General features: G+C 46.0%; 2 protein-coding genes, 2 long non-coding RNA genes and 1 pseudogene across 8 annotated transcripts; 3 read left to right on the top strand and 2 right to left on the bottom strand.

Moving 5' to 3' along the window:
* Nucleotides 1-106013: 106013 nt before the first annotated feature.
* On the bottom strand, nucleotides 106014-108251 carry LOC134978133 (uncharacterized). Its single transcript, XR_010190285.1, has 2 exons — nucleotides 106560-108251; nucleotides 106014-106471 (listed from the first exon to the last, which is right to left on the bottom strand). It is a non-coding gene; the product is annotated as an uncharacterized LOC134978133 (long non-coding RNA).
* Nucleotides 108252-114534: 6283 nt separating this feature from the next.
* Nucleotides 114535-258673, top strand: FNIP2 (folliculin interacting protein 2). 5 transcript variants are annotated; one of them, XM_063920466.1, is made up of 18 exons: nucleotides 114535-114971; nucleotides 174337-174457; nucleotides 188254-188385; nucleotides 188909-189009; nucleotides 189863-189934; nucleotides 191967-192067; nucleotides 194315-194404; nucleotides 196071-196142; nucleotides 199488-199623; nucleotides 201801-202002; nucleotides 202319-202407; nucleotides 227106-227252; nucleotides 228310-228479; nucleotides 236376-237624; nucleotides 238401-238557; nucleotides 239652-239852; nucleotides 253840-253955; nucleotides 255597-258673. In XM_063920466.1, exons 1-18 carry the CDS (start codon nucleotides 114637-114639, stop codon nucleotides 255673-255675), a joined length of 3570 nt encoding a protein of 1189 aa, XP_063776536.1. In that variant the 5' UTR covers nucleotides 114535-114636; the 3' UTR covers nucleotides 255676-258673. The 5 variants fall into 5 exon arrangements, with proteins under 5 accessions (XP_063776536.1, XP_063776535.1, XP_063776537.1 ...); XM_063920465.1 differs by having other exon boundaries at nucleotides 194303-194404; XM_063920470.1 differs by lacking the exon at nucleotides 114535-114971 and adding an exon at nucleotides 169772-170189.
* A 25757-nt stretch (nucleotides 258674-284430) lies between these two features.
* Nucleotides 284431-392830, bottom strand: SPMIP2 (sperm microtubule inner protein 2). The gene is made up of 5 exons (XM_063920464.1): nucleotides 392636-392830; nucleotides 351300-351529; nucleotides 320535-320593; nucleotides 298491-298653; nucleotides 284431-285549 (listed from the first exon to the last, which is right to left on the bottom strand). Exons 1-5 carry the CDS (start codon nucleotides 392718-392720, stop codon nucleotides 285496-285498), a joined length of 591 nt encoding a protein of 196 aa, XP_063776534.1. The 5' UTR covers nucleotides 392721-392830; the 3' UTR covers nucleotides 284431-285495.
* Nucleotides 392831-420291: 27461 nt separating this feature from the next.
* On the top strand, nucleotides 420292-420411 carry LOC134945265 (5S ribosomal RNA; annotated as a pseudogene).
* Nucleotides 420412-425268: 4857 nt separating this feature from the next.
* Nucleotides 425269-428027, top strand: LOC134919761 (uncharacterized). The gene is made up of 2 exons (XR_010177460.1): nucleotides 425269-425533; nucleotides 426586-428027. It is a non-coding gene; the product is annotated as an uncharacterized LOC134919761 (long non-coding RNA).
* Nucleotides 428028-576716: the final 148689 nt, after the last annotated feature.

Below are 576716 nucleotides of genomic sequence, written 5' to 3'. Positions count from 1 at the left end.
CCAGGTGGGACTTCTGTAAATTGAGAATCCACCCATGGTGTGACTGAAGTTGGATAGTGCAGTCGATATGTAGCAATAAAAGCTCCCTGGATCTTGCTTTTATCAGGAGATCGTCCATGTAAGGGAAGTTGACCTCCTGGACCCGGAGCTGGAACATTATTTCCGCCATTACCTTTGTGAATACCCTCGGAGCTGTGGACAGGCCGAAGGGCAGTACCTGGAACTGGTAGTGATTGTCCAGTAGGGCAAACCTCAGATAAGCCTGATGAGGTGACCAAATTGGAATATGAAGGTAGGCGTCCTTGATATCCAAGAAAACCATGAATTCCTGTTCTTCCAGGCCCGTAATCACTGCTCTCAAGGATTCCATATTGAACTAAGGGTTCAAGGACTTTAGATTCAAAATGGGTCTTACCGAACCGTCCGGCTTCAGTACCACAAACAGGTTAGAGTAATAACCCTTTCTCATACGTCCTAGAGGATGCTGGGGTCACATCAAGAACCATGGGGTATAGACAGGATCCGCAGGAGACATGGGCACCTTAAGACTTTCAAATGGTGTGACCTGGCTCCTCCCTCTATGCCCCTCCTCCAGACTCCAGTTTAGAATCTGTGCCCAGGCAGACTGGATGCACACTGAGGAGCTCTACTGAGTTTCTCGGAAAAGACTTATGTTAGGTTTTTTATTTTCAGGGAGAACTGCTGGCAACAGTCTCCCTGCTTCGTGGGACTTAGGGGAGAGAAGTCAGACCTACCATTAGCTCCTGAGGGTTTGGAACACTAGGTGCGCCTAGGGGTTCATTCCCAGAGCCCGCCGTCACCCCCCTTGCAGAGCAAGAAGTCAGAAGACAGGTGAGTAGAAGAAGATCAGAAGACTTCAGTGACGGCTTTGAGGTACCGCACACCGATCGCAAGGGGGGGGGGGGGGTGCCCTGGGCAGCATATAGACCTTATATCAGACTGGCATAGAGTGTTTTAAGTGCCAAGGCACTAATTCCGGACTCCCGCCAGTATAAATATTTTAAAAAATAGCGGGGCTGAAGCGCGCCATTAAGGGGGCGGGGCTTAGCCCTCACAGCTCACATCAGCCCCATTTTCTCTCCTCAGAGCTGTGGAGACGCTGGTCCTTCCTCACACTACTGTACATATAACAGGGTGAAAAACGGGGGGGGGGGGCACAGTTGGTTTGGTGCAATATAAGTTAATTATAAAAGCGCTACAGGTCTGAGGCATTATATAAGGGTTTCAGAACCGGGACTGAGCGCTGGGTTGTGAGCTGGCAAACTCCCTCTGTGTCTCCCTGACAGACTTTACTGTGGGTATGTCACCTATAGCCCAGTGTAATGTCGGTGGGTGTTTGGTACACGTGTGTCGGCATGTCTGAGGCTGAGTGCTCTTCCCACAAAGCCGGCACCGCCGACTCCTGATGGAGACGTGTGTGGGTGGCCCTGACGGCACCACCAATATCTGACTGGGTAAAAATTTGCATGATAATGTGATGCATAAGGGCTATACATATGTATATATATATATATATATATATATACACTGCTCAAAAAAATAAAGGGAACACTAAAATAACACATCCTAGATCTGAATGAATGAAATATTCTTATTAAATACTTTGTTCTTTGCATAGTTGAATGTGCTGACAACAAAATCACACAAAAATTATCAATGGAAATCAAATTTATTAACCCATGGAGGTCTGGATTTGGAGTCACACTCAAAATTAAAGTGGAAAAACACACTACAGGCTGATCCAACTTTGATGTAATGTCCTAAAAACAAGTCAAAATGAGGCTCAGTAGTGTGTGTGGCCTCCACATGCCTGTATGACCTCCCTACAATGCCTGGGCATGCTCCCGATGAGTTGGATCAGCCTGTAGTGTGTTTTTCCACTTTCATTTTGAGGGTGACTCGAAATCCAGACCTCCATGGGTTAATAAATTTGATTTCCATTGATAATTTTTGTGTGATTTTGTTGTCAGCACATTCAACTATGTAAAGAACAAAGTATTTAATAAGAATATTTCATTCATTCAGATCTAGGATGTGTTATTTTAGTGTTCCCTTTATTTTTTTGAGCAGTGTATATATATATATTAAGCTTGCATAAATCTGTGTCCCAGACACAGACGTAAAAATATCTGTGGAGGATGTCATGTTCATAGCTATATTTCCCTCAGACCCCTCGGGGTCGCAAAAAAGGTTATTTTGCACAGTTGATACTCCCTGATATCGACACGGATACTGTTTCCTCTGTCGATCGTAATGTTTCCTGATTAGATCAAAAAAAAATATATATATATAGCATTCAGTACATGAGGAATGTATTAACGTCACTAAGGACCCTGCTGTTCCTGACAAAAGGGTCTATATATGAGGATGTATATATATATATATATATATATATATATATATGTGTGTGTGTATATATATATATATATATATATGTATATGTGTGTGTATATATATATATATATATATATATAAAACAATTATAATGGAAGCTGAGGTAACGTTCCTCCTTCTCATGTGCTGAGCGCTCTGTTTGAAAAAGTCTGGGTCAGCCCTGACAAGATGGTTTCACATCCTGAAAAGGATTCCGATTGTTTATTCTTTTCCCGCCATGGATAGAATAAAATGTGAGTCACCCCCTGTTCTACACGGGGCCCTGTCACAAAGCCAGCGGATTGTATGCAGGAAGCTATGTTATATTCTAGTTATGTGTCCACGCGTGCGTTAGTTAGACCTTTCATTACATACGCATGGGGGAGTAGTAGTATTCAAAAATGGTCGGTTACCTTGTCATCCGGTATAGATACCCTGGGGAGAGATGGGACACTCCTTACGTTGGGTCATATCAAGGACACTGCAGCATACTTTCGTGCGACTGCAAGGGATATAGGACTCGGGTTCGCGGACCAATTCCATGGCGGTCTCAGCTAGGAGGGCGTTGTGGATTCACCAATGTAATGCTGATGCTGACTCCGGGAAGAAATGGAGTCTCTTCCCTATGAAGGTGAAGCCTGGTTTGGTGACAGCCTAGTTAATTCGATCTCGTCAGATGCTGCTGGTAAGTCTACCTTTTTGCCCTATGTTCCCTCACAACGGATGATGACGCATCATTCTCGGATGCAGTCATTTCGGGCCAATAGATACAGATTTCTCTTTTTTCTTGGCAGGTAGAGATAGGAGAAAAGGGAAGAGGTCAGCAGCCTCTTCAAGATCACAGGAGCAGAAATCATCCTCTGTTTCTGCCACATCCACCGCATGACGCTGGGACTCTCTTGCGGGAGCCCACACAGGTGGGGACATGTCTAAAACTCTTCAGTTAGTCCTGGAACGGACTTGGACCCGTGGGTTTTAAGAATAGTGTCCCAAGGGTGCATAGGCGTTTTCCAGACGTTTCCCCTCACCGATTATTCAAATCGGCCTTACCGATCCTCCTCTGGACAGGGAGGTAGTGTGCGATGCAATACAAGGGTTGTGTCAGGATCAGGTCATTGTCCTGGTTTCCCCTGTCACAATAGGGAGAAGGCTGTTGTTCAAGCCTCTTCGTGCTCCCAAAACAAGACGGATCGGTCAAACCAATCCTAAATCTGAAATCCCTCAATTTCTACTTAAAGAAATTCAAATCCAAGATGGAATCTCTCAGGGCAGTGATCTCCAATCTGGAAAAAGGATAAAGGAGGTCTAATTACGGTTTTTCCTCCGCATTAGGCTTACCTGAGGTTTGCAATTCAGGATTGTCATTACCAATTTCACCAGGGTGATGGCGGTAATGATGGTTCTCCTTCGCTAGTAAGGAGTCACAATTATCCCGTACTGGGACAGTATCCTGATAAGGGCGAGATCAAGAAATCAGTTGGTGCAAAATGTGGCACTCTCCCTGATAGTTCTTCAACAACATGGTTGGCTCATGAACTTGCCAGAACCACTGTCGGTCCCAACGATGCTGTTGTCGGTTTTGGGAATAATATTAGATACAGAACTACAGAGAGTTTTTCTTCCAGTGGAAAAGGCTCTGAAGATCCAGAGTCTGGTCAGACCAGCAAGAGTGTCAATCCATCAATACATTCGGTTGCTGGAAAAGATGGTTGCGGCCTAAGAGGCCATTCAGTTGGCAGATTCCATGCCAGGGTGTTCTAGTGGGACCTGTTGGACAAGTGGTCCGGCTCCCGCCTACACATAGACCGGAGGATAATCCTGACTTCCAAGACCAGAATCTCACTCCTGGGGTGGCTGCGCAGTTCTCACCTCCTAGAGGGGCGCAGGTTCGGGATCCAGGACTGGATCCTAGTAACCACGGATGCATGCCTCCGAGGCTGGGGAGCAGTCACACAGGGGGAAAAACTTCCAAGGAAGATGGTCAAGTTAGGAAACTTGTCACCACATAAACGGTCTAGAGTTAAGGGCCATTTACAACGGTTTTCTACAAACAAAACACAGAGCAGTAATGGCAGAAGCCACAAAGATTTTCCGCTGGGGGAAAAAACATACAAGCGCTCTGTCAGCGAGGTTCGTTCCAAGAGTGGACAACTGGGAAGGAGACTTCCTCAGCAGACACGATCTCCATCCAGGAGAATGGAGCCTCCATCCAGAGGTTTTCACAGAAGTGACAAGACATTGGGGAATTCCTCAAATAGACATGATGGCGTCTCGTCTCAACAAGAAGCTTCAGAGATATTGTTCCAGGTCGAGAGACCCTCAAGCAATAGCAGTGGACGCCCTAGTGACACCGTGGGTGTTTCGGTCGGTGTACGGGTTTCCTCCGCTTCTACTCATTCCAAAAGTGATAAAGATCATAAGAAGGTTCAAGCAATCCTGATTGTTTCCAGATTGGCCAAGGAGGGCTTAGTATCCAGATCTTCAGGAATTACTCATAGGAGATCCCTGGCCTCTTCCTCTGAGGGAGGATCTGTTACAGTAGGGGCCGTGCGTGTTCCAAGACTTCCCTCGACTTCATTTGACGGCTTGGAGGTTGAACGCCGGATCCTAGCCCGAAAGGGTATTCCCAAGGAAGTCATCCCTACTCTTATTCAGGCCAGAAACGGAGTAACGTCTAAACATTACCACCGTATTTGGAGAAAATACGTGTCTTGGTGTGAATCCAAGAAAGCTCCTACGGAAGAATTTCAGTTAGGACATTTTCTCCATTTTCTACAAGCTGGTGTGGATGCGGGCCTAAAGTTGGGCTCAATTAAAAGTTCAAATTTCGGCTTTTCAGTTTTCTTCCAAAAACAATTGGCCTCACTTCCAGAAGTTCAGACCATCGTGAAAGGCCCTGTGGCACCATGGGATCTTAAAGTGGTGTTGCAGTTCCTTCAATCTCATTGGTTTGAACCTTTACAGGAGGTAGAGTTGAAATTCCTTACTTGGAAAGTGGTTATGCTGTTGGCTTTGGCATCCGCTCGGCGGGTGTCTGAATTGGCGGCCTTGTCTCACAAAAGCCCTTATTTGATCTTCCATGAAGATAGAGCAGAATTGAGGACTCGTCAACAGTTTTCTGCCAAAAGTGGTTTCATCATTCCACTTGAACCGCACTATTGTGGTACCAGTGGCTACTGACGCCTTGCTGGAATCGAAGCCTCTAGATGTAGTAAGAGCTTTGAAGTTTTATGTCGCCAGGACGGCTCAGTTTAGCAAAACAGAGGCTCTGTTTGTCTTGTATGCTCACAATAAAATTGGGGCTTCTGCTTCCAAGCAGTCTATTGCGTGCTGGATCTGTCATACGATTCAGCAGGCTCATTTTACAGCTGGATTGCCGTTACCAAATTTGGTGAAGGCCCATTCTACCAGGAAGGTGGGCTCGTCCTGGGCGGCTGCCCGGGGTGTCTCGGCATTACAACTTTGCTGAGCATCTACTTGGTCGGGTCCAAACACCTTTGCGAAGTTCTACAAGTTTGATACCCTGGCTAATGAGGACCTCATGTTTGGTCAATCGGTGCAGCAGAGTCATCTGCACTCTCCCGCCCCTTCTAGAGCTTTGGTATAAACCCCATGGTTCTTGATGTGACCCCAGCATCTTCTAGGACGTATGAGAAAATAGGATTTTAATACCTACCGGTAAAACCTTTTCTCTTAGTCCATAGAGGATGCTGGGCGCCCGTCCCAGTGCGTACTGTATCTGCAGTTATTGGCTGTGGTTACACACAGGTTGTGTTACGATTTTTGTCAGCATATTGCTGCAAATTCTTCATGCCATTGGCTTGTGTTCTGTGTAATGCCACGTTCTGCGGCATGCTTGAGGTGTGAGCTGGTAAGATGCTCACCGTGGTTTAACAATAAATCCTTTCCTCGAAATGTCTGTCTCCCTGGGCACAGTTCCTTAAACTGGAGTCTGGAGGAGGGGCATAGAGGGAGGAGCCAGGCCACACCATTTGAAAGTCTTAAAGTGCCCATGTCTCCTGCGGGTCCCATCTATACCCCATGGTTCTTGATGTGACCCCAGCATCCTCTACGGACTAAGAGAAAAGGATTTACCAGTAGGTATTAAAATCCTATTTTCCTCGTTGTGGTATTGGTACTGGAACAATGACGTGGGACTGGACCAACTTTTGGATGGCCTGTTGCAACGTAACTTGCATATCCTCCAAAGCTGGTAAGCTTGATTTGAAAAATCGTTGGGAGGAACACCGTCGAACTTCAGCTTGTAGCCCTGAGAAATGAGGTCCTTGACCCAGGTATCCTGGCAGGAAACCTCCCAGACGCGGCTGAAATGACGCAGTCGAGCTCTCACCTCGAGATCCCCTCGGGGTGGGTGGGCACCGTCATGCTGAGGACTTAGTGGAAGCAGAACTGGTGCTCTGTTCCTGGGAACCGGTGTTCGCAGGTCTTCTTGTCTTACCTCTGGTGCCTCTAGCCGCATTGGAGGCACCTCTGGCGCTAGATCGAAATCTGTTAGACCGAAAGGACTGAACAGACGGCCCCGGGTAGGAACGCCTAGCCGGCGGGGCCCCAGAGGGGAGAAACGTGGATTTCCCTGCAGTGACTTTGGAAATCCACATATCCAACTCAACCCCAAAGAGCTATTCCCCAGAAAAGGGGAGTCCACTGCGCTTGGACTCTGCGTCCTCTATCCACTGATGCAACCACAAGGCCCTGCGCGCTGACACTGCCATGGCAGAAGTCCTAGCATTAATATTGCCCATCTCCTTGAGCGAGTCACACAGGACGCGTGCAGTGTCCTGAATGTGTTTCAGGAGAGTCACCATAGTGACCAGAGGCATATCCCCGGAGAGGCCCTCCTGAATTTGAGAAGCCAACGTGTGAATGGCATGGGTCATCCAGCAACCCGATATGACCGGCCTTTGCGATACACCTGCTGCCAGGGCCAGAGTGGCCATCTGGCCGTTCTGGCAAATGCCAGTGGGCCGGTTCAACTGTGCAGAAGAAAGCCGGAGCCGCTGTAGGCAGGATTTTTTTTTTCCCTATTACTGCAACTTGAGTTGATAGCCACAGTCCAACCGAGGCTCTGCCCACCCGGGGGTTCTAAACATAGTGATAGGCATACACACACCCACACTTATTCCAGTGCCGGCTGTTCTTTCCCGGAACCGCACCTACTGTAGCTCTGCCCCCAACAGAACAGACTACTCAGTGTTTATGAGCCCGCCTCTTCTCCCACGTTCTGATCAGTCTCTTCCTGCGTCCCATGTTCCTCCCCTCTCCCTCATCTCCTCTTTCATTTTCTGTTCGTCTCTCCTCTCTTGGCTGTAATAAGCGCACCCATTCCCCCCCACCCACGGCAACTCCTGCACCCGCAGCAACTTACCCTCTCGCACCCGTGGTAAACCCCCTTTCCCCACTCATGGCAACTCTCCCTCTCGCACCCGCAGTAACCCCCTTCCCCCACTCGCGGAAACTCTCCCACACGCGGAAACCCCCCTTCCCCCACTTACGTCAATTTCCCCTCCCCCACCCATTGCAACCCCCCTCCCCCTAACGCGCAATTACCCCTCCCCCGCCTGTGGAACCTCACTCTCCCATTCCCCATTACCCAGAAGCCAGCCTGAACCTCAGCGTGGTGTACACTGGGCGATAGCAAATAAGAAGGTAAGAATGTCTATTTCATTTTTACCTGACGAAAAATTTAATAACATTTGAAACACTGGAATTTATATTTGCCACATTATTGTAAGAAACCCTTGGAGTGCTGCCCATTGTGCTTCTGTTTATGAAGGCCCCTTGAACTTCCCTGGAGGACACCTAGTTATCTACTATTTCTTTGAGTTGACTGCCAGTCTAATTAGTGATTTTATTTATATATATATATATATATATATATATATATATATATATATATTTAAATATACAGAGCCAGCCCAGACTAGACAATTCACCTAGCACCTAACAGTGTTGGTTCCCTGGTGCCTGTCCAGTGGGGTGTGAGTTGTTGTTTTATTTAGGAGTGGAGGCCGGCTGTGCCCCTGGAGGCATCCCCTGTGACTGCTGGGGCTAGAGGGAGAGGATGCTGGCTGTGCCGCTAAAGGCATAGCCCTGTGACCGATATCTCCCTTCCACCCACTATCTCCCAGTCACTTGCTATCTCCCTGTCACCCTCTCCCTGTCTCCCAGTATCTCCCTGTCACCCTCTTTCTCTCATACGATGTCTCCCTGTCACCCTCTATCTCCGTCGCACAATGTCTCCCTGTCACCCTCTCTGTCACACAATGTTTCCCAGTCATCATCTCACTGTCTCCCAATGTCTCCCAGTCACCCACTATCTCCGTGTCATCCTCTCCCTGACACCCTCTATCTGCCTGTCACACAATGTCACACAATGTCTCCATCACCCACTATCTCCCTGTCATTTTTACCATGTCACCCACTATCTCCCTGTCACCCTCTCCCAATCACCCACTATCTCCCTGTTACCATCTTCCTGTCACCCATTGTCTCCCTGCCATCCTCTATCTGCTGTCGCACAATGTCACCCTGTCACCTTCACCATGTCACCTACTATCTCCCTATCACCCTCTCCCTGTCACCCCCTTCCTCCCCTGTCACCCTCTTACAGTCACCCACTATTTCCCTGTCACCCCTGCCTCCCCATTCACCCACTATCTCCCTGTCAGCCTCACAATGTCACCCACTATCTCCCTGTCACCCTGCCCCTTTCACCCATGCCTCATCAGTCACCCGCTATCTCCCTGTCACCCAATCTCTCCATGTCAACCAAAATATTGCCTAGGGCATCAAAATAGTCAGCGCCAGCTCTGTTTATAGGTGCATGCACCCACACCCCCAACAGCTCCCACTGTAGCAAAACAAAGCTCAGGAGAACTGATATAAATGTTTTGGGGACATTGTTTTATTCCCCTTTGTCATGACAGCATGAGACATTTACAAAAACATGCCTTTTAAAGCTACTGCCACCCATGTGTTCTGGATATATCTGTGTATATATTTATAGATGGATAGATCTATGTATCTATCTATGTAGATTCCTGGTACTCTTCATTCCTGTTTCTGTTGCGAAAGAGTGCATATCACACCTAATGTGCACGACACATACAGTGGGAGCTGTCCCAGTGAAGTACTTACTGTATGTGTTATTATGGGCATTACAAATATGTGTGCATCATATTATGAATTTGGGGATATTTAGGTGTAGCATACTATGAACTGCAAATCCTACTGTATGTTACTATGAATTGCGGGTCATGCAGTTTGGCTTACTATGCATTGGGGACCCTATAGTATGGCATGTACGAATTGGTGGCCCTACGGTGTGTCTTACCTTGTATTGGGGGTCCTGCAGTGTGGCATGCTTTGTGTTGGGAACCCTATTATATAACAGGCTATGAATTGGTGGCCTTACTTGTCTTTTTATGATTTTGGGGTCCTGCTGTTTCAGTGGTTTGAATTGAGGGTCCTGTTGTGTAGTATAGGCCTGCTTGGGGGGATGTGGGCAGTGATATCACTGCAGGTTTAGGCATCGGGCCCCCTGTCACTGTGTGAATCCAGGCTCAGTGTCACACTTCGCAGCCCCCCTCACCTGAGGGCAGGCTTGACTGTGACTGCCCAGATGAGGAAGAGTGTGCGTGTGGCTCCTTCCCACATGTCATTGAGCAGATAGTACATCAGTGTAGTAATAAATGTGAGATTAATTCTGTATATTATTATTATTTTCCATCCAAATGTTTGTTTCCTGTGTTCCCATTGTGTATCTTTAGTAACTGAGGTCACAATGGGCCCATATTATGCTGTGTATCGGGTGTTTTTGGCTCATGTTTATATATTCATTCAACCATCATCTATCTCCTTTTCTGTTGTATGAGTGATAGAAAGGGGGGGTGCCATGAGACCATGCCCCTCTTCTGGTGCGCGCGCGCAGGTGTGAACCCCTGCCCTTGAAAATCCCTACAGTAAACACTATCTAATACTCTGCAAATGCTAAGCCAGAACTTGGTCAACTGGGACAATGCCTTCACTTTTCTTTGTGTGTGACCTACATAAATGAAGTGCCAGCTTTACCTAACAGAACTAACCAAATACCAAATTAATCCCCTGCAGGATGAACTCTATATTTTAATACAGAGAATGATGTACACTTTTATGCTGTTCTAATACTAATTATAATTCTAAAAGCTTAGACTAAGAAGTAGGAATAGTGTATGCCAGGAGCCAGATGCAGACGCTGAAGTGGGCCTGTGTGATTTAAATGCCAGGGCCTATTTCTAGTCCCAGTCCGGCCCTGCCTGCTGCTGTGTAGATAGACTTTAGTGTAGTCTCAATTTTTCTGTCCCCAGGGTCCTTTATGGTAAAGGAGCCCGGGGCAGGCCACACTGCCTTTTTTGACAGTCGAGAGACTGATACGTCAACTCCTGGGGGTTCTTCACAGAATTTCCTACCTTCAGGAGCAAATGGGAAAGCGTGCAAAAATCTTTTTGACACTTGGTATTTTTTGTCTGGATTTTTCCAGGCTTACTTAAATAAGTCATCTAACTTTGCAGAATCAGGGAAAGTGACATTAGGCTTGTTTTGTGTAAAGAAAAATGACTGCTATGATGCAGCATCCTCTAGAGGGATCTTTAACATGTCCCGTATAGCCAGAATGAGGGGTTCAATACCCTGAGCAGAAGCAGAATGCCCAATAACGGGATTCAAGTCATCCCCATCCTCCTGTATATCCTCATCTGAATCAGATAGTAAGGCAGGTAAACCACAATTTTGTGGTCCTGAGTTAGAGAGGGGAGGGGGCTGAATAACATCTGCCCTAGCAGCTAAGTCTGCAACAGCCTGTTGTAGTAGCTGAGTTTCTGAACATTAGCAGTGAGTTGTGATGACATATCAGACATCATAGTTTTAATGGCACCTAGTGAGGAAGGCTCTTGACCCTCTCCCCCAGCCCCGTTACTGAGTTGTGAAGACCGGCTGCATTGTTCACATAGAACAGAATCAGATGACAAGGGAGAGAATCTGGTGTGGTATACACTGCATAGTTTGTGTTTACCCATGTTCACAGTAAATCACAATGACACACACACACACACACACACACACACACACACACAGTAAAACTTATCAAGCCTGCCCTTACTGTATGTGAGAGGAAGACATACAGAGAGACCAGTACACCCCAGCTACACAGCCACAGTGAAACACTTATGATTTCTGTCCTGTATAGGACACAGATTATGTACAATAGCGACTCTCCCCCTTTGCTATACCCTGTACCAGTTTTCCAGCGTTTTCTGAGTGTCAGGAGGAGCTGTGTGTGCCTGCTGCTGCAGTAAACAGATGAAGGTGCCAAAATGCCACTGGTCCCGCTCTGAGTTAGTTCCACCCCCATCAATGGTGCCGGAGCTACAGTTTTTTATACTGGCAATGTCTCCTAAAGTGCTTAAAAATATCACACAAGTGCCAGTTCAAGCTACCGCTAGCCAGTGTACACAGGGGGCTCTAGTGGGTCCCCCCCAGGAGGGTCCCATATGCTGTGCCCGCATTCAGATGCACCATGAACTGGAGGACCCCCCTAGCGGGGCCCCCGGTTTGTACTCACCACTGTCGTCACCTTCAGGCATCTGTTAGGGGTGTGCGGTGTGCTGCGATTGCGACAGCTAAGGCGCAGTGCCCCGCTGAACAAACAACCTCTCCTGCAGCGGAGAAGAGGCTCTGACCCTCGCAAGGCCGGTGACCACCCCTCCCCTTCCCCAACTCCCATGGTGCAGGTATGCTGTTGCCCAAACAGCATACCGAAAATAATACATTTTAAAATAAACTGAAGAAAACTCTCTGGAGCTGCAGAGCTGTGCATCCTCTCCTGAGGGCACTTTTTTCTAAACTGCCTGTGGGAGTGGGCATAGAGGGGAGGAGCCAGCACACCCAGTGAAGAAATTTAAAGTGCACCGGCTCCTTTGGGTGTCTATACCCCATCGTACTAACTCTCCCCAATATCCTTTATGGATGCTAGGGAAAAGTGGTTATTGTGTAGATTTGTTAGTTCTTTTAGCACAATCCTGTCAAGAAATACCAACGTCGGGATCCCGACATTACTCGGAATGCCTTGCGCCAGGATCCTGGCTCCCAGGATCCTGAACTAGCAAGTGACGGGACTCTGGACAGGTAAGCTCTGGGGGGGGGGGGTTCAGGCTGCAGGGGGAGGGTTAGGGTCAGGCTGTGGTCTGGGGGGTTATGTTTAGGCTGCGGGGAGGGGAGTTAGGGTTAGGAACCCGCCCACGGAGCATTAGGGTTAGGCTGCAGAGGGGAAGGGAGAAAGGGTTAGGCTGCAAGAAGGGGGGGGAGGGGTTAGGTGTAAGTACCGCCACGCAAGATTAGGGTTAGGCTGTGCGGGGTGGGAGGTTAGGTTTAGGCTACAGGGAGGGAGGGTTAGGGGGCCATGTGGGGAAGGAAAGTATACTTCCCTGTCCCTGTCAGGATTCTGCTTATCGGGATGCCGTGGTCGGTATTCTGACCCACGGCATCTCAACCACCAGCATTCCATACCGAACCCCTTTTAGCAAGTTCCACCAAGCACTCCATCTGCTTGAATTGCAGGTTTTAAAGTTATTATATAGAAGCACCCCAAAATGTATGACCTTAAAATATTTGAAGCTAAATATTTGAAGTTACTGAGTCTGTATAGAAAGCACAAAAGAACTTGACATAGATAACAGCCATGGGCGATGTATCGTAGCACTGCGTATGCAGGTTCAGAGACTCAATTGCACACAGATATACAAGTGACGCCATATCAAATTACTAAAGTCTCTTAATGTGTACTAGTCTTAACACATTGCGACTAAGATGCATTTTCAGTAAAACAATATGCCCAATACTAGCAAAGTCTCACGGGACCAGGCCTGCCAAGAGAGGCTGTTTCGCTTGACTCCTGCACATCTGTAGTGCCCAACAACAGTGTTGCAAATAAGTGTGTTAGAAATAAAATAACAGAAAAATATATCGATATATGAAACTAGCAAAAAAATACATTTGAATACTTAAACATCCATATAATAATAAATAACACCCATTGGAGTGGTAGAGCAGTAGTAGAATGAAAGATATTTGTTAAGAGCAGTGGCGAGCAACAGGCGGTGCTCCAAGTCATCACTTGCTGCACCCAGTTAACTTGCTTTGTAATCATATTTGTTTGTTATAGATTGTAGCACTTGTTTAACAAGCCTGCTGATATGCTTGATCAAATCTATTATTTTAACTTAAGATGTAGGAACATCTCAAGGATGATCAGTGGAGACAGGATGCACCTGAGCTCAATTTTGAGCTTCATGGCAAAGGCTGTGAATACTTACTGTATGTACATGTGATTTCTTAGTTTTTTCATTTTTAATAAATTTGCAAAAATCTCAAACACTTTTTTCACGTTGTCATTATGGGGTGTAGGGGGTCATTCCGAGTTGATCGCTCACTGCCGATTTTCGCAGTGCAGGATCAGGTAAAAAAAACTGCAAAACTGCGCATGCATATGCACTGCAATGCGCAGGTGCGTCATACAGGTACAAAGAGGATCGGTGCTGGGCGATGGATTTAGCGAAGATTCCATTCGCACAGCCGAACGCAAGGTGATTGACAGAAAGAGGGCGTTTATGGGTGTCAACTGACCGTTTTCTTGGAGTGTTTGGAAAACGCAGCCGTGTCCAAGCGTTTGCAGGGCGGGTGTCTGACGTCAATCCCGGCACCAAATAGACTGAAGTGATCGCAAGGGCTGAGTAAGTCCAGAGCTACTCGGAAACTGCACAAAATGTTTTTGCAGAGCTCGGCTGCACACGCGTTCGCACACTTGCAAAGCAAAAATACACTCCCCCATGGGCGGCGACTATGCGTTTGCATGGCTGCTAAAAGTAACAACTCGGAATGACCCCCATTGTGTGTAGAATTTTTAGGGAAAAAATGAATTTATTCCAGTTTGGAATAAGGCTGTAACATAACAAGATGTGGAAAAAGTGTCACATACTGTAGTGGTAAGAGATAGGTGCAGAGGGAAGGAGGGCACAGGAGGTGGGCAGAGAAGAGCTGTGGGGAGGGAGGTGGAGTAGCCAGAAAGCAGATTATCTTTGTCCAGAGATTAAGGACACAATGCACGTGGTAACTCTAGATGTTTGCTGCACTGCAACTGTGACCTACAGTAGTACATTTGCTGATGCCTCTCAAATGTTTGGAAGGGGTGAGGCGTCCACATATTTTATGATTGGCAGTCACCAGCACTGGTGTTACCTATCGCATTGAACATAAACAATTTAACGTAGTCATCCACCCGTGGCACCACTGCAAGTGCTCCATGGCCCCAAAGAGTGCCATGGCACCTAGTTTGGGAACCACTGCTCTATGGGATGCAGCAACAATGTAAACAATTAATGTATGCCTCAGTGCCTTGGAACATGGAAAGTAAAGGTAACACAATAAACTAGAAGATACTATGGGGTCTATTAATAGAGCAGACAAAAGCCCTTTTTTTGCGGTAAACAGGGTTTTCTCTGCTTAGTGCTATTCACGTAGCAGGTTTCAGTGGAGAAGTTCCTGATTTCTCCAGCGGCACCAAGGCTCCGTCCCTGAATTGCATCACCATACTTTAGTATCGTGAGTGCGTTTCGTTAAAGGACGGAAAGCTCAGCTTTCCGTTTCTGTGGTGTGTTCAGTTTGCCGGAAAGGTAAGTACAGTATCCATGAATTGCTACTTAACAAAGCTATATATCGCATAGAATTGATGTGATATATACTATACTTTCTTTATGAATAGACTCCCATACTTGGTGGTGATGTCTCAAACCACAGCGATATAAAAAAAGCAAAGAAATATAAGCCAATTGTGCAATCACATTACACGGGCTAATTTTTTTTATTGAAGAAAATGATCCCATATCACACATCTGTGAGTGGCAAAAGTATGTGAACCTTTGCTTTCAGTATCTGGTATCTGCCCTTGTGCAGCAATAACTGCATGTAAACCTTTCCGGTAATTTATTGATTAGTCATGAACATCAGCTTGGAGAAATTTTACCCCATTCCTCCATTCAAAACAGCTACAACTCTATTATGTTGGTGAGTTTCTTTCAGGTCCTTCCATATTTTGATCGGATTAAGATAAGGACTTTGACATTCCAAAACTTTAAATTTTTTCTTCTCTAATCATTCTTTAATCATTCTTTGTTTGAATGACTTGTGTGCTTTGGGTCGTTGTCTAGCTGCATGACCCACGTTCTCTTGAAAGGCAGCAGGAGAGCAGGAGTGGGTGATCAACAAAGATCACGCCAAGAACAAGGCGTCTAATAGTTTGCAAGGTCACAAAGAAACTCAAGGTAACCTCTAAGCAACTGAAGGCCTTTCTCACATTAGCTAATGTTAATGATTATGAATCCACCATCAGGAGGCCTCTAAACAACAATGGTGTGTGTGGCAGGATTGTAAGGAGAAAGCCACTGCTCTCCAAAAAGAACTCACACCTGATTGTCATCCCATAGATTGAAAATACCTGACTAATTTCACCTTCAAATTATCTGCTAAGCCAAAAGGTTCAAATACTTTTGACACTCACAGATGTAATATTGGATAATTTTCCTCAATTAAAAAATGACGTCTATTTTTTTTTTCTTTGACTTAGTTCTCTTTATCTGCTTTTAGTACTTCTATGAAAATCTGAGGTAGTTTTAGGACAAATTTCAGCAAAAACATATAGAAAATTCTGAAAGATTCACAAACTTTCAATCACTACTGTAATAAGCAAAAATAAAAAGTTTTACAAAAAAGCAAAAGTAGCTCTGAAGCAAAATAAAGTTAAGTGGACCTGTAACAGGAGATAAACAATGTGGTATTGCAAACATGGGAGTCCAGAAATCCCCTGTGTGACTCACTGTGAAAGTCTTCTGTAAACCAGGAGCCTGGGTACAGCATGCAACAAACTCCGATGCGTTTCGATCAACTGGTATTTTTTTCCAAAGCAGCTCATGCTGTTGGAAAGATTAAGTTTTTATAGCTGGTAGAAGATGCACTGCCTATGACTTCCAAATTTTCGCAAGACTGGAATTTTCCAGTTTGCACAGGACTGCAAGATCTCACTTTTTCAGGCTCCTGTTGGTTTGTGATAGCACAGGGTGATTGTCAGCGCCAGACTGAAAGTAGTCCTTTCTTTCAGTTCCCGCTGATCTCTGGGAGTTGAAGTCCTTTTAATAGGTCCTGAGTTGGGGATGCTGGTGTGCGCCAGACTGGAAATAGATGATACTTCCAGTTTCCGCTAGTCACTGGGGATAATATTTTTCTTAGGCTAGTAGACATCACCTGATGTTGTGCCGATTCAGTGAAGAATCTTGATCCTTTGAGACGTGTCTGACCAGTGGTCTTTCGCCATTAAAAATTAACTACCAATTTGGGGAGTGTATAAACTTATAAAATTACTGGGCCAGTGGAGTTGCCACATTTCCGGCACCGCTACTGGCAGTATTTTAATGATTTGTCCCTCGGAATTGATGTGAAGTAGGTGAAAATTATCAATATCCACCACACTGTACATCTTTAGATCTTTATATACCCCTGAGGAAGTCCTGTTAAAAGGATGAAACGCGTAGGGTTTTAAAGAAACAAGGTGATTAGGACACCAAGTACACATTGGAGAGTCCCCACCACATAGTTCACATCCTGGGGTGGTTGGTGGCACTCATGTTTATATCTGTCTTTGTGTAACTTGGTTGTTCCTTGTAATATACCTTGTATGTAATGTAGAGATTGTCTCACATTATATTTTATGTTTGATGTTATCAATAAACATCGAAATTGTATTAATCCAAAGTTCTGTTTTGGGTGTCTACATCTCTTTGGTGAGAGGGTATTTTCTAGGTTTAACACCTGGCTGAGTATTACTGAACATAGATTGAAAGGAGATAAGAATACCCACTCCAAGTTGGATTTACAATCAAGTCCAATCAGAAACAACGGTTGTAAATAATCTGGCCTTGAAATCCGTAAATTCATATGGACTTATTTATGGACAATTGGTTTTGATGTTCTAGCGCCCTCCGGGCTTCTTCATTTGTCTACATTGTTTTGTTCCCACTAACGGGTTCTACCGTGAGGTGCTGCTCTCTGAAGCGCGTGATAAGTTTTTTTTTTGTTATTTATATGTATATGAAGCAAGCAAAAAAGGCTCCAAAGAAAACATAGTTTTCAATTTATCATCGAGGCAACTCACTGATGATGAAATGCGTGTACTGAACAGAGGCTTGTCTTTTGTCCCTACACACACACCCGATGAATTTACCAACAAAGTGGACTTATTCAAATTGAATAGACGCATGAAACTAAAAGAATACTTTGCAGACAAAACAACTACAGTCGATTCGATTCCAGTCTACAAAAAATCTACCTTTAACCCAATGTCCAACAATAAAAGTATTGAAACGTTTACCAACTGCCTTGAGAGTTACATTGAAGATAAATCCTTTAACTCCTACAAAGGTCCACGCAATCTCACTACGCAGGAGCATGCAGCACTAATGAACCTGGGCAGCTACAAAGATATTACGATCCGCCCCGCAGACAAGGGGGGTGGAATTGTAATTCAGGACTTGTCAATCTATAAAAATGAAGTATACCGCCAACTGAATGACCAAAGTGTGTATGAAATAATACCAGATGATCCAACACTACAATACAAGTCTGAGCTAGATGGTATTTTAGGTCAAGCAGTACAGGATAAGATCATTACCACTCAAGTCAAGGATTCATTGAGCGAACTCTGTCCAATTACTCCAGTTTTTTACACTATCCCTAAACTGCATAAAAATCCGGTTGACCCGCCAGGACGTCCCATTATTGCTGCTAAAAATTCCTTATACTACAATCTTTCTCGATACTTGAACTTTTATTTGCAGCCACTGATTCAAGGACTTCCTTTGTGTCTCAAAGACACTACCACTCTCATCCGCACTCTACAGTCAATATCTCCATTACCGACAACCCATCTGCTATGTACGATAGACGTCGTGAATTTATATACCAGCATCCCTCATGATAGAGGATTACAGGCCATGGATAGATTCTTGAACAGTTGTTCAGACTACACTGGTCCGGACATCAAATTCTTCTTAAAGTTATTGGAATTAACACTGGGAAGAAATTACTTCCTATTCGACAAAAAGATATTTCGCCAGCGAACTGGGTGCGCCATGGGTTCATGTGTGGCACCCAGTTTCGCCAATGTCTTCATGAGCGATTTGGAAAAACAACTGTTTTTTGATGACGAAGAATCTGCATGCAAGATTAAACTATTCCGCAGGTATATCGACGACATTTTAGTGGTCTGGTCGGGTACAGAGCTCGAGTTCAGAGAGATGATGCGGATGGTTAATTTGAAGGATCCTGCCATTAAATTTACCTTCGACTGCAGTAAGGAATTTGTTCACTATCTGGATGTCGCCATTTCTCAGGCTGGGGATGGTTCGATCAATACTAGTTTCTATTTTAAACCCACTGATAGAAACACGTTCTTAAGTGCAAGGAGTCATCACCCGGCACCTTCTAAATGGAGTTTGCCATACTCTCAATTTCTGAGAATTATTCGCATCTGTAACAATCAGGATGACGTTAAACAACAAATTCACAATATGGCTCAGAAGTTTCTATCTAGAGGTTATTCTCCGGAGATTTTGGAGAAAGCGAAACAAAACGCATTAGCTACCCCTAGAGAAGTGGCCCTTTCTCCAAAAATCCATAAGCAACAACAAGATTGGATGATTTGGACACAGGAGTTCACCACAGCAAGTCCTTCCTTATCCCAACAAGCTAAACGCATCTGGCCAGTAGTCTCCAGAGATAAAGATCTGGGTTGTTTCCAGAATACATCCCTGAGGACTTCCTACAAACGTGGACGTAACATCAAGGGCATTGTAGTCCATAATGATATTTCAGACTTTGGTCCTACCCGACCTCTACATTTCCTGACTCGTAAACCAGGGAACTTCAGGTGCACAGGGTGTACCACCTGCAGTTGCCTGGAGGTGGGAGATACTTTTTTGCACCCTAGGTCAGGCAAATCTTTTTTGATCAAACATGCCCTGACCTGTACTAGCAAATTCATAGTCTACTACATCAAATGCCCGTGTGGCCTGCTGTATGTAGGCAAAAGCATTAGGCAATTTAAGGAACGTATTGCCTTACATAGATCGAGTATCCGCGCTGCGTTGGAAGATAGGGGTAGTGATTTACCGGTTGCCAGGCATTTTAAAAACAACAACCATAGTCTGGCCACAATTAGGTATAAAATGATCGACCACGTCCCCGCCAACAGAAGGGGTGGAGACCGTGGGAAGATTCTGCTACAAAAAGAGGCCTGGTGGATACATAAGTTACAAACTGTGCATCCCCAGGGCCTCAATGAATCCTTAAGCTTTAATTGCTTTCTATAATTAAGTTTTGCTCTTCACCTGTCTGGTATGTAATTGCGCTAGGTCCTGCTTCTAAGCGAGGCACATACAGACACTTTAGATAATACTCGCTTTTTTAGTATTTAACACAGCTTATGTCATACGTAGAGTAGGGACACAGCGTGTACAATGTCAGAGTAATCTATTCTTATAGAGACAGGAGCGCGCTACCAGCGGCGATGGTCCTCATATTTTGTTTTATTGTTTGTATATGTTTTTTTTTATTTGATGTGCACTATGTGTTCGTTTTGGTTGCTAGGCAACTACACTCTGACTCGGGCTAGCCGCGCCTCCGATCCGACTGACGATGATTCCCGGCGCACAGTCGCGCAGGTGACGTCATCGCAACTCGGCCGGACGCGGCGGCCTCAGATCCACGATAGGTGTTTGGTAAGTTGTATTCTTGTATAAATACTTGCTCTTTGTCATATGCTGGTCGTGTCTTGATAAAAGGGATCCGTCCCTGAAACGTCGACCTATCCAGCGGTGTGTCGTCTTTTTCTTTCTGAGTGCCTCCATTGGTTCTATGTCTGTATATATATATATATATATATATATATATATACAGTAAGAAGAAACAGGTGGCACTCACAGACTTGAAAGCAATGTTGAACAAACTCCACGCCGTGAAGTGTTTAATGGAAACAACAGGTGACGTTTCGGGGACACATCCCCTTCCTCAGACAATAAAACAGTGCAAACACAGTGAATATATAGCATGATAAACCCCACTTACCCCCACAATCATGACTCTCAGCTGCGTGAACCACGGAGTGCCCCAGCGTCTTCCGTCCCGCACTTCCGGTTTCTGCAACACGGCCCGGCCGGAAGTGACGCAATCAGGTCAGCCGGTTCCTATGGCAACGCGCTGGGAGCCCTGGAAGAAACAACAACATACAATAGTGACTCCATAAAATCTGCTAGACAGGCACACTTATTTGTGTAGCGCTCAACTGAGCTGGAGTGTGCCTAGTAAAACTGATCATGACTCTTGTGCAAAACTGCAATGCAAAATGTAATATCTTAAAAAGTTAAAAGCGACCTGTGTGTAATCCACCACCCTGAAAACAGCCTAATCATAATAATAATGATGTTTAAACCTTCTAATATTTCAAAAAATTCTGTTTATATATGCAAGTATCGTCATCTCTGAAGGCCATTTAATCTGGGAGGCTGGGTTGGAGGCTGTCAGACGGCTAGTCACGGCTAATCGGTTGTATACAGGCCCAGATGTGGATTTGTTTATTGAGCTTTTAGCCTTTACACTGACACATAATTTTTTTCTTTTCAATGGGAGGTTCTACAAGCAATTGACGGGGTGCTCGATGGGGTCCCCAGTGGCCCCGTCGTTTGCCAACTGTTTTATGTGGGATGTAGAGAGGGGGTTGTTTTTTGAGGATCCGAGCATTTCAGGGAACATTCTGCTATACTTTCGCTACATTGATGATCTCCTCATTTTCTGGAGTGGCGACATCCAGATTTTGATTGAGATCATCAATAGACAAAACAACTCTGACAGTCCCATTAAACTGACCTGGAACCATAGCAAGTCTGAGATTTGCTATTTGGATGTATGCATACAACTGAAAGAGGGACAGCAGGGGACGACTCTGTTTAAAAAACCCACGGACAGGAACACCCTGCTCAGGGCTGAGAGTTCACATCCCAAAACAATGATTCGTAGCTTGCCCTATTCTCAGCTACTCAGGGTATGCAGGAATAACACTGATTCAGATACACGGATGTTGCAATTAGAAGAGATGATACAGAAATTTTCAGAGAGGGGATATTCCCTATCGGAACTGAAAAAAGCACGAGAAAGAGCTCTGTGCAATTTTCAGAAGCAACCTAAACGCCATTCCAAAGCATTATCTAAAGAGATCATACCCTGGGTGACCGAATACAACTCTAATAGTCCAACTTTGGTGAAGCAGGTCAAAGGGATGTGGCAGATGGTCACTTCTGATCCCGATCTGAAGTGTTTCCAAAATAGCAAATTGATGCCCAGCTACTCTAGGGGCAGAAATTTGAAAGACTTGGTGGTCAAAACTGACATCACAGGCTTTGACGCCAAGTGTTCATCCAGGCATTTTCTGAGCAAGAGAAATGGGTGCTTTAAATGCCTAGGATGCACTACTTGTTCCTTTTTCATTGTAGGTGAGTCATTCCCGCATCCACACACGGGTCAACGGCTAAAAATTAGGTGGCCATTAACCTGTACATCCCGGTTCGTAGTCTATGTGATAGTTTGCCCATGTGGGCTCTATTACGTAGGCAAAACTGAATGCCAATTGAAAGTACGGTTAACTCAACACAGGTCAGCCATACGTGCAGCCCTGATCACAGGGACCAGCAAGCAGCCTGTGGCAAGACACTTTGCCACACATAAACACAGTTTGGCCAGTCTGAGATATAGGGCCATTGACCATGTGCTAGCATCTACACGGGGGGGTGATAGGGGGAGGAAATTACTCCAACTTGAATCCAAGTGGATTTTTCGCCTCGATTGCCTGGCCCCTAGGGGGTTAAATGAGTCCCTGGGCCTCATTAACTTTTTATAAATAAGTCTCTGCAATTGTCACTGCCGGCCATAAGCGCCTTAGTAGTAGCTAGTCGTTCACAAACCACACATGTAGTGGTTCGTATTATGCATACTTTGTATTCTTACCTCTGACACACATTGTAGGCTAGGGTCTAGTTGAGAGGTTATACTAGGTAAGGGACGGTGCCCTCATCATGTATTTACCCTTTGGCTGATTTGCCTCCCAGATTAAATGGCCTTCAGAGATGACGATACTTGCATATATAAACAGAATTTTTGATATATTAGAAGGTTTAAACATCATTATTATTATGATTAGGCTGTTTTCAGGGTGGTGGATTACACACAGGTCGCTTTTAACTTTTTAAGATATTAAATTTTGCATTGCAGTTTTGCACAAGAGTCATGATCAGTTTTACTAGGCACACTCCAGCTCAGTTGAGCGCTATACTTATTTGTGTGCCTGTCTAGCAGATTTTATGGAGTCACTATTGTATGTTGTTGTTTCTTCCAGGGCTCCCAGCGCGTTGCCATAGGAACCGGCTGACCTGATTGCGTCACTTCCGGCCGGGCCGTGTTGCCGAAACCGGAAGTGCGGGACGGGAGACGCTGGGGCACTCCGTGGTTCACACAGCTGAGAGTCATGATTGTGGGGGTAAGTGGGGTTTATCATGCTATATATTCACTGTGTTTGCACTGTTTTATTGTCTGAGGAAGGGGATGTGTCCCCGAAACGTCACCTGTTGTTTCCATTAAACACTTTACGGCGTGGAGTTTGTTCAACATTGCTTGCAAGTCTGTGAGTGCCACCTGTTTCTTCTTACTGTATGTGGGTGGACTAGCATGTCCACAAGGAAGGGCACCTCAGCCAGTTACTAGGAGGAGTGCCGGGGCAAATTCTGGATATATATATATATATATATATATATACACTGCTCAAAAAAATAAAGGGAACACTTAAACAACACAATGTAACTCCAAGTCAATCAAACTTCTGTGAAATCAAACTGTCCACTTAGGAAGCAACACTGATTGACAATCAATTTCACATGCTGTTGTGCAAATGGAATAGACAACAGGTGGAAATTATAGGCAATTAGCAAGACACCCCCCAATAAAGGAGCTGTTCTGCAGGTGGTGACCACAGACCACTTCTTAGCTCCTATGCTTTCTGGCTGATGTTTTGGTCACTTTTGAAAGCTGGCGGTGCTTTCTCTCTAGTGGTAGCATGAGACGGAGTCTACAACCCACACAAGTGGCTCAGGTAGTGCAGCTCATCCAGGATGGCACATCAATGCGATCTGTGGCAAGAAGGTTTGCTGTGTCTGTCAGCGTAGTGTCCAGATCATGGAGGCGCTACCAGGAGACAGGCCAGTACATCAGGAGACGTGGAGGAGGTCGTAGGAGGGCAACAACCCAGCAGCAGGACCGCTACCTCCACCTTTGTGCAAGGAGGAACAAGAGGAGTACTGCCAGAGCCCTGCAAAATGACCTCCAGCAAGCCACAAATGTGCATGTGTCTACTCAAACGATCAGAAACAGACTCCATGAGGGTGGTATGAGGGCCCGAAGTCCACAGGTGGGGGTTGTGCTTACAGCCCAACACCGTGCAGGACGTTTGGCATTTGCCAGAGAACACCAAGATTGGCAAATTCGCCACTGGTGTCCTGTGCTCTTCACAGATGAAAGCAGGTTCTCACTGAGCACATGTGACAGACGTGACAGAGTCTGGAAACGCCAAGGAGAACGTTCTGCTGCCTGCAACATCCTCCAGCATGACCAGTTTGGCAGTGGGTCAGTAATGGTGTGGGGTGACATTTCTTTGGGGGGCCGCACAGCCCTCCATGTGCTTGCCAGAGGTAGCCTGCCATTAGGTACCGAGATGAGATCCTCAGACCTCTTGTGTGACCATATGCTGGTGCGGTTGGACCTGGGTTCCTCCTAATGCAAGACAATGCTAGACCTCATGTGGCTGGAGTGTGTCAGCAGTTCCTGCAAGACAAAGACATTGATGCTATGGACTGGCCCGCCCGTTCCCCAGACCTGAATCCAGTTGAGCACATCTGGGACATCATGTCTCGCTCCATCCACCAACGCCACGTTGCACCACAGACTGTCCAGGAGTTGGCGGATGCTTTAGTACAAGTCTGGGAGGAGATCCCTCAGGAGACCATCCGCCACCTCATCAGGAGCATGCCCAGGCGTTGTAGGGAGGTCATACAGGCACGTGGAGGCCACACACACTACTGAGCCTATTTTGACTTGTTTTAAGGACATTACATCAAAGTTGGATCAGCCTGTAGTGTGTTTTTCCACTTTAATTTTGAGTGTGACTCCAAATCCAGACCTCCATGGGTTAATAAATTTGATTTCCATTGATAATTTTTGTGTGATGTTGTTGTCAGCACATTCAACTATGTAAAGAACAAAGTATTTAATAAGAATATTTAATTCATTCAGATCTAGGATGTGTTATTTTAGTGTTCCTTTTATTTTTTTGAGCAGTGTATATATATATATATATATATATATATAGTTACGAGTATAGCGGCACTCTCAGGTCTTCATTCAAGGAAAACAGGACATCACCCCGTCAAGCAACGTTTCGGTTTTATTCCAAAAAACCGTCTTCAGGCTTACATAACAATACACAAACAAAATTCTTACCTATATAGCAGCATATCACCATGTCTAAATCGTGCCAGGTGTGCACAGCGTCCATTTCCGCCAAAGCGTCAATTTCCGCTGACATCACCTGGAACGCAAAACTAACACTGTGTATTAACCCTTCACCAAAAAATCAATTTCAAGGGACAAAGACATGGACACATATATCTCAAAAGTCAATAAACACATCAGTGCAGATTAACTAATTCATTATGACTATATACAAAGTCAGACATATAAAAATGCTTATGCAACTGTAATTGTTGTTTATAGTTGAAAACTAAAACATAAGTCATTACAACCAACTTTTAAAACAAAAAACTAGAGAAAGACAATGTTTCGTTTAATCCATGTGGGGCTATGGTATTTAGAAAATAGATCCACCTGGTTTCACAACGCAACAACGCTTTGTTACGATCACCCCCCCTGCGTCCTTCAGGGATGTGATCGATCATTTTGTACCTTAAGCTGGATAAATTATGACCCTTAGCTTTGAAGTGCTTGGCAACAGGTTGTTCCGAAACCCTGCCTTCTAGGGCTAATCTAATGGCACTCCTGTGTTGTGCCATCCTCTCTTTAAAGGTACACAAGGTTTTACCTACATAAAGAAGTCCACATGGACACTTTATGTAGTATACTACAAAACGAGTGGTACAAGTTAGACAGTGTGTTATTTTAATTGCTTTACCCGAATGCGGGTGATAACACGTATCACCTGTTTCCAAGTAAATACATGTTGTGCAGCCTAGGCATCTATAATTGCCAGGCTTTTTGCTCAAAAAGTTACTGGATTGTGGAGATGAGAAATCTCAATTGCTCAGAGTGCATCGCATCTGTAGCAATGAACAAGATAAGTTGAATCAAATGGATTTGATGATCCAGAGATTCTTACAACGGGGCTATCCAAATAAGTTGTTACAACAAGCTAAAATGAAGGTACTAGCTACCCCCAAGTGTAAGTCAACAAGTAAGAGTAAGGGTGACCAAGAAGCATTGGTATATGTAAGTAAATTTACTACTGCAAGCAAAAAGCTGACCACTAAGGCAAAAAGGATCTGGCCGATATTGCAAGCTGACCCCGATTTAAAATCTTTATCCAATACCAAGCTGTTACCTTGTTATCGGAGGGGTAGGAATCTGCGTGACATGCTTGTTCATTCGGATATCTCAGATTTCTCATCTCCACAATCCAGTAACTTTTTGAGCAAAAAGCCTGGCAATTATAGATGCCTAGGCTGCACAACATGTATTTACTTGGAAACAGGTGATACGTGTTATCACCCGCATTCGGGTAAAGCAATTAAAATAACACACTGTCTAACTTGTACCACTCGTTTTGTAGTATACTACATAAAGTGTCCATGTGGACTTCTTTATGTAGGTAAAACCTCGTGTACCTTTAAAGAGAGGATGGCACAACACAGGAGTGCCATTAAATTAGCCCTAGAAGGCAGGGTTTCGGAACAACCTGTTGCCAAGCACTTCAAAGCTAAGGGTCATAATTTATCCAGCTTAAGGTACAAAATGATCGATCACATCCCTGAAGGACGCAGGGGGGGTGATCGTAACAAAGCGTTGTTGCGTTGTGAAACCAGGTGGATCTATTTTCTAAATACCATAGCCCCACATGGATTAAACGAAACATTGTCTTTCTCTAGTTTTTTGTTTTAAAAGTTGGTTGTAATGACTTATGTTTTAGTTTTCAACTATAAACAACAATTACAGTTGCATAAGCATTTTTATATGTCTGACTTTGTATATAGTCATAATGAATTAGTTAATCTGCACTGATGTGTTTATTGACTTTTGAGATATATGTGTCCATGTCTTTGTCCCTTGAAATTGATTTTTTGGTGAAGGGTTAATACACAGTGTTAGTTTTGCGTTCCAGGTGATGTCAGCGGAAATTGACGCTTTGGCGGAAATGGACGCTGTGCACACCTGGCACGATTTAGACATGGTGATATGCTGCTATAGGTAAGAATTTTGTTTGTGTATTGTTATGTAAGCCTGAAGACGGTTTTTTGGAATAAAACCGAAACGTTGCTTGACGGGGTGATGTCCTGTTTTCCTTGAATGAAGACCTGAGAGTGCCGCTATACTCGTAACTATACATGCAATTGCTTTTGCTCTTGAAGGCACCGGGCGTTTATCTTGAAGTATCTTAGGAGTGCCGGGTCTGGAACTGTCTATATATATATATATATATATATATATATAAAAAGACATAGAAAGGTAGAATTTGACAGCAGATAAGAACCCCTTTGCACATATATTTTACCCCTTTTTTTACCTTTTGATAACTTCAACCCTTTTTGCTCCTATATTCTTTGTAAGCATATTTTTTATGCCTAACCCAAGCATGTTTAAATAGCTCTACTGCCTTAGTCTCTACCACTTCTAATCGCAGGCTATTCCACCTATCCACTACCCTTTCTGTGGAGTAATTTTTCCTTGTTTCATTTGAACCTACCTTCTTCCAGTTTCAGGGCATGTCCTCGTGTTCTAATACTTATTTTTCTTTGAAAAATGTCTCCCTTCTGTACCTTATTAAAACCCTTGATATAATTGAAAGTTTCTATCATGTCCTTTCTTTGCTTCAAACTATACATATTAAGATCTTGTAGACTTTCCAGGTAAGTTTTGTGATGTAGGCTATTCACCATTTTAGTTGCCCATCTCTAATGTATTTATATCCTTCTGAAGATTTGGCATTCAGAACTGACCACAGTATTCTAGATGAGGCCGTACCAATGACCTATACAGTGGCATTATTACTTATTTATTCCTGCTACTGATTCTTCTCCTTATGCAACCAAACATTTCCCTTGCCTATGTCATTGCTTTGTTAAATTGCTTACCAGCCTATCTCACCTTAAATAGTGACTCCTAGACCCCACTTCCTCTTCTGTAGTTTCCATTATAGTGCCAATACTATATTTAGCCTTTGGGTTTTTGAGACCCAAGTTCATGACTTTGCATTTTTTGGCAGTAAACTGTAATTGCCACGCTCTTGCCTATTCTTTTAGTCTACTTAGATCCTCAATCATTTACCCCCCTGGCGTGTCTAACCTATTGCATACCTTTGTGTCCTCTGCAAAATGGCATAGTTTCCCTTCGCTACCATTTGCAATGTCACCAACAAAGATATTAAAAAGCACTGGTCCAAGTTCAGCTCTCTGGTGTACATCACTTTTAACCTTTCCCTCCTGAGAGTGCACTCCATTTACTACAACTCTGTTTCCTTGCCTGAATCCAGGTTCTTATTCATTCAACCTTCTTAGTGGGGCAATTCAATTCCTGTTTTGGGCGCTTAAAGTAATGGTGCCCGTTGGAGCAATTCAATTGTTGCTCTGATCCGGCGCACATTACTTGATATGCCCTAAAGCATTTGGACACCCAAATGGCACACTTTTTGAATATTTCCGATCACCATCTTAGGAAGCAGCGAGCTGAAATTTATCCCCCCGTGGCTATTAATGCCCGAACGAAGCAACAATTGAATTGCTCCACCAGGTGCCGTCTAGTGGCAGCCATGGGAAGTAACAATTGAGTTCTTCCGCTAGAATCCAATCCCACCCTTTTAAGCCACTCCCCCATCTATTACTTTAGTCACCATGTCAAAACAGTCTATATATTTTTTTGGCATGATCCAACCCATGTAAATCCATGCTGTTTGAGATCCTGTACATTGCTGTATTTCAGTTATTCTACAATTCTTTTTTTTTATGGTGTTTCCATGACTTTCCCTAATATTGATGTAAGGCTCACTGGTTGATAGTTGCTTAACTCTTCCTTGCTTCCACTTTTGTGCAGTGGGACTATCTGTACTCTTTTCCAGACCTTTGGAATTACTTCTGTAGCTAGTGACTGGTTAAATAATTCTGTTAATGATGTTACCGGAACCCGTTTAAGCTCTTTTATGGATGTATCCCATCTGGCCCCAATGATTTAAACCGCCCCCTTGTTCTCTATTCCTCCAGGTTGCTTTCACATTTTTTTAATTCCTATGAAGCTTTTTATATAATCCATGGAACAGTCATGTTTTTTTCTAGGCTTACTCAGATGGTCGATTCTATCGATGGTCATGATGGTGGTCCAATGCTGCATCTTTGGACACAAAGTTCAGATCAGAGACGCTGGCATGAGGCATAATTTTCCTTCAGATACCTCTTACAGGCATTAGCCCTTTTTCGCACAGCAACTGCTGTACAAAAGCGTCCATCTGTGAATCAGGCCCACTGTGCAGTCCCAGCATCAGCAACAGAATCAGTGCTCTGGATGGACATGTTTTCACTTTTCAATTTTAGTAAAAACAATTATTGACAAATATGCCCTTATGTGAATGAATTCCAGAATTTGACAATACTCATAGGCCCTATGATAAATTATTCAGTGTATAGCTACTGTCAAAGTAAAAAAAATTACATAAAGAGAACATACAAACCACACACATTTAAGTCGCTATACTTGCAAATATGTGCAGCGAGCACAGCAATATATGGTAACACACGCATTTACACGGACATGCCACAGAAATGGATTCGACACTTATTTCATACAGTACATAATTAAAATAATATCAAGCGCCAGACATCATGGTGATTTAAAATCACCTAATGAATTATTGTCATGAATGTGTATTATTTGAATGGAACCAGATACACCTGTCATGTTTACTTTTAAAACATGCAGATTGGTGTGTAGATTAATTTGATACTTGTTGTAGGACAGTGCAGCGGATAATTATGATTGAATGTATAAAAGCTAAAAATCACTTTGTTAGAACAATGAATGATACAGTGGAATGAGAGAGAGACCCCTCCCCCAGGAACTAGTCACACAGGAAGGTAGTTCCTGTCTCTTGTGGGCTCAGACTTATTTGCTTTTTGGACTCAGACAGAGATGGAGGTCTTGCATGATTTTACAGAGGAAAGAGAGGAAGAGAGAGTCATATGGAGGGACAAACTTATATGAGAAAGACCTGGTAATTGTATCGCTGGCATTTAACTGTAACTTTATGTAACTGTGTTTTAACTATGTTCTAACTGTTTACTGTGTGAGTTGTATTCATGAAACTATAGGTATACTGTACTTTGTAATATATATTGAATCCATATCCTTTTAACAACAAATATATACATCAATGAGCTTTGGAACTCAGATAATGTGTGAGTGTATTGTTTTCTCTTATGGGATACAGTGTTTTGCGATGTACAGCGCACTTTTATCGTATATGGTAGTAAGTGGTGCAGGCATTTACAATATATATTAGAGCGGGCATTTTAAATATTTGTGAGAAATCAATTTGGCATTCATAGATGGGGGCTCTCACGGGATATCACGTTATTAATGATGCACTGTACATTACAAACGCGGCTGTGATCGACCGGGTAATGATGGACGCATCGCAAAATGCTGATGAATCACATCCACGTGTATTGTGTTGTGTTATTAGTAAGATGCTGATATGAAATTTATGGGACAATGCGTTTCTCATAATATTTAAGATGCTAAAATGTATTTTTATTGTTGCAAAACAAGGTTCAAATAAGTCATATTGTGTTTGATTCAGATTGGATTGCTTATCTGTAAAGTAGGGTTAAAAGTACATTTAAAAGTTGCTGCAATAGTCTTGATATAGTGTTTTTTTTTTTTTACTCAGGCCTAAAATAACTTCAGGTGCTTGCATGGTGTGTGATTTCTTTGTGACAAAGGAAGCCGCATGGCCTGTCCTCCATTTTGGACTAACCACATGGCCTGTCCACCATTTTGTGTAACCCTCATGGATGTGGAAGGGGGAGGAGCAGCGGCCATTTTGGGAAGGTCATTTTTCTAAATGGCTGATTTTCAGTCTGCTCAAGAATAATCAGCTTTCCTTTATCATATGAAACACAATTTATGAGTTACCAATGCATTTATTTAACCCATGCCATAGTCAATTACAAATAGTTTCAATGGGGCTTAGTGAAAGTTAATAGTGAGATGAATACTTGATGTAAGAAGTACACACAGATAAAAAAAAACAAAGGTTTTTTTTGTTTTTTTTCTTTTACCTCTAGGATTTAGGTAACTCTGCTTGCTATAAGATAGCCATTGAAATGTTAATTAACCTGTGTAACTGCTTTTTCTTAGCAGTGAAAAACCTCTTGAACAGGCAGTCAAAAGCACACAGCTTTGATATGCAAATTAGAAGCACTAAATGGGTAAATGAGTTTCAGAGGAGACCAGTGAATGATACATATATACAATATTATTATAATTATGTGGGTGTTTATATCAATGTATGTTCTGCAAGATGGGTATCCAATCTGAATCATATCATTTAAATTATTGATTATTGCTAGAGTCATTATAGATCTGTGTGAAACCGGAGATATTTGTTGCTATATAGTTAAAACTAAAATAAATATTTAAGGAAGTAAACGTAAAACACAAACACAGTCTGGCCTAGTTAAAAAGGTTTATACAGAAAGAAACTGTGTTGTGTTAAGTGAGCGATTATAGGTAATATCGCTTACATATATAGAAGTGTGGGATTTGTACTTTTGCGGACGTACGGTTTTTGTACACGTGTCTCGGACAAAGTACGGGACTGCGTACGCAACGTAAAGACATACGCACAGTCGCGTGTTTACGCAACGTGCGTAAGGGTATGACCGCTAAGTACAAATTACACAATAGCATTGTTTAGTTTAGGGGCGGGACAGTAGTCACGCTACATTAGCACAAATTGCTCGGTTTCCAAGATTTAGTTTAAATAAAACCTTTTTTACTGTATTGCCTCTGGGAGTAAAGCTGTTTATCTGAATGAAAGATAATTTTCTGTACAGAAAAAAAAACAAAGTGTATTTGAGTGAGCGAACGTGAGTGAGCGAACGTAACAAAGAACGTAGTGGACCCAGGGAATTCGGGATCCCGTCGAGTGGTACATCAAGTGAGTGGAGACTTGGTGGCGTGAGGCAGCTGACTCATGTTAATATAGATTTAAGTACAAAGGAGCAAGGTAGACAATTGTGTTAGAGTACCGCGGCCCAGGGGGTTAGCGAAGGTTTACCCATTTAGTTTTTTTTTATACGCTCCGGCTGAGGTTTCGCAGCCTGAAAATCGATTCCAGTGGTCGTACGGCGGATAAGTAACAAGTACCTATACGCTGTGCGATTGGACCGCGCGTTCGTGGGTGCAATATTTAGCGCAACGTGATAACCTTTTTACGAGCTTTGCGTAAAATCACGGTATCATTAGCGCTGTATATAGCATACGCAAGCGTGATTTGTGTATAATAAAGGTTTAGGGAGTTTTCGCTGGCCTCTCTCAGGAAATCTCCAACAGCCTATATTTACTGGAAAGGGTAAGTTATTCCCAGAAACTTCCAGTAAATAGAGGTTACATAGGGCCCTAAGTTGGGCACATTTCCTTCGCTATCGACAGTGTATGGTAGTACTGGCCAACGTGGGCGGTGAGCGGGTGAAGAGCGTTCGGAGAACTTTCACTGTTGCCTTATAGTGAGTATTTTGGTTTTTTGTGGGATTAGCCGAAAGGGCAATACCTGAAAAATATGGGGCCAGTTGCTCAAGTAAGGGACGTTCAACCAGGGTTCAGGTTGACATACTGCGGCCCAGGGGGTCAGCGAGGTTCATAATGTGTGAGAAGCATGGACCACACACAGAAGTTTTATGCAATGAATGGGAACGTATGACTGCGGGAGATAGGGAACCATTCCCTAAGGTAGGCAGTTTTGAACCAGAGGTATTGCAGAATTTAAGGATAAGAATATGTCTGATAAAATCCCGAAAACAAAGGGTCAGACATACAAATTGTTTAAACCTGTGACAGCAAGAGGGTTTGGTGAGTTTGATCCAAAGGTATTGCAGGTGGTATGTTTAACCAAAGTCATATAAGACAAGAATGGAAATATAAGAACTGTTTGAACTTGTAGCAACAATAAATAAGTAGGAAGAGAAAAAAAAAAAAAGAGAATGCAAGTACACCGCCTTATGTAGATGTGGAAGCAGTTACGGCCAGCGTACAAACTATAGAAAATAATTAAACAAAATATGAAAAATATGACTGTAACCTATATATATACTAATGAATGTTGAAGTTTTATTTAGGAGGAGAAGGTGACCTGATCGTTTTCAGCCATTTCTCATGCACCCAGAGGAGTATCCAACCGGTAAAAGAAGAGCAGTAGCCTGTGGGGGAAGTGGCTGAGACCAGTGGAACAGGTAAGTATGGTATCATTCGTGTACATATATAGTAAAATCCAAATATTAAACAAAAAAAAAATCAAGAAAGTAACGTCAGAAATGGAGAAAAACCTGTCCGCACATTAGTATTTGCCAGCAGGAAAGCGGGCAGAGACAAGGTAACCCCAGGGTATTTCTTTCAGTTACCATATAAGAAGAATTCGTTCCTAGTAATGCCCCTAGTAAAGATGAGCTCGGAAATGTTTGATGGACCATGTACAGACCCTTAATACGGGATGAGAAGGATTGAATGAATACTTCGCATGACCTAGAAGCTTGTTAAACTTTTTTTTGTTTTTGTCTCTTGCAGTAATAGAAAACTCTCCATCTGGATAAGACGACTGGTAAACACTAATTCGGCAAATGGGAGGTTGCTGTCTCTGTGCAAATGGACGGGCTCAATAAGGCATTGAGTGTCAGGGTGTAGACTTCTTTGCAAAATTGGAAAGGTCACAGTAGCTAATCTTAGATAGTGTGCTATTGAACATCACAAGAATAGTGTTAGGCGCAGAGAACATTAGGTGGAGAGGTTGAGGATGGTAAGTATACTGGCACATACAGGAAAGACCCATCAGTCCAAACCCCAGATCCCAAATGGTCAATAATATGTTACACTTGTAGGAAGGAAGGGCATTTTGCCAGAGATTGTAGGAGTAGTAGGACACATAGTCAATATAGATTCCCTAGACAGAAAACACAAGCCACATTATTAAACACATAGACGGGACCAAGGGACATATAGTAAAGAATCACGAGCCATACAGAAAACACAGATTCGGTTAATGGGAAGAACAGAATAAATGCAACTTACTAATGTTACATTTCGCTGTTCTAGATGCATGTCCATCACAGGTAGAGGAAATTAACTCACAGATACCGTGTTCCCTATGAACTTAGGATGGACAGGACACTGGATTGATGGCTGGGATAGTCCCAGTAGAGATAAGACACACAGAAATGTTTTTTTAAGGGGAGTAGACCAAGTAGAGAATCACTTCCCCGTAGTGCCCAATCCAGTTGTCAAAGTTTTATAAAATCTTCTTCACCTCTACAAAACTCATCTGTCACCAACCTCTATTCTGTTTCTCTACAGTTTCCTCTTCATCTTTTGCGTTCACACAGGGTGGTACAATACATGGACCCAAGTACAGTTCAAACTCCACATGCCTAGGTCCTTCAGAGTTCTGCCCAAACCCAGTATTGTCACAACTGAGGGCTGGTGCTGACCAGGGGGAAGCCTCAGTTGTAGGGACTGAGGTATATGTGTACCTGGGAGGCAGTACAGGGTTCTTAGACATGCAGGGAACCTTTAGAACAAATGCCCGAAGGCGTGACCAAGACAACGAAGGAAAGTTCAAAGGTTTATTAAACACAGTTCAGAGGAATACTGATGACTTGGTACAGGTAACAGGAATCACAGTTCAGAGAAATACTTGGGATCGATGACGGAACACCGATGGTGACTTGGAATCTATGACGGAACACCGATGGTTACTTTGGGATCGATGGCGGAACACCGATGGTTACTGGAGATCGATGGCGGAACACCGATGGAGACTTGGGATCGATGACGGAACACCGATGGTTACTGGATATCGATGGCGGAACACCGATGGAGACTTGGGATCGATGGCGGAACACCGATGGAGACTTGGGATCGATGGCGGAACACCGATGGAGACTTGGGATCGATGGCGGAACACCGATGGAGACTTGGGATCGATGGCAGAACACCGATGAGGACTTGGGATCGATGGCGGAACACCGATGGTGACTTGGGATCGATGGCAGAACACCGATGGTGACTTGGGATCGATGGCGGAACACCGATGGTGACTAGGGATCGATGGCGGAACACCGATGGTCACTGGGGATCGATGGCGGAACACCGATGGTCACTGGGGATCGATGGCGGAACACCGATGGTTACTGGCAGGGCAGAGCACTGCTGGAAGCTGGTGTCGGTAACTGCCAGTCACAGGATGCAATGATGAGACACTGCAGAGTCAGGCTGCACTGCAGAGAAAGTCCATGGGAGGACTACACACTGGGATCACTGAAGACAATTGAAGCACTGACCATCTTTCCAGCCCAGGAACAAGATATTTATACCAGCTGGGAAACAGGGATTGGCTGGCTGATTAAGCAGTCTAGAGTGCAGCTGCTGGATAATTAGGTAGAAACCAGAGTGTAGCTGATAGGCTGAAAAGCAACATGTGATGAAAACAAACATGGCTGCGCCCATGTTTGAACTTGGAGGGAAAGACTGTTTGTAACTTGCATGTGAGCTTTAACCATGAAGCTGCCAGAATCACAGTGAAGAGATTTGAGACAATGAGATGCAGCGTGCTGCATGCAGACAGTGCAGATGGAATCCAGGCTTGGAACACTGGGACAGTCTCAGGAGGCATTTGGAAGGTAAATACTGATAAGGAATTACCTGGATCGTGACAGCACCCCCTCCTTTAGGAGTGGCCCCAGGACACTTCTTATAAACTCTTTACCTGAACAAACGGAAGAATCTAGATTGAATCCTGATGAACTTGAACTGGCTGGAACCAGATGAGACTGTACTGGACCTATGGACGAGACCAGATTGAGTCCAGACAAACTTGAACCGGCTGAAACCGGCGGAGACTTTAGGCCGACGGATAGGACAGGATTGAGTTTGGAGACCGTTGAATCAGCTGGAACTGAAAGAGTCAGAATCCGGTTAGAACCGGAATGAGTGGTATCTGAGTGTTCAGTTAGACCATCCTGGACCTGGTCCATGCTGGATGCCAACAGGGTGGTGCTCTCTGAAGACGGCAAACAGGAGTTCATAACTGCATCTGTAGCACAAAAATTTCCATCTGGGAACTTGGCTCTGGATACTTCCCTTGGGGCTGAAACTTTGGTGACCCCTCCTGGGGTTGACGAATCAGACACCTCTCTCAGGGTTGTTTTCTCCAGCACCCCCCCTGGGGTTGACAGATCAGAAACTCCTTTTTGAGAAGACTCATATGCCCCTACTAGAGCTTGAACATTGGATACCCCTTCTTGGGCTGTAGACACAGACGCCCCTTCTTGGGCTGTAGATACAGACGCCCCTTCTTGGGCTGTAGACACAGACGCCCCTTCTTGGGCTGAGTAAAGAGCGTCATCATTCCAGGAAAGTTCGGACGCTAGGATCTGGTACTGTACCAGATATTTACCGACTGTTTGTGTTCCCTGACGTAGCCGGAGGATATCAGAGGAGGCAGAGGTCACACGACCTAGTTCATCAAAGATGCGCCTGAAGGTTGCCACAAAATCTGCATATGAAGAGAGCAGGGCATCAGACTTCTCCCATAGAGGTGATACCCAATCGAGGGCGGAGCCACTGAGGAGGGAGATGATGTAAGCAACCTTGGTGCGGTCAGTTGGGAAACTGCCAGGCTGTAACTCAAAATATATCTCACACTGATTTAGGAAACCCCGACAGGCTTTTGGGGAACCATCAAACTTGGCAGGTGTCGGTAAATGGAGACAAGGAGCAGAAACGGGAATGGTGGGTGGGGATACCACCAAAGGTACTGCAGTCGGCACACTGGACGCCCCTGAACCACGGAGGGTTACTTGTATTCCATCCAGCCGAGAGGAGAGGTCCTGGAGACAGCGGATCACATGGCCCTGTGCAGTCTCCTGACTTTCAAGGCAGGCTGCAAGTTCTTGCATCGGCTTGGTCGCTTGGACCTGGTCTCCGGCCGACCCCATCAGTTCAGTGCTTACTGTCACAACTGAGGGCTGGTGCTGACCAGGGGGAAGCCTCAGTTGTAGGGACTGAGGTATATGTGTACCTGGGAGGCAGTACAGGGTTCTTAGACATGCAGGGAACCTTTAGAACAAATGCCCGAAGGCGTGACCAAGACAACGAAGGAAAGTTCAAAGGTTTATTAAACACAGTTCAGAGGAATACTGATGACTTGGTACAGGTAACAGGAATCACAGTTCAGAGAAATACTTGGGATCGATGACGGAACACCGATGGTGACTTGGAATCTATGACGGAACACCGATGGTTACTTTGGGATCGATGGCGGAACACTGATGGTTACTGGAGATCGATGGCGGAACAGCGATGGAGACTTGGGATCGATGACGGAACACCGATGGTTACTGGATATCGATGGCGGAACACCGATGGAGACTTGGAATCGATGGTGGAACACCGATGGAGACTTGGGATCGATGGCGGAACACCGATGGAGACTTGGGATCGATGGCGGAACACCGATGGAGACTTGGGATCGATGGCAGAACACCGATGAGGACTTGGGATCGATGGCGGAACACCGATGGTGACTTGGGATCGATGGCGGAACACCGATGGTGACTCGGGATCGATGGCGGAACACCGATGGTCACTGGGGATCGATAGCGGAACACCGATGGTCACTGGGGATCGATGGCGGAACACCGATGGTTACTGGCAGGGCAGAGCACTGCTGGAAGCTGGTGTCGGTAACTGCCAGTCACAGGATGCAATGATGAGACACTGCAGAGTCAGGCTGCACTGCAGAGAAAGTCCATGGGAGGACTACACACTGGGATCACTGAAGACAATTGAAGCACTGACCATCTTTCCAGCCCAGGAACAAGATATTTATACCAGCTGGGAAACAGGGATTGGCTGGCTGATTAAGCAGAGTCTAGAGTGCAGCTGCTGGGTAATTAGGTAGAAACCAGAGTGCAGCTGATAGGCTGAAAAGCAACATGTGATGAAAACAAACATGGCTGCGCCCATGTTTGAACTTGGAGGGAAAGACTGTTTGTAACTTGCATGTGAGCTTTAACCATGAAGCTGCCAGAATCACAGTGAAGAGATTTGAGACAATGAGATGCAGCGTGCTGCATGCAGACAGTGCAGATGGAATCCAGGCTTGGAACACTGGGACAGTCTCAGGAGGCATTTGGAAGGTAAATACTGATAAGGAATTACCTGGATCGTGACAAGTATATCTCAACAGCATGATAACACCAGTATTACTGCAGTGTGCCTTGTCATGCACAAAGAGTAGAGAATGGGAATACTGGTGAAGGGAAAATTTGTATAGACACTGATATGCCTGTTGGTGAATGGCAAACCTGACATTTTCTGTTTCCATTTTCTTCTTCCTTCTCTCCTCGAGATGTTTTTTTTTTTTTTTTGAGTTATGCTCATGGTACTCTACATTGCAAACACACGATAGTTAAATTAAGATACAAAAATTTGTGTTCCCTGCAGGAAGAGGCAGTCTGGAGGACAAAGGGGTATGGCCAGGAGTCCTCAGGACTGTGGGCAGGTGGACACGGTAAGCCAGTAGCCCTCAGAGCATACCTTCCAAGTCTAGCTGAGGTGGCACATGGTCTGACTCATCTAGGCAAAGAGGGTAGGTTCAGGCTGATGAGAGCCTACTGGTGTGCGCCAGGATTCTATTCTCATGCAGGTAAGAGAGCAATGACCTGTCTTACTTGCGGAAGAATATTGATAAAGCAATACCAACAGAGCCATCCCATATCCCTCCTGCAGACGGATCTTTTCAGGAAATACAAATCAATTTCGTACAGTTAACACCCTTTAGGAATTATTGTTATGTATTGGTGTGCACCGATGTTTTCTCAAACTGGGTAGAGGCATTTCCTGCCGCCACGGATGCTGCTGTGTTTACCGCAAAGAAAAATTGGAAGTAGGAGCAAAGCTTGAAATTGTACTATTGTGATCATAGATACTGCCACTAGTATTATGTAGCTTCTGAACCACTCCTAGATCTTCACTCAACGAATCACCCTCTTCGAAATTTGGTTTTTTTTTTGTATTTGTGTCTTGTTGGGTTGTTTTTGGAAGACAACCTCATGTCATGATTGATCCACACAATGATCAGAAATACACCAATGAGGTGACAGTACAGTACCTTGTTGAGATGAGCCAGCATTTGAGAACTTGACAAAAGAACTTGAAACTGTTGATTGCTGGTATGCCAAATGCTAACTGTATTGATTATGAACCAAGAGACTGTGTGATTGCCCTTACGCTCAGGTTGCCTAATAGACAGGTGGGAAGGACCATACCAAGATTTGTTGACAGCACTAAAGGTCGCCGAAAGAAAGACTTGGGTCCACTCGTCCCACTGCAAGAAGGTCGCTGACCTGGAGAGAACTCGTGACAAAGTAGTTTATAGCTCACATTCATCGAGTTTGTGAACTGTGTGTTTGAAGTGAACTGTGTGTTCCAAGTGAACTGTGTATTCAAAGAGCAAGGCAAAGAGAACCTCGTATCACCAGAGACTCTGTTCCGTGAAGACTGAGAGACGGCACTGTTGGACACTACCTGAGCATACTAAAGGACTGCAGAAAGACCAGTCATTGTAATTGATTTGTTATGAACAAGAGTTGTTTTGTTCTATTTCTCTTTTCTCTCTTTCCCGCTGACAAACATTTTCTTTCAGGATATTCTATTTTTGCAACGTTTTTTTATGAGGAGTCGAGTGTGGGACTGGAACTGGTTCTGTGGGAAGGAGTGATCTCCTTATAGGATCCCAGGATTAGCCGATCAGTTTGTTACAGTAGAGAAAAATCAAAGGTCTAGAAGTTATGGAGTTCAGAGGTAATCAGGAACAGTCAGACAATGGCTATTCACACACTGCAGATAAAGAGCTCACTAACATATGTGGAAGAAAGGTTTATGAGTGGCTCTCCCTGAACTCCGAAGGTTTATGTTATTTAGGAAGGACACTACTTATAACCCTTGTTCAATGATTAAACAGACCTAGCATACGTTCCAGAAATGGAAACAATGTTCAGAAAATGATAGGAATATGTAGATCACGAAAATGTTATATGTCACTGTCACGATTTGTTTGTGTCTTTTTCACCTACCCAGCAGAACCTCAATAGAATCCAAACATAAGTGTACAAAGACGTAGGTACATGTATGTGTGAAATGTTCGCCGCAAATCAGACATTATAGGCCAAAGCACTGTCCCAGCATACTCTATAGGTTGAATGTTGTCCCACACCCAACCAGTGGTCCCGTGACCGCCGAGTGCATATAGAGGATGTCTCGTCCTCCTCCCTGTCTTCCCCAAATATAGTCAAGTGTCTGATTTGTGAAATGCATACATACTTGTGTCTAGGTCACCGATAATGGTATGAAATATTTTTTTCTTATGTTAATAATTGATGGCAGTTATTGTTTACTGCCAAAGGGTGGACTGTCAAAGTCAAAAATATTACATAAAGAGAACATACAAACCACACACATTTAAGTCGCTATACTTGCAAATATGCGCAGCGAGCACAGCAATATATGGTAACACACGCATTTACACGGACATGCCACAGAAATGGATTCGACACTTATTTCATACAGTACATAATTATAATAATATCAAGCGCCAGACATCATGGTGATTTAAAATCACCTAATGAATTAATGTCATGAATGTGTATTATTTGAACGGAACCAGATACACCTGTCATGTTTACTTTTAAAACATGCAGATTGGTGTGTAGATTAATTTGATACTTGTTATTAAGTTGTAGGACAGTGCAGCGGATAATTATGATTGAATGTATAAAAGCTAAAATCACTTTGTTAGAACAATGAATGATACAGTGGAATGAGAGAGAGACCCCTCCCCCAAGAACTAGTCACACAGGAAGGTAGTTCCTGTCTCTTGTGGGCTCAGACTTACTTGCTTTTTGGACTCAGACAGAGATGGAGGTCTTGCATGAGTTTACAGAGGAAAGAGAGGAAGAGAGAGTCATATGGAGGGACAAACTTATATGAGAAAGACCTGGTAATTGTATCGCTGGCATTTAACTGTAACTATATGTAACTGTGTTTTAACTATGTTCTAACTGTTTACTGTGTGAGTTGTATTCATGAAACTATAGGTATACTGTACTTTGTAATATATATTGAATCCATATCCTTTTAACAACAACTATATACATCAATGAGCTTTGGAACTCAGATAATGTGTGAGTGTATTGTTTTCTCTTATGGGATACAGTGTTTTGCGATGTACAGCGCACTTTTATCGTATATGGTAGTAAGTGGTGCAGGCATTTACAATATATATTAGAGCGGGCATTAAATATTTGTGAGAAATCAATTTGGCATTCATACTACATATGAATCAATTTAAGAGTGTGTCAGCTTGAACATAGTGTCTACTACACTATGACTAAGATGAACACAAGTATGGACCCGTTTGCGATATTGTGTGCTAACTTTGACAACTGGGACCGTGGTGTTCATAAGAAAGCCGTTTTACCCCTGCTGACAACTATAGTCCCAGTTGCTAAAATGGTTATTATGCAAAATTGGACTGTGAACCCGCCACCCCCCCCCCCCCCCCCCCCACACACACACACACTTCCTGGGTACAGTGAAGACACTCCTCTTGCAATTATTATATTTTGACAGACAATCCGCTTTGCCCAACAGTGAATAAGGGGTCCAAATTTTTTTTAGAGAAAATGGAATCTATTTATCGCCTCCTTGGATTCCTCTTTACAAGCTAACATTTTCAAATTGTTTGAAACTACCACATGGTACATGTACCGACAATTAGACATCACTATGTAATGTACTGAGATGTTGGGGGTAATTCAGAGTTGATCGCAGCAGCAAATTTGTTAGCAGTTAAGGGCCCCATACACTACAACGATATGTCTGAGGCTGAAGTCGGATGTAATTTCCCTTGAACTCCTCCGGGACCTTTTGCATAAGATATATTGCATGTGATTGATGAAGCCGCTATACCTTGCATGCAATATTTGGTACGGCATACAATTGTAACATGATATACAGGGCCGGCTCCAGGCCTACTGGTACCCTGAGCGAGAACATGTAAAAGCGCCCCCCCCCCCATGCGTGCGCCCCAGGAAAAGTGGGCATGGCCTCGGGGAAAGTGGGCGTGGCCTCATAACTTCATATTATTAGACTATAAATAAATATGCTTTCACACCCCCTCTACGCACACAATTAGCAGCCTTACACATAACAGCCACAGTAGTGTTCCTTACACACAATGTCTCCAGTATAGTGTCAGATACACATAATGTCTCCAGTGTAATTCCAGATACACATAATGTGCAGTGCCAGATAGACATGATATGCCCCCCAGCAGTGCCAGCTACACACAATATGCCACCCAGCAGTGCCAGCTACACATGATAGTGTTCACTTTTTAGGGCAGGGAGGGCACATTTTTAAGTTAGGAGGGCAAAATGATGTACATACTGTAATGCTTGGTGCTCATCTACCTACATGGTAAAGCATGGACAGTGAGCGCCGAAGGCGCGTAGCAAAAATTTAGGGGCGTTGCTTCCTAGGGAAGGTGCGTGGCCACATAATAGTGGCAATTCGCATTACACCACACAGTAGTGCAGTTAATACACACTGCACCAGGTAGAACCTCCTAGACACTTTGCGCCAGGCAGAGCACGTTAGACACTTTGCGCCAGGCAGAGTACGTTAGACACTTTGCGCCAGGCAGAGCACGTTAGACACTTTGCGCCAGGCAGAGCACGTTAGACACTTTGCGCCAGGCAGAGCACATTAGACACTTTGCCTAGCCACAGACGCCTAGCGGGAACACTACATGATATGCTCCCCAGCCGTGCCAGCTACACATGACATGCCCCCCAGCAGTGCCAGCTACACGTGACATGCCCCCCAGCAGTGCCAGATACATAAATGGCCAAACAGTGCCAGATATGTCCCCACAGTGCCAGATACATAAATGCCCCTACAGTGCCAGATACAGAAATGCCCCCACAGTGCCAGATACAGAAATGCCCCCACAGTGCCAGATACAGAAAAGCCCCCACAGTGCCAGATATGCCCCCACAGTGCTAGATAAATGCCCCCACAGTGCCAGATATGTCCCCACAGTGCCAGATACATAAATGCCCCTACAGTGCCAGATACAGAAAAGCCCCCACAGTGCCAGATATGCCCCCACAGTGCTAGATAAATGCCCCCACAGTGCCAGATACATAAATGCCCCTACAGTGCCAGATACAGAAAAGCCCCCACAGTGCTAGATAAATGCCCCCACAGTGCCAGATAAATGCCCCCACAGTGCCAGATAAATGCCCCCACAGTGCCAGATACATAAATGCCCCCACAGTGCCAGATACATAAATGCCCCAGCACCAGATATGTCCCCACAGTGCCAGATACATAAATGCCCCCACAGTGCCAGTGCCAGATATGCCCCCACAGTGCCAGATATGCCCCCACAGCGATACATAAATGCCCTCACAGTGCCAGATACATAAATGCCCCCACAGTGCCAGATAAATGCCCCCACAGTGCAGATATGCCCCCACAGTGCCAGATAAATGTCCACACAGTGCCAGATATGCCCCCACAGTGCCAGAAATGCCCCCACAGTGCTACATAAATGCCCCCACAGTTCCAGATAGGCCCCCACAGTGCCAGATAAATGCCCCCACAGTGCCAGATACATAAATGCCCCGACAGTGCCAGATTAATGCCCCCACAGTGCCAGATAAATGCCCCCACAGTGCCAAATATGCCCCCACAGTGCCAGATAAATGCTCCCACAGTGCCAGATATGACCCCACAGTGCCAGATATGACCCCACAGTGCCAGATAAATGCCCCCACAGTGCCATCCATAAATGATTCCCCCCCCCCAAATACCTGCGGCGTGGGAGGGGGAGGAGTACTGCTGTCCGGGTGCGGGCGGGCGGGTGCAGGCCAGGTGGCCTCCAATTCCAAAGCGCTTATGTGCGCTGCGCGGCGCCGGCATCTGACGTTAGACACCGGCGCCGCTCAGCGCGTATAGCGCACACAATTCAAGGACAATGCTGCACAGGGCCGGCTCCAGGTTCGGATATGGCGGCGCCAGCGCACAGCGCCCATTAAGGGTGGCGCCCTGCGCAGCCGCTCTATTCGAACATGCCTGGAGCCGGCCCTGATGATATATATCTGATGGGCTGGATAGAGGGTGATAAAGCCTATAATTTATCCTATTTAAAACACTCTAAAAGGTCAATGAACACAGTACGCAATTGGCGTATGGAATACCGTAAGAGTACGCACGTAGCGTAACAAACGCTTAGCCGTGGACGAGACGCACGAGCGGCACGTTCGCTCACGGCTTAAAGCGTAAAGGCAAGCACGCTATAGGCTGCCGACTAACGTAATGATACGCTATCAGCGTAGCGGACGCTCGAGACCACGAGGAGATCACAAGCGGCGCTGACGCTCACAGAGTTAAACCTTTGTAACAATATCATAAACAATGTACTTATATTGTAAACCTTTGTGCAGTGATAAGGTGTAAATGCAACACAGTGTAACCTTGTTAGTTTAAAAGCTGTATGAGCGACTCTTACGCTCTGAGAACCCTTTAGCAATATAATAAACACTCAAATACCGGTCTAAGGTTCTAACACCTTTTAAGGGAGAGAATGATCGTTCAATCGCAAAAGAATACACAATACAAGTTATACACTACCAAACTAACATAAAATACCTAACCGAGTTACTACACGTTAAAATACAACAAAGACACAATTACATTTAAGGGGGGAAGGAGAGAGAGAATGGCTTATAACATTAATAAGAGACAAAATGGTTGCAGAGAACTTACGCACAAGGGGAAACAATCGCAAGCGCCTTTCTGGATATCCAGCTCCCGATTATCAGTGATGAGAACCGTTGAGAAGAGTAGAGAGAGCTGGCCCAGATCGGCTTGTCTTTTTATACACTACACACAATACAGTACAATGGTCCCTACATTCTTATTGTTCATTGGACACAGGAATTCGTCTCCGCATTATAACAAAAGGTCATAGGTTGGTTCATACAGGTGGGCTGTGACTATTCCAAACTGCTCAGGTGGGAGGGAAACTGGGTTTCCCGCCGCATGGGTAATAAAGTGCAAATATAGTAAATGTCCATAAACTTCTTATGTCCATAACTATACGCACGAGCGAGTAATCCGCTTCAAACCAACACCGGAATATTGCTAATTATATTCTCTTCCGATGGATACTAAACACCACTGTGTAACCCCTGTCTAACCCTTCGTATCAAAGAAAGAGGAATCTCTTTGTCCCCGAACATGCTACATTAACTAAACTTTCAGATTCTATCAAAGGGACCATAATCTACAAAATACATTATATGACTAAAATATGTTACGATTGAGTCGCCCGCTAGACGCACACAAACTCTACCGTAAATGCGCATATCGTGCGCCTGCGGGTGCACGCAAAGGCGAGTATACGCACGCACGGGAGGGCTCATGCACGTGCAGCAGGCACTCACATGAGGTGCATATATGGCAATGTGCAGCGTGATATTTTTCTGACTTTGACAGTCCACCCTTTGGCAGTCACCAATAACTGCCACTTCCTAAAACAGTTCAAAAAGAGAAAAATATATGTCATGTATAATACATTTCTATGATTGGGTAGGGGAGGAGAGAAGAAGGTGGGAAAAAGGTATGATCTAGTGAGATAGTAGAAGCATGTATGTATGAGTCCATGTTTGAGGGGTCATGTATCATCGTGCCGTACGTGTTTTAAATCAAGCTTCGAGGTATTGCAAAGTATACATTTGAATTCCTTCTTATCCCGTGGTACGGGTCTGTGGATGGGCTGTCAAACTTTACCGAGCTCTTTTCGGCTTTTGGTTGCAACAAAATGGGGGGGAGCACATTTTAGTTGATGATACATGAATGGGGGGATATGTGGGTGCTGATATCTGTGCCTATATTCCCTATCGACTATGTGTGTTTTTACCTGAAGGTTGTAGAGATGAAGATAAGGAGCAATTATGGTAAATGCAGTCATAAACTATGTGAGTTTAATATACATTTGTTGATTGAAGTCTTGTCTGGTGTCTTGTCTTGATGTACATGTTGACTGTAGTCTCTTTGGGCTTTTGCCAAAAATGCGAGCAAAAGCTTTCTCAATGTCCATAGACTTACAAAAAGTGTTGGGCTAGCGTAAAATTAAAGTTACTAGGGATATGGGGGGGTCTATGGCATAGTCCATCAGTTGTCTGTGTAAAAGGTTGTCAAATTCTTCTTCCAAGCGGATGTCTTTTTACCTTGGAGGAAAACAAAGGAGAAACGGGTGAAAGAAACGGACCGTGGAATCACATTTTCATCACAACATTGTCTCTATCGTTGGGTCATAAATCAAATCAGTCGTTGTTATTACAGTATCTTCACTTCTTAAACTCATCACTCGGGCGCTACGTTTACACTTTGTTAAAACCCGAACGCATCTAAATATCAGACCGACCAATATGATGACACCCAGAATACACAAAAGAAATTTCCCTACATCCATGATAATTCCTTGAGCCCATTCTCCTAAACCAGAGAACCAATTTCGCGGGTTCAACCATGACACCCAACCGGTCAGCTCATTACCCACAGCAGCGAGGGTGAGATTGTGTCTCCTGCGGAACTCCCACTTTAATTGGAGAATGTCGTCCATCTTTTGGTCTATGACCTCGACCGGGTCCTCGGTGCTATTCGTAATATAAGTGCAGCATTTTACGCCGTACTGTGTTGCCAGTGTGACACAATATCCACCTGTCACTGCCGTGAGATAATTAAGAACCATCCTATGCTGAACCAGTTCTGTTTTATAAGCTTGGAGCTCCCTTCCGGTATACCTGAATGTGTCATCATACATTTCAGTGATATTGTCTAATAAATTTGCAAGCGCAGATATATATTTATAATTTATCACTCCTCTGGCGGTACGAGTGATATCTAACGCGATTAGGAATTGAATCCCGGTGGATTCATGGATCAGGTCAGAGGCCGGATGCTCTGTTCTTTCTATCAGGTGCCGTTTAACGATGTGCTCGTAATGAGTGTGAGTATAAGGAGCTTGGGCACTGCGGTGAATATCCTTCATTTTAGTGTGGGATACGGTCATTACCTCAGGCAGTACTTTTCCAATATAACATAACCCTTCTGAGTTTGGGGCAAGCCACTTATACGCCTTCCTCCCGCATATGAAATATGCATCATCGGGGAGAACATATGGGACGGAGTAGGACATAACCATATTACACATTTTCCATATGAAATCTCCTAACCCTAATTCTCCCATCTGTTTAGTACACGTATCTGTTTCTACGATATGTGCACAGTATCCTGGTGATACTTCTCCAACTCTCATGATCCTACTTCCTAGGGTATACCTATATCGGAAATATTTTCCACTAGCGGCTATGTGGCGTATAAGTTCTGTATCTGTAGGCATTCTATCGGCTCTGTATGAAAAGGTCATGGTTTGGTTATTCCATGACACTTCCCAATTTCCCGGCTTTCGGGGATTGGAAATGTTAAAACATACTAGGGATCTATCCACATGACATTGGTGGAGCTTCAAACTAGGAGGACTGGAGATATTAAACCTCCTGTCCACCGGCCTCCCACCACTTAGCTCAAGTACCTCCCCTATAGTTAAAGGGAATGGTACTAATCCTGATTTGCTATGGCCTTGAGGTATTTGAGAGCATACCCAACAATCTGTCTGATTTAACACTTTACCCACTAAGGAGTGATAGTCACTCAATGGATGCCAGTCCATGTGGATATTAAAACTGGACTGACATTTCTTGATGCACCCATCCTCAACTACACTGTCACAGAGTCTACAGATACAGTTCTCTTCAGCTAACAATCCTTCACAATTCCTCCTATTGCCAATGCTATCGGATCGTTTTCTGATACTCTCCTTTGCTTGATGATTATGTTGTTCTTGGAAATCTACGCCTCCAACTTTGTCATCAGAACCCATTCCAGAACCTCTCTCGACCTCCATGGTACTCTCGACGGAACAGACTGCTCTGGTCAACATCATGGTCAACAGGAAAATCCGGATCACAGTCTCTTGGGGCAAGTCCATCTTATAGGAGGAAATGGAGAAGAATGAGAAGGGGGAAAGAAATAATTGAGGGAGATGGGATGGGAAGTGGAGAAAAACAATAAAAGGGAACAGGGAATCGACAACTGCCTCCGATCTTATTATTCTCAATGCTCAGGTGCCGTCTCAGTCTTCCTGAAACAGACACTCCAGTGATACAACTTCCTCTACCGTCTGTTCTTTATCACGGGACCTCTCTGGATCAGCAACCTTCTTACAATGGGACGAATGAACCCAAGTCTCTCTCTCGGCAACCTTCAATGCTGTCGTGCTAATCAATAAGACTTGGTATGGTCCTTCCCATCTGTCAATAAGGCAACCTGAGCGTAGAAAATTCCGTATCATTACATAATCCCCAGGTTCAATGTCATGACAATTACTATCTGGCAGATCAGGAATCACCAACTTCAAATTATCATTCTGATTCCTTAGCTGTTTACTCATCTTAACCAAATACTTTACAGTCACTTCATTGTTACACTTCAAATCATCCTGAGGGTTAATCATAACATGCGGTTGTCGACCGAACAGAATTTCAAAAGGGGACAGATTAAGAGGGGACCTGGGAGTGGTTCTGATGCTGTATAATACAATGGGCAAAGCTTCTGGCTATGTCAATCCTGTTTCCGCCATAACTTTGCTCAATTTATTTTTAATAGTGCTGTTCACTCTTTCTACTTTCGCACTCGCCTGGGGGCGGTACGGAGTGTGCAGCTTACTATCAATTCCCATCAACTTACACATTCCTTGAAAGACATCACCTGTAAAATGGGTACCCCTATCACTTTCAATTATTCTAGGGATACCGTATCTACACACAAATTCCTGCACAATTTTCTTAGCAGTAAACATAGCGGTGTTTGTGGCCGCAGGAAATGCTTCGACCCAATTTGAAAACACATCTATACAAACTAGTACATACTTCAAATTTCGACAAGGGGGTAATTGTATGAAATCAATTTGTATTACCTGAAAAGGGCCGCCTGTAGGTGGGATATGAGATGGTTCTGTTGGTATTGCCTTTCAGATATTCTTCCTCAAGCAGGTGAGGCATGTCATTGCCCTTTTTCCCGCATGGGAAGAAAATCCTGGGGCGCACCAATATGCTCTTACCAACTTGCACATCCCTTCCTTGCCTAGATGAGTCAGCCCATATGCTGCTTCCGCTAAACTTGGAAGGTATGCTCTGGGTGCCACTGGTTTACCCTGCCCATCTGTCCAGAGTCCTGAGGACTCCTGGCCATATCCTTTTGCCCTCCAAACTGCCCTTTCCTGTGTGGAACACAAATTTTGTATTTCACACAATTTCTGTGTGTTGACGGTATTAAATACCATCAGTTGTGTGGTGTCTGTCTGTCTGGGGGTACCAGCTGCTAACTTAGCAGCTTCGTCTGCTCGGCTGTTACCAAGTGATACCGGGTCTTGGCTATATGTATGTGCTTTACACTTGATAACAGCCACTCTGTCGGGTTCCTGTATCGCTGTTAGAAGCCTTTTGATGTGAGCTGCATGCGCTACCGGTGTACCAGCTGCCGTCATGAAATTTCTGAGGCGCAATAGGGCTCCGAAATCATGGACTACTCCGAATGCGTATCTAGAATCGGTATAGATATTGGCTGATTTGCCCTTAGCCAATTCACATGCTCTGGTTAGGGCAACCAGTTCAGCAACCTGGGCTGAGTGAGGTGGGCCTAGCGGTTCTGCTTCTATGGTGCCTTGGTCATCTACGACTGTGTATCCAGTACACAAGTCTCCCAAGTCCGTCTGTCTGTGACAACTACCGTCCGTGTAGAAAGTAAGATCTACATCTTCCAGTGGGTTGTCACTGATGTCAGGCCTTGCCGTGAAATTTTGTGTCAAATATTCCATACAATCATGCGTGTCATCCCCTGTCTTAAATCCTCCTTCACTATTACTCTCATCCTCCACCCTTTGTGCCTGTCCAGGCACACCTGGGAGATACGTTGCAGGATTTAATGCACTGCATCTCTTTATGGTGATGTTTACGGGGGCCATTAATGCCAATTCCCATCTTGTAAACCGTGCTGATGAGATGAGACGTGTCTAATTTGAGCCGAATTCAGCAAGGCTGACACTGCATGTGGTGTATGGATTGTGAGGTTGTGTCCTAGCACTACATCTTCGCTTTTCGTTACTAGCAATGCTATCGCAGCGACACTTCGCAAGCATGTGGGGAGGGATCGCGCTACCGTATCTAGCTGAGCGCTGTAGTATGCTACCGGCCTGCTGGCATCACCGTGCTTTTGGGTTAGGACGCCTGCCGCGCAACCAGCACTTTCTGTTCCGTACAGCTCAAAGGGTTTCCCATAGTCTGGCATACCTAATGCTGGTGCCTGCGTTAGGCACTGTTTAAGTCTCTCAAATGCCATCTCGGATTCGTCTGTATGCGAAATCCGATCAGGTTTGTTTGATGAGACCATCTCCTGCAAAGGTAATGCTAGAATGGAAAAACCTGGGATCCAGTTACGGCAATACCCACACATTCCTAGAAATGTTCTGATCTGTTGCTGGGTTTGTGGCAGAGTCATGTCTCGAATTGCTTGAATTCTATCAGCGGTCAGGTGTCTCAGTCCTTGTGTCAGACAGTGTCCCAAATATTTTACTTTAGTCTGGCATAATTGCAACTTGTCTTTGGAAACCTTGTGTCCTGTGTCTGAAAGATGAAACAGGAGCTGTTTCGTATCTTTCAGGGATGCTTCCAGTGAATCTGAACACAGTAGTAGATCATCCACATACTGTATCAATATTGATCCACTCTCTGGTTGGAAAGACTGTAAACAATCATGCAAAGCCTGTGAAAATATACTTGGACTGTCTATGAAACCTTGTGGTAATCGAGTCCATGTGTATTGGACTCCTCTGTATGTGAAAGCAAACAAATATTGGCTGTCAGGGTGCAGAGGTACCGAGAAGAAGGTGGAGCAAAGGTCAATAACAGTGAAAAATTTCGCAGTGGGAGGGATTTGCATAAAGATGACAGCTGGATTTGGCACTACGGGGAACTGACTCTCAACTATATTGTTAATCCCCCTTAGATCCTGCACTAGCCTGTAAACCCTCCCCCCACTCTTTTTCACAGGGAAGATGGGACTATTGGCAGTGCTGGATGTTCTTACCAGAATGCCCTGTTGTAGCAAGCGCTCTATTACGGGGTATACTCCTAACTCCACTTCTGGCTTCAGAGGGTATTGTGGGATTTTTGGCGCTATCCTACCATCTTTTACTTGCACAACTACTGGAGCTACGTTTGCCATTAATCCAGTGTCTTGTCCATCTTTAGTCCAAAGTGACTCTGGTATTTGGGATGTAATTTCTTCTACCTGGGATGGACTCCTATTTATCATAACGGTATGTGACATAAATTTTGATGGGGAGTCTAGCATGTCTCGTACTTCCCGAGCGTGATTCTCAGGTATGTCTAAGAATACACCTTCAGGAGTACAATATATGATGCACCCCATTTTACACAATAAATCTCTTCCCAGGAGATTAGTCGGTGCCGATGCAGCCAGCAAAAAGGAATGCTTGGTATGCAAAGGCCCTATTGTAATCTCTGCTGGTTTGCTAACAGGGTAGTGCTGTACTACTCCCGTTACTCCCATGGCTGGAATTGTCTTACCAGTGGTTCTCATGCCCACTATCGAATTTATCACTGATTTGGCCGCCCCTGTATCTACAAGGAAATTTAATGATTTACCAGCTACATCAATTGTGACCTCGGGTTCACTTCCAAGACTTGCAATCAATTTCACTGGCTGCAGATTACAGGTGTGGCCACACCCCTATTGGGTATGGTGACCTCCCTGAATCGCGCTGGCAGCAATTACTTGTGGTGGGGGTAGATGGGAACTATCAGAGATTTGCCAGTCTCTTCTTGGGGGATAGCTTTTTGTTTACCCTGCATGTGGCTCATAGCTCCACCTCTGCGGTCCTTGATCCCAATGTCTCGTATCAGGTCGTTGTCTAGGGGATTGATATGAATTTTGCCTTTGTTTTGTTTTACAATCACGTGACATGTGTCCCTCTCTGTGACAACTATAACATTTTATACCTCTTGACTTACCCACAGGGGTCACAGTTCTGGGCTGAGGTGGTGGCCCAGTAGTAAGAGCCTGTATGCTTACAGCCATTAATTTATCACTCTGTGACTCCCTGTGTCTGATGATATTCCGATCATGCCCAGCAGCAGCCTCTCCCAATGCATCCACCGACATACCTCTCCAATCAGGCCTAGTGGTTTGTATTCTATTCCTTAAAACCTCTTTTAGACCGTCCATTAATACTGAAACAGCTACTTCCCTGTGATGTACATTAGTTTTAATGTCATCTATACCAGTGTACTTAGCCATATCCTGCAGAGCCCGGTGAAAATACTCTGGTGTGGATTCACCTTCTTTTTGTTTTATTGTAAAGATTTTATTCCACTTTACTACTGCAGGAAAATATACCCCTAACTGTAAGTTGATTCTCTTTACATTATCCTGATTATACTCGTCTGTTAGTGGTACTTCCTCATCTAACTTGCAATCAGCGATAAACTTTAACGAATCAACATTGGGGGGTAAACATGCCCTCAAAACTGTCCTCCAATCTTTGTTATTTGGCTCTGCAGAATTTCCTAGCTCCCTAATATACTTTTGACATGCAACTAAGTCTTTCCTAGGATCAGGGAATTCAGACATCATTGATCTTAATTCTGCTCGGGAAAAGGGACAGTGCATGGCGATGTTCCTGACAGGAGTTGCTCCTGAAGTGTCAGTTTTCCCATTTGGCACTGCTATTACCCAAACAGGATTAAGTCCAACAACATCATTCTGAGTAGATTCTACAACATGTGGTGAAATGGTTTCAGCATAGTGTATGGTGCCGTACTTACCAGTCGATACGACCTCACCTGTCCCTCCGCTAGGGGCCTTTGATGCTAATCTTACGGGTTGGGTCGTGCCTACTGCTGTTTCTGATATGGTGGCTGCTAGGGAGAGTGCTGATATTGTTGTGGGCTCATCCTCTAGGTCACCATCCTGGGGAAAGTTCAAAACAGGGTACAACTTGCACGGATTAGTGTTAGCATTAATTACTTTGGTTACATTATCCTTAACTTCTACACATTTAACATAACCCTGAGTGCCATTCTCTGCAACCAATTTCTCTCCAGGTATGTATGGTGGTGGGGGTGCAGTGGCTATCAGTTTCCTGATAGGGTTAGATCCAGTGGCTTGCGCCAACCCCCTTTGTATTTCACCTTCCTGTTGCCACAATGTTAAATAATCATAATGTCTAATACGCCTTTTTGAAGATTTAATCAGGCAAACTCTTCTCCTTAAATTCTGTAATACTTCTGGGTTAAAACTACCTACCCGGGGAAACTTTTCCCCGTCATGCACAGTCATCCTTTCCCATTCATTGCACAACATTTCTGTGTGATGACCATATTTCTCACACATGATATACCTTGCCGACCCGATTGGTCGGTTTACCAAATCAACCTGAACCTGGGTTGATCGCCCCTTACCTGAACAACTGGCCCCCATCTCTGCAGGTGCTGCTTTCACTACCTCTGACTTCAAATCAGGGTCTTCGGCAACCCTTACAGAAAACCAAAATGTCCGGGGTAAGGCTGCGGTGGGGGTTTTGCAACGAGGTCCGCCCACTTAACTCCGCCCACGCTGGCCAATACGGCGACCAAAGTTCCCAGAGGTTCCGTACCCAACCTAGGGCACCTAAGTACGTCTACTTGCTCGGGCGTGTGGGAGTGTCTTACCCTCCCCAGCAAGTATCAGTCGCTGGAATGTCCCTGAGTGATCAGGCTACTTCCCTTAAAATTAAAAAAATTACAGAAATCACGTTAACAATGTGCAAGTAGCGTTCTTCTGAATTCAAGACACGCTAATGCACACAATCACATGCGGTACAATCGTATCTGCACACAAGCAACTAATCTTATGTGCGGAACGATCAGTGGAATCGAAAATTTCGGCTGCGAATTCCTTCAGCAATGAGCTTTGTTGGCCTATATGGGTCTCGCACCAACCCTCTTCGGTTGTGCTCTCTACTTCTAGTCTGCTGTACCTGAACCTCCTGGTCCTTGATCTCCTGGTCTGTTATGTACAGCAGACTCTACTGCTCATAAATATGTCGAGATTAACAAGGGACGCCTCCCAAGCCACCCCACGCTATCACTCTCGCTGGTGTACCTCTTTCTACTGGCCTATGGTTCCCACTTCCATAATAAAAGAGAAATCTTATATATACACACTCTTACATTCGAACACTCTTATTTCTGTACAGAATTCCTTTCATTCAGTAATAGTCTAATCCAGAAGAATTGCAACAGAGAAAGTTTTTTTTTCTTTTAACTTTAAACTTTTGGATTTGAGATAGATTTGTGTTATTTTCGCGTTACTTCCTTATCGCCTATTAAAACAATACTATCGTGCGATTTGTATTATGTGGGCGTATCCGTACGCTCCGTTGCGTGATATACGCTCCGTGCGTCGACCCTTGCGTTGCGTACGCCCTGCCCATGTAAGGACACGTGTACGCAGACCAAGTACGTCCACAGTAACACACTACACGTTTATCAATGTGAATGATCTTTAACAGTAATCATTCACTGAACACCACCCAAATCTCCCTTGTATTTCTAGGCGAGACTGTGTGCGTGCCTTTTACAATTATTCCCTTAAATATTACTTTTTTATCTTTTAACTATTAATAACAACAAACGTCTCAGCACGTTATCACTAGTGTGTGGCAATCAGGAGAATGAGGTACGGACAAATAATGCTAAACACGAAATACAGGTGTGTGTGTGCTTATGCGTACGTACGCAAAACAGAAACTAAACACTTTTTAAAAGACAATAACGTACTGTTCCTACCTTCCGGTTCCGGATTCCTTCAGCACTCCTTACTAAGCGAAGCAGACGCTTATCTGGTCAGCACTACGAGGAATATTACCTCCCACCCTTTGCTGACCGATAATGTCTGCTGAAATTACCTAGTGCAGATATGTGAAGAGCGGGCGAGTCCCCAATTGATAAAGCCTATAATTTATCCTATTTAAAACACTCTAAAAGGTCAATGAACACAGTACGCAATTGGCGTATGGAATACCGTAAGAGTACGCACGTAGCGTAACAAACGCTTAGCCGTGGACGAGATGCACGAGCGGCACGTTCGCTCACGGCTTAAAGCGTAAAGGCAAGCACGCTATAGGCTGCCGACTAACGTAATGATACGCTATCAGCGTAGCGGACGCTCGAGACCACGAGGAGATCACAAGCGGCGCTGACGCTCACAGAGTTAAACCTTTGTAACAATATCATAAACAATGTACTTATATTGTAAACCTTTGTGCAGTGATAAGGTGTAAATGCAACACAGTGTAACCTTGTTAGTTTAAAAGCTGTATGAGCGACTCTTACGCTCTGAGAACCCTTTAGCAATATAATAAACACTCAAATACCGGTCTAAGGTTCTAACACCTTTTAAGGGAGAGAATGATCGTTCAATCGCAAAAGAATACACAATACAAGTTATACACTACCAAACTAACATAAAATACCTAACCGAGTTACTACACGTTAAAATACAACAAAGACACAATTACATTTAAGGGGGGAAGGAGAGAGAGAATGGCTTATAACATTAATAAGAGACAAAATGGTTGCAGAGAACTTACGCACAAGGGGAAACAATCGCAAGCGCCTTTCTGGATATCCAGCTCCCGATTATCAGTGATGAGAACCGTTGAGAAGAGTAGAGAGAGCTGGCCCAGATCGGCTTGTCTTTTTATACACTACACACAATACAGTACAATGGTCCCTACACTCTTATTGTTCATTGGACACAGGAATTCGTCTCCGCATTATAACAAAAGGTCATAGGTTGGTTCATACAGGTGGGCTGTGACTATTCCAAACTGCTCAGGCGGGAGGGAAACTGGGTTTCCCGCCGCATGGGTAATAAAGTGCAAATATAGTAAATGTCCATAAACTTCTTATGTCCATAACTATACGCACGAGCGAGTAATCCGCTTCAAACCAACACCGGAATATTGCTAATTATATTCTCTTCCGATGGATACTAAACACCACTGTGTAACCCCGTCTGACCCTTCGTATCAAAGAAAGAGGAATCTCTTTGTCCCCGAACATGCTACATTAACGAAACTTTCAGATTCTATCAAAGGGACCATAATCTACAAAATACATTATATGACTAAAATATGTTACGATTGAGTCGCCCGCTAGACGCACACAAACTCTACCGTAAATGCGCATATCGTGCGCCTGCGGGTGCACGCAAAGGCGAGTATACGCACGCACGGGAGGGCTCATGCACGTGCAGCAGGCACTCACATGAGGTGCATATATGGCAATGTGCAGCGTGATATTTTTCTGACTTTGACAAGGGCTACGGGGGCTGGGAGTGTCCTGAGAATGCCAGTCACACTTTCCTGTGATACATCGCATGCGATATATCACATGCACAAAAACCACAATTTTTTCATCCGATTCCATCCAATTCCAATATATCATTAGTGAAGCACCAACGACCTAGAGGATCCTATTCAACAGCAACGGGGACGCGCATCAGATTGGATATGATATAAAACACATACGATTGTACACAATTTCACACAATATATCAGACGGATTATCAGAATTGTATGAAATCGTGTAAAATCGTCCTGGTGTATGGGGCCCTTTAGGCAAAACCATGGGGGTAAGTCAGACCTGATTGCACGCTTTTTTCGCTGCGATCAGATCAGAACTGCGCATGTGTATGCACCACAATGCGCAGGCACATTGCTCGGGTACAAAGCGGATCGTTGCTGTGCAATGGGTTTTATGAAGAATCCATTTGCACAGCCAATTGCAAGGAGATTGACAGGAAGAGAGCGTTTGTGGATGGCAACTGACCGTTTTCAGGGAGTGGTTGGAAAAACGCAGGCGTGTCCAAGCGTTTGCAAGGTGGGTGTCAGGCGTCATTTCCGGTCCTGGACAGGCTGAAGTCCTGGGCTACACAGAAACTGCAAAAGATCTTTTTGTACCGTTCGGCTGCACATGCGATCGCACACTTGCACAGCTAAAATACACCAGGGACGCGCGGTGAGCTAAATTGCTCAGGAGGCACTGGCTAGCCCCAGAGACAGATTTACACGCAATATATGTGTCACAACTGAGGGCCTGAGCTGACGGGAGGCAGCCTCAGTTGTAGGGGCTGAGATGTACCGGAACCTGGGAGGTTGTATCAGACCCCTGGACATGTAAGTAACATGAATAATAACTGCCCGAAGGCGTGACCACGACAACTTAGATAAAAGTCAATGATGTTTATTATGACAACTCCGCAACACAGCAGCAGTAAAAGAAAACGTAAAAGTCAGCAAATAATAAATACAGTTCCTGGGTACTACAGGATGGCAGGAGCCACAGGGCACTGGTAGTGTGAGATAGTTCTTATGATCTTCTAGATGGAAAGTCCTTACCAGGCCCGACTGTAGCAATGGAGATAACCCAGGATTGTGCCAGCTGGTGTTCCAGGAAAAGCTGGGTTGCTGAAGGTAAAACAGCTGCTGTGGATACTGGCTGGAACCAGACTGTTGTTAGCACGGAGTGGATACTGGCTGGAACCAGTTAAATAATAAATGAACTTGGGAGCGATGAAATATGAACTGAAATGTAGAACTTGAGAGCGGAGAAATAATAATACCGGTGGAGAGTGGTAAAGTGTAGAAAGGACACCGGCCCTTTAAGGGAAGCTGTACTCTGCTGGAAGCTGAGCTGGAAGCAGGTAATGTTGTAGCTGGAAACAGATGAATCCACAATGGATTGGAGAGTCAGGCTACACCGCAGGTGGAATGCTGGTGCGGGTCTCTATGGTGGAAGTCTTGAGACAGGAGCTGGAACCTGGAAGACAATCACAGGAGAGAGACAAACAGGAACTAGGTTTGACAACCAAAGCACTGACGCCTTCCTTGCTCAGGCACAGTGTATTTATACCTGCAGCAAGGAAGGGATTGGCTAGGCAATTATGCAGATTATCAATACTGAGAACAGATTGGTGGAAATGATCAGCTGACAGAATCCAAGATGGCTGCGCCCATGCAGACACTTGGAGGGAAGTTTGGTTTGTAATCCATGTGGTAATGAAAACAGTAATGGCGGCGCCGGCCACCGGAGACAGGAGGCGCCAGGCTGACAGATGCACATCCAACCACGCGGACACAGCGGAGGCCGCGGCTGACGTAATCGCCACTCAGACACTCTGCATGCAGAAGTTCAGGGACGGCGGCGGAGGCCGCGGGAGACGCCATGCCAGGTGTAATATGGCGTTTACTGTGACAGCGTCCCAGAGTGACAGGAGAGGATACAGGAATGTACACATCAGGATAACAGATGGGATCCGGTCCTGGAGCGCTGAGCCAGCCTTAGGAGGCATCTGATGGGTAAGAAATGGCGTCCAGATACCCGGATCGTGACAGCACCCCCCCCTTTAGGAGTGGCCCCAGGACACTTCTTTGGCTTTTGAGGAAACTTGGAATGGAATCTCCGGACCAAGGCAGGAGCATGGACATCAGAAGCATTGGTCCATGAACGTTCCTCAGGACCATAACCCTTCCAGTCAATAAGATATTGTAGTTGACCGTAACGGTGACGTGAGTCCAGGATCTTGGCGACTTCATACTCAACGCCTCGTTGAGTTTGGACTTTCGGAGTTGGAGGAAGTGAGGAATGAAACCGATTCAAGATCAGCGGTTTCAACAGGGAAACATGGAATGTCCTGGGTATTTTTAAGAAGGGAGGCAACTGGAGTCTGTAAGCAACAGGATTGATGACTTGTTCAATCTTGAAAGGACCGATATAGCGAGGTGCAAACTTCATACTGGGAACTCTTAACCTCAAATTCTTCGTGGATAACCATACCCGATCACCCACCTTGAGAGCAGGAACTGCTCGACGCTTCTTATCCGCAAACTTCTTGTACCTGAACGATGCCTTGAGCAGAGCTGATCGTACGCTCTTCCAGATATTGGCAAACTGATGCAAGGTGATATCCACTGCGGGAACAGAAGTTGCTGGAAGCGGTTGGAACTCAGGGACTTTAGGGTGGAATCCAAAGTTAGTGAAGAATGGTGTTGAAGCAGATGAAGAATGATACTGGTTGTTATGACAGAACTCGGCCCAGGGAAGTAATTGAACCCAGTCATCTTGAGAGGAGGACACATAGATGCGGAGGAAGGCCTCCAAGTCCTGATTCACCCTCTCGGTTTGACCATTGGTCTGAGGATGGTAAGCCGTGGAAAACTTTAGCTTGACTTGGAGGACTTGACATAAACTTCGCCAGAATTTGGCTGTGAATTGAACTCCTCGATCTGAGATAATTTCTTCAGGAAGACCGTGGAGTCGGAAGATCTCTTGTATGAAAACTTGAGCCAACTTGGAAGCTGACGGAAGACCGGTGAGAGGAATGAAGTGTGCCATCTTGGTGAACCGGTCAACTACCACCCAGATGGTATTGAACTTGTTGCACATGGGTAAGTCTGTAATGAAATCCATCGACAAGTGGGTCCATGGTCGACGGGGAACGGATAGTGGAACCAGTTGCCCCGCAGGCGACTGGCGGGATACTTTATGTTGGGCACACTTTGGGCAAGATGCAATAAACTCTAAGACGTCCTTTTTCAGAGTTGGCCACCAATAGGACCTAGAGATAAACTCCAGGGTTTTTTGGATACCTGTATGTCCGGCAAAACGGGAAGCATGGGCCCAATGCATGAGCTTCTTCCTTAGCATCGGCTTCACAAAACTTTTCCCTGATGGGGGCGTAGAGTCCATCCCTACCGTGGAGAATGCCAACGGATTTATAATAGGATGCTTGTCTGAAGACTCTGACTCATTTTCTTGCTCCCATGAGCGGGAAAGGGCATCGGCCTTGCGATTCTGAGAGCCCGGACAGAACTGGAGTTTAAAGTCGAACCTGGAAAAGAAAAGTGCCCATCTGGCCTGACGAGGGTTGAGACATTGTGCGCCCTTCAGGTATAAAAGGTTCTTGTGGTCTGTAAGTATGGTGATTAAATGAGAAGCTCCCTCCAACAGATACCTCCACTCTTCTAGAGCGAGCTTGATGGCTAGCAACTCCTGGTCGCCAATGGCATAGTTGCGCTCAGCTGGGGAGAACTTCTGGGAGAAGAAACTGCAAGGATGTAAATGGCCATCTTTAGCCCTCTGAGATAACACCGCTCCTACTCCAACGGAGGAGGCATCCACCTCTAGGATGAAAGGAGAGTCGATGTCAGGCTGTTTCAGGACAGGCGCAGAGATGAACCTCTGTTTTAAAAGATGAAAAGCTTGCATGGCTTCTTCAGACCACTTGGACGGGTTAGCACCCTTCTTGGTGAAAGCAGTAATAGGCGCCACAATGGTGGAAAAGTCTCGTATAAACTTTCGGTAATAATTGGCGAACCCTAAGAACCTCTGGACCCCTTTGAGGGTTAAGGGTACCGGCCAATTCTGAATTGCTTGTAGTTTCTCAGGATCCATCTCTAGTCCGGAACCGGACACAATGTACCCTAGAAACGGAATGGACTTGACTTCAAAGACGCATTTTTCTAATTTGCAATAGAGATGATTGACACGGAGACGGGACAGAACCTCTTTAACCCAAAAACGATGTTCCTCTAAATCGTTGGCAAAAATGAGGATATCGTCTAGATAGACCACGACATGACGGTATAGAATGTCTCTGAAAATCTCATTGACAAAATGCTGGAAGACAGCTGGAGCATTGCTCAATCCGAAGGGCATGACGAGGTACTCATAATGTCCGTCACGGGTGTTAAAGGCGGTCTTCCACTCGTCACCCTCACGGATCCGGATGAGATTGTATGCACCTCGCAAGTCCAGCTTTGAAAAGATGGTAGCTCCGCTAACTCTGTCAAAGAGCTCAGTAATCAGGGGTAAAGGATAACGGTTCTTGATGGTAATGTCGTTCAAACCTCTGTAGTCGATGCACGGCCGCAGACCACCATCTTTCTTTTTTACAAAAAAGAAGCCTGCGCCGGCTGGGGAAGAAGAAGGTCGAATGAACCCCTTTGCTAGGTTCTCTTTAATGTATTCCTCCATAGAATGCGTCTCAGGCAGAGACAACGGATAAGTTCGGCCTCGAGGTGGAACCTTCCCTGGAACGAGATCAATCGGGCAGTCCCATTCTCTATGAGGAGGAAGGATATCAGCAGAAGCTTTACTGAACACATCCGTGAAATCTTGATATGGAGGAGGTGGAACATCAGACGACCTGGGGAGGAAGAACAGACATGCAATACTTTAAACAAACATGTCTCTGCACAGGAGGAACCCCATGCCAGGATTTGCGTAGTCGTCCAATCAATTGTAGGATTGTGAAGACGGAGCCATGGAAGGCCCAGGACCACAGGATGTGTGGCTCTTGGAATCACTAAAAGTGAAATAAGTTCGGAATGAAGAACTCCCACTCTCAGACGAACTGGTAGAGTCCTTAGAGCAATAACAGTATCAAAAATTTTACTGCCATCCACGGCAGTTAAGGAAAAGGAGGAAGGAAGTCTCTCGGTGGGTAGGGACCACCGTTTAACATAGGCTTCAGTAATAAAGTTCCCAGCTGCTCCGGAATCAAGGAGAGCAATGACGTTCCGATAACGTTGAGCAACTTGAAGCGAGACTGGGAGATTACAATCATGAGGAAATGGAGAGGAGATCATTATTCCTAGCCGGCCCTCTCCTGGGCGAGCTAGGGTTTGGAGTTTTCCCGGACGTTCGGGACAGGCATTGATGGTGTGAGACGGAGCTGCACAGTAAAGACAAAGAGACTCAGAGAGACGTCTTCGGCGCTCAGCAGGAGTTAAACGGGAACGTCCAATTTGCATGGGCTCATCTTTAGATGGTGACAGTTGACGAGGAGGAGGAGCAGAAGATTTTGGAGCAGATGATCTTCCACGCTCAGTTGCTCTCTCTCTGAAACGTAAATCAACTTTCGTGCAGAGTGAGATTAGCTCATCTAACTTAGAAGGTAAGTCTCTGGTAGCTAACTCATCTTTAATAAGCTCAGATAAGCCATGCCAGAATTCAGCATACAGGGCCTCGTCGTTCCATGCCAGTTCGGATGCCAGGATCTGGAACTGTATCAGATATTGTCCTACAGTACGTGACCCCTGGCGTAAACGGAGAATCTCGGATGAAGCTGAGGTTACCCGGCCTGGCTCGTCGAAGATGCGCCTGAATGTTGACACGAATGCAGTGTAAGAAGATAGCAGGGTGTCGGACCTCTCCCATAACGGTGATGCCCAGTCAAGGGCGGAGCCACTGAGAAGAGAGATGATGTAGGCAATTTTTGTACGGTCACTGGGAAAATTGCCAGGTTGTAGCTCAAACTGAATCTCACACTGGTTGAGAAATCCCCTGCAGAATCTTGGAGATCCGTCAAATTTTGCTGGCGTTGGAAGATGAAGACGTGGAGCAGAAATGGGTAAGGTGGGTGGAGTTATAGCTGGAGTCACTGTGGTTGACGCACCAGATGCGCCTGATCCACGGAGAGTTGTCTGAATCCCATCCAGCCGAGTAGAGAGATCCTGGAGACAGCGGATGATGTGGCCCTGTGCAGCCTCCTGATGTTCTAGTCGGGCTGCCAGTTCTTGCATCGGCCTGGCCGCTTGATCCTGGTCTCCGGCTGGATTCATTAGGTCAGTGCTTACTGTCACAACTGAGGGCCTGAGCTGACGGGAGGCAGCCTCAGTTGTAGGGGCTGAGATGTACCGGAACCTGGGAGGTTGTATCAGACCCCTGGACATGTAAGTAACATGAATAATAACTGCCCGAAGGCGTGACCACGACAACTTAGATAAAAGTCAATGATGTTTATTATGACAACTCCGCAACACAGCAGCAGTAAAAGAAAACGTAAAAGTCAGCAAATAATAAATACAGTTCCTGGGTACTACAGGATGGCAGGAGCCACAGGGCACTGGTAGTGTGAGATAGTTCTTATGATCTTCTAGATGGAAAGTCCTTACCAGGCCCGACTGTAGCAATGGAGATAACCCAGGATTGTGCCAGCTGGTGTTCCAGGAAAAGCTGGGTTGCTGAAGGTAAAACAGCTGCTGTGGATACTGGCTGGAACCAGACTGTTGTTAGCACGGAGTGGATACTGGCTGGAACCAGTTAAATAATAAATGAACTTGGGAGCGATGAAATATGAACTGAAATGTAGAACTTGAGAGCGGAGAAATAATAATACCGGTGGAGAGTGGTAAAGTGTAGAAAGGACACCGGCCCTTTAAGGGAAGCTGTACTCTGCTGGAAGCTGAGCTGGAAGCAGGTAATGTTGTAGCTGGAAACAGATGAATCCACAATGGATTGGAGAGTCAGGCTACACCGCAGGTGGAATGCTGGTGCGGGTCTCTATGGTGGAAGTCTTGAGACAGGAGCTGGAACCTGGAAGACAATCACAGGAGAGAGACAAACAGGAACTAGGTTTGACAACCAAAGCACTGACGCCTTCCTTGCTCAGGCACAGTGTATTTATACCTGCAGCAAGGAAGGGATTGGCTAGGCAATTATGCAGATTATCAATACTGAGAACAGATTGGTGGAAATGATCAGCTGACAGAATCCAAGATGGCTGCGCCCATGCAGACACTTGGAGGGAAGTTTGGTTTGTAATCCATGTGGTAATGAAAACAGTAATGGCGGCGCCGGCCACCGGAGACAGGAGGCGCCAGGCTGACAGATGCACATCCAACCACGCGGACACAGCGGAGGCCGCGGCTGACGTAATCGCCACTCAGACACTCTGCATGCAGAAGTTCAGGGACGGCGGCGGAGGCCGCGGGAGACGCCATGCCAGGTGTAATATGGCGTTTACTGTGACAGCGTCCCAGAGTGACAGGAGAGGATACAGGAATGTACACATCAGGATAACAGATGGGATCCGGTCCTGGAGCGCTGAGCCAGCCTTAGGAGGCATCTGATGGGTAAGAAATGGCGTCCAGATACCCGGATCGTGACAATATGAGCCATAGGGTACATGGGGGCATTATACACATGTGCAGCAGTATAAACTCCTGAAAATGTTGTGAGTTTTGATTAGAGATGTGCTGAAAAGATAGGCATGCCTCACCTGCCATAGACTTTTTACGCCACAGTTTTGGCTATAAAAATTAATAAAATAATGCAAAGAAGATATTTCTAAAAAATTATTTGTATTTTTTATATACTTTATACAGTCAAAACTCTGGCACAAACGTTAGTATGACAGGAAAGGCTCTGCCTCACCCCACCGCACATCACTGAAATACACTCCCATGTAGGTGGCGACTATCTGATCGCAGCGCCGCAAAAAACTGCTAGCAAGCGATCAGGTCTGAATTAGGCCCCATGTGCACTGCAGGGGGGCAGATATAACACGTGCAGAGAGAGTTAGATTTGGGTGGGGTGTCTTCAAACTGAAATCTAAATTGCAGTGAAAAATTAAAGCAGCCAGTATTTACCTTGGTTCCGGTATGAATGGTCGACCATGTTATGGTCGACAGTCATTAGGTCGGCCACTTTTAGTCGTTATTGGCATGGTTGACATGGATAACTGGTCGACACATTGAAATGGTCGACACATGAAAGGGTCGACATGAGGGTTTTGTTTTTTTCTGGTGTCGTTTTCTGCGTAAAGTGACGGGGAACCCCAATTAGTGCACCACGTCCCCTCGCATGGCTTGCTTCACTTGCCATGCTTCGGGCAAGGTGCCTCGCTCCGCTACCTCTGCGCTCGGCACAGATTACCGTTCCCAATCGTAGTCCACGTGGATCGTAACGTATGGAAAAGTTCCCCAAAAGAAAAAAAATTTGAAAAACTAATGTCTACCTTTTCATGTGTCGACCATTCATGTGTCGACCATTTTCAGGCGTCGACCATGTGTCAATGTCGACCATGTCAATGTCGACCAATAGTGGTCGACCTAATGACTATCGACCATAACATGGTCGACCATCCAAACAGATACCATTTACCCTGCACAGAAACAAAAATAACCCACCCAAATCTAACTCTTTCTGCACATGTTATATCTGCCCCACCTGCAGTGCACATGGTTTTGCCCAACTGCTAACAAATTTGCAGCTGCGATCAACTCTGAATTACCCCCTTTGTGTACTAGGCTTGCATTATTTTCTATGAGGAGAAATAATGTCCTCTATCTTATCTCTAGCTTTGTATGGCTGTATGGCTAATGACCCAGTGATAACCTGAAATACTGATGTGGCAGCCCCTCCGCTCCACTACTATATTTGTTATCCTATCCAACCTTCCCTATTACTTCCCTCCTCTAATGTTATTATTTTTATTATGTTATTTTCTTTATATGAATGTAATCCCTTGTTATGGGTCCATATATACCTTTGGAACTGTACTCTTCAGCTTTGGAGATGCTACTCTTTCTGTATTACCTTGTCCCTTTTGCTTCTGGGTACTGCTCTCTGGGGGATGCAACCCATGATTGGGTCTGTATTCGCCCTATTTTTTTGTGATTGTACTGAATCATACTATTGAAAATAATAAACATTGTTTTTCAAGATGAACACAAGTAAGCCTGAGGTTGACCCTGAGTTCTTTTAAGTTACTGATATATGAATTAAAGTTAGCACTACAGTATCCAAGTGTTGTTCTAGTGTCTGAAAATAGGTGGTGCTGCAATACTTACAACAAGCACTTGTACAGGATGTTCATACACATCCCCAAGTAAACACGTGATAGAATGACAGGGTTTTAAGAAAGAGATGTATCAGCAGTTCAAGACAGATGAATAGACATAGGAGACACAGGTTTATCAATAGACTAATCCTGTGGGGTTAATTTACTGTAAGTCTCCAATCAAGTTGGCAAGTATGATAACCTCTGAATAGAAATCAATAATAATCAGGGTTGGACTGGCCCACAGGGGTACAGGGGACACCACCGGTGGGCCCTACTGCCTGGGGGGCCCTCCTCCTCCTCTAGTGATCAGGTTCCAGACTGTGCACATGGATTATACATTTTACATATGTTTCCTTATACTGCACAGGACTATGATATATTCTCTACAGTGTATTGCCAATATTTATCTGGTACATTGTCATGCACGCACTAGAAGTATTTACATATTTGTCAAGGGGCCCAGCCCATGCACTCACTAATGGTTAGGCAATCCAATGTAACGGCTGGCCACACCCCCTCTGGAGACTGACCACACCCCTAAACATGGGCCCCTACCACTGCATTCCCCGGTGGGCCCTTCATGCCCCAGTCCGACACTGATAATAATTCTCACATTACTGAATTATTGATGTATTTTTCAGTTGCCACTACACTAGCTAATGTATTTTACATTTATTAATAGAGGTGGTATATCAGTTACCTGTTTACACTGCGCCTTAACCCAGGTCCTTCCTAGGACCAACCCTGCAAGCTACCCATGTTTTGTTGGTACCCTTTTACACTGAGCCACGACCCAGGTTAACCCAGCAATAACCCTGGTTAAAAGCTCTATGTAAGATTAGATAGCTGCATCAGATTACCTTATGGTAGGCACACCCCTCACCCATGGTAAAGTCACCACTTATTGTAATAATTGATTATTTATATAGTGCCAATATATTATGCAGCACTTTGTAGAAAGAATGGTTTAAATATTCCCATCAGTTCCCTTCTCAGGGCAATTTACAGCCTAAATTCTCTGACATACAAACACACTCACGTTTATTCCATTAGGGACCAAACACTCTGTTAGTATGTTTTTGGACTGTGGAAGGAAGCCAGGGCACCTGGCTGAAGCCAATGCAATCATGGCAGGTGACAAGTTTTAAATCTGCCGCTTAGTGAATCAGAGATTTCAATTCTTCAAATGGGAAAAATATTGATGGTGTTTTGATGTTCATTTGCATTCTAAAATGTAGTTCTGTTTTGTAGCTAGCTTGAGTTTAGTAAATCCGCGGAATGCAATCCTGCCAGTAATCTTATTAAAATCCTACGGCACTATTTGAAAATTGTAGTCCACAGGCAACTTCCAAACATCCTAATCAAATCTGCAAGGAAAAATGGGTAAAAATCACTCCCAAAATGTGTTCAAACAGACTGTTATTGCAGCAAACGGTGGTTCTACAAAGTAATAGTCTGTAGATAGGGGACTGAGGGGGCGTGGCCTAATCCGGGGAGGCATTTTCCCGGTGCCACTGGTACTTGTGGTTACCCAAGTACCAGCATGCGGGTGAAGCTTCACAAGCTAAAACTTAAATGCTATCAAATTGGCACCCACAGGTCCAGGGGTTTCGGTGATAGCCTCGGGCTTCAACCTAGACCTTGGGTACATTCAGAGCCGGCCCTAATCAATATGATGCCCTAGGCAAGATTTTGGCTGTTGCTCCCTAGCACCGCTGCTAGTTCCGCCTCTGACCCTGCACCCCTTTTCCATCACCATCACCCCTCAGTCATAGCAGTCCTCATTTTGGTGCTCCTACTCCCTATATTTTAAATAGGAACAGTGCGCACATTCGGCGTGCAGCCCAAAAAGGAGCGTGTTCCTTTGGGAAGGGGCATGGCCACACAATAGTAACCACAGTTCAAATTACACCACACAGTAGTGCAACGTTATTTACATTATATCATGCAATAGTGACTCTTCTTCACGTTACATCATACAGTAGTAACACTTAAACTTATATACATTACTAATCACAATAGTGCTCCTTATTCACATTACAACACACCATATTGCTCTTTATTCACATTAGACCACACAGTAGTGCCATTTCTACACATTACGCCACACAGTAGAGCATTTTATACACATAATGCCACACATTAGTAATGCCTTTATACACATAATACTACACAGTAATGCCCCTTACACATATGACACACATTATTATTAATATCCTTATAAATATAATGCATCTTACACATTATACCAACCTTTATTAATGCCCTTGTACACGACACATATAATGCCCCTTACACATATACCGAACACTATTGCACAACAAACCTACCCACACACAGCACTCACACGGCTGCTAACACAGTGATCTCTGCCTATGCTTGGATACAGATGTGTCCTCATACATCTTGTCTTGATATGCCATCCAGCTCTGCTAATGTTGGGTGCCTTTTTTTGCAGAAAATGCATCTTATTTTGTTGCTATGTGACTAGGACCCACAAGCAGCTTCTGCTGTTTAAAATGCTAATTAGCATGCATATATTCTGTGTGCGACTGTGGCTGTATCTGGATACGAAATATTACGTTACAGTGTATTCCTGGAAATCACTGTAACGTAGCATTTTGTATGCAGATACAGCCACAGTCACACACAGAATATATGCATGCTGCCTACCATTTTAATCAGCAGAATCTGCTTGTGCCCCTAGGCATTTGCCTATGCCTAGGGCTGGCTCTGGGTACATGAAGGGGAGGTCCCCACTCCCCCGGGGAACTCTGGCCAGGTCTGACTAGTTAGGTGGGGTAATGCTTCAGCCACAGGATCCTGTCAAGTGTGTCCCCTGGCGGTGGCATTACCCTCTGTTAGTGTAGTGTGGTTCTAAAAATATGGGGGACTCCTATGTCTTTTCCTCCCGTATTTTTAGAACTTGGACCAGTTCAAGAGTCCGATGCTGGTTCTTAAATACAGGGGGACTTCACACATTTTTCCCCCTGTATTTTTTGAACCAGGACTGGCTCAAATAGCCCAGGGCTGGTTATGCTTCGGAGGGGACCACACATCTTCTTTTTTCCCCCCACATTTTTTAACTCTTTCCTAAACTTACAGACAGAAGCATTCACAGATCTCACTGATCTGTGCATGCTTCTGTCAAATTTGACTATCTGAACCTGGTCTATTTTTTGGTGATGTTTTGGGTGCAGGTTTACAGCCTGGGTACATATTGAACGATGTTAATGAAGGACGAAACAATCAGTGTTCCGTCCTTCATTAGCATACATGTTGTTGATAGCAATATTGGGGCCGATTCAGGTCCTGACACTGATTTCTGCACATCTGCGCATGCTGGTGCACGCATGTGCAAGGTCCTGAACTACATTCTTTTCAGAACGTAGTTTAAAATCTGGAGAGGGGCGGGAACAGGGCATTGATGTCGCTTTTTGTGGGCGTTGATGCTCTATTTTAGGAGTGCGGTCTGGACAACGCAGGCGCCTATTTGCGGGGCGGGCCGTAGCACCTGCATGACGTCACACGCAGCTGCTGCGACTCAACATGGCGGACAGCCGCCTGCCTTCACAGCTAGGCTGCGCAGGCAGAGGGCTACTGTAAACATGCAAAAGCATTGCCGCCAAGGGGGGCTGGATCTGGCATGCTTGGCAGACTTGCCCTGTGCTGGGCGTCAAAGTAATTGAGCATAGATGTGCATTTTCTCGCACATCTATGAACAAGTCTGAATTAGTCCCATTGTCAGGTTTCATGTGCAGCACATCAAACCTGACATGGCTAGCGACCATGGGCACCTGCATATCGTACATGCACACTGCCCAATGTGCACTGATGTAAGCGATATGTAGGCCCAATCCGTTGGATCAGATGACATCTTATTCAATATGTATCCAGCTTTATTTTCATGAACAAAAACATGATCAGGGAAAGTTTCTAGTCACTTTGAGGAGGAGAAGAAATTCAGGGACATATGGGAGAAAACATGGATTATTTTTATGTAATTTAATATATTTTAGCCACTGATGGTTAATAGCTTACGCTTACCGCTGGGATCCAGTCTGAAGATCAACAGTGTCTAGGTCGACAATGTTTAGGTCGACCACTATAGGTCGACAGTCACTAGGTCGACAGAGTCAGAAGGTCGACATGTTCTAGATCGACAGGTCAAAAGGTCGACATGAGTTTTAAAAAAAATAAATTTTTTTAACTTTTTCATACTTAACGATCCACGTGGACTACGATTGGAATGGTAATCTGTGCCGAGCGAAGCGGTAGCGGAGAGAGGCACCTTGCCCGAAGCATGGCGAGCGAAGCGGGCCATGCGAGGGGACACGGTGCACTAACTGGGGTTCCCGGTCACTCTACGAAGAAAACGACACAAAAAAACACATAAAAAACTCATGTCGACCTTTTGACCTGTCGACCTAGAACATGTCGACCTTCTGACCCTGTCGACCTTCTGATCCTGTCAACCTAGTGACTGTCGACCTATAGTGGTCGACCTAGACACTGTCGATCTAATGATCCACACCCCTTACCACTATGCTCAACCTCGTAACCTGAGGTTGAGCATAGTGCTAAGCCATAAACCATCACTGGCTAGCACTCTCCCTTCATCCCCAGCCGAATAGGACTTAAGTACTGACAGGGTTGGTGGTTATTGCCAAATTTTACACTGGAGTGGAGTGACCACCAGATGGACTTTTAATTTTTTTTATAAGAGAGTTCGATATAAATTTATTATGGCTGAAATTAATGTTCTCTTTGTGAAACTATTTCATTAATACTTTTTGTGCCTATGTGTAATGAATAAATTGATGTTTTTTTTATGTATGTTTACTTAATGCGATTGTTTTATTGGGCGCCCTTGGTGAATTTATTAACATTTATGCCTGGTATAAGGTATCTATAATTTTGGCAACACAGTTTTTCTAGTTTATTGCTGCAATTTAAACAAGAATTGTCTTATCTATTCCCGTGATACAGTGGCATGGATTACTGCCTGATAATTGTTTTTTTTTTTACTTAGGTTTTCATGTGGTCAGCGTTTATATCTTTATGTGGCCAGTCTAATTTATTCATCAGATGTAAATCTCTTAATGTAAGTACTAGTATTCTTCCTCATCCAGTTAAGGTCATTATCCTTTCTTAACACATTCTGCAACCATTCCTGGTGACATGTGACAGCTGTGTCCATGAGTTCTGCGGTTTTGTTGGCTTACTTCTGCTGTACATATTCTACTAAGATTCCTGCCCATTGCAGCATCTGACTTGCAAGGAGTAATATGGCTGAGTCAAGTAATGTGTGTGTTGCAAGATTCAAAATGCAAGTACAAGAACATAGCTAGACAGAGCTGGATATAACCACAATTTCACTGAAGAAGAAAAAAAAAAGAAATTTACTATCCTATGATAATGCTAAATCATACCTTTAAACAACTATGCTTTATGCTACTGGAAGTAAATTACCCTTCACTATAACATCCCAACTGCCACAAACAAAAGCAAGTAGATTTTTTTTTAATTATGTGTACTCCAAACTAAGGCGCAGTCTTGAATTTTATAGTTTTTATATTTTATTGTATACTTGGTATATTTATGGTATGGTTTTTATGTCATTTGCTTTATTATGAGCCAATTATTGTGTTTTGCCGTTTTATTATTGGCATTTTACTGCTCTATTATGCAGATATCCATTGGAATATATGGGGTCATTCCTAGTTGTTCGTTCGTTATATTTTTCTCGCAATGGAGCGATTAGTCGCTAATGCGCATGCGCAATGTCCGCAGTGCGACTGCGCCAAGTAAATTTGCTATGCAGTTAGGAATTTTACTCACGGCATTACAAGGTTTTTTCTTTGTTCTGGTGATCGGTGAGTGATTGACAGGAAGTGGGTGTTTCTGGGCGGAAACTGGCCATTTTATGGGTGTGTGCGAAAAAACGCTACCGTTTTTGGGAAAAACGCGGGAGTGGCTGGAGAAACGGAGGAGTGTCTGGCCGAACGCTGGAAGTGTTTGTGACGTCAAACCAGGAACGAAACTGACTGAACTGATCGCAGTTGCCGAGTAAGTGTGGAGCTACTCAGAAACTGCTAAGAAGTGTCTATTCGCAATTTTGCTAATCTTTCGTTCGCAATTTTGATAAGCTAAGATTCACTCCCAGTAGGCGGCGGCTTAGCGTGTGCAAAGCTGCTAAAAGCAGCTTGCGAGCGAACAACTCGGAATGAGGGCCATAGTTCAGAAAACAAGGGAGCAATCTTAAGCTGGGTACAAAATGACACAATGCGTACCCAGCCGATATGTTAATGAAGGATGGAACTATGACTGTTCCGTCCTTCATTAGCATACATGTTATCACTAGCGAATGCAGGCACCTGCATATCGGCCAGTGTGCATGTCTGATTTGTGGGTGCCTGCGGCCTCTAGCTATAACCATGTGAGCTGATGTGAGTGATATGTCGATCCAATCCGCCAGCTCAGATGACATATTGTTTAATGCGTACACAGCTTAAGTTTCATGAACAAAGACATAATCAGTGAGAATTCATAGGCACTTTGAGGAGCACTAAGAAGGAGTAGGAGAACTTTAGGGACATTTGGGAGAAAATATGGATTATTTTTATGTAAATTTAGTATATTTTAGACATCTAGAAACCCCTAAATCCAATACATACCGAATAATAGATCCCATGGTTTATATTAATGGGAACAACATATTGCAACACAGTCAGGGGTCTACTCATTACTGCTATGGGCCTAACACTAGCTTCTGCATGTTTTATGTAATGGGCCCATTCACATTTTCTGAGTGTGCTTGGAACCAGCACCATCTTCTATGGAAAGGAGGTCCATTGCGAAGAGGGATCCGCCGCAGTCACACAATGCGACCTCAGGTCACTCATGCACACTTGCCTGAACGGGCACCAGAAACTATCACTGTTACCTCTGTAGCAGTAATACTGTTAGCAGGGACCAGTGTTTTTTTGGACCAGTATTTTTTGGACCAGCTGTCCATACACCAGAGCAATGCTGAACTGTTCCGATAATTATGTATCCACTGCCGCAACTCGTGGCAAGTTGGATACTTAATCATCAGTGGCCATCTTAGTATATTGATTACTTAAATTATATTTTACATGTTAATCAGTGCATCACAATTATGATTATTATCACCGTTTTCTGTCTTTAACCCGCTTAATGCCTCCCTGCTGTATATCTGGATCTGAGCTTTACCCTACCTGACATAAATTTACTAACATGCATGATCACTGCTGAACAACTTTCACTGCTACAGTACTGTACAGCTGTGGAAATTATATGTGCCATGATCCCCAATGTCTATACTAATCTACCGTGGTTAGCATTGATTAAAAATATAATAATGGAAAAAAATGCTGCATAAACAGATATTGACTTCAGACCCATATAACATTACATAATATAAAGCATGAGTCTTCAACCTGCAGCCCTCCAGCTGCTGTGGAACGGCACATCCCAGCATGCCCTGCCATAGTTTTGCTATTAAGGCATGCTAAAACTGAGCAGGGCATGCTGGGATGTGTAGTTCCACAGCAGCTGGAGGGCCACAGGTTGAAGACCCATGATCTAAAGCATACAGAATATATTTTGTATTAAATAAAAGGGGATAATATGTCAACACGTTTTAGGACACAGTAGGGATACACTAACTGGATAATATCATGAAAAAGTACAGGTTATGGTAGACTTACCTAGATAACCTTCGTTCTCTGAAGTGCACAGTGTCCACAGGATCTACCTTGGGATAAAAGGAAGCAACAGCGGAACGGGAACCAAACAGTTAAGCTTTTCAGACTCTCAGGATGCAATCGGCCAGCCCCCTATATCCCCGCCTCAGGCGATTCAGTTGGTTCCAAAGCTCAAGGCAGGTGCAGTTCAAACGAGAGGGAGACCTATTCAGGAGAGGAGAACATACACACACACACTTTCATACCCAAGGACAGGAAGAGGTTAGTAAGTGTACAGAATCTCAAATTAGGTGCGTCAGGGTGGGATCCCTGTGGACTTCAGAGAAAGAAGGTTATCTAGGTAAGTCTACCATAACCTGTGCTTTCTCTATCAGGGTCCACAGTGATCCACAGGATCTACCTTGAGACTTCCCAAACCAGTACTAAGGGAGGGAACGCTGCTCATTAGAAAGGAGAATCCTTTGCCCAAATGCAGCATCCTGAGAGGCAAATGTGCCAAAGGCATAATGTCTAATGAATGTGTTAATGGATGATCATGTGGCTACCTTACAGATTTGTTCAGCTAAGGCACCATAGTGGTCTGTCCATGACAGACCTACCTTACGAGTAGAGTGGGCAGAGACATTGGGGGTCATTCCGAGTTGATAACTCACTAGCAGTTTTTAGCAGCCGTGCAAATGCATAGTCGCTGCCCATGGAGGAGTGTATTTTCGCTTTGCAGGAGTGCGAAAGCCTGTGTAGCAGAGTGCCTGCAAACACATTTTGTGCAAAATAAGACCAGCCCTGTAGTTACTTATCCTGTGCAATGATTGCTGCGACGAGTGACACAGTAATGACTTCAGATACCCGCCCAGCAAATGCCTGGCCACGTCTGCGTTTTTCAAAACACTCCCAGAAAACGGTCAGTTGACACCCAGAAACGCTGTCTTCCTGTCAATCTCCTTGCGATCGGCTGTGCGTTTGGAATCGTCGCTAGAACCAGTGCATAACCACAAAGGACTTATGCGCAGTTTAGCCGTTTTCTTCACTGATTGCTACGCAGCGAACAACGGCAGCTAGCGATCAACTCGGAATGTCCCCCATTATCCGGAAGGGGGAGATCAGCTTGGGAGTATGTTTCTGATATAGTCATTCAAAGCCATCTTGCCAGTGTCTGTCTATTATGAAATCTGACGAGAGTATCTGTCCTTCTGATGGCACTGGTACGATCCGCATAGATCGTCCAATGATGCATCTCCAGCGGAGAAGTCCGGTCCCTGAAAAGCCAGAACTACTATTTCTTCTTTAAGATGGAACTTAGAGACCACCTTAGGAAGATATCCAGATTTAGTTTGAAGAACTGCTCTATCTGGGTGAAATACCAGGAAAGGAGCGCAAGACAACAGTGCCCCTAAATCTGATACTCTTTTAGCTGAAGCAATAGCCAGAAAAAAAAGCACTTTAGCTGTCAACCGTTTGAGATCAACACAATTCAGTGGTTCAAATGGGGCAACTTGAAGTGCCCAGAGAACTATTTCTCAGTCCCAGGGAGCTGTGGGGTGTACAAAAGGAGGTTGAATGTGAAGCATTCCCTGGAAAAAAGTGCGAACATCCTGTAGGTCTGCTATTTTCTCTTGAAGCCATACAGATAATGCTGACACTTGAACCTTCAAGGAAGCTATGTGGAGACCCCTGTCCATTCCTGCTTGAAGGAAAGCTAGAATTGTAGAAACTCTGAAAAACTTTGGGTCACAACCTTTGGCAGTGCATGACTGAAAATATGCATGCTAAATCTGATAATAGATGTGAGCAGGAGATGGCTTTCTTGATTTAAGCATAGTCCGAATGACCTCTTGTTAAAAACATTTTGCTTTTAAGACGGATGTTTCAAGAGCTATGCCGTCAAAGATAGTTGATCCAGATGTTTGTAGACACAGGGACCCTGAATCAGCAAATCTGGATGTTGAGGTAGTAGGAACTGAGCGTGCACAGACAGCCTCTGCAGATCTGTGTACCAGTGTCTTCTGGGTCATGCTGGAGCTATTAGTATCACGGCGCCCACGTCCAGTTTGAATTTTCGAATCACTCTGGGTACCAGAGAGATTGGTGGAAACGCGTAAGCCAGATGAAAATTCAATCTCACTGACAGAGCATTCATGAAGATTGATTCTGGATCCTTTGTTCTTGACCCGTATGCGGGAACTTTGTTATTCCGATGGGATGCCATGAGATCCACCTCCGGCAGTCCCCTCATTTTCCAGAATCTGGAAGACTTCTGGGTGTAAGGCCCATTCGCTTGTATGATTGTCATGCCTGCTGAGAAAGTCTGCTTCCCAATTTAGGACTCCTGTTATGAAAACTGTTCAGACGGCTGGATAATGAAGTTCCACCCACCGTAACGTGCGGCTTACCTCCTTCATTGTCATTTGACTTTGAGTGCCTCCTTGGTGATTGAGGTATGCTACTGCCATGGCATTGTCCGAGCGAATCTGAATCGGCTTGCCGTGAAGTATTTCTTTTGCTTGGTTGAGTGCCATGTATATGGCCCGAAGCTCCAGAATATTGATTGGCAGACAACTTTCTCCCTTGGTCCAGCATCCCTGTAACTGTTCCGTCATGGCTCCCCAGCTCTGAAGACTTGCGTCTGTTGTCAGAACCTTCCAACCTGAAATCCAAAAAGGTCGCCCTTTGTCCAGGTGGGCCATCTGTAGCCACCAGGATAATGGCCAACGCACTTCCTGAGGAAGAACTATTGTCTGAATTTTTATCGTCTGATGCTGTCCGTTCCATTTGGAGAGGATCAGATGGTGAAGGGATCTTGAATGAAATTGAGCATACTCTACCATGTCTAATGTGGAGACCATTGATCCCAGAACTCAGAATGTTGCCTGGATGGATACTCTCCGACTGTGAAGAAAATCTGAACCTTCGTCTGCAATGTAGTTACTTTGTTCAGAGGCAGAAATATTCTCTGAAAACTGGTGTCCAATACCCCAGATGCATCATTAAATGCAATTTTCCAAACTTTGGAATGCCAACTACATCCCCTTCAGGAATACTGCCACATATGTGTACGTTTACTTAAAGGTTATATTTAAATGCATTTTTATGTGCATGCATTTCAATATGTTCAATGAATGTGAAATTCTATTCATGTCTATGGGAGAAAATTGTGCACTCATTAACAAATCAGTGATCAATTCATTTCAATGAGCTACCACTACATGTTGACACCCCATTGAAATGAATAGGAAATTGAGATAAATTAATCTTGGACATGAACAGACTCTTTTCACCACTTCATTAGGGATCCACCAAGTATTTATTGAGTTGTAATGAAAGCAGAGAGTCCCCAGGACTTCCCTCTCAACTCACCCATCACAAGCATGAAGTCAGGAAAACTCTGGTCACTTGAACTGTGAGAGATTAAGACAGAATTTATTTTATTACAGTAGATCAAAAATGAAATGTAAAATGGTGAATAAGGGTTTGAGAAGTGTTTAATTTAAATAAAATTTATTTGAGACCTATTTTAATTATTTGGTATAATGGTCTTAGGGATCTTGGTCTATTTCACTGGGAAAACTGAGGTTACCACTCTAACAGGGTTCCAGTAATTTCCCTGGTTTCCACAGTCCAAAAAAGGGGCCCCAGTAGTTTTTTGCATGGGAAGTGGAGGGCCCATGACTGATTTCAGTTATGGCAAGGTTACCCCAAATTATTTTTTTTCTGTTATAATGGGAACCATCCGAAACTGTCTTGCACTTGGGCTGATTGAGGAATTTGGGGGATGGCACATTTATTTAAATGGAATTTCTATATATTGCACACACATTGGAAACACTAAATGAAAAACTTTTAATAGCAAGTATACACTTACACGCTAACACTTATTGTAAGTGTATACTTGGTATTAAACGTTTTTATGTTAGTGCAGAAAATCCTTAACATAAAAACGTTTAATACCAAGTATACACTTACAATACGTGTTATAAATAACACGGCGTGAATGAATCCTACAGTGGCAAACAGCATGGATTAATCATTTCAACAGATAAGTGTCCCCTTTCATATGAACTTCATGATGGCACATAGGGAAACACAAACATGGAGACAGATAGTGCAGAAAATGCTTATCTGTCTCCATGTTTGTGTTTCCCTATGTGTCATCATGAAGTCCATATGAAAGGGGACACTTATCTGTTGAGATTATTAATCCATGCTGTTTGCCACTGTGGGATTCATTCACGCCGTGTTATTTATAACACTTATTGTAAGTATACATCTGCTATTAAAAGCTTTTTTTTGCTAAGGACTACCTGCACTATTTGTTTCTATTTTTGTGTTTCCATATGTGCCATTATGGAGTCCTCATGAAAAGAGATACATATCTGTTGGGATCCAGATGATTTATTCATTTCGGCTTTGAACCTGAATTTCAGAAGTTTCAGTTTCATCTGCAACTGCCTTGTTAAACTATTATCAAGTTGCTTCAGTTTAACAATATACATTGCTAGTGATTTTTTATTAACCTACTCCCTGTGTGATTTATTTCACCTACACAGGTTAATGAGGTAATCCTCTTGTGCTCTGGTCTGTGTATTTCACTCTTTCACACTTTATTCCAATGTTACATTGACCACATATAAAATACTTATTGGTACATGCTCAAATGGTAGCCAATGGTCTAAGCACCACATTTGCACACAGGCCCACTAAATTCAAGAAATGTCCCAATCCCTTACTGTAAAGTTGGGTACATAATTGTCCAATCTTCGGCAGATCAGACTGTTTATCCAATCATACTGCAGGCCTGCTTGCAGATTCTACATCCAATCTATGACTATACATAGTTTCCCTCCAGGATTTATGCAGGGCATGGTGCTGAGCTGCAGCATCACTGTTGGTGGCAGTTCCGCCCACTCGATGTCACTAATGGCAGTGTGCCCCAGCCGTGATGTCACGTGCTGGGCTTCCCCCAAGCGCTCCCTTTAATGAGAATAGATGCTGTGCACATGCATAGTTGCCACCTCCCCAGGGTTTGGGGCGGCGTCTCCATCCGTGAACTTCACTTGGAGGACTGCAACCTGTAAGCTCCTTTACATGGCCGCTGCCTACCCAGGGCTTGTGGCAGCATCTTCATCTGTGATCTTCACCTTGGGGGTGGCGGCCTGTAAGCTCTATTGCATGGCCACTGCATTCCCAGGGCTCCTGCATCTTCTTTCTTCAGAAGCACTTCCTTGCTCCTCCTCCACTTTGGGACTGACAGTCTTTGCCTCATGCTGTCTATCTCTATTGTGATACCATTGATTTTGTGTTAAGACTCCATACATTAATGGCATATTGCTGCAATTTCCCGATCTCTCAATGGCCGGGTCAGGGAATTGAGAATATTAACCACTAAACTGACGATTTATTATGCCAAAATTGTTGGGGTTTTTTTATGAATGAATTAGGTGAAGAACATGAATTTGACCCTATCCCAAATGATTTTAGTTCTCTCATGGCTAATTATGCAATGTGTAACTCATAGGCAACACTATGCTAACACCATTTTCAGGTGGAGTTAGCTGCGGGGCCAAGCTTGGGAATGGTATCCTCTCAGGAGTTTGCATCCCCTATAAACACCCATGGGGCTTGCAGCTGCCAGTGGGAATGAATGTACAATAGAAGACAGGGGTTGTCAATTTTTAACCTGGGGTCAATTGCAATCAAGTGGCCCCATCTTTTCTACCGGCACATGCCAACGGAAAAATGGATGTTGCAAAAAATAGGATTTTAATTACCTACCGGTAAATCCTTTTCTCGTAGTCCGTAGAGGATACTGAGGTCCATTTAGTACCATGGGGTATAGACGGGTCCACTAGGAGCCATGGGCACTTAAAGAATTTGATAGTGTGGGCTGGCTCCTCCCTCTATGCCCCTCCTACCAGACTCAGTCTAGGAAACTGTGCCCGAGGAGACGGACATACTTTGAGAGAAGGATAGATAAGGATAGTGGTGAGATTCTAAACCAGCACACACAAGAGGAAAGTCAAGCTAACCAATCTTGAAAACAGGAACAGCAACGGCTGAACCAACATTACTTAACCAAGTAACATTGCAGGAAGAACGAAGCACTGGGGGGACGCCCCGTATCCTCTACGGACTACGAGAAAAAGATTTACCGGTAGGTAATTAAAATCCTATTTTCTCTTACGTCCTAGAGGATACTGGGGTTCATTTAGTACCATGATGATGTACCAAAGCTCCCAAACCGGGTGGGAGAGTGCTGAGGTTCCTGCAGAACTGACTGACCAAACTGAAGGTCCTCAGAACTTAGCAAACGTGTTCGAACCTGATCAAGTAGCTGCTGGGCAGAGCTGTAAAGCCGAGACACCCCGGGCAGCAGCCCAGGAAGAACCCACCGACCTCGTAGAGTGGGCCTGTACAGATTTTGGACATGGCAACCTGCCGTGGAATAAGCATGCTGGATGGTAAGCCTGATCCAGCGTGCAATAGACTGCTTTGAAGCAGGGCACCCAATCTTATTGGGATCATAAAGAACAAACAGCGAGTCCGTTTTTCAGTGACGAGCTGTTCTCTTCACATACACCTTCAAAGCTCTCACAACATCCAAAGACTTTGAAGTAGCAGAAGTGTCGGTGACAACCGGAACCACAATAGGTTGGTCGATGTGAAACGCAGACACCACTTTAGGAAGAAATTACTGATGAGTTCCGAGTTCAGCTCTGTCCTCATAGAAAATTAAATAGGGACTATTATGAGACAAAGCCCCCAATTCTGACAAACGTCTTGCTGAAGCCAAGACCAACATTGTGATGGTCTTCCACATAAGATATTTTACGTCCACCTCCTGTAGCTGTTCAAACCAGTCTGGTTAGAGGAACTGCAGCACCTTGTTGAGATCCCAAGGTGCCGTGGGAGACACAAAGGGAGGTTGGATGTGCAAAACACCTTTCAAGAAAGTCTGGACCTCAGGGAGAGAAGCCAATTGTTTTTTAAAGAAAATGGACAAAGCCGAAATCTGGACTTTTATGGAGCCCAGACGTAGGCCTACATCCAAACCTGCCTGCAGAAAAAGCAGGAAACGTCCCAGATGAAAGTCCACCGCAGAACAATTTATGCTCTCACACCAAGAGACGTATTTCTTCCAAATACAATGGTTAGACGTTCCCCCTTCCTGGCTTGGATTATAGTCGGGACTGAGCCTCTTGTTAAGCCGAGAGGCCATCATGTCGATCTGTGGATATTCCCATCAACTTGTCAAACACCTGAACACCTCCGGGTGAAGGCCCCACTCCCCCGGGTACAGGTCGTGTCTGCTGAGGAAGTCTGCTTCCCAGTTGTCTACACCCAGAATGAAGACCGCCGACAATGCCACAGCGTTTCTTTCTGCTCTGAGGAGAATTCTTGACACCTCTGACCTTGCTTCTCTGCTCTTCGTTCCGCCCCGTCGGTTTATGTACGTCACTGCCGTCACATTGTCCGAATGAGCCTGAATGGCCCGATCTTGAAGAAGATGTGAGGCCTGCAGAAGGCGTTGTATATGGCCCTGAGTTCCAGAATGTTGATTGGAAGGATGACTTCCTGACTTGACCATCTTCCTTGAAACTGCACCCCCTGAGTGACTGCTCCCCAACCTCTGAGCCTTGCATCAGTGATTAACAGAATCCAGTTCTGAATTCCGAACTTCCGACCCTCGACGAGGTGAGAAGTCTGTAGCCACCACAGAAGGGAGATCCTGGCTTTTGGCGACAAACGGACCCTTTGGTGCATGTGAAGGTGCGATCAGAACCATTTGTCCAACAGATCTAGCTGGAAGGGTCTTGCGTAAAACCTTCCGTATTGAAAAGCCTCGTAAGAGGCCACCATGTTCCCCAGATGCACCGACATCCGGGTTGGCTTCAGGACGTCCCGAACCATCGACTGGATCACCAATGCCTTTTCCAATGGAAAGAACACTTTCTGCGACTCAGTGTCCAGTATCATTCCCAGGAATGGGAGCCTCCTTGTTGGCTCTAGGGCCCTCATTCCGAGTTGTTCGTTTGCAAGCTACTTTTAGCAGCCGTGCAAACGCATTGTCGCCGCCCACAGGGAAGTGTATTTTAGCTTTGCAAGTGTGAGATCGCATGTGCAGCCGAGCGGTACAAAAACATTTTGTTCAAAACAAGACCAGCCCTGTAGTTACTTATCCTGCGCGATGATTCCAGCGACAGAGGTGCCGGAATTGACGTCAGATACCCACCCTGCAAACGCTTGGACACACCTGCGTTTTCCCTACCACTCCCAGAAAACGGTCAGTTGACACCCATAAACTCCCTCTTCCTGTCAACCTCCTTGCGATCGGCTGTGCGAATGGAATCGTCGCTAGAAGCAGTGCACAGCAACGATACTCTTTGTATCCGTACGATGCACGTGCGCATTGCGGTGCATCCGCATGAGCATGTTTTGCCATTTTTTTTACCTGAGCACTGCGCTGTGAAAATCGGTAGCGTGCGATCAACTAGGAAAGACCCCCTAGGTGAGATTTCGGAAGGTTCAGAATCCACCCGTGATCCTGGAGGAGTTTGGTTGAAAGACCAATGCTGTACAGCAACCTTTTCCTGGACGGCGCTTTTTTCAGAAGATCGTTCAGGTACGGAATTATGTTCACTCCCTGCTTGTGGAGTATAAACATCATCTCTGCCATCACCTTGGTGAACACCTTTGGTGCCGTGGAGAGACCAAAGGGCAGGGCCTGGAACTGAAATGATGCGGCCAGATCGGAATGTGGAGGTACGCATCCTTGATATCCCGAGACACTAGGAAGCCCCCTCCTCCAGACCTGAGCTTACCGCTCTCAGAGACTCCATCTTGAATTTGAACACTCGTAAGTACTGTACGTGTTCAAAGACTTGAGGTTCAGAATCAGTCTTACCGAACCGTCTGGTTTCAGTACTACGAACAAGTTGGAATAGTAACCCTTGTGGAGCAGATGAGGTGGAACTGGAACAATGACCAAAGTCTGTACCAGTTTTTAGATGGCATACTGTAAAGGTATACTTGCCTTTTGTGAAACTGGCAAGCCTGATTTGAAAAATCTGTGAGTTGGGAGCATTTGGAACTCCAGTCTGTAGCCCTGGGAAATAAGATCTATGACCCAGGGATCCTGTCAAGAACTTGACCAGATCTGACTGAAGAATTGTAGCCGGGCTCCCACCTGACAGCCTTCCAGGCATTGCGGTCCACCGTCATGCTGAAGTCTTTGAGGAATCAGAGCCTGGGCTCTGGTCCTGAGCACCTACAGTTGCTGGCTTGCGTGGTTTACCTCCTGCGCCGCTGGAGAACGTAGAAGCACCTCTGGATTTGCCCTTGAACTTGGCCATCCGAAAGGACTGTAACTTAGAAGCTGAACAAGTCTTCTTGGTTGAGGGGGCTGCGGAAGAAAGTTAGGTAGACTTATCCGCAGTAGCTGTGGAAATCCATTTGTCTAGTTCATCTCCAAACAAGGCATCTCCTGTGAATGGTAGGTCTTCCACGCCTTTCCTGGAGTCCGCGTCAGCAGTCCACTGGCGTAGCCACAAGCCCCTGCGTGCCGACACGCGGTGGTGCGTGTGTTAAGCAAGCCTATCTCTTTTATGGTTTCCACCATAAAGTTCGCAGAGTCCTGTATATGCTGCAGGAGTAAAACAACATCCCCCCTAGACAATGAATCTAACCCCTCAATTAGGTTACCTGACAATTTTGCTATGGCTTTTGTGATCCACGCACATGCAATAGTGGGTCTTGGGCCACCCAAGCAGCTGTGTACAATGATTTGAGTGTAGTCTCAATTTTACGATTAGCCGTGTCTTTAAGGGAGGCTGCACCAGGAACAGGCAATACAATTTTTCGTGACAGCCTAGAGACTGATGCGTCCACTATCGGTGGATTTTCCCATTTTTTCCTATCCTCCAGAGGAAAGGGAAAAGACGAGAGCAACCTTTTAGGGATCTGAAATTTCTTATCAGGATTAACCTACGGTTCTTTAAACAGGGTATTCAATTCCTTTGACACAGGAAAAGTGACTGAGGACTTCTTTTTTACATTAAAATAAGATTCCTCGCACTCCTCTGACACCTTATCAGGAATGGGTGTAGTAGGGTATGCCGGCGGCCGGGCTCCTGGCGACCAGCATACCGGCGCCGGAGTCCCAACCGCCGGCATACCGACGCTGGGCGAGCGCAAATGAGCCCCTTGCGGGCACGGTGGAGCGCTACGCGTGCCACACTATCTATTCTCCCTCCAGGGGGGTCGTGGACCCCTAAGAGGGAGAAAAAGTGTTGGTAGGCCGGGTGTCGGGATTCCGGCGCCGGTATACTGTGCGCAGGGATCCCGACATACCGGCAAACTGAAGACCATCCTCAGGAATATGTAGAACATCTCTGATAGCTTATATAAGAGCCTCTATTCCCTGTGACAGAGCTGCATCCCCCCCTCCAAGTCTACCTCACCCTCCTCCAGCGTCAGAGTCAGACCACAGGATATGGGCCAGCAATCACTTTTGCGGACAAATGGGAGGGGATTGAGACACTATTTTGGGGACTGAGTCTCTGCTCATAAACTCATCCACAGTCTGTTTTAAGTATTGCGTCCCTTTCTCATTGCGGGACAATTTTGTAGAAAAAGTGGAGATCATTCCTTTCAGAGAATTAACCCACTCTGGTTCAGCCCCGCTATTCTGTGAACCCTGAGTACTCAGTAGTGAGCACCCTGGTGAAGAGGAACACTCCGCTGTACAAGAAACACACTCTTTGCCTGACATAATGTAAATGTGACAACACACACACACACACACACAGGAAAAGGTTAAGCACAATTAACCCACAAATAGCCCTTCAGGGAACACAGAGTTGTTTGGAGCCAGCCCCCACCGCGCCCTTACCGCTAATGCCAAGCTCAGCCGGGTCGCAGACTAAGTTCCCTGATAGGGGACTTAGTACACTAGTAATCGCTTCCCCCCTGCTATGACCCCCTGGTACTGCTGAGGTAATTTGGAGTCACACTGGAGGAGCTGTGTGTCCCTGTCAGTCAGTGTCTGTGTCCACTGCAGGGGGAAAATGGTGCTGGTGAGCTGCTGGATCCTCTCATAGTGAAGCCCTGCCCCTTCAATGGCACGCGGTCTCCCCGCTTTTTTTATACTGGCTGAGGAATTTGGTGCTTAAAATGGACAGAAACCATTTTAATACTGTGTTGCCAGTATGGGTACCGTGTACAGTGTACTGAGACGCAGTTGTGTACTGTGTCTGGAGACGCATTCCACCCCGTTTAGAAGCCGTGCGTCCACGTACCCTCTTGCCGCCATAATGGCTGGCGCCCCACTAACCGGGATGCCGGCTCAGTACTCACCACTCTTCATTCTTCTGGCTGTTAGGGGTGGTGGCGTGCTGAGGGAATGTACGTTCGCCGTGGTGGGGCTTGCAAATTGTTCCCTCAAGAGCTCAGTGTCCTGTCAGCGGGGAACGGGACCATTAACCCTTAAAGAGGTTGGGCCGTTCCCCCCCTAAGTCCCATGAAGCAGACAGGCAAGTGCCAACCAGCCCTGCCTGAAAATAACAAACATATAGAATAAAGGCAGAAAACTCTTCAGGAGCTTCCAGCGGCGTGACTGAGTCCTCCGGGCACATTTTCTATACTGTCTGGTAGGAGGGGCATAGAGGGAGGAGCCAGCCCACACTACTAAATTCTTAAAGTGCCCATGGCTCCTAGTGGACCCGTCTATACCCCATGGTACTAAATGGACCCCAGTATCCTCTAGGACGTAAGAGAATTTTTTTTTTTTTTAAATTAACCACAATAGCCCCCATGGCCAAAACAGCCACACAATTGGCAACAACATAAAATATATAATAAAAACACTCTGCCCCCCCCAAAAAAAACAACAACTATATAACACATTAGCACCCGCATAAAAAAAAAAAAATAAGATTTTACTTACCGATAAATCTATTTCTCGTAGTCCGTAGTGGATGCTGGGGTCTCCGTCAGGACCATGGGGATTAGCGGCTCCGCAGGAGACAGGGCACAAAACTAAAGCTTTAGGATCAGGTGGTGTGTACTGGCTCCTCCCCCTATGACCCTCCTCCAAGCCTCAGTTAGGATACTGTGCCCGGACGAGCGTACACAATAAGGAAGGATATTGAATCCCGGGTAAGACTCATACCAGCCACACCAATCACACCGTATAACTTGTGATCTAAACCCAGTTAACAGTATGACAAACGTAGGAGCCTCTGAACAGACGGCTCACAACAAATAACAACCCGATTTTTTTGTAACAATAACTATGTACAAGTATTGCAGACAATCCGCACTTGGGATGGGCGCCCAGCATCCACTACGGACTACGAGAAATAGATTTATCGGTAAGTAAAATCTTATTTTCTCTGACGTCCTAAGTGGATGCTGGGGACTCCGTCAGGACCATGGGGATTATACCAAATGGGGATTATACCAAAGCTCCCAAACGGGCGGGAGAGTGCGGATGACTCTGCAGCACCGAATGAGAGAACTCCAGGTCCTCTTTAGCCAGGGTATCAAATTTGTAGAATTTTACAAACGTGTTCTCCCCCGACCACGTAGCTGCTCGGCAGAGTTGTAATGCCGAGACCCCTCGGGCAGCCGCCCAGGATGAGCCCACCTTCCTTGTGGAATGGGCCTTGACAGATTTAGGCTGTGGCAGACCTGCCACAGAATGTGCAAGTTGAATTGTGCTACAAATCCAACGAGCAATCGTCTGCTTAGAAGCAGGAGCACCCAGCTTGTTGGGTGCATACAGTATAAACAGCGAGTCAGATTTTCTGACTCCAGCCGTCCTTGAAATGTGTATTTTCAATGCCCTGACAACGTCCAGCAACTTGGAATCTTCCAAATCGCTAGATACCGCAGGCACCACAATAGGCTGGTTCAGGTGAAACGCTGACACCACCTTAGGCAGAAACTGAGGACGCGTCCGCAGTTCTGCCCTGTCCGAATGGAAAATCAGATATGGGCTCTTATACGATAAAGCCGCCAATTCTGATACTCTCCTGGCTGAAGCCAGGGCCAGTAGCATGGTTACTTTCCATGTAAGATATTTCAAATCCACCGATTTGAGTGGCTCAAACCAATGGGATTTGAGAAAATCCAAAACTACATTCAGGTCCCACGGAGCCACTGGGGGCACAACCGGGGGCTGTATATGTAGTACTCCTTTTACAAAAGTCTGGACTTCAGGAACTGAAGCCAATTCTTTCTGGAAGAAAATCGACAGGGCCGAAATTTGAACCTTAATGGACCCCAATTTGAGGCCCATAGACAATCCTGTTTGCAGGAAATGTAGGAATCGACCCAGTTGAAATTCCTCCGTGGGGGCCTTCCTGGCCTCACACCACGCAACATATTTTCTCCAAATGCGGTGATAATGTTGTGCAGTCACCTCCTTCCTGGCTTTAACCAGTGTAGGAATGACCTCTTCTGGAATGCCTTTTTCCTTTAGAATTCGGCGTTCAACCGCCATGCCGTCAAACGCAGCCGCGGTAAGTCTTGGAATAGACACGGTCCCTGCTGAATCAGGTCCCGTCTTAGAGGTAGAGGCCACGGATTTTCCGTGAGCATCTCCTGAAGTTCCGGGTACCAAGTTCTTCTTGGCCAATCCGGAGCCACGAGTATCGTTCTTACTCCCCTTTGCCGTATAATTCTCAGTACTTTGGGTATGAGAGGCAGAGGAGGAAACACATACACTGACTGGTACACCCACGGTGTTACCAGAGCGTCCACAGCTATTGCCTGAGGGTCTCTTGACCTGGCGCAATACCTGTCCAGTTTTTTGTTGAGGCGAGACGCCATCATATCCACCTTTGGTTTTTCCCAAAGGTTCACAATCATGTGGAAGACTTCTGGATGAAGTCCCCACTCTCCCGGGTGTAGATCGTGTCTGCTGAGGAAGTCTGCTTCCCAGTTGTCTACTCCCGGAATGAACACTGCTGACAGTGCTATCACATGATCTTCCGCCCAGCGAAGGATCCTTGCAGCTTCTGCCATTGCTCTCCTGCTTCTTGTGCCGCCCTGTCTGTTTACGTGGGCGACTGCCGTGATGTTGTCCGACTGGATCAACACCGGCTGACCCTGAAGCAGGGGTTTTGCCAGGCTTAGAGCATTGTAAATTGCTCTTAGCTCCAGTATATTTATATGAAGAGACATCTCCAGGCTTGACCATACTCCCTGGAAGTTTCTTCCCTGTGTGACCGCTCCCCAGCCTCTCAGACTGGCATCCGTGGTCACCAGGACCCAGTCCTGTATGCCGAATCTGCGGCCCTCTAACAGATGAGCACTCTGCAACCACCACAGAAGAGACACCCTTGTCCGTGGCGATAAGGTTATCCGCTGATGCATCTGCAGATGCGATCCGGACCATTTGTCCAGCAGATCCCACTGAAAAGTTCGTGCGTGGAATCTGCCGAATGGAATTGCTTCGTAAGAAGCCACCATCTTTCCCAGGACTCTTGTGCATTGATGCACAGACACTTTTCCTGGTTTTAGGAGGTTCCTGACAAGTTCGGATAACTCCTTGGCTTTCTCCTCCGGAAGAAACACCTTTTTCTGAACCGTGTCCAGAATCATTCCCAGGAACAGCAGACGTATTGTCGGGGTCAACTGAGATTTTGGAAAATTCAGAATCCACCCGTGTTGTTGCAGCACTACTTGGGTTAGTGCTACTCCGTCCTCCAGCTGTTCTCTGGACCTTGCCCTTATCAGGAGATCGTCCAAGTAAGGGATAATTAATACGCCTCTTCTTCGCAGAAGAATCATCATTTCGGCCATTACCTTGGTAAAGACCCGAGGTGCCGTGGACAATCCAAACGGCAGCGTCTGAAACTGATAATGACAGTTTTGCACCACGAACCTGAGGTACCCTTGATGTGAAGGGCAAATTGGGACATGCAGGTAAGCATCCTTTATGTCCAGGGACACCATAAAGTCCCCTTCTTCCAGATTCGCTATCACTGCTCTGAGTGATTCCATCTTGAACTTGAATTTTTGTATGTACAGGTTCAAAGATTTCAGATTTAGAATAGGTCTTACCGAGCCGTCCGGCTTCGGTACCACAAATAGCGTGGAGTAATACCCCTTTCCCTGTTGTAGGAGGGGTACCTTGACTATCACCTGCTGAGAAAACAGCTTGTGAATGGCTTCCAATACCGTCGCCCTGTCTGAGGGAGACGTTGGCAAAGCAGACTTTAGGAACCGGCGAGGGGGAGACTTCTCGAATTCCAACCTGTAACCCTGAGATACTACCTGCAGGATCCAAGGGTCCACCTGTGAGCAAGCCCACTGTGCGCTGAAATTCCTGAGTCGACCCCCCACCGCTCCTGAGTCCGCTTGTACAGCCCCAGCGTCATGCTGAGGGCTTTGCAGAACCCTGGGAGGGCTTCTGTTCCTGGGCAGGGGCTGCTTGCTGCCCTCTCTTACCCCTTCCTCTGCCCCGGGGCAGATATGACTGTCCTTTTGCCCTCTTGTTCTTATAGGACCGAAAGGACTGCGGCTGAAAAGACGGTGTCTTTTTCTGTTGGGAGGGGGTCTGAGGTAAAAAGGTGGATTTTCCGGCAGTTGCCGTGGCCACCAGATCCGATAGACCTACGCCAAATAATTCTTCCCCTTTATACGGCAATACTTCCATATGTCGTTTGGAATCCGCATCACCTGACCACTGTCGTGTCCATAAACTTCTTCTGGCAGATATGGACATCGCACTTACTCTCGATGCCAGAGTGCAAATATCCCTCTGAGCATCTCGCATATAAAGAAAAGCATCCTTTAATTGCTCTATAGTCAATAAAATACTGTCCCTATCCAGGGTATCAATATTTTCAGTCAGGGAATCCGACCAGACCACCCCAGCACTGCACATCCAGGCTGAGGCGATGGCTGGTCGCAGTATAACACCAGTATGTGTGTATATACTCTTTAGGGTAGTTTCCAGCCTCCTATCAGCTGGATCCTTGAGGGCGGCCGTATCAGGAGACGGTAACGCCACTTGTTTTGATAAGCGTGTGAGCGCCTTATCCACCCTAGGGGGTGTTTCCCAGCGCGCCCTAACCTCTGGCGGGAAAGGGTATAATGCCAATAACTTTTTTGAAATTAGCACTTTTCTATCTGGGTTAACCCACGCTTCATCACATACATCATTCAATTCCTCTGATTCAGGAAAAACTACAGGTAGTTTTTTCACCCCCCACATAATACCCCTTTTTGTGGTACTTGCAGTATCAGAGATATGCAAAGCCTCCTTCATTGCCGTGATCATATAACGTGTGGCTCTACTTGAAAATACGTTTGTTTCTTCACCGTCGACACTAGATTCAGTGTCCGTGTCTGGGTCTGTGTCGACCGACTGAGGTAAAGGGCGTTTTACAGCCCTGACGGTGTCTGAGACGCCTGGGCAGGTACCAACTGGTTTTCCGGCCGTCTCATGTCGTCAACTGATTTTTGTAATGTGCTGACATTATCACGTAATTCCATAAACAAAGCCATCCATTCCGGTGTCGACTCCCTGGGGGGTGACATCACCATTACCGGCAATTGCTCTGCCTCCACACCAACATCGTCCTCATACATGTCGACACACACGTACCGACACACAGCAGACACACAGGGAATGCTCTTATCGAAGACAGGACCCCACTAGCCCTTTGGGGAGACAGAGGGAGAGTTTGCCAGCACACACCCAAGCGCTATAATATATATGGGAACAACCTTATATAAGTGTTGTATCCTTATAGCAGCTTAAATATATAAAATATCGCCATAAAAAGTGCCCCCCCTCTCTGTTTTACCCTGTTTCTGTAGTGCAGTGCAGGGGAGAGTCCTGGGAGCCTTCCTCACAGCGGAGCTGAGCAGGAAAATGGCGCTGTGTGCTGAGGAGAATAAGCCCCGCCCCCTATTCCGGCGGGCTTTTCTCCCGTAGTTTGTAATATCTGGCAGGGGTTAAATACATCCATATAGCCTCAAGGGCTATATGTGATGTATTTTTTAGCCATAAAAGGTATTTACATTGCTGCCCAGGGCGCCCCCAGCAGCGCCCTGCACCCTCCGTGACCGTTGGTGAGAAGTGTGTGACAAACAATGGCGCACAGCTGCAGTGCTGTGCGCTACCTTCAAGAAGACTGAAGAGCCTTCTGCCGCCGGTTTCTGGACCTTCAATCTTCAGCATCTGCAAGGGGGGTCGGCGGCGCGGCTCCGGGACGAACCCCAGGGTGAGACCTGTGTTCCGACTCCCTCTGGAGCTAATGGTGTCCAGTAGCCTAAGAAGCCAATCCATCCTGCACGCAGGTGAGTTGAACTTCTCTCCCCTAAGTCCCTCGATGCAGTGAGCCTGTTGCCAGCAGGACTCACTGAAAATAATAAACCTAAAAACTTTTTCTAAGCAGCTCCTTAAGAGAGCCACCTAGATTGCACCCTGCTCGGACGGGCACAAAAACCTAACTGAGGCTTGGAGGAGGGTCATAGGGGGAGGAGCCAGTACACACCACCTGATCCTAAAGCTTTAGTTTTGTGCCCTGTCTCCTGCGGAGCCGCTAATCCCCATGGTCCTGACGGAGTCCCCAGCATCCACTTAGGACGTCAGAGAAAATACATTGGCTTTGACGGGGGAAAAACAAACACATTGGCCCCCACAGACAAAAAACAAACACACTGGCCCCCATAGGGAAAAAAACGAACACACATTGGGTATCCGGTCTTTAGGTCAACAGTTAATAGGTCGATCATTAATAGTCGACATGTATTAGACTGACATAGTCAAAAAGGTGACACGGCAACAGTCGACACATCATATGGTTAACATGATTTTTTTACAATGTTTTTCACTTTTTAATCTTTTCACACTTTACCATCCACGTGGACTTTTCCGTGTCAACCTTTTGTCCATGTTCTTTTTGAGCTGGTCCTAGACACTGCTGACCTTTCTACTGCTCCCACAGGAAAAAAATAAAACATACTAATTGGCCCAGCCCCCCACGGAAAACTGACCTTACCAGTTAGTACCAGAAAAGAAGAGAGAGAGGAGCTCCTAGAAAGATCTCCCAGTCCCTCCCTTGCCGTCAGCTACAGGCGACACCAGCAACGGCTACAGCCTCAGTGTCTGTGGGGACAGGTTTTGGTGTTTTGCAGGGTGAACGAATCTGTGGTTTAGGTCTGGCGGGTAATAGCGAGAGAGAACCTGGGGTGCAGGTCTGGTTGGTGACGGTAAAAGAATCTGCAGGGACAGGTGTGTTGTTTGGAAGGTTGAGTATATGCAGGTACAGGTGTGGTGGATGACAGTGAGAGCCTGCATGGACAGGTGTGGTGGGTGACAGGGTGAGATAGTCTGCGGGGCAGATGTGGTGGGTGACAGCATGAGAGAGTCTGCGTGGCAGATGTGCTGTTTGGCAGGTTGAGAGAGTGTGTGGGGACAGGTGTGGTGGCTGACATGGCGAGAGATTCTGTGGGGCAGATGGGGTGTTTGGCAAAGTGAGAGAGCCTGAGGAAACAGGTGTTGTGGATGACAAGGTGAGTCTGCAGGGCAGATGTGGCGGCTGAGAGGGTCTGCGGGGACAAGTGTGGAGGATGACGGGGTGAGAGAGCCCATGTGGACAGGCGTGGTGGGTGAGAGAGTCTGCAGGGCAGATGTGTTGTTTGGAAGGGTGAGAGGGTCTGCAGGGCAGATGTGTTGTTTGGCAGGGCGAGAGGGTCTGCAGGGACAGGTGTGGTGGATGACAGGATGAGAGAGCCCATAGGGAAAGGTATGGTGGGTGACAGGGAGAGTCTGTGGGGCAGATGTGGTGGGTGACAGGGTGAGTGGGTCTGTAGGGCAGATGTGGTGGGTAACAGGGTGAGAGAGTCTGTGGTGGGTGACAGAATCTGCAAGGCAGATATTGTTGGTTACAGGTTAGTGTCTGCCAGGCAGATGTGGTGGGTAACAGGGTGAGAGAGTCTGCGGTGGGTGACAGAATCTGCGTGGCAGATATTGTTGGTTACAGGATAGTGTTTGCGAGGCAGATGTGGTGGGTAACAGGGTGAGAGAGTCTGTGAGGCAGATGTGATGCGTGACAAGGTAGAGTCTGCGTGGCAGATATGTTTGACAGGGTAGTCTGTGGCACAGGTCTGGTCACAGCACCCCTCCCTTTAATGAACACCTCTCACACTACTCTCCCCCACCAATGCACTCTCCCCCATTCAGTAATCACCTCACATCAATTCGGTAATCACACACACATCCACCCACCCCACCGCAAACATAATTGCTCTAGGGGACTATTTATCAAACAATGGGGCAGATGGATTAACCTGGAGAAGGCATAAGGAAGTGATAAACCAGTGATAAGCGCAAGATGATAACACAGCAGCCAATCAGCTCCCAAATGTAAATTAACAGTTAGTAGCTGATTGGCTGGTGCATTATCACCTTGCACTTAACACTGCTTTATCACTGGTTTATCACTTCCTTATGCCTTCTACAGGTTAATACATCTACCTAAATATTTGTGGCTATTTTCCCGAAAACACACGATTTTTGGGGATTAGCCACAAATGTTAAGTATCCCTGCATGTGCAGCACCTCCGGCAGCACGTGGAGCACATCGCAGGGGCGGCTTCAGTCCTTGCCTGTGCCGGGTGATACATTCACACAATGTGATTGCATTCTGCAATGTGCTGTTGTGTGGTAACACTGCAGCCAGATCGCATTGGAAATACGATTTTTGATAAATTCCCCTCTTACTTTGCCCGGTGTTGCAGCTGCAGCGGTGTGGCCACGCAGCTGTGTATTCTGACATGACATAATGATGAGGTTGTGAGAGAGGAGCCCAGGGAGGCAGGGCTACACGGCTTCAGCCTACGATTGTATTACAGTGTCGCAGTCAAAAATATTACATAGAGAGAACATCCAAACTCCACACTGATGAGTCACTATGCTTGCGAATACGCACAGCATGCACAGCAATATATGGTAATATACGCATTTACACAGACATACCACAAAGAAATATTCAACACATATTTCATACAGCACATAAATTGAACATATCAAGCACTAGACATAAGGTTTTAAATTATATAATGAAGTATAATGTCATGTATGTGTATTGTTGGAGCGGAGCAAGATGGACATGTCTTGCTTGGTGTCAAAGTAACCAGATTAATGTGTGGATTCATTTGATGCCTGTGATTAGGTTGTAGCACATTGCAATGAGTAGTTATGATTAAATGTAGGAATATGAAGCCATAATTCTAAAGTGAACAAAAGACTTCTTGAAGACTTGAAACTATCTCCACAGCATAGCCCTGGGGGCAGACACATGTGCCAGCAACACAGGACAAAAGCCCTCACTCTGACCAATGACTCATCATGAATGAGAAAGTTCCCTCCCCTGGACCAATAACAGAAAAACCTGTACTCCCCCAACATACAGTGTATAGCTGATCCCACACAGAAGAGTTTCCTGCTTTTTCCCTGGGTGCTGAGCGAGATGGTGTTTTGGTGATATTCTGCTGCTGTTAGTTGGTGTTGAGGCAGAGCTAAAGATGGAGGAAACTGAGCGATTAGTGCATAAAGTGCATTGAGGGAGATGGTAATTGTATGCTGGCCGTGTCTGTAATGAATTAGTTTGTAATAACTGTTTCCTGTGTAAATTATAACCATGTAACTATATATATACTGTACATTGTGATATATTGTATACATATCCTTTTAATATCAAATATATACATCAATGAGCTTTGGAACTCAGACAATGTGTGCGTGTATTGTTTTCTCTTAAGGGATGTAGTGTTTTGCGACGTACAGCGCACTTTTATCGTATATGGTAATAAGATGCGCCTGGCGTCCGCAGTATATATTAGAGCTGGCATTTTAAATATTTGTTAGAAAGTGATTTGACTTTATCAGATGGGGCTGCGTCCGTGATATCACGTTCTTAATGATGCACTGTACAAACGTGGCTGTGGTCTACCAGCTAAAGATGGACGCATCTTGATGCTGCCGAATCACGTGTTGTTGTTTTTTTGTGTTATCAGTAAGGCGCTGATATGAAATTCAAGGGACAATGGCCAATATTTACTAATATTCGTGTTTGTGTCGGATTGTGTAGTGTTTAAACTCGTCTTGTATCGGGTGCATTTTCATGCAACTTTTTGAAACTATATACGCCAAGTTACGAAGCAGTCGACTTTATGCTTTTCGTGTTTTCCGATGTCGATGCCAGTCGTTTTTTTTTTGGATCATTCTCGGCCGTCATTGTCATTTGCGTACGTCTTTTGGTTGTTTTTACCGGTATTTTTTCTAAGTTAAACGCGGCAGGGTTTTTTTAAGACCCCGGCCGCATTTTCACTTTTAGTTTCGATTTTCATCCCCGTTCGTGATTGGTTGTGTTTCAGATGGTAGGAGTGTCTGTGCGCAACCATATAAATACGCCCCAAACCGTCCGCACCTCGTGGGTTTAGTTAGTGGTGAGGTTGTGCTGTGGAGGTAGGTGAATTAGTGTTTTGGTGAGGAGTGTTGGTATCGATTTCTGAGTGTGGTATTGTGTTTGTAAGCCATCTTGTCATTCTTGTAGTCTTGTTTTTTGTGGTTTTGTCTCATTTTTGGTCCAAGTTATTTTTCTTTATAGTCCCTTGTCAGTGTGTGTGTGTGTGTGTGTGTGTGTGCGTGAGTTGTGTAGTGGTAGTGGAGGAGTGTGTTGTTGTTTTTTTCTCCTGTGTTAAGTGTTTAGACACACAATTATGTGTGACTCAGAGGTGGGTGAGGTGGAGGGTGTGAGTGAGGGGGAGGAGGTCGGTCAGGTGGAGGAGGTGAGTGTTAGTGAGGTTAGTGAGGTGGAGGAGGTGGTTGAGGTTGCTGCAGCAGCCTCAAGTGACAGTGATAGTGACAGTCAGACAGCTCCGCAGCCACGCACCACTACTAAGACTGGGCGGAATGTCAAGTTTAGTTTTGCTGAAAATGTGGCATTGGTGCGTGAGCTGATGAAGTATCAGCGGCAGCTATTTGGGCCTGAGTCCGCCAAGGTGCCAACACGGAGGAAGACGGTGTTGTGGGCGAAAGTTGTTGCTGCTGTCAATAACCGAAAAACCGGTGGTGGGCAGCCCTATATTGCAAGATATCTGGAGTATGAGGAGCCCATGCGGAGTGTAATACCTCCTGAAGTAGTCTCTGCAACCCATGTCCGGGATTCAGATAGGCCCAGGAAGAATGGTGAGCATGTGTATTTGCATTAACAATCTATGACCTTATTTTTTTGTGTTTATTTTTTTTTTTTAATGTGTGTCATGTCACGTTGCATATGACTCCCATCTTCAAGTGTGTGTCAGCAAATACATTGTTTTGGGTAATGTTTTATACAAAAGCCAATGCAACATCTTACTTTCTCTGACGTCCTAGTGGATGCTGGGAACTCCGTAAGGACCATGGGGAATAGCAGCTCCGCAGGAGACTGGGCACAAAAGTAAAAGCTTTAGGACTACCTGGTGTGCACTGGCTCCTCCCCCTATGACCCTCCTCCAAGCCTCAGTTAGATTTTTCTGCCCGGCCGAGAAGGGTGCACACTAGGGGCTCTCCTGAGCTTCTTAGTGAAAAGTTTAGTTTTAGGTTTTTTATTTTCAGTGAGACCTGCTGGCAACAGGCTCACTGCATCGAGGGACTAAGGGGAGAAGAAGCGAACTCACCTGCGTGCAGAGTGGAATGGGCTTCTTAGGCTACTGGACACCATTAGCTCCAGAGGGACCGAACACAGGCCCAGCCTCGGAGCTCGGTCCCGGAGCCGCGCCGCCGGCCCCCTTACAGAGCCAGAAGCAAGAAAAGGTCCGGAAAAATCGGCGGCAGAAGACATCAGTCTTCAACAAGGTAGCGCCATTGTTACTCAGGCACACTTCACACTCCGGTCACTGAGGGTGCAGGGCGCTAGGGGGGGGCGCCCTGAGCAGCAATGTAAAACACCTTGGCTGGCATAAATACACCACATATAACCCCCAGGGCTATATGGGTGTATTTTAACCCCTGCCAGAACTCACCTAAAAAGCGGGAGAAAAGGCCGCTGAGAAGGGGGCGGAGCCTATCTCCTCAGCACACGGGCGCCATTTTCCATCACAGCTCCGCTGGAAGGACGTCTCCCTGACTCTCCCCTGCAGTCCTGCACTACAGAAAAGGGTAAAAAAGAGAGGGGGGGCACTAATTTGGCGCAGTTTTATACTAACAGCAGCTATAAAGGGAAAAGCACTTTTTAAAGTGGTATTCCTGTATATATATAGCGCTCTGGTGTGTGCTGGCATACTCTCCCTCTGTCTCCCCAAAGGGCTAGTGGGGTCCTGTCCTCTATCAGAGCATTCCCTGTGTGTGTGTGGTGTGTCGGTACGATTGTGTCGACATGTTTGAGGAGGAAAATGAGATGGAGGCGGAGCAATTGCCTATTATACAGTTGTCACCCCCTAGGGAGTCGACACCTGAGTGGATGAGCTTGTGGAAGGAATTGCGTGACAGGGTCAGCTCCTTACGACAGACAGTTGACGACATGAGACAGCCGGCTACTCAGCTTGTGCCTGTCCAGGGGTCTCAAACGCCATCAGGGGCTTTAAAACGCCCGTTACCTCAAATGGCAGACACAGACACGGATTCTGACTCCAGTGTCAATGATGAGGAGACAAACGTGACTTCCACTAGGGCCACACGTTACATGATTGAAGCAATAAAAAATGTATTGCATATATCTGATAATACAAGTACCACTAAAAAGGGTATTATGTTTGGTGAGAAAAAACTGCCTGTAGTTTTTCCTGTATCCGAGGAATTAAATGAAGTGTGTGATGAGGCGTGGGTTTCCCCCGATAAAAAGCTAATAATTCCTAAAAGGTTATTGGCATCGTACCCTTTCCCGCCAGAGGATAGGGCACGTTGGGAAACACCCCCTAGGGTGGATAAAGCGCTCACACGCTTGTCTAAACAGGTAGCACTACCCTCTCCTGATACGGCCGCCCTAAAGGAACCTGCCGATAGAAAACTGGAGAATATCCTAAAATGTATATACTCTCACACGGGTGTTATACTGCGACCAGCTATCGCCTCAGCCTGGATGTGCAGTGCGGGCCTGGCGTGGTCGGATTCCCTGACTGAAAATATTGATACCCTAGATAGGGACAGTATATTACTGACTATAGAGCATTTGAAGGATGCATTTCTATATATGCGTGATGCACAGAGGGATATTTGCCGACTGGCATCAAGAGTTAGCGCGCTGTCCATTTCTGCAAGAAGAGGTTTATGGACGCGGCAGTGGTCAGGTGATGCGGATTCTAAAAGGCACATGGAAGTATTGCCTTATAAGGGGGAGGTGTTATTTGGGGTAGGTCTATCTGACCTGGTAGCCACGGCAACTGCTGGAAAATCCACATTTTTACCCCAGGTAGCTTCTCAACCTAAGAAGACGCCATATTATCAGGCGCAGTCCTTTCGGCCCCATAAAGGCAAGCGGGCAAAAGGCGCCTCATTTCTGCCCCGTGGCAGAGGGAGAGGAAAAAGGCTGCAACAAACAGCCAGTTCCCAGGAACAAAAGCCCTCTCCCGCCTCCGCAAAGTCCTCAGCATGACGCTGGGGCTTTACAAGCGGACTCAGGCACGGTGGGGGCCCGTCTCAAGAAGTTCAGTGCGCAGTGGGCTCACTCGCAAGTGGACCCCTGGATCTTTCAGGTGGTATCTCAGGGGTACAAATTGGAATTCGAGACGTCCCCCCCTCGCCGTTTTCTAAACTCTGCTTTACCGACGTCTCCCTCAGACAGGGAGGCAGTATTGGAAGCCATTCACAAGCTGTATTCCCAGCAGGTGATAATCAAGGTACCCCTCCTACAACAGGGAAAGGGGTACTATTCCACACTATTTGTGGTACCGAAGCCGGACGGCTCGGTGAGACCAATTTTAAACCTAAAATCCTTGAACACTTACATACAAAGGTTCAAATTCAAGATGGAGTCACTCAGAGCAGTGATTGCAAACCTGGAAGAAGGGGACTATATGGTGTCTCTGGACATCAAGGATGCTTACCTACATGTCCCAATTTACCCTTCTCACCAAGGGTACCTCAGGTTTGTGGTACAGAACTGTCACTATCAGTTTCAGACGCTGCCGTTTGGATTGTCCACGGCACCCCGGGTCTTTACCAAGGTAATGGCCGAAATGATGATACTCCTTCGAAGGAAGGGAGTTTTAGTTATCCCTTACTTGGACGATCTCCTGATAAGGGCAAGATCCAGGGAACAGTTGGAAGTCGGAGTAGCACTATCTCAGATAGTGCTGCGCCAGCACGGTTGGATTCTCAATATTCCAAAATCGCAGCTGATCCCGACGACACGACTTCTATTCCTAGCGATGATCCTGGACACAGTCCAGAAAAAGGTGTTTCTCCCGGAGGAGAAAGCCAGGGAGTTATTCGAACTAACAAATATATTTGCACCTGGCGCTCGTCACTAAACCTGGTGAAAGCAGCTGACCTCTGAGGGATGATCCAAAAACCCTCCAAGAAAAAACTATAACAACAAAGAATGAGACAGCGCTGTCCACTTAAGTTTGTGAGATTCAAATTTATCTTTTTTTAAAAATCAATTTGGTTTAAAATTCACATACAGTTATAGCAACACTGAGATTAGTTTTCTGGATATAGCACTCTCCGTACAGGATGGAAATTTAACAACTAAAACACATATTAAATCTGTAGACCAAAATACATATCTTCAATATGATAGTTCACATAAAAGAAAATGGAAAGAAAATATTCCCAGGGGTCAGTTTGTGCGAATTAGAAGAAACTGCTCATCAGTACACATGTATCAAATACAGGCAAGATCTTTGATGTTGTCCTTTGCAGAACAGGGCTATCCCCAGGAATTATTAGAGAAATCTTTCTGCGAAGTTGAATGTATGGATAGGGAAACTTTATTGAAACCGAAGAGAGCAACTAAGAGGAAGGAATTTGTGGGTGAATATACGAATGAGGAGAATAATAAAAAGAGTATGTCATTTATTACACAATACAATGGGTGTGCCCGTCAAATTGAACGTGTTATTAAGAAGAATATGTCCCTTTTAATGTTGGATGAAGTCCTGAAACCTCAATTAGACCTAAAGGGGACAACAATTTTTAGGAAGGCAGACAATCTGCGGTCCATGTTGGTTCCTAGCCATTTTGAAAGACCTAAAACAACTAAATCAGAAAAAATGTGGTTACCAGAAAAACCAGTGGGTTTCCACAAATGTGGTAGATCTGGATGTTTGTCTTGTAAAAATATACCTAGAAAAAGTGTTTCTTTCGTATGCTCGAATACTGGGGAAGAATTCCAGATAAAGGAATTCTTAAACTGCAATTCCACATACATTATTTATGTGATCACATATGTATGTGGAAAACAATACATAGGAAGGACCACACGAACTATGCACATACGCTATATGGAGCATAGACGTAATGTGTCTAAGGGCGCTCGGCACCCATTGTCCAGTCATATAACACAATGTCAGAACTCAAAATTTGAAAGCAGCACAATGGTGGCGATTGAACAGATAAAAAATACAGTACGTGGAGGTGATCGTTATAACCTTCTCTGTAGGAGGGAAGCGTTCTGGATCTATAAAATGGACACATTGGTGCCGGGCGGACTTAATGATACAGTGGAGTTGAATGGAATTTAATGATTTATTTGTTTTATTCTTCTGTATTAGTATACATTTCTTGTTATATTTTCTTTCTACAATTTTTTGTTATAATTTAATGGTGTACTCCAATTAGGGGTTAAGAATAATAACTCAGTTTGGCTGTGGATATATGGGTGTAACGTATATGTAGTGCTGTATGAGGTGAAGTCACCTTGTGGAAATATAATGGCTAGGTGTATGGGCACCGGGAGAGATGGCACCACTAATAAATAAGAAATAATAATAATAAAAATAAAAATATTTATAGTGGAATAAAATCAAATATGTTACACAAAATGGAGACGATGTAATATGTTGAGAGGATCGTAAATACAAAGGGGTCTGATGGTGCGATTAGTTAAGTGAGAATTGGGAAATTATATAAGTGTGATGAAATTATCTAGATGGGTTATGAGGTCATGATCATATAAAGTTTGGTCACTAGATGGCAGTAGTTAAATGTTTGAAATTAATTAGCTCGATTGAATTAATTGATTGATTAATGCTGGTGTGTGAATTTAGGGGAGAGAGATAGATATATATATGTATATGCAGGATATATAGGTGCATTTGTAGGTTATATTTATATAGGAAGCTCATAAGGAAAAGATTATATTGTTGGTAAAGTTTTTTAATAATGATGACGAATAATATTGCCAGATTACGATGAGAATAATATATATGTAATATATATTTTTTAAGATATGTTGTCTAAGTATTTAGGTGGAGAAAGAAGTGGGATCTTGTTTATAATATGCACAATGGTGTTACGATTAGACTGCGCTGGAGATTTGATTTGGTGAAAAGGTGACTTGGACTGTTAACAAGGTGGCCGCATATGTCCAGTGAGCACATCTAAAAGTGAGGCTTGAACCGCGAGCGCAATGCGCATGCGTGAATTGGCGAGTGCGGTATTTAAAGATCCACTGAGACGGGCAAACGTATCTGACACTGATGAAGCCGCTGATAACGGACCCTGAGGCGGAGAAACGCGTTTGAGAGGGAGAAAGATAACAGTACTGTGAGTTAAAGAACAAGCTTCTCACCCCCTGCAATTATCGGGTGCAGAGCTTGTCACATACAAATACCGGCCGGTGAACTTGCATCACTCATACCCCAGTGCACAGGGTTAAGAGTGTTTTTAAAGCGTTGGTGACCCTTTTCATGCTGCTAGCTTTGGCAGCTGGACAGGATAATATCTAAATTGAGCACGTTGGCTATATGTGCTCTAATCCTGGATCAATGTTTTATAAAGAAAGAGGGGGCTAAGCTAATTTACTAACCTTGCTTCCGTCACTGATAATCGGCTGTTTGATTTTACGGGACAATATTTCAAAAGTGTGCTCCTTCCAGAAGTGTGTGCAGTTGCATAACAATACTAACCCTGCCTGATTCACTGATAATCGGCTGTTTGATTTTACGGGACAATATTCCAAAAGTGTGCTCCTTCTAGAAGTGTGTGCAGTTGTATAACAATACTAACCCTGCCTGATTCGGATGACTGAAAGGCTATTTGGAGAAGGAAAGTCATACTTGTTCATTGAAGCGTAACAAACCATTGTGCCTAATTATTGGGACTGTCATTGCAGCATTCACCAATATTAAGTTCAGAGATATATATTATTTATTTGTTAGTATGATTTTCAATTAATAAAATTTAGCATATTGTTGGATTATATAGAAATAATATGTGATACTGGCCGGTATCCTTGTCGTATGTATTTATATATTTTTATATTTATATTCAATTTTTTATCATTGTGTGTATATGTATTTTTAAAAAAAGATAAATTTGAATCTCACAAACTTAAGTGGACAGTTATCCGAACTAGTCAGAAATCTCCTAAAGCCAGGCCAAGTCTCAGTGATTCAAAGCACAAGGGTCCTGGGAAAGATGGTGGCTTCTTACGAAGCAATCCCATTCGGCAGATTCCACGCAAGAACCTTCCAGTGGGATCTGCTGGACAAATGGTCCGGGTCGCATCTTCAGATGCATCAGCGGATAATCTTGTCACCAAGGACAAGGGTGTCTCTCCTGTGGTGGTTGCAGAGTGCTCATCTTCTAGAGGGCCGCAGATTCGGCATTCAGGACTGGGTCCTGGTGACCACGGATGCCAGCCTGAGAGGCTGGGGAGCAGTCACACAGGGAAGAAATTTCCAGGGTTTGTGGTCAAGCCTGGAGACATCACTTCACATAAATATCCTGGAGCTAAGGGCCATCTACAATGCTCTAAGCCTAGCAAAACCTCTGCTTCAAGGTCAGCCGGTGCTGATCCAGTCGGACAACATCACGGCAGTCGCCCACGTAAACAGACAGGGCGGCACAAGAAGCAGGAGGGCAATGACAGAAGTTGCAAGGATTCTTCGCTGGGCGGAAAATCATGTGATAGCACTGTCAGCAGTGTTCATTCCGTGAGTGGACAACTGGGAAGCAGACTTCCTCAGCAGACACGACCTCCACCCGGGGGAGTGGGGACTTCACCCAGAAGTCTTCCACATGATTGTGAACCGTTGGGAAAAACCAAAGGTGGACATGATGGCGTCCCGCCTCAACAAAAAACTAGACAGGTATTGCGCCAGGTCAAGGGACCCTCAGGCAATAGCTGTGGACGCTTTGGTAACACCGTGGGTGTACCAGTCAGTGTATGTGTTCCCTCCTCTGCCTCTCATACCCAAGGTACGGAGAATCATAAGGAGGAGAGGAGTAAGGACTATGGCCCTCATTCCGAGTTGATCGGTCGCAAGGCGAATTTAGCAGAGTTACACACGCTAAGCCGCCGCCTACTGGGAGTGAATCTTAGCTTCTTAAAATTGCGACCGATGTATTCGCAATATTGCGATTACTAACTACTTAGCAGTTTCAGAGTAGCTCCAGACTTACTCTGCCTGTGCGATCATTTCAGTGCTTGTCGTTCCTGGTTGACGTCACAAACACACCCAGCGTTCGCCCAGGCACTCCCACCGTTTCCCCGGCCACTCCTGCGTTTTTTCCGGAAACGGTAGCGTTTTCAGCCAGACGCCCCTGAAACGCCGTGTTTCCGCCCAGTAACACCCATTTCCTGTCAATCACATTACGATCGCCGGAGCGAAGAAAAAGCCGTGAGTAAAAATACTTTCATCATAGTAAAGTTACTTGGCGCAGTCGCAGTGCGAACATTGCGCATGCGTACTAAGCGGAATTTCACTGCGATGCGATGAAAAATACCGAGCGAACAACTCGGAATGAGGGCCTATACTCGTGGCTCCGGATTGGCCAAGAAGGACTTGGTACCCGGAACTTCAAGAGATGCTCACAGAGGACCCGTGGCCTCTACCTCTAAGAAAGGACCTGCTCCAGCAGGGACCCTGTCTGTTCCAAGACTTACCGCGGCTGCGTTTGACGGCATGGCGGTTGAACGCCGGATCCTGAAGGAAAAAGGCATTCCGGATGAAGTCATCCCTACCCTGATCAAAGCCAGGAAGGATGTAACCGTACAACATTATCACCGTATTTGGCGTAAATATGTTGCGTGGTGCGAGGCCAGGAAAGCCCCTACAGAGGAATTTCAACTGGGTCGTTTCCTGCATTTCCTGCAAACAGGACTGTCTATGGGCCTAAAATTAGGGTCCATTAAGGTTCAAATTTCGGCCCTGTCGATTTTCTTCCAAAAAGAACTGGCTTCAGTTCCTGAAGTTCAGACGTTTGTCAAGGGGGTACTGCATATACAGCCTCCTTTTGTGCCTCCAGTGGCACCTTGGGATCTCAATGTAGTTTTGGGGTTCCTAAAATCACATTGGTTGAACCACTCTCCACTGTGGACTTAAAATATCTCACATGGAAAGTGGTAATGCTGTTAGCCCTGGCTTCAGCCAGGCGTGTCTCAGAATTGGCGGCTTTATCCTATAAAAGCCCTTACCTAATTTTTCATGCGGACAGGGCAGAATTGAGGACTCGTCCTCAATTTCTCCCTAAGGTGGTTTCAGCGTTTCACTTGAACCAGCCTATTGTGGTACCTGCGGCTACTAGGGACTTGGAGGACTCCAAGTTGCTGGACGTAGTCAGGGCCCTGAAAATATATGTTTCCAGGACGGCTGGAGTCAGAAAATCTGACTCGCTGTTTATCCTGTATGCACCCAACAAGCTGGGTGCTCCTGCTTCTAAGCAGACTATTGCTCGTTGGATTTGTAGTACAATTCAGCTTGCACATTCTGTGGCAGGCCTGCCACAGCCAAAATCTGTAAAAGCCCATTCCACAAGGAAGGTGGGCTCATCTTGGGCGGCTGCCCGAGGGGTCTCGGCTTTACAACTTTGCCGAGCAGCTACTTGGTCAGGGGCAAACACGTTTGCTAAATTCTACAAATTTGATACCCTGGCTGAGGAGGACCTGGAGTTCTCTCATTCGGTGCTGCAGAGTCATCCGCACTCTCCCGCCCTTTTGGGAGATTTGGTATAATCCCCATGGTCCTTACGGAGTTCCCAGCATCCACTAGGACGTCAGAGAAAATAAGAATTTACTTACCGATAATTCTATTTCTCGTAGTCCGTAGTGGATGCTGGGCACCCATCCCAAGTGCGGATTGTCTGCAATACTTGTACATAGTTATTGTTACAAAAATCGGGTTATTATTGTTGTGAGCCATCTTTTCAGAGGCTCCTCTGTTATCATGCTGTTAACTGGGTTCAGATCACAGGTTGTACAGTGTGATTGGTGTGGCTGGTATGAGTCTTACCCGGGATTCAAAATCCTTCCTTATTGTGTACGCTCGTCCGGGCACAGTATCCTGAGGCTTGGAGGAGGGTCATAGGGGGAGGAGCCAGTGCACACCAGGTAGTCCTAAAGCTTTTACTTTTGTGCCCAGTCTCCTGCGGAGCCGCTATTCCCCATGGTCCTTACGGAGTTCCCAGCATCCACTACGGACTACGAGAAATAGAATTATCGGTAAGTAAATTCTTATTTTATTGTATGTCATGTGTTTTTTCCCAGTATATTTTTCATGTGTAGTTTCGACTTGGTGTGTCATTGAATTGTCCTGCAATAATGTTTTCCTTTTGGACATTTTTGGATGTTTAATTTGGCCTATGTTTTATATTTAGGTTATCCATGTGCAATGTTTCCAAAACAGTGGTTGTCATGTTAGAGGCTGGAGTAGTGGAAAGTGGTTTGTAAACCACTTACATGTGTAATGTCATTATTACAGAATCTAATATTTTTTTTATTAAAAACCACTATTTGTTTGTTCAGTTTGAGTTTGTATTTGTACCGTGACACAACACTGCAGTCTAATTTTTTTATTTGTGTTTTTTTTTTTTTTGGCTCATATAGTGGTAATGTGTGTTTGGAGTGCCACATCACACAGCAATTTCTATATTGCATCTGTAATATTTTTCCTTTCATTACAAAATTAAGATGTGTGTGTTTTTGGTTGTTAATGTATGTATTTTTACTTGTGGCCTATGTCAGTGTCATGTACATGTTTTCCTGTGTTGAACTTTACATAGTGCATATGGCTATTGGACAATGTTTATTGTTTTATGTAGTGGTTTTTTGGTTTCCGGTCATTATGTTTTTCTGAAAAATAAAGCAAGCATTTCTTAAAGAATAAATGTTTATAAGCATAATGGGTGAATGTATCAACAATAGCATGAATACATTTTTTTTTATTTTTTTTACAGTGTTTGAAAAAAGCAGTACTACTCGTCCTCCAGTAACTCCCTTCACATCTGAGGATGATGACGCTGCGGAAGCAGGTAAAGTGTCCATTGTAGTATAGGTTATGTTTGTAAAGGAATGGGCATAACAAAATTTAACTTTTATTAATAGGTCCATCAAAAGAAGTCTGGAGCAGCAGAAGTGGGACATCTGGAAGACACCACCACAAAAAGCCTGTGGCAGCAAAGAAAGCAAGGGCTGATGTCCAGGGCCAACCACAGCAGGCTACCCCGCCACGAAGATTATCCACAGTATGTTCGGTCCCCCCACTCCAAATTTTGGACACACCTCCAAGACGTCATCCACACTCTCCTCATCTTGATTGTGAGTATCAAACTGAAATAAATGTACACAATTTCAGATCGTTAACAAACTTTTTCTTAACCGCATTAAGTAAAAACACACCAAAAATTTTAATAATTACCGAAGTAAGTAAAACATGAAATGGAATCCAAACAAAATGGCCTTGTCCACATCCAGTAAAGATATGTATGTCCACTTGAGGCATACAGTAGCACATTGTGTGTAAGATGCTGCAACAGAAACTCATGTTTCATTTTTGCAAATAGTAAGGTTGATTTTCAAATTTTATCATGTGTGTTTGAGCTCACATTGCCAAATACATATAAAAACATTACTATGTTTGTTTGAGAAAAGCTATAAGGTAACACATTATGGATTACAATGTGTTTTTATGGTGGAGTATGTCTGATCTACAATAAAACTAAAGTGTTTGCTTTCACAATTAAGTAACCAGAAACATTTGCCACAAACAGGCATATGTATGTATTTAAGTTAAGAGTGATGATGTTGCTAGGCAAAATATCTGAAAGCAACAGTGAATGACATGTGTTCCATGTGTAGTGATTTGTTTTCATTTATCAAACATATGGATAGCTAACGGCGAATTTTTATACATTTCAGCTTCTAGTCCTGGTAACAGCATCCCTCCGCAACAACTGCAACACAGTGACATGGAGGAGACAATCATCTTAGAAATGCAGGCATTAAGCCAAGGAATCAGCCCCCCAGCACCTGTGAGTACACCACCACAGCAAAGCACACCACCACCACAACACAGCCCAACAACACCAGTAACAGAAGGCCCTGATCAGGTGTTTTGGACCATTTGGGCTAGACAGCAGGCCACTAATGAAGATTGCCTGCGTAGGCAGACACAAATGTTTGCAAGCCTACCATGTCACCTCAGAAGAATCACCAGAAATCTGAGCAGACAAAATGAACAAACAACCAGAATTGGCAATACCATGGAACTCATGCGTACAGACATTACACAGGTCATGGCCAACTTACAGCGCATAATGGAAGAACAGCACAGACTAATGGAAGAACAGCACAGACAACAGCAAAGTTATATGAACATTTTTCAAAACAATCAAAAGATTAATGAAAGTTTATTCCGAATTGTAGACAATCAAAATGCTGCTACACGTGAACGCAATGCCACCCTCACTAACCTGAATGAAACACTCAGATCCATGCACCAACAGCAAACAAGCAGCAGTTCTGGTACGACTACTCCAAATATCACGCCAGTCTCATCACCACCAAGACGCTCCACTAGAGCACGACAACATGACAGTGCTATTGGCAAAGGGCAGGACAAGCAGGCACCCCAAAAAAAAATAAAACAAAACAAACAAATTTAACATGTATGAGAAGTAATTCAAAATAGTTAGTAAGTGTATGTTTGGCTAAATATATATAATACTTAGCTCCTTGACAATTTATACAACATCATTAATTATAAGTGCTACAAACAACAGCATCAAGTTTGTACGCACATTTATTCTTTACCATCTTTGTTTATTTTTGGAGGAGGGAAATGTTGTTGGAGCTGCACATACATGTTAGCAGGAAGTAACCATACCACTTGATTTTTTTTAGAATCATTACTCTTTCTAGATTCCAATAATTCTCATATCCTGCAGCCAATCCAAATTACAATGTGATTGTTAACTATTTTACCTTTCTTCTCTATACAACATTACAAGAATAACACAATTGAGTTGCGTAAAAAGCTTTTAATATGTTGTCATTGAATTGAGATAATTCATTGCCAAAATGAATGTCATTATTGTTGGGCCATGTTTGTGTGTGTTAAAAATGAGTAATAATGTTATGACACATGATGCAGAAACAAAACAAAAAAAAAACTAAACCAAAACACAAATAATGAGGATAATAATAATGTATATATGTGGCAAACTGTGTATTTCCTTACAAATCAGCAAGTTTACTGCAGCAAACATTACAAAATAAATTATTTTTGATGAGAGTAAGTTTGTGTCCCTTAAATATGATGGAGCATCACACATAGGGACACATGTATTCCTCAAGGCTAACATATTATATGTTGAGGACTGTTTATTTAGAACACAGGTTCTCAAACTCAGCCCTCAGGACCCCACACAGTGCATGTTTTGCAGGTCTCCTCACAGAATCACAAGTGACATAATTAGCTCCACCTGTGAACCTTTTAAAATGTGTTTGTGAGTAATTCATACACCTGTGCTTCTACTGGGTTACCTGCAAAACATGCACTGTGTGTGGTCCTGAGGGCCGAGTTTGAGAACCTGTGCATTAGGACGTCCAACACAATCATAAAGTAAAATACTAAATAAATTACTATGTGGATTATGTGTGCTTGTAATAAATTATCAGTGCAAGTTTACGAACACTTATCCAGACTTAATGCATGCCACTCATAATCTGTTGTTTAGATTTTTTTTTAAAAACACAAGACACATGCGACATTTGTTTTGCATAAAGCGAGGGTATGTTTGTATGTCTAAAGGAGAGAGACACATTCTGAGTAATGGTTTTTACACTAAAAATGGGCAAACATCTATTTATGATTACACAACAAATGAATTAAGCAAAACAAACTTACCTTAGAAATAGCGAGTGATGAGCTCTTGCCTAACCTGCCTCCCTACATCTGTACTCCAAGTATCACCAGATGTCTCTAATTCCTCTGCTTGCTGGCTGCTTTCTTCATCCTCCTCCTCCTCCTCAACATGTGGCAGATGTTGTTGCAAACACATGTTATGAAGAAAGCAGCAGCAGAACACAATTTGAGTCACCTTGGAGGGACTATACAACAAAAGGCCACCAGACTTATCCAGACACCGAAACCTAGATTTCAGCACACCAAAACATCTTTCTATCACATTCCGCGTGGACTTATGTGCATTATTGTAATTGTGTTCAGCAGGGGTATCAGGTCGGGACAATGGAGTTAGAAGCCAAGAGAAACAGCCATATCCTCCATCACCTAAAAGACAGATATAGTAACGTGATTCATGTTAAGATACAGCAACACATAAGAAATACACTGTGGGCCAGATGTATTAACCTGTAGAAGGCATAAGGAAGTGATAAACCAGTGATATGTGCAAGGTAATAAAGGCAGCGGACAATCTGTTCCTAAATGTACATTTACATATTGGAGCTGATTGGCTGGTGCCTTTATCACCTTGCACATATCACTGGTTTCTCACTTCCTTATGCCTTCTACAGGTTAATACATCTGCCCCTGTATTTGGACAAAGTATACGCAGGCCTACACATATCAAATTACATACCCAGCAGCCATCCATCTGGCATTTGTCCGTCCTCAAACTTATCAAAGAGGGATGACTGACTGAGGATGAAGGAGTCATGGCAGCCCCCAGGCTAACCAGCAACAACACTCATTATTTTGAGATTTGCATCACAAACCACCTGCACATTTGTGGAGTGTTCGAAATGGCGATTAGTATATATGTGCTGCCTGACCCTAGGTGGTCTCAGCTGAATGTGTGTGCAATCTATGGCTCCAAGCACATTGGGCATGCCAGCCAGCTCATAGAAATCTACCCTGACGGCATGCCACTGAGACTCCTGGGTAGGGAAGCAGATTGAGGCATCGATGTGGGCTGCAAAACACCCAACACCTGTGTGTATATTTGAAAGAACAATAAACATGAGATTTTAGGACAGAACTGGCCACCGAGAAATTAAAACAAACAAAAAACAGAAGAGGTCGTTAGGTATACATCACCTGTGTTAATATTCTGGAAAATGAGGGCTGTGAGATTCCTAAGACATCCCCAGACACAGCCTGAAAGCTGCCAGTAGCCATAAAGTGCAGCACAGCCAGGAGTTTGTGCATGCCTGAGACAGAGCGAGAGCGTGCTGTCTTAGGGTCTAGGCCCAGTTTGACAAGGTCATACAGACGGAAAATGTTGTTACGATTTAGACGGAACATCTGTATAACCATATCATCGGACAATGCGTTCAAGTTTAAATGCCCCCTAAAAAAACGAGGCCTGCGCAGCCACCGCGGAACCTGTACAACCTGCTGACCATGTTCAGTTTGTTGGCCCTGGTTACTTACAGGCTGATGTCTGAGTCTGAGGAATCCCACAGCACACAAAATATCACTGGTCCACAGTCCTGCTGCCATTTCTGAGTGTAGGTGGATTGAATTGGCCCTAACATCCTTTTATAGGCATCCGTATTCAGGTGTGATTGATTTTTTAGTTGCAACACATGTAAACACGATTGAAAAAAGCAGGTCTATTTTTTTGCCGCTTTTTTTACCGAATCGCAAAAAAATACGACCACAATTGAGCACTCAGAAACTAACACCCAAATACGAATGAATAGTGAATTCCCGTATTGTATGAAATAACAGCTGCGTTTGACCGATGGTCTATTCATTCGTATTTCTGAACTTTGCTAATCAAACCATTACGAATAGTGAAAACACTGCCGAGATTGGTGCTTAGTGAATTCCCGGATTGGGACTTAGAAAAAAACCCACAAATCGGACAAACTCGAAATCTTCGTAAATATTGGTAAATGTGTTTCTCACAATATTTAAAATGCTACAGCGTATTTTTATTGTTGCAAAACAAAGTTCAAATAAGTCATATTGTGTTTGATTCAGATTGGATTGTTTATCTGTTAAGTAAATTTAAAGAACATTTAAAAATTGGTGCATAGGTATAATATAACTGTGTTAGCATGCTGAGGCAAATTCGCATACTTTTAAACCCAGGCCTAAAGTAACTTTTGGTGCTTGTATATAGTGTGATTTCTTTGTTACAAAAGAGCCGCATGGTCTGTCCTCCATTTTGGGCTAGCCACATGGCCTGTCCACCATATTGTTCAAGCCACATGGCATGGGAATGAGTGGGAGGAGCAGTGGCCATTTTAGGAAGGTCACTTTATCCAACTTAGCTAATAGCTGACTTTCAGTCTGGTTAAAAGAATCAGTTTCCTTTGTCACAAAGAAACAACATATATGTACAAATCCAACACCATTTATAAGCTACCAATTAATTTATTTAACCCATGCCATAGTCAATTACAAATAGTTTCAATTGGGCCTAGTGAGAGTTAATGGTGAGATAAATGAATACTTGATGTAAGGGAATTACACAAAGATATAAAAAAAAGGGGTCTTTTTTTTCTCTCTCTCTTCCCAGGATTTGTTAACTCTCTGTTTGCTAGGGTAGGATAGCCATTGAAATATTAATTAACTTGTTTAACCACTTTAGTAGAGCAAGGCAAATATCTTTGATATGCAAATTATAGAGGCCCTGAGAGAAACTACAGTCATTCAGTGTGTTCACAAATACATATGAAGGGTCTCAGGAGTGCAGTAAATTATATATATATTATATTATTATAATTATGTGTATATTTATATCAGTGTATGTTCTGCAAGATAGCTATCCAATCTGAATAATAGCATTTAAATTATAGTCAATAGTCATTATAGATCTGTGTGAAATCGGATACATTTATTTGCTATATATATATTTGAATTAGTGTGTTAAGGTAGTAATTATAAAAACATGAAATGCAGTTCCAAACTAAACGTTTAGGTACACACTCAAAAGAGGATTACCTGTGTGGGTGACTTCGGCGAGTGTAAGGAACAATTGTGTGTTGTGTTAGTAAGCAGTAGTATTTTGTTGCTCACATTTATCGTGATATAGTATGGTATATTTAAGTGCGAACGCACTGTGAACACGTGGCAAGCTGTGTGCGGATAGCATACGGGAATGCGCACGTGGCGTGTGACCGCACGGTTGCGTGCATACACAGTTACGTGAAGCAGTGAGCGTACGTTTTAACCACACGATAGTAGCTCAAGTTTAAGGCGGGGTAAAGGATTTGTAGTCATACAATAGCAAATAACTATCCGATTTTAAAAGCAGATTACTATAATATTTTGTTTAAACTGTACTACCTCTGGGATAGGCTATCAATCAAAGGGAGTGATATTTTTCTGTACAAAAAACATTGGGGGTCATTCCGACCCGATCGCACGCTGCACTTATTCACAGCTGTGCGATCGGGTCGTAACTGCGCATGCGCCAGTGCCGCAGTGCGCCGGTGCATGGCAATCATCGTTGCCTAGCGATCGCCTCTGAGACAGAGGCGGTCACTAGGCGGGAGGGCTGAACGGCGGTGTTTAGCCGCCGTTTAGGGGGAGCAGTCCGGCCAACGCAGGCGTGGCCGTACCGTTGGGGAGGCGGGCCGCTGCGGCCAGCGGGAGCGACGAGTAATTCCCGGCCAGCCGCAGGAGCTGCGCTGGCCGGGAGTTACTCCTCAAATACAAAGGCATCGCCGCTGTGCAATGCTTTTGTATTTGTGCGGAGGGGCCGGCAGAGACATGCGTGGCAGACTAGCCCTGTGCTGGGCGTCCCCCCGCATGTCTGAGTTTACGATCGTAGCTGTGCTAAACTTAGCACAGCTACGATCAACTCGGAATGACCCCCTTTGTGTATTTGTGTGAGCTGAAAGTAGGAGTGGATGTATTGAACCCCGGGAAAAATCGTGATCCCGTGAGAGATGCTGAGTTAGCAGAGGCTCGCAGCGTGAAAGGTTCGCAATCCAGGGACGGATCTAGACTTTTCTTTAGGGGGGGCGGTTTACTGTTTAATCTTGACTCCTCCCTCTACAGTCCCAACTCCTCCCATCTGCAATCCTAACTCCTCCTCTCTAAATTCTGACTGAACTTTTTGAGTGAGACTGAGATAGAGCTTTGTGATTGTTCTATGTACATGTGACTGTGCTATGGGGTAATTGCATTTATTAGCCCTAATACCCACACACCAGAAAGTGAGGGGCAAATGCTCTGTAACCCTTGCTCTCCTGGCTCCTCTGTGCTGCTGTGGTATAAGCTGCAGCACATCATTCTGCCTCAGGCTCTCCCCGGAGAGCTCTCTTCTGCTCAAAAGTGGGCGTGGCTATGACTGAGTTAGGGGGGGGGGGGCGGTCGCCCCCCCCCTAGATCCGGCCCTGAGACTGACTGACCGGGGAGCATCCTTCCACACTGCCTGCTACCCACAGCCAGCCATGTATATGCGGCCCTGGAGAACTAAAATTGTGCCGGCCCGTGGGGCAGATGCATACCTCCCAACTGTACCAATTCCAGTGGGACAGTCCTGCTATTCGGACGATGTCCCACCCGTAGGTCACAGTGTCCTGCGGGCGGGGAGGGAGGCAGTTGGGGAAGCCTTTGATCACCCACTGCTCTGCTCTGTAAAGCAGCGAGTGATCTCTGAATACATGCTGTGCACACGCGCATGGCATGTATTCACTGCTGGGAGGCAGGGACGGACTGGGGCTCCGATTCAGCCCTGGAATTTGTGACGTGCGCACACCGAAGGCGCGAGTCAGGAGGCAAGGACTCGTGGCACGTCCCCATTTCCATAGAAATGCATGGATCAGAGAGCCAGAAGCTGCGTGCGGAATTCCCTTCTCTCTGTGGGACCGGACCAGCCCACCGGCACTTCTGGCATATGCCAGATGGGCAGTCCGGCCCTGCTGGGAGGTGAGCAGGGGGCTACCCAGCTGCTCGTGGGGAGCGCTGGGCACACCCCCAAAATGAAGGAGAATGTGTCTGCGCTGTGAGGCCACTCCCACTATGAAGAAGCCATGGCCCTTCCCGGGTGGTGTGCGGCTTCACCGCTCGAGGGTCCTGAGTCTCCACATTGAAAAGTTGGGAGGTATGCAGATGGCCCAGCCTGCCTCTGGTAGCAAATATCGGACATACCTGCTGCGGTCCAGCAATACATTTGTGTAATACTAAATATTAGCCCCCAAACAGGTGTTTTCAGGGAATAAGCCGCAAATATTTTTTGATAAATGGGTCCTAAAAATAATTTGATGCTGGCAGGGTGGCTAGCAGATGACCGGCTTTCCATGTCCGTCCCTACTGATGGGTAGGACATCTATCGGACATTACCTGCAGAGGTAAGGAAGCCTGCACTCACTGCTAGCTACTGTCAGCGGGAAAAATCGTGCCCGGTGCTCGGTCCCAGATTGCCAGCGTGGCCGGGGACGCCGAACAGCCGTTACTATGAGACCGTCCATGAGAGCGCTGCATACCCCCAGGAGACCCCGTGTAGGTAACATCACCCTGCGGCGCCCTATGCTTGCTGCATTGGGGATAAAGGGAATGCTGCTCCCGGATTATGCAGCTGCTCCTGGACAGAGCAGGGAAGACACCTCTGCGCCCCGCCCTCGCCTGTCTTCCCGGGGCCGGGACCTCCCTCCGGTCACATGAGCCGCGTCTCCTCCATGCAGGAGATAAAGCGCTTCCCAGCTACGATGGTGGGCAGCAGCAGCATCGGGCACCGGCTGGCACCGGACCAGCTTCCCCAGCTCAGTGCGCACAGGAGGCCGTGCTAGAGGGAGAGCCCCCGGCGGGCTGTGGCATCATGGCTCTCTTACACAGGATATTCAGCAGGAAAGCCGCCTCCAGCTCCGTGCCCAGCAGCAGAGGGACCGGGGAGGGAGCCGCATTCAGGTGGGCACACACACAGCATAGGCACCCCCAGGCATCAGCGGTGAGGAAGGGTCCGACCTGCAGGTGATCGCCTGGCAGCAGCAGTAGGGGCTTATTACGTGGCACATGCTCAGCAGGAAGACTAGGGATGCTATGTAGTCCAGCGGGGAGCTGCTCTCCTGCACTGGTGGCATACCCTGCTAGGTAATGGCAGCATGCTCTAGGGTCTCCTCAACTGATCTGTCTCTCACATTAATGACTGTATTGCATAATATTTACAGACATGACGGCGTGTATTAACCATTTTGCTGACCTGTAGCCTTATCTTCTGTAATACTGTATGCATGGACATATGGTCAGTTTTTCGGTTGAATTATAGCTAAGAGATAAAAACTTTGCAAATTGTTCATTTTGTAATAATTGGGGTAATTTCAATGAGGGATGATGTTCTCGCCCTATATGCTGCACTTGTGGTACCACTGGACTTGCTGATTTTTGGCAGCTTCACAGGGCTGTGTACAAAAAATGTGCAATTTCGGGTGCCATTGTTGGCATTTATACGCTGTCGCAACAGCAACTCTCCCCCTTTACCCACAGTTGAATTGACCTTTCTCACCCCCCTCATGGGCAAATCCCGCTATGGACCTGCAGATTTTTGTACATAGCACTATGGGGCTGCAAACAAAAATAAGTGAGTCTGGTGGTACCATAAGTGCGGCATATAGCTGCACTTAATGGTATAAATGCTACTTGCATATTTGTTGTCACCATTTGCAAGAACAGTATTACAGCAGCAGAGAATTAGTGAAAGGAATATAACCTGTAGTGTTTTCATGTGCTACACTACTACATCAGCGGTTATTAACAATTTTTGGTTCAAAATAACCTTGGTGTTTTGGGATTTTTTTTTGCGGCACCTCTGGGTCAAGGTGGAGGTTAAATGAGTTTTATCATAATCCCACTCGCTAATGCAACTCTGGTTATCCTGCAGGAACACCTCACTTGATTTTTGCTCTCACCCCATAGAGGCACATTTACCCCCTTCCTATTTATGTGCCTACTGGCCATATTCTCCCTCTATTAATGAAGCCACTTATCCCACCACTCCTTCACTGGTATGTGCCTACTGGACAAAAACACGTGCCACTAATGGGAACACTTATCCCACCCCCACTGTGCATGTGCATTCCGGGACATGGGATCACATGCCCACCAGAGACCCTTAACATTCCACGGCGTGTTTTCCCATCCCAAGAGATACTTTAGCAAGTTGAGGACACAAACGCAAGCCCCGCCACTGGGTGTGGCTTGTATCTATACCGGTCATGCTGCCAGCCAAAGGGCTGTCAGGCCCGCTGCCTTTTAGACCACCACTGGCCTGCCCAGTGCTTGCCTCCAGAAGGTCTGTCTGGCAAAGGGGATTTCTCTAACGTCCTAGTGGATGCTGGGGACTCCGTAAGGACCATGGGGAATAGACGGGCTCCGCAGGAGACAGGGCACTTTAAGAAAGAATTAGGATACTGGTGTGCACTGGCTCCTCCCTCTATGTCCCTCCTCCAGACCTCAGTTTGAATCTGTGCCCGGACGAGCTGGGTGTATCTTAGTGAGCTCTCCTGAGCTTGCTAAAGAAAGAAAGTATTTTGTTAGGATTTTTTATTTTCAGAGAGATCTGCTGGCAACAGACTCTCTGCTACGTGGGACTGAGGGGAGAGAAGCAGCCCTACTCACTAGAAGATAGGTCCTGCTTCTTAGGCTACTGGACACCATTAGCTCCAGAGGGATCGTATACAGGAACGCACCCTTGGTCGTCCGATCCTGGAGCCGCGCCGCCGTCCCCCTCGCAGAGCCAGAAGACAGAAGCCAGCGTGAGAAGCAAGAAGACTTCGAAATCAGCGGCTGAAGACTCCAGTCTTCATATGAGGTAGCGCACAGCTCTGCAGCTGTGCGCCATTGCTTCCACACTAAACCCACACACCCCGGTCACTGTAGGGTGCAGGGGGGGGGGGGGGGCGCGCTGGGCAGCAATTAGGTACCTCTTGGCAAAAGCAGCCCATTATTTTTACACAAAACGCGGGACAGAAGCCCGCCGCTGAGGGGGCGGGGCTTCTTCCTCAGCACTCACCAGCGCCATTTTCTCTCCACAGCTCCACTGAGAGGAAGCTCCCCAGGCTCTCCCCTGCAGAATCACGGTAGACAGAGGGTAAAAAGAGAGGGGGGGGCACAAATTTGGCGCAAAAACAGTGTATACAGCAGCTACTGGGTTAACACTAGTTACTGTGTGACTCCTGGGTAATATAGCGCTGGGGTGTGTGCTGGCATACTCTCTCTCTCCAAAAGGCCTTGTGGGGGAACTGTCTTCAAATAGAGCATCCCCTGTGTGTGTGGTGTGTTGGTACGCTTGTGTCGGCATGTTTGACAAGGAAGGCTATGTGGAAACAGAGCGGGTACAAATGAATGTGGGGTCGCCGCCGACGGCGCCGACACCCGATTGGATGGATATGTGGAAGGTTTTAAATGATAATGTTAATTCCTTGCATAAAAGGTTGGATAAAGCTGAAGCCTTGGCACAGTCAGGGTCTCAACCCATGCCTGATTCTACAGCGCAGAGGCCGTCGGGGTCTCAGAAGCGCCCACTATCCCAAGTTGTTGACACAGATATCGACACGGATTCCGACTCCAGTGTCGATGGCGATGATGCAAAGTTGCAGCCTAAAATGGCTAAAGCCATCCGCTACATGATTATAGCAATGAAAGATGTGTTACACATCACAGAGGAAACCCCAGTCCCTGACAAGAGGGTTTATATGTATGGGGAGAAAAGGCAAGAGGTGACCTTTCCCCCTTCACATGAGTTATGTGAAAAAGCTTGGGAATCTCCAGATAGAAAACTGCAGATTTCCAAACGGATGCTTATGGCGTATCCTTTCCCGCCAACGGACAGGTTGCGCTGGGAATCCTCCCCTAGGGTAGACCAAGCTTTAACACGCTTATCCAAGAGGGTAGCCCTGCCGTCACAGGATACGGCCACCCTAAAAGATGCTGCGGATAGAAAGCAGGAGGGTATCCTGAAGTCCATTTATACACATTCAGGTACCCTACTAAGGCCGGCGATTGCGTCGGCCTGGATGTGTAGTGCTGTAGCAGCAAGTTCCTTATCTGAGGAACTTGATACCTTGGACAAGGATACTATAGTACTGACCCTGGGGCATATAAAAGACCCTGTCCTATATATGAGAGATGCCCAAAGAGACATTAGCCTACTGGGCTCTAGAATAAATGCAATGTCGATTTCCGCCAGAATGGTCCTGTGGACTCGGCAATGGACAGGCGATGCCGACTCAAAAAGGCACATGGAGGTTTTACCTTACAGGGGTGAGGAGTTGTTTGGGGACGGTCTCTCGGACCTGGTCTCCACAGCTACGGCTGGAAAGTCAAATTTTTTGCCATATATTCCCTCACAACCTAAGAAAGCACCGTATTACCAAATGCAGTCCTTTCGATCACATAGAGGCAAGAAAGTCCGAGGTGCGTCCTTTCTTGCCAGAGGCAGGGGTAGAGGAAAGAAGCTGCACAATACAGCTAGTTCCCAGGAACAGAAGTCCTCCCCGGCTTCCTCTAAATCCGCCGCATGACGCTGGGGCTCCACAGGCGGAGCCAGGCCCGGTGGGGGCGCGTCTCCGAAATTTCAGCCACAAGTGGGTTCACTCACAGGTGGATCCCTGGGCTATAGAGATTGTGTCTCAGGGATACAGGCTGGAATTCGAAGTGATGCCCCCTCACCGTTCCCTCAAATCGGCCCTGCCAGCTTCCCCCATAGAGAGGGAAATAGTGTTAGCAGCAATTCACAAATTGTATCTCCAGCAGGTGGTGGTAAAGGTTCCCCTCCTTCAACAGGGAAGGGGTTACTATTCGACAATGTTTGTGGTACCGAAACCGGACGGTTCGGTCAGACCCATATTGAATTTAAAATCCCTGAACATATACCTGAAAAGGTTCAAGTTCAAGATGGAATCGCTCAGAGCGGTCATCGCAAGTCTGGAGGAAGGGGATTTTATGGTGTCTCTGGACATAAAGGATGCTTACCTTCAGGAGTACCTCAGATTTGTGGTACAGGATTGTCATTACCAATTCCAGACGTTGCCGTTTGGTCTGTCCACGGCACAGAGAATATTTACCAAGGTAATGGCAGAAATGATGGTGCTCCTGCGAAAGCAGGGAGTCACAATTATCCCATACTTGGACGATCTCCTCATAAAGGCGAGGTCCAGAGAGCAGTTGCTGATCAGCGTAGCACGCTCTCGGGAAGTGTTACAACAGCACGGCTGGATTCTGAATATTCCAAAGTCGCAGCTGATTCCTACGACGCGTCTGCCCTTCCTGGGCATGATTCTGGACACAGACCAGAAGAAGGTTTTTCTCCCGACGGAGAAGGCTCAGGAACTCATGACACTGGTCAGAGACCTCTTAAAACCAAAACAGGTGTCGGTGCATCACTGCACGCGAGTCCTGGGGAAGATGGTGGCGTCATACGAGGCCATTCCCTTCGGCAGGTTCCATGCGAGGACCTTTCAATGGGATCTGTTGGACAAGTGGTCCAGATCGCATCTACAGATGCATCGGCTGATCACCCTATCCCCCAGGGCCAGGGTGTCTCTTCTGTGGTGGCTGCAGAGTGCTCTCGAGGGCCGCAGATTCGGCATTCAGGACTGGGTCCTGGTGACCACGGATGCAAGCCTCCGAGGGTGGGGGGCAGTCACACAGGGAAGAAATTTCCAGGGTCTGTGGTCAAGTCAGGAGACTTGCCTTCACATCAATATCCTGGAACTAAGGGCCATATACAACGCCCTAAGTCAAGCGGAGACTCTGCTTCGCAACCAAACGGTGCTGATTCAGTCAGACAACATCACGGCAGTGGCTCATGTAAACCACCAAGGCGGCACAAGGAGCAGGGTGGCAATGGCGGAAGACACCAGAATTCTTCGATGGGCGGAGAATCACGTACGAGCACTGTCAGCAGTGTTCATTCCGGGAGTGGACAACTGGGAAGCAGACTTCCTCAGCAGACACGACCTCCACCCGGGAGAGTGGGGACTTCATCAAGAAGTCTTCACGCAGATTGCAAGGCGATGGGAGCTGCCACAGGTGGACATGATGGCATCCCGCCTCAACAAAAAGCTACAGAGGTATTGCGCCAGGTCAAGAGACCCTCAGGCGCTAGCTGTAGACGCACTAGTGACACCGTGGGTGTTCCAGTCGGTTTATGTGTTTCCTCCTCTTCCTCTCATACCCAAGGTGCTGAGAATCATAAGAAAAAGAGGAGTGAGAACAATACTCATTGGGGGTCATTCCGAGTTGTTCGCTCGCAAGCTGCTTTTAGCAGCTTTGCACACGCTAAGCCGCCGCCTACTGGGAGTGAATCTTAGTTTAGCAAAATTGCGAACGAAAAATTAGCAAAATAGCGAATAGACACTTCTTAGCAGTTTCTGAGTAGCTCCACACTTACTCGGCATCTGCGATCAGTTCAGTGCTTGTCGTTCCTGGTTGGACGTCACAAACACACCCAGCGTTCGCCCAGACACTCCTCCGTTTCTCCAGCAACTCCCGCGTTTTTCCCAGAAACGGTAGCGTTTTTTCGCACACACCCATAAAACGGCCTGTTTCCGCCCAGAAACACCCACTTCCTGTCAATCACATTACGATCACCAGAACGAAGAAAAAACCTCGTAATGCCGTGAGTAAAATACCTAACTGCATAGCAAATTTACTTGGCGCAGTCGCACTGCGGGCATTGCGCATGCGCATTAGCGACTAATCGCTCTGTTGCGAGAAAAAAATACTGAGCGAACAACTCGGAATGACCCCCATTGTTCCGGATTGGCCAAGAAGGACTTGGTATCCAGAGCTACAAGAAATGCTCACAGAGGACCCATGGCCTCTACCTCTAAGACAGGATCTGTTACAACAGGGGCCCTGTCTGTTCCAAGACTTACCGCGGCTGCGTTTGACGGCATGGCGGTTGAACGCCGGATCCTAGCAGAAAAAGGCATTCCGGATGAGGTTATTCCTACGCTGATAAAGGCTAGGAAGAACGTGACGGCTAAACATTATCACCGTACATGGCGAAAATATGTTGCTTGGTGTGAGGCCAGGAATGCCCCTACAGAGGAATTCCAGCTGGGCCGTTTCCTTCACTTCCTACAGTCGGGAGTGACTTTGGGCCTAAAATTGGGGTCCATTAAGGTCCAGATTTCGGCCCTATCCATTTTCTTTCAAAAAGAACTGGCTTCTCTTCCTGAAGTTCAGACGTTTGTAAAGGGAGTGCTACATATTCAGCCCCCGTTTGTGCCTCAAGTGGCACTCTGGGATCTTAACGTGGTGTTGAGTTTCCTGAAATCACACTGGTTTGAGCCACTTAAAACCGTGGAGTTAAAATATCTCACGTGGAAGGTGGTCATGCTATTAGCCTTGGCTTCGGCTAGGCGTGTGTCAGAATTGGCGGCTTTGTCACATAAAAGCCCCTATCTGGTTTTCCATGTGGACAGGGCAGAATTGCGGACTCGTCCACAGTTTCTGCCAAAAGTGGTGTCATCTTTTCATATGAATCAACCTATTGTGGTGCCTGTGGCTACTCGTGACTTGGAGGATTCCGAGTTACTGGATGTAGTCAGGGCTTTGAAGATTTATGTAGCCAGAACGGCTAGAGTCAGGAAAACTGAATCGCTGTTTATCCTGTATGCATCCAACAAGCTGGGTGCTCCTGCTTCAAAGCAAACTATTGCTCGCTGGATCTGTAACACGATTCAGCAGGCTCATTCTCGGCTGGATTGCCGCTTCCAAAATCAGTAAAAGCCCACTCCACAAGGAAGGTGGGCTCTTCTTGGGCGGCTGCCCGAGGGGTCTCGGCATTACAACTTTGCCGAGCGGCTACTTGGTCAGGTTCAAACACTTTTGCAAAGTTCTACAAGTTTGATACCCTGGCTGAGAAGGACCTTGTGTTTGCTCATTTGGTGCTGCAGAGTCATCCGCACTCTCCCGCCCGTTTGGGAGCTTTGGTATAATCCCCATGGTCCTTACGGAGTCCCCAGCATCCACTAGGACGTTAGAGAAAATAAGATTTTACTTACCGGTAAATCTATTTCGCGTAGTCCGTAGTGGATGCTGGGCGCCCGTCCCAAGTGCGGACTTCTTCTGCAATACTTGTATATAGTTATTGCTTAAATAAGGGTTATGTTATGGTTGCATCAGGGTTATCTGATGCTCTGTTGTTGTTCATACTGTTAACTGGGTAAGTTTATCACGAGTTATACGGTGTGATTGGTGTGGCTGGTATGAGTCTTACCCTGGATTCCAAAATCCTTTCCTTGTACTGTCTGCTCTTCCGGGCACAGTTTCCTTAACTGAGGTCTGGAGGAGGGACATAGAGGGAGGAGCCAGTGCACACCAGTATCCTAATTCTTTCTGAAAGTGCCCTGTCTCCTGCGGAGCCCGTCTATTCCCCATGGTCCTTACGGAGTCCCCAGCATCCACTACGGACTACGAGAAATAGATTTACCTGTAAGTAAAATTTTATTTTAGCTACTACCCTACAGGCATTGTACAACCTACAGATTTGCCAAATCAAATAACACGATTTGAAACCGGACTAGAACACCAACCTGTGGCACCGCTGTGGACACACGGGGACACACCCCATAGAAATGTATAGGACCACACTGCTCATTTTGTTAACAGTTCTCACACTCTGAATAATCAGCAAGGTCACATTAATTTCTATAGAGTGTACCCAATTGTAATAATACCTAAGTAAACTTAGCTGAATTTAATCTGAGATTTCATTGTCCCCACACTGATATGGTACATGTAATTTTGTCAGACACCAGTAACTACTGTGCAGGATGTACAAAGTGTACATACTGTATGACAATGCTACTCAACCTGGGGTACTAATAATCCCACAGGGGTACAACCTGGGTTATTAATATTCCCAGGGGTACATGAAGTGTTTTGTAATGGGTAGGACAGGCAATTCAATTGTCTTCCTCCGAGGCTACCACTAGGGTGCACAGGTGCCCATTAGTGGCTGTGAAAATTTTTTTTCTCGCAGCATCCTGAGGTGCGAGAAGAAATGTGTGCAAAGGCATAATTCAGAGGCGATCGCTTTGTGGCGTGATCGCATCTGCCTAATTGACAGGCAGGGGGAGGATGCGTGCCAACGGCGTTAGAATGCCGTTGGGGGCGGTGCGGTCCAGACAACGCAGGAGTGTCCGGACCGTTGCTGGGGCAGGCCGCGGTGGCTGCGTGACATCACATGCAGCCGATATGAGTGAAAACATGGCAGGTAGCTGCCTAGGAGCCACTCCACGGGTTCAAAAGCATTGCGGCCGTGCAATGCTTTCACACCTGTGCGGGTGGGGCATGACATACGGGGCGAACTAGCCCTGTGTTATGATTCCAGTACTCCTGACCGGAGGAGATCTAATGACAATGGCCAGAGTACTGGAAGGGGAATGCTGGTTACGGGAGCTGGAAAGACTAGTTGCCCCTGGCGCCCTAACTCTATTGTCTCACCCGTGCTATCGAAAATCCCTTGCGAGACTATGGTTTCTTGAGCCCCTGGCAGCCACGTTTGAAAGGCGGATTATGTCTGCCCAACTCCGGTGCCCCCCGGTCTTAGTGAGAGACAAAGGGAAATCCGAGGCAGGATGATGACAAGAGGACCTCTGACTGACAACAGGCCAGGGGCAACAAGCTAACTAACCAAACCAGAAGTATGCGCGGAAAAACCGCCAGATAAAAGGACAACCAAAATCCACTAGTCCGTTACTCCTACCCAGCACCGCTGGATACCAGAGTGGATCTGTGGGAGCAGAATCCTCCGCAAAAGCTCCGAAACACAAATAATAAATAATAAGTAATAAAGCGGCCAAGCCGCAACACACGGCTACGCCGTGACTCACGAACACCACTGGATGTTTAAAGGTGCTCAGTCAGGACTCCAGGAACAGATGACGACTTCCGAGTACAGGACAACTGAGGACAGGAACGACCGGGTACAGCAGGACTGGAAACACTCTCAGCAAACAGATACAGCATGCAGGAAGCTATTACCGGCGTCTGTGAGAAGCCCTGGAAGTGTACTTAACATGGAGTCCTCCAATCAGCTGTTCAGAGGCTGATTGGCCAGGAAACAGGTGCCCTATTAATTTAAATGGACCCAGCAACGGGGAACGCGGTCCGCCAGTGGCGTCCCCGTTGCTAGGGTCCGTGCGGCTCCGTGCGCCCGGCGTCTAGCATTGCCAGGGAGCCGGCGGCTGTACGCGCACGGCGTCCCTGGTTGCTAGGCGCCGGGCCGCACCGACGAGCGGACCCCGGCGCCTAACAGTACCCCCCCCTTGAGGAGGGGTCAAGGAACCCCTAAAGCCAGGTTTCCGAGGAAATTCCAGAAAAAATGCCCTCTTGAGCCTCGGGCATGGAGATCCTTATCCAGGACCCAAGACCTTTCCTCTGGACCATAGCCCTTCCAGTGCACCAGAAAATAAAGCCGACCCCGGGACAATTTGGAATCGAGAACCTTCTCCACCAAGAACTCCTGATGTCCCTGTACATCTACTGGTGATTTCCCCTGAGAGATCTTCCGAGGAAATCTACTGGAAGAAACGTATGGTTTCAACAGGGAGCAATGGAACGTATTTCCGATTCGGAGAGCTCTTGGTAAACGTAACCGGAAAGCAACTGGATTGATTTTTTTAATAATATGAAATGGTCCAATAAATTTGGGGCCCAATCTAGCTGAGGTTTGTCGAAGTCTAATGTTACGAGTCGACAACCATACCCTGTCTCCCACCTTAAAAGTGCAAGGACGCCGGAGCCTGTCAGAAAACTTTTTCTCTCGAAATGCCGCTTTTCTGAGAGCAAGGTGCACTTTTTTCCAAATGACTCTGAGATGAGAGGTTAAGGTTAGCGAGGAAACAGAGGAATGTTGAAAAAAAGAATTAGCTCTGGGGTGAAAACCAAAAACTGAAAAGAATGGAGACACATTAGTGGAGGAATGACAAGAATTGTTGTAAGCAAACTCCGCCAAAGGAAGAAACTCGGACCAATCATTCTGGAGTTTGGCTGAGTACAAACGCAAATACTGTTTTAATGATTGATTAACTCGCTCGGTCTGCCCGTTGGATTGGGGATGATAGCCGGATGTTAAAGACAATTTCATCTTTAATGAGGCACAAAAAGACTTCCAGAATTGTGCAATGAATTGTGGACCCCGATCAGAAACAATATCAGTGGGCAACCCATGAAGTCTGAAAACATGGCGGAGAAACAAAACAACCAATCCCTGGGCAGATGGCAGTCGGGGAAGAGCAATGAAATGGGCCATCTTGCTAAAACGGTCCACTACCACCCATATGACTCGGAATCCGGCTGACAGAGGGAGGTCTACCACAAAATCCATGGAAATATGAGACCATGGCCTGAGAGGAACATTTAAGGGCATAAGTTGCCCGATAGGCAAGGAACGGGGAACCTTATGCTGTGCACAGACCTGACAAGAAAAAACAAACTCCTTAATGTCTTTAGAAAGACCAGGCCACCATACTGAGCGGGAGACTAATTCCAAAGTCTTAGAGATCCCCGGATGCCCGGCAACTTTGCTATCATGAAACTCAGTCAAAACAGTAGCTCTCAAAAACTCAGGGACGTAAAGACGACCAGCAGGAGTATTTCCAGGAGCTTGATGTTGAAGCTGCTTTAACTGGGTAAACAAATCTTGTGTGAGGCCTGCCCAAATGACTGAAGACGGAAGTATGGGAGTAACAGGACTGTTATTATGAACTGGAAGAAAACTGCGTGACAGGGCATCCGCCTTGGTATTCTTGGAACCTGGCCTAAAAGTGATAATAAACTTGAAACGAGTAAAAAATAAAGCCCAACGAGCCTGCCGGGCATTCAGCCGCTTAGCTGATTCGATGTACTGAAGATTTTTGTGGTCAGTCAATACTGAAATGGTATGTGTTGCTCCCTCAAGCCAATGCCTCCACTCCTCGAACGCCCATTTAATAGCCAGTAACTCCCGGTTACCAACATCGTAGTTGGATTCAGCAGATGAGAATTTCCTGGACATAAAGGCACAAGGATGTAGTTCCAGAGAGTCCGGATCCTTCTGAGATAGGATAGCCCCCACTCCAACCTCCGAGGCATCAACCTCAACAACGAAGGGCAATTCTGGGTTGGGATGTCTGAGGACTGGAGCCGAGACAAAAGCCTGCTTCAAGGCCCGAAAGGACAACTCAGCCTCACGCGACCAGTTGGTAGGATCCGCTCCCTTCTTAGTCAGTGCCACAATGGGAGCAACCAGGTCGGAAAAAGAATGAATAAATCTTCTATAATAATTCGCAAACCCTAAAATGCGCTGAATTGCTTTTAAGTTGGTGGGTTGCGCCCAACTAAGGATGGCTTGGAGCTTCTTAGGTTCCATATAGAATCCCCGAGGGGAAATAATGTACCCTAAAAAGGATACCTCCGTGACATGAAACTCACACTTCTCCAGCTTGGCATATAGGTGATTTTCACGTAATTTTTGAAGAACCTGACGCACCTGGGTAACATGTTGTTCAATTGAGTCAGAATAGATCAGGATGTCGTCTAAGTAAACGACCACGAATCTTCCTAGAAAATCACGGAGCACATCGTTAATGAGATCCTGGAAAACTGCCGGAGCGTTAGACAAGCCAAACGGCATCACCAGATACTCGAAGTGACCCGACTGAGTACTGAAAGCCGTCTTCCACTCATCTCCCAACTTGATTCGGATGAGGTTATACGCTCCCCTCAGGTCAATTTTAGAAAAAATCACAGCCGAACGCAGCTGATCAAAGAGGACAGAAATCAGCGGCAGAGGGTAAGTATTTTTAACTGAGATCTTATTCAGGGCTCTAAAGTCAATGCAAGGTCTGAGTGATCCATCTTTTTTCTCCACAAAGAAGATGCCTGCACTTAAAGGGGATTTAGATGGCCTGATAAATCCTTTCCCTAGGCTCTCCTTAACATACTCATTCATGGCCGCAGTTTCTTGCCCGGATAATGCATATAACCTTCCCTTTGGCAATGTGGCACCAGGAATTAGCTCAATAGCACAATCATAAGGCCGATGGGGAGGCAGAATGTCCGCATTGCCCTTGGAAAACACATCAACAAAGTCCTGGTATTCCACGGGAATGAGTTCGGGAATGGCAGCAGCTATTCTGACGGGAAACGTAATACATTCCTTATTACAGATGGTACCCCATTGTGAAATCTCCCCCGACTGCCAATCAATGATGGGATTATGAAAGGCCAGCCAAGGGTGACCCAGAACTACTGGAACTGCTGGGCAATGGGTAAGGAAAAACTCGATCTTTTCGGAATGAAGAGCTCCTACCGTAAGTAGTATAGGGGGTGTACGGAGGGAAATAACCCCATTGGACAAGGGACTCCCATCTAAACCATGCATGGTGATACACCTACCCAAGGCTAACTGAGGAATACCTAAGGCTTTGGCCCACGTTAAGTCCATAAAGTTCCCTGCAGCTCCACTGTCAACAAAAGCCGACACCGAAGAACTGAGGCTGCCAAAGGAAACTTTAGCTGGGACTAAAAGGGAGTTATTCGAGGAGATAAGCTGCAGACCAAAGTGAACCCCCTCACAATTCACTTGGTCGAGGCGTTTCCCGACTTGTTCGGACAATTACGGGCAAAATGTCCCTTACCCCCACAGTACAAACAAAGACCAGAGTTTTGCCTTCTGGCTCTTTCTTCTGGAGATAGCCGGGAGAGACCCATCTGCATGGGCTCCTCTATGTCCTCAGGAATGGAAAATACACATGGAGTAGACCTGACAGGTGCTCCTTTTTCAGCCCTCCGCTCTCTGAGACGACGATCAATCTTAATAGAAAGCTCCATGAGTTTATCGAGAGTCTCAGGAGCGGGATACTGAAGGAGACTGTCTTTTATAGACTCAGATAAGCCGAGGCGAAACTGACTGCGCAGGGCTGGGTCATTCCAGCCACAGTCGTTCGACCAACGGCGAAACTCTGTACAATAAACCTCTGCAGGATTTCTACCCTGTCTGAGAGCGCGTAACTGACTTTCAGCGGATGCCTCTCTATCAGGGTCATCATACAAAAGCCCTAAAGACCCCAAAAAGGCGTCTACTGACAACAATGCCGGATCCTCTGCTTTTAAACCAAAAGCCCAGGTCTGAGGATCCCCCTGGAGCAAAGAAATAACAATTCCGACCCGCTGAGATTCAGTACCTGAGGAGATCGGTCTTAAACGAAAATAAAGTTTACAGGATTCTTTAAAATTAAAAAACTCCTTCCTATCACCAGAAAAACGGTCAGGCAAGTGCATTTTTGGTTCAGGGACTACCCTCGGGGAAGTTCGTAAAAGATCTTCCTGCGACTTCACCCGAAGGGAAAGATCCTGAACCATCTGAGTAAGTTCTTGAATCTGGCTGACTAGGAGCTGGCCAGGATTTGGCCCTAAACCTGTGGGATTCATGAGGCCGATAACTCTTACAAAACTGAATAAGGAAAAAATCAAACCCTGTTTAATTTTAAGTTTTGGTAGGGCCGGTAATAATGTTATGATTCCAGTACTCCTGACCGGAGGAGATCTAATGACAATGGCCAGAGTACTGGAAGGGGAATGCTGGTTACGGGAGCTGGAAAGACTAGTTGCCCCTGGCGCCCTAACTCTATTGTCTCACCCGTGCTATCGAAAATCCCTTGCGAGACTATGGTTTCTTGAGCCCCTGGCAGCCACGTTTGAAAGGCGGATTATGTCTGCCCAACTCCGGTGCCCCCCGGTCTTAGTGAGAGACAAAGGGAAATCCGAGGCAGGATGATGACAAGAGGACCTCTGACTGACAACAGGCCAGGGGCAACAAGCTAACTAACCAAACCAGAAGTATGCGCGGAAAAACCGCCAGATAAAAGGACAACCAAAATCCACTAGTCCGTTACTCCTACCCAGCACCGCTGGATACCAGAGTGGATCTGTGGGAGCGGAATCCTCCGCAAAAGCTCCGAAACACAAATAATAAATAATAAGTAATAAAGCGGCCAAGCCGCAACACACGGCTACGCCGTGACTCACGAACACCACTGGATGTTTAAAGGTGCTCAGTCAGGACTCCAGGAACAGATGACGACTTCCGAGTACAGGACAACTGAGGACAGGAACGACCGGGTACAGCAGGACTGGAAACACTCTCAGCAAACAGATACAGCATGCAGGAAGCTATTACCGGCGTCTGTGAGAAGCCCTGGAAGTGTACTTAACAGGGAGTCCTCCAATCAGCTGTTCAGAGGCTGATTGGATTAAATGCCGTGCAGCTGCCTTGCTGCACGGCCAGGAAACGGGTGCCCTATTAATTTAAATGGACCCAGCAACGGGGAACGCGGTCCGCCAGTGGCGTCCCCGTTGCTAGGGTCCGTGCGGCTCCGTGCGCCCGGCGTCTAGCGTTGCCAGGGAGCCGGCGGCTGTACGCGCACGGCGTCCCTGGTTGCTAGGCGCCGGGCCGCACCGACGAGCGGACCCCGGCGCCTAACACCCTGTCCTGCATGTCAGAGAATCTGATCGTAGTTGTGCTAATTTTAGCACATCTACGATCAGCTCTGAATCACCCTCAAAGTCCGTGGTTTACACTATTCGCGGACTATTTGGGCATGATCACGTGTGATAAATAAAACCCATTTGATTTGCGACCCCCAATCTCCCATCACTTTACACGGGAGATCAGGTGCACAAAAACATTTGAATTGCCCCCATAGAATATTCAATGTCCTAGGGAACTCTAACACCGTGCATCTCAATAGGGCCTTGATAACAAAATGAAAGTCTATCCCCATATCCCTGTAAAAGAAAGCATATGGAGACCATGGGGTATATTTACTAAAATTCGTGTTTGTGTCGATTTGATGGGAGTTTAATCTCGATTTTGATCGAACGTATTTTACTGCAACTTTTTGAATCCATTTTCGGTAATTTACTAACTAAGCTGCCGAGTTTTCTATTTTCGTACTTTCCGATGTCGATGTGATTCGTATTGTCGGGCAGTGTTTACGGGAGTGATTAGTTAAACACTGCTAGACATAACATAATGAAGGCCAGCCAGATCAGTGAGATCTGTGCAGGGCTTCATTGTGTACATTATGAAAAGTGTTTAAAGAGCTAAAAGTTGAAAAAAAAAATTGCGTGGGGTTCCCCCTCCTAAGCATAACCAGCCTCGGGCTCTTTGAGTCAGCCCTGGTTGTAAAAATACAGGGGGATAATTGCGTAGGGTCCCCCCATATTTATACAACCAGCACCGGGATCTGCGTCTGGTTAAAAAAATACGGGTGACAAAAGACGTAGGGGTCCCCCGTACTTTTTTAAACCAGCACCGGGCTCCACTAGCCAGAGAGATAATGCCACAGCCGGGGGACACTTTTATATAGGTCCCTGCGGCCATGGCATTACCCCCCCCCCCCCAACTAGTCACCCCTGGCCGAGGTTCTCTGGAGGAGTGGGGACCCCTTAAATCAAGGGGTACCCCCATCCCTGGGCGGTGGATGGGGGGCTGATAGCGTTTGTGTAAAAACAGAGTATTGTCTGATGTGGTAGAACTACAAGTCCCAGCAAGCCTCCCCCGCAAGCTGGTACTTGGAGAACCACAACTATCAGCATGCGGGGAAATAACGAGCCGGCTGGTACCTGTAGTTCTACATCAAAAGAAATACCCAAATAAAAACAGAACACACACCTTGAAAGTAAAAGTTTAATTAACATACATGCACACTCACACATACTTACCTAGTGTCCCACGGTGCCCCTCGGTCCCCTTGTTAACGTAGAATCCAATTGGAAAGCTGTAAAGAAAATCCCAAAATACTCACCTATTTTCCAGTGATGATCGGTCCTCTTCGTTCCATGTAGCATCCAGGGAGTTAAAAAACAAACAAACCGAAATAAAACCGAACCCACGCACTAAAGGGGTTCCATGTTTACACATGAAACCCCTTTTTCCGAATGCCGGGACCCCCCGTGACTACTGTCACTGGAGATCCCGCCAGCCAATCAGGGAGCGCCACGTCATGGCGCTCTCCTGATTGGCTGTGTGCTCCTTGCCTGCCAGTCAGGCTGAGCGCAGCGGCTAGAAAGGAGGATTGCGGTCCTATATTCTAGCCTATGATGGGAACTTTGCGGTCCGCGGTTAACCGCAAAGTTAATTGGGGTCACTCTTGTGGGCAGTTAGTGTGAATACGAATTCTTACTAAATTGTATTATATGAGAAATATTCTGTTGTTGTGTCTTTTGTTTATTTATTGCTTTCATATCCTATATAGCGCAAGCTAATTTTTAGGGTTTAGGGTAATTCTGTTCATTATGGATCTATTTCATTATAAATATTGGGGTTACAGGAGCTTATAGCAGGACTGCCCATTTGCCTTATACGGCCCTCGGGCCTGAGGTTCCCCACCCCTGGTGTAATGGGTGTCTGAAAATGCATTAACACTAATGCCAAAAATTTGGTTTCCTGCCTATTAACTTTGTCTAGTAAGCATTGGTTATTCTAATATTGGGCATTTCTATAATTGGGTATAGTGAAGTGACCATTTTCGGTAGTACAATTTAGGACAACAAATATAGTGAATATTTGATTACAAAAAATGTAAATGTGATAGTATCTACAGTAATAAGGATGGAACGGACACTGGGGGTCATTCAGACCCAGCCACAATAGTGTCCCGCAGCGCAGTTTTCAGACCCAGCTGCATGTCTATACACATTGCGGTCGCATCCCCGATGGATGCGACCACAATGTGATTGACGGGCGCCGGCTTTGCAGGGCCGGGGTTATGGCATGCGTTGAAAAATAGGGGCGGGACCTTTTTCAAGGCGGCTGCATGACTTCACAAGCAGCTCCTCCGAAATAAAAGATGGCTGCTGACCGCCAGACTGCGCTGCTATGGGTCAAACTTAGTTCCGATACATCCGCAATTAAATTAAAAACGCATCGGTACGCGGCCTTGCCCTGTGCTGGGCGGCCCTCAGCATGTGCAGAGATGAACATAGATCTGGCTGCAAATGCATTGATCTGCGTTCATCTCTGAACAGCCCCCATTGTGTACATAATATCACATACCACGCACTGAATATTGTAGCCAGAATTGGTTATTGGCCCAAAAGCGACCAGAATGCTTAAATAGTCACATTTGAAATTAATTGTACAATAAACGCCGCAGCCAACAGTAATGCAAACTTTCCATTAGTACTGTAGCTTGGCACATGCCCACACTGCTATTACCAGTCTAAAGCAAATGTTTGCTGATTTGTGTAAGGGATAAGAGGGAGGACCTGGCCTATTTGTGGCGATGGCAGGGCACACATCTGCTACTAAGCCTGTTTAGAACAAGATAAGCATGTGACCAAAAAATACTTGGTAGAACACTGTCAAGAATTAATTGTTTTAACTGAGGTGCAGAATTAATATTGTGATTTAGTTCATATAGGCTTGCTATATCTTATTTTTCCATCATACGATCTGGAGGACCCTCTTATCATGAGTTTGAATTGAGAACACAAAAGCTGGGCACTTAATTCTAAGTTAATTTTTGTTAGGCTGAAGCTCCTCCCCTCAAACACCAACCCCCCCCCCCAACCATGTTCTTCCTCTTGGTATCAGTTAAAGTGGTGAATTCTTTCTGTAATGCACTCTGGTCCATGCCCAGTGGAACATATGAAACATTGGGATGGTTCTGGCAATGAAATTCATTTGATGACCTCCCAGCGCAACATCAGCCCAGGTACTATTACAGGTCCATGAACCAGCTGGCATCATTTGTGGATGTCATGACAGTTCCAGAGGGTTGATGTATCTTTTTCCTCCGCTTCTAATGCTCCCTCATTCTATTTAACAAAAAACCAAACAAACAAACAAGCTAAAAAGGTCCATACACACTTAACGATAAAATGAGCGACGTCGCTCATTTTCCCCCCTCCTTGAGCGACGTCGCTCATTTTATCGTCAAGTGTGTATGCCGCCAGCGACGAATGATGCGCGGACCCGCGGGTCGGCAACGATCGTCGCTGTCGGTAGGGCATGCATGAAGGATGTGGGCTGTCGTCCACGACCTTCATGCAAGGCTGGTGGAGGCGTGACGTCACTGAGCGATATGAGCGGTCATATCGCTCAGTGTGTACAGTCGGCCGCCGACCGTCCGGCCCGGGAGGGGGAAACATTAGACGATGTCGCTCACAGAGCGACATCGTCTAATGTGTATGGGCCTTAAGAGGGAAGTATTTTAGTGATCTTTTGGCTCTCAATTGGCCAAGAAAATCTTGGTACGCTGCCATAGTTCAGGTATTGCCTTAGTCTGTTTTCAAAAGAAGTTAGCCTTGATACTGGAAGCCCAATTAAAAAAAATAATAATTTTTGGGCCAGGTCTTATTCTTCCAACCGCATAGGTCCCTCTCAGATCACCATGGTCCTTAGCTTAGAGCCTATGTGGGTAATTCAGATCTGATCGCTGGGCTGCGTTTTTTGCTGCCCTGCGATCAGATAGTCGCCACCTACAGGGGGAGGGTAAAATGGCTGTGTAAGTGTGCGATCACGTGTAGCAGAGCTGCACAAACTGATTTTGTGCAGTCTCTGCGCAGCCCAGAACTTGCTTTTCCGATGCGATTGATTCCTGCTGATCGGGGCCGGAGCTGACGTCAGACACCCTCTCTGAAAATGCCTGAGCCCGCCTGCGTTTTTCTGGACACTCCTGGAAAACGGTCAGTTGCCACTCACAAACGGCATCTTCCTGTCAATCACCTTGCGACCGCCCATGCGTTCGGATGTTTCGTACCATCCCGTCGCTAGGCGCCAATTCCTATTGCTGTTGTGCGACACGCCGGCGCATTGTGGTGCATACGTATACTAAGTTCGGATCTTATTGCCCGATGTGCGAAAACGCACAGCAGCGATCAGATCTGAATAAGGCCCTAACTCAGCTTCAGTTGCAGTTTTGCTAAAATAGCAAAACTGCAACTGCTTACAATCGCATGCTGGGGGCCACTGCCCTGCAATGCGATCGCAATGTTGCCTGGGGCCTGCGGAATAAATGCACATTAAGTTATATCACAAAATAGACATTTCAGTGCACTGTGGAACCATAACCCTCAAAAGGATTTGTGTCGATATAGAAGACTGAGGGGATATTCCTGTAGACAAATGTGATGCCTAATAACAGTAAAGGGGGGGTACACACGTATGGATGTGTGCTTAAATTCTAAGCAATCTGACTAGATTGCATAGAAAAGAAGCACACATCGCTCCGTGTGTATGCCCCATAGCGATAGCTATCGCTGACTCTAGATTGGCTTGCATGCAGGCACAAGTCAGATCGCTCACTTCACCGCCAGGTGAAGTAAGTGTCTCCCCCCTGATTAGATCGCTCAGCACACATCTCCCCGTGTGTACCCCTCTTAAGTGATGTGTTTCTGTATCAGATGGTAATAAGTAAAATATTCATACAGGACTACCCATAATTGTGATTGGTAACATAATAATTTGTTTACATGTGTTTTTTTTTAATTACACATGGGGGGGGGGGGAAATTCAGTTGTTTTTACTGACAGCTGTGTGCCAGGTGCCCAACTTCCGACACTGGCATTTCAACTCATGGCCCCCGGAGGTGGCAAGCTGAAATGTGTTAAACAGCACTTTTTTGCATTGCACCAATAACCTGTTCCACTGTTTTACAGGGCTAAACCTGGCACTGTAGGGCGTGGTAAACAAAACATTTGAATTTTGCTCTGCGTTCCGCCCGTCACTTTAGACTGGAGAACAGGTGCAACAAACCGAGTAATTTCTCTACGATAGACAATATTCTACGGTGGCATTTCATCTGGGACGTTCCCTGCTTTTTCTGCAGTCGGGAGTGGATGTGGGCCTACGCCTAGGCTCCATTAAAGTTCAGCTTTCGGCCTTGTCTATTTTCTTTCAGAAACAATTTGCTTCTCTCCCTGAGGTCCAGGCATTCTTGAAAGATGTTCTGCACATCCAACCTCCCTTTGTGCCTCCCACGGCACCTTGGGATCTCAATTTGGTGCTGCAGTTCCTCCTATTGAACTGGTTTGAACCGTTACAGGAGGTAGACGTAAAGTATGTTACGTGGAAGACCGTCACACTGTTGGCCTTGGCTTCAGCAAGACGTGTGTCGGAGCTGGGGGCATAGTCTCACAAGAGCCCCTATTTAATTTTCCATGAGGACAGGCTGAACTCAGGACTCGTCAACAATTTCTTCTTAAGGTGGTGTCTGCGTTTCACATCAAGCAACCTATTGTGGTTCCGGCTGTTACGGACGCCTCTGCTATTTCAAAGTCTTTGGATGTTGTAAGAGCTTTGGAGGTTTATGTGAAGGGAACAGCTCGTCACAGGAAATTGGACTCGCTGTTCGTTCTTTATGATCCAATAAATTTGTGTGTCCTGCTTCGAAGCAGTCCATTGCGCGCTGGCTCAGGCTAACTGTCCAGCATGCTTATCCCACGGCAGGTTTGCCGATTCTGAAATCTGTTCAAGCCTACTCTACTAGGTCGATGGGTTCCTCTTTCGCGGCTGCCCGGGGTGTCTCTGGTTTACAGCTCTGCCGAGCAGGTACTTGGTCGGATTCGAACGCGTTTGCTAAGTTTTACAAATTTGATACTTTGGCCTCTGAGGACCTTCAGTTTGGTCAATCAGTTCTGCAGGAATCTCGGCACTCTCCCACCCGGTTTGGGAGCTTTGGTACATCCCCATGGTACTAAATGGATTCCCAGTATCCCCTAGGACGTAAGAGAAAATAGGATTTTAATTACCTACTGGTAAATCCTTTTCTCGTAGTCCGTAGGGGATACTGGGTGCCCGCCCGGTGCTTTGTTCTTCCTGCACTGTTACTGGAGAGACTAGAATTTAGCCACTAATTGGAAGATTACATGAAAAAAGAAGAAATAGGACTATTTTGTGGCGCACTCTTGTAATTTAATATTAGTTCTAGATAAGAGAGTTAAAAATTAACTTTTATTTGGCTTGCTAAAGTAGTAACGCTATACCTCCTAAACTTCATTTAAACAGATGTCCTTTCAGTAACTGCTTCTTTGTATACATTTCATATTGTGCTTAAAGGGTTAGAGTTTGTTGTGGTCAGAGAGGTGACCCACTATCCCACCTTAAGGTCTGAGAAACAGAGGCAGTATTAAAGTCCAAAATAGACTAGGGCAGAATATTTACTAAAGTGAATTTATATATCATGTCTTTACATGGATCTTAGTGAAGGGCTTTTGGAATTAATATGGTCTTGCACAATAATAACTAATAATTTCCATATTATTTTTTGGAACACATCACGTTCAGAATGTTCTTTCCCTTTTACACTGCTGCAATAACCCGGGTTATTGCCAGGTTAACCTGGGTCACGGCTCTGTGTAAAATGGGTTAACCCAGGTCCAGTTACCCAGGAATCCGACCTGAGTAGCTGGCAGGGTTGGTCCAGGGAAGGACCTGGGTTAGGTGTTCCATTCACAGCATTGGGAAAGCTGCATTCCAGGTGCTTGTCATCCTAATATAAGGCCCAGCAATATTCCGGGTTCAGCCAGCAGTGCGAATAGGGTTTCAAGGCGCTGTAACGTGGCTTGAAATCCGTGTTCAACGACCCAGGCTGGACTCTGGAATCCGGTGTAAAGGGGTATTATAGAATGATCTCCTTCAGATCTATTTTTGTCCACTTATGAGATAATCCCTTCTAGGATCATGAGTAGTGGAAATATTTTCAACACGTTTGATTCTGAAATAGATTTATTTTCAATCGGTATACAATTCACTGCACATAAGTAATTGCACACATAAGTATATCCTGTGGTGTAATGTTTAGATATTTTGGCTCCTATAGAATAAACGTGTTAGAACCAGATAACTTACATGTGTATTATAAATCCGCTAAAGTCAATGAAATTAATAAGGTATCTTCCTCACTCAGCAACTTGCCTTTCCACAGGACAGCCAATCAAGTATGTATCAGAACATTTATTGTATTGAATAATATATTAAACAACTGTCAGGTTAGATAACCTATGTATCACGTTGAGTAACATGTTACACAGAACTTTGTAATTGTATCCAGTCAGGTGCATTTTGAATGATACACTTATGCACGTCAGCACTTATTGCAGCTATGTATTTAGGTAATCGTGCCAGAGTTGCTGTGAGTAATTGTGCACCACCAACTTTTTTGAAACATTCAAAGGAATTAGTCCTAATATTTCTTTATAGTTGGTATTTTTCATATCTAGGCTAGTGCGGAATCCCCGGATATTGTAGTTACCATTAATTAAAAGCGTTATATTATATTTGACAAAGTGTTTCCTCCACGGTTTGCTTGCACAGCTTTATTTACATTCCAAAATGACATAACAAACATTCAGTTTATTGTTCGGTTTCACTTACATGGTTTTAAGATCCTTTTACCATTGCTGTTTTAAAATGTGTTTCCCTCTCACCCGTTTTATTTGTGTTTTAAGCCAACTCCTCCCATTCTCTTATTTCACTAGACACTAATGAAGGTTTTTATCAAGTGGTGATTTTGGGCCTAATTTAGCATGAGTTGTAGTTGTGTGAAACTTCGCACAACTACAACTCATTCCAATAACATGGAGGGTCGCCCAGCACAGGGCAAGGCCGTCCTCCGTGCCAGGTCCTCTCCTCCTGCTGAAATGCACGCATATTAAGGGTAGCCCTCTGCCTGCGTAGACATTGCTGATGCATTCTATACTGAATTAGGCCCTTTGTACATATCTCTGCTTTTTGGATTGATGTTGAAGGATTATATCATTTTTATCAACCTTTTCCATCATGAACCGCCACAAATTTCCATAGCAGTTTTTTTAAATAATTTTATTTTTTTTCTTTAAAAACATATGAACTGAAAACATTCATTGGTGCTACACAAGCAGCAAGTTAACCTACTGGGGGAGAAGAAAACAGTTAAAGAGGTAGTGAGACCGCTATTGTCATTCTGTGGAAAGTATTTAGCAGGACATGCTACTTAGAATTGATCCCAGACCTCCAGGTGGGGCCCACTTGTTAGTTTTATTATCTAGTAATTGGGCCACATTTTTTTTTTTTTTTAAATAACCCTGTTATGCTACCTATTACCCACAAGGAAAGGACAATTACCAGTTGGCTGTGGTCCTGAATCCTACGTGCGTTGTGACACCCTCCACTATACAGATGACGGTTTCTTTAAACTGCATGCGATTTATGGCTTTCTAAGGAGCGTTAAAAAGGAATGAAACTAGGGGTTTATTTGTTATGCACAAGATGGGCAACTGTTCACGGTTGCATAGCATTAATGACTTTATACTGTAGGCGCGTGTTTGTAGGAATTTATGGATTTCCCACTCCCGTTTGATATATTCTAGGATCTTGTGTATGTGTTTGATTCTTAATGGATGTTTTCTGTTTACACTGTGTACGCCAGGCAATATGACATATGTCACTTGTTGTGGCTACATCAATGCTCTGTTTTGTTTCTTGTACTAAAGTTTGTATTCCATTATTGTTGGTGGTAAATGTTTGTATTTGCGATGCCAGGATTGCTCTTTTGGTTTTCCTGTTTATCTCCAGTATGACTTTTGTTTTCACAGGAAAGTGTTTATCATTATCATTATTACAGGTTGAAGTATGCATGATGTCCCATTGTTATACCGTGTGATCATAACAGTGATCAAATACTAAATGAATAAAAATAAAACAAACACTTAAATAACAACATGACTTAAACAAATACCTATTTGTTATATCACAGGCTGATCACATTTAATGGGGTTTATTTGTTCTGCTTCTTGTAAATCTTAAACAGTCAGCTGCTGCCAACAATAACTATATTTATCTTTAAATGCCTCTGTTCTCTGTCCTCCTTTGATTCTGGAGAAGGTTCTGGATTTGTCCTGCAAGGTTGACTATCTTCTTGCTTGGAGTAGCTTGTGTAGCAATGTTTGGACTGCACAGATGTACCTGGCAAGCTCTCCCTGGGGCCCTGCTTCAATCATCAGATAGGCTCCGTAATCTCCTCTAGAGAAGCCCAGGTCAACTCTGCAGCCCTCCTGCCTTCCATAGTTATAGTAATTTCTACCCACAGTCCATACACACCAGGTACCACTTCGTACACTGGGGGTCTGTCTCTGTCCTCCGAATGTTTTTCTGCTATGCACTTAAGCATTCGCTGCTCCATGGCCTTTGCCACCGCTACAAACTTCCTGGCCTTCACTGCCTAGCAGTGGTCACTACCTTCACATCCAATGCCTGATGCACACCTCCTGACCATCTCCTCCTTGTATTCCCGGTTCAGCACAGCGCTACTTTGACTGTTCTAATTTAGTCCACATTTGTAGACAAGTTGCATGAATATCTGCAGACCTTCTCCAACTGCCTGCCTTCTACATGCTTATTTTAGCCTGCTGGGGTCAATGAAAGCCCTTCTTGTAGACCATGCGAACAAGTTCTCCTGCACTTTCATACTGCTCACCAGTTTCAACCTGGATTGTAACCTGTTGCCTATAATTGCTTCTGGGTCCACTGGACTCCCCTAAACTAAGAGCCTCCCATCTGACCAAGGCTCATTCCACTTTCTGCATCACTGACTTAGTCCTGGAACCCCTTCAACCATCATCTAGTCATTCCATCACACCTTTACTTTACTTTTGGACTAGTCATCCTGGATTCCCTACTTTATTATACTTGCATGGACTCTCCATAGCCGTCCCTCCTAATTGTTATCCAGGGGCCCCTTTCACCTCCCTTAACTCAATCCTGCATTTACCGTGCTTATTTTCTATTTGTTATTTTTGTTTTGGCACCCATTGTTATTTTTGCATCAAATCGCCATACATTTTCAGATTTTTTTTTTTTTCAGTACCCCTTCATATCTTTGCCAGTTGTCACCTGTTGTTGTTGTTGTTGTTGTGGTGGTTTTTTCTTTTTTCTTTTTCATCTTATCTCATCAGTTACCCTCCATTTTGCCATCTGTGCCTTACCACAGCTTTAATTCCTACATACTGTAGAAATTTTCTTTCTCCTCACTCTTATTAGTAGTAGAAATGTTGAGAAAAATTAGTAATGATTTTTTTCACTTGAATGAAGGGTACACTTAGTTGTCAGTAAAGGACAAGACAGCAACAAAACTGTTTGGCAATTCCAAGGATTATCAGCAGTCAAACAAGAAGCAAGTCTGCAAGTCTGTTTACTAAAACCAAAGGTTTGTAATTCTGGGTACACTCCTGCTGATCCGTTTGAAGGAGTGTGTACCCAACCTTACACATGTCATCCAGTATCTAGGCAAGGAAGTAGCAGAAGCAAGTCATTTTAAGTCCAAAGGTGTGTCACACAGGTTATACAGCAGTTGGGAAATTTAGCAGAGATGGAATCTAAATAGCACTAAACAATTGATCAAATGGGAGTTTACTGAAGAGACTGAGCAGGGTGGTAATTGTGAGCGGAAGACCAGTTAAAACAAGAAAACAGGATAGCAAGAAGAAGCATTTTGAACCTGGTTCAGAGATGTGTGACAGGCCGCCTCCCGATGCTTCCGCAGTTAGATTGTGGACACATCAGACTAAGGTTGACCCCTGTACCTGTCAGGCAGTCAGCTGCCATTTTTTTAATTTGTAGTGGCTGTGTGTTACCTCACGCAACTACCCTGAAAGAGGTCACGACACCGCCCCCCCAACACCACGAACGCCTGCCTCTGTCAATCACACTGTAGCCGCATCCAGGGATGTTGCCGCAATGCACAAAGTCGGGCACGCTCACTGCAGCCAGTGTGCCTGCGCACACCAGATGGACACGGCCGCTGCGTGTGGATGCATGGCTGCATCCAGCTCGGAATCTGCCCCTTTATCAGGAAGTAGAGACTGAGGGGTTTATTCATGAAACAGTGAAAACACTGGAGAAACAGACCGGTGGAGACGTTGCCCATGGCAACCAATAAGCATCTCCCTTACATTTTATAGAATGTACTTGATAAAGGCTTCCTTCGAAGCTGATTGGTTGCCATGGGCAACTTCTCCACTGGTCACTATCTCCACTCTTTTGACTGCTTCATGAATAGACTCTTTAGCACCTAGCAAAGAATGTCAGCTGCAGCTGACTTTACTTGCATCAGAAGTCAGTGCCCTGAATCTGGAACGCAACCAACCATTGCACTTTGTGTCCAGCTCTCCACCCATTTCTGTCAGTTCTCTACACCTGCAATAACGACTGTAAATGTCCGGGGCCTACAGCTTCGATTCAACTTGTCAAGTTCTGAATGGACAGGTCATTATTGCTGAACATACCCCATGGATGCTGCTATTTCTAGACTGCTATCTGACTTCCCTTTTTGACTTAACATAATGAGCCTCCTCCCACTACAGCAGTCACTTGCTGTATTTCATTTAAGCCACTGCTGTGAATGATCTGACTTCTCTAAATTCCCTCTTCCTCTTTCTTAAAACCACCTTCCCTTATTTGGCCTTTCTCTCTTACCATCACCTCCCCACACACACTGCCAAGATTACGCTCATCTAACACATCCTCAGTGTTCTTGTTCTTTTCACGTCTTCTCTGGACAGCCTTCTCTCACCCATCTTCACCCACACCTGCCCTTAGCAAACTGTTTCCTGCTACAATTCCACCGTTGCCTTTGCTTTTTACTCTGTCGCCCAAGACTCTGTTGTTCTGCACCCAACCCTGATTCTCTAAACTCCCCTGCTACCTCACTGTCTCCACAAATACACCCGCACTGCTAAACAATACAGTTGTGGTCATAAGTTTACATACCCTAGCAGAATTTGTGATTTTTTTTTGGCCATTTGTCAGAGAATATGAATGATAACTCACAAACTTTTCTTTCACTCATGGTTAGTGGTTGGGTGATGCCATTTATTGTCAAACAACTGTGTTTACTCTTTTTAAATCATAATGACAACAGAAACTACCCAAATGACCCTGATCAAAATTTTAAATACCCTAGAGATTTTGGCCTGATAACATGCACACAAGTTGACACAAACTAGTTTGAATGGCTACTAAAGGTAACCATCCTCACCTGTGATCTGTTTGCTTGTAATCAGTGTGTGTGTGTGTGTGTGTGTGTGTGTGTGTGTGTGTGTGTGTGTGTGTATAAAAGGTCAGTGAGTTTCTGGACTCCTGAAAGACCCTTGCATCTTTCATCCAGTGCTGCACTGACGTGTCTGGATTCTGAGTCATGGGGAAAGCAAAAGAATTGTCAAAGGATCTGCGGGAAAAGGTAATTGAACTGTATAAAACAGGAAAGAGATATAAAAAGATATCCAAGCAATTGAGAATGCCAATCTGCAGTGTTCAAACTCTAATTAAGAAGTTGAAAATGAGGGATTCTGTGGAAACCAAATCACGGTCAGGTAGACCAACAAAAATTTCAGCCACAACTGCCAGGAAAATTTGTTCGGGATGTAAAGAAAAATCCACAAATAACTTCAGCTGAAATACAGGACTCTCTGAAAAAAAGTGGTGTGGTTGTTTCAAGATGCACAATAAGAAGGCATTTGAAGAAAAATGGGCTGCATGGTCGAGTCGCCAGAAGAAAGCCATTACTAAGCAAATGCCACAAAGCATCCCGCTTACAATACTCCAAACAGCACAGAGACAAGCCTCAAAACTTCTGTAACAAAATCATTTGGAGTGATGAGACCAAAATTGAACTTTCTGACCACAACCATAAACGTTACATTTTGGAGCGGAGTCAACAAGGCCTATGATGAAAGGTACACCATTCCTACTGTGAAACACGGAGGTGGATCACTGATGTTTTGGGGATGTGTGAGCTACAAAGGCACTGGAAACTTGGTCAAAATTGATGGCAAGATGAATGCAGCATGTTATCAAAAAATACTGGAGGAAAATTTGCACTCATCAGCCCGGAAGCTGTGCATGGGACGTAATTGGACGTTCCAACATGACAATGATCCAAAACACAAGGCCAAGTCGACCTGTCATTGGCTACAGCAAAATAAAGTGAAGGTTCTAGAGTGGCCATCTCAGTCTCCTGACCTCAATATCATTGACTCACACTGGGGAGATCTCAAACATGCAGTTCATGCAAGACAGCCCAAGAATTTACAGGAACTGGAGGCTTTTTGCCAAAAGAATGGGCAGCTTTACAATCTGAGAAAATAAAGAGCCTCATCCAGAACTACCACAAAAGACTTCAAGCTGTCATTGATGTTAAAGGGGGCAATGCACGGTATTAAGAACTGGGGTATGTAAACTTTTGATCAGGGTCATTTGGGTAGTTTCTGTTGTCATTATGATTTAAAAAGAGTAAACACAGTTGTTTGACAATAAATGGCTTCACCCAACCACTAACCATGAGTGAAAGAAAAGTTTGTGAGTTATCATTCATATTCTGACAAATGGCCAGAAAATCACAAATTCTGCAGGGGTATTTAAACTTATGAGCACAACTGTAAGGAAGTCACACACTTACGTTGGCTACCTCCACTTAATTCATATTTTTCTTCTACAGCTTCTCACTCATGTCAAACAGTCCTACTTTAAATCTATTATCTCAAAATCTTCCAAACCATGCCACCTTTTTGTTACTTTCAACTCCCTCCTATGCCGTCTGGCACTTCCCATTCCTCCATCCCTCAACTTTGCCACATATTTCAATACCAAAGTTAAAGCCATCTGTAGTATTCTCTTCTCTCCCCAGCCTCCTCATTTCACGCTGCTTTAACCAGAATCTAGCCAACGTAGCCTTCCTGACATCTCCCCACCACTGGGGATGACGTTTGAGTGCTGTTATCTCACCACCCCTGGCTGCCTATACACTTGTCCTCTTGTCCCTATAACTTCTCACCTTTTCCGCTCCCCTACTCCTGCTACTTACTACTACCATGCTCATCTCTTCAGCCTGTCCCTCTCTTCTGGTTCAGTCCCCTATTCCTTCAAACACGTTTATTTCCCACATCCTGAAGAAATATTCTCTCAAACCTGTCTCTCACAAATTGCCACCATCCTCGCCTTTTCCTCCAAATTTTGAGAGAATTGTGTACCTGGGCCTTACCATATTTCTAGCCACCAGCTCCCTTCCTGACCCTCTTCAGTCTGGTTTTCATCCCTTAACTGAAACTGCGCTCCCCATGGTCATTAATGTACTTCTCACAGCCAAATCTACGGGTCTATATGCTCTTCTAATTTTCCTTGATTGGTCTGGCCTTTGATACCGTTGATCATGTTCTCCTCATTCACACTCTCCATTGCTTGGTCCTCCATGACTCTGATTCTACTTCTCCACTTCGCCAGTCAATCCTTCTCAGTCTCTTTCTTCACCTCCTCCTCATTCCCTCTATCTGTTGGGGTTTGGCCATGGTCCCCCTCCTCTCTCTACACCTCCCAACTTGAAATCTGAATATATCAAAAAAGAAGCAAAGGAGGGAGCGCTATGAGAGTCTAATAATTGAATTAAAACAATGTTTCAAATGCCACATAACTCATAATAGATATAAAAAGGTATATACATTTATTTAATAAAATAAACAAACCATTGCAGCTGCAAAATAACACCTGAATTGATAAAAATGCTGTAAATTATCACTTATGAGAAACCAGTATTGCGGCCGTGCGTCCACGGACTGTAAATTGTTACAGATGAGAGACTGATGATAGGTACTTCTTAGAAGCATTGCTGTTATATTAGATAAAAGTCTCTAATTTCTTTTAACATGTACAAGTCCAGTTGTATGGAATGGAGACGGCTCGGTTTGTCCGAGCAACCAGCGTCTCAATGATTAGGTCATGACCGTTAACACTGGACTGCTCATACGTACTGATCAGACTGGAGCCGACTTCTCTTGTTAGATGGTATCCGATGAAGAGAAGTCTATCGGTATTGAAGGCTGTACTGAGCCGGGTATGCAGCGGCTTAATGCACTCTGTGTACAGATCCTTTAACCGCTTGATGATTCTGTCCGTAAAGTCACTTCCTTCTGAGGAAACGGCCAGTGCTAGAGGCCGAGAAACGCGTTAAGGCACTGATTAAGGATTTCATCTTGCTGCTTATTCACCTAGCATCTTTCCAGTCGGGTGCATTACTAACTACCGCAATTTACGGACAGAATCATCAAGCGGTTAAAGGATCTGTACACAGAGTGCATTGAGCCGCTGCATACCCGGCTCAGTACAGCCTTCAATACCGATAGACTTCTCTTCATCGGATACCATCTAACAAGAGAAGTCGGCTCCCGTCTGATCAGTACGTATGAGCAGTCCAGTGTTAACGGTCATGACCTAATCATTGAGACGCTGGTTGCTCGGACAAACCGAGCCGTCTCCATTCCATACAACGGGACTTGTACATGTTAAAAGAAATTGGAGACTTTTATCTAATATAACAGCAATGCTTCTATAAGAAGTACCTATCATCAGTCTCTCATCTGTAACAATTTACAGTCCGTGGACGCACGGCCGCAATACTGGTTTCTCATAAGTGATAATTTACAACATTTTTATCAATTCTGGTGTTATATTGCAGCTGCAATGGTTTGTTTATTTTATTAAATAAATGTATATACCTTTTTATATCTATTATGAGTTATGTGGCATTTGAAACATTGTTTTAATTCAATTATTAGACTCTCATAGCGCTCCCTCCTTTGATTCTTTTTTGATATATTCAGAATTATTTTGGGCAGCCCGCCCTAAATTGGTGAGCAGCTGTTAGAGTTTAATTGGGTTTTTGGTAATCATGGAGCGCCGATTCAACATCTATTTCTAACTTGAAATCTCATCAGCTTACTTCAGCTTCCAGTACTATGTCTATGCTGCTGACACTCATATATAGCCCACCTCCCCTCACTGTTTTCCATCCATCCTCTCTCGTGTCACTAACCACCTCTCTTCCATACAATCCTTGATGCCCTAGACCTTTCTGAAACATAATGTGGCTTTGACAGAGAGCATTGGTGTGTTTTGGGGATTTTTTTTCTACCCCCCCCCCCACCCCCACATTGATAGATACACCTTTTCTTTTGTTCCCCATGTCCACTGCCTTTTATGCCATCCCCAGTTTGATTCTCTCCCCCCATTCATTCCTCTGTCCTGCCGCTTACATCTCTGTAGCATCTCTAGGATTTGGCCTTTCATCACTCTGGATGCACCTAAAGCTCTGTCAGGTCTCTGAAGTTCTGTGAACTTAGGAACTGGAGTGTGGGCTAGAGTATTAGGAATGTAGGAAGCTATTAGGTCTGATGAGGCTTCTCCTCATGTGGGAGGTGACATGTTACCAGACGGTTTGCAGTGTGTAATCTGGCAAGGAATGGATGGTTGTAGGCGGTATGCCAAACTAGCGAGCACTATGTTGGATGATCAGAGGACAGCATCTGGTAAATAAATAGGGATTGCTGCAGGTCCTGCCCTCAATCCTCGGTGGATACTAGAACTGGTGCAGAGTCACAGTGCAGACTGCAGAGTGGAAGTAGACACTTGCTGTATAGGGCGCTCCACTCACTATAGTAATAGAGTATTGGGGAATGACATGCACCACACTTTGCTTACTAGGTGAATGCACGGCATAGAGTGGTTACTAGTATTTGCTGGTTGAAGTGCACTGTGTAGAATAGATACTGGTTCTTGCAGACTGAAGTGCATTGCTCTGGCACTGGTATACTCTCTAGAACTGCCTTAAATAGGGTGCCCAGATAAGCTTCATGGGTCAGCTGATCCTAGAGTGGCTTCTGGTTGATGATCAGAGAGTCAGCTGAAAGGAATCAAGATGGCAGCACCCATGCACCACCGACATGAGAGAGAATTGTAGTCGGGGGCAAACGCAGGATTTACTGGTGGGTGTGTGTGTGTGTGTGTATATATATATATATATATATATATATAGTATTCCAGAAAAGAACGGCACTGGAGGCAATGAACTCAAAGAACATGCAGTGTATTTTAAGCGACAGCTGTTTCAGGGCAGAACGCCCTTTCCTCAAGCAATGACACCAAATGCTTGAGGAAAGGGCGTTCTGCCCTGAAACAGCTGTCGCTTAAAATACACTGCATGTTCTTTGAGTTCATTGCCTCCAGTGCCGTTCTTTTCTGGAATACTGTATGGACACTTTGAATGCAGCACGGAGGCTGGTTGTTACAGTTGATTTTGCGAGTGCCGACTGCTTTGCCTATATATATATATATATATATATATATGTATATATATATAATATATGAGAGAAGTCAGGTGGCACTTGGAGTTTTGTAAATAAATATATATATATATAGTGTGTGTGTATGTATATATATATATATATATATATATATATATATATATATATATATATATATATATACACACACATCGTGTGTGTGTGAAAAAATACATGCACACATACATTGCACACACAAACATACTGCACATTTAAACAAACAAAAACACACATACCCAAGGCTGGAGAGGAGGGACACTGCACATGTCCACAACTAAAATGTACTCACAGTGAAATTGTGCTTTACCTTAATTAACTGTTCACACACTGGTAGGCAGATGAGCATAGTATAACAGATGCTAACTAAATATACAGCCAAACATACATATATACACATGCATAGATGCACAGCACAAAGGGCATGCTGTATGGAGTTGCTGCTGCTCTGTCTGCGCAGCAGCTCCCACTCGCCGCCAGACCCTCCAGTGTAGGCAGAAAGCGGAAGGGACAGATCTCCCTGCACCGATAGCTGCGATCGCGGCTTTCTTTGAGACGGAGACACAGCTGTCTCCGTCTCTAAAACGAGGAATTCAGTCCATCAGGGGGGGGGGGGTTTCTGGGTAACCAGAAACCCCACCTGCGTGTGCTACTGGTAGTGATGTGCCAACCACCCGGCTGATTGGTAGATACAAGACTCAGGGTGGCCTTCTTTTTTCTGGTTTCCCACTGAGCCCTCTCTCCTCTCCAAACTTTCCTTAATGTTGCAGGCCACCTCATTTTCCTCTCTCGATGTATTGCATCAGCCTTCCCCCTCTAACTGCATTTGCTTGCCCCTGCAGAATACAAACTCCTTACATATAAAGCCTTTTAAGCACTCCTTCCCACCTAAATCTCCAATCTCATCTCGGTCCACACTCCCATCTTCTTGGTTTCTAATCCGACTACCACCAAACTTCTACTCTAGTCACTTTGTCATGCCTATCTCCAAGATTTACAGTGTCCCCTCCTCTAGAATGCAATCCTCCAACTTTCTTCCAGTCTCCCCAGCTTTAAAAGCTCTATTAACACACTTTTTTCCCCATTAAATCCTGCCTGCCACCCTCTTAACACCTTTTACAGACCTTCTACCCACCTTATCTACCTCCCAGTTTATACTCCATCTATTTACTCCACCCTTGAAGAATGTAAGCATTCGGGCAGAGCCTCTTCTCTTGTTCCTTCCTTGCACTGTTTGTACCACCAGTGCTCCTTGGGGGTCATTCCGAGTTGACCGTAGCTAAATTTAGCACAGCTACGATCATCTTCCCTGACATGCGGGGGGACGCCCAGCACAGGGCTAGTCCGCCCAGCATGTCAGTCCGCCCCCCCCCCCCCCCCCCCCCCCCCGCACAAATACAAAAGCGTAGCTCCTGCGGCTGGCCGGGAGTTATTTGCTGCTGGCCGCTGCGTCAGACGCCCCCCCAACGGTCCGGCCACGCCTGCGTTGGCCGGACCGCTCCCCCTAAACGGCGGATTAACGCCGCCGTTCAGCCCCCTCGTGTCCAGCGACCGCCTCTGTCTCAGAGGCAATCGCTAGGCAACGAAAGCTGCCAGCGCATTCGCAGTTCCGACCCAGCGAGCGATCGGGCCGGAATGACCCCCCTTGTCTTTTCTTTTCCCATTCAGCTTCTGACACTGTCTTCTCGCTCATGATGGGTACAAGATCACTGATAGCTGTTGTGCCTCAAGTGACTCATAACTGCCTTCTGAACATTAGCTATAGAGAATTTTCTACATTTTCCCTTATATTTCTCCCATATACCTTGTCACTGCCATTTTTATGCTTTTACTGCCATATTTTGTATTTTATAAAAAGAATAGCAGCGCTAATATAATAATGAGTATAGAACAATACAATTTTAATAAACGTTAAACACATATATTGTCGAATAATCAGCATTGAATATGGTTCAACACCCGGAATGGTTTTAGCAGAATTAATTTTGAGGAGCTTTTGTAAAAGTGTCCATTTTCAAATGCCCATAATAGAATTGTTGGCTTCAGGGTTAAAAAGGCAAAGACTCTTTTGGACAGAGCTTTATAATTACCAGTGTCCACCAATAGAGGATCATTTTCTCCTGGAGAAGCAGTCCCTTGATTTTGAAGAAATCCTCCAAAACACCCGGTGAGAGAATGTACTACTGATCCCAGTCGCTGGGTATATCACCGATACCAAGAAACCCAGCTCCAGCCAAGTTCAGAAAATCTTTGAGGTCTGTGAGGGCCGCTGGTGTGCTGCAGCTGAGAGGGAGCTGACGACTATGTGGCCTGCTGCCACTGGAGCGCTATGCAGGGAGGCTGCCTGTGTAAAATCCCATGATCTGGAGCACTGTGCAGGGAGGCTGCCTGAGCAAGATCCCACTTCTCTGGCGTGTCTGCAGTACTGGGGGCAGCCAAGTTGGAAACCAATTCATAGTATGCCAATGGGATTTGGTCTGTGGTCTGTTCCAGCCAACCACAGGCTGAGCTCTCTGGTAAAAGGGGACAGTCCGGTTTCAAACCTTGCCAGTACTTTAGGTTTCTGTCCCAGTACAGGTGACTTAGCTCTGCGCTCCCACAGGTCCACCTGTGTGCCTTTCAGTATCCCTTAGATTCTCTGCTCCACGGAATTGTCACCTCAGCTGTCGTTTGCTGCACAACTGCCAGTGGTTACCCAGGTCCCGCGGGTCACAACCTGCCACTTAGGACAGTGTCTCCTGGAGTCCTATCCGTGGAGGATTTCCCAGTAGTCCTGCAGTGCTCTTCAGCCACGTCTAATAATCATCCATTCTGCAAAACTCCTTCAGTGTTTTTCAGTCACGACAATTAACTATCCAACATACAAACTCTTTCAGTATTCACTAGCCATATCAGACAATCATTTATTATTAGACTATTTCAATAACTCTGCCCATAAATACTCTGCATCCTAATCTTTTCGAATTCTTCATATTTGTTCTTTAAATATTTGCTCTTATGTCTTTTCGTTGATAAAAACATATGAGGAGAACCTACATTCGTCCTCCTCGTTTTCTCCTCGCAGAGGCATGCTCTTCTACCGCTAGCACATCCAACGGATTCACAAATTCTACCGGCTTTGACAGCTAGCGCTGGTATATTACATACATTGAGCATAAATCATTTGAATTGGTCCTGGACCACCAACCCAGGGCACCCCTGCATGTGTGCTGAGGCACCCCAGGGTGCCACGGCACACTTAGTAACTACTGCTGTAAGTTGGTGTTCTTACAAGATTTATTTGTTTGATTTATTCTAGGCTATAAATTAGCCACATCATCCAGTGTATATGCACTATCACGTGTTTCCATGCGTCGTTCATTGCATCTCAGTTCAGCGTGCAATGCAGACAGATCAGAAATTATTTTGAACAACGGCAAGCTTCTGGATGTGGCAACTGAACGATTTACCACACCATTCAGTGTGTACGGGATGGCCTTCCAGAGACTCTACCAGATTTCAACTATATCCCTATTTTTCATTATTGACAAAATACACTGTTTAGTAATAAGCTGTAGAAAATACTAGAAAAGCAATGTTGCAGTTACTCGTTCCTTCCTCTGGAGCATTTGCATAGTTGTGTTTGATATATATATATATATATATATATATATATATATATATATATATATATATATATATCCTATGCTCCAACACAAGGTACTTGTGTCTTAGTATGAAAAAAACAAAGTCTGATATTATTTATTTATGTGTTGCGGCCGCTGATCTCTGCGGCAGCGGGTCATCTCAACTCCATATTTCCTCTGCAGATGAGGATGCTGGGAGGGGAGGAGGTGGCTGCTTGGCGGAGAGTGGGCTGCTGGGAGATGTAGTCCCCCTTGCTGCTGCCTCCAGACACACACAGGGTGGGGGGGGGGATGGAGACTACAAACACACCGGGGTTCACAGTAGTCACTCACTCACTCACTCACGTACTCACTCACTCACCAATACTTATGCTAGCCATACATCAGACCAACTTCAGACCAACTTTCCTCCAACTCTCCAACCGTCCAACTTGTCTGTCCAATTAAAACAGTGCTCCACACATCTAACCAACTTTTCATCAAACCAGCCGACCTGCCAACTTTTTCAGCACACCAGGCAACTTCTCTCCAACTTGTGATGTCACAGAAGTAGGCGGACAGTGCCTGCCTACTTCTGCATGTTTTGAATAGTGGGTGGAGATGTGGCAGTGAGACTTGTGGCTACAGGTCCCGTCCACTCCCACAGGTTGGGCGTGGATTGGGTGGAGCGGGCGCGTGGCCGAACATTCGCTATGGATTATAAATGAGGCATCAGTCCCTTCGCCCTCTTAGGATTTGACAGCCAGAGAATAGAGTGCATGGCAGAGATGTTTTATATGCTAAACCTACATTAATATACCTATAAACTCCAGTTATTACTACCAGGGTACTTAGTGCTTAGTGACTCTTCATCACAGAAATACATTACATTATACAACCGCCGATAGGAAATAAGACAGCGGCCACTAACCGATATATCAGACTTTAGCCTGGGACTTTGTTATAAGATCTCAGAGACAGCCTTCTAATTTACAGTAGGGGGAGCATAAAAAATAAATTATATTTCTGCACGGATACACGTGTCCATCAGCAATACTGTAACCACTTACAGTGTTTTATAGAGTTATAACTGGTGACAGGGACATCACTATTTTGGCATCTAGTATTAGGGACAGCATTTAAATCCCTGTGAGTACAGTGTTGTCCGTTGACATGGCAAAAACATTTCATAACCCTTATTATGGGACGCAGCGCTAGCAGTGACACCGTTACAGACTGTAGCAGGGATTCCAGAGCAAGTCCCAGTGATTGATTTTTTTTTTTCTCCTAAAAATAATGATTTTAGGAAATATCAGACTTTCTCTGGTGGTGCAAGAAAACAGAAAATATAGAAATCACCAGTGCTCATTTTCTCTCCTTCATTTGAAAAGGAAAAGCCCTTCGGGAAAACAAAACTCTGAGCACAATTGAATGTGCCCCTTAGAGTGATGTTATTATATTCTACTTAAATAGCTTTAAAAATACACCCTGATTTGGATATTTATGAAGTAGTGTGGCAAGCATCATAAAGAGCCCTATTGTGACTAATACCCCTTTTCCACTAGCTCAAAAAACACGGGTAAATGCACGGGGGCGCGCATTTACCCGTGTTTTTTGCTAGTGGAGAAGGGTCCCCCCGTAAAAACCCGGATCAAGTAAACCCGTGAATCCTACCCGGGTAACTACCTGGGTAGGACACGGGAATGATCCGGGTAGGGTTGTAGTGTAAACGGAAGCCGTGTCTATGCGACACGGCTCCCGTTTACACTGTATGGAAGGGCGGCGCTGGGAGATCATGTGATCTCCCAGTGCCGCCCCTGCCGCGTCGCTAGCAGCGTCACCAACCCGGCAATATGCCGGGTTGGTGAGCGCAGTGGGAAAGGGAAGGGGGCTGAGCACAGACGCAGCCGGGTAACACCCGTGTCAGGCTCCCGGCTGCGACCCGTGCTCAGTAGTGGAAAAGGGGTATTACTTTATTTTCCTGGTAAGTGCACTTGGTGCTTGCACGACATGGGAGAGTCTGAAGGGGACTTCTATGTAATCCTGTGTACAAAAAGAAAAAGATTATCTTGTAAATTTGTATTAGGCTTACAGTAATGTTTTTGTAGATCACCACCTGTAGGCATATAAGCACATGTGGGGTAAATTTACGAAAAGTCAATTTTGATTTTCTGGCGATTTTGAAAATTGGGTATTTACTAAAGGCAAAACTATTGAACTCGACTTAAAACAGACTTTACAGAAGACTGCGTTAGACCATCAAATGGACCATCAGTAGTTTTCCCTAGATTTCTATACAAATCTCTCATTTACTAATACTGTAGTCCGTTTGTAAACGGACTCAAAATCGACCCAAAATCACTAAAATGAATATACACATCTGAAACGGATTGGATGAAACCTCATTATGATGCCTATAAAAGTAGGGATGATGGACGCTATGGTGATATTTTTGCAATTGAGCGATTTTCGGTAAATTGCGGATACATATGATTCGCACTGCTCATGCGAAAAAGTCTAATAGCGATACCGCTTGCAGCCGTTACTTTCACTCTGACATGCATAATTTGTTGGTGTTGACGGGGGACTGGCGGCAAAGACGCATCCCTGTTCCTGCCGTATTTGGGGCGTGTTGTTTGCTACGCTGGCAAATCTCTACTCAAACAACGTGCCTGTGGCGTCTCTGTTCATGCTGCATGGCTGTTTTTACTCGAGCTGACAATTATGGAAGGATCTGCATGTGCACTGTGAATGTGTACAAAGTTGCTGTGCCTCTGCGATATCTCCGCTGGATGGCTCTGTACTTTTCAGGGCTGCTGGGTTTTTTTTGTGCATGTTGTTGAAGATTTGCAAAATTACGCAATTGCAGTTGTGATCGCCATAGCACCCGTAATCAATCAAACAGCTGAGGTGGCTCAGCGTGTGCAGAACGGGTCCTGCGCAGGCTCCCCACCATTGGAGATGTATGCAAACAATTGCAGAAGCCCCAGAGATGTATGCAAAGCATAATTAGAGGAATCGCATCAGCTTCTTGCAAGTGGTATTATTTGTCCAATAGAAAATCAGCAGGAAGTGTTAAGTGATTTTTGTTTTTTTGTTTTTTTATGTCTATTTGCAGTGGCGTTTGAATGGAATTGACAAAAACTGACTGACTTTAGATTTTAAAACTCTACCAATGTCAACATCAGATTTATAATCGACCAAAATTTGTTTTTAGTAGATCTGGAATTTTGTCCTTGAAACATCCTGTTGATGTTGATCGATTTTAGATCAATCAGAAATCTATTTTTAGTAAATTAGCCCTATGGACTGTACAGATGATCTATATGGAGAATTTGCTTACCCCTTTTATTAGTTTGCATTATAATAAACTATGGCTACTAACAAATGTGTCCACAATCCCTAATCAAGGTGTTTGCGAAGTTAAAGGTTATGACAAGCAACAACTTGGGAGCTCAAGAGCAGTTCCAAGTGCTGCTCTGACACACACCCCGGATAACATGCACAGAGCTCCAGACATAGGAATATCATGGACTGTAAGGATAGGAGAACATTTCCCCTTGGCTATGATTGATGTGTAGGACATCCTGGCCCAGTGCCCTTGGTGGGCAGAACTTTTCCCTGACTTGACAATGGCCTACCAAAGATTGTCTCATTATGTGCAAAATATTTTCAGGTACGGAGGCCCAGTTTCGGGCCACTACACTCATAGATAACACTAATGCAGACACAGTTAGACTTGATGTCTGGCCAGGTGTTTGACCTCTGTACTCAAAACTTGTTGTCATAAGGCTATGGGGTATATGCAATTGCGGTCGAATTCCGTCTGGAATTCGACCATTTTTAAATTCGACACAATTCGACAGTCGCATACCCTCTCGCCGGGACCCGAATTCGACATATTCAATAAAAAACGGATTCGACAGTCCCGCTGTCGAAAAACGGACCAATTGACGGATATGTGCGTCCTGGATTCGACTTTTTGGACGGCACAAAAATGTAGAAAAAACCCGAAAAAAATTGCGTGGGGTCCCCCCTCCTAAGCATAACCAGCCTCGGGCTCTTTGAGCCGGTCCTGGTTGTAAAAATACGGGGGGGGGGAAATGACAGGGTATCCCCCGTATTTTTACAACCAGCACCGGGCTCTGCGCCTGGTGCAAAAAATACGGGGGACAAAAAGCGTAGGGCTCCCCCCGTATTTTTAACACCAGCACCGGGCTCCACTAGCTGGGGAGATAATGCCACAGCCGGGGGACACTTTTATACTGGTCCCTGCGGCCGTTGCATTAAATCCCCAACTAGTCACCCCTGGCCGGGGTACCCTGGAGGAGTGGGGACCCCTTAAATCAAGGGGTCCCCCCCCTCCAGCCACCCAAGGGCCCAGGGGTGAAGCCCGAGGCTGTCCCCCCCCATCCAAGGGCTGCGGATGGGGGGCTGATAGCTTTGTGTAAAAAAAAAAAAGAGTATTGTTTTTTGTAGCAGAACTACAAGTCCCAGCAAGCCTCCCCGCAAGCTGGTACTTGGAAAATCACAAGTACCAGCATGCGGGGGGGAAATGGGCCCGCTGGTACCTGTAGTTCTACTGCAAAAAAAATACCCAAATAAAAACAGTACACAGACACCGTGATAGTAAAACTTTATTACATACATGCCGACACACACATACTTACCTATGTTCATACGCCGACCTCTGTCCACTTCTCCAAGTAGAATCCACGGTGTACCTGAAAATAAAATTATACTCACCTAAATCCAGTGTAGATCTGTCCTCTTCAGAATTTGTAATCCACGTACTTGGCAAAAAAACAAACCGCATACCCGGACCACGGACTGAAAGGGGTCCCATGTTTACACATGGGACCCCTTTCCCCGAATGCTGAGACCCCCCGTGACTCCTGTCACAGAGGGTCCCTTCAGCCAATCAGGGAGCGCCACGTCGTGGCACTCTCCTGATTGGCTATGCGCGTCTGAGCTGTCAGACAGCGCATCGCACAGCCGCTGCATTATCTTCAATGGTGGTAACCTCACCGCTGACCGCAAAGTTCCCACCATTGAAGATAATGCAGCGGCTGTCAATTCCCCCCCCCCCCCCCCCTGTATTTTCACAACCAGGACCGGCTCGAAGAGCCCGAGGCTGGTTATGCTTAGGAGGGGGGACCCCACACATTTTTTGGGGGGATTTTAACCCATTCCCACCCCTTCCCACTAAAAAACGTGCTCTGATCTCTCCATATTATTTTAGTCAGTAAAAAAAAAACAATTATTTCTCTATCGTCCTAGTGGATGCTGGGGTTCCTGAAAGGACCATGGGGAATAGCGGCTCCGCAGGAGACAGGGCACAAAAAGTAAAGCTTTAGGATCAGGTGGTGTGCACTGGCTCCTCCCCCTATGACCCTCCTCCAAGCCTCAGTTAGATTTTTGTGCCCAGCCGAGAAGGGTGCAATCTAGGTGGCTCTCCTAAAGAGCTGCTTAGAAAAGTTTAGCTTAGGTTTTTTATTTTACAGTGAGTCCTGCTGGCAACAGGATCACTGCAACGAGGGACTTAGGGGAGAAGAAGTGAACTCACCTGCGTGCAGGATGGATTGGCTTCTTTGGCTACTGGACATTAGCTCCAGAGGGACGATCACAGGTACAGCCTGGATGGTCACCGGAGCCTCGCCGCCGGCCCCCTTGCAGATGCTGAAAAGAGAAGAAGGTCCAGAATCGGCGGCAGAAGACTCCTCAGTCTTCTTAAGGTAGCGCACAGCACTGCAGCTGTGCGCCATTGCTCTCAGCACACTTCACACGGCAGTCACTGAGGGTGCAGGGCGCTGGGAGGGGGGCGCCCTGGGAGGCAATGTAAACCTATTTTTTGGCAAAAAATACCTCACATATAGCCTCCGGGGGCTATATGGAGATATTTAACCCCTGCCAGAATCCGTTGAAGAGCGGGAGACGAGCCCGCCGAAAAAGGGGCGGGGCCTATCTCCTCAGCACACAGCGCCATTTTCCCTCACAGAAAGGCTGGAGGGAAGGCTCCCAGGCTCTCCCCTGCACTGCACTACAGAAACGGTTAAAACAGAGAGGGGGGGCACTAATTTGGCGTTAGAAATATATAAAAAGATGCTATAAGGGAAAACACTTATATAAGGTTGTCCCTATATAATTATAGCATTTTTTGGTGTGTGCTGGCAAACTCTCCCTCTGTCTCTCCAAAGGGCTAGTGGGTCCTGTCCTCTATCAGAGCATTCCCTGTGTGTGTGCTGTGTGTCGGTACGTGTGTGTCGACATGTATGAGGACGATGTTGGTGAGGAGGCGGAGCAATTGCCTGTAATGGTGATGTCACTCTCTAGGGAGTCGACACCGGAATGGATGGCTTATTTAGGGAATTACGTGATAATGTCAACACGCTGCAAGGTCGGTTGACGACATGAGACGGCCGACAAACAATTAGTACCGGTCCAGACGTCTCAAAAACACCGTCAGGGGTTTTAAAACGCCCGTTTACCTTAGTCGGTCGACACAGACACGGACACTGAATCCAGTGTCGACGGTGAATAAACAAACGTATTCCTTATTAGGGCCACACGTTAAGGGCAATGAAGGAGGTGTTACATATTTCTGATACTACAAGTACCACAAAAGAGGGTATTATGTGGGATGTGAAAAAACTACCTGTAGTTTTTCCTGAATCAGATAAATTAAATGAAGTGTGTGATGATGCGTGGGTTCCCCCCGATAGAAAATTATTGGCGGTATACCCTTTCCCGCCAGAAGTTAGGGCGCGTTGGGAAACACCCCTTAGGGTGGATAAGGCGCTCACACGCTTATCAAAACAAGTGGCGGTACCGTCTATAGATAGGGCCGTCCTCAAGGAGCCAGCTGACAGGAGGCTGGAAAATATCATATAAAAGTATATACACACATACTGGTGTTATACTGCGACCAGCGATCGCCTCAGCCTGGATGTGCAGAGCTGGGGTGGCTTGGTCGGATTCCCTGACTAAAAATATTGATACCCTTGACAGGGACAGTATTTTATTGACTATAGAGCATTTAAAGGATGCATTTCTATATATGCGAGATGCACAGAGGGATATTTGCACTCTGGCATCAAGAGTAAGTGCGATGTCCATATCTGCCAGAAGATGTTTATGGACACGACAGTGGTCAGGTGATGCAGATTCCAAACGGCACAAAGGTGTATTGCCGTATAAAGGAAGAGGAGTTATTTGGGGTCGGTCCATCGGACCTGGTGGCCACGGCAACTGCTGGAAAATCCACCGTTTTTACCCTAAGTCACATCTCTGCAGAAAAAGACACCGTCTTTTCAGCCTCAGTCCTTTCGTCCCTATAAGAGTCATATTTGCCCAGGGATAGAGGAAAGGGAAGAAGACTGCAGCAGGCAGCCCATTCCCAGGAACAGAAGCCTTCCACCGCTTCTGCCAAGCTCTCAGCATGACGCTGGGACCGTACAGGACCCCTGGATCCTACAAGTAGTATCCCAGGGGTACAGATTGGAATGTCGAAACGTTTCCCCCTCGCAGGCTCCTGAAGTCTGCTTTACCAAGGTATCCCTCCGACAAGGAGGCAGTTTGGGAAAAAATTCACAAGCTGTATTCCCAGCAGGTGATAATCAAATTACCCCTCCTACAACAAGGAAAGGGGTATTATTCCACACTATATTGTGGTACTGAAGCCAGAAGGCTAGGTGAGACCTATTCTAAATCTAAAAAAAAAAATTTGAACACTTACAAAGGTTCAAATCAAGATGGAGTCACTCAGAGCAGTGATAACGAACCAGGAAGAAGGGGACTATATAGTGTCCCGGGACATCAGGGATGCTTACCTCCATGTCCCAAATTTGCCCTTCTCACTAAGGGTACCTCAGGTTCGTGGTATAGAACTGTCACTGTCAGTTTCAGACGCTGCCGTTTGGATTGTCCACGGCACCCCGGGTCTTTACCAAGGTAATGGCCGAAATGATGATTCTTCTTCGAAGAAAAGGCATCTTAATTTCTCTATCGTCCTAGTGGATGCTGGGGTTCCTGAAAGGACCAAGGGGATAGCGGCTCCGCAGGAGACAGGGCACAAAAAGTAAAGCTTTACGATCAGGTGGTGTGTACTGGCTCCTCCCCCTATGACCCTCCTCCAAGCCTCAGTTAGATTTTTGTGCCCGGCCGAGAAGGGTGCAATCTAGGTGGCTCTCCTAAAGAGCTGCTTAGAAAAGTTTAGCTTAGGTTTTTTATTTTACAGTGAGTCCTGCTGGCAACAGGATCACTGCAACGAGGGACTTAGGGGAGAAGAAGTGAACTCACCTGCGTGCAGGATGGATTGGCTTCTTGGCTACTGGACATTAGCTCCAGAGGGACGATCACAGGTACAGCCTGGATGGTCACCGGAGCCTCGCCGCCGCCCCCCTTGCAGATGCTGAAACGAGAAGAGGTCCAGAATCGGCGGCAGAAGACTCCTCAGTCTTCTTAAGGTAGCGCACAGCACTGCAGCTGTGCGCCATTTTCCTCTCAGCACACTTCACACGACAGTCACTGAGGGTGCAGGGCGCTGGGAGGGGGGCGCCCTGGGAGGCAAATGAAAACCTTTTTTGGCTAAAAATACCTCACATATAGCCTACGGGGGCTATATGGAGATATTTAACCCCTGCCAGAATCCACTAAAGAGCGGGAGACGAGCCCGCCGAAAAAGGGGCGGGGCCTATCTCCTCAGCACACAGCGCCATTTTCCTCACACCGCTCCGCTGGTCAGGAAGGCTCCCAGGCTCTCCCCTGCACTGCACTACAGAAACAGGGTAAAACAAGAGAGGGGGGGCAAAATTGTGGCAAAACTATATTATTAAAGCAGCTATACAGGGAGCACTTATTATAAGGCTATCCCTGTCATATATAGCGCTTTTGGTGTGTGCTGGCAAACTCTCCCTCTGTCTCCCCAAAGGGCTAGTGGGGTCCTGTCTTCGTTAAGAGCATTCCCTGTGTGTCTGCTGTGTGACGGTACGTGTGTGTCGACATGTATGAGGACGATATTGGTGTGGAGGCGGAGCAATTGCCAAATAGGGGGATGTCACCTCCTAGGGGGTCGACACCAGAATGGATGCCTTTATTTATGGAATTACGGGATAGTGTCAACACGCTAAAGCAGTCGTTTGACGACATGAGACGGCCGGACAATCAATTAGTGCCTGTCCAGGCGCCTCAAACACCGTCAGGGGCTGTAAAACGCCCTTTGCCTCAGTCGGTCGACACAGACCCAGACACAGGCACTGATTCCAGTGGCGACGGTGACGAATCAACCGTATTTTCTAGTAGGGCCACACGTTATATGATTTTGGCAATGAAGGAGGCGTTACATATTGCTGATACTACAGGTACCACAAAACAGGGTATCATGTGGGGTGTGAAAAAACTACCTATAGTTTTTCCTGAATCAGATGAATTAAATGAGGTGTGTGATGAAGCGTGGGTTGCCCCCGATAAAAAAATGCTAATTTCAAAGAAGTTATTGGCTTTATACCCTTTCCCGCCAGAGGTTAGGGCGCGCTGGGAAACACCTCCTAGGGTGGACAAGGCGCTCACACGCTTATCAAAACAAGTGGCGTTACCCTCTCCTGAGACGGCCGCACTTAAAGATCCAGCAGATAGGAGGATGGAAAATATCCAAAAAAGTATATACACACATACAGGTGTTATACTACGACCAGCTATAGCGACAGCCTGGATGTGCAGTGCTGGGGTAGCTTGGTCAGAGTCCCTGATTGAAAATATTGATACCCTGGATAGGGACAATGTTTTACTGTCTTTAGAGCAAATAAAGGATGCATTTCTTTATATGCGTGATGCACAGAGGGATATCTGCACACTGGCATCACGGGTAAGTGCTATGTCCATTTCGGCCAGAAGAAGTTTATGGACGCGACAGTGGTCAGGCGATGCGGACTCAAAACGGCATATGGAAGTTGTGCCGTATAAAGGGGAGGAGTTATTTGGTGTCGGTCTATCGGATTTGGTGGCCACGGCTACAGCCGGGAAATCCACCTTTTTACCTCAAGTCACTCCCCAACAGAAAAAGACACCGACTTTTCAACCGCAGCCCTTTCGTTCCTTTAAAAACAAGAGAGCAAAGGGATATTCATATCTGCCACGAGGCAGAGGAAGGGGGAAGAGACAGCAACAGGCAGCTCCTTCCCAGGAACAGAAGCCCTCCCCCGCTTCTACAAAAGCCTCAGCATGACGCTGGGGCTTCTCAAGCGGACTCGGGGGCGGTGGGGGGTCGTCTCAAGAATTTCAGCGCGCAGTGGGCTCACTCGCAGGTAGATCCCTGGATCCTGCAGATAATATCTCAGGGGTACAGGTTGGAACTAGAGACGGATCCACCTCGCCGTTTCCTGAAGTCTGCTTTACCAACATCCCCCTCCGACAGGGTGACGGTCTTGGAAGCCATTCACAAGCTGTACTCTCAGCAGGTGATAGTCAAGGTACCCCTTTTACAACAAGGAAAGGGGTATTATTCCACTCTATTTGTGGTACCGAAGCCGGATGGCTCGGTAAGACCTATTCTAAATCTGAAATCCTTGAACCTGTACATAAAGAAGTTCAAGTTCAAGATGGAGTCACTCAGAGCAGTGATAGCGAACCTGGAAGAAGGGGACTTTATGGTATCCTTGGACATCAAGGATGCGTATCTCCACGTTCCAATTTACCCCTCACACCAGGGGTACCTCAGGTTCGTCGTACAGAACTGTCACTATCAGTTTCAGACGCTGCCGTTCGGATTGTCCACGGCACCTCGGGTCTTTACCAAGGTAATGGCCGAGATGATGTTTCTTCTTCGAAGAAAAGGCGTATTAATTATCCCATACTTGGACGATCTCCTAATAAGGGCAAGGTCCAGAGAACAGCTAGAGATGGGATTAGCACTGTCTCAAGAAGTGCTAAAACAGCACGGGTGGATTCTGAATATTCCAAAATCCCAGTTAATTCCGACAACACGTCTGCTGTTCCTAGGGATGATTCTGGACACGGTTCAGAAAAAGGTTTTTCTCCCGGAGGAAAAAGCCAAGGAGTTATCCGAGCTTGTCAGGAACCTCCTAAAACCAGGAAAGGTGTCTGTACATCAATGCACAAGAGTCCTGGGAAAAATGGTGGCTTCTTACGAAGCAATTCCATTCGGCAGATTCCACGCAAGAATTTTCCAGAGGGATCTGTTGGACAAATGGTCAGGGTCGCATCTTCAGATGCACCAGGGGATAACCCTGTCTCCAAGGACAAGGGTATCTCTTCTGTGGTGGTTGCAGAGTGCTCATCTATTGGAGGGCCGCAGATTCGGCATACAGGATTGGATCCTGGTGACCACGGACGCCAGCCTGAGAGGCTGGGGAGCAGTCACACAAGGAAGAAACTTCCAGGGCGTGTGGTCGAGCCTGGAAACGTCTCTTCACATAAACATTCTGGAACTAAGAGCAATCTACAATGCTCTAAGCCAGGCAGAACCTCTGCTTCAAGGAAAACCGGTGTTGATCCAGTCGGACAACATCACGGCAGTCGCCCATGTGAACAGACAGGGCGGCACAAGAAGCAGGAGTGCAATGGCAGAAGCTGCAAGGATTCTTCGCTGGGCAGAGAATCATGTGATAGCACTGTCAGCAGTGTTCATCCCGGGAGTGGACAACTGGGAAGCAGACTTCCTCAGCAGACACGACCTTCACCCGGGAGAGTGGGGACTTCATCCAGAAGTTTTCCACATGCTGGTAACCCGTTGGGAAAGACCAATGGTGGACATGATGGCGTCTCGCCTCAACAAAAAACTGGACAGGTATTGCGCCAGGTCAAGAGATCCGCAGGCAATAGCTGTGGACGCGCTGGTAACGCCTTGGGTGTACCAGTCGGTGTATGTGTTTCCTCCTCTGCCTCTCATACCAAAAGTATTGAGAATTATACGGCAAAGAGGCGTAAGAACGATACTAGTGGTTCCGGATTGGCCAAGAAGGACTTGGTACCCGGAACTTCAAGAGATGATCACGGAAGATCCGTGGCCTCTACCTCTGAGAAGGGACTTGCTTCAGCAGGGTCCCTGTCTGTTTCAAGACTTACCGCGGCTGCGTTTGACGGCATGGCGGTTGAACGCCGGATCCTAAAGGAAAAAGGCATGCCGGAAGAAGTCATTCCTACTTTGATTAAAGCAAGGAAGGAAGTAACCGCGCAACATTATCACCGCATTTGGCGAAAATATGTTGCGTGGTGCGAGGATCGGAGTGCTCCGACGGAGGAATTTCAACTGGGTCGATTCCTACATTTCCTGCAATCAGGATTGTCTATGGGTCTCAAATTGGGATCTATTAAGGTTCAAATTTCGGCCCTGTCGATTTTCTTCCAAAAAGAATTGGCTTCAGTTCCTGAAGTCCAGACTTTTGTTAAGGGAGTGCTGCATATACAGCCCCCTGTGGTGCCTCCAGTGGCACCGTGGGATCTCAATGTTGTTTTGGACTTTCTCAAATCTCATTGGTTTGAACCACTAAAAACTGTGGATTTGAAATATCTCACATGGAAAGTGACCATGCTACTAGCCCTGGCTTCGGCCAGGAGAGTGTCAGAACTGGCAGCTTTATCTTACAAAAGCCCATATCTGATTTTCCATTCGGACAGGGCAGAACTGCGGACTCGTCCGCATTTTCTCCCTAAGGTGGTGTCAGCATTTCATCTGAACCAACCTATTGTAGTGCCTGCGGCTACAAGCGACTTGGAGGACTCCAAGTTGTTGGACGTTGTCAGAGCTTTAAAAATATACATTTCAAGGACAGCTGGAGTCAGGAAATCTGACTCGCTGTTTATACTATATGCTCCCAACAAGTTGGGCGCTCCTGCGTCTAAGCAGACTATTGCTCGCTGGATTTGTAGTACGATTCAGCTTGCACATTCTGTGGCAGGCCTGCCACAGCCAAAATCGGTAAAAGCCCACTCCACAAGGAAGGTGGGTTCTTCTTGGGCGGCTGCCCGAGGGGTCTCGGCATTACAACTCTGCCGAGCGGCTACGTGGTCGGGGGAGAACACGTTTGTAAAATTCTACAAATTTGATACCCTGGCTAAGGAGGACCTGGAGTTCTCTCATTCGGTGCTGCAGAGTCATCCGCACTCTCCCGCCCGTTTGGGAGCTTTGGTATAATCCCCATGGTCCTTTCAGGAACCCCAGCATCCACTAGGACGATAGAGAAAATAAGAATTTACTTACCGATAATTCTATTTCTCGGAGTCCGTAGTGGATGCTGGGCGCCCATCCCAAGTGCGGATTATCTGCATTACTTGTACATAGTTACAAAAATCGGGTTATTATTGTTGTGAGCCATCTTTTCAGAGGCTCCGCTGTTATCATACTGTTAACTGGGTTTAGATCACAGGTTGTACGGTGTGATTGGTGTGGCTGGTATGAGTCTTACCCGGGATTCATAAATCCTTCCTTATTGTGTACGCTCGTCCGGGCACAGTACCTAACTGAGGCTTGGAGGAGGGTCATAGGGGGAGGAGCCAGTACACACCACCTGATCGTAAAGCTTTACTTTTTGTGCCCTGTCTCCTGCGGAGCCGCTATCCCCTTGGTCCTTTCAGGAACCCCAGCATCCACTACGGACTCCGAGAAATAGAATTATCGGTAAGTAAATTCTTATTTACCCCTTACTTGGATGATCTCCTGATAAGGGCAAAGTCCAGGGAACAGTTGGAGGTCGGAGTAGCACTATCTCGGATACTGCTACAACAGCACGGATGGATTCTAAATATTCCAAAATCGCAGCTGATCCTGACGACACGTCTGCTGTGCCTAGGGATGATTCTGGACACAGTCCAGAAAAAGGTGTTTCTCCCGGAAGAGAAAGCCAGGGAGTTATCCGAGCTAGTCAAGAACCTCCTAAAACCAGGAAAAGTGTCAGTGCATCATTGCACAAGGGTCCTGGTAAAAATGGTGGCTTCCTACGAAGCAATTCCATTCGGCAGATTTCACGCAAGAACTTTTCAGTGGGATCTGCTGGACAAATGGTCCGGATCGCATCTTCAGATGCATCAGCGGATAACCCTATATCCAAGGACAAGGGTGTCTCTCCTGTGGTGGTTACAGAGTGCTCATCTTCTAGAGGGCCGCAGATTCGGCATTCAGGATTGGATGCTGGTGACCACGGAGGCCAGCCCGAGAGGCTGGGGAGCAGTCACACAAGGAAAAAATTTCCAGGGAGTGTGATCAAGTCTGGAGACTTTTCTCCACATAAATATACTGGAGCTAAGGGTAAATTTATAATGCTCTAAGCTTAGCAAGACCTCTGCTTCAAGGTCAGCCGGTATTGATCCAGTGGGAAAAACATCACGGCAGTCGCCCACGTAAACAGACAGGGCGGCACAAAAAGCAGGAGGGCAATGGCAAAAACTGCAAGGACTTTTCGCTGGGCGGAAAATCATGTGATAGCACTGTCAGCAGTGTTTCATTCCGGGAGTGGAAACTGGGAAGCAGACTTCCTCAGCAGGCACGACCTCCACCCGGGAGAGTGGAAACTTCATCGGGAAGTTTTTCCACATGATTGTGAACCGTTGGGAAATACCAAAGGTGGACATGATGGCGTCCCGTCTGAACAAAAAACGGGACAGGTATTGCGCCAGGTCAAGAGACCCTCAGGCAATAGCTGTGGACGTTCTGGTAACACCGTGGGTGTACCAGTCGGTGTATGTGTTCCCTCCTCTGCTTCTCATACCTAAGGTACTGAGAATTATAAGACGTAGAGGAGTAAGAACTATACTCATGGCTCCGGATTGGCCAAGAAGGACTTGGTACCCGGTACTTCAAGAGATGCTCACAGAGGACTTATGGCCTCTGCCGCTAAGAAGGGACTTGCTTCAGCAAGTACCATGTCTGTTCCAAGACTTACCGCAGCTGCGTTTGACGGCATGGCGGTGGAACGCCGGATCCTAAGGGAAAAAGGCATTCCGGAAGAGGTCATTCCTACCCTGGTCAAAGCCAGGAAGGAGGTGACCGCACAACATTATCACCACATGTGGCGAAAATATGTTGCGTGGTGTGAGGCCAGGAAGGCCCCACGAAGAAATTTCAACTCGGTCGATTCCTGCATTTCCTGCAAACAGGAGTGTCTATGGGCCTCAAATTGGGGCCCATTAAGGTTCAAATTTCGGCCCTGTCGATTTTCTTCCAGAAAGAATTGGCTTCAGTTCCTGAAGTCCAGAAGTTTGTCAAGGGAGTATTGCATATACAACCCCCTTTTGTGCCTCCAGTGGCACTGTGGGATCTCAACGTAGTTCTGGGATTCCTCAAATCACATTGGTTTAAAACCAGTCAAATCTGTGGATTTGAAGCATCTCACATGAAAAGTGACCATGCTCTTGGCCCTGGCCTGGGCCAGGCGAGTGTCAAATTGGTGGGTTTTTTTCTCAAAAAAGCCCATATCTGTTTGTCCATTCGGACAGGGCAGAGCTGCGGACTCGTCCCCAGTTCTCTCCCTAAGGTGGTGTCAGTGTTTCACCTGAACCAGCTTATTGTGGTGCCTTGCGCCTACTGGGGACTTGGAGGACTCCAAGTTGCTGGATGTTGTCAGGGCCCTGAAAGTATAGGTTCCAGGACGGCTGGAGTCAGGAAAACTGACTTGCTGTTATCCTGTATGCACCCAACAAACTGGGTGCTCTTGCTTCTAAGCAGACTATTGCTAGTTGGATGTGTAATACAATTCAGCTTGCACATTCTGTGGCAGGCCTGCCACAGCCAAAATATGTAAATGCCCATTCCACAAGGAAGGTGGGCTCATCTTGGGCGGCTGCCCGAGGGGTCTCGGCTTTACAACTTTGCCGAGCGGCTATTTAGTCAGGGGCAAACACCTTTGTAAAATCCTACAAATTTGATACCCTGGCTAAGGAGGACCTGGAGTTCTCTCATTCGGTGCTGCAGAGTCATCCGCACTCTCCCGCCCGTTTGGGAGCTTTGGTATAATCCCCATGGTCCTTTCAGGAACCCCAGCATCCACTAGGACGATAGAGAAAATAAGAATTTACTTACCGATAATTCTATTTCTCGGAGTCCGTAGTGGATGCTGGGCGCCCATCCCAAGTGCGGATTATCTGCATTACTTGTACATAGTTACAAAAATCGGGTTATTATTGTTGTGAGCCATCTTTTCAGAGGCTCCGCTGTTATCATACTGTTAACTGGGTTCAGATCACAGGTTGTACAGTGTGATTGGTGTGGCTGGTATGAGTCTTACCCGGGATTCAAAATCCTTCCTTATTGTGTACGCTCGTCCGGGCACAGTATCCTAACTGAGGCTTGGAGGAGGGTCATAGGGGGAGGAGCCAGTGCACACCACCTGATCCTAAAGCTTTACTTTTTGTGCCCTGTCTCCTGCGGAGCCGCTATTCCCCATGGTCCTTTCAGGAACCCCAGCATCCACTACGGACTCCGAGAAATAGAATTATCGGTAAGTAAATTCTTATTTTTAAAAAATATATAAATAATACTTGTGTCTCCTAATAGACAAGCCAAGTACATAATCCCTTCTAATATAGATATGCTATTAGCAATAATAAAAAAACAAAAAAAAAAAACATGTTTTACATTTTTTTTTATTAGATTCCGCCAGCAAAGTGAGGCGGAATGAAATTGACGAAATTACTGTCGAAAAGCACTGTTGTCGAATCGACAGTCTTCAATTGAATATACTTTTGTTGAAAAGCCGCATTTTTACCAGTGCAGACATGTCGAATTTCAAAAAGTCGAATCTGAAACGGCAGTTTTTTTGACGAAAAGTACTGTATTGCATTATCGAATCCAATTTGACTGGTTTTTTGTGTCGAAAATGTCCCGTTTTTCGACATTTGCGGCAATTTGACCGCAATTGCATATACCCCTTAATCGACATTGTTTATGATAATCACCGCCAATTGTTAGTGGTTCCATGCAGCTTACATGCAGTTGGAAGGTTCAGTATTGCTGAACCTGTAAAAGTATCCTCTTAATGAAAAGAACTAAAAGTGAATTTATTTTTTTAGTGCTTTATAAATGTAAACTCTGATTTAAGGAAATTACTTTGAACGGAGGGACACAATTTTTTTTCTCCACAGTTGGCCTCCCAGCAATTAGACAAGGGTCTGCTGAGCAGATCTTATTCTAAGGGATGCTAAAACTAATAAAAATATTTAGAAATAATTGTATTTGTAATTATTTTAGATGGCAGTTTTACTCACTGATGAGATACGAAACTAATGCAGACAGTGGAGTTGTGACTTTGTCTGTAGAAGAGTCTCTGAGCTATTATCTTTATATAATTTCTCTCCGATGCTGACTGGGGTTTGTATTGTCCCCAGGTTATGGTATCTTTCCTCCTCCTAAGATACTGTTCCTAGATCCTTGCCCCCGTCATACAGGATTCCTCCTTATATACAGTCACCAGTGCCTGTCCTTATTCAGGTAAAAGCCAAATCACTATCCAGGTCCCTACCCTCCTAATGCCATAGTCCCTACTCACTGACGAAGTAGACTCGCGGCCCTTGTCTGCCCTGTGTCTGTGCTGCTGGTTGGGAGATCCCAGGCTGGATCGGGGGATGGCCCAGGGGCAGGATACCTGCTTCCACTCAGGGGGGTGTTGCCTCAGCTCTGCCTGTTTCTTGAGCTGGGTGCACCCAAGTCTTCTCACTCACCATGGTGGAGTACAGACCTCTATCTTTCTAAAGCTGGGTATACACTAGGCGATGTATCGGCAAACAATGTCGTTCACAGACATATCGTGTTGATTGTGCAGCACAGCCGATGGCCGCTATACTGTATCTTGAGATATATTTGCGCATCTGGCTGTGTGTACGGGTGGTCGGTGTACACTTGCTGCAGGCGCTGACATCACAGCTGGGAATGCAAATTCAAATGTCTTGCCAGCTGGGTGTCCTGAACGACACATTGAGTAGTGGTGGTTTATAAGTGTGTATCAGGGACGTGCGGTGAGTTAGCACCAGAGCTAGATTTACATGCAATATATATGATCCAAAGGGTACATCTGGACACTATACACAGGTGCAGCAGTATAAACTCCTGGAAATTTGGTGGGTTTTGATCAGAGATGTGCGGAAAGCTGCCATAGACTTTTTACTCCAGAGTTATGGCTATAAAAATGATTAGAATAATGTAAAGAAGATATTTCAAACAAAGTATTTGTATTTTTCATATACTTTATACAGTCAAAACTCTGGCACAAACGTTAGTATGACAGGAAAGGCTCTGCCTCCCACCACCGCACGTGACTAGTGTGTATACTTTCCTGAATTGGCCGCTCTGTCAGCGCGATGGCAGGTCCGCTATTAAATGTGTGTGCCAAACCTTAGACGAGTACACAAAATTTAATTTGTGAGATCTGTACCTCGTATTTAGAAAATGGATATGCCATTTTTGTTTTTTGCTAGTGATGGTAGTTTTGAAATGGAACTATGGAGATTATTTAATAACTATGAAATGTACAGTTAGTTGTTTTTAACTATGGGTGGATGGTAGTTTCTCATGGTGTATATATACTGTAGAAAAGAAACCACACCTATTATTTATATGCAGTACGTTACATTGCACATGTTTTGATAAATAGTCAATAGTAAGTAAATGCTACGAATGTTGCTTTTAATTCACCCTGTAATAAACCTAAGTTTGAGACTTCCTGTTGCTATTTATATCTATCCAGTTATCCTTTACTGGCTATCCCTTTAACGTTTCCCACTCCTGTGCAGCGTGTCAGGGACTGCACACTCTTGAGGCTGCAGTGGCTGTGTGACTGACTACAGAAAATGCTGGTGAGTAGTAGAGCTGCATTGTCACATGACTACTTCTCACATGACGGTCATCTAGCTGGCTGGCCAATGTTAAAGCAACCTTGCTGCAGAGGGTGGGGTCCAAACTGAGGTCCTGCCTCCTGCCAAACATATGGCTGAGTCTTGTGACTGTTTAACAGTTTATTGTATGGTTGGTTACTGGAGACCTGGAAAGCTTTTGATCCTGTGTCAGCACGTCTTCCCTGTCAGGATGCAACTGCCTGCACTTGCTAGCCTGAGCCTGGACAGGACAAACCTCATTTTACCAACCTGGGAGATGTGTTTATTTAGTTTTGCACTTGTGTGATACTTTATTATTGTTTTGAATGCTGATTTTTATTTAATGGGATAAATATCCTAGAAAAGCTGACAGAATGTGTGGGGGCACACAGAGGATCAGCAGCAATGCTGGGTGCTCCTCAAAAAAGCTGCGAAACAGGTGGATTGCAACTTGCCTGCTTGCACACAGGTGTCCCAGCTCCGATCACCTGACTGCAAAAGGCAAACGTGTGGGACAACCAGATAGTGAGCATTTTTACACTGCTTCTTGTACACAGCCAAGGTAAATTATTTTCTTAATAGACATTTTAGTATGTACTTTACCATCAACATTTTAAGATCAGTGTGTATATATTTGGGTGGGCAGCTTCGGGGAGTCTAAATCCAAATTCTTATATGAACATTACATTTGCTTTTCTGTACATTTCTTCATTCGTTACGATGCCATTCCGGTCATGTTAGCTAGTAATATTTGTCATATAAAGCACTAGTGAGAGATGATGATTTAATTTCTTAAATGCGCAGAAAGTATCATATAAAAATAAATAAATCAAAACAGCTGCTCATCATCTGTGGATTACAACCGGATATACGTACACTGTGTTATGGGAGGGGACATGAACAGGAGACATCAGAAACTGTGAAAGTAGCATTGTGAGATACCTACATCAGTCAGAAATGATTTTAATGTACTATTCCATAATATGGGTGCATATTAACAGCGTGGTCAGATCAAAACTTATATGGCTGTTCTGCTCTGTGTCCCAACTCTAGAAGTATGCTGTAATATATTTAAATGTTTTTAGCCTTTTGTCAATACTTTAATGATCCCATTCACCTGTGTGCAGTACATGAGTGATTTTATCCACTTGGCATTATCATATTGGTGCCATCCTGAGCAAACACTGCCCCAACATGGTGTCATGACTCAAACCTAAGTGGACTCGCCTAGGCTATTGGAGATGGTAAATATAGAAAATGTGTCCCGTAAGTTTAATACAAACAATTAAGCTAATTTATCATTTGTATGTGGGAATGGTGACCTTAATCCAGTGTAATGACATCACCTTATCTTATTTTTTATTTTATTTCTGGCATTTTGTAGTAATTGAGGTTTTATAGATCCATTAAACTTGAACTAAAACAAATTGGTTTAGTTTCTTTCTTTAGTGATTATTAGATAATAAAAAAAGTAATTCCCCAGCATAAACCTGGGGGCTCTTACATGGGTGCCCCAGGTTGACATGTTAATGAGTGTCCTGTAGAAAAGGAAGCAGTGGACACACTTGTACAGTAGGGGGAAGACTGTGCAGGTGTTGTGCTGTATAAATTGTCTCTCTTTCCTGCCTGTAGGAATTGGGCAAACATATATCAAATACTAATAAAGTTTTAGTTTGTTGTTTTTTTTGCCAATAATGCACTTAATTTATAAACAGTCATTTTTTTTTATAGCTGTACTCAAGTCAGGTTAATGCAGGCAACAGGGAGTAAGTTGGTAACAGCCATGCCATCTTCAGCTAAGTGCCACCTAGACCGTGGAAAGAGTATGAGAAGTGGCACCAGTACATACATCTTATTACTGCTCATGAGTGGCACTATCAGAATCGGCATAAATGGCAGGTGTGCTTGATGAGTGAAACTTTATGGGCTGCAGTGTCAAAGGAAAAGTAAACTCTGCATTACCTTGAAGACCCATGTAGTGACTTTGTGACCTGGAGATACCACTAGCATGCATAGCCAGATTAAGAGAGTGAGTGCGCAGGGTATACTGTACCCCGGGGCCCCCCTGACTGGAGCACACTGACATCATTAGCTCTCCCTCTTGTGCAACAGCAGCATAACCAGACCGCCAGAATGCGAGTACCACAGTATGCAGTGCAGACAGAGGCAGGATTATCATTTCAAGAGCTACTGACGGAGTTTCCTGAACGGTGGATAGATAAGAAGGGGTGGGGGGAGAGAGCTGTAAGTGACCCAGGGTTCCCAGCTTCTCCTCCCGCCTGGGTGTCTGGGTACTATGTAACCTGTTATCTAATGAGAGCTTTCGGGTCTACAGAGATACGCACAAATAGTCCTCCTGAGTCCTACCCCAGTGTGTAAGTAGTACAGAGGCTGCTGCTATTCTTGCATGTGACAAGATAAATTATAGATTTTTATTTTTTTATGTATATTTTAAGGTTGTCTTTGTTCCACAACAAGAAACCTTTATAAAATAATTTTCTCTCAATTAAATGAAGCTATAAACTATTAGTTTAAATCTAATGTACAACCATTGCATTACATTTATTATACCCACAATCCATACCTTCCAACATAACCCATTCCAGGAGGGGCAAAATGTTCTCTACCTGGACTTCTTTCTTAATGGGTTCATGTTGGGAGTTATGCATAATGTAATATACACCTCCCAAGTACCGTAAATGTCCAGAGTTCAGCCTCTTACAAATGTTATGGCAGTGCCTGAAATATGTAGCTCATGTTGGATATTCCTCAGTCATTACCAATCAAGGTATTTGCTTTGGAGAAATGGACTTTCAGCGATCTTGATCACTAGTCACTGACTCAGATGAAGGTAATTGATGTGATTACATGTTCATTACATCTGGCAAGTCCGAAGTATCCATTCCTCTTCCCTTACTGAAAAAACGTCATACTCCTATTAAAATGTTACTTGCTTTTGATAACATTACGGCAGGGTCACAGTCACCTCAATATTGCACCCTCCATTCTTTAGTGCTTACCCCAAGTGAACCCTTTGGGGAAGGCTAGATGACCTCCTAAATACAGATTCGCTGGCTAAACCAATTGCAGGTAGAAGTGCTAGAACCATTTCCCATGGCAGAATGTGGTTATTGCTTGAATTACATTTATTTATACTGTTTCTCTGTGTTAAGTGAAGATTTTGTCTGAATGTGATCTACATAATAGGATTATATATGATTAATGGATAGTACTCTACTAATTACCAAACTTTTGTACACTGAACAAATCATTTATGAAAGAGAAGTGACCCAATGGGGAAGTGGTAGTAATTTGGGCAGTGTGAGTGCTGACAGGGGTGAATGCAGGGTAATATGGATGTGTGGTGTATTGTCAGCTGCACCTGAACAAAGCAGAATAGAAGTGCCGTCTGCTCAGCAGCTTTTGTCATGTGGCTAATTGGGGGCAGCCCATGGTCATCTGATAGTCTTGTGCTTTGGAATAAACCCCAAATGGAGGTGACAGAAGTGGCAATAGGAGCACACTGGGACATCTTATCTACGTTGTCCAGCTGTAGGGGTGACCGGATGCATTTTGTAGACAGGTATTAATAGATTTATTTTTAATCAACTGTTGACCAATTTTTTATTTGCTGCGCGTGTGTAATTTTGATGCATATAGTGTGTAACTTCAAAACCTGGTCAGGATGTAATGCCTGAAAATCCTTTCACTGTGCATTTCTCTTTGCACTCCTAAAGTAGGTGGCACATTCCCATATGATACAGGTGTATTGTAAGGTGAGTAGTAAGTGGCATTTCTCAGGATCCAAACACTTACCTGCAACTTATCACAGTGTAGAGACTGACACTGCTTAGTCCCACCGTGATGGTTGATGGGAAGTGTAGCTCATTATCACAGTCTTGCACACAGAGATGCAAGTCACTGGCCCTCTCCTGCTTTTGAATAGGTAGAGTACTGCTATTGTGATTCACAGCTGCTACAATCACAAATTGCTGTTAATCGTGTAATATAGTGTTTTATTAGAGAAATTAATTTACTCTCTCATATTGTAATATACATTATTTACCATTCAGCGTAGCCTCTCTTTCGTTACTAGTTTATGTACTTTCCTGGAACCCATTACTTTGGTTCCCAGAGGTCATTGCAGAAAGTATGAACATACATGTTCGGAAATGAGGATGGTGTTGAAAAAGAGTTAATTTTCCAATATTTCTAATTTGTTTTTTTATTGCAGCTGATTTAAATGAAGTAACTAGTAACTGTCCCTCTAATACATTTTAAGCTGTCATAACGAAGTGCTGCGCTTACATTTATCTCATGTAAATCAGTACAGTGACTTCCTATAACAACAACTGACCAATGGTTCGAGTGTAATGCACCTTTGCTCTAGTCAGTAAGTGGTTCTGAAATTGTGTTAATGCTTTCAGTGTAAACAATCGGCTATACAAGTGGCTGCAGGTTTTTATTGTAGATTAAAAGCTTTTTAATGAGTGCGAAATATAACACAAAACCATGCTTTTCAGTTTATTTGACCGAAAACATTTTCGGGCAAACATAATCTGTGTAAGTTTTATCTTTTGTACACTGTGCTAGTAAATATTACAAGCGCGTGCAAAAAATTGCTGAAGCCTAACACTATAATCCCAGAAGCCTCTTCCCACTTGCAAACCCTAATCTAACTGACCAAACTCCATGTTTCTCCTTTACAGCTGTTCAGAGTTTGACTTGAATTGCATTCGTTTGATTGTTTACCAAGACTGTGAAAGAAGAGGCAGACAAGTCCTGTTTGACTCCAAAGCGGTTCGTGAAATAAAAGATGAAACCACACAGGTGAATTTTTCATTTTAAAACGAAAGATAAGAATTTTCACATACATGTAATGTGGATCATCGTAGATTAGGTGGAGTTTTAACAAAGCTTGGAGAGACATAAAGTTCCAACCAATCAGTTCCTGTAATTTTTTAAAAACATGTAAAATGACAGTGAGGAGCTGATTTGATTGATAATTTTGGGTCTATGTACTAACAGTAGAAATAAGCTAAATGCAGAGAAAATCGATGTGTACTATTGGATTTTCTCTGGTATTTTGCTGCCTGCGTTAACTTGTGTGTTTATCGCTCTGCCATAGGCTTCTATCAGATGTGTGGTTACTTGCTAAATCCTGTCTTCTCCAGTGCTGGCATCGCGTTCCCATGCTGCCGTTATCTGCCTCCAGTTTACTTCTTGTAATGTCCTCTTGCCGTTTTCCAGGTGGCTGTGCGGCTGAGAGGTCACACAGATGCCAAGAAAGAAAAAACTTGTGGGGGTCATGCACAAGCAAGCAACAGGGGGCCTTATTCAGGTTTGTTAGCAAACCAAAAAAGCACACTAATGGGCAAAACCACGTGCACTGCAGGTGGGGCAGATGTAACATGTGCACAGAGAGTTAGATTTCTGGTGGGGTGTGTTCAAACTGAAATCTAAATTACAATGTAAAAATAAAGCGTCCAGTATTTACCATGAACAGACACAAAACCCACCCAAATCTAACTCTCTGCACATTGTACATCAGCCCCAACTGCAGTGCACATGGTTTTGACCATTAGTGTGCTGTTTTGGTTTGCTAACAAACCTGAATAACCCCCAGAGTGCAGAAAGCGTCTGTAAGCTCACTGACTAGAGGGGAACTTACCAATCACCCTCTTCTGCAGCAGCTTTATAGTACATAGCCTGGTAGCCGCCTCCTGCAGAAGTGGCTTTAACTTTACAGTAAGTGTATTAATAATACCTAGACCCATTTATCTCTCTCCAGTCTATCTCTATGAAGGTTTTGGCTATAGAGGTTGAGTATCCCTTATCCAAAATGCTTGGGACCAGAGGTATTTTGGATATGGGATTTTTCCGTATTTTGGAATAATTGCATACCATAATGAGATATCATGGAGATGGGACCTAAATCTAAGCACAGAATGCATTTATGTTACATATACACCTTATACACACAGCCTGAAGGTCATTTTAGCCAATATTTTTTATAACTTTGTGCATTAAACGAAGTGTGTGTAAATTCACACAATTCATTTATGTTTCATATACACCTTATACACACAGCCTGAAGGTCATTTAATACAATATTTTGAATAACTTTGAGTATTAAACAAAGTTTGTGTACATTGAGCCATCAAAAAACAAAGGTTTCACTATCTCACTCTCACTCAAAAAACAGTCTGTATTTCGGAATATTCCGTATTTCGGAATATTTGGATATGGGATACTCAACCTGTATTAGCATTAGCAAGCATTTGCTACATTAGCCTGTTGAGAGGGCTAAACCAACCCCATAGCAGTCAAATGTTCACAGCACAAAATATACATGTGAAACCAATCTCTTAACAGATCAAAGGTTTTATCAGCCGCCTTTTGATCATTTTTGCACACATTACATAGTCTGCCATAGACTGGCTGGTTTCTTAAAATTGCTGCAATATTCCACCCATGATCTGCTCACTTGTGTGGCTGTGTCATTAGTCTGAGAAGAACTATAGGGAGCATATGCACTGTATGCAAACACATCGTTATGTGTTTTAATCTGGCTGCAGTTGTACAGAATTGGGTGCTCCTGATGTAATCACTAAAAAAATCATTTTAGCATTTGTGTGGTCTTAATTTCCAGATGAGAAAGATCGTCAAGACCATTGGTTACAAATTGCATGGATTTTGGCGTATTACTCGGTTCTGAAATCCTGCTGTGTGTGGAGGGTCTTGTAGTAATAGTATATTTACTTGCCAAAGTGGTTTTTGGTTGTCAACATCTAATCACTGTATCCAAAGCAAACCTGGCATTGTAAAATGTACAGAACAGCAGCATAATCCTGTATACTGAAGCTATTTGCATATAGTCTATCTTGTTTATGGTACAGAATAATAAAATTGTCATTCATACACATACTCCACTGATCACATTCAAGGTATTGCACATTTTTGCCTCCTTTAAACCAAGGTGAAAGAATGTTTCAGAAAGATGCCCTATGATCACATGGAAAGCCTGTAACATTACTTTCACAGATCAGCTGCAATGTGTTTGTAGTGCTTTTTAAACATTGCATTTATGCTACTACAGATTACCCTTGTTGAATTTTTGCAGCTTTTCATTGCTTTTGGAGTGGTTCCTTATTTTACTTTTCATCCCTATTTAGATCTACACTGGAGTTTTTTTTTTTGTTTTGTTTTTACATGTATAGGCTAAAAAAACAAACCCCAACATATAGCAGCATAGTTTTATGTGTATGCGAGAAAGAAGCTATCTTTTAAACCTGAACTTCAGATTGGTGTAGATGCCTTCTACTTTAATCAGCTATTGTATTGGTTTATCTTTTTGTCACAGGACAGTGGTAAACTACAATACCTGTATGTCGCTGTACATGTGTGACGTAGCTAAGCCAGTATATTGGTCATTCCAAGCAACAGAATCAGTTAGGCCACACATGTACAAGGGATCATGGTGGTCATTCCGAGTTGTTCGCTCGTTATTTTTTTTCCGCAACGGAGCGATTAGTCGCTAATGCGCATGCGCAATGTCCGCAGTGCGACTGCGCCAAGTAAATTTGCTATGCAGTTAGGTATTTCACTCACGGCATTACAGGTTTTTTCTTCGTTCTGGTGATCGTAATGTGATTGACAGGAAGTGGGTGTTTCTGGGCGGAAACTGGCCGTTTTATGGGAGTGTTTGAAAAAACGCTACTGTTTCTGGGAAAAACGCGGGAGTGGCTGGAGGAACGGAGGAGTGTCTGGGCGAACGCTGGGTGTGTTTGTGACGTCAAACCAGGAACGCCAAGCACTGAACTGATCGCACTGGAAGAGTAAGTCTCGAGCTACTCAGAAACTGCACAGAGAAGTCTTTTCGCAATATTGCGAATCTTTCGTTCGCTATTTTGATAAGCTAAGATTCACTCCCAGTAGGCGGCGGCTTAGCGTGTGCAAAGCTGCTAAAAGCAGCTTGCGAGCGAACAACTCGGAATGAGGGCCCATACCTTTTCTTTAGGTGCTCTGTTTTGTACTGCACATGGGGGGTAATTCCAAGTTGATCACAGCAGGAAATTTTTTAGCAGTTGGACAAAACCATGTGCACTGCAGGGGAGGCAGATATAACATGTGCAGAAAGAGTTAGATTTGGGTGGGTTATTTTATTTCTGAGCAGGGTAAATCATGGCTGCTTTATTTTTACACTGCAAATTAGATTGCAGATTGAACACACCACACCCAAATCTAACTCTCTCTGCACATGTTATATCTGCCCCCCCCCCCCCCTGCAGTGCACATGGTTTTCCCATCTGCTACCAAAATTCCTGCTGCGATCAACTTGGAATTACCCCTATGACTTCTTATGCCTCCATCCATTGGTAGATTCTGTCACACTCTTCATGTAAAACTCCTTATGCTCAGACGGAGAGGGGGAGTGTGTAAGACTTGTCTGAGTACAGTAAGGACGTATTTGTGCATATGTGCCAGTCATGATGCATATAACTTGCAGGTGCTCCATCCCTAGTACAAAGTGTGATGATGATGTATATCAGCAGACACTTCTGATATGACACAGTGTATCTTGATCTATCTCGCTGAATCTTTGACTATTATTAGTGTGTCTATTGCAATCTGAATTATTTATTTGATACGGGGCAGATGTATTAACCTGGAGAAGGCATAAGGAAGTGATAAACCAGTGATATGTGCAAGGTGATAAAGGCAGCAGCCAATCAGATCCTAAGTGTTCATTTACATATTGGAGCTGATTGGCTGGTGCCTTTATCACCTTGCACATATCACTGGTTTATCACTTCCTTATGTCTTCTCCAGGTTAATACATCTGCCCCACAGTATGCAATCTGCCTGGGGCATTAATATGCATTCCATATGATTGCAGGTTTTTTTTTCCCCTATGGGAAGCCAAGTGATGTTTATACTAAACAGTATTTTTAATTTGTGTTTATGTCTGTATTTACATATTTTACATAGTAAATACAACTTTGTATTTATTAATTAAGTTGGGTATACACTAGATGATATTTTAAACAATATCGCTCATTTTGACACTTCTGAGCGATATCGTTTGTAATATCGTCCAGTGTGTACGCACAATGGCCCTCATTCCGAGTTGATCGCTCGCTAGCTACTTTTAGCAGCCGTGCAAACGCATAGTCGTCGCCCACAGGGGAGTGTATTTTCACTTTGCAGGAGTGCGAATGTCTGTGCAGCAGAGCGGCTGCAAGCACATTTTGTGCAAAACAAGACCAGCCTTGTAGTTACTTATTCTGTGCGTTGATTGCTGCGACGAATGACACTGTAATGACACCCAGCAAACTCCTGGCCACGCCTGCGTTTTTCCAAACACTCCCAGAAAACTGTCAGTTGCCACCCAAAAACTCCCACTTCTTGTCAATCTCCTTGCGTCCGCCAGTGCGATTTGAAAGCTTCACTAGAACCTGTGCAAAACCACGATGCTCTTTGTACCCGTACGCCGCGTGTGCGCATTGTGGTGCATGCGCAGATTTGACTTTTTTTAAATGATCACTACGCAGCGAACAACAGCAGCTAGCGATCAACTCTGAATGAGGGCCCATATCATTAACGATGCATGCTCCACGGATCATTTAACAAGGATGGTCTATCGTGTGTACCGGCAGGTCAATTTTGGCTATATCATCCAAAACTGCATGTTTTGGGGTGGTGGCTGGGAGACGTCACTGAACGATATAGTTAGCGATATCGTTCAGTGTGTATGCACTGTATCGTTTGCCCGGGAGTTCAAGGCAAAGCACTGATGATATAGCTCATGGAGCATATCGTCTACTGTGTACACGGCTTCACACTGTTCACATACAGACTGTACTTGTGCAAAACTTGTCTAAAGCTGGTGCACACTAGACGATATTATCGGCAGATGTGTACCCCCGATATGTCTTGGAATGACATATTGCGTCTTCTGTGCAGCAAGTATACTTGTACGTGTCACAGCCGGGCGGGCAAATTCAAATGCTAGCCCAACTGGGTGTCCTGACCGATAAGTTGGGTAGCCAGTCAGTAAGTCTGCATAATACCCGGATCTCTCCCTCGGTAGGCGCGACTGTGGGTCAACGGACTTGTCAGTTAGGTGTGTACCCAACCTAATGATTGGGAAGTGTATGTACAGGTACCATTCGTCTGCCTGATGTGTCATGCCTGACATAACAACTGAGCCGGCATTTAAAGAACCTGCAGTAAGTGTGCACACAGCCAGATATGCTGATATCTCTGTAGATATTTCGACCATCAGTTGTGCTGTACAGCTGACGCAGTATATTCTGTGAACAACGTCATTCATAGACATATTGGGGATACACACCCGCTGACAGGCTCGCGATATATTTACCAGTATGTATATATCTTAACTCTACTGCAAGCCCTTAAGGGAATATTACAGTTACCCGCGATGGTTTGTAGCAGTGCACGTGGCTAGTCACACCCGCAGGCTGCACTTAATGCAGATTTCTGCGGTGAGTTTGGTAAACTGCTTGTCACAAGTGTTGTGTGACACGTATCACTGAAAGTATTGCTGTTTATCTGCACTTTGCTACTCATGTGCCACTTTTTAGATTGCCAATAAAAGGCTGGCGTTTATATCTGTGATTGTGTGATCAAGAGTAATAAATTGTGGACTTTTTCAATCTGTTGCAGCATTATTTCATTTTTATTCTGCAACTGCCTTTCTGTTAGATAGAAGCAGACATGACCAATGCAGGAAGCAAATTGGTATTGGATAAGCTTGTGGCCCAAACAGGCCTTCTGCTGACCCCCATGCGTGGCTTGTAATGTGACACTGATGTCCCCATTAGCTAAGAAATGCTATACTAGGGAGAAAAACATATGCATTGCTTCAGGACTTGAAAACAAACACTGCATATGCAGAAAAAGAAACGCTCAATCTCCAACATAACTTGTAGCATGAGGTGTAAGGTGATATAAGGTGATAACATCATGTCATGGAAACAGGTTTGGTGCACTGCCTTTGATAATGGCAAGACAGACTTTCAAGATGTGCAGCGATCTGGTTGGACAAGCACGTCCACCACAGATAACAATTTGTGCTGCATTGAAGGTCTGATTCAGAAGGATCGATGCATTTGAGTCAGTGATATTGCTGTCGAACTGAACATCTCATTTGGTACTGTGTACAACATCGTTCATGAACAGCTGGGTTACAGGAAACAGTGTTCACACTGGATACCAAAGCAACTCACAGAAGTTCATAAAGTCATGAGGAGGGAGAGCAGTTCCGGTAGAGTATTGTTATAGGCGATGAAATGCATCATGAGACACTGCAGATGAAGCAAGCATCCATGACATGGAAACATGCAGTATCCCCACCTTCAAAGACATTTTTTAAAAATCCATCAGCAAAGAAGGTCATGGTGACTGTGTTTCGGACCAGAAGGGCGTGCTTCTTCTTATTGATTTCCTCACCAACGGAGATACTGTGAATGCTGACCACTATTGTGACACATTGAGCAGGTTAAGGAGGGCTATTTATCAAAAACAACATGGGTTGCTGCGAACAGGCGTTGTATTGCTGCTTGATAGCGCCAGGCACACTCTGCCAACCACATGCGTGAGTTATTACATTGCTCCCTACCGCCCTGACCTGGCACTGAGTGATTTCTATGTCTGTGGGCTATTGAGGAAGCACCTGGGTGGAAGGCGATACGCAACCATCAGTGAAGTTCTGCAGGGAGTTATGTCCGGTCTTCAGGAACTTGACACTGATTTCTTCTTTGCCAGGATAGATGCCTTGATGTACCGTTGGAACAAATGCTTAGACAAGTATAGGGACCTAATGGAATAAGGATCTTTTGATTATTAAAGTGGTCTTCAGGGAAACTGGACAGAACCCGACACTGTCCTAGTCTTTCATGCACACACCATGACACTAAGCAAGACCCGGGCTGTCCCCATGACAACCGGTGCCTCGAAACTAAAACTAAAAGCATTGCCATGACTAGTATTGCTACCATAGCATCGGGGGTGGGTTTTCCGGAAACCGGAATATAATACAAATAGACAGAGGGATGACCCACGGCCAACCGGACACCGATTGGACAATTATACATTTTCAGCCTACTGTCTGGAACAGATGTCCATCCAGTAATTATAATATATGATTGATCAGCCAGACCTTTTAGTACTCCTTCCCACACTGAGGTGAAAACGTCTGTTCACACGCTGAATTCCTGACCTGGAGTCCCTTTCCTAGCACCAACAAAATCCACTCTGTCTCGGCCAGTATCATCTACAGGTATTTACATTTCTGCTTTTTCCCAAGCGGCACGCCGGGGTGCCCAGGGTGCATTTAGCCCCTGCAATGCTTCATAGGTAACAGAGACTACATAACTCCCACATTGGGATCTCCTGTGACCACTGTTAGCTCTCAATTTCACGGGTACACTGCCTGTCTACCCTGTCACCTGTGGTCCAATCTAATGAGATGATCACAGGCAGCAGAAGTGGACCACAAATATAATATTATTTCTTAAAAAGATAACCGTGTTTTATAAGCTTTCGGTGCGCTGAACATTTTGTAAACAATCTAACTCCCGTTAGGACCTACCAGTAACCTCTTAAAAAACTTTTTCAAGGGACACTGTTCTGCCCACCCTCTCATCCACCGTTCAATTCGCAGCATAATGGTGAATAGCAGAAGTGGAAGGACGCTTATGGTGCCCTTCTATACTTTCTGATATCACAATTTTACACAATTACCTTATATACGATGTACAGCTGATCCTAAATGTATATACAGACCTTTTAGTGTGCAAACTAGTGATCGTCCTGGGTGAAAAAAATTGTGGGTCCCAGGGACCGCTAACTTTAAATAAATTGGGGTCCTACGCCACTGTTTCTGAGTACCATCACATTAAAGGAGTTGGGACAGTGCGGGGTGCAGGTAGCATTTGGGGTAAAGAAGGTTAAGGGCGAGCAGCAGCTGGGATGGAACTGGGGGTGGAGACAGGGCGACTGGGTAGAGGAGGGTAAGGACAGGCAGTGCTGGATGTAAGTGTAGACGGCAATGGGGACAGTGCTGGGGGTGGGGGAGAAGGGGGCTAGTGGCAAATAGTGCTGGGTGTAGGTAAGCGGAAAGAGTAGATAGCTGGGGCAGTACTGGGTGGCAAGGACGGGGATACGGGCTAACAGTACAAGTAATAGGGAGAGGGTAAGGGTAAATAGCAACTGGGGCAGTACTGGGGGCAAGGAGGGGACTATTGGCAGGTAGTGCTGGGGTTAGGGAAGGGGTAACGGTAGATAGTAGCTACTGGGTTTAAAAGTGGGCACCTTCATGTTGCTGCTTGGCGATGCATTGTATCGCAAAAGATTCCTAGTGTACATGAGTACACCTGGCCAATAAAGCTGATTGAGTCTAAAAGGGTGTCTCTAGTGCATGCGCCGTAGGCATGGGTGCTCCTTGAAAAGTGGGTGTGGCCTTGCAACAAGGAGCGGTAGGTGGTCTGGCAGTTGATGGTGAGTGTCTGTGGGGTGATGTTGTGGACAGTAGAGAAAATGTCTTAGGGACGTTGCCACTGGAAAATGGGAGCATGCCAACGTAATATGCTACCGGTTTCTCGTCACTCTGGGATTATTTATCTCTATTCTATTCCAAATACACCTTACCTACATGGTGATTTCACTGTAACGGTGAACCTCTGAAGAAATAGATCCTCCCTGGGCAGACAGTGTCTTCAGTCGGTATTCATTATTCATGTAGGAAATCACCTGGTCCGGAGGATGCCTGTTTCTGTGGGAATATAACCAGTGACATCATCACAAAGGTTCACCCAGACTTGTGCTCCCTGTGTCACTTCCTGCGCCCTGAATCCATTCCAGCCTCTTGCGTCTCTCCATGCCCCCTCCCTTTCCAGCCTTCTGTCCCTTGTGTAGTATCCTAATCCTTTCCACGAAGGGAATATAGACACAACCCTTGCGTCAATCCACCTTACTGTCATTCCAGAACGCCCACCTTTGTGTTCCTCAGCCTCCCTCCCCTCACTCTGTGTCTCTGTCTCCCTGTGCCTCTCAGCTTCCCCCCTCTGTGCCTCTCAGCTTCCCACCAATGTGCCTCTCAGCTTCCCCCCGTCTGTATCTCGGTGTCCCCTGTCACCACACACACACCAGCTCACTGCAGTGATCTGCCAGCCCCCAGGACGCGGAAAGTGAACACTGCGCAGGAAGCCGCATAGCGCTGGGATGGAGAGTGCTGGTTCCTAGTGTCGATTACAGTCCGCCGCTGAGATCATGTATATCTGCACGTGGAAGGCTGTCAGCAGCAGCCTCATCCTTGCAGCTGCTGTAAAAGTCGTCAGTGCACCCAGCCCGTTAGCTGCAGGAACATTTGGGAACACTCAGCAGCCGGGGGAACACTCGGCCCCCACCCCACCACCTCGGGAACACCGGGGATTGGCTGCGGGTAGATCGTGATTGAATTATTGATTGTACTAGTATATACAGGAAATTTGCTAGTGTTAATACAGTATGGGTAGCAATCCTAGATAAGACACTTGTCCAAAAATCTATTTAGAATATACTAACCTTAGTGGATAACATTGATGTGTTAGAGTGCTATGGAATGTATACATATATTCTTTCACCTATATTTATGTTCTGGATGATAAGGAAAACCAAGTTTTAACGTTATGTCAAATGTTTAGCACAAAGGAGTCATCAGCCACTTAGACTTATTTAACTATATTTTATTTTACATTTTCATCAAGTTATAGTTTAATATTCACATCAGTAAAAAGTCATCCCCCCCCTCCCCCCCCCCCCCCCCCCCCCAAAAAAGGAGTCTTTTCCTGTTTCTGTTTGCCGCAAGGCAACGGAAGCTAATTACACAAGATCCGTATATATTATGGACTCTGGGGAGCACCACCAACAGGAATCACATGACTAGTAGGGTATTATTCGCCTGAAATATATTTTTATGGTTGGTCAAAAGACATATGGAACATATGTTCTTGCTCATGTTGTAGACTCCTGTGCAGAAGCACACCATTCTCTTTGCTAGGTTCATACAGTATAATAGCTGTAAGCATCTGTACCACTCACAAGTACATATTACACAAACGCACAGAGTATATGTTCATTACAGCATCGCTATTCTAGTGGTATCCAAATCCGTTCCCTCTTTCCAGAACTAGCCAAAACTCTATACGGAACTACCCAGTGTGGTTTGTGTTTTTCTCTTTTGCATGGTTTGCTTTAGTTTGTAATCAAATTTTACCATTCTCTGCCAAGCTGGAGAAAATTCTTTGACATGTTAGAGTGTTCAGTGGAGGTGATAGTGTATACATATCGTGTTGATTCAAGAGGCTCTGTTATAAAAAGCTGTGTGTGTGTGTGTGTGTGTGTGTGTGGGGGGGGGGGGGGGGGAGATATACTGTTTCTGAGTGCAGAAACGCCTGACTGTGTAACATATAACCTAATACATATATACACACCTTTCTGTAGACAAGTATCCTTTGTGCACAGAATTTTATCTAACTTAAGCCATATGTTAAAGTACAAACTGAGGGCTAGATTTATCAAGCCTTGGAGAAAAATAAATAGCACGGTGATAAAGTACCAGCCAACCAGCTCCTAACTGTAATTTTTCAAACACAGCAGTAAGGAGCTGTTTGGTTGGTACTTTATCACAATGCTATTTATCACTCTCCAAAACTTGATAAATCTGGGCCTGAATCATTGAATCATTTGATAAGCGCATTTTTGTAACTAGTACAAAAATAATCTATTCAAATGTACTGATGCCTTGGCACGGGTTTAGTATGAAATGCCTACAATCAAAATCCCTACGGTCGCAATCCTGACAACAATTGGCCAACGGTCAAAATCCTGACAAGGTCAAAATGCCAACATTTAAAATGCCGACAGGGCAAAAAGTCGACATACGTTTTCCATCTGTTTTTGTGTGTATTTCAACATAGGTCGACATGGGCACTGTATAAGTGTACCGCGTCCCCTCGCATCGGGCACGGTGCCTCGCTGCGCTCGGCACACTATTATATTCCGCCTCCAGGTCCACTGGGATAGTAAAGTATAAACAAGTCTATTTCAATGAAAAAAATCTTGTCGACCTTTTGACCAGTCGACATTTTAGATATCTGTATTTTGACCTTGTCAGGATTTTGACCGTCTGGATTTTGGTTGTATGTAAATTGACCTCATCCCCTTGGCACAACTTAAATGGCTGTCAGGGCATGCTGGCACTTGGAGAATGGCAGGGCACCTATAGTGCACTTGTTAAAAAAAAATATTACACTAAACAGTACACATACACCCCATTGTACAAAAATATGTTAATAAATAAATAAATAAATATCTCCCAACTTCAGCAGGGATGAAGGAGGGACATGGTGTGCCGGAGTCGCGCCTACGCACAAAAATGGGTGGGGCCTCAGGGGTGGGGTCTCATTGCACAACCCCCAAATTCATAATTTTGAGGGCGTGTCCAGCACTCCTTGAGCAGCTGGTCAACCCCTGGCTCACCTCCCTGAACTGTTAGATGCACACGCTATCTATTCAGTGTGATCACCGGCTGTTTTGCAGAGCAGCGATGATCACATGCTCTCCCAACTGCCCCTCTGCCCGTGGGGCACTGCGGCCTGCGGGTGGGACAGGAAGACGGTGTCCAAATAGCGGTACTTTCCCGCTGTAATCGAACAGTTGGGATGTATGTAAATGCACCAGTTAATTACTCCCTTAAATCCACTTCAGCTCACATAGGCATCTCACAAAGAGGTGCTAGTGGGCCCTGACAACCATTTAAGTTGGGCATGCCAGAGCTATCTGTGAACAGTAAAGATCTTTTCTTTAACCGTTCTTATTACCCCAACACCCAATGCTGAAGCAGTGTGGGGAATAGCCCTAGTGCTATTAATACAGGCCTGTATTGATCTAGAACTTTACTCAAAATGCAAGTTATTCTGGGGTTGGATTAAGACAAGGAATTCTGTTCTAAAGTTTGTATTCTCGTCAAGATTGCTGCAGCTTTGAACATTGTAAATCAGTAAGATACAATTCTACCGGGAATATACAGCAGTTGTGTTTATTAAATTTCCCCCCTTGTTTGTCTGTGTGCAGACTGATGTCAGAAAGGGGTTAAAGCATTTTGCACAGTCAGTACATGGACTCCACGCTGTGGAGAGGACACGTTTAATGGTTTTGTTTTTTTCCTGTCACTACTTTGTGTCAAGCACATGACTGCCGCATGTACACTGTAATTGCCTAGTGATAGTCACATTGAAGGTTGAATAATGCAGATAACCTACTGTAGGCGTGGAAGACCTAGAAAATCTATTTTTGGAAAGAGTATACAGCATTACATCTGAAATGCTATATATATATATATATATATATATATATATATATATATATATATATATATATATATATATATATATATATATATAAATATGAAGCAGGGAGCGCCAATAGTGCATTAAAAGTGTACAACAAATTTATTTAAAAATCCAAATCGGTAACAAGTGTGAACCCGTACCATAAAAGGCGGTTAAACCACCGCTCGTATAACCAGCATAAGATTTACCCCACTGTGCAAACCAGCATTCTCACGGGCGTGGTCTGACGTATGGACTTTGAACTGAGAATGCTGGTTTGCACAGTGGGGTAAATCTTATGCTGGTTATACGAGCGGTGGTTTAACCGCCTTTTATGGTACGGGTTCACACTTGTTACCGATTTGGATTTTTAAATAAATTTGTTGTACACTTTTAATGCACTATTGGCGCTCCCTGCTTCTTCAATCTCTTGGCAGGACTACCACCCGTTCAGGATCAGGTAACATTGGGGAAGCGACAGCTGGAAGTCCCAGAGGTGCACATTGACAAGTTTCTTCTGCCAAATAACATTGGCTGTCAGTGATTGTGAGGAACATTGTTTCTTGTCTAGCCTTGGACTTGTAGTTCCACGGGACTCTAGAAAATTTTACCTTGGTATTTGCGCTCATACTGCTTGTTTATCACATATATATATATATATATATATATATATATATATAATTATATTATCAGTGTGATCACTGCTGGTACCTTCTGGTAAAATAACTGTGTTGCTATATACATAGTCCAAAACCATAGGGTCTGCGCATGTGCACCGGCCATAGTGTGCGTATGTGACTCTTCACCATGTGATCACATCCCGGAAGGATGCAATCGCATGGTGACTGACGGGCAGTGACGCGGGGTGGGGGGTGGCGATCGGGAAATGCAGGCATGTCGTGGACGTTTTTGGGGCCGGCCTGTGACATCACCTGCATTTCCTGCGTATGGAAACATGGCGGTGGGACCCCTGTCTACGCAGGCAGGGGTCAACCTCTATTCTATGCATCTCAGAGCAGTGCCACGCATGCTGGGTGGCCTCGTCCTATGCTTGGCTGCCCCCAGCATGTGAGTATATGGAAGCAATATCTGCGTCCATATCTGAATAACCCCCTTAATGCATCAAAACCGCATGATCCTTGCACTGTCAGTGTCCCTATTATGGGGCATCCTAGATATCCTGTATACAGTAATAGTGTGACCCACTGATTGGAAATCCCTTTCTCACAGGGAGAAGGAGAGGAAGCTCCAACCCGGACAAAACCCTGCCAGACAAGTAGCAGCGGGACCTGTACCATCTCCTCCTGTTTTACAGCATCTGGATGTGCCCAGCCTGCCAAGGAGCCACTGCCAAAGTACCAGGTATAAACCACTTTATCAGAGGATGAATCAAAATTTCTCAGTTTGGGGTCCTTGTAAAACAGCGAGTGATGCTACTGTGGTAACTACTCAAACAGAGGTTGCACGGGTGTTGTGTTCACGGACCTGGTCATGTTAGAATTACTCAGATGGTTGATGGAAAAGGAAATCTTAAATTTCCTGTCTTATGATTCTGTGACTCACTATACAAACCTCCCAACACCTCCTGCAAATACCTATATAGATCTTGTGATCCTACTTGTTGGGAAACGCCCGTCCCATAGCAGTCCACAATATGCTACTAAATTTATTGACTGTAACAGAAAGCAAGACCATTCACCCATCAATGTTGTGGATGTAAGTGAAATGCTGGTGCCTCTGTCTATAAGAAAGAATACACGTCTTTATTAGATCTCAATAGAAGGAAAACTGGTGATGTAGATAAGACCTTATTTATACTTGTGTGTTGTGTATGGCTGCTGCTGTATTTCCACCTGTACGCTAAGTGGCATGTATTAACTTACAGTACACCAAGCCAGCCTCTGACGTGAACATGCTGGGCGAGATGATGTTTGGCTCTGTGGCAATGAGTTACAAAGGCTCAACATTAAAGATTCATTTCATCAGGTGAGTTTGTCAGAGACCATGCAGTGCATTTAACAAGGGCTTTTGAGTAGAAATGTTTGTTGTAGTTTAACCTTAGATGCTTGTTCCATGACGGCTCCCATCTGGCTTGTCTTTGCGTTGTTCTTATGGGCCGTACTGACGGAGAGATTTCCCCAGAGATGTGCGCTGAGCGATTTAGCGCAGACCACTCACCACACATCTCTCCCTGCACTCAGCACAGCGCAATGTGCTGAGGAAGGGGGGACACACGGGTGGGGGGTGTTCATTTCACCCAGCGGTGAAATGAGCGACCTGCTAGACGGTATCGGCTATAGCGAAGTGCAGGATCGCACATCGCTGTCGCCGGCACCCCTACACACGGAGCGATGTTCAGCTGATTTCTAAGCAGTCTAGTCAGAACATAGCTGAACATCGCTCTGTGTGTACCCCCCTTTAGATAACATTTAGCCAAAGCATTTGTTAATAATAACTACAACTGGTTCCTTCTCAGTGGATTGTTAAATTCAAATGTATTTGTATCCAGGTGATCTGTTTCCATAGTTGGAATATTCGCTGGATTAATAAATATTTTGTTTCCATGGTGGCAAAGAAATGACTCAGACCAGGGAAGTTGCTTGGCAAACGATGCAGGTGTATGTCTTTCTAGGATTACGGTTTGTTGTGAAATAAAACCGTCATGTGGTCTATTCAGAGTCACTAGGAATATCATTTAATATGACAAAGCAGGCAGGTTGTTCTTAATGAATATTAATTGTAATGGGAGAATTAGTCATTTGCTTGTGATTTTACACCACAGTTCTGGAATATACTTTACATGTCTATTAATCAATTATTTTCTATTTTGATTTTCCAGGTGCCCCCCTCAGTTGATGATCAGTAAAGTATTTTCTGCTAAAGTGGGAGGTTTCAGTGGCAGCACACACACGTAAGATTAATGACCTCTCCTGCAGGTGGGGGGCTTTTACTCAAATGCACATCTTGTGGCAGCTAGTCTGCATGAAGTATTTATGTAGTTATTCAGTTAGCAATGGATTGGAAATGGGTGGGTATGAATTCCCGGCAGTCGAGGTCCCGACTGTGAGATTCCTGATGGTTTGCGGTAAGTCTTTTCCCCTTTCCACTCCTGCAGCCTAAGCTCCCCTCCCGCAACCTACCCCTAACCACACCTCCCCACTTTACCTGCAGCCTAACCCTAACCTCCTTCACCCCCTTTACCTGCAGCCTATCCCTAACCTCCACCACCACTGAAGTCTAACTGTAACCCTGCTCCTAGTGCCTAACACCTTCGGAATCTGTTAGAATTCTGACCCTCAGGATCCCGCTGTCAGTATTTTGACTTTTGGGATCCAAACTGCCAGGATCCTGACCGCACCCCTTGGAAATGCAGCCTAACTGTACATGACCCAAATACAGATCGTATTGGTCATAATGTTATCATTCAAGTCATTCAATTCTTACAAATTTTACATAATATTCGACAAATCTTGAACAGTGAAGTGTAGCATCACAGTGCCAGACAGTAGCTGCAAAAAGTCAGATCAAAGCCTGGAACACCTAAAAAAAGGGGGCGGGGGGTTAAATACACATATATGTGTTTGCGAAAATGGTTTTATATTAGAGGGTTTTTGTCTCTGGATTCTGACATCGGTCACATGACCACTGGCATACCGTCCGCCAGGATGCGAAACGCATTCTCATCTTACTGTGTTGGACGTGTAGTATAATTTGAGATAGCTCAGAGGGAGCCATGGCCCTCATTCCGAGTTGTTCGCTCGCAAGCTGCTTTTAGCAGCATTGCACACGCTAAGCCGCCGCCTACTGGGAGTGAATCTTAACTTATCAAAATTGCGAACTAAAGGTTCTCAAAATTGCGCATAGAAATTTCTTAGCAGCTTCTGAGTAGCTCGAGACTTACTCTGCCACTGCGATCAGTTCAGTCAGTTTCGTTCCTGGTTTGACGTCACAAACACACCCAGCGTTCGCCCAGGCACTCCCCCGTTTCTCCAGCCACTCCTGCGTTTTTCCCAGAAACGGTAGCGTTTTTTCACACACTCCCATAAAACGGCCAGTTTCCGCCCAGAAACACCCACTTCCTGTCAATCACACTCCGATCTCCAGAACGAAGAAAAAACCTCGTAATGCCGTGAGTAAAATACCTAACTGCATAGCAAATTTACTTGGCGCAGTCGCAGTGCGAACATTGCGCATGCACAGTTAGTGGAAAATCGCTGCGATGCGAAGAAAATTACAGAGCGAACAACTCGGAATGACCACCCATGTCCATTAATGATTTCATTACTCCATTTCCAGGAGCAGGATATTTTGAGGCCATTACTGATTACTACATAGACTTTTCTAATTCTTTCATGAGAGTTCCCTACTGTAACAGTGGAATTCTTTATGGTATAAGGAGGTGACGGCAAATATTTCAGCTTTTAAAATGTATTTGATACCTTTCATACAAGAAATATTGTTAGAATTAGTACAGGACATTTTGGGGGTGAGTGGTCAAAGTAATTTTATAATGTGTCATTTTTAATATTCTGGGTTGGCCATACTCCTGCAGGACGTTCCCTAGGAGGTTGTTTTTTTTTTTTGGTTGTTTTTTCTAAGGCTTTTTTTTACACTTCCAAGTAGCAAAGTATTGAGGGCAATACTGTATATGTGTTATGTGGGAATTCTCCTGTATCACTTATTTCAGTATCCTTAGTGTGCTGATTGAATCCAGGGGCGGGGTGAAAAAACTGACTTTATTAAAGGGGCAGTCACTTACAAGACATGGTTTTGCCTTGTAAGTGATTGCCCCTTTAAAAAAGATAGAGTTTGGCTGGCATCCCACCCCTGGCTTTTGGAATATGCTTGAGCTGAACCATATATTCTAGTGTCCTATTATGTATTACTATCTTTCGGTAATATCTCTAGTTTTCTAATTTCCATTTGTCTTTTGCTTATTCAAGTCTTCAGGACAGTCTGGAGAACATCAACCACGATGGTACTGGAGTTAAACTTGGTGTGAGTCAGAGCGGACAAGGGCCATGTCAGAGTGGATCTAATCTAGGTACATGTGCATTACAGTAACAATCTGTGCTTTGATTACTGCCCAATAAAGCACCAACCCCACATTAAAGATAAAGTTCACCTGTTTATAGAATTTCCTTATATAGCATCTAGTGGGAAGTTCCCTTCCTTGGGATCCCTTGTGACCAGATGTCACTACGAACACCTAGAACTATGCTCTCTGCTGGAAGAAGGGAGCCGTCTCTTCCTCTCCCATAGAGCTCAAGAGAATACTTCAACTGAGCTTTGTGGAAGAGTGATGGCCAGACTTTTAGAGCAAGGTACACAATGGAATGATCAGTGATGTTTTGAAGGGACAGTACGATGTACAGTATCAGTATATTGTGTCTGCAGGCGTTGACGCAATATATTGTTACAGTATTAATGTTATGTCACGTGTGTATGCAGCACATCATATGGGAAGATGCTACCACACAGTTCACTAAATAGTGAATTGGGTATACACCTTATACGATAGTCGTTGCGATCCATCGCACAACGCAAGATTGGCCTGTATTTTGTATAGTGTGTACCCAGCTTTTCCCCTGATCTGTGAGCACAGTCTAATTGTGGTAGCTATGGGTAGTGTGGTGGGGGCTAGTTTTGCTACTTGGACAACGTACCTCTCCCTTTTTTTTTTTTTTTCCCGCCAAACTATTTTTATGTTAGCTCTTTATTTAAAAATGTATTTGTTTGGGGAAACCAATGTAATTTAAGTTATTAAATTAGTCCTTCAAATATTTTCACACTAAACTTGTGTCCCTTTTACAATCTTTTGCTCACCTGTGATGCTTTGTTTCAAAGATAAATAGTCTACACCAGTCCCTAATAGAGTTAAGGCCCGTACATACTGGCCGATATATCGGCCGTTCTCTTGAACGGCCGATATATCGCGGGTCCGTTGGCCAGAGTGTACAGTCGATACGTTCGTTCACAGACGTATCGCGTCGGCCCTGCAGCACAGCCGACGGCCAATATATCTACCGATATATTGGCGCGTCGATGTGTGTGTACGGGCGGTTGGCCGACCGCCCGTACACATGCTGCGGCGGCCGGCGGTAATTGACAGCTGAACTGGGCGGGCGTGTGTACACGCCCGCCCAGTTCATGACGTCGGTCCCCGACGGATCGGCCAGTGTGTATGCTCAACACACTGCCCGATCCATCCATAGATACATCTGCCAATCAATTGATCGGCAGATGTATCTTCCAGTGTGTACCCACCTTAATGATCCTTGCTGCTCCCTTTAATTTAAATGGTGCAGGGTCATTTAGATATGTCTCCATATCACTGATAAGTAGGTAATACTGCATCCAAATAATAGAGATATATATTCAATACAGAAACAGGAGGCAAAAATGTTGCAGACATCCAGTGATATTTATACAGTAGATAAAACATATTTCCATATGGTACAGCAGAGCTTCAGCTAAGAACGGAATATAGCAGACAGTGCATACGTTTCTGTGAGGTCACACACCCCAATATAGGGGGTAATTCCAAGTTGATCGCAGCAGGAATTTAGTTAGCAATTGGGCAAAACCATGTGCACTGCAGGGGAGGCAGATATAACATGTGCAGAGAGAGTTATATTTGGGTGGAGTGTGTTCAATCTGCAATCTAATTTGCAGTATAAAAATAAAGCAGCCAGTATTTACCCTGCACAGAAATAAAATAACCCACCCAAATCTAACTCTCTCTGCACATGTTAAATCTGCCTCCCCTGCAGTGCACATGGTTTTGCCCAATTGCTAACTAAATTCCTGCTGCGATCAACTTGGAATTACCCCCATAGTTCTTCATGACAGGCTGAGACTTAACTGTAATTTAAACTGCACAAATCGCAATTTGTATGAAATTGCAGTTCACCTACAGTCTCGTACAATGTTCAACAATGTCAAATACATATGTGAGTGAAACTATTTTGCTGTGTATTTTTTTTTTTTCCATTATATAACGCAAAATATTACCTTTGGAACTATAAAGTAATGATATTGACAATGTCATTTAATAATAGGCACTATCTTTTCTCTTCTGGGATGCTCGTATTTGTATCCTCAAATCATAGGATATTATATAGCCTTATTGGGTTAAGTATTTGCAAAATTTAGTTTTTTTCTGTATTGTCCTATTTTCCTTTTGTTTGTCTTTTTGTGAGGTTATTTTAGCCTTTATTTATTTATTTATTTATTTATTTTGTTCATTTGTTTTTTTGTCTGCAATGTTTACCTCCAGTTCCTGTTTTAGGTGTTTTACAGATGTGTGGCAGCAAACTGCTGCCCGCCATGTTTGAAGCTCGCTCCCTCCGGCTCATCCGGAGTGCCTCTTTCTTTGCAGGTTTGTGTGGAATGCAGCATACAATTGAAGCCACACAAAAACCTATATGATAAATTCACAGAACCAAGGGGGTAATTGATCGCAGCAGGAAATTTTTTATCAGTTGGGCAAAACAAAACCATGTGCAACGCCGGGGGGGGGGGGGGGGGGGGGCTTTGGCAGATATAACATGTGCAGAGAGAGTTAGATTTGGGTGTGGTGAGTTCAATCTGCAATCTAAATTGCAGTGTAAAAATAAAGCAGCCAGTATTTACCCTGCACAGAAACAAAATAACCCACCCAAATCTAACTCTCTCTGCAAATGTTATATCTGCCCCCCCTGCAGTGCACATGGTTTTGCCCAACTGCTAAAAAATTTCCTGCTGCGATCAACTTGGAATTACCCCCCATAGTTTCACTTCACAATTACACTGGTTAGTTTGTGGTTTTGCTTGGTTATTGTGTTATCTTGTGTCACGCTACAGCTTGTGACTGTTTGTTTTATAGATAGATAAGAATTGATTGTTTCCGGTTTGTGGTACAGTGCATTCATATTGTTTTTTCCTTTGCCTGTAATTCACCTTAAAGCACGTATGTAAGCCTTTGGCAATCTCTAAAATTATCATTTTAAGGGAGAATTCAGTTAGCCACGGCAATTTACCGCGGACTAATTGATCCCCTGGCAGCTCTTATCAGGAATTTTTTTTTTCCAGACTTCAGCAGGCAGCTGGCAGTGTTAATACATAGGTCTGTGAACTTATCACAGATTCCTCATCTTTATGAACGAAAACCAAAAATTTAACAGGTGCAAAAAACGGGCTGTAATTGAATAGCATGATGTAAAAAAGGCCAAAGAAAGCTTGAGGCTACCCCTGTTTTTCCAACTTGTAAACTTTTTAGGGCTAATTGAATTCCCCCCTTCTTATTTTCCAAATCAGACTGAAGAAGTCCACAAATGCAAATACTGTTCTTCCAACATTTCACCTCTTCTGTTCTTATTTATTTTTGTAACTGAACCTTTGTAATTGTGAAAGGATTTGTGGTTCCTGTAATTTGGATTACTTAAAAATAATTACACATTTTATCTAATTAAGTAATTGACTTAAAATACCTGCTGAGTACGAGACAATATGGTGCAGCTTTGGTAGCTCGGTATAAAAGATCGCCCATGATGACTAATGTGGTAAACTGCAGTCTGCTTAGCTTATCCAGCAGCCGGGACTGGCACATCATATACATGCCCATTTACTGTTTCTCAGAAACCTTTACCTTCTCTCAATGGTTATAGCCATGTGTCCAGACTGTAAGAGTGCCACATACAGGGTGTTTTATAATTAGTTGTTTTTGGATAGTGTTATTTGACTGACACAAGTGGTGATGCCATCCAGATGAGTGGACTGCATTTTAACACAAAATGTTAATTATTTATTTATTTTTATTTCTGTTTTTTTCTTCTTTTTCATTTATAGTTATTTAAATTGTGCATGAACATTGGTGTGGGGTACTAACCTGCTTCACTGGCTTGATGATTATTTTGCACGGATGGGCAGCAGTGTATACTATATAGTAACTCAGCCACTCTTGCCATCTGAAAGCCCTAACAACTAATACCTGTTTATTTTCCTGCATTTTAAGCTTGAATGTAATAACTTTGTGTACATTAACATATGTGCTTCCTATTGGGCAGCGCACAGCACACCGGTGGATATGCCTAGCAGAGGACAGAATGAAGATAAAGACAGTGGCATTGCTCGATCAGGTATCTTCATTACATTATTTACTGTTGAACGTAAGATCTAAAGCTGGAAACAGTTGGCTATAGTTTGCTTATCTGCATGCCTGTGAGCTCATGTTCTTATAACTCACTTTTATTTCATTCAAAAATTGTTTTATTTCATTGCTGCCTGAAATTTCCAAACTTTTACGCTTTCGAAACATCCCTAATTGTTCTGTTATGGTGCGTACACACAGTGAGATTTTTTCTTACGATTTTAACTATATAGTCAAAATCGTAAGAAAAGTTAGTGCAGATCGCAAGGTGAAAGTCACCTTGCGATGCCGATTCGATGCCGATGTGCGGTCCCGCGCGGTCGGCATCGCAAGACTAGATAGACTGTGCAGGCAAGTCAATTTTGACTATCTCTATAGAAGAGATAGTCAAAATTGACACTTAGCCAAAATCGCGCATAGGGGGTAATTCCGAGTTGATCGCAGCAGGAATTTTGTTAGCAGTTGGGCAAAACCATGTGCACTGCAGGGGAGGCAGATTTAACATGTGCAGAGAGAGTTTGATTTGGTTGTGGTGTGTTCAATCTGCAATCTAAATTGCAGTGTAAAAATAAAGCAGCCAGTATTTACCATGCACAGAAACAAAATAACCCACCCAAATCTAACTCTATCTGCACTTTATTTCTGCCTCCCCTACAGTGCATATGGTTTTGCCCAACTGCTAACAAAATTCCTGCTGCGATCAACTCGGAATTACCCCCATAGTCAGTATCGTAAGCACATAATGAGTGTACTTGCGATACTGACTATGTGCCGACCTGGCCGCTGTCGCATAGTGAGAATCGGGCATAGCCCAAATCTCACTGTGTGTATGGGCCATTAGTGTCATATCACTTAGATTGCTTAAAACATCTTGTTTAACGTACATATGTACATACAGTACTTTATTGGCACTGCTCTTCTGTTCACTGATGACCCAATAGGTATCCAGTCAGAAGGCAGGCAGTAACCATGTTGACATTCTTAATTTCGACATTTCAGATGTCGACATGGTTCTGTCAATAAACATGTCAACATCCTCAAACTGTTGACATCTGAAGTGTCGCTATTTGAATGTCAACATTCTGAGGTTGCTGACAGAGTTAGGCCGCGTGGGGAAGTTAGGGTTAGGCTGCGTGGGGAGGTTAGGGGTGGGCATTCGTAGGGATGTATGTAAGAGTAAGGAATAGGGGGAGGGTTAGTAAATAGTTAGGGATAGAGGAGAACTACTTACTGGAACACCGCTCCTCAGACCCCTTCATCAGTACTAATACTCATGTGAATGCCGGACCCGTAAGAAGACACTGGAGGCATGTAGCTGCTGAGCCAAGGTAGACCACCAATGAATGTTTGTCGACAGTTTAGCATGTGGACGACTTATCCTTGTAGACATGATAAAAGTCGGGCATGGTCACTGTCGACCATTTGTACCCAGCCCACCTTTCGAACTGGGCTTACAGATGTGTCCTGATACATCTATGCTGCAGTCATGGCAAACAGCATCGCTAGGCACGCCAGGTCTCGTTGTTCTCTGCTAGCATTGGGCGTAATTTCGCCGAAAATGCGTATAAGGCGCACCAGCAGACGGTACTGATTAATGTAATATGCCACACTTGTTTATCTGCGTGTAACTGCATACCACAAGGCTGTGTCTTTTTTTTCATACCAAGTTCTATTGCGCTTCATATACAGACTCAGTTGCACACACAGATATGCAAGTACTTTATCATAAATCAAATAAATCGTCGCAGTCTCCTGGTGCATCCTAGTTGCATCGTTTTGGATCTAAGACGCATTTTTGGCAAACAAAACACTCCCTACACTAGCAGAGTTGCACAGGACCTGCCAGCTCACTCGCGCCTGGCATCTCCCGCAGCATATTGTGTTGGGGCTAGATGTATGAGGACACATCTGTGTGTTAGCACATGGTCGAGTCACATTATTACGACCACGTCATACATTTGACGTCCGCAGTGCGTAGCCCATGATGTATGTCACGTGTCGTGCGCTGGCTTGGTGGGTATATAAGTTATGCAATAGGCCGTCTGCACACATCACACGCTGCTGTCATGGGTAAAAGGGGCGATTTATCCGAGTTGCAAAAAGGAATGATTATCGGTTTTCAGGCTAAGGGTGGTAGTATGTCTGAAACAGCGCAGTTTGTGAATTGTTTGCATGCTGCTGTGGTGAAGGTGTGTCGTGACTGGACAAATGGCATCATTGCCAATAACCGATGTGGAAACTGCGGAGCACCACGTGCTATTGATGTGAGAGGTGAACCTACCAGCACCTTCTTGAGTCACTCCCAGAACATCTAGCTGCTGTCCTTGCTGCACACAGCGGTTACTATGGCTGTTAGTTGGTGGTTATAATAATGTGACTCCACCATGTATTTGTTTTGTGTCCCCTTACACCTGGAGTAGTAGGACAGGGCAGGCAGGTGTAGGCTGAGTACAGTAACAGCGAGTTTGCTTAATTGCATCAAAATGAAAAGTAGACTCATCCCTAGGTATGCTTTTTATGTGTATCGCTTGTGTATGGTGGAGGGCTGATGAAGCGACGCATGTGGATACCGTAGCTATCGGCAGCTGCGGATTGCATATTACTAATCGCACTTCATTATCCTCAGGGTTATTTTAGATACATTTGTATGCACATATATAGGGTTTCTGTTTATGGCATCTGCCTTGTCACATTCGTGCTGTCCAAGAAGCCAAATTAAATACAAGGTGTACAGATTAACCTACCTGACCGAGTTACCAGTGACGTGCGGTGGGGTGAGGCAGAGCCTTTCCTATCATACTAACGTTTGTGCCAGAGTTTTGACTGTATAAAGTATATGAAAAATACAAAGAATATGTTTGAAATATCTTCTTTGCATTATTCTAATAATTTTTATAGCCAAAACTCTGGAGTAAAAAGTCTATGGCAGGGGAGGCAGTGCCTCACCTGGCTAACTTTTCCGCACATCTGTGATCAAAACTCACCAAATTTCCAGGAGTTTATACTGCTGCACCTGTGTATAATGCCCAGATGTACCCTTTGGCTCATATATTCCGTGTAAATCTGGCTCTGGTGCTAGACAGTGCTCCTGAGCCATTTAGCTCACCGCACGTCCCTGCGAGTTACAGTAGACACTTGGGGGGTATTCAATTGTTTGAAAAGTCAGTTGGGTGTCTGTTTTTCCCTACCTAATAGACAGGAAAAAACAGACACCCAACCGACTTCTCAAACAATTGAATTCCACCTTTGGAATGTTTGAAGTCAACGAGTTTGCTACAGTATATATTAAAATGGGCTTCTACATCTCCCTCCTCCTGTGCACTGTGTGTTACAGCATCCCTGAGCAGTCTCCTGCTGACTCCCCTCCCATCTCCAAGCACCTCCATCTCCAGCAACTGTGCCAGCAGCTATCAGCGGCGCTGGTGGAGAAGTCAGACGACCAGTCTGGAGAAAGGTGTTGTACCACGATGGTGAGTACTTTATCATGTCTTTCATTATTCAGGTATTACACCCCTAAAATATAGATTATATTGTAACACCAATTAGATGAATGCATTACATTTGCACTCCATAGCTGTATGAGCCAGCATTTGCATTGATATTGCTCCCTCATGTTTACACCCCAAGTGGTTATTAAGGAATTTTTTAAACTGCATGTTAAAAACGTTGTTCTTCTGACTTAAGTTTACATGTAGAATGGGCACTATCTTCTATTGACTTGTCCATTTTGCTGCCACGGGTTCATGGTGGCACTGCACCTGACTGTGGCAGAGATGACCATCGTCTTATAACGCCCAAATCCTTTATATGCAGGAAATGCAATGTATCCGATCAGTGGTGTTGCTGCACTATGCACTATGGGTGGTGCACTGGCATAGCATGGGGATAGGAAGCTATGAGATTGCTTTGCCCTTGATTACTGGTTACCAGTCACATGTACAGCCGTAGCAATATAATACCAATGGACACTATGCCTTCTAGATCTATTAAACCAGGAATATAAGTGGGGTGTGGTTCATTGGGTCGACAGTGTTTAGGACAACCACTATTGGTCGACAGTAACTAGGTCGACATGGTCTAGGTCGACAGGTCAAAAGGTCGACATGAGTTTTTTATGGGTTTTTTTGTGTTGTTTTCTCCGTACATTGACCAGGAACCCCAATTAGTGCACCATGTCCCCTCGCAACTTTGGGCAAGATTACTATTCCCAATTGTAGTCCGCTTGGATCGTTATGTATGTGCAAGTTCAAAAAAAGAAAAAAAAATGTGGAAAAACTCATGTTGACCTTTTGACCTGTCGACCTAGAGACCCTGTCGACCTAGTTACTGTCGACCAACAGTGGTCGACCTAACCATTGTCGACCTAGTTACTGTCGACCTAGAGACCAGATCCCATATAAGTGTTCTACAATTTATTTCCATTTTTCCAGTTATGTATGTATGAACCTGGAACATTTGGTGTCCATTGTAGCTCTATTCCTAATGTTGAATCGACTATAAAATACTGAATAGAACTAAGGATACCTGCAATATTTGGTCTTTCTGGAAATCCTGCTGTGGTGGTAGAGCTCTGTCAGTAGTCCTGCTGACAGTGGGCCTTATTCAGGTTTGTTAGCAAACCAAAAAAGCACACTAACTGGCAAAACCATGTGCACTGCAGGTGGGGCAGATGTAACATGTACAGAGAGATTGCAGTGTAAAAATAAAGCAGCCAGTATTTTACCATGCACAGAAACAATATAACCTACCCAAATCTAAATCTCTCTGCATATGTTATATCTGCCCCACCTGCAGTGCAACATGATATTGGGGGTCATTCCGAGTTGATCGCTCGTTAGCTAGTTTTAGCAGCCGTGCAAACGCTATGCCGCCGCCCACTGGGGAGTGTATTTTAGCTTAGCAGAAGTACGAACGCATGTGCAGCCGAGCTCTGCAAAAACAGTTTGTGCAGTTTCTGAGTAGCTCTGAACCTACTCAGCGCTTGCGATCACTTCAGCCTATTCCTGTCCGGATTTGACGTCATACATCCGCCGAGCGAACACTCATCCACGCCTGCATTTTTTCAAACACACCTGCAAACACTCCCTGAAAACGGTCAGTTGACACCCAGTAACGTCCCCTTCCTGTCAATCTTCTTGCGGCCGCCAGTGCAAAGGAAAACTTCACTAGAACCTGAGCACAACCACAAAGAGCTTTGTACCCGTATGTCGCGCGTGCGCATTGCGGGGCATATGCAGAAATGCCATTTTTTCACCTGATCGCTGCGATGCGAAAATCGTCAGCGAGCGATCAACTCGGAATGACCCCCATTGCCCATTAGTGTGCTTTTTTGGTTTGCTAACAAACTGAATAATCCCCAGTGGTTCTGTAATGTGCATCCTGTGCACAAAGAATTCACCATGGAGACAAATACTGTCCTTTAATATATATTTAGAATATGGAGGGAGTGACCTACTGTACATATAATTATTTACAAAGTCACACAAATCACAATTACTTACCCCTATTATCTTAAGTAAGAATATTAAAAGTTACTTTTTAGAATTAACAATCATATCAATTTAATCATTACATATACAAATATAAAAGATTGCTCCAAAAAATCAACTGCCAATAAGTAGATATTAACAACTAACCTGTTTTGCAGGCCAACCGATGAGACCTTCAGTATGGCGGACGAGACTTACACTTCCAACCCTGCAACAATTGGTCGAAAGAAGATTGCAATAAGTGTCCTTTTCTCCTTGTCTGAGGAAGAGGAAACACAATGGAGCTTTCAGGATTTCTTTTTTTCTCACTTCCCTCTGTTTGAGTCCCACATGAACAAACTGAAATCTGCTATAGAAAAGGTAACCCTACTGGCCCTTTCCTGTTTTTAATGCAGTAAGTTATAGATGCCTCTAATTTTACCCTTTGAGGCTGGTCCAGCTATGTTTGGATTCTGGGAGGGGCTTATACTTGCAAATTGAAACTTCAACAGAATAGATATGCAAAAAGCTAGAATGTAACAAAATACAAAGTAGATCGGTGTAGATAGTGGTGTAGATTCTTGGAACATCATGTACTGTGCATGTAAAAATATGTATAATAATTTGATGTGATTTACGAGAAGAGGATATATGTGCGGTGTTAGCCAGGTATTTCTAATATGCTTTTCATCTCCAGGCTATGATCTCCTGCAGGAAGATTACTGAATCAAGTCAGCGTGTCCAGATTTATCTCAGTCAAGTCATGGAGGCCCTGGCACAGTTTAGGTAGGTTGTCAGTTTTCTAAAGATTTACTTATACAGGGTTTTTAAATCTATCCTAATTTCTGCAGCGGGGTACACTGTGTTCCAAAGGGAATACATCAGGGTGTAGAGTTGGATCTTGATCCAGAGGCACCAACAGGCTAAAGCATTGACTGTTCCCAGGATGCATTGCATGGCCTCCTCTATAACCCCGCCTCCCAACACTGGAGCTCAGTTTCTAAGTTGGTGCCTGCAGAGCAGGTCACTTAACAGGGGAGCTAGCTGCGCTAGGCAGCCCTAAAAGAGCTTTTAGAAGTCTTCAAGGGCAGCAGCACTTTCTATGTCACGTTGACATACTGTGCTGCGGCTCCATCACCTTCCCCAGCAGTGCTGCATACTCCCGCTGGCCGAGTTCCCGGGTACTTGAGGCGGAGGCGCTCCGGTTCCAGGCACACCACCGCAGATGCTCTCCTGGATAGCGTGGCTGCTTCTTAGGGAGGAGGTAAGATGGTCCCCCATGCAGGACCCACCGCCAAATTGTGATCCGGTCGCGGTCCCAGGAGACGGACCGCGTCGCTGGCGTGGACACTGTGTCAGTACAGGAAGCCCACTATATCCACCAGGGAAGGGAGCACAGGTCGGATTGTGTAAAATCCTTTTTCATAAGGCTCCACAGTACCCGGTGGTGAGGACCAGCATAGGGGATAAGGCGCTGACCTGTAGCCCCTCCCCCAGCCCCTGGCGCTATGTACTGCTGGTGTTCCCATCCTGGAGCTGCTTATCACTCTCCCTCACTCCCTGACTGAGATATCGGCGCCATCTTCTCAAGTAGCTGCGTCTGGTCTCCTGGATTGCAGGGCAAAGTCTCCTCTGTAAATCCGCCTACCTCATCAGTGCTGTGATTTTACAGTCGCTTAAGTATTCTACATGTCATTCTAAAGACAGTGTTAGTTAAGAACAAGTGCCTGTCCACCAGAATATTTGGTACAAGTGTTCTTATACATGCATCCAGTCTCTGACTGTGCATTGTTATTTATATATTTATAATTATTTTTTATTTACTGGTCTAGTGCATTGTCACTGTGACTGTGTGTGCCTGCATCCTGCTATATGTAATTCACTTTCAGTGTATCACAGCTATAGCGATCACTGTGGAAAAAAATGCTGGAAAAGAGTATATTGCGCTTAAGATGAAAGCAGCCCACAGCAAGTGGATAAGGTGACACCAGAACTTAAGCATATAGGGGGTCATTCCGAGTTGATCGCTAGCTGCCGTTGTTTGCAGCGCAGTGATCAGGCTAAAAATCGGCATTTCTGCGCGTGCGTATGCACCGCAATGCGCACGCGTGACGTACGGGTACAAAGCCATTTGTTGTTTAGCACAGGTTCTAGCGAAGTTTTGAGTCGAATTGACGGCCGCAAGAAGATTGACAGGAAGGGGGCGTTTCTGGGTGTCAACTGACCGTTTTCAGGGAGTGTTTGCAAAAACTCAGGCGTGTCTGAAAAAATGCAGGCGGGGCTGGACGTTCGCTGGGCGGGTGTATGACGTCAAATCCGGACACGAATAGGATGAAGTGATCGCAAGCGCTGAGTAGGTTCAGAGATACTGTGAAACTGCACAAATTGTTTTTGCAGAGCTTGGCTGCACAAGCGTTTGCACTTCTGCTAAGCTAAAATACACTCCCCAGTGGGCGGCGGCATAGTGTTTGCACGGCTGCTAAAACTAGCTAGCGAGCGATCAACTCGGAATGACCCCCATAGAACACACACAAAAAGTACACCACTGTTTGCGTAGGCGCTTACTGACAAAGTAAGCAAAGTTTGTTCTACCTTCTCAGGCATTAAATATTATAATTTCCTTAAATAAAAGAAATATGCAAAAAATAGTGCAGATGATAACGTTCAGATAATGAATAAATGGAGGTGCTGATATCAGACTCCTACCAGAAAAGGTGGTCTATTAAATTGTAGACATATAGGCAAACAGGAGCGGACCAATGTCAAGTCGTGTTCTCCTTGTATTTTCCACAATACTCCATATTTATATAAAAAACAGGAAACGAGAACTCCGCATAGTGTAACACTGCAATTATTTACATAAAAATATTAAAACCATGAAGACGGTATAAAATGGACTCTCACCAAAGATGTTAGTCTACACACAAAGTAGACCAAAATCACATGTGTGAATAAATCACAGGCGTCCCTGGGCAGATGTTCCGCACACCGGTGTGAGTCCAAAAGATGTTTCCCCTTCCTCCTCACCAACGCGTTTCGATACCACACAGGGTATGAAAAAGTCTGGGGTCAAGGGGTCATCTAAGCGTGCCGCTTCCTCATAATCCACTAATATTTCAGATAATTCTTCTGATGAGGATGGGGAATATACTGATCCGTCAGACACTGATACAGTTGCTTCTGACGAGTAACCTACAAGTCATGTTGATGTTCCTGACCTAGTGGAGGCTATTAAGCTGATTCTACAAATTGATGATGAGGTAGATCCCACTACTTTGTCTAAGAAACCTGATAAGTTCAAACGTCAGAAGGTTGCTAAAGTAGTCTTACCACATGCTGACCATTTAATAGACATACGTCAGGAACCCTGGTCTTCTCCAGGAAAGAAATTCTCCCCATCTATGAAGATGCTAGGTCATTATCCTATCCCTGCGGAGTTGAGTAACAAGTGGGAAAATCCACCGCCGGTGGACTCTCATGTCACCAGTCTTGTGGTGTCATCTACTCTGCCTGTCACCAGAGTCACCTCATTAAAGGAACCGACGGATAAGCGTGTAGAGGGCTGCCTGAAGTCTAGTTACTCCCTTACACGTGCTGTACATAGACCCACTATAGCAGCCTCCTGGGCCGCAACAGGAATTGAAGCATGGGTTCAGGTATTAGAGGAAGAGTTGCCTCAGGATATTTCTGACACTGCCAGACAATATCTGTCTCATATTACCACCGCATCCCACTATATTCAGGAGGCGTCCTCTGAGGCAGGTGTAATGGCGGCCAAGGCGTCCACTACATCTATACTGGCTCGCCAAATTATGTGGTTGAGGTCTTGGCAGGTGGACCTGGACTCCAAAAAGACCTTGGAGGTGCTCCCTTTTAAGGGAGACATCCTATTTGGGGAAGATCTGAATAAGATTGTGACTGACTTGGCGACTGCAAGACTGCGTTTCTCTCAAGTACTAATCCTTCTGCAACGAAGGCAAAGAGTACCACTTTTTGTTCCTTTCGACCTCCAGGGAAAGCAAACCAAAGCAATCCTGGGCTACCTGTCAGCCTGCTTCCAAACAAAACAAGCCTGCTGCATGACGGGCCGGGCCTCCCCCTGGGAGATCCCAGGGTGGCAGGCTGGCTTCTGCAATTCGCCCAGGTCTGGTTAAGGACTACTTCAGACGCCTGGGTGCGGGAAGTTGGCTGTCAAAGGTACACTGTCTCTTTCAAGAGACGTCCCCCTCGCCAGTTCTGCAAGACGGATCCTTTGAAAGCGCAATCTCTACACCTGGTTGTGCGATCCCTCCTGGGCCCAGGAGTGGTAGTGCCGGTACCTCTGTCCCAGACAGGCAGGGGATACTTAAAGTATGGTATTATCTGCGCTAACTCCTTTATGGAAAAAAGAAGAGTAGAGAAAAGAGGAAAAAAAGGGGAGGAAAATACAGAAAAGTTTCTACAGAAGTGACAAAACAAAAATGGTGCAGCCGTAGATTGAACCAGTACCCTCACTGGTTAGGGTTAATTACATACAGAATTCTTGGCGCAACATTTGAAAGACAACAGTGAAGACAGAGACTAATGTCAGACTGAATATGACATTTAATAATCACAAATTAAAAGATTGCTTACTTAGCATATAGTTAAAAATGACTAGATCATTCAATGAATATAGCCAATATAAAAATACTCTGTGTTAAACCAATTTAATTAAAAGTCAATGCCTCAACGGCAAAAAATGTCCTGGGACCTGGTATCCTTAGCCAAATAGGCTTATGTTGTATCTCATCAAACCAGTCTATATCAATATTTTAACGGTATAGCCTCTTATCTTTTTACACTTTGCTGTGCAAGTGACTTGATCCACACTGGGAACCTTTCCTTAACATGCAGTCTTTAAAGTATCTTTATAGGGATAAATCCTGGTGACACGTTAGCTGATTACAGCGCTCATGTACCTCTCACTCATGGTGTGGTGGATCCCCGTCTCTGCCGTCCTCGTTCCCCTCCGCTGATGTCCGCCGCCTCCCAGAGCCGTGGTGATCCGTCGCTCGACACAGCTTGCAGGCTGTGGAACGCACCACTCTGGCTTCCGGTTTCGCGGCTTCCGGTGACGCTAGCCGGCGTGTGGTCCGTACAAGATTTGGGCTCGTCCGTGCTGTAGAGCAGTGGTGCAGCTTCCAACGCGTTTCCCCCCTTAGGGGCTTCGTCAGTGATAGCTGCTTCCAAAGTGCAATCATCTTTTAAAGGTTACATGGAGCCCTTAATTGATCCTATTTGCATGATTGCTTATTAACCCTTGTGTGGCATAGAGAAAAAACTCTCGTATATAGAATGCTATACAAAAAAACCATTCAGTCTGACATGAAAAAATAGAAGAAGAAGAAAGGAGGAAAAAAGGATGAAAAGGAAAAGTGTGCACATATACACATGTATATATACATATGTATATATACATATCTAAAACGGGGGAAAAAAAAAAAAAAAGGATGTAACTTGGTAGCTGTTACTTATATTTTTTTAAATTTATTATAAAAAGGCTGCCAAGTCAAAATCTATATTAAGACCCTTAGGTATAATTGTATCAATTTGATAGATCCACTTTGCTTCCTCCTTAGGCAGGGGATACTATTAGACCCTGTTTCTAGTCCCGAAACCCAATGGGTCCTTCCGGCCTATACTCAACCTCAAATCATTGAACAAATTTGTGAGAGTGTCCAAATTCCGTATGGAAACTCTGCGCACTATTGTACTGGCCATGGAACCCGAAGACTATATGGTATCCCTGGACATACAGGATGCTTACCTGCATATACCTATTGCCATATCACATCAGCAATATCTGCGGTTTGCTATTGGCAACCTACATTATCAATTCCAGGCTCTGCCATTTGGACTGGCCACGGTCCCTTGTATCTCCACCAAGGTCATGGCCGTGATGATGGTCCTTCTCCGTCGTCTGGGAATCAGGATCCTGCCGTACCTGGACGACTTGCTGATCCTGGCAAACTCCCAAGATGTTCTCCTCAATCATCTGGAACTGATGGTCCAATTCCTACAAGCCCACAGGTGACTCATCAACTGGAAAAAGCCCTCACTGGTCCCTGCTCGGAGCATGGTGCACCTGGGGGCACTGCTGGGGACACACAGCCATAGACTGTTTCTGTCTCCAGAGAAAGTTCTGAAACTTCAGGACAGGATCAGATACTTCCTTTCTCACCCAAGAGTGCCGATACACTCGGCGATGCAAGTACTAGGCCTCATGGTGTCGGCTTTCGACATGGTAGAGTACGCTCAATTTCATTCCCGCCCTCTGCAGAGGTTAATCCTTTCCAATTGGGACATCCTGCCTCATCGTATCTGGTCTCAAATGATCTCCTTGACTCCGGAGGTTCGTCTGTCACTGAGCCTTTTGTCCCCCCGCAGCATACAAAAAAGGCACCTCATTATCAAATGCAGTCCTTTCGTTCCAATAAAAACAAAAAGGTACGGGGATCGTCCTTTGTTGCCAGAGGGAAAGGCAGGGGAAAGAAGCTGCACACAGCTAGTTCCCAAGAGCAAAAGTCCTCCCCTGCCTCTGCAAGGTCCACCGCATGACGCTGGGGCTTCCCGGGGGGAGGCAGATCTAGTGGGGGCTCATCTTCGGTTTTTCAGCCACGTCTGGGTTCACTCGCAGCTGAATCCCTGGGCATTAGAGATTGTTTCTCAGGGATACAGGCTGGAATTCGAAGACTTGCTTCCTCGCCGGTTTTTCAAATCGGCTCTGCCGGCTTTCCCGTCAGACAGGGAGCTAGTGTTGGCGGCAATCCAAAAATTGTATATTCAACAGGTGATTGTCACAGTTCCTCATCTCCAGCAAGGAGAGGGATATTACTCAACCCTGTTTGTGGTTCCGAAACCGGACGGTTCGGTCAGACCCATTTTAAACCTAAAATCTCGGGGGCGTGGCCACGACGGCTGAGGAGTAGGCAGCAGGTCTCGGGATCTCCCCGGCTACCAAACTCCTGACACCCATCCTGGTGCCTCTGCCCGGCCGAATTATCCACTCCATACTGCTGGGCGCCGGCGGGCATCCTTTTCCGTAGTCTCCGGGTCCCGTGAAGTGGCAATCACTGGCCTCCGGCCCTGCGGCCTACACCTCCTCCGGATCCCCAGCCTCGATTTTGGCGGCCTCGGCCGCGGGACACCCGGAGCTCGAGCGGCGGGCTGCTGCTGTCGCCAGACGCCGCGGGAAGGCTGTGAGGAGGAGATAGCCTCTCCTCTACCTCTCGGGCTGTGACCTGGGGCCCTGATAACAGAAGGATAAGCAGGTACTCCTGGGGAAGGGGAAGGGGCACTGCGGCCATTTTAGGAGCGGATTATAAAGGCAGCTACCCATGCCTGGACATCTGAGGGGCTGCCTGATAGGATTCTCCTGTGTCCTGTGAACTGTTTTAATCTCTGAGACCTTACTGCATGTTGCTCTCACCCCTTCTCAATCTCTCAATATCTATACTACCTTAACATATTGTTGGAAGCACAGTCAGCTGTTCCCACTGCGCAGATCTCCCATTCTGCCACACAGGAGCTGCATATAGATTGGAACTGACTACACTGCTGTACTGCACTAATATCCTACAGTGTGCTACACACCAATATCCTACATTTGCCTCCCGGAATTGCTGCAGGATATTCCCTCCTCAATATTCCCGTCCGTGTTGTTACTTTTACACAAGACTGTATTTTCTATCCATTGATATTTTGACCTAAAAAGACCGGGCACGGTTGTTTCCCGCCACTGATTATATTCATCCTTGCTGCTGCCGCCTTCTAATTACACTTCTATACTGTAACCCTACCCTAAGGTGAGTGTGACTGCTCCTGTCCAATATGGTTAAGGGCGGCCAGAGTGCGGCCGCTGCCAAACTAGAAAGATATGCCAGGCAACCCAATCCCAAGCTGTCCTCTGCTCCTTCTCAGGGAGCCTCTCCGACACACTCGAACTCCCCATCTGCGTCTGCTGCCAATTCCCCAGCGGCAGCGGAGGCGCCGTCTATTCAACAGGTGCTGGAGGCTATAGCTGGCAGTGAACAGCGTCTCTCCGATAAGATGGAAAAGGTGCAGTGCGACCTCTCCTTACTCCGACAAGATGTTCAGCGTATCCGTGAGAGAGTGGGTGAGGCGGAGACACGGGTCTCCAACCTGGAAGATATGTGTGGCCCCCTGAAGCAGTCCGTATCCACGGTGACCCAACAGGTTTCCTCCCTCCAGACCAAGCTGTTAGACATGGAGGGTCGGCTGCGCAGAAACAATGTAAGATTTGTAGGCCTGCCGGAAAGAGAAGAGGGCTCGCAGCCGGAGGACTTCCTCGAATCTTGGCTTAAGGAGATGTATGGCGCTGAGTCCTTTACGTCCCAATTCACGGTGGAGCGTGCACATAGGATACCATCTCGGCCGCTACCTCCTGGTGCCCCTCCTCGCACCTTCATCGCCAAATTCCTGCATTATAAGGACCGTGACTCGGTTCTCCGCCTAGGTCGTACGAAGGGCCCGTTGGTCCGTAATGGAGTCAAGGTGTCGGCCTTCCCGTACTTTGCCGCAGACGTCCAGAAGGACCGAGCCCAGTTTATGCCCATTAAACGGCGTCTGCGGGACCTCAACATCTCATACTCCATGCTGTTTCCTTCAAGGCTCCGGGTTGTGGCGGATGGGGAGACCGAGTTTTTTAATTCCCCCAGGAAAGCGGCCCAATGGCTGGACAGATTTGCGCCGGGTGCTCGGCAGCTGGCTCCGGACTGACCTCCTGTGCTGAAGAAGCTGGGGCCTAGACTACCGGAGGGAACGATCATAGATCGGGGAGCCCCCCCTCCTTTGCATTGGTGGCTCAAGACTTTTACGTCCAAGTGGTGTTGGTTAGAGGGAGTTGGAGGTTTAGTTGAGAATCTAGGCCTTTTTAGCACTTGGTAGTTTGGGTTGTTTGTTTGGGATATAAGTATGCCGGTGTTCGGGGTGGTGTACGGGGAGGGGAGGGATAATTGGGACGCTGCTAGTTGCGGCTCCTTTTGCTGTTTTTGGTTTTCTTTCTTTAGTTTGTTATTTTTCTTATCTAAATATTTTCTGAAGTAAGGATGTTTGATGATTCGGATGTTATGGCTTACAACGCAGGGCTTGTATACGTCACGTGCTGCTATTATTGATACTGTTGATTCTCAGTTATATTTTGGGAAATGTCTATCCGGGAGGCACATAGAGCCTACATGGGGTCATGATTAACCTGAAATTTCTGGCATGGAATGTCCGAGGTCTGAATAACAAAATCAAACGATCTTTGGTTCTGAATATGATTAAGAAATACGACCCGGATATTGCATGCCTCAGTGAGACCCACTTGGAGGGACATAGGTTATTGTCTTTACGACGGGCCTGGGTGGGATGGGCTTACCATGCCTCTCATTCTTCCTTTTCTAGAGGTGTCTCGGTTCTGATTAAAAAATCAGTGCAATTTGAATTATTATCGATCAAAACTGACCCGTATGGAAGATTTGTATTTATGGAATGTAAACTAAGTTCCCAGCCCTATTACATTTTAGCGGTGTATGTCCCCCCTCCTTTTTCATATGCTGTGCTGCAGCAGGCTGCCTCTTTCATTGCTCCATCTCCTACCACCCCAGTGATATGCTTGGGCGATTTTAATAACATCCTAGATTTATCCTTGGACCGATGGCACTCCCCGAATGTTGCGCTGGCGGGTGGTGGTCCTACTACGTTCGCTAATTTCTCTGACGTCCTAGTGGATGCTGGGAACTCCGTAAGGACCATGGGGAATAGACGGGCTCCGCAGGAGACTGGGCACTCTAAAAGAAAGATTAGGTACTATCTGGTGTGCACTGGCTCCTCCCACTATGACCCTCCTCCAGACCTCAGTTAGATTTCTGTGCCCGGCCGAGCTGGATGCACACTAGGGGCTCTCCTGAGCTCCTAGAAAGAAAGTTTATTTTAGGTTTTTTATTTTACAGTGAGACCTGCTGGCAACAGGCTCACTGCATCGAGGGACTAAGGGGAGAAGAAGCGAACCTACCTGCTTGCAGCTAGCTTGGGCTTCTTAGGCTACTGGACACCATTAGCTCCAGAGGGATCGACCGCATGGAACTGGCCTTGGTGTTCGTTCCCGGAGCCGCGCCGCCGTCCCCCTTACAGAGCCAGAAGCAAGAAGAGGTCCGGAAAATCGGCGGCAGAAGACATCAGTCTTCACCAAGGTAGCGCACAGCATTGCAGCTGTGCGCCATTGCTCCTCATACACACTTCACACTCCGGTCACTGAGGGTGCAGGGCGCTGGGGGGGGGGGCGCCCTGAGCAGCAATAAAAACACCTTGGCTGGCAAATATATCACAATATATAGCCCCAGAGGCTATATATGTGATAAATACCCCTGCCAGAATCCATAAAAAAGCAGGAGAAAAGTCCGCGAAAAAGGGGCGGAGCTATCTCCCTCAGCACACTGGCGCCATTTTCTCTTCACAGTGCAGCTGGAAGACAGCTCCCCAGGCTCTCCCCTGTAGTTTGCAGGCTCAAAGGGTTAAAAAGAGAGGGGGGGCACTAAATTTAGGCGCAATATTGTATATACAAGCAGCTATTGGGAAAAATTCACTCAATATAGTGTTAATCCCTAAATTATATAGCGCTCTGGTGTGTGCTGGCATACTCTCTCTCTGTCTCCCCAAAGGGCTGTGTGGGGTCCTGTCCTCAGTCAGAGCATTCCCTGTGTGTGTGCGGTGTGTCGGTACGGCTGTGTCGACACGTTTGATGAGGAGGCTTATGTGGTGGCAGAGCAGATGCCGATAAATGTGATGTCGCCCCCTGTGGGGCCGACACCAGAGTGGATGGATAGGTGGAAGGTATAAACCGACAGTGTCAACTCCTTACATAAAAGGCTGGATGACGTAACAGCTGTGGGACAGCCGGCTTCTCAGCCCGCGCCTGCCCAGGCGTCTCAAAGGCCATCAGGGGCTCAAAAACGCCCGCTCCCTCAGATGGCAGACACAGATGTCGACACGGAGTCTGACTCCAGTGTCGACGCGGTTGAGACATATACACAATCCACTAGGAACATCCGTTACATGATCCTGGCAATAAAAAATGTGTTACACATTTCTGACATTAACCCAAGTACCACTAAAAAAGGGTTTTATGTTTGGGGAGAAAAAGCAGGCAGTGTTTTGTTCCCCCATCAAATGAGTGAATGGAGTGTGAAAAAGTGTTGGTTCCCCCGATAAGAAACTGGTAATTTCTAAAAAGTTACTGATGGCGTACCCTTTCCCGCCAGAGGATAAGTTAAGCTGGGAGATATCCCCTAGGGTGGATAAGGCGCTCACACGTTTGTCAAAAAAGGTGGCACTGCCGTCTTAGGATACGGCCACTTTGAAGGTACCTGCTGATAAAAAGCAGGAGGCTATCCTGAAGTCTGTATTTACACACTCAGGTACTAGACTGAGACCTGCAGATAGTGCTGCTGCAGCGTGGTCTGTGACCCTGTCAAACAGGGATACTATTTTGCGAACATAAGAGCATATTAAAGACGTCGTCTTATATATGAGGGATGCACAGAGGGATATTTTGCCGGCTGGCATCCAGAATTAATGCAATGTCCATTCTGTCAAGAGGGTATTAGAGACCCGACACTGGACAGGTGATGCTGACTTTAAAAGGCACATAGAGCCTTATAAGGGTGAGGAATTGTTTGGGGATGGTCTCTGGGACCTCGTATCCACAGCAACAGCTGGGAAGAAAATTTTTTACCTCAGGTTTCCTCACAGTCTAAGAAAGCACTGTATTATCAGGTACAGTACTGTCGGCTTCAGAAAAGCAAGCGGGTCACAGGCGCTTCCTTTCTGCACAGAGACGAGGGAAGAGGGAAAAAGCTGCACCAGTCAGCCAGTTCCCAGAATCAAAATTCTTCCCCCGCTTCCTCTGAGTCCACCGCATGACGCGGGGACTCCACAGGCGTAGCCACGTATGGTATGGGGCCGCCTCAAAAATTTCAGCGATCAGTGGGCTCGCTCACAGGTGGATCCCTGGATCCTTCAAGTAGTATCTCAGGGGTACAAGCTGGAATTTGAGGCGTCTCCCCCCCGCCGTTTCCTCAAATCTGCCTTGCCGACAACTCCCTCAGGCAGGGAGGCTGTGCTAGAGGCAATTCACAAGCTGTATTCCCAGCAGGTGATAGTCAAGGTGCCCCTACTTCAACAAGGACGGGGTTACTATTCCACACTGTTTGTGGTACCGAAACCGGACGGTTCGGTGAGACCCATTTTAAATTTGAAATCCTTGAACACATACATAAAAAAATTCAAGTTCAAGATGGAATCGCTCAGGGCGGTTATTGCAAGCCTGGAGGAGGGGGATTACATGGTATCCCTGGACATCAAGGATGCTTACCTACATGTCCCCATTTACCATCCTCACCAGGAGTACCTCAGATTTGTGGTACAGGATTGCCATTACCAATTCCAAACACTGCCGTTTGGACTGTCCACGGCACCGAAGGTCTTTACCAAGGTAATGGCAGAAATGATCATACTCCTTCGAAAAAAGGGAGTTTTAATTATCCCGTACTTGGACGATCTCCTTATAAAGGCGAGGTCCAAGGAGCAGTTGTTGGTCGGAGTAGCACTATCTCGGGAAGTGCTACAACAGCACGGATGGATTCTATACATTCCAAAGTCACAGCTGGTTCCTACCACACGCCTACTGTTCCTGGGGATGGTTCTGGACACAGAACAGACAAAAAAATGTTTCTCCCGCAGGAGAAAGCCAAGGAGCTGTCATCTCTAGTCAGAGACCTCCTGAAACCAAAACAGGTATCGGTGCATCACTGCACACGAGTCCTGGGAAAAATGGTAGCTTCTTACGAAGCAAAATTCCATTCGGCAGGTTCCATGCAAGAACCTTTCAGTGGGACCTCTTTGATAAGTGGTCGGGATCGCATCTTCAGATGCATCGGCTGATAACCCTGTCTCCAAGGACCAGGGTATCTCTACTGTGGTGGCTGCAGAGTGCTCATCTTCAAGAGGGCCGCAGATTCGGCATACAGGACTGGGTCCTGGTAACCACGGATGCCAGCCTTCGAGGCTGGGGGGCAGTCAAACAGGGAAGAAATTTCCAAGGACTGTGGTCAAGTCAGGAGTCGTCCCTACACATAAATATTCTGGAACTGAGGGCCATTTACAATGCCCTAAGTCTGGCAAGGCCTCTGCTTCAAAACCAGCCGGTACTGATCCAATCAGACAACATCACGGCAGTCGCCCATGTAAACCGACAGGGCGGCACAAGAAGCAGGATGGCGATGGCAGAAGCCACAAGGATTCTCCGATGGGCGGAAAATCACGTCTTAGCACTGTCAGCAGTGTTCATTCCGGGAGTGGACAACTGGGAAGCAGACTTCCTCAGCAGACACGACCAACACCCGGGAGAGTGGGGACTTCATCCAGAAGTCTTCCAACTGTTGGTAAACTGTTGGGAAAGGCCACAGGTGGACATGATGGCGTCCCGCCTAAACAAAAAACTAGATATTGCGCCAGGTCAAGGGACCCTCAGGCAATAGCTGTGGACGCTCTAGTGACACCGTGGGTGTACCAGTCGGTTTATGTATTCCCTCCTCTGCCTCTCATACCAAAGGTACTGAGAATAATAAGAAAACGAGGAGTAAGAACGATACTCGTGGTTCCGGATGGGCCAAGAAGAGCTTGGTACCCAGAACTTCAAGAAATGATATCAGAGGACCCATGGCCTCTACCGCTCAGACAGGATCTGCTACAGCAGGGGCCCTGTCTGTTCCAAGACTTACCGCGGCTGCGTTTGACGGCATGGCGGTTGAATTCCGGATCCTAAAGGAAAAGGGCATTCCGGAGGAAGTCATTCCTACGCTGATAAAAGCCAGGAAAGAAGTAACCGCAAACCATTATTACCGTATTTGGCGAAAATATGTTGCGTGGTGTGAGGCCAGGAAGGCCCCAACAGAGGAATTTCAGCTGGGTCGTTTTCTGCACTTCCTACAGTCAGGAGTGACTATGGGCCTAAACTTGGGTTCCATTAAGGTCCAGATTTCGGCTCTGTCGATTTTCTTCCAGAAAGAACTGGCTTCACTGCCTGGAGTTCAGACATTTGTAAAGGGAGTGCTACATATTCAGCCCCCTTTTGTGCCTCCTGTGGCACCTTGGGATCTCAACGTGGTGTTGAGTTTCCTAAAATCACATTGGTTTGAGCCACTTAAAACTGTGGATTTGAAATATCTCACGTGGAAAGTGGTCATGTTATTGGCCTTGGCTTCGGCCAGGCGTGTGTCAGAATTGGCGGCTTTGTCATGTAAAAGCCCTTATCTGATTTTCCATATGGATAGGGCAGAATTGAGGACTCGTCCCCAGTTTCTCCCTAAGGTGGTATCAGCTTTTCACTTGAACCAACCTATTGTAGTGCCTGCGGCTACTAGGGACTTGGAAGATTCCAAGTTACTGGACTAGTCAGGGCCTTAAAAATGTATATTTCCAGGACGGCTGGAGTCAGGAAAACTGACTCGCTTTTTATCTTGTAGGCACCCAACAAAATAGGTGCTCCTGCTTCTAAGCAGACTATTGCTCGCTGAATTTGTAGCACAATTCAGCTGGAGCATTCTGCGGCTGGATTGCCGCATCCTAAATCAGTAAAAGCCCATTCCACGAGGAAAGTGGGCTCATCTTGGGCGGCTGCCCGAGGGGTCTCGGCTTTACAACTTTGCCGAGCTGCAACTTGGTCAGGGGCAAACACGTTTGCTAAATTCTACAAATTTGATACCCTGGCTGAGGAGGACCTTGAGTTCTCTCATTCGGTGCTGCAGAGTCATCCGCACTCTCCCGCCCGTTTGGGAGCTTTGGTATAATCCCCATGGTCCTTACGGAGTTCCCAGCATCCACTAGGACGTCAGAGAAAATAAGATTTTACTCACCGGTAAATCTATTTCTCGTAGTCCGTAGTGGATGCTGGGCGCCCATCCCAAGTGCGGATTGTCTGCAATACTTGTATGTAGTTATTGCCTAACTAATGGTTATTGTTGAGCCATCTGTTGAGAGGCTCAGTTATATTTCATACTGTTAACTGGGTATAGTATCACGAGTTATACGGTGTGATTGGTGTGGCTGGTATGAGTCTTACCCGGGATTCAAAATCCTTCCTTATTGTGTCAGCTCTTCCGGGCACAGTATCCTAACTGAGGTCTGGAGGAGGGTCATAGTGGGAGGAGCCAGTGCACACCAGATAGTACCTAATCTTTCTTTTAGAGTGCCCAGTCTCCTGCGGAGCCCGTCTATTCCCCATGGTCCTTATGGAGTTCCCAGCATCCACTACGGACTATGAGAAATAGATTTACCGGTGAGTAAAATCTTATTTTCTTGGATAGTTTGCAGTGGGTAGATGCGTGGAGGCTCCGTCACCCTGCGGCCCGTCAGTTCTCCTGTTTTTCCAGTACTCATGGCTCCTTCTCCAGGATTGACCTGATGCTGGTGTCCCCCGCCCTTGTCCTTGGGATCATTGACATCCACTACGAGGCTCGAGGGGTCTCTGACCACTCCCCTCTGTTGATGACTATTGCTGTGGAAAGTCAGAGGGGACACTCTTATTGGAAGCTGCACCCCTCTTGGCTGACCCAACTGGGCGACTGCAGTGACCTGGAGACTCAGTTGGGGGGTTACTTTAACGACAATGTAGGGTCAGCCCCGGGCACGATAGTTTGGGATTCATTTAAGGCGTTTTTAAGAGGTTCATATATTGGACGCATAGCGGCTCATAAAATGTCCTCAAGGGAGAGAGAACAGGCCCTTGAAAGCGACGCCAGGGAACTAGAGTCCCAATATTTGCTCGATGGTGCCCCCACGACAAAGACACGCTGGCTAGTGGCTCAGTTGGCTTGGTTGGCCCACCTGTCTGATAAAAACTCTCGTTCCCTCCTTTTTAAGGCTACTAATATTTATATGCAGGCTGATAGGACGGGGGGCCTCCTGGCCCGTCTGATACATTTTGATCGTCCTGGGTCTACGATCACCCAAATGTCCGATGGGGATGGCTCCTTTGTTGACACCACGCCGGACATTGCGCAGTTATTCAGATCTTATTACTCTGAGGTTTATAGCTCACGATTGACGTGCTCTACTCTAGATCTCTCATACTACCTGGGGGGTATTCCGCTGCCCGCACTCTCCTCTGAGGCCTGTGAGCTGCTGGAGGCGCCTTTGACGCTCGAGGAGGTGACTGCGGCCATCGGTGTGTCCCCTAATGGCAAGGCTCCGGGGTGTGACGGAATTCCCTCCGAGGTTTACAAAAATCATATCGATTTTTTTGGGCCCAGGCTCCATGCCCTATACTTAGTTATATTTGCCAATAACGAACTTCCCCCCTCTATGTCAGAGGCAGTTATAATAGTGATTCCAAAGCCCGGTAAGGACCCTGGGTCTCCAGATTCCTATAGGCCGATATCCCTGATACCCACCGATGCTAAGGTCCTGGCAAAGATATTGGCAGTACGGCTTAACACAGTGATCACCTCCATCATTCACTCGGACCAGACTGGCTTCATGCCAGGGAAGTCCACGTCTATTAACCTACGTAGACTATATACAATTTTACATCTCCCACATGACTCCCCTTCTGACTCGGCTGTGGTCTCGTTAGACGCGGCCAAGGCCTTTGACAGCGTTGAATGGGCTTATTTATGGGAGGTGATGGCTTGTATGGGCTTTGGACCTAACTTTATCAGATGGACTAAATTACTGTATCAACATCCGAGTGCCAGGATCTTGGTGAACGGCTATGTCTCCCCCTCCTTTCAACTGTCCCGGGGTACTAGGCAAGGCTGCCCCCTATCCCCCGCACTGTTTGCCCTGGCCATTGAGCCCCTGGCCTGTTTGATATGATCACACCCAGATATTGTGGGAATCTGTACGGGTTCACGTGAGGATAGAATAGCTCTTTATGCCGACGACCTGTTGTTGTTTTTGCAGGATTACACCAAGTCAATGCCCATTCTGCTACGTGTGATTGAGAGCTTTGGTGATCACTCGGGTCTTAGAATTAACTGGTCTAAATCATACATTATGCCAGTCGTAGGCCCCCCTCCTACTGTTCCCAAAATCCCCCTGCCATTATGTTGGACAATACAATTTAAATACCTTGGAATCCAAATAACTAACGACCCTTCTGATTTTGTCCCTCTGAACCTGGACCTGACCATGCAGTGGGTCATGGGCAAATCCAAAACTTGGTTTAAGCTTCCACTGACGGTGTCTGGCAGGGTTAATCTCATTAAAATGATTATACTGCCCAAACTTTTATACATTATTCTCCAGTCCCCGGTATATATTTATCCGCTATTCTTTAGGAAACTAAATAGCGTTTTATCCTCACTGATATGGGCTAACAAACGGCCTAGGATACAGCTAAATACCCTTACCAGGCAGCGCTCTGACGGTGGACTGGCTCTGCCTAATTTTCAGATATATTACTACGCTGCTCAGCTGACTCATATTAGTGCGTGGGCGCAGGATTCTGGGGTTAACTCTTTACATTGTGAGTTTATTCGCTGTTACTTTCCTCACCTCTCTCCTGTGCAGGTGCTGCTGAGCGGGAGCATAGCTCGGTTTCTTCCCCCTATTATTTTCCAGGCCTTAAAGATATGGCGGGCCCTGAGAGACCTCTTGAGATACGACGGTCTGGACCCAGATATCCCCCTTTGGTACTCTGACTGGCTCCCTGAATTACATGCGCTTGAGGGGCGGGAGCTATGGGCCCCTGGATCGGTGGTTTCTATTTCTCAACTCTACCTAGATAATGTACTCAAATCCTTTCAACAACTGAAGGATGAGTTTGACTTACCCAATTCCTACTTTTTCAGATACCTCCAGCTTCATCATGCCCTCCAGTCCCAGTTTGCTGAGTCCCCCCCACGAATCCTCCCGTTTCCCATCAAGACCTTTGTGGCTACTTTGGGTCGAGCTAAGATGGTCTCCCTTGCGTATGGATATCTTCTTACTAAGCTCCATGCGGACCCTCTGACGCGTCTCCGTGGAAGATGGGAGGAGGATATGGGTCTAATAACTGAGGAGGACTGGGCCCTTGCTCTGGAATACCCTGCCAAAGTTACCAAATCTCTCAGATATCAGCAAATTCAATTCTTCATTTTACACAGAACATATATGACTCCAGCTAGGCTGGCTACTTTTGGGACGGGCGGATCTGGCCTCTGTCCTAAGTGCAGGGGTGAGGTAGGAACATTTTGGCATCTAGTGTGGGATTGCCCGAGGTTGAGGGTGTTCTGGTTGGGGGTCAGGTCAATTCTGGAGAGTACGGGAGTGACTGGCGGACTGCTTACCCCACAATTCTGTATTCTGGGGATGGGATGCTCTACTTCTCTGTCTGTTTCGATGGGTCTTTATGCTCGCAGTGTATGTGCCTTGGCTAAGGTTTGCATTGCGAGGCTATGGATGGCCCCTAGAGGCCCTTTAGTTTCTGCGCTCAAGACCTTAATTAATGATACAATAATTAAGGAAAGATATATGTATATATGAAACAAAACGCATCAGCCAAATTTGGAAGGGTCTGGTCTCCATGGCTTGACTCCCCCCATTCTCACCTGGTCCCGCAACTATAGAGGGCACTGAGGTGCTCACTTACCAAAACTTACTGTTTAATGATGTATGTTTGAGATGCTTGGCGGCTGAGCCCTGCGTGTACGTATACTTATTTGCATGATTAACATGGTCCTGAGTCAGATGATTCCTTCTCACTTTGCTTCTGTTTTTTTTTTTTTTTTATTATTTTTCTTATGGGTTAGATTAAGGGCGAAAATATAAAAGTTAATGAAGTTTTATATAGTTGGTTACGGATCTTGTAGACCCAAATGGTCTGAACAATAGGAAATTTTTTGTATATTCCCTCATGGACATGGTCTGTTATTCCATTTTTGTGATATGATGATGCTCTGCAATGTCTGTACCTTATTATCCAGACTACTGAATAAAAATTACTTTATTAAAAAAAAAAACTAAAATCTCTGAACCTGTACTTGAAGAGGTTCAAGTTCAAGATGGAATCACTCAGGGCGGTCATCGCCAGCCTGGAGGGGGGGGGGTTGGATGGTGTCCCTGGACATAAAGGATGCATACCTTCATGTTCCGATATTCCCCCCTCATCAGGCGTTCCTGAGATTTGCAGTGCAGGACTGTCACTACCAATTTCAGACGTTGCCGTTTGGGCTTTCCACGGCCCCGAGGATTTTCACCAAGGTAATGGCGGAAATTATGGTGCTCCTGCACAGGCAGGGGGTCACAATTATCCCATACTTGGACGATCTCCTCATAAAGGCGAGATCTCGGGAGAAGTTGCTGGACAGCGTGTCTCTGTCCATGAAGACGTTGCAGATACACGGCTGGATTCTCAATATACCGAAGTCCCAGCTTGTCCCTACAACGCGTCTGACCTTTTTGGGCCTGATTCTAGACACAGACCAGAAAAAGGTTTTTCTTCCGATCGAAAAGGTTCAGGAGCTCATAGCCATGGTCAGGAACCTATTAAAACCAAAAAAGGTTTCTGTGCATCATTGCACGCGGGTCCTGGGGAAGATGGTGGCTTCATACGAGGCCATCCCTTTCGGCAGGTTCCATGCGAGGACCTTTCAATGGGACCTCTTGGACAAGTGGTCCGGGTCCCATTTACGAATGCATCAAAGGATCACCCTGTCTCCCAGGACCAGGGTATCTCTCCTGTGGTGGCTGAACAGAGCTCACCTGCTAGAGGGTCGCAGGTTCGGCATTCAGGACTGGGTCCTGGTGACCACGGACGCAAGCCTCCGAGGCTGGGGAGCAGTAACACTGGGAAGAAATTTCCAAGGTCTCTGGTCAAACCTAGAGACTTGTCTCCACATCAACGTCCTGGAGTTGAGGGCCATATACAACGCCCTGTGTCAAGCGGAGGAATTGCTTCGGAGAAAACCGGTTCTGATTCAGTCGGACAACGTCATGGCAGTGGCTCATATAAACCGGCAAGGCGGAACAAGGAGCAGAGTGGCCATGGCAGAAGCGACCAGGATTCTACACTGGGCGGAAGGCCATGTAAGCGCGCTATAAGCAGTGTTCATCCCGGGGGTGGACAACTGGGAGGCGGACTTCCTCAGCAGGCACGACCTGCATCCGGGAGAGTGGGTACTTCATCAAGAAGTCTTCGCACAGATCACGGATCGATGGGGACTGCCTCAAATCGACATGATGGCATCCCGTCTCAACAAAAAGCTAAAGCGGTATTGCGCCAGGTCAAGGGACCCTCAGGCGGTAGCGGTAGACGCTCTGGTGACACCTTGGGTGTTCAGATCGGTCTATGTGTTTCCTCCTCTTCCTCTCATACCCAAAGTGTTGAGAATAATAAGAAGGAGCAGGGTCAGAACAATCCTCATTGTTCCAGATTGGCCACGGAGGACTTGGTATCCGGAGCTGCAAGAGTTGCTCACAGAAGATCCGTGGCCTCTTCCTCTAAGGCAGGACCTGCTGCGGCAGGGGCCCTGTCTGTTCCAAGACTTACCGCGGCTGCGTTTGACGGCATGACGGTTGAACGCCGGATCCTAGCGGAAAAAGGAATTCCGGAGGAAGTCATTCCTACCCTGATCAAGGCTAGGAAAGACATGACGTTAAAACATTATCACCGTATATGGCGGAAATATGTTTCTTGGTGTGAGGCCAGAGCTGCTCCAATGGAGGAGTTCCATTTGGGCCGTCTGCTTCACTTCCTTCAAACAGGAGTGACTTTGGGCCTAAAATTATGGTCCATAAAGGTCCAAATTTCGGCCTTATCCATTTTCTTTCAAAGAGAATTAGCCTCTCTTCCTGAAGTACAGACTTTTGTGAAGGGGTTGCTGCATATTCAGCCTCCCTTTGTGCCTCCGGTGGCGCCTTGGGATCTTAACGTGGTGTTACGTTTCCTCAAGTCACCTTGGTTTGAACCACTCAAAACTGTGGAGTTGAAATACCTCACGTGGAAAGTGGTCATGTTGTTGGCATTAGCTTCGGCTAGACGTGTTTCAGAATTGGCGGCTTTATCACATAAAAGCCCATACTTGGTTTTTCACGTGGATAGGGCAGAGTTGAGGACTCGTCCTCAATTTCTGCCAAAGGTGGTCTCATCTTTTCATATGAACCAACCTATTGTCGTGCCTGTGGCTACACGGGACTTGGAGGATTCCGAGTCCCTGGATGTGGTCAGGGCTTTGAAGATTTATGTGACCAGAACGGCTAGAATCAGGAAGACTGAAGCTCTGTTTGTTCTGTATGCGGCCAACAAGGTTGGCGCTCCTGCTTCAAAGCAGACTATTGCTCGCTGGATCTGTAACACGATTCAGCAGGCGCATTCTACGGCAGGATTGCCGTTACCGAAATCGGTTAAGGCCCATTCCACTAGGAAAGTGGGCTCTTCTTGGGCGGCTGCCCGAGGGGTCTCGGCATTACAGTTGTGCCGAACAGCTGCTTGGTCGGGGTCTAACACCTTTGCAAAGTTCTATAAGTTTGATACCCTCCTGTTTGCTCAATCGGTGCTGCAGAGTCATCTGCACTCTCCCGCTCGTTTGGGAGCTTTGATATAATCCCCATGATACTTACGGAGTCCCAGCATCCTCAAGGACGTTAGAGAAAATAAGATTTTAAACCTACCGGTAAATCTATTTCTCGTAGTCCGTAGAAGATGCTGGGCGCCCGTCCCAAGTGCGGACTTCTTCTGCAAGACTTGTATATAGTTATTGCTTACATAAGGGTTATGTTATAGTTTATCGGTTGAACCGTGGCTATGTTGTGTTCATACTGTTAACTGGGTAGTTTATCACAAGTTATACGGTGTGATTGGTGTGGCTGGTATGGATCTCGCCCTTAGATTTACAAAAATCCTTCCTCGTACTGTCCATCTCCTCTGGGCACAGTTTCCCTAACTGAGGTCTGGAGGAGGGGCATAGAGGGAGGAGCCAGTGCACACCCAGAGTCCAAAGCTTTCTTAAATTGCCCTATCTCCTGCAGAGCCCGTCTATTCCCCATGGTCCTTACGGAGTCCCAGCATCCTCTACGGACTACGAGAAATAGATTTACCGGTAAGTAAAATCTTATTATTTCTGCCTTGTCGGTGTGGTTTCAGAGGAAGATTGTGTCTATTCCTGACGTTCATACTTTCACTGAAGGCGTTTTATGGCTTCAGCCTCCCTATGTCCCTCCTGTGGCTCCATGGGATCTGTCTGTTGTCTTGAATGCCCTACAAGAGTCTCCATTTGAACCTCTTGAGTCTGTGGACCTTAAATATCTTACGCTTAAGGTCGTGTTTCTACTGGCTATTGCTTCTGCTAGGAGGGTGTCGGACTTAGGCGCTTTGTCCTGTCATCCACCCTTTCTGATTTTTCACGTGATCGGGCCGTTCTTAGAACTCGTCCTGGTTATCTACCTAAGGTGGTGTTATCTTTCCATCTTAACCAAGAGATTGTGGTTCTGGCTTTTATCTCTTCTGGTTTGTACTCCAAAGAGCGGTCTTTGGATGTGGTACGGTCTCTCCGTATTTACGTGGAGAGGACTGCCTCTCTCAGGAGGTCCGATACCCTTTTTGTACTTTCTGATTTTCACAAACGTGGCTGGCCTGCGAATAAGCAAACCTTGACCAGATGGATTAGAATGGTGATTGCACAAGCATATGCATAGGCTGGTCTTCCAGCTCCTGCTGCTGTCAAAGCCCATTCTACTCGGTCTGTTAGACCTTCTTGGGCGGCCCGCCAAGGCGCGTTCGCTGAACAATTGAACACGTTCATCAGGTTTTATGCCTTTGATACTTCCACCTCCCAGGATGCTTCCTTTGGACGCCGGGTTCTTGTGCCCTCTACGGTGCGTCCCCTCCCATGAGGAACTGCTTTAGGACATTCCTGATATATTCCCTGTGGAACACAGTGTACCCCGCTGCAGAAAAGGAGATTTATGGTAGACTTACCATAGTTAAATCTCTTTCTGCGAGGTACACTGGGTTCAACAGGGCTCCCACCCTGATGCACTTAGCTTCTTTAGGTTTGTATGGCAATAGCTGCTGGTCCCTTCTCCTGTCGTGAGAATGTGGTTCTATGTGACTAACATCTGCCTTCTCTTTTACCTGCTACTGCATTGGACTGGTTACCGAAACTGAGCTCCAGTGTCCGGAGGCGGGGTTATAGAGGAGACCATGCAATGCATCCTGGAAACAGTCAAAGCTTTAGCCTGTTGGTGCCTCTGAATCAAGATCCAACACTACACCCCGATGTATTTCCTGTGGAACCCAGTGTACCTTGCAGAAAGAGATTTAACTATGGTAAGTCTACCATAAATCTCCTTTTTGTAGTATCGGGGGTGATAGACATAACAAAAATTGTTTAACAGATTTATTTCCATAAACATAGGTGCTTTTTGCTACTATACTGTATATTAGTAGCAGAAGGACGACTTTTATGAGTGACCTATTTCTATGATGCAGTTGTCTGAGCAAGGCACATCATATACCAAATTAAAGGTCATGGGGCCTAATTCAGTAAAGATTGCTTACTCACGCTTGTCGATGCTGGTGGCCTTGCAAAGCCAAGGAAACTGCATCCACGACACAGTCCTTGGCCTCGCCACTCCCAGAAAACGAGGGTGACACGCCTCTGTTTCTGGCAACGCCATCCACCCACGTCCCTCCCCATGAACGCGTCAGCCTGTCAATCAGGCAAAGGGCCTTTGGCATACCTGCGATACGATTGCTGGACCCATTTTGCACATGCGCAGAACGTGTCCTGCACGTGCACAGTTACTGACCATCGGGGAGAATGCAGTAAGGATCGCTTCGAAAATGTAAAATTGGTGAACTCTCCCTGTGCACCTTGTGGGTGACCTGGGACATGTGACCTGCTGGGTGATCTGGAAACTGTGTTCCTTATTTGCAGCCACCCAGTCAGCAGGGATTTTTGAAATTTGACTCCTAAGGGGGAGAAAAGGGGTAAAATGTTCCGCCCAGCAAACCTTTGCCTGGTTGAAACTGGGCTCATCAGCTAGTTTACTATACTTCCAGTATGATATTCTTTAAATGCTTAGAACAGTGTGTTTCTAGGTAGAGGTCCTATAGATGACAAATTACATTGACCACTGTCAAAATGGAAATTGTTGTTGCCATTGTTTTTGTGGAATACAGAATCTTCATAATATTTTTAGGGCTTGAAATGGCCACAGAGATCCTTTTGGTAATTTGCATTCATAGTTTTGGATATTGCCAAAATCCATTAAGTACATTTCACTGTCAGTCCTCATTGTCACCTGTCAGCGACCTACACAATCTATAAACACAATTTTATGTGAGTATTTTTATTTGTCAATCAGCAATTATTGGCAATCTGGTATCCCTGTGTAATCTCTAATACAGTGATTCCCAAATATAGGGGCATATGTTATAACTAGTGAGATTCTTGTTGTCACTATTATTAAGCTTAAATGGATCTCCAATCATTGTGCTCCTAAGGCATATCTTATAACTAGTGATATTCTTGTCACTATTACTAAGCTTAGATGGATCTCCAACCAATGTGCTTCTAAAGGTGGGTACACACTATTAGATATATCTGCAGATCAATTGATCTGCAGATATATCTGCAGATCAATTGATCTGCAGATATATCTATGTAAGGATCGGGCAGTGTGCTGTGCATACACACAGCCCGATCCGTCGGGGGACTGACGTCATGAACTGGGCGCCCGCCCAGTTCACCTGTCAATCACCGCCGGCCGCCGCAGCATGTGTACGGGCGGTCGGACGACCGCCCCGTACACACACAGCGACGGGCCAATATATCGTTGGATATATTGGCTGTCGGCTGTGCTGCGCGGCCGACGCGATACGTCTGTGAACGACGGAGTTCACAGACGTATCGCCCGTACACACTGGCCGACGGACCCGCGATGTATCGGCCGTTCAAGAGAACGGCCGATACATCGACCAGTGTGTACGGGCCTTAACTGTCATTTTTCAAACACATGACTGTTGGGAGCTGATTGGTTGGAGCACTATATTAGATTACTAATGAGTGGCAACAAGAATGTCACTTATTATTAAATACGCCACTCAGTCCTCAAGGCACACTACCAGTGGAGGTATTAGGGATATCCATGATTGAGCACAGATGGTTAAATCAAAATAACTGAGGTACTAATAAGTCACCTGTGCTCGTGTGGCTGTCATTGAAACCTGGACTGCTAGTGTGCCTTGAGTACCCTGATCTAGTGTAAGTGATTAGCTTTCTAAATTATTGTGACTGATTAAAATTATGACATTTAATGGAGTCCAAAAAGGGACACTTGTTTTTTATAGTATTACCTTAATATTGTATCTTAGTATTACAAAGCTGAAAATTACCCTTTTCTTCATTTTGGTGTAAGTTAAATAAAAATCTGTAGAACAAGGTTATCCTTTATAAAACAATATTTTACATACTTAGGAAAACTATCTGGGATTTATACTGTGCTCCTCGCATTACGGAACCGCTGTGGCTCACCATGACATCCAACAGTAGTGAGAAAGGTCTGCTCTGCCAGCACTTCCTCAGAGAGCTCACCTCTCTTACTGAGCAGCTTAACAAGAACCAGTAAGTACAGGATGAAGTGGTGTTCATGATACTTGTTATACAATGTAGTCCATAGCCCTTATGCTCAAGCTGTTCATAAGGTCCTTGTTCTATCCCAGAGTTATTTTATTTATTGACTTGTAGTCCACCATCTTCTGAATTTGGTGACAAGAGACAGTTGAGCAGAAGATACAATACTGTATACTTGGCACTGAATTCTGACCAATAAAATAAATGTATTTTGTGTTGTACACCCTATGGCAAATACAGCTTAGTTTTTAGGGCCTTAACATTTGAGGCTGTCCTGAATCTGTCTTACAAACTACTGTTACAGGTGACTACTTCTCTGCTGCCTTTGTGTTTTAGCGACGGATTCAGCCCCCATGCTTTTCAGTGGTGACAGTATACAATGGCTGCTTTAATACTCGTGGCTGATAATATTTCTGCCTTACAGTTGCCACACACATGGGGGCGGGTGTGATGTAATATAGTGTGAGAATCAGAAAGTGAGAGATTTTGACAGAATTTTCCTGTTTTTTTTTTTAAAGTGGCAATCATTTACATGGAAAAATCAACATGATTTTTCTATGTAAAAGACTGCCACTTTATAAAAAAAACTGGGCAACTCTCAGAGAATCTGTCAATTTATGATTCTCACAGCCTATTACATTCCCCCCATTAAGTGTTACCCACGGCTCTTAGATTGTAAACCTGTCTGGGAAAGGCTTTACCTTCATTTTTTATCCTTTTTCTGTCATTTGTATCATTATCCCCAATTTACATCTGTAATATGTCAGCGCTTCTAAAGAAAGCATAATAATGATAGGAGATGTTTAATCTATCCTGGGCGACGGAAGCTTTCAGTGACTTCATTTCTGTTGTCAAAGGAGAATTCAGCGCATGGAGGGTCCCCACACTGTTCAGCTACACACATTACCAATTCATGTATCACTAAAAATAGGGTGTGAGGGAGAGTGATTGACGTTACCGGCCACAAAGTGTACGTACAATGCAGTTTTTAATTGCTTTTAAATTCCATCTTGGGTAAACTTGCCCACGTGTCATGTATTCTTCTCAGGTTCTTTGCAGCTTTAATCACAGCAGTTTTGACATACCACTTGGCATGGGTTCCAACAGTAATGCCAAATGACCACCCACCAATCAAGTCGTTTTCTGAAAAGCACACCTCTCAGTCAGTCAATCTGTTGGCACAGTCCCATCCATATAACCCTCTGTGGGCACAGCTTGGTGAGTAGCAATCTGTTCTATATCAAAGTAATCCCTTCCCATTAATGCCCTCCCTAGAAGGAGCCTATATAGAGGCAGGAATAATCCATTGCTTTATAGAAAAATCCTAAAGCAATAATTCACCTCATCCATTTCTGAAAGTGGTACACCAACATGCACCAGTTACACAGTTCTCTCCATTATGGTTAACACCTTCGCTGGGTGCTCAACTCTTACATAAACACAAAACCAGGAGCCACCAGGAACCACAAAATGACCTTGTCCCCACCGCTCCAGACAACCGATGGCCTGCAGCAGCCGTGAGTGTTTCAAAGGTGAATTATGCACGCCAAGGTCACTTTTTATGAGAAAAAATTAATGAATGAAATTGATGGCGGGACGTACTTTAAGCTATTAATCATTATTATACACAGTCGAGTCACATTATTATGACCACCAGCAAATAGACCTAGTAACTGCCGTGTGCAGCACGGACAGCAGCTAGACGGGCTGAACTGTCATTTTAGACACACATCTGGAAGCTCCCAGGTTCATTTTGACAGTGAGCTGCTCCACTGTAGCGTGTCGGTCAGCCATCATGCACCTTTGTAGCTGACGTTCACCTTGATGGCTCATGGTGCACCGCTATTTCCATGTAGGTTATTCGCAATGGTGCAGTTTGTCCAGTCACGATACACCTTCATCACAGTAGCACACAGATCACAAAGTGCGCTGTTTCAGAAATATTGCCACCCTTGGATGGTAAGCCGATAATCCTCCCTTTTTGCAACTCTGATAAATCGCCCCTTTTACCCATGACCGCAACGAGTGATATGTGTGTAGACGGCCTATCGCTCACTTTATATGTCCACCAAGCCAGCGCACGACACATGACGTACTTCATGGGCTACGTGCTGCCAATGTCAAATGTAGGAAGTGGTCATAACAATGTGACTTGACCATGTCATTTGTTTCCTATCTCAAATGTAAGACCCATTCCTTAAAAGATATATTGTCTGCAAAATGTAATAAATGAATGTCATCTCTATTAGATCAAATTTTAAGGTGTGCAGTATTAGACTAAAGCTGTCCAGTGTATGGGCCGGATGTTATGGCTTGCGAGCAGAGCTCCAAGACTCCGGCCGAACATGTGGGGGTTTTTTGTTTTTTTTTAAAGGCAAAACCAACCATGCATATACTTAAAACCTGGAACGTTAGAATGCCTTGAGAACCACGTTTGGGAACCTGTGCTCTAGGACATTTCTGAGCTGATTTATACCCCTTTCAGACGGCATTTGGCGGGTCGCACCCAGGAGCCGTTCTCGGGTGTTTCCTGGGTGTGACTCGCCTGAGCCCCTTTCACACTGCTGTTCCCAGCCTGGCATATTGCGTGTGGAGGCGGCGCTTGGAGATCAGATGATCTCCAAGCGGCACCTGTCCATACAGTGTGAACGGGAAACGGGTCGCATTGACCCAGAAACTCGTTCACACCGCACAGCGAGCCGAGTTGAAGCTGTATTCAACCCTGGTCGCTACTAGGGTTGAAATACCGGGTCGCTCGACCAGGCATATTTTCCCTGGCACCTTTCAGACCACACAGCAAACCGGGTTACTGCGCGCTCATGTGCAATAACCCGGCTTACAAACTGGGGGTTTGAAAGGGGTATTAGTGATTAGCACAAGATGGTGTAATTCAGCAAGCCTGGTTTTAGAAGTCATAAATTCAACCATAGATTGCATTTACCATAGGTTACTGCTAATATCCATGTAGCTTGTTTTGGAGGGTGACAGTAGCTCTTATTACTGGCTATTTCCAGTCTTTGGTTAATAAATATGTTGATTTGTTCATTATTAATCAAAGAGCCACAAAACTGGAACGGATGTTGATTTATCAAAGTTATTTCCAAGAAATGTCCTAAAATGTATTTCTCTGACGTCCTAGTGGATGCTGGGAACTCCGTAAGGACCATGGGGAATAGCGGGCTCCGAAGGAGGCTGGGCACTCTAGAAAGATCTTAGACTACCTGGTGTGCACTGGCTCCTCCCACTATGATCCTCCTCCAAGCCTCAGTTAGATTTCGTGCCCGGCCGAGGTTGGATGCACACTAGGGGCTCTCCTGAGCTCTTAGAAAGAAATAGACTTAGTTTTTTTTATTTTCAGTGAGACCTGCTGGCAACAGGCTCACTGCAGCGAGGGACTAAGGGGAGAAGAAGCGAACTCGCCTGCTTGCAGCCGGATTGGGCTTCTTAGGCTACTGGACACCATTAGCTCCAGAGGGATCGACCGCAGGCCCAGTCCTTGGTGTTCGGTCCCGGAGCCGCGCCGCCGTCCCCCTTACAGAGCCAGAAGCAAGAAGATGGTCCGGAAAATCGGCGGCATGAAGACTCAGTCTTCACCAAGGTAGCGCACAGCACTGCAGCTGTGCGCCATAGCTCCTCTCACACTTCACACTCCGGTCACTGAGGGTGCAGGGCACTGGGGGGGGGGGGCGCCCTGAGGCAGCAATAAAAACACCTTGGCTGGCAAAAATACCTCAATATATAGCCCCAGGGGCTATATATGAGGTAAATACCCCTGCCAGATTCCATAAAAAAGCGGGAGAATAGGCCGCGGAAAAGGGGCGGAGCTATCTCCCTCAAGCACACTGGCGCCATTTTCCCTCACAGCTCCGATGGAGGGAAGCTCCCTAGCTCTCCCCTGCAGTTTACAACACAGAAAAGGGTTAAAAAAAGAGAGGGGGGGGGCATTTAATTTAGGCGCAGTATACATATAAAAAAAAAAAAAAAAAAAAGCAGCTATAGGGGACATAACTCAGTTAGTCCCTGCATTATATAGCGCTCTGGTGTGTGCTGGCATACTCTCACTCTGTCCCCCCAAAGGGCTTTTGTGGGTCCTGTCCTCGTTTAGAGCATTCCCTGTGTGTCTGCGGTGTGTCGGTACGGCTGTGTCGACATGTTGAATGAGGAGGCTTATATGGTGACGGAGCAGAGGCCGATATATGTGATGTAGCCCCCTGTGGGGCCGACACCAGAGTGGATGGATAGGTGAAAGGTATTAACCGACAGTGTCAACTCCTTACATAAAAGGGTGGATGACGTAACAGCTGTGGGACAGCCGGCTTCTCAGCCCGCGCCTGCCCAGGCGTCTCAAAGGCCATCAGGGGCTCAAAAACGCCCGCTCTCTCAGATGGCAGACACAGATGTCGACACGGAGTCTGACTCCAGTGTCGACAAGGTTGAGACATATACACAATCCACTAGGAACATCCGTGACTTGATCCCGGCAATAAAAAATGTGTTACACATTTCTGACATTAACCCAAGCACCTCTAAAAATGGGTTTTTAGGTTTGGGGAGAAAAAACAGGCAGTGTTTTGTTCCCCCACCAGATGAATAAATGAAGTGTGTGAAAACCGTGGGTTCCCCCGTTTAGAAACTGGTAATTTCTAAAAAGTTACTGATGGCGTACCCTTTCCCGCCAGGAGGATAAGTTACGCTGGGAGATATACCCTAGGGTGGATAAGGCGCTCACACGGTTGTCAAAAAAGGTGGCACTGCCGTTTTAGGAATGGCCACTTTGAAGGTACTTGTTGATAAAAGACAGGAGGATATCCTGAAGTCTGTATTTACACACTCAGGTACTAGACGGAGACCTGCAGATCGTGCTGCTGCAGCGTGGTCGGTGACCCTGTCAAACATGAGAACATATTAAAGACGTCGTCTTATATATGAGGGATGCACAGAGGGATATTTTGCCGGCTGGCATCCAAAATGAATGTAATGTCCATTCTGTCAGGAGGGTATTAGAGACCTGTCACGGGACAGGTGATGCTGACTTTAAAAAGATTCTGCCTTATAAGGGTGAGGAATTATTTGGGGATGGTCTCTGGGACCTCGTATCCACAGCCACAGCTGGGAAGAAATATTTTTACCTCAGGTTTCCTCACAGACTAAGAAAGCACTGTATCAGGTACAGTCCTTTCGGCTTCAGAAGAGCAAGCGGGTCAAAGGTGTTTCCCTTCTGTACAGAGACAAGGGAAGAGGGAAAAAGCTGCACCAGTCAGCCTGCTCCCAGATTCAAATATCTCCCCCCAGCCGTTTCCTAGATTATGGCTTGCCGACAACTCCCTCAGGCAGGGAGGCTGTACTAAAGGCAATTAATAAGCAGTATTCCCAACAGGTAATACTCAAGTGCCCCTACTTCAACAAGGACGGGGTTACTATTCTACACGGGTGGGGGTACCGAAACCGCATGGTTCGGTGTGACCCATTTATATTAAAATCCTTGAACACATACATAAAAAAATTCAAGTTCAAGATGGAATCGCTCGGGGCGGTTATTGCAAGCCTGGACGAGGGGGATTACATGGTATCCCAGGACATCAAGGATGCTTACCTGCATGTCCCCATTTACCATCCTCGCCAGAAGTACCTCAGATTTGTGGTACAGGATTACCATTACCAAGTCCAGACAGGACTGTACAAGGCACCGAGGGTGTTTACCGGGGTAATGGCCGAAATGATGATACTCCTTCGAAAAAAGGGAGTTTTTAATTATCCCGTACTTGGACAATCTCCTTATAAGGGCGAGGTCCAAGGAGCAGTTGCTAGTCGGGGTAGCACTATTTTGGAAAGTGCTACAACAGCAGAGTTGGATTCTAAACAGTCCAAAGTCACAGCTGGTTCCTATGACACGTCTACTGTTCCTGGGGATGGTTCTGGACACAGACCAGAAATAAGTGTTTCTCCGGGAGGAGAAAGCCAAGGAGGAGCTGTCATCTCTAGTCAGAGACCTCCTGAAGCCAAAACAGGTATCGGTGCATCATTGCACGCGAATCCTGGGAAATAGGGTAGCTTCCTACGAAGCAATCCCATTCGGCAGGTTCCATGCAAGAACTTTTCAGTGGGACCCGTTGGACAAGTGGTCCGGATCGCATCTTCAAATGCATCGGCTGATAACCCTGTCTCCAAGGACCAGGGTATCTCTAAAATGGTGGCTGCAGAGTGCCCATCTTAAGGAGGGCCGCAGGTTCGACATACTGGACTAGGTCCTAGTGACCATGGAGGCCAGCCTTTGAGGCTGGGGGCAGTCACACAGGGAAGAAAATTCCAAGGACTTTGGTCAAGTCAGGTGACTTCTCTACACAGACAAGGCCTCTGCTTCAAAACCAGCCGGTACTGATCCAATCAGACAACATCACGGCGGTCGCCCATGTAAACCGACAGGGCGACACAAGAAGCAGGATGGCGATGGCAAAAGCCACAAGGATTCTCCGATGGACGGAAAATCATGTGTTAGCACTGTCAACAGTGTTCATTCCCGGAGTGGACAACTGGGAAGCTGATCTTCTCAGCAGACACGACCTCCACCCGGGAGAGTGGGGACTTCATCCAGAAGTCTTCCAAAGGATTGTACACCTTTGGGAAAGGCCACAGGTGGACATGATGGCGTTCCACCTCAACAAAAAGCTATAAAAGATATTGCGCCAGGTCAAGGGACCCTCAGGCGATAGTTGTGGGCGCTCTGGTAACACCGTGGGTGTACCAGTCGTTTTATGTGTTCCCTCCTCTGCCCCTCATACCAAAGGTATTGAGAATAATAATAAGAAGGCGAGGAGTAAGAACGATACTCGTGGTTCCGGATTGGCCAAGAAGAGCTTGGTACCCAGAACTTCAAAAAATTATATCAGAGGACCCATGGCCTCTGCCGCTCAGACAGGACCTGCGGCAGCAGGGGCCCTGTCTGTTCCAAAACTTACCGCGGCTGCGTTTGACGGCATGGCGGTTGAACGCCGGATCCTGAAGGAAAAGGGAATTCCGGAGGAAGTCATTCCTACGCTTATTAAAGCTAGGAAAGAGGTTACAGCAAATCATTATCACCGCATATGGCGGAAGTATGTTGCATGGTGTGAGGCCGAAAAGGCCCCAACAGAGGAATTTCAACTAGGTCGATTTCTGCATTTCCTGCAAGCAGGAGTGAATATGGGCCTAAAACTGGGCTCCATTAAGGTACAGATCTCGGCTCTGTCGATTTTCTTTCAAAAAGAACTAGCTTCAGTACCTGAAGTAAAGGGAGTGCTGCATATTCAGCCCCCGTTTGTGCCCCCTGTGGCACCTTGGGATCTCAACGTGGTGTTGAGTTTCTTAAAATCACATTGGTTTGTACCACTAAAAACCGTGGATCTGAAATATCTCACGTGGAAGGTGGTCATGTTATTGGCCTTGGCTTCGGCCAGGCGAGTATCAAAATTGGCGGCTTTGTCCTGTAAAAGCCCTTATATGATTTTCCATATGGATAGGGCAGAATTGAGGACTCGTCCCCAGTTTCTCCCTAAGGTGGTGTCAGCGTTTCACCTGAACCAGCCTATTGTGGTGCCTGCGGCTACTAGGGACTTGGAGGACTCCAAGTTGTTAGACGTGGTCAGGGCCCTGAAAATATATGTTTCCAGGACGGCTGGAGTCAGAAAATCTGACTCGCTGTTTATCCTATATGCACCCAACAAGCTGGGTGCTCCTGCTTCTAAGCAGACTATTGCTCGTTGGATTTGTAGTACAATTCAGCTTGCACATTCTGTGGCAGGCCTGCCACAGCCAAAATCTGTCAATGCCCATTCCACGAGGAAGGTGGGCTCATCTTGGGCGGCTGCCCGAGGGGTCTCGGCTTTACAGCTTTGCCGAGCTGCTACTTGGTCAGGGGCAAACACGTTTGCAAAATTCTACAAATTTGATACCCTGGCTGAGGAGGACCTGGAGTTCTCTCATTCGGTGTTGCAGAGTCATCCGCACTCTCCCGCCCGTTTGGGAGCTTTGGTATAATCCCCATGGTCCTTACGGAGTTCCCAACATCCACTAGGACGTCAGAGAAAATAAGAATTTACTCACCGGTAATTCTATTTCTCGTAGTCCGTAGTGGATGCTGGGCGCCCGTCCCAAGTGCGGTGTATCTGCAATACTTGTACGTAGTTATTGTTAACTAAATCGGGTTATTGTTGAGCCATCTGTTGAGAGGCTCGGTTGTTTCATACTGTTAACTGGGTTTCATATCACGAGTTATACGGTGTGATTGGTGTGGCTGGTATGAGTCTTACCCGGGATTCAAAATCCTTCCTTATTGTGTACGCTCGTCCGGGCACGGTGTCCTAACTGAGGCTTGGAGGAGGGTCATAGTGGGAGGAGCCAGTGCACACCAGGTAGTCTAAGATCTTTCTAGAGTGCCCAGCCTCCTTCGGAGCCCGCTATTCCCCATGGTCCTTACGGAGTTCCCAGCATCCACTACGGACTACGAGAAATATAATTACCGGTGAGTAAATTCTTATTTTAAAGTGCAAAAAGACAACTCACCCGTGTTTTGCATGCCGGCTATGACTAGCCGGAATTAGCGCTAGCGGTCACGGATTGGTCTGCAATTTAAAAAAAAAAAATAATAATAATAAAATTATAGTAATCCAAAATTCTTGCTTCGTTTGACATTAAGTTTTTGTAAGAACTGTTGTTAACCCTATACAGCAGAATGAAAACCTGCATTGTTTTGGTCTTTAGTGTTATCGATCTTTTTTAGATTTTACTGACTTTAGAATGACAGACTTGGTTTATGTATGTCATTTATGATGTGGTTTTCAATAAATACATAAAAAAAAGATACGTTAGTCTGATTATAGCAAATTCATTTGCAATTTTTTTTTTTAGTTCACATTCCACCCTAAAAAATTTTACAGTAAGATAATTTTCTATTATTTTTATAGTTAGTTCCCCCAACCTCATGTATGCTACCATAGTGGTGGCTTTTAGTATGGGTTGTTCTAAAGTTTTGTGTAGCCATGTCTCCCATTTTGTAACATGGAGATTATAAATTGAGGAATTGGACTATACAATTTATAGGATATTTTCATTGAGTCCTTTTTTTCTCCTCCCCCACAGGTGATCTTTATGGGGCTATTGGATCCCCCGTCAGAATGGCTCGAACTGTTGTTGTGGGAAAACGTAAAGACCTGGTCCAGCGCATTCTCTACATCCTCACCTATTTCATCCGCTGCTCAGAGCTGGAGGAGAACCACCTGGTTCGCAACAGGGTCCTAAAGAAAGGGGAGCGACTGGTACAGGGCAGTAATGTCACAACCTCTCTTGAGAAGGGCGAGGTGGAAGACTCTGAATATGTAATTGTAACACTGAACAACGAGTCGGCACTGGTGTCCCCTTCGTTGCCCTGTAACTCAGGTGTTGCATCTCTTCAAAGTTCCAGTGGAGACGAGTCCTCAGACATTTCATTATATAACATGAATAAAAGTGATGGCTGCTTCAGTGCAGACAGGGAAACTCTTGCATCTTCAAGTGAACTTGACAGTGGTACTACTTTAAGTTTTGCTGGTACTTGTAAAGAGACTACAACGCATGTTAAAGAAGCCAAAGTGGAGACCATAGTTTCAGTCACAAGATCTCCATCTTACAATGTGGAAGAAGTAGTTACCCCTGTTTCTACAACATCTCATAGTAAAAGCCTCCACTCTGGTAGCACATATGAGACGGAAGCCTGTGCTTCAGTGAAACTGACTGACTGGGCAAAGGCCGTTATGCATGCAAACATGACAGAGGATCACTCTCCTACAGATAAGGTGACCTTTACAATGGGCTATTCCCACTCGCCGAACCTGGAGAACTGCAGTAAAACACTAGATGAGCACGTAAACCTGTTTCTCCAGGAGCCGGAACAGTCCAGCCCTTCCACTAACTGCTCACTTGATCCTCCCAGAAGGAGAAAGAGGTGTGCACGTCTCCCATCCTGCGAGGGTGGCTCCAGTATATTTGATGAGTATTTTGTAGAGGGCAACAGCATTGAAACGAATACTGTGGAAGTCCTTCCCTCTCATACACTATTATCAGATAAATGTTTTGTTTCTAATGCAGCAACTAAGTCAAGAACTTGTAAGACTGACCTGCCAGATGCTGCACAGGCAAGGTCTGGCATGCGCCCTCTTCCGATAGCTCCTCAGCATGTCCCCTGTGGGGACCCAGATAGAAGAATGGAGGTCAGAGTAGAGGGGGACATTCCTAGGAATGAGAGCTGTGACAGTGCCCTTGGCCAGAGTGAATATGAGTTTAATGCAGGTCAAACTTTAGAAAATTGGGACCACAACAATCACTATGCCGAAGTGGATATTCCGCTGCCCAGGTAAGGCATATTTCAATGTCTGACATTAGATTGCAATTTATAATAGACATTTGTATAGAGTTTTTTAGTTTGGTTTATTCTGTTCCTTTGTAAAAAAAAAAAAAAAAAAAAAAAAAACAACAACAAATAAGTAACTTACAGTACATTGTGGGTAATTCCAAGTTGATCGCAGCAGGAATTTTGTTAGCAGTTGGGCAAAACCATGTGCACTGCAATGGAGGCAGATTTAACATGTGCAGAGGGAGTTAGATTTGGGTGTGGTGAGTTCAATCTGCAATCTAAATTGCAGTGTAAAAATAAAGCAGCCAGTATTTACCTTGCACAGAAACAAAATAACCCACCCAAATCTAACTCTCTCTGCACATGTTATATCTGCCTCCCCTGCAGTGCACATGGTATTGCCCAACTGCTAAAAAATTTCCTGCTGCGATCAACTTGGAATTACCCCCATTGTGTTGAATTGAGTACATATGTAATAACTCTGTGGCTTATGTACTCATGTAAGACTTTATTATATAGACTATTACAGTTAAGCAATAATAAAATCCTTGTATAGTGGCTGAGTATGAATTGTGAGTGCATGTTTTCTGTTCTGAGTCCCTACTATATATTGTGCTCCAGCAATACCCAACGTGGGCTTTGTTCTTACTGCTGATTAACATTGCAGTTCCAGCTCATTTGTTTTCCTGTGCGTTTACATGAAATAACTATGTTTTTGCAGGTGAAGTGAAAATCTTCCTTTTTTTTTTTTCTCTCTCTTGTCTTCCATTTCTTAGGTCTGAGGTCATTAGCAGCCCAAGTATAAAAAACTTTGGGAGGTCTCTGTTTGGTGGTTACTGTTCAACATACATGCCCGATATGGTACTCCATGGGATTGGCAGTACTGAGAAGCTGAAGCCATGCTTGACGACCAGCCTGGCACACTCAACCAATGTATGTTCATACACACAGCTATGGGGGTAATTCAGAGGGATGCGTTTGTGACCGGCGGTCACAATACCAACGCTGGGATCCCGGCATCTGAAAATCCTGCCAGTCGGCATGCCGACCAACAAGGGACTATTCCCAGTCAAGGGTGTCCATGACACCCATAGAGTGGGAATAGATCCTGAGGTAAGCGCAGCGGGCGAGTGGTTTCATTGTGCTCGCCTCACCGCCAACCATCCAACAGCTGGGATCCCGGTGCCGGTATTGTGACCGGCGGTCTCCTGACTGCCGGTCACACATACCCAACCCAATTCAGACCTGATCACTCCGCTGCAAATTTGCAGAGGTTTGTGATCACCGCCAAGACAGAGTGAAAACCCGCCCTGTGCACGTCTGCTGCAAATCCGATTGCAACTCACTCACCATCAAATGTTTTTTCCAGTCTGTGCAAAGCCCAGGACCTATTTTTACAGTGCAATAGAATCTGATGTCACACACCCTTCCTGAAAACGCTTGGGCACGCCTGCGTTTTTCCTGACACTCCCAGAAAACAGCCAATTACCACCCCCAAACGCTGGCTTCCTGTCAATCAACTTGCTTACGCCTAGCGTTTAAAAAAAGTTCCGTGCATACAAACAAACTGCAACATGTTTTGTCCAGATGCAGTCTTGTAGCTGGATCTGCTTTAAACTCTAAGGTCATATTTACTAAAGTGCAGGTTTTCATAAGTGGAGATGTTGCCCATAGCAACCAATCAGATTCTAGCTATTCTCTTCTAGACGGTGCTAGAGAAATGCGAAGTACAATCTGATTGGTTGCCATGGGCAACATCTCCACTTCTAAAAACCTGCACGTTAGTAAATATACTCCTAAATGAGGGCTAATTGTACAAGTAATAAAAGAAAGGCCAAATATAAACTGAACTGCTTTTATTAAACGATTAGTTATTTAGCTTTGCATGAAATCCTGTCGAGCAAGAGGTATCGTAGCTGGCATGTACAACAACTTGAGTACAAGAGTAGAAATAGAGTTCTCACAGGCAAATACAAAGAATGAACAGATTGCTAATCGGCTTCTTAATGCTTCTTATTTGGTTCTAGCACCCTGTCATGGATGAGCCCTTAGCAGAAGCCGTGTGTATTGTGGCAGACACTGATAAGTTGAGCGTCCAGGTGGTCAGCAGCCAGAAGACGACAGTGGACAACTTGAAGCTTGGCACTGATGTCTTGGTATCTAGTCAAGTGTGCAGTTTACTTCAATCCATATTACAACTTTATAAGCTCAAGACACCTCCTGAATTTGTGAGTTTCTTTAAGATTATTAGAATTGTTGATATTTTGGACCCATCGTTCGCCATTTACTAGATTTTGTGCCTAGTGTAGCATGGTTTTTCCACCTCTGTCTACCCCCACTTTCTCTGCTCAGTCACCCCTTACACCGGTCTCTCTATCTCTCATCTTGTTCCCCTCCCGTCTCTCACGCACTCCTTCTGCAAGGAGGGAGGGAGTGTTGACAGGAGTGTACAGGCTGTACATGCATACATCACTGGTAGGAGAATCAAGGCTATGGGCCTAATTCAGTAAGGATAGCAAAATCTGCTAATTAGTAGAATTTGCTATCCTTTGGAGCGCATGCTGGGGGCCGCCCAGTGCTGGGCAAGGCCACCCAGCTTGCTAACCGGAGTCTTTTCCTGCCTTCAACAAGCAGAAATTGCGATCACATCGCAATTCCTGCTTGTTAGCAGAAATACAGGAAGCCTCCTGCCTGCTGCATGTGATATCACGCAGCCGCCGCGATCACGCCCCGGTTTGTGTCACACCGCCCCCGCAATGCTCCATCTCCACCCTGGAAACATAGTGTTGCCGCCCCTCTGCCCCGCGACCGCCTCTGCCTGATTGACTAGCAGAGGAGATGGCATTCCCCTCCTCCGCAGAAAATGTGGGAGCATGTACAGGATGGGTGCTGCGCATGCACCCGCATCTTTTTCTCAAACATTCCAGTTGGAGCAAACACTGCGATCCAAACTGAATTAGGCCCTACGGGGGTAATTCAGACCTGATTGTAGATGTGCCCCCCACCCCCTCCCCGCACGGTTACAAAAGCATTGCACAGCAGCAATGCTTTTGTACCTGACGAGTAGCTCCCTGCCAGCCAGTACCTGCACACCGGCAGGCCGCTACTCGCGCACCCCTTTCCCCAACAGTCCGGACACTCCTCCATTGGCACGCTCCCTCCCGCCTGTCAATCAGGTAGAGGCGATCGCAACAGTGAGATGCTTGTGCGCACTCCACAAAGTAATTCAGACTGCGATCTCTGCCGCTGCAGCGATCCAGTCTGAATTACCCCCTATGTCCGGAAATCAGGCGGCCAGTAAGAGCTGGCAGGAAGGGGGTTGGTGTTTCCTCCAGAGCTCACTGCACCTGTAATAGGTGGATGCAGTAGCAGATTATTTAATAGATACATTTCTCTATCGTCCTAGTGGATGCTGGGGTTCCTGAAAGGACCATGGGGAATAGCGGCTCCGCAGGAGACAGGGCACAAAAAGTAAAGCTTTAGGATCAGGTGGTGTGCACTGGCTCCTCCCCCTATGACCCTCCTCCAAGCCTCAGTTAGATTTTTGTGCCCGGCCGAGAAGGGTGCAATCTAGGTGGCTCTCCTAAAGAGCTGCTTAGAAAAGTTTAGCTTAGGTTTTTTATTTTACAGTGAGTCCTGCTGGCAACAGGATCACTGCAACGAGGGACTTAGGGGAGAAGAAGTGAACTCACCTGCGTGCAGGATGGATTGGCTTCTTGGCTACTGGACATTAGCTCCAGAGGGACGATCACAGGTACAGCCTGGATGGTCACCGGAGCCTCGCCGCCGGCCCCCTTGCAGATGCTGAAACGAGAAGAGGTCCAGAATCGGCGGCAGAAGACTCCTCAGTCTTCTTAAGGTAGCGCACAGCACTGCAGCTGTGCGCCATTTTCCTCTCAGCACACTTCACACGGCAGTCACTGAGGGTGCAGGGCGCTGGGAGGGGGGCGCCCTGGGAGGCAAATGAAAACCTTTTTTGGCTAAAAATACCTCACATATAGCCTCCGGGGGCTATATGGAGATATTTAACCCCTGCCAGAATCCGTTAAGAGCGGGAGCCGAGGCCGCCGAAAAAGGGGCGGGGCCTATCTCCTCAGCACACAGCGCCATTTTCCCTCACAGAAAGGCTGGAGGGAAGGCTCCCAGGCTCTCCCCTGCACTGCACTACAGAAACAGGGTTAAAACAGAGAGGGGGGGCACTAATTTGGCGTTAGAAATATATAAAAAAGATGCTATAAGGGAAAACACTTATATAAGGTTGTCCCTATATAATTATAGCGTTTTTGGTGTGTGCTGGCAAACTCTCCCTCTGTCTCTCCAAAGGGCTAGTAGGTCCTGTCCTCTATCAGAGCATTCCCTGTGTGTGTGCTGTGTGTCGGTACGTGTGTGTCGACATGTATGAGGACGATGTTGGTGAGGAGGCGGAGCAATTGCCTGTAATGGTGATGTCACTCTCTAGGGAGTCGACACCGGAATGGATGGCTTATTTAGGGAATTACGTGATAATGTCAACACGCGCCAAGGTCGGTTGACGACATGAGACGGCCGACAAACAATTAGTACCGGTCCAGACGTCTCAAAAACACCGTCAGGGGTTTTAAAACGCCCGTTTACTTTAGTCGGTCGACACAGACAGGGACACTGAATCCAGTGTCGACGGTGAATAAACAAACGTATTCCTTATTAGGGCCACACGTTAAGGGCAATGAAGGAGGTGTTACATATTTCTGATACTACAAGTACCACAAAAGAGGGTATTATGTGGGATGTGAAAAAACTACCGTAGTTTTTCCTGAATCAGATAAATTAAATGAAGTGTGTGATGATGCGTGGGTTCCCCCCGATAGAAAATATGGGCGGTATACCTTTTCCCGCCAGAAGTTAGGGCGCGTTGGGAAACACCCCTTAGGGTGGATAAGGCGCTCACACGCTTATCAGAACAGGTGGCGGTACCGTCTATAGATAGGGCCGTCCTCAAGGAGCCAGCTGACAGGAGGCTGGAAAAATATCATAAAAAGTATATACACACATACTGGTGTTATACTGCGACCAGCGATCGCCTCAGCCTGGATGTGCAGAGCTGGGGTGGCTTGGTCGGATTCCCTGACTAAAAATATTGATACCCTTGACAGGGACAGTATTTTATTGACTATAGAGCATTTAAAGGATGTATTTCTATATATGCGAGATGCACAGAGGGATATTTGCACTCTGGCATCAAGAGTAAGTGCGATGTCCATATCTGCCAGAAGATGTTTATGGACACGACAGTGGTCAGGTGATGCAGATTCCAAACGGCAAAAAGGTGTATTGCCGTATAAAGGAAGAGGAGTTATTTGGGGTCGGTCCATCGGACCTGGTGGCCACGGCAACTGCTGGAAAATCCACCGTTTTTACCCTAAGTCACATCTCTGCAGAAAAAGACACCGTCTTTTCAGCTTCAGTCCTTTCGTCCCTATAAGAGTCATATCTGCCCAGGGATAGAGGAAAGGGAAGAAGACTGCAGCAGGCAGCCCATTCCCAGGAACAGAAGCGTTCCACCGCTTCTGACAAGCTCTCAGCATGACGCTGAGACCGTACAGGACCCCTGGATCCTACAAGTAGTATCCCAGGGGTACAGTTTGGAATGTCGAGACGTTTCCCCTGCGCAGGCTCCTGAAGTCTGCTTTACCAAGGTCTCCCTCCGACAAGGAGGCAGTATGGGAAAAAATTCACGAGCTGTATTCCCAGCAGGTGATAATTAAATTACCCCTCCTACAACAAGAAAAGGGGTATTATTCCACACTATATTGTGGTACTGAAGCCAGAAGGCTAGGTGAGACCTATTCTAAATCTAAAAAAATTTGAACACTTACAAAGGTTCAAATCAAGATGGAGTCACTCAGAGCAGTGATAACGAACCGGGAAGAAGGGGACTATCTGGTGTCCCGAGACATCAGGGATGCTTACCTCCATGTCCCAAATTTGCCCTTATCACTAAGGGTACCTCAGGTTCGTGGTACAGAACTGTCACTATCAGTTTCAGACGCTGCCGTTTGGATTGTCTACGGCACCCCGGGTCTTTACCAAGGTAATGGCCGAAATGATGGTTCTTCTTCGAAGAAAAGGCGTCTTAATTATCCCTTACTTGGACGATCTCCTGATAAGGGCAAAGTCCAGGGAACAGTTGGAGGTCGGAGTAGCACTATCTCGGATACTGTTACAACAGCAGGGGTGGATTCTAAATATTCCAAAATCGCAGCTGATCCCGACAACAAGTCTCCTGTGCTTAGGGATGATTCTGGACACAGTCCAGAAAAAGGTGTTTCTCCCGGAAGAGAAAGCCAGGGAGTTATCCGAGCTAGTCAGGAACCTCCTAAAATCAGTGCATCATTGCACAAGGGCCATGGTAAAAAAATGGTGACTTCCTTCGAAGCAATTCCAGTCGGCAGATTTCATGCAAGAACTTTTCAGTGGGATCTGCTGGACAAATGGTCCGGATCGCATCTTCAGATGCATCAGCGGATAACCCTATATCCAAGGACAAGGGTGTCTCTCCTGTGGTGGTTACAGAGTGCTCATCTTCTAGAGGGCCGCAGATTCGGCATTCAGTTTTGGATGTTGGTGACCACGGAGGCCAGCCCGAGAGCCTGGGGAGCAGTCACACAAGGAAAAAATTTCCAGGGAGTGTGATCAAGTCTGGAGATTTTTCTCCACATAAATATAGCTAAGGGTAAATTTATAATGCTCTAAGCTTAGCAAGACCTCTGCTTCAAGGTCAGCCGGTATTGATCCAGTGGGATAAAACATCACGGCAGTCGCCCACGTAAATAGACAGGGCGGCACAAGAAGCAGGAGGGCAGTGGCAAAAACTGCAAGGACTTTTCGCTGGGCGGAAAATCATGTGATAGCACTGTCAGCAGTGTTTCATTCCGGGAATGGAAACTGGAAAGCAGACTTCCTCAGTAGGCACGACCTCCACCCGGCAGAGTGGGAACTTCATGGGGAAGTTTTCCACATAATTGTAAACCGTTGGGAATTACCAAAGGTGGACATGATGGCGTCCCGTCTGAACAAAAAACGGGACAGGTATTGCGCCAGGTTAAGAGACCCTCAGGCAATAGCTGTGGACGTTCTGGTAACACCGTGGGTGTACCAGTCGGTGTATGTGTTCCATCCTCTGCTTTTCATACCTAAGGTACTGAGAATTATAAGACATAGAGGAGTAAGAACTATACTCATGGCTCCGGATTGGCCAAGAAGGACTTGGTACCCGGAACTTCAAGAGATGCTCACAGAGGACTTATGGCCTCTGCCGCGAAGAAGGGACTTGTTTCAGCAAGTACCATGTCTGTTCCAAGACTTACCGCAGCTGCGTTTGACGGCATGGCGGTGGAACGCCGGATCCTAAGGGAAAAGGCATTCAGGAAGAGGTCATTCCTACCCTGGTCAAAGCCAGAAAGGAGGTGACCGCACAACATTATCACCACATGTGGCGAAAATATGTTGCGTGGTGTGAGGCCAGGAAGGCCCCACGAAGAAATTTCAACTCGGTCGATTCCTGCATTTCTTGCAAACAGGAGTGTCTATGGGCCTCAAATTGGGGTCCATTAAGGTTCAAATTTCGGCCCTGTCGATTTTTCTTCCAGAAAGAATTGGCTTCAGTTCCTGAAGTCCAGAAGTTTGTCAAGGGAGTATTGCATATACAACCCCCTTTTGTGCCTCCAGTGGCACTGTGGGATCTCAACGTAGTTCTGGGATTCCTCAAAACACATTGGTTTAAAACCAGTCAAATCTGTGGATTTGAAGCATCTCACATGAAAAGTGAACATGCTCTTGGACCTGGCCTGGACCAGGCGAGTGTCAAATTGGTGGTTTTTTTCTCAAAAAAGCCCATATCTGTTTGTCCATTCGGACAGGGCAGAGCTGCGGACTCGTCCCCAGTTCTCTCCCTAAGGTGGTGTCAGTGTTTCACTTGAACCAGCTTATTGTGGTGTCTTGCGCCTACTAGGGACTTGGAGGACTCCAAGTTGCTAGATGTGGTCAGGGCCCTGAAAATATAGGTTCCAGGACGGCTGGAGTCAGGAAAACTGACTTGCTGTTATCCTGTATGCACCCAACAAACTGGGTGCTCTTGCTTTTAAGCAGACTTTTGCTAGTTGGATGTGTAATACAATTCAGCTTGCACATTCTGTGGCAGGCCTGCCACAGCCAAAATATGTAAATGCCCATTCCACAAGGAAGGTGGGCTCATTTTGGGCGGCTGCCCGAGGGGTCTCGGCTTTACAACTTTGCCGAGCGGCTATTTAGTCAGGGGCAAACACGTTTGTAAAATCCTACAAATTTGATACCCTGGCTAAGGAGGACCTGGAGTTCTCTCATTCGGTGCTGCAGAGTCATCCGCACTCTCCCGCCCGTTTGGGAGCTTTGGTATAATCCCCATGGTCCTTTCAGGAACCCCAGCATCCACTAGGACGATAGAGAAAATAAGAATTTACTTACCGATAATTCTATTTCTCTGAGTCCGTAGTGGATGCTGGGCGCCCATCCCAAGTGCGGATTATCTGCATTACTTGTACATAGTTACAAAAATCGGGTTATTATTGTTGTGAGCCATCCTTTCAGAGGCTCCGCTGTTATCATACTGTTAACTGGGTTCAGATCACAGGTTGTACAGTGTGATTGGTGTGGCTGGTATGAGTCTTACCCGGGATTCATAAATCCTTCCTTATTGTGTACGCTCGTCCGGGCACAGTACCTAACTGAGGCTTGGAGGAGGGTCATAGGGGGAGGAGCCAGTGCACACCACCTGATCCTAAAGCTTTACTTTTTGTGCCCTGTCTCCTGCGGAGCCGCTATTCCCCATGGTCCTTTCAGGAACCCCAGCATCCACTACGGACTCCGAGAAATAGAATTATCGGTAAGTAAATTCTTATTTTATAGTCTTTTGTACACTGCCTAAAGGTGGGTACACACTGGCCGATATATCGGCCGTTCTCTTGAACGGCCGATATATCGTGGGTCCGTCGGCCAGTGTGTACGGCCGATACATCGCGCCAGCCCCGCAGCTCAGCCGATGGCCAATATATCTACCGATATATTGGCGCGTCGCTGTGTGACCGCCCGTACACATGCTGCGGTGGCCGGCGGTGATTGTACACGCCCGCCCAGTTCATGACGTCAGTCCCCGACGGATCGGCCAGTGTGTATGCTCAACATACTGCCCGATCCGTCCATAGATATATCTGCCGATCAGTTGATCGGCAGATATATCTTCCACTGTGTACCCACCTTTAGAGACTGATTATTTATTTATTTTATGTTTCTCCTACGTCCTAGAGGATGCTGGGGACACTTCAAGAACCATGGGGTATAGACTGGATCCGCAGGAGACATGGGCACTTTAAGACTTTAAAAGGGGTGTGAACTGGCTCCTCCCTCTATGCCCCTCCTCCAGACTCCAGTTTAGAATCTGTGCCCAGTGAGACTGGATGCACACTGAGGAGCTCTCCTGAGTTTCTCTGAAAAAAGGCTTTTGTTAGGTTTATTATTTTCAGGGAGACCTGCTGGCAACAGGCTCCCTGCTTCGTGGGACTGAGGGGAGAGAAGCAGACCTACTTCTGTGAGTTTCAAGGCTCTGCTTCTTTTGCTACAGGACACCATTAGCTCCTGAGGGTCTGAACGTTAGGTACGCCTAGATGCTCGTTCCCAGAGCCCGCCGTCACCCCCCTTGCAGAGCCAGAAGTCAGAAGACAGGTGAGTAGAAGAAGATCAGTAGAATTCAGTGACTGCTTTGAGGTACCGCACAGCGGCTACGCTGCCCGCCATGCTCCCACACACTAAATCCAAACCCCCGCCAGTATAAATATTTTAAAAAATAGCGGGGCTGAAGCGTGCCATTAAGGGGGCGGGGCTTAGCCCTCACAGCTCTCATCAGCGCCATTTTCTCTTCACAGAGCTGCAGAGACGCTGGTCCTTCCTCTACACTGCCGTATCAAGTAACAGGGTGCAAAGCAGGGGGGGGGGGGGGGGGGGCCCACAGTTATTTTGGTGCTATATATGTATTTATAAAAGCGCTAACAGGTCTGAGGCTTTGTATAAGAGTTTTCAGAACCGGGATAAGCGCTGGGTTGTGAGCTGGCAAACTCCCTCTGTGTTTCCCTGACAGGCTTTACTGTGGGTCTGTCCCCTATATGCCCAGTGTGTCTGTGGGTGTCGGTACACGTGTGTCTGCATGTCAGAGGCTGAGTGCTCTTCTCAGGAGGAGGCTGGATTAGGGACAGAAACGGCTGTGGGAGTGACCATGTCGGCACCGCCGACTCCTGATTGGGTAAATGTTTTGAGTGCTTTGAATGCAAATGTGGCTCTATTAAAGATACCGACACGGACTCTGACTCCAGTGTTGACTATAGTGATGCCAGATTAAATCCTAAACTGGCTAAGAGCATTCAGTACATGATTGTGGCGATAAAAGACGTGTTACATATCACGGAGGATCCTGCTGTTTCTGATACAAGGGTCTGTATGTTTAAAGGAAAAAAACTTGAGGTAACGTTTCCTCCCTCTCATGAACTGAACTCGCTTTTTTAAAAGGTTTGGGAAAATCCTGACAAGAAGTTTCAGATTCCCAAGAGAATTCCGGTGGCATATCCGTTCCCCTCTGGGCATAGGGAAAAGTGGGAGTCACCCCCCACTGTAGACAAGGCTCTGTCACGACTGTCCAAAAAGGTGGCGCTTCCGTTCCCTGACACGGCAGCCCTAAAGGAACCTGCGGAACGTAAGCAGGAAAATACATTGAAATCCATTTATGTCACTACAGGTGCGCTGCTCAGACCTGCCGTTGCTTCGGCGTGGGTGAGTAGCGCTATTGAAAAGTGGGCAGATAACTTGTCATCTGAGATAGATACCCTGGATAGGGATAGCATTCTTTTGACACTGGGTTATATCAAGGATGCTGCAGCTTTTTTTAACCCTTTCTGTAGTGTAGTGACTTCAGGGAAGAGCCAGGGAGCTTCCCTCCAACTGAGCTGTGAGGGAAAATGGCGCCAGTGTACTGAGGAGATAGGCTCCGCCCCCTTTTCGGCGGCCTTATCTCCCGTTTTTCTGTATATTCTGGCAGGGGTTAAATGCATCCATATAGCCCAGGAGCTATATGTGATGTATTTTTTTTTGCCATGTAAGGTATTTTTATCATGTTTTATTGCGTCTCAGGGCGCCCCCCCCAGCGCCCTGCACCCTCAGTGACCGGAGTATGAAGTGTGCTGAGAGCAATGGCGCACAGCTGCAATGCTGTGCGCTACCTTATTGAAGATAGGAACGTCTTCTGCCGCCGATTTTTCCGGACCTCTTCGCTCTTCTGGCTCTGTAAGGGAGCCGGCGGCGCGGCTCCGGGACCCATCCAAGCTGAGCCTGTGATCGTCCCTCTGGAGCTAATGTCCAGTAGCCAAGAAGCCCAATCCACTCTGCACTCAGGTGAGTTCGCTTCTTCTCCCCTTAGTCCCTCGATGCAGTGAGCCTGTTGCCAGCAGGTCTCACTGAAAATAACAAACCTAAAACTTTCACTAAGAAGCTCAGGAGAGCCCCTAGTGTGCACCCTTCTCGTCGGGCACAGAAATCTAACTGAGGCTTGGAGGAGGGTCACAGGGGGAGGAGCCAGTGCACACCAGTTAGTCCTAAAGCTTTCTTTAGATGTGCCCAGTCTCCTGCGGAGCCGCTATTCCCCATGGTCCTTACGGAGTCCCCATGGTCCTTACGGAGTCCCCAGCATCCACTACGGACTATGAGAAATAGAATTATCGGTAAGTAAATTCTTATTTTTGGGATCAAGGGCCAATGCCATGGCAGTCTCAGCTAGAAGAGCATTGTGGATTCATCAGTGGAATGCTGATGCTGACTCTAAGAAGGCTATGGAGTCTCTGCTGTATAAAGGTGGTGTCTTGTTTGGTGACTGCCTCGCTGACCTGGTATCTACGGCAACCGCGGGTAAGTCATAATTTTTACCTTATGTTCCTGCACAACAAAAGAAAACGCACCACTATCAGATGCAGTCCTTTCGGCCCAATAAATACAAAAAAGGACGAGGGTCTTCCTTGCTTCTAGAGGAAGAGGAAAGGGAAAAAGGTCACCGGCTGTGGCAGGTTCCCAAGAGCAGAAGTCCTCTCCGGCTTCTGCCAAATCCACCGCATGACGCTGAGACTCCTCTGCGGGAGTCCGCACCGGTGGGGGCACGTCTCCAACTCTTCAGTCGGTTCTGGGTTCGTTCGGCCCTAGACCCATGGGTGTTAGAAATAGTGTCCCAAGGGTACAAACGGGAGTTTCAAGACGTTCCCCCTCGGCGATTTTTCAAATCAGCCTTACCAGCTTCTCTTCCGGACAGGGAGGTAGTATGCGATGCGATACAAAATCTGTGTCAAAATCAAGTCATTATCAAGGTGCCCCCGTCACAACAGGGAGAAGGTTTTTATTCGAGCCTCTTCGTGTTCCCAAAGCCGGACGACTCGGTCAGACCAATTCTGAACCTAAAATCCCTCAATTTCTATCTGAGAAAGTTCAAATTCAAGATGGAATCTCTCCGAGCAGTGATCTCCAGTCTGGAGGAAGGGGATTTTATGGTGTCGGTCGACATAAAGGATGCCTAGTTACACGTCCCCATATATCCTCCACATCAGGCTTACCTGAGGTTTGCGATTCAGGATTGTCATTACCAATTTTAGACGTTGCCGTTTGGCCAATCCACGGCTCCGATGGTTTTCACCAAAGTTATGGCGGAAATTATGGTTCTCCTGCGCAAGCAGGGAGTCACACTTATCCCGTACTTGAACGATCTCCTGATAAAGGCGAGATCCAGGGACCGATTACTGCAGAGCATTACAATTTCCCTGACCGTTCTGCAACAACATGGTTGGCTCCTGAACTTGCCAAAGTCACAGTTGAGTCCGACGAAACGACTGTCGTTTTTGGGAATGATTCTGGACACAGAATTACAGAGAGTTTTTCTTCCAGAAGAAAAGGCTCTGGAAATTCAGAGTCTGGTCAAACAAATTCTAAAACCAGCGAGAGTGTCAATCCATCAATGCACTGGATTACTGGGGAAGATGGTGGCGGCCTACGAGGCCATTCAGTTTGGCAGGTTCCATGCCAGAGTGTTTCAGTGGGATCTGTTGGACAAGTGGTCCGGGTCCCATCTGCACATGCACCGACAGATAATCCTGTCTTCCAAGACCAGAATCTCACTCCTGTGGTGGCTGCACAGTTCTCACCTCCTAGAGGGACGCAGGTTCGGGATCCAGGACTGGATCCTGGTGACCACGGATGCGAGTCTCCGAGGCTGGGGTGCAGTCACACAGGGAGAAAATTTCCAGGGAAAATGGTCAAGCCAAGAAGCTTGTCTACACATAAACATTCTGGAATTAAGGGCCATTTACAACGGCCTTCTACAAGCGGTGCATCTTCTCCGCGATCTGCCCGTCTTGATTCAGTCAGACAACATAAAAGCAGTGGCGTACATGAACCGCCAGGGCGGAACGAAGAGCAGAGCGGCAATGGCAGAGGCCACAAAAGTTTTCCACTGGGCGGAAAGACATGTAAGCGCTCTGTCAGCGGTCTTTATTCCAGGTGTGGACAACTGGGAAGCAGACTTCCTCAGCAAACACGATCTCCATCCATGAGAGTGGGGTCTTCATCAAGAGGTCTTTGCAGAAGTGACAAGTCGTTGGGGAATTCCTCAAATAGACGTGATGGCATCTCGCATCAACAAGAAACTTCCGAGATATTGTTCCAGGTCGAGGGACCCTCAAGCAATAGCGGTGGACGCCCTAGTAACACCGTGGGTGTTTCAGTCGGTATATGTGTTCCCTCCGATTCCACTCATTCCAAAAGTGATAAAGATCATAAGAAGAACAAGGGTTCATGCAATCCTCATTGTTCCCGACTGGCCAAAGAGGGCCTGGTATCCAGATCTTCAGGAATTGCACATAGGAGATCCCTGGCCTCTTCCTCTACGAGAGGATCTGTTACAGCAGGGGCCGTGCGTGTACCAAGACTTACCGCGGCTGCGTTTGACGGCTTGGAGGTTGAACGCCGGATCCTAGCCCGAAAGGGTATTCCCAGTGAAGTCATTCCCACACTTCAAGCTAGAAAAGAAGTAACGGCGAAACATTATCACCGTATTTGGAGAAATATGTGTCTTGGTGTGAATCCAAGAAGGCTCCTACGGAAGACTTTCAGCTGGGCCGTTTTCTCCATTTTCTGAAAGCAGGTGTGGATGCGGGCCTAAAGTTAGGCTCAATTAAAGTACAAATTTCGGCCTTGTCGATTTTCTTTCAAAAAGAATTGGCCTCCCTTCCAGAAGTTCAGACTTTCATAAAAGGCGTGCTGCACATCCAACCTCCCTTTGTGCCCCCATGGGATCTTAACGTGGTGTTGCAGTTCCTGCAATCTCATTGGTTTGAACCTTTACGTAAGGTAGAGTTGAAATTCGTCACTTGAAAGTGATCATGCTGTTGGCCTTGGCCTCTGCAAGGCGGGTGTCTGGATTGGTGGCTTTGTCTCGCAAGAGCCCCTATTTGATCTTCCATGAAGATAGAGCGGAGTTGAGAACTCGTCCGCAATTTCTGCCGAAAGTGGTGTCATCGTTTCACATGAACCAACCTATTGTGGTGCCAGTGGCTACTGACGCCTTAGCGGAATCGAAGTCTCTAGATGTGGTCAGAGCTTTGAAAATTTATGTAGCCAGAACGGCTCAGATTAGGAAAACGGAGGCTCTGTTTGTCCTGTATGATCCCAACAAGATTGGGGCTCCTGCTTCCAAGCAGACTATTGCACACTGGATCTGTAATATGATTCAGCATACTCATTCTACGGCTGGATTGCCGTTACCGAAATCAGTGAAGGCCCATTCTACCAGAAAGGTGGGCTCATCCTGGGCGGCTGCCCGGGGGGTCTCGGCATTACAGCTTTGCCGAGCAGCTACTTGATCGGGTTAAAACACTTTTGCAAAGTTTTACAAGTTTGATACCCTGGCGAAGGAGGGTCTCTTGTTTGGTCAATCGGTGCTGCAGAGTCATCCGCACTCTCCCGCCCGTTCTTGAGCCTTGGTATAAACCCCATGGTTCTTGAAGTGTCCCCAGCATCCTCTAGGACGTAGGAGAAAATAGGATTTTAATACCTACCGGTAAATCCTTTTCTCTTAGTCCGTAGAGGATGCTGGGCGCCCGTCCTGGTGCGTACTGTATCTAAAGTTATTGGTTATGGTTACACACATGTTGTGTTGCGTTTATAGTCAGCCTGTTGCTGTCATTATTCATGCCGTTGCATGTGTTGGGTTGAATGCCATGTTGTACGGCATGCTTGAGGTGTGAGCTGGTATGTATCTCACCTTAGTTTAAATCAAAATAAATCCTTTTTCCTCTAAATGTCCGTCTCCCTGGGCACAGTTCCTATAACTGGAGTCTGGAGGAGGGGCATAGAGGGAGGAGCCAGTTCACACCCCTTTTAAAGTCTTAAAGTGCCCATGTCTCCTGCGGATCCCGTCTATACCCCATGGTTCTTGAAGTGTCCCCAGCATCCTCTACGGACTAAGAGAAAAGGATTTACCGGTAGGTATTAAAATCCTATTTTTCCTTTTCCACAATCGGCACACACACAACAATCAATAAGACATTTGCCCACCTCTACACATTAATAGTTCTTTGTGATTACTTCTTACCATATGTTGAGGTTTCAGAAATTCCATATCTCAGAAGTAGGTGTGAACCTACTTCGCAACAGTACCTACAACATGTCCACTTTGTATACTTGGAAGCAAAATGCAGTCTTATGACCCATGCACACATAGATTTGCCCTGTGGGAAAATATTCTCTGTAGAAAGCCAGCATCCATAAGACCTGCAGGGCGCAGGTCTTATGGATGCTGGCTGTAGGGCACAGAAAGTTAGAAGCTGCGGCTGCTCATCAGCAGAAGTGCATGTGTTTATTGATGGCTGCGACTGTAAAGAATAATAATATTGCATTGAATTAGGTAAATTGTCCATGTTGGCCACTTGTAGTATCTACATTGTTTTTGAGATCTAATAAATGTTGCTTTATTTATATATATATAGATAGATAGATATATGTATATAACCTTAATTGTTTATTTTGTAAACCAAATATGAAATATCCTATCCGAGATAATGTCCTCATTTGATGTTGACTTATTTTGAGTGATCCTATTATTTCTCTTCTCTCCCTGGTTAGTGCGTGATGCATTTAGAGGACAAATTGCAGGAGTTTTATTTTAAAAGTAAAATGCTGTCCGAATACCTGAGGGGACACAAAAGAGTCCATGTGAAAGAGCTTAGTGTTGTCTTGGGGTGAGTAACAGATTCCAATATTTCCATTAAATAGAACAATATGACTCTAGTCCTGTATCGCCCAACTGTACCAGTAGGAAGCAGCAATGCATAGAACTTCTCCATTCATTCCGGAATTGTTCTGCCTCTTTGTCTGTGAGATAAGCATTAAGTATAACTTGTGCTATGCTATATAGCAATCAGACACTGCTGTAAATGGCTGCACCCTCCTTTAAACAGAATATTACAATAGGTACCTAAGGGGATTGGGGTATACCACCCACTGTATATTTGTTGCCTGATCCAGAATTGCATGCAAATTGTCAGCATCTGCTACTGTATATTTCGTACAGTGCATGCTTATGAGGCTGAATGAGGCATACTTACTCATCTTAAGTCTGGTGGACCTACACTTGCAGCTAAATAGGTGTAACTGGCCGGCAACATGGCGCTCACGCGGTATCCGAACTCTAGGTCAACACCTATTGGTCGACAGTGACTAGGTCGACACTAGAAATAGGTCGACATGGCCATTAGGTCGACATGAGTTTTTCACTTCTTTTTGGGGACTTTTTCATACTTTACGATCCACGTGGACGACGATTGGGAACGGTAACCTGTGCCGAGCGCAGCGGAAGCGAAGCGAGGCACCTTGCCCACAGCGCGAGCCATGCAAAGGGCCGCGGTGCACTAATTGGGGTTCCCGGTCACTTGACGGAGAAAACGACCCCAAAAAAACTCATGTCAACCTTTTTTCATATCGACCTTGTTCATGTCAACCTAATGCCCGTGTCGACCTATCCACTGTCGACCTAATGGTTGTCGACCTAATTGGTGTCGACCCTGAGTCCCATACCCTTCCCGATACATTGTTTTGTGAGAGTAGCCATCATCACGATCAGCATACATATGCACCAGGCTTATCCTATGTGCAAGAGATCCGTCTGGAATCACTGGATCTCTATATGTACGCTGACCCCTGAATAGGCTGTAATTAATTCTAAATGCCTATGGCACACTTACGCTAAGTGTAAGCAGGTATGGAACTCGGGGTCGACAACCATTAGGTTGACACCCATCGGTCGACAGTGGCTAGGTCGACACTAGAAATAGGTCGATATGGCCATTGGGTCGACGTGAACAAGGTCGACATGAGTTGTTGTTTTTTTGGTGTCGTTTCGGGCTAAGTGAATAGAAGCTGAAAGCCGCAGCCATTTTCAAGCACCCAATACGTTTTTAAATGCGGCCACTTTGAGTGTACTCGTAATCAGCCCCTTATAGTGGGAGGTAGCTTAGCCGGACTTATACACTTAACACTTGCCTTGTATATAACATGCTGTAAATCTTTATAGTCCGAGATTAGTTTTGTGTTTTGTTTTTTACTATAAGGCAGAGTTGTAGTCACCTGAAATGGCTCCGTTCTGCTTTGTTATCTGCATTGGATGCAGTTTGCATTCAGAAAGCATATTTGTGCCCATCACATAAAAGCAGCTGTGCATGTTGATATAAGAACATGGCTGAAAAGTACATGGAATTGGAATTGAAATTTGGTTTGGAATTGGAATTGGAATTTGGTTTGGAATTGGAAGTACATAGGCGAGCCAGGGAACAAATACTGTTTTGTTATTTTGTTTAATTTTTTTTTTTTGTTCCCTATTTCAGGATTGAATCAAATGATTTACCATTGTTGGCTGCGGTGGCAAGTACTCATTCTCCCCATGTTGCTCAAATCCTTTTATAAGCTACATTATACAAATGGTCATTCCTTAAGCTGCAGAGAAAAAGAAACCTTGAGGAGGGGAGATGTGCTAAAGCAGTTTTACGTTCTGTTCTGGTATCATAGTTAGGTATTTATTAAAGTTTACATGAAGTGCAAGGCATTATGGTACTCCTGAGTGGCCTTTTTTGTCGCTTCACAGGGAAAATTTTCAGACAAAGCCTGAAATTCTTAAACACTAATATGACTGAATTCTTCTTTGGATATCCGCAAGTGGACGTGTGTTATCTGCTTTCTGTTTTCTTACTAAAATGTGTTTTTAATATGAAAGTGTACCGATTTTGGCATGTCATAATTTTATTGCTGCATATGGTTCACAACAGAGGAATATACTGTAGTTGGTCATTTGTGGTCCGTCCAGCACCATTTTTATTTTCATTATTTAATGATATAATGTACCTCCAAGGATTGCTCTATGGTATAGTCTTCAAGAGGCTGCTGCTGTGTCTTATACTAAGCATTCCTTTGGAACATTTTTATTTTTTTAAATAAAAGATTATCATTGAGAGATTGACAAGGATCTATACACAATTATTGTACATTATATAGTTATTAAGTGTCACCAAATCCTAAACACAAAAACTTCCAATGTTCAGAAATGAGCATTGATTGCAGGATAACTTAGTTGGAAACCTTCTTGGTTATGGAGTAGAACTGATGGCAAGTGTTTCTAAGACTAATTCACTGGATCGCTCTTTTTCTGGATTTGTTGTTCATGAGAAACCAGACAGATACTTAACAAGAAACCTTGCATTCCACATAGGAGGAGTATAAATGTGGTGCATTCAATATACATTGGGGACGTACATCAATAATAGTGTTGAACGAAACTGTGTGGAACCATTACTAGATCATGTACAATGGTAATGCTGTAAATTCTTGTGGGGTGTGGACACTACACTAAAAGAGGTCGCACATATTGTGATACAGAGTCATGCCAGAGGATCATTGTTCGGTTGGGCTACTCAAATCAGACAAGATTCAGCTGTGCAGTCAGAAAATGGCACACAGAAGTGGTCCTCTTTCCACCAAATGTTTTGCTATGTTTGATAATGATCCTTTTAAATCGGTTCATCATTGAATATCTCAGCCATCATGGGGCTAGACACACTGTAGAATCAGGCCAGAGGCCCAGTATGCTCTATGCATGGTCAGCTATACACTAATCTTAGTGCAGAGCTACACAGAATAAAAAGTGCTTGGCATAAAGAGTGCATCTAACCTCCCATACCACTCTGTGTATACAGTAACCTGAGTGCCTGCCACAGGAAGTCTTCAGAGAGATGGGGAACATGTGAAGTGGATACAGTTATATAAGCAGGGTTGGGGAGTTGTATTTTTCCTGGGTTGCTTTGTTTGTTTTTTAAAGCCCCCACACATTTTAGGGTTTAATACCTGTCTTGTCATTAATTACATTGTAGTCTGGTATATGTAGTTGAATAGGATGCCTTTTTGCTATTTCAAAATTCTTTACTGTGACACTGGAGCTGGAAACGGTCAGTGAGATGTTTACATTCCCATTCTCCCACTAATGCCAGTTAATGTGATCCCCGTAATTGTGGAATCTGTGAGCTCTGTGACACGTTAAACCTGATTGGTAAACTGTGAAAAAGATCACAACAGCTCTCACTGATCATATTGTGAAATTACTTGGAGCCTCTAGCCGTAAAACACATGCTACAGTAACATTCTATAAATGTATGTAGTGGTTTCACATGCTTATTAGAAGTGAACATGTTTGGGATAAAATAGATGACTTAAGTTTCTCCAGGACTGGCTTTGATCTACTTTGGCCACAGGATTGGTAAATATTGTGAAGATCCTGCTATTCTGCAATTTGCCCATTGTAGCTGTCATTGTCTGCTCATATTTTTAATCATGCCGTATAGATGTAATCTATCTGATATTGGGTGCCCCATTCATTCTGGACACATGTGAAAGCTGAAGTTGTCTGTATTGCCAGTGCAGTCACAGTTTGCACCTAATATTTTCCAGACCACCTGAGCATATGGACACCTCTTAAGCTGAAAAATGGGTGACCAAAAAAACAATAGATTTTTATGTACACTTGCTATGCAGTTATGCAGACCTGTCAACTTCTGCTTAGTAACTTTTCATACAATCGCTCTTTAATTGAGGACTCTTTAAAAGAATATATGTGAAAACTTGCAGAGACCACTGGACCAAGAGATGTAATATTTTTCCAGAATAATAATCTGTACAAGTTTTTGGCTCTTGAATGATATCTGTATGTCCGCTCTAAAGGGATCCAGATAACACACAGATAAATGACCTTTGTCACTGTCTTTTCTTGAAGTTGCTACCTCATTTGCTAGGACTGACTCTTCTGTGATAAGTCTTTTTTTATATATTATAACAATAAATGAGAAGTATTATTATTAATGTGGAGTGATTGCCTGGATTGTGTTGGAATGTGTCACACATTTATAGTGTTTGAAGTCCTGCAACTTGTGTATGTGTTGTGTACATTGAGGATAATGCACTACACAAACTTTGTATTTTCTTGCTTTACAATTTGTACTTTATTATCAGTATTAGGGTAGCGTTTGCTTCAATCTCTACATATGTACTGGAATTGTATCCATGTCTTTTTTTATTTTGCTTCTCTATAAATGTAAGCTTTTGAGAGTGCACTAGTTTATTCAACTTTCCTTTTTTTATTCAATTTTATTTTCTAATGTGTCTTGGCTGGTGGAAGATCAGGGTTTACAAGCAGTGATTTACATAGGACAGTCTTACTGTATGTATTAAATAGTACAAATAACAGGAGACATTAAGGATACAACATGGCATTTAGGATATTCAACTGTACAATCTGCACTGTATATTTGCTTATTGAACACCTTTGTCAGTTGATATTGTGAAAATATTCCCTCAATCTATTGTATCATTTAAAAAAATATTTTATGTGGAATTTGGTGCAATAAACTTTTGAAATGTTTTTTTTTTCTTTTCTTTCATTTCTAGCAGATGCATCTTTAGTATACAGTTACTTTTGAGTTCTCTGTACATGGAGCGTGGATACAGCAAAACACTCAGTGGCCCAAATGTATTAAGCCTTAACAAGATAAAGTTGAGACTGATAAAGAGGGATAAATGACCAGCGAACCAGCTCCTGTCATTTTTCAAAAACAGGGATAAATGTATTACCCGTCGTTATGGGGGAGAAGCGGTATCAGCGCACGTTGTGCAATTAAAGAAAAAAAAATTAAAACTCGTAACTGTGCATGGAACAAACCATGTTGCCGTGCAAGGGGAGCAAATACATCTAGAGGTTTTCTGTGCAGGGTAAATACTGGCTGCTTTTGGATGTAGACTGGAAGCAGTTGGCTTACCGACTGATGGGATCCCGGCGGTCAATATACCGACGCCGGGATCCCGATGGAGGATGCAGTGCCGGCGTCTACATACCGACTCCATTTGAGAGGCTGGCATCACATTACCGACAGCCTGCATCCAGATCGTCCTCACAGGAGGATGCACTGGCATCTTGCCGCGTGGGGGCTGAGTTTTGGTATAGGCAGAAGAAAAGGGGGTTAAGGAGCAGGGATGGGAAGGTTAGGGACCAGGGAGGAAGGGTTAGGGTTAGGCACTTAGAGGGGGAGGTTAGGGTTAGGCACCTAGCGGGGAGGGTTAGGTTTAGGCAGCAGGGAAGGGAGGGTTAGGGTTGGACACCAAGCGGGGAGGGTTAGTCACCCCCAAGGGAGGGTTACGGTAGGGAAAAGGTGCGGGATAGGGGCTGTAAAGGGGGCCTTTCGGAATTCTGATGGACAGGATGCCGCGGTCGGTATACTGACAGCAGGCATCCCGTCCATCGGCAGATCATACTGATCCCATGTAGACTGCTATATTCTTACAGTGCAATTTAGATTTCAGTTTGAAAACACACTCCTTCCACATCTTAATCTCTCTGCACATGTTGCATTTGCCCCACCTGCAGTACAACCAGGGGCGGATTTTGTAGTGAGGGTACCCCAAGGCACAAGAGTGATGGCCACCCCCCACCCCCTCCCCCGCATACCTAATAAGCCCTCATTTGATGATAGCAAATTTAAGACTAATAAAAATTAAAAAAACCTTAACCATGACTTTTTTATTTTTAATTATGTATACATATTTGCTAAGTAGGACAGCTTACAGTGGTAGTATGTTCATGTCCTACCCATCTACACTCCATTCAAGATGCAATATGGTACAGTACAGTGTATATATTTTGCAGTTGCAGTTCTTTTTGTACTGAGTACCAACCATCCCCTGGATATAATTTGCTTCAGCCCTAGGCACATGCCTAATGGGAAATTTGCCTCTGAGTACAATATGGTTTTGCTCAGTTGCTTGCTTTTTTGCTTTGCTTACAAAGACCAACGGGGCGATGTACCTGAAATAGAGCCTCAGATGCAGTGGTCAGAAAGGCAAGTACACCAGGAGCTAACTGCACCACAAAGGCAAAAGGAATGAAGGGTGTACAGGTGGAGGGAGGCCCAGAATAGTATGGAGAAGTGACCCATCAATTTATCTTTAAGGAGATTGCTGGTCACCAGGGCCCACTCCTTCCTTTAAGCTGGGTACGCACTAGATTATGTGCAAACGACGTGATGGTCTTCCCGATTTCCCTTGAACTCCCGGACGAACCATATAGGACCTTTTTCAGCAAATTAAGCAAAACTGTGCTGCTTGCGATGGCATGCTGGGTGCCGCCTAGCACAGGACAAAGCCGCCCAACATGCAAATGCCCACAAGCGATTCAATCAATCACATTGCCAAATTAGGGATCTCCATCTGGTTGCAAAAGCAGGCGTAAATGGGCCATGTTTTCTGTGCGACGTCACACGGTCGCCCAGAAAACGGCCCTGGCCCACCCCCGCCCCACAAACGCCTCTGTCTGTTAATCAGGCAGAGGAATTTACATTATTGAGATCGCATCTCCCTGCATGCACAACGTTGGCCCTGCACATATGCACTGGGCCTAAACCCGGGAGAATGTGATCGCATGTAAGATGCGTTGCATGTTGAATGAGGTACATAGTGCAGACACACACTGTGCAATCTTAGAAATGAACGAACAATATATTGTGCATCGTTCAGTAGTTTGGTCGTTAACGATATATATCGTTTGCTTTCAAAACACTACATGGCCATCTTAAATATTTACATAATAGGCTGTACTTTCTGGAGCAGCGGTGGCCAACCCGCGGCTCTTTCTTTACACTGATGCAGCTTCCACTGCTCTTGACAGTCTGCACAGTTTTGACCCATCTTTTCCTCCACCTCCAACATTGCAGGGCTGCCAGGAGCGGAGGTGGTTGCATGAGGCCGGCATTGCATCATGGCCACACTCCCTGCCCTGTCTGACTCCATCCAGTGCCGCAAAGAAGCGGCACCTGTCTGGCCTCACTGTCCGTCGGCTCACTGTCATACAGGTGAGGGCGGCTACCACTGAACGGGGAGGCAAGGGGAAACAGAGAAGAGGAGGATGCTGAGAAACACAGACTGAAGGGGGAGCAGATCGAGAGACACTGTGAAAGGTGGCAGGCTGAGAGGCACAATGTGAAGAGGAGAGGCACAGAGTGAAGGATGGGAGGCTGAGACACACAGAGTGAAGGGGGAAGGCTGGCTTATTTCAGTGCATTTTATGTGGCTCTGGATTGTTTCAGTGCTTCTCTACCCCAGTGTGGCTAAAAAGGGGGCTGTGAGACAGTCATGCTCCTACAAACGTCATACCGAAGGTGGGCCAACAAAAATGGGGCGTGGCCTTAACTTGACTACACATACTTTTGGGCTCTTTGCCTCTGACTGGTTGGCCACCCCTGTTCTAGTGGGTATTTAAAAAAAAAAAGGATCCCAGTTTAGCTCTTTGCAATTCTGCTCTGTGACTAATGAGGCTGGGAGTGTCTGAAGTGACGTCAACATTGGCCAGGTCGGATGAATATTATTTTTTCTGCTCCCTTCTAATTTAAGTTGATATATAATGATCAGAGGGTTAGGGGAGATGCCAGATGGAGGATTTGATCCCCACCATTTTTCCAACCAGAAACGCGAGCACCATCTTGCTCTTTCCCTCCCTTATCCTCTCCATCTCCCTGATCCTCCCATGACACACTGCCCCATCATATCCTCCATCACCCTACTCCTTCCCTAACACTCTGGCCTCATCCTGCTCCATCACCCTGATCCTTCCCGTAAAGTTCAGCCACAAACTCTCCTCTATCACCCTACGGCCTCATCCTCGCCTGTCAACCTGCTCCTTCCCTAACACTCCGTTCTCATCCTCTCCTCCATTACCCTGCTCCTTCCCTCACACGCTGTCCCCATCCTCTCCTCCATCACCCTGCTCCTTCCCTCACACTAGCCTCATCCTCTCCTCGTCACTGTGCTCCTTCCCTCACACTCCAGCTAGATCCTCTCCTCCATCACCCTGCTCCTTCCCTCACACTCCCGCCTCATCCTCTCCACCACCCTGCTCCTCCCCTCACACACCAGCTCCATTCTCTCTTCCATCACCCTGCTCTTTCCCTAACACTCCTCATTCTCTCCTCCATCACCCTGCTTCTTCCCTCACACGCTGTCCCCATCCTCTCCTTCATCACCCTACTACTTCCCTCATACTCTGCCTCATCCTCTCCTCGATCTCCCTGCTCCTTCCCTTACACTCTAGCCTCATCCTCTCCTCGATCTCCCTGCTCCTTCCCTTACACTCTAGCCTCATCCTCTCCTCCATCACCCTGCTCCTTCCCTCACACTCCGGCCTCATCCTCTCCTCCACCACCCTGCATCTCCCCTCACACACCGGCTGCATCCTCTCTTCCATCACCCTGCTCCTTCCCTCACACGCTCTGGCACCATACTCTTCTCCATAATCCTCCTCCTTCCCTCACACTCTAGCATCATCAACTCCTCCATCACCCTCCACCTTCCCTCACATCTAGCCCCATCCTCCCCTCCATCACCCTGCTCCTTCCCGTAAACTCCACCTACATCCTCTCCTCCATCACCCTGCTCCTTCCCTCACCCTTCGGCCACATCCTCTCCTCTATCACCCTGCTCCTTCCCTCACATGCTGTCCCCATCCTCTCCTCCAACACCCTACTCCTTCCTTCACACCAGCCACATAGACTTGATTTCTCAGTTTACCCCCTTTAGCAACTCACCCTTTGTAGTTTCTTAGATGAATATATCTTATACCGACTATATTATATTCATGAAACAGGAATTTGTAGTACCTATTAACTCACTACCAGAGATTAGTTGTACATTCTATCCCTCTATTATATGAATACTGATGGCAAACTACGAACCACATCTACCTGAGCGGCTTACTGTATGGCCACACAAAGCGATTAAGTCCACTATTGATTAACACACTGATATTGTATAAATTATCATTTGGAAGTTTAATGTATACTAAATGGTGGACCTACACCGGCAGAAAAGCCCTGATTACCGTAACACTAAATCCCAGTATATATATATAGAGATGGCCCTTGTATTCACAACTTGTTTTTTCCTAATATTCTGACTGTGTACTATCAATAAGCACAACACTTGGGGTTGCTTCTAATTTTTTTTTTTATTGATATTATTTTCCAGGTGACACCGACTGAGAGGTCACTCAGTTGGATGGTGGGATGTATAGGTTAAGCTTCAGGTTCTTTTTTATGTTCTATTTGTTTTCCTGGTGACACAGACTGAGGTGGTAAACAGTTGTGTGTCATCTCCTGGATCTTTTGTCTTTTCGAGATGATGCAGACTGAGGTGGTGGTGGTGATTTGGATGGGGGTGGGTCCCTATTTATTTTTTTCCCCCAGAGGGGTAAGTTGTATTTATTGTGTGTTGTGGCTGTGTTTTGTTTTTATGTAGGAGGGGGGTGAGTTTTATTTTGTGGGGAGTTTTAACAGATGACTGTTAGATTACTTCTATTTGATTACAACGGAAATGTTGCACGAGGTATGGGCAGGCCTCAGGCTGGGCCAGGCAAGGGGCCTCCGCCTTTGCTGGGTGGTAAGGCGCCAGCTGGGCTGAGAGCCACACAGTAATTACGTGCTTTGAGACCACATGGCTCGTTATCACAGGCCTATTTTGAGGCCAATGTAGTATTGCTGCCATGTGAGTGGAAGGCATGCCAATTCTATACTCTAGCCCAGAGGTCTGAATATATAGCCACAGGGTCATGAGCCAGCTAATATCACAATTGGGGTCAGAGGTCAGCTGACATTACGTGTCCATGTGATAGATGGCCATATATATTGACATACTTATTTCAGTTTAACGCTAAAAATCAACAAATAATAATATGGCGAAATATCAGTAAAGATATGTACTTTAATTTAGTGAGAGATTCTCTGTGTATATAATCTGGCAGTCACAGTAGCCCAAAGCTGGGCATACACTATACAATTTTGTAACTGATCATCTGTCAGATCTGGCTGGTTAGAAGAAAGGGGTAAATGTATGAAGCAGTGATAAGAGTGGAGAAGTTGCCCATGGCAGCCAATCAACATTGAAGTAACAACATTTATAATTTGCATACTATAAAATTATAAGTAGTAGCTGATTGGTTGCCATGGGCAACTTCTCCACTATTATCACTGCTTCATACATTTACCCCCAAAATCTGTTAATGGATGACAGTCGACCATTTGCTTCCAAACACTGGAAAATAGTCAAAACCTGTCATTCAGACAAAAATTGTTAAATCACGGATTTAACCAGTTTGTATGAATGACACATTTTGACCATTTTCCAGTGCGGTTTTATTTTTTTAATTTTTTTATAATAGTGGCTTGGTGTCGCTGACAGATGCGGAATTACTCCTGTAACACTAATAAGGAAAATTATTTTAGAACACTAAGCGACTGTTATAAAAAAATATGTATTCATAACTGTACAATTATATACACCATGTGCAGCAGGGTTCACGGAACTGTCATTTTAGACATACGACTGATAGCCCCCAGGTTCATTTTGACAGTGAGCTGCTACACTGTAGCACGTTGGTTGGTCCTCACACACCTTCATAGCCAACGTTCACCTCTCACATCAATGGCACTTGGTGCTCAGCAGTTTCCACGTTGGTTATTTGCAATGGTGCCATTTGTCCAGTTGTGACACATCTTCACCACAGCACCACGCAAACAGTTCACAAACTGCGCTGTTTCAGAAATACTACTGCCCTTGGCCCGAATGCCGATAATCATCCCTTTTTGCAACTCTGATAAATCTCCCCTTTTACCCATGACAGCAACAAGTAATATGGGTGCAGACAGCCTATAGCACACCTTATATAGCCAACAGGCCAATGCACAACACATGATGTACTTCATGGGCTACACGTTGCCGACATCAAATGTAGAAGGTGGTCATAACGATGTATAATTTACTTTTACTTTGTTTAATAGCCATGTCAGCATACCTTGCATTGAATCAGCAGCTGCAGTGAGATGGCTTCTAGGGCTGCACAGTCTGCAGACCCTAGAAGTACATTATAGGAAGCAATGGACAGTAGCCCAGTGTGCAGCTTCCTGCTGGAAGCTTTTAATACTAATAACCCTCTGCACTGGTAGTTCCACAGGGGGAAGGTGTTTCCTCCCTCTTACACTACCATCCCTGCATGAGATGAGCAGGAAGAGCTTCCAATTGGAAGCCACTCCAGAGCCAACCCTGTCTCCTGCTCCTTGCCTGACCATACCCACTGAGGGGCCAAGAGCTGGTCCAGAGGTCAGAGTTCACGGATGTGACAGCACAATGGCAGATTTTTACTGGGGGGGGAGGGAGGTGGATGGCGATGCCTAGGTATATTCTGCCACTGTTGTCACAAGTTTTTGTGCAGTGCTGAGGTAAACATAGAATTTGCTGGTAGATAAGAACCACTTGGCCCATCTAGTCAGCACCTTTTGATAATCTCAGCAATTTGATCCATATTCCTATGTCTATCCCAAGCATGTTTAAATTGCTTTACTGTCTTAGCCTCTACCACCTCTGATGGGAGGCTATTTCACCTATCCACTACCCTTTCTGTAAAGGGAGACTCCTGATAATGGGAGTGAGAGAAATGCAGGTATGTAAAGCATTTGAACATTAGCTGGTGGAGCAGTATAAAAGGTAAGGAGAGATACTGAACCAAGAGTATTGGTGAGATGAGGACTGAGGGGAATGCGCCAGTTGAAAGTGGCAGGAGGAATAGTTGCACCAAGTATGGGCAAACATTGGCAGGGGGGAGTAAAGATATGGAATTATGATCCATGAGGCTTAGGGGAGATGAGACACTCTGAAGATTTCCTTAGTAAGTGGAGAAAATTAACAGGATGGACAGAAGATTGGCAGATAAGGTGGGTGTGAGCTGCAGGACCTGGTATGAGAGGTCTTGTGAAATGTTTACGTTGCCATCTACTTCAAAAGGTAAAGTGTTGTGCCAGTTAGCAAAAGAGTGACTTGACGGCACCCCAGAAATGTTTGGATTGGTTAACTTTTGGTATACTTCAGAAACAATGGTTTAGGAGGACAAGATATATTTGTAGTGATGGGCTTCAGTTTTGAAATAAAATTTCCTCCAGTGGTGCTCAGTGGTGAGTAAGCACTGTCTTAAGTAGCTGGTCTGGTGTACCAGCGCTGAGGTTTGAATTGCCTGAGACTGGTGGCTGGAGCTACCTTGTATTGGGCGGAGGTGAAGCGGCATTGAGAGATGCTACCAATTGTACCATTGTAATCGCCTCTGCACTTGAAATTGATGAACAGATATACTAAAATATTCACTTCCATACACTTACCCTTTACTGAGATTTCTGCAGCAGGGTACATTGGTTTCCACAGGGAAACATTGGGGTGTAGAGTGGATCTTGATCCAGAGGCACCAACAGGTAAAGCTTTAGCTGTCCCAGGATGCAAAGGGGCCTCCTCCATAACCCTGCCTCCAGGCACTGAGAGCTCAGTTTTGAGTTGGTGCCTGCAGCAGCAGGTCACTGAACAGGGTGGCTGCACTGAGCAGTCCTGAAAGCTTTTAAACAAAAGAAGACTTTTTTGCTTTTCTGACTGGGCTGGCAGTGCTGTATGTCAGTGTGACATTCAGCGCTGCAGCTCCATCACATCCCAAGCAGCGCCGCACACTCCCGTTGGCCTGGTTCCCAGGTACCTGCGGCGGAGGCATCCCGACTTAGGCACAGTCGCAGTCTGCTCTCCTGGATCGTGTGTCTGCTATGGGGAGGAGGTAAGAGGGTCTCCTAGGCGGGACCTGCCATTAAATCGCGTTCAATCCGCGGTCTGGGGAGACGGACACTGTCACTATGCAGAGACCCCACTAGACCACCAGGGCAATCGGAGCACAGTTCAGGTGTATTAACACTTGTTTAATAAGGCTCCACAGTACCTGGGCAGAAAGTCCAGCATAGGAGAGGTGCCGCTTGACCTGTAGACCCTCCCCAGGCCTAGGGCGCCATCTCCTTGCAGATTTCTCGCCCTGAAGCTGCCTCACTCCCTCACAGAGACTCTGGGTGCCATCTTAACAACATAGGTACAGCAGGTCTCCGGGATTGCGGGGCAAGGTCTCCCATGTAAAGCCGCCGGCATACAGCGCTGATATATATATATATACACACACACACAAGTCCAGTGCAGCTTTATTGTCATAATAATTTCTGCATTACATGTGACTGTGTGCCTGTATCTGCTGTGTGGTTTCACTTTCAGTGTTTCCCAGATATAATTGTCACTATATTCTGTACCCTGGGCTAGGTGTGTTTGGATCTTACAATATAGTTATACACAGTGTTGATCTATATATTGATATAAGTATATTTCCACTGTGTTGCAGTGACGTTATACCCTGTTTTATTCCACAGGTTTTTTTGCTGTTGTCTGGCTTTATAATCGTACTGTGTCAGCCCATTTGTTGCATATATAATGTCTAACAGAAAGGGCAGTAAATCTGGAAGCTCCTGCATCATGCAGAGCACGCTCCAAGGATTTATCACAGGGGGAAGTGTTGTATGATGGTCTGTGTACTGCTTGTCATGCACCTCCCAGTCAGTCTCCAGCCCCTGCCATAGTAAGGAGCCTCCATGGGCAGCATTGACTACCCTGCTTGGTTCTCTAGTGGGGCACCTGTGCCATTACCCCCACAAATTGTGCCCATGGTTAATCCGCCTTGGGCAGAAAATTTGTCTAACCGATTGCAACAACTAAACCAGTCCCTGGTTAGATAGAAATCTACCTAGGGTCATTCCCGTGCCCCTGGTCCCTCTAAATGGGCTGCTTCCTCCTCAGAGTCCACAAACCTCTCTGATGTCTCATCTGAAGAGGAAGGGGAGCATACGGGCCAGTCAGACACTGAATCATGTGTTACTGATGAGGATTCTCCTTTACAAATTGAAGTCTGTGCCCTGGTGGTTGCTCTTAAGCATATTCTTCAAATCACAGATGAGGAGGATTCCTCTGCTGTGGCAAAGAAAACTGATCAGTTTAAACAGCAGAAGGTGGTTAAAACAGTTTTTCCTCATTCTGACCATTTAGTGGACATCAGGCGGGAACCCTGGTCTAATCCTGGTAACAAATTCCCTATTCCTAAATGGGCCTTGGCTCGCTACCCTCTCCCTGCAGAGTTGTGTAACAAATGGGAGACTCCACCGCCGGTGGATTCTCATGTCACCCGCCAGTTGGCGGCATCCATCTGCCTGTCACCTCACTGAGGGAGCTGACAGATAAGAGTGTTGAAGGGTGCCTGAAATCTGTATTTTCTCTTACAGGAGCTATTCATAGACCAACTATAGCTGCCTCTTGGGCCGCAAAAGGTATTGAGGCGTGGATTTAGGTGTTACAGGACCTGTCTCACATTACCACTGCCTCTTATTACATTCAAGAGGCGTCCTCTGAGGTGGGAGTATTAGCAGCCAAGGCGTCGGCTACGTCTGTCCTGGCACGCCGCATACTGTGGTTGAGATCGTGGAAAGTGGACGTTGACTCCAAAAAGACTTTGGAGGTCCTTCCTTACACTGGGGATATTTTGTTTGGGGAAGACCTAAATAAAATTGTCTGAACTGGCAGCTGCTAAAACAGCTTTTCTCCATACTACTACTCCTTCTGCACAGAAGGCAAAGAGTACCACTTTTCGTTCCTTTCGGCCTCAAGGGAAAGCAAAGGGTCAGACGTACCTGAGACAATCTCATACTCCCAAAACCACCAAGCCCAAGGCGAAACAGTCTTGGGCAGCCCATCAGCCTGCTGCAAAACATGACAAACCTGCTGCCTGACGGGGGGTGGGCCTCCCCCTGGGGAAACCCAGGGTGGGAGGCTGACTTCTACATTTCGCCCAGATCTGGCTCACGACCACTTCAGACGCATGGGTACTGGAAGTTGTCTCTCACGGGTACGCTGTCTCCTTCAAGAGACATCCCCCTCACCAGTTCGGCAGTACGGCTCTCCCTTCGGATCCGTTGAAAGCACAGACTCTGCAAACGGTTGTAGGTTCCCTCCTGAGTACTGGAGTGTTTGTGCCGGTGCCTCAGTCCCAGAGGGGCAAAGGTTACTACTCGACCCTGTTTCTGGTCCCAAAACCCATTCCAGCCTATATTCAACCTCAAATCTTTGAACAAGTTTGTGAGTGTCCAAGTTTCATATGGAAACGCTGCGCTCAAATGTGCTGGCTATGGAACCCGGAGACTATATGGTATCCCTGGATATACAGATGCATATCTGAATTACTCTTATTGCCATATCGCATCAGAAGTTCCTGCGGTTTGCTGTTGGTAACCTTCACTACCAATTCCAGGCTCTGCCATGTGGACTGGCTACGGCTCCTCGGCTCTTCACCAAGGTTATGGCACACCTCCGTCACCAGGGAATCAGAATCCTCCCGTACTTGGACGACCTGCTGTTTCTGGCAAATTCTCACAAAGTCCTCCTCAGTCATCTGCAACTGACGGTGAATTTCCTGCAAGCCCGTGGGTGACTAATAAATTGGAAGAAGTGCTCGCTGGTCCCAGTTTAGAGCATGGTGCACCTTGGGGCACTCTTGGACACACACACACAGAGACTGTTCCTGTCTCCAAAGTCCTTAAGCTTCAGGACAGGATAAGACACTTAATTAGTCACCCCAGAGTGTCGGTACACTCGGCGATGCAAGTCCTTGGCCTGATGGTGTCGTCCTTCAACGTAGTGGAGTACTCTCAATTTCTCCGGCAGGGTCCACAGGTTATCCACAGGATAACAATGGGATATGATGGAGCGACAGCGGATTGGCACCAAACGATCAAAAGCGTTCAGGCCTCCCAGAATGAAATGGGCCCGTCCATACATCCCCGCCCACTGGCTCAGGCAAATCAGTTTTTTGTTTGGTGCGGCAGGAGCTGGACCATGGTCAGAGGGCTGCTGTTCCTTTTAGCATCCCTAAGCTTTCTTATGTTATTTATTAGTCTTACTAATTTTCTGAGTGATCTTTTCTTTTCTTGTCGTATACGCTTAGAAAGAGTCGCTCCAACAACTCTCCGCCGTGCCGCGAAAACACTTACCCACGGGTATAGTGCTGTTTCGGCGGGTGTCTATGCTGGATATACTAGCAGGTCCAACAGACGTTACCAGGCTGTGGCCGGAGCACGGAGAGAAGGTAAGGCATCGATTCCGCTTAGTAGATGGAATACGGACACAGCCGCACTGTATTGGGAGGAGACTACCAAACAGTAGCTGATGCGGATGCACCAGCGCTATGCCTTAGGGATCTTAGGCACCAGGAATAGTATGAGGCCGCGATCCCTAGGGTTGATGTCAGCAGGGAAAGTTAGACGCACTCATGGTCCCCCTTCTCCCCGGTTCATGACCAGTTTCCGCCAGGTCTCCCGCCATGAACTGTTTCCTCACTTCCATCCCAGATGCTACCACGAGGGGACCCGGTTGCAGCATAGGCCGCTGCATCTGTGTTCACTAAAAGCTACCGCGAGGATACCCGGTCGCAGCATTTGGGCTGTGTGACCGGCGCGTCTGTGTTCACCATAGGTTCCCGGAGCGACAGTGTACATTAGTAGCGTCTGGATCCACTCAGTGTTCGCTCACGTATTGATCGATTCTGGAAGCGAGGTAAGTCTCCCTGTATCCCACTCTACTGAGTACGGGCTATACAGCACTAAATTTCTATCTACTTTGTTCAGTATGTATAGTTAAGTTAAGTACCTATTGCATGAGTCTGTGTACATTTACTGTGGTTTTCTTCGCATTGCGTCTGAATACGTCAGATCTGTATAAAACAGGATTCAGTAATATGTACTCCTACATACTTTAAAATGTGTTTGTAGTTGATAATGTGCTCATATGACTAATATATAACATGTGACTGACTGCTAGTGTGATTGCTGACTTTAATATATATTTGTCAGTTGTTTCTTCTGATCCTCAATGCTGGTGCATGGGTAGGGTCAGATTGATATCACTTTAGAAGGTTAAAGTGATTACAGTCACAAATTGTGTAGTACACTGTGAAAGTGCTGATTATTTATTTATCTATCATGTCTAAGAGCGGCAAAGGTGACGAAGGTACACTTACAGTAACACTAACACTCATATCATGTTTGTCTTGCAAAACTATATTATCCTCTCAGGATCTGGTTCAGGATGGTTTATGTGCAAATTGTTTTGATTTTCAGCAAAATACAAGGCATATCCCTGTATGTCAGGTACAGATGGATCCACCTTGGGCTGTGTTTGCACAGACCTTGTCCAGTATAGCTGAACGGGTAATACCTACAGCTTCTTTACCAGGAATGGGGTACACTATTAACCCATACATGCAGCTCCCTACCTACGGTATATCATTTCCCCCAGCAGCTTCTCATATGAAACAAGCTGATAAACCAATGGTAAGTAAACCTTCACAGGCTACACAAGATGATTCATTGGAAGATGAAAATTCAATTTACTCTACTTCGGCATACGAAGAGGAGGAAGAAGGTCTCAGCTCAGTGGATATAGCTGAATTAATTAGCAATGAAGGACATTTTATCCTTAGAGGATTCAGCAGAGCCTGTGTTAAAAACCAAGGCACCTGTATTTAATCGTCCCAAAACAGTTAAGACTGAGTTTCCAGGGTCAGACCAGCTGACAGAAATCATGGAAGAGGCTTGGGCTACACCCAATAAAAAATATAGAATTCCCCAAAAATGGGATTCCCATTATCCTTTTCCAGCAGGGGACTGTTTAAAAAGGGAGGTGGCTCCTAAAGTAGATACGCATGTAATTCGATTAGCGCGAAAATCTATATTGCCTTTACCGTCAACATCATTAAATGATGTCACGGATAGGAGAGTGGATGGTTTTCTGAAAACCATTTTTTCTCTGTCTGGGGCAGTCATAAGGCCAGCCATGGCTTCAGCTTGGATGGCAAAGGCAGTGGCTGCCTGGGCTGATACACTGGAAGAGGATGTTTTCTCAGCTTCTAGAGAGAAAAAATCCTATATAGCTCATATTAAACAGGCTGCAATATTCTTGGAAGAAGCGGCATTAGATATGGGTATTATTGCTTCTAGGGCATCAGCCTCAACAATAGCTGCTCGCAGAGCACTTTGGTTACGTACGTAGAAAACTGATTCAGAATCTAAGAGAGTTTCTCTAACGTCCTAGTGGATGCTGGGGACTCCGTCAGGACCATGGGGAATAGCGGCTCCGCAGGAGACAGGGCACAAAAAGTAAGCTTTTAGGATCACATGGTGTGTACTGGCTCCTCCCCCTATGACCCTCCTCCAAGCCTCAGTTAGGTTTTTGTGCCCGTCCGAGCAGGGTGCAATCTAGGTGGCTCTCATAAAGAGCTGCTTAGAAAAAGTTTTTTAGGTTTCTTATTTTCAGTGAGTCCTGCTGGCAACAGGCTCACTGCTACGAGGGACTTAGGGGAGAGAAGTGAACTCACCTGCGTGCAGGATGGATTTGCTTCTTAGGCTACTGGACACCATTAGCTCCAGAGGGATCGAACACAGGCCCAGCCATGGAGTCCGGTCCCGAAGCCGTGCCGCCGACCCCCCTTGCAGATGCCGAAGTTGAAGAGGTCCAGAGGTCCGGAAACAGGCGGCAGAAGACTTTCAGTCTTCATAAGGTAGCGCACAGCACTGCAGCTGTGCGCCATTGTTGTCGGCACACTTCACACCAGCGGTCACTGAGGGTGCAGGGCGCTGGGGGGGGCGCCCTGGGCAGCAATGTATAATACCTTTTTCTATGGCTAAAATACATCACATATAGCCCTTGAGGCTATATGGATGTATTTAACCCCTGCCATATATCGCAAACTCCGGGAGAAGAGCCCGCCGTTTTAGGGGGCGGGGCCTATTCTCCTCAGCACACAGCGCCATTTTCCTGCTCAGCTCCGCTGTGAGGAAGGCTCCCAGGACTCTCCCCTGCACTGCACTACAGAAACAGGGTAAAAACAGAGAAGGGGGGCATATTTTGGCGATATTTTTATATATTAAGCGCATATAACAGAAACAACACCTTTTAGGGTTGTTTATATACATTTTTATAGCGCTTTGGTGTGTGCTGGCAAACTCTCCCTCTGTCTCCCCAAAGGGCTAGTGGGGTCCTGTCTTCGATAAGAGCATTCCCTGTGTGTCTGCTGTGTGTCGGTACGTGTGTGTCGACATGTATGAGGACGATGTTGGTGTGGAGGCGGAGCAATTGCCGGTAATGGTGATGTCACCCCCTAGGGAGTCGACACCGGAATGGATGGCTTTAATTATGGAATTATGTGATAAAGCACGCTGCAAAAGTCAGTTGACGACATGAGACGGCCGGAAAACCAGTTAGTACCTGTCCAGGCGTCTCAGGCACCGTCAGGGGCTGTAAAACGTCCCTTACCTCAGTCAGTCGACACAGGTACCGACACAGATGAATCTAGTGTCGACGGTGAAGAAAGAAACGTATTTTCCAATAGGGCCACACGTTATATGATCACGGCAATGAAGGAGGCTTTGCATATCTCTGATACTGCAGGTACCTCAAAGGGGGGTATTATGTGGGGTGTGAAAAAACTACCTGTAGCTTTTCCAGAATCAGAGGAATTGAATGACGTGTGTGATGAAGCGTGGGTTAACCCCGATAGAAAACTGCTAATTTCAAAGAAGTTATTGGCATTATACCCTTTCCCACCAGAGGTTAGGGCGCGCTGGGAAACACCCCCTAGGGTGGATAAGGCGCTCACACGCTTATCAAAACAAGTGGCGTTACCGTCTCCTGATACGGCCGCCCTCAAGGATCCAGCTGATAGGAGGCTGGAAACTACCCTGAAGAGTATATACACACATACTGGTGTTATACTGCGACCAGCAATAGCCTCAGCCTGGATGTGCAGTGCTGGGGTGGTGTGGTCGGATTCCCTGACTGAAAATATTGATACCCTGGATAGGGACAGTATTTTATTGACTATAGAGCAATTAAAGGATGCTTTTCTTTATATGCGAGATGCTCAGAGGGATATTTGCACTCTGGCATCGAGAGTAAGTGCGATGTCCATATCTGCCAGAAGAAGTTTATGGACGCGACAGTGGTCAGGTGATGCGGATTCCAAACGGCATATGGAAGTATTGCCGTATAAAGGAGAGGAATTATTTGGGGTCGGTCTATCGGATCTGGTGGCCACGGCAACAGCCGGAAAATCCACTTTTTTACCTCAGGTCACCTCCCAACAGAAAAAGACACCGTCTTTTCAGCCGCAGTCCTTTCGTTCCTATAAGAACAAGCGGGCAAAAGGACAGTCATATTTGCCCAGAGGCAAAGGAAGGGGTAAGAGGGTGCAGCAAGCAACTACTTCCCACGAACAGAAGCCCTCCCCGGCTTCTACAAAGCCCTCAGCATGACGCTGGGGCTGTGCAAGCGGACTCAGGGGCGGTGGGGGGTCGACTAAAGATTTTCAGCACACAGTGGGCGCGCTCACAGGTGGACCCTTGGATCCTGCAGGTAGTATCTCAGGGTTACAAGTTGGAATTCGAAAAGTCTCCCCCTCGCCGGTTCCTAAAGTCTGCTTTACCAACGTCTCCCTCAGAAAGGGCGACTGTATTGGAAGCCATTCACAAGCTGTATTCTCAGCAGGTGATAGTCAAGGTACCCCTCCTACAAAAGGGAAAGGGGTATTATTCCACACTATTTGTGGTACCGAAGCCGGACGGTTCGGTAAGACCTATTCTAAATCTGAAATCCTTGAACCTGTACATACAGAAATTCAAGTTCAAGATGGAGTCACTCAGAGCAGTGATAGCGAATCTGGAAGAAGGGGACTTCATGGTGTCCCTGGACATAAAAGATGCTTATCTGCATGTCCCAATTTACCCTTCACACCAAGGGTATCTCAGGTTCGTGATACAAAACTGTCATTATCAGTTTCAAACCCTGCCGTTTGGTTTGTCCACGGCACCTCGGGTCTTTACCAAGGTAATGGCCGAAATGATGGTTCTTCTACGAAGAAAAGGCGTATTAATTATCCCTTACTTGGACGATCTCCTGATAAGGGCAAGGTCCAGAGAACAGCTGGAAGTCGGAGTAGCACTAACCCAAGTAGTGCTTCAACAACACGGGTGGATTCTGAATCTTCCAAAATCTCAATTGACCCCGACGACACGTCTGCTGTTCCTGGGAATGATTCTGGACACTGTTCAGAAAAAGGTGTTTCTCCCGGAGGAGAAAGCAAGGGAGTTATCCGAACTTGTCAGGAACCTCCTAAAACCAGGAAATGTGTCAGTACAATGCACAAGAGTCCTGGGAAAGATGGTGGCTTCTTACGAAGCAATTCCATTCGGCAGATTCCACGCACGAATATTTCAGTGGGATCTGCTGGACAAATGGTCCGGATCGCATCTGCACATGCATCAGCGGATAACACTGTCACCAAGAACAAGGGTGTCTCTTCTGTGGTGGTTGCAGAGTGCCCATCTGTTAGAGGGCCGCAGATTCGGCATACAGGACTGGGTCCTGGTGACTACGGATGCCAGCCTACGAGGCTGGGGAGCAGTCACACAGGGAAGAAACTTCCAGGGCGTGTGGTCGAACCTGGAGACGTCTCTTCACATAAATATACTGGAGCTAAGAGCGATTTACAATGCTCTAAGCCTGGCAAAACCGCTGCTTCAGGGTCAGCCGGTGTTGATCCAGTCGGACAACATCACGGCAGTCGCCCACGTAAACAGACAGGGCGGCACGAGAAGCAGAAGAGCAATGATAGAAGCTGCAAGGATTCTTTGCTGGGCGGAAAATCATGTCATAGCACTGTCAGCAGTGTTCATTCCGGGAGTGGACAACTGGGAAGCAGACTTCCTCAGCAGACACGACCTCCACCCGGGAGAGTGGGGACTTCATCCAGAAGTCTTCCACATGATTGTGAACCGTTGGGAAAAACCAAAGGTGGACATGATGGCGTCCCGCCTCAACAAGAAACTGGACAGATATTGCGCCAGGTCAAGAGACCCTCAGGCAATAGCTGTGGACGCTCTGGTAACACCGTGGGTGTACCAGTCCGTGTATGTGTTTCCTCCTCTGCCTCTCATACCAAAGGTACTGAGAATTATACGGCTACGGGGAGTAAGAACAATACTCGTGGCTCCGGATTGGCCGAGAAGGACTTGGTACCCGGAACTTCAAGAGATGCTCACGGAAGAGCCGTGGCCTCTACCGTTAAGAAGGGATCTGCTTCAGCAGGGACCTTGTATGTTCCAAGACTTACCGCGACTGCGTTTGACGGCATGGCGGTTGAACGCCGGATTCTAAAAGAAAAGGGCATTCCAGAGGAAGTTATTCCTACCTTGATTAAAGCCAGGAAGGAAGTGACCGCACAACATTATCACCGCATTTGGAGAAAATATGTTGCGTGGTGTGAGGCCAAGAAGGCCCCAACGGAGGAATTTCAATTGGGTCGATTCCTACATTTCCTGCAGGCAGGATTGTCTATGGGCCTCAAATTGGGGTCTATTAAGGTTCAAATTTCGGCCTTATCGATTTTCTTCCAGAAAGAATTGGCTTCAGTGCCTGAAGTACAAACCTTTGTCAAAGGTGTACTACATATACAGCCCCCGATTGTGCCTCCAGTGGCACCGTGGGATCTCAACGTAGTTTTGGATTTTCTCAAATCCCATTGGTTTGAGCCGCTCAAATCGGTAGATTTGAAGTATCTTACATGGAAAGTAACCATGCTACTGGCCCTGGCTTCAGCCAGGAGAGTATCAGAGTTGGCGGCTTTATCGTACAAAAGCCCATATCTGATTTTCCATTCGGACAGGGCAGAACTGCGGACGCGTCCTCAGTTTCTGCCTAAGGTGGTTTCGGCTTTTCACTTGAACCAGCCTATTGTGGTGCCTGCGGCTACTAGCGACTTGGAGGACTCCAAGTTGCTGGACGTTGTCAGAGCATTGAAAATATATATTTCAAGGACGGCTGGAGTCAGAAAATCTGACTCGCTGTTTATCCTGTATGCACCCAACAAGATGGGTGCTCCTGCGTCTAAGCAGACGATTGCTCGTTGGATCTGTAGCACAATCCAACTTGCACATTCTGTGGCAGGCCTGCCACAGCCTAAATCTGTAAATGCCCACTCCACAAGGAAGGTGGGCTCATCTTGGGCGGCTGCCCGAGGGGTCTCGGCATTACAACTTTGCCGAGCAGCTACGTGGTCAGGGGAGAACACGTTTGTAAAATTTTACAAATTTGATACTCTGGCTAAGGAGGACCTGGAGTTCTCTCATTCGGTGCTGCAGAGTCATCCGCACTTTCCCGCCCGTTTGGGAGCTTTGGTATAATCCCCATGGTCCTGACGGAGTCCCCAGCATCCACTAGGACGTTAGAGAAAATAAGAATTTACTTACCGATAATTCTATTTCTCATAGTCCGTAGTGGATGCTGGGCGCCCATCCCAAGTGCGGATTGTCTGCAATACTTGTACATAGTTATTGTTACAAAAATCGGGTTATTATTGTTGTGAGCCATCTTTTCAGAGGCTTCTTCGTTGTTATCATACTGTTAACTGGGTTCAAATCACAAGTTGTACAGTGTGATTGGTGTGGCTGGTATGAGTCTTACCCGGGATTCAAGATCCTTCCTTATTGTGTACGCTCGTCCGGGCACAGTACCTAACTGAGGCTTGGAGGAGGGTCATAGGGGGAGGAGCCAGTACACACCATGTGATCCTAAAAGCTTACTTTTTGTGCCCTGTCTCCTGCGGAGCCGCTATTCCCCATGGTCCTGACGGAGTCCCCAGCATCCACTACGGACTATGAGAAATAGAATTATCGGTAAGTAAATTCTTATTTTTGGCATTTTTGCCTTTTGCTGGAAATATTCTTTTTGGAAAAGAATTGACAGATATTCTGGAGTCAGAAGACTCCAAGAAGGTCAAGTTTCCTTCCACATATAATCCCAGACCTAAGGGTCCAGTTTTTCGGCCTTTTCGGTCGCAAGGAAAAGCGAAGGGAAAAAGTGATCGTAAGCAGCCCCAATACAATAAGTTGGGTAAATCTAAGAAGCATTGGGCTACCAGAGGGCCAGCTTCCAAACCAGAAGATAAGCCATCAGCCTGATGGTGCGGGCCTCCTCCTGGGGGACCTCAGGGTAGGGGGCCGGCTTCTTCAGTTTGCACAGATCTGGCAGCAGCCTACAACAGATGCCTGGGTGCAAGAAGCGGTATCTCTAGGTTATGTTTTCCCCTTCAAGAAGCATCCTCCTCGAAGGTTCTTCTGCACCATCCCGTCTCGGGTGGAGGCGAAGGCAAGGGCCTTGCAAGAAGCAGTTCAGAAATTGCTTCAGTCAGGAGTAATAATTCTAGTACCCCCTGCACAACGGGGACAGGGTTTTTACTCCAACCTGTTTTTGGTTCAGAAGCCAAATGGGTCTTTTCGACCCATTTTCAATCTCAAAATGCTAAACAAATACATTTGAATCCCACGGTTTCACATGGAGACGTTACGCTCCATAGTTTTGGCCTTGGAACCAGGGGATTATATGGTATCCCTGGATATTCGGGATACATACCTACATGTTCCTATAGCACTGTCCCATCAGTGTTATTTCAGGTTCGCTATCCTCCAGCAGCATTTTCAGTTCCAGGCCTTACCCTTTGAGTTAGCCACAGCCCCCAGAGTATTTATCAAGATCATGGTGGTTATGGCAGCTAATCTCCGCAAGCACGAATTTTTCCATACCTCAACAACCTTTTAATACTGGCACAATCACAGGAATTGCTCCTGTGCCATCTCCAACAGACAATAACATGTCTGCAGAGGCACGGATGGCTCATAAATTGGGCAAAGTCGTCTCTGGTTCTGTCACAACGTATGACTCACTTGGGGGCTGTACTGGATTCAAGTCTGCAGAAACTATTTTTACCTCGGAACAAGATATCCAAGGTACAGTCAAGGACTCAGGAGTTGTTACACAGTCAAACAGTATCCATTCATGCAGCAATGCGAGTGATGGGTTTGATGGTGTCAACATTCGACATGTTGGAGTATGCACAATTCCACTCGAGGCCACTGCAGCATCTGATTCTGGCCAGATGGAATGGAGTATGTTACTTTCAGAAAAGGTAAGAAAGTCATTAGCCTGGTGGCTACAGACATCCCATCTAGACAAAGGGAGACCCTTTTGGATATCAGACTGGGAGATCCCGACAACAGATGCTAGTCTTCAGGGCTGGGGAGCAGTGTCCGGAAAATTATGGTTCCAGGGACAATGGACCACAGAAGAAAGTTGCCTGCCAACCTGTTAGAACTTCGGGCCATATACATGGCACTGATTCAGGCAAAGGACACTCTTCAAGTAAAACCAGTCCAGATCCGCTCGGACAGTGCAATGGCAGTAGCGTACCTCAACCATCAGGGAGGAACCCGCAGCCAAACAGCAATGAAGGAGGTAATTCACATTCTAAAGTGGGTAGAACTCCATCTCCCAGCCTTGTCCGCAGTATTCGTTCCGGGAGTCCTAAACTGTGAAGCGGACTTTCTCAGTCGACGCCATTCAGGCAAGCGAATGGGCTCTACATCCGGAGGTCTTTCAGACTCTAGTAGACAAGTGGGGATTGCCAGAGATAGATCTCATGGCGTCCCATCTGAACAACAAAGTGCCCATATATGGGTCAAGAACAACGGATCCCAAAGCGATCTTTGTGGACGCCTTGTCAGTGAAATGGGACTTTCATCTGGTGTATCTGTTTCCTCCAATCATCCTGTTACAAAGGGTGGTGAGGAAAATAAAGCAAGCAAAGGGTGCCATGTTTCTAATAGATCCGGCTTGGCCCAGAAGGCATTGGTACGCAGATCTGCAGAGAATGTCGATGGATGCTCCACTTCTGCTCCCTCAATGTTCATATCTACGAATGCAGGGTCCTTGCTATCACAGACATCTGGATCGACTGTCTTTGATGGCATGGCTCTTGAAACCTCAATCCTGAAGTCAAGAGGATTCTCACAACAGGTAATTCAAACAATGCTCAGAGCAAGGAAATCCTCCTCAGCTTGTATTTATCACCGAATATGGCAGACCTATATTCATTGGTGCAGTGAAAGAAGTATGAACCTGAAATCTTTCAGAGTTTCCAGGGTCTTCGCTTTCCTTCAGGCAGGAATGGATAAAGGTTTGAAGGTGGCTTCCTTGAGAGTTCAAATATCAGCATTGACTCTATGGTTCCAAAAGAAAATTGCCAATTTGAGGATGTGCGTTCTTTTTTCCAGGAATGAGGCACATTTAACCTCCTTTTGTTCCTCCTACAGCATCTTGGGACTTAAGTCTAGTCCTGAAAGCTCTTAAAGTTGCTCCGTTTGAACCACTTAATAAAGTGGATCTTAAATAGTTGACAGCTAAAGTTCTCTTTATACTGACTATGGCATCAGCTAGAAGAGTGTCAGATTTAGGAGCACTGTCATGTTGTTCCCCTTTTCTGATTTTTTTTATCCAGATAAAGCAGTTCTTAGAACTAGGTCTGGGAAACTTCCTAAGGTGGTGTCTAAACTCCACCTTAATGAAGAAATTGTAGTCCCGGCTTTTCAGGTATCGGGACTTTCTGCGGAAGATGCGTCGCTGGACGTGGTCCGGGCATTAAGGGTCTACGTGGATTGTACCAGTGCCATCACAAATACAGATTCTCTCTTTATTCGCTACGTATTTCACAAGAGAGGATGGCCTGCTACTAAACAGACGCTGGCAAGATGGCTTTGAATGACGATTTCAGAAGCATACTCTCAAGCTGATCTCCCTGTTCCGGCTAATGGCTCTGCTCACTCTACTCGTAAAGTAGGTCCTTCATGGGCAGCACAACATGGTGCTTCAGCAGAACAGATATGTAAGGCAGCCACATGGTCTTTCATTAACACATTCATTAGACATTATGCCTCTCATGACGCTGAATTCGGGTGTAAGGTTCTCCTGTACAATCAGGAGCGTCCCCACTACTAAATTGCTTTGGGTAATCCCATTGTTATCCTGTGGATAACCTGTGGACCCTGCCGGAGAAATATACGTTATGGTAAGAACTTACCGTTGATAACGGTATTTCTCCTAAGTCCACAGGTTCCACAGGGATCCCACCCTGACGCACCTGATTTGAGGATCCTTCTACTCGCTAACCTCTTCCTTCTTGTACGGAAGGGTGTGCATGTGTGTTCTTCTCGCCTGATTAGGGCTCCACATGATGCTCCTGCCTAGTGCTTTGGAATACAACTGATTTGCCTGAGCCAGTGGGCGGGGATATATGGACGGGCCCGTTGCATCCTGGGAGGCCTGAAAGCTTTTGATCGTTTGGTGCCAATCCGCTGTCGCTCCATCATATCCCATTGTTATCCTGTGGAACCTGTGGACTTAGTAGAAATACCGTTATCAACGGCAAGTTCTTACCATAACGTATATTTCAATCTCGTTCTCTGCAAAGGTTGATCCTGTCAAAGTGGGACGGCCTACCTCATCGGATCAGATCGTTGATTCCGGAGGTTCTGCTGTCACTGTCCTGGTGGCTCCAGGAACAGCAATTGTGCAGGGGCTGTCCATTCTGGATCCCCAACTGGGTCCTACTGACAACGGACGCCAGTCTGCGGAGATGGGGAGCTGTGTTGGAGCAACACTCGTTTCAGGGTCGTTGGACCAAGGAGGAATCCCTCCTCCCGATCAACATTTTGGAGCTAAGGGCAGTGTTCAATGCACTATCTCTTGCCCTGCCTCTGATATGGAACAGGCCTGTTCAGGTACAGTCAGATAATGCCACCACGGTGGCATATTTAAACCATCAAGGCGGCACTCGAAGCCGCATGGCAATGATGGAAGTGTCAAAAATCCTTTGTTGGGCGTAACTCCATCTACCAGCCATATCGTCAGTGTTCATTCCGGGCATCCTAAACTAGGAAGTGGACTTCAACTCCTGGTGGACAGGTGGGACCTAGCAGACGTAAACCTCATGGCGTCTCGACACAATCACAAGGTTCCGGTCTTTGGCTCATGGACCAGGGATCCTCACGCAGCGTTCGTGGATGCACTGGCAGCTCCGTGGAACTTTTCGTTTGCCTTACATATTCCCTCCGATGTCACTCCTGCCCAGGGTACTGCGGAAGTTCAAGCAGGAAGGAGGAATGCAAAGTCTAGTCACTCTAGCGTGGCCCAGACGGCATTGGTTCTCAGACCTGCAGGTTCTATCAGCAGAGCGTCCCCTTCTACTTCCTCAGCGTCAAGTCCTCGTACAGGGCCCTTGTCTCTACCCGGAACTGGCCAGACTTGCTTTGACGGCGTGGCTCTTGAAGCATCACTCCTGAGGGCCAGAGGATTTACCAAGGCAGTTATTCAAACTATGCTGAAGGCCCGCAAACCGGCCTCTGCCCAGATTTATTACAGGGTTACATTCTTATTTCACCTGGTGTGCTGATAAGAATTATGACGCTGGTAGATTTAAAACTTCCAGAATTCTGGCTTTTCTTCAAAGAGGCTTGGACTTAGGTCTTCGTCTGGCCTCCCTCACATATCTGCCTTGTCGGTGTGGATTGCCTCTATACCTGCTGTTAGTAAATATACCCCCCTGAGTGAATGTATTAAGATGGGAGTTCTATTTAAGATGGGATGTTGCCCATAGCAACCAATCAGATTCCAGGTATTCTCTTCTAGAAGGTGCTAGATAAATGAGAAGTAGAATCTGATTGGTTGCTATGGGCAACATCCCATCTTAAATAGAACTCCCATCTTAGTAAATTTACCCCAGGGTGTTCTACGTATTCAACCTCCTTATGTTCCCCCTGTGGCTCCATGGGATCTGTCAGTTGTGCTGAATGCCCTACAAGAGTCTCCCATTGAACCTCTTAAATCGGTGGACCTTAAATGGCTCACGGCCGAGGTCCTGTTCTTGCTGGCTGTTGCCTCTGCAAGATGGCAATAACTTAGGCGCTTTGTCCTGTCGTCCACCCTTTCTCATTTTCCACCGTGACCAGGCAGTTCTACGAATTAGACTAGGCTATTTGCCTAAGGTCATGTCATCATTTCACCTTAACCAAGAGATTGTGGTTCCGGACTATATCTCTTCAGACTTTTCAACCAAGGAACGTTCTTTGGATGTGGTAAGGGCTCTCCGTGTCTATGTAGAGAGGACTGCCTCTAATAGGCGGTTGGATGCCCTCTTTGTCCAGTTCGGTTACCACAAACATGGCTGTCCTGTAAACAAGCAGACCTTGGACAGATGGATTAGAATGGTGATTGCACATGCTGGACTCCCTACTCCTGCGATTAAGGCCCATTCTACTCAGTCTGTTGGACTTTCTTGGGTTGCCTGCCGTGGCACGTCTGCAGAACAATTCTGCAAGGCGGCTACGTGGTCTTTGGTGAATACGTTTCTTAGGTTCTATGCCTGTGATACCTTCGCCTCCCAGGATGCCTCCTTTGGACGCCGGATTCTCACATCCGCTAAAGCGCGTACCCTCCCTTGAGGAACTGCTTTAGGACATCTCCGATGTTTCCCTGTGGAAACCAATGTACCCTGCTTTCAGAAAAGGAGTTATGGTAGACTTTCCATTGTTAACTCTCTTTCTTCAAAGTACATTGGGTTCCACAGGGCGCCCACCCTGATGCACCTAGATGCTTTGGGTTTGTATGGCGTTAGCCACTGGTACCTTCTCCTTTCGTGAGAATGTGTTCTTACGTGACTAACATCTGCCTTTTCTCTTGCCTGCTCCTGCATTGGACTGATTATCATAACTGAGCTCTCAGTGCCTGGAGGCGGGGTTATGGAGGAGGCCCCTATGCATCCTGGGACAGCTAAAGCTTTACCTGTTGGTGTCTCTGCACCAAGATCCACGCTGCATCCCGATGTATTCCTTGTGGAACCCAATGTACTTCACAGAAAGAGAGTTAACAATGGTAAGTCTAGCATAACTCTCCTTTTTACATTCAGTCTTGTTATCATGAAACTAGTATATTGAGTTTTTGGCTACTGAAGTTCCTGCCAAACACACCCCAGCACTCCTCCCACTAAGGCTTCTTGCAGCCATACTGGGATATTGTTGGCTTAATTAACACATGCTACACAAGTGTCAAAGGCCTTGCCTTCAATATGCTTAAGGTCTCCCTTTTATAAGGTGTAGATGTTCATATTTTACTCCACTATTTCACTCCTATTTAAAAATCACAACTCACTGCAGATGTGTACTCTAGCTATGTCCTGTCACCCCCCCCCCCCCCCATGTACCAAGTGTGATATTGGTTCATAGATACATAGAAATCTTTCATTAGACATAAAGGCCAGCCAGTTAAGAGATGATTTATTAGAGAATACATGCAAACTAGGGATCAGCACCCGTTCCACTCAATAAAACCAATCACATCAATTAGTGATTCTTGCCTCCTTGAAGGAGGAGTAGAAGAATCCAGAACTTCTTCCTAATAGGCCCTACACACTGGCCGACATCAGTCAAAGATATGAACGATCTCGTTCATAAATGAACGAGATACCGTTCATATCTTTGAGTGTGGAGGTTCCAGCGATGAACGTCGCGCGGCCCCGCGCTCGTTCATCGCTGGTCCCCCGTCGGCTGTACATGCAGGCCAATATGGACGATCTCGTCCATATTTGCCTGCACTTCAATGCAGCCGGGTGATGGGGGGAGTGAAGAAACTTCACTCCCCCAGTCACTGCCCCTCCGCCGCCGGGTCGGCCGTATCTGCCATCGGGCAGCTCGGTGGCGGATTGGCCAATGTGTAGGACCCTTAAGCGTTCAGCTGTAATCAAAGTCCTTCCTGACGCAGGTTCCCCCAATTGAAGAGTTAGTAGTTTATTGGCTATTCATCACAGGTCTTTAATTCAATCATATCCGTGTTGTAAAGGTGACCATCAGGTGTGTCATACATCAAATCTGCATAAACGTGTTTCATGGGGCACTGTCCGCTTCTTCAGACAGTTTACTGTATGCCAATTTTTATCAGATGGTCAAATTCTCAACTCTTGGAGTCAGAAAATCACCTTTCAGAGTGGCAGAGTCTGCTTTTATTCAGCACACAGAATGGTCACACGTTTATGCAGATTTGATGTATGACACCCCTGATGGTCGCCTTTACTATATTGATGTGATTGATTGCATGAATGATCTGTGACAAATAACCGATAAACTACTGACTCTTCAATTGGTGGAACTTGCACCAGGAAGAGAACGCAGGATGGCATCCCACCTCAAGAATGAGGCAGAAGCTGCTCTCCCCTCTTGTCATTTTGTTCTGAGTGGGCTACCATATTGATATAGATGAGCACACTTGCATACGGAAAGCTGTAATGATGCTCTGTCTGCTCCAGAAGAGAGGACTGTTCCCATTTGTCTAAGTACACAGAGCATGCCACACTTCAGAGTTATCACTCTTTTTGTTTTCACCCTAGGAAAGAAAACAATATAGTTTTAAAGACATGACAAATAGAATATATGGAACCATCCCAATGGTTCTAGAGCTATAGGCTTGTGTGTGTGTATATATATACTGTGTATATTCATATATATTTATCTTACGTCCTAGAGGATACTGGGGTCCACATTAGTACCATGCGGTATAGATGGCCACTTTAAGAAATCTTTAGTGTGCATTGGCTTCTCCCTCTATGCCCCTCCTACCAGACTCAGTTTAGAAAATGTGCCCGGAGGAGCCGGTCAAGCTTGGGAAGCTCCTGAAGAGTTTTCTGCATTTATTTTCTTTTTTATTATGTTCAGGCAGCTCTGGCTGGCACCAGACTGCCTGCTTTGTGGGACTTAGGGGGGGTTGCCGTGGTGGGGTTCCTGAATAGGACCCTGAGTTCCTGAGGGTCCTATTCATAAGCCCCACCACGGCAAGCGTACAGACCCGCAGCACGCCGCCACCCCTAACAGAACCAGAAGACTGAAGAGTAGGTGGCCGGCGTCCCGGTTAGCGGGTCGCTGGCGGTAATGGCGGCATGAGGGTAGAGCGCTGCATGAACGCTGCGCTCCGGCTTCATGGACACTGCAGTGACCGCTGTGAGGGGCAGCTGAAGCCATGCTTATTACCCACGACTGGCACAGTTTACAGGGGTTCTAACCCACTGTAACCCTTTTAATTCAAGTTACCTCAGCCAGTATAAAAGCGGGAAGGGGGCGGGGCCTTCACTATGAGCAGATCCAGCGGCTCACCAGTGTCATTTCCTTTCTGCGAGCTTAACCAGGCAGCCTGACTGGACGGTTCAGCTCCTCCACAACTCCTCAGTGGTACCAGGGGGTCATAGCAAAGGGGGGGGGGGGGGGGGGGGGAAACAATAATTTGGTGTACTAAACCCTATTAAGGGTTTTTAGTTGGCGACCCAGCTAGGTCTATACTTTAGCTATAGGGGCGCTGTGTGGCTGGCTCCATTTCTCTGCGTCTCCCTAGAAGGGCTCTGTGTGGGTTAACTGTGCTTTTAACCTATTCCTCACTGTGTGGGTGTGTGTTCTTTTGCATTATCATGTCAAAGGATTGTGTTTCACGCACAGCAGAGTGCTTTTCTCAATCGGGGGGATCATTACAGTGTACTCAGGATAGTACACATTCTTAGGCAAGTGGATCTGAACCAGTATGGTTAGATTCATTAAAAGGGATGATTTCAAATATCGCAAGTAAATTATCCCAAAATGAGAAGGAGACGCAATACTTAAGGCAATCTGTAGATGACCTGATTAATAGAGATTCAGTAGTCGTTCTGGCATCTCAGACCCCTGCTATTTGTCCACAGAAGCGTACTCTGGCGCAAATCATGCAGGCTGATACCGATGATGATGTATCAGACCCAGAGGAGGGTGAGGTGGACTTGGTTGGGCGGGATGCAGCTTTAGCACAGGGAATACAGGCCCTGATTGAAGCTATAAGAGAGGTTTTGCATATTCCTGACAAGGTGTCAGAGGACGAGGAGGAATCCTTTTTTAATGTAAAAAAGAAATCCTCTGCTACGTTTCCTGCTTCCAAGGAATTAAATTCCCTTTTTGAAGCAACTTGGGTTAATCCTGACAGGAAGTTTCAGATTCCAAAACGGTTGATTACATCCTTCCCGTTTCCTCAGGATGACAGGAAAAAATGGGAAAACCCGCCGATAGTGGACGCGTCAGTTTCCAGGCTTGTTTTACCGGTTACTGGGGGCAGCTTCGTTGAAGGATGCTGCAGACCGCAAAATTGAGACCCCTCTCAAATCTCTGTACACAGCGGCAGGGGTGGCCCAAAAACCCACTATAGCTTGTGCATGAATCACTAGGGCCATTGCAAAATGGTCTGGTAATCTAATTGACGGGTTAGATTCCTTGTCCAGGGGGAAGATTATTTTACTCCTACAGCATATACAGGATTCTGCTAACTTTATGGTGGAGGCCATGAAGGAGATCGGATTGCTCAACACACGCACTACTACCATGGCAGTGTTAGCACGTAGGGGCTTGTGGCTACGCCAGTGGACTGCGGATTCCAGGAAAGGCGTGGAAAGCCTACCTTTCACAGGTGAAGCCCTTTTTGGAGATGAACTGGATACGTGGATATCCAAGGCTACGGCGGGTAAGTCTACATATCTTTCTTATGCAGCTTCCCCGGCTAGGAAATCCTATTCTGCATCAACGTTGCCGTTTAAAGGTAAGGCAAAAGGCTCTTCTACTGCCTTCAAGGGCAATAGAGGTAAGCCCAGAAAACCTGCAAATACAGTTTCACAGGATCAGTCCTCCGGTTCTGCTTCCACGAAGCCTTCAGCATGACGGTGGGAGCCCGGTTACGATATTTCAGTCACGTATGGACCACCTCAGGCCTGGATCCATGGGTAAAAGATCTTATCGTGCAGGGCTACAGACTGGAGTTTCAGGAACTCCCACCTCACAGATTCTTCAAATTCGGCTTACCAGCTTCACCCGAAGCAAGTATGACCTTGTTACAAGCAGCAATTCAAAAACTGGTACAGACTCAGGTCATTGTTCCAGTTCCACTTCACCTACAAAACAAGGGTTTCTATTCCAACCTGTTTGTGATACCGAAACTGGATGGTTCAGTAAGACCCATTTTAAACCTCATTCACTGAACCCGTATTTACGGGTGTACAAATTCAAGATGGAGTCGTTGAGAGCGGTGATCTCAGGTCTGGAGGAGGGAGAATTCCTGGTGTCTCTGGATATCAAGGAAGCGTACCTTCATATTCCGATTTGGCCACCTCATTGGGCTTATCTAAGGTTTGCGTTGCAGGACTGTCACTACCAGTTCCAGGCCCTGCCCTTTGGGCTCTCCATGGCACAAAGGGTGTTTACCAAGGTTATGGCGGAGATAATGTTTCTCCTCCGCAAGCAGGGAGTGAACATAATACCGTACCTGGACGATCTACTGATAAAAGCACTGTCCAGGGAAAGGACAGTGCTTTCTCCACACGACTACTCCAGGATCACGGGTGGATTCTGAATCTGCCAAAATCTCACCTGCAACCAACACGGAGGCTTCCGTTCCTAGGGATGATACTGGATACGGAGGTACAGAAGGTGTTCCTTCCTCTGGAAAAGGCATTGGTAATTCAGTCAATGGTATCGGTACATCTGTGCATTCGCCTCCTGAGAAAGATGGTAGCCTTTTACGAGGCACTGCAGTACGGAAGGTTTCACGCAAGACCCTTCCAGCTGGATCTTCTGGACAAATGGTCCGGATTGCATCTACACATGCACCAGAGGATCCGTCTGTCCCCAAGAGCCAGGATTTCTCTTCTGTGGTGGTTACAGACTTCTCACCTGACCGAGGGCCGAAGGTTCGGGATTAAAAACTGGATTCTGCTAACCACGGATGCAAGCCTCAGAGGGTGGGGAGCAGTCACCCAAGGGGAACGCTTCCAAGGAAGATGGACAAGTCAGGAAGCCATTCTTCCAATCAACATGTTGGAATTAAGGGCAATATACAACGCCCTTCGGAAGGTGTCTAATCTTCTTCAAATTCGAGCCATCCAGGTTCAGTCGGACAATGTGACGGCGGTGACGTACATAAAATGACAGGGCGAAACGAAGAGCAGAGCAGCAATGTCGGAGGTGACAAGGATTCTCCTCTGGGCAGAGGGACATGCTGTAGCGCTGTCCGCAATCTTCATTCTGGGAGTGGACAACTGGGAAGCAGACTTCCTCAGCAGACACGACCTCCACGCGGGAGAGTGGGTCTTCACCCGGAGGTGTTCAGGTGCTTGACACGTAGGTGGGGTATTCCACAGATTGACATGATGGCCTCTCGTCTCAACAAGAAGCTCCTGCGGTATTGCTTCAGGTCAAGAAACCCACAGGCGGTGGCGGTGGACGCTCTGGTGACTCAGTGGGTCTACCAGATGGTGTATGTCTTTCCACCACTTCTGCTGATCCCAAGAATTCTGAAAAGAATTAAAAGGGAAAGGGTTCAAGCAATTCTCATACAGTAATTCCTACCTTGATCCAAGCCAGGAAAGGGGTAACATCTAAACATTACCACCGGATTTGGAGAAAATACGTCTCTTGGTGTGAGAACAGGAAATTTCCTGCGGTAGAATTTCAGCTGGGTCTTCTGCTTTTTCTGCAGTCTGGTATGGATGTGGGTCTGCGTCTGGGCTCCATGAAGGTCCAGATTTCGGCCTTGTCCATTTTCTTCCTGAAACTGTTGGCATCCCTTCCTGAGGTTCAGACCTTCTTGAAAGGAGTTGTCCACATCCAACCACCCTTTGTGCATCCCACGGCACCTTGGGATCTTAACGTGGTGTTGCATTTTCTGCAATTGGATTGGTTTGAGCCTTTACAGGAGGTGGATGTAAAGTTTCCTACATAGAAAACCGTCACACTATTGGCCTTGGTTTCGGCACGGCGTGTTTCGGAATTGGGGGCCTTGTCTCACAAGAACCCCTATTTGATTTTTCATGAGGATAGAGCTGAACTCAGAACTCATCAGCAGTTTCTTCCAAAGGTTGTGTCTGCGTTTCATATCAACCAACCTATTGTGGTTCCGGTGCTTACTGACACCTCTTCTACTTCAAAGTCCCTGGATGTTGTGAGGGTGTTGAGAATCTATGTCAAACAGACAGCTCGTCATAGAAAATCGGACTTGCTGTTTTGCTCTATGATCCCAAGAAAATAGGGTGTCCTGCTTCTAAGCAGTCTATTGCTCGCTGGATCACGCTGACTATCCAGCATGCTTACTCTTCGGCAGGTTTGCCAGTTCCTAAATCAGTTCATGCCCACCCTACTCGGTCGTTGGGTTCTTCCTGGGCGGCTGCCCGGGGTGTCTCTGCTCTACAGCTCTGCCGAGCAGCTACTTGGTCTGGTTCGAACACGTTTGCTAGGTTCTACAAGTTCGATACGTTGGCCTCTGAGGACCTTCAGTTTGGTCAATCAGTTATGCAAGAACCTCAGCACTCTTCCACCCGGTTTGTGAGCTTTGGTACATCCCCATTATACTAATGTGGACCCCAGTATCCTCTAGGACGTAAGAGAAAATAGGATTTTAATTACAGATAAATCCTTTTCTCGTAGTCCATAGAGGATACTGGGCGCCCGCCCAGTGCTTCGTATTTCCTGCAGGGTTACTTGGGTAAGTATTATTGTTGGATCAGCTGTTGCTGTTCTTGTTCATGTTGTGTTAACATGGTTTCTCTAACGTCCTAAGTGGATGCTGGGGACTCCGTAAGGACCATGGGGATTAGCGGCTCCGCAGGAGACTGGGCACAACTAAAGAAAGCTTTAGGACTACCTGGTGTGCACTGGCTCCTCCCACTAAGACCCTCCTCCAGACCTCAGTTAGATTCTTGTGCCCGGCTGAGCTGGATGCACACTAGGGGCTCTCCTGAGCACCTAGAAAGAAAGTATATTTAGGTTTTTTATTTTCAGTGAGATCTGCTGGCAACAGACTCACTGCAGCGAGGGACTAAGGGGAGAAGAAGCGAACCTACCTAACAGGTGGTAGTTTGGGCTTCTTAGGCTACTGGACACCATTAGCTCCAGAGGGATCGACCGCAGGACCCGACCTTGGTGTTCGTTCCCGGAGCCGCGCCGCCGTCCCCCTTACAGAGCCAGAAGCACGAAGAGGTCCGGAAAATCGGCGGCAGAAGACTTCGGTCTTCACCAAGGTAGCGCACAGCACTGCAGCTGTGCGCCATTGCTCCTCATGTACACCTCACACTTCGGTCACTGATGGGTGCAGGGCGCTGGGGGGGGCGCCCTGAGGGCAATAAATAACACCTTGGCTGGCAAATATACATCATATATAGTCCCAGAGGCTATATAGATGTAAAATTACCCCTGCCAGTATTACAGAAAAAGCGGGAGAAAGTCCGACGAAAAGGGGGCGGGGCTTCTCCCTCAGCACACTGGCGCCATTTTCTCTTCACAGTGCAGCTGGAAGACAGCTCCCCAGGCTCTCCCCTGTAGTTTTCAGGCTCAAAGGGTTAAAAAGAGAGGGGGGGCACTAAATTTAGGCGCAATATATGTATACAAGCAGCTATTTGGGGAAAAATCACTCAGTTATAGTGTTAATCCCTGCATTATATAGCGCTCTGATGTGTGCTGGCATACTCTCTCTCGGTCTCCCCAAAGGACGTTGTGGGGTCCTGTCCTCAGTCAGAGCATTCCCTGTGTGTGTGCGGTGTGTCGGTACGGCTGTGTCGACATGTTGGATGAGGAAGGTTACGAGGAGGCGGAGCAGAGGCCGATAAATGGGATGTCGCCCCCTGTGGGGCCGACACCAGAGTGGATGGATAGGTGGAAGGTATTAACCGACAGTGTCGACTCCTTACATAAAAGGCTGGATGACGTAACAGCTGTGGGACAGCCGTCTTCTCAGCCCGCGTCTGCCCATGCGTCTCAAAGGCCATCAGGGGCTCAAACAACGCCCGTTACCTCAGATGGCAGACACAGATGTCGACACGGAGTCTGACTCCAGTGTCGACGAGGTTGAGACATATACACAATCCACTAGGAACATCCGTTACATGATCTCGGCAATGAAAAAATGTGTTACGCATTTTCTGACATGAACCCAAGTACCACATAAAAGGGGTTTTATTTTTGGGGAGAAAAAGCAGCCAGTGTTTTGTTCCCCCATCAGATGAATGAATGAAGTGTGTAAAGAAGCGTGGTTTCCCCCGATAAGAAACTGGTAATTTCTAAAAAGTTACTGATGGCGTACCCTTTCCCGCCAGAGGATAGGTCACGTTGGGAGATATCCCTTAGGGTGGATAAGGCGCTCACACGTTTGTCAAAAGGTGGCACTGCCGTCTTAGGATACGGCCACCTTGAAGGGACCTGCTGATAAAAAGCAGGAGGCGATCCTGAAGTCTGTATTTACACACTCAGGTTATATACTGAAACCTGCAATTGCCTCAGCATAAATAGTGCTGCTGCAGCGTGGTCTGACACCCTGTCAGATAATATTAATACGCTAAGACAGGGATAATATTTTGCTAACATTGAGCATATTTAAGACGTTGTCTTATATATAAAGGATGCACAGAGGGATTTGCCGGCTGGCATCCAGAATTAATGCAATGTCCATTCTGCCAGGAGGGTAGTAGAAACCCGGCAGTGGACAGGTGATGCTGCATTTAAAAGGCACATGGAGATTCTGCCTTATAAGGGTGAGGAATTGTTTGGGGATGGTCTCTGGGACCTCGTATCCACAGCAACAGCTGGGAAGAAAAATTTTTACCTCAGGTTTCCTCACAAAAGCCTAAGAAAGCACCGTATTTTCAGGTACAGTCCTTTCGGCTTCAGAAAAGCAAGCGGGTCAAAGACGCTTCCTTTCTGCACAGAGACAAGGGAAGAAGGAAAAAGCTGCACCAGTCAGCCAGTTCTAGGATCAAATATCTTCCCTCGCTTCCTCTGAGTCCACCGCACGACGCTGGGGCTCCACAGGTGGAGACAGGTGCGGTGGGGGCACGTCTCGGGAACTGCAGGGATCAGTGGGCTTGCCCACAGGTGGATCCCTAGGTTCTGCAAGTAGTATCACAGGGATACAGTCTGGAGTTCGAGACGACTCCCCCTCGCCGTTGCCTCACATCAGCCTTGCCTGCTGCCCTCGGAGAAAGGTAGTACTGGCGGCAATTCACAAGCTGTACTTCCAGCAGGTGAAATCAAGGTACCCCTCCTTCAACAAGGCCGGGGTTACTATTCCAAAATGTTGTGGTACCGAAACCAGACGGTTCGGTGAGACCCATTCTAAAATTGAAATCCTTGAACACTTATATACGAAGGTTCAAGTTCAAAATGGAATCGCTCAGGGCGATTATTGCAAGCCTGGAAAATTTCAGGGTATCACTGGACATCAAGGATACTTACCTGCATGTCCCTATTTACCCTCGTCACCAGGTGTACCTCAAAATTGTGGTACAGGATTGTCATTACCAATTCCAGACGTTGCCGTTGGTCTGTCCCCAGCACCGAGGGTATTTACCAAGGTAATGGCCGAAGTACTTATCCAGTACTTGGACGATCTCCTTATAAAGGCGAGGTCCAGGGAGCAGTTGTTCGTCGGAGTAGCACTATCTCGGGAAGTGCTAAAACAGCACGGCTGGATTCTGAATATTCCAAAGTCGCAGCTGGTTCCTACGACGCGTCTACTGTTCCTGGGTATGGTTCTGGACACAGAACAGGATAAAAAGGGTTTCTCCCGGAGGAGAAGTCCAAGGAGTTGGCGTCTCTAGACGGAGACCTCCTAATACAAATACAGGTATCGGTGCATCTATGCACACGAGCCTTGGGAAATATGGTAGCTTCTTACGAAGAATTTCCATTCGCCAAGTCCCATGCAAGGATCTTCCAGTGGGATCTGTTGGACAAGTGGTCCGGGTCGCATCCTCAGATGCATCGGCGGATAACCCTGTCTCCAAGGGCCAGGGTGTCGCTGTGGTGGTGACTGCAGAGTGCTCATCTTCTAGGGGGCCGCAGATTCGGCATACAGGACTGGGTCCTGGTGACCACGGATGCCAGCCTTCCAGGCTGGGGGGCAGTCACACAGGGAAGAAACTTCCAAGGCCTATGGAAAAGTCAGGAGACTTCCCTACACATGAATGTTCTGGAACTATGGGCCATTTACAATGCCCTAAGTCAGGCTAGACCCCTGCTTCAACACCGGCCGGTGCTGATCCAGTCAGACAACATCACGGCGGTCGCTCATGTAAACCGACAGGGCGGCACAAGAAGCAGGATGGCGATGGCAGAAGCCACAAGGATTCTCCGATGGGCAGAAAATCATGTGTTAGCACTGTCAGCAGTGTTCATTCCCGGAGTGGACAACTGAGAAGCAGACTTTCTCAGCAGACACGACCTCCACCCGAGAGAGTGGGGACTTCATCCAGAAGTCTTCCAAATGATTGTACACCGTGGGGAAAGGCCACAGGTGGACAGGATGGCGTCCCGCCTCAACAAAAAGCTACAAAGATATTGCGCCAGGTCAAGGGACCCTCAGGCGATAGCTGTGGACGCTCTGGTAACACCGTGGGTGTACCAGTCGGTGTATGTGTTCCCTTCTCTGCCTCTCATACCCAGGGTAATGAGAATAATAAGAAGGAGAGGAGTAAGAACTATACTCATTGTTCCGGGTGGCCAAGAAGAGCTTGGTACCCAGAACTCCAAGAAATGATCTCAGAGGACCCATGGCCTCTGCCGCTCAGACAGGACCTGCTGCAGCAGGGGGCCTGTCTGTTCCAAGACGTACCGCGGCTGCGTTTGACGGCATGGCGGTTGGACGCCGGATCCTGAAGGAAAAGGGCATTCCGGAGGAAGTTTTCCCTACGCTATTTAAAGCTAGGAAAGAAGTGAACGCAAACCTTTATCACCGCATATGGCGGAAATATGTTGCGTGCTGTGAGGCCAGTAAGGCCCCAAAGGAGGAATTTCAGCTAGGTCGATTTCTGCACTTCCTACAAGTCAGAGGTGACTATGGGCCTAAAATTAGGTTCCATTAAGGTCCAGTTTTCGGCTCTATCGATTTTCTTCCAAAATATAACTGGCTTCACTGCCTGAAGTTCAGACTTTTGTTAAGGGAGTGCTGCATAGTCAGCCCCCGTTTGTGCCTCCAGTGGCACCATGGGATCTCAACGTAGTTTTGGATTTCCTGAAGTCGCATTGAGTTGAGCCACTTAACTTCGTAGAGCTACAATACATCACGTGGAAAGTGGTCATGCTGTGGGCCTTGGCGTCGGCCAGGCGTGTATCAGAATTGGCGGCTTTGTAAAAAGACCTTATCTGTATTTTATATGGATAAGGCGGAATTGAGGTCTCGTTCCCAATTCCTTCCTCAGGTGGTTGCAGTTTTTCATGTGAACCAACCTATTGTGGTGCCTGCGGCTACTTGGGACTTGGAGGATTCCAAGTTTCTGGACGTAGTCAGGGCCCTGAAAAGTATATGTTTCCAGGACGGCTGGAGTCAGGAAAACTGACTCGCTATTTATCCTGTATGCACCCAACAAGCTCGGTGCTCCTGCTTCTAAGCAGACTATTACTCGCTGGATCTGTAGCACGATTCAACTTGCACATTCTGCGGCTGGACTGCCGCACCCTAAATCTGTAAAAGCCCATTCCACGAGGAAAGTGGGCTCTTCTTGGGCGGCTGCCTGAGGGGTCTCGGCTTTACAAATTTGCCGAGCTGTTACTTGGTCGGGTTCAAACACTTTTGCAAGAGTCTACAAGTTTGTTACCCTGGCTGAGGAGGACCTAGAGTTTGCTCATTCGGTGCTGCAGAGTCATCCGCACTCTCCCGCCCGTTTGGGAGCTTTGGTATAATCCCCATGGTCCTTACGGAGTCCCCAGCATCCACTTTTGACGTTAGAGAAAATAAGATTTTACTCACCGGTAAATCTATTTCTCGTAGTCCGTAGTGGATGCTGGGCGCCCATCCCAAGTGCGGATTGTCTGCAATACTTGTATATAGTTATTGCCTAACTAAAGGGTTATTGTTGAGCCATCTGTTGAGAGGCTCAGTTGTTATCATACTGTTAACTGGGTATAGTATCACGAGTTAAACGGTGTGATTGGTGTGGCTGGTATGAGTCTTACCCGGGATTCAAAATCCTTCCTTATTGTGTCAGCTCTTCCGGGCACAGTATCCTAACTGAGGTCTGGAGGAGGGTCTTAGTGGGAAGAGCCAGTGCACACCAGGTAGTCCTAAAGCTTTGTTTAGTTATGCCCAGTCTCCTGCGGAGCCGCTAATCCCCATGGTCCTTACGGAGTCCCCAGCATCCACTACGGACTACGAGAAATAGATTTACCGGTGAGTAAAATCTTATTTTTCTTCTTGTTTTGTGTGTGCTGGTTCGAATCTCACCACTATCTTTTTCTGAATCCTCAAATCTCTCAAGATCTGTCCGTTTCCTCGGTCTAGTAGGAGGGGCATAGAGGGAGGAGCCAATGCACACTATTGATTTCTTAAAGTGCCCAAGGCTCCTAGTGGACCTGTCTATACCCCATGGTACTAATGTGGACCCCAGTATCCTTTACGGACTACGAGAAAAGGATTTACCGGTAAGTAATTAAAATCCTATTTTTGCCAACTTTATTATTTTTTTTGTTTCTCTTCTATAGCCTTCTAAAAAGGAAAAATCAAGGTGCCCTCTGTGGGGGAAGGGGATTCATGCATTGTCACAAAGCACTATACTGTACTACACATACAGGTGGCCATAATAATGCAATTTGCTGTGAATAACGCACGCATACCCACCCATCCCCTAATTTCACAAGGGAGTGCATGGGAAAGGGACTTGCTCCAGGACTTGGTGGGGAATACCTTACATTCTGTAGTCTGGAGGGTCTGGGAGAGTCGGCAGCTGTAATCTGTGTGTGTTATCAGGGGTGAAGCTAGCAGCGGTGCAGCCAGTGGAATGCACCCGGACCCACTGCAATGAAGGGGGCCACAGCTGGCAGCATTTAATGAGTCAGCCTGTCTCATTAAATGCCCAGCGCTGCACCATGGGCTGGAACAAAGAATTGGCTATAGCAGTGGCGTAGGGGGCACGCCGGACCAATGCATCAACTACCCCAGGGAGAAGCCCCGCACCATGCGCACTGACCACCCACCACTCTGCCCTACAAAGAAGGCCTCCATGCCACACCGACCGCTGCATTGGGGCATCGCCTACACCAGGGAGAGGCCCCCTGCACCGACTGCTGCGCCCTGCAGGGCTTCCGCCCCTGTAAGCCGTGATACATTATCAAGTAGTCATTAGCCTTTATATAACATAGCCTGGTGATGGCAGTGATACATTACCATGTGGTCATTATCCTGTCTATAACAACCTGGTGATGATACATTATCATGTGGTCATTATCCTGTATATAACATAACCTGGTGATGAAACATCATGTGGTCATTAACCTGTATATAACACAGCCTGGTGATGATACATTATCATGTGGTCATTAGCCTATATATAACAAAGCCTGGTTATGGCAGTGATACATTATCATGTGGTCATTATCCTGTATATAACATAACCTAGTGATGATACATTATCATGTGGTCATTATCCTGTATATAACATAACCTGGTGATGAAACATCATGTGGTCATTAACCTGTATATAACACAGCCTGGTGATGATACATTATCATGTGGTCATTAGCCTATATATAACAAAGCCTGGTTATGGCAGTGATACATTATCATGTGGTCATTATCCTGTATATAACATAACCTAGTGATGATACATTATCATGTGGTCATTGTCCTGTATATAACATAGCCTGGTGGTGATACATTATCATGTGGTCATTTTCCTGTATATAACATAAACTGGTGATGATACATTATCATGTGGTCATTGGGGGTAATTCCAAGTTGATCGCAGCAGGATTTTTGATAGCAATTGGGAAAAACCATGTGCACTGCAGGGGGGGGGGGGGGGCAGATATAACATGTGCAGAAAGAGTTAGATTTGGGTGGGTTATTTTATTTCTGTACAGGGTAAATACTGGCTGCTTTATTTTTACACTGCAAATTAGATTGCAGATTGAACACACCACACCCAAATCTAACTCTCTGCACATGTTATATCTGCCTCCCCTGCATTGCACATGGTTTTGCCCAATTGCTAACAAAAATCCTGCTGCGATCAACTTGGAATTACCCCCATTGTCCTGTATATAACATAGCCTGGTGATGATACAGTATCATGTGGTCATAGTGTATATAACATAACCTGTTGATGATACATTAATATGTGGTCATTATCCTGTATATAACATAGCATGGTGATGATAATTATCATGTGGTCATTAGCCTATATATAACATAGCCTGGTGATGGCAGTGATACATTATCATGTGATAATTAGCCTGTATATAACATAGCCTGGTGATACGTTATCATGTGATCATTAGCCTGTATACCTTTGCTGGGTAGGATGGTACTGGACTGGGTGTACTGTTCTGCTCCAGCAGCGATGTCCAGCGCCCTTTAGTAAAGAAATAATCATCATATCTGTCTTGATCCCATGCTAGTGTAGCCCGTGATCCAAATCCCTGTGCATCAAGAATTTGTGGCAGGGGATGCCTACATTAAGACATGAAGATTGCACATGTACATTTAGAAAAAATCTTCTATACAATGGATTCTGTTATGCTGGGTACACACTAGACAATATTCTGAATGATATGCCCGATTCCCACATCTCAGAATGACATATTGTTTATATCGTCGAGTGTGTATGCATTATATCGTCAACGACATCCCCTGTTGGCTGTACATGCAGGTCAATCAGAGGCTGTCATTGACGATACCATGCTGCCGAATGCAGTATGGACATGTAGGGTAAACCCCATTGCTTGAATTGGTCAGTGCGGGTAATTAGCCATGGGGTACACTGTGTAGCTATTTGGATTGCCTGGCTCATGCTCAGAACATGGGACGCCCAGGTCTAGCTTAACTAGACTGACTCAGAACTCTATCCACAGGATATTAATTGGGAATAGTAACCTTTAGTGCCTGAGGCGTGGCGTGTGAAGTGAGCCCACAAGGTTACACGTTGTAATGTTCTGAATACATTTTTTTTTTTTACATTATTTTTCTTTTATTGAGCTTTCACACGTGACAAGTAGGTTATTCAATTTTCAACATAGTAAGATATAAACACATGGGTTCAATTGTATAACAATATGAAATGACAAAATAAAAAATAGCTATAAAATCACTGTACTGACACATATTAAGTAGAATAATTTAATGTAGCAATATGCAAAGTATAAAATAATACTGAACTAAAGTTAAATGAACATTACTATGATTATGCCAGTATCCGGACTCCAGGTCGACAACAAAAAGGTCGACACACCTTAGGTCGACACACCTTAGGTCGACGTGAACAAAAGGTCGACAGGAACAAGGTCGACATGGAAAAAGTTTTTGGGAGTTTTTCACCATTTTTTCTTTTTTGGAACCTTTTTATACTTAACGATCCACGTGGACTACGATTGGAACGGTAATCTGTGCCGAGCGGAGCGAAGGCACCATGCCCGAAGCATGTCGAGCGAAGCGAGCCATGCGAGGGGACGCGGTGCACTAATTGGGGTTCCCGGTCACTCTACGAAGAAAACGACACCAAAGAAACATAAAAAACTCATGTCGACGTTTTTCCATGTCGACCTTGTTCCTGTCGACCTTTTGTCCATGTCGACCTAAGGTGTGTTGACCAATTGGCGTCGACATAAGGTGTGTCGACCTTTTTGTTGTCGACCTGGAGTCCCAGACCCGATTATGCCAGTTACAGCTGCTATAGTGCTCAGAGGTGCACGTTTATTGCTTCTCAGTAGACATTTCCTTCATGAACAGCAGAGGGCGCTAAAGAGCTAACATGTGGGGAGTTCTCTCTTCCTGCTAATACATCATAGGCACTATCCTAATAGATCCCATCTGGGCCTTGATCCTCACAGACAAGTTAAATTAAACATAAATATTTTTCTTCCACACAAGAGCATTCCATTTATTCCCAGTCACTGAAAAAAGGGTGAAATAAAAAATATTTTGCAAACTACTCTCTTAATATATGTGCAAGTTTTATATAGAACTTTAGTCATCAATTTCAGTTTAAACACTACCAACTTGTCGGGGGAGGGGGAGGGGGTGGTATAACTATTTATTATGTGTAAACTGGGGTAATGCTATAAAGGAGAAACTGCTGAATTGGATACTTATCTTATTGCAATTAATGCCACAATTCTTTTGGTATTTTATGAAAGACATTAATATGACACATTGTAATGCAAGAACAGGTCAGGGGGCTGTGACAATATGCACAAGATCTTTTTTTTTTTTACTCCCAGCAAAACTAAACTGAAAGCACATGTTTTAGTACTGGATGTATGGGGCCATTATTCATAGTAGGAAATGAATATTTTATAATAAATTAAATCCATTTTGCAATCCCAGACATTGCTGACTAGGGGAAGCCAAGAGGATATGCTATTATCATAGCCGAAGCTAGACTTTCATTCCTCGGGCCAAAACACCCTGCATGACAGTGAATAAGATAAATTACACAACTGTTATGTAGTAACCAGAAAATAAGTAAACACTGCTTCCACAATAAAATAAAAAATAATAAAATAAACACCCAACAATAGTTAAATACACAGTTATACCGCCAGCGTAAACTGGTAAAGTGTTTGTCTAGCCAATCTGCCTTAAGGTGTGTACACACAGTGCCAATTTTCTTACGATTTTGATTATATAGTCAAAATCGTAAGAAAATATAGTGCATATCACACCGTGTGTATAGCCCTTGTGATGTCGATGCGCGGTCCCGCAGGATCTGCATCACAAGGAAAAATAGACTGTGCAGGCAGCCCAACATTGACTATATCAGCGGGGCCAGACTCCGGCCCCATCGAATAGGCAGTGTCAGGCTGTTCGGCGCATCGCGCCGTTTGTACACGTTTTTATACTCATACTCAGAGGCGTATCTACCACTTGGCCAGGATGGCACTCGCCAGGGGCGCCTGTAGAAGGGGGGCGCCACCCGGAGGTGCCACCTGCGGCCAAGTGGTAGAGCGCTACAGTGGGCACGGAGTGAAGCAGGTTGCACAAATTAATAACAGCGGGGTTAATTAGCGGCGAGGGGAGGAGACAGAAGCTGTGTGCTGCTGGCTCCTGACTAAAGTCCTGGCTGCAGCAGTTCCTGTTACAGCATAACGCTCCCCTCAGCTGCTGCACACCCAAGTCACTCCCTCCTCTGTCCCTTTGAACGTAGTTAGCCCGACCCCCCTGGAGGCGGAGATCCGGCCCAGGGCCAATGCCACCACGGCAGCGTGAGGAGGTGCCTGCAAGGAATCACACCGCGGAAGGAGGAGAGAGTGAGGCTGGAGACTGATGGACAGCCCCCTGCTGAGACACCATGGTGAGTCCATGTCCCAAGAAGTTTGTGGCAGCCGTCTGTGTGGAGGAGGTGTGATTTGTGTAGGTGACATACACAATACTGTACATCAGTACCTGCAATTATCCCACATTTACAGTATGTGTGCGGTTAGTGTGTGTGTGTGTGGGGGGGGGGGGGGGGGGGGCGTGTCAGTATCAGTTTGGGGAGTGGGCATGTGTATATGGGAGCTGTCAGTGTGGAGGGGAGGAAGGGGGGATTGGTGTGATGGAGCTGTCAGTGTGGAGGGAATGAAGGGGGGATTAGTGTGATGGAGCTGTCAGTGGGGGGGGGATTGGTGTGATGGAGCTGTCAGTGTGGAGGGGAGGAAGGGGGGATTGGTGTGATGGAGGTATCAGTGTGGAGGGGAGGAAGGGGGGATTGGTGTGATGGAGCTGTCAGTGTGGAGGGGAGGAAGGGGGGATTGGTGTGATGGAGCTGTCAGTGTGGAGGGGAGGAAGGGGGGATTGGTGTGATGGAGCTGTCAGTGTGGAGGGGAGGAATGGGGGGATTGGTGTGATGGAGCTGTCAGTGTGGAGGGGAGGAAGGGGGGATTGGTGTGATGGAGCTGTCAGTGTGGAGGGGAGGAATGTGGGGATTGGTGTGATGGAGCTGTCAGTGTGGAGGGGAGGAAGGGGGGATTGATGTGATGGAGCGGTCAGTGTGGAGGGGAGGAAGGGGGGGATTGGTGTGATGGAGGTATCAGTGTGGAGGGGAGGAAGGGGGGATTGGTGTGATGGAGCTGTCAGTGTGGAGGGGATGAAGGGGGGATTAGTGTGATGGAGCTGTCAGTGTGGGGGGGATTGGTGTGATGGAGCTGTCAGTGTGGAGGGGAGGAAGGGGGGGATTGGTGTGATGGAGGTATCAGTGTGGAGTGGAGGAAGGGGGGATTGGTGTGATGGAGCTGTCAGTGTGGAGGGGAGGAAGGGGGGATTGGTGTGATGGAGCTGTCAGTGTGGAGGGGAGGAATGGGGGGATTGGTGTGATGGAGCTGTCAGTGTGGAGGGGAGGAAGGGGGGATTGATGTGATGGAGCTGTCAGTGTGGAGGGGAGGAAGGGGGGGATTGGTGTGATGGAGGTATCAGTGTGGAGGGGAGGAAGGGGGGATTGGTGTGATGGAGCTGTCAGTGTGGAGGGGAGGAAGGGGGGATTGGTGTGATGGAGCTGTCAGTGTGGAGGGGAGGAATGGGGGGATTGGTGTGATGGAGCTGTCAGTGTGGAGGGGAGGAAGGGGGGATTGGTGTGATGGAGCTGTCAGTGTGGAGGGGAGGAATGTGGGGATTGGTGTGATGGAGCTGTCAGTGTGGAGGGGAGGAAGGGGGGATTGATGTGATGGAGCGGTCAGTGTGGAGGGGAGGAAGGGGGGGATTGGTGTGATGGAGGTATCAGTGTGGAGGGGAGGAAGGGGGGATTGGTGTGATGGAGCTGTCAGTGTGGAGGGGAGGAAGGGGGGATTGGTGTGATGGAGCTGTCAGTGTGGAGGGGAGGAAGAGGGGATTGGTGTGATGGAGCTGTCAGTGTGGAGGGGAGGAAGGGGGGATTAGTGGGATGGAGCTGTCAGTGTGGAGGGGAGGAAGGGGGGGATTGGTGTGATGGAGCTGTCAGTGTGGAGGGGAGGAAGGGGGGATTGGTGTGATGGAGCTGTCAGTGTGGAGGGGAGGAATGGGGGGATTGGTGTGATGGAGCTGTCAGTGTGGAGGGGAGGAAGGGGGGATTGGTGTGATAGAGCTGTCAGTGTGGAGGGGAGGAAGGAGGGATTGGTGTGATAGAGCTGTCAGTGGGGAGGGGAGGAATGGGGGGATTGGTGTGATGGAGCTGTCAGTGTGGACGGGAGGAAGGGGGGATTGGTGTGATGGAGCTGTCAGTGTGGAGGGTAGGAAGGGGAGGATTGGTGTGATGGAGGTATCAGTGTGGAGGGGAGGAAGGGGGGATTGGTGTGATGGAGCTGTCAGTGTGGAAGGGGGGATTGGTGTGATAGAGCTGTCAGTGTGGAGGGGAGGAAGGGGGGATTGATGTGATGGAGCTGTCAGTGTGGAGGGGAGGAAGGGGGGGATTGGTGTGATGGAGGTATCAGTGTGGAGGGGAGGAAGGGGGGATTGGTGTGATGGAGCTGTCAGTGTGGAGGGGAGGAAGGGGGGATTGGTGTGATGGAGCTGTCAGTGTGGAGGGGAGGAAGGGGGGATTGGTGTGATGGAGCTGTCAGTGTGGAGGGGAGGAAGGGGGATTAGTGGGATGGAGCTGTCAGTGTGGAGGGGAGGAAGGGGGGATTGGTGTGATGGAGCTGTCAGTGTGGAGGGGAGGAAGGGGGGATTGGTGTGATGGAGCTGTCAGTGTGGAGGGGAGGAAGGGGGGGATTGGTGTGATGGAGGTATCAGTGTGGAGGGGAGGAATGGGGGATTGGTGTGATGGAGCTGTCAGTGTGGAGGGGAGGAAGGGGGGATTGGTGTGATGGAGCTGTCAGTGTGGAGGGGAGGAATGGGGGGATTGGTGTGATGGAGCTGTCAGTGTGGAGGGGAGGAAGGGGGGGATTGGTGTGATGGAGGTATCGGTGTGGAGGGGAGGAATGGGGGATTGGTGTGATGGAGCTGTCAGTGTGGGAGTGGGAAGAGTTGTCAGTGGGGGAGATATGTGTCTGTTTAGATTTGTGAGTATGAGGGTAACGTGTGTTTGAGAGTTTTCGGGGGGGCACATTGTTCATAATTAAGTGTTTTGACAAGGAGAACTACATCTCCCAGCATCTGCAGCGTGCTGGAGATGCTAATAAGCTTTATCAAAAAGTTAAGAACGCTTATTGCTTGTAAGACTGGCTGGTATTAAGGGAGAGCTGTACTGTACTGCATTTTTCCAGTGCATATGCTTGCCGGTTGAGCTGCCACATTTCACTGAACCGTCCCCAAATGTAATTGCACCCACCTCCATCCTTAGAGAGAGAAAGTTACAGCTGTTATACTGCACTAATAGTGAATTGAACGTAGTCAGCAAGTCAACAGTCCTTATGTCGACATTACAATGCCAGCACCAGTTTCCCAACTCAGTTAGGCTGCTTAAAGCATTTTTTCCCTATCCTACCACTCACTACAAGACACCTACCCCCCCCCCCCCCTCCTCACACACACACACACACACCCTTTTTGTGTGTCTTTCAGTATGCTTTGCCCACTTTCCCATTTGTTTTACTTTTTCTGGTATTTCAATCTTTCCTCCCTCCCTCTATAGTTTATCAATTGGCCACTTTCCCTGGTGCTTTGCTGTTCTTAGACTCTCTCCTCTGTCTAGACTGCAATGGTTCCCAAACTCTGTCCTCGACAGTTCATGTTTTCCAGGTCGCCTGTGGATTTTAAAAATGTGGCAGTTGGTGATAACACAGTGCAGCTGCCGTGTGAGATGGAAAACATGACCAGTTAGGTATACTTGAGGACCGAGTTTGGGAACCACTGGTCTAAAGCGTCAGTGTCTGTTGTCCACTTTGCCCTATGTCTTATTTTTCACAGTATTTCCTTTCTCTGATGTAGTGCGGAGAGGTAGTACAGTAATGTTTTACAGTGTAGTGTAACCTATAGAAGGGTCAGCAATGTAGTGTAGGGTATAGAGGTGTCAGTAATGTAGTGTACGGCATAGAGGGATAAGTAATTTAGTGTAGGGTGTAGCGATGACAGAGATGTATCGTTGGGTGCAGAGCGGTCAGTGATGTAGTGCAGAGGGGTCAGTGATGTAGTGTAGAGTATAGATGGACCAGTGATAAGAGGCGTCCGTGATGTAGTGTAGGGTGTAGAGGGGTCAGTGATGTAGTGTAGGGTGTAGAGGGGTCAGTGATGTAGCGTAGGTTGTAGAGGGGTCAGTGATGTAGCGAAGGGTGTAGAGGGGTCAGTGATGTAGCGTAGGGTGTAGAGGGGTCAGTGATGTAGCGTAGGGGAGTCAGTGATGTAGCGTAGGGTGTAGAGGGGTCAGTGATGTAGCGTAGAGTGTAGGGGGGTCAGTGATGTAGAGTAGGGTATAGATAGACCAGCGATATAGCGTAGGGTGTAGAGGGGTCAGTGATGTAGCGTAGAGTGTAGGGGGGTCAGTGATGTAGAGTAGGGTATAGATAGACCAGCGATATAGCGTAGGGTGTAGAGGGGTCAGCGATGTAGTGTAGATTATAGAGGGGTCAGTAAAGATACTAATCCCAGGTACTTACTACACTTATTGAATGAAAACACAAACTGCAGGAAAAAGTATGCAATCTGGCTCAAAGAAAAAAAGCAAAGGTCAGAGGTTAATACGAGTGACCAGCGCGATGCCTTGCGCCACATAGCATTATGTTAAACTGAGATGTAAATTTTTAATATGGGGGGTGGGGACACCAAGGAAAAATTTCGCTCTGGAGAACTAGCCGTGATCACATAGTCTGGGGCGGGCAGGTTAGCTAGCCTATAGAAATCTGTTGATAGCGGAGGTTGGGGGCTGGACTGATCCAATGACTTGCAGTAAGGGTAGGCAGGGGAGGCAGAGCCTCAACTGTTATATCGAGTGTACCCCAGTTTTTTTTCACTATAAAAATTTATAGAATAATACAAAAAAGATATTTATAACTATGTAGGGTAACAAAATATGTACAACCTTGTATAATGCCCACATGAACCCTACGGTTCATATGGGATGCGGTCAACACTACAAGAGGGGTAAGCAGAGTCTTAGCAGTCACCCCCTGCGATTAGCCATAGCTGCCCCCCTGAGTTTTAGCCCTAGCCACCACCCCAGGGGGGTTAGGGTAGGGGGCAGAGGAGGGGTAAATTAATTACCCTGTCTGCATTCTAAATATCATGATGTCGCAGTTGGTCATGTGACTGCCAGTATCCTGAACGCCAGCATTTCCTAACACACCCGTTCATATATGTGTATGTAACTCTGGCTCTGATGCTAGCCCATGCCTCCTCAGCCACTGACCTCACTGCACCACACTGGGCTGTTCAATATCCATTGCTGCTCGGTTTCCTGTCTGCTGCTGCTACTGGCCAGTTCCCATTGACAGTGAGTCCCGAACAGCAATGTTTGGCAGTGTTTGGGGTGCGCAGTTGGTGCAGCCCCCCCTATTTCAAATGTGGTCTCACTGCAGCTTAACCCCCGCAACTGCCACTGGCTTGCTGTGCTCTCTCTCTGGAGGTCAGGGGGGGGGGGGGGGGGGCGCGCAAGGCCCTATTTTGCCAGGGGCGCTCGGACCCCTAGATACACCCCTGCTCATACTGTACACCTTACCCCCATTATTTGGTTATAATGTAACTTGTATGTACATTTCTGATGGTAAACTCTAAAGTGGTCTGACAACGCATGAGTTTCGAGACCTCCTCAAATATTCCTTAAGTGCTCGCTGATACGCACTTTTAATGGTCTAGAAGTTCCAAAATAAGAAGGTTCATGGGTTTACGTTGGATTAAAGGCCATTGGCGGCAGAGGGATCTGCCAGCACAATTGGCCAAGGCAGAAATGAAAACAATCTATGAGCGGGGAACATTAAAACCGGGTGGTCTGAACCTCGATTTCGAGTTCAAGTGGTTCATCTAAAAAATTTATAAAGTTAACTTAGGCTGCACTATTGCACTTTTGAATATAATGTTATCTTGGTGGTGGAACACTGGTTAATAGGGTTTCCTAATAGACTAGCAGGATTTTATATTACATTGTTTAATATGTTTTAATTATAATTTATTTCCCTGTATTTATTTGAGGAGAAATACCCCGAGCCGTTAAGAATATGTTCCGGTTTGAAAAACTATGATAATGGAAATACACCGCCTCTCTAACAGTATTTGATTCCCCCACGGCAGCTGAAATGTGGAAGATTATATATACCAAACTACGTGTGAAACGGGTTGCCATGGAGATGGAAATGTTTAATGTGACTAAAAGGCTCATAACGGGGATGGGGCGGTGACCAAATCCGGAAGTGACGCGACGGGCACGGCGGAGACTCATGGGACATGTAGGCATTGGTGGTGTATAGGAGTCTGCCATTGCCCGCCGCAAGAAAAGGGACTCTGGATTTATGTATTGAATGTAACTATAACAACAGATTGACTTCCGGAACAGGAAATGATGCAACGGGTGCAGCTGAAGACTCATGGGACTTGTAGGCATTGGTATTGTTTAGGAGTCAGCCATGCCCCCGCTGCGGGATAGGTGATTTGAAATGCTTATGTATGTTAGTAACCGGAAGAGGGGTCTTGTGGGATTTGTAGTTCAATTAAGACAAACAGAAATCAGCTGTATGTGAGGATTTCAATTGGTTAGAGCAAGTTTAAAAAGGATTACAGGGATTGTATGGACATTCACTTTGGATCACATACCTTGAAATAGACATGGGGATATTGTGTTGAAACGCGTTGGTGTTGAGCAGGAGGTTTCCCAGAGCGACTGCAGACGAGGACGTCGGCTGACCATTGAAGTCCTGGAGCATGCTGTGATTAATCCTGGGGCTACATGATAAGCTTACTAAGAACTGTCGGTTGCCAGTTCTTAAGGAAAGCCAGTAATTGTATACTTTGCAGTTGTTAAAGGATATCCTGCAGTGATTGTCCAGATTTATGTTTTATCTACGTTTTAGAAAGTTTAATTAAAAATTGTGCTTCACTATATGCACTTTTTTGTGTCTTTCTCCTGGTTTAATGCTGATGAATAACCTGAGGAGGGGAGAGGCTTCCAATCCAATGAAGGATATGGTGATACTATAAGCGCATTTACGCTTATAGTATCACCATATCCACATTTCTGTGTTTCATATATTGGTGTTGGTGAAGGAGTGAGCGTGACTTCAAGAGATTGTCACATATAGAAGCTGCTATTTAGCGCACCTGTGGTTTTCCTACAAACTTTTCTCTCCATTGTGATATTATTGGCAGCAACTACAGTATTTTATTGTGAGCGCGGTTAAGACCACTTTCTTTGTTACAGCACCTGGGCTGCCGGCCTGGAAGCTCCGAGATGACTAATGTAATGGATAGAGTGGGTGATATCGCGGAGGGTAATGTCTGGACGCTGAATCAATGTAAAAGGTGACCGCGATGTGCAGTGGGTGTGCAGTGTCACTGACACTGCACAGCACTCTCACTGACACTGCACAGCACTCTCACCTTTTTCTTTGATTCAGTGAGTCAGTCAGTTCTGCCAGCCAGTCACTATTGTTAGCGCCGGTGTCTCAACGCATCGCATTACAGGGAAGTAGACGCACTAAATAAACTACAGCTCCCAGCAGCCCTTAGTGCCGGAGCACTCCCCCACCCGCGGCACCTCTGCACCCACCCCTCCCCCATCCGCGGCACCCCTGCAACTGCTCCTCCCCCACCCGCGGCGGCTCCGGACCCCCACCTGCAGAACCCACACAACCACACTCCCCCACCCGCGGCACCCCAGCAAACGCCCCTCCCCCACCTGCGGCACCCCCGGACCCCATCCGTGTCTCCCCTGCACCCGCCACTCCCCCAACCACAGCACCTACTATGTGATTCATTAGGCCCTGTGTGTGCTGTTCAAGCCGTTGCAAGGGGCTACGACCCCTTAACCATTGCACGCCCTTTGTCCGTACAATATGTAACCACTCACACAATTATGATTGGAGGTAATACTCCATATAATAAAAATATTGCACGCCACAAGAGCCCCTTATGACGGTGTGAAGAGCGCCCGTTTTTGCTTAATTCCAGAATCTTAATTTCACATAGCCCCAAACAGACCGGAAGTGACGTCAGTACTTCTGGCCGATGGAACGCAAATGTGGGAAGCGCGGGCGGCTGCGGTGCATCGCACTGTGGCATTACGCTCCCGCCCGCTGCCCCGTTGCCTATGTCTCTAATACAACACTACGCTGGCTCTTACTTAAGGTGACAATACTGTAGCGTGTGGTCCGCTGTTGCACTTCCGGTATTACCGGAAGTGAGGGATGCGTTCCAAGATGCATTCCAGCTACAGTAGCACGCCCACCCCCTCTCGGAGGGGCGGGATTGGCGCTGGTTTCAAGCTGTAGAGGGTATTTAAACAGGGTCCTGGGAGGCTCTGTCCCTGATTCCAGTTCCCTGCTTGATATCTATGACTGCTGTTGACATGTCAACTCTGTTGTGAATACCTTGAAAAAGGTCCTGGCGAGGACCGAAATGTTGGCGAACCTTTGCATACCCCATGGAACTCTGAGATACCTATTCCATTAATAAATGTTTTTTTGATGTTCTCTACTTTTGAAGTCTGGAGAGTGCTATCATTCCCACATATTCTGGGAAATACTGCACAGTACTATGGGTCCCACCTTTTAGTGGGTTGGACTTTGATTTGGCACCCCAGCTGTTGATTTGGATGAGTGAGAGTGCGGGATTTCATATATATATATATATATATATATATATATGTAGAAAGGAAATGACACAGCGCCACTTGCGAGGTGGGTTCTCAGTAAAAAATGAAATAATAAAATTGCTAAAAAAACACACGCAACCTTGTTAGAAGGTGTCCGCCAACCCTTAAGAGCGCAATGCTGGTACAGTACTGCTGGGAAAAATCTAAAAGTGGGGGAATAAGGGTACTGGCGACTGGTGTTGTTTAAAAGGCAATAGGTAAAAAGATAGATTTAAAAGCCAAAAACTATATAATAATACAAACAAGCTTTAATATCACATAAAGGCGGATCAAAACATGAAAACACTGATAAAATCTTATGAGCATAAAAGGTCTTAGTAAAAAGTAAGGACTTCTAACTTATCTTTTAAAATAGGCAAGGGAGTCACCACAGGGAGCCCAACGCGTTTCGTCACAGCAGACTTCTTGAAGAAAAGACAGCACTACAGGATTTGTTATAAATACTTACAGTCAGGTCCATAAATATTGGGACATCAACACAATTCTTGTATTTTGGGCTCTGTACACCACCACAATGGATTTGAAATGAAACACACAAGATGTGCTTTAACTGCAGACTTTCCGCTTTAATTTGAGGGTATTTACATCCAAATCAGGTGAACGGTGTAGGAATTACAACGGTTTCTATATGTGCCTCCCACTTTTTAAGTGACTAAAAGTAATGGGACAAACTAAACAATCCTAAATCAAACTTTCACTTTTTAATACTTTGTTGCAAATCCTTTGCAGTCAATTACAGCCTGAAGTCTGGAACGCATAGACATGACCAGACGATGAGTTTCATCCCTGGTGATGCTCTGCCAAGCCTCTACTGCAAATGTCTTCAGTTCTTGCTTGTTCATGGGGCATTTTCCCTTCAGTTTTGTTTTCATCAAGAGAAATGCATGCTCAATCGGATTCAGGTCAGGTGATTGACTTGGCCATGGCATAACATTGCACTTACTGTATTTGCCTTAAAAAACTCTTTGGTTGCTTTCGCTGTATGCTTCGGGTCATAGTCCATCTGCACTGTGAAGCGCCGTCCAATGAGTTCTGAAGCATTTGACTGAATATGAGCAGATAATATTGCCCGAAACACTTCAGAATTCATCCTGCTGCTTTTGTCAGCATTCACATTATCAATAAATACAAGGGAACCAGTTCCATTGGCAGCCATACATGCCCACACCATGACACTACCATCACCATGCTTCACTGACGAGGTGCTATGTTTTGGATCATGAGCAGTTCCTTTCCTTCTCCATACTCTTCTCTTCTCATCACTCTGGTACAAGTTGATCTTTGTCTCATCTGGCCATAGGATGTTGTTCCAGAACTGTAAAGGCTTTTTTTAGATGTTGTTTGGCAAACTATGGTTTACATCTTGTGGTGAACCCTCTATATTCACTCTTGTGAAGTCTTCTCTTGATTGTTGACTTTGACACATATACACCTACCTCCTGGAGAGTGTTCTTGATCTGGCCAACTGTTGTGAAGGGGGTTTTCTTCAGCAGGGAAATAATTATTCTGTCATCCACCACAGTTGTTTTCCGTGGTCTTCTGGGTCTTTTGGTGTTGCTGAGCTCTCCGGTGCATTCTTTCTTTTTAAGACTGTTCCAAATAGTTGATTTGGCCACACCTAATGTTTTTGCTATCTCTCTGATGGGTTTGTTTTGATTTTTCAGCCTAATTATGGCTTGCTTCACTGATAGTGGCAGCTCTTTGGATCTCATATTGAGAGTCGACAGCAACAGATTCCAAATGCAAATGTCACACCTGGAATCTACTCCAGACCTTTTACCTGCTTAATTGATTATGAAATAACGAGGGAATAGCCCACTCCTGTCCATGAAATAGCTTTTGAGTCGATTTCCCATTACTTTTGGTCCCTTAAAAACATACTTGCCTACCTGACCCCCTCCATGAGGGAGAAAATGCTCTGTTCCTGGACTTTCCTGGTAATGTATGATTGCCTGTGGTGAAATACCTTTCTTATCAATTAACTAGCTCACCACAGGTGATGGCAATCCTACATTACCAGGAAAGTCCAGGAACAGAGCATTTTCTCCCTCATGGAGAGGGTCAGGTAGGCAAGTATGCTTAAAAAGTGTGAGGCACATATAGAAACCGTTGTAATTCCTACATTGTTCACCTGATTTGGATGTAAATACCCTCAAGTTAAAGCGGAAAGTCTGCAGTTAAAGCATATCCTGTTTGTTTCATTTCAAATCCATTGTGGTGGTGTATAGAACCCAAAATATGAGAATTGTGTCGATGTCCCAATATTTATGGACCTGACTGTATATATTGTGAAGCATGAAAAAAAACTGCATAATCATGACTTTTATATTTACATCATGTAGCTCTTAATACTAGTGATGTGCACCGGAAATTTTTCGGGTTTTGGATTCGATTCCGCGGCCGTGTTTTGGATTCGGACGCGTTTTGGCAAAACCTCCCTGAAAATTTTTTGTCGGATTCGGGTGTGTTTTGGATTCGGGTGTTTTTTTACAAAAACCCCTCAAAAACAGCTTAAATCATAGAATTTGGGGGTCATTTTGATCCCATAGTATTATTAACCCCAATAACCATAATTTCCACTCATTTTCAGTCTATTCTGAACACCTCACACCTCACAATATTATTTTTAGTCCTAAAATTTGCACCGAGGTCGCACACAAGTGGCCGACACAAACACCTGGCCCATCTAGGAGTGGCACTGCAGTGTCAGGCAGGATGGCACTTCAAAAAAATTGTCCCCAAACAGCCTTTTCCTCGCACCCCCAGTTGCGGGAGAATGTGAAGGAGGAGCTGTTGACGGGTCACGTTCCGCTTGACTTGACAATTTTCTCACCAGCAGGTCTTTGAACCTCTGCAGAATTGTGTCTGCTGGAAAGAGAGATACAACGTAGGTTTTAAATCTAGGATCGAGCACGGTGGCCAAAATGTAGTGCTCTGATTTCAACAGATTGACCACCCGTGAATCCTGGTTAAGCGAATTAAGGGCTCCATCCACAAGTCCCACATGCCTAGCGGAATCGCTCTGTTTTAGCTCCTCCTTCAATGTCTCCAGCTTCTTCTGCAAAAGCCTGATGAGGGGAATGACCTGACTCAGGCTGGCAGTGTCTGAACTGACTTCATGTGTGGCAAGTTCAAAGGGTTGCAGAACCTTGCACAACGTTGAAATCATTCTCCACTGCGCTTGAGTCAGGTGCATTCCCCCTCCTTTGCCTATATCGTGGGCAGATGTATAGGCTTGAATGGCCTTTTGCTGCTCCTCCATCCTCTGAAGCATATAGAGGGTTGAATTCCACCTCGTTACCACCTCTTGCTTCAGATGATGGCAGGGCAGGTTCAGGAGTGTTTGCTGGTGCTCCAGTCTTCGGCACGCGGTGGCTGAATGCCGAAAGTGGCCCGCAATTCTTCGGGCCACCGACAGCATCTCTTGCACGCCCCTGTCGTTTTTTAAATAATTCTGCACCACCAAATTCAATGTATGTGCAAAACATGGGACGTGCTGGAATTTGCCCAGATGTAATGCACGCACATTATTGGTGGCGTTGTCCGATGTCCCAAATCCCCAGGAGAGTCCAATTGGGGTAAGCCATTCTGCGATGATGTTCCTCAGTTTCCGTAAGAGGTTGTCAGCTGTGTGCCTCTTATGGAAAGCGGTGATACAAAGCGTAGCCTGCCTAGGAACGAGTTGGCGTTTGCGAGATGCTGCTACTGGTGCCGCCGCTGCTGTTCTTGCTGCGAGAGGCAATACATCTACCCAGTGGGCTGTCACAGTCATATAGTCCTGAGTCTGCCCTGCTCCACTTGTCCACATGTCCGTGGTTAAGTGGACATTGGGTACAACTGCATTTTTTAGGACACTGGTGACTCTTTTTCTGAGGTCTGTGTACATTTTCAGTATCGCCTGCCTAGAGAAATGGAACCTACATGGTATTTGGTACCGGGGACACAGTACCTCAAACAAGTCTCTAGTTGCCTGTGAATTAACGGTGGATACCGGAACCACGTTTCTCACCACCCAGGCTGACAAGACCTGAGTTATCCGCTTTGCAGCAGGATGACTGCTGTGATATTTCATCTTCCTCGCTAAGGACTGTTGGACAGTCAATTGCTTACTGGAAGTAGTACAAGTGGTCTTCCGACTTCCCCTCTGGGATGACGATCGACTCCCAGCAGCAACAACAGCAGCGCCAGCAGCAGTAGGCGTTACACTCAAGGATGCATCGGAGGAATCCCAGGCAGGAGAGGACTCGTCAGACTTGCCAGTGACATGGCCTGCAGGACTATTGGCTTTCCTGTGTAAGGTGGAAATTGACACTGAGGGAGTTGGTGGTGTGGTTTGCAGGAGCTTGGTTACAAGAGGAAGGGATTTAGTGGTCAGTGGACTGCTTCCGCTGTCATCCAAAGTTTTTGAACTTGTCACTGACTTCTGATGAATGCGGACCAGGTGACGTATAAGGGAGGATGTTCCTAGGTGGTTAACGTCCTTACCCCTACTTATTACAGCTTGACAAAGGCAACACACAGCTTGACACCAGTTGTCCGCATTTGTGTTGAAATAATTCCACACCGAAGAGGTGATTTTTTTGTATTTTGACCAGGCATGTCAATGGCCATATTCGTCCCACGGACAACAGGTGTCTCCCCGGGTGCCTGACTTAAACAAACCACCTCACCATCAGAATCCTCCTTGTCAATTTCCTCTTCCCGTCCAGTGTTGGGAAGGTCAGGCATCGCAACCGACACAATTGGACTCTCCTTGGGGATTTGTGATTTAGAAGAACGCACAGTTCTTTGCTGTGCTTTTGGCAGCTTAAGTCTTTTCATTTTTCTAGCGAGAGGATGAGTGCTTCCATCCTCATGTGAATCTGAACCACTAGCCATGAACATAGGCCAGGGCCTCAGCCGTTCCTTGCCACTCCGTGTCGTAAATGGCATATTGGCAAGTTTACGCTTCTCATCAGACGCTTTCAATTTTGATTTTTGGGTCATTTTACTGAACTTTTGTTTTTTGGATTTTACATGCTCTCTACTATGACATTGGGCATCGGCCTTGGCAGACGACGTTGATGGCATTTCATCGTCTCGACCATGACTAGTGGCAGCAGCTTCAGCACGAGGTGGAAGTGAATCTTGATCTTTCCCTATTTTAACCTCCACATTTTTGTTCTCCATTTTTTAATGTGTGTAATTATATGCCAGTATCAATAGCAATGGCCTACTACTATATATACTGCGCACAACTGAAATGCACCACAGGTATGGATGGATAGTATACTTGACGACACAGAGGTAGGTAGAGCAGTGGCCTTCCGTACCGTACTGCTATATATACTGGTGGTCACTGTCGGCAAACTGCAAAAGTAAAATGCACCACAGGTATAGAATCTAGGTGGATAGTATACTTGACGACACAGAGGTAGGTAGAGCAGTGGCCTTCCGTACCGTACTGCTATATATACTGGTGGTCACTGTCAGCAAACTGCAAAACTAAAATGCACCACAGGTATAGAATCTAGATGGATAGTATACTTGACAACACAGAGGTAGGTAGAGCATTGGCCTTCCGTACCGTACTGCTATATATACTGGTGGTCACTGTCAGCAAACTGCAAAACTAAAATGCACCACAGGTATAGAATCTAGATGGATAGTATACTTGACGACACAGAGGTAGGTAGAGCAGTGGCCTTCCGTACCGTACTGCTATATATACTGGTGGTCACTGTCAGCAAACTGCAAAACTAAAATGCACCACAGGTATAGAATCTAGATGGATAGTATACTTGACGACACAGAGGTAGGTAGAGCAGTGGCCTTCCGTACCGTACTGCTATATATACTGGTGGTCACTGTCAGCAAAACTCTGCACTGTACTCCTCCTATATAATACTGCTGGTCCCCAGTCCCCACAATAAAGCAGTGTGAGCACAGATATATGCAGCACACTGAGCACAGATATGGAGTGTTTTTCAGGCAGACAACGTATACTGGTGGTCTCTGGTCAGCAAAACTCTGCACTGTACTCCTCCTATATAATATACTGGTGGTCCCCAGTCCCCACAATAAAGCAGTGTGAACACAGATATATGCAGCACACTGAGCACAGATATAGAGTGTTTTTCAGGCAGACAACGTATACTGGTGGTCACTGTCAGCAAAACTCTGCACTATACTCCTCCTATATAATACTGCTGGTCTCCAGTCCCCACAATAAAGCAGTGTGAGCACAGATATATGCAGCACACTGAGCACAGATATGGAGTGTTTTTCAGGCAGACAACGTTTACTGGTGGTCACTGTCAGCAAAACTCTGCACTGTACTCCTCCTATATAATATACTGGTGGTCCCCAGTCCCCACAATAAAGCAGTGTGAGCACAGATATATGCAGCACACTGAGCACAGATATGGAGTGTTTTTCAGGCAGACAACGTATACTGGTGGTCACTGTCAGCAAAACTCTGCACTGTACTCCTCCTATATAATACAGCTGCTCCCCAGTCCCCACAATTAAGCAATAAGCACAAATATTTGCATCAACATTAATAAACGGAGAGGACGCCAGCCACGTCCTCTCCCTAACATTTCCAATGCACGAGTGAAAATGGCGGCGACGCGCGGCTGCTTATATAGAATCCGAATCTCGCGAGAATTCGACAGCGGGATGATGACGTTCGGGCGCGCTCGGGTTAACCGAGCCATACGGGAGAATCCGAGTATGCCTCGGACCCGTGTAAAATGGGTGAAGTTCGGGGGGGTTCGGTTTCCGAGGAACCGGACCCCCTCATCACTACTTAATACGTGGATGTCTTCACAGCGTCAACGTTTCTGGGCCACTAGGACCCCGTCATCAGGACAGAGGAGCAAGAGCGCTTACATATTAAACAGTCATCAGATACATAAAGAAGGGATGTTTTTCTCTTTATGTATGGAGTGCCGTGTTTTCAGTCAGTACAACTGCTGCCTGATAGGAACATTATATATATATATATATATATATATATATATATATAATGTTCCTATCTTGAACTATTGTATGCAGATACTTTGGGGATCAATCACAGACACACGTGCATAAGTGTTGCTTCACCAATCTCCTTGAAATTATTTTTTTTAAATAAGCAAAAATCCATACAGATATGGCCACTTTGACTGACCCGACTTCCAAATTAAGTAAATAGCAAAGAAAGCAACAAGTATTAATTTAAAGTATTTCCATTACCCTGCATACAGTACATCTCTCATTTCCCTCTCCCTCCATAGCTTGCGCATTGTGCCCCAATATCTCTGTCATTCCCTCAGTATCTCACTCTACCTAAATAGCTCTGTCATCTACCCTCATAGTCCTCTTACCTTTTTACTGTGGGACAGGCTTCTGCTGCAGTCTAGCTCCACTGAGTGCTCCAGCTACTATGCTGCTGAGACACGAAGTGAAGGGAACACGCCTCCTTTGAGCGTGGGTAGCGGGGCTTCTTGACGTCTCCTTGGATCACTCAGAGGTTCTAGGATTCAGATTAATCCTCATCTTGCTGGCGGGCGTGCCACTGGACTGGCCGGTGTTCCCCTGTCTTGGAGTCTTGTTTTCTAATAATGCACTAAATAGGCTAATTCAGTGGTCACATTTTTTAGGATTGCAGAGGTATTAGTGAATAAGCCTTAAGGAGTAATCATTGTTGAAATTCTGACACAAACTTAGTGGTTCTGGAATGTAAAGGCCCTATTCACATTCCAGAACCAGCTTGAACCATATCCCTGAGGAAGCTGGACTACAATGAAATGAGTTGGATGGTTCTGTGCTGCTGTCCATTTGTCATCCACTTGGAGTCCATACACTAGCTGTGGAACTCCCACTCATTAGAGTAAAGCATGAGATTTGGGAAGATAACATCCTTCAGGAGTTTGGTGAACTAATATAATATGTGCATCAAGATTGTCCATTCAAAGTATGCTGCCTTTTTACATCTTTCACCCACCTTCTCCTCCTCACTGACAGACTCATAGCTACAGAATTACAATTCTACTCCCACTGGTGGCTGTCCTCCGGATACTCTGGTTTCCTCCCACAAAAATATACTGGTAGGTTAATTGACTCCCAACAACAACAAAAAAACTGGGAACTGTTATTGTATAAGTGTGTGTATGTACAGATGTGTCCTCACTGATCTTACATGTGATGGGTACGCATGTGTATACACATAATGTGTAAGATTAGCTGCACCGAGCTGCGACTAGTCGCACCTGTGACTTTAACCGCTATAAACGTATAGCAGACACACAGGGCCGGTGCTAGGGTGTTCGGCGCCCCCCTGCAAACTATAAATGTGCGCCCTCCCATATTCCTTTGGCGCGCGCCGGGAAAAGGGGTGTGCTCTCACAAGTAAGGGGCATGGCCACACAATAGTACCCCCATTTAAAATTACGCCACAATGTAGCACAATATTATTAATCTTATACGTAATGCCCCAACCGTAGTAGTAGCGTCCTTATATGTAATGCACCCCAGTAATAGTAACATCCTTATACATAATGCCCCCCCAGTAATAGTAACATCCTTATACATAATGCCCCCCAGTAGTAGTAGTGTCCTTATACATAATGCCCCCCAGTAGTAGTAGTGTCCTTATACATAATGCCCCCCAGTAGTAGTAGTGTCCTTATACATAATGCACCCCCAGCAGTAGTAGTGTCCTTATACATAATGCCCCCCCAGTAGTAGTAGCATCCTTACCCATAATCCCCCCCGTAGTAGTAGTGTCCTTATACGTAATACCCCCCAGTAGTAGTAGCGTCCTTATACGTAATTCCCCCCTAGAAGTAGTAGCGTCCTTATACGTAATGCCCCCCCAGTAGTAGTAGCGTCCTTATACGTAGTGCACCCCTGTAGTAATAGCGTCCTTATACGTAATGCCCCCCACAGTAGTAGTAGCGTCCTTATACGTAATGCCCCCCCCCCGTAGTAGTAGCGTCTTTATAAGTAATGCCCCCCCCCCAGTAGTAGTAGCGTTCTTACATGTAATGCCTCCTCCAGTAGTAGCGTCCATAAAGCGCGCGCACAGACATACCTCTCACACACACACACACACACACACACACACACACACAATTCACACATATATACACACACATACACACCCACCATATACACACACTTCTCTCTCACCCTCCACTTACCTAAGCCAGTCTCCCTCTGTACAGCAGCCTGGTCCGTGTAGCTCCGCCCCCTTCTGGCCCGTTTAACCACGCCCCCTTCCGGCCCGTGTAGCTCCGCCCCCTTCTGCCCCGTACTCGGCGCTGTCACACAGCACAGGTGAGGGGAGGGAGAAGGCTTTTCATGCTGCAGGTGCCCGCTGACAGTGACAGACACAGCACTGGCAGCAGCAGGAGCGGGGACAGGACGGCGCAGCAGGGAAGGGATGCAGAGCAGGGGAAGCGCCTATCCGTCCCAGCGCCTCCCTGCACTGCATCCCTTCGCTGAGCGGGTAGCGCCGGGCCTGCAGACACACTTACCTCGACTGTCTTACCTCACGTGTAAGATCAATGGGGACTCATCTGGGGACTCATCTGTACATGGGTAGACTAGATGGGCCAAGTGGTTCTTATCTACCATCACATTCTATGTTTGTATGTTTATGCGCCCCACTTTTAGCATCTCTGAGATTTCCCTCTTGCACATTTTTACAGTAAGTTTCAGATCGTACCCTGGCCCTCATTCCGAGTTGATCGCTCGGTAATTTTCTTCGCATCGCAGTGAAATTCCGCTTAGTACGCATGCGCAATATTCGCACTGCGACTGCGCCAAGTAATTTTACAATGAAGATAGTATTTTTACTCACGGCTTTTTCTTCGCTCTGGCGAACGTAGTGTGATTGACAGGAAATGGGTGTTACTGGGCGGAAACACAGCGTTTTCGGGGCGTGTGGATAAAAACGCTACCGTTTCCGGAAAAAACGCAGGAGTGGCCGGAGAAACGGGGGAGTGTCTGGGCGAACGCTGGGTGTGTTTATGACGTCAAACCAGGAACGACAAGCACTGAACTGAACGCAGATGCCGAGTAAGTCTGAAGCTACTCTGAAACTGCTAAGTAGTTTGTAATCGCAATATTGCGAATACATCGGTCACAATTTTAAGAAGCTAAGATACACTCCCAGTAGGCGTAGGCTTAGCGTGAGCAACTCTGCTAAATTCGCCTTGCGAGCGATCAACTCGGAATGAGGGCCCCTATTTGCTTGTAACATGGGGCGGAAATTTGCTAATGTCTCAGCAGCCAGGATTTGTATTGTGACGCCCAGGGACAGATTCACAGAGCACAGCAACTGCGTACAACGACACAGCATTGGCCCAGATCATTATACTGTCGCAGTCCTGGGTAACTCTGTGGTCATGCAGAATCACTATGCGAATAAGTCCTCTCTGCGGTCATTATCACTAGGGTATCGCCGCAATGTGACTGTTATGCATGCACAGTCAGCCGATAATAATCGCTCAACTCTGAGAATAACAGCGTTGCGTACATCTCTGAATCAGACCACGATGCTCTTCATTTTCAAATTAGTTTCAAATGTTATCACTCTATAAAGAGAGGCTAATAATAATGATAATTATAATAATATCCTCAGAACAAGCATCAGTGGTTCTAGACACACAGCACATACCAGGGATTTTGATATTGGTGCGCTATTTTATCTTCACAGGCTTGGCGAAAGTCTCCGATCTGAGGATGAAGAATAAAAATATGACACAGATGTAAACAATCAATAAAATATATAACATTTCCACAAAATGGTAATAATATATTTCAATGGGCAGCTGCATTTCTGGTGCATTTCCAAGTGAGTTAAACGGGGAACGGGACCATTAACCCTGAGAGAGGTTGGGCCGTGTCCCCCCCTAAGTCCCACGAAGCAGGCAGGCTGGTGCCATCCAGTCCTGCCTGAAAATAACAAACTTTAGAAAATAAATGCAGAAAACTCTTCAGGAGCTTCTAGAGACGTGACCGACTCCTCCGGTCACATTTTCTAAACTGAGTCTGGTAGGAGGGGCATAGAGGGAGGAGTCAGCGCACACAATCAATTTCTTAAAGTGCTCATGGCTCCTAGTGGACCCGTCTATACTCCATGGTACTAAATGGATTCCCAGTATTCCCTAGGACGTAAGAGAAAATATATTTCAATGGGCAGCTGCATTTCTGGTGCATTTCCAAGTGGGTTAGTAAGAATGGACTGAGCATCATTTTATTACATACAGTGCATCCGGAAAGTATTCACAGCACTTCACTTTTCCCATTTTTTGTCATGTTACAGCCTTATTCCAAAATGGAATAAATTAATTTGTTCCCTCATAATTCTACACACAATACCCCATACTGACAATGTGAAAAAAAATTCGAGATTTTTGCAAATTTATTAAAAATAAAAAAATAAGAAATCACATGTACATAAGTATTCTTAGCCTTTGTCATGAAGCTCAAAATTGAGCTCAGGTGCATCCTGTTTCCACTGATGATCCTTGAGATGTTCCTAAAGCTTAATTGTAGTCCACCTGTGGTAAATTCAGTTGATTGGACATGATTTGGAAAGGCATACACCTGTCTATATAAGGTCCCACACTTGACAGTGCATGTCTGAGCATAAACGAAGCATGAAGTCAAAGGAATTGTCTGTAGACCTCCGAGACAGGATTGTCTCGAGGCACAAATCTGGGGAATGGTACAGAAAAATATCTGCTGCTTTGAAGGTCCCAATGAGCACAGTGGCCTCCATCATCCGTAAATGGAAGAAGTTCTGAACCACCAGGACTCTTCCTGGAGCTGGGTAGCTATCTAAACTGAGCGATCGGGGGAGAAGGGCCCTAGTCAGGGAGGTGACCAAGAACCCTATGGTCACTCTGTCAGACTTACAGGATTCCTCTGTGGAGAGAGGTGAACTTTCCAGAAGGACAACCATCTCTGCAGCAATCCACCAATCAGGCCTGTATGGTAAAGTGGGCAGACGGAAGCCACTCCTTAGTAAAAAGCACATGGCAGCCGGCCTGGAGTTTGCCAAAATGCACCTGAAGGACTCTCAGACCATGAGAAACAAAATTCTCTGGTCTGATGAGACAAAGATTGAACTCTTTGGCGTGGACGCCAGGCGTCATGTTTGGAGGAAACCAGGCACCGCTTATCACCAGCCCAATACCATCCTTACAGTGAAGCATGGTGGTGGCATTTGGGGATGTTTTTCAGCGGCAGGTACTGGGAGGATAGAGGGAAAGATGCAGCAATGTACAGAGACATCCTGGATGAAAACCTGCTCCAGAGCGCTCTTGACCTCAGACTGGGGCGATGGTTCATCTTTCAGCAGGACACCGACCCTAAGCACACAGCCAAGATATCAAAGGACTGGCTTCAGGACAACTCTGTCAATGTCCTTGAGTGGCCCAACCAGAGCCCAGACTTGAATCCGATTGAAGATCTCTGGAGAGATGTGAAAATGGCTGTCCACCGACAACGCTTCTCCTCCAACCTGATGGAGCTTGAGAGGTGCTGCAACGAGGAATGGGCAAAACTGCCCAAAGATAGGTATGCCAAGCTTGTGGCATCATATTCAAAAAGACTTGAGGCTGAAATTGTTGCCAAAGGTGCATCAACAAAGTATTGAGCAAAGGCTGTGAATACTTATGTACATGTGATTTCTTAGTTTTTCATTTTTAATAAATTTGCAAAAATCTAAAAAAAAAAATGTGAACATTGTCATTATGCGGTAAAGTGTGTAGAATTTTGAGGGAAAAAAATAAATGTATTCCATTTTGGAATAAGGCTGTAACATAACAAAATGTGGAAAAAGTGAAGCGCTGTGAATACTTTCCGGATGCACTGTAAGTCTAACAGTCTGCGATGTTTGCAAATATGCTGTAACCCGCATGCATCATAATACTAATACATATCAGCATAAACATTGTGGTGGTGACTGCTGTAATACTTGTGGTGGTGACTGCTGTAATACTTGTGGTGGTGACTGCTGTGACAGCACAATGCCAGCTCCTCCTTCGTGACTGGAAGTCGGGTGTTGCACTGTGACATTATCGTGGCTGCATCTCCAGGAATGCTGGGCATGCCCCCGGAGTGATGGTAACAGGAGCTCCCTACGAGGTCATGCCCCCTTCCCACTAGGCCATGCCCCAGAATAATGTAAACGTAGGGTTTCACCAAGGTCACGCCCCTTCCCGCTAGGCCACACACCTTTTCTGGTCACTCACGTCTTTCACACGTGGCAAAGTCTTTTTAACGCAACGGGTGTTACCAATCCCAGGGCTGCCACTGATGAAGAGCATCAGTAAAAGGGTCACAGTAGTGGTATTCATGTATTTAGAACTACTTCCAGCTCATTCAAATGCAGGTGAAATATTAGTAAGATATATTGTTCTTTATCTTTAGTTATTTAATTTATTTTTTTTAGTATAAGGCCTTGAATATCAATCAGGATGCCCCTCAACTTGTGTTAAATCAGAGGTTTTTAAATTCGGTCCTCAGGACCCCAAACAGTTCACGTGTTCCAGGTCTCCTCACAGAATCACTAGTGAAATAAAAAGCTCCACCTGTGGAAATTTTAAAATGTGTCCGTGAGTAATGACTACACCTGTGCTGGGTGACCTAGAAACGTGAACCATGTGGGGTCCTGTGATAGATGAAGGGTCTGTTTGAATTAATATTTAGTTCTTGTCAAATAAAAAATGATGTGCGGACTAATTTCATGCACGTTTTGCACTTGAATTAAAGGTATCACTAGGAATATAGGATCACTAGGAATATAAGGTCACTAGGAATATAGGATTTAGTTCCCGCAAATCACATTATATTTACAAATATGTCGCTGTCTTTACAGTGAACATTTTCTAAATTCTGTCCTGGTGCTGCAGAAGATTATTTATCTTGTTTATGAATATTCTATATGAATGATGCAACCAGTCCAAGTTGTTATCTAATGAGCCTGGAGTCCTGGGAGAATACTGCGCTGGGCATGTTTGCAAACAACAGTTACTAGCCAGCAACAGTATCAGTCCTGAGCGCCTCCAACACTTCTGTATACAAATCTTCTACTGCATACATACTTTTATAAATTATATACCATTATTGACATTCTTGTCACTTGCAGACATATTAGTTGTGGTCTAGGAAAAGACATAGATGCAAACATTACAGTAAGTAATGGATCTCTCTTCTGAAACCAGGCTAAAAAGAAAACCATAGCTGACAACATTCTACAGTAATTTCCAGGGATTTGTCACTCATGAGCAGATATATGTAACTGCGTCATGCATGGTACAGTTTCAATGGACACTGATGCACATGATGATATGCCTACTGAACTTGATTATAATGTCATTTTTCCCCCCATCTAATAGGTTTCTTTCCAATGTATGTTAACTTATATGGAACACAGAATAAGAACATGTAATGAAAAATGCTTGGAATAATGCAATAAAAAAAAAAAAAAATAGGAACCTAACCGGAGACAAATCTTTATAACAAAGGGACTGTCCCATAATTAGTGAGTGGCGACTACTGTAGGAAACAGACAAAATTAACTGTAAGGAGGCAAGATCCATAAGAAGAGATCAGATACAATGTTTCCACTGAATGTTACATGAAGGGAATATATATTCATGAAAACCTTTGTGCTCTGACTGCAACTAATTACATTCTGTTATTTTTCTAGTGCAGTTTTGAAAATAAACGTGATTGATTGATTGATTGATTGATTGATTGATTGGTTTCTAAGTGTGACACCACATTTTCTCTTTACACCCGTTTTCATAACTGTTCACAAAAGTGTATAGAGAATTTTTTGTCTGTAGCAGATTTTGAATTGATAGATTTACTTAACCTATTGTCTCATATTTTCTCTAAAATACAAAACGTTAAAGGTTCATTTATTGGTGTAGCAGATTTGGCCATTTCCTGCTCCATGTAATACAAAGGATACACTGTAGACAGGGCCGGCTCTACCATTAGGCAGCTCTAGGCGGCTACCTAGGGCATCAGGATCTAGGGGGGGGGGGAGCCGCAGAGTCTGCCTATCACAAAATTAATGATGTTTTCTGAAAGAAACATCCTTGTTGTACTAATGCAAGTAGTGGCTGTGGAACCTATAATTCACACTTCCATCTGAAGGGCTGGGTAGCGGGTATTGGTTGGGGGCAGTGGGCTGAAGTATTGCCTAGGGTGCTAAGAAACCTTGCTTTGGCCTGAACTGTGTAGACTACAGAAATAAATCTGGGGATTATTATTAAGTGTGTAGGAAAGGTGTGTGGTTTTTATAAGTTATAGCATTTGGAGTTTGTAGTTTCTCAGTATTCTAATACATCTACACCAGGGGCGCCCATACATTTTTCTTGGAGTGCCATATTACCAAAATGATTTTGAGTAAAGTGACAACATTTTTTAAAACTTATATGCCAGCCCAGAGTCACATCATGTCTTTATATGCCAGCCCAGAGCCCCTCTCATGTCCTTAGAATATACCATGTTGCCGGGCTGTGCCAAGCATTTACCACTTCAGTGGTGTTCATTGCTACAGAGGAATCCCAGACGGGGGACGGATTTTAGCAGGTGGTGGGTCATATTTGGACCATGGGCCGTAGTTTGGCCTAAATGAAGGCAGGGATCTATGTATCAATGCAAAAAAGTGGAAAAGATTGGACTATTCCTACCATCCATATTAGCCTTCACACCAAAGCTTGGCGCTGCCAGTAACGTGGCCTGGTACTTCACTTACTCTTTCCCATCCTCTCTGCACCAAAATCTGTTTTTTGAGCAGAGTTACAGTACACTATATATAATATACAGAGCCGGCCCTAGGCACAGGCAAACTAGGCAAATGCCTAGGGTATTTAACATGCCATGGGGCACAAGCAGCTTCTGCTGATTAAAATGAGATGCAGCATGCCTGTGTGTGACTGCGGCTATATCTCCATATGAAATGCTATGTTACAATGTATTCCTGGAAATCACAGTAATGTAGCATTCCGTACGCAGATACAGCCACAGTCACACACAGAGAATATAGGCATGCCACATATCATTTTAATCAGCAGAAGCTGCTTGTGCATCCTAGCCACATAGTAATGCAAATAAGATGCATTTTCGTCAAAAAAAGGTGCCCAACGTTAGCACAGCTGCCAGATGACTCACGCCAGGCATCTCCTACTGTATGGTGTATTGAGGCAAGATGTATGAGGACACCTCTGTATCCAAGTAGAGGCAGAGGTCACAGTGTTAGCATCCGTGTGAGTGCTGTGTGCGGATGGGTTGGTTGTGCAATAGTGTTCGGCATATGTGTAAGGGGCATTATGTGTGTCGTGTATAAATGCATTAATAAAGTGTGGCATATGTGTAAGGGACATTGGGGGTAATTCCAAGTTTATCGCAGCAGGATTTTTGATAGCAACTTGGCAAAACCATGTGCACTGCAGGGGAGGCAGATATAACATGTGCAGAGAGAGTTAGATTTGGGGGTGGTGTGTTCAATCTGCAATCTAATTTGCAGTGTAAAAATAAAGCAGCCAGTATTTACCCTGCACAGAAACAATATAACCCACCCAAATCTAACTCTTTCTGCACATGTTATATCTGCCCCCCCCCCCCCTGCAGTGCACATGGTTTTGCCCAGTTGCTATAAAAAATCCTGCTGCGATCAACTTGGAATTACCCCCATTATGTGTATAAGGGCATTAATAAATGTTGGCATAATGTGTAAGGTGCATTATGTTTATAAGGACATTAATAATGTGTGTCATATGTGTGAGTGCATTACTGTGTGCAGTGGCGTAACTAGAAATTTTTCTCCCCCAAGCCAAAAAATTCTCCGGCGCCCCCCCCCCCCCCTTCATGCTCCATAATTGGGATCAAGAAAGGGATAAATATGCGCGCGCCTTTGGCGCGCGCGCCAAAAAGGGGCGTGGTTTTGTTGGAGTGGGCGTGGTTTTGCATAAAGGGGCGTGGCATTGCAGAAAAAGACTACCTTATACCCCAGTTTTGCAACCTGCACGCCCATACGTTGGCCACCACAGGAAAGAAAAATAATCCTGATTCATGCCCGTTACATTATTTGTCATTTTTCCTCCTTATAGTAATGCCCAGTATACATTATGCCACATACTGCAATGGCCCTTAGACATTATGCCGCACTCAATAATGCACGACACAATATGCACACACTGTAATGCCCCCGACACATTATGCCACACACCGTAATGTCTGTGACACATTATGCCACACACCGTAATGCCTGTGACACATTATGACAGGAATCGCAATGCCCGTGTCAAAGTCAGAAAAATATCACTATGCACACTGCCATATTTGCACCTCATATGTGTCCCTGCTGCGCATGCGTGCGCTCTCCCGTGCATGCGCATACTCGCTGTTGCGGGCACCCGCAGGCGCACGGTATGCGCATTTACGGTAGAGATTGTGTGCGTCTAGCGGGCGACTCTTTCGTTACATATTTTCACCATATAATGTATTTTGTAGATTATGGTCCCTTTGATAGAATCTGAAAGTTTGGTTAATGTAGAATGTTCATGGACGGAGAAATCCCTCTTTGTTTGATACGAAGGGTCAGACAGGAGTAATACAGTGGTGTTTAGTATCCATCGGAAGAGTATTTAATTAGCAATATTCCGGTGTTGGTTTGGAGCGAATTAATCGCTCGTGCGAATAGTTATGGACATAAGAAGTTTATGTCCATTTACTATTATTTGCACGTACTTATCCATGCGGCGGGAAACCTAGTTTCCCACCCACCTGAGCAGTTGGAAATTGTCACAGCCCACCTGTATGAATCAACCTATGACCTTTTGTTATAATGCGAGGAGGAATTCCTGTGTCCAATGAACAATGAGATTGTAGGGACCATTGAATCGTATTGTGTGTGGGGCATAAATAGACAAGCCGATCACATCCAGCTCTCACTCTTCAACGGTTCTCATTGCTGATAATCGGGAGCTGGATGTCCAGAGGCGCATGCGATCGTTCCCCTTTGTGCGTAAGTTTTTCTCCGCAATCATATTGTATTTCTTGTTATTGTGGGCCATTTCTCTTTCTCTCTCTTCTCCCCTTTCTCTCTTAATTTTCCTGCAAACGTAATTGTATTATATTGTATTTCCTGTGTAGTTATCTGGTTAGTTAGTCTATGTTATATTGTAGTGTGTGACTTGTATTGTTTTATTCTTTTTGCAAGTAATAACATTCATATAAGGCGTTAGACCCTAAGCACGGTATCTGTGTATTTCTTATAGTATTAAGTATTCTCAGAGCGTCGGTGACGCTCGAACAGCTTTTAAGTTAATAAGGTTACACTGTGTTGCATCTACACCCTATCTCTACACTAAGGTTTTACTGCATATTACATTGTTTATGGTTTAGATATAAAGGTTTAACATTGTGAGCGTCTGCGCCGCTGGTGATCTCCTCGTGGTCCCGAGCGGCCGCTACGCTATAGCGAACCATTACGTTAGTCAGCAGCCAATAGCGTGCCTGCCTGTGATCTCTTGGCCGTGAGCGAACGTGACGCTTGAGCGTCTCGACCACGGCTAAGCGATTGTTACGCAACGTGCGTACCCTTACGGTACTCCATACGTGAATAGCGTACAGTGTTCTTAGACCTCATAAAGGGTGTTATATAAGATAAATATTTAGCTTTATCAATCGTTATACATTATGCTACACACTGCAATGCCCCTGATACATTATAGCACATACAATGTCTGTGACACATTATGACACACACCGCAATGTCCGTGATACATTATGCCACACACTGCAATGCCCGATACATTATAGCACATACAATGCCTGTGACACATTATGCCACACACTGCAATGACCTTGAGACATTATACCACAATGCCCGTGATATAGTATACCATACACCGTAATGCCTGTGACACATACCGCAATGCCCTGCCCGTTATACCCTATGCCACACATCGCAATGCCCGTTATGTATTATGCCACACTGCAATGACCCTGAGACATTATACCACATACCACAATGCCCGTGATATAGTATACCACACACCGTAATGCCTGACACATTATGACACACACTGCAATGACCCTGAGACATTATACCACATATCACAATGCCCGCGATATAGTATACCATACACCGTAATGCCTGTGACACATTATGACACACACCGCAATGTCCGTGATACATTATGCCACACACCGTAATGCCCATTACACATTAAGTCCTACAGTAAGGCTTCTAATTACTTTTCAATTACCTGCTCGTTGTCAGGGGTTTCATGCACTGGGTGTCATGCTCGTTGCCAGGGGTTTCATGCTCTTGGTTCCATGCACGGTGCCAGGGGTTTTCATGCTCAGGGTGTCATGCTCGTTGCCAGGGGTTTCATGCACTGTGTGGCATGCTCGTTGCCAGGTGTTTCATGCACTGGGTGTCATGCTCGTTGCTAGGAGGTAGTCCTTGTTGCTAGGGCTGTGCTCCCAGTGCCACATATGTCCCCAGTGCCAGATATTCCCCCACGGTGCCAGGTACTTACATGCCCCAGTGCCAAATATAGTCGTCGTCCCCATGTGCCAGGTACACATATACCCCCCCAGTGCCACATATGCCCCCAGTGCCAGATATTCCCCCCCAGTGCCAGATATGCCCCCAGTGCCATATATTCCCCCCCAGTGCCATATATGCCCCCAGTGCCAGATATTCCCCCCGTGCCATATATGCCCCCAGTGCCAGATATCCCCCCCAGTGCCAGATATTCCCCCCCAGTGCCATATATGCCCCCAGTGCCAGATATTCCCCCCCAGTGCCATATATGCCCCAGTGCCAGATATTCCCCCCAGTGCCAGATATTCCCCCCAGTGCCAGATATTCCCCCCAGTGCCAGATATCCCCCCCCAGTGCCAGATATTCCCCCAGTGCCATATATGCCCCAGTGCCAGATATCCCCCCCCAGTGCCATATATGCCCCCAGTGCCAGATATTCCCCCCAGTGCCATATATGCCCCCCGTGCCATATATGCCCCCAGTGCCAGATACCCCCCCCAGTGCCATATATGCCCCCAGTGCCAGATATTCCCCCCCAGTGCCATATATGCCCCAGTGCCAGATATCCCCCCCCAGTGCCAGATATCCCCCCCAGTGCCAGATATTTCCCCCCAGTGCCATATATGCCCCCAGTGCCAGATATCCCCCCCAGTGCCAGATATTCCCCCCCAGTGCCAGATATTCCCCCCAGTGCCAGATATTCCCCCCAGTGCCATATATGCCCCAGTGCCAGATATCCCCCCCCAGTGCCAGATATTCCCCCCAGTGCCATATATGCCCCAGTGCCAGATATCCCCCCCAGTGCCATATATGCCCCCAGTGCCAGATATTACCCCCAGTGCCATATATGCCCCCCGTGCCATATATGCCCCCAGTGCCAGATACCCCCCCAGTGCCATATATGCCCCCAGTGCCAGATATTCCCCCCCAGTGCCATATATGCCCAAGTGCCAGATATCCCCCCCCAGTGCCAGATATGCCCCCAGTGCCAGATATTCCCCCCAGTGCCAGAAATGCCCCAGTGCCAGATATTCCTCCCCCCCGTGACATATATGCCCCCAGTGCCAGATATCTACCCCCCCCCCCCCCCGTCGCTTTTTGGAGGGACACGGAGGGCACAGCTCGTCTCTCCTGTGTCCCTCCTGCTGCATCATCTCCGGCGGCCGCGGGTCTAATAGGGGGAAGTGCCGGTTCGTGAGCCAATTAGAGCTCACGGACGGCACTTCCCCCTATTAGACCCGCGGCCGCCGGAGATGATGCAGCAGGAGGGACACAGGGAGGCGCGCTGTGTGCCCTCCGTGTCCCTCCAAAAAGCGGCGGAGGGAAGGAGACTGCAGACTGACATGCGGACGCTCGTCCGCATGTCAGTCTGCTGTAAATCAGTGGCGCCCCCGCAGCCCCTCGCCCCCAAGCCACCGCGAGGACTGCGGGGGCAGTAGTTACGCCACTGACTGTGTGGTATTATGTGTATAAAGGCATTACTAATGAGTGGGATTATGGGGGTAATTCAGAGTTGATCCCAGCAGCAAATTTGTTAGCAGTTGGGCAAAACCATGTGCACTGCAGGTGTGGCAGATATAACATTTGCAGAGAGAGTTAGATTTGGGTGGGTTATTTTGTTTCTGTGCAGGGTAAATACTGGCTGCTTTATTTTTACACTGCAATTTAGATTTCAGTTTGAACACACCCCACCCAAATCTAACTCTCTCTGCACATGTTACATCTGCCCCCCTGCAGTGCACATGGTTTTGCCCAACTGCTAACAAATTTGCTGCTGGGATCAACTCTGAATTAGACCCTATCTGTAGAAGGTGCTCTTAGTGTGGCATAACATAAAGAAAGGGCACTACTGTGTGGTCCAAAGTGAATAAAGAGCAATATGGTGTGATGTAATGTGAATAAGGGGCACTACTGTGAGGAGTAATGTATATAAGGTAAAATGGTACTACTGTGTGATGTAACGTGAATAAGGGGCACTATTGCATCTTATAATGTGAATAAAGTTGCACTACTGTGTGGCGTAATTTGAATTGGGGGTACTATTTTGTGGCCATGCCCCTTCCCAGCATAAACACTCCCCTTTTTGGGCTGCAGAATGAATGTGCGCACTGTTCCTATTTAAAATATAGGGGTTAGGAGCACCAAAATGCGAACTGCTATGGGTGAGGGGTGATGGTGCTGGGAAAAGGGTGCAGGGTCAGAGGCGGAACTAGTGGCGGTGTTAGGGGGCACCAGACAAAATCTTGCCTAGGGCATCATATTGGTTAGGGCCGGCTCTGATAATATGTGTATTCCATACTTGCCTACTTTTGAAAAATAATTTCAGGGAGACTGTTAAAGTAACACCTATCAGTGCGGAGGTGTACTGCTACATCTGAGAGGTGTGTCATAAAATTATTTACATCCAAATGTAAAAGAGCCCCAAAGTAAGTAAGATCTACTTGTTGAAGAAAAGACACTGATATTTTGCAGGATTTGTTTGTGTATTGTGTTTTACAAGAGGTTCCATATACTGTAAGTGGCCATGAGAAACCTTATTTAAAATGCATGTAGCCATAGGGATCATTGTGCCTTATAACCAATGCAGAGAAATGGCTCTGATGATTCCATTTGAATGTATGTATCTCTGATTTATTTTTTGCCCCAAGAATGTAAAGGCTTTATAATGGGGGTAAGGTGCAATCAGGGAGATTGCTGCACTATTCAGGGAGTCAGGGAGATTGCTGCTATTTCAGGGAGTCTCCTGCAGGGAAGGTAGGCAACTATGGCTGTATTCCTATATATTATATATGGCTTCATAGTGCGACAAAAGGGGAGCACTGGGACGCTATATACTAATACAATATATATAGAGCAGAGGTTTCCAGACATTTTTGAATCATGGCACCGTAGAATATAATAATCTTTTTCACGGCACTCCTAGGGCAAAAGTTTCTTATTGAGAAGTTTGGAAAGAAATATTCAATTAAGCAAATTGTGTTTATATGTCATCCTTAGGTATCATTGTGTGGTGAGGGACAGGATTTTCTTGTTTGTCCACATATTATATGACTGTCAGCCACAGGCACTGGCCTATTAGATTGACCATAAATAATTTGAATTGGTCCTGAACCACCAATCCAAGACGCCCCTGCAATTGCCCTGAGGCACCCAAGGGTGCCATGGCACACAGTTTGGGAACCACTGGCATAGAGGCCTGAGTTCAGTTTTGGCATATAGGGGCAGATGAATTAAGCCTGGAGAAGTGATAAAGCAGTGATAAGTGGAAGGTGATAATGCACCAGCCAATCAATTCCTAACTGTCATTTCTCTTACGTCCTAGGGGATACTGGGAATCCATTTAGTACCATAGGGTATAGATGGGTCCACTAGGAGCCACGGGCACTATAGAAGTTTGATTGTGTGTGCTGGCTCCTCCCTCTATGCCCCTCCTACCAGACTCGGTTTAGAAAATGTGCCCGGAGGAGCAAGCCACATCTCTGGAAGCTCCTGAAGAGTTTTCTGCATTTATTTTCTAAGTTTGTTATTTTCAGGCAGGACTGGATGGCACCAGCCTGCCTGCTTCATGGGACTTAGGGGGGGATGGCCCAACCCCACTAAGGGTTAATGGTCCCGTTCCCTGCTGACAGGACGCTAGCTCCTGAAGGAACTATCCGCAAGCCCCACCACGGCGAGCGTACATTCCCGCAGCACGCCGCCACCCCTAACAGAGCCAGAAGAAAGAAGAGTGGTGAGTACTAAGCCGGCGTCCCGGTAACGGGTCACTGGCCATTATGGCGGCATGAGGGTACAGAGACGTACGGCTTCTACGCGGGGCGGACTGAGTCTCCTGACTAAGTACACTGTTGTGTACACAGTACCCATACTGGCAACACAGCCATAAAAAGAGTCTGTCTCCATTTTATGCACCAGACACATAAGCCAGTATAAAGAAGAGCGGGAAGAGAGCGCCATTGAAGGGACGGACTTCGCTATGAGCGGACCCAGCAGCTCACAAGCGCCATTTTCCCTACTGCAGCTGACACAGACGCTGACTGACCGGAACGCGCAGCTCCTCCAGAAAGCCTCCAGTTTAACTCAGCAGTACCAGGGGGTCATAGCAGGGGTGAGCGATTACTATGTACTAAGATCCTAATCTTGGTACTTAGTCTGCAACCCAGCTAAGCTTGGCATTAACGATAAGGGCGCCGTGTGCTGGTTCCATACTCTTTCTGTGTCTCTCTGGAAAGGCTCTTTGTGGGTTCATTGTGCTTTTAACCTTTTCCTGTGTGTGTGTGCTGTCACTACTGCAGTGTGTCAGGCAAAGAGTGTGTTTCATGTAAGGCACAGTTTTCCTCTTCTCCAGGTTCAGTAGTGTGTACTCAGTGTAGTATCCCTTCCCAGGCTAGTGGGGCAGAACCAGCATGGCTGGACTCCATTAGGGGAATGATTTTCACCATTTCTACAAAATTATCTCGTCATGAGAAAGAGACGCAATACTTAAGGCAGTCTATGGATGAGTTTATGAAAAAGGACTCAGTACCCAGACCAATGTCTCAGTCCTCTACCATTTGTCCGCAAAAACGTACCTCGGCCCATATACTGCATTCTGACTCTGATGATGAAGGGTCAGAAATGGAGGAAGGTGAGGTGGACACAGAGGTAGGGGAGGGTACTCTGTAACAGGGTGTAGAGGCTCTCATAGAAGCTATCTGAGAAGTCCTAAATATCCCTGATAAGGTGACAGAGGAGAGTGAGGAATCTTACTTTAATATTAAAAAATCATCAGCCACTTTTCCTGGGTCAAAGGAACTAAATACCTTGTTTGAAGAACCGTGGGTTAATCCTGATAAGAAATTTCATATTCCCAGGCGGTTGTTATCATCTTTTCCTCCTGAGGATAGGAAAAAATGGGAAAATCCACCGATAGTGGATGCATCAGTCTCCAGGCTCTCACGTAAAATTGTACTACCTGTACCTGCTGCCACCTCCCTAAAAGATGCGGCTGATCACAAGATTGAGACTACACTCAACTCTTTGTATACTGCTGCTGGGGTGGCCCAGAGACCCACTGTAGCATGTGGGTGGATTACAAGAGCCATTGCTAAATGGTAAGGTAATTTACTTAAGGGGATAGACACCTTACCTCAAGAGGAAATGATTTTGCTCCTGCAATATATACAAGACTCTGCAAATTTTATGGTGGAAGCCATAAAAGAAATAGGTTTGCTTAATGCACGCACTACAGCTATGGCAGTGTCGGCACGCAGAGGATTATGGCTACGTCAGTGGACTGCTGACGCGGACTCCAGGATAGGAGGGGAAGGCCTACCTTTCACAGGAGAGGCCTTATTTGGAGATGAACTCGACAAATGGATCTCCCGAGCTACTGCGGGTAAGTCCACATACCTACCTTCTGCAGCTCCGCCAGCTAGGAAGGCCTACTCGGTACCTAATCTACAGTCCTTTCGGACTGCCAAATTAAGGGGCAAGGCCAGAGGTTCTTCTACCTCGGCCAGAGGTGCTAGAGGTAAACCACACAAACCTGCGACTGCTGGTTCACAGTAACAGGGCTCAGGTTCTGCTTCCTCAAGACCTTCAGCATGACGGTGGACCACGATGCCTGGAAGACATGAGGGTGGGAGCCCGGCTAAAATTCTTCAGTGACATCTAGACAGAATCGTGCCAGGATCCCTGGGTCATAGACCTTATATCCCATGGCTACAGACATTCCGATCTGGCCACCTCATCAGACTTATCTACGGTTTGCACTGCAGGACTGCAATTACCAGTTTCAGGCACTGCCATTTGGTCTCTCCACGACACCGAGGGAGTGAACATAGTTCCGTATTTGGACGATCTTCTGATAAAGGCACCGTCCAGGAAACAGCTGTTGGAGAACATTGCCCTCTCAACCAGACTACTCCTGTATCATGGGTGGATTCTGAACCTGCCAAAATTTCACCTAGAACCAACGCAGAGGCTTCAGTTCCTGGGTATGAAACTGGACACAGAGTCTCAGAAAGTATTCCTTCCCTTGGAAAAGGCAATGGAAATCCAGTTGATGGTTCGGGCCATCTTGAAGCCGACCTGAATCTCAGTGCATCTCTGCGTATGCCTTCTGGGGAAAATGGTGGCTTCTTACGAAGCAATTCAGTACGGAAGGTTTCATGCGAGGCCCTTCCAGCTGGATCTGTTGGACAAATGGTTCGGATTGCAACTTAACATGCACCAGAGGATTCATCTGTCACCAAAAGCCAGGATCTCCCTCCTGTGGTGGCTACAGACTTCTCATCTAGTCGAGGGTTGGAGGTTCGGGATTCAGAATTGGATTCTGCTAACCACAGATGCAATCCTCAAAGGTTGGGGAGCAGTCACCCAGGGGGTGCAGTATCAGGGAAGGTGCTCAAGTCAGGAAGTCGTCCTTCCAATAAACATCCTGGAACTCAGGGCTGTATACAACGCCCTTCTGCAGGCCTCATCTCTTCTTCAGAATCAGGCCATTCAGGTTCAGTCGGACAATGTGACGGCGGTAATGTACATAAACCGGGTGGTCTTCAGTTTGCCGGCGGCCGGGCTCCCGATGACCACCATACCGGCGCCGGAATCCTGACCGCCGGCATCCTGACAGCTTTTCTCCCTCTTGGGGTTCCATGACCCCCCTGGAGGGATAATAGATAGCATGGCGCGCCACCGTGCTCGCAGCGAGCCCGCAAGGGGCTCATTTGTGCTCGCCGGTATGTTGGCCACCGGGAGCCCGACCGCCGGCATAACATACTACACCCACATAAACCGACAGGGCGGAACGAAAAGCAGAGCCGCAATGTCAGAGGTGTCAAGAATTCTCCTCTGGGTGGAAAAACACGCCGTGGCGTTGTCGGCGATCTTCATTCCGGGAGTAGACAACTGGGAAGCAGACTTCCTCAGCAGACACGATCTGCACCCGGAGGAATGGGGCCTCCAACCGGAGGTGTTCACGGTGTTTAACACGTTGGTGGGGGTATCCACAAATCGACATGATGGCCTCTCGACTCAACAAGAAGCTCAAGCGGTATTGTTCCAGGTCGAGGGACCCACAGACAGCGGTAGGCGCCCTGACAACTCCGTGAGTTTACCAGCTGGTGTACTTGTTTCCTCCCATTCCTCTGATCCCAAGGATTCTAAAGAGAATAAAAAGGAAAAAGGTTCACGCAATCTTCATTGCTCCGGACTGGCCAGAAAGGGCCTGGTATGTGGATCTTCGAGATGCTGATCGAAGATCTGTGGCCTCTGCCTCTTCGAGAGGATCTTCTGCAGCAGTGTCCGTTCGTCTATCAAGACTTACCACGGCTACGTTTAACGGCATGGAAGTTGAACGGTTGATTCTAGCCAGGCGAGGGATTCCTGACAAGGTCATCCTGACTATGATCCAAGCCAGAAAGTGGGTAACGTCTAAACATTACCATCGGATTTGGAAGAAATATGTCTCTTGGTGTGAGAGCAGACAATATTTTGCGGTGGAATTTCATTTGGGACGTTTCCTGCTTTTTCTGCAGTCGGGAGTGGACATGGACCTATGCCTAGGCTCCATTAAAGTTCAGATTTCGGACTTATCTAGTTTTATTCAGAAACAATTGGCTTCTCTCCCGGAATTCCAGACGTTCTTAAAAGGTGTTCTGCACTTACAGCCTCCCTTTGTGCCTCCTACGGCACCTTGGGATCTCAATTGGGTACTACAGTTCCTTCAATCGGACTGGTTTGAACCGTTGCAGGAGGTAGATGTAAAGTACCTTACGTGGAAGACCGTCACACTGTTGGCCCTGGCTTCAGCTAGACGTGTGTTGGAGCTGGGGGCGTTGTCTTACAAGAGCCCCTACTTAATTTTCCATGAGGACAGAGCTGAACTCAGGACTCGTCAGCAATTTCTTCCTAAGGTGGTGTCCGCGTTTCACATCAACCAACCTATTGTGGTTCCGGCTGTTACGGATGCCTCTGCTACTTCAAAGTCTTTGGATGTCGTAAGGGCTTTGAAGGTCTATGTGTAGAGAACAGCTCATCATAGAAAATCGGACTCGCTGTTCGTTCTTTATGATTCCAAAAAAATTGGGTGTCCTGCTTCGAAGCAGTCCATTGTACGCTAGATTAGGCTCACTATCCAGCATGCTTATTCCACGGCAGGTTTGCCGATTCCGAAATCTGTTCAAGCCCACTCGACTAGATCGTGGGTTTGTCTTGGGAGGCTGCCTGGGGTGTCTCGGCTTTACAGCTCTGCTGAGCAGCTACTTTGGCAGGTTCGAACACGTTTGCTAAGTTTTACAAATTCGATACTTTGGCCTCTGAGGACCTTCAGTTTGGTCAATCAGTTCTGCAGGAACCTCAGCACTCTCCCACCCGATTTGGGAGCTTCGGTACTTCCCCATGGTACTAAATGGATTCCCAGTTTCCCCTAGGACGTAAGAGAAAATAGGATTTTAAGTACCCACTGGTAAATCCTTTTCTCGTAGTCCTGGGCGCCCGCCTGAGCTTTGGTCTTCCTGCGCTGTTACTTGTTTAAGTAATGTTGTTCGGTTCAGCTGTTGCTGTCCCTGTTTGCAAGTTTGATTAGCATGGCTTTCGTCTTGTTCTGGTTGTGCTGGTTGAATTCTCACCACTTTCCTTTTCTATATCCTTCACTCAAAGTATGTCCGTCTCCTTGGGCACAGTTTTCTAGACTGTTTCTAGTAGGAGGGGCATAGAGGGTAGAGCTAGCACACACAATCAAACTTCTGTAGGGCCCATGGCTCCTAGTGGACCCGTCTATACCCCATGGTACTAAATGGATTCCCAGTATCCCCTACGGACTACGAGAAAAGGATTTACCGGTCGGTAATTTAAATCCTATTTTTTCAAACCCGTAATGATTGGCTAGTGCGTTATCACCTTCCACTTATCACTGCTTTATCACTTCGCCAGGCTTAATACATCTGCCCCACAGTTTATATGACCCTACCCATTTATCACTAGAATCATAGAGTATGCAAAGCCTGAAAAATTTTTTTTTAAATTGTCAGACATAACCTGTCCATGTGCTGGTAGTTTACATCCTGTTCCTCTTTCATCACCGTCTCTCACTATAGTCCCTACACCTACATAATCATAAAGCTAATTTTTGCAGAATTGCTACTAAAGTAATAGGGTGTAAGCAGCTGAAATGATGCATTTAGTACTGTGGGCCTAATTCGGACCTGATCGCAACAGCAAAGTATTTCTCTAATGGGCAAAACCATGTGCAGTGCAGGCAGGGGCGTAGGGAGGGTGGCTCCGGTGGAGCTCAAGCTCCAGGCGCCTTAAATACGGGAAGGCGTGCCGTAGCCCAACTCCACCGTCACCTGCCGCCCGCAGTTTGCAGCTCACAGCTCAGTAACAGCCTGAGCCAGAGCCGGATTAAGGGGGGGGAGGGGGTGGCTCCGGGGGTAAGTACCCCGGGCCCCCCTGTCTAAAAGGGCCCCGTGCCAGTGCCACCCGCCACAGATCGGTTCTCTAGTACCGATCTGCTGTGCGGCGTGGCGCTGTGCTCCGAGTCCCCAGCTACAGCCGATATACAGTCACAGGCGCTGCGCACCGCCTCCTCCTGTCTAGTAACTATGGAAACCCGTCCGCACGTGACATGAAGATGTGCGCGCTCCCTGCCCTCTCTCCTCCTGTACCTGCAGTTTATGAGGAGCGTTAGGCACAAACAATCCTCCCAGGACGCCAGCCAGTGGGTTAAGGTGTAAGGTGATTGATAACTGTGATGCACCGGGTGGGTGTGGAGTTTGGGGGGGGGGGTTGTCAGGGATTCCTTCTTTACAGGATTTAGATTATTTTGCTTAAGAAAGTTTGACTGTGAGGGTGATATGTATGTAACATCAAGTGTGTGTGTGTAAGTATATATATATATATATATATATATATATATATATGTAACTTCCAAACATATTTTATCTTGATACAAACGTTATTTCCCTTACCCTCCCCCTCCCTGTAACTCCTCCTCAGCATCCCTGCCCTCACCCTCCGTGTAACTCCCTCCTCAGTGCCCTTGTCTTCACCCTCCCTATAACTTCCCCGCAGCGCCCTTACCCTCCCTGTAACTCCTCCTCAGCATCCCTGCCCTCACCCTCCCTATAACTCCCAACTCAGTGGCCTTGTCCTCACCCTCCCTATAACTTCACTTCAGCGCCCTTAACCTCACCCTCCCTGTAACTCCCCCTCAGCATCCCTGCCCTCACCCTCCCTGTAACTCCCCCTCAGCATCCCTGCCCTCACCCTCCCTGTAACTCCCCCTCAGCATCCCTGCCCTCACCCTCCCTGTAACTCCCTCTCAGCATCCCTGCCCTCACCCTCCCTGTAACTCCCCCTCAGCATCCCTGCCCTCACCCTCCCTGTAACTCCCCCTCAGCATCCCTGCCCTCACCCTCCCTGTAACTCCCCCTCAGCACCCTTAAGGCCCGTACACACTGGCCGATATATCGGCTGTTCTCTTGAACGGCCGATATATCGCGGGACCATCGGCCAGTGTGTACGGCCAATACGTCTATGAACTCCGTCGTTCACAGACGTATCGCATCGGCCCCGCTGCACAGCCGACGGACAATATATCTACCGATATATTGGCGCGTCGCTGTGTGGCCGACCACCCGTACACATGCTGCGGTGGCCGACGGTGATTGACAGCTGAACTGGGCGGGCGTGTGTACACGCCCGCCCAGTTCATGACGTCAGTCCCCGATGGATCGGGCAGTGTGTAAGCACAGCAAACTGCCCGATCCATCCATAGATATATCTGCAGATCAATTGATCTGCAGATATATCTTTCTAGTGTACCCACCCTCACCCTCCCTGTATTTCCCCCTCAGCATCCCTGCCCTCACCCTCCCTGTAACTCCCCCTCAGCACCCTTACCCTCACCCTCCCTCTATTTCTCCTTCAGCATCCCTGCCCTCACCCTCCCTGTTACTCCCCCTCGGCGCCCTTACCCTCACCCTCCCTGTAACTCCCCCTCAGCATCCCTGCCCTCATCCTCCCTGTAACTTCCCCTCAGTGCCCTTATCTTCACCCTCCCTGTATATATATATATATATATATATCTATATATATATATAAATTATTAACATTTTATACCGTAGGGCCCCCCTGTCTTAAGTACCCAGGGCCCCCTAAAGCCTTAATCCGGCTCTGGCCTGAGCTGCTTCCTCCCTCCGCGCTCCTGAGTCCTGGGTTGTGCGTGTGACGTCATGACGTCCCATCGCACATATGACGGGTGGCAGGGCAGGTTGTAGGCATACTCTGGCTACGCAGCTGAGTAGGGCGCCACATAGAGAAGGGCGCCTTGACTCAGCTGCGCCAGCTACATGCTTCAAACAGTCTCTACCCCCCCAGGGTAGTACCTGCCCACCATGAGCGGACACTTCTGACGCGCACAGCAGGAAGTGTCCGGCACTACACTACGGTAAAGTGAAGAAACTCCAAATAAACTACATCTCCCAGCAGCCCTTGCTGCCGGGAGCTGTAGTGGATTTGTAGTTACTTCACTTTACTGTAGTGCGGTGCCGGACACTTCCTGCTATGCGTGTCAGAGGAGGACAGAAAGGGACTGAGCTGCCGCCTATCCCCAGCATCATAACATTGTGGAAGCTCCCAGTGGGGAGATGGAGTACCCGTGTCAGAGCTGCAGCTGCGGGTGAGTTATGTGACTGAGCTGATGCTCATACCTGTGTCAGCTGTAATGCTGCAAAGGGGCCATGTGACTTTTGCTCCTCATCCTGGGGCACTGCAACTGTGGGCATAGTGTAAGGGGCACTGCAACTGTGAGCATAGTGTAAGGGGCACTGCAACTGTGGCATAGTGTAAGGGGCACTGCAATTGTCTGCAAAGTGTATGGGACACTGCGACTGTGGGCATAGTGTAAGGGGCACTGTAACTGTGGGCATAGTGTAAGGGGCACTGCAACTGTGGGCATAGTGTAAGGGGCACTGCAACTGTGAGCATAGTGTAAGGGGCACTGCAATTGTCTGCAAAGTGTAAGGGACACTGCGACTGTGGGCATAGTGTAAGGGGCACTGTAACTGTGGGCATAGTGTAAGGGGCACTGCAACTGTGGGCATAGTGTAAGGGGCACTGCAACTGTGGGCATAGTGTAAGGGGCACTGCAACTGTGGCATAGTGTAAGGGGCACTGCAATTGTCTGCAAAGTGTAAGGGACACTGCGACTGTGGGCATAGTGTAAGGGGCACTGTAACTGTGGGCATAGTGTAAGGGGCACTGCAACTGTGGGCATAGTGTAAGGGGCACTGCAACTGGGGGCATAGTGTAAGGGGCACTGCAATTGTGGGCATAGTATAAGGGGCACTGCAATTGTGGGCATAGTGTAAGGGGCACTAAAACTGTGGGCATAATATGTAAGGATCACTACAACTGGACTTTTCCCATGAGTAATCCATGGGGCGCCGAAGTAAATATTTGCTTACCAAAAAATTTGACCTCGGGCCAGCCCTAACGGGTGGAGAGTGGAGACGCTGCGGCTGAAGAGGAGAGAGGAGCTTGGTGTCTGGACTAGCGCGCTGAGCATTAGAAGAAAAAGAAAAAAAACTTGAAAAGAGGTGCGTTCTTGCTGTGCCTGCCGGCCTGCTGCTATTTAATACTATATAAGTTTTATAAAAATATAGAATATATATATATATATATATATATATATATACCCGGTGCCCTCCTAGGTGTCCTCGGTCAGTCCCCAACATACAATGCAATGAAGGCGTCACCCGGGATTGAAGATGCAGACACAGGCAGATCTTATCAACGTTTCGAGACTTTAAAGTCTCGTCATCAGTACCCTAATGACGAGACATTAAAGTCTCGAAAACGTAGATAAGATCTGCCTGTGTCTGCGTCTTCAATCCCAAGTGACGCCTTCATTACATTGTGTGTGTGCATATAGCTTTTTTTTTATATATATATTTTTCTTTTTAAGTGTAACATGAGAGGGGGCCGCGGAAACATACCCATGCTCTGGGCACCATGCCACGTAGCTACACCTCTGAGTGCAGGTGGAGCAGATATAACGTGCAGATTTGGGTGGGGTGTGTTCAAACTGAAATCTAAATTGCAGTGTACCGTGCACAGAAACAAAATAACCCACCCAAATCTAATTCTCTCTGCACATGTTACATCTGCTTCCCCCCTGCAGTGCACATGGTTTTGCCCATTAGAGGAAGATTTCGCTTTTGCGATCAGGTCTGAATTAGGCCCTGTGTTCTGCCACCATGACTATGCATTTTCCAAGCAAATCTCATGTAGCTGAGTATAGTGCTTACACTGTAAAAATACCGTGCTGCAGGACAAGACCTGATAAAAAAATATTACAGGCAAACTGTCAGGGTCATGGACATTTTTAGTGAGCCCAGCGGCAGAAAAGAAAATTGGTTTGTAATTTCTTTGTGGTATAATTCAGTTTTCGGTGTTCTTTAAAGTAGCAAAGCAATGACAGTCTTGATTCATTCTACTGTATACTATATATCTTCACAAAAAGATCTGGAACCCAGCCCTAAAACTATCCTTCATGTACAAATAGCAGACAGTTATAATCTACACTAATAAAGAGAGCATTTGTGTCTGTTATAGTTATGCTGGTGTTAAGGACATGCAGCAGTTTATGTAGAAGAAATTAACTACTAAAAAATAAATGATCAAAATGTGGAATAAGAACAAATGAATCAGGATATTGTGCTTGAGACTTGACGCCTCATATGCTTGGACCCTGGTTTTATGCCGTTTATATGTTAATGATGTATCACTTCTAACCAACATAAAGCAGAGAATTCAGTGGGGTGCCATGCTTAATACACAATTGGGAGGCTAGTGAATAGAGCTGCAATGGAACCTTTAAGGCTGAAGTGATATCACAGTGATTTATAAATAATGCTTTGAGGTAAATGTCAGTCTGCATATAATTCTGCTTAGCGCTGTACTATAGAAATAAACAGCCATTGTTGGAAATAAAATGGTTTTATTACCTCTGTATTTTATTCCCAGTAATTACAAAACCTATTATGGGCTTCAAGAATAGTTTTTTTATGAAATCAAAGTTGACCTTTCCCCCATTGAGAATAGCACTGTGGAAATGCCACAAAGGCTGGACATTAAAAAAGGACTGATGTGCTACTATTGTGAACAGAGTCAATGGTGAGGGTATGTGTGGCACTATTCACAGGCTGTCCACTATTGCTTTATGCTTCATTAGTAATCAATAGAATTAGTAAAATACATTGTTTTATTTACACCACATATAAATAATCCATAATAACGCTGTTTAATTTTGAAATGAAACTTGAATGATATATTTTATAGTATCATACTATGTGTATTAATACATAAGTCCTTGCTATGTAATACCAATGACAAGACGTGACCTAGAAATGATGAAAGACAAAGAACTTCTCAATTAAAACAAGTAAACCATGCTTGACAAATTGGTGTCCGCTCCGGTTTGAGCATGCTGTATGACAGAGAGGCTTTCCGAATGCATAAGTATTTGATCCAATTTACTGAACTGGTGAAGCAGATTAAGGTTACAAGATCACACTTGTCTGTTCCAAAATGTTATAGCTTGCTGTATGGTTTCATTGATTTTAATGACCACACACAAGAGGAGAGGTACCAAGCCTTGGAGAGAGATAAAGTACCAACCAGATACTGTCATTTTACAGGTTGTGTTTGCAAAATGACAGTTAGAATCTGATTGGTTGGTACTTTATCTCTCTCCTCTTTTTAACACTGCAAGTTAATTTTGCCTTCCTTCAGGTCTGATGAGTACTGTGGTATAGATACAGTGCATCCGGAAAGTATTCACAGCGCTTCACTTTTTCCACATTTTGTTATGATACAGCCTTATTGCAAAATGGAATAAATTCATTTTTTTTCTCTCAACATTTTACACACAATATCCCATAATGACAACGTGAAAAAAGTGTTGAGATTTTTGCAAATGTATTAAAAATGGTCAGTTACGCCCCCTGTACAGTAGTAGCGCCGATGAAATGATGTGCGGTGCGCGATGATGTCATCGCGCACCGCACAGCAAAGGTCCTCTCCACGAAGGGAAACTAGACGCTACGCGTCTAGTTCCCTTCACAGCGGGCAGCGGGACAGAGCGGGCAGCGGGGGGCACAGCAGCAGCGGATCTTGCCATTGTGCGGCGCCCTCCGGATGGCGTCGGCGCCCTCCGGAAGGCGGCGCCCCGGGCAAAAGTCCTGCTTGTCCGTGGCAAGATCCACTACTGCCTATAGTGTCAGATTGACAAGCAGCCTGTGTACAGGGGAAATCCCCAGTGGGCCCCACTCTTTTCCCTCTATAGGGCAGGGACTAGATTGTATTCCCTGGGTCATTGAATGAATGAACGAGCACAGCCAATAGAAAACAATACCTACTACAACAAAGTTTTAAGACTTTATTTAATGTTATCTAGTTGAAAAATGAATATTTTAATATTTAATGAGCTCTTTCTCTTAGTTACCAAATTAATCTGAGAGAGATAAAACATTACTCTGCAGAAAAACCCAAATACAGACTATCTGATTCCTTCCTCTCTTGCACAGCTATTTGCTGCACTGATGTTGCGTAGAGATGTATCACAGAAGTCACTCCCATTTCTGTTTGCCATTTCCATTTCCCAATTTACAAGCTCCAGCTGATAGACTGTGTGGTGTAACAGTGGCAGAGCAGAGATGTATCTAAAGCCAGTCTTTATTTAATGTTATCTAGTCTGTGGTTTTTGTCTACAAATATAAAACAAATAAGTGAAGAAATAAGTTGCACATCTGGTAAAGTCTTTGAAGGGAGTCTAAGAGAAAGTGACCTTGGTGGATGTGAGGCGATGGATGGAGGATTAGCGAAGTGGGTGGGATAGAGATGAGGTTAGAGATGTAGGGGTGAAGCAGCGGTTTAGGGCTTATGTGAGGGTGAGGAGTTTGAAATGGATTTTTAGGGGGATTGAGAGCCAGTAAAGCAGGATGCAGAGGTGGGAGGCATACACTGCAAGGCTGGGGCAGCAGTGTTCCAATAGATTTGTCTAATTTGCGGTGTGACTTGGGCTCTGGACTGAGTCCACTGGGCAGGGCTAGTTAGAACTGGAATTAATAAAGACAGGTGGCCTAATGATGCTTTCCCTTATTCAGACCTACCTACAGGGTAGTTATTGAACAGGAAGGAAAACAAATTAAACACTAGGCTTAAAGGACTGGTATCCAGCATGAAATAGTAGCTGAATCCGTGAACACGTGTACAAGACGAGTTCTCACTGTAGATGATGTGTCAGCGACACACAGGTATGCACACAACTGGTAAGCGTAATAATGCACACTAGAATGTATGTTCAGGTAATGAATGGTACTGCATGCTGGTATTAATGTGCATTCTGCAGGCTGTGAATGGTGCTTCATTGTGGTAGTAGATGTGCACTCTGCAGGCTGTGATTGTATAGCATGCTGGTATTGTAGGTGCACTTTGCAGACTGAATGGAAATGACCACTGGTATTGGAGGTGCACTCTCCAGGCAGTGAATGGAAATGCATGCTGGTTATAGATGTGTGCTGTGCAGGCTTTAAATGATAATGCAGTTATTCAGGAACTATGCATGCTATATGGTAAAGCACGTTGGTACTGGCTGGAATAGTGCTGAGCACTGAGATGAATGCAAGAGCAACTGGAAGCTGGAGCACAAAAAGGAGTCGGAGAACTACTACCAGAAATACTGGTGTACACAATGTAATGTACACTGGACAGCAATAACCAGGAATCTGGAAGCTGAACTGTTGACACTGTAGCCAGGAACAGGTAAGGTACAAGTTGTACTGGCAATGAAAAAATGCAAATTACTTTTTAAATAATAGGGTGTACTGATCAATCACTGATGACGCAAGCCATGTGGGAAGTAGCTATTGGAAAATTGGGCAAACCTAGAGTCACTGATCAATTCAATATGGTTGGTTGCACCCATGCAGTGATGGCTTCAGGAGAACCACCAACACCTCTGAAACTAACTTGATAGACCAAGTTTATATTTACAGTTCTGAGCAGCAAAAGGCACACCAGATGAAGTGACAGTGCCGAGTGCGATAAGAAGGACTCTCTGTGACAAGTCTGATTCTGGAGATATTCCAGACATGGAAGCAGCAAGATTGAGTGATGGTCTGAATATGGAGAGTGAAGGAGTAAGTGGATTTTAGAATGTCCTAGTCTTCACAAACAGATTTTATCAGCAGAGGAGGAGAGGTAGGAGGACCCTGGAAAGGGGGGAGGGGAGGAAACAATTAATACAGTTTAAGCCATACTAAAGGCCCATATAGACGGGCCGATGCGGGAGAGATGTGTGCGGAGCGAACCGCTCAGCACACATCTCTCCCGCCGCTCAGCACAGCGCGATCTGTGCTGAGCGTGCAGGGGGAGACAGGGGGGCCGCTCATTTCACCCAGCGGGTGAAGTGAGCGACCCGCTAGATTGGCCTGCACAGCAGGCCAATCTAGCACCAGCGATAGCGATGCGCAGGGCTGCGTAGCGCTATCGCTGTAGGGGGTACACACGGAGCGATAATGCTCAAATTCTAAGCAATCTAGTCAGATTGCTTAGAATATCGCTCCGTGAGTACCCCCCTTATGCTTTAGGAAGTGCTGGAGGAGATTGCAGTTACATATGCAAAAGAGGGTGAAGGGAGAAAGGTCAGAGGTGGAAAGGTAGATTTGAGTGTAAATAGTGTATAGATGGAATTGGAGACTGAAGGAGCTGATTAGATTTCCAAGGGATTGGATGGATAACAGAAAGGGGTAAAAAATGAACCATTAAGGGGATGCCTACATCTAAATGAAAGGATGGGAAGTGGGGTCCATGGTAGAGACTGAATGGAAAAGTTCCTGAAGTAAGAGAACCATGAGAGGACAGAATCATGGATACCAAAGGAGTGGAGGGAGTGAAGAAGGTCTGAGTTATTAACAGTGGCAAATGCATCAGACAGATCATGATGGGCAAGGAGAGAGAAGTGACCTTGGAGAAAGTAAGTGGCAGTTTCAATGGAGTCGAGGGGGCGGAAGACATGCTCAAATACGTTGAGTAGGGGGTGGAAATACAGGAAAGTGGTGAGGTGAGGTGAGACAGACAATCCTCTCTATTAGCTTGGAGGCATAGAGGAGCACAAGGACAATGTGATAGTTAAAAAGAAAGTCAGTCCCAACTGAGCATTTCTTCAGCATGGGCGAGACAAGAAAATGCTTTATTGAAGAGGGGCAGAGCCAGAAGAGAGGCATAGGTTGAAGACATGGGCGAAATGAAAGCAAACATTTTACCCAGGAGAGAGTGACGTGGAGGATAGGAATGGTGTCAAAGGTGCAAGAAGAGGTGGGAGATGGAGAGATGATGATGCAGACTTCATCCCAAGTGGTAGGGGAGAAGAAGGAAACAGTGGGAAGTCAAAGCTGGGATGGATAGTGGCTGTGGGATTGGGGGATGCTTGGGGAAGTGATTGAATTGTGGATGAATTCAATTTTAGTAGTTAAGTGAGCACAAATTCAAGAGAGTAAATAGGGTAGGCGAGGAGAAGTGGTGGTCATAGGGGAGAGTTGACAGCAGGTTCATTTTAAACTCTACCACTCTATTCTATGTGTGTTACCATCTTGCTCGTACTGGAAGTCCTTTAATTCAAAATTCTGATTCCTATTTTGCACTGTTATTATATACTGTATCTACATCTGTGTTTGAACAGGCAGGTAATTACAAGCCTAGGAGTATTCCTAATGTATTGACATTTCAACTTACAGTATATACAACAGTTGTGGACAACCAAAAACCTTAAAGGGCCACATTGTAAACTCTAACCTCCAAAACAAAAACGAACAACAGCCTTTAAATGTCCTCAGTTCCCGTACATCTGCCACTCAATCATCTGAAATTGCCAACAATGCACCACTATTCATCCCATATGCCACTGTAACCTTCCTACTTGCCCTAAAATATTAAATGCGCCTTTGTGTTCCCGTTCCATCAAAATTTTTCCATCAGCCGTTACAGTACTCCACACATCCCCACAGCCCCTCTGTGAGAGTACCAGTGATCAGCCATTGATAAACTAATAGCTAATTAATCATTTAAAAATAGGTGGCTATCACGGAAATAATATCACTAACCTAAAGTGGATTTGTAAGATCTGTAGTATTTCTTAAATGCTAGCAATCCCGTATAATGAAAAGGCAGTTGAAACCATTAAGTGTGGGGCCCAGCGTGGCGACCCTGTTAGCAATCCCCAGAATTCGAGCCAGAATATCCATATAAGTAACAGTTGGGTGCTGTAGCAGTGTGCGCGGCACACCTATGTAAGACACTGTCTACATGCTTGTTTGCAAATGTTTTGATAAACTGACCATGTGCCAGATTCAGACATGGGTGCATATGTAATAGGGTCTGAGTTTGCCGGAGGTGCAGGATGCTGGATGATCTCGGAGAGTACTTTTAAAGCAGCAGTCATTTGCAAGGCAAAACCATGCCTTGCAAATGACTGCCGCTTTAAAAACATGGCTGAGATCGGCCAGCATCCTGCACTTCAGGCAAACTCGGACACTATTACATATGCCCCATGGTGTGGTTTGCATACATCTCTGATCTGTACTGCGAATGTGCAAATCTCTGCGATGATGGTCGTAGTGCTCTAAATCTGATGCATGATTGACATGCTGCGGCTGTTTGGGGGTGGGGAAGGGGTGGCAACATTAAGTATATGCCCTTCAATCCAACGTGAAGAATCTGGGAGACTTGGCTTTGTGACACTTCACGTTGGATTGACGGCATATAATTATGTGTATCCTGCAGAATACTATAACAAATTGATTGGTGATCACAGTAACGTCTATATCAACTGAGATAAAAAACGTCTGGATCCAGATTGGACACTTCACGTTGGATTGACTGGCATATAATTAGGTGTCTCCTGCAGATCACGATAACAAATTGATTGTTCATCATAGTAATGTCTATATTAACAGTGATAAAGAATCTTAGGACCAGGATTGCGTACATTGGAGATGTTCCCCCTAACTACCGGAGTCCCTTCACCTGATGTCTGTACATTGCTATAATTGGGGTAACCAAACAATTTTTTACATTTATCGGGCAACAGCAGTTTATGTTAATCCAGTGGTTTTCAAACTGTGTGCCGTGGCACCCTAGGGTGCCTCGGGACACTTGCAGGGGTGCCTTGGATTGGTGTTCCAGGACCAATTCAAATTATTTATGGTCAGTGTAATAGGCAAAACCTGTGCTTGTGGCTGCCAATCATATAATATGTGGACAAACAGAAGCAAATCTTGTCTCTCACCAAACAATTGAATTGAGGATGACATATAAACACAATTTACTTTTAATATTTCTTTCTACATTTCTCAATAAAAAACTTTTGGCATAGGGGTGCCGTGAAAAAAACCTGATACTCTAGGCCTAGGGCGCTGTGATTCAAAAAAGTTTTTGAACCACTGTGTTAATCAGTTAAGTTTTGTTATTTATATGTATTTGTGTTAGTTTTAACAAATTGTTTTTGGAATAAGAGAAGCCATCCTTTTTATACATTGATAGACAGATATTAATTATATACCAACCAAACTATTGCCTCTCAACACTAGCGCAATTGGTGTTTTTATGTTAAGTATTATCCAATGTATATTCAATGGGGGATATCCAATTATCCCCATTAAAACATCGGGTCCGAAAAACAGACTTTTTTGCGATGTTTCACCGATTTTTTTAATTTTACAGGCTATCCAGCTTGATCTCCTTTAAAAAAAAAACTCTTTCTCCCGAAAACACACAGGTTCAGTGAAACCTGTGTGTTTTCGTGTGAAACAGCCCCGTTTTCGGACGAAAACAGGGCTGTGTCCGTGGATTCTGCTTCGCCTGCCGGAGGTAGGTGAAACAAAATCCCCGATAAGCCGCGACACACGCCGGCTTATCGGGGCTAATTAGATAGCCCCCGGCGGGACAGTTAGCCCCGGTAAAGTACCGGGGCTAATTGGATATCCCCCAATGTCTTTTGTAGCAGCAGTAGATGCGCAGACTTGCATAACCTGTAGCATGGCCTAAACTTACCACAATTACTTGCCTTTAGTGACTGCTTTAGTAAGTGCGATTTTCTAGGTTATGATGCTGCTGATGTTAGCAAATAAAGCTGCCACCATCAAATGAAAAGCAATGCCCACCGTAACTCATTCGCAATTGCATTCACATTTCCAGCCTATATGCAAGAACGAGGAACATCGACTGTAAGGGTAGACCTATGGCTATGCAGATATGCCGTGGCAGTAATGATGCAGGAGCCATGTTTCTCTACATACATGATCGAAGCTGAAGACAGATACACTCCCCAAAAATGGGCATGGCACACCTGCAGTTTTGGCCCCGCTCCCCGTTAACTCCCCCAAATGGACCCTACCTGTTATTCACTCTGTGATTATATCCTCACTATAAGCACGATCACAAAGGTACCTTGGTGTGTGCGCAGTGTGTGCGCAGCCTGCTGACAATCACTGCGTACCTGTAGACCAGCTGAGGGCGCTATCTATATATCTATATAATTCTGTACATGAATATGGCCCATTGTCTTAAAGTTGTACTGATACAAATGTGCATCAATATTGCTGTACTGATGAGTTGGGAACACGGTTGGTGAGCACCAGATACTCCTCTCGCTAGTGTGGAAGGGGAAAGATGAGAGGAGGAAATTGAGGTGTTATTGTTGCACTTCCCCCTCTCTTTCCTTAAAGCAAATCTGACACATATAGATTCTTTATTCTTACTGAAGAAGCATTTTTAGTGACAACAGTATAATTGCACCGGATATTCTCACCCAATCATTACCTTGATCTGATGGCCACTACAAAGTTGATCTCTGTTGATCATGCTGAATGCAGACACTCCCCAGCCTATGCCCCCTACATAACTGTTTTTAGGCAGTGGTGCGGGGGTGCCTGGTGCAGCACGACACAAGTAATCCACTTCACTGGTTCTTTCAGCCGACGCTGTTCCTTCTCCAATGTATGTGATGCAATCAGGAAGCTTAGCTCTGTAATCTCTCACATAGTTAGGACCTACAAAAAATAGATATGACCACAGTGATCTTAGGAATTGTCAGTGAACTTTTAAAGCTTATATTATTATTTTGTCTCTATAGACTTACGTACCTCACAACATGACCCTCTCCAGAAGGTACACAAAGCTCAGCTTCTGGACTTTTCTCCTAATTTATGATTGCTGGAACCTGTTTTGAACAGGTTAATGGATAAGAAAGGTGTTTCAGCACAGGTGATGGCAATTATAAATTAAGAGGGAAATCCAGGAGAAGAGCATTCTGTCCCTACTAGAGAGGGTCATGTTGGGAGGTGTGGACTTAATGCTCCTATACAGGGGCGTAACTCCCGGAGGCAATGGAGACACCTTCCTCCAGGCTTCAAGCACTGCAGGGGCACCTGCATATACAGCAGCACCTGTGTGGTTCACAGCGGGATCCAAGAGCTATGCGGCACACCAGCAGTCCTTTCCCTGGAGCTCTGCTAACACCTGCAATAGGGAACATTGCCTGTGCACTGCAGTACGCAGTTATGCACCCACCGCTGCTGCTGGACTGTGAGATGGGACCCACCGGTGAACGCTGATTCTTGTGAGTCTGACCCTGACCCACCAGCTGTTGTCACATAGAGTAGCTGGTGCCCTGCCAATTAACTATGTGGGTGCCGAACCTGTAGACCAGCTGAGAGCGTTATCTACTGTATATATGGATATAATACTGTAATTCGTGTGTGTGTGTGTGTGTGTGTGTGTGTGTGTGTGTGTGTGTGTGTGTGTATATAAATATATATATATATATATATATATATATAATATAAATAATAATTAAAAAAAATATATATATATAGCCCATGACAACATTGCATAAATAATAAAAATTTACTCACCGGTAATTCTATTTCTCGTAGTCCGTAGTGGATGCTGGGTACTCCGTAAGGACCATGGGGTATAGACGGGCTCCGCAGGAGACTGGGCACTCTTAAAAGAAAGATTAGGTACTATATCTGGTGTGCACTGGCTCCTCCCTCTATGCCCCTCCTCCAGACCTCAGTAAGGGAAACTGTGCCCGGAAGAGCTGACATTACTAGGAAAGGATTTGGAATCCAGGGTAAGACTCATACCAGCCACACCAATCACACCGTACAACTTGTGATAACTATACCCAGTTAACAGTATGAACAATAACTGAGCCTCTCTCAACAGATGGCTCATACAATAACCCTTTAGTTAAGCAATAACTATATACATGTATTGCAGAGAGTCCGCACTTGGGACGGGCTCCCAGCATCCACTACGGACTACGAGAAATAGAATTACCGGCGAGTAAATTCTTATTTTCTCTGACGTCCTAGTGGATGCTGGGTACTCCGTAAGGACCATGGGGATTATACCAAAGCTCCAAAACGGGCGGGAGAGTGCGAATGACTCTGCAGCACCGAATGAGCAAACTCAAGGTCCTCCTCAGCCAGGGTATCAAACTTGTAGAATTTTGCAAAAGTGTTTGAACCCGACCAAGTAGCAGCTCGGCAAAGTTGTAAAGCCGAGACCCCTCGGGCAGCCACCCAAGAAGAGCCCACCTTCCTCGTGGAATGGGCTTTTACTGATTTAGGATGCGGCAGTCCAGCCGCAGAATGTGCAAGCTAAATGGTGCTACAGATCCAGCGAGCAATAGTCTGCTTTGAAGCAGGAGCACCCAGCTTGTTGGGTGCATGCAGGATAAATAGCGAGTCAGTTTTTCTGACTCTAGCCGTCCTGGAAACATAAAGTTTCAGGGCCCGGACTACGTCTAGCAACTTGGAATCCTCCAAGTCCTTAGTAGCCGCAGGCACCACAATAGGTTGGTTCAAATGAAACGATGATACCACCTTAGGGAGAAATTGGGGACGAGTCCTCCATTCTGCCCTTTCCATATGGAAGATCAGATATGGGCTTTTACATGACAAAGCCGCCGATTCTGACACACGCCTAGTCCAAGCTAAGGCCAAAAGCATGACCACTTTCCACGTGAGATATTTTAGCTCCACGGTCTTAAGTGGCTCAAACCAGTGGGATTTTAGGAATCCAACACACGTTAAGATCCCAAGGTGCCACTGGAGGCACAAAAGGGGCTGAATATGCAGCACCCCTGTAACAACGTCCGAACTTCAGGCAGTGAAGCCAGTTCTTTTTGAGAGAAAAAGGGATAGGGCCGAAATCTTGGCCTTTATGGATCCTAATTTTAGGCCCATAGTCACTCCTGACTGTAGGAAGTGCAGGAATCGACCCCCCTGGAATTCCTCTGTAGGGCCTTCCCGGCCACACACCAAGAAACCTATTTTTGCCATATACAGTGAAAAAGTCTTGCTGTCACGTCTTTCCTAGCCTTTATCAGCGCAGGAATAACTGCATCCGGAATGCCCTTTTCCGCTAGGATCCGGCGTTCAACCGCCATGCCGTCCAACGCAGCCACGGTAAGTCTTGGATCAGACAGGGTCCCTGTTGCAACATGTCCTGACTGAGAGGCAGAGGCCATAGGTCCTCTGAGAGCATTTCTTGCAGTTCCCGGGTACCGAGTCCTTCTTGGCCAATCCGGAGCAAAGAATATTGTTCACACTCCTCCGTTTATTACAATTCTCAGCCCTTGGGTCTGAGAGGAAGAGGAGGGAATATATAGACCGACTGAAACACCCACGGTGTTACTAGTGCGACCACAGCTATCGCCTGAGAGTCCCTTGACCCAGCGTAAAACCTTTTTTATTGAGGTGGGACGCCATGTAGTCCACCTGAGGCAGTTTCCATCAATTTGCAAAACTGCGTGAAGACTTCCTGATGAAGTCACCACTTTCCCGGGTGGAGGTCGTGTCCACTCCCGGAATGAACACTGCTGACAGTGCGCTTACTTGATTCTCCGCCCAGTGAAGAATTCTGGTGGCTTCTACCCTCGCCACCCTGCTCCTTGTGCCACCCTGGCGGTTTACATGAGCCCCTGCGGTCTGACTGGATCAGAACCGGTTGGTCGCGAAGCAGGAACTCCGCTTGACTTAGGGCGTTGTATATGGCCTTTAGTTCCAGGATATTGATGTGAAGGCAAGTCTGTTGGCTTGACCACAAACCTTGGAATTTTCTTCCCTGTGTAACTGCCCCCCACCCTCGGAGGCTTGCATCCGTGGTCACCAGGACCCAGTCCTGAATGCCGAATCTGCGGCCCTCGAGAAGGTGAGCACTCCGCAGCCACCACAGGAGAGACACCCTGGCCCTGGGGGATAGGGTGATTAACCGATGCATCTGAAGATGTGATCCGGACCACTTGTCCAGTAAGTTCCATTGTCCTTGCATGGAACCAACCGAAGGGGATGGCCTTGTATGATGCCATCATCCTTCCCAGGACTCAAGTGCAGTGATGCACTGACACCTGTTTTGGTTTTCAATGGATTCCTGACCAGTGTCATGAGCTCCTGAGCTCTCTCTATCGGGAGATAAACCCTCTTCTGGTCTGTGTCTAGGATCATGCCTAGGCGAGGCAGATGAGCTGTAGGAACCAACTGCGACTTTGGAATATATAGAATCCAGTCGCGTTGCCGTTTCACTTCCAGAGAAGGTGATACGCTGTCCAGCAACTGCTCTCTTGATCTCGCTTTTATGAGGAGATCACCCAAGTATGTGATAATAGTGACACCTTGCTTCCGCAGGAGCACCATCATATCCGCCATTACCTTGGTGAAATTGGTAATGACAATCCCGTACCGCAATTCTGAGGTACGCCTGATGAGGTGGATAAATGGGGACACGAAGGTATGCATCCCTTATGTCCCGATTCATTTCAGGCATGCAATGACCGCTCTTAGCGATTCCATCTTGAACCTGAACCTTTTCAGGTATATGTTCAGGGATTTTAATTCAATATGGGTCTAACCGAACCGTCTGGTTTCGGGATTATAACATGGTCGAATAATAACACCCTCTTGTTGAAGGAGGGGACCCTTGACCACCACCTGTTGAAGATACAATTTACGAATTGCAGTTAACACTGGCTCCCTCTCTTGGGGGGAAGCCCGCCGGGTCCTCGGTGAGGGGGCATCTTCTCACAGTCCAGCCTGTATCCCTGCGATACAATTTCTATTGCCCAGGGATCTAACAGGGAGTGAACCCACTTGTGGCTGAACTTACGAAGGCTTGTCCCCACCGGGCCTAGCTCCGCCTGTGGAGCCCCAGCGACATGCGGTGGATTTTTGTAGAGGCCGGGGAGGACTTCTGTTCCTGGGGACTAGCTGTGTTGTACAGCTTCTTTCCTCTGCCCCCGGCTCTGACAAGAAAGGACGCACCTCAGACTTTCTTGTTTCTTTATTCGAAAAGCTGCATTTAATAATGTCGTGCTTTCCTAGGCTGTGCAGGAATATAAGGCAAAATATCAGAATTACCAGCTATAACTGTGGAGACCAGGCCCGAGAACCTTTCTCCACACAATCCTCAGCCTTCCATATGCCTCTTAAGTCGGCATCATCTGTCCAATGTATATTCTACAGGAAACGTCAAGCAGAAATCGACATAGCTTTTGTCTCTAGGACCCAGTATACTCATGTCCCTTTGGGCATGCTTTATAATTATATATCTTTCACTTAAGACAGCATCTTAAAATATTTATATGCATACTAGGGTCTCAATCTCTGCTGATAAGGTACCTGTCCACGCTGCCACAGCGCTATAAACCCATGCCGACACAATCGCCGGTCTGGGTAGTATACTAGAATGTGCACGCTATCTGCAGGATCCCTGAGAATAGCTAGTGCAAACAGGACACCCAAGGGGAAGATTCTCAACACATCCTGGCCCTAGTGGGGAAAGGATACAGCATGAGAATTCTCTTGTGGGAAGCTGCCGTCTCTTGTCTGGAGATTCCCGCACTTTTTCCTCATGAGAGGAGGGAAATTTACCTCAGCATTCTTCCCCTTAACATGTGTACTCTCGTGTCAGGGACAGATGAGTCATCAGTGATATGCAAATCATCTTTTATTCCAATAATCATATATTGAATATCTTTTAGCCCTCTTGGCTGTAACTTTGCATTATCGTAGTCGACAGTGGAGTTAAACTCCGTGTCGATACTTTGTTATTTTGGATAGTGAACATAGAGAGACTCTGAAGGACTCTGTGACATAGGGACAGACCAGGGTAGATTTCCTTTCTGTTCCCTAACCTTTTGTGCAATAATTTTACCTCAGCACTTACACATATCCAAACAGGTGTCGGCGTTGTTGACGGAGACACCCTCCCACACACTTACCCGCTCTATCACCTCCTTAGAGGAGCCTTTTACCTCAGACATGTCGACACACGCGTACCGACACACCACACACACAGGGGATGCTCTATTTGAAGACAGTTCCCCCACCAGGCCCTTTGGAGAGACAGAGAGAGAGTATGCCAGCACACACCACAGCGCTATATAATACAGGGATGTACACTATACTGAGTGATTTTTCCCCTATAGCAGCTTATATACACAGGTTTGCGCCTAAATTTATGTGCCCCCCCTCTCTTTTTTACCCTTTGTGTACCAGGATACTGCAGGGGAGAGCCTGGGAAGCTTCCTTCCAGCTGAGCTGTAAAGAGAAAATGGCGCCGGTGTGCTGAGGAAGAAGGCCCGGCCCCCTCAGCGGTGGGCTTCTGTCCTTTTATGTACTTTAATGGCGGGGGTTAATGCACATATACAGTTTATCAGACTGTATTATGTGCTTTTCGCCAAGTAAGGTAATCTAATTGCTGCCCAGGGCGCCCCCAGCACCCTGCACCCATCAGTGACCGGAGTGTGTGGTGTGCTAAGGGAGCAATGGCGCACAGCTGCAGTGCTGTGCGCTACCTTAATGAAGACCGGAGTCTTCAGCCGCCGATTTTCAACTTCTCTTCGTTCTTCTGGCTCTGCAAGGGGGACGGCGGTGCTGCTCCGGGACCGGACGACTGAGGACTGGGCCTGTGTTCGATTTCTCTGGAGCTAATGGTGTCCAGTAGCCTTAGAAGCCCAAGCTAGCTGCAAGCAGGTAGGTTCGCTTCTCTCCCCTCAGTCCCACGTAGCAGTGAGTCTGTTGCCAGCAGATCTCACTGAAAATAAAAAACCTAACAAATACTTTCTTTTCTAGGAAGCTCAGGAGAGCCCCTAGGGTGCATCCAGCTCTGGCCGGGCACAGATACTAACTGAGGTCTGGAGGAGGGGCATAGATGGAGGAGCCAGTGCACACCAGATATAGTACCTAATCTTTCTTTTAAGAGTGCCCAGTCTCCTGCGGAGCCCGTCTATACCCCATGGTCCTTACGGAGTACCCAGCATCCACTAGGACGTCAGAGAAATATATCTACAAACAGAAAATTCAGCACTCACCATAGCAAGCTCACTTATCCTAACCACATCAATAAATAAATGATGGGGGTTTAGTTAGTGAATTGGCCAATGCACAGAAGCCTGCAAACCGATCGCCAAGGTACCCCACCTTCTTGCAGGTCCTACACTATCACAGAGTCTTAAAACCTGGCAACTGTATCACACATAATATAACTGCATATAAGAGTTAACCATAGATTAAGTGAGCTTGCTATGGTGAGTGCTGAATTTTCTGTTTGTATTTATTTAAGTAATGTGGTCATGGGCTACATGCACCCCACCCTATGAGTGGTAAGGGCAGTCATGTACCCCGCTTCTGGTGTGGCAAGTGCTGTGGTTTTATATTTGTTTGTATATTGCGGGGGGTTTCTATGGTTAACTCTTATTAACTGTGGCCATAGGCTTTTTCATGCACCCCTAGGTAGACTCAATTGTCCTAAACCTGTGTCAGCTGTTCCTTAGTAATTTATCAGCCAGTGTCAGGTGACTAGTGTATCTTTAAAAGCCATAAGGTATTTGGCAGGTACACATTAAACCAAGTAGGCATATTTGCAGTTATATTATGTGTGATACAGTTGGCAGGTTTTAAGACTCTGTGATAGTGTAGGACCTGCAAGAAGGTGGGGTACCTTGGCGAGCGGTATGCAGGCTTCTGTGCATTGGCCAATTCACTAACTAAATCCCCATCATTTGTTTAATGATGTGGTCAGGATAAGTGAGCCAGCATATGGTCTCACAAGGGGTCTGAGGATCTCATCTCGGTACCTAATGGCAGTCAGGCTACCTCTGGCGAGCACATGGAGGGCTGTGCAACCCCCCAAAGAAATGCCACCCCACACCATTACTGACCCACTGCCAAACCGGTTATGCTGGAGGATGTTGCAGGCAGCAGAACGTTCTCCTTGGCGTCTCCAGACTCTGTCACGTCTGTCACATGTGCTCAGTGAGAACCTGCTTTCATCTGTGAAGAGCACAGGGTGCCAGTGGCGAATTTGCCAATCTTGGTGTTCTCTAGCAAATGCCAAACATCCTGCACGGTGTTGGGCTGTAAGCACAACCCCCACCTGTGGATGTCGGGCCCTCATACCACCCTCATGGAGTCTGTTTCTGATCGTTTGAGTAGACACATGCACATTTGTGGCTTGCTGGAGGTCATTTTGCAGGGCTCTGACAGTGCTCCTCCTGTTCCTCCTTGCACAAAGGCGGAGGTAGCAGTCCTGCTGCTGGGTTGCCCTCCTACGGCCTCCTCCATGTCTCCTGATGTACTGGCCTGTCTCCTGGTAGCGCCTCCATGCTCTGGACACTACGCTCACAGACACAGCAAACTTTCTTGCCACAGCTAGCATTGATGTGCCATCCTGGATGAGCTGCACTACCTTAGCCACTTTTGTGGGTTGTAGACTCCGTCTCATGCTACCACTAGAGTGAAAGCACCGCCAGCTTTCAAAAGTGACCAAAACATCAGCCAGAAAGCATAGGAGCTGAGAAGTGGTCTGTGGTCACCACCTGCAGAACAACTCCTTTATTGGGGGTGTCTTGCTAATTGCCTATAATTTCCACCTGTTGTCTATTCCAATTGCACAACAGCATGTGAAATTGATTGTCAATCAGTGTTGCTTCCTAAGTGGACAGTTTGATTTCACAGAAGTGTGATTGACTTGGAGTTACATTGTGTTGTTTAAGTGTTCCCTTTATTTTTTTGAGCAGTGTGTATATATATATATATATATATATATACAGGTTGAGTATCCCTTATCCAAAATGCTTGGGACCACAAGTATTTTGGTTATCGGATTATTCCATATTTTGGAATAATTGCATACCATAATGAGATATCATGGTGATGGGACCTAAGTCTAAGCACAGAATACAATTATGTTTCATATATACCTTATATACACAGCCTGAATGTAATTTTAGCCAATATTTTTAAGAACTTTGTGCATTAAACAAAGTGTGTGTACATTCACACAATTCATTTATGTTTGATATACACCTTATACACAAAGCCTGAAGGATATTTAATACAATATTTTTAATAACTTTGTGTATTAAACAAATTTTGTGTGCATTGAGCCATCAGAAAACAAAGGTTTCACTATTTCACTCTCACTCAAAAATTCGGTATTTCGGAATATTTGGATATGGGATACTCAACCTGTATATATATATTGGTGCCCTATGTAGAGATCCCCAGCCAGAAGATTCAGTCTTATTCCAATGGCAGATGGGTAATACACGATGCATAACTGCAGGTCATCTGGACTATATATAGCTATATGCAGCAGGTATACATATATATATATATATATATATACATATATATATATAAACCAAATAGCAATCGTCCCGGCACTCCACTCCTCATAGAACCAACTGCTGAGGTGCCATTCCTGTGGGAAATGCAGCGCAGACCCAAATAGCTAGTGTGGATGTAATGGATGGCACTCATTCAGACTCCACAGCGTATGCGAAAAGAGGTGAAAATTTAATCAGCCGACATGTTTTGGGGAACGCAGCCCCGTCCTCAGGGCCAGACAAACCAAACACAATAATGACATGACTTATATAGTGAACACAACACTAAAACATTACATGCAAATCATACTCACCTGCCACGAGGCGCCACCGCCCGCCGGGCCGTCCAGCTACACAACCGTGTCTCCTTCCAGTGACGTCAGCGGTGCGCCGCGTCGCAGGCGAGTATCCTAGGGAACCAGACTGTTTACGCTGGTGGTCACCTAGGGAACATACAAAGCGGAAAACTTTATACAATGCTGACATATGTACACCAACATTATAAAATATTGTTGGAATAAACATTAACACACCAACATTAATGAACACGAACATATTAAAAACCAAAAGGACTCTGATTATGTCTAGGGCTGTCATGACTGCAATGTTGGACCTGAAAAAAGTAAACAGTACTACTGAAAAATTAATCGTTATTCTGCAATTAAAACATGTAAAAATATGACCATACCTAATTGCCAGAAATAATAATACTGATACTCTTAACATATAAATGACAAAAATCAAAATGCAAAGATAAAGGAATAAAGGATCAAAGGAACGAAGGAAAATGGGTTAAGTCAATGTATCTAAGATATGCTTTTAAGAATACTTTTAACGAATATTTTTTAAGGAATAATTTTAAAGAAAACATTGTAACCCCAAATTTTCGTTAAGGCCCCCAGGTGATAGGGTCCCCAATTTATAGATCCATCTGGATTCTTTTTGTAGTAGGGCCCTATCCCTGTTCCCTCCTCTAAGTTTGGGGGGAACATGGTCTATAAGAATTGCCCTGATGCTTGCTACCCTATGTCCCATTGTTAGGCAATGCCGGGCGAATGGTTGTTCGCTATCATTCTTTTCAAAGGCTTTCTTAATGGCACTTCTATGGAGAGCCATTCTCTCCCGGAACTGCCTAATGGTCTTGCCCACATAGGCTAATCCACAGGGACAAGTGAGCAGGTACACCACATGTGTCGTAGTGCACGTCAGGCGGTGTAAAATGGGTATTTTACGACCTGTGGATGGATGATTGAATGAGGTGCCCACTAATAGTGTATTGCAAGTTGCGCACCCCAGACACCGATAGCATCCATTTTTAGCTCTCAGAAAGTGAGTCTCCCTTTCCTTAGCCATGTTGGTAATATCCAATTAAACTACTCGGTCTCCTATATTCCTCCCCCTGGTGTGACTAGGTAAGAGTGCTGTGTTAGACAGGGAGGACAGGGATGTATCTGTTTGGATTATTGGCCACATCTGTTTGGCTTTTTTTACCAGTTGTTTACTACGAGTCGTGTATTTGTTAATCCAGGGAAATATTTCCCTGTCAGGGCGTTTGTTAGTATGACTGGGTTCCAAAACTTGTTGGCGGGTCATGTCTAACACCCGTCTTTTGGACACCTCAAGGTCTGCTAAGGGGTAGCCTCGTTCCACAAACTTATACTGCATGCAATCTAATGCTCTGGAGGATTCTTCTGGATCAGACGTGATCCTCCGTACTCGCAAAAATTGCGAGTACGGAAGTCCCTTGCGCAAGGGGGCTGGATGGAAACTTTGATATTTTAATAATGTATTCCTGTCAGTAGCTTTTACATACAGGGAGGTATTAAGTTGACCCTCCCTTACGGAGATCGTCACGTCCAGGTAATTAATGACATCATCGTGGATGTCATACGTAAACTGTACTGGATGGTTGGTCTTATTGTGATTATCCAAAAGGGATACAAGTTTGTCCCTAGGTCCCTGCCATAAGATAAGCAGGTCGTCAATATAGCGCCTGTAGTAAAAGACCTGCGTGGATACCTCTGGGTCTAGGGAGAACATTTGAACTTCAAGGCGGTACATGAATGCATTCGCGTACGATGGAGCCACAGCCGACCCCATCGCACACCCGGCAAGCTGTAACCAAAATTTGCCATTAAAAACAAAATAATTCCTGTTGAGTATCTTATCTAACAATGACATAAAAAGCGCTATCTCAGGGCCCTTGTATTCAGGGTTATTTTCAATAAGTGACTTCACCGCCTCCATACCTGCATCATGCGGATACAGGTATAGAGGCTGGTGACATCAGCACTGCATAGGCTCAACTCCTCCGGCAAGGGACCCAAATCTCTTAACTGTAGGAGCAAAGCCGTGGAGTCCCTGAGGTAGGACGGTGCAGCTTGCACACAGGGGTTGAGGTATGCATCCAAGAAAATGGATATGGGATGGTATAGAGACCCTCTGGCCGATACTATAGGGCGGCCCGGGGGGTCAATCAGTGTTTTATGGACCTTAGGGACCGTATAGAACAGTGGTGCAGTAGGGAAATCAACAGTGAGTGCTTTGAGTGCTTGTGTGGAAATAGACCCCCGTTCACTAGCATCTTTCAGCATAGCGTCCAACTCTTTTTTGAACTCCTGGGTAGGGTCCTTGGATAACTTCTTGTATACTGAGGAATCACTCAATTGGCGATCACATTCCTTGATGTAATCATCCAAGTCCTGCACCACTGTCGCTCCCCCCTTGTCCGCTCTCCGGATCACTATATCGGTTCTGTTAGACAGATCCTTCAGTGCCTTTCTCTCAGACATGGATATGTTAGAGTAACCAACAGTGTCTGCTTCCCTGTTGCCCTCTAGCTCCAATACACGTGAAAACGTCCTAATAGATGGATTAAGACTAGGGGGGTCAAAGCTAGACCGTGGGGCAATCGCCTGTAATTGGGCTGGGATACTGTCTGATGAAGGGCCAGCTGACTTATCGTTGAAATATTCCCTGCGTCTCAATGACCTATTAAGACGCAGCATCACTACTTTCCACTCAAGCGGATCCGGATTATTGGTGGGGATGAATGATAAACCCTTGGATAACACTTGATATTCCATGTCTGAAAGAGGGGTGGAGGATAAATTGAAGATGGATTCTCTCATGGCCTTGGTGGCTTTTGCCCTGATGTCCCTTTGGTTCTGCCCCGACCTCCGCGTCCTCTCCCTCGTCCGCGTCCTGGTGTAGGCACCCGGTTGGAGCGGGTTGGTATAACCCGCGGGTTTTGGCCTAAAGGGAGCTGGGGGTCAGATGAAGGGGTCCTCTCGGGGGCATACTCAGAGTCACTTGCAGATGTGCTGACTCCACAGCGTATGCGAATAGAGGTGAAAATTTAATCAGCCGACATGTTTCGGGGAACGCAGCCCCGTCCTCAGCTGCAGACCTTTGAGGCTGAACATAAATTGCATCTGTCATCAGATACTCAGACAGATTGGCCTGCCAAACTTGCCACACAGGTGGATCAATACAGGCAGGAATTAATACGCTTCAAGAAGGACAAGCTCCTCACAGTACAGAGGGATTACCAGCAACGCCAAGTTTATCCGTGGTTAGTAAGCACTAGATCTGGACAGGATCGACAATACCCCAACCGTCGTCATCAATCACGACGACGGAGAGAACAGCAGCAGGGAGTCAGCACATCTGCAAGTGACTCTGAGTATGCCCCCGAGAGGACCCCTTCATCTGACCCCCAGCTCCCTTTAGGCCAAAACCCGCGGGTTATACCAACCCGCTCCAACCGGGTGCCTACACCAGGACGCGGACGAGGGAGAGGATGCGGAGGTCGGGGCAGAACCAAAGGGACATCAGGGCAAAAGCCACCAAGGCCATGAGAGAATCCATCTTCAATTTATCCTCCACCCCTCTTTCAGACATGGAATATCAAGTGTTATCCAAGGGTTTATCATTCATCCCCACCAATAATCTGGATCCGCTTGAGTGGAAAGTAGAGATGCTGCGTCTTAATAGGTCATTGAGACGCAGGGAATATTTCAACGATAAGTCAGCTGGCCCTTCATCAGACAGTATCCCAGCCCAATTTCAGGCGATTGCCCCACGGTCTAGCTTTGACCCCCCTAGTCTTAATCCATCTATTAGGACGTTTTCACGTGTATTGGAGCTAGAGGGCAACAGGGAAGCAGACACTGTTGGTTACTCTAACATATCCATGTCTGAGAGAAAGGCACTGAAGGATCTGTCTAACAGAACCGATATAGTGATCCGGAGAGCGGACAAGGGGGGAGCGACAGTGGTGCAGGACTTGGATGATTACATCAAGGAATGTGATCGCCAATTGAGTGATTCCTCAGTATACAAGAAGTTATCCAAGGACCCTACCCAGGAGTTCAAAAAAGAGTTGGACGCTATGCTGAAAGATGCTAGTGAACGGGGGTCTATTTCCACACAAGCACTCAAAGCACTCACTGTTGATTTCCCTACTGCACCACTGTTCTATACGGTCCCTAAGGTCCATAAAACACTGATTGACCCCCCGGGCCGCCCTATAGTATCGGCCAGAGGGTCTCTATACCATCCCATATCCATTTTCTTGGATGCATACCTCAACCCCTGTGTGCAAGCTGCACCGTCCTACCTCAGGGACTCCACGGCTTTGCTCCTACAGTTAAGAGATTTGGGTCCCTTGCCGGAGGAGTTGAGCCTATGCAGTGCTGATGTCACCAGCCTCTATACCTGTATCCCGCATGATGCAGGTATGGAGGCGGTGAAGTCACTTATTGAAAATAACCCTGAATACAAGGGCCCTGAGATAGCGCTTTTTATGTCATTGTTAGATAAGATACTCAACAGGAATTATTTTGTTTTTAATGGCAAATTTTGGTTACAGCTTGCCGGGTGTGCGATGGGGTCGGCTGTGGCTCCATCGTACGCGAATGCATTCATGTACCGCCTTGAAGTTCAGATGTTCTCCCTAGACCCAGAGGTATCCACGCAGGTCTTTTACTACAGGCGCTATATTGACGACCTGCTTATCTTATGGCAGGGACCTAGGGACAAACTTGTATCCCTTTTGGATAATCACAATAAGACCAACCATCCAGTACAGTTTACGTATGACATCCACGATGATGTCATTAATTACCTGGACGTGACGATCTCCGTAAGGGAGGGTCAACTTAATACCTCCCTGTATGTAAAAGCTACTGACAGGAATACATTATTAAAATATCAAAGTTTCCATCCAGCCCCCTTGCGCAAGGGACTTCCGTACTCGCAATTTTTGCGAGTACGGAGGATCACGTCTGATCCAGAAGAATCCTCCAGAGCATTAGATTGCATGCAGTATAAGTTTGTGGAACGAGGCTACCCCTTAGCAGACCTTGAGGTGTCCAAAAGACGGGTGTTAGACATGACCCGCCAACAAGTTTTGGAACCCAGTCATACTAACAAACGCCCTGACAGGGAAATATTTCCCTGGATTAACAAATACACGACTCGTAGTAAACAACTGGTAAAAAAAGCCAAACAGATGTGGCCAATAATCCAAACAGATACATCCCTGTCCTCCCTGTCTAACACAGCACTCTTACCTAGTCACACCAGGGGGAGGAATATAGGAGACCGAGTAGTTCAATTGGATATTACCAACATGGCTAAGGAAAGGGAGACTCACTTTCTGAGAGCTAAAAATGGATGCTATCGGTGTCTGGGGTGCGCAACTTGCAATACACTATTAGTGGGCACCTCATTCAATCATCCATCCACAGGTCGTAAAATACCCAGTTTACACCGCCTGACGTGCACTACGACACATGTGGTGTACCTGCTCACTTGTCCCTGTGGATTAGCCTATGTGGGCAAGACCATTAGGCAGTTCCGGGAGAGAATGGCTCTCCCTAGAAGTGCCATTAAGAAAGCCTTTGAAAAGAATGATAGCGAACAACCATTCGCCTGGCATTGCCTAACAATGGGACATAGGGTAGCAAGCATCAGGGCAATTCTTATAGACCATGTTCCCCCCAAACTTAGAGGAGGGAACAGGGATAGGGCCCTACTACAAAAAGAATCCAGATGGATCTATAAATTGGGGACCCTATCACCTGGGGGCCTTAACGAAAATTTGGGGTTACAATGTTTTCTTTAAAATTATTCCTTAAAAAATATTCGTTAAAAGTATTCTTAAAAGCATATCTTAGATACATTGACTTAACCCATTTTCCTTCGTTCCTTTGATCCTTTATTCCTTTATCTTTGCATTTTGATTTTTGTCATTTATATGTTAAGAGTATCAGTATTATTATTTCTGGCAATTAGGTATGGTCATATTTTTTACATGTTTTAATTGCAGAATAACGATTAATTTTTCAGTAGTACTGTTTACTTTTTTCAGGTCCAACATTGCAGTCATGACAGCCCTAGACATAATCAGAGTCCTTTTGGTTTTTAATATGTTCGTGTTCATTAATGTTGGTGTGTTAATGTTTATTCCAACAATATTTTATAATGTTGGTGTACATATGTCCGCATTGTATAAAGTTTTCCGCTTTGTATGTTCCCTAGGTGACCACCAGCGTAAACAGTCTGGTTCCCTAGGATACTCGCCTGCGGCGCACCGCTGACGTCACTGGAAGGAGACACGGTTGTGTAGCTGGACGGCCCGGCGGGCGGTGGCGCCTCGTGGCAGGTGAGTATGATTTGCATGTAATGTTTTAGTGTTGTGTTCACTATATAAGTCATGTCATTATTGTGTTTGGTTTGTCTGGCCCTGAGGACGGGGCTGCGTTCCCCGAAACATGTCGGCTGATTAAATTTTCACCTCTTTTCGCATACGCTGTGGAGTCTGAATGAGTGCCATCCATTACATCCACACCATATATATATATATATATACATACACACACACCATATTTGTTTCCCTTTTTTTAGGGTGGGGGGCACCAAACTACAACTTGCCTCCGGGCAACTGGCTATGAATTTACGCCCCTGCTCCTCTAGAAATGCACTGCACATATAACAGTAAGATAAAATTGAGAGAAAATAAAAGAGAAAAACATTAACATCTTATAATTGTAAACAGGGTCGCCAATAGTGGGAGGAAAGGGGCATATGGAGGGGGCATGGCCACGCCTACCCACATTTGATCTTCACATTAAATACTTAGGACCCATTGATCTCACAATGTTCCTGCTTCTAACACAGGCACCCTTGAGGGCCTACAGATCATTGCTACACTGGTGTAACTACATGGGGTGCAGGCGGTGTTTCTATGCGTTAGGCGCCGGGGTCCGCTTGTCTGCGCGGCCCGGCGCCTAGCAACTAGAGACGCCGTGCGCGTACAGCCGCCGGCTCCCTAGCAACGCTAGACGCCGGGCGCGCTGAGCCGCACGGACCCTAGCAACGGGGACGCCACTGGCGGACCGCGTTCCCCGTTGCTAGGCTTTAGGAAATTAAGATATTCACCTGCTCTCTGGCCGTGCAGCAAGGCAGCTGCACGGCATTTATTCTAATCAGCCTTTAGCAGCTGATTGGAGGACTCCTTGTTAAATACACTCCCAGGGCTTCTCGAAGACGCCGGTAATAGCTTCCTGCATGCTGCCTTTGTTTGCTGAGAGTCTGTTTCCAGTCCTGCTGTATCCGGTCATTCCAGTCCTCAGAAGTCCGGTATTCGGGAGTTGTCATCTCATCCCAAGAGGTCGTTTGGTTCCCTGGAGTCCTGACTGATCACCGTTTTATATCCAGTGGTGTTCGTGAGTTGCGGCTCTGCCGTGTGTTGCGGCTCAGCCGCTTTACCTTTTATATTTTGTGTTTGGAGCATTTGCGGAGGGTTCCGCTTCCACAAGTCCTCTCTGGTACTCGGCGGTGCCGGGTAGGAGAATTGGACAAGTGGATATTTTGGTTGTCCTTTTCCCTGGCGGTTTCTCCGCACATATTATAGTTTTGAGTTTGCTTAGCCCCTGGCCTGGTTGTTTAGTTACAGGGCCTCTTGTTATCACCCTGTCTCGGGTTTCCCTTTGTCTCTCATTAAGACCGGGGGGCATCGAAGTTGGGCAGACATAATCCGCCCTTCAAACGCGGCTGCCAAGGGCTCAAGAAACCATAGTCTCGCAGGGGATTTCTGACAACACGGGTGAGACAACAGAGTTAGGGCGCCAGGGGCTATTTTCCTGTCCTGCTCCCTTCCCCAGCATTCCGTTCCAGTGCTCCGGTCCTTGCCATAAGATCTCCTCTGACCAGAGTGCTGGAATCATAACATTATTACCGGCCATACCAAAACTTAAAATTAAACGGGGTTTAATTTTTTCTCATTCAGTTTTGTGAGAGTTTATCGGCCTCATTAATCCAACAGATTTAGGGCCAAATCCTGGTCAGCTCTTAGTCAGCCAGATTCAAGAACTTACTCAGATGGTTCAGGATCTTTCTCTTCGGGTGAAGTCGCAGGAAGATCTTTTGCGAGCTTCCCCAAGGGTAGTCCCTGAACCAAAGATGCATTTGCCTGACCGTTTTTCTGGTGATAGAAAAGAGTTTTTTAATTTTAAAGAATCCTGTAAGCTTTATTTTCGTTTAAGACCGACTTCCTCGGGTACTGAATCTCAGCGGGTCGGGATTATTATTTCTTTGCTCCTGGGGGATCCTCAGACCTGGGCATTTGGTTTAAGAGCAGAGGATCCGGCATTGTTGTCAGTTGACGCTTTTTTTGAGTCTTTAGGGCTCTTGTATGATGACCCTGATAGAGAGGCGTCCGCTGAAAGTCAGTTGCGCGCTCTCAGACAGGGTAGAAATCCTGCGGAGGTTTATTGTACGGAGTATCGCCGTTGGTCGAACGACTGTGGCTGGAATGACCCAGCCCTGCGCAGTCAGTTTCGTCTCGGCTTATCAGAGTCTATAAAAGACAGTCTCCTTCAGTACCCCGCTCCTGAGACTCTCGATAAACTCATGGAGCTTTATTGATCGTCGTCTCAGAGAGCGGAGGGCTGAAAAAGGAGCACTTGTAAGGTCAAGTCCGTGTGTATATTCCATTCCTGAAGACGTAGAGGAGCCCATGCAGATGGGTCTCTCCCGGCTGTCTCCTGAAGAAAGAGCCAGAAGGCAAAATTCTGGTCTTTGTCTGTACTGTGGGGGTAAGGGACATTTTGCTCGTAATTGTCCGAACAAGTCGGGAAACGCTTTGACCAGGTGAATTGTGAGGGGGTTCACCTAGGTCTGCAGCTTATCTCCTCGAATAACTCCCTTTTAGTCCCAGTTAAAGTTTTCTTTGGCAGCCTCAGTTCTTCGGTGTCGGCTTTTGTTGACAGTGGAGCTGCAGGAAACTTTATGGATTTAACTTGGGCTAAGGCCTTAGGCATTCCTCAGTTACCTTTGGGTAGGTGTGTCACCATGCATGGCTTAGATGGGAGTCCGCTGTCTAATGGGATTATTTCTCTCCATACACCCCCTGTACTACTTACAGTAGGAGCTCTACATTCCGAGAAAATCGAGTTCTTTCTTACACATTGCCCAGCAGTTCCAGTTGTTCTGGGTCACCCTTGGCTGGCCTTTCATAATCCCACCATTGATTGGCGGTCGGGGGAGATTTCACAATGGGGTACTTTCTGTGATAAGGAATGTATCACGCTTCCAGTCAGAGTAGCAGCTATCATTCCAGAACTCATTCCGGTGGAATACCAGGAGTTTGCTGATGTTTTCTCCAAAGGCAATGCGGACATTCTGCCTCCCCATCGGCCTTATGATTGTGCTATTGAGTTAATTCCTGGTGCCGCATTGCCAAAGGGAAGATTATATGCATTATCCGGGCCAGAAACTGCGGCTATGAATGATTATGTAAAGGAGAGCCTTGAGAAAGGATTTATTAGACCATCAAAATCTCCTTTAAGTGCAGGCTTCTTCTTTGTGGAGAAAAAGGATGGCTCGCTTAGACCTTGCATTGATTTTAGAGCCCTGAATAAGATCTCAGTTAAAAACACCTATCCTTTGCCGTTGATTTCTGTACTCTTTGATCAGTTACGTTCTGCTGTGATTTTTTCTAAAATTGACCTTAGAGGAGCGTACAACCTCATCCGAATTAAATCTGGAGAGGAGTGGAAAACGGCCTTCAGTACTCAGTCGGGTCACTATGAATACCTGGTGATGCCGTTCGGCCTGTCCAATGCTCTGGCAGTTTTTCAAGACCTCATTAACGATGTGCTCCGTGACTTCCTAGGGAAATTCGTAGTCGTTTACTTAGACGACATCCTGATTTTTTCTGAATCAATGGAACAACATGTTACCCAGGTGCGCCTGGTTCTTCAAAAGTTACGCGAGAATCATTTATATGCCAAGCTGGAGAAGTGTGAGTTTCATGTCACGGAAGTATCTTTTTTAGGGTACATAATTTCCCCTCAGGGATTTTCCATGGAACCAAAGAAACTCCAGGCCATCCTTAGTTGGGCGCAACCCACCAATTTAAAAGCAATTCAGCGCTTTTTAGGGTTTGCGAATTATTATAGGAGGTTCATTCATTCTTTTTCTGACCTGGTTGCTCCCATTGTAGCTCTGACAAAGAAAGGAGCGGATCCTACCAACTGGTCGCGTGAAGCTGAGTTGTCCTTCCGGGCCTTGAAACAAGCCTTTGTCTCGGCTCCAGTCCTCAGACATCCTAATCCGGAATTGCCCTTTGTGGTGAAGGTTGATGCCTCGGAGGTTGGAGTGGGGGCTATCCTTTCTCAAAAGGATCCGGAGTCTCTGGAGTTACATCCTTGTGCCTTTATGTCCAGGAAATTCTCCTCCGCTGAATCCAACTATGACGTTGGTAATCGGGAGTTACTGGCGGTAAAGTGGGCTTTCGAGGAGTGGAGGCATTGGTTGGAGGGAGCAAAACATACTATTTCGGTATTGACTGACCATAAGCACCTGCAATACATTGAATCGGCTAAGCGGCTTAATGCCCGGCAGGCACGTTGGGCATTATATTTTACGCGTTTCAAATTTATAATCACTTTCAGGCCTGGTTCCAAGAATACTAAGGCTGATGCCCTGTCACGTAGCTTTCTTCCGGTTCACAATAACAATCCTGTTACCCCCATACTTCCATCTTCGGTCATCTGGGCGGGCCTCACACAAGATTTATTTACCCAGTTAAAACAGCTTCAACACCAAGCTCCTAGAATTACTCCTGCTGGTCGTCTTTACCTCCCTGAGTTTTTGAGAGCTACTGTTTTACCGGAATTCCATGATAACAAAGTTTCAGGGCATCCAGGAGTCTCTAAGACATTGGAGTTAGTCTCTCGCTCAGTATGGTGGCTTGGTCTTTCTAAAGACGTCAAGGAATTTGTTTATTCATGTCAGGTTTGTGCACAGCATAAGGTTCCCCGTTCCTTGCCCATCGGGCAACTTATGCCCTTAAATGTTCCTCTCAGGCCGTGGTCTCATATTTCCATGGATTTTGTGGTTGACCTTCCCCTTTCAGCCGGATTCCGAGTCATATGGGTGGTAGTGGACCGTTTTAGTAAAATGGCTCATTTTATTGCTCTTCCCCGATTGCCTTCTGCCCAAGGGTTGGCAGTTTTGTTTCTCCGCCATGTATTCAGGCTTCATGGGTTGCCTACTGATATTGTTTCTGATCGGGGTCCACAATTCATCGCACAATTCTGGAAATGTTTTTGTGCCTCATTGAAGATGAAATTGTCGTTAACATCCGGTTACCACCCACAATCCAACAACCGAACGAGTTAACCAATCATTGAAACAATATTTGCGCTTGTATTCAGCCAAACTCCAGAATGATTGGTCCGAGTTTCTTCCGTTGGCTGAATTTGCTTACAATAATTCTTGTCATTCCTCCACTAAAGAGTCTCCATTCTTTTCAGTTTTTGGTTTTCACCCCAGAGCTAATTCTTTTTTTCATCATTCCTCAGTCTCCTCGCTAACCTTAACCTCCCATCTCAGAGCCATTTGGAAAAAGGTGCACCTTGCTCTCAGAAAAGCGGCCTTTCGAGAGAAGAAATTTTCTGACAGGCTCCGACGTCCTTGCACTTTTAAGGTGGGAGATAGGGTGTGGTTGTCGACTCGCAACATCAGGCTTCGACAATCCTCGGCTAGACTGGGACCCAAATTTATTGGGCCATTTCTTATTATTAAAAGAGTCAACCCAGTTGCCTTTCGGTTACGTTTACCAAGATCTCTCAGGATTGGAAATACGTTTCATTGTTCCCTGTTGAAACAATAAGTTTCTTCCAGTAGATTTCCTCGGAAGATCTCTCAGGGTAGATCTCCAGTGGATGTACAGGGACAACAGGAGTTCTTGGTAGAGAAGGTTCTCGATTCCAAATTGTCCCGGGGTCGGCTGTATTTTCTAGTTCACTGGAAAGGCTATGGTCCGGAGGAAAGGTCTTGGGTCCTGGATAAGGATCTTCATGCCCCGAGGCTCAAGAGGGCATTTTTTCGGGAATTTCCTCAGAAACATCGCTTTAGGGGTTCCTTGACCCCTCCTCAAGGGGGGGGGTACTGTTAGGCGCCGGGGTCCGCTTGTCTGCGCGGCCCGGCGCCTAGCAACTAGAGACGCCGTGCGCGTACAGCCGCCGGCTCCCTAGCAACGCTAGACGCCGGGCGCGCTGAGCCGCACGGACCCTAGCAACGGGGACGCCACTGGCGGACCGCGTTCCCCGTTGCTAGGCTTTAGGAAATTAAGATATTCACCTGCTCTCTGGCCGTGCAGCAAGGCAGCTGCACGGCATTTATTCTAATCAGCCTTTAGCAGCTGATTGGAGGACTCCTTGTTAAATACACTCCCAGGGCTTCTCACAGACGCCGGTAATAGCTTCCTGCATGCTGCCTTTGTTTGCTGAGAGTCTGTTTCCAGTCCTGCTGTATCCGGTCATTCCAGTCCTCAGAAGTCCGGTATTCGGGAGTTGTCATCTCATCCCAAGAGGTCGTTTGGTTCCCTGGAGTCCTGACTGATCACCGTTTTATATCCAGTGGTGTTCGTGAGTTGCGGCTCTGCCGTGTGTTGCGGCTCAGCCGCTTTACCTTTTATATTTTGTGTTTGGAGCATTTGCGGAGGGTTCCGCTTCCACAAGTCCTCTCTGGTACTCGGCGGTGCCGGGTAGGAGAATTGGTCAAGTGGATATTTTGGTTGTCCTTTTCCCTGGCAGTTTCTCCGCACATATTATAGTTTTGAGTTTGCTTAGCCCCTGGCCTGGTTGTTTAGTTAGAGGGCCTCTTGTTATCACCCTGTCTCAGGTTTCCCTTTGTCTCTCATTAAGACCGGGGGGCATCGAAGTTGGGCAGACATAATCCGCCCTTCAAACGCGGCTGCCAAGGGCTCAAGAAACCATAGTCTCGCAGGGGATTTCTGACAACACGGGTGAGACAACAGAGTTAGGGCGCCAGGGGCTATTTTCCTGTCCTGCTCCCTTCCCCAGCATTCCGTTCCAGTGCTCCGGTCCTTGCCATAAGATCTCCTCTGACCAGAGTGCTGGAATCATAACACTATGGGAACAGAAGATAAAAGGGATCAACTCCCTCTGAGGCCACACCCCACTACGCACACATGCTTCTTATACAGCAAGTATGCAAGGTCCAGCATGCGTGTCCACAACTTCTGTATACAAGTTCTGTCTCAGGATTGTATTGTAACATACTTTAAAGTGCATTAGTGTTTAGGTCAATGGCATAACAGAAGCGCCAGGTAAGACACTGGTTTGTTAACAAAAAAAAACATAAAATGGTTTACAGAAATATGTACTCCCTCAGTGCCAACTGTTACCTAGGCTGGTCCCTAGAATGAATAATGGATGATCCGGCTCTGCATGAGAAGCATGTAAATGACTAGGTATCACAGAGATACAGACAGGCTAGCAGTAATAGATTATAGTCAACAGTTGTGCAGTAGAAATTTTTTTCTTAGTGGCACTGATAGTAAAAATGGGTGTGGTCATGTGTCATGAGAGGGAGTGGTCACATGAAACTAGGGGAGTGGCTACATGACAGTAGGGGCATGGGCACATTATGCCACACACCGTAATACCCATTACACATTATGCCAGACACCGTAATGCCTTACATATTATGTAACACACCATAATGCCTATTGCATATTATGCCACACACAGTTATGCCACTGACACCATTTTATGCCCCACACACAAAAATGCCCCTTATAATTATGCCCCATTGGTGGGCTGGTGGTACTGAGTACCACCACCATATTTCTTAATGGTACTCCGTACCACCCCGTAGCACCCTACTTTCAGCACTGATTGTCAACCAGTGACTGGTAAGCCTTTTTTTATTAATTGGTATAGGTGTCCATTGAATGGTTTACTATCGATGGTCTCCATCATTGGTGTAATTGGTACTACCCATCGATGGCAGGAAACCATTAATGGTTTGCATGATCAGTGGGCATCACTAGTGGGGACACATTACAATTGTGGACCAATGAAAGAAGAAAGGTGGGGTTAAGTGATGTGCTACAGTGATATTTATCAAGACAGAGCTTGAAAACCTGGTAACAATACGTTACATGTGAGAAGTGATGTGAATGATGGGAGTATGACAACTTTTAATTGCAAATCAGCCTTGAATCTTGCAGCAAAGTGGCAGACATTGCACAAATAGTTGTATATTTTGTATACACAACTGGAATAACATGAAAGTCAGCAAGCTATACTGTTTATTTGGCTAAGAGCAGAAAATAATGCTTAGTATACACAAAGCACTAGGTGTGTTTCACCTGGCTCATTTACTGTCTACCTAACCTCTGCAAATGTACAATTAATGGTTTCAGTAACATGCAATACTGTTTGTATTAGGTTACATATCATTCTGTCTCTAGCAAATGTCTTTTGAAGCCTTTTATGTGGATTATTTACTCTTGAGTATGTATAAAAGCAGGTAAATGTTAGGTGCTTTTTAATTATTTTTAAAGTGACTGCTGTTGCTTGGTTATTCAAAGATATAATTATATTCCATTTATTTATGGTGCAACGTATCTAGAACTCAAAAGGAATATAATAATGTGTGTTCTGGTGCAACAAGGGGACAGGTACAAAGAGCTTCCTGGAGGTAAGGCAGAGCCTTTATGGAGGCAAGTCACACTTATAGTCTGTGTGCACATCCTGGTTTAGGGGCAAAGAATGACTGATGCAGGGTCTGAGGGACCTCTAAGCAACTCAGTGTATAATTGGCCAGATTAGGGTCTTATATAAATTGGTGTTAAAATTGCAGCCATGAATTGACGTCTTTTTGCCATGGAGAATGTTTGTTATACAGATTGGATTGGCCGATATGAAGACATTTCAATATCTATACATATAATAAAACTGTAAGGGTTGTGTCTGTACATAGCAATATTTTTTTGAGAAATCTACTTCTAGGGACTGTTTTTGAACAATGGAGATGGAAAAAAATTTAATTTTTGTCTGTCTGTTCACTCCAGCATCATGCATAACTAGAAAATTAATTTGGATCACATTTTCACTATTGTATAGCTTAGTGACCTGGAAAGAATGTGACATCAGGGAGAGGAGCAATAAAGGAAAAACCAGATGCTTGACACTTGGCGCCTACAGTATGCAGGCTTCTCAAGTCCAAAATGACCATATGCAGGGGTTAAAGTGGGGAGGAACGAGGTGGAACTGAGTTCCACCACCTGCAATGGTAGGGGGAACTAGTTCCACCTCCTCTATTACCCTGTACAGTAATTTCAACAGAAATGCCAGCCCCATCACCTACATCAATCAATGTAGGCAGCGCTAGTGTTACTGATGAGCTGCAGCCACCTCCCCTTTCCTCAGGTCCTGATGGCTCCATGGTCCCCCTCCATCTATAGCCCACCCCTCCTGGTACTCACACACACTGTTTCTGTTGGACAGCATTCATCCTCTGCTCAGGTCCTAGTGGCTTCCTTTTCTGGCGTTGTGTATGTGATGTCATGCTGTCACCACTGCTGAAGTAAAGAAGAGCCATGAAGAGGAGCAGGCTCTGTGCATCTTGCAGACAAGTCAAGAGGGGGCTGGAGGCACAAGATATGTGGGGAAGCTGCTGGAGGGATACAGGGCATGGAGCTGCTGGAGGGACACAGACGGTGAGCTGCTGGAGTGACAGAGGCAGAGATGTGTATAAGGGGCACTACTGTGAGCATCATGTGTACATACCTCCCAACTTTTGTAGCTAAGAATGCGGGACATGCCACATCAGAGGCGCGGCCGCTGCTGGAAAAGGGTCGGCCCCAGAAAAATGGACGAGGCATCGGGAGAAGGGTGGGGCCTCGCATTAAGATCCCCAGATTTTTAGGTTTTGGGGGCATGCCCAATGCTCCCCGAAGCTGGGCAAGCCCCTTCCTCTCCTCCTCGTACTCTTCAGATGCCGTGCGCATGCGCATGGTATCTATTCAGTGATTACCGGCTGCTTTTCCGAATAGAGCAGCAGTGATCACAGATTCTGTTAACTGTCCCCCCTGCCCGCGGGACACTGTGACCTGCAGGAGGGACAGTGTCTTAATAGCAGGACTGTCCCACTGAAATTGGGACAGTTGGGAGGTATGTTTGTATATGCAGCACTACTGTGGTCATTATGTGTAAGGGGCACTACTATTGTTAGCATTATGTGTAAGGGGCTCTACTACTGTGGGCATTCTGTATATTAGCGGCACTACTACTGTGGGCATTCTGTATGTAAGTGGCAACACTACCCTCACCACAATAGATAAACAAGATCTATTTCGCATGAAAATCTGAATACATATCAATCGCTAATCAGGCAGTTTATCTTGACTCAGAAAGTTCCGATTTACATGTCTATCCAGTAGATGGCGTACCATGACAAATACTACACACTATGGTTAAGTATGATGCGAGTTAATATATATCATAGAGTCTCTACAACTTGCAACCTTTCGGTGTTAGGTCAAGTAGCAACGGATTGGCACTACTGTCTTTATAAAATTAGTTCCACTGAGCAATAACAGACATCCACGCAAGCGAGGCCACAGGCAAACACTTGTACTAACATAAATGAATACACCTTGTTTGAAATAAAACCCTCAAGTAAGGTTATGGTAGGTACTTTAAAAAAAAAAAAAGAACTGGAAAATCAATTAAGCTCATATTATTTGAATAGAGGATGATGCACAAGGGAAGTTGGAAGAGATGGTCCCAATCAAGCCCCCACACCTTAATTGGTTTTTGTTCAGGGTTGTGGGTAGACTGGACATTCCCTTGGCAAAAACCGGATGAGTATTAAGCTTATTTTCCTTAGTGCTTTTAACAACTGTTATTGTTAAACAATATGGATATTTATACATGTCAAATACAGGTGCATTAGAAGTTGCTGCTATTCCTACCATCATTATGGCACATTTACCATGCAGTAAGCCAGATAAATAAAAAACATGCAAGGAGGATCATAAAAACCTACCCTAAATGGTTTGAGGATGTGTTTTAGAAATTATACCATAAGTTAAAACTCAAGTTATACCTCAAAATGTAAAACTCAAAAGGTTACTGTATAAAAAAGAATTATACATTCTGCATCTAAATATGTGTAAATGTATGTGCTCTCAGATCTTTAATTATTTCACTAAAAATGTATTCCTGTTTCGTGTTACTTATCATTTAATGGTGATGGCACAGTTGTCATTGTTCTGTCTATAAGATTGCTAAGGTATCGAACTCTTAGGAGCAGGTTGTATTAAGTGCATGGTCCCATAGAGCCCTGCGTAATGTCCTTCTATGCACATTCCCGATATTACAGAAAACATTACTTTTATTATCTGCATCTCTGTGAGCGGGTCCCAGTGTCCTCTGTGAGTTGCAAAGCAAAAATATGTGATGCTTAGTGGTAGGACTAGTAACATCCTGCTGAGACAACACCTGCGGCTCCTTTGGGACTGTAAGTGCGTTTAATTCTTCCCCTTATGCAGCTAATTTGTGAAGTGTCATGTGAAATAGTAGAGAGAGAAATATACACAGCATTTTCTCTGACGTCCTAGTGGATGCTGGGAACTCCGTAAGGACCATGGGGATTAGCGGCTCCGCAGGAGACTGGGCACAAAAGTAAAGCTTTAGGACTACCTGGTGTGCACTGGCTCCTCCCCCTATGACCCTCCTCCAAGCCTCAGTTAGATTTTTGTGCCCGGCCGAGAAGGGTGCACACTAGGGGCTCTCCTGAGCTTCTTAGTGAAAGTTTAGTTTTAGGTTTTTTATTTTCAGTGAGACCTGCTGGCAACAGGCTCACTGCATCGAGGGACTAAGGGGAGAAGAAGCGAACTCACCTGCGTGCAGAGTGGATTGGGTTTCTTAGGCTACTGGACACCATTAGCTCCAGAGGGATCGAACACAGGCCCAGCCTCGGAGCTCGGTCCCAGAGCCGCGCCGCCGGCCCCCTTACAGAGCCAGAAGCAAGAAGAGGTCCGGAAAAATCGGCGGCAGAAGACATCCTGTCTTCACCAAGGTAGCGCACAGCACTGCAGCTGTGCGCCATTGCTCCTCAGCACACTTCACACTTCGGTCACTGAGGGTGCAGGGCGCTAGGGGGGGCGCCCTGAGCAGCAATAAAAACACCTTGGCTGGCGAAAATACATCACATATAGCCCCCAGGGCTATATGGATGAATTTTAACCCCTGCCAGATTCCACAGAAAAAACGGGAGAAAAGGCCGCCGAGAAGGGGGCGGAGCCTATCTCCTCAGCACACTGGCGCCATTTTCTCTCACAGCTCCGTTGGAGGGAAGCTCCCTGGCTCTCCCCTGCAGTTACTACACTACAGAAAGGGGTTAAAAAAGAGAGGGGGGCACTAATTAGGCGCAGTATAACAATACAGCAGCTATAAGGGGAAAAACACTTATATAAGGTTATCCCTGTATATATATATATAGCGCTCTGGTGTGTGCTGGCATACTCTCCCTCTGTCTCCCCAAAGGGCTAGTGGGGTCCTGTCCACTATCAGAGCATTCCCTGTGTGTGTGCTGTGTGTCGGTACGTTGTGTCGACATGTATGAGGAGGAAAATGAGGTGGAGGCGGAGCAATTGCCTGTAACAGAGATGTCACCCCCTAGGGAGTCGACACCTGAGTGGATGAGCTTATGGAAGGAATTATGTGACAGTGTCAGCTCTTTACAAAAGATTGATGACATGAGACAGCCGGCGACTCAGCCTGTGCCTGTCCAGGTGTCTCAAAAGCCATCTGGGGCACTAAAACGCCCGTTACCGCAGATGGCAGATCCAGACGCCGACACGGATACTGACTCCAGTGTCGACGATTAAGAGACGAATGTGACTTCCAGTAGGGCCACACGTTACATGATTGAGGCTATGGAAAATGTTTTTACACATTTCTGATAATACCAGTACCACTAAAAAGGGTATTAGGTTGGGTGAGAAAAAACTGCCTGTAGTTTTTCCTGCATCTGAGGAATTAAATGAAGTGTGTGATGATGCGTGGGTTTCCCCCGATAAAAACTGTTAATTCCTAAAACGTTATTAGCATCATACCCCTTCCCGCCAGAGGATAGGGCACGTTGGGAAACACCCCTTAGGGTGAATAAAGCGCTCACACGCTTGTCTAAACAGGTGGCACTACCGTCCCCGGATACGGCCGCCCTTAAGGAACCTGCGGACAGAAAGCAGTAAAATATCCTAAAATGTATATACACTCACACGGGTGTGATACTGCGACCAGCAATCGCCTCAGCCTGGATGTGCAGTGCTGGGGTGGCTTGGTCGGATTCCCTGACTGACAATATTGATACCCTAGATAGGGACAGTATATTACTAACTATAGAGCATTTAAAAGATGCATTTCTATATATGCGTGATGCACAGAGGGATATTTGCCGACTGGCATCAAGAGTAAGTGCGCTGTCCATCTCTGCCAGAAGAGGGTTATGGACAAGACAGTGGTCAGGTGATGATGATTCCAAAAGGCATATGGAAGTATCGCCTTATAAAAGGGAGGAGTTATTTGGGGTAGGTCTAACAGACCTGGTGGCCACTGGAAAATCCACATTTTTACTAGAGATGAGCGGGTTCGGTTTCTCTGAATCCGAACCCGCCAGAACTTCATGGTTTTTTTCACGGGTCCGAGCAGACTCGGATCTTCCCGCCTTGCTCGGTTAACCCGAGCGCGCCCGAACGTCATCATGACGCTGTCGGATTCTCGCGAGGCTCGGATTCTATCGCGAGACTCGGATTCTATATAAGGAGCCGCGCGTCGCCGCCATTTTCACACGTGCATTGAGATTGATAGGGAGAGGACGTGGCTGGCGTCCTCTCCATTTAGATTATAAGAGACTGAGAGAGATTTACTGGAGCTGACTAGGAGGAGTACTGTTACTGTAGAAGTGTAGAGACTGAGTGGAGAGAGTTTACTAGTGAGGACAGTGCAGTTTACTTTATAATCCGTTCTCTGCCTGAAAAAAGCGATACACAGCACACAGTGACTCAGTCACATACCATATCTGTGTGCACTGCTCAGGCTCAGGCCAGTGTGCTGCATCATCTATTATCTATATATAATATTATATATATCTGTCTGACTGCTCAGCTCACACAGCTTATAATTGTGGGGGAGACTGGGGAGCACTACTGCAGTGCCAGTTATAGGTTATAGCAGGAGCCAGGAGTACATAATATATTATATAGTGAGTGACCACCAGACACACAGTGCAGTTTATTTAATATATCCGTTCTCTGCCTGAAAAAAGCGATACACACAGTGACTCAGTCAGTCACATACCATATCTGTGTGCACTGCTCAGGCTCAGGCCAGTGTGCTGCATCATCTATTATCTATATATAATATTATATATATCTGTCTGACTGCTCAGCTCACACAGCTTATAATTGTGGGGGAGACTGGGGAGCACTACTGCAGTGCCAGTTATAGGTTATAGCAGGAGCCAGGAGTACATAATATATTATATAGTGAGTGACCACCAGACACACAGTGCAGTTTATTTAATATATCCGTTCTCTGCCTGAAAAAAGCGATACACACAGTGACTCAGTCAGTCACATACCATATCTGTGTGCACTGCTCAGGCTCAGGCCAGTGTGCTGCATCATCTATTATCTATATATAATATTATATATATCTGTCTGACTGCTCAGCTCACACAGCTTATAATTGTGGGGGAGACTGGGGAGCACTACTGCAGTGCCAGTTATAGGTTATAGCAGGAGCCAGGAGTACATAATATATTATATAGTGAGTGACCACCAGACACACAGTGCAGTTTATTTAATATATCCGTTCTCTGCCTGAAAAAAGCGATACACACAGTGACTCAGTCAGTCACATACCATATCTGTGTGCACTGCTCAGGCTCAGGCCAGTGTGCTGCATCATCTATTATCTATATATAATATTATATATATCTGTCTGACTGCTCAGCTCACACAGCTTATAATTGTGGGGGAGACTGGGGAGCACTACTGCAGTGCCAGTTATAGGTTATAGCAGGAGCCAGGAGTACATAATATATTATATAGTGAGTGACCACCAGACACACAGTGCAGTTTATTTAATATATCCGTTCTCTGCCTGAAAAAAGCGATACACACAGTGACTCAGTCAGTCACATACCATATCTGTGTGCACTGCTCAGGCTCAGGCCAGTGTGCTGCATCATCTATATATATTATATATCTGTCTGACTGCTCAGCTCACACAGCTTATAATTGTGGGGGAGACTGGGGAGCACTACTGCAGTGCCAGTTATAGGTTATAGCAGGAGCCAGGAGTACATATTATATTAAAATTAAACAGTGCACACTTTTGCTGCAGGAGTGCCACTGCCAGTGTGACTGACCAGTGACCTGACCACACTGACCACCAGTATAGTTAGTAGTATACTTATATTGTGATTGCCTGAAAAAGTTAAACACTCGTCGTGTGACTTCACTTGTGTGTTTTTTTTTTTTTTTATTCTATAAAAATAAAACTCATTCTGCTGACAGACAGTGTCCAGCAGGTCCGTCATTATATAATATATAATATATACCTGTCCGGCTGCAGTAGTGATATATATATATTTTTTATATCATTTATCATCCAGTCGCAGCAGACACAGTACCGTAGTTCACGGCTGTGGCTACCTCTGTGTCTCTGCACTCGGCAGGCAGTCCGTCCATAATTGTAATACCACCTAACCGTGGATTTTTTTCATTCTTCTTTATACATACATAGTTACATAGACATCTTCTCTTTATCAACCAGTCTATATTAGCTGCAGACACAGTACAGTACGGTAGTTCACGGCTGTGGCTACCTCTGTGTCTGCACTCGGCAGGCAGTCCGTCCATAATTGTATACCACCTAACCGTGGTTTTTTTTCATTCTTCTTTATACATACATAGTTACATAGACATCTTCTCTTTATCAACCAGTCTATATTAGCTGCAGACACAGTACAGTACGGTAGTTCACGGCTGTGGCTACCTCTGTGTCTGCACTCGGCAGGCAGTCCGTCCATAATTGTATACCACCTAACCGTGTTTTTTTTTCATTCTTCTTTATACATACATAGTTACATAGACATCTTCTCTTTATCAACCAGTCTATATTAGCTGCAGACACAGTACAGTACGGTAGTTCACGGCTGTGGCTACCTCTGTGTCTGCACTCGGCAGGCAGTCCGTCCATAATTGTATACCACCTAACCGTGGATTTTTTTCAGTCTTCTTTATACATACATAGTTACATAGACATCTTCTCTTTATCAACCAGTCTATATTAGCTGCAGACACAGTACAGTACGGTAGTTCACGGCTGTGGCTACCTCTGTGTCTGCAGTCGGCAGGCAGTCCATAATTGTATACTAGTATCCATCTCCATTGTTTACCTGAGGTGCCTTTTAGTTGTGCCTATTAAAATATGGAGAACAAAAATGTTGAGGTTCCAAAATTAGGGAAAGATCAAGATCCACTTCCACCTCGTGCTGAAGCTGCTGCCACTAGTCATGGCCGAGACGATGAAATGCCAGCAACGTCGTCTGCCAAGGCCGATGCCCAATGTCATAGTACAGAGCATGTCAAATCCAAAACACCAAATATCAGAAAAAAAAGGACTCCAAAACCTAAAATAAAATTGTCGGAGGAGAAGCGTAAACTTGCCAATATGCCATTTACCACACGGAGTGGCAAGGAACGGCTGAGGCCCTGGCCTATGTTCATGGCTAGTGGTTCAGCTTCACATGAGGATGGAAGCACTCAGCCTCTCGCTAGAAAAATGAAAAGACTCAAGCTGGCAAAAGCAGCACAGCAAAGAACTGTGCATTCTTCGAAATCCCAAATCCACAAGGAGAGTCCAATTGTGTCGGTTGCGATGCCTGACCTTCCCAACACTGGACGTGAAGAGCATGCGCCTTCCACCATTTGCACGCCCCCTGCAAGTGCTGGAAGGAGCACCCGCAGTCCAGTTCCTGATAGTCAGATTGAAGATGTCAGTGTTGAAGTACACCAGGATGAGGAGGATATGGGTGTTGCTGGCGCTGGGGAGGAAATTGACCAGGAGGATTCTGATGGTGAGGTGGTTTGTTTAAGTCAGGCACCCGGGGAGACACCTGTTGTCCGTGGGAGGAATATGGCCGTTGACATGCCAGGTGAAAATACCAAAAAAATCAGCTCTTCGGTGTGGAGGTATTTCACCAGAAATGCGGACAACAGGTGTCAAGCCGTGTGTTCCCTTTGTCAAGCTGTAATAAGTAGGGGTAAGGACGTTAACCACCTCGGAACATCCTCCCTTATACGTCACCTGCAGCGCATTCATAATAAGTCAGTGACAAGTTCAAAAACTTTGGGTGACAGCGGAAGCAGTCCACTGACCAGTAAATCCCTTCCTCTTGTAACCAAGCTCACGCAAACCACCCCACCAACTCCCTCAGTGTCAATTTCCTCCTTCCCCAGGAATGCCAATAGTCCTGCAGGCCATGTCACTGGCAATTCTGACGAGTCCTCTCCTGCCTGGGATTCCTCCGATGCATCCTTGCGTGTAACGCCTACTGCTGCTGGCGCTGCTGTTGTTGCCGCTGGGAGTCGATGGTCATCCCAGAGGGGAAGTCGTAAGCCCACTTGTACTACTTCCAGTAAGCAATTGACTGTTCAACAGTCCTTTGCGAGGAAGATGAAATATCACAGCAGTCATCCTACTGCAAAGCGGATAACTGAGGCCTTGACAACTATGTTGGTGTTAGACGTGCGTCCGGTATCCGCCGTTAGTTCACAGGGAACTAGACAATTTATTGAGGCAGTGTGCCCCCGTTACCAAATACCATCTAGGTTCCACTTCTCTAGGCAGGCGATACCGAGAATGTACACGGACGTCAGAAAAAGACTCACCAGTGTCCTAAAAAATGCAGTTGTACCCAATGTCCACTTAACCACGGACATGTGGACAAGTGGAGCAGGGCAGGGTCAGGACTATATGACTGTGACAGCCCACTGGGTAGATGTATGGACTCCCGCCGCAAGAACAGCAGCGGCGGCACCAGTAGCAGCATCTCGCAAACGCCAACTCTTTCCTAGGCAGGCTACGCTTTGTATCACCGCTTTCCAGAATACGCACACAGCTGAAAACCTCTTACGGCAACTGAGGAAGATCATCGCGGAATGGCTTACCCCAATTGGACTCTCCTGTGGATTTGTGGCATCGGACAACGCCAGCAATATTGTGTGTGCATTAAATATGGGCAAATTCCAGCACGTCCCATGTTTTGCACATACCTTGAATTTGGTGGTGCAGAATTTTTAAAAAAACGACAGGGGCGTGCAAGAGATGCTGTAGGTGGCCAGAAGAATTGCGGGACACTTTCGGCGTACAGGCACCACGTACAGAAGACTGGAGCACCACCAAAAACTACTGAACCTGCCCTGCCATCATCTGAAGCAAGAAGTGGTAACGAGGTGGAATTCAACCCTCTATATGCTTCAGAGGTTGGAGGAGCAGCAAAAGGCCATTCAAGCCTATACAATTGAGCACGATATAGTAGGTGGAATGCACCTGTCTCAAGCGCAGTGGAGAATGATTTCAACGTTGTGCAAGGTTCTGATGCCCTTTGAACTTGCCACACGTGTAGTCAGTTCAGACACTGCCAGCCTGAGTCAGGTCATTCCCCTCATCAGGCTTTTGCAGAAGAAGCTGGAGACATTGAAGGAGGAGCTAACACGGAGCGATTCCGCTAGGCATGTGGGACTTGTGGATGGAGCCCTTAATTCGCTTAACAAGGATTCACGGGTGGTCAATCTGTTGAAATCAGAGCACTACATTTTGGCCACTGTGCTCGATCCTAGATTTAAAGCCTACCTTGGATCTCTCTTTCCGGCAGACACAAGTCTGCTGGGGTTGAAAGACCTGCTGGTGACAAAATTGTCAAGTCAAGCGGAACGCGACCTGTCAACATCTCCTCCTTCACATTCTCCCGCAACTGGGGGTGCGAGGAAAAGGCTCAGAATTCCGAGCCCACCCGCTGGCGGTGATGCAGGGCAGTCTGGAGCGACTGCTGATGCTGACATCTGGTCCGGACTGAAGGACCTGACAACGATTACGGACATGTCGTCTACTGTCACTGCATATGATTCTCTCAACATTGATAGAATGGTGGAGGATTATATGAGTGACCGCATCCAAGTAGGCACGTCACACAGTCCGTACTTATACTGGCAGGAAAAAGAGGCAATTTGGAGGCCCTTGCACAAACTGGCTTTATTCTACCTAAGTTGCCCTCCCACAAGTGTGTACTCCGAAAGAGTGTTTAGTGCCGCCGCTCACCTTGTCAGCAATCGGCGTACGAGGTTACATCCAGAAAATGTGGAGAAGATGATGTTCATTAAAATGAATTATAATCAATTCCTCCGCGGAGACATTGACCAGCAGCAATTGCCTCCACAAAGTACACAGGGAGCTGAGATGGTGGATTCCAGTGGGGACGAATTGATAATCTGTGAGGAGGGGGATGTACACGGTGATATATCGGAGGGTGAAGATGAGGTGGACATCTTGCCTCTGTAGAGCCAGTTTGTGCAAGGAGAGATTAATTGCTTCTTTTTTGGGGGGGGTCCAAACCAACCCGTCATATCAGTCACAGTCGTGTGGCAGACCCTGTCACTGAAATGATGGGTTGGTTAAAGTGTGCATGTCCTGTTTTGTTTATACAACATAAGGGTGGGTGGGAGGGCCCAAGGACAATTCCATCTTGCACCTCTTTTTTCTTTTCTTTTTCTTTGCATCATGTGCTGATTGGGGAGGGTTTTTTGGAAGGGCCATCCTGCGTGACACTGCAGTGCCACTCCTAGATGGGCCCGGTGTTTGTGTCGGCCACTAGGGTCGCTAATCTTACTCACACAGTCAGCTACCTCATTGCGCCTCTTTTTTTCTTTGCGTCATGTGCTGTTTGGGGAGGGTTTTTTGGAAGGGACATCCTGCGTGACACTGCAGTGCCACTCCTAGATGGGCCCGGTGTTTGTGTCGGCCACTAGGGTCGCTAATCTTACTCACACAGCTACCTCATTGCGCCTCTTTTTTTCTTTGCGTCATGTGCTGTTTGGGGAGGGTTTTTTGGAAGGGACATCCTGCGTGACACTGCAGTGCCACTCCTAGATGGGCCCGGTGTTTGTGTCGGCCACTAGGGTCGCTAATCTTACTCACACAGCTACCTCATTGCGCCTCTTTTTTTCTTTGCGTCATGTGCTGTTTGGGGAGGGTTTTTTGGAAGGGCCATCCTGCGTGACACTGCAGTGCCACTCCTAGATGGGCCCGGTGTTTGTGTCGGCCACTAGGGTCGCTAATCTTACTCACACAGCTACCTCATTGCGCCTCTTTTTTTCTTTGCGTCATGTGCTGTTTGGGGAGGGTTTTTTGGAAGGGACATCCTGCGTGACACTGCAGTGCCACTCCTAGATGGGCCCGGTGTTTGTGTCGGCCACTAGGGTCGCTTATCTTACTCACACAGCGACCTCGGTGCAAATTTTAGGACTAAAAATAATATTGTGAGGTGTGAGGTATTCAGAATAGACTGAAAATGAGTGTAAATTATGGTTTTTGAGGTTAATAATACTTTGGGATCAAAATGACCCCCAAATTCTATGATTTAAGCTGTTTTTTAGTGTTTTTTGAAAAAAACACCCGAATCCAAAACACACCCGAATCCGACAAAAAAAATTCGGTGAGGTTTTGCCAAAACGCGTTCGAACCCAAAACACGGCCGCGGAACCGAACCCAAAACCAAAACACAAAACCCGAAAAATTTCAGGCGCTCATCTCTAATTTTTACCCCAGGTAGCTTCTCAACCTAAGAAGACGCCGTATTATCAGGCGCAGTCCTTTCGGCCCCATAAGGATAAGCGGGCAAAAGGCGCCTCATTTCTGCCCCGTGGCAGAGGGAGAGGAAAAAGGCTGCAGCACGGTGGGGGCCCGTCTCAAGAAATTCGAGACGTCTCCCCCTCGCCGTTTCATAAAGTCTGCTTTACCGACGTCTCCCTCAGACATGGAGACAGTATTGCAAGCCATTCACAGGCTGTATTCCCAGCAGGTGATAATCAAGGTACCCCTCCTGCAACAGGGAAAGGGGTACTATTCCACACTATTTGTGGTACCGAAGCCGGACGGCTCGGTGAGACCAATTTTAAATCTAAAATCCTTGAACACTTACATACAAAGGTTCAAATTCAAGATGGAGTCACTCAGAGCAGTGATTGCAAACCTGGAAGAAGGGGACTATATGGTCTCTCTGAACATCAAAGATGCTTACCTACATGTCCCAATTTACCCTTCTCCAAGGGTACCTCAGGTTTGTGGTACAGAACTGTCACTATCAGTTTCAGACGCTGCCGTTTGGATTGTCCACGGCACCCCGGGTCTTTACCAAGGTAATGGCCGAAATGATGATATTCCTTCGAAGGAAGTGAATTTTAGTTATCCCTTACTTGGACGATCTCCTGATAAGGGCAAGATCCAGGGAACAGTTGGAAGTCGGGGTAGCACTATCTCAGATAGTGCTGCGGCAGCACGGTTGGATTCTCAATATTCCAAAATCGCAGCTGATCCCGACGACACGCCTTCTATTCCTAGGGATGATCCTGGACACAGTCCGGAAAAAGGTGTTTTCTCCCGGAGGAGAAAGCCAGGGAGTTATCCGAACTAGTCAGAAACCTCCTAAAACCAGGCCAAGTGTCAGTGCATCAGTGCACAAGGGTCCTGGGAAAAATGGTGGCTTCCTACGAAGCAATTCCATTCGGCAGATTCCACGCAAGAACTTTCCAGTGGGACCTGCTAGACAAATGGTCCGGATCGCATCTTCAGATGCATCAGCGGATAACCCTGTCACCAAAGACAAGGGTGTCTCTCCTGTGGTGGTTGCAGAGTGCTCATCTTCTAGAGGGCCGCAGATTCGGCATTCAGGACTGGGTCCTGGTGACCACGGATGCCAGCCTGAGAGGCTGGGGAGCAGTCACACAGGGAAGAAATTTCCAGGGCTTGTGGTCAAGCCTGGAGACATCACTTCACATAAATATTTTGGAGCTAAGGGCCATTTACAATGCCCTAAGCCAAGCAAGACCTCTGCTTCAAGGTCAGCCGGTGCTGATCCAGTCGGACAATATCACGGCAGTCGCCCACGTAAACAGACAGGGCGGCACAAGAAGCAGGAGGGCAATGGCAGAAGCTGCAAGGATTTTTCGCTGGGCGGAAAATCGTGTGATAGCACTGTCAGCAGTGTTCATTCCGGGAGTGGACAACTGGGAAGCAGACTTCCTCAGCAGGCACGACCTCCACCCGGGAGAGTGGGGACTTCACCCAGAAGTCTTCCACATGATTGTAAACCATTGGGAAAAACCAAAGGTGGACATGATGGCGTCCCGCCTAAACAAAAAATTGGACAGGTATTGCGCCAGGTCAAGGGACCCTCAGGCAATAGCTGTGGACGCTCTGGTAACACCGTGGGTGTACCAGTCAGTGTATGTGTTCCCTCCTCTTCCTCTCATACCAAAAGTACTGAGAATTATAAGACGGAGGGGAGTAAGAACTATACTCGTGGCTCCGGATTGGCCAAGAAGGACTTGGTACCCGGAACTTCAAGAGATGCTCACGGAGGACCCGTGGCCTCTACCTCTAAGAAGGGACCTGCTCCAGCAAGGACCCTGTCTATTCCAAGACTTACCGCGGCTGCGTTTGACGGCAGGGCGGTTGAACGCCGGATCCTGAAGGAAAAAGGCATTCCGGATGAAGTCATCCCTACCCTGGTCAAGCCAGGAAGGATGTAACCGCAAAGCATTATCACCGCATTTGGCGAAAATATGTTGCGTGGTGCGAGGCCAGTAAGGCCCCGATGGAGGAGTTTCAACTAGGTCGATTCCTGCATTTCCTGTAAACAGGAGTGTCTATGGGCCTAAAATTGGGGTCCATTAAGGTTCAAATTTCGGCCCTGTCAATTTTCTTCCAGAAAGAACTAGCTTCACTACCTGAAGTTCAGACGTCTGTAAAAGGGGTACTGCATATACAGCCTCCTTTTGTGCCTCCAGTGGCACTTTGGGATCTCAATGTAGTTTTGGGGTTCCTAAAGTCACATTGGTTTGAACCACTTGAATCTGTGGAGTTAAAATATCTCACATGGAAAGTGGTCATGTTGTTGGCCCTGGCCTCGGCCAGGCACGTGTCAGAATTGGCGGGCTTTATCCTGTAAAAGCCCTTATCTGATCTTCCATTCAGACAGGGCGGAATTGAGGACTCGTCCTCATTTTCTCCCTAAGGTGGTTTCAGTGTTTCATCTGAACCAACCTATTGTGGTACCTGCGGCTACTAGGGACTTGGAGGACTCCAAGTTGCTGGACGTAGTCAGGGCCCTGAAAATATATGTTTCCAGGACGGCTGGAGTCAGAAAATCTGACTCGCTGTTTATCCTGTATGCACCCAACAAGCTGGGTGCTCCTGCTTCTAAGCAGACTATTGCTCGTTGGATTTGTAGTACAATTCAGCTTGCACATTCTGTGGCAGGCCTGCCACAGCCAAAATCTGTAAAAGCCCATTCCACAAGGAAGGTGGGCTCATCTTGGGCGGCTGCCCGAGGGGTCTCGGCTTTACAACTTTGCCGAGCAGCTACTTGGTCAGGGGCAAACACGTTTGCTAAATTCTACAAATTTGATACCCTGGCTGAGGAGGACCTGGAGTTCTCTCATTCGGTGCTGCAGAGTCATCCGCACTCTCCCGCCCGTTTGGGAGCTTTGGTATAATCCCCATGGTCCTTACGGAGTTCCCAGCATCCACTAGTACGTCAGAGAAAATAAGAATTTACTTACCGATAATTCTATTTCTCATAGTCCGTAGTGGATGCTGGGCGCCCATCCCAAGTGCGGATTGTCTGCAATACTTGTACATAGTTATTGTTACAAAAATCGGGTTATTATTGTTGTGAGCCATCTTTCCAGAGGCTCCTCTGTTATCATGCTGTTAACTGGGTTCAGATCACAGGTTGTACGGTGTGATTGGTGTGGCTGGTATGAGTCTTACCCGGGATTCAAAATCCTTCCTTATTGTATACGCTCGTCCGGGCACAGTATTCTAACTGAGGCTTGGAGGAGGGTCATAGGGGGAGGAGCCAGTGCACACCAGGTAGTCCTAAAGCTTTACTTTTGTGCCCAGTCTCCTGCGGAGCCGCTAATCCCCATGGTCCTTACGGAGTTCCCAGCATCCACTACGGACTATGAGAAATAGAATTATCGGTAAGTAAATTCTTATTTTTTTGTATTATCAATATGACAGATATATATATATATCTATCCATGAGTGAGATGCATAAACCTGTATTATATCTATACCCATCCTCACAGGTTTGTAATATGAGACTGATTTTATTTTAGTGCATATAGCATTTAGATTTTTGACAAAATACACAGTGTAAAACCACAACTGTCAAAAAAAAACAACTTACATTTTAAGGGTATCCCGATTTTTTGGTTGTTTTCACACAAAATATGTATAATATATATACCCCCAAAACCTAACTGTAGCATGTGAGTGACTTTATATAGAAGAGACAGGATCCACTTATAGCTCATACCCTGGCTTAAGCAATGCATGGAAAGTAATGATACTTTACAGTAAACATTTTCAACTGAACCTGGTTGGAAATGGGGAAAGGTCAGAGGGTGCCACAAAGGAAGAGGGTGGGAGGACAACGGGGATCTGAGGGGGAAGAGGGGAGGAACATATGAAGCGAGAGGTGATGCGCCCCACAACCTGGTACTTTAACTGGCGTCTCTAAAATATTTGGAGGGGAGCGAGTTGCCCCCTTGACCTTTCCCTGTTCCAGCGCCAGGCTCGGACTGGCCCATAGGGGTACAGGGGAAACCACCGGTAGGCCCCACTGTCTGGGGGCCCACCCTCTCACTTATACATTATGAATATGTTACATTATACTGCACAGGACTATGGTGTATTTTCTACAGTGCATTGCTGTTATTAATCTGGAGCATTATCATGCATGCACTAGCAGTATTTACTATATATATTATTTATCAAGGGGCCCAGACCATGCACTAATGGTTTACCAAGCCTCTAAGAATGCACTTCCCCGGTGGGCCCTTCATGTCCCAGTCCGACACTGTCCAGCGCCAATGACCATACGCCTCCGAATTTCAGATGCTGATGTGCCCTTTAGATGCAGAAACCTAATTACACTATGCACCTCAGTGCTGTCCATGTTTCCGCTAGCTCCGCCATCTTACAACTGATGTTGGAACAGTAAGACTGATATGAGGCGCAGTTTAACGGTCGTGAGGGGAAGCAGTGGTCTACCTGCTCTGGCCTGGCAGGAAATTAGAATGAAATAGAGAACATTACACATGTGAGAGGTCTTGTTACCTTACTTATTGAACCACCCTCGTAGAACAAGAAAACGAAGGGTAGGGAGGGCCCTGCTCATGAGAAAGCTCATATTTTATTTGGAAGGAGGCACCGATGAAACAAAAGGAAAATGGGTATGAAGTGGAATCCATTGTTTCCAGTGACCCCTTATCCCCTTGTAATGTTACCTGTATTTAGGGATACCGCGGAAGCATTGCAACAGCATTTCATTTTCTTAAATGCCTGCCTTTGTGCTTACTGCAATGGAATCACATTGGGTAAGTATAGGCAACCTCCAATGGTTTCTCCAATAGGAGAAAATCAGCTATTATCAGCTGTTTACTGAATGTGTTTGCATGTGACATTTGGTTTTACAGGTGTTGATGTGCTCATTATTTTTTAATATAAATGCCAGTGGGTATAAGGTATAATGTGACAGTAAAATTAGAATTTTACAAAACCAATCTTTCAAGATACATGCAACTTTTTCTTGAACATTTTTAATCAATTAATTGTAAGACATTCTGTAATTAACAAGCAGTGGATACAAAAGCAAATAAACATTTTTTTTACTGTATAAAAATAAATTATTAAAATGACATTTATTTTAACCTGACATTCAGTTGCTGTGTATATTATTAGTAATTGGACACATTTCCTCCAGTTATGTTATGTTTATATTTTACCTGTATAAAGCATCCTTTTCCCGCTTTCATGAAGGGGGTATCCGGCGCCCGAGGTAGAGAGCTTGCCATCATATTTCGGTTGCATGCTGTGCCACTTGGAAACCAAATGGCATGAGAGGCTCAGTAACTCTGCATGAATGAGCAAAGCTGCAGCCTGATGAGCCGGCAGTCATTGAGCAGTGTAATAGGATTCTAAGCTCCATTGGCCAAACAGTGTTTCCCCAGCAACAATGTCAGTAGAACAACCAGAGAGATCACATTGCTAGAGAGTACAACTATGAAAGTTTCACCGGAGCTAAATGACAGTACATAGACTACAGTATGTACAGTGTAATTAAGTTTAAACAATGCAGCCACTGGCACAGATGCATAGACACAAGTCACACTGTGAATAGCAACTTGCTGTATGGTTACACAGAATACATGTTACATTTTACTCATAAAGTTATAATTATAAAGGTATCCCAAAAGCTCCGTAAATTTTTATAAGTGATGCCTCAGTTTCTGGCAGTAAAAGTCACAGCATAATAAATAGAGATGAGCGGGTTCGGTTCGTCGAGATCCGAACCCCCCCGAACTTCAGCTCGGATCTTCCCACCTTGCTCGGTTAACCCGAACGCGGCCGAACGTCATCATCCCGCTGTCGGATTCTCGCGAGATTCGTATTCTATATAAAGAGCCGCGCGTCGCCGCCATTTTCACTCGTGCATTGGAGATTGAACGGAGAGGACGTGGCTACGTTCTCTGCCTGAAAAGCTCCATATCTGTGCTCAGTGTGCTGCAAATATCTACGTTCTCTGCCTGAAAAGCTTCATATCTGTGCTCAGGGTGCTGCAAATATCTGTGCTCAGTGTGCTGCATTTTGGTGACCACCAGTATATAGTTGTACAGTACAGTAGGCCATTGCTGTATCTTGCAGCTCCGTGTCACTGCAAGTATCCATTCCATATCTGTGCTGCATTTTTGTGAGCAGTATAGTAGTACAGTGCAGCATTTTCGTGACCAACAGTATATAGTTGTACAGTACAGTAGGCCATTGCTGTATCTTGCAGCTCTGTGTCACTGCAAGTATCCATTCCATATCTGTGCTGCATTTTTGTGAGCAGTTTACAAAGTAGTACAGTGCAGCATTTTGGTGACCAGCAGTATATAGTTGTACAGTACAGCAGGCCATTGCTGTATCTTGCAGCTCTGTGTCACTGCAAGTATCCATTCCATATCTGTGCTGCATTTTTGTGAGCAGTATATATAGTAGTACAGTGCAGCATTTTGGTGACCAACAGTATATAGTTGTACAGCATACTTGCCTACCTGACCCTCTCCATGAGGGAGAAAATGCTCTGTTCCTGGACTTTCCTGGTAATGTATGATTGCCATCACCTGATGTGAAACACCTTTCTTATCAATTAACTAGCTCACCACAGGTGATGGCAATCATACATTACCAGGAAAGTCCAGGAACAGAGCATTTTCTCCCTCATGGAGAGGGTCAGGTAGGCAAGTATGTTGTACAGTACAGTAGGCCATTGCTGTATCTTGCAGCTCTGTGTCACTGCAAGTATCCATTCCATATCTGTGCTGCATTTTTGTGAGCAGTATATATAGTAGTACAGTGCAGCATTTTGGTGACCAACAGTATATAGTTGTACAGTACAGTAGGCCATTGCTATTGATATAATAATATTACTGGCATATAATTCCACACATTAAAAAATGGACAACAAAAATGTGGAGGGTGAAATAGGGAAAGATCAAGATCCACTTCCACCTAGTGCTAAAGCTGCTGCCACTAGTCATGGCAGAGACAATTCAATTCCATCAACGTCGTCTGCCAAGGCCAATGCCCAATGTCATAGTAGAGAGCATGTAAAATCCAAAAAAATAAAGTTCAGTAAAATGACCCAAAAATCTAAATTAAAAGCGACTGAGGAGAAGCGTAAACTTGCCAATATGCCATTTACAACACGGAGTGGCAAGGAATGGCTGAGGCTCTGGCCTGTGTTCATGGCTAGTGGTTCAGCTTCACATGAGGATGGAAGCACTCATCCTCCCACTAGAAAACTGAAAAGAGTTAAGATGGCAAAAGCACAGCAAAGAACTGTGCGTTCTTCTAAATCACAAATCCCCAAGGAGAGTCTAATTGTGTCGGCGGTTGCGATGCCTGACCTTCCCAACACTGGACAGGAAGAGGTGGCTCCTTCCACCATTTGCACGCCCCCTGCAAGTGCTGGAAGGAGCACCAACAGTCCAGTTCCTGATAGTCAAATTGAAGATGTCACTGTTGAAGTACACCAGGATGAGGATATGGGTGTTGCTGGCGCTGAGGAGGAAATTGACAAGGAGGATTCTGATCGTGAGGTGGTTTGTTTAAGTCAGGCACCTGGGGAGACACCTGTTGTCCGTGGGATGAATATGGCCATTGACATGCCTGGTCAAATTACAAACAAAATCACCTCTTCGGTGTGGAATTATTTTAACAGAAATGCGGACAACAGGTGTCAAGCCGTGTGTTGCCTTTGTCAAGCTGTAATAAGTAGGGGTAAGGACGTTAACCACCTCGGAACATCCTCCCTTATACGTCACCTGGAGCGCATTCATCAGAAGTCATTGACATGTTCAAAAACTTTGGGTGACAGCGGAAGCAGTCCACTGACAACTAAATCCCTTCTTCCTCTTGTACCCAAGCTCCTGCAAACCACACCACCAACTCCCTCAGTGTCAATTTCCTCCTTAGACAGGAACGCCAATAGTCCTGCAGGCCATGTCACTGGCAAGTCTGACGAGTCCTCTCCTAACTGGGATTCCTCAGATGGATCCTTGAGTGTAACGCCTACTGCTGCTGGCGCTGCTGTTGCTGCTGCTGGGAGTCGATCGTCATCCCAGAGGGGAAGTCGGAAGACCACCTGTACTACTTCCAGTAAGCAATTGACTGTCCAACAGTCCTTTGCGAGGAAGATGAAATATCACAGCAGTCATCCTGTTGCAAAGCGGATAACTCAGGCCTTGGCAGCTGTGTTGGTGTTAGACGTGTGTCCGGTATCCACCGTTAATTCACAGGGACTTAGAGAATTTCTTGAGGTAGTGTGTCCCCAGTGGCAAACGCAGGGTTTGCATGGGGGGGTTTCCATAACTGGGTGGAGCCAAGCACGGGGGTGGGGACTGAGGTGACCCAGTATATGCTGGCTCCGTAAAACTAGTGTGTGTGTATATATATATATATATATATATATATATATATACACACATATATATATATACCGTATATACACCTATGTATATATTTATATACATATACACATATACACATAGCATATTAAACATGCATATATATATATATACACATACAGTACACGTATATATATATATGTATGTATGTATATATATCATATGCGTGTGTTTGTATGTATGTATATACATGTGTATATATGTATGCACAAATTGCACATGGATATATATGTACTATAATTAAAATACAGTAAACTTTTATTAACTTAAAAGTGCCACCAGGAAGAAAGCAGGCTGTAGAGGACGCTAGACAGCCATTAATAATACTCATGCAGCAAAAAAATATATATATATTTTTATTTTTTTATTTTTTTTTGCTGGAGGGGGGTTTCTGGGTGCTCGGAAACCCCCCCTGGGTGCGCCACTGTGTGTCCCCGGTACCAAATCCCATCGATACCGAGAATGTACGCAGACATCAGAAAAAGAGTCACCAGTGTCCTAAAAAATGCAGTTGTACCCAATGTCCACTTAACCATGGACATGTGGACAAGTGGAGCAGGGCAGACTCAGGACTATATGACTGTGACAGCCCACTGGGTAGATGTATTGCCTCCCGCAGCAACAACAGCAGTAGTGGCACCAGTAGCAGCATCTCGCAAACGCCAACTCGTTCCCAGGCAGGCTACGCTTTGTATCACCGCTTTCCATAAGAGGCACACAGCTGACATCCTCTTACGGAAACTGAGGGACATCATCGCAGATTGGCTTACCCCAATTGGACTCTCCTGGGGATTTGTGACATCGGACAATGCCACCAATGTTGTGCGTGCGTTACATGTGGGCAAATTCCAGCATGTCCCATGTTTTGCACATACAATTAATTTGGTGGTGCAGAATTTTTTTTAAAATGACAGGGGCGTGCAAGAGATGCTGTCGGTGGCCCGAAGAATTGCGGGCCACTTTCGGCATTCAGCCACCGCGTGCCTAAGACTGGAGCACCAGCAAACACTCCTGAACCTGCCCCCTCTATCAGCTGAAGCAAGAGGTGGTAACGAGGTGGAATTCAACCCTCTATATGCTTCAGAGGATGGAGGAGCAGCAAAAGGCCATTCAAGCCTATAAATCTGCCTACGATATAGGCAAAGGAGGGGGAATGCACCTGACTCAAGCGCAGTGGAGAATGATTTCAACGTTGTGCAAGGTTCTGCAACCCTTTGAACTTGCCACACGTGAAGTCAGTTCAGACACTGCCAGCCTGAGTCAGGTCATTCCCCTAATCAGGCTTTTGCAGAAGCAGCTGGAGAGATTGAAGGAGGAGCTAAGATGGAGCGATTCCGCTAGGCATGTGGGACTTGTGGATGGAGCCCTTAATTTGCTTAACCAGGATTCACGGGTGGTCAATCTGTTGAAATCAGAGCACTACATTTTGGCTACCGTGCTCGATCCCAGGTTTAAAGCCTACGTTGTATCTCTCTTTCCGGCTGACACAAGTCTGCAGAGGTTCAAAGACCTGCTGGTGACAAAATTGTCAAGTCAAGCGGAACGTGACCCGTCAACAGCTCCTCCTTCACATTCTCCCGCAACTGGGGCTGCGAGGAAAAGGATAAGAATTCTGAGCCCACCCGTTGGCAGTGATGCAGGGCAGTCAGGAGCGAGTGCTGACATCTTGTCAGGTTTGGTTTGGTTTGTGTCCCCGGAGGGGGCTCTAGTGGGTCAGTGGAGGTGGGATGGAAGAAGTGAGGAGGCTGGATTGGATTCCTGCACATGTGCGTGATGTTGTTTATTAAACAAAAAGGTTAAACAATATGGCAGTAGGAATACTTGCAATAACAAACAATAAATGCAATGGGTATGGTGCAGCGTGGAAGCTGAGAGTCTGTGGCAATAACAGTATGGCTGTATAAACGATCAGGGGATCGTTATGCTGGTATGGGAACCAGAGATAGTTGGACCGTGGAGCCAGCAGAGATGGTAATATCGGTAGCAAGCCTGGTAGAAAATGCAGGAGACAGGTATAAAGTTCACAGTGCTGTTGGAAATACACTGGCAGCTTGCAGGCTGATGCACAGGTGGAGATGATGAGATGCACCTGGAGAGAGAGTCTCTACTGCAGAGGGCTTGAGCACACTGTAGCTGTAAAAGGTGTGGAGCCTGATAACAGATGCAGGGATTGCTGGTGCTTGTGGTTCCACGGTGGTATCGGAACAGGCTGGAAGGCAAACAGGAACACAGGGGAACTGGAGAGCGGATCCAGACACACGAGTCGCAGGAGTGACACGAAGTCCAGGACAAGGACTGACTCACCCTGCTGCTCCTGATATACCCCTCGGTCTGCAGGCATTGGCTGGAGTGGAAACGAGGAGGTGCGGCCAAGCTCCGGATTGGCTGTCACACTAGTCTGAGGAGAACTGTCATGGCGGCGCCCATGCCGCGGCCCGGCAGGAACGCGGCGTGCATGCACGCTCGCTGACAACAGGAGCATTCCTAGGCCCAGGATGGCATCCAGCGACAGGGAGACTAGCGACAGCAAGACGTATGGACCCCGGACGGAGGCCGCACCGACGGACAGATGCAGCTGTGGTAAGTCGATTCCTGACAGTACCCCCTCCTTTATGGGTGGGCTCCGAACACCCACGTGGCTTGGAAGGATGAGTTCTGTGGAAGACACGGACCAACCTTGGAGCATGGACATCTGTAGCGTTTACCCAACTCCTTTCCTCAGGACCATAACCGGACCAGTCGATGAGATATTGTAAACGACCGTACCGGCAACGAGAATCCAGAATCTTCTCTATTTCGAACTCGATGCCCCGCTGGGTTCGTATTCTGGGACCAACTGGAAGAGCTCTTTGGAAACGATTCAGGACTAAAGGTCTGAGGAGAGAGACATGAAAGGCGTTAGGTATTCGTAAAGAAGGAGGCAATTTGAGTTTGTAGGCCACAGGACTGATAACTTTTTCAATGGAGAAAGTACCAATGAAGCGTGGTGCAAACTTCATCGACGGCACTATAAGACGAAGGTTTCCGAGTGGAAAGCCAAATCTTGTCATTGGGTTTTAGGCTAGGAACTGCACGTCTTTTGCGGTCGGCAAAAAACTTATATCGACTGGAAGCCTTTTTGAGAGAAGCATGAATCTTTCTCCAGATTGATGAGAACTGACTTAAAACAGAGGTGGCTGCAGGAACATCGATGTTAGGAAGGTCTTGAAAATCTGGAACACGAGGATGTTGTCCATATACAGCAAAAAACAGAGTCGTTTCTGTGGCAGTATGGTAGCGGAAGTTGTGAGCAAATTCAGCCTACGGGAGCAGGTCCACCCAGTCATCTTGAGAAGATGAAACATAAAGTCTTAAAAAGGTTTCCAATTCCTGATTTACTCTCTCCGTCTGCCCATTCGTCTGAGGGTGGTAGGCTGACGAAAACTTGAGGTTGACTTGCATGGCAGAACAAAGGGCTCTCCAAAATCTTGCCACGAACTGAACTCCACGGTCAAAATTGATGTGGAAAAATTGATGTGAAAAAAAATTAAAAATATGTATATTGATTTAAAAAATAAATAAAAATAAAATAAAATAAAGATAGAAATAAAAATAAAAATTAAAAATTATGGGTGGGAATCGGATGGGGAAAGGGAAGAAATGCAATGTTTACAGCTCCTTTTTGAAAAATTGTGGAGCTTGTGGACACTTTTATGAGAGGGTACAGTCTGTTCTTTTATAATGGAAACTTTCCCTGACTTACCCTATTTTGCTGTACAGATGCGGCTGGAGGTTTTTTGGTCTCTCTGACAGCGTTCAAGTGCTGTAACTCACGATCTCCTCCTGTTAGCCGCACTGTAGCCGCTGCTCCGTTCGTCAGACCGGAAGTTGAGATGTTTACTTCCGGTGTTCGGGCGCTGGCGGCGGCTGGCTTCGTGTCCTTGGTGTCCTCGGTGTTTGCTTTGTTCTTCTTGTACTCCAACGCGTTTCGAATCGCAGCAGGATTCTTTTTCAAGGAGATAGTACAAATGTTTATAAAATTTCCGTTTTTATATCATAACTTTATTGTTAAAACAGGATGTGCACGTGACCGGAAGTGCATTCTCTCGGCGGCATCCTCATGGTGAAAACTTCAATAGAGGAAGGAATGTAGATTCTTCCTCTAGATCGATTAAAAAGTGTATCATTGCACTTCAGGATAGGGAAAGGATATGGGAGGTATAGAAAGAAAAAATGAATTAAATGAAATAAAATAAAAAAGATAAAAAATGTTGATAAAATAGAGATAAATAAGAAATAAGAAAAAATAATTGTTTTTTTTTGAAAATCTCTTTTTGATCATATACAATTATAGAAAGACATTTAGTTCTATGTCGATATTCAGACCGTATGGTTCTAGGCTCTTCATTTTGTAAATCCATTCGGTCTCTTTTTTCTTCAATATTTTTACAATGTCCTCTCCTCTCCAGTGAGCTTCAATCTTTTGGATTCCGATGAATTTTAGCCCGGTGGGATCTTGATTGTGTTTAGTTAACCTGTATGGCAGGTTACATAATTATGCATTGTGAATTCTTCTTTTGTAATGTTAACAATTATGTAACCTGCCATACAGAGGGAGTTATCTACATGCTGGAATGTATATGTGGAAAACAATACATAGGACAAACAAAACGCAAATTAAAAACAAGAATAGCAGAACATGTGTACAACATAAAGAGAGGCCTGAAAACACACAGTGTCTCAGCACATTTCCTAACTAAACACAATCAAGATCCCACCGGGCTAAAATTCATCGGAATCCAAAAGATTGAAGCTCACTGGAGAGGAGAGGACATTGTAAAAATATTGAAGAAAAAAGAGACCGAATGGATTTACAAAATGAAGAGCCTAGAACCATACGGTCTGAATATCGACATAGAACTAAATGTCTTTCTATAATTGTATATGATCAAAAAGAGATTTTCAAAAAAAACAATTATTTTTTCTTATTTCTTATTTATCTCTATTTTATCAACATTTTTTATCTTTTTTATTTTATTTCATTTAATTCATTTTTTCTTTCTATACCTCCCATATCCTTTCCCTATCCTGAAGTGCAATGATACACTTTTTAATCGATCTAGAGGAAGAATCTACATTCCTTCCTCTATTGAAGTTTTCACCATGAGGATGCCGCCGAGAGAATGCACTTCCGGTCACGTGCACATCCTGTTTTAACAATAAAGTTATGATATAAAAACGGACATTTTATAAACATTTGTACTATCTCCTTGAAAAAGAATCCTGCTGCAATTCGAAACGCGTTGGAGTACAAGAAGAACAAAGCAAACACCGAGGACACCAAGGACACGAAGCCAGCCGCCGCCAGCGCCCGAACACCGGAAGTAAACATCTCAACTTCCGGTCTGACGAACGGAGCAGCGGCTACAGTGCGGCTAACAGGAGGAGATCGTGAGTTACAGCACTTGAACGCTGTCAGAGAGACCAAAAAACCTCCAGCCGAATCTGTACAGCAAAATAGGGTAAGTCAGGGAAAGTTTCCATTATAAAAGAACAGACTGTACCCTCTCATAAAAGTGTCCACAAGCTCCACAATTTTTCAAAAAGGAGCTGTAAACATTGCATTTCTTCCCTTTCCCCATCCGATTCCCACCCTTAATTTTTAATTTTATTTCTATCTTTATTTTATTTTATTTTTATTTTTTAAATCAATATACATATTTTTAATTTTTTTTCACATCAATTTTTCCACATCAATTTTTACTTTTTTTAGAACATTACACATTTGCACACATAAGCGCTCGGTCCAATTTCCATACACGTCAAACAACAACTTGAGCAGCTTTTTCCACAAGCGCGGCAAACTATATTCATTATTCTGAACTCCACGGTCAGATATAATTTCAGTGGGTAGTCCATGTAAATGGAAAATCTCCCGTAGGAAGATTTGAGCAAGTTTTGGAGCAGAAGGAAGACCCTGGAGTGGAACAAAATGGGCCATTTTGGTAACCCTGTCGACCACTACCCAGATGGTATTAAATCCTTGAAAAGAGGGAAGGTCAGAGATGAAATCCATGGACAAGTGTGACCAGGGACGGCTGGGAACTGATAACGGCTGTAACTGACCTGCCGGAGACTGACGGGGAGTCTTGTGCTGAGCACACTTGGGGCAGGACGCCACGAAGTCCTTGATGTCGACCTTCATTTTCGGCCACCAGTAAGTTTCGGAGAGGAACTTGAAAGTCTTTAGGACACCAGGATGCCCAGTAAATTTAGAGTGATGAGCCCAAGACAGCAACTTGGGACGAAGCTCAGGAGAAACAAAAATCTTGCCAGGAGGCGGAACAGGAGTAACTTGAGACGAGGCAAATACAACTGGATTTAGAATGGAATGCGGAACTGGATCAGACGTCTCTTCTTCGGATTCCATAGATCGGGACAGAGCATCTGCTTTGGTATTCTGAGAACCTGGGCGGAAATGAAGCTTGAAGTTGAAACGGGAGAAGAACATAGCCCACCGGGACTGGCGAGGATTAAGACACTGGGCTGCCTTTAAGTAGAGCAAGTTCTTGTGATCCGTGTAGATGTTGAATGGAAACTTTGCTCCTTCCAGGAGATACCTCCACTCCTCGAGAGCCAGCTTGATCGCCAGTAATTCTTGATCACCGATGGAATAATTAGCTTCCGCAGGAAGGAATTTGCGAGAGAAAAACCCACAGGGATGAACCTTTCCATCAGCTCCAATTTTGGAGAGAACAGCTCCAACTCCCACTGTAGAAGCATCTACCTCCAACTCGAATGGCTTGTTAACATCTGGTTGCGACAGAACTGGAGCGGACATGAAAGCCTGCTTGATTTTTTGAAACGCAGCTAAGGCATCTTCTGACCAGTTGGAATGATCTGCCCCCTTTCGAGTTAAGCTGGTAATAGGAGCAATGAGAGTTGAGAATCCTCTGATGAATTTCCTATAATAATTAGCGAATCCCAGGAATCGCTGAGTGGACTTGAGAGTACTCGGAATAGACCAATTAGCAATAGCCTCTAACTTTGTCGGGTCCATCTGGAGATCCGATCCAGAAATTATATACCCTAAGAGTATAGAAGGAACTTCGAAGGTACATTTAGACAACTTGCCGTAGAGACGGTTCTCACGAAGACGTCGGAGGACCTCACGAACTTGTAGGCGATGTGAAGAGAGATCTTGGGAGAAGATGAGGATATCATCCTGGTAAACTACGAGATATTTATACAGAACATCACGGAAGATTTCGTTAACAAAGTGCTAGAACACTGCTGGGGCATTGCTCAACCCGAATGGCATTACTAGGTACTCGTAATGACCATCCCGAGTATTAAAGGCTGTCTTCCATTCGTCACCACTTCGGATTCTGATGAGATTGTAGGCACCACGGAGATCTAACTTGGTGAAAATGCGGGCTCCCTTGACTCTATCGAATAATTCAGTGATGAGAGGTAATGGATAGCTGTTTTTGACGGTAATATCGTTGAGGCCCCGGTAATCGATGCATGGACGTAATCCTCCATCTTTCTTTTTAACAAAGAAAAAGCCCGCACCAGCGGGTGAAGACGAAGGGCGGATGAACCCTTTCTGCAAATTCTCCCTGATGTATTCACTCATTGCCTCGGTTTCAGGAACGGATAACGGATAAGTACGCCATCTAGTTGGCTTCTTGCCAGGAATAAGGTCAATGGGGCAATCCCACTCTCTATGGGGCGGCAGAACATCAGCGGCCTTTTCACTGAAGACGTCAGAGAAATCTTGGTAGGCCACAGGAAGACTTGACTGGATTTTAACTTCAGACGACCTTACAGGACGAACTTGGGCTAGACAGGACTGACGGCAATGTGAACCCCAGGAAGTCAGTTGCAGCGTGGACCAGTCAATCTGCGGATTATGTAGCTGGAGCCAGGGCATACCCAAAACGATCTCCTGGGTTGCCTGAGGGATGACTAGGAACTTAATTAACTCTGAATGCAAGAACCCGACTCCCAGCACCACTGGCCTGGTTTGATGAGAGATGCAACCCTTGGAAATTCGGCTACCATCCACTGCAGTGATATAGACTGGATAGGTGAGTTCACAGACAGGTAGATGGAACTTATCAACTGCAGCTTGAGTAATGAAGTTTCCAGCAGCTCTACAGTCCACTAACGCGGTTGCAGATTGGAGTCCAGCCGTAGTCTCTAAAGTCACAGGAAGAATAAGGTCTTGGTTTGAAGGAGCTTGTCTAGAAGATCCCAACTTGACTCCTCCTTTACAAGTCAGGATCTGGCGTTTCCCGAACGCGCTGTACAAGAATTGATTTGGTGACCTGTAGCCGCACAATAAAGACACAGTCTCTCTCGAAGTCTTCTTGACCGCTCCTCAGGAGTTAAGCGGGACCTATTAATTTGCATAGGCTCATCAGAAGGTGGAGGCTGAAATTGTACTGAAGGTACCATTCTTGGCTTGCAAGGCTCACTACGAGCACGCTCACTGTTGCGTTCGCGAATGCGAGAGTCCAACTTACACACAAAGAAACTAACTCTGATAATTGCTCAGGAATGTCACGGGTTGCCAGTTCATCTTTGATCCGATCCGAGAGTCCATGCCAGAAGGCTGCTACCAGGGCTTGGTTATTACACTGAATCTCTGCGGCTAACGTCTGGAACTGGATGACGTATTGACCCATACTGCAGGTACCTTGACGGAGTTGGATAAGATCTGCAGAGGCTGATGTTGCACGACCCGGTTCATCAAAGATGCGTCTGAAGGTTGACACAAATTCGGTGTAGTTATTCATCAGGGGGTCAGCACATTCCCACAGAGGGGACACCCAACTCAAGGCTGATCCAGAGAGCAGAGAAATGATGTAGGCAACCTTGGATCTTGGCGTGGGGAAATTGTGTGGTAACAACTCAAACTGGATTTCACACTGATTAAGAAACCCGTGACATAGCTTCGGACTGCCATCATATTTGCTGGGCACGGGCAGGTGCAAGCGTGACACTGGAGTCGATGCAGCCGGTGAGGAAGAACCCACAGCACTTGCAGGTGCAGGGGTAACTGGAACTGAAGAAGCAAGTACACTAGGCAGAGATTGTTGTAGTGTATCCAGACGGGATGACATTCCTTGCAGGAACTGGAACATCTGCTGCTGCACAGCCTCTGGACCATCCAAATGGGAGACCAAATTTTGTAAGGCCCCTGACCCCACATTCTGACCACCATCTGAGTCCATCGGTCCTGGACTTACTGTCAGGTTTGGTTTGTGTCCCTGGAGGGGGCGCTAGTGGGTCAGTGGAGGTGGGATGGAAGAAGTGAGGAGGCTGGATTGGATTCCTGCGCATGTGCGCGATGTTGTTTATTAAACAAAAAGGTCAAACAATATGGCAGCAGGAATACTTGCAATAACAAACAATAAATGCAATGGGTATGGTGCAGCGTGGAAGCTGAGAGTCTGTGGCAATAACAGTATGGCTGTATAAACGATCAGGGGATCGTTATGCTGGTATGGGAACCAGAGATAGTTGGACCGTGGAGCCAGCAGAGATGGTAATAACGGTAGCAAGCCTGGTAGCAAATGCAGGAGACAGGTATAAAGTTCACAGTGCTGTTGGAAATACACTGGCAGCTTGCAGGCTGATGCACAGGTGGAGATGATGAGATGCACCTGGAGAGAGAGTCTCTACTGCAGAGGGCTGGAGCACACTGTAGCTGTAAAAGGTGTGGAGCCTGATAACAGATGCAGGGATTGCTGGTGCTTGTGGTTCCACGGTGGTATCGGAACAGGCTGGAAGGCAAACAGGAACACAGGGGAACTGGAGAGCGGATCCAGACACACGAGTCGCAGGAGTGACACGAAGTCCAGGACAAGGACTGACTCACCCTGCTGCTCCTGATATACCCCTCGGTCTGCAGGCATTGGCTGGAGTGGAAACGAGGAGGTGCGGCCAAGCTCCGGATTGGCTGTCACACTAGTCTGAGGAGAACTGTCACGGCGGCGCCCATGCCGAGGCCCGGCGGGAACGCGGCGTGCATGCACGCTCACTGACAACAGGAGCATTCCTAGGCCCAGGATGGCATCCAGCGACAGGGAGACTAGCGACAGCAAGACGTAGGGACCCCGGACGGAGGCCGCACCGACGGACAGATGCAGCTGTGGTAAGTCGATTCCTGACACATCTGGTCCGGCCTGAAGGTCCTGCCAATGATTACTGGCATGGCGTCTACTGTCACTGCATATGATTCTCTCACCATTGAAAGAATGGTGGAGGATTATATGAGTGACCGCATCCAAGTAGGCACGTCAGACAGTCCGTACGTATACTGGCAGGAAAAAGAGGCAATTTGGAGGCCCTTGCACAAACTGGCTTTATTTTACCTAAGTTGCCCACCCTCCAGTGTGTACTCCGAAAGAGTGTTTAGTGCAGCCGGTCACCTTGTCAGCGATCGGCGTACGAGGTTACTTCCACAAAATGTGGAGAAGATGATGTTCATCAAAATGAATTATAATCAATTCCTCCATGGAGACATTCACCAGCAATTGCCTCCAGAAAGTACACAGGGACCTGAGATGGTGGATTCCAGTGGGGATGAATTAATAATCTGTGAGGAGGGGGATGTACACAGTGAAAGGAGTGAGGAATCGGAGGATGATGATGAGGTCGACATCTTGCCTCTGTAGAGCCAGTTTGAGCAAGGAGAGATTGATTGCTTCTTTTTTTGGTGGGGTCCCAAACCAACCAGTCATTTCAGCCACAGTCGTGTGGCAGACCCTGTGGCTGAAATGATGGGGTTGTTAAAGTGTGCATGTCCTGTTTATACAACATAAGGGTGGGTGGGAGGGCCAAAGGACAATTCCATCTTGCACCTCTTTTTTTATTTATTTATCTTTGCATCATGTGATGTTTGGGGCCAATTTTTATAAGTGCCATTCTGTCTGACACTGCAGTGCCACTCCTAGATGGGCCAGGTGTTTGTGCCGCCCTCTTGTGTCGCTTAGCTTAGTCATCCAGCGACCTCGGTGCAAATTTTAGGACTAAAAATAATATTGTGAGGTGTTCAGAATAGACTGGAAATGAGTGGAAATTATGGTTATTGAGGTTAATAAGTCTATAGGATAAAAATTACCCCCAAATTCTATGATTTAAGCTGTTTTTGAGGGGGTTTTGAAAAAAAACACCCGAATCCAAAACACACCCGAATCCGACAAAAAATTTTCAGGGAGGTTTTGCCAAAACGCGTCCGAATCCAAAACACGGCCGCGGAACCGAATCCAAAACTAAAACACAAAACCCGAAAAATTTCCGGTGCACATCTTTAATAATAAACAATTTCATTTAATTTCTTCTCAAAATGTAAATGGACTAAGTGGTAGGTCTTTCTAGGTAGTCATTGTCTGCATGTGACAGACAGCATAGAGAGGTGGCTGGCAGTAATGCTGAGTGTAAGCAGTGCGTGACAGCATTTAAGAAGCCAGGTAGGTGCGGAGCCAGATATTGGTGGGAACCATAACAACATTTTGAAGGAGCCGTTATCCCAATGCTTCTAGAGGGTAACCTCACTCTTCAGCAGTGAGACATTTTATGTCCAATACTCAGGGCTATTGAGACAGCTGTGTTGCCTGGGTACCGAATGGGGCATGACCAAATTTGGGAGGTGTAATTACCCAGGCCCAGCCTGTTGGTGACACCAGTGGGGGTTGGAGCCATCATTACAGTACACTCAGTCCAGATTAGTCCAGATTATGAAACATTGCAGTACCCAAATTCTTATTTTGCCACACTATAGTGCCTCCAGTTCAGTTTATGCCACTTTACAGTGCCACCAGTACATTATAGAGGACTGACAAAATAGGCAGGTACACTGGCGTGCTGTATTCTGTGTATTAGAGGTCTCAATCGTGTCTTTTGCTGCAGATGAGTGACACTCACCAGGCCATTGTTGAATTGAAAGCAGTCATCTCCTCAGTATTTGATAGATAGGTTGAGGTTCCATAGATCAAGCTCCTTCTGCGCAAGGTCAGGCCACTCCGCATTGAGGATGTCAGCTCTCTCAGCTTATGCTTCAGCTGTACTTGCTGCTCACGGATGCTGCAGCAGAGGGAGGGGAGACCCTGGTGCTGTCCGATGCTGCTTTCTGAGGTGGGCGGCATCTTTCTCCTCTGGCCTGACTACCTGAGAGTCACACTTCTGTCTTTCTGCAGGACAGGGGTGGCATGTTCCAGCAGTAGGGCAGCTAGGGCACCCGTGGAACCTCCTTAGAAGATCTATGAAAAAGACCTTCATTCAGCCTGCTCGGCTAATCCTGCCTAAATTTACCGATACCAAACCTCAAGCCGCAAATCCGGATTCACAAAACCCAGTCCCTGTGACAACTCCTCACCAGCTCAACTCACAAAGACTGTGATTAAGGAGAAGCCTACTCTCCAGTGTCAGTGTCAGACTCATTGATTACCTGTGATGGTGGAACAGGAGCAGCTGCATGGGAGATGGATCATATCAGTTTGGAGCTTTACTGAGAGAGAGGGAGAGAGAGAGAGAGAGTGAGTCCGCTATCTATGTGTGCATATATGATTACCCCTTTTCAAGCTGGCAATGGGCCAGATCCAATTGCTTAGCCGGCAATTCTGGCACCTGGGTACACATCTTGGGCCCAAAGATGCTAACCCCTTGGGCTCCATAGCAAAAACACCTCTGCATCTACTATAGCTACGCCCATGCAGTCAGGCTGCCAGGAACAGCTCAAAAGGTAGGGAGGTTGGCTGGATATGAGCACTGTGCTTAAAATATGAGTGACACACAGCATTTCAGTGCTGGCACTGGCAATCATTTAAAAATGAGAAGACCATTAAAAGTTTTAGCGAGGATCTTGCCTGACAGCAACTTTATTAGATTTAGTAAAGCAGGTATCTAACAACAGTTTGTAATATTTGCAAAATAGTGTTATAGTGCACTACAGGCCATCATTACCTCTCCTTACACAAAATCATATTCTAACCTCCACCTAAACTCAACAATGCTACTTCAGTCACTGGGGCTGTTGGGATTATGGGCCTAATTCAGACTTTATCGCAGCAGCAAATTTGTTAGCTAATGGGCATAACCATGTGCACTGCAGTGGGGGGGGGGGGGGGGGGGGGAGGCAGATATAACATGTGCAGAGAGAGTTAGATTTGAGTGGGGTCACGGGTGTGTTCAAACTGAAATCTAAATTGCAGTGTAAAAATAAAGCAGCCAGTATTTACCCTGCGCAGAAACAATATAACCCACCCAAATCTAACTCTCTCTGCACATGTTATAACTGCCCCACCTGCAGTGCACATGCAGGGCCGGTTCTGGGGCTTTGCACGCCCCGGGCGGCAATGGGGGGCGTGGCTTCATGCAGGGGGCGTGGTCATTTACGCCCCCTGTACAGACTGAAATGTGCCCCCCCGCTGCGTGCTGCCGCTGGCCGCTGTGAAGCCCTTCGTGGAGAGGTCCTTTAATGGCGGTGCGCAATGACATCATCGCGCACCACACAGCAAATGTCCTCTCCACGAAGGGAAACTAGACGCGTAGCGTCTAGTTCCCTTCGTGGAGAGGACGTTTGCTGTGCGGTGCGCGATGACGTCATAGCGCACCGCACAGAAAAGGACCTCTCCACGAAGGGAAACTCTAGTTTCCCTTCACAGCGGCCGCGGGCAGCGGGGGGCACAGCAGCAGCGGATCTTGCCCTGGTGCGGCGCCCTCCAGATGGCGCCGGCACCCTCCGGAAGGCGGCGCCCCGGGCAAAAGTCCTGCTTGCCCGTGGCAAGATCCGCTACTGTGCACATGGGTGGTCATTCCGAGTTGATCGCTCGCTAGCTAGTTTTAGCAGCCGTGCAAATGCTATGCCGCCGCCCACTGGGGAGTGTATTTTAGCTTAGCAGAAGTGCGAACGCATGTGCAGCCGAGCTCTGCAAAAACAGTTTGTGCAGTTTCATAGTAGCTCTGAACCTACTCAGCGCTTGCGATCACTTCAGCCTATTCATGTCCGAATTTGACGTCATACACCCGACCAGCGAACGCCCATCCACGCCTGCATTTTTTCAGACACGCCTGCATTTTTGCAAACACTTCCTGAAACGGTCAGTTGACACCCAGAAACGCCCCTTTCCTGTCAATCTTCTTGCGGCCATCAGTGCGACTGAAAACTTCGCTACAACCTGTGCACAACCACAACGGACTTTGTACCCGTACGACGCGTGTGCGCATTGCGATCCATACGCATGCGCAGAAATGCCTATTTTTCACCTTATCGCTGCGCTGCGAAAATCGGCAGCGAGCTATCAACTCGGAATGACCCCCCATGGTTCTGCACATTAGCTAACAAATTTGCTGCTGTGATCAGGTCTGAATAAGGCCCTATGATATGGATCATTCACAAGATATTAGACCACATGTAACACTTTTTGTTTGTGTTTCTTTTAATTACCAGCATGGTGACCTGCAATTCATCTTTTATGTGTATTTAACGTGACCACTTTTCAGATGGTTTCTCTCCTGACCTGCTTGGAGACAGTGGGTCAGGCAGATGTAGAGAGATGCTCAGATGAGGGAACAAATAATGATTTATGGAAAGAACATAAAGTTGTGTACGGTGACTCTTATTACTAATGTGTCAGTGTTCACAACACATGTTAATCTACTCCTCAAATTCCTTGACGATATGTGAAATGTTCCATAAACTGATCCTATATTAATGATCCCACCCCACAACCACCACCAAAAGAATGTTAGATTGACAAGCATGCTTTTAGCTAATTTGCATTGACTCAGAAAGCATGCATAAGATGACATGCAGAATTCTGAAATAATGTCCAACTTTTAGGAAGCCAGTCTGACACTGTCTGACACTGGGAATTGCTCCATCTTCATGTTAATTTTTTACCCTTTTTGTTTATAAGAAAATGATTTGCCTAAGACTATCAATTGTTTTTGTATATGCTTTGTATCTTCGTCATATTAAACTTCATTTAGTATGATTTTTCTCTGTGATTCTTATCAGATCCATTTTGCCTGTGCATTCAGCTAATCTCTGCTACATATACAGTATTTACTACAAGTTATTATTTGGGTAATGATAACAGGGACTTAATTGTACTTGCATAAAGAGATAGAAAATGTCCCACTCGGAGTGTGTTGCTTTTGGAATCCTTTCCGTGGTGACAGTTATATTTGAATCGGGGCAGAATAAATTAGCCGCAGACCTGCAAGGACAAATGCATGAGAAATGCAGCCTCTGGGATAACCCATAGATTACAGGCGCTTACTGTACCACTCAGGTAAATTGTATAATAATCAACTAGCTCTGGGCATTAGAGCCTGAACTTTATGGTGCCTATACACTTGTGCGATTGCATTCGTCGTGATATCGGGCCCGATTTCGCTTGAAGCTCACCTTGAGATAAATTGTATCGAAGTGCATTTTTTTTTAAATTGTTTATTTAATTTTCAAGTTATACAGGGTTACATTAGCCCCCCACAACAGGTGGGGAGGGTATATCCGTAAAACAACATTATTTTTATAGCAGAGATATAATCTAAAAGCAGAGATCATGGGGTTCCCATATTGAAAAAACATCGTGTTGATAATAAAGGAAATAGAGATAAAATATACATTGAAAGCGACCAAAGCACTTTGATTAATTAGGAACCAAAAAAAAAGAAAAAGAAAAACAATCTCGTGGCTGTATCAGTAGAGAGAAGAAGAATAAAGAGAGGGCGAGAAAAGAAGAGAAAGGAAAGACGAGGAAAGTATAGAGTAGGAAAAAAAGAGACAGAGTCGGAGGGTCCGCCGGCGCGTCACTATATACAGCAAATACAGCTCGAAGCGCCAGTGTAAAATAGACGGCAATACTTAAGGTACACAAAAAGGTGGTATTCAGGACGGTCACACACCTACTCTATGGGAGGCGAGATTACTAAAATCACAGTAGAAGTGCCGCGGAGCCCCCAGGGGCGTGCGTTCTACGTGCTGGAGCTTGAGAGTTAAACCATAATTCCCAAACCACTAAAAACTGGAAAGATCTGTTATGGAGGTAAGCAGTGATTTTTTCCATGCTTGCGAAGTACCATACTTTATCAATGACCATCTTAATAGGGGGGGCCTCCTTCTTTTTCCAATGGAGAGCAATTGAGCAGCGAGCAGCATTTAAAATCTGTGTCAGTAATTTACCGGTATTTGGAGGTGTGTTAATAATGGGAAGGCCCAGCAGAAAAGACCAAGGGTCTTTAGATATCTGGGATTGGAGCACTGTACTTATCAAGTATGCGACTGAGTCCCAAAATAACATGATCTTGGGGCACGTCCACCAGATGTGGAGGAAAGAGCCATGACCGCCGTAACCCCTCCAGCACGTGGGCGAAGAAGAAGGAAACATCTTGTGGAGTCTAGAGGGGACAAAGTACCACCTATATAATATTTTGTAAGCATTTTCCTTCACTAGCGTTGAGATGGAGGATTGCGCGGCAGCAGTGAAGACATCCGACCAATCATGGTCAGCAGGCGGCGGACCAAGATCCCGCTCCCACTGGAGAACAAAAGCCGGGGCCGTCGGCTGCCCCTCAACCTGGAGAAGGGAGTATAGTAGGGAGATGATTCCTCGAGCAGGCGGTTTATGATAGCTATATGACTCCAGAGTGGATAAAGGTTGGAACGGGGAAGAATTCGATATAGAAGAGACAAAGTGTCTTACATGGAAGTAGGTAAAAGGGATCGCCTCCTGGAAATCATATTTTGTTATGATGTCCGATAGAGGCGCGCACGTATCCCCAGATAGAACATCCTGTACAAAGTGGATGTTCTTTTCCGTCCATGGGCGAGATCGAGTCAGAGATTGACCCGGGGTGAAAGAAGGGTTATCCCATAAAGGGGTAAGCAGAGAGGGAGATGACAGGAGGTGAAAGCGCGAGTACAGTAGTCCCAGATCTGGCAGGAGAATTCCAGCACAGGGTGCAGTTGTAAATGGGGGGATCTAGTTTTGGGGGAGGATAAGAGTAAAGACGACAAAGACGTAGTATGACCCAGTGCAGATTCTAGCTGAAGCCATCGAATGGTCTGAGCAGGGGCGAACCAAGCGACAGCTTGGCTAAGATGAGTGGCCAGATAGTAAAGGCGGATATCTGGGAAGCCTCTTCCGCCCTCCTGTACAGGTTTGCGTAAGGTGGAGAAACCTATCCTAGGGGCCTTATTTTTCCAAACAAAGCGGAGAAACCAAGAGTGAACTTGCGCCAGGACAGAGTCCGGGACTTTCACAGGCAGCGTCTGAAACAGATAAAGTAGACGGGGGATTATATTCATTTTCAGAGCTATGATTCGTCCCAACCAGGATATAATTAGGGACTGCCATTTATGGAGATCGGCCTTAATGTTGACAAGCAAGGGGGCGAAGTTTGCCTTATAAAGGTCCCCATAGCGGCGCGTGATATAGATCCCCAGGTAACGGATTTTAGAAACACACCAAGAAAATTTAAAGTTGGATTGCATGCGAGCTAGGTGGGTAGAAGAAATATGGAAGGGGAGAGCTTCCGTTTTGGACCAATTGACCTTATATCCCGATACATGCCCGTACTCCGATAGAAGATGGAGAAGGTTCGGCAAAGAAGTGTGCGGTGAGGAGAGCGAAAGAAGGACATCGTCCGCAAACAGGGAGATCTTGTAGACTGAGCTCCCTACCTCTAACCCCCCAATGTCGGTCGAAGTCCGGATGCGTGCAGCCAACGGTTCTATTACTAGAGCAAATATCAGGGGTGAGAGTGGGCAGCCCTGTCTGGTGCCGTTGGAGATACCCAAAGGGTCCGACAGCACTCCATTCACGGAGACCCCGTACAGACGGATCCGAGTACAGAGCCTGAATCCCCGTGAGAAATTCCCCCTGAAAGCCAAAGTGAGCAAGAGTTTCAAACATAAAGGGCCATCCTATCCTGTCAAACGCTTTCTCCGCGTCCAGAGAAAGCAAAAGAGCAGGGGTACAGGTAAGGTTGATATGATGAGCAAGGCTGATGACCCGTCTCGTATTGTCGCGGGCTTGACGACCCGGGATGAATCCCACCTGGTCATTATGGACAAGGTGGGGCAATACGCTGTTCAATCGGAGGGCCAAGATTTTCGCGTATATCTTAATATCAGAGTTGAGCAGCGATATAGGTCTATAGTTAGCGCAGTTTGATGCATCTTTGCCTTCCTTGGGAATAACTATGATCTTGGCCTCCAGAGCCGATTTAGAAAAAGAGGCACCCTGTAGGACAGCATTAAATAGGGTTGAAAGGTGGGGTATGAGCTGGGGCAGAAAAGTCTTATAGAAGACGGCTAAGAAGCCATCTGGGCCAGGAGCCTTGTTAGGTTTTAAACCTTTAACGACGTTGGCGATTTCTTCATCGGTGATCCTAGCGTTTAGTTCCGCGGAGATCGTTGGGGACAGGCGAGGTAGATGGCACTGGGACAGAAAGGCACGCACGTCCGTAAGAAAATCCGGGCTAGAATGTGAGGGCCCGTAAGCATTATATAGCTTCTTGTAGAAGCGAGAGAAAGTCTCGGTGATACATTTAGGCTCACAAGTTTTCTTCCCAGGGGAAGACTGAATAGACAGAACGTTGTTCCTTGCCAGCTTAGTCCGAAGCCTAGAAGCTAGCAGCCGATCAGCCTTATCCCCCTTTTCGTAAAAAGACTGGCTGAGCCATTTCAAGCTAGTTTCCACCTTAGCCGTCAAGAGCATGTTCAATTCGCCCTTGGCAGAGGACAAAGCAGAAAGATCCGCTTCTGACCCTGACGCTTTGTGTTTCAGCGAAAGGGATGTGACCAAGTCCGAGAGTTCCCGGATACGGTTGGTTCTAGCCTTCTTGTTATAAGAGGAGGCGCTAATCAGGCAACCTCGTAAAACCGCCTTGTGGGCATCCCACAGTAACATAGGAGAAATAGTCGAGGATGTGTTTGTATGAAAGTAATGAGAAATTTCGGCTGCTATGTGGGCTTTCGTTTGGGGATTAAGAAGGATTCTGTCATTCAATCGCCACGTAGGGTGGCGAGCGGGAGGGTGTGGACCCGGGACGTCCACCGTGACTGGGCCGTGGTTTGACCACGTGCTAGGGTAAATGGAGGCGTCTAGAATGCATTGGGCAGGCTCTATACTCAAAAAGAGCATGTCCAATCTTGTGTAGACATCATAAATAGAGGAGTAGTAAGTGTAATCCCGAGCGGTCGACTCTTTCACTCTCCATGTATCGAAGAGAAGGTGTCGGGATAGCAAGAGATTCAAAGCAGCTGCATTACGTGAATGAGAGGAGCGCATTGATCTGGGTAGAGGTTTAGATCTGTCCAGGGCGCTATCCAGGGTCACATTAAAATCCCCACCTAAAACCACATTACCGCGTCTGTGCAGGGCTAGGAGGCTATTCAGGGAATGGAAAAAGGGGGCCTGAAGTTGGTTTGGAGCATAAACATTCAGGAATGTGTAGGGGATCCCATTCAACAGTCCCACTAACAATAGATATCTACCCTCAGGGTCCCTTAATATATCGGAAAGGGTAAAAGCAAGGTGGTTAGCAAAGAGTAGAGACCCCCTTCTTTTTGCGTATAGGATCGCAAGCATGGAAAGTGTGCGGGAAGGTTTTAGACCTAAGTTGAGGGTGTGATGTGCCCGAAAAGTGGGTCTCTTGTAAGAATATAACATCGCCTCTGAGTTGTTTGGGGGTTTGAAATAGAAGAGAGCGTTTGTGTGGACTGTTCAGGCCTTTCGTGTTCAGGGAAACTATTCTAAGAACCATGGAATATAAGTGGAGCACCACTCAGACTGAAGCGCACCGGCGGGACCACCGAAGAGAGAGGGGGAAAAGAAGGGAAGAAGACCTGAGAAGGAAGAAGATAGGTGGAAAGAGAATAGAGGAGAAACAGGTGTATGGTAGTGATTGCAATTAACAAACATAGAGAATCTATTCTCACTGGTCGGACCCAGGGAAAGAACAGGCCTACGGGCCTAATTCGTCCGACGTCGACCGTAAGGGCCGAATGGGGGATGGGTGAACCCAGCCGCTCAGAGGACAGGGTTGTGAGGACCGGGTCCTGTGTGTGGGAAAAACCCATGCAAAGTACAAATTGAAGTTAGTAGGCTGAAGGAGCTAAAGGGGAGGAGAGGGGGGGGGAGGGGGATAAGGCAAGGAGGGAAAGCAAATCTAAAAGAACAGAGAGTAAACATGGTGTGACGACCACCCGACCCTAGAAAAGATAGAGGTCCATGGGCCCCCACCACCCAAGTCACAGAGGAATAGGCATATAATTGCAGGGGAGGGAGAGAAGAAGAAAAAAAAAGAACAGTAACATTATGACTATTTAGGAACACAAAAAAGAGAGCGTGATCCGGTCGGGTCACCCGGGGCCGGGGACCGCGCGGCCAACCGCGGAGGCCCCCGGTCCCAGGACCCAAACAGGCCCAACCCCCACAAACATATAAATGCAAAAACCAGCAAACATTAACTAAACGTAGGGCTCCACAGAATGTGTGGACACTGATGGAGCATCAGAAGACATCCGGAGATCCCGTGATAGCCATTGCGGGGATGAGGCCTGCTCAGGGGCAGCACCAGATGTAGAGTCATGTAACCTTAGGGGTATGGGGGGCAGAACCAACAGTGTTCCAATCGGGGTACAGGGCCTTGAGGGAAGGAGAGGTGTTGACTGGGGGAGGGCGTTGAGAGGTAGTCAGAGGGCCAGAGATGTTCAAGTGGCGGAGCAGTTGAAGGGCCTCGTCGGGGGATCTAGCAGAGGGAACTTTACCATCAGATCGGACTTGTAGGGCAAAGGGGAAGCCCCATCTATATCTAACGTTGTTGTCTCTTAGGGTTTTAGTTATGTCCTTTAATTCTCTTCGTCTATTCAGCGTAACCGGTGACAAGTCCTGGAAGACTAGGAGATCGGAGCCCTCGAAAGATATGGTTGGAGACATCTGAGCTTTGGCGTAGACTTGGTCTTTGACCGCAAAATAATGAAAACGTAGGATTACATCCCTCTGCGTTTTAGCATCTTGAGATCTAGGACGTAGGGCCCTGTGTGCCCTATCTAGGAGTAGCATATCGTCAGGAACTGAGGGAGCGAGTGAGCGGAACAGGCGGAGCAGGTAATCAGAAAGGTGGGTCTGTTCTACCGTCTCGGGGACGTTGCGGATTCGGAGATTGTTCCGACGGCCTCTATTATCTAAATCCTCTTGCTTATCCGCTAATAGCATAACATCTGTACGTATTTGAGCTATCTCCTGTTCCGATTCTTGTTGAAAAGCGATAAGCTCCTCTTGTTTCCTTTCAACAGCGTCAACTCTGGTTCCCAAGTTGTCCACGTCCGTTTTCAAACCAGAAATAGCTTCCTGCACCTCCGCACGGATTGACTTTTTTATATTGCGCATCTCGGACAGGAGAAGAGCGACGTCCGCTTTAGTGGCAGGAGTGGAGGAAGAGTCGTCGTCCGAGTCACGATCGGATGTTGCTGATTTAGGCGGAGGTGATGATGATTTCCGAGTAGAGGACGGGGTGGAGTTCTTGAAGTAGCCCACCAAGTTATGGACATTGGATTTTTTTCCCCCTTTAGGCATAGTGACGGAGAGGGATGAGGTAGATTGGTAGTCAACACCTAGTCAGGGACGGGAAAGCTCCTATAGCATGAGGGTCACCCACAGGACCGGGTGTATCACATATTGAGATCACATCATAGGCAGGTCACAGAGTATGGCCGGGGAGGCCCAGCCGGGTGCACTGTAATGCGTGAGTGTAGATATATCAGAAAATAAAGCCGCACCGCAACAGGGGCGAGAGCATCCACCAGGAAGGTCAGGAACTAAGAGTGGTCAGCGCTTCCCGTCTTCCGGGCCTTCGTCACTGTTTGGGAGGTGCGAACAGAGATAGCGGTCACCAGTCCCCACCACCCCCCCCCCCCCCCCGGCTCCCCGGGAGATATTAACAAATATACAGCCTCCGGTAGGGGTAGGAGGACCGCGGGTAGCGGGGTTAGAGTGACGAGTACTTGTAATACAGTGGAGGGGGAGCACAGCGGGCCCGCAGCGGGAGCTCAGAACTTGAAGAAAGCAGGCCTGCACACCACCACAACAATAAATCCCTTGCTAGGAGGTGCCTCATGCAGGGATTGCAATGCTGTAGCTGAGGGAGGCCGTTATTGATGCGAGCAGCTGTGGGGGGCCACAGGGGGGCAAGCGCACCGGTAGCCTGGTGAGGTGAGAAGCAGGCAGGTGGGACCGCAGGGGAACAAGGATGCAGCTACTCACGATTCCTGTGTGTCCCAAGATGGCCACCAGCAGGGGCACAGGCCGGGGACAATCCAGCAGCCAGATGCAGTTGCAGTAGGCAGAGAGGGGCCCACTCACTCCAGACAATGTCCGAGGGTCAGAGGAGATGGCCTGCAAGAGAGCTCAGGCGGCAGGGGAGACAACCACGGCTCCCGGTCCCGTCGGACCCCGGCCCCGGAGCCCGTCCTCGGGGGGACGCCAAACTCGAGGTCCCGGCGTCAGGTCTGGACGGAGGCCTCCGATATAGGGACACCGCCAACTCTTCCCCGGGTCCAATGCGTCTCTGTCCGGCGGTGTAGAGCGCCACTTGTTCACCCCGACGGCTGTGGCAGGAGCCTGCAGGGGCGGAGGAGCCGCGTTAACGATCCCCCGGGCGCTCAGGAGAAGCCGGCGGGGGGAGACTTGTCGGCCGCACGGGACCGCCGCCCGGCCAGCACCCACCACGCAGCCACCAACGGGTCAGTGGGGAGACATCCCCGGGCCCTTCTTTGGAGTCCACAGGAGGTAGGGCTTCATCGGCATCCAGTCCGGGGGGAGAGCGCCACCACAGTCCCCGGCTTCAAAGTGAGGGGAAGGCCACAACCCGCAGGGACCCTTAAAAGAGTCCCCCGGCTCCGTGACCACGGCGCCCCGTTCAAAACCAGCAAGAGAGAACACCTGGAGGTAATGGAGGCAGGGGTGGACCCCAAAAGTATATTAAATGGGCTCTGTGTGAGTTGTCTAGCAGGAGCTCACAACACAAGCGTCCTCTCCTCTTGCTGTCCAGGCCACGCCCCCTCCGAAGTGCATTTTTCGCATGCCCCTTACGACCAGAAATCGGGTGGCATCGGATGATCGAATGCGACCAAAGCACACCAGATTTATCTGCAAGATTTCTAAAAATGTAAATAGAGGGCTGGCCTATCTGGGGGATATATAAACAAGCAGCCATTTTAACTCTGTGCACTTCTGTTTGCTCTGTGACTAGAGAAGTTTGGTTTATATCTGCTGCTCATTGCACATTGCTAGCTAACGTGCACTGCTTTGTTCTGCTTGCATTACAAAGTGTTTCTATACTGCTGTGTGTGTGGAGATGGATTCTACTCGCTATCAGGCTCTCATGTGCTACTCTGTGCTGAAGATGAGGGGAGACAGGGAGAGGGCCCAGCAAAGGCGGAGGGAGAGATCTTGATGGACCAAGGAGTGACTGCTTAAGCGGCCTACTAGTTCCTACAGGCCCCTCCCAGATGAGATCAGAGATAACCCGATGACTACCGCAACTTCCTGCGCGTGGATGATGACACCTTCCAGGAGTTGCTGTGTCTGGTGACCCCCCTCATACAGCAGTGGGATACTAAATGTCGGGTGTCTAGCCCTGCTGAGGAGAGGCTTGTGGCTACCCTGCGGTTCCTTGCTACTGGACAGTTTTTTGAGAAGCTGAAGTTTGGGACTCGTATCTCTGCGCAGGCTTTGGGACACATCATACTGTACCTGAAACCTGCAAGGCTATTATCAAAGTGCTTCAGTACAAGTACTGCAAGGTAAGAAAATTGAACCACACATTGCTTGTCATGTAAAAATTTTTTATATTTTGCACACTTCATTTAATTGAAAAAATTTGCTTTTTATTTCAAGACATAATTTTATTAAATAGGTGGCCAACGTGGCTAAACTTTAGTAAACAGTATACATTTTCATAATGCAGCACATGTGCATTATTACATTTATGAAATAAAAAAATAAATGAAAAAAGCTATATAGCGACAAATGGGGTGCATTATGATACAACACCACTGAGTGGCACCGCAGCCAGGGGCACAATGCACACATGCAACTTGGGGTAGGAAGATGGGTCCCCGGTACCATCATCCTGCACCAAATTGCATGTGTGCATTGTGCACCTGGTAGCAGTGCCACTCAACACCGTAGTATCACAATGCACCACATCTGTTGCTATATATAGCAAGGGCAGCATTATATTTGTGGAACGTAAAAAAAATGCTATCGGTGTATGTTTCTCCTTTTTCTCTACAGCTTAGTTGTTGGTATCAATAGTGGTGGCCTTCTTTGCACACCAACATACAGGACTATGATGTGATTTGGCTGTGAAACGGGAGATGACACTGACACTACGGGAGGTACATATATATGGGCACATCTGTCTGATACAATCATACCACACTGGAAACCATCCAATCCTGTCTGATCTTGGCAATTAAGCAGTGTTGGGCCCAGCTAGTACCATGCTTGGAGACGGCATGGGAATACCGGGTATTGTACCAAGGGACAGATTTGTCCTATAGATGACGAATTAGCATCCCCGTTCTGTCCCTGACATTACATGGCGCTTGCATTGGCCTTTCACGTCACTCCTGTTTGGTACCTATGATGCATGATGCTATTAACCATGGCTATATCACACCAATATGGTGGTGTGTTGCATTTAGATATCATTTTTCCCTGAGTGGTTTGATACCTTTGCTATGCATGATGATAATGTTTGGTTCACTTGCTTTATATGTTACAATTGTTTCATGATTTATATTATTTTGGGCTGTCGGTGTCTCCATGCTGTCGGCGCTCTGTGGGGTTAACTACTCTGCATGTGTGCCTTTGGCCGGGAACATTGACAGCAGCAACTTCACCTGTCTGCTGCTGCACGCGAATACAGATCAGCCTGCACTACACGATGGTCACGCTGCCGGAGCGGGTTGCTAAGTAGAGAGCCGGGTTTGTGTACCACAGCAACACAACCCACGTGCAGGAAGGAGCGAATCGGACAACAGCTATGACGCGCTGCTTCCGGGCTTCCAGTTCAAAGTTTCTGGCACCCTCTCTGTTATTTAAAGCAACTCCGGACAGAGTGACAGCTGCCCCTGATGAAGACCATTGAGCGTTGAAACGGCTGTCGGGCGAACTGTAGCAGTGGGGTACATCCAGATGGCTTATCAGGAATAAAACCCTTTTTTTCTTTCACCTACTAAACGTGAGTGCTGGTCTAATTCTTTTTTCAACTGTGGAAAAAGTGAGTGTTTGTATCAATTACCAGGACCTTGCACCAGCAAATTTTTGTTATAGGACATAGAGTGCTGTCATGTTGTTATATTTTATATATATATATCAAAATATAACTATTTTCATAAATATGCAGCCAACATGGCTGAACTTTTTCAAACATTATCTTTATAGTAGCATTTGGTGCAGTATGAGATAAGGTGGTAGTGGCACATGATTTCAGACTATACCGTGAGGAATAGTGCCTGTGGGTGACTGAACAAACAGAAGAGAGAGACTGCTTATAACTGCCTGGTGGAGTAGTCAAAGCCCACCTTCTTAGCAGACACTGTGGCCTGGGTCTGGAAAAATATTACAAATTTACGGACTGTAATTACACACATGAAGGTAGGTGCAGACTGAAGTTCCCCGGAACCAACTACCTGCCCCTAGCAGCATGTGTGTATTGTGCGCCTGAAAGCAGTGCCACTCTTAACCATGGTTTTCATGATGCAGCACATGTGCATCATTACATTTATGAAATGAAAATAAATTGTTATATATAGCAGCAGATGTAGTGAATTCTGATACTACACCATTGAGTGGCACCGCAGCCAGGGTCACAATGCACACATGCAGCTTGGGGTAGGAAGATGGGTCCCCGGTTCCATCAACCTGCACCAAGTTGCATGTGTGCATTGTGCCTCTGCCTGCGGTGCCACTCAAAGCCGTAGTATCACAATACACCACATCTGCTGCAATATATAAGTGCATGAATACACTTGTGAACCAAAAAAATAATTGTATATATATTTATATATAAACATAAGTATTTTAGTAATATGCGGCCAACATGGCTGAACTTTTTCAAACACTAGAACTTTATATTAATGTTTCTTCAAATTTTTATTTTGAATATAAATATGGTGCAGTATGATATACAGTGTTTTTTGAGTGGCAGCGCTTTCAGGGGCACAATGCACACATGCAGGTAGGCCTGGCTTCAGGCTCCCTGGCACCATCAACCTAACCCAAGCTGCATGTGTGCATTGTCCACCTGAAAGCAGCGCCACTAAAACGCTGTATATCATAGTGCACCAGATCTATCGCAGTATATACCAGAACAGCAGGAATTTTATACCTACCAACAAATGTGGTGCATTCTGATACTATGGCACAATGCACACATGCAACTAGGGGCAGGAAGATGGGTCTCCAGTACCATCAACCTGTCCCTAGCACAGGGTCGGATCTAGACTTTTCTTTTAGGGGGGGCGGTTTACTGTTTAATTTTGACCCCTCCCCTATCCAGTCCCAACTCCTCCCCTCTTCAGTCTTGACTCCTCCCCTATCCAGTCCCAATTCCTCCATCACACAAATAAATATATTTTAAGTTTATTTGCTTTATTTTAAGCAAAACACTAAATAGCTATAAATAACAACAATGAAAGCAACAAACAACCGACGCCAGAGTCCCAGTGACGACAGCAGCGTGTCCCCTTGCGGACTCGCTGCACTCACCACGTTCCAGGCCTGGTGGTGAGCTTTGCTCGCCACACTATTAAATTCCCCCTTGGGGGGTGGTGTGGACAACCCCCCGAGTAGGAATTAGGGGCCCCATTCGGGATTCCGTCTGCTGGCATTTCCTTGGCTGTCGGGATTCCGGCGTCTGTATCCTGATCGCCGGGATCCTATATGCCGGGAAAGTGACTGCTTCCCAATTAACCACCTACTGTACATGGTGGCCCCGCTGTTGTCTCACAAATAAGTAGTAGTTACCACTGTCTTCAAGTTTCTACATAATATTGGTCCTATAATGTGTATCAAACAGTCTATATATCAGTGGGAGAGATCCCTTGATTATAAATGACACCCTAATAGCTGGTAGGGATATATTGCCAGCCAAGCAGGTTTAGGATTTGTTAGTGGGTGTTTGGTATAATAATCACTTCTACAACACATCAAATCAAAGTTCCCCAATATTACATCTTCCAAAGATATGTTCATCATAATTTATGACACGTCATGTACAGTTGTGATACCTAAAGTATAAAAGGTTGTAATCCCCTAATATTAGGGTATAGCAAAAAAATATATTAAATTAAAACAAATGTCTGGAGTAATTATTCTCATCTATTTCTCATCTTAATATGAGGTGCTGAAATAGAGTCAGTCAATCAAGTTTTATGATATGTTGACATTGTTATGAAATACAGTATTATAAACCTTGATGATTGACTGACTCTATATAAGCACCTTATATTAAGATGATAAATAGTATAAATGTGATAATAACTATAATTACTTAGAATAATTGTATCAATCAGAGATCTTTGGGATACTACCAACATTTATTGATACAAATGGTAACAAGTGGCATATTATTACCCCTTACGGGTGGTATTCAGTGTGCCGGCTGTTCAGTATACCGGCGCCGGAATCCCGACACCCGGCATACCGACAACTATTCTCCCTCTTGGGGGTTCGCAACTCCCCTGGACGCGCGCCACCGTGCCCGCAGCGTGGCAAGCGTAGCGAGCCAGCAAGGGGCTCATTTGCGCTCGCCCAGCTGTCGGCATGCCGGCGGTCGGGATCCCGGCGCCTGTTGCTGGGCGCCGGTAACCCGACCGCCGGCAAAACATACTACACCCACCCCCCCTTACACATCTCCAATGCCGGATCCCACCTGGGAATTGGAAACGGGTCCTTCCCAGGTGGGATCCGGCTTTGGACCTTAGAGGCTGCCTTTCCCAACCAAGTAATTTGGCGGGTCGTCTTGCTATGGGGGGTGGGACTGGAAATACATGTGATCTGTGTGGAGTTTATGTTTTTGTCATGTGAAATTTTAAAATTATTAAACAGTACTTCACTATGGGGGTCATTTTGACCTGATCGCATGCTGCCATTCATCGCAGCGTAGCGATCAGGTCAGAAGTGCGCATGCGCCGCAGTGCGCCGGCGCATGGCTGACAGGCGACGGCTGTCATTGCCTAGCGATCGACTCTTCCTGATTGACAGGCAGAGGTGTTTGCTGGCCGGGAGGAGGCGGCACGGCGGCGTTTGGTCACCGTTTTGTAGGCGCGGTCCGTCCAACGCAGGTGTGGCTGGTCCGCAGCGGCTGTGTGACGTCACACACAGCCGCTGCGACCCGGGCAGCGACGAGTAGCTCCCGGCCAGCACACAAAAGCTGCGCTGGCCGGGAGCTACTCCTGAAGTACAAAAACATCGCCGATGCTTTTGTACTTCTACGACGGGGCTGGGACTGACATGCGGGGCGGGATAGAACCTGTGCTGGGCGTCCCCCCGCATGTCAGTGTGGATGATCGTAGCTGTGCTAAATTTAGCACAGCTACGATCAGGTCGGAATGACCCCCCCATATTTTCTTATCCCATCCATTTTGGGTACATTTGAATGAGCCTAATGAGACGTATGCTGTGAGATGTGACATCTGCTGTATCCGAAGTGGCCTATTTATGAACAACCTACATATGCAGTAGCGCTGGATCTCTCCCAGTGATATATAAACTATTTGATGCATATTATAGGACCAATAATATACAGGAACTTGAAGACAGTTGTAACTAATACTTATTTGTAAGACTACAGCGGGGCCACCTTGTAGGTGGTTAATTATATGGTGAAGACAATTCCAAGTTGATACTTCATAGAATGTGTACGGTGTTATTTATGAGAAACTAACCAAATAGAGGACAAATTAGCAGACACAGGTTTTTTTGTATAGTATTTTTATACACACTTTCTGTACTTTTACGCTCGTCTCTATAGTTTTAATATAGGACGTGATATGTCATTTTTAACATTATGAAATACAAGGTATGTTTTAAAACCTACTGTATAAGGGCACCTACAGTATTACAGACACCCTTTATCGTATTGTACATATGGGAGACTAAACCTGTAATACCCTGCCTAGGGAATTTAACAATAAGATCTCTTACCGGTTGTATGGCCCCTCTGCAACAGGCTGGTCCCTGTGACTGACTGGCAGGATGGTCCCTGTGACTGACTGGCAGGATGGTCCCTGTGACTGACTGGCAGGATGGTCCCTGTGGCAGACTGGCAGGATAGTCCCTCTGGCTGGTCTCTGGGTGCAGGAATGCAGTGTGCTCTCACTCTGTGCAGCAAAGTAAAGTGGAACACAGGACAGAAAGAAATGGAACGCACAGTTCCATTATGCTTCCTCTTCCTGTGTACAGTGTACACAGAACAGGTTCTACCCTCCCAACACTATACTGTTTCTATTAGCCCACAGGCCTGTCATGTAACTGTAGCCACGCCCCCAGCACACAGCCACTTCCTGACCTCGTCTTATCAGCACTGTTTAGATGCCACAAGAAAGCAGTCTCAATCAACAAAATATGTTGATTTACTGCCGTCCAGGCCAAAGGGGTGAGTGGGGAGGAAGGGCACCTGCTGTGAGATGCTGCGTCTGGGAGCTCGGCTCGGCGCCACTGACAATAGCTGACAGCCAGCTGAGTGAGGAAGGGAGGAGGGAGGAGGGAGCAGGACTTCACAGACAGTTTGTCTGCCTGTCGGACGGAGTTTGCTAGGGGGGGCGACCGCCCCCATCGCCCCCGTCTCTATCCGTGCCTGCCCTAGCAGCATGTGTGCATTGCCTGCCTGAAAGCGTTGACACTCACTGTAGTATCAGACTGCACCACATCTGTTGGTATGTACTGTATAACAAGGGCAGCAGTAAATGAGAATCACCCTACATTTGAAAGAGACTTGTCTCCTCCGCCTCCTCTTGTCCCCCTGTGACATCAAGGAGGTCAAAATTGCGGAGGGGACGGTGGATGTGTGGCTCGCTTGGGAAGGGTAGCTGGGTTGAGGAAGATATTGGATTGTGGGAGAAGGGTGGGTAGATGGGGTGGACGATAATGGGAAGGGTGGCTGGTTTGATGAGGAGGGGTTTGAGGAGGATGGAAATTGGAGGAGGGGTATGTGGATGGGGACTGCAGTTGCGGATAACCGGAGTGGTAGCTGGGATGCAGAAGAGGATGGGTACTGGAGGAAGAGTAGGTGGGTGGTGAACTGAAGGTCAATGGGAGATGAGGAGCAGGTGCTTGAGGTTCTGGCCCATGAACATTCCACTCTGGTGTCAGTTGTCCTGAGAGTGTTTTGTACAAAACCTGTGACACCAGGTGCTGGCACTCTACTTGCTGCTGCTCGGAAACCTTATGCGTGGTTTTCCTTACATATGACGCAAAGTCATCAAATTCATCAGGTTTCCGGAGCAGCTGTGTATGGCCTCCAATAGTAGCGAGTCTTCCACCAATTTTGTTTTCCGTGGCTTCCTCCTGGAACCCTGTAGCTGAGGAGATTTCGGTTCCTCTGGTGATGCGTTGTTGAGGTCAGGGGTATGGCTGAGGTCTTCAGGTGTCTGTAGGGTAAAAAAAACATATTTAGTAAATATTCCAAAATGTTTATTTCTTTTACAGTTCCCTACAAGCGTGGAAGAATAGAAAGCTATTGCAGAGGACTTTGACAGGCGGTTGAATTTCCCAAACTGTGGTGGTGCGATAAGACTGGAAACATGTGCGCATCACCACACCCACCAACAGCGGGTCAGACTTCTTCAATTATAAAGGCTACTTTAGCATTGTTCTCATGGCAGTGGTCAATGCAAACTATGAATTTATTTTAATGGATGTTGGGAAAAATGGTTGTTGCTCGGATGGTGGATCCTTGCAAAATACATGCTTCTATGATAGGCTCACCACCAACTTCATTCATCTGCCGCCTGTGGAGCAAACAAAGGGGCAGATTTATTAAGCCTGGTGAAGTGATAAAGTAGAAGGTGATAACGCACCAGCCAATCAGCTCCTAACTTCCATGTTGCAGGATGGGTTTGAAAAATTACAGTTAAGAGCTGACTGGCTGGTGCGTTATCACCTTCCACTTTATCACTTCACCAGGCTTAATAAATCTGCCCCATAGAATGGCCTGGGATTTGTGTTTGTGGCAGATGAGGCCTTCGCACTGCACGAACACATAATGAATCCCTACCCGCAAAGAGTCCTGAACCACGATAGGCGCATTTTCAACTACCGCCTTTCTAGGGCCCGTCGGGTTGTTTAGAATGCATTTGGCATTCTCAGCAACCGGTTCAGGATCTTCCACAAACCCATCACCATGAGGCTGGACAAAATTGACTGTGTAGTAACAGCATACTGTATACTGCACAACATGCTCCAACGCAAGGCCACGAGGCAAATGCATTTGCTCCCAGCAGGACCGGAAGACCCCAACCAGCCAGTGGAGACATTGCAGATTTCCTCGGTGGGACCACCTGCAGTAACTTTATGCGGCACTGCAAGGGCAAAAGAGGTCAGGGAATATATTAGGTAATAACAATTAAAAAGCAACTTACCCCTTCGGCCTCCTCCACATCCAGACTTCCCTCCTCAGACTCTGCCATCACCACTTGGGACTCCTTAGCTGACCGTTTCTCCAGGAGGAAATTTACTTCTTTGTAGTACCACAGCTGCGGCATATACACCTTGTCTGCACCGACCCCTGACCTCTTGGACTCATCCACCTTGCGGTTCTCTTTTACAAAAACTGTCCGTATAGTGGCAATTTTCTTCCGGACCCAGGACACTGAGGCAGCAAAGAAGGTGGGCTTTGAGTACTCCACCAGGTGGTTATGAGCAGCCTCCCTCTTCTGTTTGTTGCTGTAGTCCGGTGAGGACATCAGCCACAGACACTCCTCCTCACGGTACAGGTTGATAAAGCCCAATAGGAAATCACGTCTCTCATAGGACATCTGCAGAATGCAAAAAAAGGAAAATGAATAAACATGAAAAAAGTTCCATTATTCTGGTTAAATAACGTTTGTTTTCTAGTATTATTCTGGTTAAATAAAGTTTTTTTTCTAGTATTATTCTAATTACTGCTGTGAGTTATCTGAAATATGTTGTGATAATACATTGGTGTGCATGGAGCAGCAGCATAATGGTGGGCTGTGGCTTGAATTGGGACAGCATAATGGCGTTTAGGGTGCGGCCAGTATAATGGTGGGTGCAGCAGTATAATGGTGGCTTGCAGTGGCGCAGTATAATGGCTTTTAGGGCACGGCCAGGGGCTTGCAGTGGGGCAGCATTTTGGGCAGTGGGCCAGTATAATTATGGGTAGAGCAGCATAATGGTGGGCAGTGGTGGTAAAACATCTTAATAGTCATTGGTGGCCAGGGGTGTAGCCTGCCTACCTTGTCCGCTGTTTGGGAGCTCAGCAGCGTGCATGCAGCCTCCTCTCCAGTCATGTGCGCAGTGGGGGGAAGAGGAGTGGCCGGGAAGTTGGCTCCTGTCTACACATATCGCATATCACAGTGTGATAAATCGAAAGTGGTAAAAACCAGCATGCGATTCGATAAATATTAAGTGCAGTACATACTATCTTGAGACACGAGATTTGACCGGCGTGCCCACGCATTGCGACGCAAGGTACATAAAATGTGCATACAATGCTTCGATTTATCTCACAGATGCGGTCGAAATTGAAGGATAGTACCTGATATCTCACAAGTGTATGGGCTACATTAGCCGCATTTTAAACACCGTGGCTGATTGAATCTGGTCCTGTGTTATATACCCTCATGCAAGCATGCTAAACTATACACAGAATGAAAGATACCCCAAAACTAATAAACCAGTGCCTGCCCCTATCTCCACCTATATCATCTCAAAGGATTTCTGCATTACACTGTACATATGTGCAGTACGGAAACATCTTTAATACTAATATGGAGAGTTCTGTCTGTGAACCCTGTAATGGTGTCAGACTGTACAGTATATACATATTTGGTATCTCTAGATTTGGGATAAATCCCAGCACTCTTATAACTTCCATAAAAATTAATTTCCCCTATTTACTCCTATTACAAATAGGAAAATGTTGGTAAAAGAGTCACTCAAAAGTCAATCCCCATTGCAATGTTATAAGTGTATTTTTATTTGATTTGCTATTTTTCTGTATTTTTTATAATTGTTTTCATTTGCTTTCTTTAATAAATCCATAGAACTATCAACTGTAGAGCCAAAGGTCTCTTTTTCAGATAATACAATCGTTTGACCTTTTGAATCCACTGAATATGTAGAATGTGTTCTGACACAAAACCATGCACCTCTATGTCTACTATACTACAACGTGTACTTAGACACTGCTATCAGGGAAGATTAGTTTCAGCAGTTATAGTAATGGCAGATGACCAATTGATAAAAGTACAGTATATATATACAATCTATCTCAAGCTACATAATTTGAAACTAAACATAAGAGGAGTTCAAGGACAGAGAACTCTGTTGGCTGGGGCATGGCTTATTTCAAATAAAACAGCTTTTATTGTAATTGACTCACAAACACACACAAAAAACATTAAGCAGTGGTGGTTCATATGTGCATCATATTAATTGGAACAACTCTCCGTGTGGCAAAGATCTCCTACTGAAACCAATGTTAGAAAATGTATCAATTGTCACTAATATATCACCATGAATGTACGTACGTCCATATATATATATATATATATATATATATACACTGCTCAAAAAAATAAAGGGAACACTTACACAACATAATGTAACTCCAAATCAATCACACTTCTGTGAAATCAAACTGTCCACTTAGGAAGCAGCACTGATTGACAATCAATTTCACATGCTGTTGTGCAAATGGAATAGATCACAGGTGGGAATTATAGGCAATTAGCAAGACACCCCCAATAAAGGAGTTGTTCTGCAGGTGGTGACCACAGACTACTTCTCAGCTCCTATGCTTTCTGGCTGATGTTTTGGTCACTTTTGAAAGCTGGTGGTGCTTTCACTCTAGTGGTAGCATGAGACGGAGTCTATAACCCACACAAGTGGCTCAGGTAGTGCAGCTCATCCAGGATGGTACATCAATGCGAGCTGTGGCAAGAAGGTTTGCTGTGTCTGTCATCGTAGTGTCCAGAGCATGGAGGCACTACCAGGAGACAGGCCAGTACATCAGGAGACGTGGAGGAGGCCGTAGGAGGGCATCAACCCAGCAGCAGGACCGCTACCTCTACCTCCGCCTTTGTGCAAGGAAGAACAGGAGGAGAACTGCCAGAGCCCTGCAAAATGACCTCCAGCAAGCCACAAATGTGCATGTGTCTACTCAAACGATCAGAAATAGACTCCATGAGGGTGGTATGAGGGCCCGACGTCCACAGGTGGGGGTTGTGCTTACAGCCCAACACCGTGCAGGACGTTTGGCATTTGCCAGAGAACACCAAGATTGGCAAATTCGCCACTGGCGCCCTGTGCTCTTCACAGATGAGAGCAGGTTCTCACTGAGCACATGTGACAGATGTGACAGAGTCTGGAGACGCCAAGGAGAACATTCTGCTGCCTGCAACATCCTCCAGTATGACCGATTTGGCAGTGGGTCAGTAATGGTGTGGGGTGGCATTTCTTTGGGGGGCCGCACAGCCCTCCATGTGCTCGCCAGAGGTAGCCTGACTGCCATTAGGTACCGAGATGAGATCCTCAGACCCCTTGTGAGACCATATGCTGGTGCGGTTGGCCCTGGGTTCCTCCTAATGCAAGACAATAGTAGACCTCATGTGGCTGGAGTGTGTCAGCAGTTCCTGCAAGACGAAGGCATTGATGCTATGGACTGGCCCGCCCGTTCCCCAGACCTGAATCCAATTGCGCACATCTGGGACATCATGTCTCGCTCCATCCACCAACACCACGTTGCACCACAGACTGTCCAGGAGTTGGCGGATGCTTTAGTCCAGGTCTGGGAGGAGATCCCTCAGGAGACCATCCGCCACCTCATCAGGAGCATGCCCAGGCGTTGTAGGGAGGTCATACAGACACGTGGAGACCACACACACTACTGAGCCTCATTTTGACTTGTTTTAAGGACATTACATCAAAGTTGGATCAGCCTGTAGTGTTTTTGCACTTTAATTTTGAGTGTGACTCCAAATCTAGACCTCTATGGGTTAATAAATTTGATTTCCATTGATAATTTTTGTGTGATTTTGTTGTCAGCACATTCAACTATGTAAAGAACAAAGTATTTAATAAGAATATTTAATTAATTCAGATCTAGGATGTGTTATTTTAGTGTTCCCTTTATTTTTTTGAGCAGTGTATATATATGTATATATATATATATATATATATATAGCAAATTGTATCGGCAGCACGCAGAGAATAACGACACAAGAAGTCAGGTACTACCCGCGGCGTCCGGAACCAGGAAGCATGACGCCCACAGATGACGTCCCAATAGTGGGACAGTTCTTGACCCTAAAACCACGTGGGATCATTTTCTCTTTATAATAGTTACTTAAAGTCACACCGTGGTAATGAAAATCCAGCTCACGCTGTTTCAACTTTAAAATATCCCGATATAGATGTTCTGCAGATTTCTCAATATCATCACCAAAAGATTCTTTAAACAGAATACCATCAGCCTCAGATTCAGAAAATGTCAAAAAAGTGCCTTGTGTAATTTTAGCCAAATTGATGGCTTCATAAACTGTGTCTTCAATATGATCAACTCCCTCCACCATAGTGATATTAAAAGCAGCTCACAACATGTGAATAAGCACAGAGGCCCTCATTCCGAGTTGATCGGTCGCAAGGCGAATTTAGCAGAGTTACACACGCTAAGCCGCCGCCTACTGGGAGTGAATCTTAGCTTCTTAAAATTGCGACCGATGTATTCGCAATAATGCGATTACTAACTACTTAGCAGTTTCAGAGTAGCTCCAGACTTACTCTGCCTGTGCGATAATTTCAGTGCTTGTCGTTCCTGGTTGACGTCACAAACACACCCAGCGTTCGCCCAGGCACTCCCACCGTTTCTCCGGCCACTCCTGCGTTTTTTCCGGAAACGGTAGCGTTTTCAGCCACACGCCCCTGAAACGCCGTGTTTCCGCCCAGTAACACCCATTTCCTGTCAATCACATTACGTTCGCCGGAGCGAAGAAAAAGCCGTGAGTAAAAATACTTTCTTCATAGTAAAGTTACTTGGCGCAGTCGCAGTGCGAACATTGCGCATGCGTGCTAAGCGGATTTTCACTGCGATGCGATGAAAAATACCGAGCGAACAACTCGGAATGAGGGCCCGAGTCCCAATGATGAATTCAATAATAACACAGGGTGCTATAGCCCAATTAGGAAAGCTCCTGCAGCAAACCAAATACACAAACAGAGATTTAGGGCAGCACACCTTTCTGGTATAATGGTTCTGGTGCCAGCCGTAGAACTTCCCCAGCTAGTAGTCCAATGTACTTGGTCTTCATGCATTCATTTAATTTTTCTATGCGTGTAAATCTTTTTAAATGCCGATGTATAACCCAGATAGTGCACAACATTATACGTGTACTTGTCAAGTAGATGCTACATGAGATTGCAGCATTATGCATTTGTTTATGCTGTGTGTATGTTATACTCCCTGCTGCCGTTTTTTGTTTCACTGTGTTTTATTTGTGTAGGTTTCCGTGGTGACGGACGGTGGGAGATGACATCATCTGTAGGCATCATGCTTCCTGGTTCCGGACGCCGCGGGTAGTGACACACGAGGTGGGGATATAATGTGAGCAGAGTTTTGTTGTTTTATTACTTGTGCCTGATGACAATGTAATACACATCGAAACATTGCATACAACTACCTAACTTCTTGTATCGTTATTCTCTGCGTGCTGCCGATACAATTTGCTGTAGCTGGCACCGGAACCATTATACCAGAAGGTTTTGTGTTTTGGTTTTGGATTCGGACGCGTTTTGGCAAAACCTCCCTGAAAATTTTTTGTCGGATTCGGGTGTGTTTTGGATTTGAGTGTTTTTTTACAAAAAACCCTCAAAAACAGCTTAAATCATAGAATTTGGGGGTCATTTTGATCCCATAGTATTTTTAACCTCAATAACCATAATTTCCACTCATTTTCAGTCTATTCTGAACACCTCACACCTCACAATATTATTTTTAGTCCTAAAATTTGCACCGAGGTCGCTGGATAACTAAGCTAAGCGACCCAAGTGGCTGACACAAACACCTGGCCCATCTAGGAGTGGCACTGCAGTGTCACGCAGGATGGCCCTTCCAAAAAACACTCCCCAAACAGCACATGACGCAAAGAAAAAAAGAGGCGCAATGAGGTAGCTGTGTGAGTAAGCTAAGCGACCCTAGTGGCCGACACAAACACCTGGCCCATCTAGGAGTGGCACTGCAGTGTCACGCAGGATGGCCCTTCCAAAAAACACTCCCCAAACAGCACATGACGCAAAGAAAAAAAGAGGCGCAATGAGGTAGCTGTGTGACTAAGCTAAGCGACCCAAGTGGCCGACACAAACACCTGGCCCATCTAGGAGTGGCACTGCAGTGTCAGACAGGATGGCACTTCAAAAAAATAGTCCCCAAACAGCACATGATGCAAAGAAAAAAAGAGGCGCAATGAGGTAGCTGTGTGACTAAGCTAAGCGACCCAAGTGGCCAACACAAACACCTGGCCCATCTAGGAGTGGCACTGCAGTGTCAGACAGGATGGCAGATTTAAAAAATAGTCCCCAAACCGCACATGATGCAAAGTAAAAAAGAGGTGCACCAAGGTCGCTGGATGGCTAAGCTAAGCAACACAAGTGGCCGACACAAACACCTGGCCCATCTAGGAGTGGCACTGCAGTGTCAGACAGGATGGCACTTCCAAAATAGTCTCCAAACAGCACATGATGCAAAGAAAAATGAAAGAAAAAAGAGGTGCAAGATGGAATTGTCCTTGGGCCCTCCTACCCACCCTTATGTTGTATAAACAGGACATGCACACTTTAACAAGCCCATCATTTCAGCGACAGGGTCTGCCACACAACTGTGACTGAAATGACTGGTTGGTTTGGGCCCCCACCAAAAAAAGAAGCAATTAATCTCTCCTTGCACAAACTGGCTCTACAGAGGCAAGATGTTCACCTCCTCCTCTTCCTCCGATTCCTCACCCCTTTCACTGTGTACATCCCCCCTCCTCACAGATTATTAATTCGTCCCCACTGGAATCCACCATCTCAGGTCCCTGTGTACTTTCAGGAGGCAATTGCTGGTGAATGTCTCCACGGAGGAATTGATTATAATTCATTTTGATGAACATCATCTTCTCCACATTTTCTGGAAGTAACCTAGTACGCCGATTGCTGACAAGGTGAGCGGCTGCACTAAACACTCTTTCGGAGTACACACTGGAGGGGGGCAACTTAGGTAAAATAAAGCCAGTTTGTGCAAGGGCCTCCAAATTGCCTCTTTTTCCTGCCAGTATATGTACAGACTGTCTGACGTGCCGTCTTGGATGCGGTCACTCATATAATCCTCCACCATTCTTTCAATGGTGAGAGAATCATATGCAGTGACAGTAGACGACATGTCAGTAATCGTTGGCAGGTCCTTCAGTCCGGACCAGATGTCAGCACTCGCTCCAGACTGCCCTGCATCACTGCCAGCGGGTGGGCTCGGAATTCTTAGCCTTTTCCTCGTACCCCCAGTTGCGGGAGAATGTGAAGGAGGAGCTGTTGATGGGTCACGTTCCGCTTGACTTGACAATTTTCTCACTAGCAGGTCTTTGAACCTCTGCAGACTTGTGTCTGCCGGAAAGAGAGATACAACGTAGGTTTTAAATCTAGGATCGAGCACGGTGGCCAAAATGTAGTGCTCTGATTTCAACAGATTGACCACCCGTGAATCCTGGTTAAGCGAATTAAGGGCTCCATCCACAAGTCCCACATGCCTAGCGGAATCGCTCTGTTTTAGCTCCTCCTTCAATCTCTCCAGCTTCTTCTGCAAAAGCCTGATGAGGGGAATGACCTGACTCAGGCTGGCAGTGTCTGAACTGACTTCACGTGTGGCAAGTTCAAAGGGTTGCAGAACCTCGCACAACGTTGAAATCATTCTCCACTGTGCTTGAGTCAGGTGCATTCCCCCTCCTTTGCCTATATCATAGGCAGATGTATAGGCTTGAATGGCCTTTTGCTGCTCCTCCATCCTCTGAAGCATATAGAAGGTTGAATTCCACCTCGTTACCACCTCTTGCTTCAGATGATGGCAGGGCAGGTTCAGGACTGTTTGCTGGTGCTCCTGTCTTCGGCACGCGGTGGCTGAATGCCGAAAGTGGCCCGCAATTCTTCGGGCCACCGACAGCATCTCTTGCACGCCCCTGTCGTTTTTTAAATAATTCTGCACCACCAAATTCAATGTATGTGCAAAACATGGGACGTGCTGGAATTTGCCCAGATGTAATGCACGCACAATATTGGTGGTGTTGTCCGATGTCACAAATCCCCAGGAGAGTCCAATTGGGGTAATCCATTCTGCGATGATGTTCCTCAGTTTCCGTAAGAGGTTGTCAGCTGTGTGCCTCTTATGGAAAGCGGTGATACAAAGCGTAGCCTGCCTAGGAACGAGTTGGCGTTTGCGAGATGCTGCTACTGGTGCCGCCGCTGCTGTTCTTGCTGCGGGAGGCAATACATCTACCCAGTGGGCTGTCACAGTCATATAGTCCTGAGTCTGCCCTGCTCCACTTGTCCACATATCCGTGGTTAAGTGGACATTGGGTACAACTGCATTTTTTAGGACACTGGTGACTCTTTTTCTGACGTCTGTGTACATTTTCGGTATCGCCTGCCTAGAGAAATGGAACCTAGATGGTATTTGGTACCGGGGACACAGTACCTCAATCAAGTCTCTAGTTCCCTGTGAATTAACGGTGGATACCGGAAACACGTTTCTCACCACCCAGGCTGCCAAGGCCTGAGTTATCCGCTTTGCAGCAGGATGACTGCTGTGATATTTCATCTTCCTCGCAAAGGACTGTTGGACAGTCAATTGCTTACTGGAAGTAGTACAAGTGGTCTTCAGACTTCTCCTCTGGGATGACGATCGACTCCCAGCAGCAACAACAGCAGCGCCAGCAGCAGTAGGCGTTACACTCAAGGATGCATCGGAGAAATCCCAGGCAGGAGAGGACTCGTCAGACTTGACAGTGACATGGCCTGCAGGACTATTGGCTTTCCTGTCTAAGGAGGAAATTGACACTGAGGGAGTTGGTGGTGTGGTTTGCAGGAGCTTGGTTACAAGAGGAAGGGATTTAGTTGGCAGTGGACTGCTTCCGCTGTCATCCAAAGTTTTTGAACTTCTCACTGACTTCTGATGAATGCGGTCCAGGTGACGTATAAGGGAGGATGTTCCTAGGTGGTTAACGTCCTTTCCCCTACTTATTACAGCTTGACAAAGGCAACACACGGCTTGACACCAGTTGTCCGCATTTGTGTTGAAATAATTCCACACCGAAGAGGTGATTTTTTTTGTATTTTGACCAGGCATGTCAATGGCCATATTCGTCCCACGGACAACAGGTGTCTCCCCGGGTGCCTGACTCAAACAAACCACCTCACCATCAGAATCCTCCTTGTCAATTTCCTCCCCAGCGCCAGCAACACCCATATCCTCATCCTGGTGTACTTCAACAGTGACATCTTCAATTTGACTATCAGGAACTGGACTGTGGGTGCTCCCTCCAGCACTTGCAGGGGGCGTGCAAATGGTGGAAGGCGCAACCTCTTCCCGTCCAGTGTTGGGAAGGTCAGGCATCGCAACCGACACAATTGGACTCTCCTTGGGGATTTGTGATTTAGAAGAACGCACAGTTCTTTGCTGTGCTTTTGCCATCTTAACTCTTTTAAGTTTTCTAGCAGGAGGATGAGTGCTTCCATCCTCATGTGAAGCTGAACCACTAGCCATGAACACAGGCCAGGCCCTCAGTCATTCCTTGCCACTCCGTGTCGTAAATGGCACATTGGCAAGTTTACGCTTCTCCTCAGACGATTTTGATTTAGATTTTTGGGTCATTTTACTGAGCTTTATTTTTTTGGATTTTACATGCTCTCTACTATGACATTGGGCATCGGCCTTGGCAGACGACGTTGATGGCATTTCATCATCTCGGCCATGACTAGTGGCAGCAGCTTCAGCACGAGGTGGAAGTGGATCCTGATCTTTCCCTATTTTACCCTCCACATTTTTGTTCTCCATTTTTTAATGTGTGGAATTATATGCCAGTAATATATCAATAGCAATGGCCTACTACTATATATACTGCGCACAACTGAAATGCACCACAGGTATGGATGGATAGTATACTTGACGACACAGAGGTAGGTAGAGCAGTGGCCTACTGTACCGTACTGCTATATGTTATATATACTGGTGGTCAGCAAACTGTGCAAAACTGAAATGCACCACAGGTATGGGTGGATAGTATACTTGACGACACAGCGGTAGGTAGAGCAGTGGCCTACTGTACCGTACTGCTATATATTATATATACTGGTGGTCAGCAAACTGTGCAAAAATGAAATGCACCACAGGTATGGATGGATAGTATACTTGATGATACAGAGGTAGGTAGAGCAGTGGCCTACTGTACCGTACTGCTATATATTATATATACTGGTGGTCAGCAAACTGTGCAAAACTGAAATGCACCACAGGTATGGATGGATAGTATACTTGACGACACAGAGGTAGGTAGAGCAGTGGCCTACTGTACCGTACTGCTATATATTATATACTGGTGGTCAGCAAACTGTGCAAAACTGAAATGCACCACAGGTATTGGTGGATAGTATACTTGACGACACAGAGGTAGGTAGAGCAGTGGCCTACTGTACCGTACTGCTATATATTATATATACTGGTGGTCAGCAAACTGTGCACAACTGAAATGCACCACAGGTATGGATGGATAGTATACTTGACGACACAGAGGTAGGTAGAGCAGTGGCCTACTGTACCGTACTGCTATATATTATATATATACTGATGGTCAGCAAACTGTGCAAAACTGAAATACACCACAGGTATGGATGGATAGTATACTTGACGACACAGAGGTAGGTAGAGCAGTGACCTACTGTACCGTACTGCTATATATTATATATACTGGTGGTCAGCAAACTGTGCAAAACTGAAATGCACCACAGGTATGGATGGATAGTATACTTGACGACACAGAGGTAGGTAGAGCAGTGGCCTACTGTACCGTACTGCTATATATTATATATACTGGTGGTCAGCAAACTGTGCAAAACTGAAATGCACCACAGGTATGGATGGATAGTATACTTGACGACACAGAGGTAGGTAGAGCAGTGGCCTACTGTACCGTACTGCTATATATTATATATACTGGTGGTCAGCAAACTGTGCAAAACTGAAATGCACCACAGGTATGGATGGATAGTATACTTGACGACACAGAGGTAGGTAGAGCAGTGGCCTACTGTACCGTACTGCTATACATTATATATACTGGTGGTCAGCAAACTGTGCAAAACTGAAATGCACCACAGGTATGGATGGATAGTATACTTGACGACACAGAGGTAGGTAGAGCAGTGGCCTACTGTACCGTACTGCTATATATTATATATACTGGTGGTCAGCAAACTGTGCAAAACTGAAATGCACCACAGGTATGGATGTATAGTATACTTCACAACACAGAGGTATGTAGAGCAGTGGCCTACTGTACCATACTGCTATATATTATATATACTGGTGGTCAGCAAACTGTGCAAAACTGAAATGCACCACAGGTATGGATGGATAGTATACTTGACGACACATAGGTAGGTAGAGCAGTGGCCTACTGTACCGTACTGCTATATTTTATATATACTGGTGGTCAGCAAACTGTGCAAAACTGAAATGCACCACAGGTATGGATGGATAGTATACTTGACGACACAGAGGTAGGTAGAGCAGTGGCCTACTGTACCGTACTGCTATATATTATATATACTGGTGGTCAGCAAACTGTGCAAAACTGAAATGCACCACAGGTATGGATGGATAGTATACTTGACGACACAGAGGTAGGTAGAGCAGTGGCCTACTGTACCGTACTGCTATAAATTATATATACTGGTGGTCAGCAAACTGTGCAAAACTGAAATGCACCACAGGTATGGATGGATAGTATACTTGACGACACAGAGGTAGGTAGAGCAGTTGCTGTCAGGTCTCTAGGTTTGTCTGTCCCCGGCGGGGGCGCTAGTGGGTCAGTGTTGGTCTGATGGATAAAACGTGGAGGCAATATAAAAGTCCTGCACATAGGCGCTGATGTTTTATTGTAACAGAGTAAATGGGATAACACAGCATGAACAGAAAACCGGTAATGGAGTGACAATGACTGATAACGGAATTTGTATAACTGAGGTCTCTTGCAAAAGAAATATGAAACAACAAATACTGAAGGCAGATGATATAAACCAAAGTCCAGTAGTACTTGATAGCACACAGTCTCAGTATAACATAAAGTAACGTAACTTGGAAAGCAGAACTCCGATATGCAAAAGAAACACACAGTCTCTGTGAAGCACAAGTCCAGGTAGCCTTACTAGGCTCAAGCAGAAGACAGTCTCTAAGCACAAGTTGTTATATTGCAGGAATGCACAGATGGAATACTGATAGCAAGTACACAGGTAAGTTGGTAATACGAACACCTGAGGAGAGTCTCTGCTGCTGGTGATTGTGGCTGAATGGAATTGGAGTCCGGAGTAAACAGGAGAGCTGTGAGAATGAAGACTGGAACAAATGGAAGTAACCATGGGGATCGCTGGAAACAGGAATACAGGAACCAGGAGAACTGAAGCACACGGTATGTGACTTGTTGTCCGAGGCAATGTGAGAAAGCCACAAGCTGGAAGTTATACCTCCTGCCCAGCAGTGATTGGCCACAAACTGCAGGCGGAGATACAATGCTAGATTGAACATCAAAATCAGCTGCGTGCAGGTGTCATGGTAACGTCCACACAGGCTGGACATCGGTACGCAGCAAAACCCACACAGGACCAGACTCAGGAGTACTCAGCAACGTGAAATTGAACGCTCGCGGTTACTACACTCACGCAGCCGCAACTGGGGCCAAGACCTCCTGAGGCCCGCACACCAGCGCGCTGGTAAGTGAGATGTAGCAGAGCGCCGATTCCTGACAGTACCCCCTCCTTTATGGGTGAGCACCGAACACCCACGAGGCTTGGCAGGGAAGAGTCTGTGGAAGGCTTGGATCAGACGTGGAGCATGTACATCCGTGGCGTCGACCCAACTCCTCTCTTCAGGACCATATCCAGACCAGTCAATGAGATATTGCAGATGACCATAACGATGTCGAGAGTCTAATATCTTTTCCACCTCGTATTCCACGCCCCGATGAGTTCGTACCTTTGGAGCTGCTGGAAGCGTTCTCTGGAAACGATTGAGAATTAGTGGTCTGAGGAGAGAAATATGGAATGAGTTGGGTATTTTCAAAAAAGCAGGCAGTTTCAACTTATAAGCCACCGGATTAATAACACTTTCTACTGGAAAAGGTCCAATAAACCGTGGAGCAAACTTCATTGAGGGGACTCTGAGCCAGAGATTACGGGTAGATAACCAGTCCTTATCGCCCGGTTTCAAACTAGGAACTGCTCGCCTCTTCCGATCAGCGAACATTTTGTACCGTTGAGAAACTTTTTTAAGAGATGAATGGATCTCTTTCCAAATTTGAGCGAACCGCTGAAGAGCAGAAGCAGCCGCAGGCAGATCTATGGCAGGTAATTCTTGGAAATCCGGTACTCTAGGATGCTGACCATAAACTGCGAAAAAAATAGTTGTATCAGTTGAAGTATGATAACGGAAATTATGAGCAAACTCCACCCATGGCAACAATTCTACCCAGTCATCCTGTGAAGAAGAGATATACAGTCTCAAATAGGTCTCAAGTTCTTGATTTACCCTCTCTGTCTGCCCATTTGTTTGAGGATGATAGGCCGTAGAGAACTTCAGTTTTACCTGTAGCGCTGAACACAGAGCCCTCCAAAACTTGGCCACAAATTGTACTCCTCGGTCAGATATGATTTCTGTTGGAAGTCCATGTAACCTGAATATTTCACGAAGAAACAACTGAGCCAACATTGGAGCAGAGGGTAATCCCATGAGTGGAATGAAGTGTGCCATTTTTGAAAACCTATCGACTACTACCCAGATGGTGTCATACCCTTTGGATGGAGGGAGATCAGAAATAAAGTCCATTGACACATGGGACCAGGGGCGCCTAGGAATGGAATTGGGTATCAATTGGCCTGCAGGAGCCTGACGAGAATTTTTATGCTGAGCACATTTGGGACATGAAGCTATGAACTCTTGAATATCTACCTTCATACGAGGCCACCAATACGTTTGAGACAGAAACTTAAAAGTTTTTAGAACCCCAGGGTGACCAGTAAACTTGGACGTATGAGCCCAAGACAGAAGGTTTGGACGAAGCTCCGGTGAGACAAACATCTTGCCTGGAGGCGGGACTTGCGACATCCCTGTAGCTGCGAAAACCACCGGATTTAATACTGGTCGAGCAGCCTGTTCTGCGGATTCCTCGTTTGAGCTCATGGAGCGAGACAAAGCATCCGCTTTGACATTTTGTGAGCCTGGTCTAAACATCAACTTAAAATCAAAGCGAGAAAAGAATAGAGCCCACCTTGCTTGCCGAGGATTCAGACACTGCGCGGCTTTCAAGTAGAGAAGGTTCTTGTGATCAGTGTAGATGGTAATGGGAAATCTCGTACCCTCCAGCAGATACCTCCATTCTTCAAGGGCCAATTTGATTGCTAACAACTCCTGGTCGCCGATGGTATAGTTCATTTCTGCAGACGAGAACCTACGAGAAAAAAACCCACAGGGGTGAGTCTTACCATCACTGCCAACCTGGGACAGGACTGCGCCCACGCCAACCGTTGAAGCGTCCACTTCCAAGATGAAGGCTTTACTGACATCTGGCTGCTGTAACATAGGAGCTGAAATAAAAGCTTGTTTTATTTTGTGAAAAGCGGACAGTGCGTCGTCAGACCATTGGGAAGGATTTTCCCCTTTCCGGGTAAGGCAGGTAATTGGAGCTATTAGCGTGGAAAAGCCTTTAATAAACTTTCTGTAATACTTGGCGAAGCCAATGAAGCGTTGAACTGACTTGAGTGTTGTTGGAAGAGACCAGTTTTCTATAGCTTCCAGTTTAGCTGGATCCATTTGAAGATCTGTTCCGGAAATGATGTATCCTAAGAAAGATATTGAAGAAGCTTCAAATGTGCATTTGGACAACTTGCCATACAGATGATTCCGTCGAAGACGTTGCAGAACCTCCTTCACCTGTTGGCGATGAGAGACTAAATCACGGGAGAATATCAAGATGTCATCGAGGTAAACCACCACACATTTATACAGGAGATCTCTAAACACTTCGTTGACAAAGTTTTGAAACACGGCTGGGGCATTACTTAAACCGAAGGGCATAACTAGATATTCATAGTGGCCGTCACGAGTATTGAAGGCGGTTTTCCACTCATCACCACTTCGAATCCTGATAAGGTTGTAAGCCCCGCGAAGATCCAGTTTCGTGAAGATGGAAGCCCCTCTAACTCTGTCAAACAGCTCTGTGATAAGAGGTAACGGGTAGCTATTTTTGATCGTAATGTCATTTAAACCCAGATAATCGATACAGGGGCGAAGTCCTCCATCTTTCTTCTTGACGAAGAAGAATCCAGCACCAGCTGGGGAAGTGGATGGACGGATGAAACCTTTCTGTAAATTTTCCTTTATGTATTCACTCATTGCTTGAGTTTCTGGGACTGAAAGAGGGTATGTACGCCCTCTAGGCGGCTTGCTCCCTGGAACCAGATCGATGGGACAATCCCACTCTCGATGGGGAGGCAAGACATCCGCTGCTTTCTCACTGAAGACGTCAGTGAATTCCTGATAGGCCTCCGGGAGGCCAGACTGAGACTTTACACCAGAAGACTTTATTGGAAACACTTGAGCCAGACAAGACTGATGACAGGAGGAACTCCATGATGTTAACTGCAATGTGGACCAGTCATATTGCGGATTGTGCAGTTGGAGCCAAGGCATACCCAGTACTATCTCATAGCCCGCTTTGGGTATAACCAGGAACTCAATGAGCTCAGAATGCAGGAAGCCTACTCCTAGAACTACCGGCTTGGTTTGCTGAAAGATGGAACCGTCAGAAATACGGCTTCCGTCCACGGCCGTGAGATAAACTGGACGACACAGCTTAGTCACTGGGAGATGAAGTCTATCCACTGCAGCTTGCGTGATAAAATTCCCAGTAGCACCACAATCCACTAAGGCAGACAAAGATTGGAGTCCCTCAGACCTTTCCAAGGTGACAGGTAATATAAGATCCTGAGATGAAGGAGCTTTATTCAAAAGCCCTAACTTGACTCCTCCTCTACAAGTTAGGACCTGGCGTTTCCCGGCCGAGCAGGGCAGGAACCAATCAGATGACCAGCAGCAGCACAATAGAGACACAGTCTTTCCTTTAATCTTCTGGACCGCTCCTCAGGTGTTAAACGAGATTTGTTTACCTGCATGGGTTCATCAGTAATAATAGGTAGAGACTGTACAGGAGGCATAGCTCGGTGCTTGCGAAGATCACCTCGGGAGAGTTCACAGGTCCGCTCGCGTAGACGTAGATCCAATTTGACACATAGGGAAATTAGAGCTTCCAGTTGCTCTGGTAAATCTCGAGTAGTCAGTTCATCCTTGATGCGGTCAGACAGACCATGCCAGAAGGCGGCAACCAATGCCGATGCCAATGTCTGGACCTGGATAACGTACTGACCCACAGTACGTGTTCCCTGGCGGATCTGAAGGAGGTCAGAAGAAGCAGAGGTCGTACGCCCAGGTTCGTCAAAGATGCGTCGGAATGCGGCAACAAATTCAGTATAGTTGTTCAATATTGCATCTGCTCACTCCCACAGCGGAGAGACCCAGTTCAAAGCAGAGCCAGCTAGCAAAGAAACAATATAAGCAACCTTTGTTCTAGGTGTTGGAAAGTTCTGTGGCTGCAATTCAAACTGAACTTCGCATTGATTTAGAAACCCACGACACATCTTAGAATTACCATCAAATTTACTCAGAGTAAGAAGATGGATGCGAGACATTGGAACAGGAGCAACTGGAGAGCTGGAAACTGAGGAACCTGGAGCAGAAACTGTAACTGAAGAGGACACTGGGGAAACTGGAATTTGAAGTGATTGTTGCAAAGTATCTAATCGTAAAGACATTCCTTGCAGGAATTGCATAATCTGCTGCTGCGCAGCCTCTTGACCATCCAGTCGTGACACTAGGTCTTGGAGTGTCCCTGACCCCACACTCTGACCACCGTCCGGGTCCATGGGCCTCGGACAAACTGTCAGGTCTCTAGGTTTGTCTGTCCCCGGCGGGGGCGCTAGTGGGTCAATGTTGGTCTGATGGATAAAACGTGGAGGCAATATAAAAGTCCTGCGCATAGGCGCTGATGTTTTATTGTAACAGAGCAAATGGGATAACACAGCATGAACAGAAAACCGGTAATGGAGTGACAATGACTGATAACGGAATTTGTATAACTGAGGTCTCTTGCAAAATAAATATGAAACAACAAATACTGAAGGCAGATGATATAAACCAAAGTCCAGTAGTACTTGATAGCACACAGTCTCAGTATAACATAAAGTAACGTAACTTGGAAAGCAGAACTCCGATATGCAAAAGAAACACACAGTCTCTGTGAGGCACAAGTCCAGGTAGCCTTACTAGGCTCAAGCAGAAGACAGTCTCTAAGCACAAGTTGTTATATTGCAGGAATGCACAGATGGAATACTGATAGCAAGTATACAGGTAAGTTGGTAATACGAACACCTGAGGAGAGTCTCTGCTGCTGGTGATTGTGGCTGAATGGAATTGGAGTCCGGAGTAAACAGGAGAGCTGTGAGAATGAAGACAGGAACAAATGGAAGTAACCACGGGGATCGCTGGAAACAGGAATACAGGAACCAGGAGAACTGAAGCACACGGTATGTGACTTGTTGTCCGAGGCAATGTGAGAAAGCCACAAGCTGGAAGTTATACCTCCTGCTCAGCAGTGATTGGCCACAAACTGCAGGCGGAGATACAATGCTAGATTGAACATCAAAATCAGCTGCGTGCAGGTGTCATGTTAACGTCCACACAGGCTGGACATCGGCACGCAGCAAAACCAACACAGGACCAGACTCAGGAGTACTCAGCAACGTGAAATGGAACGCTCGCGGTTACTACACTCACGCAGCCGCAACTGGGGCCAAGACCTCCTGGGGCCCGCACACCAACGCGCTGGTAAGTGAGACGTAGCAGAGCGCCGATTCCTGACAGTGGCCTTCTGTACCGTACTGCTATATATTATATACTGGTGGTCAGCAAACTGTGCAAAACTGAAATGCACCACAGGTATGGATGGGATAGTATACTTGACGACACAGTGGTAGAGCAGTGGACTACTGTACCGTACTGCTATATAAATAGTTATACTGGTGGTCAGCAAAATTCTGCACTGTCCTACTATATACTACAATGCAGCACAGATATGGAGCGTTTTTCAGGCAGAGAACGTATAATACTGGTGGTCACTGGTCAGCAAAACTCTGCACTGTCCTCCTACTATATAATACTGCTGGTCCCCAGTCCCCACAATAAAGCAATTAGCACACTGAGTACAGATATTTGCAGCACACTGAGCACAGATATGGAGCGTTTTTCAGGCAGAGAACGTAGATATTTGCACTTGCAGCACACTGAGCACAGATATTTGCAGCACACTGAGCACAGATATTTGCAGCACACTGAGCACAGATATTTGCAGCCCACTGAACATAGAAACTGAGAGGACACCAGCCACGTCCTCTCACGATCATCTCCAATGCACGAGTGAAAACTGGCGGCGACGCGCGGCTCCTTATATAGAATACGAATCTCGCGAGAATCCGACCGCGGGATGATGACGTTCGGGGGCGCTCGGGTTAACCGAGCAAGGCGGGAGGATCCGTGTTGCTCGGACCCATGGAAAAAAGGTGAAGTTTCGGGCGGGTTCGGATCCCGAGGATCCGAACCCGCTCATCACTAATATATATATATATATATATACAGACACAGAAAGGGCACTCTGGGATGTCCAATATATGGGCCGGGGTGCCTTCCTAGAAAACAATAGACCAATGCAGGTGTCCCTAAAAGCAAGGAACAGGTGGCTTTGTACAAAAGAATGCTTGTGCTTTATTCAAACGACGTTTCAAGGCGCACTGGCCTTTTCATCAGGTGCAATAAAAGTGAAGAAAAATAAACATACCTTTTATAAGAGGACGCTGGGTCCAGCAGTGTGTCTCTCCCGCCCTTCGACAGATGGCGCCGGTACCGTGACGTAATAGGCGCTCTGAACATGACACCGGGGAGGTGAATACCGTTGCATGCTGGGTGTGTAACCAAGGACATCAGCGGGTGGTTGTTAAGGGAGGCGTGTCCAGAGCGTGCCGGGCCGGTAGTTAGGGACGCCGGCGGCTGCTTACTATGTGTGGCTGGCAGCGCTATACAAATGTATAGGGAGAAGATTGTACGTACACAGTGTCCGGCGGCACCTGGGATGGAGGTAGAGATAAAAACAGTATGTGAATGTTTGTGCAACTAAAAATAAAAAATATATATAACGTGACAGTGTAATTATTGAACAAGATATCATGGATTATGCAGAAAATAGAGTATGCAATATATGAACATAGCCAAGATATATATGAGATTTGCTAATGGATAAACGAGAGTTCTCTACTGTAAGAAAGCATATATAAAATGGAAAACAATCACAAAAAGATACTCCACACAATTTTCTCATTAAGTCCTTTAGGATGTACAGTATCTAAAATATGAATCCACTTGGATTCTATTTGTTGTAATTTGAGGCTTCTATCACCACCCGTGATGGAAGGGGAAACGTGGTCAATGATCTTGTAACGTAAATGGGACAGTTGGTGGCCAGCTTCCTTATAATGTCTCTCCACAGGCTGGTCCGATGGTTTACCTGCTAGTGCTTGTTCAAATAGAAGACTTATGCATGGCTATTCGTTCTTTGAACATACATGTTGTTTGGCCTATGTAACATAACCCACATGGGCATGAAATCATATATATGACGTATCGAGTGGTACAAGTGAGAACATGGTTGATCTTGTATGTTTTGCCCGTATGTGGGTGGTTGAAGGAAGGGCCAACGTCAAAGTAATTGCAGAAGACACAGGAGACACATTTATAACACCCAGGTTTTTTATAGGTCGTGTTGGGTTTTGTTGCAGCATGGCGGTAATGTCGGTCTTAACCACAAAATTCTTTATATTGCGACTCCTCCGGTAACTAATGAGGGGTTTATATTTGTTAAGTCCCGGTAATGTCTTATCCGTGGTTATAATGGACCACAGGGCTTTGGTTGCTTTAGAAATCACTGGGCTGGCCAAAGTATATTCTGTCACAAATGGAAGAAGAGTATCCGTAGGGGTACGGTTGGTAGGTGACAGCAGTTGTTCTCTGGTATACTTCATGAATGGAAGGTGGAAAATTATTAAATTATACATTTTTCCAGATCTTTGCGGTTAAAAGAATATTTTCAAAACAAACCTCCTGTAGAGCATGAAACATCTTTCCCTCTAAAAACCAGCGTGGGAATGTCAAAGTTCGATCCAGTATCACACAACTCCTCAATCAAAATTTTTACACGATTAATGAATGATTCTGTTCATAGATTCAATGCTGCATCTCCACGTATCTTTCATAATCTCACAATTCCCGAACAAACAGCATTGAAGGCTCTATCCAATTACAATGATATAATTATTCATCCCGCCGATAAAGGCGGGGCAATAGTTATACAGAATATTAGTGATTACAAACAGCAATTGGATGAACAATTATCAGATGTGTCAACATATGAAAAATTACAATTTAATTGGAGATTCTGAATAGAGATGAGCGCCTGAAATTTTTCGGGTTTTGTGTTTTGGTTTTGGGTTCGGTTCCGCGGCCGTGTTTTGGGTTCGAACGCGTTTTGGCAAAACCTCACCGAATTTTTTTTGTCGGATTCGGGTGTGTTTTGGATTCGGGTGTTTTTTTCAAAAAACACTAAAAAACAGCTTAAATCATAGAATTTGGGGGTCATTTTGATCCCAAAGTATTATTAACCTCAAAAACCATAATTTACACTCATTTTCAGTCTATTCTGAATACCTCACACCTCACAATATTATTTTTAGCCCTAAAATTTGCACCGAGGTCGCTGTGTGAGTAAGATAAGCGACCCTAGTGGCCGACACAAACACCGGGCCCATCTAGGAGTGGCACTGCAGTGTCACGCAGGATGTCCCTTCCAAAAAACCCTCCCCAAACAGCACATGACGCAAAGAAAAAAAGAGGCGCAATGAGGTAGCTGTGTGAGTAAGATTAGCGACCCTAGTGGCCGACACAAACACCGGGCCCATCTAGGAGTGGCACTGCAGTGTCACGCAGGATGTCCCTTCCAAAAAACCCTCCCCAAACAGCACATAACGCAAAGAAAAAAAGAGGCGCAATGAGGTAGCTGACTGTGTGAGTAAGATTAGCGACCCTAGTGGCCGACACAAACACCGGGCCCATTTAGGAGTGGCACTGCAGTGTCACGCAGGATGTCCCTTCCAAAAAACCCTCCCCAATCAGCACATGATGCAAAGAAAAAGAAAAGAAAAAAGAGGTGCAAGATGGAATTGTCCTTGGGCCCTCCCACCCACCCTTATGTTGTATAAACAAAACAGGACATGCACACTTTAACCAACCCATCATTTCAGTGACAGGGTCTGCCACACGACTGTGACTGATATGACGGGTTGGTTTGGACCCCCCCCCAAAAAAGAAGCAATTAATCTCTCCTTGCACAAACTGGCTCTACAGAGGCAAGATGTCCACCTCATCATCACCCTCCGATATATCACCGTGTACATCCCCCTCCTCACAGATTATCAATTCGTCCCCACTGGAATCCACCATCTCAGCTCCCTGTGTACTTTGTGGAGGCAATTGCTGCTGGTCAATGTCTCCGCGGAGGAATTGATTATAATTCATTTTAATGAACATCATCTTCTCCACATTTTCTGGATGTAACCTCGTACGCCGATTGCTGACAAGGTGAGCGGCGGCACTAAACACTCTTTCGGAGTACACACTTGTGGGAGGGCAACTTAGGTAGAATAAAGCCAGTTTGTGCAAGGGCCTCCAAATTGCCTCTTTTTCCTGCCAGTATAAGTACGGACTGTGTGACGTGCCTACTTGGATGCGGTCACTCATATAATCCTCCACCATTCTATCAATGTTGAGAGAATCATATGCAGTGACAGTAGACGACATGTCCGTAATCGTTGTCAGGTCCTTCAGTCCGGACCAGATGTCAGCATCAGCAGTCGCTCCAGACTGCCCTGCATCACCGCCAGCGGGTGGGCTCGGAATTCTGAGCCTTTTCCTCGCACCCCCAGTTGCGGGAGAATGTGAAGGAGGAGATGTTGACAGGTCGCGTTCCGCTTGACTTGACAATTTTGTCACCAGCAGGTCTTTCAACCCCAGCAGACTTGTGTCTGCCGGAAAGAGAGATCCAAGGTAGGCTTTAAATCTAGGATCGAGCACGGTGGCCAAAATGTAGTGCTCTGATTTCAACAGATTGACCACCCGTGAATCCTTGTTAAGCGAATTAAGGGCTCCATCCACAAGTCCCACATGCCTAGCGGAATCGCTCCGTGTTAGCTCCTCCTTCAATGTCTCCAGCTTCTTCTGCAAAAGCCTGATGAGGGAAATGACCTGACTCAGGCTGGCAGTGTCTGAACTGACTTCACGTGTGGCAAGTTCAAAGGGCATCAGAACCTTGCACAACGTTGAAATCATTCTCCACTGCGCTTGAGACAGGTGCATTCCACCTACTATATCGTGCTCAATTGTATAGGCTTGAATGGCCTTTTGCTGCTCCTCCAACCTCTGAAGCATATAGAGGGTTGAATTCCACCTCGTTACCACTTCTTGCTTCAGATGATGGCAGGGCAGGTTCAGTAGTTTTTGGTGGTGCTCCAGTCTTCTGTACGTGGTGCCTGTACGCCGAAAGTGTCCCGCAATTCTTCTGGCCACCGACAGCATCTCTTGCACGCCCCTGTCGTTTTTTTAAAAATTCTGCACCACCAAATTCAAGGTATGTGCAAAACATGGGACGTGCTGGAATTTGCCCATATTTAATGCACACACAATATTGCTGGCGTTGTCCGATGCCACAAATCCACAGGAGAGTCCAATTGGGGTAAGCCATTCCGCGATGATCTTCCTCAGTTGCCGTAAGAGGTTTTCAGCTGTGTGCGTATTCTGGAAAGCGGTGATACAAAGCGTAGCCTGCCTAGGAAAGAGTTGGTGTTTGCGAGATGCTGCTACTGGTGCCGCCGCTGCTGTTCTTGCGGCGGGAGTCCATACATCTACCCAGTGGGCTGTCACAGTCATATAGTCCTGACCCTGCCCTGCTCCACTTGTCCACATGTCCGTGGTTAAGTGGACATTGGGTACAACTGCATTTTTTAGGACACTGGTGAGTCTTTTTCTGACGTCCGTGTACATTCTCGGTATCGCCTGCCTAGAGAAGTGGTAACGGGGGCACACTGCCTCAATAAATTGTCTAGTTCCCTGTGAACTAACGGCGGATACCGGACGCACGTCTAACACCAACATAGTTGTCAAGGCCTCAGTTATCCGCTTTGCAGCAGGATGACTGCTGTGATATTTCATCTTCCTCGCAAAGGACTGTTGAACAGTCAATTGCTTACTGGAAGTAGTACAAGTGGGCTTACGACTTCCCCTCTGGGATGACCTCTGGGATGACCATCGACTCCCAGCAGCAACAACAGCAGCGCCAGCAGCAGTAGGCGTTACACGCAAGGATGCATCGGAGGAATCCCAGGCAGGAGAGGAATCGTCAGAATTGCCAGTGACATGGCCTGCAGGACTATTGGCATTCCTGGGGAAGGAGGAAATTGACACTGAGGGAGTTGGTGGGGTGGTTTGCGTGAGCTTGGTTACAAGAGGAAGGGATTTACTGGTCAGTGGACTGCTTCCGCTGTCACCCAAAGTTTTTGAACTTGTCACTGACTTATTATGAATGCGCTGCAGGTGACGTATAAGGGAGGATGTTCCGAGGTGGTTAACGTCCTTACCCCTACTTATTACAGCTTGACAAAGGGAACACACGGCTTGACACCTGTTGTCCGCATTTCTGGTGAAATACCTCCACACCGAAGAGCTGATTTTTTTGGTATTTTCACCTGGCATGTCAACGGCCATATTCCTCCCACGGACAACAGGTGTCTCCCCGGGTGCCTGACTTAAACAAACCACCTCACCATCAGAATCCTCCTGGTCAATTTCCTCCCCAGCGCCAGCAACACCCATATCCTCCTCATCCTGGTGTACTTCAACACTGACATCTTCAATCTGACTATCAGGAACTGGACTGCGGGTGCTCCTTCCAGCACTTGCAGGGGGCGTGCAAATGGTGGAAGGCGCATGCTCTTCACGTCCAGTGTTGGGAAGGTCAGGCATCGCAACCGACACAATTGGACTCTCCTTGTGGATTTGGGATTTCGAAGAATGCACAGTTCTTTGCTGTGCTGCTTTTGCCAGCTTGAGTCTTTTCATTTTTCTAGCGAGAGGCTGAGTGCTTCCATCCTCATGTGAAGCTGAACCACTAGCCATGAACATAGGCCAGGGCCTCAGCCGTTCCTTGCCACTCCGTGTCGTAAATGGCATATTGGCAAGTTTACGCTTCTCCTCCGACAATTTTATTTTAGGTTTTGGAGTCCTTTTTTTTCTGATATTTGGTGTTTTGGATTTGACATGCTCTGTACTATGACATTGGGCATCGGCCTTGGCAGACGACGTTGCTGGCATTTCATCGTCTCGGCCATGACTAGTGGCAGCAGCTTCAGCACGAGGTGGAAGTGGATCTTGATCTTTCCCTAATTTTGGAACCTCAACATTTTTGTTCTCCATATTTTAATAGGCACAACTAAAAGGCACCTCAGGTAAACAATGGAGATGGATACTAGTATACAATTATGGACTGCCTGCCGAGTGCAGACACAGAGGTAGCCACAGCCGTGAACTACCGTACTGTACTGTGTCTGCTGCTAATATAGACTGGTTGATAAAGAGATGTCTATGTAACTATGTATGTATAAAGAAGAAAGAAAAAAAACCCACGGTTAGGTGGTATACAATTATGGACGGACTGCCTGCCGAGTGCAGACACAGAGGTAGCCACAGCCGTGAACTACCGTACTGTACTGTGTCTGCTGCTAATAATATAGACTGGTTGATAAAGAGATGTCGTAGTAGTATGTATGTATAAAGAAGAAAGAAAAAAAAACCACGGTTAGGTGGTATACAATTATGGACGGACTGCCTGCCGAGTGCAGACACAGAGGTAGCCACAGCCGTGAACTCCCGTACTGTACTGTGTCTGCTGCTAATATAGACTGGTTGATAAAGAGATGTCTATGTAACTATGTATGTATAAAGAAGAAAGAAAAAAAAACCACGGTTAGGTGGTATACAATTATGGACGGACTGCCTGCCGAGTGCAGACACAGAGGTAGCCACAGCCGTGAACTACCGTACTGTACTGTGTCTGCTGCTAATATAGACTGGTTGATAAAGAGATGTCTATGTAACTATGTATGTATAAAGAAGAAAGAAAAAAAAAACCACGGTTAGGTGGTATACAATTATGGACGGACTGCCTGCCGAGTGCAGACACAGAGGTAGCCACAGCCGTGAACTACCGTACTGTACTGTGTCTGCTGCTAATATAGACTGGTTGATAAAGAGATGTCTATGTAACTATGTATGTATAAAGAAGAAAGAAAAAAAAACCACGGTTAGGTGGTATACAATTATGGACGGACTGCCTGCTGAGTGCAGACACAGAGGTAGCCACAGCCGTGAACTACCGTACTGTACTGTGTCTGCTGCTAATATAGACTGGTTGATAAAGAGATGTCTATGTAACTATGTATGTATAAAGAAGAAAGAAAAAAAAAACCACGGTTAGGTGGTATACAATTATGGACGGACTGCCTGCCGAGTGCAGACACAGAGGTAGCCACAGCCGTGAACTACCGTACTGTACTGTGTCTGCTGCTAATATAGACTGGTTGATAAAGAGATGTCGTAGTAGTATGTATGTATAAAGAAGAAAAAAAAACCACGGTTAGGTGGTATACAATTATGGACGGACTGCCTGCCGAGTGCAGACACAGAGGTAGCCACAGCCGTGAACTACCGTACTGTGTCTGCTGCGACTGGATGATAAATGATATAAAAAATATATATATATCACTACTGCAGCCGGACAGGTATATATTATATATTATATAATGACGGACCTGCTGGACACTGTCTGTCAGCAGAATGAGTTTTATTTTTATAGAATAAAAAAAAAAACAACACACAAGTGAAGTCACACGACGAGTGTTTAACTTTTTCAGGCAATCACAATATAAGTATACTACTAACTATACTGGTGGTCAGTGTGGTCAGGTCACTGGTCAGTCACACTGGCAGTGGCACTCCTGCAGCAAAAGTGTGCACTGTTTAATTTTAATATAATATTATGTACTCCTGGCTCCTGCTATAACCTATAACTGGCACTGCAGTGCTCCCCAGTCTCCCCCACAATTATAAGCTGTGTGAGCTGAGCAGTCAGACAGATATATAATATATATAGATGATGCAGCACACTGGGCTGAGCCTGAGCAGTGCACACAGATATGGTATGTGACTGAGTCACTGTGTGTATCGCTTTTTTCAGGCAGAGAACGGATATATTAAATAAACTGCACTGTCTGGTGGTCACTCACTATATAATATTATGTACTCCTGGCTCCTGCTATAACCTATAACTGGCACTGCAGTGCTCCCCAGTCTCCCCCACAATTATAAGCTGTGTGAGCTGAGCAGTCAGACAGATATATAATATATATAGATGATGCAGCACACTGGGCTGAGCCTGAGCAGTGCACACAGATATGGTATGTGACTGAGTCACTGTGTGTATCGCTTTTTTCAGGCAGAGAACGGATATATTAAATAAACTGCACTGTCTGGTGGTCACTCACTAGTAAACTCTCTGCACTCTCTACACTTCTACAGTACTCCTCCTAGTCCTAAGCTCCAGTAAATCTCTCTCTCTTATAATCTAAATGGAGAGGACGCCAGCCACGTCCTCTCCCTATCAATCTCAATGCACGTGTGAAAATGGCGGCGACGCGCGGCTCCTTATATAGAATCCGAGTCTCGCGATAGAATCCGAGCCTCGCGAGAATCCGACAGCGTCATGATGACGTTCGGGCGCGCTCGGGTTAACCGAGCAAGGCGGGAAGATCCGAGTCGCTCGGATCCGTGTAAAAAAAGCTGAAGTTCAGGCGGGTTCGGATTCCGAGGAACCGAACCCGCTCATCTCTAATTCTGAACCATTGATCTTATTTATGATGGTTTGAAGAGTATCAGCATTCCCCTTCCATATGATGAATAAATCATCTATATAGCGGGTGTAAAAAATTATATTGTCAAAGATGTCAGGATCAGTGAAAAAAAATTTGTTTTCCTGGTTGAACATATAGATATTTGCGAAAGCCGGGGGACATTAGATCCCATGGAGCAACCACTTTTTTGTAAGTAAAAAGAACCATTATGTAAAAAATAATTACGTTTAAGGGTAAGTTCTAACAAATTCATGAAAAGATCTAGGTTAAGTTCCGTAAATTCACAAAAACAACAATTGAAGCGCTATACAACCAGGATATACATTTTAGATATTTAATATCACATTAAAGACAAAACACTTAAAACATACAATAATACACACACGGCCGGTGTTAAATATTTATAAAATACCAAGCAACCTCGGTAATCATTTAATACTAGACAACCTAACTGCTGGAAAAAGCATATATTCCTCTCAAACCTATAGTGAATTCCGGAGTGATCAGTCCTTAATTGATAATTAGTGGCAAAATTGGCAATCTAATAATAACAGCAGTTCTTCATAAATGCCAAATTTATCTTTACTGGTCATCCATTCATTCAAGCCACAGTCCAGACCAAAAAGTCAGCAGTGATTCATATTGGACCAAGTCCACAGCTGTTAGTAGAATTATGCATGCATAGCTGTATATTAGTCGTTTAGGAATGGATTATAGAACCCAAGGCAGAACTGCAATCAGTTGGTAAGTAAATACACAGACACCCGTAGCGCAGGGTGTACAAGCCACAGTTAGTGTATTCCACAATTAATACAGCCGCCGAGCACAAAGGCGGGGAAACGCCTTGAGTTTGTTTCTGTGCACAGGTCTGACAATCTGACTATTGGTGGACATTTACTAACGGACTTGGTGCGGCGTGACTCCTGACGGAAAAATATCATCTTCCAGCATCATTTGCAGTTGCAAGGGGGAGACCGGTGTCTAGTAAGCCGACCAAGTAACCAGTGTTCATGTGTCAGTAAGCATACCCGAGGCTTCGGGGTGCGCATTAAATATGGGTGCTTGCTAAATAGTACCTATCTTGAGTGATTGGACTGCATTAATTGTGGAATACACTAACTGTGGCTTGTGCACCTTGTGCTACGGGTGTCTGTGTATTTACTTACCAACTGATTGCAGTTCTGCCTTGGGTTCTATAATCCATTCCTAAACGACTAATATACAGCTATGCATGCATAATTCTACTAACAGCTGTGGACTTGGTCCAATATGAATCACTGCTGACTTTTTGGTCTGGACTGTGGCTTGAATGAATGGATGACCAGTAAAGATAAATTTGGCATTTATGAAGAACTGCTGTTATTATTAGATTGCCACTAATTATCAATTAAGGACTGATCACTCCAGAATTCACTATAGGTTTGAGAGAAATATATGCTTTTTCCAGCAGTTAGGTTGTCTAGTATTAAATGATTACCGAGGTTGCTTGGTATTTTATAAATATTTAACACCGGCCGTGTGTGTATTATTGTATGTTTTAAGTGTTTTGTCTGTAATGTGATATTAAATATCTAAAATTTGTATCCTGGCTGTATAGCGCTTTAATTGTTGTTTATGTGTTGGTTGTACTTTTTGGAGAATCAGTGATCTCCTTTTTGAAGCTGCAATACACCCAGAATAATACGGGTCATTATTTAGGGATTTCTCCCTAATTAGTCAGCGCCTAGACTATTTTTCTTTTTCAAGTTCCGTAAATTGGTTATCAATAAGGAAGGTCCTTACCGTTTGGAGACCCTCCTCATGGGGAATGACGGTATAAAGACTATGCACATCTAATGTGCACAGTATGGCATTCTCGGGCAATGTGCCCAGATCCTGAAGTTTTTTAAGAAAAGTTGTAGTATCTTTCAAATAGGAAGTTTGTTGTAACAGTATTACCAGAGGTTGTAGTAGGCGGTCCAATAATTGTGCTATGGGTTGATACAGTGAATTATTAGCGGAAATTATGGGCCTACCAGGGGGATGTTCAGTGTTCTTGTGAATTTTTGGAACAGTATAGATAACTGGAACTCTGGGGGAAGTGTGCTGTAATTTTTTGATCAGATGAGGATCCAGGGTTCCCTCTTCCACTGCTGTGGACAGGATACAATCCAATTCTTGTTTGTATAGATCAGTGGGGTCACCTTGTAATTTTTCATATGTTGACACATCTGATAATTGTTCATCCAATTGCTGTTTGTAATCACTAATATTCTGTATAACTATTGCCCCGCCTTTATCGGCGGGGCGAATAATTATATAATTGTAATTGGATAGAGCCTTCAATGCTGTTTGTTCGGGAATTGTGAGATTATGAAAGATACGTGGAGATGCAGCATTGAATCTATGAACAGAATCATTCATTAATCGTGTAAAAATTTTGATTGAGGAGTTGTGTGATACTGGATCGAACTTTGACATTCCCACGCTGGTTTTTAGAGGGAAAGATGTTTCATGCTCTACAGGAGGTTTGTTTTGAAAATATTCTTTTAACCGCAAAGATCTGGCAAATTTATAATTTTGTAATTTTCCACCTTCCATTCATGAAGTATATCAGAGAACAACTGCTGTCACCTACCAACCGTACCCCTACGGATACTCTTCTTCCATTTGTGACAGAATATACTTTGGCCAGCCCAGTGATTTCTAAAGCAACCAAAGCCCTGTGGCCCATTATAACCACGGATAAGACATTACCGGGACTTAACAAATATAAACCCCTAATTAGTTACCGGAAGGGTCGCAATATAAAGAATTTTGTGGTTAAACCCGACATTACCGCCATGCTGCAACAAAAACCCAACACGACCTATCAAAAACCTGGGTGTTATAAATGTGTCTCCTACGTCTTCTGCAATTACTTGGACGTTGGCCCTTCCTTCAACCACCCACATACGGGCAAAACATACAAGATCAATCATGTTCTCACTTGTACCACTCGATACGTCATATATATGATTACATGCCCATGTGGGTTATGTTACATAGGCCAAACAACACGTATGTTCAAAGAACGAATAGCCATGCATAAGTCTTCTATTAAACAAGCACTAGCAGGTAAACCATCGGACCAACCTGTGGCGAGACATTATAAGGAAGCTGGCCACCAACTGTCCCATTTACGTTACAAGATCATTGACCATGTTCCCCCTTCCATCAGGGGTGGTGATAGAAGCCGCAAATTACAACAAATAGAATCCAAGTGGATTCATATTTTAGATACTGTACATCCTAAAGAACTTAATGAGAAAATTGTGTGGAGTATCTTTTTGTGTTTGTTTTCCATTTTATATATGCTTTCTTACAGTAGAGAACTCTCATTTATCCATTAGCATATCTCATATATATCTTGGCTATGTTCATATATTGCATACTCTATTTTCTGCATAATCCATGATATCTTGTTCAATATTCACACTGTCGCGTTATATATATTTTTTATTTTTAGTTGCACAAACATTCACATATTGTTTTTATCTCTCCCTCCATCCCAGGTGCCGCCGGACACTGTGTACGTACACTCTTCTCCCTATGCATTTGTATAGCGCTGCCAGCCACACATAGTAACCAGCCGCCGGCGTCCCTAACTACCGGCCCGGCACGCTCTGGACACGCCTCCCTTAACAACTGCCCGCTGATGTCCTTGGTTACACACCCAGCATGCAACGGTATTCACCTCCCCGGCGTCATGTTCAGAGCGCCTATTATGTCACGGTACCGGCGCCATCTGTCGAAGGGCGGGAGAGACACATGTCCTCTTATAAAAGGTATGTTTATTTTTCTTCACTTTTATTGCACCTGATGAAAAGGCCAGTGGGCCTTGAAACGTCGTTTGAATAAAGCACCAGATTTCTTTTGTACAAAGTCCGGAGGAGTGCCGCCTGTTCCTTGCTTTTGGGGACACCTGCATTGGTATATATATATATATATATATTACAGATGTGCACTGGACACTTTTTTGGCTTTTGTGTTTTGGTCTGGATCTGGATGTCCTTTCGTATTTTGGATCTGGATTGATTTTGCCAATAACACCCTTTCGTGTTTTGGTTTTGGATCTGTATTATATATATATATATATATATATATATATATATAAATAGCTAAAATCACAGACTTTAGGTGTTTTTTTTTGTTCCTATAGTATTATTAACCTCAATAACATTAATTTCCACTCATTTCCAGTCTATTCTGAACACCTCACATCTCACAATATTGTTTTTAGGCCAAAAGGTAGCACAGAGGTAGCTGGATGACTAAGCTAAGCGACACAAGTGGGCGGCACAAACACACGGCCCATCTATTTTTAAATAAAGCAGTTCCTTAGATGTTTTGGCAGCCCCTCCTGAGCCCCCACAGCAGCCCCGGATCGGGTAAATTGAGTTCCCAAAATTTTTCGGCCAGCGACAGCATCTCCTGCATGCGCCTCTAATTTTTTTTTTAATTCTGCACCATCAAATTAATTGTGTGAGCAAAACATGGGACATGCTGGAATTTGCCTAGATGTAATGCTTGCACAATATTGGTGGCATTGTCAGATATCACAAATCTCCAGGAGAGTCTAAGTGGGGTAAGCCATTGTGCGATGATGTCCCTCAGTTTCTTTAAGAGGTTCTCAGCAGTGTGCCTCTTGTGGAAACCGGTGATACACAATGTAGCCTGCCTTGGAACAAGTTGGTGTTTGTGAGATGCTGCTGCTGGTGCCGCTGCCCAGTGGGCTGTCACAGTCATGTAGTCCTTAGTTTGCCCTGCTCCACTTGTCCACATGTCTGTGGTTAAGTTGACAGTGGGTACAACAGCATTTTTCAGGACACTGAGGACGGAATTTGGTACCGGGGACACAGTACGTCCATCAACTGTCTAAATCTTACTGCACTAATGGCGGATACAGGATGCACGTCTAACACCAGCATAGTTGTTATGGCCTCAGTAATCCGCTTTGCAACAAGGTGTCTGCTGTCATACTTCATCTTTCTCGCAAAGGACTGTTGGACAGTCAATTGCTTAGTTAAAGTAGTACAAGTGGTCTTCCAACTTACTTTTTGGGATGATGAGTGACTCCCAGTAGCAACAACAGCTGCAGTAGGCGAGGCACTCAAAGATTCCCTGGAGGAATCTCGGATAGGAGAGGAGTCAGTCATGCCAGTGACATGGCTTCCGATCCTAATTGAGGAAGAAATTGACAAGAAAGTTGGTAGTGTGGATAGCAGGCACTTGGATACAACAGGAAAAAGGGATTTAGGTGTCACTGGAGTGCTTACGCTCTTACCCAAAGTTTCTGAACTTAACAATGACTTCTGATGAATGCGCTACAGGTGACGTATAAGGGAAGATGTTCCTAGGTGGCTAGCATCCTTACCCCTACTCATTACGCTTTTACAAAGGCTACATGTGGCAAGACAGTAGTTGTCTGGATTTGGATAGAAATAATTCCAGACCGAAGATGTGGATTTTTTAGTCTTCTGCCCAGGCATGACAATGGGCTTTTTCATCCCACGGGCATCAACTGTCTCCACCAGTGCCTTATTCAAGCAAACCACATCACCATCAGAATTCTCATCATCAACTTCCTCCTCAGCACCAGCGGTTACTACACTCACGCAGCCGCAACTGGGGCCAAGACCTCCTGGGGCCTGCACACCAACGCGCTGGTAAGTGAGACGTAGCAGAGCGCCGATTCCTGTCAGTGGCCTTCTGTACCGTACTGCTATATATTATATACTGGTGGTCAGCAAACTGTGCAAAACTGAAATGCACCACAGGTATGGATGGGATAGTATACTTGACGACACAGTGGTAGAGCAGTGGACTACTGTACCGTACTGCTATATAAATAGTTATACTGGTGGTCAGCAAAATTCTGCACTGTCCTACTATATACTACAATGCAGCACAGATATGGAGCGTTTTTCAGGCAGAGAACGTATAATACTGGTGGTCACTGGTCAGCAAAACTCTGCACTGTCCTCCTACTATATAATACTGCTGGTCCCCAGTCCCCACAATAAAGCAATTAGCACACTGAGTACAGATATTTGCAGCACACTGAGCACAGATATGGAGCGTTTTTCAGGCAGAGAACGTAGATATTTGCACTTGCAGCACACTGAGCACAGATATTTGCAGCACACTGAGCACAGATATTTGCAGCACACTGAGCACAGATATTTGCAGCCCACTGAACATAGTGTTAGGGTCTCCTGCCCTGTGCTGCCACGTCGTCATGGCAACCGGGAGACAAGTGCTAGTGGAGTAACCTGAGCGCAGCTGATACTCCGGTTCGGATCTTTTGCTGTGCAGTGGTTATAGGCTCTGTGCACGGCAGGGGATCCGGTGCTGGTTTTTGTGCTCACAGTCTGTGAGGTCTGAGTGGGGCGTGGACAGCACCTGCTTTATAAGGCCTCTTTTCAGGGTAAGCAGATGCTGCTGAATCTTTGTTGGTTAGTCAGTTCATGAAAGTTAGCCAGTACTGTGTAGCTTTGTATTTGTTTGTTGCTTACTGCAAATAGGCCTGGGGATTTGGTATTACACTCTGCCAATCCAGACCTAGCAGTAAGACTGGAGTCAGTCGTTTAGCTTGCTGGGGTTCTGTTACTACTCTGTGAATTTAGCAAGTTTGCGGCTGTATTCTAAGACTTGCCTGTCTAATCCTGTCTCACTGTGCTAGGTGTCAGGGGTCAGTTTAGTGGCAGTAAGCTAAAACCTGTGCACTGCAAGTGAGAATTAGGATTGTGGAGATTCTCCTTGTGTCTATCATTCCATCTCTGACCAAGGAGTTTACTGCCACACCCGTTGGTAACCCTTTAGGGTTTTGCTGTTGCCCTTAGCAACAGCATTTCGGGTTCTCTACGTATTAAAACACAACATCTTGCTTTTCCATCTGAGCAGTTCTAATACAAGGGAGATACCCAGTTCCTTAGCCTCTGGGCTTCTCTGTTCACTTTGTGTGTATTTTGTTACCCTATCACCTTCTGTGTACATTATGTCATATCCCCCAGTTTGTCTGTGAGTCCATCTGTTTTGCATTACAGTTCTAACACCAGTACATTACTGCAGACACTGGAGTGCATAGCAGTTCTGACACCAGTACTTTCCTGCAGGCACTGGTGTGCATAACATATTCAGCAGCCTAATACTCCTGTTGAAATTTTGTGGGAATATGGAGCATACCCCTCAAAATACGTTGCAACAGGTGGTCGATCAGGTGCAGGTCCTGACTCGACAATTTAATGATTTGTCCATTAAAATGCACACCTCCCAGGCTGCTGGCGGAGCTCCCGCAGCAGCAGCACCTGCAGGGGTTAAGGAGCCGAAAGTAAATCTCCCGGATCGTTTTTCTGGAGATCGCTCGCAGTTCTTTTGTTTCAAGGAGAGCTGCAAGCTATACTTCCGGCTTAGGGCTCAGTCTTCTGGGTCGGAGATTCAGCGGGTGGGCATAGTGATTTCCTTGCTACAAGGAGACCCACAGGTCTGGGCATATGGGTTGCAGCCTGACTGTCCGTCGCTTAAAAGTGTTGATGCTTTTTTTACGGCACTGGGCATGTTGTATGATGACCCTGACAAGACGGCCTCAGCCGAGGCTCAGATTTCGATCCTTAAGCAAGGGCGAAGGCCAGTTGAGGTTTACTGTACGGAGTTTCGGAGGTTGGCCCATGATACCCAGTGGAATGACCCAGCCCTGAGACACCAGTACCGAAGAGGTCTTTCTAACCAGATAAAGGACCAACTGGTACAATATCCCTTGCCTGATAGCTTGGATCAGCTCATGCAGTTATCCATCCGGGTGGATAGACGGCTGAGAGAGCGTAGGCTTGAAAGGGAGACTGAGATTTCCTTCCTTCCCAAGGGAACCTCAGACTCTGAGGAATTTTCTGAGGAGCCTATGCAGATTGGGGCTACCCGCCTCTCCTCGCGTGAGAAGACGCGGAGGAGACAGCAGGGGTTGTGTTTGTACTGTGGGAATAAAGGTCATGTGGTAGTATCATGCCCAGAAAAGCCGGAAAACTTCAGGGCCTGAGGGTGATGGGAAATATCCTGTCAGGCCAGAAGTCAGAATTTCCCAAGAAGACTTTTATCATTCCGGTGACCTTGAAGATCCTCGGTCAAGCTGTCAAGACTGAGGCCTTTGTGGACAGTGGGGCCGACGGGGTTTTTATGGACCGCCAATTCGCCCTGAAACACTCTGTTCCCTTAGTACCCTTGGCATCGGAAATTGAGATTTGTGGGTTAAACGGGGAACCATTATCCCAAGGTAAAATTACCTCTTGCACTAGCCAGATTTCTTTGTTTATTGGAGCCACACACTCTGAAAAATTGTCCTTTTATGTGACTGTCTGTACTTTTGCCCCATTGGTGTTGGGGTTACCCTGGTTAAGGGCCCACAATCCTCAATTTGACTGGGTCTCTGGGGAGATTCTTAGTTGGGGTACTGATTGTTTCAGGAGTTGCTTGAGCCTTCCAGTCAGGCTCTCGCAGCTAAGTTTGCCAGGATTGCCAGGGTGTTATGCAGATTTTGCGGACGTGTTCTCCAAAAAAGTTGCAGAGGTACTACCTCCCCATCGCCCCTATGACTGTGCCATTGATTTGTTGCCAAATGCTAAGCTTCCCAAGAGCAGGTTGTACTCCCTGTCACGTCCTGAGACTCAGGCTATGGCAGAGTACATTCAGGAGAACTTGGCTAAGGGATTTATCAGACCTTCACAGTCTCCAGTTGGGTCGGGGTTCTTCTTCGTGGGTAAAAAGGACGGTTCGTTGCGACCCTGCATCGACTTCAGGGAATTGAACCGTATCACGATTAAAAACTCATACCCACTGCCTCTCATTTCGGTCTTGTTTGACCAGCTTCGTACTGCCACCATTTTTTCTAAGATTGACCTACGCGGTGCGTACAATCTAATCCGAATAAGAGAGGGGGATGAATGGAAGACTGCCTTTAATACCCACTCAGGGCATTATGAATATTTGGTGATGCCTTTTGGGCTCTGTAATGCCCCGGCAGTATTCCAGGATTTCATGAATGATGTGCTCAGGGAATATTTGGATAGATTCTTAGTTGTATACTTAGATGACATCCTAATCTTCTCCCATTCCCTGGAGGAACATCGGAAGCATGTACGCTTAGTCCTCCAGAAACTCAGAGACCACCGGCTTGGGGCGAAGCTGCAGAAGTGCGAATTTGAAGTTCAGCAAATCGCATTTCTAGGATATATTATCTCCCCAGAAGGTTTCCAAATGGAGGGTTCCAAGGTACAGGCAGTCCTGGATTGGGTGCAGCCCACTAGTTTGAAGGCGCTTCAGCGTTTCCTGGGCTTTGCGAATTTTTATAGACGATTTATCGCTGGATTTTCGTCTATAGTGGCGCCCTTGGTGGCACTCACTAAGAAAGGGGCGGATGTTGCTCACTGGTCTTGTGAGGCTAAAGCGGCTTTTGCCCGTCTCAAAAGGGCATTTGTTTCGGCCAAGGTGCTGCGACACCCAGATCCAGAGCGTCCTTTTGTGGTGGAGGTGGATGCCTCTGAGATGGGTATTGGGGCAGTGCTTTCTCAGATGGGAGTGTCTGATAATCGCCTTCATCCCTGTGCTTACTTTTCCCGTAAATTTTCGCCTGCCGAGATGAATTATGACGTGGGTAACCGGGAATTGTTGGCTATTAAGGATGCACTCGAGGAGTGGAGACACTGGCTTGAGGGGGCTAAGTTTGTGGTCTCAATTCTCACTGACCATAAGAATCTGGCATATTTAGAGTCAGCGAAGCGTCTCAATGCCAGGCAGGCACGATGGGCTTTGTTTTTTGCTCGCTTTAATTTTTTGATAACATATCGCCCTGGGTCAAAAAACATCAAGGCTGATGCGCTCTCGCGGAGTTTTGCTCCAATCCAGGAGACCACCGAGGAGCCGTTGCCCATTGTTTCCCCATCATGTATTAAAGTGGGCATTACCCAGGACCTCTTATCATTAGTCCTTAGAGCACAGGAGCAGGCTCCTCCAGACCTTCCGGTAGGTCTTTTGTTTGTGCCTCCTAGGTTAAGACAGCGAGTGTTCCTGGAATTCCATGCCAAGAAGTCGGCAGGTCACCCGGGTATTGCCAGAACTCGGGAGTTGCTATCTAGGGCGGTGTGGTGGCCCTCGGTGGCTAAGGATGTGGATCAGTGGGTTCGGGCATGTGACATCTGTGCCCGAAATAAGACTCCTAGATGGGTTCCTGTTGGCCCATTACATCCACTCTCTATCCCATCTAAGCCATGGACCCACATTTCAATGGATTTTGTGGTGGACTTGCCCAAATCCTCGGGGATGACAGCCATCTGGGTTGTCGTTGACAGGTTTTCGAAGATGGCGCACTTCGTTCCACTGGTTGGGCTGCCATCAGCCAGACGCCTGTCTGAATTATTTATGCTGCATGTTGTGCGTCTCCACGGGTTGCCACTTGATGTGGTCTCTGACCGCGGATCCCAGTTTGTGGCCAAATTCTGGAGGGCATTTTGTTCCGATCTCCAGATTTCTGTCAGCTTGTCGTCAGGCTACCATCCGCAGTCTAATGGGCAGACTGAAAGGGTGAACCAGTCCTTGGAGCAGTTCCTCAGGTGTTATGTCTCCAAGTGTCAGACTGACTGGGTTGCTCATCTGTCCATGGCGGAGTTTGCCTATAACAACGCGGCTCACTCTGCTACAGGGATCTCTCCCTTCCTTTGTGTGTATGGGCATCATCCTAAGGCCAATTCTTTTGACCCCCTGGACTCCACGCCTGGTGGTTCCTCTGTGGTTTCGGTCCTTAGAGGTATTTGGCGGAAAGTGAAGAAAGCCCTTGTGTCTGTGTCATTAGTGACCAAAAGGGTTTTTGATAAGCGGAAAAGACCCTGCAGCTTCAAATTAGGAGACTTCGTCTGGTTGTCTACCAAGAATTTGAAGTTGAGACAGCCATCTCATAAGTTAGGGCCCCGGTTCATCGGCCCTTATAAGATCACCAGGGTTATCAATCCGGTGGCATTTCAGTTAGATCTGCCCCGATCTTTGGGTATCAATAAAACATTTCATTGTTCCCTTTTAAAACGGGCGATTAGTAATCCTTCTTCCAGTGGAAGACCTTCCCCTCTTCTGATACGTGGCCAGAGGGAGTTTGTTGTTGAAAGGATTCTTGACTCCAAGGTGGTTCGGGGTCGGCTGTCATTTTTGGTGCACTGGAAGGGGTATGGCCCGGAGGAGCGGTCGTGGGTGCGCAGTTGTGATCTTCATGCCCCCAGACTGATACGCTCTTTCTTCTCGCAGTTCCCCGATAAACCCGGTGGTAGGGGTTCTTTGACCCCTCGTCAGAGGGGGGGTACTGTTAGGGTCTCCTGCCCTGTGCTGCCACGTCGTCATGGCAACCGGGAGACAAGTGCTAGTGGAGTAACCTGAGCGCAGCTGATACTCCGGTTCGGGTCTTTTGCTGTGCAGTGGTTATAGGCTCTGTGCACGGCAGGGGATCCGGTGCTGGTTTTTGTGCTCACAGTCTGTGAGGTCTGAGTGGGGCGTGGACAGCACCTGCTTTATAAGGCCTCTTTTCAGGGTAAGCAGATGCTGCTGAATCTTTGTTGGTTAGTCAGTTCATGAAAGTTAGCCAGTACTGTGTAGCTTTGTATTTGTTTGTTGCTTACTGCAAATAGGCCTGGGGATTTGGTATTACACTCTGCCAATCCAGACCTAGCAGTAAGACTGGAGTCAGTCGTTTAGCTTGCTGGGGTTCTGTTACTACTCTGTGAACTTAGCAAGTTTGCGGCTGTATTCTAAGACTTGCCTGTCTAATCCTGTCTCACTGTGCTAGGTGTCAGGGGTCAGTTTAGTGGCAGTAAGCTAAAACCTGTGCACTGCAAGTGAGAATTAGGATTGTGGAGATTCTCCTTGTGTCTATCATTCCATCTCTGACCAAGGAGTTTACTGCCACACCCGTTGGTAACCCTTTAGGGTTTTGCTGTTGCCCTTAGCAACAGCATTTCGGGTTCTCTACGTATTAAAACACAACATCTTGCTTTTCCATCTGAGCAGTTCTAATACAAGGGAGATACCCAGTTCCTTAGCCTCTGGGCTTCTCTGTTCACTTTGTGTGTATTTTGTTACCCTATCACCTTCTGTGTACATTATGTCATATCCCCCAGTTTGTCTGTGAGTCCATCTGTTTTGCATTACAGTTCTAACACCAGTACATTACTGCAGACACTGGAGTGCATAGCAGTTCTGACACCAGTACTTTCCTGCAGGCACTGGTGTGCATAACACATAGAAACTGAGAGGACACCAGCCACGTCCTCTCACGATCATCTCCAATGCACGAGTGAAAACTGGCGGCGACGCGCGGCTCCTTATATAGAATACGAATCTCGCGAGAATCCGACCGCGGGATGATGACGTTCGGGGGCGCTCGGGTTAACCGAGCAAGGCGGGAGGATCCGTGTTGCTCGGACCCATGGAAAAAAGGTGAAGTTTCGGGCGGGTTCGGATCCCGAGGATCCGAACCCGCTCATCACTAATATATATATATATATATACAGACACAGAAAGGGCACTCTGGGATGTCCAATATATGGGCCGGGGTGCCTTCATAGAAAACAATAGACCAATGCAGGTGTCCCTAAAAGCAAGGAACAGGTGGCTTTGAACAAAAGAATGCTTGTGCTTTATTCAAACGACGTTTCAAGGCGCACTGGCCTTTTCATCAGGTGCAATAAAAGTGAAGAAAAATAAACATACCTTTTATAAGAGGACGCTGGGTCCAGCAGTGTGTCTCTCCCGCCCTTCGACAGATGGCGCCGGTACCGTGACGTAATAGGCGCTCTGAACATGACACCGGGGAGGTGAATACCGTTGCATGCTGGGTGTGTAACCAAGGACATCAGCGGGTGGTTGTTAAGGGAGGCGTGTCCAGAGCATGCCGGGCCGGTAGTTAGGGACGCCGGCGGCTGCTTACTATGTGTGGCTGGCAGCGCTATACAAATGTATAGGGAGAAGATTGTACGTACACAGTGTCCGGCGGCACCTGGGATGGAGGTAGAGATAAAAACAGTATGTGAATGTTTGTGCAACTAAAAATAAAAAATATATATAACGTGACAGTGTAATTATTGAACAAGATATCATGGATTATGCAGAAAATAGAGTATGCAATATATGAACATAGCCAAGATATATATGAGATTTGCTAATGGATAAACGAGAGTTCTCTACTGTAAGAAAGCATATATAAAATGGAAAACAATCACAAAAAGATACTCCACACAATTTTCTCATTAAGTCCTTTAGGATGTACAGTATCTAAAATATGAATCCACTTGGATTCTATTTGTTGTAATTTGAGGCTTCTATCACCACCCGTGATGGAAGGGGGAACGTGGTCAATGATCTTGTAACGTAAATGGGACAGTTGGTGGCCAGCTTCCTTATAATGTCTCTCCACAGGCTGGTCCGATGGTTTACCTGCTAGTGCTTGTTTAATAGAAGACTTATGCATGGCTATTCGTTCTTTGAACATACATGTTGTTTGGCCTATGTAACATAACCCACATGGGCATGAAATCATATATATGACGTATCGAGTGGTACAAGTGAGAACATGGTTGATCTTGTATGTTTTGCCCGTATGTGGGTGGTTGAAGGAAGGGCCAACGTCAAAGTAATTGCAGAAGACACAGGAGACACATTTATAACACCCAGGTTTTTTATAGGTCGTGTTGGGTTTTGTTGCAGCATGGCGGTAATGTCGGTCTTAACCACAAAATTCTTTATATTGCGACTCCTCCGATAACTAATGAGGGGTTTATATTTGTTAAGTCCCGGTAATGTCTTATCCGTGGTTATAATGGACCACAGGGCTTTGGTTGCTTTAGAAATCACTGGGCTGGCCAAATGGAAGAAGAGTATCCGTAGGGGTACGGTTGGTAGGTGACAGCAGTTGTTCTCTGGTATACTTCATGAATGGAAGGTGGAAAATTATTAAATTATACATTTTTCAAGATCTTTGCGGTTAAAAGAATATTTTCAAAACAAACCTCCTGTAGAGCATGAAACATCTTTCCCTCTAAAAACCAGCGTGGGAATGTCAAAGTTCGATCCAGTATCACACAACTCCTCAATCAAAATTTTTACACGATTAATGAATGATTCTGTTCATAGATTCAATGCTGCATCTCCACGTATCTTTCATAATCTCACAATTCCCGAACAAACAGCATTGAAGGCTCTATCCAATTACAATGATATAATTATTCATCCCGCCGATAAAGGCGGGGCAATAGTTATACAGAATATTAGTGATTACAAACAGCAATTGGATGAACAATTATCAGATGTGTCAACATATGAAAAATTACAATTTAATTGGAGATTCTGAACCATTGATCTTATTTATGATGGTTTGAAGAGTATCAGCATTCCCCTTCCATATGATGAATAAATCATCTATATAGCGGGTGTAAAAAATTATATTGTCAAAGATGTCAGGATCAGTGAAAAAAAATTTGTTTTCCTGGTTGAACATATAGATATTTGCGAAAGCCGGGGGACATTAGATCCCATGGAGCAACCACTTTTTTGTAAGTAAAAAGAACCATTATGTAAAAAATAATTACGTTTAAGGGTAAGTTCTAACAAATTCATGAAAAGATCTAGGTTAAGTTCCGTAAATTCACAAAAACAACAATTGAAGCGCTATACAACCAGGATATACATTTTAGATATTTAATATCACATTAAAGACAAAACACTTAAAACATACAATAATACACACACGGCCGGTGTTAAATATTTATAAAATACCAAGCAACCTCGGTAATCATTTAATACTAGACAACCTAACTGCTGGAAAAAGCATATATTCCTCTCAAACCTATAGTGAATTCCGGAGTGATCAGTCCTTAATTGATAATTAGTGGCAAAATTGGCAATCTAATAATAACAGCAGTTCTTCATAAATGCCAAATTTATCTTTACTGGTCATCCATTCATTCAAGCCACAGTCCAGACCAAAAAGTCAGCAGTGATTCATATTGGACCAAGTCCACAGCTGTTAGTAGAATTATGCATGCATAGCTGTATATTAGTCGTTTAGGAATGGATTATAGAACCCAAGGCAGAACTGCAATCAGTTGGTAAGTAAATACACAGACACCCGTAGCGCAGGGTGTACAAGCCACAGTTAGTGTATTCCACAATTAATACAGCCGCCGAGCACAAAGGCGGGGAAACGCCTTGAGTTTGTTTCTGTGCACAGGTCTGACAATCTGACTATTGGTGGACATTTACTAACGGACTTGGTGCGGCGTGACTCCTGACGGAAAAATATCATCTTCCAGCATCATTTGCAGTTGCAAGGGGGAGACCGGTGTCTAGTAAGCCGACCAAGTAACCAGTGTTCATGTGTCAGTAAGCATACCCGAGGCTTCGGGGTGCGCATTAAATATGGGTGCTTGCTAAATAGTACCTATCTTGAGTGATTGGACTGCATTAATTGTGGAATACACTAACTGTGGCTTGTGCACCTTGTGCTACGGGTGTCTGTGTATTTACTTACCAACTGATTGCAGTTCTGCCTTGGGTTCTATAATCCATTCCTAAACGACTAATATACAGCTATGCATGCATAATTCTACTAACAGCTGTGGACTTGGTCCAATATGAATCACTGCTGACTTTTTGGTCTGGACTGTGGCTTGAATGAATGGATGACCAGTAAAGATAAATTTGGCATTTATGAAGAACTGCTGTTATTATTAGATTGCCACTAATTATCAATTAAGGACTGATCACTCCAGAATTCACTATAGGTTTGAGAGAAATATATGCTTTTTCCAGCAGTTAGGTTGTCTAGTATTAAATGATTACCGAGGTTGCTTGGTATTTTATAAATATTTAACACCGGCCGTGTGTGTATTATTGTATGTTTTAAGTGTTTTGTCTGTAATGTGATATTAAATATCTAAAATTTATATCCTGGCTGTATAGCGCTTTAATTGTTGTTTTTGTGTTGGTTGTACTTTTTGGAGAATCAGTGATCTCCTTTTTGAAGCTGCAATACACCCAGAATAATACGGGTCATTATTTAGGGATTTCTCCCTAATTAGTCAGCGCCTAGACTATTTTTCTTTTTTCAAGTTCCGTAAATTGGTTATCAATAAGGAAGGTCCTTACCGTTTGGAGACCCTCCTCATGGGGAATGACGGTATAAAGACTATGCACATCTAATGTGCACAGTATGGCATTCTCGGGCAATGTGCCCAGATCCTGAAGTTTTTTAAGAAAAGTTGTAGTATCTTTCAAATAGGAAGTTTGTTGTAACAGTATTACCAGAGGTTGTAGTAGGCGGTCCAATAATTGTGCTATGGGTTGATACAGTGAATTATTAGCGGAAATTATGGGCCTACCAGGGGGATGTTCAGTGTTCTTGTGAATTTTTGGAACAGTATAGATAACTGGAACTCTGGGGGAAGTGTGCTGTAATTTTTTGATCAGATGAGGATCCAGGGTTCCCTCTTCCACTGCTGTGGACAGGATACAATCCAATTCTTGTTTGTATAGATCAGTGGGGTCACCTTGTAATTTTTCATATGTTGACACATCTGATAATTGTTCATCCAATTGCTGTTTGTAATCACTAATATTCTGTATAACTATTGCCCCGCCTTTATCGGCGGGGCGAATAATTATATCATTGTAATTGGATAGAGCCTTCAATGCTGTTTGTTCGGGAATTGTGAGATTATGAAAGATACGTGGAGATGCAGCATTGAATCTATGAACAGAATCATTCATTAATCGTGTAAAAATTTTGATTGAGGAGTTGTGTGATACTGGATCGAACTTTGACATTCCCACGCTGGTTTTTAGAGGGAAAGATGTTTCATGCTCTACAGGAGGTTTGTTTTGAAAATATTCTTTTAACCGCAAAGATCTGGCAAATTTATAATTTTGTAATTTTCCACCTTCCATTCATGAAGTATATCAGAGAACAACTGCTGTCACCTACCAACCGTACCCCTACGGATACTCTTCTTCCATTTGTGACAGAATATACTTTGGCCAGCCCAGTGATTTCTAAAGCAACCAAAGCCCTGTGGCCCATTATAACCACGGATAAGACATTACCGGGACTTAACAAATATAAACCCCTAATTAGTTACCGGAAGGGTCGCAATATAAAGAATTTTGTGGTTAAACCCGACATTACCGCCATGCTGCAACAAAAACCCAACACGACCTATCAAAAACCTGGGTGTTATAAATGTGTCTCCTACGTCTTCTGCAATTACTTGGACGTTGGCCCTTCCTTCAACCACCCACATACGGGCAAAACATACAAGATCAATCATGTTCTCACTTGTACCACTCGATACGTCATATATATGATTACATGCCCATGTGGGTTATGTTACATAGGCCAAACAACACGTATGTTCAAAGAACGAATAGCCATGCATAAGTCTTCTATTAAACAAGCACTAGCAGGTAAACCATCGGACCAACCTGTGGCGAGACATTATAAGGAAGCTGGCCACCAACTGTCCCATTTACGTTACAAGATCATTGACCATGTTCCCCCTTCCATCAGGGGTGGTGATAGAAGCCGCAAATTACAACAAATAGAATCCAAGTGGATTCATATTTTAGATACTGTACATCCTAAAGAACTTAATGAGAAAATTGTGTGGAGTATCTTTTTGTGTTTGTTTTCCATTTTATATATGCTTTCTTACAGTAGAGAACTCTCATTTATCCATTAGCATATCTCATATATATCTTGGCTATGTTCATATATTGCATACTCTATTTTCTGCATAATCCATGATATCTTGTTCAATATTCACACTGTCGCGTTATATATATTTTTTATTTTTAGTTGCACAAACATTCACATATTGTTTTTATCTCTCCCTCCATCCCAGGTGCCGCCGGACACTGTGTACGTACACTCTTCTCCCTATGCATTTGTATAGCGCTGCCAGCCACACATAGTAACCAGCCGCCGGCGTCCCTAACTACCGGCCCGGCACGCTCTGGACACGCCTCCCTTAACAACTGCCCGCTGATGTCCTTGGTTACACACCCAGCATGCAACGGTATTCACCTCCCCGGCGTCATGTTCAGAGCGCCTATTATGTCACGGTACCGGCGCCATCTGTCGAAGGGCGGGAGAGACACATGTCCTCTTATAAAAGGTATGTTTATTTTTCTTCACTTTTATTGCACCTGATGAAAAGGCCAGTGGGCCTTGAAACGTCGTTTGAATAAAGCACCAGATTTCTTTTGTACAAAGTCCGGAGGAGTGCCGCCTGTTCCTTGCTTTTGGGGACACCTGCATTGGTATATATATATATATATATATATATATTACAGATGTGCACTGGACACTTTTTTGGCTTTTGTGTTTTGGTCTGGATCTGGATGTCCTTTCGTATTTTGGATCTGGATTGATTTTGCCAATAACACCCTTTCGTGTTTTGGTTTTGGATCTGTATTATATATATATATATATATATATATATATATATATATAAATAGCTAAAATCACAGACTTTAGGTGTTTTTTTTTGTTCCTATAGTATTATTAACCTCAATAACATTAATTTCCACTCATTTCCAGTCTATTCTGAACACCTCACATCTCACAATATTGTTTTTAGGCCAAAAGGTAGCACAGAGGTAGCTGGATGACTAAGCTAAGCGACACAAGTGGGCGGCACAAACACACGGCCCATCTATTTTTAAATAAAGCAGTTCCTTAGATGTTTTGGCAGCCCCTCCTGAGCCCCCACAGCAGCCCCGGATCGGGTAAATTGAGTTCCCAAAATTTTTCGGCCAGCGACAGCATCTCCTGCATGCGCCTCTAATTTTTTTTTTAATTCTGCACCATCAAATTAATTGTGTGAGCAAAACATGGGACATGCTGGAATTTGCCTAGATGTAATGCTTGCACAATATTGGTGGCATTGTCAGATATCACAAATCTCCAGGAGAGTCTAAGTTGGGTAAGCCATTGTGCGATGATGTCCCTCAGTTTCTTTAAGAGGTTCTCAGCGGTGTGCCTCTTGTGGAAACCGGTGATACACAATGTAGCCTGCCTTGGAACAAGTTGGTGTTTGTGAGATGCTGCTGCTGGTGCCGCTGCCCAGTGGGCTGTCACAGTCATGTAGTCCTTAGTTTGCCCTGCTCCACTTGTCCACATGTCTGTGGTTAAGTTGACAGTGGGTACAACAGCATTTTTCAGGACACTGAGGACGGAATTTGGTACCGGGGACACAGTACGTCCATCAACTGTCTAAATCTCACTGCACTAATGGCGGATACAGGATGCACGTCTAACACCAGCATAGTTGTTATGGCCTCAGTAATCCGCTTTGCAACAGGGTGTCTGCTGTCATACTTCATCTTTCTCGCAAAGGACTGTTGGACAGTCAATTGCTTAGTTAAAGTAGTACAAGTGGTCTTCCAACTTACTTTTTGGGATGATGAGTGACTCCCAGTAGCAACAACAGCTGCAGTAGGCGAGGCACTCAAAGATTCCCTGGAGGAATCTCGGATAGGAGAGGAGTCAGTCATGCCAGTGACATGGCTTCCGATCCTAATTGAGGAAGAAATTGACAAGAAAGTTGGTAGTGTGGATAGCAGGCACTTGGATACAACAGGAAAAAGGGATTTAGGTGTCACTGGAGTGCTTACGCTCTTACCCAAAGTTTCTGAACTTGACAATGACTTCTGATGAATGCGCTACAGGTGACGTATAAGGGAAGATGTTCCTAGGTGGCTAGCATCCTTACCCCTACTCATTACGCTTTTACAAAGGCTACATGTGGCAAGACAGTAGTTGTCTGGATTTGGATAGAAATAATTCCAGACCGAAGATGTGGATTTTTTAGTCTTCTGCCCAGGCATGACAATGGGCTTTTTCATCCCACGGGCATCAACTGTCTCCACCAGTGCCTTATTCAAGCAAACCACATCACCATCAGAATTCTCATCATCAACTTCCTCCTCAGCACCAGCTGCAGCAATATCCTCCTCATCCTGGTGTACTTCTACAGTGACATCCTCAATCTCAATATCAGTACCTGGACTGGCAGTGCTCCTCCCAGCACTTGCAGAGGGCGTGAAAATGGTGGTAGGAGCCTCCTCTTCCCCTACAGTGTTGGGAAGGTCAGGCCTAGACATCGCAGCCGTGGACACATTTGAACTCTCCTTGGATCCCCAACATCTCTGATGTCTCTGAATGCACAGTTGTTTCCTGTGCTTTTAACAAGCTTTTACTTTTTTGAGAGGGAGGAGGGCTTCCATCTTCATGAGAAGCTGAACCACCAGTCATGAACATAGGCCAAGGCCTTAGCCTTTCCTTGCCACTTCGTGTCGTGAATCAATTTTATGTTTCTCATCAGATAATTTCTTGGGTTTTTTTGTTATTCATTTTTGCTTCTTGGATTTTACATACCCTCTATGACATTGGGCATCGGCCTTAGCAGACGATGTTGATGGAATTGCATTGTCAATGTCATAACTGGTGGCAGCAGCTTCAGCACTAGTACTAAGAAGTGGTCTGATCTTTCACTATTTTTTCCTCCAAACTTTTGTTCTTCATTTCACACGACAGCGCCCCTTTATTTTTGCAGCACACATGACAGTGCCCCTTTATTTTTGCAGCACACAGGACAGCACTCCTTTATTTTTACAGCACACAGGACAGTGCCTCTTTATTTTTACAGCACGCAGGACAGCGCCACAGCACCCTTTTACTTTTTACAGCACACAGGACAGTGCCCCTTTATTTTTACAGCACACAGGACAGTGCCACAGCACCCCTTTATTTTTACAGCACACAGGACTAAGCCCCTTTATTTTTACAGCAAACAGGACAGCGCCCCTTTATTTTTACAGCACACAGAACAGTGCCCCTTTATTTTTACAGCACACAGAACAGCTCCCCTTTATTTTTACAGCACACAGTAAAGCGCCCCTTTATTATTACAGCACACAGGACAGTGCCACAGTGCCCCTTTACAATTTACAGCACACAGGACAGTGCCCCTTTATTTTGACAGCACACAGGACAGTGCCCCTTTATTTTTACAGCACACAGGACAGTGCCCCTTTATTTTTACAGCACACAGGAGAGCGCTCCTTTATTTTTACAGCACACAAGACAGCACCACAGTGCCCCTTTACTTTTACAGCTCACAGGACAGCACCACAACACCCCTTTATTTCTCAGACGTCCTAGAGGATGCTGGGGACTCCGTAAGGACCATGGGGTATAGACGGGATCCGCAGGAGACATGGGCACTCTATAAGACTTTGAATGGGTGTGAACTGGCTCCTCCCTCTATGCCCCTCCTCCAGACCTTAGTTAGACTCTGTGCCCAGGAGTGACTTTTCACACACTAGGGGAGCTCTACAGAGTTTCTCTAAAGACTTTATTGTTAGGTTTTTTATTTTCACGGTGACCTGCTGGCTACAGGCTCCCTGCATCGTGGGACTGAGGGGAGAGAAGACAGACCTACTTCTTCTTAGTTCAAGGGCTCTGCTTCTTAGGCTACTGGACACCATTAGCTCCAGAGGGTTCGATCACTTGATGTGCCTAGCTGCTTGTTCCCGGAGCCGCGCCGTCACCCCCCTCACAGAAGCCAGAAGAAAGAAGCCGGGTGAGTATTAGAAGAACAGAAGGCTTCAGACGGCAGAAGACTTCAGTATCGGAGGTAAGCGCAGCGGTAGCGCTGCGCTCCATGCTCCCACACAGAAAACGAGGGGGGGCACAGAGTTTTTAGTGTTATATTGAGGGATATATAGCACTATTTTTTAGAAATGGGCATTTAGTCATTGTTGTGCATAATTTTCTGTGTGTTCCCTGTCAGATATACCCACTATAGTCCCCATGTGTCTACATGCGTGAGTGCTCTGTCACAAACAGCTATGGGGATCACTGTCGGCATCGCCGACACCTGTTGGTACTTGATATAGTAGATGCAGAGTCAACAGTTCGGTAGTTGTATGCTTGTCGAAAGTAAACACTGTATGGGAGACACAGTAGTACGTGGGTGACCCTGTCGGCACGACTATTATTACTGGGTGTAAATTAACATGCTGTAACTGCCTTATGCCTGTATATATATTTATATGTATATGTATGGTACGGTTCCATACATATACATATAAAGCTCGAGCACAGGAAAACAAGGATTTCTCCTTACATAGTTGAACTACAGGATGGAATCTCTCAGGCCAGGGAGCTCCAGCACGTAAATGTAGAAAAGGGTTTCAATGCGTTTTTCTCTGCATTCGGCTTACCTGGGATGTTATCCAGGATTGTCTTTGCCATTTCACCGGAGTGATGGTAGTAGGATCGTATTCTTTCAATAGTGAGAGCCATTGTTATTCGGTACTGGGACACTCCCCTGATTAGGGCGAGGTGAAGACACAAGTGCAAATCGTTGTTTCTCTCTGACTGTCCTTCAACACAGGGGAAGGCTGTTGTTTCCAACGACGCAGACGTCGGCGGTGGGTATCAGAGTAGATACTGAACGGTTGAGGTTCTGTGTGTTCCTGTGAAATGAGGTCTGAGGATCCGGAGTCGGATCAGTTTTGCTGTGACAATCCATCAATATGTTCCGTTGATGAAGAAGATGGGTGCGGGCTAAGGGGCCTTTTCGGTGAGCAGGTCGAAGGCCAGAGTGATTTTCACGGGGCCAGTTGGAAATGTGGTTCGGGTCTCACCTGCATATGCGCCGGAATATATTCCTAATGGCCAGGATTTCACTCCTGTGGTGTCTGCTCAGTTCTCACCTCCTAGAGGGACGTAGGTTCGGAATCCTGGATGAGATCCTGGTGTCCATGCATGCAGATCTCCGAGTCTGGGGAGCAGTCCTTCCAAGGGAAGTATTTCCAGAGGAAGAGGTCAAGCTGGGAAGCTTGTCTGCAATAAGCTTTCTTGAATTAAGAGCTATTTTCAATTAACATATGCTTCGGGATCTGGTCGCATTAATTCTGTCGGACGACTTGACAGCAGTGGTGTAAGTAAGTCACTAGGGTGGAAGAAGAACAACGCGGCTATGGCAGGTGCCGAAAAAAGTTTTCCGCTGGGTGGAAAGCCTGTTAAACGCTATATTAGCGATCTTCATTCTGTATATGAACGTCGGAGAAATAGATTCCTCTGCAGACGCGATCTCCTTCCGGGAGAAATACAGTCGTCATCAAGAAGTTTCACTGAAGCGACAAGTCTTGGAGAAGTGCCTCAATTGAACGTGTTGGCGTCTCGACTCAACAAGAGATTTCAGGGATATTGTTCCAGGTCAGGGGACACTCAAGCTCTAGCAGTGGACGTCCTCGGGACACCTTGGGTGTTTTCAGTTATGTATCCCCCCCGTTTTCACTCTCCTGAAGGTGATAAATGTAAGAAGAGCAAGGATTCAGGCGATCCTCATTGTTCCGGTCTAAACAAGGAGGGCTTGGTATCCAGTTCCTCAAGATTTACTCATTGAAGATCCCTGGCCTCTTCCTCTACGTGAAGAAAGGTTACAGCAAGATCTGGGCGTGTATCAAGACTTACCGCGGCTGCGTTTGATGGTGTGGCGGTTGAATGCCATATCCTAGCCAGAAGGGGTATTCCCAGCGAAGTCGATTCCACAGTTCTTCAGGCTAGAAAAGAAGTAACGGCGAAGCCTTACCACCGTGTTTGGAGAAAATATGTGTCTTGGTGTGAATCCAAGAAGGCTACTACAAAAGATTTCAGCTGGGTCGTTCTTCTCCATTCTTTGCAAGCAGGTGTGGGTGCAGGCCTAGAGTTAGGCTCCATTTAAATGCGGTTTTGGCGTTATATATTTTCTTTCAAGAAAGAATTGGCAATCTTTCCGAAGTTCGGACCTTCATGGAAGGAGTACTGCACATCCAACCTCCATTTGTGCCTCCATCGGCACTGTGGGACCTTGACGTGGTGTTGCGTTTTCTTGTGTCACAATGATTGGGACCTTTATGAAAGGTTGTGTTAAAATTTCTCTCTTGGAGAGTGGTCATGTTTTTGGCTTTGGCGTCCGCAAGGCGGATGTCGGAGGTAGCGGCTGGGTCTCACAAGAGCCCTTGTTTGATCTTCCAGGTGGATAATTGGAATTGAGAACTCGGATAAAAGTTCTGCCAAAAAAGTGGTCTCTGTGTTTTGCAGAGTCCAGCCTATTTGATGCCTGTGGTTACTTAAGCATTGGCTGATTCAAGGTCTCTCTATGTAGTCAGGACTTTGAATATTTATGTCGTCAATTTGGCTCAGATTGGAGAAACAGAGGCTCTGTTTGTCCGGTATGCTTCCAGCGTGATTGGGGTGCCTGCGTCTTTGCAGTCTGTTACACGCTAGATCTGTGATATGATTCAGCGTGCTCGTTCTACGGCTGGATTGCCGTTACCGAAGTCGTGGTGACCCATTCAACTAGGAAGATGGGCTCTTCTTGGGCGGATGCCCAAGGAGTCTCGGCAGTTCAACTTGGCCGAGCGGATACTTGAACGGATTCAAACACTTTTGCTAAGCTCTACGAGTTTGATACCCTGGCTGAGGGGGACCTCATGTTTGCTCAATCGGTGCTGCAGAGTCGTCCGCACTCTCCCGCCCAGTCTGGAGCTTTGGTATAAATCCCATGGTCCTTACGGAGTCCCCAGCATCCTCTAGGACATCTGAGAAAATAGGATTTTAATACCTACCGGTAAATCCTTTTCTCTTAATCCGTAGAGGATGCTGGGCGGCCGTCCCAGTGCGTACTGTGGCTGCAGTTATTGGTGATGGTTACATTCTTGTGGTGTTTCTGTTCTGTCAGGCTGTTGCTGACATTGTGCATGCCATGCCGTGCGGTGTTTTCTTATCAGTTGTGTTGACACACTGGTTGTGTTACATATTCTCTCAGCATGTGGCTGTGTATTGTTTAGGCCGTTGGCTGGTATTTTATTGAATGCCACGTTCTGCGGTATGTTCGTGGTGTGAGCTGGTATGGCACTCACCGTGTTTTAAACAATAATTTCTTTTCTCGAAATGTCCGTCTCCCTGGGCACAGTTTTCTAACTGAGGTCTGGAGGAGGGGCATAGAGGGAGGAGCCAGTTCACACCCATTCAAAGTCTTATAGTGTGCCCATGTCTCCTGCGGATCCCGTCTATACCCCATGGTCCTTACGGAGTCCCCAGCATCCTCTACGGACTAAGAGAAAAGGATTTACCGGTAGGTATTAAAATCCTATTTTTTACAGCACACAGGACAGCGCCACAGCACCCCTTTATTTTTACAGCACACATGTCAGTGCCCCTTTATTTTTACAGCACACAGGACAGCGCCCCCAACAGCAAAGAACAGCACCCCAGGACAGCACCCCTAACATCACAGGACAGCACCCATTTATTTTTACAGCACACAGGACAGCGCCCCTTTATTTTTACAGCACACAGGACAGCGGCCTTTTATTTTTACAGCACACAGGGCAGCACCCCTAACAGCACAGTACAGCACCCGAGGATATCACATGACAGTTGAACCCCTAACAGCACAGGACAGCACCCCTAACAGCACAGGACAGCACCCGAGGATAGCACCCCTAACAGCACAGGACAGCACCCCTGTACAGTACTCCTGTACAGCACCCCTAACAGCACAGGACAGCACTCCTAACAGCACAGGACAGCACCCGAGGATAGCACCCCTAACAGCACAGGACAGCACCCCTGTACAGTACTCCTGTACAGCACCCCTAACAGCACAGGACAGCACTCCTAACTGCACAGGACAGCACCCCTGTAAAGCAAAGGACAGCACAGAACAGCAGCACCCCTGTACAGTACCCCTAACAGCACAGGACAGCACCCCTAACAGCATCCCTAAACAACACTCACAGTGACCCCACCCGATGCCACCACCCACAGAGAGACAAAGGTCTTTCTCCCTCACTCTCCAATGCTGGAGTGAAGATGGCGCCAATGGGCGGCGTCTTATATATGGGATCCAAAACCCATGAGATCCGACAGTGGGATGATAATGTTTTGCCTCGATCTGGGATCCGAGTCTGGCAGGAAAATCCGAGCCAGACTCTGATCGTGAAGTTCGGTCCGATCTGAACCCGCTCATCCTATATATATATATATATACATATATATATAATTCCATGGACATCCGCACTGATCTGCAAATCAGAAGCCAGCCAGATGGTGCTCAACTCCAAGGAACAGTAGATTCCAATAAATAGTCATTTGTGAAAGAGGGCACTCACCAATTTTTTTTAAAGGTCAAAGGTTATTTATTACCACATCATGAAGTCATATATATAAAAGTACAGATGTGTCCTCAAACATTGTTGCTCATAGCACACTATTTAGGATCCTGTATCATGAGTTGTAAATATTGTTATGGCGCGCGTTGTGTCCCACGCCATGTAATGCACAGTTTAACCACTGGGTGGCAAATGCTCCACGTTAAGCCTACAGTGCTGAATATAATTCTGTGGCAATAGGCAGTGATCTGTAAGAGGCTGGCCAATCACATTCTTCCCTTTATAAAAAAAGTCTTCTTCTACAAAATACAATGCCACGCTGCTGCCCTCTTCACTCAATTCATTTTGTCATTACATTGTGTACTAAATCCTGGATTTTATTAGCATAAACAGCTTTATTATCTCAGAAAGAATCTGAGGTTTAGTTGCTATCAAACGGACAGAAATATGTAATGCACTGTGCAACTGGGTCCCTACCTCATTAATATGACTTCCAGATGGTCTCCATTGCTGTGCCGCCACGCCTGGCGGATTCAATCCAACTTTTTTTTTAAACGCAAATCAGACAAAACATATCACATATACACCAGGGGTGCTTACTCTTAACACAGTTGGCTTTAGCCTAACGAATACAGTGTCCGCCTGCAATGCGTGCACCCCCGGGTTTGATATCCAGCGGGGCTTGCAATTATTATTATTTTTTAATGTATTTATTTATTATTTTTAATGCAATGAAGTTATTTGTGTGTTGCTACTTCCTTTTATATAAAAAAGTCCCCTTCTACATAATACAATGCCATGCTGCCGCCCTCTTCACTCAATTCTTTTTGTCATTACATTGTGTACTAAATCCTGGATTTTATTAGCATAAACAGCTTTATTATCTCAGAAAGAATTTGAGGTTTAGTTGCTATCAAACGGACATATATATGTAATGCACTGTGCCACTGGGTCCCTATCTCATTAAAATGACTTCCAGATGGTCTCCATTGCTGTGCCGCCACGCTTGGTGGATTCATTCTGACTTTTTTTTAAAAATGCAAATCAGACAAAACATATCACATATACACCAGGGGTGCTTACGCTAACCACAGTTGGCTGTGTCCTAATGAATACAGTATCTTCCCACAATGCATGCACTCCCCAGTTCAATACCCAGCGGGGCGCACAATTTTAAATTTTGTATGCACTTTTTTTTAATGCAATAAAGTTATTTGGTATGTTGCTACTTCCCTTTATATAAAAAAGACCCTTCTACAAAATACAATGCCACGCTGCCGCCCTGTTCACTCAATTCATTTTGTCGTTACATTGTGTACTAAATCCTGGATTTTATTAACATAAACAGCTTTATTATCTTGGAAAGAATTTGAGTTTTAGTTGCTATCAAACGGGCAGAAATATGTAATGCACTGTGCTACTGGGTCCCTATCTCAATAAAAAGACTTCCAGGTGGTCTCCATTTCTGTGCCGCCACGCTTGGTGGATTCAAACCGACTTTGTAATGTGTAAGGTGCATTATGTTTATAAGGACATTTATAATGTGTGTCATATGTGTGAGGGGCATTACTGGGTGGCATTATGTGTATAAGGTTCTCTACTGTGTGGTGTTAAGTATAGAAAAGGCACTACTGTGTGGTCTAATGTGAATAAAGAGCAATCTGGTGTGGTGTAATGTGAATAAGGATCAATTCAGTGTGATGTAAAGAGTATATAAGGGGCACTACTGTGAGGATTAACGTTTATAAGGTAATGTGGTACTACTGTGTGATGTCACGTGAATTAGGGACACTATTGCATGATAAAATGTGAATAAAGTTACAGTACTGTGTGGTGTAATTTGAACTATTGTGTGGCCATGCCCCTTCCTAGCAAGAACACGCCTCTTTTTGGGCTGTGTGCCGAATGTGCACACTGTTCCTATTTAAAATATGAGGACTGCTATGGGTGAAGGACGATGATGCAGGGAAAGGGGTGCAGGGTCAGAGGCAAAACTGGTAGCAGTGCTAGGGTGCACCAGCCAAAATCTTGCCTAGGGCATCATATTGGCTAGGGCCAGCTCTGTTATAACCTTGTTCTAAACATTGTACAGAAAGCATTTTGATCGAAGCTTATGTTGATATTAGTCATGCTGAGTCCCAATCACCATATTTAGTTTAGGAATGAACTTCCCCTTTTAATTTGTACAATAAATTATTTACCTTACATTTTCTCTATATATTAAATCTGCTTGCCACTCTGTCTACCAGTAGAGAACTACATTGTTAGGCTCATTGCTCCATATACTGTATGGAGAAATAAAAGCCATTCCCTGTAAAAATGACACCTCAACAGAATGTGAAAAGTGCTTCGGTTTTGAAGGAAAAACATAGTTATGAAGTGCTTGAAAAATATGCATTATATAAAAATGTACCATCTACAGGATACAGTTCTCATTCCACAATTGAATGCAACTGCATCTTAGGAAATCACTGTAGTTCTGTCTGTTACTGGAATGCACTGGTGGTATACAAGCTGTGATGTTCCCACAGCGTCTCTATTTGGGACATACGTCTTAATTCAGACCTGATTTTAGCAGCAAATTTGTCAGCAGATGGGCAAAACCATGGGGTTATTCAGACCTGATCGTAGATGTGCTAAATTTAGCACATCTACGATCAGCTTCCCTGACATGTGGGGGGACGCCCAGCACAGGGCTAGTCTGCCCTGCATGTCAGGGCCGACCCCCTCCCCCACACACACACAAGTACAAAAGCATCGCACAGCGACGATGCTTTGTACTGGAAGAGTAGCTTCCAGCCAGCGCAGCTCCTGCGCGCTGGCAGGGAGCTACTCATCGCAGACAGGGTCGCAGTGGCTGCGTGTGACATCACGCAGCAGCCGTGGCCCGCCCGCCCAACGGTCCGGGCACGCCTGCATTGCCTGGACCGCGCCCCCAAAATGGTGGCTAAACACCGCCGGACCGCCCCCCTCCTGCCCAGCGGCCGCCTCTGCCTTTCAATAGTCAGAGGCGATCGCAGGGCTTAGACAGCCGTCGGCTCTCTGCCATGCATCGGTGCACTGCGGCACCGGCACATGTGCAATTCAGGCCTGATCGCTGCTGTGCACGGCACCGATCAGGTCTGAATTAGCCCCCATGTGCACTGCAGGTGTGGCAGATGTAACTTTTGCAGAGAGAGTTAGATTTGGGTGGGTTATATTGTTTCTGTGCAGGGTAAATACTAGAGATGAGCGGGTTCGGTTCCTCGGAATCCGAACCCGCCCGAACTTCAGCTTTTTTTACACGGATCCGAGCAACTCGGATCTTCCCGCCTTGCTCGGTTAACCCGAGCGCGCCCGAACGTCATCATGACGCTGTCGGATTCTCGCGAGGCTCGGATTCTATCGCGAGACTCGGATTCTATATAAGGAGCCGCGTGTCGCCGCCATTTTCACACGTGCATTGAGATTGATAGGGAGAGGACGTGGCTGGCGTCCTCTCCATTTAGATTAGAAGAGAGAGAGTGAGATTGAGACAGAGACACTTGATTTACTGGAGCTTAGGAGTACTAGAGAGTGCAGAGTTTACTAGTGACTGACCACTGACCAGTGACCACCAGTGCAGTTTTATTTAATATAATCCGTTCTCTGCCTGAAAAAAACGATACACAGTGACTCAGTCACATACCATATCTGTGCTCAGCCCAGTGTGCTGCATCATCTATGTATAATATCTGACTGTGCTCACACAGCTTAATTGTGGGGGAGACTGGGGAGCAGTTATAGGTTATAGCAGGAGCCAGGAGTACATATTATTAAAATTAAACAGTGCACACTTTTGCTGCAGGAGTGCCACTGCCAGTGTGACTGACCAGTGACCTGACCACACTGACCACCAGTATAGTATACTATATTGTGATTGCCTGAAAAAGTTAAACACTCGTCGTGTGACTTGTGTGGTGTTTTTTTATTCTATAAAAAACTCATTCTGCTGACAGACAGTGTCCAGCAGGTCCGTCATTATATAATATATACCTGTCCGGCTGCAGTAGTGATATATATATATTTTTTATATCATTATTTATCATCCAGTCGCAGCAGACACAGTACGGTAGTTCACGGCTGTAGCTACCTCTGTGTCGGCACTCGGCAGTCCATCCATAATTGTATACCACCTACCCGTGGTTTTTTTTTTCTTTCTTCTTTATACATACTACATCTCATTATCATCCAGTCTATATTAGCAGCAGACACAGTACAGTACGGTAGTCCACGGCTGTAGCTACCTCTGTGTCGGCACTCGGCAGTCCATCCATAATTGTATACCACCTACCCGTGGTTTTTTTTTTCTTCTTTATACATACTACATCTCATTATCATCCAGTCTATATTAGCAGCAGACACAGTACAGTACGGTAGTCCACGGCTGTAGCTACCTCTGTGTCGGCACTCGGCAGTCCATCCATAATTGTATACCACCTACCCGTGTTTTTTTTTTCTTTCTTCTTTATACATACTACATCTCATTATCAACCAGTCTATATTAGCAGCAGACACAGTACAGTACGGTAGTCCACGGCTGTAGCTACCTCTGTGTCGGCACTCGGCAGTCCGTCCATAATTGTATACCACCTACCCGTGGTTTTTTTTTCTTTCTTCTTTATACATACTACATCTCATTATCATCCAGTCTATATTAGCAGCAGACACAGTACAGTACGGTAGTCCACGGCTGTAGCTACCTCTGTGTCGGCACTCTGCAGTCCATCCATAATTGTATACCACCTACCCGTGGTTTTTTTTTTCTTCTTTATACATACTACATCTCATTATCATCCAGTCTATATTAGCAGCAGACACAGTACAGTACGGTAGTCCACGGCTGTAGCTACCTCTGTGTCGGCACTCGGCAGTCCATCCATAATTGTATACCACATACCCGTGGTTTTTTTTTCTTTCTTCTTTATACATACTACATCTCATTATCATCCAGTCTATATTAGCAGCAGACACAGTACAGTACGGTAGTCCACGGCTGTAGCTACCTCTGTGTCGGCACTCGGCAGTCCGTCCATAATTGTATACCACCTACCCGTGGTTTTTTTTTCTTTCTTCTTTATACATACTACATCTCATTATCATCCAGTCTATATTAGCAGCAGACACAGTACAGTACGGTAGTCCATGGCTGTAGCTACCTCTGTGTCGGCACTCGGCAGTCCATCCATAATTGTATACCACCTACCCGTGGTTTTTTTTTCTTTCTTCTTTATACATACTACATCTCATTATCATCCAGTCTATATTAGCAGCAGACACAGTACAGTACGGTAGTCCACGGCTGTAGCTACCTCTGTGTCGGCACTCGGCAGTCCATCCATAATTGTATACCACCTACCCGTGGTTTTTTATTCTTTCTTCTTTATACATACTACTTCTCATTATCAACCAGTCTATATTAGCAGCAGACACAGTACAGTACGGTAGTCCACGGCTGTAGCTACCTCTGTGTCGGCACTCGGCAGTCCGTCCATAATTGTATACCACCTACCCGTGGTTTTTTTTTCTTTCTTCTTTATACATACATACTACATCTCATTATCAACCAGTCTATATTAGCAGCAGACACAGTACAGTACGGTAGTCCACGGCTGTAGCTACCTCTGTGTCGGCACTCGGCAGTCCATCCATAATTGTATACCACCTGCCCGTGGTTTTTTTTTTCTTCTTTATACATACTACATCTCATTATCATCCAGTCTATATTAGCAGCAGACACAGTACAGTACGGTAGTCCACGGCTGTAGCTACCTCTGTGTCGGCACTCGGCAGTCCGTCCATAATTGTAAACCACCTACCCGTGGTTTTTTTTTCTTTCTTCTTTATACATACATACTACATCTCTTTATCAACCAGTCTATATTAGCAGCAGACACAGTACAGTAGTCCACGGCTGTAGCTACCTCTGTGTCGGCACTCGGCAGTCCGTCCATAATTGTATACCACCTACCCGTGGTTTTTTTTTCTTTCTTCTTTATACATACATACTACATCTCTTTATCAACCAGTCTATATTAGCAGCAGACACAGTACGGTAGTCCACGGCTGTAGCTACCTCTGTGTCGGCACTCGGCAGTCCGTCCATAATTGTATACCACCTACCCGTGGTTTTTTTTTCTTTCTTCTTTATACATACTACATCTCATTATCATCCAGTCTATATTAGCAGCAGACACAGTACAGTACGGTAGTCCATGGCTGTAGCTACCTCTGTGTCGGCACTCGGCAGTCCATCCATAATTGTATACCACCTACCCGTGGTTTTTTTTTATTTCTTCTTTATACATACTACATCTCATTATCATCCAGTCTATATTAGCAGCAGACACAGTACAGTACGGTAGTCCACGGCTGTAGCTACCTCTGTGTCGGCACTCGGCAGTCCATCCATAATTGTATACCACCTACCCGTGGTTTTTTTTTCTTTCTTCTTTATACATACTACATCTCATTATCAACCAGTCTATATTAGCAGCAGACACAGTACAGTACGGTAGTCCACGGCTGTAGCTACCTCTGTGTCGGCACTCGGCAGTCCGTCCATAATTGTATACCACCTACCCGTGGTTTTTTTTTTCTTTCTTCTTTATACATACATACTACATCTCATTATCAACCAGTCTATATTAGCAGCAGACACAGTACAGTACGGTAGTCCACGGCTGTAGCTACCTCTGTGTCGGCACTCGGCAGTCCATCCATAATTGTATACCACCTACCCGTGGTTTTTTTTTTCTTCTTTATACATACTACATCTCATTATCATCCAGTCTATATTAGCAGCAGACACAGTACAGTACGGTAGTCCACGGCTGTAGCTACCTCTGTGTCGGCACTCGGCAGTCCGTCCATAATTGTATACCACCTACCCGTGGTTTTTTTTTCTTTCTTCTTTATACATACATACTATATCTCTTTATCAACCAGTCTATATTAGCAGCAGACACAGTACAGTACGGTAGTCCATGGCTGTAGCTACCTCTGTGTCGGCACTCGGCAGTCCATCCATAATTGTATACTAGTATCCATCCATCTCCATTGTTTACCTGAGGTGCCTTTTAGTTGTGCCTATTAAAATATGGAGAACAAAAATGTTGAGGTTCCAAAATTAGGGAAAGATCAAGATCCACTTCCACCTCGTGCTGAAGCTGCTGCCACTAGTCATGGCCGAGACGATGAAATGCCAGCAACGTCGTCTGCCAAGGCCGATGCCCAATGTCATAGTACAGAGCATGTCAAATCCAAAACACCAAATATCAGTAAAAAAAGGACTCCAAAACCTAAAATAAAATTGTCGGAGGAGAAGCGTAAACTTGCCAATATGCCATTTACCACACGGAGTGGCAAGGAACGGCTGAGGCCCTGGCCTATGTTCATGGCTAGTGGTTCAGCTTCACATGAGGATGGAAGCACTCAGCCTCTCGCTAGAAAAATTAAAAGACTCAAGCTGGAAAAAGCACAGCAAAGAACTGTGCATTCTTCGAAATCCCAAATCCACAAGGAGAGTCCAATTGTGTCGGTTGCGATGCCTGACCTTCCCAACACTGGACGTGAAGAGCATGCGCCTTCCACCATTTGCACGCCCCCTGCAAGTGCTGGAAGGAGCACCCGCAGTCCAGTTCCTGATAGTCAGATTGAAGATGTCAGTGTTGAAGTACACCAGGATGAGGAGGATATGGGTGTTGCTGGCGCTGGGGAGGAAATTGACCAGGAGGATTCTGATGGTGAGGTGGTTTGTTTAAGTCAGGCACCCGGGGAGACACCTGTTGTCCGTGGAAGGAATATGGCCGTTGACATGCCTGGTGAAAATACCAAAAAAATCAGCTCTTCGGTGTGGAAGTATTTCACCAGAAATGCGGACAACATTTGTCAAGCCGTGTGTTCCCTTTGTCAAGCTGTAATAAGTAGGGGTAAGGACGTTAACCACCTCGGAACATCCTCCCTTATACGTCACCTGCAGCGCATTCATAATAAGTCAGTGACAAGTTCAAAAACTTTGGCCGACAGCGGAAGCAGTCCACTGACCAGTAAATCCCTTCCTCTTGTAACCAAGCTCACGCAAACCACCCCACCAACTCCCTCAGTGTCAATTTCCTCCTTCCCCAGGAATGCCAATAGTCCTGCAGGCCATGTCACTGGCAATTCTGATGATTCCTCTCCTGCCTGGGATTCCTCCGATGCATCCTTGCGTGTAACGCCTACTGCTGCTGGCGCTGCTGTTGTTGCTGCTGGGAGTCGATGGTCATCCCAGAGGGGAAGTCGTAAGCCCACTTGTACTACTTCCAGTAAGCAATTGACTGTTCAACAGTCCTTTGCGAGGAAGATGAAATATCACAGCAGTCATCCTGCTGCAAAGCGGATAACTGAGGCCTTGACAACTATGTTGGTGTTAGACGTGCGTCCGGTATCCGCCGTTAGTTCACAGGGAACTAGACAATTTATTGAGGCAGTGTGCCCCCGTTACCAAATACCATCTAGGTTCCACTTCTCTAGGCAGGCGATACCGAGAATGTACACGGACGTCAGAAAAAGACTCACCAGTGTCCTAAAAAATGCAGTTGTACCCAATGTCCACTTAACCACGGACATGTGGACAAGTGAAGCAGGGCAGGGTCAGGACTATATGACTGTGACAGCCCACTGGGTAGATGTATGGACTCCCGCCGCAAGAACAGCAGCGGCGGCACCAGTAGCAGCATCTCGCAAACGCCAACTCTTTCCTAGGCAGGCTACGCTTTGTATCACCGGTTTCCAGAATACGCACACAGCTGAAAACCTCTTACGGCAACTGAGGAAGATCATCGCGGAATGGCTTACCCCAATTGGACTCTCCTGTGGATTTGTGGCATCGGACAACGCCAGCAATATTGTGTGTGCATTAAATATGGGCAAATTCCAGCACGTCCCATGTTTTGCACATACCTTGAATTTGGTGGTGCAGAATTTTTTAAAAAACGACAGGGGCGTGCAAGAGATGCTGTCGGTGGCCAGAAGAATTGCGGGACACTTTCGGCGTACAGGCACCACGTACAGAAGACTGGAGCACCACCAAAAACTACTGAACCTGCCCTGCCATCATCTGAAGCAAGAAGTGGTAACGAGGTGGAATTCAACCCTCTATATGCTTCAGAGGTTGGAGGAGCAGCAAAAGGCCATTCAAGCCTATACAATTGAGCACGATATAGGAGGTGGAATGCACCTGTCTCAAGCGCAGTGGAGAATGATTTCAACGTTGTGCAAGGTTCTGATGCCCTTTGAACTTGCCACACGTGAAGTCAGTTCAGACACTGCCAGCCTGAGTCAGGTCATTCCCCTCATCAGGCTTTTGCAGAAGAAGCTGGAGACATTGAAGGAGGAGCTAACACGGAGCGATTCCGCTAGGCATGTGGGACTTGTGGATGGAGCCCTTAATTCGCTTAACAAGGATTCACGGGTGGTCAATCTGTTGAAATCAGAGCACTACATTTTGGCCACCATGCTCGATCCTAGATTTAAAGCCTACCTTGGATCTCTCTTTCCGGCAGACACAAGTCTGCTGGGGTTGAAAGACCTGCTGGTGAGAAAATTGTCAAGTCAAGCGGAACGCGACCTGTCAACATCTCCTCCTTCACATTCTCCCGCAACTGGGGGTGCGAGGAAAAGGCTCAGAATTCCGAGCCCACCCGCTGGCGGTGATGCAGGGCAGTCTGGAGCGACTGCTGATGCTGACATCTGGTCCGGACTGAAGGACCTGACAACGATTACGGACATGTCGTCTACTGTCACTGCATATGATTCTCTCAACATTGAAAGAATGGTGGAGGATTATATGAGTGACCGCATCCAAGTAGGCACGTCACACAGTCCGTACTTATACTGGCAGGAAAAAGAGGCAATTTGGAGGCCCTTGCACAAACTGGCTTTATTCTACCTAAGTTGCCCTCCCACAAGTGTGTACTCCGAAAGAGTGTTTAGTGCCGCCGCTCACCTTGTCAGCAATCGGCGTACGAGGTTACATCCAGAAAATGTGGAGAAGATGATGTTCATTAAAATGAATTATAATCAATTCCTCCGCGGAGACATTGACCAGCAGCAATTGCCTCCACAAAGTACACAGGGAGCTGAGATGGTGGATTCCAGTGGGGACGAATTGATAATCTGTGAGGAGGGGGATGTACACGGTGATATATCGGAGGATGATGATGAGGTGGACATCTTGCCTCTGTAGAGCCAGTTTGTGCAAGGAGAGATTAATTGCTTCTTTTTTGGGGGGGGTCCAAACCAACCCATCATATCAGTCACAGTCGTGTGGCAGACCCTGTCACTGAAATGATGGGTTGGTTAAAGTGTGCATGTCCTGTTTTGTTTATACAACATAAGGGTGGGTGGGAGGGCCCAAGGACAATTCCATCTTGCACCTCTTTTTTCTTTTATTTTTCTTTGCGTCATGTGCTGTTTGGGGAGGGTTTTTTGGAAGGGCCATCCTGCGTGACACTGCAGTGCCACTCCTAGATGGGCCCGGTGTTTGTGTCGGCCACTAGGGTCGCTTATCTTACTCACACAGTCAGCTACCTCATTGCGCCTCTTTTTTTCTTTGCGTCATGTGCTGTTTGGGGAGGGTTTTTTGGAAGGGACATCCTGCGTGACACTGCAGTGCCACTCCTAGATGGGCCCGGTGTTTGTGTCGGCCACTAGGGTCGCTTATCTTACTCACACAGTCAGCTACCTCATTGCGCCTCTTTTTTTCTTTGCGTCATGTGCTGTTTGGGGAGGGTTTTTTGGAAGGGACATCCTGCGTGACACTGCAGTGCCACTCCTAGATGGGCCCGGTGTTTGTGTCGGCCACTAGGGTCGCTTATCTTACTCACACAGCTACCTCATTGCGCCTCTTTTTTTCTTTGCGTCATGTGCTGTTTGGGGAGGGTTTTTTGGAAGGGACATCCTGCGTGACACTGCAGTGCCACTCCTAGATGGGCCCGTTGTTTGTGTCGGCCACTAGGGTCGCTTATCTTACTCACACAGCGACCTCGGTGCAAATTTTAGGACTAAAAATAATATTGTGAGGTGTGAGGTATTCAGAATAGACTGAAAATGAGTGGAAATTATGGTTTTTGAGGTTAATAATACTTTGGGATCAAAATGACCCCCAAATTCTATGATTTAAGCTGTTTTTTAGGGTTTTTTGAAAAAAACACCCGAATCCAAAACACCCGAATCCGACAAAAAAAATTCGGTGAGGTTTTGCCAAAACGCGGTCGAACCCAAAACACGGCTGCGGAACCGAACCCAAAACCAAAACACAAAACCCGAAAAATTTCCGGCGCTCATCTCTAGTAAATACTGGCTGCTTTATTTTTACACTGCAATTTAGATTTCAGTTTGAATTCTTAGGCCCATATAGTAGTTACTGTACACTGAGCTATTGTGTTAAATATTGAGTCAGTGGGGCTGATGAGACACACAATGCTGATGTTTGCGCAGCTGAGCAATTTATTTGTACTGTGCATGCATCAGTTGCAGATGCAGTGAGGATTTATTCGCAAAGTGAGTGAGCATTTATAGGAGGAGCCAGTGGGTGTGGCTTAAAAAGCAGGCGTGTCATGACCATTTAAGGGCCGTGTCTGAGCCTGAAACTGCTAATTTGCACGTAGTTGTAAAGGCTTCAGCAGCTTACTTGCGAAGGACATTCTGAGCAACCATAGGGTTGGCTCAGTGGTCCGATGGTGCAAGCGATGTGTGACCAAGTGACTGATCAGGGGCTCCTTCAGTAGTTACTCTGTACAGATCTCAGCGGCAGCGTCATTAGTATATTTTCACAGATCTGCTGTGTCCACCTCTGAATCAGGCCCAATATGGCAGATACTGGGGCAAATGTGGGGCACATTCGGGCACTAAGAGGGACACACGAGTTATTATAGAGCAGACTTACGTAATAATAAATAGGGCTATTCTATGGAATATCAATTTATTATGGAAGATAATGGGAGCACGCTGACATAATAATATATGGTAGGAAACTAGGGACATTCTATGGTTTTTATGTCTGAATATTGTTCACATAATCCTCTGGACAGGATCCAGTCACCATAGCGGCAATCAGAATGCTGACGCTGGAATCCCGACACTGGTCAGAAGATCGCCACCGGAACTCCAACATAGATCAAATTGCAGGTGCCGGCATCCCAATTTTAAGTATGTCAGGCTGGGTTAGGGTCAATCCACGGGGGAGACGAAGTCAGGGGGGAGGTTAGGGTTAGGTTGCGGGGAGGGGAGTTAGGGTTAGCCACCACCGGGGAGGGTTAGGCATGGGGGAAGGGAGGGTTAGTTTTAGGGTGCGGGGAGGGAGGGTTAGGGTTAGAAACCAAGGGGAAAGTAAGGGTTAGGCTGCTGGGGGGGGGGGTTAGGGTTAAGGGGGGAGGGGGTTAGTGTTAGTAGACTTACCAAAGAGGTGTCAGGATCCTGCACATCGGGATGCCGGTGACGGCATTCTGACCGCCGGCATCCCAAGCATCTGGATCCCGATACCAACCCCTATGGACCATATCAATCCAAGATCTGATCAATTGTGAATTCTTAAAGGGCAATGGTCAATGGATAATGGTGTACACCACTCCTGAAAAGTATTACAAATAATAGGTTTCAGGAAAAAATTGTGAAAGACAATTTACCTGAAGGATGCTGAATGAAGAGATGTTGTGTAGCAGGCCACACCTTGTCCCCAACACTAAAATTAGGAAGACAAACCTATAAGCAAAACATTTGTAAGTGCTCAGCTCTCTCTCCTGCCTGTTATATATCCAGTGTATAAGGAGACCAATATGTACATATATGTCAAGGGACAGTGCTAGGTCCTGCTGCTACTTCCCAAGACTCCTGGATTTGCTTTAATGCTCCGCAGAGCAGGGGTCTTGGAGTGTGGTATGGTACATCCAGAAAAAAATGCATTCAACTCTGGCAAGATGGACCTACTGCCGCACCTAATGGCTTACTGTCTGTAATCGCTGGTCCTGTATATGTCTGATGTATGCTGCACTGTTTATGAGGTATACTAGCTTGTTAAGTGCTAATTATGGGCCTGATTTAGAGACGGACGCCCTGCGCTGTTGTACACAGTACCCTTCTGCTGCTACCTGATTGACAGGCAGAGGCGTTGAGTTGGTGGGGAGGGTGCGGAGGGAGGGAAAACTTAGACTACATGTGGGTATTAAATAAACCTGGTTCGGTTAAGATCAGAGAGGCAGACCTGCTTTACCCCTCAGACATAATGACAATACACAAATCAGAATCCAACTCCATTTTATTTTTATATGCTCAAGGTGACAGTGACAGAATATGTAACAATTACATTTAGAACTCTTTGTTTACATACACAAGAGGAAAGAAAACTTGAGTATAAGCTGGCGTTGTCTTTAAATGGCACAGTCTGGTATAACCAGCAAAAACAATAGGCAGGTGAGCTGCGGGAACAGATAAGCAAGCTGGCGTTGTCTTTAAAATAGCACAGTCTCATATAACCGGCAATAACAATAGTCAGGTGAGTTGCGGGAACAGGTAAGCAAGCTGGCATTGTCTTTCTAATAGCACAGTCTCATATAACCAGCAATAACAATAGGCAGGTGAGTTGCGGAATACAGGTAAGCAAGCTGTCATTGTCTTTGTAATAGCACAGTGTCATATAACCAGCAATAACAATAGGCAGGTGAGTTGCTGGGACAGGTAAGCAAGCTGGCGTTGTAATAGCACAGTCTCGTATAACCAGCAATAACAATAGGCAGATGAGTTGTGGGAACAGGTAAGCAAGCTGACGTCTTTATAATAGCACAGTCTCATATAACTAGCAATAACAATAGGCAGGTGAGTTGCAGGAACAGGTAAGCAAGCTGTCATTGTCTTTGTAATAGCACAGTGTCATATAACCAGCAATAACAATAGGCAGGTGAGTTGTGGGGACAGGTAAGCAAGCTGGCATTGTAATAGCACAGTCTTGTATGACCAGCAATAATAATAGACAGGTGAGTTGTGGGAACAGGTAAGTAAGCTGGCGTTGTCTTTATAATAGCACAGTCTCGTATAACCAGCAATAACAATAGGCAGGTGAGTTGCGAGAACAGGTAAGCAAGCTGTCGTTGTCTTTGTAATAGCACAGTATCGTATAACCAGCAATAACAATAAGCATGTGAGTTGCGGGGACAGGTAAGCAAGCTGGCGTTGTAATAGCACAGTCTTGTATGACCAGCAATAACAATGGGCAGGTGAGTTGCGGGAACAGGTAAGCAAGCAAGTGTTGCCTTTATAATAGCACAGTCTCATATAACCAGCAATAACAATAGGCAGGTGAGTTGCGGGAACAGGTAAGCAAGCAAGTGTTGCCTTTATAATAGCACAGTCTCATATAACCAGCAATAACAATAGGCAGGTGAGTTGCGGGAACAGGTAAGCAAGCTGATGTTGTCTTTAAAATAGCACAGTCTCGTATAACCAGCAATAACAATAGGCAGGTGAGTTGCGGGAACAGGTAAGCAAGCTAGCGTTGTCTTTACAATAGTACATAGGTATAACAGCTTTAACAGACACTGCTGGACGGAGCTTGCATAAAACAGTCACAAATAATCCAGCCTTTGAAGTAATAAGCACACAGGTATAATAGCTTTAACAGCCACTACTGGGTGGGCTTCTGCCCTCCATTCCTCCGCGTCTTCAGCGCTGCCTAGGATTCTGAGCACCGCACCGGGCTGCGCTCCTTGTCCTCTCTCTCTCCTCCTGCCGGCGATGTCCTCCCAGCTCCAGCCGCAACATCCTCTGGAACGCCAGCCGGGGTCTTCACCGGGTCCTCACTACTGGTCACAGGGGTCCTCGTTGGGGTCTTCTATCTGGGTCCTTGATCCTGGGAGTGAGGGTGTCCTCCACGATGCCTGCACTCTTCCTTTTCTCTGCCAGGTCCCGAGTCTTCTTTAAGCAGCAGCCTGGGAAGTCCTCCGGGGGGCCGTTCCTCCACCCGCTCTTCTTCAGTATGGATCCGCGCCGGACTTCTCCAGTCGTCTCCGCGATACTCTTCACCGGCAGGCAGCGGTGTTGACGGCTCGTCCTCCACAGGGGCCCTCACTCCCGGTCAGGTCTCTTCTCCCACACCACGGACCTCCGCAACTTCAGCAGGGCGGCTCTGTCCAGGATCAGCAAGCAAAGTCCTCTACTCCAGTCAGCGCACCACTTCCAGCAGGTCAACACTACAGGCCACACCGCTCCTGACCCTCCGCCTGGTCAGCGCCTCTCGGCACAGCTCCGGCTGCTACGGGGCCTGCGGCTCCTCAGGTACCTCTCCCATTCCCCGGGCTCTCCTTCCCGCACTGGGGTCCTCCTTTTATGGGTCCTGGTGCTCCATCTCCTCCCCTCTCCTCCACGATGCCTGGCTCCCCGGGCCCCAGCAACAACCCTCCACCTGGCCACTCTGCCCTGCGACCCAGGGGACCCAATGAACTACTGGGGTTTTTCCCGGGCCAGGGCTGTTGCTGGCTAGAGAGGGACACACTTCGACTTCAGTGGCGACAAATCTCCCTGCCAGAGCTGACAGGGTAAGCCAACGTTCAGCCCTGTCATTACTATAGGGCTGTATGGATTTCCCCATATGTAAGGGGACAATGGTGGTCATTCCGAGTTGATCGCTCGCTAGCAGTTTGTAGCAGCTGTGCAAACGCTAAACCGCCGCCCTCTGGGAGTGTATTTTAGCTTAGCAGAAGTGCAAATGAAAGGATCGCAGAACGGCTACAAAAAAAAATTGTGCAGCTTCAGAGTAGCTTCAGACCTACTCAGCGCTTGCGATCACTTCAGACTATGCAGTTCCTGTTTTGACGTCACAAACACGCCCTGCGTTCGGCCAGCCACGCCTGCATTTTTCCTGGCACGCCTGCGTTTTTTCGAACACTTCCTGAAAACGGTCAGTTGCCACCCAGAAACGCCCACTTCATGTCAATCACTCTGCGGCCAGCAGTGCGACTGAAAAGCTTTGCTATACCTTGTGTGAAACTACATCGGCCGTTGTGAAAGTATGTTGCGCATGCGCCTTGCGCCGCATACGCATGCGCAGAAGTGCATTTTTTTTGCCTCATCGCTGCACAGCGAACAATTGCAGCTAGCGAACAACTCAGAATGACCACCAACATACACCCAGGGGACCCCTGTATGATAAATAAATAAAAAAAATTGCATATACATATGTGGGGGTATTACACAATGTTGGTCTCAGTGCTGGGAGCGCAGCTACATGAAGGACGCTTCACTTCTACCGAGACGTCTCCTGCATACCCCTCCTAGAGATCAGATGGAAATTCAATGCTACTTGCATCTCTGCATCCAGTTTCCTTTCATGGACTAGCCATGCTCGCTCTAAAATCAAATATTTGGAAACTCCCCTCTAGAAATCCTGCATTTGGTCCTGACTGTTCCTCATACTGAGTACCACTCTAATACCCTATTCAGATTGCAATTGCCGGGTCGCACTCGGAATTGGATACGGGTCCTTCCCGGGTGCGACCCTGCATTGGACCCTCAGAACCTGCTTACCGATCCGGCAATATGCTGTGTCGGTTGCCATCCGGGGATGAGTACCATAGCGGCGGCGCTGGAGATGAGATCATCTCCGCACTGCTTCTCCCTATACTGTGAATGGATACTGGGTCGCATCGACCTGGGTAACCCGTTCACGCTGTGCCTGACCTGGTAATAACTAAGGAATAACCCTTCTTTATTCCCGAGTTGAATTACCGGGTCAGGCGATTTTGGAAGTGACCCGTTCACCCCGCGCAGCGACCCGTGTCAACCCAGCAAAATACGGTGTCATTACCGGGTATTTGAGACTTTATTGGCTGCATAGCAGGATTTATTTGATGTTGCAATGAAGTTATTATGCATCGTGTGCTCACCTTCATATCTCTATGAGGACCAATCTCTGTTTTCCCAGACAGTCCCTGCAGTGCAGCATGTTACTGGTATAGCAGCAGAAGTGATTTGGATTAGGGCTGCTTCATGCTGTGCTCGTTTTAAATGCTGCTGCATTTGAGTTTGACAGGGGCAACAAATGCTTGGAAGAGGTATTAATACTGCCCAGTATTTTTATTTATCGGCAGATTATTTTGCAATGGCTGCCACAGAATGAATGTGTGCGACATATATGTAAGAAATTCTGGACCGTAGAACACAGTAAATTGCACATGTACAGTAGTGCAGGACTGCACGAAAGCGTTCATCCTAGCAGTCTGTAGTGTCAGTATACTCAAGTGGACATGTCACAGAGCGGGTAATGGAAGGTTCAGGTGATGTTATGTACTGTAGTTAGAACACGTGATGTAGTTAGAACAGCCTTTAACAGAGAGAGCCTGGCCCCTTGGCAGGTACTGTAAGTGTAGCTTAACTGATGTCAGTTAAACAGCAGCAAGAGCATGAATTGTAAAAGCACCCAGAAGGCAATATGAGGTCAGGAACAGCAGCTGACAGGGAAACTGGTAAACAAGTCAATAGCTGGAATAACACAGAACAGCAGTCAGCACGAATGCTGAAACATCAAATGTGAATTTAATATTCTGACATATAGCAGACAGAGGTGCCAATGTACATATAAAGGAAAGGGTCCACCCCAAGATGTGCAGTGCTTGAGATAACAAAACTCATGTGCTGTGCTTTAGATAATAAAATTCAAGATCCTGACAGTTAACTTCTGATTGTCCAAAGCTAATTTTAGAACCTGACATCATTTAATAAGGTACAACAGGACGAGTAGAGAGGAGTTTAATGAAAGGAAGGAGCATTGAATGTTGACTCACTGGTGGAAATTTACTAAGCTCCTGACATGATTGGAGATGGAATTTTCATATGAAAATGCAATTCGGAAATTTACTTTACACAAATCTCGACCGTGTTGGGCCAATTCGTATTGAGATACACAGCTGTCCACACAAATACGAATCAATAGACCCTCGGTCAAACACGGTTGTTTTTTTCACATACACCTCATACAACACAGGAATTTATTAAGGATTCTTATTCTCAATCACTGCCGACAATAGCCAAACACTGCCAGAAAAGCATGGTATTCCTTAGGAAATAGAAATTTCAAATAGACCTGCTTTTGGCTGGCGTGTTTGGAGAATCATGCACGGATCACTGAGATCTGTGCATGCTTCTCTGTGTAAATGTGTATGTAATAGTAAAAAAAAATAAAAAATTGTGTGAGGTCCCCCCTCCTAAGCATGACCAGCCACGGGCTCTTTTAGCTAATCCTGGTACTTAAAATACCAGGGAAAAATTGCATAGGGTCTCCCTGTATTTTACACACCAGCATCGGGCTCTTGGACCGATCCTTGTTCCAAAAATACGGGTGAAAAAGGGCATAGGGGTCCCCCGTATTTTTGAAACCAGCACCGGGCTCCACTAGTCAAAGAGATAATTCCACAGCTGGGGGACACATTTATATGGGTCCCTACGACTGTGGCATTAAATACTCAACTAGTCACCCCATACCGGGGTTCAATGGGGGGGGGCACCCCCCAATAAAGGGTGCCACGCCATTTTCCCAATGATTTCTGCAGCACTACTGATGCGCCACAGGAATCCGGAGAGTAAGTAGATCTGGGAATCCAGAGAGTAAGTGCGGTCTGGGCCCCCAGGACCCCGTGGGCCCGTGTGCACCACACACATTGCACCCATTATAAATATGTCAGTGGACACTCCATTTAGGCCAGATTATGTCACCTTACAGGGCAGACCCAAGTACTTAGTAGTCAATGATTGACCAGTCCAGATTTTGTTTCCTTTTCAGGATGTCTTACATGAATATTTTACAGTACAGGTTGAGTATCCCTTATCCAAAATGCTTGGGACCAGAGGTATTTTGGATATCGGATTTTTCCGTATTTTGGAATAATTGCATACCATAAGGAGATATCATGGTGATGGGACTTAAATCTAAGCACAGAATGCATTTATGTTACATATACACCTTATACACACAGCCTGAAGGTCATTTTAGCCAATATTTATAATAACTTTGTGCATTAAACAAAGTGTGTGTACATTCACACAATTCATTTATGTTCATATACACCTTATACACACAGCCTAAAGGTCATTTAATACAATATTTTTAATAACTTTGTGTATTAAACAAAGTTTGTGTACATTGAGCCATCAGAAAACAAAGGTTTCACTATCTCACTCTCACGCAAAAAAGTCCGTATTTCGGAATATTCCGTATTTCGGAATATTTGGATATGGGATACTCAACCTGTATAAGGAATCAACGTCTTGCAGAGATTGATATCTTAATAATGTTGATTATATTTGTGATTGAACATTTGTAAGGTCTTAGAAACTGCAATTTGCTTCTTCTGCATTATCTCCACATGAATGACACAGGAGACGTGGGGAGAAATACTAGGATATTTCTAGGGTGACATGGAGAATCATTTCAGTAGTAGACCACATTTTTTAGTGTTACTGAGCTGCGCTCTGGCCTTAATCCTTCTGTGTTTTAATATTTCTTGGTTGAACTGGCTGTAAAAAGTGAGGTCCCACTAACACACACATACACATATCTCTATCAGAGAGGTGTTGGCGACTTTTATTACAGACTGATCTGTAGGTTATGAACAGGATGGGATTAAGATTTGTTGGGACATTGCTGGGATGTTGTATAAAACAGGCAAGTCAGCATACAACCAGTACTTATAAGATTATTTAAGCCTTCCCACCCATCTATAACACTACGCACTAGGGTAGGTTGAATTCTAATAGAGCGGAAAAGTTGCCTTTTTGGGCCAAAAAAAAAAGTAAAATATTTCCTCTCGATCGTTAATATATTCTGCAGGAGGCAGAGGCCCATATTTTGGAAATTTCATTAAAAAACACAAAAATTGGAATGTTTTCCAAGGCGCTTGTTTTCAGAATCAGAATCAGAATCAGCTTTATTGGCCAGGTATACTTGCGTATACTAGGAATTTGTCTTCGGTTCTCTATACAACAGCCAAGTAAGTAACAGACAATCTGGTGGTGGGGGTGGGGGTGAAGGGGGGGCAAGTAAAGTCATACAGATAGGTATACCGTATGCAGGGGCGGATTGGCCATAGGGTTCCCCAGGAAGATTCCTGGTAGGCTGACGTGTCTGTGGGGCATGTTTTGTGTGTTGTCATGTGGCCCCACCCCCCACATGACAGGCAGCCCACCGCACTCAGTACACTGCATTGTCCCCATTAATTCTGATATTCCATCTTTGCAGTACAGCAACACTGCCATCCAGTGATGCTGCCCATGGCTACACGGTATGTTATACCTTTTGAGCTGCCCATGTTGGGCTATTTCTACAAAATTTTACAAGGCCGCTTTTAGTTTCCAATCCGTCCCTGGTCTCAAACACAACTGCAGCAAAAGACACAGGGAAGGCTGCAATTACGTACAATCAAGCCTTATGAGGAGGGATCCCGCCCCCCTCAACAGACCCCACCCCCTCATCAGACCAAACCCCCATTAGGGCTGCTTCCATACATTTTCTAGTTTTCCGTTCCAATCCGCCCCTGACCATAGAGACACAAGTGAGTTATATGTACGTCTAGTCAGTCAATGTTCAGGAGTTCAGCAGGCGGACTGCTTGGGGAAAGAAACTTTTGAGGCTTCTGGTGGACCCGGCGGGGACAGCCCTGTAACGCCTGCCTGAAGGAAGCAAGTTAAACATGCTGTGGCTGGGGTGTAGCTGGTCCTTTACTATCTTTGTTGCCCGTTATTTTTAGCTTTTGAAAGGTACAGGTCCTGGACTGAGGGAAGGTCGGCCCAGACGATCTTCTCTGTGGTTCTGACCACCTTTTGGAGCCTGCATCTGTCCCTCGCGCTGGTGGAGCCATTCCATACCAGTATCGAGGAGCACAGTAATCGCAGAGTAGAAGAGGAGAAGACGCTTCTGTGGGATGTTTAACTTCCTTATTAGACTGCAGAAGAACAACCTCTGCTGCGCTTTCCTGACAGTGGCGTCATCGTTGGACCCCATTTAAGGTCCCGGGAGATTGTGATCCCTAGGAACTTGAAGGAGTCCACTAGCGATACCACACTGTCAGCAATCATTAGCGGAGGTGCACTAGCTGACTTTCTACGGAAACAGAATGTGTCAGGGTAGTCCTACCTGGCGCTAAGCTGCTCAGATGTAACAGATTTCGGAATAAATGTCACCACATTTAGATCAAGAAATAGAAACCAGCAATTTGAAACACTGTCATACACCACAAGCGCTAAATAGAGATATCACCATAACGTCCCTTTTAGGCTGAATGACGGATCCTTTCCTCTCAGATGTATCTCCAATTCAGGTCAATAAAATATAGGCTTCCCAGGTATGGATACCATAAAAAAGACAAAATAACAAGGACAAACCAATGTGTAGTAAGTAATATCAAAACTTATTAACGTTCATATGGTGCCTTTAAATGATTGAAGTGGATTCAAAGCGTACCCCACTCACACTTAAAATAAAAGTGTAAAGCACATCAGGGTTTCTTTGTGGGGGTCACCTTAATTTGTTCATATAACACCCAGTGTGCCAGAGATGGGATCACCCTCAAACTGAAGAGTGACTTGTGGAAGTTTCCTGAAGAAGGCAGGAGATGCGTACCCCAACACTCACACTCGATAGACTGGTTGCAAACATATAAAGGTATCTTTCTCTCCTTCAAGGAAAAAGGACAATCCAAGAGTCGCGTACCACAACTCACAATTAGAAGAACTGTGTAACTCCCATCAAGGTATCTTTAAATTTTCATATGAGGATCACAGCTGGAAATTTCTGGTATGGTCTCCAGGCGTAGGTCATAAATAAAGATAATAGAAACAGCCAATGTGTAATGGGTCCTACTGGTATTGAGTGTGATATACACAATATCTCCAACAAACTTAGATGGATTTAGGGCGTACCCCACTCGCACATGCATCAAGCACTCAAAGCATATAGCGGTTTCTTTATAGTAGAACATATACGGGGTTCAAACAGACTTCAAGAAATAGACAGCCAATGCGTACCCCGACACTCACACTCTGGAGGCGGGTGGCAAACTCATAAAGGTATCTTTACTTTTCCCAGAGTAATAGATGATAATTCAATATGGCATACCCCAACTCACAGTTTGATGTGTTAAAAGACTCCCATCAAGGTATCTTTGGACTTCAAGTGGCAAATGCAGCTTGTGTATTTAAATCATGTATTATTCCGTGAACCCCCCCAAAAAAATAGCAATGCTCATACCAAAGTGAGTAAAAATAGGGGGTTACAGATTTTATTTAACAATGCATGGAAATAAAATAAATGCATGGATAACCATGCATAGCAGGGCATAAGATGATAAAAAGAGTAAGTAAAAACGGTCACCATCTCTCTTTGCCGTTTTTACTTACTCTTTCCATGCATTCCATACATTGTTAAATAAAATCTGTAACCCCCTATTTTTACTCACTTTGGTATGAGCATTGCTATTTTTTTTTGGGGGGGGGGGTTCATGGAATAATACATGATTTAAATACACAAGCTGCATTTGCCACTTGAAGTCCAAAGATACCTTGATGGGAGTCTTTTAACACATCAAACTGTGAGTTGGGGTACGCCATATTGAATTATCATCTATTACTCTGGGAAAAGTAAAGATACCTTTATGAGTTTGCCACCCGCCTCCAGAGTGTGAGTGTCGGGGTACGCATTGGCTGTCTATTTCTTGAAGTCTGTTTGAACCCCGTATATGTTCTACTATAAAGAAACCGCTATATGCTTTGCTATATGCTTTGAGTGCTTGATGCATGTGCGAGTGGGGTACGCCCTAAATCCATCTAAGTTTGTTGGAGATATTGTGTATATCACACTCAATACCAGTAGGACCCATTACACATTGGCTGTTTCTATTATCTTTATTTATGACCTACGCCTGGAGACCATACCAGAAATTTCCAGCTGTGATCCTGATATGAAAAATTTAAAGATACCTTGATGGGAGTTACACAGTTCTTCTAATTGTGAGTTGTGGTACGCGACTCTTGGATTGTCCTTTTTCCTTGAAGGAGAGAAAGATACCTTTATATGTTTGCAAACAGTCTATCGAGTGTGAGTGTTGGGGTACGCATCTCCTGCCTTCTTCAGGAAACTTCCACAAGTCACTCTTCAGTTTGAGGGTGATCCCATCTCTGGCACACTGGGTGTTATATGAACAAATGAAGGTGACCCCCACAAAGAAACCCTGATGTGCTTTACACTTTTATTTTCAGTGTGAGTGGGGTACGCTTTGAATCCACTTCAATCATTTAAAGGCACCATATGAACGTTAATAAGTTTTGATATTACTTACTACACATTGGTTTGTCCTTGTTATTTTGTATTTTTTATGGTATCCATACCTGGGAAGCCTATATTTTATTGACCTGAATTGGAGATACATCTGAGAGGAAAGGATCCGTCATTCAGCCTAAAAGGGACGTTATGGTGATATCTCAATTTAGCGCTTGTGGTGTATGACAGTGTTTCAAATTGCTGGTTTCTATATAGCTGACTTTCTATCTTCAGTAGGCTTACATGTGCTCTAAATGAGAGTCGAGATCACTTTCACATGATTTTTTGGTGAACAGCTAGATGTATGAGATAAGCTTGCCATGTGTGCAGCTCTTCTCCCACTTTTTAATGTAACAAAGTGACCCAGATCCCACCACATAGAGGTGGCTGCACATTGAGTTCCCTTTGTTTCCTCTTTTTATTTATTTTTTATTTTACTTTTTATATTTATTTTTACACATTTTATATTATAAACATTTTTTAACCATTGCACTACTACTCGCCATACCATCTAGCGCTAATGGCCACTTTTACAAAGGATACTTGCTCTTGTTGTCATTCTTTGGGACTGTTTCTGGGAATAACAATAAACAATGAATTAAGCCATCCCTTGCATCACTGCTGTAGGCTTGAGTGAACGCTTCTATAAAGAGCTTGACTAAACATTTCACTGCAACAGTGTGAAAGGGAGAATTCACAGTTTCCGTACTCATGGCTACCCGAAAACTTTTCTTTCAGCTGCTGGTTCAGTACATTCTTGAGAATTGGCGGAGTCAAAATTTGAACGGAGGACCAATCATTCATTCTGTGGTAGTCAGCACATAAATTGATTTTTGGCAGAACAAAGCTTGATACATTTTCCACATCCGCCAATCCCCGCAGCCATCCCTCGGGCTTCAAAATTTTACTTAATGCTTCGAAACAAACTTCGAGCCTCTTGTCTATCATCATGGCTAAAAGCAATTTTTCTAGGAGAGCGACGAAAGCATTTCGGGCACTTGAAGCGTCAACAACACATAAGTACTTCTGGCGAAGGTATCAAGTCAACTGGATAAACTCAAAGAAGTACATTGGTCCAGCCTTAATTGAGATGCTACTCCTTATTTTGATCCTCATTGGAACGTAAAGTAAAATAAGTACTTTGCGATTTCTTTAAATTTGGCTGAGGGCCTTTCAGTAAATATATACAAACGTAATATTCGGTTTGCACAAGTCAGCCACCGATCATGGTTAAGACTACCAGGATCATGGCAGATCAGGTGGACAAGTGCCAAACTGAATTGCCATAGAGATTTCTAGCAAGTATTTCTGATCCTAGCTCAGATCTTCAGACAAAATATCATGAAAGCTACAATCGATTGCTTTGTAACGTACTTCTGGGAGAGATTACCAACCCTTCAGTTTTGAACAAACAGGGCCATATGAGACCCCATCCATAACTTAAAAGAGACTTCGAAACGGAAGTTCCTTGAAGTGGAGGAGACATATTATCCACTGAAGCGGTTGACCAAACTTGTCTTTCAGGCATCGAATGACACACCCCGTCCCTCCTGTGTTGACAACTGTGCCGTCACAACCTACAACTAAAAGATCCTCTGTACCTCCTTCTTGAATCAAATTTTTATGGATGCTGTCACAAATGTCACGTACTTTTCCTAATGGCCACTTTTACAAAGGATATTTCCCGATTTAGGTACTACATAACTTACGTATTTGTATGCAAGCTCAGATAAAATGGAAATATGTTCCTCTTTGATAGAGCGGTAGAATTTCACTCCTTGTTTCACTTGAGCAATGGTGTCATCAAAGTGTAACTCCAGTTGGTCCCCCTCCTCTCTCCAGCACAGTTGTCACTGGCAGGTCTCCGGAAACATGGCATCTGTCATTTTCTGGTGACTAATTACTACTGCGCATGTGCTGCAGCCATTTTGCTGGTGACTTTTGCTGTGTCTGCAGTGCCAACGCTGGACTTCACATAGCTAAGTCATTAAACATGTGTGCGGTGTATGCACACCATTGTGTGCAGTGTGGGCACACACTGCACCTATTACAGCTACTCTAAGACTGGGGGAGCTGGAGAGACAAAAAGAGACTGGGGAGACAGGAAGAGCCGACAGAAGGGGGCTGGCTGGAGCTAGAAAGACACTGCAGTCTGAAGCTGCAGAAACACAGGGTTTGAGGCTGAAGTGGTTTGAGATTCTTCTCAACTGGCAGGACTGCTGGCAAATTGCTAACTCCATTGCCCCCCCCCCCCCCCCCCGCCAAGCTGTGCTACCGTGCATGCACTGTCATGGGAGGAGAGACGGGGAGCTCCATAGTCTGTATTGCATCTGGGGATGGGGGAGGCACCACAGTCTATTTTGAATCCGGAGTGGGGACCCTGCCTATTTTGTCAGTACCGGGCCCTACAATTTCTATGTGGAGGCCGGTATTGGTGGGTGGTGTGTTCTGGAGGTCGCATATATCAGGTCACCGGAGATGTGATTCAGTAGGGGACTCTGTGTGCCTTTTTCTGGGACATGGTCAGGTTTCATCTTCATCTCTATGTCACTCTAGCGTCTACACTAGCTATGGCCCTGTGGGCGCTCCACCAGTAATCCAACACTGTTATTGAACCAGTTGGTGCTGGACAGTAGATGGGCTGGGGGTGCCACTGTATTAGAAATCAAAGGATGGATATTTATTTTCTATAATGAAATAGCAAGCATGACAGGCTTGACCTATATTTTTCTGAATAGTGTACTGTAAGCATCTACAGGACGGATTGAGTCTTATGAATAATAAATAGCAGAGTGGATGGTTTGTTTTGCTAAGTTAGATGTATATTTAAACTGAAAGAAGTGGTCTATATTTTATGACTTTGGAGAGATGCTTTGTATTTGATGGATGGTTGTCTGTTTTTTACACTTTGTTCTAAAAGGAAATGCATATATTAAATCCTGGCTGGAAATAAATAGTTTGGAGTGCATGGAGACATCAGGCTTTGACAGCTCATAATCACTGAGAAACTCTCCTATTGTGTTTGCACAGGGCTGAACGTAGACTCGTCTAAGCCATGTCATTTGAAATTGCTATATTACTGGAAGTCAGTCCCTAGCCACTGACTGAAGCAATGAATGAAACTATTCCTCCTGTGGCCTTATGAAGTGTCCTCGCTGAACAAACCAGCATAATGTCAGCATTTGTAGTAGTGGTATATGCTTGGAGGAGTAGCCAGTGCTGTTTGCACAACATTAGACAGGGCAGACAACCCAATCTTAGGACTGTCCTGTCTCATCTGGAAAGAAACCTCTGCCACTTTAACTGTGACTAGATGCATCTGACAGCTAGACAGTGACAGGAAGACATAAATGTGTTTGTTGTCTGTGTCAGCTCTGTAGTTACCAAAATTACAGTGAAATGACAAACAATACATTTCATGCCGCTTCGCAGGTGACAAGTTCTGCTGAGCCACTCTTCCATGTCACCATGCCGTGCTGGATTTGTACTTTTGCATTTCACAGAAATCATACTCTATGAATAGAGCCAAGATAAAGTCAACCAATTTATTCTGCTGTATAGTATGGTTGGAGTAAGACTGGGGACACTTAAGAACAAATAGCAGAACAATATTTAGCAGAACAGGGGTTTTTTGAGTCAGAAGCTTCAGCGTCCGTGTGTGCGTATTTTGCCAGTCTAGCGACTTTATGCTAATACCACTACAAGCCATCCCTGGTGTACAGCCTGAGACACCCACTTTGAGTGTCTCTAGATCAGTGTTTTTCAACCACACTGTGCCGTGGCACACTAGCGGGCTTCACGCTGCGGGCTCGGTGGCTTGCTGTGCTTGCCACAGGTTCTATTCCCACTCTATGGGTGTCATGGATACCAACTAGTGGGAATAGTACTCAGCCCCCTGCCGACATTCTGGTGGCCGGGATCCAGCGGCAGTATGCAGACCACCAGGATGGGGACTACATCCCATTTAGATGACTATGTGGGAGTTTTATAATTATTATCCTATTTGTATGTAAGTGTTGAAAGGGGAGAGCGCTACTGTGCAGATTCCATACTGTTCCTTCAGCGAGGCTTCACTCCCTGTACCAAGATTGCTGCTGATCTAAATACTGTACATAAGTGTGGCGCCATCTTGTCAATGTCTTAGAGCATCACAGTGGGAGACAGTAGTTTTTCACTTAACTCCAGAGAGACCTGAGATTATCAGAGATCCACAACACTTCCAGTGATCCTGCACTGCTACCTGTTGCATACACTTATCAGCTGGGGAGCCGAATGACACCCTTCTCGTCTCAACCTCCACTTAGTAACATAGTATCTGAGGTTGAAAAAAGACAATTGTCCATCGAGTTCAACCTATTTGTGGTCTCCTATGCATGATGATTTGACTAAAATTTCTGACTGATGCTGCTGTCAGCCGTTGCATTTTATCCCTATTTATAGTAACTATAATGCATGACTATGCACCATACCCAGGGGTTAAAGTGAGGGGGAATGAGGTGGAACTGAGTTCCACCACCTGTAATGGTAGGGGGAACTAGTTCCACCACCTCCATTGCCCTGCACAGTAATTCCAAAAGAAAAACCTGCCCCATCACCTATGTCAACAGATGATGCAGGCGGCGCTAGTGTTACTGATGAGCTGCAGCCACCTCCCCCCTCCTCAAGTCCCAGTGGTTTCCTTTTCCGGCACGGCATATGTGATGTCATGCTGTCAAGAAGAGTCATGAAGGGAAGGCTCTGCATCTTGCAGACAAGATGAGAGGGGGCTAGAGGGACAAAGGAAGTGGGGAAGCTGCTGTATATATACAGGGCATGGAGCTGCTGTAGGGACACAAGCAGTGAGCTGCTGGAGTGACAGAGGCAGAGATGTCTATAAGGGGCACTACTGTTGGCATTATGTGTAAGGAGCACAACTACTGTGGGCATTGTATATAAGGGGCACTACTGTGTGGTATAACATGTATAGAGGGTATCATTGTGTAGTGCAATGTGAATAAAGGGCACTACTGAGTGATTTAACCATAATAAGTGGCATTATTATGTGGTGTAATATGAATATGGGGCACTACATGTGATGTAATGTGAGTAAGATTTTACTACTGTGTGGTGTAATTTGAATTGGGGGCACTATTGTTTGGCCATGCTGCTTCTTTGTGACATCAATGTCTCTTTTATAAAGCAATGGAAGTAGTTCACTCATGTACAGTTTGTAGGGGGGTGCTGAAAACACTAGCACTGGTTTTGGCTCCGGTTAATGGGGGTAATTCCAAGTTGATCGCAGCAGGAAATTTTTTAGCAGTTGGGCAAAACCATGTGCACTGCAGGGGAGGCAGATATAACATGTGCAGAGGGAGTTAGATTTGGGTGTGGTGTGTTCAATCTGCAATCTAATTTTCAGTGTAACAATAAAGCAGCCAGTATTTACCCTACACAGAAACACTATAACCCACCCAAATCTAACACTTTCTGCAAATGTTATATCTGCCCCCCCTGCAGTGCACATGGTTTTGCCCAACGGCTAAAAAATTTCCTGCTGCGATCAACTTGGAATTACCTCCAATGTGAGGAGGAGGGGGGTGGGGGTAGGTGCGGGGATAAATGAGTTCCACCACCTCTCCAGGACCACTTTAAGCTCTGACCATACCCCTGGATATCCTTATCCATTAGGAATTTATCTAACCCATTCTTAAAGGTGTTGACAGATTCCGCCATTACAACTCCCTCAGGCAGGGAATTCCAAACACGTATTGTCCTTACCGTGAAAAAGCCTTAACGCCGTATTGTGCGGAATCTCCTCTCCTCTAACCTGAGCGAGTGTCCACGAGTCCTCTGTGTTGATCTAACCAAAAACAGGTCCCGCGCAAGCTCTGTGTATTGTCCCCTTATATATTTGTAGATGTTGATCATATCCCCTCTTAGTCTCCGCTTTTCCAATGTAAACATGCCTAGTCTTTCAAGCCTTTCCTTGTATTCTATCGTCTCCATGCCCTTAATTAGTTTGGTCGCCCTCCTCTGAACCTTTTCTAGCTCCAGGATATCCTTTTTGTAGTACGGTGCCCAGAATTGTACACAGTATTCACTTAGTGAGAACCAGTGTGTAACAATGATTATGTGGGATTCATATAAGTATTTTATGCAATTCTCAATATGAGCTTACCATCTTCGGAGTGTTGGAGAATTATTATACATTTTTATTTTTTGGTCAGATGTATATATTTTTTAATTATTTAAAAATGTAACTGGACCCTCTATTGTTATTTTCCCCTCAGCTCACTTTAAAATAGTTATAAAGGAGAAAATGATCTAAAAGCAATTATAGAGTAAGACCATTTTACTTACTGTGTAAGCTGCAAACTAGGTGTCCTGTTAGTTGCTTTTCATTTTAGTCTTGTACTGTATGCCTTACTGCCATGTTTTACTTCTCGTACAGTGTAATCTATGTAGTGCACTCAACATGGCTGCCTCTGTTACTCTCTTGTGAAGAATAAACAATGGTTCTGAACCAGTGGTGCAAGTAGAAAAAATGTCTTATAAGTACTGTGTGTGCCAAAAAATGGGTGTGTCCAAATGCAGCATGGGGCGTGGCCAATGAAAATGGGGGGGTGATACACATATGGGGGGCCAGATACACATATGACCCCAGTAGTGCCAGATACATGTTGCCCCACAGTGCCAGATATACATTGCCCCCACAGTGCCAGATACACAAATGCCCCTACAGTGCCAGATATACATTGCCCTACAGTGTCAGATACACATTGCCCCAAAGTGCCAGATACACAAATGCCCCCACAGTGCCAGATACACAAATGCCACCCAAGTGTCAGATACACACATGCCCCCACAGTGCCAGATATACAAACGCCCCCACAGTGCCAGATATACATTGCCCCGCAGTGTCAGATACACAAATGCCCCCACAGTGTCAGATACACAAATGGCCCACAGTGCCAGATACACAAATCCCCCCAGTGTCAGATACACATTGCCCCGCAGTGTCAGATACACATTGCACCACAGTGCCACATTGCCGGTCCGCAAACTCTGATTGGCAAGCAAATCGGTGCCTTGAGATTCACCCCCACCGCAGCCGCCAGAGACTGGAGTACATCACAGAGAATTGAGGGGCAGGAGAGGCGCTGCACTCTCCTCCCCTCACACAGCAGCCAGCGGGATGCAGGTGTGGTGGACGGCCCGGTGGTACGGCGTACCGGCTGGGAATTTCTTACCGGTACGCCATACCACCCCGTGCCACCATACTTGCAGCACTGTTCTGAACTCTCCTAATATATTTGTCTCCCCAAATATGTGTCATTTCTTCACCTTTTGAGAGAATTTATTTATAAAGACAACTTCAAGCAAAATATCTTCTTCTTTCCAGTAATTTTACAAACTTGTCCTATTAGAGGAACAAGATGGTGGGAGCCTCGTGACTCATGAAGAGTCATCCTTCAGAACTCAGGAGAGGAAAAAACCCCTTGTGGAGGAAACCTCTGGGGACCCATGGCTGAAGGACTGCCCGTCCCTCTAGGCATTAAGAGACTATGCAGAGTTTGCCCAGACCACCCGTCCACCAACTAACCTTGCCTAACCCAGTCATCCTTTCTGTCGCCTCAAATCTGTTATTTTGACCTATTTACCCAGCTGGAGAAAAATGCACCTATACGTCAATGGAGAGAGTGAAAAAAGAGAGCAAGAGATGAGTGAGAGTGGGGGAGGGGGGGGGGGGGACAGTCATAACCACCATAGCATTCATTTCTGATGCTAACAGGGATTACAACTGTACAAATGTAGCTATTCTCATCGTGGCTACATCTTATGGCGATTGCGCCTTGTTAGGCGCGACTGCACCCCGTACGTCTAAGACGTGTGTGTGCCCCATTCGCATGGATGGGAGCAGCAAATGCCGCAGCTCGGCACAGCTAGGCACAGGCGTGCATAGCTGCGGCAAGGGTACACATTTCCCTCAGATGCAGCCATGATCAGCATGGCTACATCTGTATATAGTATTGGATAAAAACAAAAGTAATAATTAAAGCACAATATAATTCTCTTACATCTCTGCACATTAATAAAAGTGGATCAGCCTGCAACACTGGCACACTGGGATTTAGGCAGGCAGAGAGAGAGAGTACAGGATTTAATTTGCAACATTATAGGCTCACCACCCAACTCCAAGGAGATGTCATGGGTGCAGCTGCACATAAAGAATTTAATTAGGAACATGATTATAGGCCCATCTAGACAGCGCTCTTCAAATATCTCCAATGGCCCATTTGCAGCCGCTTGTGGATGTTAACTAACGGCACTGTCCCAGTAGGTGTGAGATTTTGTTTTTATCCATTACTATGCTATCCCCAAGGTCATAAGTAATATATTATTATAATAGTCATGCGAAAAGTCTGCCGACGATTCAAACTAAGCTGCTCTTATCTTTGTCCAGTCACTAACCTTCTAGCAGTGTGCTATGCCGTGACAGGCCTCTGAAAGAATATGCAAGAGACAGCAATAGCACAGCCCTTATAGAGGCAATTGCCATTATGACATCACAGCATGACCTCACACACCCCACCAGACCGGCTAAGCATGGTTATTTCTGGTTTGAGGCCCTTGTTGTCTTTTACATGACTGACCTAAGGGAAATGTGATTTCACTTATTATTTAAAACTATTATATGAGAACATTTTATTACTACCTTTTGCCCGCAGTTTTGCTAGCTTTGTGGCATCTAATATTGTGATGTATATTTTATATTGTACACATAGGCCATGATTCAGGTTGGATCGCAATCACAATAAGCGATCCAACTGCAAAAATTGCTAAGAGGATGCGGGCTCATGCACAGGGCCTGTCCTGCGCATGCGCATGAGCAAAAATTTGGAGGATAAAATAGGGAAAGATCAAGAACCACTTCCACCTAGTGCTGATGCTGCTGCCATTAGTCATGACATAGACGATGAAATGCCATCAACGTCGTCTGCCAAGGCCGATGCCCAATGTGATAGTAGAGGACATGTAAAATCCAAAAAGCCAAAGTTCAGTAAAAAGACCCAAAAAAAGACATTTAAATGGTCTGAGGAGAAACGTAAACTTGCCAATATGCCATTTTCGACACGGAGTGGCAAGGAGCGGCTGAGGCCCTGGCCTATGTTCATGGCTAGTGGTTCAGCTTCACATGACGATGGAAGCCCTCATAACTGAGGCCTTGACACTTATGTTGGTGTTAGACGTGCATCCGGTATCCCCCATTAGTGCAGTGGGATTTAGATAATTGATGGAAGTATTGTGTCCCCGGTACCAAATCCCATCTAGATTCCACTTCACTAGGCATGCGATACCGAGATTTTGCCATTTAATTCCAGTGATTTGGACGTATAATTCCAGTGATTTGGACGTATACTTCCAGTGATTTTGCCATTTAATTCCAGTGATTTTGCAGTATAATTCCAGTGATTTTGCAGTATAATTCCAGTGATTTTGCCATATAATTACAGTGATTTGGACGTATAATTCCAGTGATTTTGATGTATAATTACAGTGATTTTGCCATTTAATTCCAATGATTTGGACGTATAATTCCAGTGATTTGGACGTATAATTCCAATGATTTGGACGTATAATTCCAGTGATTTTGCCATTTAATTCCAGTGATTTGGACATATAATTCCAGTGATTTGGACGTATAATTCCAGTGGGAATTGTTTGTGTCGCTTGGCTTAGTCATACAGCTACCTCATTGCACCTCTTCTACATCTTTGCATGAGGTGCTGTTTGGGGCCTAGTTTTTGAAAAGTGCCATCCTGTCTGACACTACAGTGCCACTCCTAGATGGGCCAGGTGTTTGTGCCGCACACTTGTGTCGCTTGGCTTAGTAATACAAAACACGCAATATGCTAGCACTATAATTCCATAATATCCACAAGCACAATAAAAATTAATATAGAATGAAAAAATATTTTCAAATCTGTGCACAGTAATTAGTATTGTAACAGCTGGTTTGATATAGGTAGGTCAAAAAAAATGCAAGCATAAGCCGTTGGTTAGTAGCAATTCGGGACAGTTACCTCTGAAGAGGTCGCCGTCCAAAGAGGCGGAGAGGCACGTCGAGTGACCAGAATCGTCAGTTGGAGCGCAACCGGAAGCCGGGGGCCCTGAAAGCCCAGAAGTCGCAGTACGCGACCAAATGAGCGCTCCCTGCCTTCTCTCCACCACGGCACATGTGCACCACAGTTTGCTGGAGCCAGAGACCGCCGCCGAGCGGGAGGATCAGTAGGCTTAGAGCAGCCCAGGGCTGAGTACTGCAAATATCAGCCACTCTTAAATACTACACTGACAGCTAACACAGGCTGCTACTAACAGTGGTGTAAAACGTGGACCAATCCATGACTGTGGGTTAATGCATTAACAGCTAAGGACAGTTACAATCTTAATGCAAGTAAGAGGGTGTAGTCTAATATCACCTATACTAAAAGACTGTACTATCACCTAATAGACTGTCCAGAATTGCTACTAACCAACGGCTTATGCATGCATTTTTTCTGGCCTACCTATATCAAACCAGCTGTTACAATATTAATTACTGTGCACAGATTTGAAAATATTTTTTAATTCTATATTAATTTTTATTGTTGTGCTTGTGGATATGATGGAATTATACTGCTAGCATATTGCATGTTTTTTATAAGAAATATATTATGAAACCAGCAGCTGATTTAATATAATCTATATTGTGCGCCTACATTATCTCTCATTAGTTTCTTTAGTAGAGGATATCCAGATCCTCATTGTGTGGGCTGCCGTATGAGTATTAGTTTTGAATATTTACATGATTGTACTTTTAAATTTAATATAATTTTATTAGCGCCCACTTTATTACTTTTTGCTTAGTCATACAGCAGCCTCCGTGCACCTCTTTTTCTTCTTTGCATCATGTGCTGTTTGGGGGTGTGGTATGGAAGGTAGATAGTAACTAGGTCGACCACTATTGGTCGACAGTAACTAGGTCGACAGGGTCTCTAGGTCGACAGGGCCTTCAGGTCGACAGGGTCTAGGTCGACAGGGTCAAAAGGTCGACATGATTTTTTTTATGTTTTTTTGGTGTCATTTTCTTCGTAGAGTGACCGGGAAACCCAATTAGTGCACCATTTCTCCTCGCATAGCTCGCTTCGCTCACCATGCTTCGGGCAAGGTGCCTCGCTTTGCTCGGCACAGATTACCGTTCCAATCGTAGTCCACGTGGATCGTTAAGTATGAAAAGGTTAAAAAAGAATTTGAAAAATGAATGTCGACCTTTTGACCTGTCGACCTAGAACATGTCGACCTAGAGACCCTGTCGACCTAGAGACCCTGTCGACCTAGTTACTGTCGACCAATAGTGGTCGACCTAGATAGTGTCGACCCAGATAGTGGCGACCTAGAGACCGGATCCAGCTGTTTGGGGACTAGTTTTTGAATAGTGCCATCTTGTCTGCAACTGCAGTGCCACTCCTAGATGGGTCAGGTGTTTGTGCCACACACTTGTGTCGCTTAGCTTGGTCATACAGCCACCTCGGCAGCGCCGTAACTAGGCATTTTAGCGCTGTGTGCAAGAAACGGCATTGGCAGCCCCCCCAATGCAAGATAGGGGCAGTGCGCGTTGTAGGCGCTCGAAAAATATATAGGGGCGTGGCTTCATGGGGAAGGGGCGTGGCCACAAAATAATACCAATTCATACTACGGTGCACAGTAGTCTCCATTATTCAAATTACGCTGCACAGTAGCGCCACTACACCAGGTAGAGCCCCTTTTACACATTACAGCAGACCAGTGGCAAACGCAGGATTTCTAGAGGGGGGTTTCCAAATACAGTCCATAATCTCCTACTCTGTAGAACATTGGAGCAAGTGTGGGAGTCTCAGGGAGCAATAGTAGTACCTAGTACAGACCCTGGACATTATTGTTCACATTGATCTTTTTATACACTGGTTACTGTATGGAATACAGTATTAATATTTAACATTATAGGTGGCCTATAGTATAGGCTGTATTTAAATAATATAAATAAGTGGTCAGGAAAAGGAAAAACAAACTGTAATAAATACACAAAAATAATAGAACCAGTACTGCATTTTCTAAGCACACATTCTCCCATATCATGATAAGGCTCCTGTCTCTTCTACCTGGCAGCTGCTCTCTGGTCCATTGCACTGATTGAGGACTCCACTCACAGCAAACTTGGTAGATAAAGCTGCTACACTGGGCATGCGCAGCAGCTCTGCTCTGTACCTTAAACTGCATGATGTGACAGCAGCTCTAGTATTTGTATTATATATCATTGCTATTGTCGAATTTAAGCCATTTGGTATGAGGAGAGGGGTTTCCGGGCAACCAGAACCCCCTCGCGTGTGCCTATGCAGCAGACAGTCCCCCTTTTTACCCATTACGGCAGACAGTATCCCCTTTTTACACATTATGGCAGACAGCGTCCCCTTTTTACACATTACAGCAGACAGTCCCCCTTTTTACACATTACGGCAGACAGCGACCCCTTTTTACACATTATGGCAGACAGAGTCCCCTTTTTACACATTACGGCACACAGCGTCCCATTTTTTACACATTACGGTAGACAGAGTCCCCTTTTTACACATTACGGCAGACAGCGTCCGCCTTTTACACATTACGGCAGACAGCGTCCCCTTTTTACACATTACAGCAGACAGCGTCCCCTTTTTTACACATTACGGCAGACAGCGTCCCCTTTTTACACATTACGGCAGACAGCGTCACCTTTTTTACACATTACAGCAGAGTCCCCTTTTTACACATTACGGCAGACAGCGTCACCTTTTTTACACATTACAGCAGAGTCCCCTTTTTACACATTACAGCAGACAGCGTCCCCTTTTTTACACATTGCGGAAGACAGCGTCCCCCTTTTTACACATTACAGCAGACAGCGTCTCCTTTTTTACACATTACGGCAGACAGCGTCCCCTTTTTACACATTACGGCCCCCTTTTTACACATTATGGCAGACAGCATCCCCTTTTTTACACATTACGGCAGACAGCGTCCCCCTTTTTACAGACAGGTAATTGTACTGCGCTCAGTCCTATGTTCATCTGTAGATGATGAAGGTCTATATATGGATAGTATTCTGTGTATTGATAAGGATAGTGGTAATGAACGATAACTGAAAAGGAGATTTTGTGTCTGTGTGTACCGTTTGTCTTGTGAGTTTAATAAACAACAGACCTGGAAGAAGAATTAATAGGATTTTATTCTAATCATAAACTGTCCTCCGTTATGGTGCGTCTAGTACCAGAAAAAATGAAAACATAGAAGTAAAAATAATAAATGATAAATAATAATGCAGATTTGAAATTTAAAAATGAAAAAAGCAAAAATAAATCAAGAATAAAAAACAGGTCAAAAATAGAGAAAAACTATAGAGCTTGAGCGAATGCTCACAGTCCAAAATGATGGGGTACTAAGGATTTTCAAAATAAAGTCTATTAAACGTTGGTATCCAAAGTTCAGATGCAGTTCATACAGTCTGCGGCGTCCCGCATATGTTGTCTCAGAGCGCTCGAGGGAGTGGATGATATCAGGGTACGTGATAGTATAAGAGATTAGTGCAGTGCTGGATAATGTGAGCTGGCAAGGAGTGGATGAGTTAAAGCTCCGGACTAGTTCGTCCACCTCTCCCCTGGTCCCGAGAGTCGCGTCCGTGTTCAGGCATTCCCCTGGTACCTTGTTGGTTCGAGGGACGAACAATGCCTAGGGTTTGGGTGATCACGACCAGCGCTCTCCGGAGCGTCTGTTCGTGAAATCCCTCACCGCATACGGAGACTCACCTGCTGCTGCTTCCTGCCGTCCACTGTGTCTCTGCACTGGCTCCCGTCCTCTTTTACAGCGTCCTCCTGGTTGTTAGGTGACGTCCTGTTACTTTCGTTCTTCGGGGTCACGTGACCGGGATGTCCCGTCTTCCGCTCGTGGCTCTCTGTTAAATGTAGGTTCTATTTAGCAGGATGTATTTCTTTATATTAATGGATCCAACGCGTTTCAACCCCATAGGGGTCTTCCTCTGGGAGAAGTGTCCCCCTTTTTACACATTATGGCAGACAGCGTCCCCCTTTTTACACATTACGGCAGACAGCATCCCCCTTTTTACACATTACAGCAGACAGCGTCCCCCTTTTTACACATTACGGCAGCCAGTCCCCCTTTTTTACACATTGCTGCTGACAGAATAGATAGAGAAATAGAGAGAGAGAGAGATACTTACCATCTCTCCCCGCTGGCAGTCAGGCTCCTCGTGCTGGCAGATCCCTCGGTGCAGACAGCGGAGAAGGAGGAGGAGGGAGGGGGACTGGAAGCCGCAGCAGCGCTATGTAATTGGTAGTAGCGCCACTGCAGCAGTTCCCTCTCCTTCCGTATTGGCTGCCCGCCGCCACTGTGAATGCTGGGATGAAGGAACCGCATCCCAGCATTCACAGCAGCGCCGGGCAGCCAATACGGAAGGAGAGGGGACAGCTGCAGCGGCACTACTACCAATTACATAGCGCTGCTGCGGCTCCAGTCCCCCTCCCTCCTCCTCCTTCTCCGCTGCCTCCGGCGCTGCTCTCTCCTCCCCAGGGCGGCGCACACAGCAGAGGCAGCATGTAATGAGGCACACCTGGCACACACGTAGTTACGGCCCTGCACCTTGGTGCAACTTTTAGGCCTAAAAACAATATTGTGAGGTGTTCCTAATAGACTGGAAATAAGTGGAAATGAATGTTATTGAGGTTAATAATACCGTAGGAGCAAAATCACCCCCAAATTCTGTGATTTTAGCTGTTTTTATGGTTTTCTTTTCAAAAATCATCCAGATCCAAAACCAAAACACGAAAGGGTGGTTTTGGCAAAACCAAGCCAAAACCAAAACACGAAAGTGGAATTAGAACCAAAACACAAAACACGAAAAGTGGCAGCCGCACATCAATGACACAATGATCTTTATGGCTACATGCATTTTAAATAAAGTTTCTCGTGGCCACTTACAGTATATGGAACCTCTTGTAAAGCACAATACATGAACAAATTCTGCAAAATATAAGAGTCTTTTTTTCAACAAGTAAATCTTACTAACTTTGGGGCTCATTTACATTTGGATGTAAGTCATGTTTATGACACACCTCTCAGATGTAGCAGTACACGTCCGCACTGATGTAGCAGTACACGTCCGTTACTTTCACATCTCCCTGAAATGCTTTTCCAAAAGTAGGCAAGTATGCTTTAAGTCGGATTCTGTTGTATAACCTGGGCAGAGTCAAGGTCCGCAGAAGCATGACCGGAACACCGACTGTCAGTGCAGTCCAGCTGCACTAAGTGAGTTTAATAATTCCACTCATACTGTATAGTCATTTTGGACTGGTTGGTATTGGGTGACCGGTGGTTGGGAGACCGGCAGTCACTATACCGACGCAGATGGCTTGCGGGGAAGGGGGGGGGGGTCAGCCAGCGCAACAAAGGCCCTTGCGGGCTTGCTGCGCTTGCCACAGGTTCTATTCTCACTCTATGGGGATAGTCCCTGTTGCTCAGCATGCCAACCGGCGGACTAGGTCAGTGTTCAAGATGCCGGCGCTGGTATTGTGACAGCCGGTCACATAACCGCATCCATTTTGGACTTGAGGAGCCTGCACACTGCAAGCGTCTGGATGTTCATTTATTGTTCTTCTCCCTGATGTTAGATCGAGACCATACATATCTCAGTCCTTTTCTAGGTCTCTAAGCTACACAATAGTGACAATGCGATATAAATTCATACAGTAGATTTTGTGTGATGCCAGAACGTAGAATAATTCTCAACAACAAAAAAATGTCTATGTACAGACACAACCCTTAGAGTTTTATTATACAGTATGTATAGATTTTTATTGTAGGGTGTCCCTATTTATCTTTGGCTATGTAAGGCTTTGTGTGAACCCAATTTCCACTGTTATTGGCCCTCATTCCGAGTTGATCGGTCGCAAGGCGAATTTAGCAGAGTTACACACGCTAAGCCGCCGCCTACTGGGAGTGAATCTTAGCTTCTTAAAATTGCGACCGATGTATTCGCAATATTGCGATTACTAACTACTTAGCAGTTTCTGAGTAGCTCCAGACTTACTCTGCCTGTGCGATCATTTCAGTGCTTGTCGTTCCTGGTTGACGTCACAAACACACCCAGCGTTCGCCCAGGCACTCCCACCGTTTCCCCGGCCACTCCTGCGTTTTTTCCGGAAACGGTAGCGTTTTCAGCCACACGCCCCTGAAACGCCGTGTTTCCGCCCAGTAACACCCATTTCCTGTCAATCACATTACGATCGCCGGAGCGAAGAAAAAGCCGTGAGTAAAAATACTTTCTTCATAGTAAAGTTACTTGGCGCAGTCGCAGTGCGAACATTGCGCATGCGTACTAAGCGGATTTTCACTGCGATGCGATGAAAAATACCGAGCGAACAACTCGGAATGAGGGCCCTTATGTTGTTTATTACTGTTATAGTGTTTCAGTGATAACCTCATTTAAGCACAAAACGATTAAAAAATCAGAGTAAATCTGTGAAAAGCTCAAACATTATCCGATTGGTCTGATCCTGCATATGCTACAGCAGTGCTTTTCATCCACTGTGCCGTGGCACACTAGTGTGCCCTGAGCAGTCTCCAGGTCTGCCGTCATAGAAGCACAGCCAGGCCCGTCAGTGTTTTGCCGCTACTGAGGCCCTGGAACGATCAATACTGGTGGGTTTAGTGCAGTGGCGTAACTAGAAATTTTTCTCCCCCAAGCCAAAACATTCTCTGGCGCCCCTTCCCCATAGTTGCCACTAGTAAAGTGATGAATCTGCGTGCGCCAAAGGCTCACTTCACAAAAAGGGGCGTGGCTTTTCTGCAATGGGCGTGGTTTGAATAAAGGGTCATGGCATTGCAGGAAAAGACTACCTTATACTCCAGTTTTGCAACCTGTACGCCCAGACGTTGGCCACCACAGGAAAAAAAAAAAATCCTGATTCATCCCCCTTACATTATTTGTAATTTTTCCTCCTTATAGTAATGCCCAGTATACATTATGCCACATACTGCAATGGCCCTTAGACATTATGCCACACACAATAATGCCTATGACACAATATGCCACACACCATAATGCCCCCCAAAACATTATCCACACACCTAATGCCTGTGACACATTATGACACGCATCGCAATGCCCGTTATACATTATGCTACACACTGCAATGCCCGATACATTATGCCACACACTGCAATGACCCTGAGACATTATACCACAATGCCCGTGATATAGTATACCACACACCGTAATGCCTGTGACACATACCGTAATGCCCGTTATACCCTATGCCACACACCGCAATGCCCGTTATACATTATGCCACACACCGCAATGCCCATTACACATTAAGTCCTACAGTAAGGCTTCAAATGACTTTTAAATTACCTGCTCGTTGCCAGGGGTTTCATGCTCTTGGTTCCATGCACAGTGCCAGGGGTTTTCATGCTCAGGGTGTCATTCTCGTTGCCAGGGATTTTATGCGGTAGGTGTTATGCTTGTTGCCAGAGGTATCATGTGCTGGGTTTCAAGCTTGTTGCCAGAGGGTAATATTCGTTGCCAGGGGTTTCATGCACTGGGTGTCTTGCTCGTTGCTAGGGGGTAATGCTTGTTGCCAGGGATTTAATAAACTGGGTGTTGTGCTTGTAACCAGGGGGTAATGCTTGTTGCTAGGGCTGTGCTCCCAGTGCCACATATGTCCCCAGTGCCCCATATGCCCCACCAGTGCCAGGTACACATATACCCCCAGTGCCAAATATGCCCCGCCCCCAGTGCCAGGTACACATATACCCCCAGTGCCAAATATGCCCCCCCAGTGCCAGCTACACATATACCCCCAGTGCCAAATATGCCCCCCTAGTGCCAGGTACACATATACCTCCAGTGCCAAATATGCCCCCACAGTGCCAGCTACACATATACCCACAGTGCCAAATATGCCCTCCCAGTGCCAGCTACACATATACCCCCAGTGCCAAATATGCCCCCCCAGTGACAGGTACACATATACCCCCAGTGCCAAATATGCCCCCCAGTGCCAGGTACACATATACCCCCAGTGCCAAATATGCCCCCCCAGTGCCAGGTACACATATACCCCCAGTGCCAAATATGCCCCCCCCCCCAGTGCCAGCTACACATATACCCCCAGTGCCAAATATGCCCCCCCAGTGCCAGGTGCACATATACCCCCAGTGTCAAATATGCCCCCACAGTGCCAGCTACACATATACCCACAGTGCCAAATATGCCCCTCCCCCAGTGCCAGGTACACATATACCCCCAGTGCCAAATATGCCCCCACAGTGCCAGCTATACATATACCCCCAGTGCCAAATATGCCCCCCCAGTGCCAGGTACACATATACCCCCAGTGCGAAATATGCCCCCCCCAGTGCCAGCTACACATATACCCCCAGTGCCAGGTACACATATACCCCCAGGGCCAAATATGCCCCCACAGTGCCAGCTACACATATACCCCCAGTGCCAAATATGCCCTCCCAGTGCCAGCTACACATATACCCCCAGTGCCCCATATGCCCCCCCAGTGCCAAATATGCCCCCCAGAGCCAGGTACACATATACCCCCAGTGCCAAATATGCTCCCCCAGTGCCAGCTACACATATACCCCCAGTGCCATATATGCCCCCCCAGTGCCAGGTACACATATACCCCAATGCCAAATATGCCCCCACAGTGCCAGCTACACATATACCCACAGTGCCAGCTACACATATACCCCCAGTGCCAAATATGCCCCCCCAGTGACAGGTACACATATACCTCCAGTGCCAAATATGCCCCCCCCCCAGTGCCAGGTACACATATACCCCCAGTGCCAAATATGCCCCCCCCCCCCAGTGCCAGGTACACATATACCCCAAGTGCCAAATATGCCCCGCCAGTGCCAGCTACACATATACCCACAGTGCCAAATATGCCTCCCCCCCCAGTGCCAGCTACACATATACCCCCTGTGCCAAATATGCCCCCCCCAGTGCATGGTACACAACCTCCCGAGTCCCCGGGCTTCCCCGCTGTTGTTTTGGGAAGGAGCGGGAGGGCACAGCGCATGCCTCGCCTGTGTATCCCTCCTGTGTCTCCAGCGGCGTGTCTGTCAAATGAAGTGCCGGTTCATGAGCCAATCAGAGCTCACGAACCGGCACTTCATTTAACAGACGCCGCTGCCGCCGGAGACCCAGGAGGGACACACAGGAGAGGCGCGCGCTGTGCCCTCCGTGTCCTTCCCAAACAGCAGGAATCAGTGGCGGCGGCGCCCCCGCAGCCCTGCGCATCCAAGCGACCGCCTCTCCTGTGTATCCCTCCTGTGTCTCCAGCGGCGTGTCTGTCAAATGAAGTGCCGGTTCATGAACCAATCAGAGCTCACGAACCGGCACTTAATTTAACAGACACGCCGCTGCCCCCGGAGACCCAGGAGGGACACACAGGAGAGGCGCGCGCTGTGCCCTCCGTGTCCTTCCCAAAACAGCAGCAATCAGTGGCGGCGGGACCCCCGTAGCCCTGCGCCTCCAAGCGACCGCAGTGGCTGCGGGGGCAGTAGATACGCCACTGGTTTAGTGGTTGCTGAGCCAGTTCTAATTCTGGGCCCAGGCAGTGTTGGGCTCTTCTGGCTTTCTCAGATTTGGCTCAGGCATTACCTATGGAGAAGCTGCGACAGGACATCCTAGGACACGCAACTGCACCATGCATCACCATTATATTTGAATATGCCTTGGCAATATTTAAATTTTGTTCAGTGTGCCACGAGTTGTAAAAGGTTGAAAATCTCTGCTCCAGATGATGAAATACCACTTGGTGCTTCTTTAGACGCAACCATCAGTTGTACCTGTTAGAGCCAGTAGAGCGCTGCTGCACCGTCTTCTTGTTAGCTTGAATCCCTAACCAAAATGGCCACTGTCTGTACTTCTGCACATATGATGCACCATCTTGTCACTGTGTTTGAGTGCCACAGATGTGTTCCTCTTATCTTGGTGAGACCTTGAGAATAGTACAATCCACAACCTGTACAACCCTTGTATCTTGCACTGCTACTCGCATACAGGAGTCCATTCATGTAGATTAAGGAAACTGAATTGATATTTTTCACTATGTATCGCATTGTTTCGATGCAATACTGTATAGCTTTGTTAAGTAGCAATTCATGGATACTTACCTTTCTGTCTTCAGTAGCAGTCCAGTGGGAGAAGCGTGAAGTTGAAGGCCGGTCCTTCCTGCGCTAATGCAGGTTTTGTAGCAGCATTACAGTAAAGTCGCTGGAGTGACTGCGGCAAACGACACAAGAAAGGACCTGACTGCGTCCAACTCAGAATCAGGCCCACTGTGTCAAAACCACTTGTGCTTGTGACTGTGATTCAGGGGTGGATGCATTTGCAATAGCAGCTTTGACAAAGTTGCAGCTACTACTGACTCCTTATACTAATGCCGTGGCTGCTGAGCTTTCTATTGAGACACCCACCGGCTACAGCATCGATGTGCAGACAAAGATGCACCATCAACTGGACATAAGCCACACCATCGGACATTAGAGCAACCCTATGGTTACTTAAAATGTCTGCTAGGGCATAGCCATCTGTGCCCTGACAGGGACACGCCACTGCCCTGGCACTGACACGACCACCCCCTATAGCCAATCCCCAAAGTCACTGCTTAGGAACACCCTACGAAGTTGTATGGATCTCCATACAATTCTGATATGTGTCACGTGGCAGTAACCATGAGGATGCATACACAGAGGCAATATATCATCCACCTATGCATCGCCTCCTGTATATTTTACTTATCTCTCATAACCTTTAACGGTTTATACCTTTCACATTTTACCATTCACATTCACTTATTTATGTTCTGTTGAACACACCAAAACTGCCTGTTCCTCTTTCCTTTACATACATCCTCATATTATAATAATAATAATAATAATAATAATAATAAAAATAGCCTTGTGAGTCGTGACTATATAAAGGCAAATGGTTTGTAGTGCAGTAAGTTTACAGATACATCATTGGTTCAGATTATCCAATAGCATGCCGACCCAGGGATTAGCATAGCTGCCTCTCTGCAGTAGTGCCTTGCATTCAAATCTGATCAAGCATGCTGTCTGTATAGAGTTTGTATGTTCTCTCCATGTTCTATTTAAGATGGGATGTGCCCATATCAACGATGAACGCTGTTGAACCTGTGACGAGCGGGCTTAACAGGCTGTGGGCGGAAGCGCCTGTGCGGGCAGTGACGAAGTGGAAGTGAAGAGCACGAGGGTGCGCGCGCACGTACGAGGGATCCGGGTGCCGGGGGGCGTCCGGAGCACCGAAGCAAGCCGGGCACTGGGGATTAACTAGAGGAGAGCTGAAAAGCGGATCCATCAGCGCGGGAGATAGGGGCTAAGAGGCGGTGAGCAGCAGAGAGGGGGTTGGGAGAAAGAAAGCGGCGGGGGCTGACTGAGGCTGAGGCTGGGGCAGGGCTGCTTGAAAGAGCCAACTCCGGGGAAGCAAGTACCAGTGAGTAAGTGCTGCTGCAGGTGGTCGTGACTCCCCTGGACACGCAAGTATCATATTTATTATTGTATTGACTGTTTTCCATTGATTCATTTTTTAGACATTGCATTACCAATTACTTTACTGTGTTGAAAATTGTTTCCCTCCACAGCTAGGCTACAGTATCGTATTGTGTAACATAGACTGTACTGTTTGTAATGTATTGCAGAGTCTGTATCGTTTGTATTGTATTGTATTGTTTTTCTAAAGGTACAGGGAGTTAGAGTTTTTGTTTGTTTGTTTTTTTAAACAAAATGGGGGTGGCCATGATTGAGAATCTCACTCAGTGCATGTCGTGCATGATGTATGCACACCTGGAGCAACCGGGCCAGTGCGAATACATCTGCGCGAGGTGTATGCGAACGGTTGCCCTGGAAGCCCAGGTAACTGATCTAGAGCAAACCATTACGCGACTGAGGAGTATTCACAATCTCGAGCAAAGCTTAGATAGAATGGTGGAGGAGTTGCAGGGGGGGTCACCGGTAGATGAGGACGAGGATGATCAGGTAGCCAGCTGGGTCACGGTTAGAAGGAAGAAGAAGAGGGGGAGACAGGACATCTTCGATCTGCCAAACCCTAATAAATTTGCCCGATTGGATGAAGATTCTGGAGATGGCAGTGAGGAAATGACGGCACTGGAGGAGACTGTTCCCTCTAGCAACTGGAGGAGCGGTCCCTTCTGGACAAAGAGAACAAAAGATTGTGGTGGTAGGGGATTCTATTATCAGAACAGACAGGGCAATCTGCTACCGGGACCATGATCGCCGTACAGTCTGTTGTCTCCCGGGTGCTCGGGTGCGGCACATTGCGGACCGGGTAGAAAGATTGTTGGGAGGGGCCAGGAACGACCCGGCAGTCTTGGTGCACGTTGGCACCAAAGACAAAGTTAGTGGTAGGTGGGATGTCCTTAAGAAAGATTATAGGGACCTAGGCCAAAAATTAAAGGCAAGGACATCTAAGATAATATTCTCTGAAATATTACCTGTGCCACGTGCTAGTCCAGGAAGGCAGAGGGAGATTAGGGAGGTAAATGTGTGGCTCAGGGAATGGTGCAGTAAAGAGGGGTTTGTGTTCTTAGAACACTGGATGGACTTCTCAGGCAGGCGCCATCTTTTTTGTCGCGATGGATTGCACCTGAATGAGGAGGTAGCAGCGGTGCTGGGGGGGAAGGATGGTTAGAAGGTTGGAAATTTTAAACTAGGTGCCTGGGGGGAAGGATTACAAAGATTTAGTGAGACAACTAGAGAGCGAAGAAAAATGGAATGTATAAAGTATAATGAGGGTGGAGAGGGGGGGGAGGAGAAAAATAGTCAGCGATGCTAATTTAATGGAAACTCAGGTTCCTAAGGAAACGTTATCTACAACAAACTTACGGATCAGGGAATTACCAAACTTAAGTGTATGATTACAAATGCAATAAGCCTAACAAGTAAAATGGGGGAATTAGAAACAATTGCACTTAATGACCAATATGATATAATAGGCATTACAGAGACATGGTGGGACGATTCGCATAACTGGGCGGCAAACATGGAGAGGTTCACCCTCTTCAAGAGAGATAGGACTAATAAAAAGGGAGGGGGTGTTTGTCTTTATGTTAAACCTTTCTTAAAACCGTATTTAAAAGAGGTCATTTACAAGGGGACTGGAGAAAACGTGGAGTCATTGTGGGTTGAGATTTCGAGTTGGGGTAAAAATAAAAAAAAACTTTTGATAGGGACATGCTATAAACCGCCAGATATTAGTGTCTGACGAATTGCTACTCTTGCAGCAAATTGAAAAAGCTGCAGGTATGGGGGATGTCATTATTGTTGGGGACTTTAATTACCCAGACATAAACTGTCACACCGAAACAGTAAATACAACTAGGGGTAATATGTTCTTAAACATGCTAAAAGATCACTACTTGTCCCAGGTAATTGAGGAACCAACTAGGCATAGGGCTAAACTGGGACTAGTAATAACTAATAATGAGGGAATAATATCAAATACTAAGGTAGGGGAGACCCTAGGAAATAGCGATCACAATATGATCACATACGATATCAGCTTCCAAAAACAACAATATAAGGGTCTAACTAGGACTTTTAACTTTAAGAAAGCTAATTTTATATTGCTGAAACAAGCAATGAGGGACATCAATTGGGAAATTGTATTTCATGGTAAGAATATGGCTGATATGTTGGATGTTTTCACAACTGCGATCAATAAGTACACTCATTTGTATATTCCCAAAGTCAACAAAAACAGGAGTAGTAAATTCAAACCGATGTGGCTTAATAAGAGGGTCAAGGAACAAATGGATAAAAAAAAAAAGCATGCTTTCAAAGCATTTAAGGCTGACGGAACAGTGCAATTATTCCAGTTCTACAAGGAATGTAACAAAAAAATGCAAAAAAGAAATCAGAGCAGCTAAAATAGAAAACGTAAAACAAATCGCAAAGGAGAGTATAACAAACCCCAAAAAGTTCTTTAAGTATATAAACGGTAAAAGGTTATAAAGGGAGAATATTGGGCCTTTAAAGGGCGATTTGGATGTCTTGATTAATGATGATAGGGAAAAAACTGATTTATTTAATAAAGTCTTTTCATCAGTATTCACAAATGAGGACAGGTTGACGAGAGTAGAGCATAACATAAGCTACAATAATGACCTGTTGCTAGGTACTTGATTAAACAAGGAAGTAGTCCGGGAGAGACTAATTAAAATTAAGATAAATAAATCTCCTGGGCCGGGTGGACTCCACTGCAGGGTTCTTATGGAACTTAATTTAGAGATATCGAGACCCCTATATTTGATTTTCAGAGAGTCAATTAGATCAGGAATGATACCAAAGGACAATATTTAAAAAAGGGTATTAAAAGTCACCCCAGTAACTATAGACCGGTAAGTTTGACATCTATAGTGGGGAAATTACTAGAGGGAATATTAAGGGACAGCATACTTGAAAGTACTTGGATACCTCCAAGGTTTTTACCAGCAATCAGCATGGTTTTGTGAAGGACAGGTCATGCCAAACTAACTTAATAAGCTTCTACGAGAAAGTGAGCTATAATATTTATCAGGGTCAAGCACAGGATGTGATCTTTTTGGACTTCGCTAAGAGACTAATTCTCAAATTAAGGGAGATTGGGGTAGGAGACACTATTTGTACTTGGGTGAATAACTGGCTGTTCAGTAGGGAACAGCGAGTGGAGATTAATGGGATGTACTCTGAATGGGCTTCAGTGCTCACTGGAATACCGCAGGGTACAGTACTCAGATCATTGTTGTTCAACATATTCATTAATGACCTAGGAGAGGGACTGGAAAGCACAGTGTCAATTTTTGCAGATGATACTAAGCTATGTAGAGTAATTAATTCATACAAGGATGTTGAGTCTCTACACAGGGCCGGTTCTAGACCTTGTGGCACCCAGGGCGAAAGTTTCCTGTGCCCCCCCCCCTCCAGGTAAAATACAGTTGGTGCACACCGAGGGCGCGCGCCGCAAAATAGGGGCATGGCTTCTGTATAGGGAAGGGCGTGCCCACAGTTATCCCCCTGTACTTGTGCCCCGCTGTAGCTGTGCCCCCAGTAGCTTTACCCCCAGCAGCTGTGCCCCCAGTTAATTTTCCCCCAGTAGCTATTCCCCCTGTAGTAGTGCCCCCTTTAGTAGTGCCCACTATAGTAGTGCTCCCTATAGGAGTGCCCCCAGTTGATTTGCACCTGTAGCAGTGCCCCCAGTATGTGTCCCCTGTAGTTGTGCCCCCAGTAGATGTGCCCCCCTGTAGATTTGCCCCTAGTAGCTGTGCCCCCCTGTAGCTGTGCCCCCAGTAGTTGTGCCCGCAGCAGCTGTGTCCCCAGTTAATTTGCCCCCAGTAGCTGTTCCCCCTGTAGTTGTGCCCCTTGTAGCAGTGCCCCTTGAAGCAGTGCCCCCTGTAGCAGTGCCCCCAGTTGATTTGCCCCGAGTAGCTGTTCCCCTTGTAGCAGTGCACCCTGTAGATCTGCCCCCAGTAGCTGTGCCCCTTGTATGTGCCCTCTGTATGTGCCCCCTGTAGTAGCGCCGCTTTGAAACCCTAAAAAAAAACAAAAAAGCCCCACAATACCAGCCTCGATCCTGCTTCCGGACCGCTGCTGCTGCTGCTGCTGCAGTCTCCGGGCGCTGGCTCCTCTCTATGGGAGAGACGTCATGACGTCTCTCCCACAGCAGCGCCGCACAGACACTAGGGGTCAATTTTGACCTCTAGCATTAGTCAGCGGTGCCGGCTGCAGCAGGCGCACACGGCACTCGCTGCAGCCGGTGGCCAGGGAGGGAGGATTAGTAGCGGCTCTTGCCGCCGCCGCCGCGCCCTCAGGGTAGCGGCGCCCTGGGCAAAAAGCCTGCTTGCCCATGGCAAGAGCCTCTACTGTCTCTACAGAATTACTTCTCTTGATTTGAGGTCTGGGCGGATAAATGGAGAATGAGGTTCAATACAGACAAATGTAAAGTTATGCACTTTGGGACTAAGAGCAATCAAGCAACCTATAAACTAAATGGGGAAAATATAGGGATAACAGTAGTGGAAAAAGATTTGGGAGTGCTCATCGACAATAAATTTAGTAGCAGTACGCAATGTCAAAATGCAGCAACAAAAGCAAGTAAGGTGTTAGAATGCATACAACGGGGGATGGAGACAAGGGATGAGAGTGTAATCCTACAACTTTTTTAAATAATTGGTGCGGACACATCTGGAATATTGTGTATAGTTCAGGGCACCTCACTATAAAAAAGATATCTTGGAACTCAAAAAGGTTCAGAGGCGAGCAACTAAACTGGTTAAGGGGTTAGAGGCACTGAATTATAAGGAAAGACTTAAAAGGTTAGATTTGTTTACACTGGAAAAAAGGCGACTGAGAGGAGACATTATTAATATTTTTAAATACATTAAGGGACAATACAAGGATTTATCAAACAATTTGTTTATGAAAAAAACACTACATAGGACACGAGGACATCCCCTGAGGTTAGAAGAAAATAAATTCCATACACAACGGAGAAAAGGTTTCTTCACAGTAAGAACAGTAAGGATTTGGGATTCTCTGCCAGAGAAGGTAGTAATGGTGGACTCAATCAATAAGTTTAAAAATGGGTTAGATAAATTCCTAGCAGAAAAAAATATCCAAGGGTACAGCATTTAATTTAATTAATCTAAAAAAAATTATATATACAGGTTGATGGACATTTTTCTTTTTTCAACCTCAACAACTCTGTAACCAATCAGATGCTACTTCTCATTTATCTAGCACCTTCTAGAATATAATAGCTGGAATCTGATTGGTTGCTATGGGCAACATCCCATAGTAAATTTACCATCAAGTTGGAAGGTAACTCTAACCAAGTGGGAGAGTAACTCAAAATTTGCCTTGCCATTACTGCAGAGGAATTAGATTGCAGTGACTAAAGTACTGTTCAGTATGTTGGCATTACATAAATAAACTATAATAACTACTCTTGTGTTATAACTAGTTACCAGCCAATCAAAATTATGGGACAACATAACAATAATGTCAGCGACAGTGGCTGTGTGCAGCTGAACAGAGCAACACTTGAGCTGCTCCGTTGGATGCCATCTAGTGGCCACTGGCGCTCAAAACACTTGTATTTCCCCCCCATAGAGGTGAGGAGTATGCAGAGTTGCCATTTTGAATAAAAAATACATCTCACCCCAAATATCACCATTAAGTGTTCTGTGTTGCAAAGCAAAACTGTTGCTAATTAACTAATTAGCATAAGTGTAAAATAAATATATTCAATTATAATTCACCTTACAGTTTAACCAGCATGAATTAGCAATTCACTTCTGACAAATTCTTCAGGTCACATATTTATGTATTTACCTCAGAAGTCTTATTTCTTCTTTTCTAATGAATGAGGAAGGGAGTGTTTGATAGACGGAGCAGCACATCTCCTTGTGCTCTGTGAGTGTTGCTAGGATACCCAAGTGTCTTGTCAGTGGATTTTTTCTTAACAGACGCAGCGCTGGGGAGATAATACTACTTGCTGTATAGGCTTTATTTCTAAATCCAAAATAATAATAATAATTATAAGAAATATATGTTGCTGACAAAAGGCATAATTTAGTTTTGAACATAAAATTGCATTTTAGGCATACACGCAATGTATCCATGCCTTTACATTTCAATAATTGTATTTTGAGTTGCACACATGGGGGTAATTCCAAGTTGATCGCAGCAGGAATTTTTTTAGCAGTTGGGCAAAACCATGGCCCTCATTCCGAGTTGTTCGCTCGCTAGCTGCTTTTAGCAGCATTGCACACGCTAAGCCGCCGCCCTCTGGGAGTGTATCTTAGCTTAGCAGAATTGCGAACGAAAGATTTGCAAAATAGCGAATAGAAATTTCTTAGCAGTTTCTGAGTAGCTCGACACTTACTCTGCCACTGCGATCAGTTCAGTCAGTTTCGTTCCTGGTTTGACGTCACAAACACACCCAGCGTTCGCCCAGGCACTCCCCCATTTCTCCAGCCACTCCCGCGTTTTTCACAGAAACGGCAGCGTTTTTTCACACACACCCATAAAACGTCCAGTTTCCGCCCAGAAACACCCACTTTCTGTCAATCACACTCCGATCACCAGAACGAAGAAAAATCCTCGTAATGCCGTGAGTAAAATACCTAACTTTTGAGTAAAATAACTAAGCGCATGCGCTCTGCGAACATTGCGCAATGAGCAAACAACTCGGAATGAGGGCCCATGTGCACTGCAGGGGAGGCAGATATAACATGTGCAGAAAGAGTTAGATTTGGGTGTTTTATTTTGTTTCTGTGCAGGGTAAATACAGTCTGCTTTATTTTTACACTGCAAATTAGATTGCAGATTGAACACACCACACCCAAATCTAACTCACTCTGCACATGTTATATATGCCTCCCTTGCAGTGCACACACATGGTTTTGCCCAATTGCTAACAAACTTGAGGCTGTGATCAACTCAGAATTACCCCCATGGTCGGTCTGGCCATCTGCCAATTCTGGCAAATGCCAGAGCGGATCATCTGTAGGCCTGGCTGAGCAGCTCTGCCTCCTGGCACACTGCTTCTCTATAGGCTTTCAGTTATTTCTGTCATGATGTCACATCGCACAGCTGCATACTTGAGATGCCACTTGAAGTCAGGGCCTAATGCAAGGCTACGTCCTATGACTTGTGGCCATGCCCCCTTTTTCCAAATACAGTAAGGACAAAGGGATATACAGTCAGGTCCATAAATATTGGGACATCGACACAATTCTCATATTTTGGGCTCTATACACCACCACAATGGATTTGAAATGAAACAAACAAGATGTGCTTTAATTGCAGACTTTCTGCATTAATTTGAGGGTATTTACATCCAAATCAGGTGAACGGTGTAGGAATTACAACGGTTTCTATATGTGTCTCCCACTTTTTAGCGGACTAAAAGTAATGGGACAAACTAAACAATCCTAAATCAAACTTTCACTTTTTAATACTTTGTTGCAAATCCTTTGCAGTCAATTACAGCCTGAAGTCTGGAATGCATAGACATCACCAGATGCTGGGTTTCATCCCTGGTGATGCTCTGTAAGGCCTCTACTGCAAATGTCTTCAGTTCCTGCATGCTCTTGGGGCATTTTCCCTTCATTTTTGTCTTCACCAAGTGAAATGCATGCTCAATTGGATTCAGGTCAGGTGATTGACTTGGCCATTGCATAACATTCCACTTATTTGCCTTAAAAAAGTCTTTGGTTGCTTTCGCAGTATGCTTCGGGTCAATGTCCATCTGCACTGTGAAGCCGTCCAATGAGTTCTGAAGCATTTGACTGAATATGAGCAGATAATATTGCCCGAAACACTTCAGAATTCATCCTGCTGCTTTTGTCAGCAGTCACATTATCAATAAATACAAGGGAACCAGTTCCATTGGCAGCCATACATGCCCACGCCATGACACTACCACCACCATGCTTCACTGATGAGGTGCTATGTTTTGGATCATGAGCAGTTCCTTTCCCTCTCCATTATCTTCTCTTCCTATCACTCTGGTACAAGTTAATCTTTTTCTCATCTGTCCATAGAATGTTGTTCCAGAACTGTAAAGGCTTTTTTAGATGTTGTTTGGCAAACTCTAATCTGGTCTTCCTGATTTTGTGGTTCACCAATGATTTACATCTTGTGGTGAACCCTCTATATTCACACTTGTGAAGTCTTCTCTTGATTGTTGACTTTGACACATATACACCTACCTTCTGGGGAGTGTTCTTGACCTGGGCAACTGTTGTGAAGGGGTTTTTCTTCACCAGGGATATAATTCTTCTGTCATCCACCACAGTTGTTTTCCGTGGTCTTCCAGGTCTTTTGGTGTTGCTGAGCTCTCCGGTGCGTTCTTTCTTTTTAAGAATGTTCCAAATAGTTGATTTGGCCACATCTTATGTTTTTGCTATCTCTCTGATGGGTTTGTTTTGATTTTTCAGCCTAATGATGGCTTGCTTCACTGATAGTGGCAGCTCTTTGGATCTCATATTGAGCGCCGACAGCAACAGATTCCAAGTGCAAATGTCACACTTGGAATCCACTCTAGACCTTTTACCTGCTTAATTGATGATGAGATAACGAGGGAATAGCCCACTCCTTTCCATGAAATAGCTTTTGAGTTGATTGTCCCATTACTTTTGGTTCCTTAAAAAGTGTGAGGTACATATTGAAACCGTTGTAATTCCTACACCGTTCACCTGATTTGGATGTAGATACCCTCAAATTAAAGCGGAAAGTCTGCAGTTAAAGCACAACTTGTTTATTTCATTTCAAATCCATTGTGGTGGTGTATAGAGCACAAAATATGAGAATTGTGTTGATGTCCCAATATTTATGGACCTGACTGTATATCCCTTTGTCCTTACTGTATTTGGAAAAAGGGGGCATGGCCACAAGTCATAGGACGTAGCTTTGCATTAGGCCCTGACTTCAAGTGGCATCTCAAGTATGCAGCTGTGCGATCTGACTAAATTGTGGGTTTTTAGAAGTGGAGATGCTGCCAATGGCAACCAATCAGATTCTACTTTCAGATGGGTCCTCCGTTATCTTGACTGTTTCTGCACCTAGACGGAGGTTTAGTCACGCCTAGGCAATAGCTTAGGTTGCCGAGTTAAATCACGGACAGGTGCATTGAGGCACGAGCATGCAATACACATCTCCACCACTGGGTGGCTAATGCACCACTAATCCAGTACTTTAGTTTGAATAGCGGCGGATTGATCTACAGTACAAGCTCTGGCAAATGGTCAGTAACGACTGTAATGTTAATATACAGTCCTGTACTGCATAATGTACACACAGATGGTGACCAATGGTCAGACGGAGAAAAAAAAAAGTGTATTCAGACGTAAACGAACATGTTAAAACACTTGTGTATGCAGACGCAACAAATGTGTGAAAGGAATAATGTAGCTCATTGACTACACACAAAAAGGCTATCAGCCCCCCATGCACCACCCAAGGATGGGGGGGCAGCCTCGGGCTTCACCCCTGACCCTTGGGTGCCTGGAGGGGGGACCCCTTGATTTAAGGGGTCCCCACTCCCCTAGGGTACCCCGACCTGGGGTGACTAGCTGGGGTGGGTAATGCCACGTCCGCAGGGACCTACATAAATGTGTCTCCCGGCTGTGGCATTATCTTCTCGGCTAGTGGAGCCCGGCGCTGGTTTTAAAAATACAGGGGACCCCCTACGTCTTTTGTCCCCCATATTTTTTGAACCAGGGCCAGCCCAAGAGCCCGGTGCTGGTTGACTAAATACAGGGGGACCCCAGTCAATTTTTCCCCGGTATTTAAACTACCAGGACTGGCTCAAAGAGCCCGAGGCTGGTTATGTTTAGGAGGCTGGACTTCACGCAAAAATGTTTTTGACATTTTCAGCTATTTCTGTTAACTATTTTTCCACAGAGAAGCAGGCACAGATCTCACTGATCCGTGCATGACTATGTGAACACGCCAGCAAAAAGCAGGTCTATTTGAAAGCTCATTTTTTTTATCAAAATCTATGCTTTCCCAGCAGTGTTTGGCTATTGTCGGCATTGATTAAGAATACAAATTCTTAGTAAATTACTGAGTTGTATAACGTACAACACAGATTCTCTAACGCCAACGATCTACAGTACTGTGTTGCTCGAACAGTTAGTTGCGTCAGGTGCCATTACCGCTGTGTATTTTAGATAGCGGAATGAGTTGCTCCTGCAGATTTACCCTGATTGATGTGAAACCTGTGTGCACCCTTCCATTGAATGTTTTACAATGGATTAGCTAGAAAAAAAAATTATAAAGTGAATCTCAGGGAAAATAAAATATAGATTGGCACTTTGGGAATCGAACTCGGGACCCTCAGCTTTTATCTCTCCCCATTATACTTAATACTATGGGATTTGGAAGCTCACATATCCCTAACATCAATAGACCATACTGTACCTGTAACATGTTCATTTGCATATGTATATGCTGTACTATTTGCGTCTGTACTGTTTATACCGTTATATACTGTATGACATACTGTAGCATAATGTAGCGTAATGAGTCACACCAGTAAAGTAGTTCTTACACTGTAGTTCAGTATTGTATTTTAATGGAGACCACACGCATGCGCATTGGTGATTTTAAAAAGCGACATCTGGTGGATGATCTTAGGTATTACACTCAAAGGTAACACCAAACACTTTGTGCGCCTCCCTGCGACTAGGCGCGCCTCCTTGCGCCCAGGCATGCTGCGTATGCCCGATCGCGACTAACGTCTCAGTCTGCCAAGATAACGAAGGACCCATCTGTATCATTTATCTAGCACATTATAGAAGATAATAGCTAGAATCTGATTGGTTGCTATGGGCATCTCCACCTTAGTATATATACCCCATAATCTTTACCATCAACACGGAAGCACCTCAGATACCTCAGATACACCTCCTGAAAAGCATATACAAGTCAAAATATATTGTATCTCTAAGGGATGTGAAAGACTTAGTTAATCATGAACACATGAACGCCTTGACCTGCCTCTCAAAGCACAATTGAGTTTAAGTAGAAATGTAACTTGAAATATGCCCTTAAGATGTGCACTTTCAAAGTCCATCAAAATTGACACAAGTTTACATGACACAATGCATTTACAACCAATTCTAATTTTTAGTCTAAAATTAAGTCTAAAAAAAGTAAAGTAAATTCAGTGATTTTGTAGGGTTTCACTTTTCAACAGGATACATTTCACTAATGAATTTCTCCAGACGGGAACAATTATTTTGCAGACTATAGTTGTTGTTGTCGTCATCATCATCATCATCATCATCATCATCATGTATTTGGCACCACAAAACTCAGCAATGCCAAACAGATACAAACCATGCAAAAACAGGAGACGTACATACAAGGTTAAAAAGGAGATGCAGATTGCTTCAAATGCACACAGCTGGGTGCAGATGTGATGCACTCTATGTGGACCTGCACAGAAGTGAAAACATTCTAGTATTCAGTACAATCTTATATTAATGAGACCCTCAAGATAAAGTTCTCCTGGGTGTGCCTTATGGAATATTCATTCAACATTATCTCAACTCACCTTATCTAGAGGAGTAAAATTGTTAGTAGCAAAAATTGCTGCGGCAGCAAAAAAAATAACGATCCTATCATAGTGGGTGTCTTCTGACACTTTACCAAGGGCGTAGCTACCATAAGTGCAGACAATGCAGCTGCTATGGGGCTCAGAGCTGAGTGGGACCTATCTTCCCTGTCAAAGTTAAATGTGTTATATACATTTTTTGCCATTGGGTGGTACGTAGGGGTCCTTTCAAACTTTTTCCTTGGGGCCTACAATATATCTAGGTATGCACCTGTACCTGCTCACTGTAGTGTGGTATAAAATGAAGTGGAGGGCATTTTTAATGTTATATATGAACGGGGGCACTGTAATGAGGCACTATATGAACGGGGAGCACTATATTTCAGAATGTGACTTGGGGATACTGTGCGGCATAATGTGTACTGGCAGCTCTGAAATGTGACATAGGGTGAACTAAAGCACTACTGCGATTCATATAAGAAACTACTGTGGGGCATAACATTAAGGGGTCTATTCATGAAGCAGTGAAAAGGGTGGAGAAGTGAGCCAGTGGCAACCAATCAGCATTGAAGTAACATTTATAATTTGCATACTATACAATTGTACGGAGCAGCTGATTGGTTGCCATAGGCAACTTCTCCACAGGCTCACTTCTCCAGTGTTTTCACTGCTTCATGAATAGACCCGTAAATAAGGCACTACTATGGTTCAGAAAATGAACTAGGGCACTATTATAGGACATAAAATGAACAACTGCTGCAGAGAAGTGTCTCTCTAGAAGCATTGGGATGGGGACCTCTTCAAAATGTTGCTATGGGGCCCACAAAGTCCTACTCTACCAGAAAAGCTGGGAGGCTCCCAAAAAATTGGGTAGTGCTCCCATACGCCTGGAAGAGTGACCATATCAACATTATGAATGAGGACATACAGGAGCGGATTGGTATGCCGGGATGCCGGACCGGATTCCGTTTGGCCGGTCCGGTCGTCCCCTCATTGGCTGGCCATCACCTCCAATGCAGGCCGCCGCCGCCAGCCGCAGCCGCAGCCACGATCAGGGAAACATTAACTGAAGCTTCCGCACATGCGCAGAAGCTCAGTGAAGTATTTAAAATATGGCCACCGTCGGAGCTGCATGCGCAGAAGCTTCAGTTAATGTTGCCGCGGCTGGCGGTAGCAGCCTGCATAGGCTGTGGTGACGGCCAGCCAATGATGGGCAACAAGCAACATTAGTGACGGCTCCGCAAGTGAGTGCTGCTGCTGCAGCATATGGGTTGATAGGGAGGGAGGGGAAGGCAGTGACAGGGCACTACTGTATGGCACAGTGGCAGTGCTGCTAAATGTGCATGAGATGTTAATACTGTGTGTATAATATACTGTATCTAAAAGGCATTATTACTACTGTATGTGCAATTTAGTCTAGTCCCTTACCCTAACCATCCCCACCCACAGCCTAACCCTCCTTCTCGCAGCCTAACCCTCCTCCCCGCAGCCTAACCTTAACCTCCCCCCTCAGCCTAACCCTAACCTCTCCCCTCAGCCTAACTCTACCCCCCCTGCAGCCTAACCCTAAACACCCCCCCCCCCCCCCCCCGCAGCCTAACCCTAACCTCCCCTTCCGCAGGCTAACCCTAATTTACCCTTTTGCAGCCTAGCACTAACCTCCCCCCGCAGCCTAACCTTGACCCTTTCCGGAGCCTTACCCTGACCCTCAACCTGCAACATCAGATAAAATGCCTGTCAGTCTGATAGGCATTTTATCTGCCTGTGCAGTGCCAGATTGGCAATGTGTATAACGTGCTGTGCCTGGTGCAATATGTATAATGTGCTTTACCTGGTGCAATGTGTATAATGTGCTTTACGTGGTGCAATGTGTATAATGTGCTCTACCTGGTGCAAAGTATATAACATGCTCTATTTGGTGCAATGTGTATAATGTGCTTTACCTGGTGCAATGTGTATAATGTGCTTTACCTGGTGCAATTTGTATAATGTGCTCTGCCTGGCGTATGTGTATAATGTGCTTTACCTGGTGCAATGTGTATAATGTGTTCTGCCTGGCGCAAAGTGTATACCGTGCTTTACCTGGCAGAGTGTGTATAGGAGGTTCTACCTGGTGCAGTGTGTATAAGCGGCACTACTGTGTGGTATGGAGTAATGTGAATTGGCACTAATATGTGGTCACGCCCCTTCCCCATGAAGCCACGCCCCTAAAATTTTGATACGCACCTTCAGTGCCTACTTTCCATCCCTGCATTTAGTCAGGCCTTCTGAGCGGTAATCCTGCCTACTTGACAGATCCCACCCATATTAGGGCTGCTTCCATAAGCTTCCCGGGCTGGTTTTCGATCCCAATCCACCCCTGAGGACGGGTTCACTACGGCTGGCCGGCGGTCGGGCTCCCGGCGACCAGCATCCCGGCGCCGGGAGCCCGACCGCCGGCTTACCGACAGCTTGACGAGCGCAAATGAGCCCCTTGCGGGCTCGCTGCGCTCGCCACGCTACGGGCACGGTGGCGCGCCACACTATTTTATTCTCCCTCTATGGGGGTCGTGGACCCCCACGAGGGAAAATAATTGTCGGTATGCCGGCTGTCGGGCTCCCGGCGCCGGTATACTGAGCGCCGGGAGCCCGACCGCCGGCAAACAGAAGACCACCCCTGAGGACATATCAACATAACATCCATGTCACCATTCAGATCATGTGGTCATTCCACAGAGCACAGAGAGAAACCTGCTTCTAAAAAGCTTATAAACTAGAGATCTGCAATGTCAAAAGGGTGTTAAGTTCTCTGTACTTGGAACCCAGGAGATAGGGTGGCAGCAGAAGAGTTCCAAGTACAGATGTGTGAAGCTGCGACAGAACTGGGGTACGCAGAAATACCTAACGGTAAACCCTGACTCTGTGGTCCTTCCCTAGTGGTCGGTTAACGCCTGCGAGACTATGGTTTCTTGGGCCCACGGCAGCCGCGTTTGAATAGGCGGATTAGGTCCGTCCGAACGCCAATGCTCCCTGGTCTTAGTTGGTGACAAGGCGTTAACCAAGACAGAGAGAGAACAAGGGGAAAAATAAGACAGACACAAAAGTGAAAGTGGAAACCACAGAAAATAATAAACTAATTTCTGTGCGGCGCGGCCGCCAAGAAAAACCGTAACCAAAGTAACGCTGCCCAAGTGCCAAATATGAATCCGACGTAGTTCGGCAAGGACAACCATGCGGAAGCCTCCACCAAAATGACTCGACCAAAAACAGATAACGAGAACACAGCTTCAGCCATACGATGCAGCAGAGCCACTACTCACAACACCACGGAAGGAGCGCGCAGGAAACGACCGGAACCCCCGAGGCTTTGGAAACCAGAGCACTCCACTGGAAGACAAACTCAGAGGACAACAGGAAATGATCCCTCAGACCGTACCCTGGAAACTGGACACAGGACACTGGAGTACACAAGCTGGACACAGGAACACACCAGAGGCAAGAAGACAGGCTCCACTGGAAGCTGCTGACTGTGACCAGGAAAAAGCTCGCAGGAAGCTAACCAAGAACTGGAACATACAAGTATCATAACAAACTTCTATCACCGGCGCTGAACTGCAGGGCTAGCTGGGTAATAAGGGAAGCACGCCCCAATCAGGATGGCTGGAAGCCAGGCACAATGTAATGGCCAAAATACTGGCAGTTGAGGTTACACAGACAAGAGCCAGACTGCAGTACACAGACTCACCACATAATGACCAAATATCTGACAGGTGAGGCTTAACACATAGAAAACAGGCTGCAGTTACTCAGACTCACCACCGGTGGCCAACAAGAGTCTTCTAAACAAGTACAAGAGAAATCCTGGCATGCAAACAGAACTATAACATAAATTTCATGAACAGAAAGCAAACAGGAATGAACCACTGCTTGTGGTTCATAACAAAGGGAAAACACACATTTATGATATCCCATGTTCACTAGGCCACGGTGCTTGCCCATAGCCAGTAATGCACAGTTTGCGTAACTCTACAATGATAACATTTCAGAGTGAGGTCACATCAGGCAACGCACTACTGTTATAGGGTCACTAAAACTGTGCCCAAATCACATACAATAGTGCAGGGCAGAATTAAGGGTCACATGGCGCTGGGGCTGAAAATGTTGAATGGCCTTTGCTAAGAAGGGGAGTAACTGTGACTAGTACTTGTGGGTGTGGCCAGTGTCATATGGGCATGTACAGCCCTACACCATTAGCTCCGATGTGACTGTCTCCCAGTCCCTAAATACATAAAACTAGAAAAATTGCAGAATTTTGTGAGAATAATAGAAACAGAAATACCATTGTAATATTTGGACTTATTTTTATGTGGCGGCCTGAAGCTGAAGCTCAATCAATCCCATTGTTAATCTGACCCTGCCATGGTGTCACGGATAGCACTGGTTTGTTGTACCGTGTCACATCCAAGGGTGCGGTTGCTGGAAATCTCACAACAGCAGTTGTCAGAGGATACCTGCAAAAAAGAATTCACAGTATTTAATAGGGGAAACCACAGCAGTCCAGGGACGTGCAGTCAGGGAAGGCAGTGCCTCCCCTGTCATTAATGATTAAAATAATACAAAGAAGATACTTATGACATATTCTGTGTCATAAGTATCTCCTTTATTATTCTAATCATTATCACAGTGTATAATGTGTTTGGGAGGCACCGATCGTGGGGAAAGGTGTGGGAGCGGGGGCCGGGCCTAGCCATGGTCAGTAAAAGCCCATTGAAATTACATAGGAAAGCGGCAACATTAGAGGTGCCGCTTTTATACAGGGACGTGCTTTTAACCAATGAAAGCACGCCCTGTGAGTGAGGCCACAGTGATTGGCCAGCGGATCCGTCACTGGATTCGCTGTCATCGCTTGGTGGGCTCGGCGGCGGAGGTGCAGGTGGCGGGATGCAGTGGTGCAGGCGGTGGTATGCGGCGTTGGTGTGGGCGGTGGAACGCCATAGTATTACCTGGATTCTGCAGAGTCTGCCAGCGGAGCGGCACCAGTTTCAAAAATGGCGCCTCAGCGTAATTTTTTAAATTCAAGATGACCGACGCGAGCTAATCACGGCTCACCATGTCATCGCCCCGCCCCCTCCTGCTGACTTATATAAGTCAGCGCGAGGCAGCAGCGTCAGTCCGATGGCAGAGGAGGAGCAGTTAAGAGATCCAGAAGAAAGAAGACGCCAGGGAAGTCCTGCATGGGCGGTGGCTATGCATAAGAGCTTAACAGCCGCCGCCCACCAGGTGAAGACGCCAGAAGCCCTGGGAAGGCGGCGGCCATGCAAAAGAGCTTAAAGGCCGCCGCCTCCCAGGTGAAGACGCTGGAGGAAGATGCCGGAAGCCATGGGGAGGCGGTTCCCCCCCAAGTGAAGACACCGGAAGCCCTGGAGAGGCGGCGACCCCCAGGTGAAGACGCCGGAAGCCCTGGGAAGGCTGCAGCCACGCAAAAGAGCTTAAAGGCTGCCACCCCCAGGTGAAGAACCTGAGTAATAAAACTTTTTTTAAAGACAGTGTTGTGTTTTTTTTTTTTTTTTTTATACTTTCTTTACAGGTGGGTTACAGGTGCCAGCGGGCCCATTATGTCCAGGCATGCTGGCACTTGTGGTTCTCCAAGTGCCAGCATGCTGGGGCAGGCTTTCTGGGACCTGTAGGCCACCTGTAAAGAACAATATTAACATACAATGAACCCCGCACCCACCACCATTAGGGGTGCGGGGCATAGTACTGGGCTATCAGCCCAGTGCTGGTTGTTGCTCGGGAGGGGGGACACCATTTTAATTGTTTGGGCCCCGCTTTCCGAGGAATTCCAGCCTAGGGCTGAATAGCTTGGGGGGCACTTTAATGGCATGCCAGGGGGACCCCACACTGTGTGTCTAGGTGTCTCCCCTGCTATGGCATTATCCCCCCTGGCTGGTTTTAGTGGAGTGTGGGCGGACTACACTTTTTTTGCCCCACAAAGGGGGGTGGGGGGTTAGCTGCCAGTGCTTCCCCTACCACTGACCTCACAGCACATCACTGCAGCAGTCATCTCAGATATCTGCTGTAGTCCCTACATTTTAGTTTGTAAAATCTAGTGATGAGCGGGTTCGGTTTCCGAGAAACCGAACCTCCCCCCGAGCTTTACCTTTTTTACACGGGTCCGAGCAGACTCGGATCCTCCCGCCTTGCTCGGTTAACCCGAGTGCGCCCGAACGTCATCATCCCGCTGTCGGATTCTCGCGAGATTCGGATTCTATAAGCAGCCGCGCGTCGCCGCCATTTTCACACGTGCATTGAAGATGATAGGGAGAGGACGTGGCTGGCGTCCTCTCCGTTTAGTAGAAGTCAGAAGACAGTTGATTTCATTTGATTGCTTGTGCTTGTTTATTACTATAATTGTGGGGAGGATTGGGGAGCAGCTGTTAGGAGGAGTACAGTGCAGAGTTTAGTTTTTATCCGTTCTCTGCCTGAAAAAAACGCTCCATACCATATCTGTGCTCAGTGTGCTGCATGATATATCTGTGCTGAGTGCTCACACTGCTTAATTGTGGGGACTGGGGAGCAGCTATAGCAGGAGTACAGTGCAGAGTTTTGCTGACAGTGACCACCAGTATACGTTTGTCTGCCTGAAAAACACTCCATATCTGTGCTCACAGTGTGCTGCTTTATTGTGGGGACTGGGGACCACCAGTATAATTAATATTATATATAGGAGGAGTACAGTGCAGAGTGCACTGCTGTACCTACCTCTGTGTCGTCATCCATTAAGTATACTACCCATCTACATTCCTATACCTGTGGTGCATTTTAGTTTAGCAGTTTGCTGACAGTGTCCACCAGGTCCAGTATACTATATATAGCAGTACGGTAGGCCACTGCTGTACCTACGTCTGTGTCGTCACTCGTCATCCATAAAGTATACTAGTATCCATCCATCTACATTGTATACCTGTGGTGCCTTTTTTTTAGACTAGTTTAGCAGTTTGCTGACAGTGTCCACCAGGTCCAGTATACTGTATATAGCAGTACGGTAGGCCACTGCTGTGTACCTACCTCTGTGTCGTCACTCGTCATCCATAAAGTATACTAGTATCCATCCATCTATATTGTATACCTGTGGTGCCTTTTTTTTAGACTAGTTTAGAAGTTTGCTGACAGTGTCCACCAGGTCCAGTATACTGTATATAGCAGTACGGTAGGCCACTGCTGTGTACCTACCTCTGTGTCGTCACTCGTCATCCATAAAGTATACTAGTATCCATCCATCTACATTGTATACCTGTGGAGCCTTTTTTTAGACTAGTTTAGCAGTTTGCTGACAGTGTCCACCAGGTCCAGTATACTGTATATAGCAGTACGGTAGGCCACTGCTGTGTACCTACCTCTGTGTCATCACTCGTCATCCATAAAGTATACTAGTATCCATCCATCTACATTGTATACCTGTGGTGCCTTTTTTTTAGACTAGTTTAGCAGTTTGCTGACAGTGTCCACCAGGTCCAGTATACTGTATATAGCAGTACGGTAGGCCACTGCTGTGTACCTACCTCTGTGTCATCACTCGTCATCCATAAAGTATACTAGTATCCATCCATCTACATTGTATACCTGTGGTGCCTTTTTTTTAGACTAGTTTAGCAGTTTGCTGACAGTGTCCACCAGGTCCAGTATACTGTATATAGCAGTACGGTAGGCCACTGCTGTGTACCTACCTCTGTGTCATCACTCGTCATCCATAAAGTATACTAGTATCCATCCATCTACATTGTATACCTGTGGTGCCTTTTTTTTAGACTAGTTTAGCAGTTTGCTGACAGTGTCCACCAGGTCCAGTATACTGTATATAGCAGTACGGTAGGCCACTGCTGTGTACCTACCTCTGTGTCGTCACTCGTCATCCATAAAGTATACTAGTATCCATCCATCTACATTGTATACCTGTGGTGCCTTTTTTTTAGACTAGTTTAGCAGTTTGCTGACAGTGTCCACCAGGTCCAGTATACTGTATATAGCAGTACGGTAGGCCACTGCTGTGTACCTACCTCTGTGTCGTCACTCGTCATCCATAAAGTATACTAGTATCCATCCATCTACATTGCATACCTGTGGTGCCTTTTTTTTAGACTAGTTTAGCAGTTTGCTGACAGTGTCCACCAGGTCCAGTATACTGTATATAGCAGTACGGTAGGCCACTGCTGTGTACCTACCTCTGTGTCGTCACTCGTCATCCATAAAGTATACTAGTATCCATCCATCTACATTGTACACCTGTGGTGCCTTTTTTTAGACTAGTTTAGCAGTTTGCTGACAGTGTCCACCAGGTCCAGTATACTGTATATAGCAGTACGGTAGGCCACTGCTGTGTACCTACCTCTGTGTCGTCACTCGTCATCCATAAAGTATACTAGTATCCATCCATCTACATTGTATACCTGTGGTGCCTTTTTTTTAGACTAGTTTAGCAGTTTGCTGACAGTGTCCACCAGGTCCAGTATACTGTATATAGCAGTACGGTAGGCCACTGCTGTGTACCTACCTCTGTGTTGTCACTCGTCATCCATAAAGTATACTAGTATCCATCCATCTACATTGTATACCTGTGGTGCCTTTTTTTTAGACTAGTTTAGCAGTTTGCTGACAGTGTCCACCAGGTCCAGTATACTGTATATAGCAGTACGGTAGGCCACTGCTGTGTACCTACCTCTGTGTCGTCACTCGTCATCCATAAAGTATACTAGTATCCATCCATCTACATTGTATACCTGTGGTGCCTTTTTTTTAGACTAGTTTAGAAGTTTGCTGACAGTGTCCACCAGGTCCAGTATACTGTATATAGCAGTACGGTAGGCCAATGCTGTGTACCTACCTCTGTGTCGTCACTCGTCATCCATAAAGTATACTAGTATCCATCCATCTACATTGTATACCTGTGGTGCCTTTTTTTTAGACTAGTTTAGCAGTTTGCTGACAGTGTCCACCAGGTCCAGTATACTGTATATAGCAGTACGGTAGGCCACTGCTGTGTACCTACCTCTGTGTCGTCACTCGTCATCCATAAAGTATACTAGTATCCATCCATCTACATTGTATACCTGTGGTGCCTTTTTTTAGACTAGTTTAGCAGTTTGCTGACAGTGTCCACCAGGTCCAGTATACTGTATATAGCAGTACGGTAGGCCACTGCTTTGTACCTACCTCTGTGTCGTCACTCGTCATCCATAAAATATACTAGTATCCATCCATCTACATTGTATACCTGTGGTGCCTTTTTTTTAGACTAGTTTAGCAGTTTGCTGACAGTGTCCACCAGGTCCAGTATACTGTATATAGCAGTACGGTAGGCCACTGCTGTGTACCTACCTCTGTGTCGTCACTCGTCATCCATAAAGTATACTAGTATCCATCCATCTACATTGTATACCTGTGGTGCCTTTTTTTAGACTAGTTTAGCAGTTTGCTGACAGTGTCCACCAGGTCCAGTATACTGTATATAGCAGTACGGTAGGCCACTGCTGTGTACCTACCTCTGTGTCGTCACTCGTCATCCATAAAGTATACTAGTATCCATCCATCTACATTGTATACCTGTGGTGCCTTTTTTTTAGACTAGTTTAGCAGTTTACTGACAGTGTCCACCAGGTCCAGTATACTGTATATAGCAGTACGGTAGGCCACTGCTGTGTACCTACCTCTGTGTCGTCACTCGTCATCCATAAAGTATACTAGTATCCATCCATCTACATTGTATACCTGTGGTGCTTTTTTTTTAGACTAGTTTAGCAGTTTGCTGACAGTGTCCACCAGGTCCAGTATACTGTATATAGCAGTACAGTAGGCCACTGCTGTGTACCTACCTCTGTGTCGTCACTCGTCATCCATAAAGTATACTAGTATCCATCCATCTACATTGTATACCTGTGGTGCCTTTTTTTTAGACTAGTTTAGCAGTTTGCTGACAGTGTCCACCAGGTCCAGTATACTGTATATAGCAGTACGGTAGGCCACTGCTGTGTACCTACCTCTGTGTCGTCACTCGTCATCCATAAAGTATACTAGTATCCATCCATCTACATTGTATACCTGTGGTGCCTTTTTTTAGACTAGTTTAGCAGTTTGCTGACAGTGTCCACCAGGTCCAGTATACTGTATATAGCAGTACGGTAGGCCACTGCTGTGTACCTACCTCTGTGTCGTCACTCGTCATCCATAAAGTATACTAGTATCCATCCATCTACATTGTATACCTGTGGTGCCTTTTTTTAGACTAGTTTAGCAGTTTGCTGACAGTGTCCACCAGGTCCAGTATACTGTATATAGCAGTACGGTAGGCCACTGCTGTGTACCTACCTCTGTGTCGTCACTCGTCATCCATAAAGTATACTAGTATCCATCCATCTACATTGTATACCTGTGGTGCCTTTTTTTTAGACTAGTTTAGCAGTTTGCTGACAGTGTCCACCAGGTCCAGTATACTGTATATAGCAGTACGGTAGGCCACTGCTGTGTACCTACCTCTGTGTCGTCACTCGTCATCCATAAAGTATACTAGTATCCATCCATCTACATTGTATACCTGTGGTGCCTTTTTTTTAGACTAGTTTAGAAGTTTGCTGACAGTGTCCACCAGGTCCAGTATACTGTATATAGCAGTACGGTAGGCCACTGCTGTGTACCTACCTCTGTGTCGTCACTCGTCATCCATAAAGTATACTAGTATCCATCCATCTACATTGTATACCTGTGGTGCCTTTTTTTTAGACTAGTTTAGCAGTTTGCTGACAGTGTCCACCAGGTCCAGTATACTGTATATAGCAGTACGGTAGGCCACTGCTGTGTACCTACCTCTGTGTCGTCACTCGTCATCCATAAAGTATACTAGTATCCATCCATCTACATTGCATACCTGTGGTGCCTTTTTTTTAGACTAGTTTAGCAGTTTGCTGACAGTGTCCACCAGGTCCAGTATACTGTATATAGCAGTACGGTAGGCCACTGCTGTGTACCTACCTCTGTGTCGTCACTCGTCATCCATAAAGTATACTAGTATCCATCCATCTACATTGCATACCTGTGGTGCCTTTTTTTTTAGACTAGTTTAGCAGTTTGCTGACAGTGTCCACCAGGTCCAGTATACTGTATATAGCAGTACGGTAGGCCACTGCTGTGTACCTACCTCTGTGTCGACACTCGTCATCCATAAAGTATACTAGTATCCATCCATCTACATTGTATACCTGTGGTGCCTTTTTTTTAGACTAGTTTAGCAGTTTGCTGACAGTGTCCACCAGGTCCAGTATACTGTATATAGCAGTACGGTAGGCCACTGCTGTGTACCTACCTCTGTGTCATCACTCGTCATCCATAAAGTATACTAGTTTCCATCCATCTACATTGTATACCTGTGGTGCCTTTTTTTTAGACTAGTTTAGCAGTTTGCTGACAGTGTCCACCAGGTCCAGTATACTGTATATAGCAGTACGGTAGGCCACTGCTGTGTACCTACCTCTGTGTCGTCACTCGTCAACCATAAAGTATACTAGTATCCATCCATCTACATTGTATACCTGTGGTGCCTTTTTTTTAGACTAGTTTAGCAGTTTGCTGACAGTGTCCACCAGGTCCAGTATACTGTATATAGCAGTACGGTAGGCCACTGCTGTGTACCTACCTCTGTGTCGTCACTCGTCATCCATAAAGTATACTAGTATCCATCCATCTACATTGTATACCTGTGGTGCCTTTTCTTTAGACTAGTTTAGCAGTTTGCTGACAGTGTCCACCAGGTCCAGTATACTGTATATAGCAGTACGGTAGGCCACTGCTGTGTACCTACCTCTGTGTCGTCACTCGTCATCCATAAAGTATACTAGTATCCATCCATCTACATTGTATACCTGTGGTGCCTTTTTTTTAGACTAGTTTAGCAGTTTGCTGACAGTGTCCACCAGGTCCAGTATACTGCATATAGCAGTACGGTAGGCCACTGCTGTGTACCTACCTCTGTGTCGTCACTCGTTATCCATAAAGTATACTAGTATCCATCCATCTACATTGTATACCTGTGGTGCCTTTTTTTAGACTAGTTTAGCAGTTTGCTGACAGTGTCCACCAGGTCCAGTATACTGTATATAGCAGTACGGTAGGCCACTGCTGTGTACCTACCTCTGTGTCGTCACTCGTCATCCATAAAGTATACTAGTATCCTTCCATCTACATTGTATACCTGTGGTGCCTTTTTTTTAGACTAGTTTAGCAGTTTGCTGACAGTGTCCACCAGGTCCAGTATACTGTATATAGCAGTACGGTAGGCCACTGCTGTGTACCTACCTCTGTGTCGTCACTCGTCATCCATAAAGTATACTAGTATCCATCCATCTACATTGTATACCTGTGGTGCCTTTTTTTTAGACTAGTTTAGCAGTTTGCTGACAGTGTCCACCAGGTCCAGTATACTGTATATAGCAGTACGGTAGGCCACTGCTGTGTACCTACCTCTGTGTCGTCACTCGTCATCCATAAAGTATACTAGTATCCATCCATCTACATTGTATACCTGTGGTGCCTTTTTTTTAGACTAGTTTAGCAGTTTGCTGACAGTGTCCACCAGGTCCAGTATACTGTATATAGCAGTACGGTAGGCCACTGCTGTGTACCTACCTCTGTGTCGTCACTCGTCATCCATAAAGTATACTAGTATCCATCCATCTACATTGTATACCTGTGGTGCCTTTTTTTAGACTAGTTTAGCAGTTTGCTGACAGTGTCCACCAGGTCCAGTATACTGTATATAGCAGTACGGTAGGCCACTGCTGTGTACCTACCTCTGTGTCGTCACTCGTCATCCATAAAGTATACTAGTATCCATCCATCTACATTGTATACCTGTGGTGCCTTTTTTTTAGACTAGTTTAGCAGTTTGCTGACAGTGTCCACCAGGTCCAGTATACTGTATATAGCAGTACGGTAGGCCACTGCTGTGTACCTACCTCTGTGTCGTCACTCGTCATCCATAAAGTATACTAGTATCCATCCATCTACATTGAATACCTGTGGTGCCTTTTTTTTAGACTAGTTTAGAAGTTTGCTGACAGTGTCCACCAGGTCCAGTATACTGTATATAGCAGTACGGTAGGCCACTGCTGTGTACCTACCTCTGTGTCGTCACTCGTCATCCATAAAGTATACTAGTATCCATCCATCTACATTGTATACCTGTGGTGCCTTTTTTTAGACTAGTTTAGCAGTTTGCTGACAGTGTCCACCAGGTCCAGTATACTGTATATAGCAGTACGGTAGGCCACTGCTGTGTACCTACCTCTGTGTTGTCACTCGTCATCCATAAAGTATACTAGTATCCATCCATCTACATTGTATACCTGTGGTGCCTTTTTTTAGACTAGTTTAGCAGTTTGCTGACAGTGTCCACCAGGTCCAGTATACTGTATATAGCAGTACGGTAGGCCACTGCTGTGTACCTACCTCTGTGTTGTCACTCGTCATCCATAAAGTATACTAGTATCCATCCATCTACATTGTATACCTGTGGTGCCTTTTTTTTTGACTAGTTTAGCAGTTTGCTGACAGTGTCCACCAGGTCCAGTATACTGTATATAGCAGTACGGTAGGCCACTGCTGTGTACCTACCTCTGTGTCGTCACTCGTCATCCATAAAGTATACTAGTATCCATCCATCTGCATTGTATACCTGTGGTGCCTTTTTTTAGACTAGTTAGGGAGTTTGCTGACAGCGTCCACCAGGTCCAGTATACTGTATATAGCAGTACGGTAGGCCACTGCTTTGTACCTACCTCTGTGTCGTCACTCGTCATCCATAAAGTATACTAGTATCCATCCATCTACATTGTATACCTGTGGTGCCTTTTTTTTAGACTAGTTTAGCAGTTTGCTGACAGTGTCCACCAGGTCCAGTATACTGTATATAGCAGTACGGTAGGCCACTGCTGTGTACTTACCTCTGTGTCGTCACTCGTCATCCATAAAGTATACTAGTATCCATCCATCTACATTGTATACCTGTGGTGCCTTTTTTTAGACTAGTTTAGCAGTTTGCTGACAGTGTCCACCAGGTCCAGTATACTGTATATAGCAGTACGGTAGGCCACTGCTGTGTACCTACCTCTGTGTCATCACTCGTCATCCATAAAGTATACTAGTATCCATCCATCTACATTGTATACCTGTGGTGCCTTTTTTTTAGACTAGTTTAGCAGTTTGCTGACAGTGTCCACCAGGTCCAGTATACTGTATATAGCAGTACGGTAGGCCACTGCTGTGTACCTACCTCTGTGTCGTCACTCGTCATCCATAAAGTATACTAGTATCCATCCATCTACATTGTATACCTGTGGTGCCTTTTTTTAGACTAGTTTAGCAGTTTGCTGACAGTGTCCACCAGGTCCAGTATACTGTATATAGCAGTACGGTAGGCCACTGCTGTGAACCTACCTCTGTGTCGTCACTCGTCATCCATAAAGTATACTAGTATCCATCCATCTACATTGTATACCTGTGGTGCCTTTTTTTTAGACTAGTTTAGCAGTTTGCTGACAGTGTCCACCAGGTCCAGTATACTGTATATAGCAGTACGGTAGGCCACTGCTGTGTACCTACCTCTGTGTCGTCACTCGTCATCCATAAAGTATACTAGTATCCATCCATCTACATTGTATACCTGTGGTGCCTTTTTTTAGACTAGTTTAGCAGTTTGCTGACAGTGTCCACCAGGTCCAGTATACTGTATATAGCAGTACGGTAGGCCACTGCTGTGTACCTACCTCTGTGTCGTCACTCGTCATCCATAAAGTATACTAGTATCTATCCATCTACATTGTATACCTGTGGTGCCTTTTTTTTAGACTAGTTTAGCAGTTTGCTGACAGTGTCCACCAGGTCCAGTATACTGTATATAGCAGTACGGTAGGCCACTGCTGTGTACCTACCTCTGTGTCATCACTCGTCATCCATAAAGTATACTAGTATCCATCCATCTACATTGTATACCTGTGGTGCCTTTTTTTTAGACTAGTTTAGCAGTTTGCTGACAGTGTCCACCAGGTCCAGTATACTGTATATAGCAGTACGGTAGGCCACTGCTGTGTACCTACCTCTGTGTCGTCACTCGTCATCCATAAAGTATACTAGTATCCATCCATCTACATTGTATACCTGTGGTGCCTTTTTTTTTAGACTAGTTTAGCAGTTTGCTGACAGTGTCCACCAGGTCCAGTATACTGTATATAGCAGTACGGTAGGCCACTGCTGTGTACCTACCTCTGTGTCGTCACTCGTCATCCATAAAGTATACTAGTATCCATCCATCTACATTGTATACCTGTGGTGCCTTTTTTTTAGACTAGTTTAGCAGTTTGCTGACAGTGTCCACCAGGTCCAGTATACTGTATATAGCAGTACGGTAGGCCACTGCTGTGTACCTACCTCTGTGTCGTCACTCGTCATCCATAAAGTATACTAGTATCCATCCATCTACATTGTATACCTGTGGTGCCTTTTTTTTAGACTAGTTTAGAAGTTTGCTGACAGTGTCCACCAGGTCCAGTATACTGTATATAGCAGTACGGTAGGCCACTGCTGTGTACCTACCTCTGTGTCGTCACTCGTCATCCATAAAGTATACTAGTATCCATCCATCTACATTGTATACCTGTGGTGCCTTTTTTTAGACTAGTTTAGCAGTTTGCTGACAGTGTCCACCAGGTCCAGTATACTGTATATAGCAGTACGGTAGGCCACTGCTGTGTACCTACCTCTGTGTCGTCACTCGTCATCCATAAAGTATACTAGTATCCATCCATCTACATTGTATACCTGTGGTGCCTTTTTTTTAGACTAGTTTAGCAGTTTGCTGACAGTGTCCACCAGGTCCAGTATACTGTATATAGCAGCACGGTAGGCCACTGCTGTGTACCTACCTCTGTGTCGTCACTCGTCATCCATAAAGTATACTAGTATCCATCCATCTACATTGTATACCTGTGGTGCCTTTTTTTTAGACTAGTTTAGCAGTTTGCTGACAGTGTCCACCAGGTCCAGTATACTGTATATAGCAGTACGGTAGGCCACTGCTGTGTACCTACCTCTGTGTCGTCACTCGTCATCCATAAAGTATACTAGTATCCATCCATCTACATTGTATACCTGTGGTGCCTTTTTTTTAGACTAGTTTAGCAGTTTGCTGACAGTGTCCACCAGGTCCAGTATACTGTATATAGCAGTACGGTAGGCCACTGCTGTGTACCTACCTCTGTGTCGTCACTCGTCATCCATAAAGTATACTAGTATCCATCCATCTACATTGTATACCTGTGGTGCCTTTTTATAGACTAGTTTAGCAGTTTGCTGACAGTGTCCACCAGGTCCAGTATACTGTATATAGCAGTACGGTAGGCCACTGCTGTGTACCTACCTCTGTGTCGTCACTCGTCATTCATTAAGTATAGTATCCATCTACATTCTATACCTGTGGTGCATTTTAGTTGTGCGCAGTAAATATAGTAGTAGGCCATTGCTATTGATACTGGCATATAATTCCACACATTAAAAAATGGAGAACAGAAATGTGGAGGTTAAAGGGAAAGATCAAGATCCACTTCCACCTCGTGCTGAAGCTGCTGCCACTAGTCATGGCCGAGACGATGAAATGCCATCAACGTCGTCTGCCAAGGCCGATGCCCAATGTCATAGTAGAGAGCATGTAAAATCCAAAACACAAAAGTTCAGTAAAATGACCCAAAAATCAAAATTAAAAGCGTCTGAGGAGAAGCGTAAACTTGCCAATATGCCATTTACGACACGGAGTGGCAAGGAACGGCTGAGGCCCTGCCCTATGTTCATGGCTAGTGGTTCAGCTTCAAATGAGGATGGAAGCACTCATCCTCTCGCTATAAAAAAGAAAAGACTTAAGCTGGCAAAAGCACAGCAAAGAACTGTGCGTTCTTCAAAGTCACAAATCCCCAAGGAGAATCCAATTGTGTCGGTTGCGATGCCTGATCTTCCCAACACTGGACGGGAAGAGCTTGCGCCTTCCACCATTTGCACGCCCCCTGCAAGTGCTGGAAGGAGCACCCGCAGTCCAGTTCCTGATAGTCAAATTGAAGATGTCACTGTTGAAGTACACCAGGATGAGGATATGGGTGTTGCTGGCGCTGGGGAGGAAATTGACTGATGGTGAGGTGGTTTGTTTAAGTCAGGCACCCGGGGAGACACCTGTTGTCCGTGGGAGGAATATGGCCATTGACATGCCTGGTCAAAATACAAAAAAAATCAGCTCTTCGGTGTGGAATTATTTCAACACAAATGCGGACAACAGGTGTCAAGCCGTGTGTTGCCTTTGTCAAGCTGTAATAAGTAGGGGTAAGGACGTTAACCACCTCGGAACATCCTCCCTTATACGTCACCTGCAGCGCATTCATCAGAAGTCAGTGACAAGTTCAAAAACTTTGGGTGACAGCGGAAGCAGTCCACTGACCACTAAATCCCTTCCTCTTGTAACCAAGCTCCTGCAAACCACACCACCAACTCCCTCAGTGTCAATTTTCTCCTTACCCAGGAAAGCCAATAGTCCTGCAGGCCATGTCACTGGCAAGTCTGACGAGTCCTCTCCTGCCTGGGATTCCTCCGATGCATCCTTGAGTGTAACGCCTACTGCTGCTGGCGCTGCTGTTGTTGCTGCTGGGAGTCGATCGTCATCCCAGAGGGGAAGTCGGAAGACCACTTGTACTACTTCCAGTAAGCAATTGACTGTCCAACAGTCCTTTGCGAGGAAGATGAAATATCACAGCAGTCATCCTGCTGCAAAGCGGATAACTGAGGCCTTGGCAGCCTGGGCGGTGAGAAACGTGGTTCCGGTATCCATCGTTAATTCAGAGCCAACTAGAGACTTGATTGAGGTACTGTGTCCCCGGTACCAAATACCATCTAGGTTCCATTTCTCTAGGCAGGCGATACCGAAAATGTACACAGACCTCAGAAAAAGACTCACCAGTGTCCTAAAAAATGCAGTAGTACCCAATGTCCACTTAACCACGGACATGTGCACAAGTGGAGCAGGGCAGACTCAGGACTATATGACTGTGACAGCCCACTGGGTAGATGTATTGCCTCCCGCAGCAAGAACAGCAGCGGCGGCACCAGTAGCAGCATCTCGCAAACGCCAACTCGTTCCTAGGCAGGCTACGCTTTGTATCACCGCTTTCCAGAATAGCCACACAGCTGAAAACCTCTTACGGCAACTGAGGAAGATCATCGCAGAATGGCTTACCCCAATTGGACTCTCCTGGGGATTTGTGGCATCGGTCAATGCCAGCAATATTGTGCGTGCATTACATCTGGGCAAATTCCATCACGTCCCATGTTTTGCACATACCTTGAATTTGGTGGTGCAGAATTATTTAAAAAACGACAGGTGCGTGCAAGAGATGCTGTCGGTGGCCCGAAGAATTGCGGGCCACTTTCGGCGTTCAGGCACCGCGTACCGAAGACTGGAGCACCACCAAACATTCCTGAACCTGCCCTGCCATCATCTGAAGCAAGAGGTGGTAACGAGGTGGAATTCAACCCTCTATATGCTTCAGAGGATGGAGGAGCAGCAAAAGGCCATTCAAGCCTATACATCTGCCCACGATATAGGCAAAGGAGGTGGAATGCACCTGACTCAAGCGCAGTGGAGAATGATTTCAACGTTGTGCAAGGTTCTGCAACCCTTTGAACTTGCCACACGTGAAGTCAGTTCAGACACTGGCAGCCTGAGTCAGGTCATTCCCCTCATCAGGCTTTTGCAGAAGAAGCTGGAGACATTGAAGGAGGAGCTAAAACAGAGCGATTCCGCTAGGCATGTGGGACTTGTGGATGGAGCCCTTCATTCGCTTAACCAGGATTCACGGGTGGTCAATCTGTTGAAATCAGAGCACTACATTTTGGCCACCGTGCTCAATCCTAGATTTAAAACCTACGTTGTATCTCTCTTTCCGGCAGACACAAGTCTGCAGAGGTTCAAAGACCTGCTGGTGAGAAAATTGTCAAGTCAAGCGGAACGTGACCCGTCACCATCTCCTCCTTCACATTCTCCCGCAACTGGGGGTGCGAGGAAAAGGCTAAGAATTCCGAGCCCACCCGCTGGCGGTGATGCAGGGCAGTCTGGAGCGAGTGCTGACATCTGGTCCGGACTGAAGGACCTGCCAACGATTACTGACATGTCGTCTACTGTCACTGCATATGATTCTCTCACCATTGAAAGAATGGTGGAGGATTATATGAGTGACCGCATCCAAGTAGGCACGTCAGACAGTCCGTACGTATACTGGCAGGAAAAAGAGGCAATTTGGAGGCCCATGCAGAAACTGGCTTTAATCTACCTAAGTTGCCCTCCCTCCAGTGTGTACTCCGAAAGAGTGTTTAGTGCAGCCGCTCACCATGTCAGCAATCGGCGTACGAGGTTACTTCCAGAAAATGTGGAGAAGATGATGTTCATTAAAATGAATTATAATCAATTCCTCCGTGGAGACATTCACCAGCAGCAATTGCCTCCAGAAAGTACACGGGGACCTGAGATGGTGGATTCCAGTGGGGACGAATTAATAATCTGTGAGGAGGGGGATGTACACAGTGAAAGGGGTGAGGAATCGGAGGATGATGATGAGGTGGACATCTTGCCTCTGTAGAGCCAGTTTGTGCAAGGAGAGATTGATTGCTTCTTTTTTGGTGGGGGCCCAAACCAACCAGTCATTTCAGTCACAGTCGTGTGGCAGACCCTGTCGCTGAAATGATGGGTTCGTTAAAGTGTGCATGTCCTGTTTATACAACATAAGGGTGGGTGGGAGAGCCCAAGGACAATTCCATCTTGCACCTCTTTTTTCTTTCATTTTTCTTGGCATCATGTGCTTGGCATCATGTGGGCCAGGTGTTTGTGTCGGCCACTTGGGTCGCTTAGCTTAGTCACACAGCTACCTCATTGCGCCTCTTTTTTTCTTTGCATCATGTGCTGTTTGGGGAGTATTTTTTGGAAGGGCCATCCTGCCTGACACTGCAGTGCCACTCCTAGATGGGCCAGGTGTTTGTGTCGGCCACTTGTGTCGCTTAGCTTAGTCACACAGCCACCTTGGTGCGCCTCTTTTTTTCTTTGCATCATGTGCTGTTTGGGGAGTATTTTTTGGAAGGGCCATCCTGTCTTGATTGACACTGCAGTGCCACTCCTAGATGGGCCAGGTGTTTGTGTCGGCCACTTGTGTCGCTTAGCTTAGTCACACAGCCACCTTGGTGCGCCTCTTTTTTTCTTTGCATCATGTGCTGTTTGGGGAGTATTTTTTGGAAGGGCCATCCTGTCTTGATTGACACTGCAGTGCCACTCCTAGATGGGCCAGGTGTTTGTGTCGGCCACTTGTGTCGCTTAGCTTAGTCACACAGCCACCTTGGTGCGCCTCTTTTTTTCTTTGCATCATGTGCTGTTTGGGGAGTATTTTTTTGAAGGGCCATCCTGCCTGACACTGCAGTGCCACTCCTAGATGGGCCAGGTGTTTGTGTCGGCCACTTGGGTCGCTTAGCTTAGTCACACAGCTACCTCATTGCGCCTCTTTTTTTCTTTGCATCATGTGCTGTTTGGGGACTATTTTTTTGAAGTGCCATCCTGTCTGACACTGCAGTGCCACTCCTAGATGGGCCAGGTGTTTGTGTCGGCCACTTGGGTCGCTTAGCTTAGTCACACAGCGACCTTGGTGCGCCTCTTTTTTTTCTTTGCATCATGTGCTGTTTGGGGAGTATTTTTTGTAAGGGCCATCCTGTCTTGATTGACACTGCAGTGCCACTCCTAGATGGGCCAGGTGTTTGTGTCGGCCACTTGGGTCGCTTAGCTTAGCCATCCAGCGACCTCGGGGCAAATTTTAGGACTAAAAATAATATTGTGAGGTGTGAGGTGTTCAGAATAGACTGAAAATGAGTGGAAATTATGGTTATTGAGGTTAATAATACTATGGGATCAAAATGACCCCCAAATTCTATGATTTTAAGCTGTTTTTGAGGGTTTTTTGAAAAAAAACACCCAAATCCAAAACACACCCGAATCCGACAAAAAATTTCGGCAAAAGGTTTTGCCAAAACGCATCCGAATCCAAAACACGGCCGCGGAACCGAACCCAAAACCAAAACACAAAACCCGAAAAATTTCCGGTGCACATCACTAGTAAATCAGTTCCTAGAGATTTCTATCGCAAACCCCCCAACTGTCCTGATTTTTATGGGACAGTCCTGATTTTCTTGGACTGTCCTGCTGTCCCACCCATGGGTCGCAGTGTCCTGCAATGGGGGGGCAGGTGGGAGACCTCTCTCATCTGCTGCTCAGCGGTGAATAGACGCTGTGAGCATGTGCACAGCATCTATTCACTGGGAGAGAGGCACAGGGGGGATGGCTAACAGCTCACTGAGCGCTGGCCATGTCCCAATAGTGACAAAAACTGGGGCGAATGCATCATTACCGTGAAACCATGCCATATTTTCCCAAGACCACACCCATTTTTCTGGCGCGTCAGAGTCTTTTTTTCCAGGGACAGTGTTGGGAGGTATGGTATAGGAGCTGTAGCCAGCAGGTCTCCCTGAAAATAAAAAACCTAACAAAAGTCTTTTCAAGAGAAACTCAGGAGAGCTCCCCTAGTGAGTGTCCAGTCAGTCCTGGGCACAAAGTCTAACTGAGGTCTGGAGGAGGGGCATAGAGGGAGGAGCCAGTTCACACCCAGTTTAAGTCTTTTCAGTGTGCCCAAGCTCCTGCGGATCCCGTCTATACCCCATGGTCCTTTTGGAGTCCCCAGCATCCTCTAGGACGTAAGAGAAATTGTGAATGTTACCAAGGTTCAGATAACTGCGCTTCACAGGACTTTGCTCCAATAGCTCCACCATCTTTAGATGGCATTAGCCTCTGTGACCTATGGGCTTCACATCACTAAATGTAATCTAATGCATCATCACTGGGAAACGGTGTTGGGTCCGATCCTGACAGTTCTCCACAGTATAAACCTAGTAGAAAAGCCATAAAGAAATATGTCAGCACTCAGATTTACCTGCTATATATAATCCCAGCTGCACAGCAAGAGTGCCATAAGAGCCGGATTAAAGGGGGAGGGCACTGGGGTCAAGTACCCCGGGGCCCCCCGCCACCCGCCGTGGATCAGATTTTTATTACTGATCCGATTAGCAGCACTGTAGACTGCACCAGTAGCAGCTGGCAGAAAGCTGTCATTCGCATCCTCCAGCACTGCTGAGCTGAGAGTAGCGTCCAAAGGAATCTTCAGGTGCTGTCTGCATCTCACTGGGCGCACAGGCTGCAAGCCGGCTGCAAGGAAGTAGGGACTCGGGAGTGGGCGAAGGTGAGGTCCCAGCCACAGTTTGTGCGGGACGCTGCAGTCTGCAACTTACTGAAATCAACCCTTTCAGTGTCCACTCCCACCTGATAAGGTCAAGAGTAGAGTAAAGGACCCTACACATATAAAGATCCGCCGCCGAGCTGCCCGACGGCGGATGCGGCCGACGGGTGATCCGGCAGCGGGGGGCAGTGACGGGGGGAGTGAAGAAACTTCACTTCCCCCGTCACCCGGCTCCATTGAAGTGTGGACAAATTTGGACGAGGTCGTCCATATTGGCCTGCATGAGATCATTCATATGTTTGAAGAATATCGGCAAGTATGTAGGGCCTATAACTGTCCTTCTGGACATTGAACTGTCACTTGACAACCTCATTTGTGTGGGACTTTGTAATAGACTGTATTTAACCAGATTGGATTCGCTACCAATTAGCATTAGCTTTCTTTCTTTGATATGTTTATTAATTTTTATTATGTTTATTATTATTATTTTTTCCCCACAAGTTGTATATGTTTTTTACTGTTTATTTTTCATGCTGGTTTTCTCACCTGTACAAGTAAAAAGTTTACTTTAGTATCCATCATTTATCCAAATGTATTATGGATCATCCCAGGTTTTTACATATCAATACATACTCTGCAACATTACAGGTCACACTCCTAATAATGGTGGTCATTCCAAGTTGATCGCTAGCTGCTTTCGTTCGCTGCGCAGCGATCGGGCAAAAAGCGGCACTTCTGCGCATGCGTATGCGGCGCAATGTGCATGCGCGTCGTGCTATTACAACGAACGATGTAGTTTCACACAAGGTCTAGCGAAGCTTTTCAGTCGCACTGCTGGCCGCAGAGTGATTGACAGGAAGAGGGCATTTCTGAGTGTCAACTGACCGTTTTCAGGGAGTGTTTGAAAAAACACAGGCGTGCCAGGAAAAACGCAGGGCATGTTCATGACGTCAAAATAGGAACTGAACAGTCTGAAGTGATCGCAAGCGCTGAGTAGGTCTGAAGCTACTCTGAAACTGCACAAAATTATTTTGTTGTCGTTCTGCGATCCTTTTGTTCGCACTTCTGCTAAGCTAAAATACACTCCCAGTGGGAGGCGGCATAGCGTTTGCACGGCTGCTAAAAACTGGAAGCGAGCGATCAACTCCGAATGACCACCAATATACATTGTTTCTCCACATAAGTGGCTACTGTATCAATCAGTAGCGGCTCTTGCCACGGGCAAGCAGGCTTTTTGCCCGGGGCGCCACCGCCGCCGTGGCAAGAGCTGCTCTGATTCATCCTGCCTTCCTCCCTCCTTCCCCGCTGCCCGGCCCCCGGCTGCAGCGAGCGCCGTGTGCGCCCGCTGCAGCCGGCATCCCTGACTGATGCTAGAGGTCAAAATTGACCCCTAGATTGACCCCTAGTGTCAGTGCGGCATTGCTATGGGAGAGACGTCATGACGTCTCTCCCATAGAAAGGAGACGGCAGCAGCGGTCCAGAAGCAGGAGCGAGGCTGGTAAGTATTGTGGGGTTTTTTTTTAGGGTTTCAAAGCGGCTACAGGGGGCACATACTGGGGGCACTACTACAAGGGGCACATACAAGGGGCACAGCTACAATAGGCACAGCTGCTGGGGGCAGATCTACAGGGGCACATACTGGAGGCACTGCTACTGGGGGCAAGTCAACAGGGGGCACATCTACAAGGGGCAAAGCTACTGGGGGCACTACTACAGGGGGCACTGCTACAAGGGGCACAGCTACAGGGGCACAACTACAGGGGGCACTGCTACAGGGGGAACAGCTACTGGGGGCAGATCTACAGGGGGGCACAAGTACAGGAGGCACAACTACTGGGGGCACAATATTGCGGGCACAGCTACTGGGGGCAAATCTACAGGGGGGCACAACTACAGGGGACACATACTGGGGCACTGCTACAGGGTGCAAATCAACTCGGGCACAGCTACTGGGGGCACTACTATAGGGGGCACTGCTACCGGCGGTACAGCTACAAGGGGCACAACTAGAGGGGGCACTACTAAAGGGGGCACTGCTACAGGGGGAACAGCTACTGGGGGGAAATTAACTGGGGTCACAGCTGCAGCGGGGCACAGCTACTGGGGATAACTGTGGGCTTCCCCTTCCCTATGAAGAAGCCACGCCCCTGTTTTTGGGCGCGCGCCCTCGGTGTGCACCAACTGTATTTTACCTGGAAGGGGGGGTGGGGCGCCACAGGAAGCTTTCGCCCTGGGCGCCACAAGGTCTAGAACTGGCCCTGGTATCAATTAGAGATGAGCGGGTTCGGTTCCTCTGAATCCGAACCCGCCCGAACTTCAGGTTTTTTACACGGGTCCGAGCAGGCTCGGATCTTCCCGCCTTGCTCGGCTAACCCGAGCGCGCCCGAACGTCATCATCACGCTGTCGGATTCTCGCGAGGCTCGGATTCTATCGCGAGACTCGGATTCTATATAAGGAGCCGCGCGTCGCCGCCATTTTCACACGTGCATTGAGAGTCATAGGGAGAGGACGTGGCTGGCGTCCTCTCCGTTTAGAGAAGAGAGAGACACAGTATTTTGGGGAGCATTATTAGGAGGAGTACTACTATACTGTATACTACTATACTACTTGCTGAAGTGATATTTATACTAGATTAGATAATAGATAGTGTGACTGTAAGTGTATTATCTGACTTGTGGGGGAGACACTGACAGTGGGGAGCAGTTAGAGTCTGAGAGCAGGACTCAGGAGTACATATAACGTACAGTGCACACTTTTGCTGCCAGAGTCAGTGCCACACTGCCATTGTTGTGACCACACTGACCACCAATATAATAATATATTTTGTGATTGTCTGCTTAGGCCTCGGAGTACTAGTTGCAAGTTGCAACGTGACCTGAAGTGACCACCAGTTTAATAATCAATCACCACCAGTTTAATATATATATATATATATATATATATATAATTGTATATAATATATATATATATATAATATTGTATACCACCTACCCGTGGTTTTTTTTTTTTTCATTCTTCTTTATACATACTACTATAGTAGCTTACTGTAGCAGTCTGCGGTGCTGTGCTGACCTGACAGTGTCCAGCAGGTCCGTCATCAGTCATTACATAATAAATATATATAGTACCTGTCCGGCTGCAGTACTAGTGATATTATATTGATTTCATCTCATTATCAATAATTTATCATCCAGTCTAGACTCTATATTAGCAGCAGACACAGTACGTTAGTCCACGGCTGTAGCTACCTCTGTGTCGGCACTCGGCAGTCCATCCATAATTGTATACCACCTACCCGTGTTTTTTTTTTTTCTTTCTTCTTTGTACATACTACTATAGTATAGTAGCTTACTGTAGCAGTCTGCGGTGCTGCTGAGCTGACAGTGTCCAGCAGGTCCGTCATCAGTCATCATTACCTAATAAATATATTATCTACCTGTCCGGCTGCAGTACTAGTGATATTATATATACATACATATATATATATTGATTTCATCTCATTATCAATCATCCAGTCTATATTAGCAGCAGACACAGTACGTTAGTCCACGGCTGTAGCTACCTCTGTGTCGGCACTCGGCAGTCCATCCATAATTGTATACCACCTACCCATGGTTTTTGTTTTTTCTTTCTTCTTTGTACATACTACTATAGTATAGTAGCTTACTGTAGCAGTCTGCGGTGCTGCTGAGCTGACAGTGTCCAGCAGGTCCGTCATCAGTCATCATTACCTAATAAATATATTATCTACCTGTCCGGCTGCAGTACTAGTGATATTATATATACATACATATATATATATATATATATTGATTTCATCTCATTATCAATCATCCAGTCTATATTAGCAGCAGACACAGTACGTTAGTCCACGGCTGTAGCTACCTCTGTGTCGGCACTCGGCAGTCCATCCATAAGTATACTAGTATCCATCCATCTCCATTGTTTACCTGAGGTGCCTTTTAGTTGTGCCTATTAAAATATGGAGAACAAAAATGTTGAGGTTCCAAAATTAGGGAAAGATCAAGATCCACTTCCACCTCGTGCTGAAGCTGCTGCCACTAGTCATGGCCGAGACGATGAAATGCCAGCAACGTCGTCTGCCAAGGCCGATGCCCAATGTCATAGTACAGAGCATGTCAAGTCCAAAACACCAAATATCAGTAAAAAAAGGACTCCAAAACCTAAAATAAAATTGTCGGAGGAGAAGCGTAAACTTGCCAATATGCCATTTACCACACGGAGTGGCAAGGAACGGCTGAGGCCCTGGCCTATGTTCATGGCTAGTGGTTCAGCTTCACATGAGGATGGAAGCACTCAGCCTCTCGCTAGAAAACTGAAAAGACTCAAGCTGGCAAAAGCACCGCAAAGAACTGTGCATTCTTCGAAATCCCAAATCCACAAGGAGAGTCCAATTGTGTCGGTTGCGATGCCTGACCTTCCCAACACTGGACGTGAAGAGCATGCGCCTTCCACCATTTGCACGCCCCCTGCAAGTGCTGGAAGGAGCACCCGCAGTCCAGTTCCTGATAGTCAGATTGAAGATGTCAGTGTTGAAGTACACCAGGATGAGGAGGATATGGGTGTTGCTGGCGCTGGGGAGGAAATTGACCAGGAGGATTCTGATGGTGAGGTGGTTTGTTTAAGTCAGGCACCCGGGGAGACACCTGTTGTCCGTGGGAGGAATAGGGCCATTGACATGCCTGGTCAAAATACAAAAAAAATCAGCTCTTCGGTGTGGAAGTATTTCACCAGAAATGCGGACAACATTTGTCAAGCCGTGTGTTGCCTTTGTCAAGCTGTAATAAGTAGGGGTAAGGACGTTAACCACCTCGGAACATCCTCCCTTATACGTCACCTGCAGCGCATTCATAATAAGTCAGTGACAAGTTCAAAAACTTTGGGTGACAGCGGAAGCAGTCCACTGACCAGTAAATCCATTCCTCTTGTAACCAAGCTCACGCAAACCACCCCACCAACTCCCTCAGTGTCAATTTCCTCCTTACCCAGGAATGCCAATAGTCCTGCAGGCCATGTCACTGGCAATTCTGACGAGTCCTCTCCTGCCTGGGATTCCTCCGATGCATCCTTGAGTGTAATGCCTACTGCTGCTGGCGCTGCTGTTGTTGCTGCTGGGAGTCATCCCAGAGGGGAAGTCGTAAGCCCACTTGTACTACTTCCAGTAAGCAATTGACTGTCCAACAGTCCTTTGCGAGGAAGATGAAATATCACAGCAGTCATCCTGCTGCAAAGCGGATAACTGAGGCCTTGACAACTATGTTGGTGTTAGACGTGCGTCCGGTATCCGCCGTTAGTTCACAGGGAACTAGACAATTTATTGAGGCAGTGTGCCCCCGTTACCAAATACCATCTAGGTTCCACTTCTCTAGGCAGGCGATACCGAGAATGTACACGGACGTCAGAAAAAGACTCACCAGTGTCCTAAAAAATGCAGTTGTACCCAATGTCCACTTAACCACGGACATGTGGACAAGTGGAGCAGGGCAGGGTCAGGACTATATGACTGTGACAGCCCACTGGGTAGATGTATGGACTCCCGCCGCAAGAACAGCAGCGGCGGCACCAGTAGCAGCATCTCGCAAACGCCAACTCTTTCCTAGGCAGGCTACGCTTTGTATCACCGCTTTCCAGAATACGCACACAGCTGAAAACCTCTTACGGCAACTGAGGAAGATCATCGCGGAATGGCTTACCCCAATTGGACTCTCCTGTGGATTTGTGGCATCGGACAACGCCAGCAATATTGTGTGTGCATTAAATATGGGCAAATTCCAGCACGTCCCATGTTTTGCACATACCTTGAATTTGGTGGTGCAGAATTTTTTAAAAAACGACAGGGGCGTGCAAGAGATGCTGTCGGTGGCCAGAAGAATTGCGGGACACTTTCGGCGTACAGGCACCACGTACAGAAGACTGGAGCACCACCAAAAACTACTGAACCTGCCCTGCCATCATCTGAAGCAAGAAGTGGTAACGAGGTGGAATTCAACCCTCTATATGCTTCAGAGGTTGGAGGAGCAGCAAAAGGCCATTCAAGCCTATAAAATTGAGCACGATATAGGAGGTGGAATGCACCTGTCTCAAGCGCAGTGGAGAATGATTTCAACGTTGTGCAAGGTTCTGATGCCCTTTGAACTTGCCACACGTGAAGTCAGTTCAGACACTGCCAGCCTGAGTCAGGTCATTCCCCTCATCAGGCTTTTGCAGAAGAAGCTGGAGACATTGAAGGAGGAGCTAACACGGAGCGATTCCACTAGGCATGTGGGACTTGTGGATGGAGCCCTTAATTCGCTTAACAAGGATTCACGGGTGGTCAATCTGTTGAAATCAGAGCACTACATTTTGGCCACCGTGCTCGATCCTAGATTTAAAGCCTACCTTGGATCTCTCTTTCCGGCAGACACAAGTCTGCTGGGGTTGAAAGACCTGCTGGTGAGAAAATTGTCAAGTCAAGCGGAACGCGACCTGTCAACATCTCCTCCTTCACATTCTCCCGCAACTGGGGGTGCGAGGAAAAGGCTCAGAATTCCGAGCCCACCCGCTGGCGGTGATGCAGGGCAGTCTGGAGCGACTGCTGATGCTGACATCTGGTCCGGACTGAAGGACCTGACAACGATTACGGACATGTCGTCTACTGTCACTGCATATGATTCTCTCACCATTGAAAGAATGGTGGAGGATTATATGAGTGACCGCATCCAAGTAGGCACGTCACACAGTCCGTACTTATACTGGCAGGAAAAAGAGGCAATTTGGAGGCCCTTGCACAAACTGGCTTTATTCTACCTAAGTTGCCCTCCCACAAGTGTGTACTCCGAAAGAGTGTTTAGTGCCGCCGCTCACCTTGTCAGCAATCGGCGTACGAGGTTACATCCAGAAAATGTGGAGAAGATGATGTTCATTAAAATGAATTATAATCAATTCCTCCGTGGAGACATTGACCAGCAGCAATTGCCTCCACAAAGTACACAGGGAGCTGAGATGGTGGATTCCAGTGGGGACGAATTGATAATCTGTGAGGAGGGGGATGTACACGGTGATATATCGGAGGATGATGATGAGGTGGACATCTTGCCTCTGTAGAGCCAGTTTGTGCAAGGAGAGATTAATTGCTCCTTTTTTGGTGGGGGTCCAAACCAACCCGTCATTTCAGTCACAGTCGTGTGGCAGACCCTGTCACTGAAATGATGGGTTGGTTAAAGTGTGCATGTCCTGTTTATACAACATAAGGGTGGGTGGGAGGGCCCAAGGACAATTCCATCTTGCACCTCTTTTTTCTTTAATTTTTCTTTGCGTCATGTGCTGTTTGTGGAATGTTTTTTGGAAGGGCCATCCTGCGTGACACTGCATTGCCACTCCTAGATGGGCCCGGTGTTTGTGTCGGCCACTAGGGTCGCTTATCTTACTCACACAGCTACCTCATTGCGCCTCTTTTTTTCTTTGCGTCATGTGCTGTTTGGGGAGGGTTTTTTGGAAGGGCCATCCTGCGTGACACTGCAGTGCCACTCCTAGATGGGCACGGTGTTTGTGTCGGCCACAGGGGTCGCTTATCTTACTCACACAGCTACCTCATTGCGCCTCTTTTTTTCTTTGCGTCATGTGCTGTTTGGGGAGGGTTTTTTGGAAGGGCCATCCTGCGTGACACTGCAGTGCCACTCCTAGATGGGCACGGTGTTTGTGTCGGCCACTAGGGTCGCTTATCTTACTCACACAGCTACCTCATTGCGCCTCTTTTTTTCTTTGCGTCATGTGCTGTTTGGGGAGGGTTTTTTGGAAGGGCCATCCTGCGTGACACTGCAGTGCCACTCCTAGATGGGCACGGTATTTGTGTCGGCCACTAGGGTCGCTTATCTTACTCACACAGCTACCTCATTGCGCCTCTTTTTTTCTTTGCGTCATGTGCTGTTTGGGGAGGGTTTTTTGGAAGGGCCATCCTGCGTGACACTGCAGTGCCACTCCTAGATGGGCCCGGTGTTTGTGTCGGCCACTAGGGTCGCTTATCTTACTCACACAGCTACCTCATTGCGCCTCTTTTTTTCTTTGCGTCATGTGCTGTTTGGGGAGGGTTTTTTGGAAGGGCCATCCTGCGTGACACTGCAGTGCCACTCCTAGATGGGCACGGTGTTTGTGTCGGCCACTAGGGTCGCTTATCTTACTCACACAGCTACCTCATTGCGCCTCTTTTTTTCTTTGCGTCATGTGCTGTTTGGGGAGGGTTTTTTGGAAGGGCCATCCTGCGTGACACTGCAGTGCCACTCCTAGATGGGCCCGGTGTTTGTGTCGGCCACTAGGGTCGCTTATCTTACTCACACAGCTACCTCATTGCGCCTCTTTTTTTCTTTGCGTCATGTGCTGTTTGGGGAGGGTTTTTTGGAAGGGCCATCCTGCGTGACACTGCAGTGCCACTCCTAGATGGGCACGGTGTTTGTGTCGGCCACTAGGGTCGCTTATCTTACTCACACAGCTACCTCATTGCGCCTCTTTTTTTCTTTGCGTCATGTGCTGTTTGGGGAGTGTTTTTTGGAAGGGCCATCCTGCGTGACACTGCAGTGCCACTCCTAGATGGGCCCGGTGTTTGTGTCGGCCACTAGGGTCGCTTATCTTACTCACACAGCTACCTCATTGCGCCTCTTTTTTTCTTTGCGTCATGTGCTGTTTGGGGAGGGTTTTTTGGAAGGGCCATCCTGCTTGACACTGCAGTGCCACTCCTAGATGGGCCCGGTGTTTGTGTCGGCCACTAGGGTCGCTTATCTTACTCACACAGCTACCTCATTGCGCCTCTTTTTTTCTTTGCGTCATGTGCTGTTTGGGGAGGGTTTTTTGGAAGGGCCATCCTGCGTGACACTGCAGTGCCACTCCTAGATGGGCCCGGTGTTTGTGTCGGCCACTAGGGTCGCTTATCTTACTCACACAGCTACCTCATTGCGCCTCTTTTTTTCTTTGCGTCATGTGCTGTTTGGGGAGGGTTTTTTGGAAGGGCCATCCTGCGTGACACTGCAGTGCCACTCCTAGATGGGCACTGTGTTTGTGTCGGCCACTAGGGTCGCTTATCTTACTCACACAGCAACCTCATTGCGCCTCTTTTTTTCTTTGCGTCATGTGCTGTTTGGGGAGTGTTTTTTGGAAGGGCCATACTGCGTGACACTGCAGTGCCACTCCTAGATGGGCCCGGTGTTTGTGTCGGCCACTAGGGTCGCTTATCTTACTCACACAGCTACCTCATTGCGACTCTTTTTTCTTTGCGTCATGTGCTGTTTGGGGAGGGTTTTTTGGAAGGGCCATCCTGCGTGACACTGCAGTGCCACTCCTAGATGGGCCCGGTGTTTGTGTCGGCCACTAGGGTCGCTTATCTTACTCACACAGCTACCTCATTGCGCCTCTTTTTTTCTTTGCGTCATGTGCTGTTTGGGGAGTGTTTTTTGGAAGGGCCATCCTGCGTGACACTGCAGTGCCACTCCTAGATGGGCACGGTGTTTGTGTCGGCCACTAGGGTCGCTTAGCTTAGTCATCCAGCGACCTAGGTGCAAATTTTAGGACTAAAAATAATATTGTGAGGTGTGAGGTATTCAGAATAGACTGAAAATGAGTGGAAATTATGGTTTTTGAGGTTAATAATACTTTGGGATCAAAATGACCCCCAAATTCTATGATTTAAGCTGTTTTTTAGTGTTTTTTAAAAAAAACACCCGAATCCAAAACACACCCGAATCCGACAAAAAAAATTCGGTGAGGTTTTGCCAAAACGCGGTCGAACCCAAAACACGGCCGCGGAACCGAACCCAAAACCAAAACACAAAACCCGAAAAATTTCAAGTGCACATCTCTAGTATCAATATACTGCTTGAGACACTTACTCCATATACCACCCAAAAGACTGAGCGCAGCACTATCCAGTATATATATATATATATATATATACAGACAGAAAGTTCAGCACTCACCATAGCAAGCTCACTTATCCTCACAACATCAATAAATAAATGATGGGGGTTTAGTTAGTGAATTGGCCAATGCACGTGTAACCCTGATTTAGGGTTCAAACAACACTTATACTGAGGTAGTTATAATATGGTGACTAAAATGGAGTATAAGCATATATATTATTCATATAAAAGTTAATGGATGTTGTAATACTGTATGCATGTTTTGAGGTAAATAATACAGTTCACATATATGTAATTGTATGTACATTGATGTAAATGTAGTGGTGAATACAATTAAGGCTTATTTTATGGTTTCACAGTGTATCTAAAGGGTTAATGTCCTTGGGTTCCTAACTGTCAATCACCTAGTGGGGTGATTGCCAGTGGGCGGGGCATCACCTCAGAGTGGGTCATGTGACTACTAGAGAAGGGGTGGAGAGGTGCTGTGAGTATAGCTGAGGGAGAGACTGCATATCCCTTGGTGAGAGGACATAGTTTTTTTGCTGCTCCGGCCGTCGCCCGCATTAGAGCTGAGCGGTATACATTGCGGCGGCCGGAGGGGGCTTAGTGTGTGTAGCCAGAACAGGGCTTCCTTACTGTAAAGGTGGTGACAGCAGCATTGAGACTCAGCACTGTTCATAGAACCCGGCATCAGCGCTAGTCAACTCACCCAGCAGTATTGGAAGGGCGCACCTATGACAGGGAGACAGAGAGAGTTCCTTCCTACCTATTACCGGCACAGACTCTGACAGCCACAACAAAGAAGCCAGGACCAGCAGCAGAGGCTCCATTCTGTGTGGCTGTAAGTGTAAGGGAGGAGTCTGGGCAGAGCCGGATTAAGGGGGGGGGTCCCGGGGATACGTACCCCCGGGCCCCCCTTCCCAAAAGGGCCCCCTGCCACACCACCAGCAGCGGAACTTGCGCCAGGGCAGCCAGTGCAATGCAGAGAGGCCCAGCACTATGAAGGGGCCCACAGCCAGCAGCAGTGTAATGAGACAGCCTGACTCATTACACGTTGCCTGCCGCTGCGCCGTGGGCCCTGTCAAAGAAGGTAGTCTGCACACGGAACACGGCGCCAGTGAGTGAGAAGGGTGATCTCATCACCCTTCAACTCGGCACCGCGCTGCTGCAGCAGCTATCAGTTTCCTGCTGGCTCTGTTACTGTGTGTTGTCCACACTGCATGCTGGGAGAAGGGGGAGGGAGGAGGGAGAGCCACTGACAGGGCAGCAGTATGTGCACTGGAGACGTCAGCACTCACCCCCTGCAGTGAAGAGCCTTGCCGGAGCCAGGGAGCCAGAGCCAGGAAGTGCCGCAAAGTAAGTTGTGAATAAAGAAAACACATGTACTGTAAATACAAGGGTGTGTGTGTTTTGCTGACTGTGTGTGTATGTTTAGCTGTGTGTGTATGTTTAGCTGTGTGTGTGTTTGTTTTGCTATGGGTGTGTAATGTATGTGTATATCTGTTTTCCTATGGGTGTGTGTGTATGTGTTTTGCTATTGGTGTTTAGTGTGTGTATGTGTTTTCCTATGGGTGTGTGTTTGTGTGTATATATGTGTTTTGCTATGTGTGTTTAGCTGTAGGTGTGGGTGTTTTTTCTCTATGGGTGTGTGTATATATATGTATTCTAATGTGTGTGTTTTACTATGTGTGTGTATACAGTACATATATCAATATCTACAGATATAGCCATGCTCATGACTAGTGTGCCCATGTCTGAGGCATAGGGGGATATTCAATTAGTGCCGAGTTTTCTGACAGTCAGAAAATCGGCACTAATTCGACCGTTTGGTAGCCAATAGCGGGAGTATTCGACAGTGTTTTGCACCGTTTTCTCCATGCCTTTTTTTGGGGGGTCGAATAGACCAAAAAACTGTGAAACGCACGGACGGCTCAGCTGTCCAATAACGTATAAGTGAATTAGGCTGCCCCAATGGCTGAGCGGCAGGCTGCTTCATTCATACATGATTGGAGAGCTGATCCGTCGCTCTGCTGTCTGTGCGGTTGGCGGGGACGGGAGCGCAATTCGTTCACTGGATGGTATGTGAGTGACATCCCCCCCCCCCCCCCCCCGCTCCTCCTCCTCCTCCTCTCTTGAATAGGGGCCCCACTGTTTTAAGTACCCCGGGCCCCCCAGTGACTTAATCCGGCTCTGAGCCAGGGGAGCAGCCTGCAGCAGCATCACTAGATGGTAGAAGTGTGAGTGTATAATCCAGCCATTTATATTACCCCTACACTAAGCACAGCAAGCCAAAGGTGACTATGGTACATAGTCAATTTCATATTGAGACTAAGGACTCCAGGGCTAGGCCGCAAAAATGGCTATTAAGCAGGAGGATAGTAATGGGTCACAGTAGTCAGAGTGACCTATAATTACAGTTCCATGTATGGCTTAATCATAGTGCTAAGGAGAAGGTAGAAAGCACTGGAGATATATATATATATATATATATATATATATAACAGGAGGAGTGGAGTGAAACTTGAACTGTTTAACGCTTCATAAATAGTTTTAAAGCTCCCCCATATATCAGCATCACATCAGTCAAAGGAGAGCCAGAGACATTGTTCCGCAGCGCTAAATAGAAAGTAACACCCTAAAGCTGCCACCTAATGTGTGTATTTATGCCCCTGAATTAGCAGAATTAGAGTCAAGGACATTAAAGGTAGCCATACTACAGTGACATTGGATGGATGTGAAAGCCTCTTAGCCACAAAGGATTAGAATATCATCCCGATTCAAGGACTAGCTTGTGGCACTTTAATACAACTGTGTTACATGTATATTCGTGAACCCGTAAGAAGGACTGACACGTAAGAGACTATTAGTTTTAAAGGTAAAGGATTTGAGCTCGCTGTGACTATGATAAGAGAAACCATCTCTTGCAGATATATTTAATATAGACTCATCCTAAGAGACAACAATAATTTGAGGCATACAGGAATCGAAAAGCTATATATGCTCTGAAATATAGAAAGCATCAGCTACTTCAAATGGACACAAGGACGCAGCATAACAAAGGTTTATCATACCAGCTTCTTAGGAGTATAGTTTAATACTGGACAACTACGGTAACATTTTTACTGAGGAAAGGATACAGATTCCTTGGTAATCAACTGTTGATGTTACTATCTATGAGCTAAATAGATACTTTCTGTTATCTGCCAAGGAGGAACTATAAGTAACCTTATAGGAGAAAGTAATCGCTACCATAAGTAGACTGAGCCAAACATCTTTCTCTTTAACTGAAGGGAGAACTGATAGTTGATACTAAAACATAGGGGTATATTTACTAAGCTCCCGATTTTGACCGAGATGCCGTTTTTTCTTCAAAGTGTCATCTCGGTTAATCTCGGTCATTTACTAAACACTAATCACGGCAGTGATGAGGGCATTCGTAATTTTTTGCTAGTTCAGGTAAAAAATTACGAATGAATACACCATCGGTCAAATTACACCTGTTTAGATATGAATCTCGGTCATTTACTAAGAAGTGCAAAGCAAAAAAACACAAAACACTGCCGTGAAAAATTACAACTCGTAAAAAAGTCCTAAAAAAAACAGACCTGCTTTTTTTTTCCGTGATTTGAGATGCATGCAGGGATCCATGAGATCCGTGCATGTATATCAGTGGGAAGGGGTGGGAAAGTGCTTATTTTTGCCAAAAAAATTGCGTGGGGTCCCCCCTCCTAAGCATAACCAGCCTCGGGCTCTTTGAGCCGATCCTGGTTGCAGAAATATGGGGAAAAAAATGACAGGGGTTCCCCCATATTTAAGCAACCAGCATCGGGCTCTGCGCCTGGTCCTGGTCCCAAAAATACGGGGGACAAAAAGAGTAGGGGTCCCCCGTATTTTTAAAACCAGCACCGGGCTCCACTAGCTGGACAGATAATGCCACAGCCGGGGGTCACTTTTATACAGCGCCCTGCGGCCGTGGCATCAAAAATCCAACTAGTCACCCCTGGCCGGGGTACCCTGGGGGAGTGGGGACCCCTTCAATCAAGGGGTCCCCCCCCCCCAGCCACCCAAGGGCCAGGGGTGAAGCCCGAGGCTGTCCCCCCCCATCCAATGGGCTGCGGATGGGGAGGCTGATAGCCATTTGTGATAATGAAAAGATATTGTTTTTAGTAGCAGTACTACAAGTCCCAGCAAGCCTCCCCCGCATGCTGGTACTTGGAGAACCACAAGTACCAGCATGCGGCGGAAAAACGGGCCCGCTGGTACCTGTAGTACTACCACTAAAAAAATACCCAAAAAAACACAAGACACACACACCGTGAAAGTATAATTTTATTACATACATACACACATACATACATACTTACCTTATGTTCTCACGCAGGTCGGTCCTCTTCTCCAGTAGAATCCAAGGGCTACCTGTTGAAGAAATTCTACTCACCAGATCCATGGGTCCAGGCTCCTCGGCAAATCCAGGGTTAATCCACGTACTTGAATAAATAAAAAAAAACGGTGTCCCGACCACGAACTGAAAGGGGACCCATGTTTGCACATGGGTCACCTTCCCACGAATGCCAGAAACCCACTTTGACTTCTGTCTAAGTGGGTTTCTTCAGCCAATCAGGGAGTGCCACGTTGTAGCACTCTCCTGATCAGCTGTGTGCTGCTGTCCTCACTGACAGGCGGCACACGGCAGTGTTACAATGTAGCGCCTATGCGCTCCATTGTAACCAATGCTGGGAACTTTCTGCTCAGCGGTGACGTCACTTTAGGTCAACCGCAGGGCAGAAAGTTCCCATCATTGGTTACAATGTAGCGCATAGGCGCTACATTGGAACACTGCCGTGTGCTGCCTGTCAGTGAGGACAGGAGCACACAGCTGATCAGGAGAGTGCTACAACGTGGCACTCCCTGATTGGCTGAAGAAACCCACTTAGTCAGAAGGCAAAGTGGGTTTCTGGCATTCGTGGAAAGGTGACCCATGTGCAAACATGGGTCACCTTTCAGTTCGAGGTCGGGCAACCGTTTTTTTTGTTTTATTCAAGTACGTGGATTATCCCTGGATTTGCCGAGGAGCCTGGACCACTGGATCTGGTGAGTAGAATTTCTTCAACAGGTAGCCCTTGGATTCTACTGGAGAAGAGGACCGACCTGCGTGAGAACATAAGGTAAGTATGTATGTATGTGTGTATGTATGTAATAAAATTATACTTTCACGGTGTGTGTGTCTTGTGTTTTTTTGGGTATTTTTTTAGTGGTAGTACTACAGGTACCAGCGGGCCCGTTTTTCCGCCGCATGCTGGTACTTGTGGTTCTCCAAGTACCAGCATGCGGGGGAGGCTTGCTGGGACTTGTAGTACTGCTACTAAAAACAATATCTTTTCATTATCACAAATGGCTATCAGCCTCCCCATCCGCAGCCCATTGGATGGGGGGGGGACAGCCTCGGGCTTCACCCCTGGCCCTTGGGTGGCTGGGGGGGGGGACCCCTTGATTGAAGGGGTCCCCACTCCCCCAGGGTACCCCGGCCAGGGGTGACTAGTTGGATTTTTGATGCCACGGCCGCAGGGCACTGTATAAAAGTGACCCCCGGCTGTGGCATTATCTGTCCAGCTAGTGGAGCCCGGTGCTGGTTTTAAAAATACGGGGGACCCCTACTCTTTTTGTCCCCCGTATTTTTGGAACCAGGACCAGGCGCAGAGCCCGATGCTGGTTGCTTAAATATGGGGGAACCCCTGTCAATTTTGTCCCCATATTTCTGCAACCAGGATCGGCTCAAAGAGCCCGAGGCTGGTTATGCTTAGGAGGGGGGACCCCACGCATTTTTTTGGGGGGATTTTACATTGTTTAATTAAAAAAAAAAAAAATAAGAACCCCAGCACGGATCACACAGATCCGGCCGAGATTGATTGTAAAAAAAAACGGCAGTGTTTTGCTAATCACTGCCGTAAAAATAGGTAAAAAAAAACGAATGACATCGACATCGGAAGAAAAGAAAAACCCGAATACGACAGCTTAGTAAATCCATCGTAATCAATTCAAAAAGTTGCAGTTTTACACTGTCGATGTCATTCGTGATTGAACTTTGACCTTTTTTCGGAAATTACGAATCTTAGTAAATTTACCCCATAGTGTCAGACATTCTGTATTAACTGCTGTTATTTTTAGGAAGTTTATGGGCCCTTATAGTGCACTATCATATTAATATATTTGTTGTATTGCATGCAGGTACTGTGTATAGGCCTAATTGACAGGGGGTTAGCAGGGATTAATGACTTAAAGGGGAATGTGTAATTGATGAAATGTTAATGTATACTTAATCCATTTGGTACTGGTCATTAAAGTGATATACTTGCCATGTGTGTCTGGTCCGTCTGGAAGTTGATCTGAAGATCCTGGAAGAAAGAGACAGGTATATTAGATAATATATCTATGATATAAGGGAATCATCCCCTAAGGATAGAGATCAGGCTTACTCAAGCAAGCCTTAACGGTAGTTAAATACTACACATAGCTTGAGTGGAGGCACAACTATTAGGTAACCATCCCTTAATAGAATACATAGACAGCTCTCGTTCAAGGTATTGAGGGTAGGGTTACACACGGAAGCCTGCAAACCGCTCGCCAAGGTACCCCACCTTCTTGCAGGTCCTACACTATCACAAAGTCTCAAAAATTAAAACCTGGCAACTGTATCACACATAATATACTGCACACATGCCCACTAGGTTTAACGTGTATCTGCCAAACATCTTATGGCTTTTAAAGGTACACTAGTCACCTGACTCTGGCTGATAAATTACTAAGGAGCAGCTGACACAGGTTTAGAACAAATGAGATTACTTTGTGATAGTGTAGGACCTGCAAGAAGGTGGGGTACCTTGGCGAGCGGTTTGCGGGCTTCCGTGCATTAGCCAATTCACTAACTAAACCCCCATCATTTATTTATTGATGTTGTGAGGATAAGTGAGCTTGCTATGGTGAGTGCTGAACTTTCTGTCTGTAT

This window comes from Pseudophryne corroboree, chromosome 1 (assembly GCF_028390025.1).
Source record: "Pseudophryne corroboree isolate aPseCor3 chromosome 1, aPseCor3.hap2, whole genome shotgun sequence".
Classification (NCBI taxonomy): domain Eukaryota; kingdom Metazoa; phylum Chordata; class Amphibia; order Anura; family Myobatrachidae; genus Pseudophryne; species Pseudophryne corroboree.
This window is presented reverse-complemented; position numbering and strand designations above follow the sequence as displayed.

Coding starts and splice junctions, on each gene's coding strand:
- FNIP2 (XM_063920465.1), top strand. CDS start 114,637: ATGCAGCTGCTCCTGGACAGAGCAGGGAAGACACCTCTGCGCCCCGCC. Junction 189,935..191,966: donor TTCAGTGGCAGCACACACAC/GTAAGATTAATG, acceptor TGCTTATTCAAG/TCTTCAGGACAGTCTGGAGA. Junction 237,625..238,400: donor GTGGATATTCCGCTGCCCAG/GTAAGGCATATT, acceptor TCCATTTCTTAG/GTCTGAGGTCATTAGCAGCC.
- SPMIP2 (XM_063920464.1), bottom strand. CDS start 392,720: ATGCAACCGAAATATGATGGCAAGCTCTCTACCTCGGGCGCCGGATAC. Junction 351,530..392,635: donor GAAAAGGATGCTTTATACAG/GTAAAATATAAA, acceptor TATTTTTTGTAG/GTCCTAACTATGTGAGAGAT. Junction 298,654..320,534: donor CACCAATATCAAAATCCCTG/GTATGTGCTGTG, acceptor GTCTTAATGTAG/GCATCCCCTGCCACAAATTC.